Raw genomic sequence first — 461768 nt, 5'->3', positions numbered from 1 at the left:
TGTATACCACTTTAGATATGCAAATAACGCACTGTAATAAAAACCATCCTACTTTTATTGCATCATCGAACGAACATACGTTACAATCTAATATGTTTATTGGAATCGAGGAAAACATTTATTAAGCTACGTAGAGTCGTTCAATTTTGCGAAACTTTCAAGATAAAATCCGTATTTATTTCCCTGCTTTATCTTTCGATTTAAGAACTCCTTCCAAGAGAATTTACTTGTTAAAATAAACACAGAGGCTTTCAAAATGACTGCGGCCCAACTGCCATACGATTATTCTCTCGTTTTCTACTTAACTCAGTTACTATAACGGCCAAGAATTGTCCAAAAAGTCCGCACTTTTCAAAAATCGACCACCAATGTGCTTCATTGAAAATTTAACGATCCTATCTTCGACCAGCAGTGGATATTTACAATAGCAAAATGATCAACCTACCACATACACGACGGATACTGGTTGCCAAAAACCGTTCGCGTCGAGTCGAAGTGCGAAACGGTGAAAAAACTCAAACCTGAGCCAAACAAGTCGGTCAAAGTATAAAAAGAAAACAGCAGAAGATGAAGAAGAAGAAGGGGAGGAGTTGGAGAAAGGGGAAGAAGATACGAGAAGGCGGCGGAAGGCGATGCGTGTGGGTTCAACGAAGGGGGTGTCGGGTTACCAATGAAATACTGGTACCATTTTGTTTACAATATTGTCGGGGGTGTATCCACGGTGTGAGGAGGAGCGTGGGGCAGAAGGTCGGACACTTCCACGGCTCGTTGTCCAGTTCCTCCGGGTTGGAACACCTTGTGCCTGGTTGCGGCGAAAGAGAAGGGAACAAGGAGCAAGAAAAGCGAAAGACAGAGAAACGTATAAGACAGTATACACGCATACAACGTGGGCCCCCTTAAAGAATTATCTCTTTCTCGCGGCTCCGACCGCTGCCTCCACGGAGATCCCCTCGATTGGACTGATTCTTACACGCGCGGCCCGGCGACGAGCCTAAATTGCGAATTCCGCCGCGTTCCACACCGACAAAGCAGCGCGAGTCAAACGAGCTTGTTCCCCCGCCGCCGGATGACAGATTTATGGTATTAGATGGGACACGCGAATTTGTGTTCCCCGGTGACTTCGATCCCTCCGGATGGCCAGAGCTCGAGGGTAAGAGACTGCCACGACGGAGACTGGCTATGTTTGCCGAGAGTTTGTTGAACTGACTCTCAGCGGACAGATTTTCGAACGATTTCGGCCAAGTCAGAGCGGACTTACGGCAAACGTTGAATTTTTCCTTTCTTCTCGTTTTTGGTAAGTCAGGTAATTACCTGTACGGCAGCGATTTATCGATTTTTGGATTTAACGAATTTTGCACGATGTTTGAAATACTTGTAGGAATTGTGAACTTTATGGAAGAGCTCGTGGACTGGTCGAATTTTTCTTCTTTGGTAGAACAGATAGTTATTTTCAAAGAGTGTGAAATAAATATAGAACTGAATTTCTTTAAAGAATTGCCCTCCTTCTTTCGTTTAGTCGATGCAGCTGTATGAAACTCCCTCAGAGGGATTGAGAATTAAATTCCGAGAGGCTGATTGATCTTCGATAGAAGACGCTGTAAATTCTTCCGTCTTTTCGTGGATGTTAATCGATATTCGATTTGTTTTTTATAAGTTGTGTCTTTTAGAAAACGCCATTTTCACGTATAGTATTTTAATTCACTTGTTTCTTCAAACTCTTCTTTCTATAGTTGTACTTTTTCCGTATTTGATCACAAGATAAATCACAGGATAAACGTTTCAAGATTTTTGCCGTAGTAGCCAATCGGTGGATCTGCAAAGAATCGTCTGATCTTATCGAACGCGAAAGGATAAAAGAGAAAATGAAGCCGAGAAAGAAGAAGGGAAGCACAATCAATAAATATCGAATCGATCTCGATTTCATTGAGTAATCGGCGCCAATGGGGGAATCTGCATCGCGGCGCTTCGATGCAGGAAGCGCGAAAGAAAATTGCAGATCGTCGCGATTTCCACGCCGTTAACGTTCCGCTATCGATCTAACCGCGAGTTCTCGCCTCTAATCATATCGCGAGCAACGTCTTCCTCGATGTTGCTCAACCTACCGTGAACAACCGCCATTCCACCGATTTGTGTCTCGAATCCAAGCGGATCGCTTGACCCCCGATATATCGTCGGATTTCTCAGCTTCCGGGAACGAGATCGACGCCCACAGAATAGTCGTGGCTTCCGCGAGTACGCCCGTTGACTTTGAAAGCCAGTCATTTTGATAATTTTTATCGGTACATAGCTGGCAATGTTAGATTCATCAAACATCCGAGTAACTTGCTTTTGTGGTAATTTGAAAAATATACGACGTGTTACATTTATCTTCTGATAGAAAAGAACGACGAAGATAGTTGCTTCGAACGTTTCAGAAAAAGGAAAATTACTGTTACGTAGAAAAATATATTGGACGTGGAAGTAATTCGTACGACAGTTTGGATCACACGATAAGTGTTCCGTAGAAGACAAAAATTAAAAAAGAGATCGACTTGGAATTTTGTTATGTTGGAAATAAAGAAAATCACCGTTGATAACTGCTGCATTAATTTCAAATTGACAACGAAATTAGTAGAAAATTCGATGGAGGTAGAGTTCAGAAAGTAATTCCACATTTTGTGTAATATCGTATTCCTGTCCACTTTTGCTTTTAATTCGATGAAGTTAAAAAATGAGACGAGTATAAGGAAGATTTCTTTCTTCGTCCAAGTTTCTTCTGCTTATTATCTACAATTAAATATCCTCTTCTCATATTTTCTCGACAAAATTGTTTATTTGGCAGAAGCAATCAGTCTCTCGGCGTCCTTTTGGTGATCAAAAAGAAAGTAGGATTTTTGGAGGAGAAGACGAATCGATCGGTGAATCCTGTGTGTCCTCGAGTTTGCTTAGTCCAGCTTTAATTTCGACTTTACGAGCGTGCTTACCTGGTCTGCTCGGTGGTCCACGTCCCGGTCGTCCGTTTACTCCGTCGCACAGTCGTGGAAAAAGCTCGTGTCGACCAACGTGTTATTCAAATGCAAACATCCGCTCCGACTCGCGGCTGGTGACTTATTGACTGCACGGATCGGAAACGCCGATCGCGGATGATGCTGTTCCACGTCGGAAGTTCTCCTTCGTTACTGCGAATATAACGGGAAAATGAAAGTTGAGCTTCGATGATTACAGAATTTGGAATTTTTTAGCTTTGAGCTGGAAATTGTGAGATTTATGGGATTTGACAGTGGGCATTCAAAAGAGTTTTGCGATACAATTATTTATAGATTTTTAGAAAGCTCAGAGATCTGAAAATTGGAAGATTGGAAGATTGGAAAATTCAAAGATTGGAAGGTTTGAAAATTCAAAGATTCATAGACATCCGGAGACCAGACCAGACGTTCGAAGGTTCAAAGATGCGAAAAATCAGAAGTTCAAGATCCAAAAAGGCAGTGTAAAGATTGGAGGGCCTAAGATTCACAAAGCGGCGAGATAAACTACGATAACAGAATCAATTTCCATTAAGTCGTACTATGTCAGAAACAATCCTCGAACTGCGAATCTGAAAATTCCAAAACGCCGTCAACCAAAGATAAAAACCCCTTAGCCGATAAATCATTCGGCCCTACCTTCTCTTCCCTCCTCCCCTCAAATTCTCTATCCCATTCTCTAAAATCTTCAAATTCCGATCACGCCTCGAACTTCCCTCAATTCCATTCGCCGCGTCTCTGCCAGGAAACTTTGTCGAAAAACTTCAACGTGTCCAAAAATCCTCTAACGACTCCCATATTCGTCCAACGCCAGCCAAAATTTCCCTGTTGAAAAAATCCGCCATACTGGAGAACGCGATGGGCAACACGCGCGGAACATTTGTCAGACACTTTAGGAGCTGTCGGCCCATTGTTTTCCCATCGATTCCCGCTCGGAAAGCACGCCTTTAACCGATGTTTTACACGCTCGATTCCTGGAACCGGATCCTCCATCTGGGATCGCAGACTTGTGGCATCCGAGTTGCACGTCCGTCGAGAAACAAGAGAAAGAGAAACGATCCAGAGGGACACGCATCGACCGTGCAACGAGCAAGAGTAAGAAGAAGGATAAGCAGACGAAGAGGACGAGGAAGAAAGAGAAGGAAACGAGGAGTCAGGTATACGTGGCCCGGGACCGCGAGGCCCATTTCGCCTGTCAGGCCCAATTCTGCTCGGGACCAGAAACCTTGGCCTCTCTCTCTCTCTCTCTTTCTCTCTCTTTCTCTTTCTCTTTCTCTTTCACCGCGTTTCGTGCACCCTTCTGTGGCTGCAGTTTATGGCCGTCATTACCTCGATCGGGCCCTGGCTCGGATTAAACGATTTGTTCGTGTGCACGGTCCACTTTATCGGTTCTGCGTTGCGTCTCGATAGGCCAATGGAATCTTTACGCCATTTGCTGATTTTTACGAATTTTGCAAACCGTGAAAAGTGACAGTTTCTCCAAAGACGATTGCTTGATCTGTTGGTTGAGGATGCGTTTGACAATTTTAGACGACACACGGTTCGATTAATTCTCGAAGGTTCAAGAGCTATGAACCAATACGACGATGGAGAGAGAGCTAGTCCTAAAGGTAGTCGAGCAAAAATCTCTGCTCTTGTTAAGTTTCCTGGATTGAACTAAACTCGCAGCGAAAAAGCAAGGAAATACGAGACGTCAAATATTCACACTTCCACGAGGAGGCGTTTTGATCGAGGCATTTTCATTTTATCAGCGGGCGCGCAATTTTTCACGAGAATGTCTCTTACTCTTTCCGCGACGTTCCATTACGTTTCCCTTTGAAGTGGTATTTTGTAAACATTTTCACGCGTCTCACCTGTTTCATTTGACGATTATTTTTGTGCTATTCGTAATATTACAATCGCTGGCAGCCAAAGTCACGCGTACGTGGAACCTGCCGCGAAAGCGTAAAAATTCGAAGAATTAGGGCGTGATAGCATTGGGTTCATCTGGAACGGGGATTCGTCTAGAATCAAGAGGAATTCAAAATTAAAGCTTGTGCAATTAGAAGGAAGATGAATTAATAATCGCACTGTGCTATACCGTTTGGTAATAAGCGGAAGAAGCACGTTTATGGGGCCACGAAACATCGCCACGCCGGTACACAAGAGAGTGCGAGGATGCGCGTAAATTAGGGAGGATAAGTGGCTGAGACGGAGGATGAAGAAGTTGGGGCACGCAGCTCGTTCAGGAAGCGCTCCTCGAGTAATTGAGGATTTCGCGTCCCTCGCGGTTGCAGAGCCGGCTTAATGCCAGCGTCCGCGTATCTCTCCGCGTGACGTGCACGAGGCAATCGGAACAAAATCTTTCTCTTTTCCTCTTTTTTTTCTTTCCCTCGTGTTAAACCTTAAAAGCGTTACGTGACGTTTTCACGTGCCGCACGAACGCGATTCCCATAATTAGAAGAGCAAGGACGAAACCGCAGGAACGATACGTTTAATGGCCCTGGTAACCGATGCGGTGGAGACACGCGTGTAATTTCGACCAAGAAATTAACGTGTCAGCTGTTTCTGCTCGGGCCGATTTTCGTCAGATTCGTTCCATTTCTCAAGAAGCTGCAGGATCCACCAATAAATACGACGCGCCAAAATCTCTGCGATAAAAAGAAACTCGCAAAAGCAGCAAACCTGCTTAAAATTCTTAAACCACTATCCTTCTCGCCTTTCCTACCTCTTCAGCAGTCCTCGATATTCAACCAGGAACGAACGAATCAAATGAGAAAAATGCCCAAGACAACTCCATCTACCGACGATACCAGATACGTAAGATCTGCGCGAGAGCAAGCAAACAAGTTGGCAAACATCGAAACTCCCGCAAAGATTCTCAAACAACTGCATTGCCTCGCCATCGGCTTCGCTCACCCAGCGAGCCCAATCCAGCCCAACCTCGGGCCGAGTTAAACAAACCTAAAAATCGTGGCGGAACCCTATCCTCCATCCATCACTTATCGTTAGATCCTGCGCAACACCCAATCATCGAGGCCGTCGGCCATCCAACACCCAATCGATCGGTGAATCGCTGGACGATTCTCTCACGGCTCTCGCCAGTGTCATCGCGGCAATGAAAATATCCATCAAGGCTTTGCTTTTCATACGGAGCTAAACATTGTACGTTGTACCTGGCTAGTGGCGCGTCGTTGAGTACCGGTTATGACGAACGACCGGCGTTCCATGGGTACCAGAAGGATCTCGTTCCATCTCCAACATCCTCTCTTTCTTCTTCTTATTCTGCTGCTCCTTCCTCTTCGCTCCGTCTGCCATAGAGAAGACTCTGTTTCTCGAAGGAAGTAACAGTATCCGAGTGGATGGATTCCGTGCGAGGTGTGCAGGGACCGTGTGGATTGTGTGCAGAATGAACGCAAACTGTGAGGGTAATTTGCAACACTGGCAATTTACATAATTAGCAGTTCTGAACTCGCGGCCCTCGACGACCCCCACCCTTTCCTCCACAACGCCGCTTCTCCGTCTCTTTCTTCCACTGCCTCCTCCTCGTCTTTCCTCGTCTTCTGTCTTCCTTTCTCTAGCGCTATTCTTCTTCGTCTGGTTTTCACTTCTAGATCGTTGCAGCTCGTTGAGAAGATGTTGTTACGAGAGAAAGAGAGAGAGAGAGAGAGAGAAGGAAGATTCGATGCCATAGTATTGTTGTGTGAAGTGTTCTGATTCGAGGTGAAGGTAGTTTCGATACTTTCCAAGCTGCCACGGACCATAGTTTCGCAGTGATGTGGTGATAATTGGTGCTCGAAGAATGTTTGGCTCGTTTTATCAGCTGCGAAAGTTCGGATATCGGTAAAGTGTACTTTTATCGAGTAACGAGCGTGATAATTTTGCTGCTGAATCAGATTTTTGATACAATTGATGAGAAGACAAGAATCGAAACGAAATGACATTTCAATATTCTTCTCGTACCATCGAAAAGTGGCTGCAAATAGCAAATACTTTTGAAAAGAGAGACGAACGAACCCTATGCCGTTACATAACAGAATTACATCTACTCGAATAAAAATCGCTTTTCAATTTACCGAACCGCAAACTAGAATGCTGTATCAGATAAATTTGTGTATTGGGTTAAATACTATTTAAGCTGGAATCGATTATTTTCCACTTAAACCGTCTCGATAAATCATCGAAGATCTGTTTTACACGTGAAACTAAAACTAACACACCCATGAATTAATTATCTGAACCAATCGATCGCTTCGACATTCCGGGCCATTGTACCATTAAGCTAATATTATTAGTGCGATTTTACGAGTCTCGAATTACGAGTATTAATAAATATCCTTGCACGATATTAACGAGTTTGATAACGAAAGGAACGAAATGTTACAAAGTGTTTCGATTATCGTTTACTACGAAAGATCGTAAAATCGTGAAGGCGACACCTACAACTTGTACTTTATCCAAAATTACTATAATTGTTTATGAAATTATCGAGTAAAAGGCTAATTAAAAATCGTCGATTTAAATCCACCTGCGCAAACATCAACTGTGAAACAAACCTATCGCCATGGTGTCTAACGTCTCCATACTTGAAACAAAGTAAAAGTCTGAGAATCTCGACGAGGGACAAGATTGCTGATGATAAAAAGAATCGATAAACCTGAGTGACGCGCTAATTGCCAGATCACCGCGTAATCATCGATTAAGGACGAACCGCCTCGCACGAATATTAATGAGCCGTCGAGAGTGGCGACGTTTCACCCTGAAAACGGACTTACGAGCTGTCGACAAGCGGTAGACACCGATGAACTATGAGATCTATTAATTGGCGAGCGACGTCCTCTGCCCCGCTGGACTTAATTATCGGCTCTTCGGCAACGTTCCAATTAACGCGGTTCATTATAGTTATAGTCCGTGTTACCCCCACCACTCCATCCACGGTAATTCCCAATCAGAATAACGATTAATATTCGGTACTAATTCAGTGTTTAGCGACTCTGATTATTCGATTATCGCGCTAACGGTGAAACGCGTTTCGTAAAATGGAATAATAAGAACGGGAGATTAAAATTTCGTCGTTCTTGTGTTAGTCCCTGTGCTTTATCTGCTTTCGTCGCTGTATCTGTATACTATGTTTCTTTTTCTTTCCTTTCTTTTATTCCGGGCCGAGGATTATTTAGAATTTAAGCCGACTAAAAGAATCGCTTTTAAGAAAGCTTCGAACGTTTCGAGGAAGGCTTTCGCGCAAAAGAAACTTCTCTAACGATAGAAAAACACGATGAACCGTGGAAACTACCTAAACGCCAGATACAATAACAGAATGAAATGAAATTTTGCCAGAACCCATAAATAGCCCATAAATAGCTACTACTTTCTGATACTTGTTTAAAAATCTAAGAGAAAAAACAGCGATAAAATTGGCAAAAATATCCTCGTCCCTGCCAAAAGCTGCGGAGCAAAAGGAATATTCAAAAATGTAAAAAAAATTATCTCCTAACGAGTATAAGTTTAAAAATCCATAAAAGCATCAAAAATATCGTCGTACCGTGCGAGATCGTACGAAAAGGAACACTGAAAAATCTCAAAGATATTCTTCCATCCGAATAACGTGTGTGAACTGACCAAAAGAAGAAGAAGGGATACGTGGCCGCCATTATATTGTCAACCGATAAGTGCAGGTTATAGAAGCTACTGGTGTAGTTCACGAAACTTGCGGCCCCATGAAGAGGCGGCAATTCCCGCAAAAATAATGACTCTTTGTAATGGTTCGCCTCTGCATATCCGTTGTTTCGGGCAGACACGGCGTGGTTAATTACGGGGCAGCCGACCGCTCGCGTAATTATTCGTCCTCGAAGCGGCGATTATAAAGCGATTATCGACAAGGATCAGGCTGTTGGCCTGCGAAGGAAGCAGAAACGACGGTTCCGTGGAAACGGTCTGTCTCGAACATCGGTTGCATTTTCTTTTCAGTCTCTTCGAGTTTGTCCGGCGAACATTATCGTATTCTGATGGAGCATGGCGCAGATTTCTTTGGAGAAAGCGAATTATCCAGGAGCAGGAAGGTTTCGGATCTTGGCTTTTTAAATTTGTCTCTTGATGAGATCGTCGAAGAGATTGGATGGAAAGATTGGTGAAAAGTTGATGAAGCAGATTGGATTCTTCGATGGGATTCTTCGCGGTTAGGGTTCTTCGATGTAATGGAGTTTTTCGATGAAGGTGCATGGATAATTCGTTGAAAAGGTGAATTATTCTTCGATGAAAGATGGTGGAAAATTCTTCGGCGAGATGGATTATTCTTCGATGGAAGATGACGGTGAATTCTTGGAAAAGGTGAATTATTCCTCGGTGAAAGGATATAGATTTGGGTTTGTGATTTTTTGGAAGTCGATGGAAAGCTTTCGCAAGTGCATGTGCTTAGAGTTTGGTCGTTGTGTTCTCGTTAATCGAAAAGTGGATTCTTAGGTCGATGATTAAATTCGGTGAACAGCGATGGAGAATTGCGATATATTTTCTTATTTCGTGAATAGTATTCTGATTTATTGCGGAAGGCTTCTAAATTTGCATCGTAAAGATCGAAGAACTCTTCGACTTGGATTTTTATGTTCCTGTTAATTGAATTTCGAGGAGTTTCAAATAATCGAACATCATTGAACGTTCAATGGAGAATGTAGGATTTCTTCCATTTGGCCTTCTTCTAACCGTTCCGTTTCAAGGCTGGCTGGTGAATGAAACGCATACACGTGTTGTCGTGAAGAGATGATATAATTTATTTCGCTATATCGTTAGAACACGAACTGAATCATCCGTATGACCGTACAATCCTACGCTTTTTGCACGTCGAGTAAAATCACAATTCTTTTATGTACAACGTATTTACAAAAACGGACCGGTTAAGCGTGCTAGCCGATCGTTCGTCAAGAAATCACGATCCATCTCGCGATCTAGACAAGATTTTCCAGCGATTCACTCGTCCATCTGTTCGAATCTCGTCCAGATCGATTCTAGTCGCTTCAAATATCGGCCAAGTATCGATAGAGATGTGATACGTGCGATCTGAAAGGGACTAAAAGACATTTTTCATTTTTCATTGTAAAGGGAGAAAAAATAAAAAAAAGAAAAGGAAAAGAGACGAAGATTTCTCGTGAACGATCGTTTTTGGGCTGACGCGCTCAACTGTCCTGTAAAATATAATCAATATAATAATTTAAATTGTCAGTACATCTCGGACATCGATTTGACAAAGGGAAATACTGGTCGCTCGTGGGACAACGACGTTAAATACAATTCGCAAGTTACAATTCGAGTTTACACTGGGATTGATTCTTCATTCATCTAAAAAGGATACGAAGTTTGGCACTCTCATTTTCCCCTACGTTTTTTCCTTCGTTTCTTCTTTTGCGGCTTACACATATTCAGATACGTTATGATGCACGAATCGATATTAATCACGTGAAAATTGTTCCTCGTATTGTCTTTGTGGATAAAAAATGGAAAAGGGAACAAGGCTACTGTATAAATGTTACGAGTATCTATAACATCCTCACTTTTAAGACAAGATACTTATTTTCAACGAATTTCATTGTAAAAACGCGTGCTGAACGTATCATAATTATCTTCCAAGTGCATAGGATATGGACAGAGACCGATATAGTTTTACAAATGCTGGATAGAAGTCGATGAGTACATCGTAACACGTTTTATGTCAGTAGGCCGCGCGTGTTCACAAATTGTTAACCCATTAAGCATCGAAACAGTATAAAATTCGCGCAAACGCAACATTGTCAAGTAACAAAAAAGAAAAAAAGAAAAGATTTCTATGATTTGAAGAAGAAACTTTGATATACTTTTATCAACACCTCGACTCGTTTGAATTTCATAAAATTAGAAAATTGTAGGAAACAAATGGTATGGGAAAAAGTATTAAGCAAACCCTTGAAATCCCCTTTCGATTCAACTGTATAAATTAATTAAAAATATATTGCGAATAAGATGTTGCGTCAACGAGACAACGATCCTCGATGGATTAACAAGCACTCGTTCTCTTACTCTCCGTAACTCTATTTGCATCTCGACCATTGCGATCAGCTTCCTCGAAAAGCGATCAAACGCGCTTTTCATCGACGAATTATTTACAGACACGTACACACACCCACACATTCACTCACGCACGCATACGCAGATACACGTCCTCCCGTCTCGAACAAAAGATCGATCCTTCCGTCGTCTACTACGCGGAACGCAGGATCCGCCTGCCTGATCCACCACGGATCACAGTCTACGATTCTTCTCGATATTTATTTATGTACACGAGAGCTGACTGTCTCGCCATCGGACGATCTATGGCAAGATGCGTGTGAACGCGACGATCTATTTGTATGAGGATTAAAATTCGTGAAAATCCGATCCCTTCTCCCCGATCGAATATTCCAAAGGAACATCCTTTCAGCATTGGATGGTTCCCAAAGAATATTCATTCTCTCGCGCGCCTTTCCGCGAATCGATCGAGGAACTATGGTATAAGAAAACATCGGGGGGAACGATGAAATTGATATCGCCGCTGGGAGAAAGGGGCGCAATTCCGCCGAGAGAATAGGGGAAAGTTCGAAAGATCGAGCAAGTTCTTGTAAACGTTTCTGGTTTTTCCGACGTTTCCGCCGGAAATCGATCCATTTGGCTTCGTCCAAAGTTTCGAAGAAACAATACCTCCATTACCCAGCTTCCGTAGCGCTCCAAACCCCGCGCAATTCCATCGATCCTCCGGAAAGCAGTTTGCTTCGCAAACGAGTTTCTCACCGGGGTTCTTCGATCGTTTCCGACGCGAGAACACGGGAACGGATACGAGGAGCTACGTCAGTCTTGCCAATAGGGAAATCCGCAGTCTTCCGGTGTCGTTCAACGACGACTATAGGAATCGTCTTTGCCATGACAATTCCACGATCGAACGATCACGATGTTTCTAGCGAGACGTAAATTTAATTGTCTTTCCACGCGTTTTTCGTCTCGTTTGTGTTCGTTGTTGCGATCTTTGGAAATCCGTGGGACACGCAATTCCTTGACAATTCCATTGCCGTTGTTTCCGGTTTTCAGTGACTCCTAGCCTCTTCTATATGGCGCTCGCCTTTATTTTTATTTCCATCGTATTCTGCTAGAGAACCTTCGGAATCTCGGCAATTCCATTTTTCGAACTATCCGAGCAATCAGCGAGTATTGACTCGTGAATTCTTAAAAATTGCGATAGACGCGCAATTCCGTGAAATCTCTCGTCGAACGGCAACATATTTTTGGTTTTCACCGACAGTTCTGTCTCGCAAAGACTGGAACTCGTCTCGTGCTTTCACACAACATCTACTGCATTTGCAATTCCATCCAAGTTTCTCTTTTACATCCAACTGTATCCTCTTGGAACTCCACACTTCGCACTTCACGCAATCTTTGGATGTTCGCGATAAGAATAAAATTCTTGCCTCGACAATTCCACCAATTTCTTCCGGTTACTCGTGTTTCTCTCGGTGAAGCTTTTCGACGCATCAGCCTCTTTCACTTTAACGTCCGCCATTCCACAATTCTTGCGATTCTGGTAATTCCGACAATTCCAACGAAATTTCAAGGTTTCGCCTTCCCTTCGCTCTCTCGCGATTCAAAATTTGAACCTCGATTTTAACTCATCGAGTGGCACAGTTGACAGCGGTCGTTCTTCGTCGGTCAGACGCAATTCCCGGCACCTTAGTCCAGGCAGAGAACGTCTAGCTACGCCTCCGAACCGCTGGAACACTCCTCCGCTTCTGGATCGATGTGTTCCTCTTCCTCCTCTTCCTCGTGGTGATAATCACCGGTCTCCTGTTGCCATTTGCTCACGTGATGGGTGTTCTTATTGTTGGAATTGTTATTCGCGTTACCGCCTCCACCGCCACCGCCACCACCACCACCTCCACCGCCCCCGGATTGCTGCTGTGCCTTTGCCTCCTCCTCCTGCTGCATTCGCTTGTGCTTCGTCCTTCGATTCTGGAACCAGACCTTCACCTGTAACAAACAACAGCGACTTTTCATTCATTTAATTCTGGTTTCTATCATAGGATTGTAACGCGATGTTAATGAATTAGTACATTAATTGCAAGATCTCTGTTTGTCTCTCTTTTATCTCCATTTTTTGTTACAGGAAATAGATCAACTGTTTAAGACGAAATTTCTTTTCTTTTTGGCACAGAATCGTTGATTTCTATTATTGAAATATTCTTTCAGTACCGGATCCTCGGATGACGAAGAATTTTATAAAAATCTAGTCGAGTTATCGATCTATCAAAGGAAGGCGTGTGCAAACTATTTCCATTGCAGACTTCTCTATCTGGCACTCGTACAAAATGCAATGACCGAAATACGCTCACAATGTATTTACCAATTTGTGAAAGTTCAGAAATAAAGTGGTAAATGTAAAAGAAACGTTGCGCATGTAATAGAATACCTCGTTGGATACTTTCCCATTAACCTAAAACGATATTCTATTACTAGAAAACAAGAATCAAAAGATCGTAATTTAAATGTCCTAGAAAATATAACTAGCCTCCTATACACTGACAGTTATTGTACCATCATACACTGTAATATTACATATGGTAACACGGCGACAATTAACCTACATACAATATCCAATTCCTATAATCTACGTACCGACCACTCCAATTTCCTTGTCTATTTTTATTCGATAATAACAATCGATCGCAATTTTCATTGACCTGCAACCTCAATCGATTCAAACACCGGACAAACGACGTCTCACACGCCTCGATATAGAAGAAATAAAATTTCTTTTCGACAAAGAAGAACCGAAATTCCTCTTCGACAGACAAGAGATAAAATTCCAATCCAAACAAAAAAAAAAAGAGTGAAATTCCAGTCCAACCATCCCTTTCATCTCCGCGCATCGCAAATTATACAACGATACAGCATAAACGATTCGACGATCGTAGTTTCGTGATCTCCAATCATCGTTTTCAACGTTCTCGGACCAACTGGAAATTCTGCAAGGGCTATCGACCCTCGAGCTTCGGCAAATTAAGTGGCAACTAGTTATAATCCACCCCAAGTGTATCAAGGAGCCACCCCTTAAACAGGGTGTATCCGGTTACAATGGGCCGTGTCGTTGACGCGGAACCCCTCTCGTCGAGGGTTGACGAGAAAAAAGGGAGGGACGAAGCGAGTGGTGCGACGATCGCAGAAAACGTGCATTGTCCTCGAATTGACTGTTAGATACACATTGTCCTGTTCCTGCTTCCTGTTTGCCACAGAAGGGTTGAAAGGGGCTCCATTTTCGAATTATCTACGCGTGAAATCAGCATTGTCGCATTGGCTGCTGCATAGACAGAAAAGGCAGGAGAGGGATGTTTGTCTAACTAACGTTACGATAGAACGTGTTTCTGACAAGACCCGGATTAGTCGCTGTTCACGGCCCAACCGAGAGTATCGAAATGATCTGGCGAAGGGGTGGATACGCTTTGGCAAATTGAAAGCGTGATATCGATGGAACAGCGTTGCGTGGATGGTGTTTAGGTGGAGTTTAGGAGAACGAGGGTGAATGGACGTTGGGAATAATGGTTGTCTTTGGAAATTATTTAGGGTGAATTTAGAGTATGAGGAATTTTTCAGGCTGAGCTAAATTTTTCACCGATTGCGTCGCGATTTATAATTTGTTCAAGGTTGGGACATTTCGTTCGGCTGATTTTGGTGTAAAGGACTCGATGCAAAAGTGATTTTTTTTTTTTTAAATACAGATCGATTGTTTCGGTCTAAAATAATTCTACATTCAAATTTACTGAATTCTCTTTTTAAATTAGTAAAAAGGGACCTGGGGTCTTGTCGTTCGTTTTATGGTTATATACTTAAAATTTATATGATATTTTAGAAATTTACCAATTCGATATAAATGTTTTATTTAGGTAATTATAAGAAATCGAGATTGCTATAATACAAATATAGAATTTCCTTTCAACGAAATAAAAATTCTACAAATAGTTTCACCCTCTGCAAGCATGTGACTCCAATTCTTCGGTCTATTACGTTACCATCAACTAATTCAATTGTCCCTAATAAATCGAGTTTATTAAGCCAATCGAAAGACCGAAACACCCTGAGGGTGGATAGAACGCTGCAAAGTCATCTACCGCGTCATGATATTGTTTCAAACAAATTAAAACAAAAATGCCATGGCATTTCAAAAAATTACTTGATCAATTTGATCAAGAAAACCGGTTCATCTTATTCTAAAATTTTCACAGCAATTGCTCGATTAACTGGGCCGTTTTCCTAAGAATACGTCGTGAAATTCTTCCGCTAATTCTATTAAAATCCCACAAAATTACCCGCGAAACACCCCATTCGCATAAATGCCCACTTACCCAAACCTTTAAACACCGCTAAAATTATTATACCTCCGAAACTAAATGAAACCAAAGAAACGAAGCAAGCGCTAAAATCATTCACCACCACCTCAATTTTCCAAAACCAAACTACAGCCTATCACAGCTCGACAATTCCACCCCCGAGAATCCACCTCTGGCTGGAAATCCAAGGCGTAACAAACACCTCGGGCGCCATACTACGAATAGTAAAATCTTTGGAAATAAAATCACGAGGAAGAGAATCGTGCCGGTATAAATCGACCAAGCTGTTGGGAGCTTTTATGCGATTTTTACAACGCGCCTCTGTAAAATACTGGCGTCGATGGAGCGACTCAATGGGGGTGGTTGGGGGAATATAACATAGACCATACATATATATATATATACAGAGAGAGAGAGAGAGAGAGAGAGAGAGAGAGAGAGAGAGAGAGAGGGAGAGTCAGGTTAAACCGAGTGTAAATCCAGGCGGCATAAGGGGTTGGAGCAGAAGGGGGTTGGTTTCGAAAGCGTTCGAGCTTGATCCTGGGGAATAGGCCACGTATCTAGGGGTGAGAAGGGGGTGGCCGGGGTTTCCGCGTGCGTGAAGATCCGCCAATCGGCTTTCAGGACCGCCCGCGGTCGCCATGGCAACCCTCGGGGACGTAGGGTGATTACGAAATGGGGGTAACTCGATTAAACGTACGACACAGTCCTGCAGGGAGCGTTCAAACGTTAGGGGGATGAGACTACGTTAACCAACGGGGTTGCGATTCTCTATTTGCCCTCTTAATCATCCGTTAAGTGCCACAATCCTCGAAAAGTTCCCCTGGGTACACAGACAACCCTAGCTACCCTTCCCTCTTCCTCTATCTGTGTCTATCTAGTCACATCGTCTGAAATTTCCCTTCCCATCCGTTCTTTCTCGTCGTACGTACTTTCGTTCGGCCATTAATTCCTCGGCTAATTGTTCGTGTTACGCGGGTCGAAGGGCGAGCAGAAGGGTGGAGGATAACACGGGGGAAGGAAATAGGTGGCTTAGAGGGGAGGACTGGAGGAGAAGTGGGGTGATTTGGATTGTGTTTCAGGACGTGAAAGTGTGAATGGAGTATCTCGGTGTAACTCGATAGATAGAACTCTGCCGATTGTCGATTCAACTAGATTCAAGAAGTAGAATCGTAGGTAGAATTGAAATTATATCGTAAAGATTTGCTGCATTCTCCAGATATTACGATGAGTACTTTGAATATCCTGTACATCGTTGCGTATTATCTATGTGTATTATGTATTCAAAAATTGAACTGTACCAAAAATTTTCGATTACACCCCATCTCACCACGTCAAGTCGAAATTAATATCGTCGATATCTACGCTGATTTCCTACGATTCCACCAATTCTGCGTGGAAAGAAATTCAGAGCTAATTTCCTTTCTATAACACGTACGTAGGTAGTACTTTCAAACCTTTTTAAAATTTGTTATACACGTTAGTCATTCCTCTAACTAAATACTCGGAACAAGCTCACCTTACTATGCTTAAAACGGACCAGACCATTCTCAACCAAGCCAAACTATTCTCAATGCCCATAAAAGACGCCTACTTATACACGAACCGACGTACACGATGGGAACCTTGAAAGTACAAACTGCGAACATCCTTCAAATCCCTGCAACATCCGCCATTGAGATTGAGAAGCCTTCTCAAAGCCTCCAATTCCCACCAAACCCATCCAAGATGCACCGCTCAAGTCCCAACATTGCTCAAAGCCTTGCAGAAATAGCGTTGCAGAGGAAACGAATCGACGTTCGATGTAAGCGGATAACCGATCAGTAACGTGGCCTTCCAACCGTATCTGCGTATTTCTATCGATCGAATTACCACGTGGATTACGGCTAATACCAATCGAGCAGAATCGCGAAGCATCGCGCAAACCAGCGCGTCGTCGTAGCGTGATCTTCGACGCTGGATAACGAGGCTGTGCACACGTGTATAACCATGCGCAAAAGTGTAATTGAAGTTGCTCCTGGTACACGTTCTAAGTGACAGGTGGACACCTTATACGCGAATCGAGGCAGAGGTTCGATGCGACGGCGTCGGTCTTCGCTTTGGAAGAACGCTCTCGGCACAGGTGTGCGTGGACAAGTCACCGTGGCTCAAGTCGAGGCGGTTTAGGAGCGTCTTCTACTCGCCGGGAAAGGAGTCGCGGCCAGCACCGACTGTATGACCATATTTGCGTTTCGGAAATTTCACTGATTGATGGCGACAACCTGATGGGCGTAATTGGCGTCCTGCGGATCCTTGGGGGCGAGAGCACGCCGATTGGGCGGTCACTTCGATTTAGAGCGAACGAGAGGTGGTTGGATCGTGTTGCTTCTTTTTTCACACGTCACGAAACCTCGTGATGATGAATTTTGGGGGGACAGTGGTCTTTTTTTTCTTTTTTTTTCTTTTTATTTTTTTTCTTCTTCCTTGAAGATTTAAAGTCTGGTTTCTAGAGATTTAGGTTGTTGGATCGTATCGAAGATTTGGAAAGAGAACCAGTATTTCAGTTGTACGTATCGAAGGAAGATTGAGATTCTTTCTGCTAAAAGAATGACACGTTCTAAGTTGATCCTCGATATGTCTACATTCGATTTTTCTTACAATCTGCTCACCTTTTCAAATTGAAACCACGAGAGGCAAACGATCTGTGTTACGAAACGCGACAATCACGATTTCCCTCAAACCCATCTGATAATTGGTATTCTAATTATAATACGACCACGTTCGGTTGTTCTCGTTACGAAATCGTCAGATGGTCGTATAAAAAAGGAAGTAACCAGAAGTCTAATCTATCGAAGACCTTTACGTCCACTGTTAAATATAATTATCGGCTCTTTTTATTGTCCATCGTGGAAATTGGATGTTCCCTAATGGAAATTAATACCGTGATTGTCATTCGCCATTTTCTCCTCGCCAAGGCATAGAAACGCCAGCCCTTCCATCGTTTTATTATAATTAAAGTTTCACACCACTTTGTCGAGATTTGTAGAACAAAGCTCCGATAAAATCACTGAGATTTCTTCGACACTTTGGTGAAAGCTTCCGGCATTTTGTTATTCTTTAATAAAAAAAATCTTGCACATTGCCGAGGATCTTTAGGAAACTTTATCAAATTTTGATATTACTCGGTAGAGACTGGCTTGAAGATTTTTAAATTTGAAAATTTCCATCAAGCGTAAAATGCGCTTAAATCTGGTCGTATAATTTCTTCCTATAGACACTTTGAACAATTTCATATATCGAAATCAATTCACTAATCAATCAGAAACATGTTATCCCAAACCTTTAAAACGAACCAACACATTATAATAATATTCATATTTTATTACAATGTAGCAATAATTATATACTGTCCTTAATTATTTATTTATATCAATTCCAATTTGCTTAAAAACCTTCAGTCTACGAAATGCATAAAATAGGAGGCATAAAAGGACGCAATAATTACGTAAATTAATAATTTCACAGAATGAATTCATATTTAACAAAAGCAGTGAACAAATATATATATTTATTACCAATATCGTACAAAATTTCTAGCACGAAAATTATTAAAACTCATAGTGTATCAATTTTAAACTTTCTTTCATCCGCCACTGTACGTAGAGACTTTGAAACTCCCCAACATCCCCATACGAACTTCGTAAAATCAATCGTTCTATCAAAATTCTCCAACGATCCATCCACCACACCAACGTCATCCAACGTCCTACCAACCAAATTCCAGCCCAAATATTCGAAAGCTCGCAAAATTGGAAAAAAGAAGCATCTTGCTCGCTTCAGACCCTCAAAGGATTGTCCCAAACCAACGATCAAACGAGAGGAATTAAACAGACACGATCTCCCTCATAGACCATCCGTGTTGGAGATACGAAAGAAAAACAGGCGTATCGTTTTTCCCCCGAATGAAATCCGCGGGTCTGCGACGACTGGCCAATGGCGGGTGTCCATAGCGCCCCATAATCCCCCAGGGCCTGACCAGTCACGCTCGAAACATTATTTTTAATCCCGTGAACGCGTCGCGACGAATCCACGCCCCGCCGATCGTGTCACGGCTAAATAAACCCGACGATATTATTTTTCAATTGTCCACGGGCACACGCACACACGCACGCACACAGCGGAGCGCGCACGCGTGTTTTGTTAGGACGAAATTGAGCGTGATCTGCGCGCCAAGGGGTGGCAATTTCGCCGGATGCGCCTTCATCTGCGTGCAACATTTTTTATTGTCGACAAACGAGATGGTTCCGCTCGGGGAGCTTTGCGTGAGAAATCGATGGAAAATAGATATAGGTATTATATATCGGTACTAGTTTCCAGCATTTCGTATACATCGTACGATGATTTTTCTCTTTCTTTTTGTTCACTGGCTTTTATTTCTGTTTTGTTCTTTATACTCTGTTTTTGGGAAAGGGGAAGGATCGCAAAGGATTGTAAAGGATTGAAAAGCGTGGAATCGACGATGGTGCTTTTAAGAAGAGGAAGTGACGATACTTGGGACTTGAGAATGGTTGAGATCATACGTGGTAGGCAGAATTCTATAATGGAGCAATCGCGTTAGATGTATTATACGTAGACGTAAATCGGAGGAAATCGAGGGTTGAAGATTGGATTAATTCGTAGTCGGCTTAAATTAACGAAATTCTGGTAGCAGTTTAAAAGTTACGATTCTTTGATCGAAATCAAAAATCTAATGGAAGAATGTTCATTGATTAAAAAATCTGTAAAAATTTGTACTGCACTCGTACCATCACCAATCTTAATCTTTACAAAACTACCCTTATTCTGTAACATACGTCGATAAAATTTCCCATTTTCCGTTAATATTAATATTATTCACTGGAGAATGTAAGAGACACTATTGGCGATAAAATCTCGATACATTCACGATGGTCATATGCAACGATACCTTAAAACAAAACCTTAGATCGTACAACTCTAATCGTCCAGTTACCTGCAACGAAACCAAACGAAGTTAGAAAATTAAAACACGCAACGTAGTTTTAAGAACTTGTAAACTTCGCGCCGCAATAATTGTCGTGTCTTGCAACGGTAATCAAAGTCAAATATCACGACTAAGAAGAGACGCACATGGTCCAGACGAAATCCAACCGATCGATCGGAAAATATTGGCGAGGCAAGGCCGCCAATTTCATCGAACACACACCGTTTCTGCCTGCTGACGTGTATTTACCAACGGTTGAGGATTTTTTCCGGCGGATTTCCAGCAGAATTAAAAAAGGGAATGATATTTTGCTAACGGGATACCAAACGTCACGTTTCCAAAGAGTGGCACGACACCTGCGTGGATTAACGACACCAGGTTGCGACGCGTGCAGGGTGGAGACGCCGAATCAATACGACAAAGAGGGGAAAGATTGATCAAATACAGATCCTTCAAGTTTGGTCAATGGTAGATATCAAACAGCAATCATTGTTTCATCCCTTTGCGATTGATTTTTTGTTTATCCTGAAACGTTGCTAAAAAGATTTCGGATGGAACGTGTGTACAGATATCGTAGGTTGTAAGTCAGATTTGTTGCGACTTCTAATCTATTAGGTCGTCCGAAAAGTTTCTTTCGCTTTATAAGGAAATAATGGATGCACATCCTTTTTCCGTTTTGTATTATTTTATCGAATTACGTATGATACGTTTTGTTTTATCGAAATAAAGATCACAAATAAAGTTCGACAGATTAGGTTTCATGTTTGTATAAAGGTGCGTCGTTGTAGAAGAAAGACATTCATCGGACAACCTAATACTTTGAAGCTGAGATATGTGCAGAATACGAGGTATTTTATAATTATAAATTATAATTATAGAAGAAATTGCGAATGATTTACTGTGACAATAGAAACTGATACAGTTTCTAACATTTTACAAGCAGAATGAATTTCAATTCGTTCTGATATTTAATGTCTAAATAAAAAGCAAGCACAGTGCTGCGTTCTTCGTAAAGATGACGATCATCTTCGAATTACACTTTTCTTCGAACACCTTTCGCCGATAGAAATCGACAAAATAACGCGCAAGAAGTAATCGACCACAAACTTCAAGCTTCGAATAAAGAATGAGACAAGATATAATTTTCACGTAGAAACGAACGTATCACCACGCATTCTGCATAAATGTGACGATGATTTCCAGAGAAAATGAACCTTACGCCTTTCCTCTAACAACCTTTACGAGAAGAACCGATGAAACGACGTGTAAGTACAGTCAATCGGAAAACTCGATCCTCAAACGAAGAAAATAACGGACATTTTATTCAAAATAAAAGAACGATATGAAACATTTTCAACAAGGCCATCGACAACAAATTTCCAAACAAAGTGTTACTCAAGGAGCCTTGCAAAGATTCCAAAAGAAAGACTTCCATTCTCGTCTTGCAGAACAAGAAGCATAGTCCCGTCCCTAAAGTGTAACGATTTCTTCGAGCGATCTCGAATCGGCTCGAAGGAGAGCTTCCTCGCGAGTGGAGGCCGACAGTATGCACACGAAGTCGACGACACACGACAGTGACATGCCAGAATCGTGACGAGAAAACCAACGTCCTTTCCCCTCTGTTCCTTCCACGCAACCAAAAGGGATGAGGAGCGAGTTTGAAAGAGAGGAATCGTTTTGCTTCGCCACTGCACCGCGCCTATCGTTTACGCCGATCGTTCGAATCGGGAATATCGTTCGCGTTTCGCTTCCTTTTCATCGGCCTTTGAGCTTCGCCGATCGTTTGGAGCCAACTTTCGCCAATTTTCTTCCCAAAGGAATTTTTTTTCAAATCACACATATACTTACACGTCGGAACGTTCTGGATGTATAAATGGTCTCTGGCGAATTTTCTTCTCTAAGAATTTTTTCTCTTTTTCGAAATTGTACATAGATGTATGTATATTGGAAGGTTTAAGATATACGAATGAACTTTGTAAATTTTCTTCCGAAAAGAATTTTCTTTTTTTTTTTACGTTATTAACACACCTCGTATGCCATTCGTGAATTTTTTCTCTGGAAGAAAACATTTTTTATTAAATACACAATACATTTTATTAATACAAATACACGGAACATTAATCACAGTTAACGAAAAAATCTCCATTGATATAATTAAATTTTTATTTCACGATTGCTAGTAAAAAAATACCTAAATATAATTAAGATTAATTGAAGCATTTCTTCTTTCCCTATCGCGCATATATTATACAAAGTATCAAAGGATGTGTGTCAACAAGCACGCAATCTAGACAAAGAGAGAGAGAGAGAGAAAGAGAAGACTCTCCACGCAAATTTCGCCGCTTTAATTACCCATTGTTCGCGTTCTCTCTCGAAGAGGCGTTACTCGCCAAGCGTAGAAACAAGACAGGCCTCCCTCATTGCCATCTAGTTAGCATAATATCGTTTTTATGACGGAACGATAAGCGGCTCGTAAAACGACTGACGGACCACGAGAAACCACGATATATAAGTATGTACTTACATACAGGTCTCGATAGCGCCATAATAAATATACAAGTTCTAATCGTTTTCTACGCGTTTGTCATTGTGGAGATTAATTTTAAGGCTGAGAGAGCAAATGGTACAAATGATAAAATCCTTGATACTGTGAATTTATCGTGCGTAAAATTAAATTTTAGCGCCGAGATCCGTATGCTCTCGTTAAATCGTATCACTATACAAATATATTCATAAAGTGGAAAATTTTAAATACGTATAAAAATTAACATCGTCCAGATGAAAAACGAAGATTACGTAGCCTGTTGCAATTCTATCCCAATCGATTCTATCCCATTTTAGATCAACCAATCTTACGCAATCTTACGCCAGACCTGAAGAAACGAAAATCAAAGTTTCAAAAAGGAATCTCATGCAGACTGTATCGTCTACGATCGTCTATGCCAAATCTAATCTATGAGTTATTTGGTGATACTTGTAGGAATCTAAATTCGCCCAAACATCCACAGTCTAATTACAAACTTTTCATTATCCTATTAAAAGTTGACCGTTGCAAGAGCTTGGAAGTCGCTACTTTCAGTCGGCCGATTAGCTCGAGTCTTTTCCAAAATCTCCACCAACGATCGATCTATATACCATCCTCATCCCAGATCCTAAATCTCTGCCAAGAATCAAGAGAACGAAGACTCGAGCAAGTTCGAGTCAATTCGTTCGCGGAAGACGTTCGCCGACACGGCTCGATGAATCACTCTTGTACCGTTCGATTCTCGAAATTCCGCGTTCCTGCTTGCCGGGAATGAAAATCACTAAACGGAAGGGGACGAAGAACGAAAAGGAAAAGAAAAGAGACGAAAGGTCGGAGAACAGGATAGAGAGGAAAAAGGAAAGAACGGTGCAGCGGCTACCGATATAATATCAAGCGGCTATTATTCTTGGCGAATACGCGCGCGTACCCTTTTGCCAGCCGTGTGTTACGTTGCCTCGTGGACGGTAATGGAAGAAGTTTTGCATATTATGCAGGCCGCGTGCGGATTCTCTATGCATAATGAGGCGTGTCGTCGCTGGACTAAGAATAAAGCATTGCGAATGCGCTGTCATCCCGATATTGTATGTGAACGTGGCCTCCTCTTCCTGGCGCAATTATGCGACCGATTCGCCGCACTACCCCCCACCCATCCCCTCGCTAATTATATTTCAGATTAACGCCGCTGAATGCCACCGGGGGTCGTCCATTTCCAACTTCGTTTCGATGGAATTCATTAATGGACCGCTTCCAAACGATTGCAACAGACGATACGCTCGATAATATTAAACTTGTGAAAGTGCAAGCTTGCTTCTTAGAATTTTATTTCTGTTCCGTTCAAATACTTTTCTAACGTAGGAAAATGAGTCAGCGTTTGAATATTCTCAGTCGAAAGTGTTATCTGAATACGTTAGGTATCGTGAAACTTTGAATTTTCGTTTAACGTTCATTAATTGAATCTATTAATCCGAGCGATTGGAATGGAATGCTTGAAAATAACGCAATGCTCCATGATAATATTATCTCCGTGAAAGTGGAAGCTTGCCTCTTGGAATTTTATTTTTGTTTCGTCAAAATACTTTTCTAATAGAGGGATCCTTGCTTGAATATTCCGAGTCGAGCTGAATTTCGCACTAACGTGTTACGGTGCGTGTTACATGATATCGTGAAACTTTGAACTTTGGTTTAATGTTTATTAGTGGGGTTTATTAATCCAAGCGACTGGCATGAAGGATGTCTGATATTATTGAGACTGTGGAAGCTTGCCTCTTGGGATTTTCCTCTTGATTATTTAGGTATCTGGTTATCGCGAGAAGATCGATATAAATTGAGTTTAATTTCCAGCTAACGTGTATATCTTGATATCTTATTACGTGATGTATTTTTGCTATTTGAGATAACTAATATGTCAGAATGTTTGAAGCTAACATGTTAATATATGTTAACATGCTAACATATTTGTCTTGATATATTAGATACTCTAAAGTATTCAAAATCAAAACTAAACTCATTATAATACCCCAGCTATAAAATGAAATCTCAATTGCTACGAATTAATTTTTCACTAATATTCTAAATACGGGTGTCATCGGTGTCAACGACGAAACGAAAATTTCGTAAAACACAGCTGTCGTCAATGATCGAGGTCATGCGTCGATAATTGCGTTCCATTTAGCCTTGTCATCTTTTTACGTTTGCGAGGAAGGATTTATGGGAATGTACGAGTACTTGAAAGGTTAATACTAAAATACTTGGTTACGCAAAACATTTAAAAAGCCATCAGATTACGCACACCATACAAAAAATCGGTCTGCCCCAATTTTAATTCGAGCATTCGAAACGAATGTTGCATGAAAAACGTGTAATGATTTTCTCTAGGGACTTTTGTGCGTCGTTGGCTGCAATAGCGCCAAGGCCGCTTAAAACTGGGGGTCCCTAACCTGACGCACGATAATTGACGCAGAAATCGGGCTCGATAAGAATCCCATGATCTTAACTAAAACGGTCGCTATTTACATTTTTATGGAACCGGTAATTTGAACTTGGAATTAATTTACCGAAGTATTTGTAAGATATTATAAGAACGAGGCAAAGCGAGCTGCGCGGCAAAGATTGAATTGCAAATGACCACGCAATTCAACACGGCAACAAGTGTGTACTTTCTTGGGTTACTGATGAACCCCCTGCGTGCGCTCGCGCGCGCGCACGCCTGATGGTTTGATCAATTAGATTCGTTTTTCTTTCAGTTTGATCCAGTACTCTCTACGTGACCGACCTGCGAAGTAATATCAACCTGCACACTGATATTTCATTGTTTCCCAGCTAACCGCTATTTTACATTCAACCAGTTCACTATACATCAGTTATCGTGACATTCTTTCTCAACTGAGTATCCCGCTTTACGCTTTGAACATTAGTCGACAGTGTTTCACATACGGCAGAATTTCCTAGAATAATGGCAACGTAACCTACAAGGACGATGTTATCGTTCTTAGCAACTAAATGACGTCTAATTAGCAACATTGTGAAGCTATTACACAGAATAATGACAACATATGTATAGTCTGCTCAACGAATAGTGACATCGGATGTAAAAAAAAACGTGGTAAGCATTTTGACGAAATGAAATTAGGTTGACCGAGAAATATAATCGAAAGATATAATAGAAAAATATAAACGAATATTTTCGAGATATTACAATAGTCTATTCACTATATTAGAAGGCATTAGGTATTATCAAAAGGTATAAGATATTCTTCGATTTCTATACTCCAGTTAGACGAATACTTAGAACACAAGCGTATCGTAGGCTGAAGGATTCACCAGCACGGTCGTCTTTTGAATCGTGAAAACTTTGTCTTTTCTCATTTTCCTCGCCAAAATAAAAATCTCAAAAAATAACTTCGAACGCAAATAACTAGAATAACTAGAATGCGAGCCGACAAAAAACATAGCGTCCTAAGACACCGGCAGAGAGTGCACAGAGAATCCACAGAACGATCAAAGAACCCTGAAACGACTAACCTGTTATCATCTCCAATTTGCACCACTGTTCAACAACAACCGAATTTGATTAGACATTGAGAGTCGTGGCCCGAGGTGTTGGCAACGGATCTGGAACCCCTTCGCGATGAACGTGTAGAGTATGACGACGAAAAACGCCTGCAGCGACCACCCGACAATGTTCTCGCGTCCATGCGGACCCGGCATTACGCCGGGTTAAGGCGAAGCGACGAAAAAACGGAGAGAACGGGGATGCGATGGTGTGCGCGCGAGATTATAAGGTTGTTAACGACGCGGGGCCGCGTACTCGGCCAACTGAAACCCGATGCAAATTACGCGGTAATATACAGTCCAGCATGCTAATAACGTTGCAGTAAATATCACCGCGTATTTCGCGTCGAGAATATATGGCCGTGCCGCGTTTATTTTGCCCGCGAGACGATTTCGATGCACTGCGCAGGCGCAACAGGCCCCGTGGCGGCGCTCTCGTTCGTTAGGGCGCACCCACAACAAAAACGTATTTCTAAGAATTGAACGTTATTTAAATAAATTTTTATTTCTTAACATTTTATTCGTTATTCGTTTAGCTGTTATTCAATTTCGCTCTTCTACTCGTTTATTCGTTATCCGTTGATTGGTTATGTGATTTTTACTTTTTAATTCCTTAACTCGTTCATGGTACATTTCGAGTATTCTCCATCGAAAAGAAACTCGTTTAACCGTTATATCCTTATTCAAAGTATGTAATTACTTTTTACTTCTTTCGAATGGGAACTTTGTATTCATCCTCTGGAATTACTTATTACTTATTAATATTCTTATTACTTCTACGTGATCGTTTATACGTTATTTAATTCCAATTCGTTCCTTCGATTCCTAATCGATATCAATCTCTTATTCCTCGCGTAAAATGCGAACCATTACTTATCCATTATATTTTTATTCAAAACTATAATATCCCATCTATTATGACACTACATACATCTGTGTACTCCTCGAAGAATACTTCTTTCTGACAAACCAATTTCGTTTTATCGATAAGGATCGATAAAAGCCGATGGAAACAAACTATTAGCGTCTCGAATGGAACCAATATTTTATACAGTATATTAACCCGTCTCTCCAGTTTGAAAATTTCAAATAACGAATAAGAGACGTGGAATAAATTCGATCTAGAGCAACGTTTGGCCAACGCTGTACCATCCACAGACCCCTTTCATTGTCCTTCGTGTTCTCCGCCTCCCTTGGCCTTCCTACAGCCGCGAAAAGACGTTTCTGTCGTTACGCTGATAAGCGGCAATTAACTGGATGATTTACGGACCCGGCTTAAACCGGTGTTAACCATACTCGACCGATTACTTTGTAAGGTCTAGACAGGTACCTATATGCAAGAACGACCGCGACGACAAATGTCTGATTTACTGCTGACCTTCTTTTCTGCTTACCAACCAAATGTCTCGTTAATTATAACTGCTAATAAGTACCTACTTACAATCAACTATGAAAAACACGGCAATTTCGTAGAATAATAGCAAAAGACTCTCTCTCTCTCTCTCTCTCATTCTCTTTCTCAGTCTCTCGTTTGGAATGTCAGCGCCGTTAGAGTCTTCTCTTATTCGAAGATTCTTATTTCCGCTGTTAGTTCACCGCTTTCCATTTTTACGAGGACAATATTACGATTTATTAACCCGTTAGGAATTTTAGATCTTTGCCTCGCTAGTTACAACTAAAAAGAGTGCAAAAAGAGGCCTGAATTTGCATAATATACAAAAATATGTAGGATGAAATATCGAAAAGCAAAGTATTCAATATTTAGTAGGTGAAACAGAAACCTCTGCTTGGTTTTCATTTTTTCACTCGTGGTCGCGAAAATACCGATCTACATATAAATATTCACGATCGATCCGTAACGATTTCATGGTGCGCGTAATGATCGGAGATCAACATTTTGAACTTTCTCTCTCAATCTGTCGTTTGAAATCTCACTCGTCTCTCGTTCAAAGTGTTTTTATTTCCGCAATTACTTATTACCTTTATTCTTTCGAGACGACGATCCGCTCGATGATTTATTAACACGTTACCAGCTGTTGATCTCTTTGCCTCGCTAATTGTAGGTGTTAACCGCTGACGTGTTCGGTTGTTCTTCCTTTTGCAACTTTCCTCGGTTTTGTTTCTCTCTTCGATCGTTTCTTCTTCGTCCGCTAATAATCTGTCTCATACTTCATCTCTTGCCCGCACGCCGCTATTAATCACGGACAATCGTGCTTAATGCTGTTTGAGTTCTTACGTCGAGACATCGATAATTCTTCAGTGACCAAGATACAAATCCATTGGGGCGTTCTCTTGTTAGTTTTTCCCTATGCTCGTTAATGCAACTTTGTAAAGCAACGGTCCATCTTCTGGTTTGCAAACAAGCGGCCGATCTCGATTGGTTTTGCGCTGTTAATTATCGGGCCAGGTTCGATCTTCCGTCTCTCGAGCTGGTTTCGAGGTTTACGAGCACACGGCGATACCGATCGTTCCTCCACGCTAAGATCGTCCGTTCTGATGCATGGACTTGCAGATCTTATTGCCCGTGTACCGACGGTTTAATGACTCGAGATCGTAAGCCCGAGATGCGAGAGTCACGATGATTGGTACGAAACATCCGAGTCGCGTGGTATCCAGGCGAATGATGCTCGATTCAATACTTGGTTTACATTGCGATTAACGCGACGTTACAGGAGAATAGTCACATCGCAATTCGTACAATTTGCATCGTAAAGTGTCCCTTGAAATTTTGAACTCGCCTTTCTCCAAGTTTTCTTCGACGAAACTGTCGTCTGTGTTTGCATTATAAACTAAGATTGGATTATACGGGAATGGTTACATTGCAATTCGCACGTTATATTCGCAATTTGTATCGTAAACTTTCTGCTGGAACGTGGAGCTTGGCTGTCTGAAAGTTTTTCAACAGAGCTATCGATTGAGTTGAACAAAGTTTAGATTATATGGAAGGAAATATCTAAGCAAACGATAGTCGCTTCTCGAGTTAGTTGGATCATTGCAAGATGTTCGTTAATGTAAGAGTTTGTATTCGTTTGTTTAAGCTTGCGAATTTTCAATTTCTTCCGACAGCGAAATCTTCGTTCGATCAATCGTTACACAGAACGTTCGATAGAAAAGTCATTTTGAACGATTCGCCTGCTCTATAAATCAACTTTCCAAACGACATCAATTTCACGTTTCAAATGCGATCAAATAGTCCACGAACTTGCAGCAACTATCGCAGAATAGTCCGTGAAAGTATATTCACTGGGATACACTTCTATCATAAACGTAAGCTACCGATTAAACGGTACGGCGAATAATTCGCATTTCTTCGTCTTCAAAAATTCGATGAAACATCATTACGTTATGGCGAATAATTGATCACACGCGTCTCCTCTTCTTCCGTGCTTTATCTTCGCTTCGTAAGAATCGTCTTCGCGCTACGATGTTTATTCGACGTGTGTCGTTGTCGTGGATTTATTAGAGAAAGTTAACGCTGTTGCTCGGTGGATCGTTTCTAACGACACACACACAAACACGCGTGGCAACATGTATACGCACATCGAGTTTACAGCCCCGAGTCATCAACATTGTAGCGATATTGGCATTAATCATCGATGCGAAACGTTGATCGAAATCCGGAGAAGGGTTGGAGATTAATCGTCTTCCGGCGGCCTCGTAATCAATTAAAGTCGTCAGCGTGGTATCAATTTTAAAAGCTCCGATGGAAAATGATTCGCGTCATTAATCCTGCGACTATCCCTGCAACGCTTTTTCCATAGTCGAAGCACATGTTCGTGATTCCGTCCTTTCTTTATAGTTTCTTAAATAGTTCTTTATAGTTTGCACGATTGATTGGTATTGATTTTCGAGCAATGTTTCATGTCGATTTTATATAACGTAACGAAATATACCTTTCGTCTTAATTATTAAGAGGCCTATAATCAAGAAAATTATTTCTTAGAGGGTTGTTACACATACGTGCAGCATGATTTCTATTCGACAAACTTGGAAAACGAAAGAAGATATTACGTCTATCGTTTATCGAAAAAATCCAGCGACATTTTGCCAAAGAATCTTGGAAGCAAATTTTCAACGCAAACTTAGTGCCAGACGTTGCTCTAACATTTTGCACCCTCGTTTTTCCACGATCGCATCGTTGAATATAAAGCATCTCTGTCGCAAGATCTCTTCTTCCATCCCTTTGGCAACGTTCTAATAGTTTCATCTCGCCTTCTGCCTGCAGATAATTACAATGCATACTTGTCAATGGATAAAAAATCTGCAGAATGCCCACCTTAAGGCAACACACCTTTAATCATCCTGACAACTTTCCAACTCTTCCATCATATCTTCCACACACCTCTGCATAATTACATCCTCGCCAATTAACCCATTTGCAACAGATGATATATAGTAGAACTCCACTTACATGAAGTCGTCAAGAGACAAACAATTCGTATAATTAGATTTCATGTACATAATAGTTTACATTCAGATACAGTCGTATATCAATGAAGTTTACTTTTGCTTTATTTTTACCGACCCTTGTACCACACGCGTTATTTAACAAACAACTTTAAATTAATATTTATATAATTTAAATTAATTAAATTATATTTCAAAACAAATGATATACTTTATCGATGCTTATTTTCGCTAGCTATAGGCTTATTTTTATCGCCGACCGTAAGCGCATTCAATCTGCAGAAGTTGATCTAATTAAAAAAAAATTCCTTTAATTAAGAATTTCATTGGCCAATTTCTCGATCGTACGCATCAACACGAAACGCGACGAATTTCACAACCGATGAATGACACGAGCCAAACATGGACACGGAACAGTTGGGACAAGAGCGGCAACATATTCACCTGCTCGATGCTGCTTGTTATCTCTTCATCAATTCGGTTCTTCGGGTTCACGCGCCATCTACACAAACGTACTCGTTCGTCTTTAATTGCTTAACCGGAGCGTCGGCGCGCTAATTGCGACGTGAAAGCTCGTCAGCGGCAATAAGACCGAGCGATCCAGTAACCGACGCATTTGCATCCCCCAGGACGAACCTTTTCCGCATGCATGATCTCGCCAGGCCTAACAATTAGTTCTCTTTCTTTCTCCTTCTTCTGTTCTTTTTTTTCGTTTCTTTTTCTTGCATCGTTCGCGATTTCAACTGCAGCGATAACAAAGAGGAGAAGAAGGGCCTCAGTTTCATATTTCGCCGTGCAAAAACAGAATTACTAAGCGAGGATAATTGGACGGGCCGGAATCAGGCTTGCCTAGCGGTCTAGCCCACGTAAAAACGAAGCACGAAATACAAGAGAAAATTGCCTTCGCTTTGCTTCCATCCTTTTTTGATATTACGGTGGTCAACAAAATATCGCTACTCCTTTTCCTGAAATATTTCTGCACGTTGAAACGATAGGTTTACCGATATTCAGCAGCTACCTCCTTTAGTGTCTCTTAATTAATTAAAGGCCAACCAGTAAAACGATGGAAGTTACATTGATGAAAAGGTTATTAAGAGATGCAAATAACGTAAGTTATCGTTCGGTCACAGTACAATGTACACTGCGGATGTTCATTAAATAAGCTGATTTTTATGATTCGAACAAAGACACGTAGTTCATTTTCTTCGGCTATTGTAAAATTACATCCAGCGTTTAGGTAGAAGAAAAAACAGTAACTGGGAAAGATGTTGAGCAAATTCGTGGAATTGCCTTGTACCATCACAACGTGAATTCAATTCAGTTGGATGAGATTCCACGATACGAATTGACTAAGGGAAAATCACAAACGAAACGTTGCGTTAATGTAACGTACCTGGCTAATGGGTTATAATACGGTTTGGCTAATAATATAGTTAATAATATAGTTGGGAAAATTGTGGAAATAGAGTGAACATTTCCTGGTCAAAAGGCTAATGCCAAGGATCATAACAGAAATAATAAGAATCAATTAAGTCAGGAAAGTTTCTGGCTTCGTTAACTTCGAATCTATCGATCGTTAGCTTTGTCTGAACTATTGGTAACCGTTTAACAAGAATTTAACGATGACCGAGATAACGCGAAGCAATTAACTATCTCTCCTTCCATAACGCTCAGAATACAAAACAGTAAAAAAGTCCCCGATATAAAAAAAAAAAAAGAAAATACATGTCTATAAAACTGCGAGGAAATAATAAATTCTCATTCAAATCTCGCAACGGCGGAGAGAAAAATCGCCGAAACGCATCGTCTTGCATCGATGGTGGAAAAGCCACTGTTACTAGCCTCATTAACGTTTGCTAATTGCCTTTTATCCGTCTCTCAATGCTTGTTAACAAATCCTTACCTTTTAACATGCAGCCAACTTAATGAAAATTTAACAACGTTAACGATAACAATCTGGCAAAATACGGTCATAGGGATAGTTATTAGCGTGACCATAACTTTATTATAATAACAGATCAACGTTGTAAAACCATCAACAGTAGTCCTGAACAACACGTCTGGACGTTCCCACCGAGAACCTCGGACATATTTTAATTAAAGAATCGCGTGGAGGAGGCACCTTGGTAATTAGAAGCCATCGAGCTTATCGTTTCATCATCGCGTCTTTAATTTTGGATTTTAACAGTAATTGTCGGCACGATGTTCTGTGATATTTATCGATGATTTATAGTACGACCGTTTGAATTTATTGGAAAGATACGCGCGGTGAAAGTTCGTTGTTGGAAGATTAGAAAAACAGTTTGGATTTTACGTGATAGGAGATGGACAAAAAAGGATATTCAATTTTCAAGAGATTCTGACATCGATAGGAAAGTAACGTCGATTTCTTATTGGCCTGAGATAACAAATTTCAGATAGTTAATCCGCTACTACGTGTGATAAATTCGAATTACGGGCCTTCTTTTCCATTTTATAGTTTCTATAAAATCATAAAAGCAGAATGATATAGCCACGTTTATTGAAACGTAATTCAACATCCTTTTACTGTGTTCTGTGAGTGCGACATATCGACCCGGCGTCATTGATCATGGAAAATTGCATTGATCTCTTTTCTAACTTAAGATAGAGGCCAGCGTATATATTTCTGTTTCATAACGCTACTCTATACGATTTAAGAGCTTATAGCTATATCGCTATTTTATCTGTAATTTAAAAATCTCTATTTAAATTGCGTTTCTTTAACATCACTCGGCAATCTACCCATTAGTCACTAAAATCATGCCGTCATCACGCAATCGCTAAAGACCACTAAATCAAGCTCTTAATCGTTAACTCATTAGAGACTAAAGTTTCAAACGGCAAAGACTTGCTCGTAAAATGGCACCACGTACCTAACCATACGCTTTATCAAACGTTCTCTCTCTCTCTCTCTCTCCCTCTCTGGAAACGGATAAAATAATTAGGAATGGAGAAATTTTCAGACGTGACTGCTAAATCAAACACCATCGGTGGTTCACAAATAGCGATTACGTGTGTCAATTATCCACCAGCCATGGAAACTGTCGTACATCTAAATTTACAGGACAATTTTCTCTTCGTGCCAAACGAGATTGCGATTTAAGTCGAATTGCGCGTAAGGTATTCGCTGGATAATTACGAGGCTAATCGCACGTAATTAGGGGCCTAATGAGGGCCACAGGGTCGCGTGTAACTCATGCTCCGCTTTATGAATGTTAACAAGCGAGAACAAGCGGTCTGGCGCGCTTATGCGAGCATACACGCGATTCGCCTTTGGTGAATTTCTGTAGTCGTTGTACGCCTGTCTTCTTTAACTATCAATTTTTTTTTCTTCTTAATTCAGACCGTAACTTCTATTGTTTTCTATAATCTGGATCGTGTTATTTTAGACTGTAGATTTAAATCTGTGAATAGGTTTGCATAATGTCCGAAGCGAATCGAGTAAGATCGAAACAAATTTTACTAAAAGTTTGTAGAATGCGAAAGCATTCGCAATAAACGACGATATTGCTACGAAAGAAGGATTTTTCGAGTGTCAACGATAGTTTGCAGTATTCTGTACATTGGACGTAATGTTGCGACAGAAATATTCGGAAGAGAAGGACACGTGATCCTTCATAATGTAAAGGTATCTATAAAAACGAAGAATAAGCCAGTATGTTTTTTGGTTTCAAAGAAATATGAAAAAGGAAAAGGTATTATAGCGAAGAATTTAATCAACCTCTGATATTTTCGTTCCTTTCGTTCAAAGAAAAATAGGAGGTTGGCTAGAACGATCTAAGTATATGTATACCTGCGACTTGAATAACAGATTTGCTCTTAAGTAGCGTTTGTAATCCTACAATCTGATTTTTCTATCTGATTGCCAGTTTTATTATTTTCCTCTTCGATGAATCAGATAATGAAATACAACCAGTGATTAACGTCCGACACTGTGTCGTGAATAAGCATTATGCAAAATACACATCAATTACCATCAATTGTTTCTCGTATCTGAAATTAAAATAATAAAGTGAATTTTCTAAGAAAGAAATTGCCAGAGGTTCGATCGAAAATTATCGAAATTTTTTCCCGTTGAAAAGTTCATTCGCTCGGCCGTAATGACTAATAAACTGACTCAAATGTTTGCTTTAGTTATCTTGCATAAATAGCGAGTTCGCTTAATAAGTTTAATTAACGAGCACGAGTTAAGCACAGGCTTGTAAAACGCGCAACACGCAACCATCTATGCGCGGTGTTTAGAGGGTCACTAAGTGCCACTTGAACTTGTACCGTTCCACGTTAATTGCATCTCAAACATAACCTTAACGACGCGATCATTCTTCCTCGCCCCTGCTTTGCGTAATTACGCTCGCAGAAATTTTTATCTTACAAAATCCTACGTATTTTGTAGATGCTAGAGAATTTTTATAGGACGAACAACAACGAACACCATCCAATTTCAATCCGAAACCTATCATCCTCGAACTTACGTATTCATCGAAATACATCGAAACTTTTATCGAAGAAAAAGAGTTCCAAAGTCATTACAAAAAAAAACTTCTACAGATCGAACTTTACAGTTTTACACAATTTCGTAGATTTATATAACCGCGGAGGATTCAAATTTCTACAAATAAAACATAATTTGGCCTAATTTCATTCGAGTCTAAAATCTACCGCGTCAAATTCAGCGCGCCTGTACAATTCGACGAGAGAAATTGGAATTTCTACGAATAAAACAGGCCCTCTAACTAACTCGACTTAATCCCAGTCCAAAATCTTACGCTCTTATACATTTATGCAAATTGCGTTAGATGGAAATTTTTACAGGTTAGATACCATTTAAGGTTATACTACAGATAACGCTGAAAATCTACATCGCTCAAACCCGATATAATCTTTAATCGCGAGAAGCCACAAATTTTCGCCGCGAGAAAGTTTCTATTTCCCATTAGCGGAAAATTACGGGCGCGGAGAAAACGAGGGGCCAAAGTGGAGGACGCGGAAGAGCGAAAGCCTGTTTCCACCGTGACACCAAGATGGCGTCGAGTCGCTCTCCTCCATTCTCCCGGCTTAAATTCACAATACCACCCCGCTACGCTCCCCTTTACGCTTGCCCTCTCCCTTTTTTGAACCGTGTTACGCCCATGGAATACATAACGCGACGCCTGTCCGTGATATATGCACGTAATGCATCTGGATCGTGCAGCAACACGCACCGCTTTACACACGACCTCGTGCATGCACACAGAGAAACAGAAGCACAGCACGCACCACCCTAAAATTCGCCACCCCTCGATCGGCTATTAGCATATGAAACCTCTCGTTACTCGCTCCTGTCCCTACTTTTTCGTACGTTTCGACCATTAAGGGAACGAATAAAGGCCACTGCGAGTTCCTCTGCATCCATGGAAACTGGCTTAAGGCCTGCTCCGGAGGTAGATGTAGAGATACTTTGGGAATTATGGGGTGTGATGGACGCTGATTTGCGAAACTAGTCTCGGAAACCGGTGTCAGATCGGTTTCGTTGCTGTATGAAGTTTCTATGGTAGGTTGCAAGGTGAAGATTGATTTAAGTAGAGAGGAGGTTAGGTGGCGAGATAGGATCGAAAGATGGTGGAAACGGCAACTTAAGATTTATGGGCCCTTGTTAAGGCAGATTACGCCTCGAACGCTTCTGCCATATTATAGATGAAAAGTTTTTGTGTTGGAGGTCTGAATTTAGAGCGATGCATTTTCGGTTAGCATCGAGGTAAAATCTTATTTCGCTTAGGTTCCGTGATGTTAAATTCCTCTACCAAATTTGGTACCGTATCGGATTAATCGACGAACAATATAGAATTATTTCTGAGAAAAACCTTGCAAACTGTGTCACGATCATTTTCCTTTGATTCCTTGCGTTAAACTTCGCATACGTCTCCCTTTAACCTACCACTTTATCGAATTAATCAACGACTGACATGATCGTTGAAAAAATCCGTCAGAACGCGAAACACGAATCTTTACATTTTTCCGCGATACTCTGCGCAATATTTCAAATCTTGCTATTAAAACTCGTACAAACATGCCCTTAATATCCAGTTATCGAAATAATCGAAGAATAATAGAGTTGTTCAAGGAATTTCTCTCAATTGTAACAGAATTCGGAATCGAGACACGGATAAATCTTAAAAGACTTGCAGCATAATACAAAAATCGAAATTAAAGAAACTCAGTGACATTGTGCACGTGGCTTTAGATGCAGTGCGTGAGATAGTCGCGGAATTTTGTCCACGTTCCCGATAATTGAATAGCCGTTCTCGTTAAACGGAGTAATTTGATGCCGGCTGAACTGCTCGCGCCCTTGCATCCGACCGCGTTGTAATTACGGTTCTAATTGCCGGGTAATTAGCCACGACGCTCGGCTCGACCTAGCGGATCCTCTGGCCGACGCGAGTTTTCATTTTTTTCTCCGTTTTCTGTAAACCGTTTTGACGGAAATAATTGTTCTCCAGCGGCGAGATGCTCATCAGCCCATCACCTCGTCTTCTATTCCTACCCCTTTAACTTACTAATTGCCGATATTTAATTGCACGACATTCGATCTGATCGCAGCCAGGCTCCGTGAAATTGCACGAAATCCATCAAATTTCGATTTTCTCTTCTTTTATAGCAGGATCCTAATTTTTCTAACGAATTTAGAAAGATTTATATCGAGACGAGTGCCACTTCCTCCTTAGAATTCGCCTAACGTAAGCTAAGCACTGAAATCGTTATCGAAGTTATGAACAGTATATGACGATTGTTATAAATTGTTCTTCTCCAGAATTTATATTCGATTTAACAGATCGTTATTGGAGTACGAATATTTATGCAAATTCATATATTTGCGAACAACGAGAGGAATGGAACTTAAATACTTCACTCGAAAGTACTATGGTAACAGGATTGTGAGTAGGTGAACATTTTTCCAACTGCTATACGCCAGTCAAACGAAAACTGTCGATCATCTGTCGTGCAAAGATCATAAAGAATTCACTACACGGCATAGATTTAGAACACAAGCTTTTTAAAAAATCGTTTAAGTATTTGCTTGGAGCTAGGATTACGATTTCTAAAATTACCTTAAACACACTTGTAACAACATTTTATCCTACACATCTATTACAACGTAACGTCTCAATTGTAAAATATCAAAATACCGATTAATTAAAAGAAAAACGTTGAACGTATTCTGTTATATCAAACATGCAGCCAAGATTTAATTCTTCGCGCATAAATGAACAAGCACGCTTATCTCGCCAATATGTTTCGGATTAATTAAATAACAGAGAATCGTTGAAAATTACAACTAAAATTACAATTAAAATTAAACTTCTTCGATTTATTACCGATCAATGTATACGTTTGTATATTCATGTTATGCACCTTTTTACGTAACTGGGCTCGCGTAAAGCTTTCTCGGACGAAATAGAATGGCACGAATGAGGAAGGTTTAGGAAAGGCTGCAGCGAAGAATCGAATATTTTACTTTGAATATTTTATATACACTTGCGATCGTTGTGCATTTTCTACGTACTTTGAAATTTCCCGCAAGTGCGTAAACATTTGCGGTCTACAAGGTTCTACGTAATGCTTCGAATTACTATCGATTTAATATAGGATCAATACTAACACTGCGCGACAAAAATATGGAGCGCAAAGGGTTGATTCCATGGAATAGGCGGAGGATGTTACCTGCGTTTCCGTCAACGAGAGCGCCTGCGCCAGCTGCTTCCTCTCCGCACCGACGACGTAGTGATTTTTCTCGAACGCGTGCTCCAGCTTGAGCAACTGACTGGGGCTGAAGGCCGTCCTTATTCTCTTCGGCTTCCTGAATGGCTGCAGAAGAAAGCCTGGTATGTCGGGGCCTGGAATACGCGCAAGAAACCCATGAATTAGTCAGTGTCGCGATTCGACGTTTAACTGGAATTCTCGTTTCCTTTCTTTTTTAAAGGAGAAATTGGTACTGGTTAACTTTAAATTACTCGGATCTCTCTCTGCTCAATTTTCATTGGAAAAAATTTCGACAATTATACACCGCGCCGGAGACATTGATAAATATTCTACAACTTTCTCGGATGATTTGAAAGCTTAGGTCGGTAAAAAAAAGAAAATTTGGCTCCAAGATAAACGATCCAGTTCTCTCGTGGAAGATCGAATCGCGTACAGACTGTATCTTAACTTCTGCACGCTATTACGTTACTCAAGCTCTTACTTCCAACTTGGATTCTTCTAACTTGAACAAAATTCCCATTTTTCGAACACACCCCCGCTACAATTTCGATTCCATGTGCTGCTTGACTGTCCAGGTATCTTAGAAATTCTACTTCAATTCATAAAAATCAAAAAGTCGGAGAATGAAAGGTAAAAAGATTGAACGTAACGAGAAACGGAGAACGAAACACCTAAAGGAACCTAAGGAAAATACAAAGCGCAAGGAATAGAAAACTTGGAAGAAGAAAGAAATTTTCGACGCAACGAAAGAAAATGTTATATTACGTTAGATAACGCGATTCAGGGAAAATTCATTAGGTGGCAATTAATTTTTAAACGACGCTCATCATCGACGTTGTCCGCGCGTCGTCACGAACCAACGACACGCAAGCTTCGTTCGTTCATAAAGAGTCGGTGAACAATGAGGGTTGGGGAGGAAAGGAAAGAAGAAAAAGAAAATGAAAAGAGGAAAAAAGAGAAAAACGGACACGAACTGCACGAGCCGCTGGCTACCTAGAAGTCCGCTCGCTCGGTAATTGAGTATTCCACCTCGAAAGAGTCATGTCGATCGACCGATACCTACGTCTGCCGGAAGTCGGCCGGGGATACTTTGCCGGGAAAGCTCGGGACGATAAATCGCTCGATTCTCTCGACCAGCGGGTCCCAGCTATCCCGAGCTACTTTCCGACCTCGATCGAATTCGATTTCGCTCTTTTTATCCCTTTTCGTTTCGCCAGCTTCCATTCTCGATTATGTAACCGTGATTAATATCGTCGTACGATTCGATTATAATATGGTGACTTAACTTTCCACCTTTAATATTCTAGAAATCTTTATTATGCGATAAATTAATCAAATCGTTCAGTCGAATACGATTGTAGAGGGAAACATTTTGAAAGTAATAATTTCTATTTCGAAAACGTACGAGGAGCGAGTTTCCGCGTGTTGGATAATAATTCGAATTGAATTATTAGAAATTCGTGTGGAAGATAACGCGCCTGCGGAGAAATCCAATATCAATTCGAGTAACACCTAATCGTTAAAAGAGTATAAATAAATGGAGAGGAACGATCAGTGTATTTAATATTTAAGATCAAAGGATATCTACGTGAATCATCCGGATAAAACTAGCATCGATGTTTCAGGCAGATAATTCAGACAGGTAATTCAGACAGATTAAACATCACACTTCAGTGAACGCAAAACTCCTCGTCATTTCTAAATACGATTTAATATAGACTTCGATATAATAAATATGGATTTCTAGAAATTCGCCAACGTCTAGAATCGAATCTACAGCTTTATACGAAGAAAGAAACGGAGCATAAATAATTCGCAAATTTAATTTTACCAGTGAGAACGATGAAAGAAAATATTCACATTACCAACGCTGAATTTTGTACGGTAAACTCGACGGAATATAAAGAATTAAATCTTTCAACGTATCACTTGCAAATAGGTAAATAAATGATTAAACAAGGAGAAAATAAGAATAAAGTGTGCTATAACTTTCAAAGCGCACGATCGATCATCGAGAACCTGTCGATGACTGACAATCGTTGTTTGATCATGCTGGTAGCATTGTTTACAAGCGGCCAAGGCAACATCTATCAAGGATATGCGTTTAGACGAGAACCTGAGATCGTAAGGAACGTACGAAGCACGTGGAAAACGCGTCTTATTTAAGCCAGCGCGTGCATACGTGATGTGGCCATTAAAGCGGTCTCTTTTCTACCTCGACCTTCTCGATCGAGAAACGCGCACCATGCGTGCGACTTAAAGACCCAGTTAACATTTCATGCGTTTGCATGGCAATGCGACTCCTCGTCCGATCGATCGGCAGCCCGTGAACTGAATTAGCTCTTAGCTTCCTTTTGTTCCTGTGAATAGCGGCTGAACACGTGTCGCGATTACTACCATCAATTATTTCAATCAATTACCGAAATCAGTGATATTTCTTCTTGTCCTCGAGATTCCATGTCATTTTATGAATTTACATTGATTTTCCCCTTATCCTTTTCTTTTTGCTTTATATCGTATTTTTGTAGGAAGCAACCGGGTTTGCTGGTTCGAAATTCTTCTTTCGTTCTTTCTCATGACAATTGAAATGATGTTATGTTTACTCTAATAGCTCGTTTAACGTTCAACATTGACGTTCATTCAAAGTATAAAAGTCGAAAGTCTGAAAACTAGCGGTTAAGTAAAAATGTTACTCGATCGTTTTCTCGAAATTCCCTTCGATGCAAAATCTAACGCTGATACAGCGATTAATAGGAATGAAACGCGATAGACAAATGAAACGCGAGTAGAGGAAAATAAATGCATAAATATGTAGCTTTCGTGTGATCGATGTTTAGTTTCTTAGACGTTGAATTTTTAATTCTTTGAAATTTTATTCAGACGCCAGTTGCAAGATAATAGATACCCTTCCTTCCATGAAATTACGATTCTGCACTATTCGATGCTTTTATCCATTTTAAAGTTTCAAGAATCGCGAGGAACGATGAAAAATGTTCCCGGTATACTTAAGACCACTATTACCAGCTCATTAATTATTCCTTGGTAAGAGGCGATACAACCAGGCAACAACGAGCACGAAGGCCCCGTCGCATTAAACGCGTCGATTAATTCGAAATCCACGCGAGTCGCGGTTCGATAATCTATTAATAATTGCAGTTATTATTCGATAACATCTGACTGATCATTAACGTCGTTATTGCGTGAAAAGTTGTTGCACGGATGGATAGAAACGTTAATACCTTGGTCGTGACTCTATTTTCCAGAAACGTCACCTTCTGTCGATGCGAACGGACAACTTCTCCTAACCATTCGATGATTAATCGACGATTAATTGAAAGAGAAGAAGACGATCGAAACTTGATATAAACTAATTACTTTCTCGATCGTCAGATCGTTAACCAACCATATGACGTCTAAATATATACGACATAAATCGATTTCTTATTAATTCCAATTAATGAAATTATTCGAGTAATATATATATATAACGTGTGAGATGTTTGATAATTTTGAACATGTTTTCTTAGAACCGAGTTATGATCAGAGCATTGAGGCAACGTAATTTATAATTTATCGGACGTAGAAAATGTTTTTGCGTTTTTAGTCTCATGGTCTTCTTCGTTCGAATTCATATTTACATAGATTCGTTTAATTTTGAAAGTAATACGTGGTTTGGCAATCTAAGTGTGACTAACAAATATGTTTAATACAGCCTTCACTTCGTATTTTAACTAAATAAAGCCGACGATGAAGTTGACGATATCGCTAAAACGATTTACTTTATTCTCAGTGACAATGCAACGGTACACGTCACAGATGTTTGATATACCACCACCTCTCAGTGAACGTATTTCGAAAGCTCGAGATACAGGAACAATAAAAATTGCCTATCGAATCGAAACAATAAGAAAATGGTAAATGAGAAATTAAGCGACAAAAATGACCAGAGATATTTTAATATTTAGAGATCGATGCGCACAAAGTCACGCGAAATTTGAAACTAGAAACACGGACTATTTTTCCATATGTAATAGTTATATAAACGATCAATAAGTGTCAATCCTAATTTGTAACTATTTATATCGAATACAATACTCGTTTTAATCTCGTTTAACATTAAACAGCCGCTGACTCATAAACACTGCTAATATGGTTGGTAACTGGTGGTACAAGCGGAAAGGGGGTGATTCTACGCGAAAAAAGAAGTCGATAATATGGAATAAAAATTTTTCGTTTGAGGCTTTGTTTTCGAGAAAATCGACTTTGAATTTTCGCTCGGTACGCATGCAGTACGTTATAACGGACCTCACTGTAGATCGTTGGAATCGATGGAAAAATTAAAAAAAAAAAAATTTGTATTCTATATTTTCGACTTTTTTTTTCGCGTAGAATCACCCCCTTTCCGCTTGTACCACCAGTTACCAACCACCCTGTATATGTAGTATATGTTATAAACATATGTACGTAGTAAATGTACTATATGTAGTTAACTACATAACGATGACATTCACAATGCATAGTTTCTTGGTATCGCAGAGTTATAAGAAAATTATGGTTTAACCTCCTTCGATAGTCGCTATTTACGACGGATCTACGTGATTGTATCTGATAGCGATAGTCGAGTATCTTTGATCGTCAGCTTACGATTCAATTGCAGAGTAGAAAGTTTTTTACGCGGATGTTTATTCATTTAAATAGATACATAGAAGAGTCTATAGCCGAAACACGGTTACTCTACGAACTTTCTACATGTCGTCGTGTCTTCTTTTAGCTCGGCTCATAAAACTCGCAAACAATACCTTTCAAGGATAGGTATTTTCTACCTTTCGTAATACTATCATTTTCAAAGAAACGGAAATTAAATAAAGTGGCAATTAAATACGACTAAAGGGGAGTGCACACGATCGATGTTATCGTCGATATTCAGAGTTCTCGACGTTATCGTACGCACGAGATCCTCGAGAGGATCAACGTATACATCGTTGCTTGTCACTGATAGTGGCACGACTGAAAAGATGGGAATTTTATAAGAGAGATTCTTTAAAATTTAACATCAATTTAAAACAACATCGACACAGGGTATTCTGCATTATTCGTGAAAACAGTACAACTTTGCACTTGTAGCGTCACAAAACAAATAAAGAGGAGCCGATGTTGTAAAACTAAGGTCACGTTGATAGCGGCATACATGAATAATAATTTTCCCCTCTGACGCAAAACTGGCGGAATTATAAATATACCGTTTTACGTGATAAAAGTAGAAACATAATGCAGGCCTTCTATTCGATAAAAGCGAATTCGAAGTTTACTCCGTTGTGCCACTGACAGTGCCAAGAACCGATATATTCACAATAGAATATTCGGAATCCTGAGTATTCGCTACAACATTGACGATAACAATCATCGTCCGAACGTACTTTTAAAGTTCCAAGCGAAGATCCATTCCCTTTCGCGCCATAAAATTCGCAAAATTTAGCGACTATACTGGAAACTATTCTAAAAGAACTATACACTAAAATCTTCCATCCCCTGATAATTCACCCTCGAAACAAATAAACGGAAATCCAAATGGGAAGCACGTAGTAGATATAAAAGTCAAGACTTCTAGCGAAAGAATAATAAAAATTCTCTATCGCCCTCTTTGCAACCGAAAATTTATGAAATTTCTCCAACTACCCGACCCAAATTCCTCTATTCCAGGATACCCCGTACTCTCCTCAACCCTCAGATGCACGCTACACCTGTGGCCATATTAACAAATCCGCCACGAAACGAACTAGAACCCCGCCTTATCGAGTGTATCGCGGCGGAATTTGCATCGGGTCTGTTTACGGTCGCGTTAGCAACAATTAAAAACGCATTAGCGTCGGGGTCGACGTTTGCTTGGACGATTCACGTAGCTCGGCGAAACGTTTGAAACGCCGTTGGTCGCCAGCTCTAGCGAAACCAAAGGGAAAAAACGACAAAGGAAGAAACGAAAGAAAGAGGGGGTAGGGAATCGGGGTTATAATTTGATACGTTCGCGATTTGGTCTTATTTTTGAGTAATTTCGAGTCGCTCTGGGCGGCTCAGCTGCGCACAGCCAAGCTTCCCGTAATTACAGGCCGTCTAGCTTCTCTTCGTCGTTTCCCTTCGCCCTCGTTCTCCAGAACCTTCGCTCCTCGTCCTTTTCTTCGCCCTCTTCTCCTGTTTGCAGAGAGCCGGGAGAGGCTCGGGACGCCCGTGGGCGACGTCTAGGAAGCGCCTAGAGATTCGCTAACGACGCAACAGGAGAAAAGTGTAAGTCGAGGGAAACGGTGAACGAATGGAGCAACCAGGAATGGCAAAAGATTTTGAAGCCCTCGAAGACGATGTTGAACGAGCAAGACGTTTTACGGAGAGGAGATGCTGCGAAGGAGAAATGTTAACGTTAAATAATGAGTAGGTGTTGTTGCGGAATGATCGGAATGAAAAACACGTTCCAGAGATGTTTCAATGGAGAAGAATATAGGAAAAGTGAAAGCAGGGATGAAGTTGGTTTTTTGGTACAGTACGGCAAGCGTTGAAGGACGAGTTTTAGGATTCGAAGACGAAAGTGGAGTCTGGAAACGCGCGATGAAAGAGATGGTGCTGAGGAGGAGATTTTTACGTTGGAGAGCAACAATTTTAAGACGGAAAGAAAAGTAGATTCTTAGGTATACAATTTTCTTGAGACGATGACGCAAGGATTTCGATATTTAGACAAATTGGAACAAAGTTTTACGTTTGCTATCGGTGATAAGAGGATCGATGTTGCTGCGATAAAACGGTGAAAGATCATATCGAAGAAGAAATCACATTGTGGATAGAGATGTTAAATCGTGAAACGTGTTTCACATGGAGATAAATAGCGAAGAAACGAGAAGGATGAATGAAAATAACTACAGCCAATAACACAAAAAAGAATATAATAAGGTGTTACGAAAGAAGGAATCTTCTAAACTTGTAAAACGTTTGACAGCTTCCAGCCGTAATCCATAAACACGTAGATTTAATCTTCGTATCAAATATTCCAAGAATAAAAAATTATATGGACATAACAGTACAGAAGTGTTTCTAGGAAACGTCACATAATCTCTACAATCGCGTATTTAACAATTTCCAAAAAAGCCTTCGTCAAACGGTGTGTATCACGAAGAAAAAGGAGGCCATACGATCGATCCGAGATGAGCACAGGATATCTTTTCGAGGATAATCGCGTCACCATGGACCATTAACGTCACGGAAGGCTCTTTCTCTGACGAAATATTATTCGCTGAATTACGCAGTTGGTTAAACAATTAAGAAGCGCCAATTACGGAATTAAGTATGCAAATCAGCTGTCGTATATATAACCAACCGCCTCCGTAATTATGTAAATTCACGAACGAACAATCGCAGCCACCGATATATAACCAAATACGTACACACCGGTTCTTCAAGATATTTGATTACTCACATAGACAACTTTAATGCCCATATCGCATGTTGCATAAAATATTTCGAGATTTTACGAATACTGTAATTGGATACGACCTTCGTGATTACATTGATCGTGATTGAAAGCAATACGAAAACTTATAAGAATACGAGATATTTCTTGCAAATGTATAAGTATTTGTTATTTGGTAAAAAATAAAAATACGTGACGAATAACCATGTTGAGCATGTAACAAGTGTTAAGGATTATCTCATTGAATATCGAAGTTCATTAATAACGAATAATTGACTGTTTAAATCTTGTAATTTCTATGTATATTTTTAAACGAGCTTTCAACTTTAGAATTATGAAACCATTATGAGCATGATAGTCGAGCATCGTTGAAATATTGACGATATTACAAAAACGTAGTAAATCAAAGGTTTTTTTTTTTTAAACATGCAAGTTAAATACCGTGGAAAATTCTTTACGAAATTTCATTCCATGATAATTCGATTATCATTATAATTCAATAACGAATAATTTATTTCGATAAGCTTCGAAACAACGGTAGTTATATTTTTCATACAAATGTAACGATACGTGGAGGGAACGGAGCTGCGAGTGATTAAATTATTACGTGTAAAATATTGGCAATCCGAACGAGACAGGTTAACGAGTTACGAGTTCTAAAACATACGCCTATATAGTTTCCTATAGCGATTAATCATCCGCGATTCTGCATTCCTGTTAAAATAAAATATCGTCGTTATAGCCAAGCAAATGAGAATGATATTCTCGTTAAGTAAAATATTCAAAAAATTTCCTATAGGTTTTAAGTAATGGCGCTTCTAGTCTTTCATTATCCACATATTAATTTCGATTCCATCGAAACCGGTTAGAAATATGTTGCATTATAGGTAAGTATAACTCGCGTGCATATACGCCAATATAACAAACGACGGAGCCACGGTAATGAGCGATTACTATTTAATTACACGATTCGTTGGCTGCTCGACACGAGCAGTCATCCACCGATACCGGATATCGGCAACGATTTTTCAACGTGCACGGAATTGAAGATGTCGCACCATTTGCATACACGAACGACACTCCTCGTAACGAACGTATCTAATTGCCGTACCAGCAATTAGCGGCATATTTTACATGTGGATAACCACTTTGTTCCCGTCACGATTGCTTCTTTCGTTAATTCTTGCAAAAATTGCATATGCACGTACGCGCAAGTGAAACATAACTAATTATGGATACACACTCGTATGTCCTATTTACATTTTCGTTCATTTTTTTAAATGTTGCAACTGTACGTTGACAGAAGTGAGATATATCTTATCCATTAATTATTATATCCTGTGCGTGTGTGTGTGTGCGTATTGTAGCTATTTCTTTTACTTGGGAAAATTGCGAGTACGCGTTGATAGAACCGAAACGCTGTCTACTGCTCTTTATTTAATTAAACGTCCTATTTACATCTTCGCTAACTCTTTTTAACGCGGCAACTGTACGTTGACAGAAGTGAAAAATTGTGTACTGATTATGTATGATTATGCATTATGTTTGCCTGGAAAATTTGCAAGTACACGCTGATGAAGAAACGAATCGGAATCGTAGAATAATAATACATTTTTTCGAGACTTGCTAGTTAATAGACGCGTGTTATAAGATACGACATTAATCCACTAATGTTTCAAAAAACAGAAAAGAACTCAAAAATTCGTAATACAATATTCTAAATAAATTTACATCTTATCCATCGTTTACTGTACTTTTTTCAGAAAACCACCTTCGCACAAAACCTTCTCGATTCACGAAAATTTCAATTCCACGAAGCTTATTTCTATCTTTCACCGCTCAAGGAACGAACAGAAGAATACGTACTTTCTCGACTCGGAAAAACGCTACTCTACTTCGTTGCTGTATAAAACGCAACCAGTAGTGACACTCGACTAGTCGGACAATGCCGATCAACGAGAAGGAAGAAGCGCTCGCACAGTCCATCCTGCAAAAAAATCAGATCATTCGATTGTTCAATTTGCACGGTGGATCTCTGACTCGATCGCGATCACCGATCGACCGTGACGATTCGCTCAATGAAGACGTCAATCCGATTCACAAAGGAACGAATGAAGTAGAAGAGGGGAGAGAAATATCGCGTCATTGTCGATGGAACCTGAAAGATCAACGACAGAGGCGTTTTTCGATCGGTTCGAAACGATGGCTCGGTCGAAGAAGAAAAAAGCAAAAAGGAGATAAAAATGGTGGGGGCAAACACATGGAAACACGTGGAACACGCGTGAAATCAAGATTCGAAAAAATGGATGACGGGAAGGCTACCGAACGCCATTGTTGCCGATGGACACCCCATGGTGCGAACGTCACGAGGGTAAACGTCCCTTTAATAACGCTGATTAACACGGTATTGTATCGCGAACCGCTATACCAGGCCTCGATAACGACAAATGGAAACGTTCGCATGATTTCTATTATGAGTTTGAACATTCGCGTCACTCGATTGCTTTCTAACGCGAGTTTCACTGGGACCTCTTTTAAATTTTAATTCACTGCCTCTGTTGGGGGATGGAGATACATGAGTGAGTGATTTGAATGTCGTGGTTTTATATCGCCAAGATTAAAACGGCGAGAGAAGAGGACAAAATTGGACGCTATGCTAAATCCAACAATTCGATTAATTTACCAAACAATAAGAAAATCATGATCCTTCTACCGTGTAAACTGTAATTAACATCTACAAAGCGATGTAGAAACGGTTAAAGTCTATAACAAAATCGTAACAGCTTCAATTTTACAGTTCACCAAATTTCAATCAAAGAAAGCTATTTATATATATTCCTTTATCATCTACAATTAATATTTCGTGCAAAGTAGAGCTATTAGAACGTTGCAGAAGCGATTAAAAGAATCCTCCAACGATCCTAATATTCCAGTCAGAGAATACGATATAGCAAAAATAAACGAAATTCGTCTGTTCGTAGAAAGAAAGACAAAATTACACGATCGATCCTCGAAATAGCCAAACACGTATAATCGACGACGATTCTAATAATTCTACTCTATTAGAGGCTTATTTACATTCGAATAGGTATTGCTGATTATTGCTGATCCGTCACCGTGGCTCGTTCGGGACTAATTTTCCAAGAAGCGTACTCTTCTTCGACGCCTGGCGTCGTAAAATTTGCATTTGTAAGCCCGGAACCGGTCGACGATTTTAACGTTTTAACGAAACCACAGTGGAATCGTGCCGTTCCGCGGGTCACATGTTTCACTTAACAAAAGGGTAATTACTCAGAACGGGCTTAATGGTAATTGCTCGTGACTTAACTGCAAAGGCAATTCCCTTTCGTAATATCAATTCTCCGTAAGCGGTGTCGACGGCAGACCAACAGGCGGGAATTCATTCCGCTATCACGTCCATTCCATTTGCGCAACCGCGTATTAGAGGTAATTAGTATTGCAACTGTTCGTTCGCCGTTGGCAGACGTCATTAAAAAATCGCGCCGTGTCAGCTCATTGCGACCAGACGAAGAATAGATACGTAACGAGATTTAACTTCTGTGTTTAGACGTTTTTAACGTGATTCTTCTGTTCTTCGCCAAATCGAGTGCCTCGTTACATGGATATTCTCTTAAGAATGAAGAAGCCTTTTTTTTCTACGTATAATGGGTATTAATTATATATGGTGAGAGGAAGAAGAGGTACGTAAGAGATCTTACGGTGTTCCATGCAACTGGGTCAAGATGTAGCTTCAACACATTCACTGCTAATTGAATTTTCATTGCCTATCCAACAGTATGGCTATTAACTTGAAGTGTTTTTCTTGTAAGTGGTGGATTTAGATGAGGGAAATGGAAAAGAAGGTTTCATTATTCAAAAATTTTCCACGGTTTTCGCCATCTATGTAATAACGAGGTCACGAGTGCTTTGACACTGATATAACTGCAATTCGCTTTTACATCATATGAAAGCTATTGAGGTCAATTTAATAATCTTAATAATAATTGTAACACAATATTGCGTTAATTATGCGAAACAGTGTGTCGCATCGTCGCTATCGCCACTAATTCTAGGAATCGGAAAGGAACTTAAATTTCCGCTTTAAAAAATAAACTTTTCTAACATCGACTATGTAACAATTATTTATAATTACTATGTATCGTTAGCTCGAAACATTTTTTCAAAAATGAATGAATATTCCGCGTAATATACAGCTACGTTTCAAATTACAGTAATAATACTCTTGTATTCAATAAGAAATGTTAGGGATAGTTCCTATGCCGTGGAAACTGCGTAAATAGATGTTTCTTACGTTATCCGAACAATTCGATTTTCCGAACCATCTCGATGTCCCAATTGCTTCGGATAATTGACGCTTTATTGTACAGAATTTAAAAACTCGAAATATCTCGACTGTCCGCATCTGCATGTTTCATTCGCAGAATAACCTTACATAACGTTTACATAACGATTTTAATATTTTATTATCAAATTTAACTACGAAATTCCTCATCTACGATAAAGTCTAGTTACGATAGAACGCAGTACTGTAATATGCTATTAGATTCGAAGAAATCCATCTATACGAGATACCATGGAATTTCTGTTATCTGAACATTCTGTTATCGGTGCTCTTATTTTTCCTCCATAACGGAGCTTGATTATAGTATAGCAGCAGAGCAACGGGTTATAATAAATACTCAGGCCAATAGTCGTAGCACAGATTCGACAATGTTTCAGTTTTTATGCCCTCTTCACATTCCTGATGCCCTGTGCTTAATGTGCAGAATCTGAACCCAACGAGATGGAGGAAATAGCGAGCAATAAAACTACGATTACATTAGCAGTGAATTATAGTATTTACGAATCGACAGCTACGAGCAGTAAAAAAATAATCCAACGAACACGCCATTGGAAGTCATTTAAGACAGATACGTTCTAATGACAAAAAACGATCCATAAAACCCAACAAATTACGCTCCGATCGCCGTATTTTTTCCACCGGGAATTTCTAAAAGAAAAGATAATACGACGAATATAAGAAAAAGTAGCAGCGTCGTTAATATTAACGTTGACTTTTAATATCGTTAACAACGGTTACACCTGGTTCGTATGTTTTATTGGCGGGAGAAAACGTTCATAAATCTAAACAAAAAGAAAAAAAGAGGAAAGAAGAAAAGAGTTTAATCGCCGTTCCTTTCTAGGAATTTGTGAAACTTGGCTAAAAGGAATGAAAGACTAGCTAAGACTAGGATTGCTGATAGTCACGTGGATTACGTGTTTTATATTTGTAATAAATATTTGGATGTTGTTCTCCTTCGGTAGGTCGTAAAATATGATTTAAAAACGTAAAAGAATAATTTCACGAATGAGAAATAATTTAAGCGCGATTCTTTTCGAATAATTCATAAAAATTAATTAAAAAAGATATCGCCGGCAGCCGTTCTCGCCACCATTCATCAACGATAAAACATTCAGGAAAATAAATTATGAGACACAATGGAGAGAAGAAAGAAAGGACTAAAAACTTTAGTCTTAATCGTTAGTTGCTACACTCAACGAATATATTTCCCAGCGATAAGACAGAGATGATTCGAACGCCATTCGTTCAGAACTTACCAAGGAAAAAAAGAAAGAAAAAAAAAAACGAGAAGAACTTTAATATCATTAAAAATACATTTCCACCGGTTTCAAGAATTACACAAGCGTTATAAAGATCGAGTCTCTGGCTCTTTCTACAAAGTATAGCCTGCATAAAACTAACTAACTCAGATCTAAGGAAAAAGAGTAGTGGAAGAGGAAAAAGAAGTCCTCCTGGCACCATTATGAGCCACGAAGAGTAGCGAAGTCGAGAGCCGGAATAGATTACAGAAAACGACTCGAGAATTCCTTATCGAAACAGTTCCACGACCTTCCTCCTTCTTTCTCCCCGCTGTAAACGCGTGCGGAAGACTGGATGCTAGGGCGGAGGATCCTCCGCGGTAATTACCGATACCGACTAATTGCCAGATAAGCGAGTGTCTACTGCACAAGCAGCGATTAGTTCAACTATGGTGTCAGAAATTTTTCTTCCGCTTAATTTTCACCTCCGCTTTGATATCTCTAGCTGTCTTCTTACGGACAATATAATCCGCTAAACGATCATTTTCAACGGTACGTATCCTGACTGAAGGAAAAATCGGAGAACGAAAGCGAGTGAATATTTTCGTGATCGATAAACCGCGAATTTTTATGATGCGTTTGTGAAGAACTTAAAAGTGTAAAAATGTACAAAATGCTGGTAATATACGAGGATATAGGAAAATGATGAAAGTAAAGCGGTTATTGTAATTTTATTATAAGAGGTGAAATAAATCTTCACGTAGGTTTCGTTATCTCAGTTATGTCGATAGAAATATGAAACTGCATAAAAATCTGCAATGTACTGATCGGTATGTGTCTATAATTATAAGTTCTACGATATACACAGGCTCGCCAGAGTATTGAAACACTTGTAAACCTCCTTTATGAATATACCAAGTGTGTTAAAAATTCCATTAGCACTGGTCGACTTGAACAAGTCTCTTAGACCTATCCTTGTAATATCTACTCTAATTACGAACGAATGACGTTATTCGAAGAAAGTTTCGCCCAGTTAATGGCGTATTCCATTACCAAAAGTATCAATTAGAGTTATAATAGAATCCAATCAAATCTAACTCTATATCTGTGTCATTGTAATAACGTTTCCCTTCCTTATTCGATCGTTATCCTCCGTTTTATCTTTGAAGCAAATTTTCGATACAAATGGTAAATAGCCTGACAATACAATTTCTCTTTCTCATTACACGAACCAAGCAGGCGTGACTTCAACTTGAGCCGTACTTCATTTAACACGAACGATCGTGACAATTACTCGAGTCAACAATTCCAACCGCCATACATCGGCTAGGAAATGGCACTAACTTCAGTCGCTTTGGTCGTCCGTTTCAAAACGAAATTTCTCGCTGTCGTTCGTAGTTATCGGTGGAAGTGGACAGAGTTTCGTTTTGAACGTGACTTCGAGCGAGCTTACAACTTTCAATCATACCACGAATTCTACTCCTTCGACGAAATTAATTATAGTAAAATATACAAGTATAAATAAAAATTAAAGTGCTACAAATTTATACGCAGTACTTTATTATCACTTCACGATTCAGAGGTTGAACTATTATATCAAAGTTAGATGTAAATTAGATGCAAAAATTCGCAGAATGCTCGTAAAATATAAAAATATACGAAAAATCTAAATTATAATGTTCGCTGTAATATTTACAACTTCTTCTACTTGCGTTTAGAGAAACACCAAGTTGCATAAATTTCCTCAGTCTAATTACAATCTATTACTACGCTTTAATACATAATTTACATACAAATTAATATCACCGTAACCAATACCTGATTTCGTATTTCACTTTTTCCGCTTGAATTCTCCTCCGCAAAATAATATCCTATTTACTCCGACCGAATAATTATAAAGGAAAATTAATCAAAGATTCTTGTAAACATAGAAGCAGCAGAAGCAAAGAAATTCTGAGAAATTCTACACAACTTTCTATGTATGATACTCGGTATTCTAAAACGAGCTATTAGATAAGCGACTAGGGCCTCGTTCGAGTCCAAGTTACGTTGAAAATGGTAGCCTATCCAGCTGGCTCAAGTACTCGAGAAATAACAGTAATCGAATGGTAACGTGAATCCTCGTCCTGTTCCGAGAACACCGCCCGAAGTAACGCGCTGATGAGACAAAATTGACCAAAAAGTAGCAAACAACCCTAACCGAGTAACACACGGCATTGAAGCCACTTCATCATCGAATCATTGACTGGCACGTCGCCTTAGGCGGGCCATTCGATGAGTGTCTGAATCCTAAGCGTTTTACTCCCAGCCACCTCTTCAAATTGCTGCCCTAACAGGGTCTCGTTTGCGAACCTTGGGAAACAATGAATGATGATAGTCACGTTAATGCGGAGAAAAATCTTCCACCACTTAACGTCCTAGTTTCCAGGATAACTTTCGCGTTAAGGATCGACCAATTTGATTATTTTATCGGAAAATCTAATAGCAGACAATACGATTCTAGTCGTGTTTTCGAGTACTCTATAGATGACGATAGAAAGCTGATAATTATAATTTACAAGATCAGGTTTCAATCGGAATACTAAAATACGTGAGAAGCACGTGAGAAAAGTCAACGTATTTCCATTTCGCCAATTAAGGGTGAAAAGCTACCCCAATTACGAAAGAACGTTAATATTCAGTCTCCATACCGAAGCAGTATCCGATCCTTGCAGGGAAACTTAATTCCAAGTACTCGGGAACGCCACCATCGGTTCACCCGAGCAACTAGAAAAAGTCCCTAGGGGCGCTCGCACAACGCACCATAAGGCTTACACGGTCACGATTTTTTCCGCGCGCGGAACTAGTTTCCTCTCTCTATCGGGGGACAAAATAACCGTATACGATCCCGGTAGATCGCGGTAAATTTATGGTAATCGTCGATAGTCCATTTCTATCGACGGGGACGTTTCGCCTTTTCCTAGCTTTTTCCCAGCCGACGGGCCTGACCTCGTATGCTACCTTCCAGGCCTGGTCTGATGTCGCCTGATTGCCGCCCGATTAGGTATAACCAACGAACTACACCCGTGCAGCTCGAAACGAAGCGGCGGCGTTGTCTCCATACACGTAGCGGTGGAGGAAGAAAAAGAAAAAAAAAAGAAGAGAGGGAAAAAAGTACGGAGGAAAAAGGGAAGAGGAGGAGGAGGAGGAGGACTGATTTTCCAATGAAGTTTCGTTGCAAAAAGTGGATTTTTCGATTGAGCGATTAATCTTCGAGCGGAACGAACAACCTCGACGTAAGAGCCACGACAACCGCGGGAATATAATTAGAGAAAAAATGTCTGCTCGCATGATTGGACGACACTGAACGATAATGAACCGCTAAGGAGAGGTAGGATGGTTTTCGCGTAATAACACGGCCGAGATTCGAGCTGCTAAATTATCGGTTGCGTAATACAGAAATCATGGATTTCAGTTGGAGCGGCAGGGAAAATAAAGAAAATAAACATAAAAAGTAGGAGGATACAGGGGAATTCGGAAAGCTTCGAGCACCTGTCGCGGTTCTCGTTTCGCGCGACGTCCGCCTGTTCATTAAGGAATGCGTAATTACTACTTCTGAGGAGACGTTTCGGATTTTTCTGATGTAGGGCTCTGCCTTTGGGTGGTATATACTTAATTAACTGGCGCGTTATTTATAAACGTGGATGGGAATGGATATATTTTCGTGAGCAACGTTCGCAGCAACTTCGATCGGATTATATACAGCGGTTACGCAAAGCACATCGCACCAGCGATATACTTATTGTAGAATCTACTAACTAATTAGGTCCAGGTAATTACATTTCGTATCATTTGGCAGAATTTTCGGATGAATACAGAATTTCGATACTACGAAAATGAGATGTATACAAACTGGTGTAAAGACCTTGCACTGGAAAACAAAGGGTATGTGGCAATACCTTTTGCAACTGTAGCGGCACATGAGTCAGAGGACAATTTAAATCATGTTGTTATTTTGCCTCGGAGTATCAAGATCGTTAGGATACGAGCAATGTAAGAATAAATAGACTTTGGGCAAAACAATGTCGCCGCTACGCATAACCGTCGAACAAAGACGAATCCGAATCTTTCGACTCCCACCCGCCCCCCCAGATCAGTATAAATAAACCGACATATAGAGTTTAGTATCTACGAGCATCTTCCTGTATCAACAAGCGATCTAAGTGTTATCACGAGTTATCTACCGAGTTATTCGACGAGTATTTATCGAGTATTTTACTTTGCCATTTGTACTCTGTATTAGCGACTCGGTGAATATAGGCTGTACATTAATTTATTATTTTAAATATATTCGACGGTTACGACAACAAACGATAACTTCCAATAAATCTCACGGTCAAACATTCTCATACCTGTCCTCTACACAACCATTACGTATGGAATACTGCGAGGATCACGTAAACTGTTTGCATGATTTGCGGGCAAATGTATGGAATTTTTTGAAGAATGGAGAAATTCTGGCGTATTGACATTTTTAGTATGATAACTGAACACTGGATGCCAGATTGAGTATCTGAGGCAATTGGACAGTTTTGGCGAGACTATCAGGACTGTAAGATTTGTTAGAATGATTAAAGGGCGCGAAAGGTACTGGCAAGTCGTCTCTTTTAACGTAAGATCGAGCATTTCGAACGATCGGGTATTACTTGGTAGCATTAAATTTCTCTTAATTATCGAGCCTGCCAAGATTATATGCTGGAAGCGCGATCATTGTAGCAGATAAGAAATATTAAAATGTCACGAGTAATTTACGACGAAGAATCTTCAATCTCATAAATTAATAGCAATCCTCATATTGGATACAATCTATGTTCCTCGTATTTAAATCACAACTCCTAATAAGGTCAACTTTTTTCCCAAAAGAAGTTACAGAAAATTAGCATTAAGAATCAATCTTACTCAACGTGTCATTCCGTCGCTCACCTATATCTAGATAGAGATCCAAGTAATTAACCTTTCCATTAAGACCTTAATCATACAACAAAAGACCTACCTTAAAGAGCCTAGCCTATGGCAAATATTATATATCACGTAGAAATTAATTTCTCACAAACAAATCCTTCAAATGTTGAATTTGAAAAAATCTCAAAAAAATCACGATGATTTGAAGACTGTAACGCAACAAAGAGCTACTTCTACATTCATCAATGCTAACACGCTCCATAATAATCCTCCCCCATCAGTGGCGCGTTTCACGTCTTGTAAATCGCCTCGCGTATAAACGTCCACGCGTGTCCATAAAACGTCCATCGAGGTTTTCCACTTGACGCATTCGTTTTCAAACGATCATCCCCTCGTCCCTTTCGATTCGTCATCGTGGTCATTCGAAGAATCGAAGTTAGCGCATACGCGCGCTCACAATGAGTAAACTATTATTGGTCGTGCCAAGCACACGATCGATCGTTTCTTTTCCTCCATATAATAATTAACTCTTTTCTTAACAGAAACTTGCAAACTAATCCTTTTCCTGGAAATTATTTCCTCGATCTTCCGTTTTTCACAATTACTCGACAAAACACAATTACGTGTATCTTCCTAAACGAAAATAAATTTCCAAAATTTCGGATAAAAATTAGCCCTTCGATAAACGGATATAAATACATATAGAGGGTGGGACGGTAATCGTGATAGAACTGGATAAGGAGCTATTTCGCTTGGAGAAATGAGAGAAAAATTTGTTATAATAAATTATAATAATAAAATAAAAATCGACTTCCAAGGTATGGAAGCATACTTAAACTCGTCTAATTGCAAACTGAACAAGAGTAAATAATCGACCGGGGTTTTAGTTACATTTGAAAATAAGTAGAAACTGTAGAATAGAATTTTTTCACAAGATGCTTCGTTTTCGAGGAAATTAATTTTGAAAATGCAACATGCGCGTGTACCCGACCACTTCGTAATTAAACGCGTTTAAACTTCATTTTCTTCAAGACGAAACCTTACACGGAAGAATTTTATTTCACATTGTTAACTTATCTTCACAAGTACAATAACCTTCTGCCGATCGTGCACTCGTACGTAATCGGTACTTAGCCAAGCCAAAGCAGATTCGACAAATTTTCAAACTGAATCTTCGCAGAAACGAAGCGTCGTGCGAACAAATTTCGTTCTACAGTTTCCGCTTATTTTTTCGCGTAGAATCTGTCCGATTCTATTGACTGTTACCGCCTCGTCCTCCACAAATATGAACGCTTCGTGATAAAACTCTCGTTTCTAACATACGTCGCGTCTCGTACGAGTTTCATACGATCGAATGTTTTACAATCGACTAGCGATCGTAGATAAAATTAACCGTGAGACGAACGAACCGATGAGTGGCGAGACACGAAACTCCGTGTGCTTCAACTTGAAATCGGTAATGTCTTCACATCTTCACAGGTGGAAGAAACTGACGTAGTTGTCGAACGGTATCGTTCGTCGTACAATGCACAGCTACCTGTTTTGCTTTGCCTTGGCTAATTAGATTCCAGTTACAGGTAGCCGGTAATCGCTTGGAGATAAATGGGCGAACTGTCGCGCAACATCTGTCCGAGTGGACGTATGCGTGTTGTAAAACGATAACGAGAATCATCAATTTTACGAGGAAAAATTTTTTTCAACGTTGCTATATTCCTAAGGACCCTTCCCTTTTTTTTTAATGAAAGTTTATTTTTATGACAAGCTTTATATACATTTGTTTTATATACAAGCGAATTAAAAAATCTTATCCTTCAGCGAATATTCTGATGTTTTTCCCGGAATTTATTTATCGGTATACAGTAAATGTATTCTTATTCATCGATTCCTTTTATCGCCGGCAAATTTATTCCGTTAATGAATTAGGAGTAAGTCTTCGAACATTTCGCACGAAACTTCGTATGGTAATTTTCTGCGTGGATAAAATTGATTTAGATCATCTTCAAATTGATTACCTCCAACTATTAAGAATATTCAACGCGATTCCTTCACTAAAAATTCTTCAAAAAACGGATTCTTTTATTTCCTACATTCTTCTATATTCTATAAATATTCATCTATTTCCATTTTTCACGCGTACATTAAATCTGCCTATCTTCCTATCGCAATAGAAAGCTTCAACATCTTTTAGCGAAAATTATTTCCACCACTTGCTCGATTCTCCGCTCTTCGCTAATTCACCACAAGATAGTTCCTATATAATCCTAATGTAGAATAAATATCCAAACTGTTGCTCTAACTCTACAATTAATCGCCTCGGGCAAATCTATTTTTAAAAGTTCAATCACCACGCAACACTACCGACTGCAACCACTAAACAAATAACGCTATCGCTTCTCTTCTCCTCCATTCACTATCCGCTATCATGGATGACTGGATGGAATCCTATCTCGTCGTTACGATATGACCAGTATCGTGGAATAATTCATAATTGGTCCAGGGGTCCGGTTATCACTCTCGAATGAATCAATTACGCGAACCCGCTTGTTTTGCCTCGTCGTTTATAGCTCGAGATAAGAATGATCGCGCCGCGGGCACAACAACGTTACAAAATCTCCGTTACGAAATCTTTGCGTAACCTCTTCTTTCACGGGGTAAAGAAACGCGTGCGTTCCTTCTTATTTACCAGCCCTACGGAATATACACGTAATTATCGTGCGCGTCGTTTAAGCGCCATCGACTCCGATATACGCTGTTTACATCGCGACCAAATCGATAATCTCTCGCGGGCGAACCGGTCGACATAAGGGAAAAGGAGAGAGAGGGAAGAAAAAAGCGAGAATATCGCGCCATGGGGTTTATTAACTTGGAATATGACGAGTTAACTCGCGGATCTCGGCTATCCGCACGTTCCACGCTTATAATTGATTCTTTATTCTTGTTTATTACTTTAGACACATATGCATACATATTTATATAGAAATTAAGAATACGGTGTTTGGGAAAATTGAGGACGTTGCTCGTTAGCAGGCTCGCGCTTGTACCTTTGGAGAGGGCCTAGGTGCAGCATTATTACGAGGCATAATTGAGCTTTAAAGTTAAGTTTCAAAACGTGGCGCCATAGAGAGCGGGCCGTAGTTAATGCACCTTACGCACGGTAGGAGAAATAATAATTACACAGGTAAAAATAGGTGTTAATTGGATGTTCACTGTCGTAGGGAAAAGTAAAACTTTCTTTGGAAAAATCATTATTTTCCAAATATATTTTAACTTCCATCTAGAGACATAAAGACATCCGAAATTGAAATCCATGCAGTGCAAATTTCTCTCTATTGTAAGTATAATTCAAGGTTCATTCCAGCGTCCTGCAGGGACATTGCCTTTTGTCCGGGACTTCCCTCGAAGAGCCGTGAAAATCGCGTAAAGAAAGCGAAGTTACAGATGGCTTTCCGATCGGCAGAATTGCTCGACGATCGCGTGCGAAAGAAACACGTATAGAGAACCAACTGACAACGATCTAACCGTGTAAACGAGCCTCCTGCCTCCTTCCTTCCTTTTTTCTTTTCCTCGAAACCAGCAAAAATACCTTGTCGTTCGCGCGAAATAATTTTACAACGAGCATATGATTTCGAAACCGTTCGATGGAATTCGTAACCGAGTGTTGTCCTTTCGTCTAGCGATTAACGAGAAAACCGAATAACAACTTTTAGTATTGCTCGATTAATCGATAACACTTTGTCGGATAAATATGTTATTAAAAACGACGACTATATTATTGCGGAGTTAAAGGAATTAATGTAAGTATATGAGATTGCTTTCTATTCGATAGATGTTATTTGAATGAACTGCTGTTGTATCGTGCAGTTGAAAGAATCGAGAACCAACGAACCGTTGAATAAACAGAGGAAAACGTTTTGACGAGCAAGAGCTTTCTATGCGTTCGATCGGAAAGAAATAATTATATTTTTCGGAAACGCAACTACGTATCTCGTTGAACCACGTACACATTCTACGAATTGACGATAATGTCTTGATCAGTGAATCGGTCACTCGTTGATATTTCAATTAAAATTTATGTATTAAATATTTCTTTGCCTAAGTACGTCTGTATAAGTAACGCGAGGATTGACTACTTTCTTATTCGCTTTAATGCGATATCTGACGCAAAACATCGAACTATTAGGTATACGTAAACGTAAGTTATGTTCCGTAATCTGCGATCTTGTAATTAAGAGACGATGTCGATTATAAAATTGGACTTTGATGCAGAGGCAACCATTCTTGGAAGCGTATGTTCTAAAGATATACAAACGTCTTACGATCGATCTATTAATTTGTCATATTATGAATATAAATAGTATTATAATACCAAACAAGCCATACACCGTTGCGAGACTACATAATTTTATAATTATTTAACCATTTTTATTCATCACCTTATCACACCTATCCTTTGGCGTGAAACTAATGGAACACAGAAGCAGAAATATGTCGTTTTATCTGACAAGCTTCGATAAGTTTAAGATAACTTTACTACGAAGCTTGATATTTGCCAGGAAGTCATATGAAACTTGATAACTTTACTATCAAGTTTATTTATGCAACAAAAACAACATTTATTTATTTCTCTACTTGTACCGCTATCAATGATAAAAAGCGATATAGGTACACGTATACGTAAGCATTCTTGCAACTATAAAAACATAAATCGCGTCTTTCGAGTCACGCGAACCAGAAACTGAAAGCTATCATTCCAGGCACTGTGTTTTAATTTCTATCGTGTAGGCAAATTTCGATATCGAGTGTTCTATTTCTCTCCACTTTCCTCTATTTCTACCTAATTAATTACGATGAAACTAACAGCCAGAGAAATAAAATTGAATTCACAGAAAGAGAGAGAGACTCCACTGACACTCAATTGGTATCATTGGGTTACGTAGATGATCCACAATAGTTTCAATTAAATTACTTAATTTTGGGATACTTTATTTCAACTTACATTGTTTAGTTTAGACGATAAGGTGCAAGATATGCGATATAAATATGAAACTAGATCCGCAAGGATCAAGTAATGTTATTCGAATCAAACTGCAATTGTTACGATCACCTATGATCTAACGATGCCAGTTTCCTCTAACTATTTCCGGGTACAATTTGTTAAGGCCAGAAAGAAATAGATACGTGTTTCATCTTGGTGGGAAAAATAAGATAAGCACGCGTAATCTGACCATCGCGCGACAAGCTAATTATCCAAACATACAAGTACACTGAATAATATGCAATCACGATAATATTTCTCGCAGCTTTTACAGTTACAGTTCAACCGCAGAAAAACTAGACGCACAAGAGACAAACAAATCGACATAGTCTTTTCTTTAAATTAAAAGAAATTAATACGGTCCTCGATTCTAACCTAGTAAATAACGAAATATATTCAACTATACTAAAAACTGTCAAGACTAAGGAAGAAACAACATCTCTGCTGATCGTCTAAAAATAGCACGCTTGCATGTTTTCCAAGTTGAGACAGTCCTCCTGTACTAACCTATCAAACCTAATGAACACAACGAAATACACTCAACTATTCCAAAAACGAAAAACACAAAGCTGGGAACTAAGAAGAACAAAGACAGCTGCGGGACGTACCTCCGGGAAATCTATGAGGAAAGATCCTTCCATGCCTGGACAGGAGCCAAGGATACAGCGGATAGCTGTCTCTGGGCGGTTGATGAGGATGCGGCGGTGGATGAGGTCCACCAGGCGCGCCGCCATGGGGATAAGGTCCGTGCGGTGGTCCATGGGGCGACGCGCCGTGATGCGCCTGAAGGGCCACTGCGAGATTCGCCGCTTGGAAATGTTGCGCCGCGGCCAAATTCGCGGCTAATGCTAACTGCTGTTGCGTATGATACTCGTTCTGTCCGGTTTGCGGTCCCGTTGGACCGTGTCCTGGTAGCCCGTAAAGAGATTTCAACTGTTCGGCCGCGACCGCTGCCGCGGTTGCCGCGCCAGGCGGCGGTGCGAGGTAATTAGGACTCGGTCTGACGACTCCTGGTGGCGGCTGAGGGTGTGTACCGACGGGAGAATCACCGTGGGATATCCTGTGAGGTGGACTGGGGCTGTTGTTCGGCGTAGATCCTCCACTGTGACTGTGAACCGTCGTTCTACTAAAATCCAGGTGGGTGGCGGCGGATAAGTGATGATGATGACCATGGTGGTTGCCGTGATGGTGATGATGGCTGCCAGGATGTGACGGCGTTCTTCGAGAGTTAGGGTACGACTCCACGGAGGAACTTCGAGACACCGGCCGATCGGAGCCCTCGGAATGAGCGCCAGGGGATCGCGTGGTCACTCGACGAGTTCGAGGCGAAGACGAACCCTCGACCACGTCCATCGGGCTGCCATCTCTCTCGATTTCGACCCGTTCTAAACGGTCCAAGCGATCCTCGCGACCCTGTCCACCACCACCGACGATCGAGTCGATGCTGAAGCCGATCTTCGGCTTCGAGGGCACCGGTACAATTGGCGTCGGCGCGAGCGGCATCATCGTACGATTATCGTACGCCTGGCTGATGGACTGGCCACTTCTGCAACACGCGAGGGCTCCAGGTAACTCGGTCGAGTCAGGTCCGCCGCATGCCTGCACCCGCCCCGGTCCCGGTTCCTTCACCAGACCGAGAACGCTTGCCTGCCAGACGTCCAGCCACGGGTTACTCCTTGAGAACACTTTGGACGCACTTATCGACGCACTGATAACTCCCTATTTTGGGATACTATCCCAATTGTAACTTAGCGTTGACAATGTTCTTGATGACAATTATCGTTCGTTTCTTTTCGTTAATGAGTACATCGTCCATTTGTCGATCTCTTCACCACACCAACGTATAATATCCTCTTAGTTCACGTATTATTCTACGACTGTTTTCGAAATATGCGACACTGTAGTTTCCACCACCAAGATCACCACCGATTCATCGTTCACGTGAGATTCGTGTAGCGTCACTGAGGGATCATCCAGACCACGATGACCCCGCGCGAGACAAGGAGTAGTGTCACCACTGTAACGCAAGAGAGAGAGGCCTCAACACGAAGCGTTTCGCTCACACGGCCGACACACACTGCGATATCCCGGGACCGCGCCTCTCCATCGAGCTCCAGCCCCGCGGCACCAAATTTACTCCGGCCAAAGGAACCACTCGGGCACAGTTGTCCCGAAAAAAGAGCAACTGTGGCCCCAACGAGCGTATCTCGAGACTCCAGCGGACCACGGGCTCTCTGACGGATGTTTCTGGCACGAGAGCTTGCTAGTGTTTGAGCAAATTACAGGCTAAACGAGGCGCTCTTGGGTGTTGGTGGGGGCAACTGTTCCTCGGCCGCTTCCCAACCCCACCACCGTGCACCGCCACTTCGCTGGTGGGGATTGAGAATCGACGAAAACTGGGCGGTTCTTCAAGGTACGAACAGCTATACTAGGCGTACACCACTTCAACAGGATTGGACGATTCTTCGAGGTAGAAACTCGCTGGTCGGCACCAGCCACGCTACCGCGATTCCGCGAGCAGCGTACGAGCTGCAGTGGGGCGACGCATTAGTCGCCGATGGGCGTTAAACTCACGTTTTTGTCGTGCGATGAAAATGAGTCGTTTAATTAATACGTCTGGACCCCCTACCCCCACGCTCTCTATCCCTCGCCAACTCCCCACTCCTTGTCCATCAGCCGTTTCCCCTACCACCCTTTTCGCTCCGTTTCGTTCGACGAGGTTTTTTCTCTCCCTGTTCGTTCGTTCGTTCGTTCTTTCGTTCGTTCGTTCGTTCTTTCGTTCGTTCGCTCGTTCGTTCGTTCGTTCGTTCGCTCGTTCGTTCGTTCGTTCGTTCGTTCGTTCGTTCGTTCGTTCGTTCATTCGTTCGTGAGGCGCTTTCTTTTTCATACGCGGTAGGCCAGAAGACGACGCCAAGGGAAATATCGTGGAGAATAGGGGAGAGAACATCTTTCGTACACTCTCGACGTAACCATGTACACTGCTCAGTCGGTGTGCTGCGTACAGGGTAATAAGTCGAAGTGGAGGTTTAGGTGGGAGGAAGTTAAACGAGCTACCAGTAAGTAGGTTGAATCGAGCTTCTGCTTCGCGAGATTGTTCGCGCGAGATTGCACTTCCTCACATCCTCTTGGCCTGGGTCGAAGTCTTCGTTATCACAGTTTTTTACTCGTCGAAGAACAAAATGTTCGTACGTATGTCTTGTTTCATTTCAATGAGTATCTTTTAGCTCGTATAATTCCTCGCGAATGTCTTCGTCCATGCAGTTGACCTTCGAGTATTTAGTCTGTGACATTTTGCCCCGATCTCTTAACGCTTCTCTATTCTCTTCAAACTGAAAACGTACAACTTCTCTTTTCGACAGATTGATAGTCTGCAGGTTTTCCGCAGTTTCGTTTATGTTGCGGAATACGTATATACTTTCGTCAAAATTGACGGATAGGCAAGATGCAATATAAACGTAAACTATTCACAAAATAACACGTTACTCGAACCACATAGGTAAGTTAGCTGTAGCTAGTAGCAAAAAGCGGAACGTTGCATCTTTCGTAACGTTAACCTGCCGTGCTTACGTAAACAACAACCTATCCGTTTCCAAAAACAAGCGAAAAGCTCGATCAAGCCAAACTCAAGCTCGTCTAACGAGTTATAAAAAAATATCGAAATTAGGTACAATTCCGTACGAATCCTCGTTACAGTTTCCAATTTCCTCCACGCGTATCCCCGATAAGATGCTACCAACGTCCACAAGGAAGAAGAGTAAAAACGAGAAATGAAAACGTCGAGTCAAAAGAGCCAAGAGATGTGGTGGAGACGAGATGAAGTCGAATTAACATGGATTTCGAAACATCTCTTTTTAAGAAACACGAATGAGGATATTGATCGTTGGTTTGCTCGAGGTTCGATTATTACCAGTCACATGGAACAAGATCGAGATATCCAACTTTCTAGATCGACTCTAATCGATTGGAAGGTGATTACTGGAACAGATCACGATATACAAGAGTCTTGGACGTAATCGCGCAATTAAGGTGTCAGAGCGTGTACGGTGACACTTTCTTCGACCCGAGCCCGCGAAACCCGAGAGGCCGAAGTGACGTGTCCTGGTTAATGTCTGTGTTTAGGCCTTGTTTCGTTCTGTCTAACGATCGACTCGACACGGCGGGACTGTGTCGAAACTGGCGGCGAGAAATCGGCCGGTCGAAACACGGGAACGCGATCGTTACGCGATTCTTTGCGCAATTTCGCCGATACAAGCGTCCAGTTTGTAGTTCTTCGAAGAATTTCGGCCGTAAAAGTCATGCTAGCCTGTAAAAAAAAAATTCTAACAAACCTGCCGAGTCTCTTTCCTTCTACTTTATTACCGAGCGTCTTATTTCTTGAGAAATTTTCGGACATTTCGATTCTTCGCGATCCTGTGGAATCGCAGACCCGATATTGGCAATGGAACGCGCGTCATTTGATTTTATTTTCGTCGATGAAAGCTTCAAGTCGTGCGCGTTTCAAGATCTATCTCCTACCAAAACTCGGTCCTTTCCTTCGCAATGCGTTGACTTTTTCAAACTTGAGAAATAAAAGTGGAAGTTACTGTGGATCTGGCAACTTGCAAAGAACGAGTGGCAAACAAAATTCCCGAACTTTATTTACTTTTAAACGCGTCCATTCATAATACGAATCTATAAATTGTCAATCAGTTTTTATTCGATATATTCTTGAACCCTGTTCTCCTGTCCTATTTCTGAAAGAAAAACTTGTACAACTGTATTCTTAAAAGAACTCGTCGTTTTATTTTCTCGACTTTTATCTCTATATCTATATATTAGCGATAAGGAAATAATCTTCGGAATAGAAAATTGGCAACTAATGGAAGGAAGATGTAAATTCGATGATTGCTATACCTTTTCCAAGTCGACAGTGAAATTATAGTACAAATAATATAGTCGTTTGATTAGCTTTTTTTTAATACCGGAATACTGACTACTCGCGTCGCAACATCATCAAACGTAGTTAGACCTTTTCGATACTTTGTGTGTGTGTAATTCTCTACCTTAGATCGACTATAATCATTCAGTACCATCGTAAAGTAGTTTGATAAAAAAGTAGCTCGGTACACTTCCTCGATATTCCACGAGCGATTCCACCGCTGCGAAATTATTACTTCTCGTTTCCTAACGCAAATACGTTCGATAAAATTTGTTAGACACGATTTAATTGGCCGTCAAATACAATTTACTTGTCCATCATCACTTGCAAGTCTGACACGCAGAACTCTGGAATACGTTATTTGTGCTTCTATATTTTCACGGAAGCGAGATTTTAATAAGATGTGTTCTGACCAATGATGTGGAAACCTATGGTTGATAGTATAAATGTATCAAAGGGGTTCAATTCATTAAAATAATCAGATGTAAGTCGAACGTTTGAGAGATAAGTTTTCATATAAATCACTCGATACACGAAATACTAAAAAAATCTGTGATTTGAAGTAGTTACGTATCGCAGAATTCAAATAAAAGGAATCGAATAAAATGGCGAAATACTTTGCACGTGGAATTTATTTAAAATCGTGCAAAAGCGCATTCGAGCATTCGACTCTACCTTTTGTCAATTTCTCAATTTCATTACGCGAGTACAGGATATTCAAAAAATAGAAACAAATTATACTTCCCGCGAGTTCGTTTGTTACAAGATGACGTGAACGATAGGAAGTTGGAAAATAAATTTCAAAAATATTTGACGCGTCGTCGCGTTTCTCTACTTTTCCATTCATGGAGTTCGTCAATGCGACTTAAATATCCGCCAATTCGTTATTGGCGATTGAAAACGAGCATATCCGAAAAGCCTCGCCTAAGAATCTGATATTCATGCAAGTACAGTTAAACAACTAGCATGGAAAACGAGCGTACAAACTCGGAAAGATATCTGAAATCAGATAAATAACGAAGTCGTGCCAGTCAAACGGCTTCAAATTACTGTAATCAAAGCAGCAACTCAATTAATCGACACGAGACTTGACAAAAAGTAGAACGAATTGAAGTCGTTCGACCGAGTCGCCTGGCTGTTCGATTTATTCCTAGTTGTATGTGTGTATTATGCTTGTTTCAACGCGTTCTCTGGCGGCTTAAAATCCACCTGGAACAGGTCTCGCGTGTCTCCAACCGTTCCAAAAATCGTCCTAACTCGCTCACTGCGTGTACGCATAAAATGAGTTGGACTATTAACATCTAAATGCTGAAAACAGAGATCTCTGCACCGTCCAGTTTATCGAACAGCCTTACATGCTCCAAGTAGTAGCACTATGACGTTGAAGTAGTCGCCAACTTGCAATTAAAACTAATTTAATTAAGCAATAAGACTCACGATGACCACAAGGTCGAGCGGTTCGAATTCGAACAACGTGAAAAACCTATAAACTCGGACTTAACTCGTTTTAGGACCTAACGTTTGTGGGCTTTGGGGATTAGAGGGCGTCACTGCACCACCATGAAACGAATAGCTAGCCCCCATGGCGGTGGCCGATTTCTCGCCCCTACCGTGGACGATGATATTGCGACCGGTATCGCGTTCCCGACACGTGTGTAGGTGTAGGACACGTGGAACGGAAGTGGGGATATTCAACATGGCGACTCTGCACACATCGTACACACCGGTGCACCAATGCGCGAGCAGCGTGCACGCCCGTTCCCAACGGTTCTCCTTTTCCTCTCCTCTTTCCGCCCGCGTTCACCGCCGCCGCCGCCGCCGCCGCCGCCGCTTCTTCTTCTTCGCATCTCTTCTTCCACCTTCGCTGCTTTGGTCCTCCGCTGCCTCCGCGACTGTTGCCGAGTAATTTTTATCCGACCCTCTCTAACACCTCCATCTTTCTACCATCTTCGTGACCTTTGCATCCTTTCGGCATCTTTTTCTTCCCTTTGACGTCTTCTTTCTCTTCTTTCTGCCGTTTTGAATATGCCGATTGGAAGCGATGGTAATCCACTTGGTGTTTTGACGTTGTTGATACGTTAATTTAAAAGATATCGTAAGATAAACGACGCAGGTGAATTATACTCGCACGTTTCTCAAACGTATTCTCTTCCCTGAAGCGATAGCTTTCGAGTTCGTACTTATTTATAATTGGATATTGGCTTTTGCATTTTGTTTAAGAAGAGCAAGCAACGGTAGCCGACTGTTCGTATTTAGATCTCACGTACATTTCTCACGCTGGAAACGCCACGGTTTCGTTATTATGCTTTCGGGGAAGTTCCTCCGTATATTTCTTTAATTAACTCGTTAGATGTATGAACATTTTTATCGTTGCTCTTCGTTCTGTACTCAATTCTGCGTGATTTATGCGCTTTAGGAAGAGATCCTCGCGTATCTTCAAATTATTTCGACAAATTTCTTACCAAACTGCAATGAAAAATAATCTGTACTAAGCTTCAGCCGACAAGAATACATGTTCCCAAAAATAAGAAAAGAAATAAGAAGGAAATAATCCATAGATTTCGAAGCAGACAGAAGGTAAAATATATTGCAGAAGCGTGCGAAGCGTCTCTCAGGGGAATTCTTAAACTCTAAAACCCTGCGACAGTCCATCGACCGATCTAATACGTTTCGAATGTGGTATCGCGCGTCCAAGCGACAGAGAAGAAGCCACGTGAATCGAACAGAGGGAAAAAATCGACTCCAACAAACGAGTCGAAATAAAACGGGCGGGACCGTTCCCTTTAGAAAATTTGCATGCACTTTGTACGGGGCTGAAGTGGCGGAAACCGAATAAGCCTGCGAGTCCCTTCCTCGACTGGCTCACACCTGTAAATCCCTTTTAGACTGTTCGGAGCTTTGGACGCCTGTGGAGATGATTTTTACGACTCTTGCGCGTTTTTCAAAGACGAACAACAAAAGAAAGGAATAAAAGAAATAGCAAAAATAGCTGTCGAAACGGGCTAGGAATGTCAACGATACCTTCGTGGTACTTTGTGAAAAGCTATCGCTAATTCTGATTTGTCGTCGCTTGTGTATACGTTGTGTATCGAACGTTTACATTCTTTCAGTTTCTATTGTTCTCGAACATTTTTGCTAAACATACCCCGTTTTATTACGCGTACTTGTTCGAGAATTAGTTTCTCGCGAGTATTTCGTTTATCGTGTCACGTCACGTATTGTAGGTATAACAAATAAAGAAGACTACGTAATAAGTGTTACAGGATGCCTTAAACAATGATATCTATACGACTGGTCGTTGAGTTTCATCCTATGGTACCTACACCATCGATGCAGTGGAATTTGAAATAATTAAAAAGATATTCAGTATCAAGCCCTGTATGGGATATTTGTAGAATATTTTTGCATAAAAAGCAGGGAAATCTAGTTGTCAAAATTCCAACCAAATCGATGACTAGAACACAACGTAACATGACGTAAGCCTGAATACTTAAAGGCTACATATTCATTTCCTACGTGAAGCATCGTTCGATTTTCGAAACAGCAACTGAAGAGAAAATAAGATAAGAAGTAAACCCTGGTGAACTGATTTTTTTATCTAAAAAAAAAAGAATCTACTGAATTTCTGAAGTAGCAAAGGTAGAGGAAACCAGACAGAGAGAGAGGTATACCTACTCTGGTGAACTGGAAAATAATGTGAAAAATCGTTCTGGCAAAATGGCTCGTCGAAAAATCCGTTATTTCGTATATTAAAACGCAGGGCGATTCGTTAGAAAGCATTGTCGCCGTCGGAGAAAAGCATATAATGGAAGAAAGAAAAATAGCGGTGGAGCTGGCACAATCGACGATACTGTCGCCATTGTATCGGGCATTGTTTGAAACCCTCCGCAACAATGAACTCTTTTTCCGTCGCGAAAAAACCGACTAGCACCTGCAGTTTATCGGCAACTTCCCGATTTCACCGTCATCTCCCGATGGTTTTATTCTTTTTAACGAGCTTCTTCGATTTCGATACCATTCCACGTTTTCCTCCTAATTTCTGTCTATTTTCTTTTCCTTCTCCTCGGCGCGTTTCTCTGATTCGTCATTTTTATTTTCCAGCGAGAGAAGAGAATTCCAAAGAAATTTAACGCTTTGTGCGGATACAATGGGAAATGTAATTGGTCAATGAGCGGTTCACGCATGGACGATCAGACTCTTTCTCTTTTCAGTTTGCAAGAGATTGGAGTAAATTTGAAAATCGACAAAGTAGTGGAATTCTATATCAGGTCGTTTTTCTTCTGATTTAACCGCGAAAGTCTTAGAGGTTCGAGTGACTTTCAGTGAAAAAATTCAATCCCTCTTGCGCTAGTATACATGATGAATACGTGGTTATGTGATGTGTGAACGTGTGAATGTAAAATACTCGGATAATTCCGGGCTTGGCAGTTACGTATATCTACCTATCGTCTTTACTTTTTCAATTTTACTCTGTTCGCTCGTCACTTTACTATTTTATTGTATCTACTAGTCGTATCTACGGCTACCACTAGATCGAGACTAAGCTATCTTTTCATAGCGATCGTTAATTCTCAGACTGTCGACTAAAACAAACTGCGATTACCATCATCGTCGTTTTTTCTCTCTATTTACAAAATTCTATTTACAAAAAAATGGAAACGATAAAAATATCATTAACGCGCACCTACGTCCCACGCATAAGCATAAACATGGCCAATCAACAGAAGTCACACCGTAAGAGAAGAGAAGAGATAAGCCAGGGAATAATATTATAATCTGAAGAAAAAGAACGACACGACTCCGATTCACAAGGAGCCGGAGCTCAACAAGTTGAATCAACGACGTCTTCTTCTACGATTCTGTTCCCTCTGAAACATGAATAATCGGCCGGACAAAGGGGCCGAGCATAATCCTTGGAAATGATCGACGAGACATCGCGTACCATCCGCACAATGCAGGCGAAAGAAGTCGACGCGCGCTTAAAGATTACATTACAGGCAAAATGGCGTGCTTAATCAGGCCATTTATTCGTCGAGCAACGGGCCCGTTCCACCATGTGAAAAGGGAAGATGGTTTTTGTGCGAATCCCCGTCGCCTCCCTACGGAGAAGAGTCGTATTTTCTCGCATTGTCCGCTCGTCGCCATTGTCAGCCCGAGCCAGGGCCCGTATCGATTACACGTTACAATTATAATAAGCTGGTAATGTCGGTATAATATCGCTTCCGGGCCGATTTTCCACCAATAGATTGCTCCTAGCTGTTGCTGAAAATTTCTATCTATGTTTAGGGGACTATCTAAATTAGGTATGAAAATGATTTAAAAGCCAGAATCGTGTTATTCTATTTTTAAGAATTGCTTTGATTTTGTAAACGTTGAAATTTCTGAAGTCTTTCATTTTTAAAGTCTGATTGTAATTTCCGAATCGGAGGATGTTTGAAGTATGTATTATTAGGTTGTCCGGAAAGTGTCTTTCCTTTACAGACGCGTCTTCTACAACAGCGCATTTTTATACAAACATGAAACCTAATCTGTCGAACCTTGTGATCTTCATTTTCATAGAACAAAATGGATCACACGTAATTCGATAAAATAATATAAAACGGAAAATGTTGTGCGTCCATTGTTTCCTTATAAAACGAAAGAAACTTTTCGGACGACCCAATATATATATTTCAAGACGATGATTTCGTTCTTGAAATGTTTTAAATTTAATCCATGACGAATATAATTGTCGAACTTTTTTGTGGAATTGAACTTCCTTTTGGGAGAATTTTTGTTTAATCGCGGAAATTATACCACGCACAGCCTGCACTAACTTCCAAAGAAAATCGTGTCGTAAGAAAAATTGTGCTAATCCTGGTTGATGACCCAGGTGACCAGAAGATACTTGCGGAGATCCGAGCCGATAGCGGTATCACGGATGATGCATTTTCAGGCCTGGAATAGAAGTGCTGCCGTGGTATATACCGAGATCACGCTGACATTCAATTACGGTCCGCTTACATAGGCGAGGCTCGATGAATACGTGCATCCACTTGATCTACCTATTTTCCAGCTAATCGTTCCTAATAAGGAACCTTGAACGCCCTATCCAAGAGGTTTTCTATTCTCGGTTAAGATCGACGACCATTCACGATACGTTATAAAACATTTTAAATTACAATCCTGCAGAATATTTTAGGTTACATTTAATTTTATTCCTTTTTTCCATTTTTCTACGTGCAATATGACAAAGTCTTCTATACGAAGCGATAAAGTCTCGCAAGAACCTGCATCGTAACACAATACGGAATCGGTAAAAATCAACTGCAAGATATTTCTAAGAATGTTTTGAAATTACCGTGAACGTAAAAAATTGTGAGAATCTCTCGTATAAAAATTTCTAAGAATACTTAAAATACCTTTACGAGAAAATTCGAGAAAGTATGTAAAGTTCATTCGTACGAAACTCCGTAAAACGTGTCAGGCTCTTTCGCGAAAGGATTCCTAAAAATGTGTAGCTGTTTTTAAAAACGATTCCCCAGGCTACGTGAAGTTTAGTCGCATTTATAGATATTCCGACGAATGCATGAAATTCTTTCATAGGAAAAGAGATTGTTAGAAACGTAAAGAAGCGACGAAAAATATCAATGAACAGCGCTTGGTTGGCACCGACTGAGAATCACTGACGATTCGCGGTCTCCGCATCTTAAATAACCGACCGGCACCTATGATTTTCTCGGAACAACCGACGGCCCGATTAAATTGATTCGCAAGCTCCAACGCCGGGGGAGAAGTAAGGGATGAGAGGGGTTGAAAGCGGTGCTGGTGGGGGCAGCCATAAACGAGGCTATAGGTACCGTTTTCCTCGGTAAGTAAATAAGTTTAAACGAGGCCACGACGACACGACGTTAGGTTCCGCGATCCTGGAAACAGGTTCCTATTCAAATCGTGCACTTACAAAATTCCTAGAACTTCGTACGATATCTTCGAATACTCGTCCCTTCTGTACTCTTCGAATCTCTCATTTTGAGAAAGGTACAAACATTTATTAATTATTAAAAAAAAAAAAATTGGGAAAATCTAGCAACAAGTTCAGGAATTCTTAAGTTTGTGACCCTCCAACTTTTTAAAAGAATCCCATATTCGCTAAATTGAAAATTCTATTTGGAAGATAACGAGAGGAACGTAAAATAGGAAAGAATTTGGAAATTTCAAGAAAGATTTAACGAAGAAATATCGAACGCAAGACAAGCTACTGTACATGTTACGATATAACGCTGCAACTGAATTTAAGCAGACGACAATACTTTACCAACGTCGAGATGAAGAAAACAGTCGGAATGGCAGGAGTAGCTTCGAAATTTCCTAGAAAATTTCGAAAATCTCAGCAAGAGTGGACATCGTTGAATAAGCGAAATTAATTTAACAATAGGCATTACAGATATCGTTTCCAGGCTCCATCCACCGGAACGAAGCCTCAAAAAAGTCAAAGTCGCAGTAAGAGTCAAGACGCGATAATCATCGTTCGAAGATGACCAGATACACGGTAGGGAACGAGGAAATTCTCCAAATTCAGATAGCAGAGTCCGATACACGAACAAACGATTAACAACTATTTCGACGAGCTCTGTTCGCAATATCTTCGCGAACTACAAGCATGAAAGAAATAAAGAAAGAGGGAACAGCAGAATACAGGAAACAAAACGAAGAAGTCGCAAAGATTTAAAAAAGAAGAAAAAAGAAAAGAGGGGAAAAAGAGAACAGGCTGCACTTTCTTCTTCCTCCTCCGTTTCTCTCCTCCTTCTCATTTTTAATCCGCGCGACATACCGCGACAATCTCCGTCGAATCCCATTGCAACGAGCAAATTATTGGCCCATGCATGTTATTACCGTACTGTTCTGTAATCATGCCCAATATCGTGGCCGAGTATCTGGCCCTCGGATGAATATAAAAGTAATCGCTGGAAATTAGGTGACACAGGGCCATTATCGCTGCCCTCGTACAATGTATGTACCTGTAAGTACGTAAACAAAAAGGCCGTGCAAGTTGAAGAGGCGAAAGAGGAACAGAGCGAAACGTAGTGAAAAAACGAGACAAACAAAATGGGGAAAAGGGAACAAAAATGGAAAATCTGCCCCGGTTACTGCCATATACGAATTCGAGGCGAAACAGGTGACGAGGATGGCGAACAGGTAAAAGAAGGTAAAAGAAGGATGACAGAGCGAGACAGAAAGAGGGGGTGGAAAGGAGGGAAAAACGGGATGGAATCATGTTCGAGGCCATCATCGACGATTACGCATACTTGCTGGCCCATTATGGCTCATTAAAGGGGTCCGATCCGGCTTATTATGTGCCGCAGACCTCCTCCTGGCTCCTCCATCGAGCCCATCCTCCCCCTCCTCCTTCTTCTCCTCCTCCATCCATGGCGAAATATAATTTTCGACAAGCACGAAGATAGTAGGAGGGCATCGACCGAAAATTAACGACTCTTTAGGGCAAATTGATCGGCCGTGTTCGCACTCGATTTTTCTCCCGGCCGCGAAATGCCAGCAACAGAGACGAGCATGGGTGGGAAGGTAAGGAGAAAGGAACGAGGGAGAGAGGTGGATCGTCGTGGTCGTGGACGAGATCGGCCGAGGGAAGGCGGAAGCGCCGGGTCTACAGGACTCGATCGTGAGAAGAGACTGCCGATCTTCGAGGAAGATCGGTCAGAGACCCGCCGGAAGGTCGAATAGATCGACGTCTCCATGATGTTTCCTGACTTATCTCCATTTTTAGTCTTCGCTTTCGCTCCGATCTTTGCGCCAATTGTGTTTTAGAAATTGAAGTTGCACCCCAAGTCAGTTTCATCGATATATAGTTTGTTATGTTTGGAATGTCTCTGTGTGGATTTCTGTCGCGGAGATTTTGATTTTGGAATTCAAAATTGCCAACGAAGGCTGTCATCTTCTGTTACTGTAACTCTTTAGTTTCGTCTCCAATTTTGTCTCAACCTCTATTTCACTCGTTGATTTCGGCGGTAGTTACTCATTGGTGTGTCTTTATTGGTAGTTTCATAACTGAATTGCCCATAGACACGCAGTATACATACGGAAACTTCTACGATATCAAGATATTTTCGGCTGTGGCACGAAGAGTATGACTTAAAGTAACTTTTATTAAATGTAACTAATGTAAATAAAGTAACTTTTATTATTTGGATACACGTTTCGAGTAATGGAATGAAAAGAATGATCTTCGAGTAAATTTGTTGGAAACATTTTAAATACACGTTGCAAATAATATTCGATTCTACAACAACCTTCAAATATATTCAGCAAAATTATACCTTTGTCTTGTTCGATTAAATACGACCGAAGAGAAACGAAGGAAATTTTCTTTCCATGACCGATCTATCTCATTTTCCAAATACGTATGTACCTACATATTATAAGGTACAAATTTAATTAACAGTCGAGGAGGGTACAATTTCGAGAGGGAAACGTTTCAAGAGAATCGATTTCGTTTGAGAAAACGTATCTCTATATCCAGAAACCAGATCTCTATACGCACTTTTCAAAGGTAAGCAATTTGCAATGTAGTGTGCATTTTCAGACGCAATTCCACGGGGCAGAGTGTTTACTTACAAGAAATACAGCATTATGTATACGCTAACCCGTTGTTACACGCAAGATCTGCTAGAATACACGCAATGCATTTATTAGATGCATCGCTGTTTCCTGTTTGCATAACCCTCTTAAGATCCGGCCGCGAAAAAGTCCCCGCTGCAATTTATCCGATAAAATTACGCGAGGGGAAAACTGCTGTTATTTATATGGAAATAATTACGTTGATATCGGCTCGATATTTAACTATTTATTATGTAATCAAAGATCTGAGCAAATAATAGCCACTTATAGCGCAATAAAATGCAACTTGATAAATTGAAAAATATCGTCAAGAAAAATTCAGTATTTGCAAAAATTCGGAATGTCAGAAGATTTATATGTATAGGATCGTTGTATGGAACAAATATGCTTGTATTGTACAATTAAATATTGAAGATCGGCAGATAACTGTATAAAAGAAATCAATTTAAATTTATCCCTCGATGTTTAAAATATATCGTTAATCTTCTTCGTAATTAAAATAACTTAATTCACAAGGATAAATTCCTTACATCTCCCATATTTCTCGAACCAACGGGCAAAGAAATCCGATATCCACCTTCTGCTGCATTTTGATATAAATTCTCTGGAGGAAATATTCAATGGAATAATTAAAAAGATCCAAGAATATAAATAGTAATAATAAATTACAATAACAATATGATATAATGATATCCAAGAAATACATTTTTATCAATAATACATGGTAATGTATAATAATATAAATATCGTAATAATTAATAAGTCAATGGACGAGGTAAAACTCCTCGTACTATGAAACAAAGAAATTCGATATCCAGTGTATCCGTTTGCTTTGAATAAATGTAAATTTTCCAGAAAATCGTACAGGGTAAAAAAGTAATAAAATACTTCGTCGGCAAGTCTCAGTAAACAAGCATGGCTAATTATCTACAGGCTCGATTTCAATTAGCTGCGCGATATCCAGACGTTGCAAGAGGCACGAAGAAACGACGTCGGTTGTTTACGAGCCATGAATAACCATAAGTGCTGGAACACGTTACATCACACCGGTGTGCGTTAATTATGGCGACAATTAACCCCTCTTTTCAACGACAAAACCATCCTCCCCTTGTTTCCACCCCTCCTTCTTAATGGTTTGTACGCTTCCAGGATCGAGTTATATATAATCGTCTGTTTAATTATAATTTAAAGTCGCTCGTTAGTTCTGACGACGTCTGGACATTTATCAATTAAAAAATGGCCAATCATGGCAAATTGACGCTCGTCGAAAACGCGCCAGGGCGCAATTACGATTGGCCTTCTCCCATCGAGTCGCTTTAATGTCCATGTCCACGATCGACGTCGATGTTCATCTCATAGCGATCCCATTTTTCTTATACTTTTTCGTGCTGGTAACTTCGACCAGTTTTTTAGACGATAGATAAGGCTTAGATAATAAAATTGCAAAGAGGAAGATTTTAGTACTATCCTGAATGGAGAATTGAATTTTGAAATAGTTAAATACCTGATATGATCTAACGTCTGTTGATTGAAACGCTTTTTAACCAAAAATTCTTACGATCGTTAGAGTCAAAGTTAATAGAATTGATTGTACTTCCAACAATGTTAATAGGACAGTTTCCTTTTTCCAACATCAAAAAGCAAAGAAATACCAAAGATCGACCGCACACTATCCTATTAATATCAAAATCTCTCGTTTAACCATAACACCACGCTGCAAAAATTCATGAATTATAATCACTTCCATTCTCCCCTAACGAAATGAAGAAAGCAAGAAGATACGAAAAATCTACCCTCCGATTCAACCGGGAATTTTAAAACCCTTCTATTGATAACGATACCACGTATCAAAAATTCCCCGATAGTAATCAATTTTATCCTACCGATACCATAAAAAGAGGCAAAATACCAATCGCCTGGTACGCAATCCTTTCCATGAACAATACCATAAGCTCTCCTGCAAGATTATCGTTCGCGGCAAGACGATAGCCACCCCCAAAAAATCCCCCAAAAATCTTGCAAAAATGTTGAAAAAGAAGGCAAGGTGGTTGGTCCGTATAAGGTAATTATAATCGATTATCATCCAAGTACCCGTGTCCTGGGGAGGATCCACGTCGTACGCGAAAGACGTTACTTACGGTCCATGAATATCCATAGGGCCCGGGGAGCAAATCGTGTGGCTGGCGTGCTCTGATGATAGGTAACCATGTGTAATGGAGTGCTAACTACCGGCCACCTCGCGAACCAGCACACCTTCTTCTTCTTCTTCTTCTTCTTCCACTTCTTCTTCTTCCTCTTCTTCTTCTTCTTCGTCCTCCGGCCAGTGGGGAGGCAAAACGCCTGACGCAGAAGGGAGGAACGTTCGCAACGAACCTGCTGGCCGAACAGGAAGGGTGGGAAGAGGAACGAAGAAGCCAGGAGGGGAATGGAACAAGAAGATGTACGAAGAAGAAAAGGGCGAGAAAGAGATGGAAGAGAATGGATTCCGGTGGTGGAAGAAAGAGAAAGGGTGAAACAGAAGAGAAACCGTGCAGGCATGCTTGGTCCTCTTAGTTTCTCAAACAAGGGGGCGGTACCTTGCAGACCAGTGGCAGTCAACCGGTATCACTACTTGGTAGTAAGAGCAAAGACTATAAATCCTTTGGATTTTCTATAGGAAATTGGAATTAAAGAAATTTAGTACTGGCTTTGTGTTAGGATTTTGCTTCCTCTGTTACATTTTCTTAGGATTTCCTTGGCTTTTTGATCATTTTTAAATAAGTATCCTTCCATTCGATTGTACTCTCGATAGTCTCTGTCGTTAGTTTTGGGAGCAATTTTTTTAGCGAGGTACTGAATGTACCGTAACAGTGAAAGGAATGAATAATTCGTTGTAATGTAGAATCTTTAGACGCTGAGATTGTTAATGCGTTTTATATGTAAATGAAATTATTTTACACGTTTCGCGTGTACGTACACGATCACGTTATCACCTCTTAAGAAATGCGAATAAAACTGCGAAATCTCGTCGTTCTACGAACCAGTCTTCTGCTTATACATGTTTCGGTCGACGAGTTTAAACGTCAACAGGGAGTGTTTCAACAAAACTATTAAATTACGTTACCTGTTAACTAATTGCCGGATAAAGGATGAAAATGCACGTGCAAAGATGCAAAATACAGAAACACATCAGCCACTGTCAAACAAATTTGACCAAAAATCCCGGCGTTTTGTCTTAAAAATCTCAATTTCCAATTCAACGAGACACTTTTATCAGCGCAACGGTCAGGGAACTGGTCTCGCGCGACTTTGCCCAAAATTCAATTAAGATTTTATCTACCTTGGAGAACAAGCGATTCCAAGCAACGAAATATTATATTCAATAAGATTGCCCGAATAAAACAGCCATATAATTCTTTTTCTTTTCGTCTCTCTATTCCTTTTCTTCTAGAACTAGCATGCTTGATACTTGACGATTCAGAACACGAACAATTCGACTCGTTAAGAATTACACGCGTAAACCATGGTGAAACCGTCTAAAACGCATCCGATAGGCAATATTACACGGAGATTAATAGATCGGCATTACAAAGTAATTAGCCGGCAATTAAGGATGGCCGGGGCTCTCGAGCCGAGGGCATTAATTGCCCGGCGTAATGATACGTTCGCTCCAATAAACGAAGATGAACGAACGCGGCGACGAACGCGGCTGGAAATCAACCAGCGGAGAAGAGAATTCCTGAATGCGCAACATGCTTTTACTCTCTTTATCCGTCGGCCACGAAAATTGCCTGGCACCGAGGCGAACAAGAAGCGGAAAGAAAAAGAAAACGAAAATGAAGCAAAGAAGAAAAAGGAAAATACTCGAAACCTTCGTACACGTTATATGTACACACTAACCGTCCATAAATCACGGAATATTTGCTGGTTTTGAAGAAAATGTTTATTGAGACGGGTTCTCGATAAGATCTCGTACGGGCACACTATGATTTATGTAATTTCCTTTATAATACGAACAATCTGTATTAAGTCATTTTATAAGTGATACGAGCGTAATGTGCAATAATTCGTTAATAAAACACAGACGAAATGTTTTCTGGATAAATAAGATATTGTTACGCGAATGAAAGAAGACAAATTATTGTGAAATATATGACACGAGCAATTGGTATTTCACCATTTTATGGTACACAGCCGTGAATATTTTAGAAAAGCGACCGTAAAATATGGATGTAATTTACTCGAACATGTATAGAAAGTTTTAAGCAACTAAGAAATTGTTCGATTCGATAAAATTCAGGAATTCGTTTTCGCGAAATTATCGCAAAAAGTACAACTTTTCTAATCTTTCTGCGGGTAACAAATTATTGATTTCTGCCTAGTTTATAGAGGCAAGAAAATTCGATGCACGTTTGACTCACAAAGTGTCCGGAACAACCAGTTTACGTAATAAAGATACGAAAGCATTTGTATTCTCTTGACTATTGACGCGTAATGGTCTGTGCTACAAGAACATTTTACTTACTACACTGTATTATACGCTACAGGGAAACCATGCAACACGATACAAGGCGGGTAGGTTGACGCAAGGCGCCTAAACTCGACATTTTTAAATCTTGTTAACCGAAAGACAACGCGATTTCCAGTATATATTTAATGCACAAGAAACATTCCAATCATCGCTTTCTATTACCAGAAATATCAAAGCTTCTTTCTCCGCTACTCGACTTAACCGTATACCTATACTTTCTATACTTTCCAAATAATCGTTAAAGATCAATCTGCCATTACTTTGAACGAAATATTGTAGAAAAGAATGCTTATCCATTTTTGGACTTAAAAACCTACAAACGATTATATACAATAGCGAAAATAACCATTTTCACGAAATAAGTGAAAATAACTAATGGCCTAATCTAGCCGGTGTTAACCCCGAACGTTCTACTGTTACGAAACACCCAGTACGTGAAATAATACCTCGAGCAGCCAATAAAAAGACGATGATGGAACCCGTATCCGTTAGTCGATGGAAATTAATCGATTAATCACCCGCTCGGTCGCCGATAAGAAGCGAAAAGAAAAAAGAAACGGAGGGAAAAGAGTGGTAGGAGAGTAAATCGCGGGTAAAGGTATTAATTCAATTAATATCTGCTCGATGAAACCCAATGGCCGGCGAGGAAACAAATATCCTAGGCCGTGATATTTATGCACGTATACAACGTATAGGGGCGGTAATAATCGGCGTTGATGGAATTTTCATCGGCTCCCAAGCGATCTGTATAAATACGTATCGTAGCTGTGGTGTGTATATAGAAGAGGCCGGGGTTCGCGGATTGCGTGAAGACCCTCATCATCGTCATCATCATTATCGTCATCATCATCATCATCATCATCATCTTCCACGCTGGCGTGTTTGCTCTGCAGCCCTACACGCGAACGCGTATAAAAAGCGAGCAAGTTCGAACGGAGCCCGTCATTACCGGGTTATTACCTAAGTATCGTGGGGTGGAAACTGGACCGTGCGTCGACGTGCTTCGCGAAGAAAAAGAATCTTTCTGCCTCTTATTTATTTATAGAGCACCGGTCAGACGTTTTTCCGTGGACTAGCGTTTTACGGCGAAATTTAGTCAAGGAATGACAGCAGAAGCCTGAGGAAGGGTGCAGGATGAGTAAAAGACTTGAGGGATGAGACTAGGGTGGTGAGAATTTGTGTCTAAGGGACTGTCGATGGAAGATCGTTACGTGCAGAGTTTAGGAAGATCGAGTTAATCCTATATTTTAGACACTTTGCGGAAAAATATAGATATTCTTCTCAGTTATTGGCAACTTAAGAATTTGACAATCTTCTAACAGTCTTTATGACCAACGATCTCTCTGCTATTACATATTTTGCTGGATTCTTTTCAAAATCTTCCCATCTCTACATCGTACAAAATTTTACTTCTTCCCATTCGGCATCTTATGATTCAACAGATTGCCGTAAAACGCACAACAATTAGCGATTATTTTACCATTTCACCCTTAACTCAGCCCTTCCGAGAAAGCTTCCAGCCTTGCTGGATACAACCTTTCAACCTCTAATCCTTCGTTTCCCATTCATCAACGTCTCAAAAATTCAGCAAACGAACCCTCCCATCCTTAAGGACTCCGTGAAGTATTCTAAAACGCCCAACAATCAAGAATTCCTCTATCACTGTATCCTCGATTACGTCATTTCATTTATTCAATTATTTCGTTAATTAGATACAAGAAACATTTATCTTTAAACTCCGATCCTTTTAATTTTCTCAATTCGTCCACATCTTAGGAACTTAACAAACGAACTGAAGAATCCTTAAAAAATTCAGCAAACTTCGGAATCCGCGTTAATCAAAGCTTTGCTTATTTCGTCCTTGTTTCGTCCTCGGTTATCAGAAAGCATCCCTTTCGCGTAACAACATGCTTCCCTCGATGCTTTCTCGACTGGTTTGGCGACTCGAATACAAAGGCAATTGAATCGTAGCGAGGTCCGTGCAAAACGCACAGGTAGAGAGGCGAAATCCCGATAAATCATAACCCAATTTCAGAAACGATATCAATCGCTCCTCTCCCCTCGTTCTCCCCGGTTCCTTCCGTTTTCTCCTGCGGTTCTGCTGGACCAGGCCACGATTTATAAAGCAAACACCGTGCAGCACCCTGCAATCAACCTACACAACGCGCCTTCTCGGTTTACCAGGCTGCACACCAAGCTCTCTCCTCGCCTCTTCTCTTCTTCTTGGCCAATGTGTATCGGGTCGGACGATCGCCGCTTACAACGGCCAGGCCAACGCTTATATAGCTCCAAGCGCGTTTTACACACCGTACTTAGGCCGAACTCGCAGCGGAATAAATTAATAGTTTCTTGGGAATAACAGCTGGCACGAAGTTTCGACGATTGGCAGGGACGCGTTACCCTTCGAGAATTATTCTTTCAAGCTTCGTTGCTTTTTTTTGTGTTCCTCGTAGGAGTTTCTTTTCTGTTTCGCTAGTTTCATTTGGTTTCATTTCGTTTGATTTGGTTTCATTTGGTTTGATTCTGATGGCTGATTGGTGGATAGGGAGAGATCGGAATTGCACTTATCTGAAGAGAGAGTTTGTAAGGATCGTCGAGGATTGTGACAGTAAGTGTGAATTAGTTTGTGGTTGGAGACGAGCGAGGAATTCTATTGCAAGGAGAATTTCTGTTCATTCCATTTGTGAGAATTGTAGAGACTCGTATTGACATCTTTTAATGAATCCAGGCTCCATTTCTGTCTCTCTTGCCAGACAATCTTAAAGATCAGTCATAGACGATTTAATTATTGCCTCTAACTCGCTCTGTATTGAATATGATCATCATTTTCATCAATACACGTTCATCACGTACATCATTTTCAACAATAATTAAACAAATTCTTTCCGCTTTCTATATAATTATACAATAATATCTTATTGTATAACTTTTCTTTACATTTCTCCCATTAATTAACAGGGGAAACCAATTATCTTCCCGCAGTTCGAAAAAGTACTTGATCTTGTTAAAAGGGTCAAAAATTCAGTCCAATTTCCTTTTTCAAACAATCTCTGCTGTATTGCCTATATTTTCAATGTGCCTGGCTAATCGCCAAGTCCTCGTTAAACATTCCATCGATAAGAATATGGAGTCGAGATATCCCCTGCTAATATTTTCTAATGCTCGACAAATTATACACTGGCGTTGCAGCAGCGCTCACGAACATCTTCCAGCCTCGTTAGTACGTTCCAACCCTCAATTCGTTGTCGAATACTTGTTACCACGTAGGCTGCTAAACTACCGCGAAACCTTTCGGCCACAATTTGCTTTAATATTCCCTCATATCGAGCCAGTATTTCGCGAACCCTCATTTTCATCCACTTCTCCCTGCCCTCTCTCCGTCTGTCTTACTGCAGCTTTCTATAAAACAAGCTTTCAATTTGCCCTCGTGCCCGAAACACACGCTCCGAAGCTTCCTTTTGCCGTCTGCTGGAGGAATCAATCGGGTTCTGAACGTTGGAAAGCGAAAGTCGATCGCTAACGATCGCAACGTACTCGACGTGTGGACGAGTGGTTTTCATTTTTTCGTTTTCCAGAGTCGATAGTGGCGGACGTGAATGGAAGTCCAAGTGTAAAGAAGCGGTGGACGACGGTTTTCGTGGCACGAACAGGAAGCGATAATCGATCCCTTCCGAGTTCGAGGCGGTTGGAGAATCGGCAGCCACACGATTCCGACTCGTCGCAAATTAACGGTTCTACCATCGACAAATGAATAGTTCGACGGACAGCTGGCATCGAGACTTGGCGAATTAGCATGTACATTGTCGGTGCAAAGTGTTACAGGTAGATGTTTAAAATACGTTGGACTGTACCATAACGAACCAACGATCCCAAACTTTCCGGAAATGTATAACGTGTACATTATTATTGCAACACTTAAGAATCTGAATTTATAGTTGTTTCATTTAGAAAACGATTCACGCAGTCGAGAACGTGTTTATCGAATGTTTTGATAATCAGCGTCAAATAACAAAAATAGAATTCTAATTAGCCATTTTGCTTCAGTGTAGTGGATAAAACCATATATTGTACGTCTATGGAAAATGATCGATAACAACAGCTTCTTTATAGCGTTGGATAGTCATAAACATTTTCAATTTTGATTCAATGCAACAAAACAGCAAATGTAATACTCTGGTTAACAACCCTTTGATACGCTTACTGTCCTTAGGAAGAACGTAGTGAATGTAGCGAACCACATGATTCCATATCAATTTTCTATGCATTAGTTATTTAACAGATACTCATTTTAACTTTTTATCTTAATGTGATTTCCTTGTTCCATGTTTCTAAATAGAAATCTAACAGCGTATCCTGCTTCCGTTTGCTAATCGGAAATCTCAATTGGAACTTTTTCTTCAGTATCTTGCTCTAGATCCTTTTTGTCGTATGTATAGTCTCGCTAATTCCTACACGTACAGAGAGTTATCCTTTCCTTGTACCAAAGAGCTATTTAATCGTTTAATAAATTAAACTAAATATTTCCTATTAAACTTTATTTTACTATATATTTTACTTTTATTCAAATCCCATTCAAATACAAATACAACTTGCTTCTCGACTCAAAATATGCTCTGACGTACCTACCATTAATCATTTCTCGTGCTGGCATCAATTTCGGACAATCCTTTGCTCTAGAAACCACAAACACTCTCCTAAATACCACTTCGTCAATTTACTCAAAGCCACAATGTCCGAAGAAACCACAAATTCGATATTAACGCGCCCTCGCTCAAACAACGGCCATCCAGCTCGAGGCGACGCGAAAAAATCTTGTTCCTGTCGCTGTTGCAATAACATTACGCATATTTTTCTCTTCATTGAAACGAAGAATACGGACGAGGGAACAAGTCGAGACGATTCGTTCGCCCTGAAGGTAGACACGAAGTCACGAATGCTGGAAAGAAAAATGTAATTTCCAAGCAGAAATCGTAAAACGTTCCGAGGAAGAATCCAGCTAGGATTCGTGACTTTCGGAAGCCTTCGTTTGAACGTTGTAAATGTCAAGGCCCTAGGAAATTCAAGAAACACTCCTGGCCCTGACATTGTTAACGGTAAATGGTAGTAATGATCGACTATTAACCCAATGAATGAACGTAATACGGGTAATAAAAAACGACGAATTAATTAGGATATTCACTCATACGCGATACACAGCAACAATTTGTTACTGAACGAAACAGAGAACGAGTAGTGAGAGTATCGTCACCGTAAGCAATCGGGATTCTGGAAAACAGGGAAATTGGAAATGGAGAAAAGCAAATGATAAAATAACGAATACGTTGTAGTTTGTAGTACAAATTATAAAAATAAAGAAAAAGCCACGAATTAATCAACCAAAGTACTGTCATGACTTAAAATTAGGAAAATAGAAAAGCAAATTATTACAGAAATTAATATTAATTAATAATTACAGAAAAAAAAATCCTAGATTTTTCCGAATATCCTTTTTTCGTCGTCATTTCATCTTCTCTTTTATCCTGCAATTTCGTACAATTTGAAAAAATTAAATTATTGATAATACGATTTTTTAACCGTAAAGATTGCATAGTCTCTAATTTGTATAATGAATTTCTATAAAGTATACATTATTCTGATACCTTTTTTGTACCTCGATAAAAACATATATAATCTTAGGTTACATACGTTTTATGCGTGACTTTTTATACGCGACTTTCAATAATGTTGCGTTTAAGCAACTTTCACGTATCATTTTGCTACTTGGCTCTTAATGGGATAATGAATATCCCGTTCGTCTCGTGGCGTTCAGGTAGGCGGAAGCACAAAGTAGCCGAAAGTATCGAAGACGAAACCGAAATTCGAAATTATCTTTCCCCGCTCGAATTTTGTACGTTTCACGAGCGTTCCACGATTCGGAGAACGAAGATACCTTCGCCTAATACCCTTTTATTATCTTGTAAAGCTGATGGAAGAAGGAAATACGATCGATTTTTGACTCGAGTTTAAATGTATCTCTTTGAACATTCTGCCTGTGGTGAAATTCTTTTTCTTTTTCAAGCCATGGGAGGCGATGTCGCAAAAATATACGATTTTTTTAAAAAGAAGATTTACGATTAGTCTTCTGCGTAGGCAGTCGAAAATTTGAGGATGAATATGAGTAGGTGGAAATGTTTGCAAACGATTTAATAAATTTCTCTTTCGAATTTTTTCGAAATCGAAAATTTGCCACATACAAATAGTATTATCAAAAAGATGATGTAAATAAATTAGAAACAGGCGTAATATTGATTATGTAAAATGTGAAGAAAATAAGAATTGAAAATTTCGATGACTTATAGCATCGACTGAAGAAATTTTCAAACCGTGTGAAGATAAGCAAAAGCTTTGTCTCTTGATTAAAATTTTTCAAGCTTCCAGAAAGACTCTGTTAGCGTGAAATCGGATATCCTCTATTAGCGTGGACTATGGTAAGTCGGTACGAAAAAGATGAAACGTTTCTAAAAAGTCGGTAGACGAAAAGGGTTGATAGAAATCTATTAATAAATAGCAGAATCGTTTTGGTCGGAGCCAGACCTCCAAGAGGAAAACCACAAAGTAGCCGAGATGTATAATTCGTGCTATTCATAACGGCAAATTACTATCCTCCGTCTGGCCTCTTTTAGTCCTTCTTCTCGTTCTTTACCACTTTTTTATATTCTGCTCTTCCCTTCCGTTTCCTCTTCGTATTACTTCAACAGGCGACAATATGGAATTTAATTTCAAATTAATGGCATAATCAATGTTTAGAATAGAAAAAAATGTCTTATTACTTTTTAAATAATTTGAATTTTCTTATTATCTTTCGAATAATATTTAAAGGAATTTCTATTAGGTATGCCATATATAGATTTCTGCTACTATTTATTTATGCCTGGCGACAAATAACTTTCACATCAAATTTATTTCTACATCATAAACTTCGCATATGTGTTTTATTCGTCAGTGTGTTATATACAACTCTTATAATCAATAACCGATAATCACCATGTAGAAAATTTCTTGTTTTTAATTTAAATTTTTAATTTGCATGCCATACCTGTCCGAGTCGGTATTACGTTCTTTGTGAAATCATACACCGACTTGGATCTGAAACGTACAAGGTGAACGTATTAACCGTAATACACACAGGAGGATTCGTTTCCCTTTTTCTTTTTGCATCCGTCCATTCTCACGTTCGATGGATAACGGTACCGGTTAATAAAACGGCAAATTACCAACGTTTAACTCGGCTCATTCGGAAAAATTCACGCTCATCCATGCATAAACTAACAAATCTGACATAGTTATGGATACTTAATTCCTGGCTGCATTCCTCGCGTACGATTCGACGCTACTAAATGGGTCCAACATTTACGGCAGAAGATTATTCCAACGAAAGAATTTAATTGAAAGATTAAATAATTTGAATGGTATATAGGCTTGTCAAATATATTTCCTTGTGATTTGGAATATCAAACATTCGGCATATGAATTAAGAAATTTCAAATTTTTAACTCGATTCGTTTTACGATACATAACAAGTATATTCTAATTCACTAAGTACCATCTTTTACATTCTATATCGAATCATTTGGAACAAGAATCGTATTACCGTACAATGCATATTAAATTACTATAGGATTGTGAAACATAGTCGAAAAACGTTGTCAAACATTTATTATTAAGTGTTTATACCGGCTTTGACATCTTATCTACAAAGGAAATTCTATCTTCATGAGTTATAAGTTTCATCCTGGACAAACGTAAAGCGATAAAGGTAGATTCAGGGCTACAACATTCCCAGGTAATGCCTAATTAATTTCCCAATGGTCACAAACGAGAGCCAATTAATCTCCCTAATATTTCTAGTCAACGTTCCAATATTTACGACTTACATAAGATTTCTTGTACCTAATCGATTCTCTAACGTTTCCTGCGCTAATATCTAATTAATTTCCTAATGCCAGCGGCCTCTGCTCCATCACGTTTATCCGTTTCAAGGTTCCAGCTGTTCTTAAATGTTTGAAGAACCACGCATAAATTATCCTACTTTAACGAGGACAGAATATGTAAGACGGCTATGTAAAAAAAAACAATGAATACTAATAGTATATATAAAATTCCATTGGACGCTAAAAATATGTACAAATATATATAACGAATTAGTTTAATTATTAACAATTTCTCAGCTACCGATAAAATCGGATTTCGCTTACAAATTAATTTCTTATGCATTAAACCACTCCCTTTCTCGCACCACGTATACCCTACGCTTCATCTACAGACCTATAAATACCTTTCCCTATACTTAATTTTATCGTATTATACTACTCTTCCTATTACCACTACTTATTTTTCTCATAGCGTTTTCTTACGCTCAGAATATCTTAAACGTTCTGTTACTTTTTCGCAAAGTAAGTACATGTAAAATACTAATACAATGCAAAACTGATAATCTTCCTAGAACTAAAAAGGACAGAAAGGATACCGTTAGAATCCTCGAAATTTCATTTTCCATCTATCTTCTTCGTCCATATAAAAGCTATCGGAATTCCATTTAATCGTAGTTAATTAAGGAACCACGCAAAAACTTAAAAACAGCGAAAATGGGAGGGAGTAAAAAATGAGCCGATTTCCATTAGACAGGCGTTAAACCGCGATGTTGGCGCGCGATAAAGGCGCAGAAACTATTAGCCACAGGGCGAAAGGTATCGTGGATGGAACGCACAGCGTCCCTTGTCCGTCTGATTCCGTTTCGTTTGCCGTGATATATTCGATCCCACCCATTCGTTCCCGTCGATGATTACAGGTTTGCCCGCGCATTAGACCCGTGTCTAAAACAAACCGCTCCCACGTCTACCAACAGTTTAAAGCCGCGGGGCGTGACTGCCGCCGCGGCATCGGGGCTATACCTCGAAAACACTACGGTTCGCAGCGCTAACTTCTATTTGGATTTACTATTAATCGGTCGAGTAGTATCGGTAACGAGTACAACGATCGCGTGTCGCGTCAACGCCTCAACGGGATACTAATTATCATTCCAATATCAAATACGATCGGACACTTTCTAACTTTCGTAACAGATGCAGTTCTAGGTTACAGGCATATCGCATAAAAGTCGAAATATTTTATAAATGAAAAAGAGCAACGGAACTTGAGATTTATCGTCTTGTTTGTACGTGTAATTTTTTATATGATCGCGTTCCTTCATCAGACATCGCTACCAATAATAATTTAAAGAAATATCGATGAATTTTGAGAAGTTGTCACGAAAGAATGATTATACTTAATTCGAATGATTTTAGTCACAGTGGTGATTACGCGCGTGAGTTCCAATTATCGCGTTACAATAATTTATGGTTCTATAAAAGTGAAACCATGGTCGCACAGATTTCATCATGGTACCATCAGGTCATAATTCAAAATTATGAGATCCCGAAGGATCGTGAATCCATAGGATTATAACTTTATGACATCTTTTCATGACAGATCACATATGCTAACGCGTATCTTCGAATCAGCTATATAGCAACAGAATCAGTCTGTAGAAAATGTTTGAACTAAGCTGCTGCTATACTTGATTAAATGACAACATATGCATTTGCTCGATGTAATTCAACAAATATACCCAGTTTTCCCATTGAAGAGTAATATTCCAAAAATCCTCTAACTTCCTATTCCATAGTACGTCAGAATCGTGTAACCGACCCTCTTACCTCTGGATTTGATCGCCTGATATTACGAGCCCTCATTACCCTGCTCATTCCTTGCTCTAAGCTCGATCTAAGTTACTCCATTTAATAGATGCACACACTGTGGTCCAGCCACACCTTGGACGCTTCAACCGCGTTCTCGGAAGTTGTACCTTCTCTCACAGTGTGCACGACAGAGAAGACCTTCGACCATAGTCGAAGGAATGACTTGCAATCGGGTCCAAGAAGCGAGTAGCCGCTGAAGATGCCATTGATAGCGTGGCGTGCTGCAGGCTTGCCAGCATTCATCACCATAGACCTATCTGTTCGAGTATCGCGATTCGCCTTCGTTATTGCGGCGCTGGGTTACATCTTCATGCCCACGCGGTCGGCAAAAAGGAGGCAGCAGCCCTGAGAAGCGAGCCTTCATTACCAGCAGACCATGGACCGAAGGATTACCGACGGAAATCCCCGATCAATGCAGCAAAAAATCAACCGCCATTATACTAGACCGACGTCGGCTCGAGCTGGCATCGCGTCACCTTTTGTACGCTCTACCAACCATTGTAAATTGCAAGGGGAACGTTTGCTGCTGGCTCCAACACTTTACAGTTGGCTAAACTGTAAAATATCGAGCCGAATGGCCGGCATTTTTCATCGATTGCCTTTCGCCTTTGCATCGAATTGATCGCTGATGGCGATGGGTTTTTAGCTTAGCAACCCTCTTGGATATCCGGTAATTGGCAATAGTCGACGAGGTGTTGTTAAGTCGAATCCGTTGTAGGTTATTCGGAATTAAATCGTCGTTTCAAGGTATTTTTCTTGATTCAGTTGGCACGAACGTTCGCTTAAGTTATTCTAAAATGTCCTATCATAAATTGTAGACTTGGAAAATGAAGGTTATTGCACTCGACTGTGTCGCAGGCTATTTGGGATTAAATCGTCGTTTGAGAATATTTTCGTATCGAATTGATAGAAGCGGTTGCTTGGTTAGTCGATAAAAATCCGTATGGTACATTATAAACTTCGAAATAAGGATTATTGTGATATATATGGTGTTGGCTTTTTCCCATATAGATTGGTAATTCTCTGACAATTCTTTAACTCATTTCCATTAAAAAATTACTACAATCCCCAGCCACTTGTTACATAATACAGTGAAATAAACACTGAACATAATGTGGAAGATCTCAGTCTACTTTCTGGGGGACTTTAATGGAGAAATAGTAATACTATTAATAATACTAATCTCCCATAAAGGATAAGCAGCGCCTAATATTCAAACAGCAGTCGATGTATAGGCTCGAAAGAGAGTGAAAAATGAGCAGCTATAAACGAAGCTCTTTTTCCACGATCATATATTAAGCAGGTGTGGTACAAAGACCATTACGACGCGTTCCTCGTGGGAATTAAACGAGCCGAGGAAATCTCGTTTTTAGTTGGATTCCGAAGAAAGAGGGGTGGATACTACGCTGACGTATGATATAATTAACTCGTCACAACAACTAGACACATATTTAAAAAAAAAACTAGTTCACAATTTAAGAATCTTCGCCATGTAGGAAGAAAATTCATCATTTGTACAACCTTATCGTTTGCATACAGATATCTAACATTAAGGCTGTCTAAAGAGATGTAGGAAAAAGAAATTATATAGAATTAAATCGTCATTACGCGTAGAACTTTTAGCTAATTAATGAAAATTAAATTCAAAGAGTGCTTTGAAATCCTGTAGGTAAACCGGACATTTCTGTATAGAACATGTAAAACATTATTAACAAAAAGAAAGAAAAAAAATATATTTATTTGGGAGAAATTTAATTAAAATCCAAAATCTAATCAGAGTATCAAAATATAACTAACTGACAAATTATCAAAATATTTCTCATCTATATCTCTTTTTGATCAAATCTTCATTTCATATTTTTTAACACGATTTTCATACATCGTTAATAATAACAGAATAAAAGACATATATAACATTCTCAACGTACAAGCTTTGTTTTGTAAGAAATCTAAGAACTATGGTTGTGGAGGTGGTTAAAGTAAAAGAATTTCGAGGCTGTTTAAACGAGGGGGCGTCAATCATGGTTCTCGACAGATTCCTTAGCCGTCGCCGTTAATTACGGTTAATTACGGTGAAAATTACCGGTTGCTTTCCTAAACGTCGCTAACGCTCCTCTTCCTCGACTATACCTCGACTTGAGGAAAGAAAAAAAAAAGACAAAGAAGAGAAAAGAAAAAACGCAGGAAATTACAGGGCGTCTGGGCCATCTCGGTGATAAATCTGCCGGCCGATCGGGCAGAAGATCGAATAATTCATTTAAGGAATAATAAGGCGTGTACGTAAATAATCGGACATAGTGATCGCTATCGACCATCGATATCGATGTATATTAATGCCTCGACTTTCGATTTTATTTACTTTCTGCCGATGAGACGTTTTTCGAGACGGTGGCTACCTCTCTACCTCCTCTTTGGTAATACGAAATTTACAATTTACAATTTACAATTTCACAGGCGCGGCCCTTGAGAAGACATTTTTAGAAATAATTACCTGGCAAGTTCGTATCTGTAAGATCGATGAAGATACCGATTATCAGATATTAAACACCGTTTGGAATATGTTGCTGGTAATTAGGTCGGTATGCTTGATGATTAATGGTACGTAGCATGAATATTGATAACTTAAGTGGCCTATAATACTCTGATAAACTTCTGATCAATTTCTATTTACTCCTTATTTCTTTCCTTTTTTAATTTCCCAACTGATGGGAGTATTCAAAATTTCCTGGAGAAGTAAAAGATTGTTCGGGCGATTTTCTGTTCTTATAAATTCTACCCATGACGAAACAACGATATTAAAGTAACGATAAATTTTCCAAAAATCGCCAAGGTACTCCTCCACGATATATCTTTACGAAACGAATATCATAATACAAGATATACCAATAACATCAAGGAAAGCAAGCAGCTTATGAAATTGATCGCCCTTCTATCTTTTACATAATCAGACCACCGTGTTCAATTTTATATTCTACATAAATTAACACTCTAATCACTTCTCTCTCGCACATCTTATTTCTCCTCCTATTGTCCCATTAATTCGCGCCATATCCACTTTTCAAGTGTACAATGGATATCAGCATATATTGTAATCTGTCTCTATAATATCCTCGAGCAACACAGCCTCCAATTCCCTAAGGATAGAAACGAACGTTCTCAAGAGGCATCGACGTCTCATTTCGAGGAACGTCGCGCCGCACATCGACGCGATAATAACACGGAATAACGCTGGGAATAACAGGAACGATATCAGGGCGTAGATTGATTCCCGTGGCGATAGATCGAACGCGATACGAAGCGACTGTTGGTAGCGTTGGATGCATCAGGTTCCGGCCGTGGCGGCTCGTCCGCCGTCGTATGAATTATTCAAAGCGAAATAATAACGTGTGCACGTGCTGTAATCGCGTTACAGTCGAGTCAAATATAATTATATCACCGGGCCGTGGACCGAAGAAATATCAACGCGTCAAAGGGGGCCGCAGCTCGTTATTAACGCGACTCCCGATTATGTCCACTAAATTACGAATTATACCTGTAATCATGCTCCATACTGGTCACAGTATACACTGAAACCGAGACCTTCTCTTCCTCTCCTCCTTCAAATTTGTTCAACCTTTCCACTACCAGAGCACATAGGATATAACGAATTTATTATTCTAATAAAATTGTTCAAGTAACTAAGAAAAATAAGGACGCCGTGAGTCTATGAAATCGCTAGAAGAAATCTATGATTCTAATAGAATTGTATAAGCAGGTAAGAAAAATAAGGACGCCATGAGTCTATGAAATCGCTAGAAGCAATCTACGATTCTAATATGATTGTTCGAGCAGCTGAGAAAAATAACGACGCCATGAGTCTATGAAATCACTATAACGAATCTATGATTCTAATACGATTGTACGAGAAACTAAGAAAAATAAGGATGAAGCCATGTGTCTATGAACTCGCCTAATGTTCTCAATTGTAATTATAGAAAACTTTCTTTATCAGAAGCAATATCAATGGTTGTATTCTGATGTGCAGTTTCTAAAACGAAATCCTCACTTTGTCCGTGAATCTACACGGAATCTTCAGTTACAAGAAACTGTTCTATCAAATATAATATTATCGATTACGAATTTAATCTTATGTACGTATGTACATAATTACATATTTCTATCGAGCAGAATGGAGCTTCCAGTGTAATTGTTAAAGACATAGAACAAAAATCTATAGTTACGTACAGCTCCATCAAGTAAGAGTGAGAGCTCCTGACGTGAAATTTCAGGCAAACACAAGGAAAAATCTTCCATTATAAAAGATCATCTCTACCAAGAAGAACAATACTAGTTGTTATATAAACTACAATTATTTTTACGTAGAATTCTACCTAGCAACAGCGAAAATTTCATCGTGAACGTTCGAGCAATGAAAAAAGATTGCGTTCTTATCGATCTACATAATATCTCTGATTACAAAGAGGAATAAATAAAATTATAGCTATTAAGGATCAAGTCGGCGTACCACTTTTTCAATGCCTCGTCCGATGTTTAAAGAATTTTCCTGCGAACCGAAAATATCTGATGCAGCCTGAATGTGTCACGAACGACGAAAATGCGTAATTGAAGGATGCGAAGGCGAGCAAAATTTCGTACGATGGCTGCAAGGGCTCTTGTAGATAGTCGATAAGATGATTATTAACGGCTGTCTGTCGTTGTCGAAAATTATCGAGGTAGCTCCCTTCGCAGGACCTCGAGCATCGTTCACATCGTTCTACATTTTATTAATTTTCTACTGATCGGTGGTCCCGGTAATTTGAAAGCGCATAAAACGCGTGCATCTTAAATACAGGGCGTTTCATTGCGAACAAAACTTTGAAATTATCGTTAAAATCGTATAAACGATGTATCTGATAAACCGCCACTATGATTATTTACCTTAATGAACGCGGTGCAATATCTTTCGATCATTTATCTGTCTATAAAGCTTCGTTTAACGTTCGAGGCTAACAATTTCTGTTCTTATCTTTCCAACATATTTTTGCTACAGGAGGATTGTGAGTGCTTTATAGAATTTCAAAGGATAGCGAGGAACTTACAGCGAAATATTTGAAAAAATGTATTTAGAAAAAGAAAAAAGACGAGAATGTTTGATACTTTCGTTGAAAAGACGAGTCAATGAGCATTTTTCTTCAACGAAAATTGATTCGTAGCAATCCATCAATTTTCCAAGAATATTCTAATTATCAATATTTTCTGCTTCAAATGTACTTATACTTAATTAGTCGTTAGTTATTAATGGAAAAGTGACTCAGCCAGGACTCAAACGTCATGATTACTTAAACGATGCAAATTAAGTATTTCTTCCTTCAAATTTCCCGTGACTACAATCTAACGATAATTTTCTTATCTCAATAACCTCCTGAAAAGCACTTGCACATCTTCGACAATTATAAAAATAGCAGATGTGTAACTCATTATCTTGATACGTTTCTGCTGTTAAAAAGAATCTAACGTATTATGAAACACCCTGTATATGGCGCACAAGCCAGATACGCCCGATAAACCCACTACAAGGGTCTTTTATTAATTTTCCCTCGAAACTGGTTCTTTCCTCTGCAACGCGGCCGAGTTCTCGCGGAATTACGCCCTCCTGTTACACGACCAGCTTTCTTATTACGTTTTCCCCTGATCGTAAGCATTCTTGGAACGAGGATCTCGCGCGAGTCCACGTTTTCGCGAAATTTTAGAAACAAAATTTCCAAGACAAAATTTCCATGGCAAAATTTCCGAAGCAAAATTTCCAAGGTGAAATTTCACTCTTGCCAAGGTACAGAGAGCAATGGAAGATGGTCAAGAGGAGATACGGCCTTAAGCACGATTCGTTCCGGGGAATCGCTTTCACGAATTACACGAGGAGAGTTTGCGCGAGTTCCGGGGAAGGATGATGATAGCTTGTCGCGAAGGAAAGAGGAACATGCGAGAGCAAATTGGGGGATAATTTAATTTGCGGACCCGTTACGCCGAATCGAGACGTTTAAGGGAGGAGATTACCGAGACACTGGCAAATCGGTGATCTAAATTTGAATTTAATCGAAGCTTGATCGTTTTTGATGCCGCGCGATGATAGGAAAATAGGAGACATTGGGAAAATTGTGGAGGATCTTTGAGTTTTCTTCGGAGAATCAATTGTTTAAAACGTATTAATTTGAAGTGTTTGAAAAAATCAGTTCCACCTGACAAAGTGACAAAGTTACATTTGTTTCAATACGTTTGATGTGTTTATTACAAGTTTTTGAAAATTTATTCGAAAAATCACGCGTAGGTCCTGTTTTTATGATGCTACGATTTGAAACAATCGACGATATTCCTAAATATCGCCAATGAATCTTTCCACTCTTAATATAAAGTGGTCTTCGCAGTAACGATCTTTATTTTTATGGTATTATAATCAGTATACTTTTAAAACAGGGATAAGTGAACCTGAGTGAATTACAGTAACAGATAATAAACGTTACTCTTGAAATACTACGAGGACTTGTACAATTCTAAAATAAAATAAATTCTTCTAAAATAAACAGGATTTCTAAAAATAACAATGATCTGTTACCTAGAAAACTATATTTGGTACTCTAATGACAGACTCGTGACTCAAGAGGCGATATTACCAGGATGGAATAAATTGTAGGAAAGTAAAGACAATTTTGATACTTTAATCCTAAATTACGCGGTTAAGAGGTTACAATAAGAATGAAGCCATGGTAAAGTTCTCTTCTTGGTACAAGTTGAGGAACTCGAGAACCTTGGACATGTGACGCGACGATAATGATCTGCATTTAAATTTCTTGCTTCGATATATTCTAATTAATCCTGACACAAGCACACCTCATTTTACATTAAACCTGTTATTCTTATCTCGTGGTCACTTTAATCTAGATTTACGATTTTGTTAATTTAACAAAACAATATAATACAGTGATAGCCTCGTAAAGTAGCGAAATAAATGTTAAGAACTCGAAAGTAAATATTTAAAAGACAGTACAATTCGTTACGATATTTCGTTATATTCGTATTCCAACATATCCATATCTGCTGGATACGTTTCATATACATATTTATGTTCAAAAGGAAGAAAATCAAGACTATTCCCTATACTCTGACATATTCCTACTTCGGCATCTCTATATCTACATCTCTTGGTCACCGCGATATATTCATATCAAAAAACCGAGAAAAGACGTTCTAGTCGAACATTAAAAAATGTCACGTTAAGAACGTGTTGAAATTTCGAAAACCGAGCCACTAACAACCTCTTACGATGAACCACACAACTATAAAAAGATCAATTAAGAAAGAAGATATTCTTCGCAGTATTCGAACAATGAGGCACAACGATAAAGACCCAATAAACCCCAAGAGTTTCAACTTGCTTCAACGAAACGAAAACAAGCTTCCAAGGAAGAAGAAAACAACTCCCAAAATTTCTGAGAATAAAACGTGCGTTCCAACGCATTTTCCTACGATTACCACGCGATGTTTCAAGCCCGTAAGGTAAGAAGAAAAGTAAAAGAAGAAAGGAATGGTCGTTCTAACGCCTCGATTTGACCCGTTTCGATTGCATCTAGCCTCGTGGAACCTCATACAAATTTATTAATCGTATTACAGGGTACGCGCGGATGCAATCGAACGTTACGATCTCGAAATGAATCAGCCCCATCCCTCGGCTCGCTATAGTCAGAATTTCCTGCCACCAATAAAGATCCTTATAATCGTCCATAGGAAACGCCGTCAGAGTAATGCTCGCCTTACAGATAGAGCCGAGCTACGCCCACGCGCACAGGTGTGAATCTATCCTGGGTCAGAAATGCCTTTAGCATCTTACACGATCCCGGTGGACGTCGCTGGATTCATTCTTCGATTGATTCATCGTCGGCCATTCGTGTTTCCGTGTCAACCGTCGTCCACCGGCAACGGAATCTCCAATCGGTTCGACGTGGAATCTCGATGGAACTACAGAATTCTAAACAAATTGCCCGGGAATCGGAATGGATCAAGTCGAGTTCCTTCTTCGAGAACAGTGCAGGAACATGGGCAAGTTATTTCGCTGGAATGGTGTTTCGTAGATTGAAGTTTTAATGGAATAGAATCGAGCATCGAGTGGAACGAGATGAGTGATGCTATCGGTGATTTTATTATACGGCATAGATATTGTGGAGAATTATGTATAAAAAATAAATATCAAGTACGAGGAACTGTGTAGAGGAAACGGTATCTTTTTTATAGGGAATTTATATAGAATAGATAAAGGGTGTTATGGTGGCGAGGTTTTCGATGGTTGTGATTTTACCATGCAGAAATAAATATACTGTAACGAATGAAATCGTTTTACAATTTTCTATATTTTTATAGAACTTGGTGGAGAATCGTAGGGGAACATCGTATTGGATTAGCGTTTCGTTGATCGAAGTTTAAGTAGAATAGGATTGAGGATTCAGTTGAATTATAGATGAGTAGTCGACGATATCTTCGTGAACAAATTGAAACTTGCGGAAATTTATATTCAGAGAAAGAATCTTACAAAGTAGACTTCAGAGAAAATTCCTGGTAAGAAACAAGCTTAACTTTTTGAGGGAAAATTCTGCTGTAGCAGCACCAGGGGATTCTTACAACTAAAAAGGCAAAGGGACGCTAGAAAAATCACTCCAAGAATAAAATACAGTAACGTGAAAAAGAGAACCAGGAGAAGAATTCCAGCAGTGCGGAAAACAACTTAAAGATGTCCACATAGAAAAAACCTAAAGAAGTTTCTGTAATAAAGAAAGAGAAACATAAATTCTTATAAAATATCATCTACTAAATTCCTCGTAAGGTATCATTAATAACTTTTCAAACACTAAACCTCTTTTATTCCTTGCATATATCATTCTTAGCTAGAACAATGAACGCTGTTTTAATTTTATTATTAATAAGAGATTGTATGTATCGTGAATGTAAATTATTCATGCGATTTCGATGAAATTACGAAGGTGTTCGAATAACGATGAACGGCAATTTTTTCTACCTCGTAACCGGAAGTCTCGAATCGTGTCAAAAACAATCTCGCCAATCCATCTACGTCACCTATCCTGTCCATCCAATCTCGCATCAATGCTGTTACAATCTCACATTCTATAAATGCCACGATCATTAAATGTACCTAAATATAAATTCAAATCAATATAACAGGATTCTTTCAACTCGTTTGAAATCCTGGCGAATCGAGGACCAAGAGGAACACAGGAAGCCATACCCCAGCCTGATTAAACGTCATCATCATGCACGAATAGTCGTAATGACCTGCCAACAGGCGTATCGTGCTCGAAAAAGGAGAAAAGCAAAAGAGTAAATAAATAAATAAGTAAAAATAAAAGAGCAGAGGGGGGAACACGAGAAGGAAGAGGGAGAAGGGGAAAGAATAAAAAGAGAAGGAGAGTCGACACCTGCACGAGCCGTGTACACGCTTCTATACGTACACACGAGCGTATCTACCTCGTGTTACGACCACGAAAGCTCGCCCACGTACTTTTCACGTCGTCGCGCTTAATTCTCCCGCTGTTTTCTGTCGCACTTGTCACGCTTAATTGACACACGATATCGATAGCAGTATCTCGATTGAGCCACGGCCGAGTGAGTTTCGCAAAGACACGATCTCTTTCTTTCCGCTATTCCTTGTTCTGCCTTTAGATTTCAATAGCAATTCCATGGGAATTTCCATTCGGACTCTACGCGTGACATATGTATGTTAATTTTTGATATTCGATATAATTAGACTGCGGAAATTTGAAGGTGCAAAAGAGTCTACTACAAGAGTATAAAATATCCAAAGTATAGCAACGATAGAGTAGCTAGTAGATAATACATACTTCTATTTTTGTAATTGCCTTTATAAAAATATGAATTCGCGGAAATATTCGCGGTCTATGAAGAATTGCTGGTAGATGAAAAACATCCGACGGTTTTCTCTTTCGTCGAAACGATTGAACGATAGAACGCTTATGAGATCATATTGATTTCTTCGATAGAGACTGTCGATGACTACGTTTAAAAAAATTGCTAACGTTAGAAATCTTTGTGCCATTTATTCGTATTACTCATGCAATATCCGTCGGAATGAAAAAGTAGCTAATAACTGTACAAAAATTTAATCAACGCGTTCAATTTAGATTCTAAGTAGATGGTCATTTATTCGCGTGTAATGGATTATCTGTAAACTAATCTATAAATAACGTGCAAATGAAAAATAAATAAAATAAAACAGGAATATATTACAGATTTATTGCCACATGGTACACGATCACGAGTGAATAGGAATAAAGCGTGGAAAACCGTGCGGATACAGTCATAATATTCTCGAATTGTAGCGCGCTATACGTCGTGGGTGTAATTTATGGCGAAAATCCGTGTAACTTACTTGCACGTTATGATTAGAAGTGCCATAACAACGAGTAAGAGTTTCCTGGTAATTAGTTACAAAAGTGGCACAGGGAAACATGAAATCGAGTTTAAGCACGAGAAAATTGACAGGAATATCAAGTATGAAATAAACGACACGGTCGAAGAAGGTAATTTGTCCTAATTGCAACGCCTTATTGGAATAACCGATAAAATTTCAGCTTGTAGTTGCTTTTTTCTTTTAGCCGTTTAATTTCAACAGAGCCGTGTTAGAGAAAACCGTGAAACTGGATACAAGTAACTGCTTGAAACTCAATTTGAATTTAATTTTCATTGAAAAAGTGAAAATATCGGAAATTAGGAAATATTTTCAAGACGCTATACCTCTTGTTTCGATATTGTAATTTGGTTCATTCTTTCGAGAAAACGCTTTATAATAATAACAGAAATAATTTACATAATGTCTGAATTATGAATCTTAAAATAAAAATACAAACGATTCTTAAAGGTAAATCGTAAGATGTCGAATAGATGTTTTTAATGTTTCTTTTCCTTTCTCTTCTTCTTTTTTTCTTTTTTTTTTTTTTTTTGTAATCGAGTCTTAGAGATCTAGGACCACGGCCGTAAGAGAATAAAATGGCGGATTAATTTGCTCCAGGGGCCCCTTTATCTCGCGCTTAAATGCAAATCGGCAGCAATTCGTCTTGCTCATTGGACCGCCGCGAGCGGTAAAGCGTTTCACGAATTAAGACGTTAAATCGGCCGATCTCTCCTCCTTTCTTTCATCTTCGGTTTCATAAATCTAATCTTTCATAAAAGAAATTTCACGCAGTCTTTAACTTTTTTTTCAAAGTAAATCATACAAAACAGGCTTAAACTCCAAGTTCCATTTGCATATCGCATTACCCGCTACAAAGCTAAAACAAAACCGGCATAAAAGCCGACTCTTCTAAAGGGTTGACTTTCAGATCCCATTTCCATAAAACTGCAATACGTGCATTTTGTTTCTCGAAACAAAGTAATTCGGACATACAGAATTTCCTACTTTCATTGGGAAATCGGCAAAAATTGCAGCGATCAATTAAATTTATCATACCGTAATGAACAATCTTATAAAACTTTTCCACATTTCGTTTCAGAGCATACAAAATTCTCTACCCTCGATACGAAACAGTTACAAATCCCTGAAACTTTCCTAAATCAACTAAACTATAAGAGTACCAAAAGTTTCCTACGTTTGATAAGATACTTGGAAAACTATTTCTCAAATTTCGAAATGGAAAACGCTGAAAACATACAAAGTAAATTCGAATAAGATTCGACTCACAGTGGAACGAACAGTCAAAACAATGCTACCAGAGTAGCACGTGGTGGCTAACAATGATTCGAAAGATTTTTCCTAGCGCATCGCGGCGGAATTCGTCGTGTCACATACGATGACAATCGTTTTACGGTGCATTCCGTGGCACGAGGACCGCTTCGTCGCGATACCGTCTTATTAATACACGAAACGTGATGTGGTTCTTTCGTGGACAGCCAGCCGGAGAGCAGGTGAAAAAAATGCGGCCGTGCTTCCCTCTAATTTATGGTCTTCCTCCTTGTCGATGCTCGACTGGTCCACATAGTGTCTCTTACTCGTCCTCTTTCTTTTTCCTTTCTTCTCTTCGGGACAATACACGATATACTTCAAGAAAATTTAAACAAAATCTTTCCACGATGATCTACCAACTGATAATATTACCATAGTAAATTGATAAATTATAAGCTGTAGATTATACGCCTCTCTCTTACGATATTCGTATCTTTAAAATGATTAATCTGATGACTCGCAATTTGTAGGATTCTCTTCTAAAGGTGTTATACAGGAAAACTGATATTATTGACTTGTACCTTGTGACTTACGAAATTTCGTTAAATAATAACATCGGTTGAATTGTTTGAGAGAGATCAAGCGATTGGAAGTTTTTATACGATTTTTAATCAATGGCTACAGCCAAAGGGAAGAAAATTTAAGCAAGTGATTATTCGCGAGAATTTGAATGGAAAGAGAAGATTGAACTATAAAGTTAATACTTAAATGATTCATAGTCATCTCGGAACTTTCAACGTAATATTTGCGGTATTCAAAGAATGGGCTAACGTTAAATTAAAAGATCCATCTTTGTTAAACTTATCTTCCAATACATCAAATCTATTAAAGAGTCGCATAAATAATCTGGAAAAAAAAGAAGTCAACCTTACGGAACTGTAAAAATCCTTCTCTTGAAAAGTCAAAATATCTTTGTGGACGCCGAACGTAGCATATTCCTGGTCATGAAAATTTTTTTTAAATCGGTCGTAAATATAATCTGACCGAAATCGTTTTCAAGAAATTGAACCGTATTGTACAAGAAAATGAAGAGTCGGTAGCATTTTGAAGGGAACAAAGGCGGAGACGCTCGTAAACGCGATTAAATCGTTCCAGGTAAAGCCGAAACTGTCCATAAGGGACCGTTTAAACCCGGCCATTGCGTTACTCCGCGTGTGCCATGAATGAATTATGCTCTCAACAAACATCATAGAAATGAGCAGAAGAAGGAGGGAATCGTGGATTTGTTCAACTATAAAATAGGATTTATTTCGTTGTTATCCGTGTACCACATCTATCGCTTCGAGATATAACGATAGGAGGCAGTGTCTAGCCCGGAGTAAATTTCTCTCGCTTTTTCCCTCCTTCTACTATCTTTATTTCCTTTTTGTTCGTGGGACGTGATCAAAATTGTAAACCAGTTTTTCATCTAAACGTGGCCTTTGACTCTCTTCTCGGTAAAACTGGCTCCGACTTGAGTTACATTTCGTTTCTTTTTGGATCAGAAGCGAAAAACTATGCGTATACCGCCTGTTAATTCCGAAGCTTCTGTTTGTTTTCTAGCAACGTACCATCGAATATTTAACAGCTCGTTTCGCGTTTACCATTGTTGATTGGTTATTTCAATTTCCTCCTATTACTGTTTTTCTTTCTTCTTATGTTCCACTTTAAACGTCCCTCTCCCTTTTTATTTTTCGTTTTAAACGATCCCATACGTATACTCGATAGCATTCGAGTTAAGATCCCATTTACCATTAAAGTACGCGTAATTCTTTCTTCTCTTCCAAAGTCTACGTTCGAATTATAAGTCAGACACAAAAAACATTCTCTCCGATTAACAGATGAACGTTATCTGGAACAGTGACGTTTAAAATTGAAACTGTGCGTATAGGTGGACAAATTGCCTATTCCATTGAAAAGAAGAAAAAAAGAAAAATACGGTAGGTATCTCATTATAATTTACCGAGCTCATAGAAAAGTAGTCGTTAATTTACCATTGATCAATACCCACATGTTATTAAAATCCCCATAATATTACTTAGCATTGATGTATCTACATGAAATAACACCGATAATCAATGACAGTTCTTCAAAGTTTCGCAAATTCGCTAGTCATCCTATATTAATAATCGTGGTCCCAAATTATACCTGACAATTTTCAGAAGTCGCCGGGTGGCTTAGCAATTTTTGGACGGTGGCCTCTTCTGCGCGTACGCAGCGCGCATGCGCCATAGATCTGATATACAGGTAACAAATGACATCGTCGAACTGGCATAGTCGCTATCTCTTCATCTCCGTTTGATCGTCAACGAACAATTATTGTCCGCTTTGCTGCTGTTCATTTCCACGCGGACAAACGACAAAACTTGCGCCGCGTGAAATTAACCAAACAGCAATACTATGGTCCGTGCGCCGCGTTTAAAATCAAAGCAACAAATGGACAATATTTTTGCCGATCTTAAGGGTAGCTTAAGCGAGCCTAGTTAGAAGACATGACGCCGGGTTATGAGTCCGAAGTAGAGATACGGGAGGGGCTTTGGTTGTAACACGTGTTGTTAACCGGTTCTACCTTAATTGTCTTAAACGGAGACCATCATAATTCTGGCTTTATCTTGGCCAGGAACCGGCGACGTATACCGACATCGCGACATAGGAAACTGCCCTCGCGGTATAATCTCCTGGAACGACGTTTTCCCTAACCGTGATAATCTTCTTTTCTCTCGTCTTTCAACGGAGATAATTGACGACACGCGACGATCACCAGATCAGTTTTTAATGAGCGATTTCGAATCACTTACAGCGATTTTCTGATGATCTGAATTTCAAGGAGAGTAATTAAAATCTTCCTCGAGAAAGAGTTTTCGAGATCTTTTTCCATCCGGCAATTGCAGGTTACAGTTTGAATTAATACGACCACTTTTATCGTCAATAATTTTGATCAATCAATGGTTCAGATTTTCCGATGCATATCTTTCCGAGAAAAAGATCTAATTCAGAGTCCTCGACCAATGACGAATTCCAAAATATTTGCTTTCAAGAGGATACTAATTTAAATGATCGCGTCGAAAACATTATAACTTGAAAAATTCAGGCAGAAAAATGATGTATCAATAACTGTTCTTAAAATTACACCAGGCAAAAAGCTACGCTTCAAAGACTTACACACGAAAATTGTAAATCGCTTTCTTTATAATATTTAATAATATCTTTCTTAACAATTTTATACCTCGGATAACATCGTTTCCCGACAACAAGAGGAAAAAGAAAGGATGAGGAGCGAAGGTGGATACGAACAAGAAGGTAGTTGAAGAACGAAATTAAGGTTACAGAGCACGTTTCTAGGAGCGGGAGGTGGACGGTTTTCGTTTCGGTCGAATGTGCGACAGTGTCAGGACGTTAACCGTGAAATATCCATCACTGCCGTACCGAGAAACCAACGACGGTGTTCCGACTTCGGTGGATCGGGTTAGATAAATGTAATAGTCCATAGTTCAGCTTGCTAACAAGGCTAGCCCCCAAGATCCGAGATAAAACTACGGTCCAGCTGACTCTGCCTGTTTATAATGAGGCGTAGTAGGACCCGATCACCGATTAGGACATTCTTCGGCGATACTTCATCAATCACCGAAAATCGCGGCCAAGTTTTGTGACGCAAAACAATCCACAGTCCTGCCAAACACTTTGTATTCTTCTGAATTAACGAGCTTTAACTCCGTCTGGACTTCTATAGGAAATTATTTCGAAAGAGTTATAAGAAAATAATGAATTAATAATTAGCCATGCGTTGATCGAATCTTCTAATTTAAGCTATGCGGAAACTATTTGAATTAGAGAACAATTTTCCAGAAGTTTTCTCCAAATCTGAATCTGATTTACGAAATCAAGTAATAATAAATGTAATAAGAAAACAGATAACCCAATTATAATAGTAATAAATAACAATGACGTAATAACGTATACGAAAATCTAATAATATAAATGCTAAAATTGTAAGAATTTTAAAATATTGATAGAGAGAAAGGAAAAAGATTATTCTCTATAAGTAAAACAGACGGTTGGAAATAAACTGTGGATATTTATGCAAATTCATATTTTCACGAATACAATGTTTTAAAAAACAATTTATGATTTGTAAAGGGAAACAGAATGGTAAAAATTACCTACGTTATCATAAAATGTTACTTTAAGAAAAAGTTTCCTATTATACCGTGAAATCATAAAACGTATCTACTTTATCGACCATCGCAAACAAAGTACCGGCACTTTTTAAAGACAGGATAGACAGGATAGACATGACATTAAATGGTCATGGAACTTTTAAAAAATACCAACCTCGAAAAAGATCACAGTGTTTTTCATGTCCTCTACGTCACATTACGACGATTGTAATTATAAATCCGTTTGAACCGTAGGTTTGGACACACTCCGTTTATTCGAACAAAACATTAGTTAGTGCTCGATTAAATAAACTTCCGATTATTGAATTCATTTATCTAAACGTAAAATCTATTATACGAACGAGAAATCGTAGATACGTTAAGTATTGAATTGCCTGGAAAGTTCGTTCCGATTTACATTTCTATTCGATATACGTTTACTGGTTTATATAGGTGTTATTTTGTTCGACAATCTTTTTCTATCTTTCACGCAACTTGAATATTCCATCCTTCGTTTTCTCAACGAAAAACTTTTCAATATGGTCATCCTTCGTATGGACCATATTTCTAAAAAATCGGAACGAACTTTCTGAGAACCCCATTATTTACGTAAACGTCAGTTACATGAGAGGTTCAAATAAACAAAATCGCAAAGTATATTAAACATAAATTACAGACATTATTAAATAAGATACTGTAAGTAATTAAATTGATAATTGAACTAAAACAACATTTTAATATAATTGTACATTAGAAAGTAAAACAGAGTTGCGTATGTGAAAATATATTAGCTTCATATATTTAATAATTAATTGTTTAACAACGGTATCAGCTTCGACGGAAGTTGAGAAAATTTATAAGTTGTTATAGAATATTATGATGGATTGTAAAAAGCATAAATCTAATTGAAATATATAAATTCTTTTCCCTTTGGAATGGATAACCATTTTTTACTACTGATCAATTTAAAATTTGACTATAATAATGCACTTATTTTTGTTATAAACTGGCATTTAACATAAATTATCATAGTTCTAAATCAAAAACTAGTACCACAGAAGTGTGAATATAGTTTTAGCTTGTAAAAGCTATTAAAATTAAAAAAATGGTTATTGCAAATTAATTGTTGAAGGCGTCAACTTACAATAAAAACTCAAAAATTATTAAATTCGATTGTGTTAGAATGGAAAACCCAAGTTCTGTGATATCAACAAACCGTTACAGTCTGATTGACTTTCCGGCACCTTGACATATACATGGCATCAGGTATATAAGAGACACGCGCCTCGCGCGCGAGCTCTTTTGTGCCTGAACTTCCGGAGAGTGAACATCGAAGAAGAACATAAATATAAGGTAAGTGAAAAAAAATATCAAACAACAACATTGTAACTAGTACTTTTAACGTCTAAACCATTAATTTACAACACTTAAGCTATTAATTTATAACATTCGAGCCATTAATTTATAACATTTAAGGAATTAATTTATAACATTTATGCTATTAATTTATAACATTTAAGCTATTAATTTATAACATTTAAACTATTAATTTATAACATTTAAGCCATTAATTTATAACATTCAAGGAATTAATTTATAACGTCCAAACTATTAATTTATAACATGTATGCTATTACTTTATAACATTTAAGCTATTAATTTACAACATCTAAGCCATTAATTTACAACATTTAAACTGTTATTTTATACATTTAAGCTATTAATTTATAACATTTAAGCTATTAATTTACAACATTTAAGCCATTATTTTACAACATTTAAACTGTTATTTTATACATTTAAGCCATTAATTTATAACATTTAAACTATTAATTTCTAACATTTAAGCAATTAATTTCTAACATTTAAACTATTAATATATAACATTTAAGCCATTAATTTACAACATTTAAACTGTTATTTTATACATTTAAGCTATTAATTTATAACATTTAAGCTATTAATTTACAACATTTAAGCCATTAATTTACAACATTTAAACTGTTAATTTATAACGTTTAAGTTATTAATTTATAACATTTGAGATATTAATTTATAACATTTAAGCCATTAATTCCTTACACTCAAACTATTAATTTATAACACTTAAGCTATTAATTTATAACATTTAAGCAAATAATTAACAACGATTAAACTATTAATTTATAACAATTGAAACATTAATTGACAACATTTAAAACATTAATTTACAAGAATCAAACAATTCTTCCAGGAATCAATAAGTCTCTCCCTAATAGCCTAATAGATCGACAGATTTAACGAAGAAATACCTAACCGTGATTACAGCCAATTAGATCATATTATTCGCTACATAATTAATAACTGTATCACGTACAGCGATGCAGGCGGTATTGATGAAATAAAGCCATTTTATGTTACAACTATAACGAGTAAATTTACTTGTTTAACTTGAGAGGAATTAAAAAGGTACCTGACTATTAAGTAAGCATTAAATAAGAATTTTAAATATCGCAGACAGTGATGTAGGTGTTATTCAAGAAACAAGAACATTTTATTTCGTAATTAGCACGAGTAAATGAACAAATATCGATAATATAATATAATGCAAAATATGAATTTTATCTGTCTGATTATTGAATACCTTAACTTATTTCACAGTAACGCCATCGACTGTAGTTAGGCTTTTTTCCCTTTTTGTTTAAACTAATTGATAGTCGAAAACTAGTATCAAAGAAGTGTGAATTTAGTCTTAGTTTGTAGAAACTATTAAAATGATAAAAATAGATATCGTATTAAATCGCTAAAGACGCCAATTTACGATAAAAATTAAGAAATTGTTCAATATGATTTTGTTATAATAGGAAAACCGTCGATTGCAATGTCAAAAGATCGTTACCGTTTGATTGACATCTCGTCACCTTGTCAAGGTATATAAGGAACACGGAAGTCGCGCGCGAGTTCTTTTGTGCCTGAACTTCCGGAGAGTGAACATCGAAGAAGAAGTTAAATAAAAGGTAAATAAAAAAAATATCAAATAATAACATTGAAGCCAGTAATTTGTAACGTCTAAACCATTAATTTACAACACTTAAGCTATTAATTTATAACATTTAAGCAATTAATTTCTAACATTTAACCTATTAATTTATTACATATAAGCCATTAATTTATAACATTTAAGCTATTAATTTATAACATTTAAGCTATTAATTTATAACATTTAAACTGTTATTTTATACATTTAAACTATTAATTTATTACATATAAGCTATTAATTTATAACATTTAAGCTATTAATTTACAACATTTAAACTGTTATTTTATACATTTGAGCCATTAATTTCTAACATTTAAACTATTAATTTATAACATTCAAGCCATTAATTTATAACATTTAAGCAAGTAATTTCTAACATCTAAATTATTAATTTATTACATATAAGCCATTAATTTACAACATTTAAGCTATTAATTTATAACATTTAAACCATTAATTTGTAACTCTACATTCATTGATTTAAATCAGTACCATCAATTCGTAGTGAGTGAATTAATGATTTATTTTGTTTTATTTTATTAACGAAATCTTTCAGGTCTAGGTCTAGCATTATTTTTTAATTTTAAATACAGTACTTAATTTCTCATTTCACTATTTTGTATAAAAGCAGCGGTAACACAGAGCGTAATTTTAAGATGTAATTTTCCATGTCTGCTAAAAACCAAGAAAACAACATCATATTCATCGAATCAAGGAAGCAAGTGTAGTTTAACCGAAGGCAACGACATCTTATTTGTAGCTGCACATGAGTCAGAGGACATTTCAAAACATGTTGTTGTTTTGCCTCGGAGTATCAACACCGTTAGGTTACAAGTAATGTAAGAACAAATAAACTCCGGGCAAAACAACGTCGCCGCTATAATGTCGCTTTATTATAAAATAATTTTACATCTCTGCTTCCAATGCTTAAAAACTGTTTATGTAAATGGGACCCGAAAGTAGTTACCTCCTCGTGGTGGGTCCCGGTAATTGGTATCGTTTTCCAAATAATAATACACCAGGTACTATTTTGAATATTAGTATTATTATTTGAAAACGATATCAAGCTAAAAACTACATGAGTATAGTCTGGTCTTGATCATCCAAAATAGTTTTGGTGATCTAGACTGGACTAATAACCCCCCGCGGGGGCACCGTGGGACATCGTGGGACATCGCAGGACACCGTGGGATGCGAGCGTTTTAGCCTTAATTAATCATAAGATAGATACCTATGTTATGTGCATTGTAAGCTCATTCTGTACAAAGACACTTATCTATCTTGGAACGAAAAATAAAGATCTCGTCTCTCTTGATCCCATCGCTTACCACGCTGAAAAAATTGTTCCCACGATATATCGGTTCACGGTCGCTCAGTTCTTTCAAACCGTAGCGTGACGTACTCGTTCGCGCGTATTCCGGGTACGTGCGGGTCAACGTGTACTGGACAAATCTTTGGATTCGTAAGTCGCCCCAAGCACACCTCTGTGGTTAGTAACTGCTCGAAAACTGCCCGTCGTTTGCCTCGAATCGCGGGAGTTGTCATCGCACTGGTGATACCTGCGATGCGCAATACTGTCCGATTGGTACTTCGGTACTCGGGCAGAGACCTGCATTTCACGTCCTCCGTAATCCTGTTTAAGTGAAAAACTCGCGGGCGGGGGGACCCCACTGTGCAGTTGAGGCTTCTTGCCTTCGTAATCCTGTTCAGCGGTCCCTCCCCGGGTACTCACTTGTTTCAGTTGGAGTGTGTTAAATTGCAGGCCTGTTTGCTGGGTCACTAGTATCACCGGTCTTTGCCATCGACCGTGATAAGATCCAGACTACTTGACAGGTATCGAGAGAAGGTCAATGCTTGGGCTTTCCGCTGAACCTTAGAGTTATCTGGTACACGGGAGTACGTCGCGTAGGTTTGTTAGTTCTTTCGAGAGATCGCGATCTCGTTCGTTTCGGGCGCGTCGCGATTTTTTCCTTTATCATCTGATACATCGGGCATCTTATTGTTTTCCCATTTTTAAGGGAAACTTATTGAAATCACGTTATATAACTTTTCAATATCTTCAATATCTTATAGCGTCGCAAAAGTAGAACGTTAAACAGATTAGTACAGCGACTCGTATGTCCCTTCTGCAAGACACGAAATGGTATATACAGTGTCAGTAGCTTCACTTTCTTCCTTTCGTTCCAAGTTAGATAACTGTGTCTTCGATACCGAATGCTGCCAGTAGGCATGCGCATTATTGTATAATATTTGTACTGATCGATGTAATCGTTGTGTGGGAGAACGATGTTGCGTTACGTATGCTTTGTTCTACGTTTGTAAAGATTCATGTAAGGACATCGTGGGACATCGTGGGACAACGTGGGACATCGCAGGACGCCGTGGGATGCGAGCGTTTTAGCCTTAATTAATCATAAGATAGATACCTATGTTATGTGCATTGTAAGCTCATTCTGTACAAAGATACTTATCTATCTTGGAACGAAAAATAAAGATCTCGTCTCTCTTGATCCCATCGCTTACCACGCTGAAAAAATTGTTCCCACGATATATCGGTTCACGGTCGCTCAGTTCTTTCAAACCGTAGCGTGACGTACTCGTTCGCGCGTATTCCGGGTACGCGCGGATCAACGTGCACTGGACAAATCTTTGGATTCGTAAGTCGTCCCAAGCACACCTCTGTGGTTAGTAACTGCTCGAAAACTGCCCGTCGTTTGCCTCGAATCACGGGAGTTGTCATCGCACTGGTGATACCTGCGAACCGCAATACTGTCCGATTGGTACTTCGGTACTCGGACAGAGACCTGCATTTCACGTCCTCCGTAATTCTGTTTAAGTGAAAAACTCGCGGGCGGGGGGACCCCACTGTGCAGTTGGGGTAATGCCTTCGTAATCCTGATCAGCGGTCCATCCTCGTGAGTGGACCCCACTGTTCAGTTGAGGCCTCTTGCCTTCGTAATCCTGTTCAGCGGTCCCTCCCCGGGTTCACACTTGTTTCAGTTGGAGTGTGTTAAATTGCAGGCCTGTTTGCTGGGTCACTAGTATCATCGGTCTTTGCCATCGACCGTGATAAGATCCAGTCGACTTGACAGGTATCGAGTGAAGGTCAATGCTTGGGCTTTCCGCCGAGCCTTAGAGTTATCTGGTACACGGGAGTACGTCGCGTAGGTTGGTTAGTTCTTTCGAGAGATCGTGACTTCGTTTATTCCGGGCGCGCCGCGGTTTTTTCCTTTATCATCTGATTCATCGGGCATCTTCTTGTTTTCCCATTTTTAAGGGAAACTTATTGAAATCACGTTATATAACTTTTCAATATCTTCAATATCTTATAGTGTCGCAAAAGTAGAACGTTAAACAGTTTAGTACAGCGACTCGTATGTCCCTTCTGCAAGACACGAAATGGTATATACAGTGTCAGTAGCTTCATTTTCTTCTTTTCGTTCCAAGTTAGATAAATGTGTCTTTGATACCGAATGCTGCCAGTAGGGTGCGAATTATTGTATAATATTTGTACTGATCGATGTAACCGTTGTGTGGGAGATGAATGTTGCGTTGTGTGGGAGATAGATGTTGCGTTACGTATGCTTTGTTCTACGTTTGTAAAGATTGATGTAAGCGCTGCGTTGGAGATATGTGTTTCGCGGTTAGACTACGAAACAACTATTTCTTTACGCAGGCCCATGGTCAAGTAGAGTCAAAACTCGACATTCTGCCAATAGGTTGAATGTCGAGATCGATGTGTAGTATTAAATAACCCATGGGCGGGTCTCGTGCGTAGTCACCTCCTCGTGGTGAGACCTGGTAATTGGCATCGTTTCTCAAAAATTAATCAGTCGATTAATCTTTGGAAAACGATACCAAGCCAAGAACTACGCAACAGTCCAGTTTGGATCACCAAAAGCCTCTAAAAGAATTTTGGTGATCTAGACTGGACTAATAACCCCCCGCGGGGGCACCGTGGGACATCGTGGGACATCGCAGGACATCGTGGGATGCGAGCGTTTTAGCCTTAATTAATCATAAGATAGATACCTATGTTATGTGCATTGTAAGCTCATTCTGTACAAAGATACTTATCTATCTTGGAACGAAAAATAAAGATCTCGTCTCTCTTGATCCCCTCGCTTACCACACTGAAAAAATTGTTCCCGCGATATATCGGTTCACGGTCGCTCAGTTCTTTCAAACCGTAGCGTGACGTACTCGTTCGCGCGTATTCCGGGTACGTGCGGGTCAACGTGCACTGGACAAATCTTTGGATTCGTAAGTCGCCCCAAGCACACCTCTGTGGTTAGTAACTGCTCGAAAACTGCCCGTCGTTTGCCTCGAATCACGGGAGTTGTCATCGCACTGGTGATACCTGCGAACCGCAATACTGTCCGATTGGTACTTCGGTACTCGGACAGAGACCTGCATTTCACGTCCTCCGTAATTCTGTTTAAGTGAAAAACTCGCGGGCGGGGGGACCCCACTGTGCAGTTGGGGTAATGCCTTCGTAATCCTGATCAGCGGTCCATCCTCGTGAGTGGACCCCACTGTTCAGTTGAGGCCTCTTGCCTTCGTAATCCTGTTCAGCGGTCCCTCCCCGGGTTCACACTTGTTTCAGTTGGAGTGTGTTAAATTGCAGGCCTGTTTGCTGGGTCACTAGTATCATCGGTCTTTGCCATCGACCGTGATAAGATCCAGTCGACTTGACAGGTATCGAGTGAAGGTCAATGCTTGGGCTTTCCGCCGAGCCTTAGAGTTATCTGGTACACGGGAGTACGTCGCGTAGGTTGGTTAGTTCTTTCGAGAGATCGTGACTTCGTTTATTCCGGGCGCGCCGCGGTTTTTTCCTTTATCATCTGATTCATCGGGCATCTTCTTGTTTTCCCATTTTTAAGGGAAACTTATTGAAATCACGTTATATAACTTTTCAATATCTTCAATATCTTATAGTGTCGCAAAAGTAGAACGTTAAACAGTTTAGTACAGCGACTCGTATGTCCCTTCTGCAAGACACGAAATGGTATATACAGTGTCAGTAGCTTCATTTTCTTCTTTTCGTTCCAAGTTAGATAAATGTGTCTTTGATACCGAATGCTGCCAGTAGGGTGCGAATTATTGTATAATATTTGTACTGATCGATGTAACCGTTGTGTGGGAGATGAATGTTGCGTTGTGTGGGAGATAGATGTTGCGTTACGTATGCTTTGTTCTACGTTTGTAAAGATTGATGTAAGCGCTGCGTTGGAGATATGTGTTTCGCGGTTAGACTACGAAACAACTATTTCTTTACGCAGGCCCATGGTCAAGTAGAGTCAAAACTCGACATTCTGCCAATAGGTTGAATGTCGAGATCGATGTGTGGTGTTAAATAACCCATGGGCGGGTCTCGTGCGTGGTCACCTCCTCGTGGTGAGACCTGGTAATTGGCATCGTTTTCCAAAGATTAATCAACTGATAAATTTTTTTTTTTTTTTTTTTTGGAAAACGATACCAAGCTAAGAACTACGCTAATAGTTAGTTAGTTGTTGAATGGCAAGGAACTTATTCTTTTTTTAAAGCCTAATTGTTAATTTTAAATCTTAGTTTAAAGCCTTAATTTTGAATCTTAGTTTTATATTAGACTATTAATTTTAAACATTATAGTTGAACTTTAATTCTAAGTCGCGTCATTTGTTTAAAGGCTTAGTTTTAGTATATTTGTGAAGATCGAGCACGAAATACTATTTTTCGTTACGACTATAAAATATCTTGTCTTATATTTTATTTGTAATTTTATACAAGACTTCAATTTCAATTCTAATCAGTACTATACTTTATCGATAACATCGCATGTAACATGAAAATGGTTTGGGGGATCGAGTGACACCCAAATGATGGGACTCGGAAAATCATTGAATGTTACACATATTCCTGTAGCTCGTCCGAGATACCAGAGTGCTTTCTATACTGTGTCAATCATCTCCAAGTTATCCCATTCTTAATCCCCCTTTATTAAATCGGAAATCAGGCGCATGATATGTATTATTTCGATTTGTGAACGTTTTACAAACAGATAATAAGACAATATATTGTAGAAAAACATACTATACATACAACACATATTATGACATGAACTTCAAAGAACTAAATCACAATACATAATGTTTTATTGAATGAACGACAAAATAAGAATCTGTACCTGTAACAACCTAACGAATATTCTAACTAAGTGATATCATCGAGGTCTTACCGACTGCAGGTTCTTGGGAATAGATACACTATCCATTTAAACTTACCACTACATCTTAAACTATCGTATAACTCTCTATGAAACACTGTTTCGTATTTGCATCATTATTTTACAGTTCCATTGCAATGCAAATGTAAAATAACTGATACTTCAAATATGAAAGAAAAGTATAATATGATTCATAAGGAATTATACTACCTACCAAATTATCCACTTTTTTTTTTTATCTACTTTGCATTATTTTATTTTTTAAAATATCATGCTGAATTATCCACACATTAATTCATAACATAAGTAAGTACTTACATAAGCACAAATTAATATTATCAAGAGGCATTGCTTTCACTGCTTTCTAACAATATCAAACCAATGTTTCCCTGTTAATACGTAGTTATGTGCTCAGATTGTAATTTATATAGTCTACGCATAGATCTAATTAAATATAAACTAACTAACCATATAAATCTTATTTTATTTATAAACCTTCTACCTAACCACGAGTTTAATTCAATTTAAGATATGTTCTAGCTGATTATAAGTCTAATTTAATGTGTTAACCAGAAATCTAAAGATTTTTATATGTCTGACTTACATAAGCACCTAAATATAATAAAGGAAAAGGGAAAGCGTATATTATGTGTATGTATGAAATGAATCATCTATATTTTAAAATTTTGTATACCTTGAATGTAGCTTGAGATAGTCCATATCTGTCTCCATTGGTCGTACAGAGATTTCTGAAACTAAGGACTCAAATTTAAATCAGTTTATTGATTTACCGAAAGATCTTCAAGTTGTATAATTCAAATATTTTGTTATTACATCTTTCCTCACTTCTCTTTACATACTACGTGCATGACATCATTGAATAAAATTTAAAAATTATACAAATTTTAATGTTACATAAAATTTGTATAATTATGTAAAATTAAAGATGTCCATGAGTATTAAATAAATATGTTCGTCAACAGTATTTTCGAAACAATACTCTGGAATTAAGGTGTGCTGAAAGAGAAGTGAAAACAATAGCCAGAAGGGCCATCGACTCGATACAAGCCCGAAGAACGAAAACTGTAGTGGACGTGTATTCTTTTCTTTTTCGCAACACTAATTTTCTACGTTCAAATATAAAATAGAAAATTGATAATATAAATCACGGAGAGTGCTTTATACAATACTTGCAATGCCAATTAATTAATTATTGAAAATAAAAAATGAAAAAAAAGTTGGAAAACTCTCGAAAGCAAAAGTAGGATATTTTCGTTATAAAAGCTAATCTGTGCACTCATATTTAAATACTCGCAACTCTAATAACGAAACCGAATCCAGTGCAGCCACATGGAAGACTACCATCCAAGAACAGGAACGTGCTTCCACAGTCCAGTGGAAAAAAATTGAGCATGATATAGACGCAACACTACTCCAAAAAACGCGATCGTTCATCAGCGCAACTCTACTTAGAAAAGCAATTAAAACAATCGCGATAAACAATCGGAACACTAATTTTTAAAACAAAAATTAAATTAATATGTATACATATATGAAAAAAAAGGTATTTCAAATATTATGTTGCTACAAACTGCAATACTATAAAATTAATGAAATGTTAATACTTCTACATACAACTTTGAATAAAGGAAGAAACTTTAAAGGAAACAAGAAAGACTTTAATATGTACATACTACTCTCTAAGAAATTCTGACAATTCATGATAAAAATTGCTAAGGACTATCGCGATGTCATATTTCGCAATACTAAAACAAACAGGATTATAATTTTCTCTCGCGATACTAATAGAAAGCCGCGATATTATTTCGTAACTCTGATTCAAGCCGTAATTAATCTCTCGCAACACTAATAAACAAAAACCGCGATTTGCCCAATGTGATGAAGGACGATATATATATCAGCCAAAAAAAAAGCTACTACTACTACAAATACTAAAAGCAAGCATAGTGACAAAGTAGTAACGAGAATAACTTTCCATGCTCTGGATGACCCAGAGGATGAAGAGCCATTGGTAGTTGCCCTCTTGAACGGCAGTTTGCCGGGCCTCTTCGGCTCATAGCCTCTTCTTTCTTCGGGCGCAATGCCCGCTGAAACTTAAATCTAGGCTCGAGTCTTTCTAATCGCAAAATAAAAAATAACGTATAAAAGTAAAATAACAAGATAAATCGCGGATGCTATTCCCAGCGCACATGGACGACCAAAGATCATAGCGACCGTTGTTCGTTCGCATGTGTGTGCTCGAGCAATAAACGTTCGTTTCGCGATATTCGAAAAATCGATAGGCAAGGCTCAAGACAAATGGTATGCTCCATTCGTGATGCCAGCTTCGCCGACAATTTTTCAAATCAAATATCCTGAAACAGATTGGACACGCGAAAACGCGCCTACCCGACGAGAGACTGTGCCAACCTGCCCGGCCCTACCTACTTATAGTTAACACTCATACCAGAAAATATGCTACCTATCCTACCCGGAAACCTATATTTAAAATTTAAAAAATGGCAAAACAAGCACACCAACACATTCACTCCACGGTTCTCACACATAACCCGGGCGCAAAGGCCTACACTAGAGAGACGTCCCGGGACGCCTCCGACACCCGAGTTTGACACACAACTTTCACACTCTAATTTACGTACCATTTTCCTGAAATCGACTGGCGATGGCTAGCGACCATTGCGTAAAACGCGATAATAATACGTATATATTTCGATTTTAATTAAAAATAAATTTATGATTGAGAAAATAGATGTATCTCTTTAAAAAAATTGGTACGAAATTTAATACCGTTATTATAATTTTAATATTATTGTGAGATACAGATATACTTATATCTGTAAATCTTTCTGATACTTGGAATTACAGTGAATAGAGTAACGGTTGAAACGACGCAATTCCACAACCTAACACACACATACAATGTGGAAAATACGTCGTGCACAATACACCAACGCAACGCCAGTCGTTGAGAAATTATTAAACTTATAAAATAGTCATCATGCCCATTGCCTTTCTCCCACCCAAGTAACATCTGAGCACGTGAGTGAGGTCCTGGCAACGAACATGGAAGGGGTTAGACCTGAAAATCCTGAACTAAAAGGATCATTAGCATATCTAATTTTATATGTGTTTCATAACGGGCTAATATTAATTTGTGTTTCCTCATTTCATTTCAAATTTCAATGACTTTACTTTATATTTTACTATGATTTAATGAAGTACTGAAATATTGAATCTGGATGAGTAAATGATGAATATATTTATTTAAAAATAAAGAACAGGAATCAATGCAAGTAATATCAAATTCGATGAACAATGATAGACTATAAGTAAATTAATCCTCAAGCGACTCCTTCATCAAAGCATATTTTCGAAACTATACATACTGCGTTCACAATTTATTGCTTTGATTCTGAAATCTGCCTGCCGCGAAGTTTTTTCTTGCATATAAAATTTCATATATTTTCATACGGGGATAATTCAACACTTTAATACTTTTATAGCTAAACTTATACTCGTTTATAATATGAATATCAAATAATTAAAATGTTTAAAATATTAGTATAAAATGAAGTTGATAATGAAATGAAAATGAAATTGTAAATTATTCATATATATTGTTGTCATCATTATGTAATAAGCGTATTCTTTATTGCAATCATTTCAATACTTATCATATATTAGAAAATTTATATCTTATTTAGTGTATATATTTGTAAATATCTATTTTAATTATATTCTGATTTTAAAAGCAATTATAGAATGTTGTATTAATAATGTCAATATAAAATTAATCATCAACGTCATGTTATCAATATATATAACGCGATATGCAAGAAAACCTATCCTATCTAATAGATGAATAAAAACACAAAGATAATGTTACTACTCACGGGTATAATAAATATCCGCGGTCACTATGCTCGCAAAAATTCTACGTAATACAACCAGTCACCCGTGTCGATTCGGACCTTTCGCCCTACGACATGATTGAGTGACCAGAGGAACAAAAACGCATGCGACTCACAATAAAATGCGGGGTACGTGGTCATCGATGCTGCGGTAGCCCAAGGAAAGTCATCGCGAGGGCTGTCATTAAAGAGGAGTCATGCAACTCACAATTAGATGCACAGAACATTGCTACAGTAGTTGAGTAAGTCATTTTGAAGGCTATGATTGAAGTCTAGACTACAAAAAATTTACAATAAAACATAAAATATTAGAATTTATTTTTAATACTATAGAATTAATTGAAATACAATGTGCAAAGATATTTACATTCTTGACTTTTGTAGCAGCACTACCTCCTTTTCAGGGAATAGGAGAAAGAGAGGACTGTGAAAAATCTGTAACAAGATATGGAATATCCTAATTTGTTAATAAAATTTAATATTCTGAAATGTAATATTCTAATAGAATTCGTTGAAATATAATGTGCAAAATACTTACAATTTTAGCTTTAGCTGTACTAGATTCTGACCAAAAAGTAGGAAGAAGTAGGAACAGTTAAAAAATCTAAAGAAATAAGAAATATTATAATATATTTTTAAAAGTACAAAGTTTATTTAAAAGATTTGAGATAGTAAGAGATGGAATATTTTACTAAACTTGGAACTTCAATAGAACTAAATTCTAATAGCTATAAGAATCGAAACTCTAATGTAAAAGTTTCAAATCTAGACATTGGAAATCTAATAAAAATAAAGTAAAATAAAGTAAAATATACGTAGATATTTACATTGTTGATATCCTGGAGAAATTACATACTCTTACGAAACCTCCAACTCTAATACCGAAAACGAATATTTAAAAAGAATAAGATATAATAAAAACAAACAATAAATAAAAATTAAAAATATATAAAAAAATAAAAAGTAAAAATAAAAATAAAAAATGACTAAAACGTGCGTTTTGTTAAAAATCGACGAACAAACACTGAATCTAATTTCACATAAAAATTCTAATTAAATTTAGAATTATTTAACAGCTACTGCGCTCTGAAAAATATCACTACTATTATTACGGAACAAATACTGACTTTACTGATCGCATTGCACGCGACCACAAATATTCTCTGAAAATAAAGTTGTTAGTTGGGGATGGAAGCAGAAAAAAAATAAACTTTCCTTTTCCTCCCTGTCGAGCGTTTGTTTCAAATGTACTGGTGTTCCTATAAAGCTATGAACATAAATGTCTATTATTCTTATTTTTCGAAGTATCATAGCCAATATTACCAGATTGGAATATGTATCTAAAATTGATATCAACAAATGTAAAACATTATATATGAATATTGTAAAATATCTCAAAATAGCATTCAATTATCAAATATTAGAAAATACTATAAATGAAATATAATTGATTTAATGCTAAATCCAACAAAATTTGGTGTATCTGGTTTAAAATACAAAATTTATTTAAAAAATCTAAGTTGTTTAACTACTTAGAGCGCTAATATAGAATATATATTAAAAGAAAGAAATAATTCGATCAATTTATGTGAAATAAGAATGATATATTATTCAAACTAACGAAATAATTTCTCTAATCTTTTCTAATTTGGTCTTAGCATTCTCAAAGACGAACAAAATTTTTTATTATATTATCGTATATTATCGTACGTATCAAATATGTATATAATATTATATAATATTACACAATATTTTACCAATAATCCAATAAAATAACAATATAAACGTATATATAAGACTGCTTTTATCAAAATGAATGAAACATTACCAAATTTCTATCAGAAACCACCAAATCGACTGTCAATCATCATGGCGTCACTTTTTAAATTCTTACAGAATAGGGATCTTTCCCGCCATTAACCAATATCTGAACACAAGAAAATCGACAATTTCAAACAAATATATAAAATCAGAATCAATTACATATATTGAAATTAAACCATAACATATTTCAAAATCTGTCCCAAAAAAAGCACATAATATAAGCTATCAGCAACTGTAATAATCAAATACATGATCAAAGGAAACTGAAGAAAGTAGTACTTAATTAATTTTGTTATAATAATGTTCAATAGATTAATAGATGAACTTGTGTTAATGAAACAAACCTAATAGTAGTGAATAAAGGCTACAGAATTGGAATGTGGAAATATAACGCTGTTATAACAGGTAACACACTTCACACAAATTAATAAGTATTGACACTCCGATTTTCGACAAGCAAATGACTCCCCGCGCCTCAGTTTGACCACGCAATTTCGATGCGGAGAATCAGTGAATTCTCATTGGCTCTACATTATGTACTGTTTGTAGGAAATACGATCTCAGCGAATCAGACTCATTAAAATTTAATTACATATAATTAAATATTTATAACATATAATTAAACTTAATTATGTTTCCTATTTAATATGATATAAAATAGAATTAACATAATATAAAAATAATGTAATTAATTTAAGCAAAAATTAAAAGTTTTATAATAAAATAAGTAGTATAATAAGATTATAATTAATAAAATTAAAATTATAAATATAATATAATATAATTATAATCAAGTATAATAAAATCTCAAAAAATTTGTTATTTTATATGAAAATAATTTACAATTTTTCCCTCAAAACGGAATTGATGTTGTAATTTTTATTTTACACAATACAAAACATTCTTTGTCGTGGTCATTCACTCGGTAAGTCACTACTGATCAACTTAATCTCTATTATATAGCTACTTATTTATAAATAAATATTTCGAATAAATTAAATATTAAAAATATATATATGACAATTGTGTATATAAAATGATGCTTTATTTTATTTGTTTTGTATCTTTTTTAATAAACAAATATAATAAAAGGAAAAATGATTAATATTAAATTGGTATTAAATTATTGTTCTGCAACTACATGTTCTGGCACAACTTTTGCTACTTTCCTGAATTCTTTTCGCAATGTTTTAGGACATTGCATTTGTGTCCAATTAATGGGTATCATAGCTACACCTGTAACACGAAGATTATTAAGAATAGAAAATAATTTTACCCTTATTTACTTACCTTCCTCACTATGTGCTATCACTACACCTAATTCATTTTCTGCTGTACTTAGTTGATAAGTATGTGCTTCTGTCATTGGCATCTAATTAATGCATAGGAAATTATTCAAAATTTTATCAATAATAACATATTTTTTTGCAAACGAACTCAAGGATACAACTCTTGCAAGAATAATATCTCCAGGTCTAAAGCACTTATACATTTGAATATTATCTTTATCTATTGCACGAACATCTTCTTTCCTTAAAATTCCTCTGTAAGGTCTTGTCAGTACAATGTCACCTATACATTTTATACTACATTTACAAAATCTTTGATTAACAATAGTAACCATAGCTGTTACAATATCACCAGGTGCAGGAACAATGCTTTGCTCTGTTATTCCATGGACTTCTATGGTACGAATCTAAAATTTAATATATCATTATTATTATTATTATTAAAAATAATTATTTAATATTTAATATATGAAATTTATATAATAAATTTCAATGTTGAACAATATTTAATGTAATTAATAATTAACAATTACAATAAAGATATTTCATAATGAAACACAGTTTGACTAATATCCAACAATGTCTAATCTGTATTGCTATTTAAATCATTTTAATTCCTTACTCACATTTTCTTTTTGTATTAATTTTACTACACCAACTAATTTCGAATAGATATAGCCTTGTTGTTCATAAGTTCCTGGTCCAGCAATATTAAATTTGTCAGAGACACATAACCTCTGTCCTATAGAAAAATATTCCATTTTTATTCTTTAACCATATAATTTTCTCACTCATGTTGGACATATAATTACCTGGCACGCATACGATAATGTCTTTATCTTTATCCATATTGTTATAAGATTAAAACTAATTTATTTCATGCATGTAATGTGCCAATGAAGTAATAAACATAGCTTGTAAATAGTTTGTGTTATATACGATTTATTGTAATTTAATGTAAAATATACTATTATTAGCTGGTAGTTACTAATAAATTATGATCTTTAAGGATAAATTTGCATTAAAAAAGTTTGATATATTTTATACTTTTCTACTTAAAAAGCTAATATTTAAAAAAGTAACCTTTTATGTTATCTTAAATTTGTGAATTCGATTCTGTTTCCCCTAGATTTTGATCACGTGAATTTATTTACTTCTTCTAATTTGTTAGAACACTCGTTGACTCGTTGAACAAAGAATAAATTTAATAAACAGAAAAATATGATATTTCAAAAAATTGATATTTATAATCACAGATGAGGTTTTAATGGCCAGAATTATAGGTGTATCTCGTTTGTGTAGTAAGAAATAAATTTGTAAATTAATGTTAACATTTAAATTCAAGGAAGATGTGTGAAAATAATTTATAAAGCCTTTATGTTTTCTAAGTATCAAATAATAGTATATCAATTCTGAAATTTATTAATTGGAAAATGGCTGATGAACGAAATTTTCGCTCGTCTTATTATGAAAAAGTATGCATTTTTACGTGAAATATTTGTATTAGTAACATTTCTTATCGCTTAGGTTATAAATAATAGAACACTAATTATGAATGTGATTAATCAAGTGTATAATCAAAATATAGGTGGGATTTCGTAGTGTCGAAGAAAAAAGGTCTTTAGAAATATTACTTAAAGAGCGTCCTTTGGATAAAGCAAAACTGAAACAATTCTGCTTGCGATTTACAGTTCCTACTAAATATAGAAATTTTCTTTGGAAAGTATTATTGGATGTGATACCAATTTATATAGATAGCCATAAATTTATAATAAGTCAGAGAAAAGCAGAATTTCAAGATCTACAAAAAGCTTTAAAGGTTACGAAGATTTTGGATGATTATACAAAACCTCATTTAATGCTCCTTACTATGTGGTTATTGCGCACTAGAAGAGCAAAACTTGACATGAATACTCAATTAGAAGTTCCCTTACACAGGTATCAACATTAGTCTCATGTTTTACTAAATGTAGCTATTAATTATAATCTATTAAATTATTGTCTCATTGATAATTATATTTTCTTTAGAGCTATGAACAGATTGGCTGAAACATTATGGCATATTGTTGACATAGATTCATATGAGGAAAAGTTAGTAGACACATATTGGATATTATGTGGACTTTTAGATCAAGTACAAAAATTCCATAAAGAAATCAGTAGATTACAAGAATGTACTTATACTTTGTTAGAGAGAGAAGATCCAGAATTGTACAAGCATCTTATTAAAATAGAAGCACTTTACAATATTCCATATGACATTTGGTTTTCTTCATGCTTTGCAGGAACAATATCTAATGGTTCTATAGCAAAGTATATATATTTAATATACTTTAAATAAAAAATAAGAAATATATAATTGTAAAAAATGATCTATTTATTACAGAATATGGGATAAAATAGCTGTAGGTGCATATAGAACTTTAATCTTTGTCACTGTAGTTATCCTAACAACTTTAAGAAGACTTTTATTGAGATGTGAAAATATAGATGGTATTTTAGATACTATTGCCAATGTATGGAAATATCTATATATGTTTATTTATACGAGTATGAATTATAACAATTGTTTATAAACAAATATTTTTATTCTAGATAACAGAAGAAACATCTGAAGTAATTGTTAACAAAGCAATTGAATCTTGGCAACAGAGTGGTTCAACACTGACAACTATTTCATAAACTATTTAAGAAATTAAAACCTTCCTCTTATGGGCAAGATTGTATCAAAACAATTATATTATAAATTACAAAGTATAAAGTAACTTTTAACTTTAACCATTAATTCTTTTAAATATAAATATTTGTATATGTATAGAACATGTTTCCTTATATTTTAAAAATAATTATTTTATTAATGCATCCATCATACATTGTACATATACAATTACTTACTTTATTGAGGTGTTAAGTCTTAAACTAGACTTTGTTTTTTATACTGTGACTCTTTTGTTTGTTTTGCAATGTTATATTACAACAGTGTTGATGTACTTCTGTGTGTAAGAGCAAACTTTAATAAATAACTTTCAAATCAAGCAGAAATATAAAATTATTGCATGTTATACTTATATTCTCCAAGAAATTTAACACAAATAAGTTATCATATATTCTCAAAATTTGTTTTACATATTTTTTTATCATCGGATATAATAATCTTGTCATATATATTTATGTTGTGCAGTTGTAATGGAATTTTATTCCACGACTTACCTTAACAAAGAGATATAAAAAGATATGTATAACACTTTCTCAATACCAAAGCAATTTCAAGGAACAGAATAGTACTGAGGAGGTTAAGATTTCATATGAATTGATTAGCCCTTCTTTCGAATTTTTACAAAAGAAACCATATATGATGATTTATTTACATCTTTCCTGATTTAAAAAATAGCATTCTTGGAGAAAAGTGAAATCATACAAAATTTTATTTTTCGCTCACGCATTGCACCATAATTTCATGAGTTCCTACTGTTTTCTAATATTACAACTCTTGAATAGGATGTCTGCTACTAAGTCGTTCTTTGGTTTTCGATGGGATTTGAGCATCCTCTTTTATCGTGAATTATCTCGTAACGAATGACAGTTATAATTTCATGTATACTGAACAAAATTATGAACAATAAAGCTAATTTCATTTCGAATATGTCGAAGTAGTCTTACATTTGTTATAAAACAAACATAGTATTATGCAAATTTTAACGCAACATCGAAATTTATTCTAATGTTGATTTCAAATTCAGAGAGTTATGTGGACTATGGCAATGCACATATAATTCCGCAGACACTAATTCTTTCAAAGTACAAGTAAAATGCACAAATACACTACACTATTGCATTTTGTTAACATCAATGACTCCAATTTATAACATGCACATTTTAACGTTTGAGTAACGCCGTCAGCATTCGACTAATAATGTTCATAACATTCTTAATCAAAATCTACCATTGCCTTCAAATGGCAAAGTATAATTTCATATAAATTGTTTTTTTTTTTTCTTTCTGATTAAGGCCATTGAATTCATTCTGTTGATGTCTAATTATTAAAATAAATATTTATGCAAAAAAGATAGTTAACGTACTTTACAAACATCAGCTAACTCTTACTAGGTATTATATGCGATTGGAAACTTATTCTCTATTTCAACTACGTAAAAGTTTCATTTACAACGTCTTTCCATTTTTTTCGCGACTATTGCACTCTTCTTTCTTCGTTAATTCAAAGATATGCTTAAAACAAAGGAATGTATGAAAAATGAGACAAAGTACATCCGCAAATAAATAAGATTTTGTTTTCCAAAGACGATTCACAAAAATGTCAGAAAATATCCCAAACTGAAAATTTATAATGCTGGTGATCAAAGTAACAGGTGCTCTTGCCTAAATTATACAAAATTGTTGTCCCTCTTATGTGATCCTAATAAGCGATGAATAACATACATTATAAAAAAAGTTTTTACATAAAAAGTTATAGAGTTTTTACGTTATAAATCTAGTAAAAATACTGGTTACAACTTTCATTCGTTTTATCGTTTTATGCATTGGCAAGCTACACAAACCAGGAGTCACTGATAAATGAATCAGAATGAATGAATGAGGTGTCCGGTACTTGGTATAAGATAATATTACAATCTCCTTTTTTTTTAAATGTAAAATTTTAACTTTTTATATAACAAAATATACCTAAAACGATCGAACTTAATGTTTAGCTCAACCTAAATGTCATTAAAACAGCACTGCTTGTAAAATTTTTCGTAACCTAAACATTAAGTGGATTGATAATCCTAAGATAACCTCAGTTATTGACTTAAAGATATAATATAATACAATATAGACAGCTTTTTTAAAGTCCTTGTGTAGTAGGTGCACTTGATAGTAACCGTTTCTCTAAAGATAGAGTTTTATCACAAAGGTACGTGTCCCTCTTCTTTCTTGTAGCTCATCTTTGTTTTTACAACAGCTATAGAGCAGCAGAGTTGCAATTGTCGACTAGAGGTGACAGCGGTCCTATTTTTCCTTTCCCGCTTCCCAATTTGTCTCCCTCATAATGTACATCCAAGGATAAACCTTAAATCATAGCAAAACTTAATATAACCATGTATATATAAACGTGTGCACACACGTGTGTATAACATACAAGATATTTTTTATGAGTTACATATGTGTTACATAAAATATAGATGTATTTTAATTATATTAATAGCTAAGATAATAATTTCCGGATATGCGATCACATTGTTTATATGTTAAGCGTGATGTTAATGAAAGATTCAAGTTTTGTTGGTGAGAAACAGCTAGTAAAGAACGAAATCTATTAAAGAGAAAATCCAATCTTAATAAATTAATTACGAGCAAATCCATTTCCCGGTTGTTTATCCGAAGATTACTATGGTATCCCTTTTTATAAAATTGATATACGATCTTCATATTTTACTGTACCATCGTTCGGCTACTATTGTTATCCAAATTGACTTACAATAAAATCCACCACCAAAAATACATCTGAATTTTAACATAACTGACAACCTTTAACGTACATTTCTGATATGCGTATTTACCGGAGAGCCTCCGGGAGGTGGATGGATGATGTAATGGACCAGTTGGCATTGTGTTTGATTCAGGTATAAATGCAGCTACTAGTAACGCACATATCACAAGTAATGCACCAAACACAAATGGTGGTCCTGGTACAAGCTGAAAATATAGATTTTGTTGCAGTACTTATATCAATTTAACTATAATCATATCTTAACTTTTAATCAAATCTACCTGGGTTACTATTTGTGGCATAATATCAAGATGTTGCGTGGCAGTTCCTGTTTTATTATTTTCATCTAGTGGAGATGGCCTTGCAGGAAGGGAAGGAGAATTGTCGTTGAGATCAACGCGAAAAAGATAAAAGATTACTCCAAACATTGCTGGCCCTAGACCATTACATAATCCACGCATTCCAGTTACCATGCCTTGTACCAAACCTTGTTTATCTGCATCAGAATGCATGGATATAAACGCAGAGATTGCAGGATATGTAATACTTGACACAGCAGCAAGCACTCCAGCTGCCCACATCATCCTTAAAATTACAGAAATATCTAATAGAATTCATAAAATTCTATTTTTATCAAAACCAAGTTGTAATAGAATATAAGTAATGTCTTACTGAAACTTTACTTCACAAATTAAAAGTTTGTAAGCATGAACAAGAAAAAATTACCATGTTTGTGAACCGAAGCCAAACCACATGAGTTGTAACATCTCAAATAGAAGGCCCAACATTATAGTATGTTTACTGCCAAGTGTCTTTATCAAAACACCCAAGAGAGTTTGAGCGCCAACGCTTAAAATTCCAACCACAGCAATAAAAAATGCTACCATTAAAGCAGTAAATCCCATAACCTTAGTCAAGTAGACAAATATACAACTATACTGTCCTGCTTCAGGAAGATAGCTCAGGAACACAGTAATACACAACATTAAAATAGTGTAATCTTTGCCAACCTAAAATATCAAAATTATATTAATATTTTAATTTTAATTATTATTATGTCAAATAAAGATAAGTATCTTTAATTAATTTAAACATCCTATTTAAAATAGAATACAAAAACTTCTAAAATAGTGAAAATATCTATTTTTTGACATAAATTCAGTAATTTGGGTCGATTCTTCTTTTATATATGATATTTTAAATTACCTTTCCAAGATAAGCAAAGGGGTCTGCCTGCTCCCAAGAAATAGGTGCTGGTGGACGAGCTTTTTCAGGCAAACTTTCAGGTACAGCCACTAATATAAAAAACACATCCAACACTGCAATAGCTGTTGCTAATGCAACCACAAGATTTTCTCCATACACTTTCATGACATAATCTCCCAATGCTGGGCTTATTACCATACTTGCAGCAAAAGTTGCAGATACCTAATAAAATAAATTTATGAAGAAAACGGTATAAAATACTATGAATTATATAATAAATTTTGCAATAAAATACTTACTAAACCATATGCTGGAGATCTTTGATGTTCCTCAGTAACGTCAGCAACATATGCAAACACCACTGAAAATGTGCAAGCAAAGACACCACTGATGGAGATCATAGCAAAGAACCACCATGTATTAATGCTCATTAGAGGAATCGGTGCACATGTGAAGGCTACTGTGATGAGTAGAAAGAATTTTCGACCCCATACATCAGACAAGGCACCAATTAATGGTGCAGAAAGAAATGATAAGATTCCTTTAATGCCCATTATCAAACCATTCATCAGGAACGTATGATTTGGAAATGTAATATTTAATACAGAAATAACAGGCATGGTTAATAAACCCCATGCAAAAAATTCCAAAAATATTACAACCAGAGCATGGTACACACTTGCCTCTCCTATACCGGAACTCTGTAAAACAAAAATAATAAAATATATAAATATTCTTTGTATGCAAAATATGTGTATACTACTAATGTATGTATACACAGTTCATAAGCAGCCATGATATCTATTTGCTATACCCAATAAATATGAAACAATAAAAAGATCATTTTTACAAAAGTACAATATCAAAAGTTTCTTTGGATTTATCAAAAAGTATAAGCACTTTGCAAATTGTGACAGCTGACCTTAAGATGTCTGTAGCATTGCTGAGCAAATGTAAGAGAAGGTGTGAGTTTAGCAATAGCATGTTCTTGGCTGTTGTGAATTTCAGAACAGGAGGGGCCCAGGCCCTCTGCTCCACCTTTTGCCCCAGGGGGCATGACCCCTAAGAAGTGTTACTATATATATTTCTTTCCATACTTATGATTCTATCAATATTTCATTTATCAGTTGTTCAGATCCATATAATACTGTAATGAATAACCTTGACTTAGCATCATATCAATTTTTTATTTCCAAATATTCAACCTAATCTTCACGAATAGTTATTTATTATTATTGAGTTCTTTCTTAATTACATTTATGTGTTAATTCTAATTGAAAGCTCTATTTTTATTGCATTTCCTTGTGAATATTTTTTTAATATATTTAGTTTTAAATTCTACGTATCTATATTTTGTTATATCACAAATATCATTTTGCCTAGTAAAATACAATCTTTGCATGTTCCTATGGTTTATATAGAGATTGTATTATCCTCAACTATATACATATAAAATAATTGAGTTATTAATTGCAACAAGCTTCTTTCTTATTTTTATTAATACTAATCTGTTATTATCATAATTTGTGCCATTAACAAAAAGTTAAAAACTATATTAGAAATACATAGTATGACCCATTCACTATTATAACTTGATCTTCATCATTTAAACAATTTTACAAATATCCTTTAGCATCATTACTTTTATTTTTGGTCAATTTTATGTATTTTTTCCCATCCATACAAAGTGTACTTTTCTTTGTTTCTCTTTTTACATTTCTCAGCAATATAAAGACACAAAATTCCTTATGTACATAAAATATTGTGCTAAAATCATTAACATTGAACAAAATATCTGTGTATGACCATCTTAAAAATATACTCTTCTATCTGTATACAGGATTTTCAAAACATTCGGATTCTCTTATCACATATTGTAGTCTGTAGCTATTAAGGGCAGCTGGTTTAAAAAGCACTACATTGTTGACAGATTAAATTTCTTAAAATCTCCGGGATTTCTTTCTTTTTATGTAGTATCATTTAAACATTTCTTCTTAAACTGTTCTCCTTTTTTAAGAAAAACTGTCATGTTTTCGTCAAACATGATCCGATTTGTTATCTGACAGTAGTGCGGCGAAGTTTTTCATAATAAAACTATCATTCAGCATAATGTCATGCGATTTTTGTATCATCGGGAGCTGTCACGCGAAATATTCATCAACATTCCAACTTTTCGTAAAACTTGTACAAGTCACAGTATTATATTAAAGTGCATTAAAAAATGGTATGATCGGTAATAAAGACTGACAGATCGAGGTGGAGTAATTCGTCCCGTATTTAATATTTCTTGGTACTATAAGTTATTGTCAACACCTCTTCACTTAAGATTCTTGAAACCACATATCTATTTAATAATTTCCTGATCTTTTTACTGTCCACTCTTATATTTTTCAATAGAATTATTAGAAATTTTTTGAAGAAAAACCTGAATCACTGCATTGCAACTCTTCCACCAAACCCCCCACTTTTTATCATAGTAGCTGTTCTTTCGTCATAGCTTTAGATTGAATCTAACCTAAAAATTTAGTAACGAACCGATAATTCGTTCGTCGTATGTTCATAATAATACACTTGGAAACAAAAAACGGTCCAACTTTGAAAAATTTTACATAGTCTTTTTCTCATTACTCATTTCGTGTACGAAAAGCTTAGTTGTTCTTATCAACTTATTACTGGCAGCTGATCAATATGCGCAAGTACGATATTATTCGAAGGACCTGTACATATATAATAATACTCTAATAAAAAGAAACTAACAATTTAATTCAATTCTAATAAAAGGCAGAAATATTGCAAACCAAGATAAAATACATTTATTTTCACAAACATGCGCTTTATGTTTTCCTTGAAAAATCATGATCATAATGATATGTTGCATTTTAATAGTTTGAAGTTTTATTATTTCAATAACTACAGTGTATTAAAAACATAAAACATTTTCCTATATTCATTTAAGATATATATTTCTAGTGTAAAGCATAAAGAATTTATAGGTTATTATATTGTTTGTACAAGTACATTTATTTTGAAATTAAACATTTAATCGTTTATTTCTTTGTACTGTGTATTTCATAATATTGAAATATATTTTTGACTTGATACTTTATCACAAACAGTAACAACAATATATCAAATATAAAATAAAAGCATTATATTATAATAGTTTTTCATAAACTATGCAGGATATAATTTATCTTTTTTGTATTAGAAAAGATAGCAATGAAGCTTCTATTTTAGCTAATTCTAATTAGTCACGAAAAGAAATTAATCAAAAGCAATAAAAAGAAATAGAAAATTGGTATAATTTAAATAAAATTAATTTCACAATTATAAAATAATGTTGAATAATGTTCTAAATAGAATGTAGTATATTTGAAAGAATTGTAGTACTATTATATATTTCATACCAGAAAAACATTATAAGCTACATTAGGAAATTAACAAATGAAACAAAGAAGCTGGTTGCAGGTTCTAAGTACCTCATTAATTATAAAGTACTAGAAATGAACAGAAGATTAAATAGTTTAATATACATTATATTTAACTGTTAACAAGTTTATTATTAATATTACCATATATTACAATTAGCATCTTTCTGACCAGTTAAGAAACAAAAATCATAAGAGATACAGGATTGAAATAAAGGCATACAAAGTTTCATTGTACTTTGAAGAAAAATTCAAAACTATCTATGAAAAACGTGTCAATTGTATTTTATAACAATCCTCTATGTGAAAATGAATTTTACTAATATGTAATGTATAAAGAATGAAGATGAAGATTCAGCCATGTGTCAGTGTTATAATTACAATGCAATTACGCTAAAACTCACATAACTTTTGTACCTATTGCTTCTGAGAATAAGTTGAATGAGTCGAAGTCGCGCTTTGAGAAACATTTTAATCTTTAAATCCACTATTATCGCACTACTTGGTAGAAGATAAACACAAAGTAAATTCATCGTTAAGAGTTTGTCATGCACCGAAACGAAAACGTACTTACTTCCGATGCGAAATCATCGAAAACATATATAGAAAAAGATGAAGGTGTAACTTAAAAATCTAATAGGTATTAAACTGAATGTGTTCAGTACCGTAATGACCCCATCCTTAATAATGAATTTTCGGCTTCGTACGATCATGCCCACGACCTTCTTTGAGACCTTGGCGGGCATATTCACGCACTGCGCGCACAGACTCTTCCGTTTTTTCAATTTCATTAATTCCTAAAAATTCGATGACACTGTGCGAGTCATTTTTTCTGGTTAAAGCCTCACACGGACACAAACAAGCGTTATAAGCTTTTAAGTCGGCCTTTGTAATCGTATTCTACATAATGCTACAAACCACAGTTAACCATGTCCGCAGACTACTACAGACTACATCAGGCAAATGCAATATGTTCTAGAATGAATATAGAATCGAAAGTGTAGCATAGAAATTGCACGCGACAATGGTGCTACCTAGCAGTGACACAAGAAAATCTTCTCAATACATTCCCATCTAAATAAATATCAAGTTTCGGGTTGCATATTAATGCATAGTCTCGTATCGAGATTAATGCGTGTGAAAAAATAAAAGTTGCTCGATGCTCGACGAAAATGTTTTCATCAATTTTAACGTGTCTTTATGTCATACAAATTTCATAGAAGTCTGAATTGAAACAATTTTACCATCTGTGGAGGATTCGTTCTAAATATCATATATACAGTAGTAGTGTACTCTACTGCATGTGTGCATCACGCAATTCCTACACTAATTAGATACGTATTTTCTTGTACGTAAATTATACTTAATTCTTTAGTTATTTTAGTTTTTTATGTGACACTTTTATTGTGTAGAACATTTTAAGTATGTAAATAGATATATATACATATATGTATATTATACAAACATTTAAAGTGAACAAAAAGTTTATAATATACGAAATAAGTCTATTATAAGTTTGTTTTAATTACTTAAAAAGTTTTACAGGAACAAATAAATATATACAAAATTAATTAATAAAACATTCAATCGTAAGTAAACGTTATTAAAAAGAATAAAACCTATAAGAACAAATTTTCAATGATTAGTGTTACATACGTAGAATAAATTATTGAATAAAACACTGAATCGTAGGTAGGAAAATGGTTATCAAGAAAATAAAACCTACAAAAACAATTCTCAATGATCATTCGCTGTTATATGATAACATAAATGTGATTGGTGTGTACGCGGCATAAATTTATAACTTGATCGTTGTTGACGCATAGCACCGCGAGAGTGCGCATTACTCAGTGAAAAAAATGGTGGTTATTTGGGTGTAGTCGGACGATTTTCTGCATCACAAATGTGAGTACCGGCTGACTAAGAAGTTACGAGTGCTGTTTGTCAGTGCGTCGCGAAGCTAATATGATCAGGTCGATATCAGAGGTAATGAAACAATCATATAACTGAACAAATATCTTATATATCCATACGAAACCGCTGATTCTAAGTAGATATTGTTGTTCACGCATCTCCGCATGACAAGTATACTTGCTTGTCTTCCCTATGTATTTTATCAGACAAAAATCATGGATAAATCGGTGACGTTCATAGAGAATGAAAAGATTCGAATTTATTCATAGGTCTCGAAGCTATTCATCGCCAGACAATGTGTAAAATATGCACTGACGCGATATTTTTGGGATAGATGTCACATTATCTCTTTGGTGGTCTTGACTATATGCGCGCGTACGAATGTGTGCATTTATTTGATTTGCGGTATATGTGTGTAGTACTTCCTCTTCACCCCTTAATACGCATGTGTTCGGCATGCATTGTAACGGTGTGTCCGTGAGATACGTATATCACAGTATATACGTAAGACCTGCTACTTGCTATATACTGTCAACATTTTTCAAGTGACTGTTCCACGATGCTTGACAACATACTGCGATATTTAACGAAGTAAATTTTATTCCCCACCTGTTCACGTTCAATCTCTTTATTTCAACTTATTAATACTTCTCGCAGTTATTTCGTTGAACAAGTTTACGAAATCCATAAGTAATAATAAATACATAAGTGTTCGATTTATTAATAAACAACGAAATATTGTCTAGACGATATATTTAGTATATCTAAAGCACTAATTCTGAGATCGGCTGTCCTCACATTTATTGGCAGTCGACATGATCAACATTAGACTATTGATGTTGTTAAATTTATATAATCCGTCTGGTATATAAAACTGTTTGCAAAGTAGGGATTATAGTGAAACCAGAAGGACTAATACACACATGCAATTCTGCCCTCTGTAAAATAGATTAATTCAAGCTTTATTGATAGAATTCTATTTCTATCACAAAATGTTCTTCTATGTAGTTCTAATTTTGTTTTCATTCCTTTTTTAAATAAACAATTTACTTCGCTTGTAGTTTTTTGCATATTCGTTACTCGAATAATTTGTAAATTATTCGTGCATTTAACATATGGTATGATGTACATATATAATATAAAATTATTTTAATAAAATTATTAATTCGCATTTAATGCAAACACTGATAAATTATTAACATTATTTAAAATTACAATAAAATTGTAATGATAAACATAATGAGATAAGCATACATATTTATTAATATTTAAAGTATGTCATATAAAATATTTAAATAGAATGACGTAAAAAAGATGTTTGTTATATATGAGAAATATTAATTTTAAATTATTTTTTACTCACAATACATGTGTATTATTACTTTGAACCATTAATAATAAACAATATTTATAACTTATAAACAAAGTAAATGTATAGCTTGTTTGAAATAGTGAATTATTTTTTAATATATATAATATTAAATCAAAATATACTTTAAAATCATCAATCTATTTTGAAAATTTATGTTGAATTAAAAGTTAAAGATAAGTTAAAAGATAAATTAAATACTCATATAATATTCAATCAGAACCTGGAAATTAAAAAAATTTCTCATTTTATAAAAAATAGAAATCATAATAAAGATATTATTATAAACAAAATAAATTCTTCATTTATTCATGCAATTTTTGTCATTAATATTTTATTATTATTATTAGTTACTCTTATTAATATCAATATTTTTTCTGTTTTCAGAATCATTTAACTTCTTTGGTATTAAATATTTATTAAGAAATTGAAGTAACAGAGTATATTTGGTAAAGAAAGAAGGAAAATATCTGTGATGAATATACGAACCACATACTCTGTGCACTTATATAAATGCATCCAGTATTTTATAATTTGAAAGATAAAGTTAATTAAAGATACTGTTTTTCTAAAAATCTTTATCTGAATCAAACTGAGATAGAAAATATATATATATATAAAAATTTATATATATATATATAAATATATATGTACATATATATAAAATAGAAGACAAGGATTTTTATAAAGTGAATTCTTTCATACGTTGGTTATGTGCAATGCCGAGATGCTGCAATGAAAACAAGGCAGTGAGTTCGGTTGGCACTAGTCGGGAACATAATACGGAAGATATTTTGTTAACACAGAGTCGTTCTTTTACAATTGGAAATCAGTTGGAATTAGAGGAAGATCCACCAATTGTTGAGAAATCACACAGAAGAGTAAGGTGTGATCTAAGTCCAGTTCCAACAAGCACAAGTACTAATTTGAATATAAAGCTTTTAAGTATTAAGGTAAACTTCTCATAAATTAGTTTTAGATTTATATTTTATCTTTTTATATACATGTTGTTAATTTCGCAAATTTATTACTGAACATTGTTAATATCTCTGTGCACACTTATTTATTATCACATTGAGGATTATAATACTAGTGTATTGATTACAGGCAGATAGAAATAGTCGTCAAGATCAAGTGGAGACTGGATCTGGTGGGTACAGAGAACGGAAGAAAGAAATTAAAAAGAGAGCAGCTATAGGCAATACAGTGCGTGGATTCCTCTCATCTGGCCACAGCAGGCAGGACAGGTATAATGATGTCTGTATCAAAATCATGCTTCTTACATTGTCATTTTTTATCTTCTGTCATTTAATTTCTTTGCTGTAATACATTCTTTGCTTTTCATTTAACTATACATGTTCAATATATATGTATATGTTTAATTTGGAATGCACTTTATAAAGATTGTTCTTTAATATACTATTTTACAGATTCCGTTTTCTAAATAATTATTCTATTACAATACATAATCTGAAACATGTCTCTAAGGAACAAAGTGTTTGTGTACCTCTAACTTTGAATTTTTGAATTACTGAATATAACAAATTATAATAATATATTAAATACAAAAACTACACATGCACAGGAATCTTTTGTATATCTCATCTGTACTGTACATGTACATATTGAAATTATTACAATCTTTAAGGAACATTACATTAGAAAAATATATTAATTAAAATATTTTATGTGCTAAAATTAGTTGAAAAATTAGTGAATGCTGAAGTACTATAAAATCTAATCAAGAAATTTTTTCCACATGAAATTAGAAAATTTCATCAGGAAAAGTATAAATTCCAATATATTTTCAGAATTACTGACTCTGAACTTCAAGTATGAAATTTTATAGGTACTCAAAGGTTAGTAATTACATGATTTACATTATTGTCATACTGCAACATAGAACTATTCAATTATCATTTATTGTCATTTAAACGTTCAAGAAAAATAATAATTTATCAACAACTATTGATTTAGCTTTTTATGTTTTGGATTTTTATCACTATTATAGATTTGTGTATATCTTAAATTTATTTTTCAAACATTTTTCATACTTTTGCTTCCTTTAAGATTAAGTAGTACTTCAAACCATCATTCATAGCATTTCAATATTACATAATATAACGATTTCATAGCTGGTGTGTATGTACGAGTACATTTAGTACAGATGAGGCTAAACATTAATTTCTTAATTTAGATTTACTATTCTTCATAGTTATATAATAAAAGGTATTTGATTGCAAAATATATGTGTTTGTGTAACATTTTCCAATTTTTATCATATTCATAAAACACAATGTAATACATGAAACATTTCATGATGACAAATATGACTTCAATTTGGTGTAATCATACTTTCTGCTATAGTTTGTATTTATATTTTGTATTACAAAATAAAAGCTTTCTACATACTTTGTATCTAAATTGAAATGCATATAATTATATGATTTAAACGTAAAATTTGAACTTTATCTTTTTTTATCAAAGAAAATAATATTTAAAAGAAGAATTTGACAAAAAGAAAAGGAAATATGGCGTAATAATTATGTAGTATATTTAATGATGTTTTAGGTATGAGACAAATAGACAACAATCTTCAGGGGGAAGTGGCCTGTCAAGTTTATGTCCAAAGCTGGTGGCCAGTGGAGGTGGCGGTAATCAGAGTGGGATTAGCCTGGCAGTGGGCCACTTAGCCTCTCAAGAAGGAGTAGGTCCTTGCTCAGTTGTAACCACTCAAAGAATCCATAATCACACACATAATCACAAACGCCAAAGAAAATTATCTATTGTCTCACAAGCTGGCACTAGTGCTCATAGTTCTGGAGATAGAAAGGTATATTAGAAAACAAAAGGTATTTTACATGTAAGTAATATTTTCATATAAGTATAAATTGTATGTTTGCCTATTTTCTTAGACATCAAATCTAAGCCGTTCCTCTACACCAATTTGCAAAAAACAAGTGCGGACACAAAGGGCTGATCATACGGATTCATTATCGATAACAAGTAACGGAGTCGCCAGTAGCTCACCTTCTTCTAAAAAGAAAGTTTTATCTGCGTTACGAATTTGTGAAAAATCATCATCTCGGAATCTCAATTCACCATCTTTAGATCATGAAAATGATCGCAGTTTTAGCGATGCAGAGGAAGCTATTACAGCAGCAGAAAATGTGTTCAATGTGCCAGGTATTTTATACTTTCATTCAGCAATAATTTTTGTATACAGAACGTTTTACAGATTTTACTACGAAATTCGCTTTTATGTACAGGATCCAGTTCCACACCTTCAACACCACTTAGTCGATTGAAATCAAAAAAATCGGACGAAGATGAAACGAGTGTGGAATACAATATTAGTAAAGAAGGTGCTGATTCCTCACGGAACCCATCAGACAAAAAAGGATCACTAGATTCCAACGAAGAAAAGACGTCTACATTAGAATGTTTCGAATCTTCTAAAACTTCGAATATTATAAGAAAAATATCGGCAAATAGTATCGACGAAGAAATAAGTGCACAGAATAAGCAAAAAGTAATTTCCACTTCTTCCACAAGTACGAAATCCAGCAATATAAAATCTAGAAACAAATATGTTGCAGAAAAGATGATTGAGCAACACAATAGCAAAAATTTAAAAGGAATAAATATGGAAAAAAACATAAATACAAGTTCGTCCACAGAAACATCCATGAGTTCAGCAGTTAATAAAAATAACGAAAAAACCAAACGGAAAACGTCTAACGAAGAGCCAAAATCTACTAATATTGCAGAGAATGAAGACTTAGCTAAAAATTCTGAGAAAAATGTGATAGATGATAAAAATGACACGCAACAAAGTGAAGAAATGGTAAAAAGCTCGAGATTTGTAACATCAAAAGTGTCAGAAGAAATTGTGGAAACTGAGATTAAAGATATAGATGCGCAAAGAGAAGTAGAAGAAGAAGTGACGATATATGATGAAGATGATAATGGCACCAGTATCAGTGATATTGTTGCTACTCAAGCGCTTCATGAATCTCTGAGTAAATTAGGTAAAGTACCACCATTAGATACTGAGTTGAAGAATGTCAAGGATACAAACACCCAAGACGAAACCAAGATGGTAAAAGAAGAAAAAGAAAAGGAAGTCGTGCAAGAAGAAGCAGTGGAAGGATTTATTGGTCCTTTACTTGATGAAAATTTTAAAGCAGATGAAAAATTAACACAGAAAACAATGGCTATGGAGGAAGTACGAAATTTATTGATGAAAGTTAAAGTGCAAACTGTTGAAGATGATGATGACGAAGAAAAGGCTATAGGTATATCACCAGATGGTAGATTTTTAAAATTTGAAGAAGAAATTGGTAGAGGCAGCTTTAAGACTGTATATAGAGGTCTGGATACTCAAACTGGTGTAGCTGTTGCTTGGTGTGAATTGCAGGTCAGAGAAATGTAATTGAATGTTTGTATTACTTTTAAACAGATTTGTATATAATTATAACTTTTCTTTTAGGAAAAAAAATTAAATAAGACGGAAAGATTAAGATTTCGAGAGGAAGCAGAAATGTTGAAAGGTTTACAACACCCAAATATTGTCAGGTTTTATGACTATTGGGAAGTTACACTTACACGTAGAAAATATATTGTGCTAGTCACTGAACTTATGACTTCAGGAACCTTGAAAACGTACGTTTTTAAACTCATGAAAAATTTTAAAAATTCCTAATATTATAATTATAATTCTAAATTATTATGCAATTCCATATAGGTATCTGAGACGATTTAAAAAAATTAATCCAAAAGTTGTAAAATCTTGGTGTCGACAAATTTTGAAAGGCCTTAGTTTCTTGCATTCGAGGTCACCACCAATTATTCATCGTGATTTAAAATGTGACAATATCTTTATTACTGGTACCACAGGAAGTGTAAAAATTGGCGATTTGGGACTTGCTACTCTTAAAAACAGGAGTTTTGCAAAAAGCGTTATCGGAACACCTGAATTTATGGCACCAGAAATGTATGAAGAACATTACGATGAATCCGTTGACGTTTATGCGTTTGGAATGTGTATGCTTGAAATGGCTACTAGTGAATATCCATATTCAGAATGTACTGGACCGGCACAAATATATAAACGCGTAGTATCGGTAAATTGTTTAATGAATTTTTTATTATTTATATAGTATTCATTTTTATTCAACGTGTCAAGCAACATATTGAATAATGTTTGTATTATACGCAGGGTGTAAAACCGCAAAGTTACGATAAAGTGGAAAATCCAGAAGTACGTGAGATTATAGAAATGTGCATTCGATTAAAGAAAGAAGAACGGCCTTTAGTTAAAGATCTTTTAAATCACGAATTTTTTGCGGACGATGTTGGCTTAAAATTAGAAATGGTTTCAAGAGATTCAGCCGTAGCGGATGCGGAATTATCGCGTGTTGAATTCCGACTTCGAGTGTTGGATCCCAAGAAACGTACTAATAAACATAAAGAGAACGAGGCGATACAGTTTGATTTTGACATTCAAACTGATAATGCAGAAGAAGTAGCCTCAGAAATGGCTAAATCTAGCCTTATACTTGAGGAAGATGTCAAGGCTGTAGCAAAAATGTTAAAATCGCAAATCAGCACTTTGTTACGAGAGAGAGAAGAACGTAAAGCCAAAGAAGAAAAGGAACGTTTAGATCGAGAAGCGGATAGTGCTAATACAACCAATGAAAATTTGTTACAACAACAATTATTACTTCAACAAATGCAATTGCAACAGCAACAACAACAGATGCAATCAAATATGAGCATCCAAATGCAAGGTCAAGTACAAATGCAGTTGCAACAGAATCAAATACCTTTGCAACAACAACAACAAATGCAAACTGCTGCACAACAACCTCAGCAACACAATTTACAACCACAACAAGTCCAATTGGTTCAACAGCAACCATTAATGCAGCAACAAACGTCTGTTGTTCAGCCACAGCAAGCACAACAAATGCAACAAGTGACTCAGGTTTCACAACAGCAAGTGCAGTACCAACAACAGCAATATCAACAGCAGTTACAACAACAATATCAACAACAACAGCCACAACAATTTCCTCAGCATGTTTCGCAAAATTTAACTGCTACTTCTTCACAATGCTCTACCCCTCAGACTGTACAGACTCAACCACAATTTCCTCAAGTATCTCAACAAATACAACAACAGCAACATTTGCATCAGCAACAACAGTACATACAACTGAATCAAATGAATGTGCCGCAACAGATGGGTCATCAAATACAACAACCACAGATACAAATTTTATCACAACCCCAACATATGCATCAGCAAATATCGCAACCTCCACAAGTGCAATATTCTCAACCGCAAATACAGCATGTTCAAAATCAGCAGTACTATCAGCAAAATGCGACAGGAACCTCAGGATACAGTACGCAACCCATATATCAGCAAAATATATCTCAACAAGTGTATCATTCGTATGCCAGCTCAAGTTCTTCCGGCCATGTCGAGATTTTATCATCCAACCAGCCTACAGCCCAAATTTATTCTCATCCAAGTATCCCTCAAAGTACAGCACCTCCAACTTCACAGCCTTACATGCAACCACAGCCAGGACAAGTGCAAGCATCTGTACCAACTGGTCTAAATCTTCAGAGCACGTCATCAGCGACTCATATGCAAAATACAATAACATCAACAATTCCAAATATGCAAAGTGCACCTACTCTTATTTCGAACAGTGGACATCAATCTCAGCCTCAACAAAATGTCTTAGTTCAAATGAAATATTCGCAAAGTTCTAGTATCCCTACTTCTGTACCCATATCAGCTGGGATTTCTGTGCCATCAACAACAGTGTCTCAGCAACAACAGCATTTCATTTCAAACACAGAACAGCTATGTTCTAACACAGAAAGATCATCTTTATCTAAACAAGATACAATGGATTCTGTGCAATCTTTGCCAACGGACGTACCGCCTACTATTCAGGATCAAGGAAATGTCTCTAACGTGTCTAACATAAGCACATCTCAAGCAGCAATGCCAAATGAAGGGTAAATATATAAAATTTCAATGATTCTTTAAATAAATATTGTTTAAGAAACTGACCAATATTTTGTTTATATAGAATAAATCAAGAAAGTGCAGAGAATGTCACTTCATCCGAAAGATCTAGAGTAAAAAGATCCGGTACGAAACGTAAGAAGCCTGGTATCAAATTAACAGTTTTGTCTGTAAGTAGTAATGAGGGACAATCAATGATTGTTGAATGTCAGTTAGATACCAGCAAACAAAAAACTGTGACATTTAAATTTGATAGAGATGATATGGTACCTACTGACATTGCTAATAACCTGGTAAGTAAATAATAGAATTTTATATGTTAATATTTTTATCTTCAAAATTTTTATTATTATTCTATTCTTATTTTCTTCAGGTTGCTGAAAATTTATTGCCACAATCTCAATGTGAAACGTTCGTTGAATTGATAGAAGACATCGTTAAACAATTACGTTTGGATCCTACACGGGCTTTACCTTTAGTAGCACATGGTCCACCAGATCAATCTGCCGGTGGTAGTCCGGTTACGAGTCGTCGACCTAGAGATCGTGACCACAGTCTTGATACAGCTAAGGTAATGGTTTTCTTTCCGTTTTCAATTTGTTTTATAGATATTAATATACTACGAAAATAATGAAATTTATACAATTTATCTACAAAGGAAATTCGTTTTCTTTTTTTTTCTTTTTTTCTGTTTTTTTATCAGAGAAATAAATAGAAATAAATTTTGAAATAGAAGTTTTCAACAAAGATCATTGTCATTAGTATTATTACTTAAGAACCTGATACACAAAAGTCCATAATGCATATCATAGGACTATTTTGCTTGTTGTAAGTTCTTTTCTTGAAATAATAGAATCATGTTTCTTATATATTTCATATTAAAATAACGTTGTGGTTACGCTCGAGATGTATATCTCGTGATTCCATAAAAAAAAACACAAGGGTGTACCTCCAAGGTATAATTGGTGTGTATCGTTTTGGACGCAGCAGGTGAGACATGGCTCGCTAACTCGTCAAAGCAGCCACCGATCGTCGTACAAAATCCATCGTAGACACCGTTCGGTGAGTTCATCGTCCCCTCTATACCTTATCCTGTTTCCTATATTTCATCGTATAATCGTGGACGTTTGTGCATCCTTTTTGATTCATGATACATTGTGTTCGGACATTTGTGTATCTTTTGAAGTACAGCAATATTATATGACGACATTTCCTGCATATTAAATTCCTCCCATAGGCAATTCGTATAACATAACGGTTAGACTATGGCCAGGGCGTACTTTATACTTTAATTTTTATATATTTATTCTTAATTATATATTACATTTAATTTTTACTTGAAAATTTTTCAGGAAAATTCACTCTTTTATGAAGATTATAATTTCCATTAGCAGTATATTACAATACATTTATATATAAGAGAATCCTATATATATATGAAATAATAAACAACATTCATACAACATTCTTTAGAAATGAATGAAATTGTACTTATTTAAATAGATTTTTTTGTAACATAATAGCATTGTAAGATATGCATTCATTATTAAAAATACCTATTTGTGTTTCCCTTTTTTAATTTATTTTAAATATACTTAGTAATGTAACCGACTTATATAACTGTATTTTGCAATAATTATTTTATTTATGCCGCTATTTGGTTTTGTTTACGTGCATTGTAATTATTTTATTGGTAAAAGGTAAACTTTGATAACTAGATAATTATTTTCTGTATGATTCCAGAGAGACGAAACTTCCAATACTTCTACACCTACGAAATTATTACCGATTGACCAAATTCTTTCTCACATTACGGGCTCCACCTCCATGGATAAGCAACAAAATGTGCAAACTCCTGATAGCCAAATGGGTCCTGAAAACACATCAGCTGAAGCATCCAGAAGATCATCGACCTCTACACAAAATACGGATACATTAACACCGACTAATTTACCAAGCGATCCCACTGATCCAACTCAGGAAACCATAGTTTCTGCAGCAGCAGACATAGTGTTAGACACGCAAAGTATACTTAAAGATGAAACAGCTAAATCAACGTATATCCAAAGTCAAATAACCGATTCGACTGTAAATCAAATAAATGAAAAATCTAAAGAATCCGTCGTTCAAGATGCAATGGAACAAGAGAAAGAAACGAATAAAGAGACACACTTTGATGCCATAACTGCAGAAGTAGCTACATTAACTGCGCCACCTCCAGCACGAAAAATTTCTCGTTTTTTAGTTAGCCCTGTAGTTGAACAGAAGATTGTTACAAGTGAAGAAGAAGGATCTACTTCTGTAGAAAATACAGATAAATTTAACGTATTAACAGCTCAGCCTAGTTCATTATCGCAATCAAATACGATTGATGAGGGGCAAGTAAAACACGATGATCTAGAAGTGAATGTTTTAGAAGCACAAGCTATGGTTCCTGAAAAATCTAATATCGAAATCGTTACACAAAATCCTCAATGTATCGCAGAACAAGTAGACACTGTTCAAACAATTCAACAACCGGTGCAACAATCAATTGCTCTTCAAAGTACTGTACAAGGGCAAGCAATCCTACCCATATCACAAATGCAACAGAATGTTAGTGCTGTGCAATCTAGTCAACAAAATGTAATGGTTCCAGGATCAGCAATAACGCATCAATCGCCTCAACAGGTACAAGTTGTATCTCAAAACGTAGCCATGCCACAAAAGGATCCACAAACTCAAGTTGCATCGAGCGGAATCAATATATCAGGACAATATCAAAATCAATCTATGCCGTGCAATATTCTGTTACAGCAACAACAAATTCCTATACAACAAAGTTTAACGCAAATGCACATTCAGCCTGAACATCAGCATCAGGGACAAATGCAAGTTCAGCGACCATTGCAACAATTTCAACATCAACAAATACCGCAACAACATCAACAATATGTGATACTTCCTAGACATATTCCACAATTACAACCAGCCACAATTATAGACGAAAGAAACCGTAGGATTTCTAATATTTCTACAACATCGAACATGTCTACGGATTCGCAAATTTCGGAAATTGCTAATATGACGGACGATAAGAAGCAAACAATGATCATGCCCAATTTATCAATGCCCCAAACGCAGCATGTACAATTTATTTCTCAACCAGATGGACCAAATATCACTCCTTTACCACAGACTGTTTTGGAACCAATCCAACAGCTTCAAACAGCACCTCAAGCTACAGTGAATGTCCCAGCAAATGTATCTGTACCTGTTTCAGTTCCTGCCCATCAAGCTGTCACTGTAGAAGTTGCTCCTAAAGTTACACTTAAAACAAAAGAAGTTTCATCAACGCTTCCAGATTTAGCACAAAATTTAGCAAATATACTTTCGAACCCGAAATCGAAATCTGTAACTCCTCATTGTTTAACTACCCACGAACCAAGCCAAACTGTAAATATCCCAGGAACTACAATACTCGAATATAAACCTACTCTCCAGTCTGAACAGTATTTTCAACCTATTCAACCAGAAGCAAGTCAAATACAAATGCAACCGCAATTACAGCATAATTATCAAGTGAACACAACACAGCAAGGAATTCCACAAACGTTTCAATTTAGTCAACAACCTCATCAAGCTCAAATACCTCTGCAGCAAACAATGCAACTGAATGCAACCCATCAAATCGACCCTCAGTTACAAATGGCGCAACAAAATTTTCAACAGAGCAAATGGACTGCTTCTATGAATCAAAATATTATACAGCAATCTGCGTCAATCAGACATATTCAACAGATTCAACCACAATCGCAACAAACTATGCCACAACACGTTATACAAGAAACTCAAAATGTAGAAAGTTGCATTTCTTCTGATCAATCTCAGCTTCATTTAAAGCTCCCTGATCAACAACTCTTAGGAAAAGTATCCGAAACAGAAGCTCAAGAAGCTAATTCAGCTGGGTATGTATAGTATATATAATATTGCCAAATGTTTAATACAGGTATGTTTATACATTAATTTATTTTGTCTATATATTAGGCGTACAAGTTCCGAATATCCTTTATTATCGGAGAACGAAAGCTCTAGCCATGATATAACTCCTGAACATACGATCGTTGAATCTGTAGATTCGGTATTATTTACACAAAATCAAGCATTGCAACAACAACAGCAGCAGCAGCAACACCAACAACAGCAACAACAGCAACAACATCGAAAGCTTAGTCAACAGAATTCGCTAGATAAAGTCTCAGATACGACTACTGGAACTAGTGTTCCGGGTGGAACAGGTCCACAAACAATAGCAGATCTCCATCAAAAGCTTGTTCAATTAACAAGTCAGCCGTCCGAAGCGCTTAATGTAGGCACACCTCCTATAAGTTATCCAGCTACTCCTCATAATCACCAGATAATAGGTGGATATGATGCCTACATGCATTCTTTACAACAAAAACTTGTTAATATTGGCATGCCAATTTCCACTACACATGGCATAGTAAGTAATTTAAAAAATATAAAGAATTAAATTTTTTTGTATTTTGTATTAATAATTTGATAAATACATAGCAAGGTCCTCTATCACCTCAGACTACAATACAGACGACTACAAACTTGACTGATTCAAATGTTCCAACGAGTGTGGAAAGTTCTGTTTTAACTCAAGAAAGCACAATTCAACAACTTACGCTTTCTCAAACTGTAGGTTTTACGTTAAGAACGTCATATACATTTGTCTTGAAAGATTTAAATTAATAAAATGAAAATATAAAATTTTCTTATGTTCAGCATGTAGATTGCTCTCTCGATAGTCCAACTCCAACACCTGGAGGGGCTCCTGTAGGGTCTGAAACTATGAGTCCGAGTAAAGAGAGTATAAAAGTTCGAATCCAAAGACCGGGATCTCGTCTCCAAGAATTAGAACAAGAATTAGCAAAAATTCACAGAGGATCGATTCCAGCAACAGCTTCTCCACAACCTTTAACACCGCCTGTATCCATCAGTTCTGTTCCGCCGTCGTCCGTTGCTTCTATTCAGCTGCAACCATCGTTACAATCTACTCAAAGTTTATTGACTACTGTTCCACCTGTAACTGCTGTACCTGTTGCTACCGTTACTCCCAGTGTCTTTACATCACGCTCTGATACGAACACTCCAGTGCAAGTAGAATCTCAAGAAAATGTTTCCGAGGTACATATAGAGTATATTTAAGTATAGCAAATTTCGGTATTTTCAACGAGCGTTCTCGAAAAATAACTAACTAATTTTAATAGAAGGTTAGTACAACACAACCTGTTAGAAAAATATCAAGATTCGTGGTTTCCAAGGTCGCAGGTCCTCCTAGTAATGCTGCTACACCGATTCAACAACATACCGATATGTCAAAAAATCAAACAGAAGATTCGAAGGTTTATCATATAGATGACACACAGGGTAAATATTCTAAAGATCAATGAAATAGATACATTTAGAAATGTTTAAAAATTAAATATTCATGAATTACAGGTACACCAGTACAAATAACTCACAGCCGTGAAGGTTCTCTTCCACCTACGCAAATTACTCAGCCTATTAATGCTCCTGTTGTAGAAGTAAATACATAGCTTTTATTAAGTATATGTTTAGTTAATTTATGTGCCATTAACCCAACTGTTAATATTATTTATAGCAAGCAGAAAAAGATGAGAGATTTTGGACATTAACACCAAGTGAAGAATATCAATTGCTTATAAAAAAGTAGGTTTACATCTATAAAAATTTCATCTTACAGTTTTATAATAATTAAAAATTAACTTCTTTTACTTCTGTATATATACAGGCAAACTATGGAATTGGAATCCCTGCAAAGAAGACACAGAGAAGAATTGGAACGATTTCAACAGCATCAATTGCAGCTTTTAATTCAACAGCAACAGCAAGCAAGTGCACTTCATCAACATCACCATCAACATCATCCAGTGCTTTATCATACTGTTACGACTAGCGTGCCAGGTTAGTAATTAATAATAACTTTAAGTAACTTTAAACAACTATTTTATACATCCCATTTCAATTATTATATTTCATCGTCCCTTGTAATGACATAATTCTTTTCCTAACAGGACAAACTAGACTTCCAGGTACAGAAGACTATTTAATGTTTAACACAACGCCCCAAACTCCTTTACAAAAAGCTCCAAGTAATTATCCAGATACCGATGAAACATTACGATTAGCTATGCAGAAATTGAAGCAAACTCCTTTGCAACTACAACCACAACAGGCGGCAACTGGAATACCACACGCTTATGTTATTCCAATTCCAGTAGTGCCTTCTGAAACTATGCAAAACGTGTCTACTCAACAACCTACTAGTTATACAAGTGAACTAACCGAATCTCTAGAGCCAGCACATAATCCGACAATTATAAATTCAACACAATATCAGTTCACGCCTATATTACCAGATGGAACAAATTATGCAGTATCCTCTACTGGATCATTAGTTACACCTATACCGATATCAAGTTCAACGGGAAGTGGAGGTTACATCCAGTATCACGATAATCAAACATTATCAAATTTTCAAACATTTAGTTGCACACCACATGGCGGTTTCTTTTTACCAGCTGGCTATCGGCTAATATACGCTCCATCTGGTGGAACGTCTCAGTCGCAGCCAGCTACACCAGCTACCCCACATATAGGAAATTCTCATGACGGTACACCGCCGGCAGAACCTTTTCACGCCGCAAATGTTGACAATTCAACAGCTCCACCTTCCCATACCGATCAATAACGTAATCTTCAGCAAGTTATGATCTATATTTTTCGATTTACTCATTTTCGTAATACATTCTTTATTTAAACGTGTTGCCCTTATCCACTAGTATGAGAATCATGCATTATTACAATTGTTATTCTATTATAGTTTTGCTAATACGTATTGCTACCCTCGTCTTCGTGGATATGTATGCGAGGAGATGCGAATGAAAGTATTTAGGATGTATTTGATATTGTAACATCCGTGCGTATCGCTAAAATATTCTCGTTATCTGTGCGTCAGCATATTAATTATTTGATATGTGCCTCGCAGCGAAATTAAAACTCTCAATTCGTACACGGAGAATATTTTGAATGAACGAATTAAGCTTCTGGACAAAAAAAACATAGGAAAGAAAAAGAAATAAAATATTGAAATTGAGGATAGAGGCCTTTACATGTACTGTGCTTATATCTTATTGTAGTATATATCCTTCTTTAGTAAAAATGCTTGTTAAAAGACTTTTTCTGCTCTCAATTTATTGATAGCACAGTCCACATTAGTACAGGCCTCAGCTAGTCTTACAAATGATGGCATACAGCCATTCTGCTCGATATATATGTATAACTGTTAATGTATACTGAATGCTTTGGAGAGAGAATGTATGTTTACGTGTGCATGGATGTGATTGCAGGAGTCAGACAGAGAAGAAATATGATTAATATAGTCACTGTTATGCTTTAATGTATTTCTAGCGATTTTACCTATTTCAATTAAAAAAAAAGTCATGTGTTACTAGTTAGCAGTTTCATGTATCTTATCTAATATTATATCAACTATTATCTTTTTTAGACTTGATTGTGAATATTTTTATTATTGCATATTTAATTTATCGAAGTTTATTTCATTTGAATTGGCATTTCATTTACAATACGTTCTGAAATACATTTGCACAATCCATTCCTTTGAATATTTTAGGAATTTTTGTTATTTAGCACTTCAATTTCTGATAAAATGGTGATGAAAATAATGGTTATCATCATAGATATTGAGAATCTAATTAAGAAAAAAAGAAACTCAATAGGAACATGACATATGTATGAAATTCATACATGTTTTAACAATATCAAAAATAAAATAATCTAGTGCTTGTGTTACATCCCAAAAAATATATTTTAAATTTTCATCTGTGCTATCACATATTGCATTTTGCAATATAGTTAAGAATAGCTTATTTGTATAACTACAAATATTACTGCTGTTTATTGGTAATTATAATGTTATCTTTATTTCGTTCAAATAATTGCAGTTCGCGTCGTTTTTAATGTTGCGATTTACTACTGCTTTAAGCATGAATTTATTATTATCAGTATTAGAATTTCGAAAACTATTTTAAAATTTTGAATATGAAGTTTTTTCTTGTAATTTCCAAGTTATTGATACTTGATCATGATATTATATTAAATTACACTCAATTGTTTCATATACACATATGTTTTATTTCTAAGTTTTGCATACCATAATTCCGTTATTTCGTTTTCCACTTTATTTGGGAGAAAATATAATTATACCTTTAAATCCAGTTAATCCACCTGGTAATAAATTCATGTGGCTGTTGAACGAAACATTATAATATAGGTAATTGTATGTATTTCTTATGGAAATGCATTGCAATTATTCTTATATAGTTACTTTAAATAAATTTATTAGATAATACTCAAAGAAAATGCATAACATGTAATACTTAATGTACATATTATTCATTTACTGTTAGGTGGATTGGCTTTTGATAAAGATGCAGCTTCTATGTTTGTTAATAAAAGCTGAGTATATGAAGTTTCTAAAATAAACTATATTTAAATGTAATAATTTACAGTGATATAGTTTGGTAAATATTGATTTTTAATTTCTTAAATTTATTCATTGAATGTGATGAAATGCATGAAATAAGACAATAGAAATGAATATTATTTCATTAACAGCATTGCAACGGACTACTTCCTTCCAAATATATTTTACACAATGTGATTTTAAATATACATAGTATTATAATGATAATGATGGTGATATAATTGGAGTAAATTTTTGTAAAACATTATTGTTGTTTTACCAAAGAATACCAAACCGCACTGTTACATACAAGAAAAAATCACAATATGAATTTATCATAATTTTCTTCTACTAATATGGCATCTAACTTGATGGAATTGAACAACTTAGTACATTCAGACATAGGTATTACAATATATTTTTCAGAAAATATGACAAAAAAACAAGTAAATCATATTTTGCTACATTTAAAAGATTCACACATAAAGTCTTAGTACATATTGATGGATCAGAATTTAATGTACTAATTTATTACAGTTATTTAATTTATTTAACAGATTCATATAATTAATTGCAAGCATATATAGATAATTTGTTGTATATATATATATATATATATATATATATATATATATATACACATGATTATGATACTATATATATATATATATATATATATAGTATGTACTGTATAAGCATACTGTTCTAAACATATGAATATATCGTATGATATTTTAGAAATGCAGTTGTGAAAAACACATGTTTCTTGTGTTACATTTTGCTTTTTCAAATTTCGAATGTAAAAAAACAAAACTTGACTTGAATAATAGAATGAATTAAATTTATCTATAAATTATCCTTAAAATTACACTGTACAAAAATTTGGAGCTCACTAATTAGAGCATATAAAAAAAAGCTTTTTAAAAGAATTGTATGTAACTATTACAGGAAGGTTTAATTATGTTCTAAAATATCTTGTACTAGTGTTTAACTACCTTGCTTGTAATAAAAATGAAAAATATGAAAAAAGTTTAGACAAAAATAATCGAAGAGCTTTTCCTGTGCTAACTAGTGTATAAGTTCATACATGCTTTAAAACTTATGTAATCTATGTTGTGTGAAATTCTATAAGAAATTTTGTAAAGACTGATTAGATATGCATCAGCATTCAATAGATTGCAAAAAAAAAACAAAATTAATTTAAACCATTCACTGTATGGAGAAAAAGTTGTAACTAATAGAGATATATAGAAATTAATACAAAGAAACCTAAAATAATTTAGATTCAACTCAGAATAATATTATCTTCCATTCCTTACTTGAGAAGTAATTACATCAAAATGTAGTTTGTGATGTTAATTAATACATTGTATATTTGTGAAATTTATGAATATATTATGTAGACAACAACACAACTTTTTTAATTAGTATTGCATGTACTATATTTTTAAACAATATTTTTCTATGTCACATAACTAATTCTAAACATATTAAATTATAAATTTATTGAAATTCTTTTATATGAGTTCTGTTAAATTTTAGTCATCTATTGCAAAGATTATAAAGAAAATTAAAAAATAGTATATCTTTAACAAATGATTGTTTCAATGATATCTACATATCATTACCATTTTTATTTACATTTGTTTAATAATTATCTTACAATAATAGTATACTAGATATAAAAATAGTTTGTGGCAACAAAGATGTTAACTTATATTTATATTGATTAAATTATAGAAATTTCATGATAAAAAACTTTTAATTTCTGTTAGTTTTGAAGCAATCTTTATATAAATTTTATATTATCAAACATATTCAATACAGTCACTTCAGGCATTTTCTTCATTAATTCTGTATGTATTGAATAGCCTGCAATTTAAATGAAATAAGTTACTAATGAATCATGCAAAATCAATGAAATAAAACAATTCACTATATAAAGCACAAAAGAGTTATTTATTATTTTATTAGAAGACAAGAAGATCATATTGAAATAAAAATTATTAAATGAATTAAATAAGTAATTTGACCAAAATAACTAATTGTGTGTATTACGAATAAACTATGGGTATTTACGAACCACAAAAATAGGACCTAAATAGAAACTTCTTTCATTCCTTAAATATTATAAGGAGTATTTTATTTTGAATATCTTTTATATTTTTGTACAATATATAAAATAAAATAAATAAACGCATAAAAATGCGCCGTATAGTTATGAATAATTGCAGGATCAAACAACTTTTATTAAAATATCTTTTTAGTGATTGTTCATAATTTACAACAAAGGATTAGAGAGACGATATACTTACGATCAATGGAGTTGTAAAGTGCTTATAATAATTATGCTATTGCTTCCATACGACTTCGATGCCGTGCGTAAGCACCCATACAGGCAAAAAATCCAATGATTCCAATAATCAATCCAATGATCAATGCTAAGGTATCTCCAAAATCAAAGCTGGACGAGGCCATCGCAAAATTAAATGTCGTAAAAATAGCAAGCAAGAAATAAAACCACATTTTTGCAATATAAAAAAAATTTGATTATGATAAGTAACCTTCACGATGGTGGGTTTTAATAAACACTACACTTGTACAATAAGATTCACATATCTTGCGCGTTTATTAAATCAACTTTCAATTCGCTACCAAGGTACTATTATTTTTTTTTTACTTTGTTACATCATACACACAAAATGTATAAATCTTTATTTATCAGGTTTTCATTCGATGACCAAACTAGTATTATTTAGTCATTTCCTTGATTTTAAAACGTAATACAACGATTAACATTATGATCCAAATTTGACAATTACAAACTATACAGTTTCTATATTAAGTTTTCGTTTCTTTAACATTATCAAAGTTAATCATCTAAAATGTAAAGTCAATGTATGTATATAATAAATGATACTTTGCGTTTAACAAAATTTTATTATAAATACAACATATGTATACGAAGATAAATAAAACGTCAATTTTAAAACGATATTGAATAAATATCATTAAAAAATATATTTTTATAAAATGCCTGTTTTCTGCACGTACTTCCATATGTCTTATTTCAGAACATATGCATATATCAAATACATATAACTTTTATACCAAACATTTACCTTTGCTTAATTTATATATAAAATTCCATATATCATTTTAAAAACTTTATCTAGTTTTTTGTAGTTCTTATAAAACAATTTAAATGTTTTCAGGGAAAGTAAATTTCTTTAAAAATTTTATATACATGTTCCCTTTTTTTACAGGGGAAAAAAGCCTACAGAAAATATATTACAAATGTGGGATAAAATATGTTATAATACATTTATATTTTATATTGTAGTACAATAGTATTAGATCACAGACATAAATGCCTATGTATTAGATAATATTGTATATGTAGTATAGTGTAGTTAAATATATAGTACAGTACACTATATAATATACTTATAGTACACAATATACGCCAAAAAATATATATTATGCTATAAAATATAACTAGACATTTAAGAAATGACACATACTTTCCAATTATTCTTGAGGTTTTAAAAATTTTTGTGAATATTTCCCCAACAATAGTTGCCCAATCAAAAGACATATTCTGCTCATAATGTTCAGATCAGCCTATTTACGAATACAACGAAGGCAACCTATTTTGACAAAGATAAAGATGTATCTGTGCGATGTTTAAGGTGGCGTCACTTGCTTACTGGGGAAAGTATAGAGAGAAATATTACATTGGCGCGTATCGACCGAGCAAAAACAATTTTTCCCCTCATCGCTTACACATTTCAACTATTTGATACAGGTAGAGTGAATAAAACTGTACGAATATTTGTTCGTTTCTTAAATGAGATTTTTCACATTTTAATATATTAGCATATACCTTTTTCGAACGGATAATCGTTGCCGTTTTGTAGCCATTTTGCTATCCGTTGATAAATACAAGACATATTCGTACCGACTGGTGAACCGCGTACCTCTTGTCACATATAAAATGCTAATGCTTATTTCAATGTTTTGACCGATCTTCGTCTACAAACCTTTTCTTTTTTTTTTTTTAACACAATATTATATTAAAGAATGTATACGTGTAACAAGTACATGCACAATCACGCATGATACAGAATATCCAAATGCTGTGTAAATCAATTTAAAAGCGAATAGACGTGAAGGACACAATCGCATTTATATTTTTCCTTCGATATGATTCTTTAATATTGTTTGTACTTTATTTCACTATGTGATTGAAAAAGATGTATATAATATTACAATTTTGATAGATATGTCTTTTATATATACAGAAAACTTAGAGAATAATAAAGTATATATTTTTACAATGTATAAGGCAACATAATTATGCACTCTATAAAAAAGGTATGTCCTAATTGTTAAAAATTGTAAAGTAAATGCTTTTTAGGGTATGTGTCATATATATTGATTATATATATTATTACATATATAATAAATATATGCTTGAAAAGTAAGAAGCATATATTTAAAGTATTATCGATTGTATTATTATTTTTACTTTAATAAACAGATCATTTATTAAATATAAAGTTTAATTTTTTATGTTTTATATTGTTACATTTTGATGTAATTTTAATGATTATAAATACTTATGTTTGGTTTTAGATAAAAGTCAGTTTAGAGATAATTAAATAACATTTAAGTAGGTTGTTTTCTTTTTGAGATACTGTGAATTGTGATATATACAATAAATGTAAATGATATGTTTTTTTAAGCGCCACTTTTTGGACATCAGAATTTAGAACCAAATCTATTATGGAACTGTCACATGAAATATTGGATACAATAGATATTAACGATGACAAAGATGTGATGGAAGTATTGAAGCATGCGATCACAGAAGAAAACATTATAGTAGAATCAGAAACTACAGAAGATTCTGTAGAAACAGAAATAGAAGAAATTATAGAAATAATAGAAGAAATAGAAGAGGACAAAGAAGAAGCATCACAGGATGACATTATTCTTATTGAAAATAATAATGGGAAAATTAAACCAGAGATGGAAGTCTATGCTTTTGACGAAGATAGTTCTATATTTAAGACACATACTGATAATGAACACGAAAAGAAAGAACAATATGATAAAAGTAGTAATAAGCAAGTTATAGCATATGATGTAGATGAAGATTGGCAAGACGAAGATATGGAAGAAGAAGAGTATGAACTGAAGTTTGGACAGAGTTCTAATGTATTAAATCACTGCACAGAATCTTTGCAAAGTCAAAGAATATCAAGCAGTGATAAAAAATATGTAAATAATCAAACAACCGTTTTACCATTACAAACAAATAAAACAGATTCCAGGGATAATGTAGAATCTTCAGACAAAGTAGAGAAATCTAAATTAAGCCTAGAGTTTAAAAATAATGTGAATAGCGACGAAAATATTGATAATGTAAGTCATGAGATTGTAAAGAATGTTGAGAATAATCTATTATACACTGTTCTTGGTACAAAGAAGCAAAGTTCAGTAAAAACATTTCAGGCAGATAAATTGTCGGATACTCATTATATCAAGGTTTGTATTACCAAATTATTTCATTATACATAGTTGCTATTATTTGTCTGTATAAAAGTAATAATTTTATTTTTAGATGGAACAACTTGACGAAAATACTATACCAGTTGGAGGAACAATTTATTATGAAGCAGATAATATAGAAACATTGTATGTTGCACAAACAGTAGATGATAGTGAACAGTATTATGATACTGTAGCAATGGAAAATGAAGAACAAGTATGGGAAACAATTAATTCAGATACCAATCAAAACCAGGAGAAAGAAAATTCTCAGGTATTAATTTAAAAACTGAATGTTTAAACTTATTTCTTTGTTTTTCTTCATTTACTACATAAATTTTCATTAAATTTTCATCCATTTTAAATTTTAGGATCAAATATTTTTACATGAAGATGAGGATGGTCAATTATACTTCAAAGATGAAACTGGTACTTTACAGCCAGTGTATTTGACTGAAGATGGACATTATGCTATTGCAGAAAACAGTGATAGTTATGAAGGCAAGGAATCACAAATGAAATCTGACCAGAATGCTAGACAAATAGATGAAGAATCTTACTCTATGCCAGATAGTGAACTTAAATCTACTCATAATAATAAACAGGTATTTGATAAATTCTAATAATAATTCTAATATTTCTAATAATATTCTAATAATTCTAAATTTGGTAAATTCTAAAACGTGCAATATCAAAATCATTTTCCTATTTTCATCAGTGTTACTTTTCAGAACTCTGTAATATCTGCTGCTGAGCTAGATAACGAAGATAATACTGTGACTATATCTCTGATAATATCCGAGGATGAACATGGACAAAAAAGAACTCAAGTTATTATACCAACAACGGATAACTTAAAATGTGATATTTGTAATAAAAGCTTTAAAACGTCGTTCCAATTACTTCGACACAATAGACTGAAACACGCTCGGGAAGAAGATATTACAACCAGAAATTTCCCGTGCGATTTATGTCCTAAAAGGTAATTCTTTATATAAATTAAATTTGTTTTATTAGTTATAATAATAATAATCAATTTTTCTATTCGCATTTCAGATATCCAGATCAAAATTCTTTAGCTCGACATAGAAAGACTCATACTGGTGACCGACCATTTCAGTGCCTCGAGTGTCATAAAAACTTTCCAACATCTACCGCTCTACGTCGTCACTTGACACTTCATAATTCACAATCTCGACCTCTTCCGTGCATTTACTGCGGTCGCCGCTTCGTAGATAAAGCCAGTCTGGTTAAACACGAGCAGTCGCATTTGGCTGGTGATCAGCGGACCCACACATGCGATGTATGTCATAAGTCATTCTTACATGCAACTGATCTGAGTCTACATAAAAAATATCATGATCCTGATAAGAAATTTGACTGTGAGGTTTGTGGTCGAGAGTTCAACAGATTGAACAATTTGCAGAGACATATGATGGTACATCAACAAGTACGTATGATCAATACGATCTTAGTGTTTAAATTGTTCGGGTCTCGTAAGAAAAAGAAATGTTTCCATATACTTTTTGCCATTTCTCTCATATTTTCTGCAACTTGTACGTACTACGTAAAATTAAGGAATTTATATAATACAATAGGAGTTGAAATATCTTAAATTATACAATTATAGGTGTTCTCAACTCTTTTAAAAGTAGTAATTTAATTATAATGTATGATATTTCTTAAAAGAAATTTCCACATTTTAGCAAGGGGCGAACGAGGAAATACTTTCTTGCGACGTATGTGGCATCACCTATAAATTCATGAGTTCGTTGACGAGGCATATGGTGACGACACACATGAATCCAGAAAAATTAAGGCAACAAGCGGAAGAACAACGAAGGAAGCGTGAAAATAATTACCGTCGTTATCTAGAAAATCGAAAAATGTACGAAACTCAACATTCAGGAGGATACGGAACAAAACGGAATTATCACAACACACGTATACTTAGTGGAAGTAACGACGAAGCAGCTTGATTTGCATTTTCAAATCACTCGATGACCGCTAAGAAAAGTACCATAATAAAACCATAGTTTTTCAAAATAAAAAGAGACATAAATATGATAAACATTTGCATATAACATAGGGATATTTCTCTATCATTTTCTTCGCTATAGATAATTGAATAGGTAAATATTAATTTAATAAATATATGAATTGAGTAGTGTTTGAAATATTCATGTATCTGTATAAAAATTAAGGTATATGCTTTATAGAAAAATATAGCATACATATATGTGTTTAAAATAGAATATGTATATATAAATACACTTCATTTTTATTGTACACTAGGTATTTACGTTGTAGATACAATTGTTATTAGTAACGTTTTAATATATACATATTTTATTGTAATTTTCATGTAATTATAGTCGTGTAATGTAGGTAAGTACAAAATATTGTAAGAGTAACAAAAGAGAAAGTTTATAAATCAAATTTTTCGTACGAATGTCTCTTAATATGAGTCATTATTATTAATACTAAAAGATGGCTAAAAATAATTTTTTTAATTCAAATTTGTATAAAAATCATATTAAAATATAAGTAATGTTAATGTTTTGATATTCATATTATTTTGTAATTATTCTTCTTTTATTGTTTGTTCACTTTAATTAATTTTTAATAATTTTAATAATTAAATTTAATTGTCGGTTCAAATTTGGATATGTATGTGTGTGTGTGTGTGTATATATACATTTATATATTAATGAAAATTAAATGTTAAATTATGATAAATAATATTTTTTCCCAACAATATAAAACTGCAAATATAAACTATCACTAACTGCTGTTAATGTACTTATTTTACCCCCACCATATTTAGTTTGCTCAGTCACGTGATAAATATGATGTGATTCGATAATAGTGTATTTATATGTTTGCGCAATACACATCAAGTTAATTTAGTTATAGATTTAGACCAGTGTCTTGAAACGAAAAGAATAAGGATAGTTTTTGTAACTATACTAAAATACAAATTTTATAATTTCTTTGCAGTCAAATAATTTTACAAAGGAATACAACAACACGACAGGTAAACAAAAATATAAAATATTCGAAGTGCTAATGAAATAAAATAATGATTAAAAAAATATATTTTAAATTATTTGAAGGTTAATTAAAAAATTTGAAAATAAAAATCCAAGTAATTATGTTATGAACATTGAAAATATATGTTATATTCTATTCAATAATATAAGAAATTATCCTTTCCTTAAGTATTAATATATAATAAAAATTTTATATTTGTTTTATATAATAAATGAATTTGTTATTTTTTTTTTATAAGATAATGATAATAATATTTAATATCTTAATTTAGCAATGATCAAATTTTATTTGAGATATTGAAACACTAACATTGTGTGTTATTTATTACAGATCTACGTAGATATCAGTAAGGTAAAAAATAATAGATAACAAATCAAGTTTTGAGTAATTCCTCTTGAGCAAAGTTCATAAGCCTCTATATTAATTGTTATCAATATGGAGAAGCATGATGCATTCTTACAAGTACATTTGGAAAGACCTGTATATGAACAAGAAAGTTTAAATGAAGATTGTCATTATGAAAAACCAAAAGGGCTTTGTATGTAAACAATAAAATTTCATTATTTTATTATTAATATATAAATATCATATGTAAAATGGTAGTTTTCTTATAGGCTTCCAAGATGCAATATGTGATTTAAAACATAGAAACTGGAGATCATGTCTTACATCTGCAATTCCCTCAATACATTGGCTGAGAGATTACAATTGGAAAGAAAGTATAATGCCTGATATAATTTCTGGTTTGACTGTAGCAATCATGCATATTCCTCAAGGCATGGCTTATGCACTTTTGGGGAACGTACCTCCTGTAGTTGGAATATATATGGCATTCTTTCCTGTCTTAGTGTATTTTTTCTTTGGCACATCTAGACATGTGTCCATGGGTAAGAAAAAATGTATTTTAATTTTGATAGTTTAATAAATTCGGAACGATCATTAAATATTTCATTAAAGACAAGATCTCTTTAGTGTTTTACACTTGATGCATACAAGTTTTGTAAAATACTACTTCTATTACAGAAATGTTACAAATATCTCCTTTTAATAAGAACTTATTAGACAAGCTAGAACAATGAATCATTATTGGCACTCATCAGGAACATTCGCTGTGGTTTGCTTGATGACTGGGAAAACAGTGGCATCTTATTCGGTATCGCACAATGATATTACAAATCCAAATGCTACAACTACATTGCCCAATTTGCCTGGAGAATATTCCTATACACCAATGCAAGTTGCAACAGCAGTTACACTCATGGTTGGAATATTTCAGGTAATATTTTGTAGATTCATTTTATATCTTGCAACGATGAAATAATAATTACCTTTTTCAGATTATAATGTATATATTTCGTCTGGGTATTATAAGCACATTGCTTAGTGATCCATTAGTGAATAGTTTTACAACTGGTGCAGCAGTCTGTGTTTTAATATCTCAAATTAAAGACCTATTTGGTTTGAAAATACCAAGACAAAAAGGATATTTCAAGTTCATTTTTGTATGTATAAAATATCAAACATTATCTAAAAATAAACAAATTAATTAAAAATATATAAATTAAATTATAAAATATTTCAGACATTGGTAGATATTTTTAGAGGAATACAAAATACAAATTTAGCTGCTTTACTTATATCAGCAATAACAATCGCTGGTCTTGTACTTAATAATGAATTTTTAAAGGTAATTTTTAATCATTAGAATATTTTTGTTCCAAGATCTATAAATAATAATTCTATTGTTATTTTAATATTAGCCGTGGGCAAGCAAAAAGTGCAGCATTCCAATTCCAATCGAATTGATTGCAGTTGTGAGTGGAACTTTAATTTCAAAATATTTTTGTTTTCCTACCATGTATAATATTCAAGTTGTGGGTGATATTCCTACAGGGTATGTTTAATGTCCATTTTTAATTTGATTATTTTTCGTCAATATAATTAAGGTTTTTTAATCTTTTAAATTAATAGATTACCAGCACCAACAGTTCCAACATTTCAACTCTTACATCTAGTAGCAACAGACAGTATTGCTATAACTATGGTTTCTTATACTATTACCATATCAATGGCTTTGATATTTGCACAAAAATTGAATTATAAAATTAATTCAAATCAAGAACTTCTTGCTATGGTAAAAAAAAAATCCTTTAATATTATTTTAAAATCATATAAATTAATACACTATGTATATTTTTAAAATGTAATTTTAGGGTTTGAGTAACATAACAGGATCCTTTTTTTCATGTATGCCAGTGTCAGCATCTTTAAGTAGATCTTTAATTCAGCAAACTGTTGGTGGTCGGACACAAATAGCTAGTGTTGTATCATGTATAATATTGCTTACAATCCTTTTATGGATTGGCCCATTTTTCGAACCTTTACCAAGATGCGTTCTCGCATCGATTATTGTTGTAAGTATAAATGTTTTGAAAATTTACCTACAAAATCCACTTATAAAAAAATGCTCATATCAAATTTCGATATCATTAACAGATTCGTAATATTTAATTCTTTTCTTTAGGTAGCTTTAAAGGGAATGTTTCAACAAGCTAACCAGCTTATAAAATTCTGGAAATTAAATAAATGTGATGCACTAATTTGGATTGCAACATTCTTGACCGTCGTAATAGTAAACATTGATATTGGTTTGCTAGCTGGAATAATAATATCACTTGCAATTATTTTATTGCAAAGTCTTAGTCCTTATATTTGTTTATTGGGATACATACCAAATACAGATTTGTACTTGGATATCAGTAGATTCAAAGCGGTATATTATTTTTTATAACTAATAATATTTTTTAAATCAAAAGATGTATCTATACTTAGCATATTTGAATCATTTTTAGGCAATAGAAATTCCAGGAATGAAAATTGTTCATTATTGCGGAACTTTAAACTTTGCAAACACTAGTCATTTCAAGACAGAATTGTATAAATTAATTGGAGTGAATCCAACAAAAATTATAGAACATAAAACTAAGTTAAGGGAAAAGGGTATTTATATGGACACAGAAGATTCAGAAGACAAACAAGAATTACGATGTGTAATAATGGATACGAGCGCATTAAGTTATATTGACTCTAGCGGTGTAATTACGTTAAATTCAGTAATGAAAGAATTTCAACAAATTGATGTACACTTTTATCTTGTAAGTTGTAGAACTCCCATTTTTGAAACTATAAAAAAATGTGACTTGTATTTACATGGAACACTTACGTTTAAGATTTTTGCAACTATACAAGATGCCAGAACATACTTAGAAAAAGAAATGTATTCGAGATAATACATGTAATTTTGCCAAGCAGTTATAAGTTATATTGCGTTTATAAGCATATATATAGTATTAAATCAAATTCGAATTGGTTCTACAAAGTATACAATAACTAAATTTGAAACTACTTTTTACTTCTGTTACACTTATTTCATATTTTGTACTTATGCTATTTTAAAAAATTATTTTGGACAATATTTTTAATATCGATTACATTTTAAAACAGATCAGTTTTTATATACAAAATAAGTAAATATCAAGACTTACTAAAGAATTAGTACTTATTTGTTAACAACTCTCTCACTCTCTCTCTCTCTCTCTCTCTATATATATATATATATATATATCTTTAATTTTTAATATGATGCTACTCAAGTTTTTACATAGCTATGCAAACGTGACAATAAAATTTATGTCTGGCTTTTCATACTTAAATACTTATAAGATTAACTTGAAACATTAAATGAATTTTATCATTTTAGAAAAATTTATTGAATTTTAATAGATTTAGTTTGAAGATATACTTATTAAAGCAGAACGATGTTATGTTTCAGTCATAATCGAAAAAACTTATTTATAGAAAGCAGATTAAAATGTATTTTTTGCTTGATGTTCCATAATTGTAATTACATATTTCGTTTATATGTACTATATATACGTATGTATATACAATTGCAAGTACAAATTGCATTAAATATATATGTGCTATATTTTTTCTATAGATGTATTTATGTTTATACAAAACTTGTATATAATCGTAAAATATATAATTATATTTGAAAGATTTTAATAAAAGTAATAAATATTTAATGTATATCTCTTAGTGCGATTTATACTGTATAAATCAAGGTATATATACAAGGAAAAGGGGAAAATTATAGATTATTATTATTTATCAGATCACAGATTATTTATTTACGGTGATCACTCTATATACAAAGTAACAGTTTCTAGTTACAATAGGTAACTCACTGTCACTGTCAGAGTTTTATAAATGTGCTACCCTTTTTGTAATCACAAAACAGGTAGCAAGTTACTATAATTTGTAGCACATTGTTATATCTAATTTGGGGGCAGTGATGACCTGCACTGATATCTGCATTACAGAATAAATACTTGAAATGTATGGCAAAACATTGTTCGACAATGTGTACTGTGAAGGAATAAGGTAATTTATCTATGCTCTTTTTCTTTAACTATAATTGATTCAATTAAAAATATTGTTGACATCTGATAATTAAGCTAATCCATACTTCTTCTTGAGGGATTCTGGCATTTCTGGTGGTGGTGGGCGGGGCATTCGGAGCCATACTTTAACTGCATCATAAATGAACCATTGTGCTCCTGTTAAAGTACCAATCATAACAATACGTGGACCAAGACCTTTCCATACTCCAGCGAAGCCCATCTTTTTCAGAACATCGACAGCCGATGCTCCTTTTTCTTGATTCAATTTTGATACAACCTGTGTTACAAATATATAAGTCAATTAAATTATTAAATTAGATGCAGCTAGAAATAAAAATGCACGCGTATAAGAAGTATACTTACAGAATCAGCAGGATGAGATACAATCGCGCAAAATACACCAGCAATATATCCCGCAGCAAAAGTAACAACCAACTGTTCATTTTTTGTACATTCTTGCCTTGGTTTAGGAACTACATACTTGTACAGGAGCTCAAGAGTACGTTCAAAGCAAGCAAACTTCATCATCGTGTATGGAATCTGACGAAGCCACAAAGGTACCAACCCTTTATAGAAACCACTAATACCTTCTTCACCATATATCTTTGGCATAGCTTCTCTTAAAGTATTTGCAAATCCTGGTGTAGTTTGAATCTTCACCTATAAACATAGCAAATATGTTTTGTGCATTATGATTCATGCTATGTTACAAATGTTTAAAGAAACTTACAATACATGATATAAGACGTGACATATTCTTTTTTAAGGTGTTAAAACAGTTACATATATCATAAATGCAAATATAATTTATACTTACTTTAGAAGCTTCAAAAGGAGCTAGACCAACATCAGCAAAAAATTCTGCAGATGCTGATGAAATTAGATACAAAGTTGTTCTATACTCATATGCCTTTTCCTCTCCAGCAAGAGCTGAATAATATACTTTAAACACTTCATAAAGTCCAAATTTGAACATTCCTTGGATGGAGTAACCAAAGAATGTTGGAGCCCATCCTTTAGCCAGACCTCGAGTTCCATCTTCAGCCATAGTTACCTGAATAATAAAATGTCCAAAATTAATCTCTTATTTATAAATAAACAAGAATAAGTATAACCGTTTGAGTCCCAGGGGTCATTGAAAAAACAGGGTCGAAAAATCCCGAACAGCGCGATAGCGCTCGTCATATTTGTCATTTTATGAAATACATATATATTATTATATATGCGTACTATTAGTTCATAAATATTTCAAGTTTTGTTCAATAAAAATTATTGAGAAGATAACAATGAAATATAAAAAACTGTCAGTCGACCGTAGTCGCTGCTTAGGACAAACGGATAATGAAATAATATCAATGAGATAATTTGCTTACTCTGAATCCATTGAAAACTGATTTGTACTTTGCAGGGTCTACTTGAATACGGCATTTTACCAAATCCAAGGGAGTAACCATAGTATGAGTGATACCACATGACAAAATACCACCCAAGCCACATAGCATAAAGTATTTATTTGATCCAAATTCACAGCTATCTAAAACACAAAGAAACCTATTATAATCCAAATATGTTATGTTAATTTTTATTTAATCGACAATTTAAAAAACTATCATAGGTCAACCGTTAGAAAGTGCGTGTGGAATTCGAATTTGGCAGTATTTCAGAATTGGTATGAACGATCTTGTTACCTTGATCTAATCCAATAATAAACTTTTCAAGTACAGTAGGATAATTATGTTCTCGGTCGCGGTCACCGTACTAACGTACACTATTATTTTTATTCTAATGTCAAGCAAGGCTATGAAGACGAGATTTACACGCATAATTTTTGACAAAATGGCTGCTCCTTATGCAACTCTTCGCATTACTAACAACAATCGAATGTGAATAATTTCTTATTAAATCATTTTAAGTCAATATCTTGTATTAAACAATATTCGAGAGTCTCAAAAATGCTAGTTTCACTAAAAAAGAAACCTATAAAAAAAAGAAAACAGAAACATGCATATGAACCGATAACGACATAACTCACCATGCGGCCAAATCTATATTCATTATATAATTTTTTTCATGATAACTGAATTAACAAATTTACCACAATTTGCAATAAAGTAATTGTTAACGCTGAGACATTAACTTAATTAATATCTAAAACTACTAGAAGGCAATTAACTTAGATGTGCAAATTTATCTTGAAAATTTATCTAAATCACAAGACACTAGTAACAATTCTATAGAATACTAGGAACAATATTTTAGATTATGTAATAACGATTATTGATTTGAAATTCTTTTGAAATATTGTCAATACTTTCTTCCATTACAAAGAAGAAAAATTAATTCTCAATAAATAGAGGTCAATAATCTATAATTATCGTTAAGGTAGAGTAGTTATGTACCTGTCCAAAGCCAAAAACTCTTGAATCAATGTTAATTAAATTACTGCAGCTATACATAAAAGTTATTTAATAAATTACTAACCGCCTGATGATACAGAGGCAGCTGCAATATGACGATTTCTAACGAGTGCTTGTGTAAGTTCATTCTGGCCCTGACATTTAGCTGACACGAAAGGAGTTCCGAATGGATTCGTTTTGGCTATGTCCAATATTGAAGGCCACATCTTGCCTATTTTACTTCACCTGCATACACCACCAATTGACGTTAATTTCTATAAAATAATTATATTAATCTAAATTACTGGCTACAAAACCTTGACAAGTAAGACTCTTGCCTCCACCGGCTTCGCCCGATAGGAAAAGAGTGACAGACTTGACTAACGGAATCCTTTTAGTAACATAGTCCACTAACTATCATTCTGTAGATAGGAAATCAAATCTCTGTGCACGACAACGCCATTTGGCGAGCTCTATGAGAACTAAATTCAACTAATTGAATCTTTCACATTCACACAATATAGTTTGTCCAACACATAGTGTATACGGCCGTGAACAGAAACAAAATTTGATTGCTGCAATTGTAATTTCTTAATCTTTTACAAAATTAAAATATCTGATACCTTTTAACACTTTGTGATTGATTCTATGCCATCGATATTTTGAAAAATGAGTCTGAAAAAATAAGATTAATTTATGTAATTATGTATCTATGGAGCTACCATATCATTGAAAAAATTAGATTTAAGTAGTAGAAAAAGAAATTGTTGAAAGATTTTTAAGAGTATAAAAATATTTATCAAAAAATTTTTGAAGCAAACGTATATACTTATAATAGTACTATACGAGCAATAAAGATTATAAAAAGAATAAAAACGGAAATTCATAAAAATTAAGATAATCGTGTTTTCTAGGAAGCATATTAAACAAATATACAAAATTACTATATAACATAAACGTAATTATATATAATAAATATTACAATCGCAAAATGTGAATTTCCAAGACCCGAAGACAGTGTTTAGTGTTGAAGGATTCCTCGAAACGTCGATTCTATTTGAAATATATTCTTAATGACTGTTGTATTTTATTTATAATACTGTGAACAACATTCATAATAATCAAATATGATTCTTACATTTATTAGTGTGCAAGCTTTGAGACATGAAATAAAGAGAATTCCAACATTTTTATTTCGTAGCAAAACTAGCGAAGCGTGTGCTCTTAATGAATTAGATAATTCGGTAGTCTCAGACAAGGTAACCTGTTCTTATATACTTATATGTTTGATGAAAATATGACAAAGTAACAAATATTTTACCTTATTTTACTCTAACAGCCAATTGACATTAAAAATCCATATGAAAAAGAACGACGATTGTGTATTTTATGTAAACTAAATATTAATCCAGATTATAAAAATGTACGTTTATTATCTCAATTTCAAAGTCGTCATACAGGTAGAATTTATGAAAAACATATAACTGGTTTATGCAGCTATAAACAGAAAAAAGTGGAACAGGAGATAAAAAAAGCACAACAATGTGGTAATAATATATTTTCCTGTTTTAGTGTTATTTTAAATATATTTTATAGTAATTTATGGTGTTTTATTGTGTTTAATTATTTTTTTGTTTTAGGTTTAATGGGTTTCATGACTAAGGACCCCAAATTTGTTAATGATCCAATGTTATTCGATCCTAACTTTCCATTTAAGCCTCATAAATATTAAATGTTAAGTACAAAAATTGTAGGTATTTACATTTCTATTGATTCATTTTTATTTAAGATATGTACATATGTATTATAAAAATATAACAATAAAATAGTTACAATACAAATTATTATAGGATATTTCTTTTTTAATATTTAATTAATAGAATGTATCATCATTAATAGAGAAATGAACTATATCAGGATTAATGTTAAATGAAGACAAAATTTCAGACATTTTTACTATTTGACCACCTTCTCCTTGCAAAATTTTTTGATGGTCTATAAGAGCACTTTGACAACATTCTGTCCACTTTTTTATAGCATCTTCTAAATTTTCTGCTTTGTTCTTTAATCATAAATAATTCATTTATATCATAGTTATTTATAACACAATTTATAACTAATATATCTTCTTACATATACCTTTTTTTTATATGACAACTCAGTTTTCAAAATTTTAATAGTTTCTTCCTTTTCCTGTATGCTCTTTCTCAATGATTCTAAATCAGTTTGATATAATTTTTCTTTTATTTCAATGTCAATCTCCTTGTTACAATTTTCCGTGTCTAAATATAATTTTTTAGGAGAAGGAGATTGTTGAAAAAGCAGTCTTTTTGCTACAGATACTTTTCTGTTTTATAACAAAATAATAAAAATTATGATTGAACATTAATTTGTTATCATCTTTTTTTATACTTACAATGGTGTTCTATATGTACTTGTTTCTGGTGCACTTATGTTATCTTTTTTATCATTATTTTGAGGGGTACTAAATGGAGACCGGAAGGGTTTATTTACACCTTTACTATTTCTCAATGGCTTAGCACTCATATTTCTGAAAATAATACACAGTTATTTGATCTGTATTTGCAACAGATTTTATTATATCTACATTTAATGTGATTACGATATATCCAAATAATTCGATGAAGTATTTTGTATTCAAACACTCACATCAATGTTACATAAATATATTGTCCATTATAGTTATAAACAATTAAATATAATAATATTTATCAAACAATTTCAATTTCATACCGGTATATTTCATATTATTTATTTATTTTTTTATAGAAAGTATGCTTTTACCAGCGGTGAAGTATCCTAAATGTACTATAGTTTATTTATACACAATATATTTTCTTGAATGGAAATACAAAAATGATATTTTTAAGTAACAGTATCTATATATATCATTATTATAAATGTCTAAATATATGAAATATCTTTACAATAAATAATTAGAAATTTTGAATCGTAACTTAACATAAATTTAATATAAAATACTCTTAATATTAAGTTTCCACTCTACATTTATATAGCTCATTGTTGTACTTCATTATATGTACTCTAACCTCTATGAACTAGTGACGCCGACTAAGTACAAGTATTTAGTACATAAAAAGTATAGTTATTAAATATAATTATTATATTATATTTGTTCTTAAATATTATTTGAGTAAGTTAGATTAAAATTATGGTTGTATTTATTGTACATTGTGTTGAATTTATATGATTACAATTATCTCTGTCTTTTTCATCATGTTTTTATTGTCAATAAATATTGTTAATTCTGATTTCATTATAAAAATACTTTTCCATTTACAGTGGCAATGGATATTAGGCCGAATAATACAATTTATATTAATAATTTAAATGAGAAAATAAAGAAGGATGAATTAAAGAAATCATTATATGCAATTTTTTCTCAGTTTGGTCAGATATTAGATATTGTAGCATTAAAGACATTAAAAATGCGTGGACAAGCATTTGTTATTTTTAAAGAAATTGCTAGTGCTACAAATGCCTTAAGGTCAATGCAAGGATTTCCATTTTATGACAAACCAATGGTGAATGTTAATTATATGTGAAAATAATTTCTTTATTAGTGAAGTATTAAAGTTGTTAATAGTTACTAATTAATTTCATTTTAGAGGATACAATATGCAAAGACTGACAGTGATATAATTGCAAAAATGAAAGGCACATATGCAGAAAGACCTAAAAAGCCAAAACGAGTTGTACCTGCAGCTGATGAAGAAGCTAAACGTGCTAAGAAACGTGCCAAAGAGCAAGCTAAACATTCACAGCAAATTGGTTATCACGCTGGCGTGCCTCAACACCCAGGTTTAGTTAATACAGCTGTACCAGAACAACCACCAAATCAAATATTGTTTCTTACAAATCTACCGGATGAAACTAGTGAAATGATGTTATCTATGCTTTTCAATCAATTCCCTGGTTTTAAAGAAGTACGTCTAGTACCAAATAGGCACGACATTGCATTTGTTGAATTTGAGAATGAAGTTCAGTCTGGGGCTGCAAAAGATGCTCTTCAGGGATTTAAAATCACACCTTCTCATGCAATGAAAATTTCATTTGCAAAAAAATAAAGTATGTAACATTATTATGTTTGTACGAACAAACATATTGTTAATGAATGGAAAACTGTGTGTGTGTTGTAATACATCTTATTTAGACATTTATGAAAATACATGCAAGTGTAATTAAAGATTTTTCGGGTAAGGATTTATAAATGTGAGTTAACAACATGCTATGTAGATTCAAAAATCATCTGTGTACAAAATTTTGTGTAATGTATACATATGAATCAAATTTTACACTGTAAATAGTAATTGAAAAGATATATTACATTTTTTCAGCAATATTTTGGTTATATAGAGAACTATTTTTCACTTAATGTTATAATGATTTGGAAGAAAAGTTGTAAAACCTTTTAATATAAATTAATTTCAATTATAGCAGTTTACATATATACAATTCCTATTATTCTTAATTTTCATTTTATGTATTGAATATCAGTATATTTCAATTAACTTTCTTCTTATATATTATACTAAAATAAAGTAAAGATAGTAGAATATCTTAATTACTAGTTAGTATATTTGAAATTTAAATTATATGAAAATACAAAAATCAAATATTTTTTGAAGAAATTACTTTGCTCACTAAATTAATTTAATATAAACTAAAATTATAGAATTAATATAATGTTTCCATTAATAAGATATAATTATATTCCCGTCAAATAACCAATCTTATAACTTTCTTAAATACTATATCATTCTTATTTCATTGCTCGTTGTTTATCAGAGTAATACAATTTTTACAATATAGTAGTAATATATATGTAGAATAATAAAGAATAAAAATAATTAAAGTCCTAGGAAATATATAATTTTAAGTAATGTCATAACATTTTGGCGGGAATCAGTTGGCGTGATGTATAAAGAGTGGGGGTACGCTTCTTAGGACAGCGAACGAATCGGAGTACAGTCCATCATCTCGATCAGGTCAGTCGCGTCTCGCTATTCGCGCAGTGTATTGTGAGTTGATACGTTACGGCCCGTTTACGGAGCTTTTAGCTTTGTGTAGCGACGCGCGCGCGTTGGTATTAAAAGGACGCTAAGAAGTGAAAATATTTGAGTAGCTTGCATTCATACTTCATACATAAGATAATTAAACATTTTCATATAGATTATACATAGGAAAAGACCATAACCCGGTTTTCTTACAGTACGACGCGCGCGCCGACTGAACGATTGCCTTTGTCTTCATATACACGAGATATTTCAGGTGAGTGCTTGTCAATGACTTTTTCTCCGGTAAATATTACATCCATTCAGACTGTATACGCATTCGTTCTTATGGAAGATTAAAAATCTTGTAAATGATTTCATTAACGATATTTTCGTCAATATTTCGCGGAAAATCGATTACTACTTACAGAGATATTTATTCATTTTCTTATAAAGAAATCGGTGTGGTGGACGCTACCACGACTCTGGTGTTGCCATGATTTGTCGATCATGGCGTCCCTAAAAGCCAAGTGATGCTATCATATGTGCATTTAATAGCGACTCTTCGTACAATAATCATTATTTGCTTACAAATAAACGGGAAAAATTGTTACCTTTCTGTATAATTACATATTTCCACAAAAGAATATATGGAAAAGGATACAATATATAGGATACATAATATTTTTGAAAATGGCGGGCGCGGACGTTTCAGAAAGTACTCCTTTATTGTTGTAAATGATTATTTTCTTCTACAAATTGATAATAATATTTATTATAATTTTATTGTTTTGTAATAAAACAATAATATTTTATTCATATATTTACACTTACTAAGATTTTAGGTTATACAATTAATTTTGCATAATTATTTTATTCGGTCGCAATTAACCGGTTAGCAAACCGCTAGTAATGTTCGATATGAATGTACATTAGGCGCGTAATTTGTTGTACTTTAGTACACCAAAACCCAATTAGTATTGATAATTTTCGCTTTATCAATTCATAGAGGAGTATATGTATATGTTGATATAGTTATTAAATTGTTATTAAAAATTCGAATTAAGTAAGTTTTATGAGAAAGTTTGAAAATCGATAGCTTGGCAAAACTTTTCACATTTTCCTATAAGAATGTTTATATTTTCTATATTATTACAAAATGTTATAGTATTATTAAGCGTTTTAACAAATTTCTACGTGGTTTTTTAAAGAAATATATATATTTAATTAATCTAAAATATGAATATCTTTTTTATTGTAGATTTACTTTCATTGAACAAATTTTTTTTAAATCTTAAATTTAAAATAAATGTTAGTAATTACAAAATTCTAACATAACTAAAATTCTAAAATAAATGTTTATATTATAAGAAAAAGTTTTTGGTTATACAGTGATATATAAAGGATTAAAAATGTCAGACGACAATTCGCCTGTTGTTGAAGAACAAAAGAAAAAGCGTGGTAGGCCAGCGAAAACAGATAAAAATACCGTTAAAGAACCCAAAAAGAGAGGCAGACCTTCTACAGATAAAAATAATGCAGTACGAACTGCAAAGTCTGATAATGAAGATGATGCATCGCCTGTACCTGTCAAAAAAGGTAGGGGGCGACCAAAAGGATCTCATAAAAAGAAGGTATGTGTCATTTTTTAAACAGCTGAACCAGAAAGAAATGTTTCTTATCTTTAAGTAAATTACTTATTGTACAAAAAATTAATTACAGCAAGGTACAACTAAAGGAACTCCTTCAGGACGAGGTCGTGGTAGACCTAAAAAGAAAGAAGAAAAACCAGAAAGTACTGGAGAAGAAGAGGATGAACAAGAGGAAGAAGAAGAGGAGGAGGAGGATAATTGAATGTAAAAAAATAAATTCAATGTATGAGAACTATTCTTTGAAAGTTTTTAAAAAACTGATAACAAATTTAAAACTTTTAAGTTTGCTTTTTATATGATAATCTGCAAATTGAAATAGTAAAGTGGTAACATTTTGCTTTTAAAAAAAGAAGAGGGAGAACAGAAACTGCTCAAGTTCCAAGGAAGTTGTATGAAAATATGATTTTTAATAACTACAAAAAAAGAAATTGCACAGATACCTGGCTTGAAAATATGTAAAGCACTTTGTAGTATCTACTTTATGCATTTTTATTATAATTATTATTAATATAATGATAATTATTAGTATTACTTTTATTATTATTACTATCATAATCATTATGTTTTAAGTATCAAAATGAAAGATACAAGTATTTTAATGAAAGAAATTTTAAACTTAAAATATTCAGATCTCATAAACTAACTTGGAATTAAGATAATGAAGACTTTATCTAATTTTAAGATATGTGGTGCACAATTACATCATATATTTGTTACCTCCTTTGCTCCTGTGTATGTATATTTTAATTCTCGAAGTCAAAGACTTTATATAAATTTAATACTGTAAGAAATACTTCTTGTGTGTACTATGTACAAGAAATATCTTTTTTTAATTACATTTGAACAAGTGAACATTAATGGCATTTTTCAAACAAACATATGTGTGAATGTCAAATTTGTATTAAAGTAAATAAACTTATAAAATGGCTCTTATTAATCGCTACATTATACACGTATACCTTTCATTAACAATATTAACAATATACTTTATATTCTAGCTAAAATTATTGTACTGTTAAAATTTTGTTACTATATTACAATGTTAACAATACATCTTCATGCATTCTCAATTGGTCATCTTAAAAATTATGTTTGAAACTATTTAATTTTTAATCTTTTAATTCTATGTAATAAATACTTAGAGAAAAGAAATTTAACAACATCAGATAATATCTATTCATAACTACTTAGGAAGAAATTTTTGGTAATATTTGGAAGTATACTTGTAACTTTTTGTTGAACATTAAGTACCTAATTTTTTTTATTCTCTAATACTAGAAAATTCTTATATTAAATATAAATGGAAAAGAAATCGTATCTTTGAAGGAAAGGATATGAAAAAAAATATACATAAGTGAAATTCAAGTACATAGCAAAAATTGTACTTTTATGAAAAACTGTTATAAACAATATACAATAAATATTAATGATAAAATGAAGTCTTAGCCATTTTGGTCTTGTTAATTCTCTATCATGGAATTTTTAAATTAAGCATTATTCATTTTATGGATATTATCTTATTGAAACAAACAAAATAGATTCTATTGTATTTTCACGTAATTTTTGTGATAGGATAAACTCTCTAATATTTAAATATATTCTAGAATACCTTTTCTCGTATATAAAATTTATGAATTTAAATTTTATCCTTTGAATTGAAAGTTATATATAAACTATTTAAATATTAAATAAATATATAAATCTACTAAATAGTGTGATTTTTTAAATGTAAGACAGTTGTAGATAATACAAAGGTTTTAAAAGACTATTATAAATATTTCGTCAATGATTTCCAAAGAGTTCTGCATTTTCTTCTGTATCCATAGATTGATACCCTTGCTGTAAGATAAAGTATTCTATACTAACAATATATATTTATCAATTTGAATATATAGATTTTTATACATACACGTCTTTGATGATTATTGTAACATTCTTCTAATAATTCAGTTTCCCAGTCATCTTCCTCTTCTTCACCAGGATCAAAATTATACATTGGCATAAGTCTATGTCTTAAACGTTCCAATTTTCTTTTCCTTGAGATAATTATCACCTTTAAAAGTATTATACATTGTTAAAACATCTATATTTTGTCAAATATTATGCAATCATCTAACTTTGTTTTTAATAGTAAAGGAAGTTACTTTTAATAGGAGAAGCTACAAACTAATAAAATTTTAAATATAAATTACAACATTAACTGACCAACAAACTTAAACTATACTACAAAAAGGTAATAATACCTAATGTAGAAACATTTATCCAAGTATTATAATTTGCTGAATATTTTATACTTTTTTTTTTTTTGTTTCTGCAAATGAAAGTTAAAAGATTAAGATTTAAATACAAAAGTGATATCGCTACCCATACCACAGCTGATAATACAATAACAAAGACCACTACACCAAGTGGTACAAAAATGTATTCTATTCCATCAGGTGGGCCAAATTCGTCAAAAATTTCTGTTGTTGTAGATACATATGTATTGGTACTTGAAGCTTCAAATGAAATTAGTGTATTATTAGGCAATGATGTTATAGGTTTAGAAACATTCCACAATCCATTTTCTTCTGTAGAATTCATATATGCTTCAGATATTTCACTGGATGTATTAATCGCCATGGTGGTAGTACAATTTTTAATGCTGTCAGGTAGTATTCCGGATGTTATAGAATTTGTAACGCTTGTTGAGTTCATCTCATTCATTGCTGTTAATTACAAAATTGTATTCGACCTTTTGTGAGATATAACTCTAAATATATTGGAAAAGAACTCGTTAATATCTACATTATTTATATTTTATCCTACAGAAATTGAAATTTTTCAAAGCATACACTTTCTATTGTCACTCGTTTTACTTTGTTGTATCAAATATAGTGAACATAATGTACAAGAAGCATAACGGTAAATATTGTTTGTTATTAATGTATCAATACATATATATATGTATAACATCGATATATCAATATATCATTCTATGAGACACTATAATTCTATGTGCTTTGAATAGACATACTAGACAAGTATATCACTTTTTATTTCACGATATCCGCGATTATAAAATATAAACCGTTTGAAATGAAAATCACTTTCATCGGTTTAACTTCGTAAACGAGTGAACAATTATTCATTTTGATCAACTTTCGTGTTATACTATCGGTAAAATGCAATAAGAAGTTTGTTCCATCAAAGATGTTGTCGACTTAATTTTTGTGCACTTTTTCCGAAAAATTGTTTTTCCTTTTAACAGTTCGTTGATCACTCGTGACAAAAATATTAAAATATGTTTAAGATACAATTATGTGTTTTCATCTTTCTTATGACTAATTTGTCAAAATAAATATTCTTTCCTTGATTCATTGATTCTACAAATAGACCATAATTCTGTTCGGGACATGATATTCATCCTTTACACAAAAGCAAATGTTTCTGTAATTGTGTTTTCTCTTTTAGTTTTAACATTTCATTTCAATATCGCAAATCGCAATGCAGTTTTCTTTCATAGACACACTATATGTATGTTGTATAACTTGTATATGAAAGCGTATATGCCAAACTATAACGAAATGAACCATACTATCTATCGATGTCTTATCGAGATATTTTTTCATATCGATTTTAATATCTTTCGTAATATCGTGATGTATGAAATAGTTGAGTAATTTGAATTTTTCATTTAAATTGGATATTTATACGTAGAAATACATAAATTTCGAGTAATTTGTTAAAATTATAAATGTCATATATGTCATTGATAATTTGTATATTTATTTACACAATTCAGATTATTTATTTACTTTATAAACGCATAGTTACAATAAGCAATAGTAATTTTTATTTTATAATTAAACATTTCTTTATTTAGTATTTTTAAATTAAAAATAAATTAATAATTATATATGTACAAATTCTGAATAAATAAAGTTTTATATAAGATGAACAATTATTTTTATTATAAAATTTTTAATATTTTTTCACATGTTTACAAATACTTTATATAAACATTATTTTATACACCAAAAATATAGAAGATCGTAAGAATTATTTCCAATTTTAATTTAGAAAAATGATAGAAATTACAGATCTAACAATTCTTATTAGAGCATAAATATATAAATAAATCAACCACAATTTTTTTCTGTTCACTGTAACTATTTAATCTAATAGTAAAATTAAATTACATATACAAATATGCTGAAACATAAATTCAACTAGTAGCTTATTATTTTTAATGACAAGATTTAGATTTTTTTATATGTTACATAATTAATGAAACAGCTTCCTTTTCCGTTTAATATAAATTAATTGATTTTATAAACCTTATATTTTTTCATCTGAATATCTCGATTGTCACTTATTACAGTGGATAAAGATATTTCTAGTACAATTTAAATAGTTCACAAATGATACTACAATATTTATTTAGAAAAATATATTTTTGGGAAATTACATAAAGTAGGATAATTGTCTTTTTACATGTGAAATTCATAACTTCCTCCTTTATTAATTTACCAATAGTAAGAATTATTTATGTAAAAAGTTCAACAATATCTCTTTATATTAGTACTAGACCCTACAATAATAACAAAAGTATTCAACACTTTTTATGTTAAAGAACAACAGATCTGCAATGAAATGTATATTTTACATAAACGTAGATTTACATAGAAAAGATAGATAAAAAGTTATGAATTGAAAAGTTTATCAAGAAAACGGGGCAATAAAAGTTATTTTACTAACATTAAAAAGTGGAAACCCTTCTTGTGATCAATATAGGGAATAGAAAGTTAAAACACAAATTATGGTACATAATAAATTTTGAAGATATAAACACTGAAAAAATTAATGTTTTACTTTCTATGTCCATGTGTGACGCAAAAAAAAGTTGAATTTATATAATTTACACACAATCGTTACAATAAATAGTTTTCATTACTTTAACAGTGTTCAAAATATATTATAACTTTTATAGTGCTTATACTATAAAATCATCTGTATTTGCAATTAGTTCCTAAATCTTAATTATATTAAGTTTTGTTCGTTGCCATATATCTGTACTCTGTTTCGTTTTCGTACAATATTTTTCAATTTGTTTTCAATAAGTAAGAGAACTGCACGAAACAAGAGATCAGTCGTTATCAGTTAATAAAATAATATTTATAACTTTATATTCATTTTGTATACAGTGAAGTCACTGCACAAGGAAATTGCATTATTTAAATAAATTATTCACATAAAGGAAGAAACAACAAGTGTAAATAATTATTATTTGTTATTTTGTACTGCCGAAATTTTTGGTAAATATGACAAACGTTTTAAACGTTTTAAACGTTGAACTTAATACAAAGTTAACTATATTTCCCATAAATTCAGAATTACGAAAGTGCAAAAACTTCATTTAATTAAATGTTATAAATTCACTATTAATAATCTTCATTATCACGTATTGTACTTCATTATTTAAATCTTTGTAAATTCTCTTGGAAATTCTTTTTTAATTATGATGAACTAGAAGGAAAATCTTGTGTTATTCATTTTTATGATATTGTTTCCAGCAGTTCTTTTGTAGTACAGATCTACCAACATACAAAGATTTAGGAATCTTTTTAAGTCTCGATAAAGGTACATAATGTGAAATCCAACAACACGATATTATATGCTCATTGCATAATTAAAAAGCCATCACCTGCGATGGATTTGTACAATCTCCTATTGTCATTCTATACATAGCCATCTCTGTTATTCCATGGTAATGAACAAAAGCTGCTGCAATTACTAACACGTGGAAGATTTGATGACTCTGAAACTGGATAGTATGATAATTTAGAAATTCATGAAATTGATGACTAGCAAGTACACTTAAAAGTACAAAAATAAATATTTACCCAAATATCGAACTTGCCAGGGAAAAATCGTTCAGGTACTCTTAATGCATAAAACATTGCACCTAATATATACAAACATCCCATTAATATTAACCATCCAAGAGATGCCTGACTAATTGCCTTAAACCAACCCTCTGCAATAGCATAATGTACTGCTGGTATTACCTAAAGAGAAAAATGTAATATCTTAATTCTGGTGTATTATTTAATACAATTTATCATTTCTAACAAGTTGTTTGTCACAGGAATGTAATATAGCACACACTACTCACTCCACTAAGACCAAATCCCATAAAAACGCCTGCCCTTAATGGCCTGTAACTTGGTTCACCAAATCGTTCCCATAATGATACGACGATACTCGTTACACCAAGTATTACAACTACTGATAAATAAATAAGCTTAGGTTGGTAATCACAGTAAAAACCATAGTAAAGCCATGGTACAAAACTACCCATAATTAACATAGCTATTCCACAGTAATCTAATTTTGAAAACAACTTTCCAACACATTCACTGTGGCAGTGTACAGTATGAAAGGCAAATGACATTCCTAGACATATAATAGCACCGGCAAAGAAGGTACCAAATACCAATTTTTCTTCCAATTGTATTTCTATAGGAGGTTGTGTTATAAAGAAGATAGCTATGCCAATAAATGCTACACATCCTATGGAAAGAATGAAACATATTAATCTCCTAGAAAAGTCATTGAAGAAGCAAATTTAAATATCTTCCAGGATAAATATTAAATTTTACCAAGTAAATGAGTCCAAATATTTCCTGTCTCTGTATGAATTCGAAATATACTTTTAAAACAAGCATAAAAAGATGGTAAAGGTGGTCTGTGACCAGCATGTAAGAAATCATTATCCTGCAACCACTTTGGAAGATTTCTGAAATGACATTGCTTCCAGGATGCTTCCCAAACCTTTAAAAAGTAGACGGTTAATATTGTAAATAAAAAGTTATTTGCTAATTCGTAACATAAAGATATATTCATATAACTTCTAGATACCTTACGAACAAATTCTTCTGCTTGTTCTGCAGCATTATGTGCTAATGCACCAAGATCAATTTCATCACTTAACACACCAGCTTTTAACACTTCTGTCATCTGTAAAAGGAAACACTAAAATCTATAACCCGATTCCTTTTTTGACTAATGCATGATATGGGATAACCTATTAACAAGTACTGCTAGTAATTAGAATTATGATTATATACCTCACAGTCCAGAAGATGATCATCTTCAGGAGTTGAAGGTAATGGACAACCAACTCCATCTTCTTCTTCTGCTAAACAGCTTGCATCGTCATCTTCCAATAGCTCTTTAACTTCATGTAAGCCCGGTATTTCACTGTTTAATAACACGCGTTCACTCCATGGGATTCTATGCCGAATCTCTGATTCTGGTATCGCACTATCATCGCTCCTTTTGTCTTCCACAATAACATCCTCATATTGTGACATGTTGTGGAATTTTAATTACTAATTTCTAAAACATATAAGTGATTACAAAAATAAATGATTTAAATATGATTTAAATATTAATGTTAAATTTACATGTTTAGAATAATATAAAATCGAAAAATGATATTGCGTATTAATAAACATTAACACACATTATTAAATAAAAAACGATTTACCATGTAATTACATGTATCAAAAAATTATAAATTTCCCGATAATAAATATATTTATTTCGAGATTATTTCAATTTAATTATAGGACTCGATTAAAAAATAAAACATAATACAATAATTAAGTTCTTAAATTAATGGGTTCACGAGAATAGAAATCAATTAATTTATTCAGCTTCACACTATTAACTGACTATATAGTTCGATTTTTAAAAAAGCTAATAAGTAATTGCCAAGGTCATGACTTCTTATCGGAGTGAATTACATAAATGTACACATATGATGATTATTGCGAAATGGCAATAAATAATAATTTAGTTAACACGTAAAAGTTAAATGACAACTATGTATACATATTCCCAAATAGAAATTAGGAATTATATCGAAATGTCATAATCATTGTGCGTATGATCATTATATAATAAAAACCACTTATATTCAATACATATTTGAAAACTATAATTTTATAATAAACGAGAAACCACAACAGAAGAAATAAATTTCACAAGTACATAGTACAAAGTTCAATTAACAGATTGAATAGAAGACATTACATTTGATATGCCAACATACCCGTTATATGATAATTCTTCAAAACTGTTACATCGACGCCATAGATATTTAAAGTTTTCCAATAGTAAATAAATTGAAATAATTCAAAACATGTTTCATGAGAGATATAGATGATTTTTACGCAAGTACTAATTTTGGTTGTTCATCGTTACGACAATAGACGGAAATACCCGAATACTACATAGATACCACGTGTCAACATTTACATATGTATGATTGTCAGTAGTCAGTGGCGATACCCACTTTGCGACTATAATTTACTATCTATTAAACATGTGCGTAAATTGTACAACTACATTATGTGTTAAGAAATTTATCAAGGCGAAATAGATATTGATATATTTACATTCGTTTTCAATTAAATGAAATTTAATTCGATTAATTATTTTTAAAATATATTACTTTAACATGAAGATTTATTTTTAGTATAAAATTAATTAAAGAACTTAACAAGATAATGAAATTTCTTATTTAAGTAAACTTATGTATCCTTAATTAAAAAATACAATAAGCTATGTCAGATAGGTACACAGAAGAATTACATATGACGCACATGAATTTATCGCTTGTTTTTATCTATGATAATTATCCATAGGAATAATTAAAATAATAAATGTAAATATATATCTACTTACTATAAAAGTATGTTTCTAAAAAATATATTAGCATCTTTATTTAAGATGAAAGTGTATTTATGAAAATAGGAAATAAACATTTACGTATAAATATAATTATTAACTAAACTAAAAATATATACTGGATATATACTAGAATAGTGCATATACTGAAACATATATGTACATATGATTATTCTAGATTCTAGAATAATGATTGCAACCACGATCATATAAGCAGATCTCGACACTTGCTAGGGAAAAACCACCCGAAAATTGAGTCGTGTGTAATCGTGAAAAATCAACATGGACAGTCAACAAAGTCTGGATTCTTGCGAAACAGATAGAGATGAGTAGAGCGTCTCTATCTTTGTTTGGAATATTAATCGTATGTCACGCATGCGCAGAAAGGGGATTTTTTTGCTTTCCATGTTGATTTTCCGCGATTCAATTTTCGGATTGCTTTTCCTAGGTTTCCGTACTTGAGTGTCAGGTATCGAGATCTGTTTATATGATCGTGAATATCGAGATAAAAAATCATAATTAAAGTTAATGTCATAGATTAGTAGTGAACAATGGGTTATGTGAAACATAACCTCAAAAAGGTTACGCACTGATAACAGACTAAAAATGATAAAACATATGCTATTTTATAGCTATAGATCAATTAATAAAAATTTATATATTTAAAGTGTTTATATCAAAATGTTTAAATAGTATTATTTATTATTTGTCATAAAAAATTATATTTATTAAAAAATATATTAAAATTGTAAAATCACAGTATCATTGTAATAATCTATTAAAAAATTGATAAAGAATCAACATTTTTTTGATATTCAATACTTTAATAGTTTTAGTATAGTTTAATATTAAAGTATAGTAATTATTGTAATGTAATATTTAACTTATATAAATAAATATATTTAAAAAATGTTGTTAGAAACTGGATTATTGACAAAATTTATATATATTGCAATTGTGGTTACAAATTATTGGTAAGTTCACCTAAATTACTTTTTAGTAACAAATGAGTTACTTAATTTCTGTTACTTTGTACATACAATTAATTAAATATCTTTGCAGGATAATTTCTATATTGACTGTATTTATAAATAAAACTCTTTTATCCAGTAATACTATAAATTTGGATGCACCTCTTTTTATAACATGGTGTCAATGTATAGTATCTTTAGTTATGTGTGTAATTCTTAGTAATTTATCAAAATGGTTCCCAAAATATATTAAATTTCCAATTGGTAATCCATATACCAAAGAAACCCTTAGAAAGGTAAATTATAATTTTTTGATAATAATTATATCTTTGTTATTCTCTATATATTTATAGGTATTACCATTGTCTCTCCTATTTACTGGAATGATTGCAACCAACAACTTATGTTTAAAATATGTTGACGTTTCATTTTATTACACAGGACGTTCACTAACAACTGTATTTAATGTCATTTTCACATACCTTATGCTAGGTAAGAATCTCTGAAAATAAAACAATTTGGGCAAGTATAATGACTTATGAAAATTTTACAGGTCAAAAGACTTCCATAAATTGTATTGCATGTTGTGCATTTATTGTGATTGGATTCTGGCTTGGTGTGGATCAAGAACACATTGCTGGTTCTCTATCTATTCTGGGAACAATTTTTGGTGTACTAGGATCGTTAACTCTTTCTTTATATTCCATTCACATGAAACAAGTTCTTCCTACATTAAATCAAGATATTTGGTTACTCTCTTATTGTAACAATGCATATAGTGTCATTATATTTCTTCCATTAATGTTAGCGAATGGAGAACATGTTACAGTGTACAATTATGATAAGATTGGATCTTCGTATTTTTGGTTGGCTATGATTGTTGGTGGTATTTGTGGATTTGCTATTGGTTTTGCTACAGCACTTCAAATAAAAGTAACATCTCCTTTAACACACAATATTAGTGGAACTGCTAAAGCTTGTGCACAAACAGTTTTAGCAACTTATTGGTTTGATGAAAAGAAATCATTCATGTGGTGGATAAGTAACTTTGTTGTACTTAGTGCTAGTGCAATGTATGCTAGATTGAGACAACTTGATATAAGTAGAGAATACAAAGAAGAAAAGCAGCAATTGCAAGGTGACAAAATGTGAATGAATTTATAATTTAAACATTTCATATTCAGATCAAAGTATATATAACATAGATTACATTTTATTGTATAAGATTTATACAAAAATAGTTAAGAAAATAAAATTAATTATTTTTATAAAACAGTATAAATTATTTTTCATTCCATTTATTTTATAAAGTTATCTAATCTTAATTAGGATTAAAATTTAAAACATTATAGAAAATCTCACTTTATTATATATAAATATACAAAATGTATAGATATATTTAATAAAAAAAAATATAGATGAATAAATTATTAAAATCTTGATGCAAGGCCACCTCCACGACTATCTGAATGACTTGACATTAGATCTTTCCTTTTTATGATTGCATTCACGCTTTTTAATACTGAATCAGTTTTTAAATGTGGTGCTGGTACTATTAAGTTTAATTGATTTCGCATTAATGTATCTATAGAATGTTTTGGATCATTTTCTATCACAAATCCATCTGATGAAAAATAATACCTAAACAATAAATTGTGGTTAAGAAATAACATTTCCACTTTTATAAAAGATAAAAGATAAAACCTATTTTCTACCTTGGATATTCAATAGCTTCAGAAACATTTAATTGACGCACTATAATACTGTACAATAATTGTCCAATAATTAATATATCATCAGTTCCAAACACTCCTCTTAATCCACATAATGCTTTTTCATTATGAAAGATTATGGGAACAAGCATAGATAAGGTATTATTGGTATCAGCTTTATCTAGCAGGAAGCCAACAGTTGACATATGTCCAAGACCAAACGGTGCACCAAGTCCACTGTATGAAGTGTACATTTATATCACTAAATTTATTGAACAATATATATTAAATCAATATAATACTAACGTTATAATACAAACATAAGTATCTTCCCAATCCATTGCAACAACTCCAGTATATCTTTCTTCTTCAACTAAAATTATTACGGTATGAAATCAACATTGCTGTAAAACATATTTATATATATTTTAAAATGAAAACAGTGAAATATAACAAACCATGTTGTTTTAATTGTAATGGCATTGATACTGAATTTATTAATGTTTTAGCTACTTGTATATCTGCTCCTACTATGGATGCATTATCAGTAGATATGTTAAGATCTTCCAGTGCTGCAATCATTGATTTTAATAATGACATATGTGGAGGATAATATATTACATGTTTATAAAAGCTTGACTTTTTTGCTATATATACATCAGGTTTATAATTTACTAACTGTGGAAGTAGCTTTGATAGTTTAATTCTATCATGTAGAAGCTTTTGTGAAAAAGTTCCATTGTATAATACTAAAAAAGAAATAAGTAAGTGAATGTATTAGAAGATATTAATACAACAATTTTAATTTAGTTATAATAATGATAAAATTACTGTACCATTAGTTCCTTCCAGTCCTACAGCATTTAACAAATTGCTAAGATCATGTAATTTTAGTATATCTCCTGCACTAATGTGCCCATATAAAATTTCATAATCAATATTTTTTGATACTTCACTTGCTAGCTCCTTTGATACAACAAATCCTTCTTTGGCTAAAGATACAGAAGGTTTAACAATTTCACTCCATGGTAGTTTACCTTTTAATGTATGTGCATATTCTAATCCCCTTAATACTGCTGGTATACGTATCCCATCTTGTAAAAAATTGTCTAACATACAATACAAATAATGTAAGATCTGAAATACTCTTTAAAATATTATTCAAATACATACCTTTAATTGTATTATTAGCAAAATCAATAATAATTGGTTCTGTCTGTTCTTTATGATTATATAACATCATATAACCACCTCTAAAATAATAATTATAAATTATTATAATTATTAATAAAATTACATATATAACTTACCCACCCAGACCAGTCTTATGTGGAGCAACTACTGTCATACAAATAGTAGCTGCTACAGCTGCATCTATTGCATTACCGCCTTTCCGTAATATTTTGGTTCCAATTTGTGAACAATTTGTATAATCTGTTGCAACAGCACCATGTACACCAGCAGTATTCTGAAATAATATAATATTACACATAACATCTATAGCTTGTTATATGATATGTTTTTTATATTAATTTAAGTACCTGTGGGCTCCCATCAGCATATAATATTTGTAAAATTAATGTTGTTGTAATAGAAATTGTCAAAATGGTGAAACAACTTATAATGAATTTTAAACCATCTCCACAATACATAGTTAACGTGTATTTGTAACTTCTACTTTTTGTTAAAGGACATTCTTCTCCAGAGCCTTTAAAAATTAAAATAATATATGATAGGATTTCTTACAACATACTGTGTTAAGTAACACAGTAATAATAATTAAAACAGTAATAATAAGATACTTTTGTAATATGTTTCGAAATTTTTGTGTGTATAAAGATACAATAAAATTTTATACTTAATGAAATTATTGTGAGAAATAACAAATAAAGGTTAAGATAAATGTAGTTTAAAAGGTGGCTGCTAAGAATAATTACTATTTATAGTAAACATTAATTTTTATTTAATATTAAACTATGTAAGTACATGTAAAAAATGAAGTAATCAAAGTAATAATCATTGTGTTTCACATTTCTTTCGAAAAATATCACATGCTTGTAAATAAATGCTAATGAGCGTAATAAGGTTACGTATAAATAAAATTTTTCGAATGTTTATAATAACAATAAGAAAACAAATGAAATAAATGGTACTTACAAGAATTATTATAGCGCATCGTAAATACATGAATTAATTCGAATACTGTTTGAAAAGAATTAAATGTACGTAAAATTGTTTAGTGGTATGCAGACTATGTATCTATATCATATTATAGACAGTGTATACTTTTTTCTAACTGTAAATTTAACTGATTTTTTGTACTGTAAGATTAAGGGAATATAATCGAAAGTATTTTAAAACACTTATACACATTACTGCTACATTAAAAAGTTTGTTTAATTACATGCTTATGTTATTTAACAAAAAATTGTGTCTACTGCTTTATTTTTAAATAAAGAAAAGAAACAAAATTTATACAAAAAATAATTACTCTTATTTTTTTGTCAGAATATTCTACGCAGAAACAATTTGTTATATTATATACATATGTATATGACATTTAATTCTTTCTTTGAAACAAAATACAAAATATAAACAAAAATGTCCATTGATATAGCAGAAATGTTAAAAGAACCAAGAATGATAAAAGTATGTGCACCAATGGTTAGATACAGCAAGTAAGTGATAATAAACATTAATGTATTTGTAGTATCTTTTCAGTATATGAAAATAAAAAAATAATATAAATATTAACAGATTACAGTTTCGAACTTTAGTAAGACAGTATGATTGCGATATATGTTTTACACCTATGATCTTAGCTGATTCATTTGTACAATCTGAAAAAGCCAGAGATAATGAGTTTTCAACTAATAATGGGGATAAGCCACTAGTTGTTCAATTTGCTGCTAAAAATGTATATGACTTTCTTAATGCAACAGAATTGGTCGCCCCGTAAGTTCATCCATAATATTAAGACTAATATCTGATAATCAGTATTAGTTTGTATGCCTAATGAATTATTTTTCTATAGATATTGTAATGGAGTTGACTTAAATTGCGGGTGCCCTCAGCGTTGGGCATTGAAAGATGGATATGGAGCTGACTTACTTAAGAAACCAGATCTTGTAAAAGATTTAATATATCAAGTGAGAAATCGTATTCCATATCCTTTCACTGTGTCTGTAAAGATTAGATTATTGAAGGATATTCAAAAAACTATTGATTTCTGTAGAATTCTTGAAAAAGCAGGTGCTTCATTTCTTACTGTTCATGCTAGAACTCCAGAAATGAGATGTGAACCAATTGATCTATATAATTTAAAATTAATAAGAGACAGTGTGAAGTTACCTCTCATTGCTAATGGAGATGTAAAAAGTTTAGAAAGTGCAGAAAAGCTCTATAAAGAAAGTAATTGTGATGCAGTGATGTCTGCAAGAGGGATTTTAACAAATCCAGCTCTTTTTTCTGGACATTCAATTACTCCTCTTAATTGTGTACAAGATTGGCTTGATATTACATCAACTATACCAACTCAATTTATATGTTTTCATCATCACCTTGTATTTATGTTAGAAAAAATGCTCCCCAAAAAGAGTAGGTTGTTTTTTAACAATCTACAAAATAAAGTAGCTGTTCTGGAATTTTTGGAAGATACTTATGGCATAAAACCCAACATCATACCCGAATTATTTGATCTTACTAAATGCACCTTTAACATTTCAAATAAAAAATGTAATAAAGACATTATAAAGGATGATGATGACCTTAATACGAATTTTTTGGGAAACATATTTGCAGAACTGTAATTTTATTTATTTATATTCTTAAATACATAAAGAATATTTTTATAATTATACTGCTGTGTAATTGCTAGAAAATTCATGAATGTCTCATAAGTGTATGTTTTTTGTATATAAAGAAATTAGTGACGTAATCATGAAACAAAATAATTAATATTATCATTTAAAAAATTTATATACGATATATGTGATATCTATATGAATGAACAACAGATTTAATTCTGATAAATTTAACTTTAAACGTTTTTTCTTTAAATATTGCGTACTTGAGATTTAAATGCAGTGGTGCGGTACCAGCTTTCAATAATGGACGATAGGTGTGCTAGAATCTAAGGTAGAAAGTAGAATGAACTTGTATAACCGCGAAACTTGTAAAATTTGTTATATTGTCATTGCTTATTAGTTATTAGCTCAAGAAATGAAATGTGGAAAGTAATAATTTTACAGAGTAATGATATTACGAAATAAAATACACTGAAATTTGAAAATGACATATTTTATTTCAAAATGGTAAGTTTTCATAAAATTGGTTAAAAATTCTTTTATCAAAATTACTTTAGTTTTTATTGAAAAATGATATATTAAAATTACAAAATTAGTAATAATTAATGTACTAGTATAATTTTAATACTCTTTCTTTCGATTTTCAAAAACATGTTCGTGCTTATTATTGTCATTGTTATTAGATTTAATTTTATTGTATCCTATATAACAAATTTTTATTTTGTTTTTACTAATCTTATGTTTATTATATATAAGAATCGATCTTTGGCACCCAGTAAAAATGGCAAACGCCCATTACTATTTGATATATCCAATAATGCAGCAATGCGTCAGGTTGTGTCACCAGTTCAACAAACTAAAAAAAAGGCTTGCCGTAATGTCAAAAATGTACAAATACCAGAATACAAAGCAGTTGCTCTTTCAGCTAATGATGTGCAAGCTACCCAAGAAGTAATTTCTGAACATGTAAGTATTATACATTAAATAGTAATCATTAATAACAGTCCTACAATAACATAATACCTACAGTAAAAAATTATAATTGGACTTATAGGAAGAACGTATGAAAAAGATTTTTAGTAAACCATTTAAGATACCAATTCCTGGTTATCAATTATCTGGTCGTGCATTAGGAATACGTTTATCTGGTCCCCGTAGACCATTACATGATCCTGAGGAAGCTAATGCGCTTGTTGTTTATTCACCTCCTGAATTATCTGAACATGAAAAATTGAAAATAGATCAGTAAGTATAAATATTTTGTTTATTTTATAATTATTAGACTTTATCAACAATTTTTTATAATAGTTCATTTATATTTCAGATCTAAACAACTTGTACATGTAGTAGTGGATCCTCTATTATGTAATATTTTAAGACCTCATCAAAGAGAAGGTGTAAAGTTTATGTATGAATGTGTAACAGGAAAACGTATTGAAGGTGCCTATGGGTGTATCATGGCAGATGAAATGGGCCTTGGAAAAACTTTACAATGTATAACACTGTTATGGACTCTATTAAAACAAGGTAAAATAATATTATTTTATGCATTATATACAATATGTAATTACATTAATTGTTAATTACGTTAATTACGTAATTGTGTTTTGTAGGACCCGAAGCTAAACCACTTATAGAGAAAGCTATTATTGTTGCACCAAGTTCATTAGTTAAAAATTGGTATAATGAGATCTTTAAATGGTTGAAAAATAGAATTCAACCATTAGCCATTGATGGTGGAAACAAAACAGATATCGACACAAAACTTACTGGATTTATGAAAACTTATGGCCGCAGGTGTATAAATCCTATTCTGATAATCAGTTATGAAACTTTTCGCTTACACGCACAAGTTCTTCATCAAGATGAAGTTGGACTCGTATTATGTGATGAGGGACATCGTCTAAAAAATTCTGAAAATCAAACATATCAAGCGCTTATAAATTTAAAGGCTAAAAGAAGAGTACTACTCAGTGGAACACCTATCCAGAATGATCTTTTAGAATATTTCTCTCTTGTACATTTTGTTAATCAAGGATTATTGGGAACTGCACAAGTATGTTAATTAATATGTTTAGAAAATTAAAAAGATTTTTCAAATATTTCAACGAGAATATTAATGTCATATTAAAATTTCATTTGTTAGGAATTTCGAAAAAAATTCGAGATACCAATTTTACGTGGTCAAGATGCAGCTGCAACAGATACCGAACGTAAACTCGCTCAGGAACGTTTAGCGGAATTAGTAAGCATTGTGAATAAATGTCTTATTAGACGCACTAGTGCCTTACTTTCGAAATATTTACCTTTAAAATATGAATTAGTGGTGTGTATAAGAATGGGAAAACTACAAACTGACCTTTATAACAGTTTTATACAAAGCGATAGTGTTAGAAAATCAATGGAAGGTTTGTTGTTTATAAATTCGTTATTATTTAAAATACTTGAAATCTCTATATTTAATTAATGTCTATTTTTCGTTATAGAAAATTCTGCCAATTCTAAAAAAGGAAAAAGTTTTTCAACACTTGCAGCAATTACACTGTTGAAAAAATTATGTTGTCATCCCGATTTGGTATATGATAAAATATTGGAAAAATCTGATGGATTTGAAAACGCTGCAAAATTAATGCCTCCAAATTACAGCACAAAGTACATAATATTAAAATTATTTTATAATACTGACCTAAATTTACCATTATTTTATAATATTGATCTTTATAATTTTATTTCTAGAGAAATCATGCCAGAATTATCCGGAAAGCTAATGGTATTAGATTGTCTCTTAGCTTCTATTAAAACAACGACGAATGATAAAATTGTATTGGTATCTAATTATACACAAACTCTCGATCTGTTTGAAAAATTGTGTCATAAACGTTGTTATAACTATGTTAGATTAGACGGCACTATGACTATTAAAAAAAGATCAAAGGTAGTAGAAAAATTTAATGATCCAAATAGCAATGACTTTATTTTTATGCTCAGCTCCAAAGCTGGGGGCTGTGGATTAAATCTTATTGGTGCAAATCGACTTGTCATGTTCGATCCTGACTGGAATCCTGCAAATGATGATCAAGCTATGGCAAGAGTTTGGAGGGATGGTCAGAAAAAACTTTGTTTCATATATCGTTTTCTTTGTGTACGTAAAAGAAAGATTTTACAACAATTTTTGATTTTTTAGAAATCAACATTTATATTATCATTTAAATATGTTATAGACTGGTACTATTGAGGAAAAAATTTTTCAAAGGCAAGCGCATAAAAAAGCATTAAGTTCTACAGTCGTAGATCAGGAAGAAGACGTTGCAAGACATTTTACATTAAATGATTTACGAGATTTATTTAAATTAGAAGAAAATACTATATCAGATACTCATGCTAAGTAAGCTTAACATTATGAAAAATTATGAATGTCCATATGAATAGTTATTAGTTAAATATATTTATTGCACGTACTTCAGGTTCAAATGTAAAAGATGCGTCAATGGTATAGAAGTAAAAGGACCACCCGAACAATCTGACTGTAATTCAGATTTGTCAGATTGGAGGCACATCTATAATCCAAGACCTTTACCAGACATACCATTACGACAATGCTGGTCATCTGGAATTTCTTTTGTTTTCTGTCATCGATCGCATGAACAAGTTAAATAGGATTACGATTTTTAATTATTTGCACATACCTTAATAATGGGGGCGACATTTTTTATATTATCAATGTTTCATATACTTCTGTACAAAAGTTGTTAGGACGAAGTTTATATAAACAAATTCATAACAAGCATTGTGTATTTGTTTAATAATAGAAATTACATTGTATGTTGAGTATATTGAAGTTAGTTTGTACGGAGAAATAATTAATATATTATTATAAATATTTCATATAACAGGAAAAAAAATGTAATTTAATTGTATAAAAATTGCACAAATTGATTAATATGTAAAATAAATTTTTGTTTATGAAAGATTATTATAGTTATTAAACATTTTTAATAGTTCCAATATTTGATTTTCTTTTTCCTTTTTAATACAATTATTTTTTTTATTAATTTAAAAAATTATATCTGTAAAACTTGATAATTACAGTCAAAGTCAGAATTCAGCAAGTATACGATAATGAGTTTATATAAATACATGAATTGAAGTCAAAAATATAATTTTTCAAAATAATCATCTAAAAAACATTTATATTGAAAAATAAGAAAACTTCCAAAACGTCTGCAAATGATAAAGCGTGAAATTCGGGATACAATGTTTTTAATACGGTTAATATATCTACAAGCTCGCTTTCAGACGAATTGTGCGTAGAAAACCAAGGGTCAACGAAGGCTTGAGGAATTTGCTCTACATAAACAGAAGCAATAAAGAGAAGTGGGGAGGGAGAGGAAGCAAGAGAAAATCTTAGTGGGGGAATGCAGATAATGGAAACGTGAGCACGTGATCGTTGAATACGGTTTCTGATTGGTTAAACGGAATCAGCGCTGCTTTCCCTCCCAGCTCGGTACCCGTTCGCGTTGCCCTTCTTCCGAGGTTTCGTACAGCTGCCCGCTCAGAATAGTTCCAGATGTGGCCATGTTTAGTTTGATCTTTGAAGTTTTCGCTCATCGTCTCATAACTGATACATTTTTATACAATCTGCTGACATAGTAATACGCTCTGTCCGACCATCGTTCTTTTTTCGCCTGCCTGCGACTAGTCTCGTTCATAATAACATATGTTCTTCTTTTGCTGAGATAAATAATCTAAGTACGCGGAAGTACACGAGAGACGTAAAAAACGCTGTCAATCCATCCAGGATAGACACGAATCGCGTCGAGTCCGTGCATTAAAACATTTTATTTCTCGATCAAATTTCAATAACAGACGCGCGTCTGATTAAACTCGCAGTTGTTTTTATCGGCAAGGCGAGACGAACAAATTTATTCGTTGCTCCCTTTCTCTCTCTCTCCCAATATATTTTCAATCGAAAAAAGAGAGCGCTGTTATCAGATCACGGAACACACGGGAATCGTCGAAGTGGAAGCTACGCCTTTACATTAACTCTACGAAGCTTCGAGTCGTATCTTTGGGGAAAAACGCTTTTTTCCTTTTCGTTTGATTATTACGAATTTTAAAAAAAGAGAAAAAAGTACGATATACGTATTTCCTATCGAGCTCTGCTCTTATCTCCGTATTTCATTCGATAGTTAAGAGCGTAAGGAAAAAAGAGATAATTCTGAAACGCCTACGAGAGCTTATGGTCGGTCAGCCATATGCCACGTCATGCCACGACGTTGCAGTGGTAAGATCACATCATTTAACGAAATTTAATAGCCAAGGAGAGGAGAGACACACAGTGAAAATCTATCCATTTCTTCGCCGAATCGAGAAGTGCAAATAGTAATTTACGGATAAATCAGAGAAATAAAGACACTTTAATTAAACGAGATATATTAGCCTGAATATTGTGCTCAGGCGAGAAGAATTAATTTGGGAGGATAAAAAAGAGGTCAGAGACATGTAACTGAGGCAACGATAGAAAAAAGATACAGAAAACGTTTTTAATAAAAACCTCTGGTACGTTCAGTTGTTGGGTGCGCGCACGCGCACACAAGAGAGAAAGAGAAACGGAGAGACACACGAGAAACACGATTCTTTGTAGGCTAATTAGTGTCCTAGTAAACTGAGTATTTTTGAAAATTTTTTCAAATGCTAGAATTCAGGCACGCGATTATTTTCCAAGCAAAGAGCCATCGAGTGTGGTCGCGTCAATCGATCGAATGATCATCGTCGGGCCACAGTGCTATATCATACGGTACAAAACACGATCGATCGGGACAAAACAATGGCATTAGAGAGTGTTTCCGCGGCTGAGACTCTAATCCAAAGGTTTGCCTCCAACATTTTTTATTCACCAGTCGAAAACAGTCGAAATTTTTAGGACTGTTTACCAATTCACGTTACACACATTTGAACCCCCTCTCCAGAAGCTCCGTGCTGGTCCCCCGCTTTCGTTTCGGTATATACCATTGGCACTATGAGAAAAAAAACGGAGTCATATTACACTGTTCGAATACGCGTAACTTACATCTTTTTGTTCTCTCGTGTCTCCTTTTATGGTTCTTCATTGCTCTGAAATTAAGTCAGCTCTACTCTAGAATTATAACATAAGATGGTTTAAACGTTGAGTACCTTGGCACGATTCTTAAGGCCAAGGTTATCTTCGTGACAAAGAAATTCTCCGATATACATATTCCAATATTAAATAGCAGAAAGCAAATTTAACTTTTTATGGAATTGAAAATGTTCCTTATGATAGGCATTAATAAATTTACTTGAATCAATATTCAAGTAAAATTCCAAGTAAAAATGTAAGCTTTGTGGTGATTCATAAGATATGTGTGCAAATGTTCGTGCGTATATCTTAATTCTTATATATTTATGATGATATTTATTACGGTAGGATATAACGATATTTATAACGGTGCAAATTTTAACGACATATTTTGACGAGCATTGAAGAACTACATAAATATCGGTATAAAATTATTTCAGAAACGGAAGTTGTATTGAGTAAAAGAAATATGCACGGGATCTTCGGGGAGACGATATACATATACAGAAGATATATACATATATACATTTCCCGGTCGAGTACGACGTATTTATACATGTACCTAATACACATTCAGAGACTAAATTTATACACAGCGCGCATGTAGATGTGCGTCATGTACATATGTACAACCTACCTTACGCACACATGTGTATACCTACATGCATGTGTATACACGTGAATGAACGAGACAAACGGGGTCTACACGCGAAGAAATTCTGACGCACGATTATCGAAAAATGTTACATGCACTGTTGATAATGCTGTAACGATGACGATGAGATATGCTGTAGAAATAATGTGATATGTTATATATTCGTATTCATACTATTGCATTGATGATGAATTATGGTAGTTGATGATGAATAATGATGTTAATAATGAACACGATTTGTGGGTAAGGAAATTCCAATTTATTATTTTCCTTCGTGATATACAGATATCATGCGTTTTTTTACTGTGCTAATTTAACAATCTTTTAGCGTCTGCAATTTACATATTACTTTTTCAATTTATATTCGTGTATTTTATTTTAAATATGTGGGAATGGTTACATGCTTCATTTAATAATATGGGTTTTCTTCCTCTACATTTGTAATTTTGTGCTTTTATATACTGTACGACTGAACGTACGTTTCTAAAGTATGCTATTTTCCGGATAAATCGGTGATAGCGGACATTCAGAAAACAGTTATTTCCCAAGCATATGTTACATTGACTAGGTATATATTTCAAAGTTGCATCGATCGATGCTTACTGTACTACAACGTGTCGTTAGTCACCTCCCAAAGCAGCCAATGTTTTCAGGTCAACTAGTAGCGGAAGCTTCTTTCAGCTATACTCTGCTCGACCAAAGTTCGATGTTCCTTTATTCAACGTACAACATGTGATGTATTTAATGACCATTGCTGTTAATGCTTTGACAGCTTTTATGAGCACAGTCCAATTTTGTTCTAGCAACTTTTTATGTTATTTTATCAAAGAAATGCATTTAGCATTTCTTTAATGATTCTTAAATGATGATGATGATAATGAATAATGACGATGATGATAATATTGATAATGATGATGATTATAATGATGATCATCATGATAATGATAAATGATGATGGTTTTAATGAAATAAAATTTTCAATTTTACCTCCATGCATAAAAACATGCAGCTTTGAAAAATGCATAAAATAATAAATACCTGAGGATGTAACATTTTTGTATAATTTAATTTATTTTAATTTTTTAATTAATATTACAAATAAATTCTTTATTCATTAGCATAGAATTGTTTAAGATCAAAATTTATAGACCTTTTAAGTCTCTCAAGAAAGAGACTTAAAATATATTCAAAATAATATTATTAATAAAGCATATCAAGCAAAATCTGTCATCGTTACAGACATTGAACATTCTATTTTTAATTATATGGAACAAACTATACATATACATATAATATATATAATATTACATACACAATATAAAAAATTGTTAATACTGTATAAAAATATTTTAAACTACATAAAGTTTATAAAACACTCAGTTTAAAGTATTATATATTTTTGGCTAACAATGTATTTTTAATATATGTGCAGTAATGATGATAATGATTTGGAAGATGGGGAAATTCCTTCCGATGAAGATGATGAACCTCTGCCACCACCAGTAAATAATGATGCCAATAAAAGTGCATCAAAAGCAGATACACCAAAAACTAAAGCTTTCGATGCTAAATTCAATAAAAATAAGAAATCAAATGTTCAAGGAAGTAGCAAGCATGATAGGTTTCTAAAATACAAAAATCCAACAGAAGATTGGGCAGGAGATGTGGAAAAAGCAATTAGGGCAGCGTTAGAAGAAGATGGTACCAGAAATCAAGATTCCAAATCTAAGAGTAAAAATAATAGAAATAAGAGTAGAAAAAGGATACGGGATGAAAGAGAGGAAGACCGTAATAAGGATCAAAAGGTTTCATAATATTTAATGTTATTAGTAGAATTAATTTAAATAATATTTTATATGGATTTATAATAAATATGTGATTTACAGAGAAGAAAAGTGAGCGACGACGAAAATGTCAATGAGGATGAAGATGAAATGTTATTTGTTAGGGGTGCTTCGCCTGTTAGGAAGGATTCGCAAGAGAATAATTCTCCAAGACATACAAACGAGCATGAGAATTTTGATAGTAATTCAGATTATGATGATAGGCCTAATGTAAATCGACATAGGGACAATGATAACAAGCGTAGTAATTCAAGAGGAGGTGGTGGTGGGGGAGGTATAGTAATATTATATAATATTATTAATCAATATTATTAAGTTATTACAAATGATATTTACGTTTATAGGACGTAGAGGCGGTAAAAATGAACGTGGTGGTAAAAATAAAACCCGTGGGCAAATGCGGAATGATAGAAATGGACGGAGAAATCAAAATAATGACCACAATCAAGATCCAGATGCTATATGTGTTTATTACATGCAAGGAAAATGCCATAGAGGAGATGATTGCCCTTTTTCACACAATGCTTTACCACCTCGAAAGATGGAACTCTGCAAATTTTATCTTATGGACTGTTGTGCAAAAAGAGATAAATGCCTTTATATGCATCACGATTTTCCATGTAAATTTTTTCATACAGGATTAAAATGTAGTCAGGGAGAGAATTGTAAATTTTCACATCAACCTTTAAATGAGCAGGTACTTATTATATTTCAGCTTTTATATCTTCTTTAATTAATATAGTTTAGAAAAGCATATATTAGATAAAATACTATTATGCAGGTGAAAGGGATTTTGTTAAAACACTTAGAAACAGCACCAAAAGAAATTCTTGGAGATTTTCCACGTTTAAGTAGAGAAGGGGCAATGTTAATGATAAATAATACAGCTAGAGCATTAGCACAGGGTCAAGAAACTACAAATCAAAAAATTCCCAGTCTTTTTGAACTAAATATATCAGCTCCAACTGGTACCACAGAAAAGAATAATGAAAGGGAAGAAAAAGGTATTTAATCATATTTTTATTTATATTTTTTATAGTATAGTTTGTATTAAAAGTAAAATTTATTGTATAGAAGAACAAGTACAACAGCAGAAAAGTGTTAGAGAAAGGAAGTCGTCAGGTAAGAAAACTCGATGGGGTTCAGATGAAGATAGGGTTCCATACGAACAAATCATGTTGTTACAATCATCAGCCAATGAACTTGGTCTGCAACTTCCTAATGCTGCATTGGGTCTAGCAACCCAACAACACTTACAAAAACCATTAATACCCCAATCTATGCCAAATATGGATTTTTATACTGAAGCTAATAACCTTGAATTGAACAAAATAAATTTAAACAAATCAAGAGACAGAGAAGATTTCACAAAAGACGTAGAAGAAGACGAAATACTAGAACAGGTATAGTGATTGATTATTTCATTTAATAAATTTTTATGAATAACTATAATATTATGTAATGTTTTTCACTTTCAGGCAAAAAAGAAAGACACAACACTACTTGAAGATTCAAAAGATGTAGATTTAAGGCAATTGCTAAATGCGCAAAAGCCGCCACCTGTTGTTAGTATAGCTGATGAAGTAGCAAGTCTTACTAAGTCTAAGTTCGACGAAGAAAGTGATCAAGATGAAGAAACAGATCTTGTTATAGAAATGCCAATGGAAGATGACGATAAGCAGAAAAACAAAAATACAGATCAGGAAGGTAGGACCAATTTTTATTATTGTATAAAGTAAAAATAAAAATAAAAAAGTAAAGCGAAAGATTACTTAATTGTTACAGAAACAAATATCGCAAACGAAGAAACTAATCACTGTGATACTTCTTCACTATGTACGGAAGAGCAAGAAATACCGGCTCATTTACCAAAAAAGGCACAGGAATTGTTCATGCGTATTCAGCAACAACAACGGGCAGCACAGGATAGTTTTAAAAACATAGAAAATGAGTTCTCTGCACTTTCGAGCAGACGTACGGATCAAATTTTAGAAGATTGGTATTCGGACGATGAGGATGACGATGATGATGATGAAAGTGGAAATCTTACGATAGTACTTTCCAATAAAGATACGTTGAAAGAAGAAAATGAATCTGCAGAAAAGTCGCAGAGTATTGTGATTAAAGAAGAATTTCAAACTACACCTTCTGCTCCTACTATACCTCAGCCAGCAGCTATTGTGGACAAACTTGGAGACTTAAGTAAGATTGACATTAGTGCTGAGGTATCAAAGTTATTATCGTCACTAAAGGCGACGACTGGTAAATCTTTCCAACAAAATACTACACAAGATTATTCCTCAAAAGTTAAATCTTCACCGGACAGAATATCATCAGACGAATCAAACATTCACAGTAAAAGTATCAACACATTTAATACTTCAAATCAGTTATCAAAAATTGAAAATGAAACATCGAGTCCACGTTCCTCCCCTGGAACAAGTTCTGTACCTGTTTCCAGAGATCCCCGTATGTCACGAGATCCCAGACAACGTCGAGACGAACAGAAATTGAGCAGCCCTAGTAGAACAGATAGTAAAAAAGAATCTAAGCATCTTAGATTGGAAACGAGTATCTACAGTTCCGGCATTACTGCTGTTGATACTAACATGGATACAGATCTCCGAACTAAGACAGATCAGGATCTTCGGAGGAAGGATATGGATTTCAGACAACAATTCCAAACTGGTTTTGGAGATACTGATCTTCGAGTTGTCGGAGCAGGATTCACCGATGCGTCTACTAAATCTGATGTGGACTTGCGACAAATGTTGAGCTTGCCTTTTAAACCGGCACCATCGCACGTACCTTGTACGGAAATTGATGCAAGTATTTCTTCGCATCCTCCAATGACATATAAAGTATATGTCGTTGACATACCAAGACCTGATTATACAGGTCTTAAACTTACTAAAAATGATGCACAGGTTAAATACGATCCACGATTACGTAAAATTTTTAGAATCGGTAAAATCGAATTAGCTGATTCTCCCATGTCTCCACCTCCAATTAAAATGGATACTCCAAAGTCACCCCCACAAGTCCGATCCGATCCACGTCGAAAAGCTCTCGAGGCTTCCAATTTATCTTCTCAAAATGTAAATGCTTCCATGATGAAGAATGTTCAGCAGTCGTCAATAGAAATATCAAACATGGGAATGGGTCCTGGTGGTATGTCTGTTTCTCAGGGTATGCCTGGACCACAAGGTATGCAAGGAGGACAAGGCATGATGCCAATGGGTCCAAATCCAATGCTTGGAAATATGGGGCCTATAGGACCTATTATGAACACTCCCATGGGCCCTCAAAACATACCACCTATGGGTATGACGGGAATGTCCAACATGCCTCCGGGAATGACCATGAACGGACCAGTTGTGCCTCAGAATCAGATGAACTTTGATCCACGTTTTAATGTTCAACGCAACAATGGGGCTGGGTTGTTAGGCCCAGCACCTGGTGTAGGCTTCGGACCAGACGTTAATTCTTCGTACGATGGTGCGCCATCGTATCCTAGTGGTAATTTCAATAACTTTGGTCCCGGTCCTACTTCAGTGCCTCCAGATTCTGGTATGATGGGATTCAATCCGAATGGTCCGAATCCAAACTTCGGTATGGAGGGGCCTGAGTGGAATGGAACAAACCAAAATAGACGCGGTGGACGAATCAGGCGACGAAATCGAAATAGGACCAATATCGTGACTAATAATTAAGGCAATAAGCAATTTCAAGTAGGTACATAAGCGAAGTACCTGGTGATAATTCTCATTGTAATTTAAATTTGTACAGCATGCATTAATGATAATGCATTCATTTATGGTGGTCCAGATTAATGATCTTTTGATTGTGTCAATTGTACATGGTGTCAAATGCTCGATAGTGGTTAAATAGCAAAATATAAATTTAAACTATTGGAAGAAAAATATTAAATATTGTACATGAATTACACACTTTGAAGCATTTCTTTGTATGAAGTATACATACCAATGAATGATATAAGTAATGCTCATAATTACGTGACACTCTATATTTTATTTAAAAAATATAAATCATATTATATACACGAAAAATATATCAAATATATCTATGAATAATAGCAAATGAAATTTTCAGCGGAAATGTATATGTATATATTGAACATCTTCATCCATTTAAAAAGACACTTAATATATAAGATATGATGAATGAAAAATCTGATTATATAGATTGATTTATATCTTTTTTTTATGTCTTCCATGTATGATACATAACGGAAATACATACATACATATATATGAATATATGTATGTGTGTGTATAATTTATATGCAAATAGTTCTTGAATTCTAGAATGCATATAAGTTTTATTAAATTATGTTTAGACAGTATCAGAACGACATAAATTCATTAAACATGAAACGGCCTAAGGCCTATTGTTATAAGTCAAAACACCAATAAAATGACATAGTACATGATACAGTATGAAAATGCAATATTTTATAAAAAACTAATGTACTTATAAGAGTTTTGAAAATAATTGTACATGGACATACTTTTTTACTTACATTAGAAGAGATATAGATAGATATCAAAAGATATTTCATTTCAAATTTTGTAGGGACTGCAGATTAAAAATGTATTTAAATAAATGTGAACCTTATGATAATCTAGGTTTTACACTGCTAGTAAAATTTTTACCCTATTATTACATTTACCCGTTATGGCAGTCATATGTTCCATGTATTAATATTAAATACATCTCTGCTAAAACGCAGATTAAGAAATACTTCCTCTTTGAGAAATAATATTAGAAACAGAGTATATGTTTCAATTTAAAGAATTGTTCAGCCATTATTCAATGTTAATCTATTGATATTTTCCTTTATTATTACCTATTACCTAGAAAGTTAAAAAATGAAAATTACATTTGTAAAAAATATAGTTTACTATCATATAGTGAAACTCTTTTGTACAATTTAATTATTAATTCTAATACGTTTTTCTACTATTACTCGTAACGTTGTAAACAATGGTTGTATTTCCCCACTGCACTTTGTTTAAAACACAAATATTTTAAATATGGATATAAAAAGTGATAAAATTTATATAATGTACAACCCATGTAAGAGAAATTGTACTTTCATTTGACTATAATTCACTATTACAGATTCTTGTTTAATTATTATTATTGTTGTTATTGTTTACTTATACTATTATTTTCAAGCAATAATAATTATAATTGTAATCATTTTTCATCAATGTACAATAGAACTTAAAGGATCAGCTCTTATAGCTGATAGATCTAAACGTGCATCCATCTCGTCATCCAATTCTCCTACGATTGCCCTAAAAGAAAAAAGAAAATTCTACTAAAATTCTTTGTATTTTTTATAAATCAATTTTTTGAAATTTGATTATGAAACAGTTATATACTATAAAATGTACACTAATAATTTACTATTTATTTATTTATTGAACAGTATTTGTGTTGTCTGTTAAACTGCCAGAATAAAAATAAAATTAATATCATCTCCTGTTTCATATATTTATATATATTATATATAATATACTTTTAAATAATATTGAATGATTAATGAATATAGTTAAAATGAATAAAATAATACTATGGAAGAAACCTTTTGAACACACGGAATGTGAATTAAGTTAAATTACTTACACATTGTCACCTCTGATGATATGTAAACCTAATACTACTTGCTCTACACCTTGCGTTGTACTGTACACACGTTCATGAGATTCATCTAATATTATATTAATAGTTTGATCAAATCCTTTTAATGTTCCCTGAAAATATAAAGATCTTAGTATTTACAATTTCAACATAGGAACAATTACAGTGCAGTTTAAATTGAGAAAAAGGACCTTAGTCATTTATTGGTATGGGATTAAACTGACTATTCAATTGGTTATAAATGATATATTTCTCTAGATAATAATGTATGCATAAGAATCTGTGATAATAATTATAATATAATGTAATTCATGTAGAAATTATGTATACATTAAAAATAATTTACTTACGATGAAGTTTCTGCCATCAGAAGTAATAATAGAAACAGTGTCTATAAATTGTTAAGGACAAATATAAAAACTAAAAATAAGATAATGAATGAAAACACAAGTTAGATAAAGGATACGATTTACGTAGCTTTCTAAACCTGACGCCATAATCTTAGTTATTAATTATACATTAAAATAATTTTTCCATAAAAATCTACGATTTACGTACGTATATGTACTTAACGTTTGTTATGGTAACAAATGCGTATCAATTAAGTTCACTGTTCTACAAGTACATACATTACTTTATTACGTTTTGCATACAAATTTCCTTCTGCATTAGAAATTATTTCTTTTGAATTTATCAGATGTTCGGTCAACTGCACGATCGGAATATTAAACGAAAGCTCAACAGATTCACTGTTAAGTAATTATTGTTAAAGTTCCAACTGATTGGTAGCATGATCATGTAGTAAAAGAATGTAAATATTATTCTACAAAATTATTACAGCAAATTTAAGGGTAATGGATTAAAATACATCTAATATTTTAGTCTTAGTGGATGTTAAATATAAAATAAAAAGTTTAAAATGTGCTGGAAAAATAAAATGACTTTTAGTTAAATTCTGATAGATTTAGGAATTCGTGATTACCATATATAGAATCATTAATAAATAAATTATTTTCTTCTACTTGCATGTGTTTCATATAAAAAATAAATAATAATTTTTTTAAAACGGTTTAACTAGTTTAACAATTTTTTAAATGTTAAATGTTTAATCATAGAATATATTAATTTATTAAAAGTAAATATATTGAAATAGAAATAATGCATATAAAAAAAGCGTATTTATTAAATTTTTTAATTATTTTGTATTCCACATTATTTTGAAATAATTTTGAGTTTCTAGTGTATAGAGCTTATACATATGTAGGTACATATGTAGTAGTTTGTAATCACCAAACATTTGTTACTACTAAACAACATGGACATTCAAACAACAAATACGCGAAGGAAAATATTAAATCATGTAGTTTGTAGCATTTTAGTGGAATGTGGTTACGACACTTGTGAGAGGCAAGCGTTAGAAATTCTCACAGAAATGTTACAGTCTTGTAAGAATTTCAATTAATTCTAAAGTCCCTAACCTTTTCTTATTCAAAATTTTAATTGTTTATATTTCCTTTGATATATTATTTTTTACCTTTTACCTTCTTCCTAAATACATGTTTTGATTCCATTGATAGATGTGGTAAAGAAAATGAATACTTATTATTACTTTAATTTTACTTTATTGGTTTTGTGAAAAAGATAACGTAATGAATAATCATTTGTGAAAATGAACAAACATTCAAAAGATCATTCTTATATTGATTTTATTATTTATAAGATATTATAGTTCATTTAAATCTTACTTGATAAATTTGTAATATATGCATGAATTATTTGTAGTTCTTATAGAGGTTGGGGAGTCTGCAAGAAATTACTGTGAACTGTCTGGTAGGACGGAACCACTCATTGCGGATGTTATAGTAGCATTAATAAATATGGGTATAAAATTAGATAATCTGGAAAGTTATGGAAAGAGGGCTAACAGAACAGTTTTGCCTCAGCTTCAGCAACAAACTCAATCAAAGCAGTTAAATATTTTGCAAGCTGGAGTGAAACAAAGTCATCCGTCTCATATACCAAGTTATTTACCACCTTTTCCTGATCCGCATGCATACATTAGAACACCGGTAAAAAGCAGTTATGAAAATATTATGCAATTTATATATTTATTAATATTTTTAGTTACTTTGAGATATTTATTGTGCACAAGTTTTTAATTATACAGTTTTTACTTACACTACTTACTTATAAATAGACGCATAAACAGCCAGTAACAGAATATGAAGCAATAAGAGAAAAAGCAGCAACACAAAAACGTGATATTGAAAGAGCTTTGACAAGGTTCATTGCAAAAACTGGAGATACACATAGTCTATTTTTAACAGAAGATAATAGTATGTTTCCATGTAAGTAGAAATCTCATACAATTCTGATTCAGGTAAACTAATATATTTCTATACAAGTAATGTACATTTAATTAAGAATTGAATCTTCAGTATTATTATTTTATCATTTCTGTTTCCAGTGATATCATGTAAACCACAATTTCCTAGTTACCTTTCTGCACTCCTTCCACAAGATCAAGTTTTTGAAACCGATCAAGATTTTCAATTTGAACCAAGTCCAATCAAAAAAAGAAAGGAGCAAGAAAGAGAAGAATCAGAAGAAGGTCTTATTTCGTTCTAAATAGATATGAAAAAATTTACTTCTTTGTTAAAAACGAATTCATAATATTTTACATTTTTATAGGTATGAAAGGACAAAATGAAGATGTTGAACAAAATGGAGAAACTACAACACAACAAGATGTTATAGATAATCCTTACTTAAGACCTGGGAAGATACCAAAAAATAAAATGCCAGGAGTCCCAGTTCCTGGATTACATTCGATGAAGAGGGATTCTCTTGAATGATATTTTTAATATTGACAGTTTTGCTAATTTTATTATTTCTTAGGTTAATATTGTGTACATAATAGTATACTACAAAGTAATATTTGTATTTGTATTGCATAATAAAAATTAATCTTTATTATAAGTAGCTTTATATAAAATTATTTTAAATCATATTACCAAAATGAATATTACATACTATAAATATTCCATGATTTCATTTTACAAATTATTTACGCTAATATTAAATCTACAATTTTTTTTAAAGTATATATTAAATTGATTCCACATACATATTTGGTTTTACATTATTTACTCTTACGTTATGTTTCAGCATATCAGATCTATATTGCACGTATATAGCACCGCTTTGGAAAAGGTAAGAATACAGAGACAGCTATATAAATCCTTTAAAAAGGATGATTAGGTAAAACTTACAAAAATAGATTTCCTTGTTATAGGTAGTATTGCATGTAAGATTTTCTACGTGTATATTGTGGTAAATAGCACCTATTAAAATTATATTCGCGCATTTTCACTTTGCAAAAATACTATCATCATACTAGAATTAATATGGCATTTGAATGAATGTAGACAAAAATTTGTTTTCTTATTAATTGTGCTGATTTTAGGCTGACAGATGTATGTATGTATAGGTGTGAGTGTGCGCGTATGAGCGCGTATGTGAAGTACACTTATTGCTAGTATACATAAAAATATATAGCAAATTGATAATTTGTATAAGGCATAAGCTCTATCGTCTCTATATTACTTTCCCATTTTCTGATTCTTAATGAAACTATATAAGAGAGATAGACTCTGAAAATTGTTAATTAAGCATTCCCTTCAATATATCATCTGAAAATACTTTTCAATTATATTTTTTAACGACTGAGATATGTTTCTCAATTCGAAAGAAATATTTTTTTAATATTAATCACTAGCTTGTTTGTTATGTTATAAACTATAACTTCTATATTATGAATACAGCATTTGTCAGTACATTTAGAAGTATAAATTATACAATTATAGATTTATATTATTGAACATTTTGGGGAATATCATTCAAACACCTAAAATGGATTTGATTATATAAAACTGTATAAATTTAAAGATTATATATATATTTTTCTTATTCACAATTATTACAAAAATTAACAATTACCTAACTTTTTAAAATATATGGTGCTTATTTCTGAAAATCCATCATGAATAAAAATACTCAGTACCTTTCGAATTCTATTATGTATTCCACTGTTAACAAAATCAATTTTAAAAATTTGGATGTTATTCCTCGTTAGGACACTTTTTCATGACATATATTGCGGAATCAGTCAAAATGTATCTAATATTTAAGAAGTCTTACCCATCTGTTACATTTCATTTTCATTATAGCAATTTTTTTTTCTTAGTACTGATACCAAGGCTGTCGTCGCACCCAGCGTAATTTCATACCAGATGCGGTACGTATCTTTATACTGGCACATTCTGCAGCACGAACAGTTTCTTTTACGCTTTGCATAAGATTTTGAGCATTTCCAACTAACATGTCTGTTGCTTCCTGATCTTCTTCTGTACCTACAGTTTAGATGTGAATTAGATATTAAATAAACTTAAAACATTGAAAATCGAAAGAAAAAAAAATCAGTTTTTAACATGTTCCATTACCAGACAGAAGAAAGTAACAAAAGTTAAAATAGAATAAAACATTTACACCAAAATATTTAATTAAAAAAGAGATAGTATTTGTGCTAATTTGGTCTAAGTTTGTTTCACAAAAGTTTTAAAAGGAATGTGTTAAAAAATAAAAGTATTCACTTTTACTGTATATTAAAATCTATAAAATATATACTACATTACTTAATTAATGTACATACAATACTGAAATACAATAATGAAATAACTTATGAGCAACTTTAATGTAATGAAAATTCAGTTCTTAACACATATGTGATGCGTGCTATAAAAAAATTTTTGTTTGCAATTGTAATAAAGAATGTGTGAGAATATAATAATTGAATAATATTATACATAATGAATTTATCATTTATGTTGGAAAATACATGCAAATATATGAATAATAGATGCTAATATTAGCATATAAAACTAGTGTATTTACGTGTTCATACACACACATCTAATACAAAAGAAACAAGAAAACGTGTAAAAACAAAGAAATATCATGCTAAAAGGATGAAGTATGTAAAATGTATATAACAATATTAAGATAAGATGAATGATACAAATAGAAAGTAGAAACTTTAGACTAATTTAAATTAATACTAACAGTTTACAACCATGAACTGTATTATATGTATATGAAGTATGTATATCTTTTAGAGTACAATGTTGCTTTTTAAATATATACAACGTTAATATCCACGTATTAACTTTTTTAACTATATTTTCTATGCTAACTTATACTTATTTCATTAACTTACTGCAGCCAATCAATTCGTCTACATCGTGATGATTGAAAATTAGAAAATTAAAAAATTAAATTATACATTTTATATTTTGTTGGGTAAGTACATTTTTTTTATACGTTCTTTTAACGTTCCTAAATTTTATGTAATAAACTCTTTCATAGTATATTCTGGGGAAGACTAAAATATGCATGCATTGTAATGCAAATGCAAAACTGTGAAATATTCAAACAGTTAAATAAAAGAAACTCTAAAGAGAATGATAAAAACATCAAGCATAATTTATCAACATTTTTACCATAAAGCATCAACTCTTCCCAGGTGGGGAGCGTCTCTATGTATGAAAAATGTCATTAATAGCTGTTTTCATTAAGTGATTCTTTAAAATATAGAACTCCCCCAAATTCTATGACTTTTTATTAATATTCTATTCTCAGATAATTAAAATATGTTTTATTAAATATAGAAAATTAAACAATTTGTATAGTGTACCTTGTGCACCTAGCATCGTAGCTTTCACTGTAGATAATATTTTTAATTGTGTACCTATAGTAGGTATTCGTTCACAAACTTGAAGGAGATTCTATAAAACAAATTTACGAAAAATATTAATTTTAGTTGTATAACATGATATAAATCGTAATAGATAAATTATATACATACAGTACGAATACGTTTGTCGGTACATTCTCTAGCTAATTCCTTAGCTAAACGAGTTACTTCCTGAGAAGCTTCTGCAATGGCCTTAGCACATGCGATCAGATCCCGTTTATTACCACCTTCTCCTCTAACTAAACCTGATAATCGACCCATTAAAATAGCCATTTTCTTCGCAGCAGCAATAATTTCATTGTCTTTGCTTGACCATTGTCGTACTTCTTGGTGCAAGCCATGAGCAGCCATCTGAAATTTAACTAATATGATATGTCGATCTTGCATTTTTGAAAATAAAGAATTAAAACATAAATTGAATATACCATTATAGGCTGATTAGGCTGCGGTGCGTGCATAAACATTTCATCCTCATCATCCGTTTCCGGTGGTGGAGGTCGTGGAGGCGGAATATCTCCACCAGGCAAAGGTGGACGCGGTGGGACGACTTCTGTGTAAATTATAACAATTTATGTAAGAATGATAAGTTTTCTCAAATAATAAATTCTTTGACAATACAACCATTGTACACTTAATATACATAAAAACAATGCACATTTCATAATTACCATCATTATTACCATAATCACAGTAGTAGCCTACTATTCCACGTAGCATTAAAGATATAAACACATATTAATTTAAAATTATATATTAATGTCATATGATCATAGTAAAACATGCACCAATAAACAAGACAACTATGCAATGCATTAAAAGAAAAATTAACACTCATATTAACTATTTAAAACAATGAATGCAATTGTTAGTATAGAGAAATGAAAAGTAAATTTGTTAACTGAAGAAATATCATGAAAATTGTAAAAAACAATAAACTATTTGACACAATGATTTTTTTTAGATATCTAATAGTATACATATATTTATAAAATTCAACGAAAATAAGTTCAATGCGCTATTATTTTTTCAGTAAATAAAAGTCTTTTTTCTATTTTTACTTAAAATTACGTATGTTTTATTTCTTTAAACCTCATTGTTAAAAAGATGCTATACAAAATAATATATATTCAATTTCATTATACACATGCTTTGCTCCCATAGGTAAACAGAATTTTGAGCACTAGACACTTGCAATTTCAGTCCTCAAAAATACTAATTTTAAATTACCTCCGTCGTGAACTGATTTTTCTAACTCGTTGTCAGAAGCCAGTTCTTGATATAGGAGATCAGGGTTATCTCCTGATAAAAAAAAAGTAATTACTTCTATGTCTTGACTTTCAAGAACAAATGCTTGGGAAATTCATATATCTATTTTCATTTTGAAGCAAGATATTTAAAAATATTATATAAGAAGAAAAAAGAATTAAAAAATATATTCTTGTTTGATTTCTTTTCAAATAATGGTAAATACCTTCACGTGCCCACTTTGGTAATGGGCTGATAGAGCGATGTTGAGGTTTATTTGTGTTTAAATTGGAGCTGACGACACATAAATTGCTTGGCGATGGTTGATTTCTTAAAGGTTCACCAACTAGTATTTAAATAAATGTTTAAAAATATTCTCATTTTTTATTAAAATTATAAAATAAAATGTTATACTGAGATATTCTATTTCTCTTAAACAGATACCATGTGTCTCATTAAATATTAATATTAAGTTGTGAAATGAATGTAGTATTACACATGATATTCTTGATTTATTAATACTGTTCAGTTATGCGTATCTAATGAAGTCATAAAAGCAGTATTTAATTAATATAATAATAATAATTTAATTTATATATAATAATATAATTAACATAATAAATATAATAATATAATAAATAATATAAAGATAATTAATCATGCATAAATTATCTTTATGCAGGTGTATAGTACCTTTGTCTATGAAGTAATTATATTGACGGCTTGGCAATTTTTTTTCTGGAAGAAATATGTTAAGAACTTTTGTGTTACAAAAAAAAACAAATGTTTGAACTTTGCCTAAGAAAATATGTTATAACAAGCGAATTTTATTTATCTCGTTGAATAATTAAATATAACTGTTGGAGAATTATAAGTGGATAGAAAAATGAGATAAATGACTTAAGATAAATGTTTTAAATACTAACTTAAAGCAAGAATAAATATGCTATGAAGATAAGACTATAAGAAAACATAAATTTGTTAAGTGACTAAATTGAGTACCTATTTCCAAAGTCCCATTTTTACAAAATATGAAAGAATATGTACAAAAAAATTTTATACACTTACCATCATTAAGATGTAATTGCGATACCTCTGGTGGAGGTATTAGATCTGGTTGAATTATGATAGCTTTACGGACTTGTCCAACATTAGACAAAAGCTACAATAGATAACAATAAATAAGTTAATTACAACAATAATTGAAACTTGATTCATGTTTTATACTACTCACTGCGCGGTTACTTTCTCTCCAACGGGAAACTGCATTACTATCGTTAATATTAATCGCAACTAACTTTGCATCTTGGACCATCGGAGCAACACCTAAATAGAAGTATTTTTTATTAAGTTTAGAAAGTATTTAAATATATTTAAAAGAATTTAATTAAATAATTCATGTGATATTATTGTGTATCATTTACTATTTTGGAGAATGTCTGTAGCTTGATTCACTCTTTGAATGAATGCGGGATCCTCGCTATTATCACTTTCTTGTTTTGCCACAAGTATTACTCTGTTAGCCAATCTAGCAATGGCAGCTGTATTGTCAACCATTTTTTGTGGATGACTTTTTGCTATAGCTTCCTCACATAGGAACGAATGCTTTTGCATTTGTTCTTCAGAAGTTCTAATGAAATCTCCACTATCAGTTGCTTCATCGCATAATGCACGTGCTCTCTGCATTGTTTCTGCATATTGCTGTCGCAAATTTTCAAAATGTTCATCCGCAGCTTTACTGTCCGGATAAGTCATTCGAATTCGTCCAGCATTAATTAATTGCGGTGTTAAAGATTCAACTTGCGAAGCACTTGCAGTTAACGCTTCCGCCAATTTTTTGTTACCTCCACTACCTAAGATTTAAATAAATTCTATTATATGAGTAAAACAATGATAAGACTACAATAATAATATATCCACATACCACCAGCAGCCACCATTCTGGCTGTTTTTGCTGCCCTATTGGAAAATGTTTGAAGAGCATGGGTTTTATCATTGAAATTTTGATCGCGGCCTAAAGTGCCTTCCGGAGCTAATACAGCGTCCGTGAATTGTTTTAAAGGCGTCGTTATATCGATGAAATCTTCGACTACTCTCGACACAACGGCTTGTTGTATTCTATTTTTCAGTTCATACAGCTTATGCGACAATTGACGAGCGATTTCTTGGGCACGAGGTGTGTTCCCTTGACCATGAGCGCATAAATCTCCAAGTTGATGAGAGAGATTGTCAACTTCATCGCAAAGTTGTAGAATTTCTGCTTTATGTATTCCTGGTAGACCTTCGGCAACCTAGTGTTTAGAACATAAATCAACTAATAAACATGAAAAAGGTTAGAAGTTCGTTGCATATATAAATATCGTGATACCAACAGAATAATTAAATTAAGTTTTTATTATTAGCATTTAGAAGGAATACTCAAATTGCACACGTAACTTACGCTTGCTACGTGTTGCTGATTCTTCCCATTTGCGGCATTTAAATTATTAAAATTAAATGATAAACTTCTAGATTCATATAGTTATAACATGCCCATACATTCGATAGCAAAAAGAAAGAAAAAATAGTAGAATGTAATATTTTATTTATGTACCTTTTTTCCTTCGTGTATAATTAAAGCTATAGCTCTCTGACCAAGTCCTTTATCATCATGTTGTGGATTAAGAAGCCATTTATTCGCTTGTTCTAGACGACCTGCAACTGTGTGAGCAGTTTGCGTGGTACCAGATTTATCAGCAGCTTCTATAGCAGAGGCAATAGCATTGCGAAGTTCGTTTGTTTTTTCTTTTATACCACGCGCTAAAGCTTCCGCTTGCGGTGTAGTTCCTTTGAAAATAAGAATATCATAAGAAATCAGTACAAAAAATTCACAAAACACATTTTATACCCAGGTAGAAGTATGTTTATATAAACCTTTTTCATTCTGTCTTAATTCACAAAGTGCATTGGTCATAGTAACAATTTGTGAAGTTAATTTTTGCAATGGTTCTGCCTGTGAAGGCGGGAGATATCTTTCTGCCAATCGTTGTGCTTGTTCAACTATTTGACGAAGACTCTTTTCCCCTACTCCACCTCGCAAAGCAAGTCCATCATCTAACCAATCATAAGCAGCTCTTATCCTAGATTCTATAGCACTTTGTGCTTTCTTTAATACCTTAAAAAGAGAAATAAAGATATCAAAATATATTCAAATTTTATACACCATACTGAAGTTTTTAATAGTTGATACACACTGTTAACTGATCAGCATCCCATTCTTCTTCATCATATGTAGTAAGTTGCAATACCCTAATAATTTCATTTAATTCATCTGACATTCTGCCAGCTAAATAGTTACGATTTTCAGCTGCTTCTTCTGCTCCTTTACTTCCTTGAGAAATAATGTGAATAAATATTTTCATAGAGCAGATGAGAATTGGTGCAAGTGTTTTTACCTATTACATATTTTAATTTATAATACTTGTTACTAACATCAATACAGTTTATATCATATATTAACATCTATTATCTCTGTACTTACTTGCTCTAAGCAGCGTACCAGAATTTCTCTATGTACTTGATGAGTTAGTTCTTTTTCACGAGCACTCACTTCTTTCGATACTTTGCTGAGACAAGGACTTAAATTTTTAAGAAAATGAACCAAATCTTCCATTGTTTCAATAACTTCTGTTACTGCCAAATAATCTAATACTCTTTTGCATTCCCTAATAATTTTACGTACTTCACTTTCATCAAAGCACAGAAGTAAGGAACTAGTTCCTTGAAGGATCCCACGTGAACCTTCTATTAGCTTTTTCCTAATAAACAGATTACATTTTTATCTCAATATATTTTGTAAATATTTTTAACTTCGTAAGATTATGTAACAGCACCTCTATAACATGAATTTTGTCTTAGTTTTAATACCTAGCTGGTCCAGAATATGGGTCTTGTTTTAACATAGCTGATGCCTCTTCCAAAAGACGTGAAGCTCCTTCAACTCGTTGTAAAGCAGCAGGCATATCTTGTTTAAGCAAAGCATCATCAGAAGAATTAATTGTTTCTTTTCCTACCTATATATATCAATAAAAAATTTAAAGAAAAATGATGAAATTATTTTACTAAAGTAAATTTAGTTTCAAAGACTAACTTACCTTAACAAGATTTGCCACTGCCATACTAACTGCTTGCACAGGCCTTCCCAAATCAGGCATTGCATTTCCATCTTCAGCTTCTTCATGTAAGATGACAAGTCTCGAAACCTGCAATATACAAACATCAATAACACAAAATTTTTAGGAAATAGTTTTGAAAAATTTATCTAGGTTAATAATGTAACTTTTATAATCATTTTACGTTTACTTCATATATTTAGGAGATAAACAAACATTTGTCATATAAATTGTCATATAATTGAAAAAGTATTTAATCTATATCTGAACAACATATAAATAAAACTTAATTCTAAATGAAATTTCCAAATAATTATAAATATTTGTTATATATTTAAATATATCATATAATTTTAACATAAAATAATTAAATATTAAAAATTGACAATATACAATAATTCTAAAGAAAAATATATTTATTCTAAATAATTTTTGGGTACATTAGTATAATTGAAAGTATAATCTATATCGTATAATCTATATCTATAAGTATATCTATATCTATAATCGATTAGTATAATCTATATTGTATAATCTATACCTATAAGTATATCTATATCTATAATCGATTAGTATAATCTATATTGTATAATCTATACCTATAAGTATATCTATATCTATAATCGATTAGTATAATTAATAAATATATCTATATACATGTTTATCTTACATTAACATTGAAGTTATCTAAATTAGCATATTCAGAAAGACAATCAATTTAGACATTAGTAATTTCATATGTATAATGTGTAGGATGATTTAATGATTGGACTAGAACATGTCCTTTTTTAGAGATACAGAATGATCTTAGTTTAAATAACATGATTTTTCATAATGTCAGTACTAGGATTGAATTTCATATAGCCAACCTTTTAGACCTAAAGATGAATTTAGTATCCCTGCCCTATATTTATAGAATGATGTCATAGTTCTATATAAAGGCAGACAAGTCACTTGGCAGGTTTACCATGATAATAACATCATTCATAATAATTAATGGCATAAAATCAAAATTATAAATTTCATAACATGTATTAAATATTATGTTTTTAACAAATAATTCTAGTTTGACAGATCTTAAATTATATAAATATATTTTACACATAGATCAGATAAAACATATGAAAAACATTTACTACATATCTTATATTATGACAAGTGAATTATTTTTAAAGATGAAATTAATGAATTCCTTTTATCGAAAATCTGTCTCCTTCTATCTTCATCCTTCTCTCTCCATTCCAAGTAAGAAATATCCATGACATTTTTGGAAACATAACAAAGTTAGTGATGATTCTATAAATATAACAATTAAAATATTGAAATATAAATATATTTACCTGCTGTGCGACAGGCTCGAGGATACTTTCTATCGTTTTTGTATGAAATACCGGCATCTTAGCTGCCTTTGTTACGAAAAAACGCAAAAATGCCGATTATTAGAACGTATGAAAACGAAACAAATTTGCTTGAAAATTTAATGAAATAATTACACGCGAAAACATTAACAATGCGTTGCAAGAACCAAACAGAACTATTTCGAGAAATAACACGAAGTAACTTATCCGACGTACTACTAGGATGAGAAAATACGTAAGTAATTATGCAGTGATGAATCACGAATCACGATTCATGATCAAGAATTACGATTCTGTATTCGAGAAAATTGTATCGATACAAACATAGAAATCTAGGGAATATTGCGTATTCTTGCCTTGCTTTGATCTTGATACATCACGAATTATGTTTGCAAATTGTGAATCAGTTTGAATATTTTTGGCATGCACTTTAAATGATATTAAATTCTGATGAAATTTGAGCAGTATAACATTTAATAATAATAAAGATTTTTCTTTTTATACCAAGATCTACATAAAAATGTTACGTATAAGCTATATTGGTATAAATTAAAACACTAGAATTTTATAACGTTTAAAATTCGCGCCAAATATATTGAACTTGTTTCGTAACTATGTTCGTGATGTTTCAAGGTAGATACGCAATGTGTATGCAAACGTGTTTTGAGGTTAGTGTTTCACAATGCTCGTGGGTTGCATCCTATGTTCGTGCATGTTACAAAGATAAATAAAGAATTTTTATATTGCTGACAACTATACAAGTATACAAAATGTGTAAGATTCATGAATTACAAATCATAAAGTAAAATTTTAAGATTTGTAAATCTATTTCCAAATGTTATGTTACATTTGCAAATTTTAATTTTATGTCAATTTAATTAGCAGAGATTAATGAAATAAATGACATAATTAATAATATCAATCCATCACAAAAAATACCGCAAAAGGCATCGAAACTTGGCTTGTATCTTATTGGAATAACAGGTAATATAATAGAAAATATGTTACAAAATGTAATTATATTAACTTCCATAAATGTGATTCATTTATATTATCTTTTAGGAGGCATTGCGACAGCTATTAGTGTAATATGTATTCCATTTGTGAGTCCTGCCTTTCGCAAAATATGTTTGCCTTATGTACCAGCTACGTCTCAGCAAATAAGAAATGTATTGCAAGCTTTAGAAGGACGTACTGGTTCTTTGATTGATCTTGGAAGTGGTGATGGGCGTATAGTAAATATTGTCTTCATATTGTGTAAATATTGAATTGTTAGTAAATACAAATACAGTACTATAATTTTATAAATAGGTCTTTGCGACAGCAAAAGCAGGATTTAAAGCCCATGGAATTGAATTAAATCCTTGGTTAGTATGGTATTCTAGACTAAAAGCTTTAATCACAAGTTCATCTTTGCAGACAAAATTTATAAAACAGAATTTATGGAATTATAACTTAAAAAAGTATGATAATATTGTGTTATTTGGTGTTGATCAAATGGTAAATTTTATATATTATTTTTTATATAGCTTCTCTTGCACAATGTAATTAATATAGTATATATTTTCAGATGAAAGATGTTGAAATAAAGTTTATTAAAGAGCTACAAGAAGATGCTGTTATAATTGCTTGTAGGTTTCCACTTCCTACTATAAGTGAAATAAAAACAATTGGTGAAGGTGTTGATACAGTTTGGATATACAAGATTTCAAAAAGTTTAAAATAGTATAATTAGATATGAGTTTCAAAATATTTATAAACATTGTAAATTTTGCGTAATTATAAATAAATTACTCTGTATAAATCATGATACATATCATAAGTAGATAATGACAGACTAACGAATAAATAAGCTTTTTGTTTTATAAAATTTATATGTTAATATCTATATGCATTCCTATCAATTAATTAGATATTTTACATTTATGCAACAAGCATAATTATGTTCATACACATTTTCAACTTCGTAATTATTCATTTGTTTAGCTGTATTATAATACTAGGAACTTTTCAAATTTAAGTTTCAACATTTTTAATATTCTGCAATGAAAAATTGAGCTAATAAATTTAAAAATCCAAATATTGGAATACTTGTATGTAAAAGTGTAGAAAATATTGTTAATTTTTTTTGTTGTTTCAAAATTGCCAAATATAATAAACTTGGTAAAGTAAAAACATAAATAAAACCACTTAAGGCACCTGTATATCGTATTATTGTACCAATATATGGTACAAACACTGCAAATAAAATGCATATAGATACCAAAATAGCGTTAACTAGAATAACACAGCCTGTATTAAATGTCTTACACGTTGATGTAAGTAATTGAACACGTAACATGTACGCAAGTAACGGGTAAACGGTTAATAATTGGAAAAGAAGAACAATTCGAGCACCTACTGTTAAGCCATTCCATTTTTGAAAATTATTCAACAAATTCTGTAAAAAAAGATTCAATTTTACTTGTTATTTTCTTTCCTAAGAGTATTATACTTTGATGCTTAATTTAATATTTTACTTACATCTTCAATGCATGATTTGTTTAGTGGAAAACATACATAAAATACTACACCTACTATAATATAAGTTAGAGTAACCAATAGATAGGCTATTGAAAGATCTCTTCCCTGTAATTAAAAGATAAACTTTTCAGTAGTTTAATTATATTTATGCGAAGAAGGAAGTAAAATTATTTACATTTTTACTTTGATCATGATTGTTCTGCATCACAGTAATTATAATGTTGTGAATAAAAAATGACAATGCTAACATCCCAGAAAGTGCAGGAAATGAAAATTTCAACGTCCAACTTATGTTCCACTCTATTTCATTCATATTAATACCCCATGAGTATGATTTAATCAAAACAAAGGTAATTAAATATATGATTGACATGGTTCCTATGATACATACAAAAAAATCATAATTTTATAAATCAAATGTGACTTAAAAAAATATTAAATCTACAAATCATTTGTATACATACCAAGAGAATTAAATTTTGTAAAAAAGGTGGGACTATTAAAATTTAAAAACGGAAATATTAATAAACCAAGGAAAATAGGAACTGTTTTATACAGATCCCAAACTGGTCCCAAAGTATTATATGTATAATCATGAATTATTAAATTTGTGCTATTATAGATTATTCTTTTTGGGCATAGTACTAGAATTAAAATAAATAATTGACATTAATCTTTCAATATATATCATGAATAAAATATACTTACCTTCTGATGTGTACGAAATATTATCATTTGTATAGTACTGGGATACTCCGACTAAACTATCTATAAAAAAAATTATTCAATTTTTTAAATGAACTTTACGTAAAAAGCAAAGATTTAAGCACATTTACCATATATGAAATTTACAGAATTATATAAGAAATTAGACATTAGAACCCAGTAAGCTATAGTTGCACCTATTAAAACTGTAATGCTAAAAGCTTTGGCAACATATTCTGCCCACTTGTTAAGATATATCCGACACAATTGAATTACTTCTATACCTTTTTGCCCATCTAAAACATTAAATTATTGTAAACATATTATTGTATTAGTTTCCCTAAACAAAAAGAATTAAATATTTTGTACCATAATATTTATGTACAAGTAGGAGACAATAAGCAGTATATAGACATAAACCACTCATCACAAGTATTAGAATAATACCAGGAAAGAAACCAGCCATTTGAATACCCCATGGTATTGTTAATAAGGAGGAGCCTAATATTGTGTTCCATATTGAAAATCTATAAAGATATGAAATTATATAGTTACAAATAAATAATATTCTTTAAAGATTCCTATTAATTATTAACTTAATTTGTCATATAAAATATATAAAAAGGAAAAAACAGGTATTTAAAAGTTAAAAAATGGAAGGTTGCAGTTACAAAAAAAATTAAGAAAAATATATGTAGGTTACTGATCTAAAATTTTGTTATGATAGTGTTGGTTGTGCTTATAAATAAATTGCATAACTTTTTATTCTTTATTTAGGTTATAGTTTAGTAAATATTGTTTAAGTTAATATTGGAACTACCAATGGCTAAAATGATATATGTATATTGCCAGGAAATTTTACAGAAGATTATAAGAAAATTCCTTCTGTAAATTTATACAATTTTTGTAAAAAATTGTGAATTGGTCATTTTGAGAATTTTGATAATTTTAGTATTAATGTTCATCAATATTCAATCATAGCATCTCATGTGGTTCCCTTGTTATTCTTCTTAGGTACCAGCTACGGGCATTGACCTTTCGGGTGGCCGTCTGTTGCCCAGGCAACCGACGGAGCACTAACCCCTTCTAATGTGAGTATACTGTGTAGTCGTCGTCGTCACAACCACCCGATGGTGGTCGAAACGTGAGCGACTGTTAACTACGTTAGTTTGATACTCTTTCGTTTTCATATCTTAAAATCATGCATCCGCTTTGATCTTTTACATTCTTCTTCCCTCATTTTTGTTTATTTAAAATGGAAGAAAGGCAACATATCAATATGTATAATTTAAAGTTTCTTTGTTCTATTATGCTACTGCATTAGGTGCGTGCTTTTAAGATGTGAGAACGAACGATGGTGTATATGATTTTAAACATTAATTGAAACATTATATAAATAGTAGTGGAAATTAATATCATGAAAACAAGTTTAATATCCTTTGAGATCTTATTTTGACGAAACTTAGCGAAAGGAATTTCGATTTATATAGGTAAGTTTTCTTAATATGATATATGTAAAAATAGTTTACAACACTGAAATATCTAACTTGTCAAGAATTATTTATAGAACGGATGATGTTTAAATATATTATCCTAATTAAACATTTTTTTGTTTGCTTTCACATTTTGAGTTCATAATTTTAATTTGCAGAGCTATATTGAAGATTTAGTGAATGAAGAGAAAAGATCACAAACAATATGTAATAAAAAAGCATAAAAATGTTATTGTAAATACAAGTTACTTTTTATATGCATGTATCAAACGAGAGGTGAAAGATGATGGAAATGATATATTGCTTATAAGAAACAAGTTAGTTTTCCATGTTCAAAATGTATACAGGCATTTCTGACGCAAGATTTCATTTTTCTCTCATCATCAACCTACTAAAAATACGACTACAAAGAGATAACAAAAAATTTATGAATGTGATTAGATTTCTGAACACTGTACTAAGAGAATTGACCCAGAACCCTTTCTTGATGATAACATGATAGCTGATAATAATTTATAATTAATACTATATTGAACTATTGATGCTAAATTTATTAATGCAAGAACAACATTAACAAAAATTTTCTTTTGCTGATTGATAATCATGTGAAGCATGAGATTTTAGAAACATTTTTGCATAATAGTATATCGAAAAAACATTAGATATTAAGAACTAGGTATTATATTGTTACTTACATTGTGACTAGAGAGCTTTGTTTTGATTTAATATCCTTGCATGTAGCTTCCTCAGTTTCCTATTGCAATAAAATTAAGATAACAATTCATTTATAATTTGTTTAACATAGCTGTTCGTATTTATGTTACTATATATTTAACAAAATAAAAATATTACAATAAATTCTCACAACTATTTCAGTGTCAGTAAAAATTTTAAGTGAGAATATGTTTGTACTAAGTAGAATTTTATGATTGCAATAGAATTTAACTAAAGATAATGAATATTATTTCTTTCTATATTATTCTATATTATTCCTTTTATTTCAAAGTATCCAACCTTGATATAAATATTATATATTGAAACATGCAATTTTATATTGTTTGTGGTGTTCTCACCAGATCAGTATTATGGATTTCATAACATCTGTCTTGTCTTACGTTTAAGGAGGAGGAAGTGTTTAATACTAAAGGTGTAACTGAAGTATGATTTCCAGCAAGGGTTGGTGGTCTCTTTGGTACTACAGTAATGTTAGAATGGTGACTACAACTTTCTAAACTACCATACCTATGAAAAATTGACTATAATAAGCAATTATTATCAATAATAATATTAAAAATGATACTTAGCAGAAAAAGTAATATTATTTCATTTATAATGAAAAGAAGTATTGTTAAAGGATAGTAAGAAAAAATTGGTACTTGAAATAACTATTTGTATTAGTGCAGTCTAAATCACTGGTTTCAGAATCTTGAAATATACTGGGTTCTATACTAGTATTAGATCCTGAAGAGAATAAAGGTGCACTTTCAGATCCACTATCATGCTGTACAATACAAAATTTCCAATCATTTTTACATCTATACATGTTATATTTAATTTATGCATATACATGCATGCCATATAAGTGGAACTATCAAAATAAAATATGTGCGTTATTAACCATTTATCCTATAATTTTTAATTTTTTAAATTATTTTTCTTATTATTTATATTTTCTATTATCTTTAATTGATAATTTAAATACCATAAAAATTACTTACTTGCAACGTTTATCAGTGTGTTCAAATGTTAAATTTCACACTAAAACTTTTTGAAAATCAAATTTTGCTTATATTCGTTGTTTATAATATTATTATAATATTTCTGAAAATTTGTATAGGCATATTAAAAGCGTTGATTAGAAATCGAAAGATGTGTTTATATTTAATTAAAAAATTTCACTTATTTTTGAGATACTATGTGATTACACTATCAATGATACAACCTATGATACAATTTATAATACAGCTTTCACGAGCGAAACTTAGAGAGAACTGTTGTTTTAAACAACTATACGTCTGTTTTGTAAAATCGCGTGCTTATATCAGGCATTCTTGACATAATAAGCTCCCTCCTCCTTATTTTTCTTCGCTAATGCTGATCGTCATAATAAGTAAATCATCATCTACGCGTGCGTGTACTTTTTATTCGACTTTTCTCTCTACATTTTCGTATATTTTGAAAAAAAAATTGCCGAATAACAAGATACAACGAATTTAAATGTCGTAACGTATTTGGAAAAATAGTTCATTTCTTCTGTGATATAAAGAGCAGACTTCATTTTTGAGTTACGCAAACGTTAGGTGTATATATATGTGTGTGTATGTATATGTGTATATATATATATCCGCTCTCTATAATTTTAATATGTAAAAAATTAAGTTTTTAAATATTGTCTAACAACCTATTATATCGATAGTATACTAAATAATTATTTGATAAACATAATTGTTAATTTATAGTACTCTTCGCAACTCTATACATCAATAATTTTACGGAAATCTTAAAGCAAAAATCGCAAGATTCTAGAATTAAGATAAAAGTCATCCAGTTTTAAATATCATGCATTTAATTAATTATTATTAACACGTTGATTACCGTGGTCATCAGTAACCCACGTTACTAAATCTTTTAAAATGATTAACATAAGAGAAATTTCATAGGCCAAATAATTATCAACAATGTAGCCGACTTGGATAATATTGCCAGAGACAAAGTACACAAATACAATATAATATTTTGTGCAAATTAAGTGTTATGGTGGTAGTATATTTTAATCTATTGTGGTTCCCAGAAAAGAATATATTATAATATAAATATATTTTATTTAATTATAATAATAAGAATATGAATAAAATTCACGTGGATCAGAATTATTAAATGAATCGTTCCTCATAAATGAGAATATTATTAAGGAAGTTTGTATGCGCTCAACTTAAACTTATTTGTTTAAGGCAATCGAGAATGATAAGGCTCGTTCAATTTAGCATTTTTACCCATTTTCCGGATTCACGTTATCCGGAAGCTACTACTAGAATCAATAAAGACATCGATATAAATTATAATCATTGAAATTATCAAATGTTTATGTTTTATTATCAATTTTATACCGTATAGAATATTAGTGTATCGCGCTTGGAAAAGCTATGTTCTTCATAAAGACAATATTATTAGCGAGTGGTAAAGCGCGGGCGCAATGTTTTAAAGATGGTTGACCCATGCCCTTGTGTGTCATTGGTAGGCAAAGTTCAGTCTGCTACCAAGCGTCGAGGACGTGTTATGAAATTCGCAAATCTGATTTTTCTCTACTATTTGGGTTCAGATACAAATAATTCCATTTTATTTCAGTTGATATCACATTAAGTGTAATATTTGAAAGATGTCAAACGCAGTGTCGAGCAAAATTGTAGAAACCCGAATATACGATGGTCAAAAGCCGGGTACGTCCGGATTGCGAAAAGCGGTGAGGGTATTTATGCAAGAACATTATACAGAAAATTTCATTCAAGCAATATTGCAAGCTCTAGAAGAACAATTGCCTGGTAGTACGTTAGTTGTTGGTGGCGATGGAAGATATTATGGAAAAGATGTGGTTAGAAAGATCATCAGGATTGCTGCAGCAAATGGAGTAATTTATTTAAACTAGATTTACATTTCGTTCATTTATATATATGCTTTTTTATCTTATTAAAAAACTATTATCTCTCTAATTTTATTATTTTAATTTTATTATTATAAATGACTATTTGTTGGATTAGGTAAAAAGATTAATAATTGGGCAAAATGGGATACTTTCGACTCCAGCTGTGTCTACCATAATAAGAAAATACAAAACTCTAGGAGGGATTGTTCTAACAGCATCTCACAATCCTGGTGGACCCAATGCTGACTTTGGCATTAAGTTTAACTGCGAAAATGGTGGTCCTGCTCCAGATAATGTCACAAATAAGATTTATGAGATTACTAAAGTGCTCAAGAATTATAAAATTATACCTGATATAACCATAGATATAGACAAGATACAAAGTACTACAATTCAGGTGGATGGAAATCCATTTACAATAGACATAATAGATTCTGTGAATGACTATTTAGAACATATGAAAAATATCTTTGACTTTTCTAGTATTAAAACATTATTACAAGGAAGTACCAATCGTCCTCCTTTTAAAGTTCTTATCAATTCAATGAATGGAGGTATGTAAAAGTTATATTAATAAATTTAATTCTTTGATACATTTGTTAAATAATAGTTAATCATTTCTAGTTACTGGTCCATATGTAAAACGAATATTTAGTAATGAATTAGGTGTCGATGATTCAAGTACTGTTAATGCAATTCCACTAGAAGATTTTGGTGGGCTTCATCCTGATCCAAATTTAACATATGCCAAAGATTTAGTAAATGCTATGAAAAATGGTCCATATGACTTTGGTGCAGCTTTTGATGGGGATGGAGACAGAAATATGGTAAATAAAATATTTATTTGGTATAGAAAATAACTATCATGAAAAATGCAAATTTATGCTCAATATCTTTGCAGATACTAGGCAAAAATGCTTTCTTTGTTACACCTTCTGATTCATTAGCTGTATTAGCTGCTAACTTAAATTCAATACCATATTTTAAAAAGACTGGTATTAAAGGATATGCTAGATCTATGCCAACAGGTGCTGCTATAGATAGAGTTGCAGCAAAAACTGGTGTTAAACTTTATGAGGTACCCACAGGCTGGAAATATTTTGGTACATATTAATTTTCGCATATGTTTTTACAGTATATTTTAAACACATAGAATTATATTTTATCAATAATGTTATGTTATTAGGTAATTTAATGGATGCTGGTCATCTATCACTTTGTGGAGAGGAAAGTTTTGGCACGGGTTCGGATCATATTCGTGAAAAAGATGGAATATGGGCCTCTCTTGCATGGCTTAGTGTAATTGCAAGTCTTGGGAAGTCTGTAGAAGATATATTATTAAATCATTGGCAGATATATGGGAGGAACTTCTTTACAAGGTATTATTTTCATTATATTGTATATGATTAATTGTTGTACTCTGTTTTGTAAATTATGTTCTAATTTTATAATTTTATACTATATGAACCAGATATGACTACGAAAATTGTGATTCTGAAGCAGCAAACAAAATGATGCAACACATTGAATCAGAAATAGAGAAACCTGGGTTTGTGGGTTCAAAATTAACATCTGAAGGGAAAACATATGTTGTAAAATTAGGTGACAATTATTCTTATATAGATCCTATTGATGGAAGCCAAGCTAATAAGCAGGTATTGTATTATGATTCTACAAATTCCACATAAAGTAACAATATATCGTGACAGTATAGGTTACTATGCAATTTTGTATAACAGGGATTAAGAATTTTATTCCAAGATGGTTCCCGTATAATTTACCGTTTATCCGGTACGGGAAGTTCTGGAGCTACTATTCGTGTGTATGTTGATAGCTATGAAGATGATCCAGCATCTTTAAACAAAGATGCTCAAGACATTCTTAAACCGTTGGTTACTATTGCGTTAGAGATAAGTAAATTACGAGAATTTACTGGTCGTGATGTACCAACCGTGATTACATAATACTAATGATTCTTGATCGTTTATCGTTAACAAAGATATATAAAACAAAGAAAAAAGAGATTGTTTTACATTATAAGCAACTTAAATAAGAGAAATGTCATGCCTTGTATAATGACATTATGAATTGCAATTATTACGCAAAAGATCGTTGCATAAATACGTGAATCACAAGTTCGATAACATTTTTCCTAAAATTGTATAATATATAGATAGAATTGAAATAATATTCAGTAATATTTTTATGATTTCGATATGAAATATTCGAATATTCATCGTAGTAATAGAATTTGTTTTAATCATAAAATACTACAAAAAAAGTTTTAATGATATAATTCGTAATGTCGCGCGTACAACTATTAGATATTAAATAGCTTAACAAAACACCCAATATTATAAAAATGGACGGCAGCGTATTTCATACTTTTTTATATAAAATTTTTCAAATTTTCATTTGATTATAAAAATCTTTGATATGGTTGTTATATTCAAAAATAGTTTACTGAAACAAAAATATACTTATGCGTAGAAAAATCTAAAAGAATGTATAGTCAGTAATAAATCTAAGATCACGCGTATCTTTATACGTGGAACTGTTTGCCAAAGGTGTTCAAGCATGCATAAAGATGGAAATAGTTTAACCCTTCGTTATTTGTATAATGTTGCATAAATTTATAAAAAATGTTCGCTTAATGATAATTTGTAGGTTACATTAAATATTAATTTTACAATAGAATTGTTTTATATTATAAAAAATATTAAATATGTTTAGGATTGAATCTTTTTGTGTGCAAAGTAATAAAGAATCTGGGTATATGACATTGTACAATTTTTATCGAGGGGTTAACAAAAAAATATAACTTCAATCGTAATTGAAAGTAGTATGTTATATTATTCATTTTTAACTATGTTTTAATTTGTTTTATGATTGTTTTTTTAATAGGATGGCGGTTGCTCGTTTTAATGAAGTAGGATTTGAAGTTTGTTATAAATTTCATAATATTGTTTTTGTAATACTATAAAATAGAAAAATGATTTCTATTATTTGGATCTAATTTATGTAAATGGAGGCACAGGATATAACAAAATTTATGTAAACTACTTTATTTAAAAACAGTTGTATCCAATATAAGTTACACGTGAAAGATGTAAATAATTGTAAAATGTTAATTTTTATAATCAAACAGAACATTTATTTTCAACAAAATATATTAAAAACATATGTAACTTATTTTTTATTATCTATAATTGATTTATCAAAATTCTATATTATAAAATTCTTTCTATGTAAAAATGCTTAAAAGATACAAACATTAAATCTCAAAAGTAAATATTTTTTAAATATTTAGTTTTGTATATAAATACCAATTTCGTTCAATGAAAAATGTTATTAGCTTTTTACGTTATTGCTGTATATTTTTACTAGCCATTCTTTATATTGATAATTATTTCAAATATCGTCTAATATAATCATTTAGTTCTATCTCTTACTTATTTATATAGTGTAAACAAAATAATTATGATATACAGTTTTTGTTCTATCCTTTAATTATAAAATGATATACAAATTGATAAATTAAACAAAAAGCAGGGATGCGTGTAGAAAGTGCTGTTTCAAATTTCAAATAATCATGAAAGAGATATTTTTCGATATCATGACGAATTTTGAAATTTGAAATTAACGAAATTTGAAATTATGAATATATTATTGTAGATTGAAAATTTCTGCCAATAAGGTATTCGGTACGTTATAATAATATCATGTTAATGATATGGAATAAATATAATTTTTAACAATATTGCATTAAATGGATATATAAATAATTTTTATATAAATCTGTTTTATTTTATAATTTTGTAAAATATGCCGAATATCTTATTAAAATTAATTGATAGAATAGGATATGCCTAAAAATTTGTAAAAGTAAAATCAATAATAAGATTGTGAAAGTATAAGTGGTAAATGCGAGGAAAGTATAAAAATGTTAATTGGTACGTATAGCCAAAATTTATAACTGATACGATCAATTGAAAAGATATTATATATCTTATGATAAAAAAAAGCAACGATAATTCTGTATGCGTTACTTCTATTAATGTAATATTTTCAAATGTTTTATTTTATTTTTTTGTTTTCAAATATTATATTCGCGATGGAAACGAAAGTATGAAATTGAAAACATTGTTGAAAGCTGATTCTGAAATTTTAATTTATGAAGGTATCAGATATTCATGAAAAGTGTATCATTCATCTTACGTACATTTATTCACATTTGCATATAAAGTTTTAAGTAATGGCAGTATGCAGCAATACATATTTATGGAAATGGAATGTATCCATAAAATGAAATTATGATACTGTATTGATATATTGGTGAAAATTTTGAACACATTGTAACTGCAGCACTTTTTGAGAAAATTTCAAAAAGAATTTTGTAAATAGTTGAAGGAAGAGGGAGAATACTTGGGGACCTGAGTCGACGCAACGCCCATTCTATTTCATAGTTATGTCACAGAAATATGTGAAAAGAAAAGTAATTCATTTATACTCTACATCTTTGCCATTTCATTATTAATTTGCGTAACATTGATTACTGATAATGAATAGCAATACATTAAAGCAAATAAGAAAAAAGTCTAATAAAACAAAATTGAAATATAATTAACATGTAACTACCCTATTGAATATAACTGAGTTACTTTTTAGATAAAACACTTCTCATATTTTATGATGTAACATGAATATGTAATATGGTAATGTGTCATAGAGACCAGCAATGACTGCCGATTTTAATGTAAATTAACATGTAACATGTATATCATATTGAAATACTAATTATTCATTGTAGGTATATGAATGAGTGGTTCTCCATAAACACGTGATCTTAGATTTTAAACAAGCAAAGTTATTAATTGTCAAATTATCGTATGGATTTTTTTCGTTTACTAACATCTCTTTTATTTGAAAAATTATGTAATTAATACCCATATTTTTACAAATAATACTTATTTAATCGATGATAAATAGCAAACACCAGTATAAGAGATGTTTTTAAACGGTATCTATCACTTAAAACGCGGTATATTATTTCTGTAAGTTCTGTATAATGAAATACGTGCGTTGTTCGTTGTTAAAACAAAGTTTTTTTATGGCATACTAGAACATAAACAACCTGAACTTGAATAAAAATATGGATGTATTTGAAATCGAATAATTAAAAATTTCACAATTTATACCTTGTGATGCGATCAATATGATTTTTAATAAATCAATCTTTACTAAACGAATATATTATTATTACATAAAATTGCTTTCTTTTAAACGTTTTCATTTCCGGTTCGATATGATTTGGGATCCAAAATGGAGAATTCTTTTAATATTATAGAAGACGAAAATGTTAACGAAGAATACTCTAGTTTTTGTTCTTCTTGCAATTCTCTCTTCCAATCTATATGTAGTATCGGAATACCATCTTTTCATGAATTAAATGATGAAAATAATGTAATATCACAAATTGAAAAAGATGAAGACATTATAGAACATATCGATACGATAACTGAAGAAACTGGGAATGTAAATGAATATACGTCGGATATTAAAGAAAAAACTTTTGTTAAAAATAACAACAATCCTACTAAAAATTCGGTGATACCAATGGAACTGCATACATATAGAAAACAAGAAAATAACAATAATAATGACAACAAAACCAACTACTCTGTAACTAAAAAGATAAAATATATCGAATTATTACGTAAAGTAAATATAAATATTTATTATAATTATTTCTATTAAATGTTTAAAATTAAAAAATAATTTAAACAATAACATAATTTCTAATAACGCAACATGCATTAATTAGGATTCTAAAAGAAAAGAGAATTATATTACCTTATCTGATGATAAAAATAAACCTTTCATATTGGCGAAAAATAATTTGGATGATAGATTTAATTGGGAAATGCCAAAAACAAAAACATTAAAACTTACAAAGAAAAATTCATCAATAAAATATGTATTATCTAGTAATGATGATTATATTATAAAAGATATTCTAAGTCATCGTAAAAAGATACTAAAAGCTATGAAATCAATATTATATCTTTGGTAAGTAATTAGTGATATACGAATATTTTCAAAGTTCTTAATTTATTGTTTCTTTTTAGTAATTACATGGATACAATGCGTAAAGTTATATTTCAAGAAATTCATATGAAACAATTTCAAAAATGTCAGAAAGCAGTTCTTAAGGACAATTAAGTTCTATAGATATTAATTAAATGATTTATTGAACATATAATTATTTTTTACGTATGAGAATTTTAATAGTAGTTATTAGAATTAAGAAATTTTGGTTTTAATATCTTTACTAGATTCATGCCATATCAAAATCATCTCTCTGTAACAGAACAATACATAAAGTAAATGAATATGTTAAATCTAAGTAAATATAAAATACTATAGAATATGGATTTATTACTTACAGCATCGTTGTATTCCAATACATGTTTCTTAATAGCAGACGTATCTACCCAAGTAACAAAATCTTCTAAATTCCTAGAAAATAATATTTACAAGAATTATTGTCATATATGTCAATTATAGACTGATTGCTTTATTTTGTTTATTTATATTATTAAAAAATATTTATATTTAATACCTTGTTACCAGAAATGCTGGATCTTTTACAACTTCTACGCCAACTCTAACATGACCCTGTTCTATTAATTGTGTTGCAATCTTTAAATTTTGACTCATTTTATTTCGTACCATAATAACTGGCAGTCGTCTTCTGCAAAACGAACTTGCACTCACGTTTTGTGTTAGTGACAAATCCCATTTTGTATTTATGAGTCCCATTATATATAACTTTTCCAACAATAATGCACTCTGCTCTATTCGAAATGGATGATCTGCATCAATTTCTTTAAGTTTCTCCCCTAATTCACGAATTTCTCGTGATAGTTTATTATACCTGAAATAATTAAAAATTTATTATTTGTTTAACGTAAGAATATAGTACAATCGTTATTTAATTAGTAATGTAACAATGGACTTACTTCGTATAATCTTCCCTTTTTTGTATTCGATAACGTCTCAAAATCTTCACTTCGTGTAGATTATTATCTGCTTCCCATGATATAAAATCAACCTTTTTCAGCAACTTCTGCTCGTGATATTTTAATTTTCGTACCATGATTATTGCGATCAAGCAATTGCTACAGCTACCACGCATAGAACATCACGAATCCGTTTTGTTTTTAGAGGTTAGAAGTTCATATAAAAGGAGGCCAGATCGTCATTTATCTATATAATATTAAAGATGATCAAATATATCATCTTATATTAATTTAAGTAGGTAGAGATCACTCTTTAAATATTTTTAAGAAGAAAGATATAATGATCACAAATTAAAACATTTATCATATATTCCCTTTTATTCAATGATTAAAAAGGTTAGATGTATTAATTAAGAAGAATTAAAACTGATATTTGTTAAGTTTTATGACATAATGATTAATAATGGATAAGAAAAATCATAAAGCAGAGCCTGGAGATGGCTTACGCTCCTTGAAGAGTACAATGTTATTTCGTGCAATTAATTACGAATTATATGTTAGACCGGTAAGATTATTCAAAAAATTAAAAATATTAATGGAATTATAAAAACCAATATGACTAATTGAATATAAATATATATTGTAATAAAATTAGAATAATTAAATTTATTTTCCAGAATAAAGTGATAATGATTTTTGGAGCTATTGCGATGTTCAGTTGTATAGGATATATGGCTTATATGCGACATAATTCTGATAATACAAAATATTATCCTGCAGTTACATCTGATGGGTCAATTGATTTAAAGAAAAAAACTTCAAAGTGGACAATGTAATTTGCTACATTTTATATGAATTAATAACAATTATATGTTTAAGAATTTACATTACATAAAATACACAATTATTATTTATATATATTTTATTTCAATACTAATTGCTAATTGGTTATTACTCCTTTTCTGTGTACATTTCAGTGATATGTAAACAAATGTACTTAACAATTTAATATCCCCTGTTAAAAGTAGTCTGCTGAAACATTTATATTTTTCAATTCTTATTATATTTAAAATTTAAAACTCATATAAATGTACGTTAGTGTAATATTATTTGGTAGTATTTATAAGTTCAACAAAATTATATATTGTTTTTATAAAATATGAGTTGCTTTCTGTATTACATTTATTTTATATAAATACATAGAAAATTAACTTTCTCATTGCATATTCAAGTTATTTTGGCAGTATATATAAGATAGTTCAAAATTTGAATTACAGTTAGGTATGCTACAATGAACAATTTTTATACATACAATTATGATGCTACAACGAATGCAGAAAAATATCATCTAGATATACATATTTCAAAATACGCTAGAAAGAATAGATGCTATGGAACAAAATCCTAAAATTAATTATGTTCATTCTACCATACCCCATTATAATTTGTACGAAAACTTAAGGGTTCTGAATTTGGTCCAGATTCTTGAACAAGATGAGTTCGAAGCTTAAATTACATAACAATGTGTACTAAAAATATATGTATGTATTTTTAAGTGTATATATATGTATATATTGATTTATATGTAAATATTACAAATGTATATAATTTTTTTTTATTTGATTTATAAATATTAAATGCATTATATATAATATATAGAAATTTTAAAAAATTTATTACATGCACTGAATTTTAAAAATCAAAATTTTTTAAAATACTTGGAAGTGAAATACAGAACATTATTATGATACACTAATTATATGCTTTATCGATTTCTGTTGAAATCTCTATTTTTCAAGTTGTATAAGTTTTAGACTACTGGAAGCATTTAGTATACAAAAAATACATTCTACTTCTTATATAGCACAAGAGGTTATAGCATCTATATTAAATGGAAGTTATATACTTTTTCTACAGCATTTCTTTGTTTCTTATATTCATTTCTTATAGATATTTACTATAAGAATACAACTGATTTCAATTCTAGATACAAAAAATATAGTGTTTCAATTTCTTTTTATAGAGCACGGAAAACCATAATAGAACAAGATAGTAAACAGGAACTAACTGTAATAATAGATTGCATTGAGTTTTAATAATTTCGGATATTAATTTCTGTAAATAAACCGCTTATTATTAAAATAACGAAGCCCTATTGTTATTTTTAGATTTTAAGTTTTTATCAGTCATCAATATTTTCGTTAATAAATTGTATTTATATATATTAATTTATTGTTAAAGATATGGTATGTACTGAATATAAGATACTATATAAAGATAATATCTTATAATGCATACTCGTTGATAGAAAAATTGTGTTTAGAAAATATCCTTGGAAATATGTAAAAAATATTTCCATTTTTATCTATAATAAGGATAATTACTTAGAATGTAAAGTAGTTTTAAAAATTTGGTCTCATTTACTAACAATATCACTGATATGATGTGTATATGTATATATAGTTCTGAAATTATTTATAAGATTATTGTTACATATGATAATTTCAAGCTTTAGTTTTCTATGTAGTGTATATGATTTGTAACCATCTCTTTAACAAGGGTTTTAAAAAACTCTTGTTCATATTAGTTAAAAAATAACATTATTTGAAAGCAGAGCTTATTAATGAGCTTTTTAATTATATGAAGATTGTAAAATGCATTAAAAAATCATTTATATCAAAATGAACTTCTATTGTAAATATTTCTTATTTCCCTACAAACTATTAAGCTCAATGAAAATTATTTTAATAATAAGCGATTGCACTAACACATGTATTAAAATTTGGCAATTCATAATACTTTGTTGATACTTTGTACTTTCATAGACAAGGCGATTCCTAACAAAATGGTTCAATTTCTGTATGAAATAAAATTTACAATTTATAAGTGTATAAACAGTAAAATTTTTTAAGACAGAAATTTTTGACTAAATAAACATTGTAATGAATCATATTAAGCGGTAAAATTATAACAAAAACGTAAGAAAAGATACCGATATAGTACATTTTTATAATTCTAATATAACTTCAATGCATATAAAATATTGCCATATTTTAACGATCTTCTCAATACTCCAATAACAATTTATACTTATTATGATACGATATCTAATCATCCAACCTTCTACTTGCATGAACAACTTTCCTTATTTTGTGGATACAGTAGAACAGTCTCATAAATCGCACTTGCCACATAATCTAAGTTAGATTCATTGAGTCCACATATATTTATTCTACCGCTTCGCAACATATAGATATGGTAATTATTAATTAAACACTCAACTTGTCTTTCTGAAATGATGATTAGTAAGAGTCATTAGTAAGATAATGATGAGATATAGAATAAATGTGACAAAATGGTTGAGTACTTACCTGTAAGACCTGTATAAGAAAACATCCCAATTTGTTGAGTAATATGTTCCCAATTACCTGGAGTTCCTTTCTGAACCAATCTTTGATACAAACTCATTCGCATTTCCTTTATTCTTTTGGACATTGTGAGAATATGATCTTTCCTGAAATATTTTGATATTTCAATTTAGGAATTTTAAACATGTATTGTAAAACGAATTAAATTAATTTTATCCTTTACACCATACCATTGTTTATAGAGGTCCGGATTCTGCAACACAGTTGCAACTATTCTTGCTCCATGATTAGGTGGATTACTATACATCCCTCGAACAATCAAAGTTAACTGAGACTTAACCTGGGCTAATTCTTTTGTATTAGACATAACAACTACCATATTTCCAACTCTTTCATTGTACAAGCCAAAATTTTTGGCAAAGCTTTGTGAACACATGAATTCTATTCCACGTTCTGCAAATAATCTTACTGCATATGCATCTTTATCTAAATCACCAGTTGCAAAACCCTACAATAAAATCTTTTTCAAAATTATTTCTTTTATATTACTCTTAAAATTACTCTATTCTAAAAATAGAGAATAATATACATTATTTATACTACCTGATAAGCAGTATCAAAAATTGGGAAAAGTTTTTTCTCTTTTATTACATCTCCTATCTTGGCCCATTGCTCAGGAGTTGGATCACATCCGGTAGGATTATGTGCACATGTGTGGAGAATAATTACAGCATTTTCTGGAGCATCTCTAAGGTCTTTAAGCATTCCTTCTATATCAACACTACGAGTTTCTGGATTCCAATATGTATATTCACATGCTTTTTTAAACCCTCCATTTACGAACACAAGTTTATGATTCTCTATATATTTAATATATGTTGAATAGAGTGAATGTTTATTTTATTTTTTGAAAAATCTGTTGACACTTACCCCAAGTCGGTTTACTATAATAAAAGGTATCATAGTGTAGAACACGACTTAAAAATTCAGCTATAATACGTAATCCTCCAGTACCAGATAATGTTTGAATGCCAAAAGCACGACCTTGTGCAATAATAGGAGAATCCGCACCCAACAACATTCTTGTTGCTACTTGGCTAAAAGCATCCAATCCCAAGACTGGAAGATATTCATGGTTTTGCAATTCATCTGCAGCTAATGATTTTTCCACTTTTCGAACAACTGGTAATACCCAAGGTTTTCCTTCAGATGTACGATAAGCTGTAAATATAAATTTATCATAATTTTCGAGAATTATTTCGAGTTATTTAATAATCTCGTATCATTGTTCATTGCTTAAATAACGATTAAACCTTATTACAGCTATACATTCATATTTGTGAGATACGTTATGTAATCATCAGATATTCTGGAGGTCATCCAAAAGCAGATTCATTACAATATGAAAGAAATATAAAAAAATTTCATCTCAAAGGTTGACATTTCATAGATATTTCAAATGTTTGTTTTTTAAATTATTAAAGAAAATTTGTGCTATATTTACGTTTGCTCTCTACGATATCAAATATGAAATGAAATATATGCAACATACCTCCTATAGATAAATTCACTTTTTTTTCGTAAGCATCTTCTATGAATGCTTTATGAAGCGCAAAAACTTCTATCGGAGGTCCTAATTTTAATCCACTGAATCTCGTATTCATCTTCGGAACGTTTAAATATCGGATGATCAGTTGTCTATGCAACGATGTAAAATGAACGTTAATCTGACTATGTCAATTTATATGGAATAACAAACACATTTACAAATCTTTTGTAATCACTGTGTGTGGGTAACGTTATTTGATTTTTAATCTTAGATATTACGAATAATAGTAAATTTCAAAGATCCACGTTTAATGTTATAAAAAATGACATAATACAACAACTGCACGAATTTCTGGCGCTAATGAATTTAAATTGACTTTGTACGTGATATTTAACAGATGTGATGTTTAACATGTATTCATACACGTCAATTATATTCTATGTACAAAGTTTATTTTCGAAATATAAGATAAATACTTTAAAATATATAAATAAATTATATATAGTCGTAATTATAAACTGTAGATATAAATAAAACAGAAAAAGTGTTTGATTATTCGTTGCTTAAAATATGCGAAACAACATTATGAATATTATGAATATTAAATTCTATATTTTCATATAAAAAAATATACATTATTTACAAAATATTAAAGAGTAAGGTTATATCTGTTTTATAAAATAACTAAAATTGTATTTTAACAAGAAATTTTTTTACAAATTTCACTTAGATAAATGAAATTTTGGAATTTCTGTTTTATCGATTAATCATTTTTACCGTTATGAGCTTATTATTGCTGTAGAGGTCGCCAGTTTAACTGTACCACTATTTGATTGCATAGATGTATGTAGTTTGGTCGATGCACAAGAATGCAGCACAAGGCACAATTGGCAAGTAGCTTAGTTTAGTCGAAAGCTGAAGAGTGAGGTATATACATCGAGTGATAGTCGCTGTGCTAGTTATTACGTTTTTTTCTGTTGCATTTTTTGTGTTCATGGCTGTATACTATCAAGCTACACAAAAACCATATCAGAGTAAGTAAAAACGCGAATTAAAAACATTTATCTTATTACAGCTTATCTTTCCGATTATAATTAAACATTTTAAAGGGATGCTGTGCGTTATCGTGATAGCACCGTATATACAACGTTTTCATGAAAACTGTTCTTTGCATTATCATAATTTAATTTTTTAAAGTAGATGATATTGCTTATTTTAATCATAGTTCTCAATCATTTAGTCACCGTCATAAAGATTGTAAATATATTGCATAGAAATAATGTGAGCTCTATATCGAACGATTAATACAGTTATTATTAACGAAGTAAATCTTGTAGTATCGTGATGTAACTGTATTTGTCGAAATGAACTTATAATCTGATTTTATTGTTAAATGGATCATTATATTTTTCTAATGTATAAATATATCTCTGATAATATTTAAGATGAACAAACAATAATGTTTGTTGAGATATTTGACAAAATTTCTCTGTTTGTTGTTCAAATTCGGCTAAATTTGGAATATTGGATCAACAGGTTTTACTTATTCTCTTTCGTTGCTTCATCTCAACATAAGCAGGTCAAATATGAAATGAAGTGTGAAAAGAGAGCAGATGAGGCGCTGAAATGTATAACTTTTGATAAATTGACAGTCATCTTGGAATTAGTATTTTGTGGTCTATATTTAACTTTTTCACGGATGTAGTTTTGAAATTTTTAAATATTTGCAGGAAGACAGAAAAAGCTATATATTTCTACTGTCTTTCCACGCTCCATTTTATATTTGACTTCCTTATGTTAAGATGAAACGAGAAAAGTTTATTTTAGTAAAATGAATTAATTTTTGTTTATGTTATGTATTGCAATAAATATTAAAATTAAGGATAGTAGGTGCTGTTAACATATAATAAAATTTAATTGTTTTCTTCTCCACGATTATACATGTATATGTATATAACAACACGCTCCAGAAACAGGAATATATCTTCACATTGCATAAGCGTAATGTTAATTGGTGGGAAAAATAATTCCCATGAAAGTGTTAATGGCAGCTTCGATTCTATATGTCTTTAATATGTATTTGAATTATGATTCAATCTGTCGATAACGACTTGTATCGAACGTTTTATTGATACACGTCATTGATACATTGATTAGTTAGACATATTCATTAGCAGAATGACATTATAATAAAAGGCGGCAAAGATCCAAAAACATTCACATCAATCGATCGTAATTGAGCGATTATAATCAAATATATTTCGAAATTTCGAATTTAGGATATTGCACATTCTTTTGGCATCGTATTCTGGTAAACATGCGTTCGCGTTAAATCATCTTTAACTCTGGGGTTTTTTATATTAAAACCTGCACAGCAGAATTTTGCTGTATATTTTCAATGAGTCAAAGGTAAGGTATTACTCTTGAAAATATGTAATTGGAAATACATTGTGAAAAATACATTGTAAACATTTTCTCATATGAAGTAAATAAATATCCTATGACATTGTTAAGTCACAAAATATAAAAGAAGTATAGGAAAAGATTATATCATTAATAGTGCTTAGTACATTTATTACCAGATGGCATGACATTTCTCATAGCGTCTTTTCTAGCTTTTGATTTCCAAATATAGATCATTAGTTTATTTATGGTAAAGTACTATATTTGGTAGAGTTAAAATACATTGCAACAGGAGCATTATGTTTCTCGGAGAAAGAACAATCCTTTCGTTATTAGCAAAGCATAGTATTAGTTATATAAGACATACATATATGAGAATGTTCTTGACATATAGAATATGATTTAGTATATGACCATATTCGGCACATGAATTGTACGCAAATTCTTGGAATTAAGATTACAATGGATCTTAGTTAATAGTTGAACAATTTATTTAACTATATGTAACATTTATTTTAATAAGATGCAATTTAGTGTACTAATTGTTTTTTTGCATGCTATTCATAAATTATATATTTAACATATGGATATACATTCAATATAATTTTACTTTTATTAATTTTCATGTAGTCAAATATATGTATGTAAATGTAATAAATGTATGTATATATTATATATATAGCGTATTCCACTTTAGCATTTTAAATAGACCATTATATTTTTAAATGGAGGGGACCATAACATAACAATAACATGTATTACTGTTACTGTCTTCTGAATTGATAGGCCCAGAAATTAATTGGGGTAGTATACGTATTATTGTAGTATCAAAGGAAATCGAAAGACTTCATTTCCGGAAAATGGTGCGAGCCTTGATGACAGGAAACGTGAAGAGAGAAGAAACATTTTGCCCGTATGGCTTTAGTTGAGAGCATCGTGCAATGAAAGTAGCTTTCGTATTGGTGGTTGCTTACGTGCGTACAATAAGGACCGGTCGCGATAACATACTCTTGTATAGGTTGCTCCAAAATTATCGACACATGTGTTTCATTGTTTAGTATAGTTTAGGAAAGTCGAACAGAATATAGTATGGGGATTATAGTAACACATATAGGGTTCGTGAGGAGCGCACGAAAGCATCTTAATAAATTAAATTAGCTAATTTATAATTGGAAAATTTCCTGTGACAGAAATAGAGTACATACATAGTATAGTGTTTTAAAGCTATAATATTATTTCATTAAGAGATATAATTTTTATGAAAATTATTTATATGTCATTATTAATATAAATCTTGTTGATTCAAATAACGTTTTGTTGTGCCAACATATTTTGTCCTAACTTCACCTTTGCCTCGACAAAGAGACTTTTAATGTTTTAGGAAAATCTTTAACATGAAATTGAAAATTTCAATTGAAATTTTGTCATAGTTTCCTGAAAATTAAGAGATTTTTTGATGATAGAGAAAATACAATTATATGGAGAATGATTGAAAGAAAAAAAGAGTAAAGAACGAAACAATGTTGAGGAGTTATGCAATTAATTGGAATCAACATTTTCAGCATATGTATAGCCTTCGCCAAATATTTGTAATCAGCATCAGCGTTCTAAATGTGTAATTTGATTCTACTGGCTTGCATCGATTTCTTTGCAACCTGTTGCACTAATGATCGCGGAGGAATTTTGTGAAACTTGTTAAGTCTTGCGTGAATGGAAGAATGCCATAGAACGTATTGAGAGATATGCATATATATATATATATATATGTTTTCTACGGTTAGGTTAGGCCGTTACTGAAAGTAGATAGAGATGTAAAAGTTAAGTTATATTAGATTTGTTTTGTTTTAGAGCATTAAGAATCAATTCTTTGTTTAGTACACATCACATACTTTCAATTTGTTTTAGGTCAAACGAATTTTCCTTCAATATGTTTCTATTTGATTGAAATTAGAAAATTCTAAATGCAATTTAAGATGAGCGATAGATGATTAAACGGAGAATCAATTAATTTCATCTAGTGGATAATTTAATTTGTCGGATCGTTAATTCCTTTACTCGTGACTCGCTTTCTGTTAGTTGCAAAATTTATTGCAGTACCAGATACGATATGGCGTATTTGATAAACGCATACTAGATTTTCTTGACTGCGCATGAAATTCAAAGTAACAGGAAATTTTATATTCTGAAGATACTAACTGGGTTTAACTGATTCAGCGTGGATCGTGTAGTATCATGTTCCGATAATTTAGCAAATGAGATCACAATGTAAAATAAATGAAACAGAAGACATAAAGCTATAGAGAAAAATTCTATTTTTAAATATTTCAAACGAAATCAAGATTAATTCGAATAATTTGTTTATCGACCGATCCCTTTGTTTAGAAAATGATCCCTAACATAATTTTAATACTTAAAAATAATTATCCTTCAAAAATCGATTAATTATAAATATCGTTAGTATTTAATACAAAGACTCGATCTTTTTTATCTTAAGAAAAGAAGCACAAAAGAAAAAAAGCGAAATGAATATTATTCTACAAAAATAAAAAAATTGAATATATGATTTGCGAAGTGAATAATTTTTATTGTTTGGTATAAACTTCCATTTGGTATATATTTCCATTTTATTTTATTTTAATTAGATTGTAAGTTTTGCGTCTCTTATTGTAGCAATGGTAGTTGAGACGAGTTTGATGAACGGTAATGAAGGTTATTGAAGGCCAAAGAAGGTCACAAAGCCTTCTGGTAACAAAAGGTTACTTCAATCAATGAAATTTATTAATTAAGACGCATTAATTAGATTAATCATCAGAGGAATTAAATATTTACGTTATGATTATGCAGATAATATTTTAATAGATAAAGTGATTAATACATACTATGTCTTAACCAAAAGTCAATTTGGTTAACCATTTTCTTATCTTTTTATGAAAGATATGTAAAAATATCTGTTATTATATCACACAAGATATTCTCTCACACCCTTTTTTTTGTGTAAGGCATGTTCGTCTGTAATTTATCTGATTTAAAGTTTCATCATCATCGCTTTTTTGAATACATCTTTTATTAATTATTATTTATTAAGAAAATATTTTTACACTTTTAAAATCATGACGGAATTTATTATGCTATTAATTAATTTATCAAATACATTTATATAAGTATTTTTACTTATAGATATTTATATTGATTTTTTTCTACTTCGTTTATAATTTGTAAGGATGATACTTCATGAAATTGTTCTATATTATTAAATTATGCAGTCTAGAACGTTGTTTATAAAACTAATTAGTAATAAAAATAAATCCTGGCATAATTTTGGAACTTTAGGATTACCCCTTGAATGAATCAAATTTAAAAAGGAAAAAAGGGATCGTGGAAAATAAAATCATTTGATTAATCTATCTCATACCAAAGGAAAAGAATACTATTTTCTTCATAATAGTATTCCAACAATAAATCTATTAATCCAATCTGACAGAAACATACGCATCAATTTATCAGAACTATATCTTTCTCTTCCTCGTCCTTTTTTCATATTAATCCTCCTTGAGTCATAAACAATTCCACCTCTTTGTCCAGTTCAATTATTTGTTCTTCACGTTCGAGCCTTCTTCTAGTACGGTTCCTCGAACAATGAGTTTCTGTTCAGAGACACATCGTTGTGGTCATTGTTCGAGGATAATCGCAAAAGCAAAGGTGACTCTCCTCGTTCATCGATAAAAGAATGCATGAGAAAGAATAAAAGGTCCGAGGACAGATGGACGCGACGATTTTGATGGAATATCAAAGTCTCAATTCGATTCTTTTTGTGATTGTTCCTCTTGTGATTTCGTCTACTTCTGGTCGTATTTTATTGCAAGATCAGCGTTCCTGTCGTTCAAACTTGTTGTGGAACTTCATTGGTCTTTTAATAAGTATTTCGCAGATGAAAGTACAGAAGATTATTGGTATTTAAATTTTAAGATTAAAATCTTAGATAGATTTGTATAGGATGAATGTTTGTTTCGAAGATTTATGAAGGTTTGTGATGATTTATAAAGATCGAAGTTACGAGAATGTGGTCAAGATTACGTGGCAGAAGTTATATAAATCACGGATTCATAAAACTTGATGGAATATATTGTAATAGATAATTGCGTGTACTGTGGTTAGTGGAAATTAATATATAGATATAATATAGCTATCGGCTTTGGTGGCTTTCGTGATGATTGAAGTGTAATTAGTAACTTGGGTTTGTGGTTTAGCAAGTGCGTAAATATTCTTCTTTGAATCTTTTACTATGACGATTTACCTCGTTTCTGTAATAAAAATTACTAAGCTGTTTGTTCTTATTATAGTAATATGTAAATTAAATTTAGAGCCCTAAGTTTTTAAATTTTCATTTTTAGGATCTAAGTCCTTAGGAACTTTGGTTCTGAGATGTTTTCTAGCCCTTAGATTTTCACGTTTTAAGTTCCTTTTAGAGTAAGAGTTCTAGATCACAGCTTTTAAATTTTTTATTCTAGCCCTTAGATTTTAAAGCCTTAGTTCTAGATTCTACCTTCTCGGTTCCACATTTCACTGTTTCGACCCTATATCCTGAATATTAGGTTCCAAATCTTTAATTTTACCTTTAGGTTTCAAAATTTACGATTTTTAAATTCACTTTTTAAGATTCATCTCCTCTGCCTTACAAAGCAAACAACTAGATTACTTTATTAGGTCTACATTTGTAAATTGTAGTTTCCAAGCTTTAAGTTCTAAATAAGCCGTAGCTTTTAAAAGTTCTATATTCTAGATTCTCTGTTCTACATTTTGCTTTTCACATATCAGATTTCAGGTCCTAGGTTTTAGATTTTAGGACTTAAAACCTATAATTGTTATGTTCCAGTTTTTAAATTTTAGATTTTACGTTTCCAGGCTTAAAATTTAGGTTCTGAGTTTTAAATTTCGAATTTTATATCTTTCGAGAGCCGTAGGTTTTTTATTCTAAATCGTTTTCAACATCAAAATTCATGCAGATATAACACGCTACTACTAGTCACAAACACTTTTTATCCAGGGTTAATCAATGGTTATTATTAAACATATGTTCGTCCTATGCGCAAAGCAAATATCTAGGTCGTGTAGCGAACATTTTGCGTTCCATATACACGGTATAGCTCCAGCGAAAACATTTCTAAGTTCGTGCAATACAAGGTTCCTCTGTGTTCTTTAAGCATAACACTTAATAAAAATCCTCTATGACATTCTTTATTCTTCATTCCTTAAATAAATTCTCAACTTCTCTCCAATTCCAATAAACTCATTCTTTAAATAATCGTTAAACTCCATTTACAATGTAATAGCACAAAATACATTTATAATATTTGTTAATAAAATGGAAAAAATTATTGGCGAAAAACTTTTGGCAAGTTAAAAATTATTTCATACTTTTCACGGCAAATTTTTCTTATTCTTGTAAAAAGATATTCAAAATGTTTGTGACATTTTTTAACGAGATAAGAAATATCATTTAATGAAAAAAGCTTTAACAATTTAAAAGTTATTTCATAACTTTTTTAGCGAATTATGTTTGTGATAAGATCTTTAGTAAACAAATTTTTTCTAATTAACGCTATACATCTTCTAAATGGAGAACATTCGATCGTTTTCTTCGCTGCAAGAATTCGCATAAACAAGGACAAGATCGTTTTCTTTGGCAAGATGCAGCATTTCTCGTGAGTTAGTAGTCGCGTGAACTGCAAAGATACAGTGAATGAATCGATACAGAACTGCGGCTGGCTGTTGCCGCAATTGATATGCTCCATAAAACTCACACAGTCGCAGCGCTCGGTGGTCAAGGATTTTTGCTATAGCAGTATGAAAAAAAATAAATTGTATCGGATATTGAGTAAGAAAATGGAGGAATAATTAGAATAATCTTGCACCAGTAACTTGTTCTTGCTATTATCAAATCCAACATACAAATTGAGAAAAAAAAATGTTTTCACGTGTTTATTTTGCTTTCGTTGGATACATTAATTAATTTTTTTATGGAAATTAATTAATTGAGATAGAAGGAAAAGTTAAAGTTAACAATTATCTGGATGATTAATGGTTTTCTCATTAATTTACTAATGAGGATGGGAATATAGATAAATTTATCAATTAGAATTTTTTTTATGGATGGTATTAAATTCATTCTGTTCCCTGGTGATAATATTATCGGAAATATTCCTGATATACTAATGGACATTTATAGCAGGCATTCAAAACAGTTCTTCCTCCTACTATCTTCTATGTATCGCATTACATTTATTTAAAAATATATCCTAATGCAACCGAGTTATTTTCACTTTTAGTAATTTCTAATGGGTATCATTGGCTCGTAGACAATCTTCAATTACTTTATCTTAATTTCCATTCTGCAGATTGGATTACGCAAAATTAAAACACATTTCTACAGAATCCTAATATTCTAATCCTTTGGAGCGTATTCAATTAGCAGAAGAATCTACATCCAAAGTCTGCATCTCACAATGGGTTCACCATTGAAAAATCCAGAGTTCATAATCTTCACTATTCTTTTCCGCTTTCAAAACACGATTAATAGCTACGATAAATATAAAAATCTACACTTGAAACTCTCATAAGCGATTGAGGAAAGAAAATACAAGAGTTTTATTAATTTACTATCCTTTAAAAACCTTACTACCATATCACTATCATTTAAAAACGTATTCGAGATGAATGCCCATTTGAAATGGAAATCAAAACTCGCACACCGGATAATCACCAAGTGAGCTGCACGATTTTTCTTATATAATCGGACCACGAGGAGGTAGATAGAAGTGAAAGCCCACACTGACTATACAACTGGACAGGGCAGGTATATCATTTTTTCTCCATTTCGATAGTGTCGTTCCTTTGTTAGATAATCGGCGAACGAATTACGTGCACGCGAAAAGTAGCAGGTTCGTAAACGTTGCCTGTCGCAGTACTATGACACGCTGATGTCATGCAGAACTTCTGACCCTGTGGCAATGTAAAATTATAAAATAGTCCGTAAGTGGAAGTTTAAGCGACAATCTCTTGACTTATCGCTAGTCTTTTTTTGAAGACTACGGTACTCTATTGTTTGAAAATGAGATTGGAATTTGGAAGACACTTTGTGTAACGTTTTTACGTCTTTGGCGAAGAAGAATTGTCGAAAAATTTCTTCTCTGACTAATAGATTGCGGGTTCTTATGCATATTTAGCATTTATTATATTCCTATTCCTATTCCTTTACATAAATTTCTTCCTATCCCCCTAATTGCTTAGTACTATATTTATTGATCTAGTCTAATATAATTAATCTAATATATTCATTAATATCATAAATTCTAAAAAGTTTCTTTATAAAAGTATGAATTTACGCAAATAATCGCAGTCTAAGTATTTGAAAACTTACCATAGGGAAGTTTTATGTTCGTATGTTATTTGTTATATGAAACATTTTGAAATTTTATTATATAACACTTATAATGTATTCGTAAATGGAGTCTACAAGTGTTCTAATATTTTCCTGAGTCTATGTACGCGTTGATAAAACGTTTTACAAATCTGTCTGTTAACGTGTCGTAAATTCGTGACTAGCCAGAATGTTGTGCGGCTCGATTTTTATGAAGCATTTCCTGTCCTCTAATGAGCAGCGTCGAGAGCTGACTTCCTACTTTTCAGTTGCCAAACTCTATCAAATGTTTACTTCTATGTAATTCGAATAAAAAGAAAGAAAAGGAAAAAGAAAATATTGTATATAGTATTATATAAATATCACTGATTACTATTATTAATTATAGTTAACTTCTTTTTCACTTTTGTTATATCTTTTATTAGATTATAGTTTATCACAGTTGTACTAATATATTATTACTATTATCAATTTTTTTTAGTCACTATTTCCATCGTTACATTGTGAATGTTTACGTAAATTAAAAAAGTAACTCGGCTGGTATCGTTGGATAGACAACCATATAGAAAATATAAATTAGTTTATGTTAGACTTCTGTTAGGTTACTCAATTGTGTGGAATTTTCATCTATACTCTGCATCTTATACGATTAATGTTATCGATGAATGAGATACATAAAAGCGTTTATGGAATAATCGATAGAGGAAATTGAATTGAAAATAATTCTGTTGGGAAATATTAACAATGAATGTAGCAGTTATCTAATCTTTATTTTTATTTGTGGTAGACCTCAGTTACAAGCAGCATGCTACGATATTTTGGTTATATCTCACCCACAGACACGGACAACCGTGATTAGATTAAGGATCCTGTGGTGTAAAAATTCAAAGTTCATTGATCGAAGAAATGCCTTTTTATTTTTGTATACATTTCTATATATTTTTTCTAGTTTTTCCACATACATACGTACAATAATAATACAATCTTTTTCCTTTTTTTAGATGTAATTCTCATCTATTTGTTACTCATTAGAAGATAACATTATACAAATATTTTTATTTCGATTACAATCCACACACACACACACCGTCTAAAATAAAAGATCGTCGATATTTTACTCCTTCTTAATCAGTAATGTAAGTGTTTATTTCTTTAGTCACTTATTTATTTACGATTAATTTGTTTGCAGTAGAAAGCCCTGCACTCCTTCTAGGAATTGAATAAATGCTGGTAATTTACAAATCACCACTTTCCCTGTATCTTACGTAAAGTACAAGTTACCCATTTGATATGCAACTGACATTTAGTCAACAGATACAATAAAATCAGTCTTACTAAATAACATAATAAATCTTAGCGTAGTTTGATCCCTAACTTTATTTGTTCTATAATGTATTACAACTAAACGAAAATTTAGAGAAGATTTATCATACAGTCTTCGTAGTGTATTATTCGTATTTTCTAATTCTTGCAAAAACACGAAACATGATTACTTTTTGTTCTAAAATAATTATAAAATATATTATAAAATACATTTTGATTTAATCAAACATAAACAGAAGTTTGAAGTCTAAATTGTTAGAGCTAGTACACGTGTACTCAACAGATATTCAAAATTGAGAAAATGAATTTTAATTGCACCATACCTAGTGCATGAAAAAATACATTGGATGGTTAACAAAAACTTACATTAAAAAGATGGAACGTAATTGCATCTTTCCGGTCCATCGTTACATGATTATCATACCATTCAACTTTTTCTCTTACAGTTTTTTTTCTATCTTTTATCAACTTCGAGATATGACTCGGCCCAATTGCGTAACGTACTCTGTATATCAAATTTACTCCATAATCATCAAGCCACGATGACAACATGCAAACTACTTCACAGAAACAATTAAGTTTTCGATGAAGACAGAATTAAACGTTTCGTCCATTTGTGGTTTCGTCTTTTGTTTTAAAACTGTGATCATTAGAAGAAACAATCGCGTTTATATGACGCTCGATGATGCACATCCCGCGTAGACAAATGATAATTCTGACGCGTTTTATCTGGGGCTCGCAACACATCCTGTGACTCACAATTCGTACCTACACGTATGTACCAGTCGTTACGACCCTGAAACTCTTCTTTCGTTTCTTTTTTATTCCCTTTTCTCTTTCTTTTCGCTTTTTTTGTCCGCCCTATAAACGAATTAACTCCCTTTTATGGTAGAAGGGTCGAACCCTCTTTTTCACGCGTTCTGCCCGCAGTTTGCCTGTACTGTTAGACTCGTTACGGGTCCCGTTTCTGTACAGGCCGTGCTCGTTTTCATAGTTTAATGGGATTATTTGTACGTTCGATCGTGGGACGCGTCGGCGGACGCGACGACGTTCCTGGTAAATGATATTCAATTATTTTCTGCTGGTTGGTCCTTTTTTTTGGATTTTATTTGGAAGTTACGAAGTTACGAAAAGTATGTTTTAACAATTTAAAAGAAATTATTTATCCTTTGGTGATTGTTTGAAATTCTCTTTTTCCCTTTTCTAACAGGAACGAGGGACTTACTTTTTCATATAATAAAATATATACAGGGTGGTTGGTAACTGGTGGTACAAGCGGAAAGGGGGTAATTCTACGCGAAAAAAGAAAATTTTTCGTTTGAGGCTTTGTTTTCGAGAAAATCGACTTTGAATTTTCGCTCGGTACGCGTGCAGTACGTTATAACGGATCTCACTGTAGATCGTTGTCTCGATAGAAAAATTAAAAAAAAAAATTTTATTCTATATTTTCGACTTCTTTTTTCGCGTAGAATTACCCCCTTTCCGCTTGTACCACCAGTTACCAACCACCCTGTATATATATATTTCTAGGTCGTTGTTAAGTACACCGTAACATATTTCATTGCATTGTAAAGGTATAAAGAAATTTTAGTTGCTTAAAGATAATGTGGAAAAGGTATCAGATATGAGAATTATTATCAAAGGATAATGCTTATGATAAAAGATAAAATTATACTGATAATCTTTGCACGCTATGATATTAGAGAAATTAACTACGAGTAATCGATTATAAGAAATTAGTTACAATTATTTATTTCGCTAATATATTAATATTTCTTAAATTAATTACGCTCTACTTAAATAGACATAAAAAAGAAATCTGTGTCACAATTTAAAGAATCACAATTAATTATTCCCTTTCTCTCTAATATATTAAAAGATACGGACTTTCTTTATGCAATATTAAGGTCTGGTTTAGTAGCTCAATGTTACAAAAGATTTACATAAAGTTTTGAGTTAAATAATTTGATAACAGTAATTGGATTTGCTGTCGCGCAAGTTAATTATAAATACGACGTAATTGACGTGAAGAATGTAACCATCACTCGGTGACCAACTTACTCTTAAATTGCAAAGTCTCTCCATTCACTGCTGAGAATTATACAATCTTCAGCTATGTTCCCGCGGATACAATGAATAATATCGTGTCAGTAAGTTCCTCGCTGTTCCTCGAAGCAAAAGTTTTCTCAGACTTCGTTAATACCAAGATTCCCTTAAAAAGATTTACAAGATCGTATTAACAGGCTGGAGTAATTAAAAGATTCGCGTTTCTAGACAGCTTAAGTGATGGGCTACTTAAGCAAGGAAACACTGATTTCTAGAGTGCCTGATTTGCTAAACGATGTACCTTAATCTAAATCTAAATATTCTGAGTTATAACTGTTAAAAAATTTCTATTTTTGTCAATTCTGAAGCCATTAAGTTTCTAATTTTTCAATTCTGGAGGCTTTAAATTTTCAATTTTCCAACGTTCAATTTTTCTTGCATATCTATTTCAATCTTATATAAATTACTATTTCTGTATCCACTTAGCAAGTAATTAAAAAAAAGTGAAACGTTGGCCCAGAAACGAATAAATATTTCTATACAATATCCTATCAATCTTAAATTAACACTTTCACATATAAAAATGCGGAACTTTCATAACAGTTTCCTATCATCACATTGAGAAACAGCGTATGGGCAAAAATGTTCTTTATTAAATAATTCATCTCCTGACCTTGCTTCGGGCTGACTGATTAATTAATTGATTACGCAAATAGACGAGTCACGTCTGACTCGTATCTGTTTCTAGCAAAATGACTTTATAGTAACTTCTAACGAATCATTTCCATACATCGGTATTTGGAACATTTAAATTATATTAAAACTGTATTTAGAAAAATTTATTGATCATTCAAAGATATCGACGTACAATAATACATTGAGATTCAAGATCTTTATTACATTGAAATGTAACCAGGCATAAAAGTTAAACTTACTGTTTTACAAAGGATATCGTGTACGTGAGTGATCGAATACGTGACCAGGATAAGTTCCATGTATGAATACCTTTGCGAGATATATACTGATTACTGTTGTACGTAAAACAAATACCGATTCAAGTTTAATTTAAGTATAATTTACAACTTGCTGAAACTCGCGTTACTTGCTGCGAAATAAGTTTCATTTGTTATATTATTAAACAAAAATCTTTAGAATCCTTCGCATTTAAAATATTCATACTCTTACAGCTTTAAATTGTCGGATTTCCAATTTTCGAAATTTCCGACTTCGAATTTTGGAGGGTTCAGATTCTCGTAATTCCAAAATGTCCAGTTTCCGAGTTTTGAAGCGTGCATATCTTTGAATTTTCAAAGTTTGTAATCTTCCCATTTTGAAGCCTTCTAATTTCCAATTTTTCAACTTTCAAGCTTTCGAATATCGGAATCTTCCCATTTTTAAGCCTTCCAATTTCCAATTTTTCAACTTTTAGTTACTTTCGAGTATCGGAATTTTCAAAATTACAAATTGTCTCATTTGCGAGCATTCAATTTTCGAATTTTCCAATTCCGAACCTACTACACGGTTTCGAATCTATTTTTCAGAAGATAACAGAGATATTGGGTAGATTACTTATCGGTGCATACTACAGAACGATAGCTTCCAGGATCTGGCAATGGAAAAGTTTGGAATGTAAGAGCTTGCTCAATGTATTGTTCACACATGCGTACGTACAAGCACTCATTCAGATGTACGATGAACGCTCGTCGCATTCTTTCAATCGGCCCTTACGATCGAAGCTTCGGTATGCACTACGTTTCTACAGGTGCATGATGTGCATGTCAGGTTCCGGTGATCAATTAAGATACTTAAACGGCCTGTTCTGTTTTACTGCATAAATAAATGTGCCGTAGAGAAGGCGTTGAATTGATTCTTCCGGTGGTATCTATGTTCGTGTATAATATACGTTCGCAAGCGTTCATTGCGCCCATCCTTGACGTGTTTCGAACGTGTATGGACATTCAATGAATACACGAATTACATGGAACTTGCCTTTGCTTTGGTGAAAATGGTTCTATAAAAATCTGAATAGCAGTAAGTCTAAAAAGAACCTCTTCGTTGTTTAAAAAATTGATTTATAAAATTGTTTCTGTGCAATTGTGATTATAATTGGTCGTTTGATGAATATAGAAACATACGGAAGTTATGTTGCGTGGAAAATGGTTCTATAAAAATTTTAATAGCAGTAGAATTGAAAAGAAGAAAAACGAAGCAAGTTAATAAAGTTTTAACTAAGCTGTCGTCTAGCAGAATCTTTACTATCTTGTACGCACACGCCCTTCAATTTTATAATTACAATAGAACAAGATGCTAGGATATTGTTTATCATATGTTCTGCATTGTGAACAAATTGAACAAGTTGTATCTATGAAATGTAATTTAATGGTGAGTTATAAATGTACAGAGAAGTCGGCAGTATCCGAGAAACTAGTATAAGTGAGAGGATAAATTCCATCAACCGACTATTTGTATTGTATTTCATATACTTGATACACGAATAGCCAGCCTACGCGCCAAAGAGTCTGCACATGTTAAAAACGGCAGGTTATTTTCTACTTGATACACATAAAAAGAGTAATCGATGAAAAATACGGGACTGTTTTCCGCCCGAATTCTTGTGTTTGGCAGCCAAAGTTGAAGGATGATGGCTATTTCGGTTTCACTTCAGCCTCAGGGCTTTGTAAATTTAACTACGTTTCATTTTCAATGATTCTTCTTCCTACTATGAAGGAAAGTTTTATAGAATTTTTAGTATTTAGTACATATCTTTTTTAGCAAACAATCTACAAATAATATTAACCTAATTGCGCAGAAGGGCTCCGGAAACTCTTCTTTATCGTATATTCATATTAAATATTATTCAATTACTCATAAATTGTACTCTTCCTCGAACAGAAGCCTGGAACTAGTGAATGTGCTTACGTAGAAATTATTCTCAATTTAATTCCCGGTAATAATTCCTGATGCACTCATGATACCGTTGCATCGTGTGAACGGAAACGTAGAAAAACCTGACCCGTTTTCTTTCAGTCGTAACATACCTGCTTCTGAAATATTTGGACTCTTTTCCTCCCCCCAAAAAAGGTTGCCTGCCATCCATGTGTCTGACTTTTTCAACCTTATACGAATTAACAGTCGACTGCCTTCTCATGCTTTTCATTGACCAAACAGGACAGTTTCCCTTTTTTCGTAACTAAAATCAGTCAAATAAACATATGAATTCTTATACCATAACTCCTTTGACTTGAGTCTAGACTAGACTATAGATTTTTGTATGTTAGATAGCATCATTTCTATGCGTAGGAAATTTAAAAGCGCAAAATAGCACAAAATGCGCATACGTAACATCAAAAAATATATTTATACATATATATATATATATATATATACATATATATATATATATATATATATATATATATATATAAAATATCCGAAGCATGATATTTTCTATAATATTTGGTAGGATAAAACAATTATCTACCAAGATGAATTTTCTTTAATTATGTTCTCAAGAATATGAATTTGCTTAAAAATTACAATCTAATTATAGCAGCTACAATCTCTGATTTACATAGCAAATGCAGTTCCCAATAGAAACTGGACTAAAGCTAAGGGATTCTTGATGTACACTCCCTTTACTAGAGGATCTTTATCTTCTTAGGTTTCCGTCAACTGGTTTGACCAGACCTTCGAACGTGTAAACTTTATGCTCGGTTTTGTGACCTCACTTGATCGCCGAGCCTACTACATATACGGAGCTTTACACCGTTAGTCGATCTACGCGTTAATTCGTGCGTGTATACACCGGCTCGTCTGGTTTTTATTCGACTTGTACCATTAGAGTGGCCTCTGTAAGCACTGTTGGCTTGTTCCACGATGCAGTACATGTACGTTGTACGAGAGACTTGTCTGGCTCTGGATGATCATCGCGCTTACCTCTAACTGGATCTTATGAAACGTTCCCATTGGCGTAGGTGTGTAGAATTGCTGCATCTTCCTATAGTTAGGTAGGATCTGCGTTCAATATATACATATAATGGATCTACTTTGTAATATCTTGTATGTGGTATTATTTTAAGTACGAAATAATTTACTGAATTGTAAGCATAGAGTAATTTTTAATACGGAATAACTTACAAACTAATTCTTAGTGTAGAATTATTCTTAAAATTCGGAATAATTTACAGTGTATTTTCAGTACAGAATTATCATTGATACATTTACAAAATAATTTTATACTAATTGTAAGGAGTTTATATTGTTATAATACATAACAATTTACAGAATAATTCGTAATGTAACAATAATTCTGAAATATTTGATATTTTTAAAAAGATCGTTTTAAGGAACTCCAGAGTTTTTTTTATTATTTGTGGAATACTTTTAACGACGTTTTTAAGTATGGTTTCCATTGTAGGGGGTTTGAAACATGAGGTTAATGAGCAAAACACGAAATCATGAAATGTTATACATTCATAGAAATGTAGAATCTTCCAATCGCAAAGTTTTAATCGATAACTAAGATAAGAAGATAACCCTGAAGCTTTAATATCATAAATTAGATTGTCAAAGATACTTTACTACATATAAACATATATACAAACGTATTCGATAATACATAATATCCAACGGTATATAAGCAAAGTATATAAGTATAAATAAAAGTGGAAATACAAGCTGGGGTTGAAGAACAAAAGAAATCAAATACTATTGTGAAAAGACAGAGAGAGTAAGAGAAAGATATACTGATACTTGATTATTCAGTTATCGATGTGATACAACACCATATACAGTAGAGAAGAAATAAATAAGATAAATATAGAAAGTGACGTGTTTCAGCTATGGTAATCACTATAGCGCACAATCGATTGTATTATTGGAATCTGTATATATTTAGAAATTTCACTTGAAAAAGTATCTTCCCTGAGAAAGCATTTATGTTGTAACATTTTTAGTACGAGATAGTAAAGCATCTCAGAACTGACATACCATTGTTAAATGAATTCCATAGCTTCCATTGAGTTGGTTAGCTGGAGTGACATTAATGGAACACTCGGAAAATCATGAGTGGAATACATGAAACTATATTGATAATGTTGACGATATAGCAGTATATAAAATTGAAACGAAAAACCACACGAATCAATAACGATTATTTCACCCTCTTTTTCAAACAATAGAGATGTTTTAAAAATAGAAGAATACACGATATGATTCGGTCGAAAATGACCCAAATAACGTAAAAAATATAATTAATATAGATGTTCTATCCAATGAAAATCAAATGATTAAATATTTCGAATATTTTAGTCAGCTAAAAATTTCTCGAAAAGAATTCTACTGTTTAAATTTAATCTTCCAGGCAAATTATAAACGCGTTAATAAAAACGGCTACGATTAACGATCAATGTACAGCTGCTGGCAAGGTAGAATAAAAAACCGTTCGTTGCCATTCAGCAAAATCTTTGTGAATCACTTCTGTCACGTTGGGCTCACGTTTTCTCAGTGACTGCCGAGTTTGTGATTCATGTGTAAGCACATGTAAACCGTGGATCGAATGATTCGCGACCGGAAGTGACAAAGTGTTAATCGAGCGAGAAGATTGCCTTCAGGAAACATAGATTTATATATATATACTTTTATTTAATTATATATATATATATAATTATTCCTTACAATTTATCGATGTTGATATTATATAAATTGTTATACTTATAAAATTATCACGTTTATGTGTAGTCCATCCGAACGACTAGAAGGGTCAAATTATTGAATCAGCTGTGTAAAGATAAGTCTAGATATTTACAGACTTTCGTATTGCTTTAATATGTTCATCATTCGTGTACATAATTATGTACATAAGTAAGCAATTACGTCAAAGATTAGAGTAAATAAAGTGAGTTTGTTTTTGGTACATATTATCGATTCGTCATCTCTTAGTTTTTCGAATTAAAGCGTACGCAAATTTTTGTTAGATTTGCAGATCTGCTTAGAGTCATATATTACAGTCTTTTAGAGGTTCTATATTTAGAATAGAAATGATACAAATATATTAATTACTAACAAGAGAGAGAGAGAGAGAGAGAGAGAGAGCTTTAATAATTGCTTGTTCTCATCTTGGCTCCATGGAAGGCGACTGTAATTAATATTGGAGAACCATATACAAACGATAGACCCGGACGTCGAGATAAAGAATTATTTCAATGTGTACTGTATAAAGTACAGTAACATTGACTTGCTATAAAAGATTTCTTCATATAGTTCTGACTGGGATTTTAGATTTTTACATGCCTATCTTTCAGTCAATCCTTTTTTACTGTCACGAATATTTCAAGAGACTGTCGCATCGTAATCAGTTTTGTGCTATCGGAAATAGTAGATGAATCCGGTGACTCAGATATGATAATAAGTATGGTCACTATCGTAAGTGAGATAAAAGTTTGTTTTCGTTAGTCTCACGATGATTGAATTTATCAAAATTGATGTTAGCGCTTAAGTGATAAAATTCGATTAGTTAACTTTTTTTTTTTACAACATACAATGCGATAAAATATGCTATACAATTAATCTATTAAATTTCTCGCTAATTGCCTCAATGTAACATTTTAATCAATTTACATTTTTCCATAATTATAAAAGTAATTGCAGCATTCACGCAACGAAATACAACGCAATTGGCACAAACGAAATTTATTTCTAAAATATTAAATTACAAAGTTAGGTTTAACAATTGTTGAAATACATTTCGAAGAAATATAAGGAAAATTTTCTCCCGTAATTACTTCCTACATCCGGTGTCTTGTTTCTTTACTCGCGTAATTCCTTTTATGCTACGTAAAATTCGATCGATGTGTGTGGAATGCAAATAGTCAAGAAGATAAAAGACCTTGTCCTTCAGGAGCGATTCGAGGCTATTTGATTTCAATAAAGAGCCTGCCACGATGTACGTAATTCGACTCATGCGTTCTTTATAGTTTCCTACAACCTGTTCCTTTGACCCATCCAAAGCAGAAATATAAAATATGAGCTGACCTTTTTGTTAAAATTATTATTAAATAAAATAATTTCGTCTGAGTTTTATGTTACCTCTATAGTATATCCTTAGTGTATAATTCTTTGCCTCTGAATTTACCTCTATGTGGTTGAGTATTACTATCCTGTAAATGTCGACAAATAATAGATGACAGGCATTTCATACTCTACTGTATAATTTTTATTTTTCCGAGTGCACGCTATTGCTGTAAGCATGGTTGGCGTTAAACTTTCTATTCGACAAATCGAAGACGACAATACGGAAGTTGTAATCAGTCTTCAAGCGGCCGTACGCAATTTTTTCCAAGCTCCGTGTGACTCAACGTGCAATACGAACAATGGGCTTGTCATCCATTCAACAGCATCCGTGTCGTACTCAATAATTGTACTACTTGACAATTTTTAGAAAGTTTCTAGAAAAACGTAAATAAGCGTTTCTCTTTCGGAAATCTTTAAATACAAGTTTCGGGCGATGTACATACATATTGATATTTCTTGTAGTATTTTCAGTATTCGATGGAGAATTATGAAAGAAATTTCTTCTATCATTAGTAAATTACGGATGTTTATACATTTTTAGAAAGTTTAGAAGATTTTTCAAAAAATGCAGATAATACACACATCTAAAACATTTTAAATATAATATCTGTATACGTAGAAAAGATATGAATCTGCAATGAGCATCAATACTGTTATTATTTACACTGCATTAACAACTGCAAGTGAATTATAGACTCGTGTAAAATATATTTTTCGAGATCCATGTTATGTAAAACATAGATGATGACAAAGACGTTAAGTGCCTCATAATATAGCAACCAGGTTCTAGGTGAAGTGGCGCGTATAGCCCTGCATGAATCTCTATCACTCACAAATATAAGTTCCGTTATCGATTGATCTTTGGATCCTCCTAATAAGAGAAAGCGGAAGAAAATTCTTATTCGACGAACAGATCCCTTTACGGAGTCATTTCCATAGTTGATAAATATGCAATTTGTCGCAAATCGTGACTGGTACGTGGAATTAAAATGGATAAATTGAGATATGTAACTCACGGTACAGAGTCTAAAGTCACGAAGAATTTCTCTGAATATTTACGTGACAAACGAGTCTTAAAACCATTTTTTATCTCTTGTCATTTTCAATACTTTTTCACTTCTTCACAGAATGAATAATGTTCGCAATCGATTAGTTTAACACCAGACAGCTGTAACGTTATTGCTCTCGGTATTTCTGGCAAAAATTTCATTACATTCACTATTTTTGTTTCCTTCTGTTTCATATGATTTGACAAAGTAGTATTTAATAGAATTTGTTAGTAATAATATGTTTGTCAAAAAAATATTTTATTAAAAGTACGTTTGTATTTCCAGACTCAAAAACATGTTGACTATCTGGAATGCATGAAAATCGTCTGAAGGAAGGAAGGAATATAATACTCAAAAACATTGAGGGATATTGAAGCAATGTGATATACGCGCGAATCTGTAGACATAACTGCTTATTATATCAAAAATCATAAGTCAGGATGGCTCTATCCATCTATTTGTTAGCTGCTATTACAGTTTTGCGAACGGTGTACGGTTTGGAAGGGCCAAACATATGTACCAGGCAAGAAACGTAAGTGGATTAAATTTATTAATGATTTATATATTTATGAAAGTGCAATGGTTAACAATATTACATAAAATGATAAACGATTATTTACTTAACTTATTTTCTCAAATCGTTATCAGAAGATGATCGTCTTTATTCGAGAAGATATTTAGCAAAACAATGGATTTCTAATAAAAATTCAAGAAAGCAAGTTCACATATATTTAAAAAATTTTCGAATTCCAAAGAAGGCCATATTTATAAAAGAATAATCACTATATACTTTGTTTTCCTTCATAATTTATTAAAACAATAATTATTATTATCGTTCATGATCTTTTAGTAAAAGTAAATTCTTACACATCTTTTTAAGTTTTCCAACTAAATTAAAATTAAAAATTTTTTTTCTAAATTAAAATTTAATTTATTGAGAAGTCTATTAAATAAAGTTTTTCAAGAGCAAAATTATAATAGATTTAGAAGATCAGTTTTATTTTAATTGTCAACCTTCCGATGCTACCTATTCTGTTTTCACGACTCAGTGCTTGTTTTTAACACTTGGTTGATGTTAGGTATACGATAACAGTGAGGATATCGGAGCAGAAACCTTATACTGTACGAGAGAACACTTGGTGCTTAAGTTTTCCGCCAAGATGCTCCAAATATAGGGTGGTATTCAAGACGATATTCAAGGAACAGGTGAATAGAATAGTATTAAATATGTAAAAGGTACTAATTAATTAAGAGAAAAGTTTTCGAAAAATTAACGTTTTAACGTTGTTCTATTAGGAAATAACAAAACAGAGACCAGTAGAAGAGTGTTGCAAAGGCTACACAAAGACCAATGATGACAATCGTTGCATTCCAATCTGTTCCAAGGACTGTGTTCATGGCACTTGCATTGCACCAGACGTCTGCAAGTGTGAGTCAGGATATGGGGGTCCGTTATGCGATTATAGTAAGCATTAGATTTTGTTATTTATCTAATATATTCCTTAAAATCATCGAAATACTCAAATCAGACATCTTCAGAAAATACTTTCACCTTATCTTTTATTCTTGGTGCAGTATTCAGGTTTTATTGCTTAGAAATTAGTTACAGAACTGTTTGTGAAAGAATAAAAATTCTCATTTTATTAATTAATTAATTATTTTTTCATTAATCTATTTTTGTTACTTTAAATACTGAGTACGATTCAAGATACTTTCTTAAAATCAATCAATCAAATCAAAATCAAAAAGATTTAAGTAATTATTTCTTTTACTTGCTCATAGTAAATATAAGTATATTTGTAACTTAACAGAGTGTCCATCTGGAAAATGGGGCAAGTCTTGCGAAATGGATTGTATGTGCCAGAACGGAGCCACTTGTGACCCATTCGACGGCAAATGCTTGTGTAACAGAGGCTGGACCGGTAAATACTGTAGCCAAGAATGTCCTCCTGATCGATATGGTCAAGATTGTGGTGAAGAGTGCCGTTGCAGAAACGGTGGAAGCTGTCACCACATTTCTGGCGAGTGCCATTGTGCTCCTGGTTACACAGGACCCCTGTTAGTTGATCTATCTATTTTATTATTGAAATTGTATAAAATATTAAAACACAATTTTTAAATCGCTTTAATAATTCTTTTTTAGTTGCGACGATTTGTGTCCGCCGGGAAAACACGGCGATGAATGCAAATCAGAATGCAAGTGTCAGAATGGTGGTTCTTGTAATCCTACAACCGGCGAATGCTATTGTACACCTGGATGGACTGTAAATATTAATTGATATTTTGCGAGATTTTATTGTAATCGTGTCCATGCATGATCTAAATTGGATTTCATTTTGAAATAGGGTTCAGTCTGTGCGAACCGGTGTCCGGAAGGTTTCTGGGGTAAAAACTGTTCTCAAGAGTGTGATTGTTATAATGGTGCTGGATGCCATCATATCACTGGGGAATGTGAATGTAAACCCGGTTATTATGATGAAAAGGTGACCACTCTTTCAGAAATACTTAATTATTCTTATTAATTATTGATATTTTAGTATATATGTTACTTAATGTGTTAAATACAAGTAACAAATAATTTTGAAGATAAAAATCTTTTACAGTGTTTAAAAATTTGCACCGGAGGAACGTTCGGTTTAAATTGTACAAGCAACTGTAGCTGCGAAAATGGTGCAATTTGTTCACCGATTGATGGATCTTGTACTTGCAGTCCCGGTTGGATGGGCGAAAAATGCAATAAGCGTGTTTGTCAGAATGAATTCTGGGGACCCAACTGTACAAAAGTATGTAATAATATAGATAATGCGATATTCACTTTTCTACAATGTCTTTTTAATATTATAAAATAAATACTATATTTATAAATGTTGCTAGGTTTGCGAGTGTGAGAATGACAATACAGAAATGTGTCATCCGTGGACTGGAAAGTGTATTTGTAAACCAGGATGGGATGGCGATACTTGTTCCAGACCTTGTCCATTTTATACGTACGGGGAAGGCTGTCAAAATCGTTGTAATTGCAAGAACAACGCGCAGTGTTCACCCATAAATGGAACTTGCATTTGTGCGCCAGGATACAGAGGTGAGGACTGTAGTGAAGTGTGTCCTGACAACACTTATGGCGAAAATTGTGCACAAAAATGTGTCTGCAAAAATGGTGCCACTTGTTTACCCGAGAATGGCCGATGCAACTGTACAGCAGGTAATAAGTTACACTATTACGAGCACAAAAGTTAATCAATTAATACGAATTAATATACAAAAATTGAATAATTCTTAATCAAAAGTAAAACATGTAATTTATCATTTAATCATGCGAGAGTAATTAAAAAACAATCAAAGGAAGTATCTTTAAAATGATAAGCATTTTGTAATTGTATAATTTAGTATTTTTGTATCTTCATTTTATGTTGTTTGCTTCAAGTTAATTCATTCTTTAATTGTATGATCGTATGAATTGCATGAACAATTACTAACTGTAGTTTTTGATAGTATGCCATTTTCGAAAATTTGTGGATTTTTGTTTTAAATATATAGTTGTAGAGTTATTATTTGAAATTAATTTATCAAAATAATAGTAAGGTAAGTATTTCGTATGTAGTGAGAATTATTCAGTTTAGATGTCTTCTTTAGAATGTTTTTTTGTTTCTTATGTTACAATCAATTTTGTTCCTGCATGTATTGTTATTACATTTTGCTAGGATGGGTTGGTGTTTCGTGTGATCGTCCCTGCGACGACAAGTCTTTTGGCAAGGACTGCGAGGACAAATGCAAATGCTTTAACAATGCTGCCTGCAATCCGCAAAATGGTAAGGGGGCTGGTTGCAACGATTTCTTTTAGTTCTAGAGAAAGTTAATGCTTCAAATCATTAACAAAAAACGCATTAATTTGTATAGATCCATGATTAGATGGTTTCTTTTATTTCTCGATGATTGTATTTCCATATTTTTTTATTCTTATGTAATTTAATTTCATACATTTTGAGACTCACGTTTCTTAATTCTTTCCTAATTCCATTTTCATTTCGTTGCACTTGCACCAAAACACGTTACCTTTTTTAAACACCTGCAGGCACATGCACGTGTGCAGCTGGCTTCACCGGCGAATTTTGCCAAAATCATTGTGAAAAAGGATTTTTCGGGCTGGGATGTACTCAGGTCTGCGATTGTCACAAGGAAAATAGTCTAGGCTGTGATCCTGCCACGGGTCGTTGCATCTGTAAGCCAGAATGGCGAGGTTTGTTTCTTCTTTTAATTCGTCGATCAATCGCCATACATTTGAAAAACTACAACAATTATCCTTTCTTTAATATCTTCCTTACATCATTATACATATCTACCATATAATGTACAAACCAGAAATTTTGAACTCCTAAGTAGGTTTCCTGTCTCTTCGTTTAATGTACCACGTATTTTAACGTAGAATTTTTGAAAAGAAATTGAAATTATTGAGAAAGACTGGAAAACTAGTTGTTTAATGGCGATTTGGTCTTCGATAAAATTTTCATTTTTAATGACATAAAACAGGAATCCGTTGTGAAACCAAGTGTCCAGAAGGCCTTTATGGTGAAGACTGTCATTCACAATGTGAGTGTATGAACAATAGTTCATGTGATCCAGAAACAGGCACTTGCATTTGTGCCAGAGGTTGGGAAGGAATTGATTGTTCTCAACCCTGTAAAGAAGGGTGGTATGGTGTGCGTTGCAAGGAAAAGTGTCCAGAAAAAATACAAGGTAAAAATAACAATTTTAGGTGAAGCTGAAATAAATCAAGCTTTCGCAGTTCTGCTAGAAAATAACTATCGTTAACATTTGTAGTCAGTAGTTTCTAGTACATTTTTATACTTCACTTGTAGTACTTGTAGTACTTCAGCATGTTCATGATAAGCACGAAAACAACAAACTAATGCTTTGATCATTGATGTGAAAAATATAGTCATTTTTATTTTTATACCCTTACTCAAACACTTCAATAAAAGTGGTAAGTTGCTAATTCATTTAACTTTTACTGTAACACTCTTCACACAAACTAAAATAAGGTACTAATAAATAAAGCTAGAACTATTTATTGGAAATAATAATCATATAATTTATCTTTTAGGAAACATGACATGTGATCATGTCTCTGGTGAATATGTTTGCCGACCTGGATACTTAGGGTTAACATGTGAGCATCCTTGTCCACCTAATCGTTATGGATTAAATTGTGCTAGTCATTGCCGCTGTAAAAACGGTGGCGAGTGTCATCACGTTACAGGTAAAATTTTACTTACCGCTTTCGCAATTCATTCGAATCTAGAATTTTATTACAAAATAATATTTACAAATTCATAAGTTTTTTAGTCCTAGTAGCTCTATATTGCAAGATATTGCATCGTCAGTTATATTAGGTACATAATGTAGGGTTCATACTAGATGTTATATGAAACGAATTAATGGCTTCTTTTACATGCATACCATTTTAGGCGTGTGTCAATGTCGACCTGGTTGGCAAGGCGAATTCTGCCAAACACCCTGTCCAGACGGGACATATGGCATGAACTGTAGTCAACATTGCACATGTCAGCACGGAGGAAAATGCAGGTCTAATGATGGTCATTGCCGTTGTGCACCTGGTTGGACTGGCACCAAATGTACTGAGAGTACGTGAAAAAAGAATTATACAAATAATATCGAGAGAGGCTAACAAAATATATATAACATAAATGTTTTTTGTATTCGTAAATCTAGTCTGCCCAGAAGGGTATTATGGCGATCACTGTATGGAACCGTGTGACTGTAAGAATGATTTCTATATTTGTCATCCTGTTGAAGGTTGTGTCTGCAGACATGGATACACAGGTATATTATTTCAAATCTGTCAGTATCAATATATCTTAACTAATACTGGAATATATTCCCTTTTAGGTCCAAATTGTGACGAAGAATTATTTTCACGTAACATTCAAGAGAGGGATGAAACCGGCTATGGTACTATAGTAGCAGGATTTTTATTTGCTGCAATTGTTGTTATTGCAATGACATTCGCAGGATGGGTATATCATCGGCGCAGAGTAGCAGATTTGAAGAACGAAATTGCTCAAGTGCAATATATCGCTGAACCTGCTTCTCCTCCAGGTATTTATTTCAAACAAATCTGTTATTTATAGTGAATTATAAAATACTTATAGTCAACAATGATATCTTTTATATAGAGCAAACTCAGTTTGATAACCCCGTGTATGCCTATCAAGGCTCTTCAAAATTCGATGATGGAACAGCTACTTTATTGAATAACTTCCAATTCAGAAATAATCTTGGAACAAGCAAGAAGATAAATAATGAGAAAGCTAAACTTGGAATGAACAGCTGTACGGATGATGAGGATGATTGCAAAGGTATTGTTGGCAATAGCATAGTACACCAAATTGTAATTTCTGTAAAATGATCTTATGTTTTCTTTGACTGCTGTTAGGATCACTTCGATATGATTTAAAGAACAGAGATGCAGATATGGGAAATCCAAACCTTAATGTGTACCATAGCATCGACGAAATGGATGGGAAAAAGATCGAACATGTTTACGATGAAATCAAGCAAAATAACGACGAATCAGAATACGATCAGTTAGATAATCCAAGACCGGTTAGCGGTTATAAACAGTACAGTCGAATGCCAAATGGTTTCTGCTCGAAATCGTCGGACAATGCAGGACCTAGTAGTTTGAAAGATAAGGATCCAGAACTTGGTGAAATGTAAATTTATCTTAGATCTCAAGCTGAATCATGCAGGTTTAAAATTTTAATATTATATGTCTTTGATGTAACTTAAAGAAGCAGATTTTAAGAATCTTATCATTTTGAATGATTAGTCTGTTGATACCTTTAAAATTTTCACATGTTATTAATCTGAGTCTTAAGAAAATCTTCAGAAAACCTTAAAAAACCTCATAAAAGCATAAGTATTTTCATTTAAAAAATACAAATGTATTTTGATTGCTCAGTATATGCATGTACATAGTTTTATAATAATGCTGCGAATAGTCAAATGGATATTTTATTTATAAAATTGTATATTCATAGTGATTGTTTATCCTGAACGTGTTAGGCTGTCTCTTTTCGTAATATGATGTTTACTGAAACTTATATGATAGAACATCTGATGCAATATTATTAATATGAATAACAATTTGAAATAAGTAACTGTGTCGTAAACAATCTTAAAAAACCTATTTAATAGTAAATTCAGTGCTTTTTTATTGTTTATGACCGAAAAGATAATAATACAATCTAGATGGGAGTAGGACGTATCAAAATTGTACAAAAAAATTTGTGATATTTACAAGAATTGTACAAAATTTATTACTTAAAATATCAAATTTTACTGGAAGAAATAAAGTGATAGTTGATTACTTTTGCATACGAGAATGCCTTGTAGTGCCTTGGAAGAAGCATGCATTACAAAATTTAATAATATAGTTTATTTTCTTTTATCTTTATATACAAAAAATGTTGGAACCTAGAGATGCAATAATGGAGTTAAAAATATCCAGTATGTCTAAGATATCTATCTTGTCTTGTAAAATTAGATCATTTATAATGTAAATTGGCAAACAAGGTACAAAATCGTTGTGTAAGTCTGTTTAAGCAATGAGAAGCCGATTTCACGATCTCAAAACATGCATATGATATACATTCAAATGATCATTAATACTAAAAGATTTGTCTTTTTTTGTTTCTTTGCATTTTGTGAAGAGACATACCTACGCGGTATTTATATATGTTCACCACACGTGTAATGATAGAATGGTTATTATTTTAAGGACAATTTATTTCGTATATGTGCAAGAATATATTTGTAAGTAATTTAGAAACAAACGTAGCATACTTTTTTTTATTAGTATAGAGTATCATCATACATTAAGAAATGCATATTTTATTCGTCTATACGTATATGTTTATGTATACACATACATACACATATAAATATACGCTCATACAAATAACAACAGAAATCTATTTAAAAAATCATTCATGAGATATCGTCAAGTGGAATCGTATTTATATCTTTTATATTAGACAATATTCTATGCCTATTTTTTATTTTCCGAGAAATGTCTATTTTTACGATTTTATATATACACTATTTTTATTTTTAGATGAATTCAGAGAAAACAGATTGTTGTGATCAATATAAATACTTTTGTAAATATCGTTAAATTAGGATGTAACGTAAAATCAATAATTCCTAAATATATGTATATTAATTCCATAGAATATTATTTTAATCACGTCTCGTCTCTGCTTTCTCTGTTCATCACGCGAGATCTGTAACGAGTGGCTTTAATTAAGTTCAAAGTAGGCGACGAGATCCAGTAAAGTCCACCAAGAAATTGTAGAAGCGCCGCGAAACTCAAACAGAGATTTGTGTCTGTAATCAGAAGTTCATTTCTACATGATAAGTTTTATTGATCACCCCTACATTTGTAACTTCTTTTACCGAAATAAAATTTTGTTACAAAAACTTACCGTGTATAAAATAAAAACCAAGAATGCATAAACCCACGATAGTTGAAAATACTTTATAAATAGAACGAACCATTTCAGATCCAAGAACATCATACAATGCCAAGTCTTGACAACTTGATAAACTGCCAATACTGGCACCACCCAGCAAGGTAAAAATCATCATCCACAAGTAACTACTTGCATAAGTTAAACCTAGAAACATCTTTTTTTCAGAACACAAATTCATTAAAACTCACTTTTCAATAATTACAAAAATATCTTACAGGAAGAAATTATTTACCTACTAAACTGATACCACAAAACCAAGATGCTATGCCAAAGTATAGTCTTCTATTCTGACTTGTAAATGTCAATACTTTGTAACTAACAAGATTTGGTAGGAGGGTACTGAAACCAGCCATAATGGATAGAAACATCCAGAAATGGGAATTATTTGTATTTTCATAAGACAAAATGGGTAACAGAAGCCAGAAAAAGAGAGTAGATACTTTCATCCCAACCCAGCCAATTGTTGCAGCCCAAAATCGGAAGTTCTTCAGAATTTGAAATTGATGCTGCCATTTCTTATCCAAATGAATCACTGGATTTACAAATAAGTCCACATCTTCATCCATATCTTCATAAGCATAAATATTGTTTCCGTCATTTAGTAACCCTCCTCCATGTGTCTTTTCATCAAGTTGACCATATTCAAAATTTTCTATATCATCTTGACCATCTGGATGTTGTGAATTCTCATGAGCATCAAAGGAGATTTTTATAGGAAGTTCAGTGTCTTCTTCAGTTGATAAGAGTAGACTGTAACGAAATAATTACTTGTATATTAAATATTGAAAGCTTTATTTCTTATTAATTATTATTTAAGATATTCTAAACAAGAACCTATAAGGAGAAATTTGCTGTGGAGGAGGAAACCGAAAAGCCAATATTCCAAATGCAGTAGGCAATAAAACCATGGTTATCAGTTGTAAACCAGTTTTCAATTTAGCTTCATGTAACAACAGATTTGTGATACTCGGAATAAACAGAAGACCAAAAGAAACTCCAACATTTCTTAACATCAGAGCTATAAGGAGCTTCTTTCTGAAATACTTCCTTAAAACATAGTCACTCAATAGCATAATAAAACTGGCGCCTATACCCATTACTGCACCAGCACTGGTGCTGGCCAAATAAGCGCCAACCCCGCCAGTTGCAAGATATCCGGATGCTATAATTCCAACCATCAGGAGAAGTACTCCTATTATGCCTACTAAACGGGGTATCGGCGCCATACTCACGATCATTCTTGTCCAAGGATCTAGAAAAAGTTGAATGGATTAGTAATAATTGTATGAAAATTACAAGTCACTAAACTGTGTATATACCCGCTAGATTCCAAAAGGCAATAAATAGTATAGGCGTCAAAATAATTTTTTCATTCCATAAATCAAAATCAGTAGATTTAGTTTCATGAATATATGCCAGAACTATTCCATACATTGCTAGTATACTTGGAACAGTCATCTATAAAGATAATGATACAATTTTGATCGCAGAGTAAAGAACGAAAAGGTCGAAGAGAAAAATGTATAAATTAATTCATTATACAGGGTGTTTAGAAAAAAGATTGATAACACAAAAGATTTTGTACTTACCTAATTTTCTAAAATGATAATATTTACAAGAATTCATAATAAAATGATAGAAATTCATTTTAATCTTTTGAAAAATATCGACCGATACTACGGTTCTTAAGATGATCATGTTATAATATGTACCTGTAAATAGATTATTTAAATTTGATCGTTTTACGAATCTTGCGTATTTTTATAAACATCTTTGTGATTATTTTACGTAAAATAATATATTTAATATTATGGGCATAAATTACTGAATGTGAATGTTCTAAATACCCTGTATAAGTAACACATAGTATCGAGAACTATTCAATTTAAAAAAAAACTGAGGAAATATATTGTTATAACCAGATTACTAACTTGGACTAAAAATACTCCACAGAGAACAATCCATGCGTAACCACCGTCTGGAACTGTGGGACCCAGTTCTGGAAATGACGTGAAGACTTCATCGAGACGAAGACGTTTAGCTGATGACATTATTTATCATATAAAAAACAAACAATTCAGTCAAACGGATACAGTTGAAATGCAAGAGTAATTTCGACGCATACTATGAACATTCAGGCGTTTCTGAAATATTATCTAATCTTGCTTAAGATGTCAATGGTCTGATAGCCAACGATAAGGAATAGCAAACCTAAGAATATTGTATGTATGTATGTATTTTCCATTGAAAACATTCAATTGATCAATCCACAAGTAAGGAGAAATTTATTAAGGTCAGTGAATACACATTTAAATATAAATATATATAACATTTATTCGGTACTAGATATACTCGAGACAATAACAATATCAAAATTACATGTTCTTCGTTTATAATTATTAAGTCAATAAATTCAGCGTGTTAATGTCGTAACAAATAGCTTGTAAGAATATTCAGTGATGGTTCTATCCTTTTTCTTTACTTCTAAATTAATCACCACATATTGCATTATAAATATGAATGCCTCATTATATTGTTAAACATACCTTATTATATTTTAAATTACTTATAACAAAAAAGAAATTGTGTATTTATGTGTTATATAATAAAAAAGAATGGAACTTCTCGAGAGTTTAAAAATGATTGATTATTTTAACTGAAGAGCGAGTTTAATTAGCGTTAAATCTCTTCTTTGTTAGTTCTTAATCGAAGAATGTTTTTATTTCATTCATAAATCTTCTCGAGTATCACCAGTTGCTATCGAGGTGTATCGTACCCTCTTGTTCACCGAATCTAATATAGGCTCAATTTTCTTTTGTAATTTCGTGCGTTGTACATAAATTAAAGCGCACACCAGTCCTATTAACACTATACAGAGGAAAAAGAGCAGAACAGTTGCACCGCGTGGAGTTGATGAGAACAATTTCGGCGTACAGTTCTTTGTTTCATGTATTTCATGATGTATTTCACCTATAAAAGTAAATTACATTTAATTTCATATCGTGTTTGGCAAAAAGATAATTTTTATCTAATACAAGTACCTTCAAAACATTTCAAATTGTCTTTGTTACGAACGAACACTTTTGTCTTCCTCATCCACTTTATAAAGGGATTTAATTTGCACGAACACACAAATGGATTTCCGGTGAAATCTACAGCTATGCTTTGATTATGTTTGATAAGCGTGTCCATAGCGTGCAGATCATGATCGACCACTTTTGTGAACTTATTTCGTTGAAGATCCAAGAAACGTAATTTGTGGAGACAGGATATATTAAAATGCAAAGCGGTAAGTGCATTATCGCCGAGATAAAGGTCCAAAAGATTCGGGAGATCGCAGAATACATTACTGTCCCGAAATTCTGATATTTCATTTTGTTCCAAATGGAGCTTTATCAGTTGCGTTAAATTACTACAATAATTACAAAACATTATTAACAATTCATAAATTTATCGATTGGGGAATTAAAATTAAAGAAACTGGAATTTATGAATCCAATACCTATTGACAAAAATATCATGCAGTGTCGCTGCAAGATCTCTCGGTGGACCATCCTCGAAGGCGTCAGTTAAATGGAGTTCCAAGAGGGAGACGAAATTAGAGAAAACCCTAGGATGACTTCTTGCAGGATCCAACGATAATTCGTTGAAATCTAAAATAAGTCGTTCGACGTGTTGGACGTGATGGTATGCCTTCCCTCGAATTTCTCTTATTTTATTGTTAGACATATCTATCACTCTTAAGTGAGGCAAACTATCTAGTGTGCCGAATACGTTCCATGGAAGCTCTCCGAGATTGTTCCCAGTAAAAATAAGCACCTAAAAATAGCACAAATATATCAATTGGTTTGTTAAATTTTATAACTAGACCGCGGATATTTATGCAAATTCATATCTTTATAAATATAATTAAAACAATGGGGCCTAGCTATAAAACTGTTTTGCCCTTTACACATTATGAAAAGTAATATACTTTAGATATCTTTTATATTTTTGCACACTATATGGATTCTATGCATTATTGCAGTTTTAAATTTCTCATAAATACATAAAAATTCGTAGTTTATTTATAACTAATACAAATATTAATCTTTAGTACAATGATTTTACTTGTGTATCGTTCGGTAAGTGCGATAACGGCGCCGCGTTATGAAATCCTGATTCAGTACAATTAACGACATACTGATGGTGATTCTCGTAGCATGTCCTCATGCAATAGCAACGATTTTCAAAAGATGGTCCACACTCCACTTTGGCGGTTTCTAACGTTTCTAACGAATGCCAATTAGGGTCGCAAACATTGGAAAAGTCAGCGGTGGATGTGCATATTAAAAAAAATATTGCATAAAATTTCTTCATTATGCATCTAAAATGAATAAATAAATCATATCTTCAACATATCGATGGCAATCTTATCTAATTCCGGTCTTACATACGTATAGGTTCATTTGTCAATACAGTAAAAATTGTTAAACTAAAGACATTATATCTTTTCATCTATTATTTTTTTCAAACAATATGACTGTAGTCCATTTCATTTAATGTCTCAATATTTTGATACCTGTAATAAAAATTTTTATTTTAAATATTGCCGCGCAAAAGATATTTAAAATTGCATCTTCTGATTGGCCAAAGCAAAATGAATTCTAAATCTAACACTACACTCGACCAGTAAGGTTAGTTTCTTGTGATCAAGCGTACGAGATATGTTTTGAATGTTTTTACATATAATAGTTCTACGTAGACAAAAATTGAATGTTATACTTTAATGAAACTTATGCAAATGAGTAATTATGAAGGTCATGTAATGAGTGTTATGAAAAATGTTTTTGGCTACGAAAATTTTAAAAACAACATTCAAAGAAATGCCATTATTTCTATTTGCGAAGGTCAGTATTTTTTAATATAAAAATTTGTGTTATGCATTAATTGCTAAGTCTATTAAGAACTGTATTAAATGTATATAATGCTTTTAATATATATGAAAATATGGTATAAAGACACGAAAATACTGTTCCACTATAATTATTAATATTGCAAAATTTGATTTAAAGAAACAGATTAAAAAGTACAATGTAAATTTGTAGGTGCAAAATATGTATTTATATCTATGCCTCCTGGGTTTGGTAGATCCCTTTGCTATCAACTACCAGCACTTATACAAAAAAAAGTTGGAATTATTTTTTCTCCCAAATTATCTGCTATGAAGGTAACATTTCTGATACTTTAAAAATGTTAATTGAATAAACTGGATTAATTAATTTTTCTAATGTGTACTAAATAATCATGTATTTTCAGAAAGAAATAGATTTCTTAAGAAGCAAAAACATTAATGTTGGTTTGCTATCTAGGAGCTCCAAAGAAAAAGAAAGGTATAATATTTTAAAAGATTTGACATCAGTATCTCCGAAAATAGTATTATTATATGTAACTACTGAAATGAATACTTTAACCTATTTCAAGGTAAAGTATTTTAAAACTTTAACTTTACAATGTAAGATTAACTTTCAATTAACTTAACAATTTATTAACAGAAACTTGTCATTTTATTACAAGAGCGCAACTTATTGTCTTATATTGTATTTAATGAAAGTCATTGTTTAAGTGAATGGGGATATGACTTTAAACCCGGTTACAAAGATATAAATGTATTTAATGACAAACTGAAATTTGTTCCTAAAATTGCAGTAACTACAACTGTTACTGATAAGGTATTAAAGGAATAATTTGAATTATTTACAGCAAATATTTGGCTGTTCTTAATTAAATATTTCAACAGGTAACCAAAGATATTTGCAAATTTTTAACATTAGAGGACCCAAAAGTTTTTAAAATACCTATACAGCAAATTAATGTACACCTTGATGTGTGGTTTTTAGATTTACTTTCTGATCCCTTTGAACATCTTAAAACTTTTATTGTAGGAGTACTTGGTCTTTTTAATTCATCTGCTCATAAGGTAAATCTATTTGCTCTTTTATGGGTCTATAACGTAAATATTTATCAAGATTATCTGTATTCAGATAGATGAAGGTTTTGGCATTATTTACTGTCGAGAAATAGCTACTGCAGAGTTGTTACAAAATAAGTTAAGTGCTCTAGGAATATCTACGCTTGTCTGTCACCATGGTAAGAAAATTATGGATTAATTATTAATCTTTATATTTATGAATCTCAGATTTCATGGTTACGATATATTTTAGGATTAAAAAAAAGTATGCGACATATTATTGAAAGTGAATGGGTATCTGAGAAAATTCATGTTATCATTACAACATATGATTATGGATTTATACATAAGAAATCAATCAGGTTTACATATATCACAATAAAAGAAATGATATTTATTATTAATATATAATTCCAAATAATTTATAAAATATTTAATCAGGTGCATAGTTCATTGGACAATACCTGAAAATATTGCCAAGTATTATAGAGAATGTACACAGATACATTCAGAGAATGATTATACATATTGCAGAATATATTTTAGTATGAAAGAACATTCTTCTGTGAAACACGTTATTGAAAATCGCAAAATAATGAACGATATAGAACATATTTGGAAACGATTAAGTGAATATGACAAATTTGTCTCTTACTGTCTTTTAATAATGTAAGGAGTTTAAATTCGTCTAAACATTTCTTTTTCTACAATTTTATAAAATTAGATAATAAAATTTGGCTTAGGTGTCGGCATGTAGCTGTTAATCAATACTTCGGGCACATAATAGCATCTTGCAAAACGAATTGTGACGTTTGTAAAAACGAAGAAATAGTAAAAATCAGGGTACATAAGTTTATTGCATATTCAGAAAGCCTTGAAGGAATAAAATACAATATGTAAGTATCATTAATACTCAATCTTCAAATCTTATAATAACTTACAAATAGCTTTCAATTCGTAGCTGCGATATTAATGAGGATGTGAAGAAACAACAAACAATAGTCGAAAAGCGATCGAATACAGTTTCAAAATTTACGGAACAATCGGGTATAATTCCACAAGTTAAGGAAGAACCAAAAAATAGCTCAGAAATAGAACATAAGTTATTAAAATCCGTCAGTAAAAAAATTACTGTGAATACGGATAATGATGTAGAGTGTATTAAGCAATGGGATGATAAGTTTTCGCTAAACAAGAAAGAACGGTTATTAGCAGAAAAAATTTCTCTTAAAAAAGTTCACCAGTCAGTAGAGAGCGGCATTCAAAGTAACGCAAAGAATACGGCGAAAACCGCGAAAGATAATTCACGTACGATACAGTTAAGTCAACACGCGATAGCGCAGTCTTTGCTGGATAAATACAAGTTAGACAGAACAGTGATATCTTTGAAAATGATATCTTGTAGCTCGCAAAATAATATTTATCAATCTACTAAACCAAAAATAATTAATATTAATCCCTGCAATAATAAACATAAAGATGAACAAAGGTGCAAGCCTAGTTCTTCGAAAGTTTTAAAGAACGATGACGAAATAAAGGTGTGTAAAGAAAAGGATCGTGTTTCAAAACAAAATTCTGGCGGATCCAGCACTATTGAAGATAAACAGTTAGATAAAAACTTGAGAAAACGTTTCGCCAGCGCAGATGCATGTCCTGAAGATTACAAATTGAAAAGAAGAAAATTAGAGCACGAAAATAAATCAACTACCGGGACAGGAATAAATAGAGATAGAGGAAATGCTTTTGATTCGTGTTTTGAATGGATTAAGGATGATTCAAATGAAAAGCCGACGCATGAGCATGTAACGATAGAACGTGTGATGAATACATTTTCATTGGATAAACATTCAATAACGATAACACTGCGAAAGAAATGAAGTTAGAGCGAACTAACGCGTACGCTTTGAAAAGTACTCGATATACGCAATATTGTACATATTTGTACTATATTTATCAATGTATTTATCAATCATGTAAGTTAATCAAAGGTGCAATTGTACTTCAAATAGGACACAAGTCATATATGTTACAGAAAGGAATTATGTACATAGAATACAATTGTTAAAAATAATATGATTAGTATTAATTGTTTATTAATATTTATGAGTATGTTAAATGGTAGTCACGATAAAAGACACATTGCAATAGTTATTATAATTATCATGTTATTACGTAAAAGTGTATCTATTTTCACAATAGGTAATGCAAAATTTTTTCTAATACTACTAAAATAATGGAAGAATATTACAAGGAAGAATATTTATAGTTTGATATCTCATGCAAGATAACTTTTATTCTGTTACGATAGATCGAACTGTACCGCATCAAAGTTAGAAGCGAAGTAGGTCGTCGAGTCATACTCGTAAAACGTCAAACATGCTTACCCACGCAACAGGTGATACTGAGTACAAAATATTGTCATGCTAAAACTTCTCTAGTTTTACGTTGTTAAATGTTTGTTTTACATATCTGTATCTATTTGTATCAGTAATTAAATTTCATTTTATTTTTATACTGATTATAATAATTAAGCTTCATTAATTACTTAAACTTTCAAATCACCCATTTTAATAAAAAAAGTGAGTTATAATTTCTATATTATAATTTTAACTAATATCATTGAACAGAAGTTACCTACATATGATATAGTCACTTTCATTATCATTTCCTAATAAAAGACAAGAAAAAGAGGGAAAGGATTTGTTAATTTCACTATTTCACAAGCGCAGGAATTAACGATACAATTCAGGGACAATGTCTCGCCGGTCCAAAAATAAACAATTATTTAAGCATCATTGGTACTCACCGCTCGAAGCAACAGGAGGTACAGAAAGATGAGAAAGAGGTGGAGGAGGAGGGATGAGATCGTGATTCACCCGAGTTCACCGGTGAATTCGTTTCAGAAATCACTAAAGGAATCTCTTTGTTTTCATCTTTCCCTGGTCCCCTTTTCAAACTTGAATTTCACCTTAATGGTTTCAACAAACTTTCAAAGTTACGTTAACATTAACAAATTTTTCAGTAAAAGAATATAAACTGTAACTGTATTAACAATTTAAACTGGATTGAAGTAGCGGGAAGTTCCGTTGGCCAGCAACGTGGAGAGACAACCTGTTGAAGAAACAAGACACCGAAACGAGTCACTGGATGTTCGAAATATCATGGCAGGCTGGAACAAAATGGAAAAGAGGACTTCACCTCACTGCGCGACGGACAACATTACACTTAGAGGCGGTCCGGACGTAGCAGCCGCACCTGTGCTCCCTCCTTCCACCCCTTCCTATACTTTTTCTCACTTTCTCCTTGTACCTCCGTGTCCCTCTTTTTTCAACGAATGTCGAGCTCGTGCTTTTCTCTGGGCCGTTTTTTATCTTTCCTTTTTACCTTCTTTCCGGTCATTCGTCTTTTTTCATCTGAATGCGCGTTCTTTTTATAGAGCTTCGCTTTTCGACGACGATCAGGCTGGCCCAAATTTTAACTGCATGTGTTGCACTTCCTTTAAGTGTATATACTGCTGACGGAAAATATAGATTTGTTAAAAATAAAGGAATTAGATTATATCCATAGCTTTTGATATGCAGAAATGCGGAAAATCTAAATTTAAAAAAAAATTATTTACATTAACGAATAAATCACGTCATATAATATAAATGATAATAGAAAAATTAAGATTTTATTCTTGAAGAATACACATTAAGAAATGAGAAGAAAATTAGGATTTTCAAAAATATTAAAAAATTTTAGAGACCCAATAACTTAAAAGTTATGCTTAATTTTTTCTTGTAATGCGAAATCGGTTTAGATATATCTTCGAACGACTAGTTTAACTTGAATGCCTTGCTTTACCTTGTACGCATGTGCCTTACATATATATGTATATGTACTTACACATTATGTACATACGACGTACCAGTTCAAGGAGATTAAAATTTAAACGCATGAGGTAAGCTTTAATGATTGTGAGTTATTCTTTTAGTTTATCACTTTGAAATGCTTTAGATTTATATTTGCATTATAAACAAATCTTGTTTTATATTGCCATTTTACTAATAATTTAGTAACATGAGACCATAAATCTATAAAATAAAATATGAGAAAGTTTTATCGATAAATACTCTTACTTTAATCGATAGAAATCACTGATTGACTAAAGTTACTTATTTTAGCCATTTCGTTTAATAATTCCAAAATCTTTTTTAAAAGCTGGTTAATTGAATCCTACGGTCTGCTTTAAGTAAAAAGTGAATAAACGTTTACCGATCATTTTAACGCTAAGAAACTTCTTGGACACGTAGGACACTGGATGAAAACCACTATAATACGCAAACATTTGAACAATATTGCTAAGTAAGATCATCAGTTAAAAAGGAAATTGTAATAGTCACGGAAGTTGTAATTTTTAACCTTACGAAATGATCTTTGATTACATATAAGCTTATTTTTCTAATCTTTTATCAAGGATAAAGTACTTAGGTTCTTGTAGAATGAATATTTTTTTATCAAATATTTAATTTCGTCTTTTTTGTGTTTCAAATGTTTTGTAATATAGTATGAATATGCGAAATATATTTAATAATGAAACTCTATTTTAAATTTAATAGTGGGGAAGGAAAATCCGAGAAACATTATGCTTAATTATGTTATAAGACTTCCCTTGGTTGTGGTGTTGGCTTTATTTATCTTTAGCAAAGTGGCAAGTAACAGAGAATTGCTATATACTGGATTGTCATGTGAAATTTTAGCTTAAATTCTTTTTAAATTATTACATTTAAAATACGTTTAAATTCAATTTCATATATATAATATTGTTTTATATATATATATATATATGTTTATATAATAATAATTGATATCTATATTTCTGATAAACGTCTAAAATTTGAAACAACAGTAAATAGCAGAAAGGATGTATAATACATTATGGTGGACGTTTTAGTGGGTACTAGGAATTTAAATGAATCTTCAGGCTATATAAATTTAATAAAAGTTACATGCCATGAAATATTAACGAATAACGAATTTGTATGCGTGAATGCGTTTCTGTGGTCGTGATTGCTATCTTAATTCTTCACAGTGCTTATAGAGCTCCATTTGTTAAAACCAACTCGTCAGCTTTATACTGGGACGTAATTTATATATGTAATTTCTTAACGAAAACTAATTTAAATAATAAAAATAAAAATAAATAATAAAATTTATAGAGACAATAATTAAAATTCAAAATAGTTAGGATTAGAATAGGAAAATAACTTGTTGTCAGAATGGTTCCATTAAGTGTATATTGAACTTTTTGAACATCTTTTATAACATTTACTTGCGTAACATACATAAGTTTGCAAATGAACGCACACTTGGAAATCGCATATATGTCAAGATGCTAGCTTTGTTCGTTAATTCGTAAAGTATGATAAAAGTAATACCATTCGTCGTTTTATATTCAAAAGTGCGCAGGAGAGACCTTTTCTATAGAAATACTTGCGAAAAATTCATTTTTTAGTACGCCCTATCATCTTATTGTATAATCCTATATTACATAGAATTATGTTAAAGTTAAACTCGTGTGTCTCTCTTTTTTTTTAAAGAAACATACAATATACAATGTACAATTATTCTTAAAAAGAATAAATGGTAAAATCAAGTATGAATAAAAATATTTCGCTCAAAAACGAGTAAGAAAATATGTATATTCATGTATATATACGTTTATGCAAGTGTGTGTGTATATATATAAATATATTAATATCAAAATCAAGAGCATTATACGAGTGATAATTTTTCACGTGTTGTATGAATATATCTTCTTTTTTCTTTTTGATTTCTCGAATATGGAATCATTTTTTCTCTGTATGCTTTGTAACATCAGTATACTCGAGTTTATATTCATTTTCGAATAAGTTATTTTCTTTTTTTGTACGTTTATTTCATTTTATGATTTCTTTCACTAAAATCGTATTTATTGCTCGTATGATGTCTTTCTTTTTTTATATGAAAGATCACGCAAGCAAAAGACCGACGGAATTTATAGTAATTACCACACATGTACAAAAACGATGCGATGGCATAGGTGCACCGCCAATCACAATTATTAACTCTTAGAGATTTTTGTCAAACTTATCCTCCAACAAAGCGCAATTGAGATTCTACATCACACCGAGTAAAATAGTTACGTCAGCAAATAATGAACGACGTAATGAAATTACTTTAAATTCGAATTTATAATATATGCTTGAGCTCCATAGCATTGTCTTTAGAAATGTTATAACCATAAAGGATTAAGTTACAATTCAATTATTTTGATGAAAATTGAAACGATGAAACAATTTGTTCAACTTAGCTTATTTAAACTAAACTAACACATTGTACGGACTCATAATAATTGACAAAGAAACTTTGCGGTTTACAAGGTCACTTAACAAACAATTGGAAATTATAAAACCCGTAATTTATAGCAATCGAAATATCGCCTACTTAATTGCTCATTCGGCAATCATTCTTTTCTTTTATACTCGATATAAGCGCTTTCATATTCTTAATTCTTAGTCATTTTTACATACATAACATCAGATATATATGTGTGTACATACGCATAGACAATTATCTATCGATTCAACCAGAATTTCTTAAATATCACTATTCACGAAATAATAATGACACTTGTAAAAAAAATAGAAATTAAATTGTACATACTACGCAATAAAATCAGTTCGATATAATTTCATATTAGTGTAAGAATTTCTGGTTAATAAAAAAGACAATATACACTATCGTTGTGTATATCGTTATTTTTACACACATAAAAGAAGAGAGAGAAAAGCCACGGAAAATAATATTACAACAAAGTGACCGATTAACACATTGCTTACCAGTAATATTATTCAATAAATTTATATTTACACTCCCATAAAACGAAGTACGTATTACATTTCATTTTGATAAATAGTAAAATTCTTTGATATACGGACTTTCAATCTGTTGATCTATTAGAAATGTAATAAACAAAGTGTTAATCCGTACACGAAATAAATTTGATAAATTAAGAATTTAATTTTTACAGACTAGATACTATGATCTGTACTCTGTACGCTTTTGATTTGCTCAACGTACACATGCTCAAAATGAAAAGAATTTAAATACTTCCACAATCTTGCTTTGTACCATCATACTCATCACCAGAATAAATGTGCAGACTCTTTTTCATTTTAGCCTATATTAATTCATTTGACGATGAATATTAGTGGAACAGTTAACGAACACCTGCGCTACTCGTTATTGTTACACATTATCTTTACTAAACATTCATCATCAAATCTGTAAATCACCTCTATTAAGACACAACTATTCCAAAAGCAGCTCTTACTCGTTATGTCTGAATTCTTCTTAAAACATTTAAATTCTCAGTAAGATTATCAATTTGTTTAAGGTACAGCATATTTTTTTAACATATACATGCGTATAATTCATTATTTATCTTATACATATCAAGAGCGGCATTTTTAATACATTTCACGAAATTTTACTTTTACAATTTCTACAATAAAACATTTATATCCCTGATTGATTCACTGCTAAATAATTTCTTCAATAATTAATAACCTCATTTGCTAAAATCTCTTGTTAAAAAAATATTGTATCCAGAAAGCGTCGAACACCGATAAAATAGATCACATGAATTTTCGCAGTAACGAGCTAATTCTTATAAAATTAGTTGCTTCTGTCTAGCTATGTCCTCTTTCTCTCTCTCTCATCTCTTTTTCTCTTAAAAGTTTGCCACTTTCTTTTTACTTTAAAGATAACATGGATAGACTATAACACTACAAGAGATAAAATCGCTTAGTAGCATTCTTGTAATAATATAATCTCATTTGGACATCAATATTAATTATCAGATCGATCTCCTCGGAGCATTTTTATTATTTAATATACGTATATATTTATATATTATATACTTATGTATGTTAAAACTGGTATATTGGCAACAACTGAATAATTTTGGACTAACTTCCCATTACAATTCTATATTAAACCTGGCCAACCTAAGTTACTTTTCAATCTACTTTTCAATCATACTAAATAAAATAATATTAAAAAAACGAAAATAATTTTTTGTCAATCTACACCAATAACATATCTATTTTTCTTTGATTATTTAATTTTTACAAATTCATTTCTATATTAAAAATCATGTAAAAATGACTATTAAGTTGATCAAGTTCACTTTATTTCTTTTGTAAAAGTGAATCGAAAAAGTGAAGTGAAAAGTCAAAGAAGACTTCAAAAATGTTTCCAAAATACATGATAAATAACGAATATAAAAAGGGTTGTGCCACAATGAGAACATTTTGTACCTACACAAAAAGAATAAAATTATTTTACGGCAGTCTGGAGAATAGAACAAAGTTTGAGAGAATTCGTAAGTATAAGCATATCTTCCTGCATATACCAGTTGCAACAAAGAATTATCGACATCTTTATTGCTCACGCGAAATCCAATCAACTCAGCCCTTTCTCTCTCTTTCTCTCTCTCTCTCTTTCGTTCCTTGCTTCATTAACACATTAACGTTAGTTTGGTCTACTACTTTGGCCTAACAAAAATGTAAATCATATAGGTACTCTGTGAAATATTAAATGCTCATTTAGCGTAAGTCTTTAGTATGGAAAAAGATATACGGATGAAAAGAGCATTTGGCAGTAAAAGAAAAAACAAAAATTGATTTCTTTGTATACACCTTCCTCGACACTAAACTGAACGTTTCCACTGTGATTTCATAAGTATTGTTCGTGAGTTAGAGTTCATTATCAAAATAATTTCGGGATCGATGAACGTGTTATTAAAAAGTACAAATGCACAGGGTGATTCATAAATTAACATCTCCAGTGACGGGAAATTTGATTAATTTACTAGCTGATAACATCATCCTGTACACGTGTACAAATATAAATCACGAACATATAAAATACACGAGTAAAAAATCGATAGTTTTCCTCCCTGAGCAGGATAGTAATAATACAGTGTCTAAAAACCTTGCGAAGAATACGCAAATAGTACGCAATACTGAAATCATATATTCAGAACATTGTTAATGCAAGAGATTCGATTTAAACGTTAAAACAGAAGCCTCATTTTAGTAGAATTCCAGCTTAGGAAGCTTCTTTCTCATTCCGGTCGAATACTACGGACAGATACCAGAAATCCACACGGATTGGCACAGAGATCAAATATCGCGATACTGGTTAGAAGATTGTGACATGGCGATATGTGGCGTTAAGGAAGGATTATACATACATTGCCGCCTAACAACGTATTACGTTCAAGCTTTGTACCTATCAGAAGAACCGATTGTGCAGCACAACATTATAGAAAATATCAGTCCAAGGAGTTCCAGAATGCCTACACCAGCAGTCACTCCAATCACTATATTCCTCTGGCCATTCAGTGTATCCATTAGCTTGTTTACGCAGCCCTAAAGAGAAAAGAATCGGTCAAAATTGATCGAGGCCACGCTTTCACGACGATTGGCACATTAATGCGCTCAACCAGCCGTGATTCCATCAGTGAATCATAACACTCTGTTGTATGGTTTTAACAATAGGTATTGGAGGAGACGTTAAACGCTTTGGCAAGTTAATTAGCTTTAAGAAACTCTACAACAGATGAATAATTTATAAAAAGAATGTACATTAACCTGAATGATTCATACTTTTTTTTTAGCCATTGTTGTGTAATATTCAATACTGTTATACATATATAATATTAAAGAATATTAAATATATATAATATGATAAAGAATATAATATGATAAAAAGAACTGTTAACAAAAAAAGTAATTTGTTACATGAATATTTTCCCATAAAAAAATCAAAGTTATATTGAATTTTCTAAATGGAAATGAATGACTACTTTGCAAAGGTAGGCCTGATCAATTGTTTATTTCAGACTAAACCCTATTAAACATTAGTTCAACGGGTACATTTGAGGTGGTCAACTAACTAAAACCAATTTCAAGCCGAAATTGCTTCCTTTTAGATGTCATGAAATATTCTTGTGCACTGTTTTATCGCTGATGAAGTTACATATTGCTTGATACAATATAGAAGAAGAGATATTACCTCACTGTAAATTGCCGACCTAACTACACCGGCCACTTTAATTTTCCGATCTGCTTTGCATGCACCGCTGCTTCTGTCTTTACAGCAGGATTCGGGTACTTTGTACTCGTTATTCGCGTCCTCAGAAACGGTTAAACTGACAGGATTCGAGGGGTCTTTGGTCGCGTATTTGCTACCTGTCCAATCTGCTGGACCGGTTGCTCCACAACATCCCAATTCTGATTGGAAAGCATCCACAGTATCTGTATGAGCAGTGTCTTCGCCATATTTGTTCTAAAATGAAAAATGAATTAAAATAAATGATGTTTCTATATCTATTTATTTATTATAGTCTACTTGTTGTGTAGTTAAATATCATATGTTAATATAGTAAAATAGAATTTACATTTGTGTACTTGCCATATTTGTTCTTAAACGAGGAATGAATTAAAATCAATGATGTACCTACATTTATTTGTCAATATATATAATCTATTTGTAGCTCTGTTATATTGTTAAATAGAATTTGCATTTTGATATGTCGATATTAGATAATAATAGACTATAGAGTAGTTCATTAAGTATTATAGAACTTCAATTTTCTTTTATGTTATGCAACACTGTATGAGATATTACATTTCTGACAACAATGTTTAATGAATCTTCCAAACTCCACACATCTTGTATAAGAACTCGATAGTTATTATCACTAGATGATAGATATTTATGCATTTATGGGAAATTTAAATTTGTGAAATAGACAGAATGCGTGTAATATGTAAGAATATGCAAACATTAAAAACAAATTACTCATTATAATATTTAGAGATTATCTTTTAGTTATTCATAAAAATTTGAATTAACATAAATATTTACAGTGTAATTTTAATATCCAAACAAGATTCCTAGTGTCCATAACTAGGACACTAACTCATAGAGCGTTAACTCGAACCCAGTCACGCAGCAAGAAATATTAAAAAGAAACGGGAGGAAGCAATAAGGGATACGTTTGAACGACTAGACGTATCAACAAGTATCTAATTCAGAATGATGAATGGAGTAATTATAGGCGTTTGAGGAGGCCATTCAGAGAGACAAATGGACTAATTATAGAAGGTTAACATGGACATAGAGTACGGCGGGTCCAGGTTAATTACAAATTCCCTTTAACGGAGAGTGGCACGAGCGTTTAGCTCGCGATAAAGTCGAGTAATTGTCTGATACCTTAACGGTATTTATCACGTTAGACTTGACCAGTTCCTCGAGGCGATTGCTGTTGGCGTACAACCATGCTCCAGCCGCGATTTGTGCGACGATAACCACCAACAGACAGCTGAAGAAAGCGACCAGCATGCATTGAGATTCACGGAAGGCGCCGCAGCAACCGAGTAGAGCGACTATCAGCATCAGGAACCCGGCTGAAAACAGGATGTAAAGGCCGGCGTTGAGATTATGCTGTTCCTCAGCCAGGGACGTCAAGAACGTTTGCCCTGTTAACATCCATAGTGCTAGAGCAACTGCTGCTAGACCTACAGCCTGAAAATTAAAGTTTTAGTTAATTTTTATTGATAATTTATATTATTGTATATTATAATATTGTATACAATTGTATATCATTGTTATTAACCAGTTAACTGCGTTTGAGTTTCGTATACACGTTTTTTTTTTTTTATTTAGTTGTTTACATTCACAATTTGTCCGATTTGGACATTTAGTAGAATTTTTGTATACACGTGAATCCAAAACTTTATTTCGGTACAGTTGACGTGTATACTCGTCGTGTGAAATCAAAAATTATCAGCTACTATAAAAACTCAAAATTTTAATAAGAAGTAATATAAATGACATTTCGCGGTAAATTTCCTTTATACTTCTAGTGAACCCATTATTTATTTTATAAAAAAAAGTTTGATTGTTTGATTATTTTTTTGGTATATCGGTTATTCTGCCTATAATGTACTGCTTTTTATAAATTTGACATATAAGTTGATTATTTTTCCCAATGCATCCCCATTTGTATACTTTATATAATATAGGCTACACCCTGAATTGTTTTGTGTATTTTTGGCAATTTTTCAATTTGCAATGACAATTTCTTTTTCGACAATGATTTTTGAAACTAAACAAATTTTTTATCGAATACGAATGTAATTCTTCCTTGTTTTGCTCTATTTCTTTCGTAAAATTTATAATAGGAGCATTTGCCCTGTGTTCGACGTGTATATTCGTCATTGTTTGATTATAACTACGCACCCTATAAGAGATTTTTCAAACTAAACTACGCCATTAACAGATTAATAGGCATTTGTATACTTTATATAATATAGGCTACACCCTGAATTGTTTTGTGTATTTTTGGCAATTTTTCAATTTGCAATGACAATTTCTTTTTCGACAATGATTTTTGAAACTAAACAAATTTTTTATCGAATACGAATGTAATTCTTCCTTGTTTTGCTCTATTTCTTTCGTAAAATTTATAATAGGAGCATTTGCCCTGTGTTCAACGTGTATATTCGTCATTATTTGATTATAACTACGCACCCTATAAGAGATTTTTCAAACTAAACTACGCCATTAACAGATTAATAGGCATTTGTATACTTTATATAATATAGGCTACACCCTGAATTGTTTTGTGTATTTTTGGCAATTTTTCAATTTGCAATGACAATTTCTTTTTCGACAATGATTTTTGAAACTAAACAAATTTTTTATCGAATACGAATGTAATTCTTCCTTGTTTTGCTCTATTTCTTTCGTAAAATTTATAATAGGAGCATTTGCCCTGTGTTCGACGTGTATATTCGTCATTGTTTGATTATAACTACGCACCCTATAAGAGATTTTTCAAACTAAACTACGCCGTTAACAGATTAATAGGCTGTGGATGTTTATGCATTTGTGCAAAAATACACAAAAAACACATAATAAGCAAAACTGTATGAAATATCCATAAAGTATGCTACTGATTAAAAGTTCAGAAAATAAAACAAGTCTGTTTAGGTTCCATTTCTTTACTTGCGTTCCTAAAAATATAAACATTTATTATTATTGTTATCTTGTCAATTATTTTCCCTAATTATTTTGAATTAATTAATCCATTTAGGACTTACTAGGTTGCGTAGATGCAAAACATTTCATTTGCAATTATTTTCCAGTCAATTTACGTTATTTAATTCCGTTCTTTGAAATTACAATTGACAAAGGGAACTACACGAATTTATTTAGTATCTTCTTTGCTAGTATTTTATTTCATTCCTATAGTTTATATAGATCCTATAATTTGATGAAGTTCGAAGCAATTGAATTATTTATAATATGTAAATGTTATTTATAATATGAAAATGTTCATTGAAAATTAATTCTCATATTAGTATTTATTCCTTCATCTGTTATATATTTACACGCAAACAAATTAGATCTTATAGAAAAATTTATTATAAGAAAATAATAAAACTAGATCTTCTATCTATCATTTTTTCTTTGATGAAGAAACAAATAAAATTATTATTTTAAACAAGGCCATGTGTAATAAAAGATCCAAAAGAAGTTGATAATTGTAAGTTAAAAGTAATATAAAAATTCTCAAACAGAAACTAGTAAGTGGGAAGATCTGAATTCTTCTTTTTTTCTTCCTTTTTAAAGGTTGTTGTGGAAGATTGGTAGAAAAATGTCGATATGCAGAAATGGACCAGTAAGAGGTTTTACAAGCTGTTTTCTAGGAAGCTAACGGAGTGCAACTACGGCACTACAAACAGCGATAACTTTTTTTGAAAGATAGTATTTCAGGGCTTAGTGGGACCCTTCTCATGATAAACAGGGTACCGTTGCCTGGCTCCCTAAGAAGGGAACAGGAAGTTACAACATAGCTCATGTTCTGAACGGAATAACATACAGAAATTTTACATGCTTACATTATTTCTTTTCAAACAGTTACTACACTTTCTTAAATTACATTTTTGAGTTACAATTCCTTTTTTGTTTTATACACTTAAAGATAAACGTCTTAAAAAATTTAAAAAATTTTTTAGAATTAAAATATTACAGAAATCTGGAAAAATCTAAACGGAAAGAAACTTATTTGTACAAAGAATAAAATCTTCTTTTAATTTTACTATCCTTAACTTTGAAATTAAATTTATGAAGTATAATACATAAATATTCACATAAATAAAAACTAGTACTAGTTATGAATCTATATCTTTTTGTTCTGAAGGAACAATACTACAAATGCAAATGACGTATTGTATAGGCGAAACGTTTTCCTACTCTGCCTGTAAAAATATGACCTGACCTTCTTGGCCCTATTGAGACAGGAAGAACAGGGAACGAGTATTCGGGTTTACGGCTTAAGCGTCGTTCACAATGCGCTATATGGATAAATAATGAAGTATTCTTGTGAAATGCTTTTCAATGGCCTGTCCACCAGATGTGTGCGCTACCATGTGAAAACGTTCGGCCTTTCTCATTCTCCCCTTTTTGCAACAGCAACCGTGTAGCGTTTTCGGGTTTGCTTTACTTCAAGATTTCCAAGTAAAAACCCGTGTCTTAGTATTTTTGTCATGATAAATTCTCTTCCTTGTTTATTCATATCTGATTATTATACAAACGCCATAATAAAGTAAAAAATTTATTTAATCCATCAAATAGTGGAACTTATCCTTCTTCTACTTTTTGACAAATTTATAATCTACAAAAAATAAAATGCTTAGAAATAATAATGTGAATGTCCTGATATATATAGTAAAGAGCACATAAACAAAGAAATTCAGCTGTTATGAGATATTGTATTTCTATTTTTCTTCTATAATATACCTATAAGATTTTCTATAATATTTTCTTAATACATTCATGTTTTCTATAATTTCTATATTTATTGTGTACTCATTTTGAAGAATATGTATATGTTCTTGTATGCAGGTGTAAAAGAGATGTTATATGCCATGTGCCCACTCAACGGCCAAGTACAGACTTATTTCCTGCGCGTATAATAACACACTACGTTTATCAGTACAACGAAACTAGGCTACACTCAATCTGGCTATATACAGAGTTTTCTTATAAACATTTCAACAGTCTGTAAGTAGTGTTGCACTCGAACACGATGTTTACAGGGGTTGGAATAGGCTTCAAGATTGAAGATTCAGTGGGTTAACCTAACAGAACACGTTCGAGATTTCCACTCAACATATAATCCTGGCAGAGGCGTGTCGTTTAAACAGAGGACTTCCTGTATTCCCGACTCGTTTCGTGCTCGTTCGAGCTGCGAATGCTGATGTAAGAAACAGATGCAAAATCTCTGGTGGATCGGTTGAGTCAAGCGGATTCTTTGCCGATACAATCAGAGATCAGACATATAGCGTAATAAATCAAGTCGCAGGCGGCTCGAATTTAATCCTCAACCGGTAACATCGGACTATTGGAGACTATGACAATCTAGGTTTAGATTTAATTTTAGGAGTTTCGATTAGATTTAATTTTAGTACTAGATTACAGATTTTTATGGAAATTCATATTTTTAAGAATATAATAAAAAGGTAGAAGCTGAATAGAAAAAATTATTTTATCTACCAAGTATTATACAACGCACTGTACTTTGAATATTTTATATATTCTCTTATATATTCTTCTTGATATAGTCTCATGTTATCTGCATTCCGTGCAAGTTTGCGCTTCCAAATTTTGTATAAACGCATAAAAATCCGCAGTCTATTTATTACTGTTCTTTATCACAGAGAATGTTCCCTAGTATAGTCTTCGAAATATAAAAAGGAGGACGTACAAATGTTTAAATTACGTTTATTTGTAACACTAGTTCCACGAATAAAATACATCGACTAACGTCGTTGAACTTGACATAGTTGGCGCGAAATTGAGGAGCCAAATGCTTTCGACGAAAAGCTATGATACGTGCCACTACGCCACATATTTTCATACATTATTTTCTACCGTGCGTTCGGATATTATGAATTTTTAAAGAACTCGGTTTAAGACTTACGTTTGAAAAGTATAATTTAATCGATAGTTTATCGCCACATTTAAATAGTCTTTGGATTATTTGCGAAAATAGAATCGATAGACTTTCCGTTTAAAAAAATCGGTGATGAACTTTCGAATGTTTATTTTTATCCTTTAGAAATGAAATCATAGCGCCGAAAGGGAACCTGACATCAATTGAACGCCTCTGTGTGTTTAGATTGTGTATATTACCCGTGACAGTAAACTGTCTACATAGGAGAACGAGGAATATTTATACAGGTGTTAACAAGCAGCTAGTTTCCCTTCTATAGACTGGCACAACCCTAGTCATTTAAGTCGTTAATCTTTAATGAGCGTGGGTATTACTCATATACGTAAATGTCACTGAGTTTGAAAATTGGTAAATTCATCGTTCCATCGATGTCTAATTTTAGAATCCCATCATAGCGATCGCTTTTTTTACGCAAAATACATAAAGAGTAAGCAGAAAGAACAAAAAATATCGCAAATCAGGTACATTGAGAAAATTAAGTTTAGATATCTTAGTCCACAAGAACAAGAACAACATTGGATGAATTTAACTATATTGTTCATAAAATGAAGTATAAATACTTTACTTTGACTGATGATTAATAAAATATTAATTATTCTTATCCGTGTTTGTGCAACAGTAAAGAATGGTTATTCTCTTTTTTTAACTAGTATACCAAATTTTTAAGGTTACCTCATGAAAACATTTTGAACATTGTAACAAAACCATTGCGATTGAATAATTCTTACAAGCAGTTAGAAGATGGAAAATCACCAAAAGCGAACATTCCTTGTTTTCCTCCTTTTCCTTTGTATGTAATTCTAGCGATTCACGAAAGTATCTGAACATTCCTAGAAACTTTTTATTTAAATATATAGTATAAAACATTTTGAAATCTCATTAATACTAACGAAATGCGGCTATTATGGTTATATCGCTAAAATTTGAGATGAGTTTGAAAATGTATATAGAAGTTACCGAGATATTTATTGGATAGCATAGCACTTCGCAAAGGTCGCTGAAGTGTTTGAACAGTCAATTGTGCACTAGTTGTGTGTGCATTAATAAGCCACGATATTTAATGAGACCACTTGTAGCGTTGATTGTACGTTTAAGACTATTGTTCATGCTGCATACTAATTGTCCACTAAGTGTATGTTTGCAATAAACGTTTTGTAACTTTTACATACATTTTCGGATTGCTTTCAATTGTTACTGTCATAATCACGATAATAGTATCTCGTTACAATGCTAAAGCAATCTCACGAAGTTTCGTATAATGCACATGATATATTCATAAAAAAATTACGCGGTAAATGTTCCAATACTTTTGTGAGCCTCTATGCACGTTGTCTGGATAACTCATCCGCCATGTTTGATTTTGAATCGATCATTCTTTTGAAGTTCAACTAGTCGGCGATGAAAACGAGTAGTACACGCATTGATATGGTGAATAGACGGGTTAAATGGGAATAAACTGGGCCATAGTGTAGGATGCAAGCTCGTAGGAAGAACATATTCGTTCTGTGACTGGAAATCTATATTTAAACGCACTTATTCCTCGTTGAACATTTTCAAACTAGACGCGATGCTTGTCTCGGTGCTGACATAAGCACTATTGTTAATTCCTCGGTAAAATATTGATGTGCAATAGCTCAGCTAGTGTTCGATCGATGTTCGCGGTTGCAGTTTAATAATCAACGAATCTGAGTCACTCCTACTGATTCTTAGTTTTTAACAACACATCGTTAAAAATGACATACATGATTCATTTTTAAACATGATTCATAAATATTAAGGTGTACCTTGCCAGTCAAAAAGCAAAAATTGAAAAAAAAAATTTTTTTCGTGCTTCCTTTTTAGTTTCGTACGTATAGAATATCGTAGCAAAAGGATTTTTCGACATTTTTGTAACTAGGCAAGTTACTAAAAATGGTCGCCCGTTATAATCGTAATAAAAAGGTATTATTTCTTGGTGCATCGTGAAAAAAGGGCATACAGCAAAAAATACCTCTTTTGATATTTGTCAGCTGATAATTTATCATCGAAAGAAGGCTAAATCGAATGTATATGCATCGAGTAGAATTAGCTAAACCGATTACGTGAATCAGTGAAATATAGGGCATACAGCGATAAATGCGAGATACACGCATCACCCAGATGCAATCGATCCAGCTGCCCCCTTGAATTATCTCACCTTACACGAAAAAACTGAGGTATAAATAACAAGAGTTTTGATTATTTAAAGAACTTTCGCGTTAATTACAAGAAAGTTCTTTAGATCTCTAGACGAATATTATTCAAGTGATACTAAATGAACGAAGAAAAATTCGTTTAAAGCGACCCATTGATAATCGTGCGAATGTTACAGTTTATCAACGTTAAAATTTTCATGACATACTACTTCAATTTCTCACGAATATGCCGTATTTACAATATCAGATTAAGAGGTTAAAGGAAAAGAAAGAAGAAATGATGAAAAAACAAATTTTTTATGAAAGATCTAACACAAAAGGATGAATTTTTTTTAGAGGAAACTGGATTCGAAGAAGATCCTTACATACCTAGATGTAATCGATTCAGCTTCGCAAGAGTTACGTTTAGTTATGTTCAAATTAGACACCAAAACAGGAAAGTAATAAACTAGAAAGAAATCCCTAAACTTTACATTTGTTCCTATATCCACGTCACATTTTTACTTTTTGCTATTCATATCTTACATGCATTCAATTGCATTCAATTATTTTGAAGAATCTAATATCTTTAATATGTAGTATTTTAGTATTCAAGTTATGAATACTAAATGTATAGACAAAATATTGCTCTAGAAAGTTAAAAATAAAACGGAAAAAATGTTTAGTAATTTCTTCAAAGGGGTTTAAAGTCACTAAAAAGGAAATTGCGTGGTATGGTTTATTTTATTCGAACTAACAGGCCAATTTCTTAATGCTACTTTAGCTTATCCGATTATATTACAAATTCAGACGCCTCTTACTTTTATTATCTTTGAAATAAGTTCGCGTTTGGAGATAAATTGGAGGTCACCGGGTTAACCGACTGTAAAGAGTGAATTAAGCAGAGTTGTTGGCACAGAAATTATTTTGCTCTTTTTGTCCTTTATCTCTTTATCTTTATTCTTGCATATATAATATCTTTATTCAATAGCAGATATTGTCAAATTTTCATTTCGTATGTTATTGCCAACATATTTGTTTAAATTTAAAAAAATAACCATCATAAAAAATTATATATAGGTAGTAATACGTAAATCAGAAGTGACAAATTACTAAAGTTACATATAATTCTTACGCGATATTTACTTCTTAAATTTCATACAATTTTTCTATTAAAATTATTAACTTTTATAAAAACGTTTGCATGAAAACTCTTGAAGTTTATTGAACCAAGTCACATTATCACACAAGCCGTGTGCGTACTTAACGGTCATAACGCTCGGTAAATTATATCCCCTTGTGAATAAAGTTACCCTTCATTATTAAATGGAATGCAATAATTTTATTGATTAATCCAAATCGCTTTAAATATAACACCAGTGAATATTTTATTGTTTCCTTATTGATCTTATCTTCCTTTTTCACCAAATTTTGACTCAGATATGCCCGAAATTTTTTTTAATATATTTTTCAAAATGATATCAAAATGGTGGAATTTAAAAAGAGATATGGCTATCCATTCCAAACAATATTGGAGAAATTGTACATTAAATTAATTGTTGTAAAAATCGCAAAATATATCCATGTTTTTTGCAAAAATTACAGGCATATCTAAGTTAATGGTCAAATTAAGTATGAAAATTTATCAAAATGGTATTGAGAGAAAAAGTGTAGTAACAGACCATGAAACAATTGTTCAGTTAACTACAGCTATTAGCACATTCACGACCAGTAATTTTACGGAAGTTTTAAAGTAGAAAATCGCAAGTTTCTGCAATTACGGCGATGACAAAAATTTGAGGAGTTACAAATATAGTCCGTATCACTTACTATTATTAATTCAAATAAGTACAAAAGATTCTCCTTTCCTTATTCACTGATAGTTAAAAACTTGAAATGGTCAATGGTGTGATTTAAGTGAAGAATAAGAGAAATGAGGAAAATTAATCTTGTCATTTAAATTGTTTATCATTTGAATATTATATATTTTCAACATTTAACAAATTAATATATCTGGAAAAAAATACAAATAGTAAAAGATAGATTAGATTAATTACATTACAGATTGTTACTTTCTGCGTTTCAACCAGTAGTTAAAATAAATTATTCTAGCACGTATATTGTTTACCACCATATTTAGTATGCAACTTCATTCATTTTCATTAAAATAGTTATTTATTTAACACTTACATCATTTACCATTTCAAATGTTTAATTGGTCTATTTGATTAAGTATAATTTACTCACTGAAAAGTGTAATATTACGATAGCAATAGAGTTAACGTGTTAAAATATTTTCAAAAAATGCATTGTTTGAACTTACCCAAAATATAAGATTCACGCAGACTAACGCATACTTGACGAATCCGTAACATTCCGAAAGCACCATCTTCTTCCGAATTATAATATAACACACTTTAGTTAGGTTACTTTGGTAGGTTTATGGAAACTACGAAATTTCCTGGCCCGACGAGGAATCGTTTACATTCGATTTGGACGCTAATACACGGATGAGGGAGGGTTTCTTATTTTCTTTTTATTTATCTATGTAATAATAATATATTACGAATTATTTAATATTGTGCTTGCATATTATTGACAGGAAAACACCGGCCCATTCTATGCAACGACTTATAAGCAACTGTCATGGGGCACGACGAACGTACGAACTATTGGCGTTAGTTTTTATCGAGAGTGCAAGGTATGAAGAACAGACTGGTACTCTCGTACTCTCGTTTAAACCTCCTTGAAGCTGCAGCTTATGACGTCATTCAAATATTCTGTCTTCGTCGTTCGTAATTCATATCAATCTCTCTCTCTCTTACTCACAAACTAACCTCACTTTTTATCTCGTTTTATCTTACGGCATTTTGCTTAGTGTTATCTTACTCATGCACTACTCCCACTCTTCTCTTCCTCTCACACCACATGCGCGAGCGCGCGGAGCACAAAGTTCTATTATATTTTTCTTGATACACTTTTTTTGGATTTTATTTTTTCTTATTTCTGAGGTTTGATATTTTAACTTCAAGATACTAGACCCCCGCGCGAATTTTGTATGTTTTGTATGCTTACAACGCTGTAATATTATTTCTTATTTTAGCATGATGTATTGTTATTTCCTTATATATATATTTTATTACAAAAGTTAAATTATTAATAATTAACATAATTGCAGTAATATTGAAAACATTAGAAATATTAGTAATTTTATTTATTGTATTTTATAACAATTTAAATAAATTTGAATTAACATTAATAGTAGATTTATTTCAGAGGATTAAAATTAAAAAATGTTGTTGAGTGGTATGATACTGTACATTACGCTATTTATTATTTAATATATTCTATCTAAGCCTTCAACTTCTTTCTTTTTGTCGATATCTCCATTTATAATTATAGAGTTTATTCTTAACATTGTTCTGGGTATTCTGGTAACTGTGAAACAAATAGATGTGTTAAATGGAATAGTTATACAATGTTTTGATTATAGTGTTAATTACGATACTGTTCTTACAATTTAATCTCTTAAACTGTTTTCTTGGTTTCATTCTGAAGTGAGTTATAGTGTGAGACAAAGTCTTTTGGATTACAGTCGCATTAACTGACACCAATTCCTTATTCAGTATGGGTCTTCCAATGAGTGTGAAATCTCTACCACCAACCAATAATACTTTTTCCAATTTTAATTCATCTCCTGGTTGAGGTGGCCAATGACCCTGAATGGCTATAACATCACTTTCCGTGACTTTAAATTGCGTTCCACATAAGTGTATGACCGCAAATAAGCGGCCAACCGAATTAGTAGCTACTTGTCTGTTAATTTCATTGATCACATCTAAAAAGAAGAAGGAAGCTATAAAATTATCTAAATAATATAATTAAGAAATTAAATTGAAAGTACATTTCATTAATATTTCTATATTTATTATATATAATTACCAGCAGCTGCCTTTTCCTTTTCTTTATCATAATTTTCAGGTATTTCTTCTTGATAGCTTGGTTGTGGTTTAAACCAAGGTAAAGTATATCTGATTGCTCGCTTGCGACAGGCATAACCAGCTACTTCTATCTCCCACAATTTTAATCCTGTAATAAATAATGCTTTTTTTTTTGTATTTTACACAAACTTGTTATTTACTTATCCTTAATCGTTAATTTTTATGTTTTGCTAGCATACAAATCAATATATAGTATAATATACAAACATATAATATTGATAATGGTAATAATAATAAATAATCTAATAGGTAAATGTAGTAATACAGTATTTATATTTTATAATAAACAATCGCAGAATGTATAGTTAAAAGAATGATAATTATAAACCATTCAGTATGATGTGGTTTATTAAAAAATTACTACTAACATAACGCTTTATGAAGTACATTAAACAAATTTCAGGTTATATAACCTAAAGTTTCATACAAATAAAGAAGCGAATCCTGTATTACTTTTACGGAAAAAATATTGACAAACCCGGATAATATTGTTTGTTTATCGAAGCAGGAAGAATCCTTCTAATACAGGTATTTGTGGCGAAATTAAATAACCTGCTGAAATTACTGAGTGCCGCCATGATTTTGACTACTCGCTTTAAGTTCGATAACTTAAAAGTTTAAGAATTTGAAAGAACAATATCTAAAATTGTAGACACATTTTATGAAATAAGAAAATAAATATAATAAAAGAGAATAGAAATATCTTTCTCAATAAAAGATATAAAAATAAAATATAATTATAGGAAACCGCGGCAAAATTTTAAATAGCAACTTTTAGTATATACATATATTTTTATCCGAAACATTTCTTCTCTGTCGAAATTAGAATATTTACATAAAAGAAATGATCGTTAATGACACATTATACAAATATTGTAATCTATAACGTCTTTTCCGTGAAATTTTTCATATAATACAAGTTGTCAGTGTTATAGTTGACGTATAATTTTAAAATGATATTTTGCACATGTGGAAGAAATGTAGTATTTTTGTTGATTTGGTTGTAGTTCCGGTTGGAACTAGTATGTGAAGAGATGTCGTACATGTTGGCGAACAGTTACTTGTTATGGTTAGCCATTGTGTTTTGAGGCATCGATGACTGTTGAAGTATTATAATCATTCTTAGTGTTCCCAATAATTCGGCCACGTCGAATTATGCAGTTTTATAAAGAAAAGCTTCTGTCACCTGGACAACTGAAACGTCTCAGTGAGCATAAGTACAGCTGTACGACGAACAGTCTTTTGGATGGATTTCTTCAACCCTGGTGGGACTGGCTTGTTAGCAAGGTTCCACTTTGGCTTGCACCAAATTTAATCACCATTGTGGGACTGATTGTCAACATCGCGACTACTTTGATCCTTGTATATTATAGTCCAGATGCTAAAACCGAGGTATCGTCTACATAACCTATTTTTCGTACTTACACATCATATCCTGGATGACAGTGTAAAAGGTTGTGAACTTGAAAATTTGATACATATTCGATATAAATGTAAAAAATAGAATTGTCAACTTTTACAGTTTTACATAAAATCATTCGTTAGAAGAAAATTTTGTATGTAATGGAGTATGACTGTGTATGTGATGTTTGTACAAAAAATCTGTACTTATGAAAACAACATTTTTTTAAATGTTGTTTAATTTTTTTAAATATCTATTTATTACTTTAATATGTAGATATAGTATTACTTTAATATATAGATATAATATTACTTTAATATTTTAGGCACCTAGGTGGGCTTGTTTTTTATGCGCACTTGGTTTGTTCATTTATCAAAGTTTAGATGCCATAGATGGCAAACAAGCCAGAAGAACAGGAACTTCAACACCACTGGGTGAATTATTTGATCATGGGTGTGACTCCATATCAACCGGTATGTTGCTTAAGTTGATAAAGTCAATTTGACCTTTAACTTATTATGTTAAAAATCCATATTAAAACTAAATATAGTACCTCTATAAAATAGTGTGGAAAAAAATCTCTTTTATATTTTATATTACATGACAATGTTAAATTTCTGTTATAATGAATGAAAAATTGTGTTTTTATTTTTCCAGTGTTTATTGCTCTATCAGCGTGTATAGCAGTACAATTAGGATATTATCCAACATGGATGTTTTTCCAATGCTTTTGTGCCATGACACTTTTTTATTGTGCACATTGGCAGACATATGTTTCAGGTAAGAAGTTTATAGATATTAATAAGGATGATTTTATTAAATTTATTTATTTCACAATGTCATTGTTTTTAAATAGGTTCTTTAAGATTTGGCAAAGTGGATGTCACAGAAGCACAATTTACTATTATAATGATTCACCTTATTTCTGCAATTTTTGGGCCACAAGTATGGATGATAGAGGTTGTATCTATTTTAATAATTCTAATTTTACACTTATATAACTTTAGAATATCTCATGTCAATCAACAAAATTACCTGATGTAATTTAGGAAACATGTTATGTTTAAAATGTTTCATTAATTTATTCATTAACGATTTAAGAGACGTACAGGTTACATAATTAGAATATCTTATGTCAATTAATAAAACATTATAACTTTAATGTTATACTTATATGTTATACTGGTTGACTAATTGGTTTACCAATTTTTTGAGATACACAAATTATATAATTAAGTAACTGATTGTCATAAGATATTTTTTCTTTCCTTATTTTTAGTTTTTCAAACAAATATAAGCTTGTTTAGTATTAAGATTATTTAGTCACAGAAACTCGTTCTTAAGGCATAGTATCAGATTTTACAGTAAATTTAGGGGGCTTGTAGATATTCTGCATAATTACATTTAAAAACTTTCAGTATTATAAACTTTTATAAGATATTAGGAACCCAAATATTGAATCTCTTTTTTGAGTACACTATATTATCATTTATTCATATTAAGTTCACCATGATTTTTCATTCAAACCTTCATCAAATGTTATTTTCTACTTTTCTTATTATCTGTCTCATAATTTTCTCATGTTATATACATTATTATGCCATATATATATATATATATATATAAAATATAAGGATATCATTATATGTGTATGTGTTATATTTGTTTATGTATTTTCGATTCATTTCGTCAATTTATGCACTGGATAAAGGACGAATAGTAATTGAACAAATTGTAATAGTTAAAAAGTTAACTAATTACTCAATTTCTAATCTAACTGAAGATTTTCACTTTATGAATTAATGATTTTTTTATATAAGGAAAGACTAACGTTTCTAGTGAGTTCTGCATTTTTATCTCAAGACTCATGTTTATAAAAAATTTGAGAATACCTTTGCATGAGTCTAACGAGATTATTTCTTACAGATACCATACATAGATGGTTTTATGTTTAAGTATTTAATAGGAGTTATGACAGTAATTTGTGCAATGGCAAACTTATATTTCATCTTTTCGGTGATTTTCACCGGAGGAGTGGGCAAGAATGGTTCAACTGTGGCTGTAAGTTAGTCAATTAGACTTTTGTTTTTGGAAGTATGGAAATGGGAGCAGCATGGCATGAGGAGCAGCGCTGAAATTACCTTTTTTGCTATGAAACTTATTGTAACATGCATTTTATTTCCAAATTTCTTACTCATTTGTTTCCCTTCATCCAATTCTTTCTTACTTTCCTGCATCACATTGTTATTCATCATAAGTGCATCATAACTTACATTTGTACTTACAATTGTCCATCAAATTCATTCATATAGAGAATATATTAAAAGGTATTAGTAAAATTTATGATATAATAGAGAAATAATATTTAGAATATATTCCTGTACTGTGCAAGGCTATGTGTAAAAATTCAACTTACTTTTAATACTTGGAATTATGCTTTTGAAACAATTTCTATCAAAAAATGTTCAATAAATAATAATAAAATATTAGATAATATAATTTAGGTATATAAATTTATCATTATACTATGTAAATGCCTTAAAATTAATATATACTTTTAAAATAATGAGATATAGTTTAACACTAGAAAAATTTACATTAACTCCAAACAGTAAGCACACACATAAGTATGTAATTTAATATAAAATTTGTACTTTGTATCATGATCATAATTCATTGGTTCAAAATGTAATTTTTCATCTCAATTATCAGTTAAATTATTATAACGTAAATATTTAGAAATGCAGGTAGGAAATTGAGTAAAAAAGCAGCTCCTTCGTGCCTGATGTTTTAATTTATTATTATCTCATGTACTGTAATGGGCCACAAGTGGAACTAGCTCATATTGAAAAAAATTGAGAGTTACATAGAATAAATGTAAGATACAGAGTAAACTTAGGTTAAATTTTAATTGCATTTCTGCAATTTTTATAACGAGCGAGATTTTATGCGTTTGTTTAGATACCAGTGCTTGGTGTAGGCACAATCAGTAACTACGTAGCAGTATTCTTTTATGCAGGCTACATTCATGTATTCCTTGAATTCTGTAAAGTCTTTGAATCTGGTGGGATTGGAAAGAATGGTTCCACAATTGCAGTAAGTTTCAAAAATATAAACTCATCAGTTGTATATATGTAAATTTTCCATCATTAGCATAGTAATCAGATCTTTCTTCTTTTATATTGCTTGCCTATCTAGATCATTCAGTTATTGCTATCCATGTTAAAGGACAATTTCTGCATTACTAAATCTTATTTAATAATCTATATGCACATTACTTTACTACAATAAGAAATTCTTGTATGGTGTGCAGGCTATGAAGAAATACAGCTTATGTTTTAATATTATCTCCAAATGTAATCTCTCTTATGCAAATTTACCTTTCATTTTATTTAGGTGCTTACTAGCTATGGAGTTTTGCTATTTTAATGTAAACAAATAATTATCTGTGTTGAATAGTGATCATATTATCTTTACATTAAATTAAAAAAATAAAGTTTTTAGAAGAAAAGTGATATTCATGAGAAAGAGTATGTCAATATTTTGTTAGATGTAAGAACTTTAAAATAGATTTATTTTTTTTGTTTTTTATTAAATTAAAAAACGAACAAATATTTTATATAAAATTAAAAATACAAAACCTTTAATTAAATGATTTTAACACCTTGTGAAATCACACAAATTGCTTAATGTATATGTGTTTTGAAGATTTGAAATTGTTTCAAAAGCAAGAAGTTCTCATCGGTATGTAATGAAATATGCTAGAGATGTGTTTAAAAGTAACTAATAAAAAGGTTTTTCGTGTCGCTTGCACAGTTGCCATACACTGGCACAGAGGTCAAGGTGTTTCCATTATGGGCTGCTGTGGGCATCGCTATTTTACTTGCACAGAGCAGCATATCCGTCATTCTTGCCGGTGGTGTCGGAAAAAATGGCTCCACCGTCGCAGTAAGTCAGTTCAAAAGTAATAAAATAATTGTGTAGTGCACTTTGCATTTTATTTTGATTTAGGCCCATGTTATAAAGGAGTACCTGCTCTCTTACGTATAAAAATCTTTGCATATATAATATATTAACATAAAACATCAACTATCTTGATCATTATTACTTATTATATATTGTCTGATGTATTCGAAATTATAATGTTAAAAACATTTGTTATCTTTAATCAAATTAAAAAATTAAAATTTAATTAATATGCTATTATGAGATTGCAGCACAGGACGAATATTCAATATAATTTATTGTGTCATTTGTGTGGGTCTAAAATTTGCAAGAGCATCACACAGAACTGTTTACTGTATTTTTATTTCCACTCTGGTTAACACCTTTTCCTAAATATTTAAGAATCTGTATTGATATCCCATACATATTTTCTTCTTTTTAATATTCCCATCCATTGACTACTCCTTTCCAAATACCATTTTAAGAAATTGCATGGATCCTTAGAAGTATATAATTTTATATAATTAATATAATAATTTTAGTTACTACATATATGCTTCTTTGTAAACTAACTTAGTGACTCTTTATGTACTTAGATGATTTTGATAATTAGTATAACAATCTCAGTTACTATATGTTTTACTGCAACTAACTCTACATGAACTCTAAATAACTTTGCATTTACTATGTGTGTTAAACCTAGGATCTGTCATTGTAATGTATTATGTTTCTTACTTTCATTTTTATATTTATTAATGTCTAATAGGATTTTATGTAGTCATATTGTAAACATATAGATGCTTTTTTAGCGTTTATAAAGGTTTGCATTTTACATTTGAATATACAAGTTGGACTATTGGTCCATCATATATAGCATGTAGCTTTATAATAAAGATGTAACATTTTAATTAAGTATATATTATAGAAATAAAATTTTAGTAAAAAGTATAGTACTTGATGTTTCCATATAAAGCATATTTATATATTGTTCCTTTTATTAGAGATTGCATATTTTTAAGTAATCTTTATACTGTTTATTATCGAATACTTAAACATTAAATTATAGGTACATATTTCATTTATAAAAATATATTACATGTTCAAATATTTTTCTTGTACATTTATTGACCACTGATGTCTTCATAATATTTATTCCATTTCAGGGAACATCAGTTTTATCTCCAATTATTCCATTTAGTTTCGTGGTAGTACCAGCTTTTATAATTTATAGAAAAAGTGCAGAGCACGTTTATGAAAATCATCCTGCATTGTATATACTTGCATTTGGAATGGTTGCAGCTAAAGTTACAAATCGACTGGTGGTATGTATATCAACAACTTAAATATCGATCATTTTATTCAATTTTTATGTTCTATATTCCATAGTATTGTTATTTATTATAGGTTGCTCATATGACAAAAAATGAAATGGAATATTTAGACAGTTCATTGATTGGACCAGCAATGCTGTTCTTAAATCAGTATTTCAATTTTTTTATCAAAGAATATTATGTTCTATGGTTGTGTTTTGTAAGTCTTTTTTGCATAAATTTTATTGAACTTTTTTGAAATATCATTTTTATACATTTTACAATTATATGTGCTTTTAGATTTGGGTTACTCTGGATTTACTACGGTATAATACTCAAATTTGCCTTGAAATTTGCGATTATATGAAGATCAAATTATTTAGGATACCACTAGGAGATCATCGAACTAGTCTGGTTTCTAACACAGCTGAGAAAAATGGTACTAACAGGTCCCAACGTAATAGATTGCAAAAGAAACATCATTAGGATTTATTTGTGATAATAAATGCGCTGTATGGTTCATTTTTTGTATAAAGGAGAGTTAACAATATAAGAAAATATAGAGATTTGATAAATTTTGTTATATCACAATTGTATATATAATCAAAGTTCAGAATAGTACAGTTCATTTATTATCACATTAATTTCTAATCGCCGCATCTGATTAGTATTGAACATAAATAAAAGGTCTCATCAACATGTTGGTTAAAAGTTTCTCACTGCTTGCCATCGATTGCAATCAGTTTGTTATCGACGAAAAAAGAATATATCATCATGTACCTAGTGATCAGAGTTACGATTAAAATCGGTAAAATCAATAAGATACATGAAACAATACAATATAAATACAGGAAGTGATATATAACTATTATTAAAGAAAAATAGAAAAAAGACATGACATAAACTTTAAGTAACTTTATATTATTGTTATAAGTATTATAGCAATTTAATTAAATCAGTGAATGTGAATGATTTATTCAACTTTTATTTATTAATAACTGTATGAAGTTTGTTTGGGAATGACGCAATTATAACGAACATTTGTTCTTTTTGCTGACCTTTAGATTACAAGAAAAATTTTTGAAGATAAACGAATTTAGAGAAGACGTTTTAGACGAATTTAGAGAAGTTTTTATTTATAATCATTAAAAAGAAAATGAAATTACCTGGTTGTTTTTTCTTAGAGGTTGTGTTTAATGATATTGGTTATTTTTCGATTGGAGTACTATAGTCATGATCTCATATAGAATATATTAGTAGTTCATTTACATGTTTGAAATTAAAGGACAGATAATTATTTTTTTTTTAAATTACAAATCTAATTTAAAAATAACATATATATACGTAATTATATAATACGAATATTCCGATATTTCCATAGTCAATTACAAAATGTTTATAGTATAAGTAAACTACCAAAGATAGTTCATTTGAGCTAAAACGATTCAATCTATGATTTATCTTATTCTTTTTTAACAATTTTAATTTTATATCATTCAAAAATTGTAAGGAATTGATGGAATGTTACTGACTAATCATTTTGTGTTTTGAAATATTTTTTTTTTAGTAAACATCGGTTTCTAACGAGTAAGGAACTATACAAGGAAAGGTACATAGCACAGGAAATATGCATATTGCTCAAGCAGTATGTAAATTAATATAATCTATTCTTAATTTACAATGATTTACATTCAGCTCAGGTCCATGGCCTTAATATGCGCTTATGATTGCAACTGTATGAGATAGTTTTCCAGGTAGAAGACAAAATAGCTGAATAATTTTTATTTAAGATGATTCTGCGTATATATTCTTATATTTATTTAGCGTAGCGCGTTTTTCGTGGTAAAATCTCTTTTGTTTACAAGACGTATAATATATAGATTCAACAATATCAATTATAAAAGATAATAATGCTTTAAACAGAAATTGTTGCTAACTATGTGCAGTAAATATACATATTTAGATTTTTAATACATTGTAATCTTTATAACTATTGGAAAGCAAATTTTTTATATAAATGTGCATCACATAATAAGGAATGGATCATATAATTTCGAAACTAATTACAGTATAGATCATTAAAAGTTATCTTAACAGTTATTTAAAGTATATTAATTAAACAGAAAGATCTTAGATCAGTGATATATCTATTATAAAATTTGTGACGAGTAAAAAGTTGTGAAGATTAGTGATATATCTTTAAAATATAAACACGTATTCTTTCACTACATTGTATTTTAAGAAATATCCGAAGCTGTTCAAGAAATGGTTTCTTTACAAACATAGTTACGAGCAATCTAATTACTGTGCATGAGAAGTTGTGCAAGGAAATTACCGTTTAGTTCAAACGTTTCATTATAGAGTATTACAATTATATAATTCTGTTGTTTTACAAAAGTTTTGAATTTTTACAAGATCATTTGAGATTTTCAGAATGACAATATTTCAATGAGACTTTCCTGCAACATTGCCTGATAAAATAAATAATGTATCTAATAATCTAATGTAACGTATCTTGGTTTTTGTTCACAAAATGTAATATACTTTCCTGATAAATAATTTTCGTATCACATGCTATCTTTTATTTGTGCGTTTTCATTGAACAAAGCTTGATGTAATGGTCAAAATCTTTGGAGTTACGTTCCCATTCTCCTATCTTCAGATTTAATCCGTGTTAATCCTTCCAAAATGGCTTGCAAAGGTGATTCTTTCAAATAAATTCTAAATCTTGCTTTCTAAATAAAAAACATACCATTATAATTTTCAAAATATTAATTCGCATGCTGCATTATTCTATTTTATTTTAAATGTTTGTATTGTTTCTTGTAAATTTTATAGTAGCACATTAACAATACCTAAATTTGTACCTTTGCAATTATATTAACCAACAATAGCTTGAGAAATTGTTTTTGCATTGAATCGCATTGTTAACATTTAGCATGTTTGTGGAACTTTTACACAAGCCCACATTATATCAATTCACTAATTGATAGTATACAAAATCATATCGTTTATAATTTCATTTTGTGAATAATACCTAATACCTATTTTCTCATATAGCAAAATATTAATTAAAAAGTACGATAAAATAATGCGATAAACACATTATTCAATATTAAAATATATGAAGAACTAGTATCGTTTTAATATCTTATTTATGTTTTAACATTTTATTTTCTATATGATAAGTTGTAATAATATGAGATATAGATACAAACATTATGAGGTACGTAATAAAGCAAGTAGAGAATTGAAGCATGTGAAGATTGCATTTGCATGACTCTGCTTGTTTGCTTGGTCCTAACGCCTTGTCGAACGCGTTCAGGATGTTGTACGATATCTTTAACATTTTCATTTATATAACACAAACCATTTCTATAGTAACTGTACAAACTATAAGAAATCAAGAAAAAAACTTCTGAACACGGTCGTTGATTGATATACATATGTATATACGAAATGCTGCCAAGTATGAAGAGGGAAAGGTTTTTGGCAACTCTGTGCTACTTTATCTCACTTTTATCAAAAATACAAGTGTAGAACTGATTACGATATCTTTTCAATCAAAATTTCTCTCATTGATTGCCGAGCCTTAGTGAATATTAATGTAATGCGTGGTCTGTTACAATATTGGGCATAATATTTATTTAATATTAGGCAGTGTTATAATGTGTTACTATATTTAGTATAACATGTTAATCAAGTATGTGCGAATAACAAATTTTAATATTTTTATAGTTTGCTATATTTTAATAATTTTAAGTATAGTAATTATTTTAATGGTTTTACACTATTCTAACTACTTATGTCTTATGTTTTGTATACCACTGCAATTTGGATTTATATTTTAGATATATTTTTTAAATTATAGATAACAGATGCAAAACATCTAAAAGAAGATTTTACGTTTCTTTAAATTATTCACATTGTAACAAGATATTCGCACATGCAGAACGTCAATGTACTTTATTCGTTGGTATGCATGAATAGTTCTGTTCACAGTTCGCGCGATGGTGGAACAAGAGCCTCTGTTAGACGAGGATTATCATCATGGATCTGATACTACCCTCGACCTATGACGGTTGAAATTCATCAGCGTAAAGATAATTATTTCGAAATGCAGGGTTACGTAAAACTTTCTTTGCAACTTTTATCATTACTCTTTCATTGCCCATTAACAAGTACAAATACTAGTCTCTTTCTAGAATGAAAATTAATGTATTATATTGTACATTAGCAGTACTACAGTTTCACGTGGCCTTGATACCCATCTTGAATCATAATTTTATTATGAAATTTGAGATGCTGGATAAAGGAAAGAGTATAGCTTATATAGCAGAATGAAGCAGGGTAGTTACATTATAGAAAGTGAAGTTTAAGTAGAAGAGAAAGTTTAACCCTTAAAAGCTATTATCGAAATTTCATTTTAGTACTTCTGTATTTTAATTTACATGAGCAAAATTTCACATATTGTTTATTTTTGAAATTAACAAATTACCATTGAATATTGGATGAAAAATAGACATTGTTGCAATGCTATCATACGATAGTATTAAAATAAAATTCGCACAGCATGAAATTTCATATGTATTAGCCTGTAAGGGTTAAAGAGAGTTTCTTTCGCGTGGTCCTCTTAAATTAAAAATAAAAATTTTAATTTTATTGATAAGTGTGTCGTATTGTACGAAACTGTTTGGTTCAAAGATTTTCGATGAAGTAAGATAAGAGTATTTCCTGTGATAGTTTTATAGAGAGACAGCGAAGTACATTTTCATTGTTGATGGTCAAACAACGAAAGACTATAGTTATTCCTACAGAGCCGGAGACATTTCGAATTGTAAGATAAGATTCATGTATTATTGGTAACGTTTAAAAATTCGTACAATTTTATAGAAAGATATAGAAAGGATAGAAGAACTTAAAGAAAGTAGACTAGCTTTCTTTTTAAAGAAAAATTGTTAAAAACAATTCTAAAGTGGATAAGGTGAACATTTTTTAATGTTGTCAGGATGAAATAGCATTTAACACTAGCACACTAGCGTAACAAAGAGATACTTGTTCATTTTTACCAGTTGTACGACTTCCAGTCTTTATCAACATTTTTGTGATCTCTTAAATGGAGATGATAGTCGAATTATTTAACTAAAATATTAACGATGTCACAAATGTTAGAGAAAAGAAATAAGAAGGATAATAATAATAGAAATAAGTTTGTATAAATAAACAATTTGTAATATATTTATTTAATAAGAAGTAAGATATGAAATTTTACCAGATTTAATTTTAAGTTAATGTTAAGTTCAAAGAAAAGTTATAGGTATTAATTATATGGCAAATTATATCAGAAGTTTTATGTTTATAGATTCTATATACTGTAAACTGCGATCATTGTAATTTATGCGAGCAAATAAAATTTTAATTGCCATTATGTTACTTTCTTATGTTTTTTTTTTTTTTCGTTTCGTCGATGAATTTTCATCAATGTCTGGTGAAATGAATTTTGTCGAATCGTTGAGAATATTTTCTCGCGTTCGAAAGTGGAACAAATTCGAATAACGATTAAAAACTGGTTCAACCCTCGCGCCGGAAACTGGGCCAGGAGTAATCACTATTTCCCGGGAATTCGGTCACCCATAGTATTTCATGATGCCTTGTAAAAATATCCTTGGGATAATCCTTGCAGGAATGTAATTTATTATAATAATTTACCACCTACGATCTAATATATATTGCAGTTGAATATTTATTTAGAAAATCCATTTGTAATTTACTTTGCAATGACAAATGAAAAAAGGAAGCAAAGAATGCTTATGAAGATACATATAAATATTATTTTCCCATTTTATCGATAATAATTTTTTTATTCACTGTAATTCAATAATTATCTAAAATCTATTTTACAACAACTTCGAAAAATTTCGGGGAATTGGGAGATTCGTTTACGCAGCTTATTGGCAAATGAAATATTAAAATAGCTATTTATATAAATTTGAATTTTTCTCGATAAGTATGTTAAATCCTTTTACTTAAATTTATAAAAATGTCTCATTGATTTTTTCTGTTTGTATATCTCCAATCTTCATTCTAATAACGTTTTATTCGCCATTTATTCATTGGGAATCATATTTTATCTGATAGTACTATATCTTTGCGAGACACTCTGTATAGCATGTTAGGCAATGTTACATTACGTAGTAGTGCGATATTGATCAATCAGATGGCACGTAACGTGTCCCTTGATCCCTAGGTGTATACTTTCTGTGGGCCAGCAAAAACGTTAGGGAAGTAAAATAAATGCTCGTACCATGCCGCAACAATGAAATGCATAATCAATGAAAGTGCATTACGTTCTCACATCTTAGCTCTTTAGTGGTTCGTTTTCTCTCTTCTCCGCTTTTCACAGAGTCCGAAGACCTCGAAATTTCGTGACCGAGCTACGTATCACCTCCTACCCTTGTTCGTCTATTCGACCTGGGCCACGTTCTGAGACGTTTCCCCTTCCCTAATACCAAACCCACAGGAACGTAATATTCTCTTCAAGGATCCTTGGTGTTCTTAAATTCAATCATGGCTGCATTCTAATGAGATTATGAGACTTTCAATCAAGTTTGAGGGAGTCCAAACCTGTTTCACGGTGAAATTAATTAAAGCAGTAATGGTAAATAAATGGTTTTACGGGTTATCGTAAATGTTGGGCAAATTGTGTTGCGAATTGAAATTTAGCAATGAAAGAGTTTTCTGTAAATTTTCGATGATAGTTTCATTCGTTCGGTAGTAAATTACAGATGCTTCATGTGGCGTTATATTGTTTTGTTAATTCTGTGAGTTACGTAGTTAGTATTGTTTTACTTTTAGTATGGTTCAGCTTTTAATAACGAATTGGTAGTAAATTAATTCCATTTATTTATCATTGAACTATATGAGTTTTGTTCTTCCCCCAAAATGATTCGATTTTTTTATACAAACATTTTTTATAAAGTGGCATATCCTTTTTTGGATATACTACTGGTGAATGTATGCGCATGCGTGTCGAACGATAGGGGTAGTAAGTAGAAAAGTCGAAGTTACGATCGACGAGAATCAGTCTGCCTTCGGCGACGTTCGAGCGTCCATTCATTATGATAGTATTTTAGATTCGATAGTAAATAGACTTTACACGTCTTTATGATTTAACAATAGCTTAAACTGGCAATAAAATGTTTCACCTAATCATACGATCTTTAAAAAAATCATTTATGTACTTCCACAAAAATAAATGAATAATAATAACTCTTCTATTACTATTATTACGAATACATAATAATTATTCTAATAGCATCATTAATAATTACAATATGAATCATTTCACAATCCCAAGCAATACCACAGTAATACTACACACCATTATACACAAAGACAAAAGATATCTTCTTCTTTAATGCATCAAACGTCCATTATTTTATATTCAACTTTCTTTTTTCTGGTCTCTAGATAAAGATACCTTTGAACTGACAATTGAACGGATTGCTCCACGTAACCTTCTTAAGCAGTTTGAATAAAATTTAATCCAGTTAATATCGACTATCGTTTAGTTTCGCATAAAGGATTCCTGTTGAATTTTTAAATTCTACAGTGACGGATAAAAGAAAATTTTAAATTGATATGCTTATTGTTAATAACTTTTGTACTGAAAATTTTTTATCACATTGATAACTGGTATACTATATTCATTAATTGTTCCTATCAAATATAAATCCATTTTGTAAAATGGTGCTTTCTTTTTTATTTTTCATGGTGCATTTTTATATCTCTTGTTTTGTAAATTTTCTTTTGTCCGCCACGGTACGTCCCTGTTCCTCTACCACCTCCACTTTTCCCGAACATCCAGCTAAGTCTGTCAGCAGCGTTATTGATCCAGCTGGTAACAGACCGCGTCTATGCAATGAGGCCATCTATTCCCGAGAATCGTATATGTATATGGGCTCGCTGGGCCAAGCGTTCAGGATAACCATTCAGAAGGTGCTAACGTCGTATTACGTAGACGGCGACATTGCTTACGTAGACCGTAATCATATTAGGCTTACCCACGCCTGTTTCTAGGTTTTATATGGTTACAGTTGACAGCCTTCTCCAGGTGCGACTCTTTCTTCTGACAATTCGGCTTTTTCACGGACATAAATCTCTCTTGTTGTTTTCAGTGGGAGAATTTCGAAATGTATATAATTAGAGAGTAGGAGAATTATTGTTATAATGCTAAAAATTTAGAATCAAATATACTTGAATATAAAAAAAAGTAAGGTAATTTTATATCCTAACCTCTTAGGTAACAATGTATTATCACAAATTTTTATTTTCTAAGTCACTCTGTTATCTATTCCCTGCAAAGCTTATTAAATAACAATCACCTTTAAAAGTATTCCTTACTTTACGATCTCGGAGAAATTCTAAAAAAGATATCAATGTCGTTTCCACATTTTTATAGTGAAATGAAATACGGCTCCAATTCCACGTGCATATACGTAAAACTATCGTAATGTTCACATTCATTTTCTAATCTTTATTTTTAAGAGAAATTTAACCATTTCAATATACTTTCCCAGTACAAGTACAATGGTTACAAAAAATATTGTCACACTAGTACATTTCTTACAATATTTCCACATTGAGTAATTAGGTACAAGTAAATATATTAAATTTCGTACCATTCTGTAGCACTTTCGTATGGCTGCAAAAATTTCATATTATGAAAATGATATGTATAGAGCATGATAAAAAAAACTGTTTTATTAAGAAATAAGTGTACGTAGCCAGCGTACTTAAAGTTTCTTTATGATAAAACAATTGTGCTGACTTGTGAACGAGCGTTTAATTGACCTAGAGCGACTGAAAGGGGTCCCGGTGTTCCATTATGTACCGGCAACAATCAAATTTCGAAACTATTAACAGGCATTGAAACGGGCACGTACACGCGGTCTGATGCACGCGTGTGTACGCGTCTAGGTGAAGGATAAGTGCATTAGACGAGGTCTGATAAGCTGGTGTGCGCGTGTGCATAGTAAAAGTCGGGAGGAACAGTAGCGGCAATTAACTTGCCAGCTGGTAGGCTATAAAAAGCGCAATTTCATCCAGCTCGTTGCAATGTAACCGATAATTACAAAAATTTGTACTTCTTATCGGTCCTTCGTTTGTTTCTTCGTTTCAATTTTTTAGTTCATTATACTTTTCTCTCTTCATTTTGAAATGTATTTTATTTGTCGTATATATCATATAATATGTAACATTATAATATTACAAATAAACTTTCTCAATATATATCAATATATATATATATATATATATATATATATCAATAATTTCAAACTTTATTAAAATGTTATAATAAAAATACGAAAAATACGAAGAAGTAATAAATTGTATAATTAAGAATTCTTCTAATAAGAGACGCCGAAGGAAAAAAGAATGAACGCTATTGTGTGTTTCATTATTATTAAATAATTGCATATTATAACGGTGGAATGGATAAATGAAAAATTGATTCTAGAGTGAGCTGTTTCGAAGAAAGGATAATAACAAAAATTCCTTTTAATTATTTAAGAAACATATACAAGTGTTAGGTAATGTATTGATACTGTATTGATTTATTGAGTGTATTGATTTAGAATTTTTTGCTTTTAGAGATAGAAGAGACAAGGAGAAGAAACGAGAAGCGAGATGAAAAGAAGAGAAGAAAGTGTGGTGAAAAGTGTTTGCTTCTATCGTAGAAGGGCGTGCATCGTTCTTCTTTTATGTTTAGGTTGCTACTTTGCAAGGACTTCCCTTTTCGGGTTCCCATCGCGTAATTTCTGAGCGGGATTGTCGAGAGAATAGTTCGTCGATCCCTACAGACCAGAACTAAAGGCTAAATTTCCTGCTAAACTCTCGGTTTCTCTTATTCTCTCGGATTCTGAAGTAATGTACTCGCGCTCATTCTTTTCGACATTTATGTTATACGTGTTGCATAACTTTTGTATTTGGCCAGCTAAAAATTGGCAAAAATAATATAATAGAAGTATAAATAATTTTTTTATAGATTATTTTGTATAGATCTATTAAAATATAGGAAAAAAGGAGTGTGGCTTGCAAAAGATATTTTTAAAAATTGCTAATAAAATATTTTTATTGAGAAGAATGGTGATAAGAAAGATGCCTGAAAGTGTAATGCTACGAAATCCATCCTTCTAGTGTGGTACGTTGAGAATTCTTGAATAAAATATCTATGACTCAAAACTTTTCCTTTCTACGTTTTCCTTAACTGTAATAAACACCTCCTCTTTGTATGTTCTTCTTAAATACAGTAAACACATTTCTTTTGTACGTTCTTCGTTTATAGAATACAACAAAAATATGTACTTTTTTAATGTCTTTCCTTTATCCATTCTTCTTAAAGAAACTCTCAATAGAAAATTTGTATTGAAAAGAAGTAATAAAAAGATACGAATGAAGTATATTCTGTAATTCATTTTATACCTTCTTCTACGTTTCCTTTCATTGACATTGAAAAGATGTGATCAAAAATACGAATGCAAAAGTAATTGGACGAAGAATTGTTTAATTTTATAGACTAAGAATTATTTTATTTGTGCACAACTTCTGTCTCAGGGCAATTAATCATCAATTCGAAGTAAGCTAATTCAGAAGTCCTTTAATTTCTTCTCTGTTCTATGTCAAGGTAATGCTCGGATTGCAAGTGTTACCCTTGAACTGAATAATTAATTCATCCCCATCAGTTAATTAAACAGCAGTTGCATTGGAAAGTAAACTTCCCATCATTGTTGTTGTTGTTTAAACATTTAAAATCGACGCATTGCAAAGTTCTTCGATCAAAGCACGTAGCAACGTGTGCTCCTTTGATGTTATTATACAAATTTTTATCATTTACTTTATTTTTCTAAAACTAAAAATTGGTACGAAATATTAAAATTTTCTTTAATTTCCTTATGTCATCACTGTTTTTACCGAATCAATACTTTGCCAAAATTGTATATAATATGTTTTAACAATTGGTTTATATATTTAAGAAGAAATATATTTTAAGAAGAATTTAATTTCTATTATTTTTAATTTCACTTTAGGAACAAGAGTAAGGAGAATTGTTTTAACGATAATACGTCAGTTACTGTCAAAAGATTCGATGTTAGTACATAAAAAGAAATGGCCAGTAAAGGTGTGCTCTTTGTACAAGTATTTGTGAATGAGTGTTACCCTTAGCTACTGCTCAAGAAAACACCCTTCAACTCTTTCAGTCGTATTCTGCTTTTCAGAGGAGAGAATCCAGAATTTTCCTCCGGTTATTAATCTCAATTAAAAGATACGTATGATAGTTTCCCTAGCAAACATATTCAATCATTATAATCGTATAATATTATATTTACCATTGTAATTACTGGAATAATTTCAGATATCTGGATTTCTTAAGGAATTATATTTAAACCTACCAATTATGCAACATAGTTACATTAATTCGAGTACATGTTTCTAACAGCCTTCATTTAAAGTTGTATATTCAAATACGCAATCCAATTACACAATATTAAGTCAGTTTCAGTGCTGTCACTAAAAATGTATAAAGAGTAAAATTCAATCTCTTGTTTTCCTTACTGCAAATTCTATCTTCCCGTACTAGAATGTATAATCTTTTCATCCCTCTCAATAAACTAACTCTAATTCTTCCAATAGATATTAAAATTATTATTACAGTCGAAAAAAGTCTACCACTCACCTCTTTCTTCTATCACCAATTTCCTTCATTCTTCATTGATTTCCATTAAATTTCACTTTTGAATGGAAACATAATTCGAATTTTTAAATATGAGAAGAAAAAAAATTAACAACGTCACTTGAGGAACCTAGTCCTCAAAATATATTAAATAAACACGAACTAGCTATAATTCCACGCTATAAACGTAAAATCTATTACATAGAAAACGAAGGCTTAAAATCTGTTACATACATATAACTTAATCTTATCATTTTATCACATAATTCTTTACCATTTCTCTATCTAAAATCTTCCCATCCTTCTCCTAGTTTCCCTAAAATCCGACTGTTATCCAAAAAACCTACTCCAATATCCGCGAAAACCATCCCAAAACTGAATCCCGTAGAAATTCACCTTCCGAATCTTCGAGCACCCTCTCTTAGACCCTATCGATCGGAAATTTCGAAAGGGCAATTAAAAGCCGGAAAAATGGTCGGTTCCGGACAGACATCGGGAGTTGAGGACAACTCCGTGTCCCTTTCCCGACGCAAGTGCCGCCCCTGGTCGCACGCCTGCCTAGTAGCCTCGTCGTGAACGATCGCCAGTGTAGTATCGCCAGTCAGGCGATACGGTGTGCGGCCTCGTGCATGAAAAGCGACGATTTTCCACCGGGATCCTCGTTTTAAACGACACGTAAGTTCACCAAGCAGCTATGCGTTTCCAATATTTTTCAACTTTCTCGACAATACGTCGTTAACTTATTACATGCAAATGTAAAACTATCGATTATATAGTGTCACTAATGCAATATAACGAGTGACGTCGTTTAGGTCGCGTGTAACTGGCTCGAAACCTTGTTGAAATTGGCCAAAGTTAAGCTATGGAAGTGAATGCGTGTTCCGATCGACTGTCGTTCTAAGGATTGAAGTATACGCTGGCTACAAGAAGCGTTTTTCTTATCAGCTTTTATATTCCGTTTTCATAATATCGAATTTTCATCCCGACCAGGATATTTATGCAAATTCATACTTTTTGTGGAGATGGTTAAAAAATGTGGAATCTAGGTAGGTGTACTAAACATTATAACGATTACTATATTTTGTTTATTTTATATATCTTTGCACATTACATTCTCGCCACGATGCATTCTATGCGTTTTTGCATCTTCAAATTTCCCATAAATACGCAGTGCTATCAAATGATACGAAATTTAGTATAGTTGGATCTACGTAATTAATTACTATGTAAGTGCTATAATACATACAACGGTGTGTCGATACTTTTCGTAGCCACTGTATGAAGATTAAGATGCGTGTACTCGTCAAAATTTATATATTTGTTATTGTGGCGATAGTTTTTTGCTCGAACGCTGACGATGAATGATTTGAATTTAGCAATTGTTAATTAGGAATTAAGAATTAGCGGTTCGAAACCGTCTTATCGCTGTAAATTTTTCCACAGTGTTATTATTATTATCTACCTGATTTGAAACATGTTGCTCCGTATCTTTGCGCTTGGTGCTTTTTAACCAACTTATTCGAATTTCCATGATTTGATTTGACAAGTGATTTGATTAATGAGAAAGATATTTTAAGCCAACCAAATATGTTCATACTGACAAAGTATTGAAACTACCAAGTAACTTGAATTCAGGTAAAACGACTAATGTGAACGAGGTTTACACGCGACCTAAACGATGTCATTTACTTTTTCTCACCAACGACGTTGCATAATTTCGATTGTTATATACATCAGGATTTAGTAAATTAATGGTACATCGTTGAACAAGTTGGAAAATATTGGAAACGCAAAGCTGGTGGATTTATACAGCGTCGTTTACCGCTGGCATTGCAACGACGCGTTTATTAAATCCGTTTAAATTTTGCTATTCTAAGTTTATTAAGTTTCTGAATTTTTAATAATGAAATAAGTACGGTTGTATGTATTGTATTATCAAACTTGCTGGATTTTAACGATATGAAATGTTAGGAACGTTACATTCCTCGACTGCGTACGACGTGTTCGTTTGAATCGTTGTTCGATGATGATATTCGACGATGAGAGATTTTTATCCTATATTCTATAAGCTTTTGAAAAAATTTGTTGCAATGAAGAGATACGAGCCGAGAATTATGTATATGAGATTGTCTGAGAACGTTGTAAAGCTTCTGTTACCTGGAACTGTACTACGTGTTCGTTTTGCAAATCGATGCAAATCGACGTATTGAAAAATTGATCTTACAAGATTGACAAGTTTGATATATAAATATCTTGAAAAATTCCTCGGTCGAACGAAATATTCCAATTTATTGGAAACGTTCCCACCTGAATAACATTTTGCAAAATGAAAATTACGTATACAGAGTAACAGTGAAATAAATGATACCACTTTGGTGTCTTATTTTTCCTAAAAATAAAACATTATATATATATAAATGTATATGTAACACATCAAAAGACACATGTCTCTTTCAAAATTCCCGAAAATTATTTTCTTCTGCAACGAAATTATTGGCGTTTCAAATATTTCTTACAAGCGATAATAATCCGGCTTCTGAGGAGTTTCGAATTATTTTTACCAAGTGTTATCACAAATGTATATTTATAAGACCATTTTTCATATTTAGACAGAGTGAAATACGTTACCAAAGTGACACCACTTATTTTAGCGTCAACCTGTATACAAACATTTGAGTAAAGCTTCAATTACGTATGTGAACTATGCTGCTACATGTACTCTGATTTTGCAAGTCGATTTTAAGGGTTTGTTGGCTGATTTCCATCTTAGGCATAGTTCGATGGGCTTTTGATCAAGATTTTACTATCAATGAATTGAGTGAAGTCTAATTACTGTCGTAGGTGTCGATTTATGCGCTAAAACGTGTTTTGTTCGATCACAGTGGTATATCAGCTGGGAATTCTTGGAAAGGGTGAAAACATAAAGGGATGAAGCATGATAATCTTCGTATTGTTTGTTACATTTTTGTGTATTTCTATGCTGAAAAGTTTATAAACTAGTGAATTGCGTTAGAAAAAATGCTTTGTATTCTGATTCGTATTGAAACGTTGATTTGAAATAATTGAACGAACGTGGAAACGTGGATTCGTCCATTGAAGAAGTGAACTGGTCTATTCGCTTGGAACGATTTCCTCTTGTTCGCTTCTCTTTTATTTCTATTCAATTATATATACTATATATATATAAAAATTCCTACAACTCATATGTAAAATCACTTTTCATTAAAAACTCTTTTCCTTGAATTTTAGTGGAATGATTCATAATATATTTATCGCCGCTTCATATCACTTCCTTGCTTATTAATTATCCGAAAAGGTAGGATTCTTAGTTTGAAATAGTCTAAGAAAGGATAGAATAAAATAAACGAAAATCCAGTTATTCGGAGAAATAATTAATAGTAGAAGAGAAACGAAGGATATTGGCAATAATCGATGGTATGGAACAGATCAACGTGTTTGTTTGTGTTGATTTATTTTTTGTCTATCAGTTGTCTGCAAAATGTAATGTTGAAATTTCTAAAATATCTTAAAAGAATGCAGAGCAAAATAAATGAAAGTGCTCGAGAAACGAGTCAAGGATTGCTAAATCGACTCATTGATTGCCCCCCGATCGATACAGAGGAATCTAACGCAATTACTCGACAGATTGTTGAAATTTTGTAGCTTTATTCTAACGAGGATAAATCGACGAATCGCACTGACAATTTTCCCTAATTTTCGACGATTCAGTAAGCACGATTTCCACATTTTCCTACAATTGTACAAATCAAATATTTCTTATCAGTTCTTGCAATATAATTTCTCTGAGTCTTCCTATCTCGAATTTTTGTTGAAACGTCCAAGCTGTACGTGTAAATTTTCAAGCATAGTACCGACACTGTGATATCTCGTATTGCAATTTATATCGCTCGAGGTGACGGAACGGACCGGAAACGGGACGTTCTGTAGCGGAAAGTGTTGTTCCGAACGCATTATCCTTTTCTCACGACTAGTAGAGAAACTTGCGAGCGTCCAAACCACGAAATTAAATGGAAGAAGTAGGTCAGAAAGACGGAAAAGACGCGAAAATATTTTTGGCATCTACTCGAGGATATTATTCCGCGCAAGCTCGTGCGATTCTTTAAGGAGGGATATATCGATTGTGAATTATCCTTTTCTTAAAACGAAATTCCTATTTTTAAGTTATGCAAATTATGAGTCACGGCATCGTTCTTCATCGTTGTTATTATTTATCAATTATATGGTACAATAATAATAATTTTGGTATAAACACAAATGTTTCGTTATTTTCTTTTCTTTAATTCATACGCTTTTAATAATTTTACGGACTGTAGGAATTTTCAATTTGCAATTATTGTTTGATGTCGTAAGAATAATTATTTAAACGTTACGAAAAATTTCGTTTCTCGAACTGTAAGAGAATGTTTAACGTATTTTAATGGTTTTGTAATAGATCATGATTAAGTTAAAGAAAATTCAGGGACGTGGAAATCTTGTCAATGTTAATGTCACCTAGAAGCTTGAACCTTTTTAAGGGATCTTCACCTAAATATTGCTTCAGAGAAGCTATGCTCGGCTTAAACCTTGTACAGTGCTCAAGCGTTTTTGTGATTCTTGTTAACCCAATATGGGTCACGAGGCTCAAGAAATCAATGAGCCTCGTGCTCCAAATATTGTTTCACGTACTATTAGATCGTACTATCAGTTAATAGTTCAGGCAATACTATTTTCCATGGTATAAACCGTTCTTTGTATTAATTGCGTGCATCTAATTCTAAATTAGGTTGGAAAAATTTTACGTCGCATTTAAAATTCCTCGTCGTTATAAAGTGTAATAGGAATTGTTCTAGAAGTTATTGTATCCATACAGTTATTATTAAATAGGAACTGTAGTAGACATTTTTTTGAAGCATGAATTTCCAGAAATTGAGTGGAGCTTTTATAATAAAAATTTGGTGAATGGAAGTTTCCGCGATAGAAATTTGGTATAATACAAATTTCGCCGAAGAAAAGTTTGGTCAATAGGAACTTCAGCGAACAGAAGTTCGTTGAAGATAGAAGTTGCTACGAACGGAAATTTCTGGCATAGAAATTTCATAGATAAAAATTTCCCTGATAGTAAAATTAAATGATCGCAATAGAAATTGGTCGGATAAAAGAATTCTGGGGGATAGAAATTTCCTAAATGTAAATGTCCATTAATACAAAAATGTTGTAATACAGACTTGGAAAATTTCCTTCAAATCGAAATTGTTGGAAAAATTTTTAGAGAAATTCTTTGACACTAGAACCATTGATCTTTGTCAGGTACCTAAATAATAATAATAGTAGTAGTAAATTAAATAACAGTAGATTAAAATTACAGTAACAATTGGATATTTTTACTAATTATGAAAACATGATTTTAATGTCGATTATCTTGACTGGTGCGTCAGCTCTAGTGTTAAAATCGATGAAATTAATTAAAAGCCGAAGTAACAGGCAGGACGTGAAGGCGATCTAGCGTAGAAGGACAAATTAAATAGAACTCAATTTTCAGAGGAAATATAATTCTGCGATAGCTATTGATTCGCGTATGTTTTCAGATATGGAAGATTAAGAGAAGAATGATATAGCCATGAACCGATCAGGAGGCGATCGTGACGAAAGGCCGACGGCTCAGATGATCCGTACACATTGCACAGAACGGTGACAGAGCTGTAAATTACAGCGATGGATATACAGAAGAAGCACTTGTGCCCCCGCTTGGTGGATTATCTCGCCATTGTGGGGGCCAGACTACCCTCAGTCTCTCGCCAGCCTGTGCAGGTACATATTTTTCATTAAACGAGTAATAACTATGAAGATTATTTATCATTAAGCATTGGGGAAAGCGATCCTGTCGCAGGAGATTGTGGAGACAAATTTTAACAACCTTGCGGGAAGAGAGAATTTCAAGGAACAGCGGATAACGGAGAAACATTAAGAAGATATCAAGAAATTTGAATTACAGCAGAAAGATTAACGAAGGAATTTAACACAAATAAAAGAGAAATTTTTACATATAAAAAGAAGTGGTGCGGAGGTGATAAAGGAATACTATTCTGGTATTAGAAAGAAGATGATGTAAGCGTACAAAGGAGGAAATTTTAGCGATAAAAGGAAGAAGCGTAAAGATATCAAAGGGAGAGAATACCAGCGATAAAAAGGGCAATGCGAGGATGTGAAAAAAGGAATTTCAAATAAGAAAGAGAAATATTTGTATATTAAAAGAAAGTGGAAAGTGGCGAAAAGAGATGATTTAGAAGATACAATTGTCTTAAGCATATAGATGGTGCAGAATTTTATTAATTAGAAAGTTCATGAATGTATTATGATTATTTAGGTCCCAGAGTTGCTGCGACGATATCCAGTGGAAGATCACAAAGATTTTCCATTGCCGCTGGACATGGTTTATTTCTGTCAACCCGAGGGTTGCACCAGCGTGGGCCCAAAACGCACAGCCTTACGAGAAGCCACATCCTTCACTTTCACCCTCACGGACAAAGACTCCGGTACTCAATTATTTCTCTTCGCGTTTCTCAAAATAATCTTTCGAAGAATTAACTTTGACATTAGGAGCCTTGAGAAACCAAAGTAAACGCAGGAGTGTTGCGATTAGAATCAAATAAATATAATTCGTAAAATGCTTTATTTATTTTAACTGTATTTATTCGATATTATTTTAGGGAGAACTCGCTATGGTATCTGCGTGAATTTTTATCGACCAATAGAAAGGGTGGGAGCTGCGGTCGGGAGTGGAGTGTCTATGAAAAGGGACAAGTACAATACGACGTTTCGAAGGGAGAGTTGGAGGAAAAGCATGGAAAAGAGCACAGATTCTGCCTTTTCTAGGTGAAATATAACACATCATTTTATCATAATCTTACTACCGAAAACTACACCCATTCTGCCAGTTACCAACACTTGTCCGAACGATTAAAAATTCACGCCATTCATTTTCTCTCATTTGCGAGATATCTACTTGAAAGGTCAGGTGAAATATCAGACTCATTAGTAAAGTTATAATTCAGATTCATAATTACGTAATCGTTATTAGCAGCCATGTATATTATACGAACATTTAAACATTTAAACGCATTACCAAACGTTGAATCTCCTAAGACTGAAAATCGAGATTCAGCTATTACTTATAGTCAGATAAGAAAAAAGTGGAAGCTTAGGAAATATCAATGAAATAGAAAAGAATTCTTTTAGGAATATTCCTCCAACATTTTTAATTGGATATTTTTACTATTTTCGTTTACGCTGATTGTATTGATTAATTAAGAAGAATATTTTTCCCAATTATAAGACTGTATCTCTAGCTGTTCTTTATAGCGACTATAGGAGCAGTGCAGTGGGCCCTAGCGACTCAGAAAAAGATTGCCCGAGCAGCAGAAGGGACTCTGACACTTCGCATATACCGAGTGCACCGAGATTAGGTATCACTGCACCGAGTGGAGATAGTGAAAGTGGAGGAAGCCATTCTCCGTCTCCACGAGCTTCACGCAGACGACAGGTAAACTGGTAAAAAATGTTGTATCATTTACCTAATATATAACTAACATATGTATGGTAATATATAATAATAAGTAATATTTATATAATAATAACACGAAGTCGATGCTACAAATATCAATAATTACTCTTATTTTCTATATCTTTATTTCATGATTTTACTTCCAGAGGATACGAAATCATTCGCTGACGTCGTTATGTATCATTTCCCATCATCCGTTCTTTTCGATGTTCCGGGAATGCCTTTTCATTTTGAAGAAGATCATCGATGCTTGTAACGAGAGTTCTTCACCGCAGAAAGTCGGTGCTTCCCGGCAGACCAACAGGTAAGGATAATCCTTCAAACAGCAAACTTACATCCACTTGCGTTCACTCGTTAATTCTTCCTTATGAATATTCAAATCTCACTTCGCATGCTATTTGTACGTGCCTCTGCATCATTGTTTCTCTCTTACTTCATTTCCTATCGCGTCGGTTGTGTTAACGATAGTTTCTATTTTTGTCTGTCGATTGCGTATTACTATAAACGTAGGGATTACGGTACAAATATTTTTTAATAACTCTCAGAGGAAATGATGATATTCTTTGTAACGAATGTTTGAGTAGAAGATACGAAAGTATGTTAAGAGTTTAACAGAAATACTTCTTGTTCTACCCTGTTTAGTTATTTTGATTTGTTCCTCGCTCGAGAGTCTTCGCTTCGAGCAACTTTTGTTTCAGAACTATTGTTCTAGATACGATACATATTTTTATATTATGGTATTATACGTATTGCACTGTATTATATTCCAAATCTTAATGCGGTGATTAACGCAGCTTTCAGTTGTTTTTAAACACTCAATTGAGATATAAATAAATAAACGAAGAACGAGTTTCTTAAATACAGAAATTGTCTGCCGATTTTTAACAGAGACACCGTGTGGAGCGTTTTAACAGGACAAACACTGGAAGGAACACCATCGATAGTGCTACACGATGTCCGAGAGATCGAGACGTGGATATTGCGATTGTTAAGCAGCCCTGTACCTGTTCCGGAAAAGACACGCGTCGAGGTCGAGATCGTGTCGCAAAGTATGCAGCCACCACTCTGTTTTGCACTCCCAGACCACACTAGATTTTCTCTCGTTGATTTCCCTCTGCATCTACCCCTGGAACTTCTTGGCGTTGACATATGCTTGAAGGTCCTCACGTTGATTCTCTTGGAGCACAAGGTAATTTTTCTTTTTACCATCTAAATCACAATTATTTTCTCTTGAAAGTGATCTTTTCTTTAGAAAGAAAATTTTCCAAGCGTATTTTTTATTTTTGACGAATTCTTTGTTAGGTATTGATCGATATATTTAGTGTAATCTATAAGATTTGAATTTTTGTTTGACATCTTCAGCCTGTTTAAGATTTTCGTTTCTGTTTATTCAAATTTAGGATAAGATTGATTTTTCTAATTATATCTTCAATAACCCGATACTTTAAACTGAAGATTCTTACTACGTTGCTCAGAACAGTTAGAGAATTTCTACGTTTAATTTTTATACCTCATTCCTTGTTTTCATTCATTCTTTCTCTAACGATTGTTTTAAAGTTAATCTTCCACGATACGATAAAAGTAATATATACTATTATAAAGACTTCTTCGATTCCGTATACTTGGTCGATTCATAGTAGTTCTCAGTTTTTTTCAAATTTCTCAGTTTCACTCTCTTACTTTTCTGATAATATTGCGAATAAAGATAACGGAGGAAATGGAATTAATCGATGAATAAATTATATTTGTTTGCAGATTGTGTTGCAATCCCGCGACTACAATGCCCTGTCGATGTCCGTAATGGCGTTCGTAACGATGATTTATCCTCTGGAGTATATGTTCCCCGCGATACCATTGTTACCCACGTGCATGAGCTGCGCGGAACAGTTGTTGCTTGCACCTACACCATTTGTTATCGGAATACCCGCTACTTTTTTATTGTTCAAAACGAACTTTAAAATGCCCGATGACATTTGGCTAGTGGATCTAGACAGCAATAAAATAAACGCACCTACTGGTCTGGGTGATCAATTGCCCCCATTACCCGAACCAGAAGGCACCGTACTAAAGAACCACTTGAAACAGGTAAATAAATAGACATTTATCACGATCAAAATTAACCCTTTCGCAGCCTAGCGAATAAAAGATTAGGAAAAAAGAAGACTGAAGAATTTAAAAAATTAAGAATTAAATAATTCCAAAGTTAATTGCAAATAAATTCCGAGATATTTCTGTAGGTTTCCATATAGGAAAATGTATTATTTATTGTCGCATCCACTAATATGGGTCATTAGCGACCACAATTACATTACATAAGTTAGTACAATCGTACAATATGTATTATTATATGTTTATGAGCATACATTTGTACGTATGTATAAACGATAAAGTACGTAGGAAAATTCTATACATTGCAAATTTTACGAATTGACGAATTAAGAATTAAAAAGTCGTGAAGCTGATTATTATTGGAGAATTTTCAGATATTTCTGCAGCACTGCGTTTATGTGATTGAAAATTTTCGTTGATAACATTCATTCAGAGTCATGCACAACTCTTACTTATATACGTAAATGAAATGTTTGAACCATGGATGACAATAATATTGTATTATTATATAATATACGTGATATATTCATAATATATAACAATTCAAATTAAGTAACAAATATGTAACTTATAATAGATAAGGCTATTACTGTGATTTTAATGTTAAAGTGTAATATCGTATCAAAAGCTGCGAAGGAGTTAATATGACAAAAATTAGAAAAAGAGACGAAATATACTCTAGTATATCTCTCTACGGTAGACAACAATATTGACAATGAACCACGTTGATTTAATCATTCCTCGTTTAATCGGTTCCGCAGGCAATGCAACTGATGGACCAAACCGGCTCTGGTGTAAATATTTCATTTATCCACTCTTTGCATGAACCATAAATATATAGGTGATACAATCCTTGTGTTGTAGTTAGCGGCATGGACTAATTTTGCCTCATATACCTACGACAAGTAGATTTTATTTTTTTATTTGATTATTCATCCTTAGAGGATACAGAGCACGTGTTATTTCCGTTTGAAGGGAAGGAACCGGAAGCTTTTTAGAGACTACGATCTAGGAAGTGTAGCATAGTTATAGAATAGACGGAGTAGACGTAGTTGCTTAAACAATATGACAAATTCTGAAACGCGAGCTCTTGATAGGAAGATACCTAGAAAATTGTATTATTATTCTGCGTTTTTCTTATTGGATGGTATTTCTTTTTCTAGGCAATGGCTAGTATGTCAGTTCCGCAAACACTTTCGCAAGACACTTCTCCGAGGACTTCTCTGCAAGCTCCAAGTAGAAGGGAAAGCCTAACTTCTCATTTGTCCACTTTAAGGTTGGCAATTTTATTAATTCTATTAGTTTCTTTAATTTTTGCAACCCTTGAACTATATTTCGTATTTTATGGTGAGTGTTATTATAATAATGATAATGATATTTTATGGGTACCAATCCAGTAGGTTAAATTCAATGGTTGTTCGTAATTTTTCTATTGTTATATATATTTATGTCAATATATTTTTTGATGAATTTTTACCATCCATTGGTTTACCATAGCGTCATGATTTTTAAAAGAAACTCCACCTTGTTCAATGAATGTTTTTGTAATTAATAACGTAAAATCTGTAGATAAGAAATGTTTAGTTTGTTCTAGTTAAACATTTTATTCCTTTCAGTTCTTATGTTTCTTTCTGCTACCTCTTATCTCTTCTTTATTTTATCTCTATTTTTATTCGTTCCAATCTTTATTCTTTTCGATTTACCTTTTCTATGCTTTTAGTTTAAGCTTTCATCTACCTTACTCTTATTTCAATATCAATTTCAACTTTCTTTTATACCTTCGTGAATACGAAGCGCGTTAATGCGTTTACTGCTGATTGAATTTTTACTTTGTACTATTCTTTTACCTCACAGAATAAAAGAGAATGTTTCACAACTGAACATCGAATGCGATAAAATCAATACGAATAAAAATAGTAGGATTGAATTTAAAGAAGAGAAGGTTTAGAGACCAATAACTAGACAATTATAAGAAAATTGATAGAAAATTTAAAATTGAAAAAACGCGCGGAATTCATAATAGGCAAAAAATATCCGAAGTATTCTGATCACCATAACAATATCTAGCAGAGTGAGGCAAAGTTCTGCTTAAGTGCCATTTCTTCAATTGCATTCATAAAAATATGAATTTGCATGAACATTCGCAGTCAGCTAATACTAACGCTACCAAAGCAATTAACTCTTGTTACAATTAAACCAATTTTTCACAGTGTGTCGTCAATGAAGCACAGACCTAGCGTCGACCATCATCCGAGTCCAGCGAGTTCTCCAGGAGCCAGCGCGACTTCCGGTCATCGTCGCTCCTCCATATCTCAGTCAGCGGGTTCTTCGTCACCTCAAAAACCATTCTCTTCCCAAACCATGCAATCTTTCAACCCATTCATTTATGGAAACGACGTGGACTCTGTAGACGTCGCTACGAGAGTGGCCATGGTGCGTTTCTTCAACTCTCAGAACCTTCTGGCGAACTTCACCGAGCATACGAGGACACTCAGGCTATATCCGAGGCCTGTAGTCGCCTTTCAGATCAATTCTTTTCTCCGATCAAGGCCACGGACCAGTCATTTCTTGAATAAGTTCGCTAGAACTCAGGCGGTGGAATTTTTGGCTGAATGGTCGCTCACTCCGAGCAACGTCGCGTTCTTGAGAGTGCAAACAGGGGTGTTTGACCCAGCTCAAATCGGAGACAAGCCAAAGTGGTACGCCTCGAATTTAGAACCTATTTATTTCCCTGTTTGGGACAATGGTAGCTCGTTGGCGAACGCTTTGAAGGCAATGAAGGAACACGAGAGTCAACCGACTGACGAAAGCGGGTCTGACTCGGAAGGTGCTGAGAGTACGAGTTCCTCTTATTCGTCGCTGAGCGATTTTGTATCCGAGATGGTGTCGTCCGACTTGTCTCCAAGTGAGTAGCCGTAATTAACAAATAAATTTTTTAATTTAATGTGCAGTGTAAATGTAATCAAACGCAGTGTTAATGTAGAAAATGATTGTTATAGTATTTAGAAATTAGAGTTATGTAGCTAAATCTCGGTTAAGTGAGATAAGTTTCGATTCTCCATTTCTTTGGTTGTGTTCACAAACACATGAATTTATACAACATGTGCAGTTAAATACGATTTTAAGAATCGTTTGTGTTTGACAGAACTGGTATACTGAAATTATTAGAGATGGAAGTAAACGAGTGTTGGTAAAAGCTGTAATGTTTAAGAAGCATCATACTTAAATAGGAAAAAATGTAACGTCAATTAGGATTGTACTCTTATCTGAAATATTCTAATGATGGAATCATAGGAGAATCTAGAATGAATTTTAATTTAATTCATTAATAATTCTATTTCTTAATCGGATATAATTTGTTTTACAGGCTACAATTGTTCACAAGTGGCGCAGCCTCAACCAATGTCCCTGTCTGTAGACCCAAAGAACGTTTACGATCCACCCAGTTCATTGCGATATCCTGGAGTGGACGAAGAATCGACAGTGAGGCCAGAAAGTCCTTTGAGCACTTCCTCCAGTCACAGTGACCTAAGCAGTCCTAGTTTCAACAGGGACTCTGAGTTCGAGTTAAACCCCAAAGTTCAAGAAGGGTCACAGTCAACCAATGTGAGTATTTTTAAAAATATATATGTAATTAATTCTGCTTACTTTTGTCATTAATTTGCAACTAATGCTACACTTATCAATAGTAATTTTCTTTCCAACAGAATTTACCAGAGTGACAGAATCTTAGATTAATTTCTTTCTTTAAATTTCTGACTTTTACTTCACACATAATGGTCCTTCATTCTCAAATGAAACTTTAGTCGCTAGCATACGTAATTTTCTGCTTAGGATCATTCCAAAATTATTTTCTAAATTTATCCTTACTACGGAGTAATAAGAAAAGAAGAGTTAAAAATTGTATCTTTATTCCAAAATCTTAAATCTTTTTATTCAAAAGAAGGAACCTGAAATCTTATCTTCCTCCTACAATTTTTAATTCTTCTTTCGTATCATTCTATCTATACGAATCTCATTATACATAGAACATCCCGTATCAATCTCCAACACGAAGCAACTCTTAAAAAACTGCTAAACTATCGACAAAATAAAAGTATCCTCATTATGCTCGACGTCCTAACAAAGTGCTTAATCATAGGATAAAGAGGAGGGTGGTAGCTTTGAGTCAGACTCAGCGTCCACGATAACACCACGCACAATCCTGAGCGCACAAAGTTCAGTAGGACAGTTTGGAGTAGGGAAGGGACGTTCTTTAGCGACTCCGAGCATCGGCGACACCGAACGTCCTGCCACATCCCACAGGACTTCTCGCGTCAGTAGATATGTCGTTCCTGTGAGTTCACCCTTCATTGGTGGTCTATTGACTGGTGTAACATCTGTCGACTACTTTCTATCGATTTTTCTTTGTTTTGATGTTGTTTTGAACTTTGCATGCGGTATATCATCGAAAAGCAGCAGATTTTCCACTCGATGTGTTCAGCATGGAAAACCCCCTTTTTCATGGTCGTTTGACATTTCCTTATCGAGTTATATAAACGAGTTACAAAGACTCCCTTTCATTTCATTTTCACTTTCATTTATCGTTCGATGTTCGATATCGCTCAAATAATTTCTTTTCTTTTGGATAATTTTTCACTTTTCAATGTTTGTTCTAAGTATGTGGTATGAATTTATTTGAGGTTTTTGAAACTTCTTTAGGAGTTTTTCTTTCAATTTTATATGGTATAGATTTCTTTTGCTTCTCGATGCTTTTTTAGTGATTTCTTTTAAAATTTCAAAATATAGATCTGTCTTATTTTTTGAAGCCTTTTTAGTGTTTTTTCTTGGAATCTTATAATATAGATTTCCTGTATCTCTAATGTTTTCTATTTTCCGATATCTGTTGATTCTTTCTGCAATTCTATAGCGTTGATTTTCCTTATTTTTCTACGTTTCTCTAGTGTTTTCTTTCAGAATTTCATCATTCAAACATCTTTTTCTTTCCATTTATTTGGTTTTTACTTCCGTAGTGGAAATTTCTTCTTCTTTCTAATATTTCTCTCCTAAGATTCATTTAAAGCATTTTTTAAATCATTTTGGTATTAAAAAGATTTGTATGTATTATTTGTATGTGATCTACAAAACGTTTCATTGATAAAACTGTCCCAATGTAGTTCATTGATATGTTTATTATCGTATCAATATTTTACGAATAAATTAGGTCAAATGCATGGTATTCTTTTTCATTCCCAAAAATTATAATGTCACAAAATTGAAGTTAACAACATCTATGACATTTCATCAAAGCTGTATGTAACATAAACCTTCATCTCAAAGCATCAATTATCCTTCCGATCAATCGGTCTCAACTTATTTTAACCCTTTGCCTTATAATTTAATAACAAGTTAAGTCAGACTACGAACAGTTGTGTCATCTTTGCTTAATCATCTTTTTTTATTTATAACATCACTTCAGAATGCCACTATCCAATTATATGTATACAACAGAGAATATTGTATGAATAATCGTCTGCACACGCCAGTTTTCTAGGAAATTTTAAAGACGACTGACTGCTTTCTCTATTTAACTCTCGCCTGGCAAGGACTTGATTATTATCACGTTAAACGAGAAGAATTTCTATCTCCATATAATGATAAAATTGTTCGCGTAGTTTTATAGAATAATGACACGTCAGTGTACAGTATAGAAAGTAAGGAACGTAAAATATCTGCATTTGTTAGAATTGACCCAGCCTCCACCGTCGAAGGATCGATCAATATCTCAGACGTCGATAAAGAACGTCTTTTTAAATTTTACAGCGATACATGTTGCTTTTAACATTCCATACTTTGACTATGAAATAAGTATTTTAATATGTAATATTATAAATATCTCATCTGAAAATATTTTATTTCCTGTTTTAAACTTCATTCTTCATGTACATATGTATGTAGTATCGCCTTTTTCTTCACTTACGTTACTCTGTGTATTTATATTTACTTTCCTCTCTTAAGTATCTTATTTCTTGTTTTTTGAATCGAAACCTTTTTACATAACAATCTTTATCTGTCTTTCGATATTAATCGATATTACATAAATATATGTCGGAGATGAAAGGAAAACCGAAGCCTTTCCTTGGAAATTTTGGGAACATCCTCTAATACTCTAGCCTAGATTTTATCATAGCTGTAATTGTTCGAGATTTGTGATAGCGAGATTGGGTTCGAGGTGACAACTGGTCGCCAGACGTAGCCACGGTCACGGGATGGACGTTTTGCCTAACGGAGGCCTGCAGTGGTTGTGTGGTTTTCCCCAGAAATGTGGTTGTGGCAGCATGCATACGGCCTCGGAAGCGGGCCTAGCCACGTGTGATGTTGCCTTGGAGGTGCCGATACAATGGGACATACATTGTATTAATAATCAAACTCCAGGCAGAAACTGCCTAGCAACGGCGTTTGGAACCTTCGCGATGCTTCCAAACGAGTATAGAAAACAAATGCAATCGTACAGCGAGAAAAATCTCCACGAGGCTGGCATTCGTGCGATTGCCTTGGAGGGTGACACATCGAGCATTTCAACAATCGTATTTTTTGCGCCTAAAATTAGTTTACGCTTAGTAAAGAGTTATCCCGCTGACCGTGGATTCGTTTGAACCCAAGAACATTGTTAATAGCGTTCATTAAACTTATTATTCATAAAACATACTATTCATTAAACTTACTATTCGTTAAACTTATTATTCATTAGACTTATTATTTGTCTCTCATGTATCTCCTTTTTACCCTGTCCAGTCTTATTATTCATTAGACTTATTATTTGTTAAACTTATTATTCGTTCAACTTATTATTCACTAAATTTATTATTCATTAAACTTATTATTCGTTAAACTTATTATTCGTTAAACTCTAATATTCGTTAAACTTTGTAGTAGTCTTGTATATAGGTGAAAATATAATCTCGGCTTTGTAAAATAATGGCTGATTCGAGTGAAGAGTTGTTACGCGCCCAAAATTCTAACCATAACCCGACATATATATAAATTCGATATTATATGGCAAAGGGTAGAACTTGTATAATATTCTATCGATAGAAATTTCCAAAAAATTAACGATTACCATATCTAACAATTGAGTCAAAAGTTAACAAATTTACAATTAGAGAAATTCTCCCTTAAATTGAAGAAGGAATTCTTCCTCTATTTCATCTTTCGATATTTAAATGTGTGTGTATGTAAAGTTGAAAACTGTTCGGTCTTTCTTCCCAAAAGGATCTTTCTCCAAGAACAAACGTCTTCTTCAAAAATATTCGATAAATCTTCAAAATAGCTTACGGTAATTAATGTTATCCATTATTTGTGTTATTTCAAAGATTCAACCAAGTGCGGCAAGTCTGCAGCGTCACCCAAGTGTGGGCAACGTTTTAGCGAGGACGTCGAGCTTTGGAGCAGGACCATTTTCTCGACAGACGAGTAGCAACAGTAGCAACGAAAGTGAATCGTCAATGGTTTCTCGACAATTATCTGTGAATACTAGTGGACAGAAGCAGGCCGAAGGTTTACCAAGACAAGCTTCCAGTGTGACTGGAAATGGTGTGTTAAGACAAGGTTCTCAAGGATCGTTGCTAGAACAAATAGCGAGCCAGGCGAAGGATTTGGTCCGTGAAACTAAGAGACAGAGCAGCCAGGATGGAATTCTTGCTCAGATGGATAAGGTATCTTTGTGGCTTTGAATATTGTGAATATTCGGAAATCATGGAATTTTAGATGTTATAGAATTTGATTGAAGAGCGATCACGTTTAATGCTTTTTACATTTTAATAATGTCCATGATGGTTTAAAATTCTAACAGAATGGTTAATGATTTATACGGAAAACTTAGGGCTTTTCAGATTATTATTGCTATTCTCATCATTGCCTATACCTTTTTATCGATAATTTAAGATTCTTCCGATAATTTAAGATTCTTCCGATAATAATCATACCAGCCGCAAATACTTTTGATATTAATTACAGTACAATTACCTTATAGTTTATTTTCCTTGAAAACTTTCAATAATCTTTTTTTATATACAATTGCAGCTTCTTTCTTTTTGTTTTACAGTTGAAACATCAGGCGAAGGAGAAGATTACAGAGGCCGGTGAAGATAGTCTCTTCGCGCCATTGGAACAAGTGAGTCTTTATCTCAAAACATTAATTATAATATTTAAATTAAGCGATATAATTATAATACTTAAATTAAGTAGAAAATATTGAATTTTTCGTTTAAATATTAAACAGTTGACGCAACAGACGAAGAAAGCCATGGGGGAGGCAACGAAATCTGTTCAAGAAGCTTCGAAGAGCGCTTTGGAAGCTAGTAAAACTGCGGCTGGAGTCAGCAAAAATACATTCGATGATTTAACGTACGTAAGCAAGAGCACTTTTGGAGACTTGACAAAAAGTGCCAAAGAGGTTGCTGCGAAGAAAGGTTTACTCAAGGTACGCCACATTATTATTAATGATACATTTCTTCATTTCTTTAAATTTGGAAATCTTTTAAACTGATTCATTCACTGGGTTAATCAGGATCTCTCTTTCAAAATGTTTCTAAAGAAACTTTGAAGACACTTCAAAGTTCCAAAGAAATTCCCAATAAATCTTATAACAATAGCGCAAATACTTGAAACAAACTTTAAAAGTTTATGGATACGGAGAATATACGCTAAATAAGAATATTAAAAATAAAAAGTTTCTTTTAAAGGGAACTGAACAGTTTAATTCCAAGTGAAAGAATTGTCTTTCAAAATCAAAATTCTAAAGAAGAAATTTTACGAAATGAAATTATTTAGGGCCTTGGCGATACGCAGCATTCACCCCCATCGCCTCCGGGAATGTTGCAACGAAGAGATTCGAGTAGCACGCAATTGGTCGCTTCGGATAACCGCGGAGGGCGCCGGGAAATCGGACGTGATTTTTTCAGCAATATTAGTAGTGATTTAAATGGCATCGCTACGCAAACGAGCAACATGTTTAGCGATCTGTTTGGTACGTTTAATCTCTTCTTTCTTATTTATTCTACAAATACAATACAAGAAGATATACAAAAGATAAAAAATATATAAAATAAATCTTTTCAATTCATTTTGTGTAGTTCTCTTTTTACACTTGTAGGTAGTAAAAGTAGTTCTAGTCGAAATACCGGCTTCCCTCAGTCCCAAAAGGCGGATAAGAAGACACCATTACTCGGACCTTTCCCTAAAAGTATTTATTATCCTTTTTCAATCTCGACTAATTGAAAATTAATTTCTGACTCTTTAAATTGTTTCGTCTTATTTAGGTAAAACAGGATTGGTCGAACGCTCGTCATTGATAAAACACTCGACGAATAAAGCTAATCAGGAAGATATTCAGAGGATGCAGAATGCAGAGAGATCTAGTACAAATAGTGACAATCAAGCTTTCCTGACGGATGTAAGTTTTTTCGTTTATTAATATTTATTTTGCTATATTACCCAGGATTAGAATCAGGATTCAATTATAAGAGAGACATTTTATGAATTTATATCAGGTGGTGAACCAGGTGATAGCCGGCGAAGGCGTTGGTTGGCTAAAACTGAATAGGCTGAAGAAACTAATGGAGGATGAGAGCTATCGAGATCTGGTGGTGACGAAACTGAATAAGGGTCTTCATAAGAAGATTAGTCCTGATGATCATATCGACGATGTGGTGAGTGTAATTTATACAAAACCTTCATGATGTATATATATGGTCATAATGTCAATTTCAACATTCATGAACTTCTCTTCGTTCCGCTTTTTATCAACAGTGTATCTCGAAACCAGTTTACAAGGGAATGCTAAAGTGCCTTCAAGCAGTGGCTCACGGTCTTGGACACACTTACAATAACTTCGGTTTAGGTGGAATGGCGTCAGTCTTCCAGCTATTGGAGATTGCACACACTCATTATTGGAGTAAGGATCTTTCAGAGGGTGGTTTCGATAGTTCACTAATGTCTCAAGTATGTACCATTCGTTATAAATTATCTACCTTGCTTCGTGTTATCAATGTTATAATTCAATTCTTTCTAATTCTTTACGACTCCTCCAGGCATCTAGCCCATTTGGCAGCAGGGAAAATTTGAAGTCTCCACAGTCTCCTGTACAGCCCGAATTTTCGAAATCAGGTAAAATAGAACACGATAAATTGAACTCAAAAGACTTGAAATTTCAGAAATTCCACTTAAAATATATTAGTGATTCACTTAATCATCGTTAGGATCTTTTCAAATAGAAAAATATAGAACGACGTGAATTTTAATATATCCCATGTTACATTATAAATTACAGTCTATTAATATTCCAAGTCTGAGTTGATTCTAACACTGTAAATATCCTTTGATTGAAGATACGTCTCAACTTCATTTGGATATGTCACACGGCCACGCACCACCGGCCAACGAAGGGAGCCAATCGACGACGGACACGTTCTTCGATGTGTTCACGAAAAAAGGAAAGTTCCTCAGCAGGCTAACGTCCTTCGACTCTGAGGTAAAAGCAACGAGTTCCGTCAGAACGTTACCTCGTGGCATACGAAGGTAGCAAAGGTGTTTTTCTCTACATGGTCTCACTTTCTGTCTACATTTCACGTGTACAGTCCGACAACTATAAAGCTTACCAAAACTATTCTTACAGAATGTTTCGTTTCCCTCGTACGCTTTCATGTATAGTATTTTATATTCTAGATTTTTTATATATTTTTTCTTCTTTTTTATTGCAAGCCATATAGAAAGATGTACAAAGAAGATATTTGATTTCACGGAAAATGTTTCTATTTTCTATGATACCTTTTCTCTTGATTAAGAATTTTAGAAGACCGTAGATCAATCAAATGTATTGAATTTACTTATAAGTTAAACGCATTGATGGTTTCGAAGAATTCATACATATTTGAAACGACATAGGACACAAAATTATTAAACATTTGAAAGCGTAGGTGAACGAAAGGCTCTGTAGGATTAAACAACGACGAAACAGTTGTTGAAATTAAAAATTCCTATGTATTATCTCCCTACGATGGACAAATGGGTGTTGTTTCCGTTAAATACACAGGTACACATAATTGCATGAGAGATTGTTATACTTAATATTGTCAAACGATAAGTATTGCCCAAGAATAGTGATCAGTAATACTAATCCACGAGCTTAGAGGAACACAGCGCACTACGAGAAATAATTCAGAACTATAATACATGAATATCAGACCAAATAAAACTTATGAAAATTCTTTATACACCTAACATTTCGCATAAACAATAATAAAATACCATATTTTTCCTCCAACAGTTAATATACAAATTTAATATTCGGAGTTCTCGCGAGATTGAAAAGTCCGTAAATCTTTTAAATTGATTTGCAATTGTTAATAATAAATAAAACAAAACTTAAGATAAGAGAAAGAAAAAAAAAGTTGCAAGTAGTAAGTGTGCTATATAGAGGCGTCATGTGTTTTTAGAGTGGGCGGGGAGGTGGAACAGGAAGCAGCGAAGCTTTATCCACAGACGGAGGTAGCATAATCACTAATCCTGCTTTTCGGCAAGCGCACCAGGCGTCTTTCCGAAGCACTGTCTCTGATAGCGAGGTCGAACAAGGCAATGTAAATTGATCACTAATTAGTCTTTTCTTTTTTTTTTAATGTGCTAATTAATATAGAATATTTTAAAATAGTTGTTAGCAAAACCGAACCAGGTTTATCCAGATGAACGACCTATGAACTTATGCAACAACAAGCCTCTATATTACATGTAGTGTACATATAAGGTGTGGCATCAATTAATCACCATGATAATATTTGAGCCAGTTTTGATAGTATAATAAAAAGAGTACTTCAAATGAAAATTTATTGATTTTAATCTAAATACAATTCAACGCTGTGACTAAAATCTCATTTTCTCTTTATTCACAGTCTACATTACATAAAATTATTAATTGGCCAAATTGGTGTGTTGTTAGTTACTTTGAAGAAACGTTTAGTTCGTTTCAAAAAATTAATAATTAATTTTTGAGAAATGGTCATTCTCAATGATCTTCCCTCCAGAAGAACGTTGTCTAGACAAAACAAATATTCTTAGATAAAACAAAGATCAACGTAACATAACTTCGGTTTTTTTTTACGAATCAAAGATACTCTTTTTTGTGTACCCATAAAATTTTTCATTTAATATCAATGAACTTTGGTTTGAAATATTTCTTTGCTAAATTATCCGAACGAGTTCAAACATCGTGGCAATTAATTTGTGTCACACTCTGTATGTAAAATATGTAGCTAAGAAAGTTTTATAGTTTAGTATATAGAGTTCGTACATAATTCTAGTTGAGAGTCGATGGAAAAAGAACGCAGAGCTTGTGCAATACTTGCATTTTGTCAAAGTTTGCGAAACATTGAATTACAATGGATCATTTGAAAAGAAGATAAAGTTAAGATTAGTTAAAGAGAGCGGTAGTGAACAGCATGTTCTGCATCTACAATCACTAGATTAACGTTTGCACTAATGAAAAGATGAAGCTTTTGTAATTGCTGTTAGTACACGATGAAACACACGATTAGCTTTCTATAGTTAAGAAAGTTGTGTTTGATGAAAATTAGTCATTCTTTGGGAATTTTTTGGCGGAGAAGTATTCCACTACTTTCTACTCTTTCTATTAAATTAATATTCTAAATTAATTACCTTTTCTACTAAAGGGAATTAATTATGTATATATACTTTATAGAAGAAGAATGTTAACAAATTGAGTTGTGTGTGTGTCTATATTTCTTTATTTATACACTTTGTATGTACCTGAAAAAAATTGGCTTGTAGTATAAAAATATCTTACTGAATATACAACAAATCGCGGAATTATCTTTTACAGTTTTCCTAAAAACAATTCTTAAAGAATGTCTAATTCGTTGTGCGTCAAATTAAGCGGCCATTTAAGTAAAATACAAAATTAACATGTATAACACTTCGTCGCTTGAAAATACTCCTTGTTACAGTAGTGTCACTGCACTGAGATATTAAAATTCGCGTAGTTTTCTATTGTATGATCCTTTGAAGCTTCCCTTTAATCGTAGATAAGAATAATCAAGCTTACCTATTTGAGAAAACTTTAGACAAAGATCGACAGCCTTGATCGATTTGACAAACAACGAATAATAAGCTTTGGAGAAACCGTTTAAAAATTCTTACATTACATCATGATTTCAGTTTTCAAGACAACCGAAGCAACGAACGGGAAGTGTTTGGTCGAGCAAGTCTTCCTTGAGCACCGGTTTCCGGTACCATGGAGGAAGCTTGGTACCAACCATGGCTGCTCCTAGTCCAGAAGCTGCAAGAACTTATTTATTCGAAGGTACGGTATCACTAAACCTGTCAGTATTAGATAAATAAGTATTAAATAAATAGGTAAATATGAATCTCTATTTAGATATCTCTTCTTGCGAAGTTTACTCTCAATCTATCAATATTTCCTGTATTTTCTTAAATAAAATTGACTATACAGGTTTACTGGGTAAAGAAAGATCGTCGCTTTGGGACCAGATGCAATTTTGGGAGGATGCCTTTTTGGACGCAGTGTCTCAAGAAAGAGACATGATCGGCATGGATCAAGGTCCTAGAGAAATGATGGAAAGGTTAGCCTCTGCAATAAAGATGATAGATAAAGATTTCGGATGGAACGCTTTCGGGCATAATATAAACGTTTCATTTTGCATCCACATTCAGGTATAAGAATTTGAGCGAGAGCGAAAAGAAACGACTAGAGCATGACGAAGATAGACTGCTGTGCACCCTGTTGCACAATTTGACGGCGATTTTAGTGATGCTGAACGTGAATAAGGATGAAGTGAAACGGAAAGTGAGGAGGCTATTGGGAAAGAGTCATATTGGTCTGATCTACAGTCAGGAGCTCAATCAACTTCTCGACCAAATACACAATCTCGTAAGTAGAATATCCATTTTCCTAGTTGTATAGTGTAATATCGGAATATATATTAAAGATGTAATTTTTCCCGATTAATTATAATTTATTAATAATGGATTGAAAATACAGATATTAGTTAGACAGAAAAGACGATGTTTGATTAACAGGAAAACTAAATGCAACGCTCGTATTTACATCAAATAACTTGACAACTGTTTGGTAACTCTCTCTCTCTCTCTCTCTCTCATTAGCAACTCTAACACTCGACAACACTCACAACTCAACTCTAACGTCTCTATGCTTCGACGTCTCGATCAACTCTGCTCTTCGCAACACACTCGCTTTTCGACTCGCATACTCTGACCTCTCCGTCACCTCTCCTTGAAAACCGAAATCGTCTTTTGTTCTAACGCTGTTTATCGTTTTTCTCATACCTCTGCAAGAACTAGGTCACTTTAGTCACATAGGCGCTCTTAGATGTAAACAAACCACAAAGGACGACGTACACGGTGTTTTCTAATTTCAGCCGATCTCCAATCAAAGCTATTCTACGATATTACAATAGTAAATTATTAGAAATTCTAAAAATTCTCTAGAATACCAAAGAATTTGAAATATTCCTTAGAACGATGGAAAAAATTTCAAAGATTTCATGGGACATTAGAATGTTCTAAGGATTTTATGAAGTATTGCAAAACGCTGAGAATTTTTTTAAAAGAATTTTCTTAAAGTAATAAACAAACTCGAGGACTTCTTAGAGTACTGGAAAATTCTAAAATTTTTCTGAGGTACTGAAATATTCGAAAAAATCATTAAAACCTTGAAACATTTTCAAGGACATTAAACAGCTCAAAATCTCTTACGGTAGTAAAGAACTTGAAAGAGTTTTAGATCAAATTCTAACAATATCGAAGAGTCCTACAAAGCTTTAAATAAAATTCTGCAAGATTAAATCCTTGCATCGAAGAATTCGAAAAATGTACAATGTCAAAAAATTCTATAAATTTCCCGGAGCGTAAGAAAATTCTAGCTAAATGGTGTTTCACGTTTCAGTATGGGAACGATATAGATTTGAAGCCTCTGACATCCAGACAAATGCATCGTCAATCTTTCACCGTGCACGCTGGAGTCGATGCAGAAGGTGATCTACGATTTCTCGAGGTACGCCACGATGGGCTTGTCCTGAGATCTGTGAACGGCGTGATCGTGGAGCGATGGTGGTATGAGCGTTTGGTGAATATGACTTACAGTCCGAAGAACAAAGTATTGTGCCTTTGGCAGCGAAATGGCGGGCAAACTCAGCTGCATAAGTATTATACTAAAAAGGTACGCAGTGTATAATGTTACAAATTCAAAGAAAAATTTCAATTCATTTTTTAATTTACAGAATATATGTAGAGGATAGTTAGTACGTGAGGTTTAAAGGACGAGATTGCTCGTTGTTGAAACCGTCGAATATATTTAAAATAATAAATTAATGTACAGCCGTATACGTGAGTCGTTAGTGCAAAGTATAAATAACAAAACAAAATCGCAGGGGGTAAAAACTCGTTAATGCTCGTCGCGTAATTCGATAAAGACCCGTAAGATACTCGGAGATACTCTAAATACTGTTAGATACACGATATGTACTGTGTGTACTGTGTGAAAATTTGAATTCGTCTTGATTCGAGGGTTGCATATAGCGGCGATATTGTTTTGCCCGGAGTTTGATTATCATTACATTTCTGCGTCAAGGCTGAGTCAATGTCCTGAGGCAAAACAAGAGCATGAGTCGCTCTCGACTCGCGTCGTCCTTTGACTTCTGTGCCGCTACAAATACATACAATAATTTAAAAATAAAATAAAATTCGTGGGATCAAACATTTTTACTATGTAGAAATAAATATTCTTATATCGCTATATAGTAGAAAATTTTGATTCTATATATAAATATAAATATTTTATTCCTATGTATATCAATATCATTATTCTATAATTAAATCGTTTATAATGTTTCTTATAAATTGAGAATTGTTAAATAAGTGTTCATTCACTGTGTGACCAAACTCATTTTCTAATTGATCCATAGCTAATTCCTTCTAAATCGAGGACCCTTTAATAGTTTAATACTTCGTTGTTATAGGTCTCTTTTGTTAACGATGACCTTTACAGTCCCCATTTGTCTCCAATAAACAACAAAATAAAGCGTGTAATGGATTTAACGCGTGGCCACTCTTGTAACTAACAAGCGATTCATATTGCTTAAGCATTTCTGTTCATAAATATTAGGATACTTTCTGGTATCATAGATACCTGAGGAGATAGCTACTCAAATAACGATCTTAATCATCTTTCATGGTCACTTTATTGTCGCAGAAGCATGGAAATTATATTATGGATATGTACACGCCTGATCGTTAACTAAGATGTATATGTAATTAAGCTTTACAAATCCATCTATTGTTATGATACAAGTAGTATATTCAGAGGATATATTACATATATTAGATATATTAGTATATTCAAAAATTCGAAGTGGTTTGTCTCATACACTTTTCGATTACATTATGAAACTAACCACTCAATTAATTAAATCCATGATATAGTAAATATTCATAATAGTAATAATAAAGGAAAATAATAAAAGAAAGTTATATTTTCCTCTTTGTATCTAACTTTCAATCACTTAGAAAACAAAATTTTTCAGAAAAATTCGCTAAATGTGCAAAAGAAAGTGAAAAAATTGAGTTATAGGTAAATAAATTAATGAAACAATCAATTTTTAGTGCAAGGACCTATACTACTGCATAAAGGATGCAATGGAAAAGGCAGCAGCCCGCGGCCGTGGAGTGAACTCGGGTATCGAACTCGGCGGCGAGTTTCCAGTTCAGGACATGCGCACCGGCGAGGGTGGGCTCCTTCAGGTTTGCATGGAGGGCGTGGGTCTCCTCTTCGCGAATAGCAAGGTATGATTCGCACCCAAAAGCGTGCACCAAGCGTTCATTCGTTTCGAAACGAAACTGCAAGAAGAATGGAATCTTCGAACTTTTAACCGGTTGTTGCAAACACCTGTTTTCCTATCTCTATCTCTATCTATCTATCTTTTCTTTATACATTGTCCAATTGTTCATGTAATGTTGAAAACGCATCCAAAGTTTTCCACCATTCTATTGGGTATATTATACTACTATATTATATCCGTCCCTTTATTATCTATAGCGAACTTTTTTACTTATATCCACTACTGTTTTTTGACTATATACGATGTCATGTCTTTTTTTGGCGATGTTACTGTCTCGACTATAATATGTTCCAACACAAAGTATAATCATGTATTTATTTCAGCGACCGAAAAATACATATGCAGTCTGAGAATTTGTTACGGGGGTTAGTTTGTTAAATTGCCTCGATTCAATTTTGTAGAATTAGTAAAAGAGAAATTTCGTTCTATTGAGCGAAGGTAGAATTGGGGAGCTTTCTAGAAAAGTCCGGGTTAGTAAGGTAAAATAGTGGGTCTAGTTCGAATTTTTGATAATGTTTTTAACGTGTTTCAATCAATATATTGATTATATGATTCTTAACTCGTCGTTTGGACTAACGATTTCTTCAATAAAATGACCTTTTTATCTAGAGAATCTCTCATATTCTTGCGAATAACTTTATTTTCGTTAAAAATAAATTTCATATCATACTTAAATTTCCAAGGATTAAAACCCATCAACAATAACTTGTATTCATATTCGAACATTTCAAACATTTTTACAATATAAAATTTATGTCTTATCTAAAAGTAAAATCGTCACCTATGTATTATGTTATAGATCCTTTTTTCAAAAAGCTTCTCAATTAATGTCGAAAAAGAATTGGTAGTCAAAGAGATTAGTTCCTTCAGAAAATGAAAGAATTGAATCGAGGCGAATGTTAGGGGAGCAAACCACAGAAGCTCCATCCCAGAACCACCCCTCAAGCCCCTTTTATTCTTTATACTCTTCCGATATTATTGAATCTTCTCTCTGTGTATTACTTTTTCGTTCCTTTCTTCCGTTTTATTGCATTGATGCAAGGACCACTCAATATTATCTCCCATTGCTAGCCACCACGATCTGCTTAATTTTGTATCTGTACGTATTATTATATCTTTACCGACTCTTATGTATGAGTTTGTGAGGTGTACGACGATCAAAATAGGATCACACGAAGCTCTGACCGCCTAAAGAGAAATCTCCCTTTCGATTCAGAAACTTTTTCTCTCACGAATCCTTCCTCGTCGCAGGAACGAGAATAATACTTACATTGTATTGTAATATGTAATTATATGAAAGGGGAAATTAGAATCTTTTTTCAGGCTGCTATAGTTCGAAACACGAGACAAATGTCACACATACGAGACACATGCACACGAGGGGGACGAATGGGACCGATGCGATGATGGAAGAGCAGAGGGAAGATCAAGATGTTGATTTAGTTCAATTAATCCAGATATTATTGACACATTGCCGACCAATCGAGGAAATCTCTCATTTCGTTTAACGACATAATAAATAATAAAGTTAACCTAGGTGAATCGGTAGGATTCATGAAAAAAGGTAATCTTGTCAACATTTATATTTCTCTAGATGAGCAAGAAGATATATTAGGAACTTTGACTTTTTATTGGCTCGATAGAATTTAATTTTTCGTTGTTTTTCATTGGTCCAATAGATCTCAATTATTTTAAACATGATATTCACACGAAATTATAGTATTACTCAAGATATCGCAAAATAATTACATCTTCAACTAAATTATGAATTATTAGAAAGACAGATTAAAAGAGCACACAATGGAATATTAGAAATATCAATATTCTTGGCATAAATCTTTTAAAGACATAAAACAAAGACATAAAGGCTATTCTGGTGAAATATAATTTTGACAAAGATTGTTTTAATACATTAAAAGATTTTTCATTCTATAACAAATCATAAGCATTAAGTACATGTATTACTTCTGTTAGATCTGTTGTATTTCATTTATATTAGATCATATTTTATAGTATTGGCTCCATCATTTATTGAATCCCATTTCTAATGATTGCAATGGTAGATTATTTAAAAAGACGAAAGATTTGACAAGATCTGCCTTTGTTATGAATCTCATAATTGTTAACATGTGAATTCGAAGATAGTATCGCGTGATAACCATCATATAGTGACTATATTATAGTCAAGCATAATTCACGTGGTCGGCAATGCATTGACCCTTTGCACTCCGAAATTTTGCCTAACATAATCATAAAACATAGCAAACTTAAAATTTTTACAGTAAAATTATCCGAAATCATAAATTTCGAAAGGAAGTATATCTCTTCCCTTTTCCATATTTTATCGGTGAGAGTAATTTAAGAACCAACGTTCCCATTATGAATATCGCTATATCGACACCAGTGGAGTACAAAGGGTTAAAAATAACAAAAACCTAATAATTAATCATATATTCATACGATAACATACTCATACACGCTATTAAAAAAGAAAATCGTAAAAAAGCAAAGAAAATAATTCTTCACACAGGACGAGCAGCCCCTGACACTCTGGTTATCATGATATTCTATCTATCTCACTGAATATTATATTGATATTTATTATACATTATATCTGTTTATTTCTATATATATTTATATATACACTTGGGTATTTAACATTTATTATGTGGTAATTGTATTTTACATACTGACAGGGGTACTTTGATATATATACAACATATTTACACGTATATATAAATTATCGGTCATTTTGTTGGGTAATATTTTCGTTCAAGCGTTAATCAGTGTTTTCTTGCATGGAGCTCGATGTGCAGCTGCAGTCTCTCTTTTATCTGTATTATAATCATATTATATATACATTTATCATACATATACATTCATATAGGAGATAAGGGTTAAAAAATCTATAGAAACTTGTCTTTGATTATATATATATATACTATTCTTATATATATATACATCTATCATAATTTGTATTGAATGTTGGATGCCATTATATTTTTCTCTATTAAGTCTAACGATTTGTTTCTGTTTCTATCATTATTTGTCGTGGTCATACGTGAGGAAAGTCTATTCGCAATGAAAGAGAAAGGAAAAAGAAGAATGAATAAATTAATAAAAACAACAAAGAGTTAATGGATAATCAATTATAATGAAGAAAAAGATAATTATAATGATTGTTTACGACATATCAAAAGAATTCAATTGCAAAGGAGAAAAGTGTAACACAAGTATGATGAAACGTTCGTCAATGATCACATCTCGATAATGATATTTCGGAAATTAGTACACATGAAATATGTGAATGATCATCGATAGACTTTCCTCAGCTTGGGGAACTTTTGAGATGGTCCTTGAACAATGAACAATCACCGCTGATTTTTTTAAAAATTGGCCATGACGTATTAGGTAATAATCTCATAGCTGTATTATCATCGTATACAACTGAGCCCTGAGATAATAATCAACTTTTTTAATATTCTAATTGAGTGGACTCTATTATAATTAATTGATTGTTGGCAGAAATTTAATTTTCTGTTTTTCTGTTTTCTGTTTTCTTGTCCTGTCCGTCGACATTGCCCCTGGGCTGGGCATACACAGGATTTCGAGGTACTAATCAAATTAAATCACTGTTTGTTATATGAACTCAGTATATTAATTATAATCAGTGTTGGCCGTGTTCCGGAAATGCTTCTTTATCTCACCATTACTTTTAGCCGTATTATTATTATTAACCATATATACTATTATCTACTACTTACTACTACTACTACTACTACTACTACTACTACTACTACTATTACTACTACTACTACTACTACTACTACTACTACTACTACCAGTACTACTACTACTACTACTACTACTACTACTACTACTACTACTACTACTACTACTACTACTACTACTACTAGTACTACTACTACTACTACTACTACTACTTACTATACTACTACTACTACTATTACTATTACTACACTCTTAACCAATGCATTTAAATTTAACTGATTTGCTCTGTCTACCTTACTGTTTTCCTCCCATCGATCGGTGTTAGCTGTGACATACACACATCTATGTATGTATATATATTACACATAGAAAGTACATATATATACATACTTATATATTTATATGTTCCCTATATGATATATATTATCTATAAAGCATACATATGTATACGATATGTGTTTATATATTTATATAAGTTTCATAATTTATATATCTATATAAATGTATACAATATACAGAATTATGCAGAACAGTGTCTGCTGCATTTCAATATTTGAGTCCAACCAGATTGTCCTTAGATGAGAATATTATTTGTGAGTAGTGTTTAGTGCAACCTGTAGAGCAATGTTTTGGTGCACTCAATGCAACTATATATATACATACATATTATGTATATTATTTTTCACCATATAGCCTTCTACGTCTTGTCCCATATGTCATGGGACACTCCGTATATTAACGCCATCCAGTATTTGTTCTCTATGCGCCAGTATGTTTTGCATTCATGTAAATGCATTCAGAATGAATTGAAAATTGTGGTACAAATGTGGTACCGACGTTACTATGATTCAAAATAGATCTAAATGATAAAATAAATTTTTCTTATAAAGCTTCACCTTTTCTAGAAAAAATTATATTCAAAATTAATTTGGCAATATACATTGTTAATTGCATATCTCTTTTTATATACAACAATTATAATAGTTTTTGTATATAGTGTGATATTATTGTCTCGAATGAGAGAAATAGACATGATACTAATAATTTTTAGCAACAAAGCAATTATGTGAAATGTCTCCATTGATTTTCACAGTAATATTTAGCGGAAGCTTCGTATGATAAAATGTTATTCTGTAATTTTGATTAAAATTGAATCATAGAATATTCAGTATCCCACTTTTGCCATAAATTGTGGTACATCGTGTATATCGAAATTTACCGAAATATAGACAAGAGGAACGAATTTATACAATTTCTGGTACATTTCATTTAATTAATTATTAGTAGTGAAATGATACAAATTAACATTATTAATAAATTCTCTTACATAACAGTAAGAAGTTTAATGATAAACCAAATAGAATTGCAAAACGGAATTTTATAAATTACAAATGAATTGGAAAATTGCAAGATCATAAAGTTATAAAATTGAAAAGAATCTGCTTGTATGACAAAACTCCAATATTTAATACGACTAGCCATTTGTCAATCCATTAATACTCTTAATTAGTAAATCATTGTGTAAGAGGACCTTGCTACTGGAATTGGCGAAGATAAATCAGAAGAAGAAGAGGGAAACGATCGTCGCGGTATATTAATTCAATAAACGCGTAGTTGGAGCATAATAATGATAATTAGGTTCTGAGAAGGGGATCTGTGAAGTGCTTTTGAAATCGTGTTGCGTCAACCTCAAGGTCAATCTGTGGTAATTAAACATTATCTATATTCTATACGGATATGCGTATTTCCTTAATTTATTAATTTATTTATTTAATCCTCGTAAATTAAAGTCGTATGATATTTTTCACGCCTCCGAAGAAACTGATAATGAATGAGGAACTTATTGCACTTTAAACTGTTCCAGATATTTGGAGAAGTATTTTTAGTTTATTACATTTGATACGGTTATTGCTGCGATAATTATAACTGACAGCAGTAAATATTTATATTTGCAAATATTATGTAGACGAATATTCAAATTATATAATTCACAAAATAAATAAATAAATAGGGTGTGTAGTAAATAACAAAGCAAAGAAATGGTAAAGTATCAGAAGTAAATCATTAATTATAAGATAATCGTTAGAAATCATAATTGAAAGTGAAAAATCGCAACTCGATTTCAAAAATTCATTTCGTACCCACCTATCAAAACACATTCTAAACAAGTAATAAAAAGATTTCGGAGTACGGCCGTAGAAGCATATGTTGAACTATTATAGTAACAAAATCATGTAGTAATACTCGTAGCGCCAAAAAATTTATTTTTTATGGATTTTTTAATTTTCGCGCAAAACCGGGTGACAGACACAACTGTTAACAGAGAAAAGAAAGAAAGGGAATAATATAAAACATTATCAACAGGACAGTTATCGTTGAAATTACGTATCATCATTTGTTTTCTTTTTTAATCGAAAGGCTACTTTTCGTTAGGGACGAATAATAGAGATGAATGTTTATGTACGTCTCTAGGGAAATTTGAATGCACTGCATGAATGAGTAGTTCTCGATATATGTACGATAGAAAAAAGTCGCCCGCTTTTGCAGAACCATCTATTAAAACCACTCTCACGTTGCCAGTTATGTAGTAGAGCAATGGTATCGTGCTATATAGTGATGTCTGATTTGATGAATGAAATTATCACAATTCGTGAGAAAAGCAACTCGAAAATAGCCCGACACAACACCTTCTTCGACCTCCATACACATACACACATCATTACACACATACATCTATAACAGTGTTCTTTAAACTTTGATAACACTAGTAATCAATTTATTTCTCAATTTCTTAACACCCTATATAAACAAAAAATCAAAACGAGTAAAGCTTTTTCATTAATCTGCAAGTCTTTGCAGATGTGCTAATCTACTCGATAATTTTTCAAAAATATTTTAAATCAACAGAGATAAGATACAGAATATTCAACTTTGTAAGCAAAACTTATTCGATTATTCTTGTAATCTACAGACTTCTTTAATATTCTTCCGAATATAATAAACTCCTTACCACAAAATACACTAAATAATATTCTTAGAATACAATACAATACAGAGGTCATTAAAACATGATTGTAATAAAAATTCAAAGTTATTAACATCGTCAAATATGACAGATGTTCCGTTTTCTCTATTTTCTACTAAATTATAGAATTTTTGAAAATTGGGTTCTCCAATACAACGCTTGTTAATGAACTATACAATGGTATAGTATATATTTTGTATTAATACATTGTACATAACTGCCGCGAGTATAACAGTGATTGCGTATATGTATTTATTATTGACTTTAGTCGACGCTTATACCGAAGAAATTATATTATATAATTATATTATAATTATATTATAACAATATAATAAGTTTGAAAAGCACTGTTCTACAGCATGCTACCGCTGTACACGATGTTTCGATCCTGTGGATCTCAGACACAATAAAACTACCCCTCTAAACACCATCATTCGCGATCACTCTAACCGATCGATCTATTGATCGATCGCATCCTAACTGTGCATCATTGGACAAAAAAAAGAACCCAAAAATAAAAAAAAAAAAAGGAAGAATCAACCGGGCCAAATCCCAATATCTCGTGCATTTTAGATATACCAATACCAATTGCACATATATAGCAGATTTATCGACGCCGAGCAATCTCGATGACATTTATACATTTTTTGATAAGTTTAGGCCATCTCCAGAGTTGCCTGCCTGCCGCTGAACTTCTTAAAAGAAAAAAAGAAATATTTTTTACAAAAAATATTAAAAATTCGCTGTACGATTAATTAGACGCTGCTCTCTGTGATATTTCTGCTTCAAAGTTTTGAACCGTTTTTTCACTGTTCACCCAATATAATCTCGCTTCTTTTGTGCGCCTTGTTGCAGTAGGAAATGCGACCAGCCGCGGCCAATACTCGCGATTATCCAGCTTTTTCAGGCCCGCTTCCTTTATCGAACTCGAGCCGCTAAATGGATGACTTGGCTTTTAATTAGCGGAGAAAATGATGCATGGTGTGTGCAGCTTTATCGTGCTAGTTAATCCCTGCATGCTAGTCGATACGATCGTTTTTGTTATACACGAATCAGAAAGAGTTCCGTAAGAAATACGTTTCGAAGAAGAGAACGTTTTTGAAAAGAATGAGGAACTTTTAAATTGATATAGTATAATGACGAGTAATTGAATTAATATGTGTTTTCTAAAATGATCGATAGATCGTGAATCATTACGAGTTTATGGGAAATTTCAAGAAACTAAAATGCGTAGAATACACATTATCGAAAGTATATAGTACACGTTAGAATATTTGGTAAGTGAAAGAAATCTCTGTCGATGTCTTATTTCGGAGAATTTATTGCTGAGCAAATATGAAAGAAAATCTTTCTAGAAATTTAAAACGAGTTAAAAGAATAGTATTTCTTTCTATCTAAATACGAATAAAAAATTGAACGATTTTATAGAAAAATTTTGATTCGAGTATACCTGAACGTGCATGAGTTTCAAAGATGGTTCATTTGAAACCAGTCACACAAGTAGACTTATCGAGACACTTATGTTCGGAGAAAAGTTCGGTGACAGAAAGGAGCTAACGAGAACCATTGTTTTAAAAGAGCGTACTTGAATAGTTTACTTGTACCGTAAACTTTTCTCTTTGATGTGTGTTTAATGATGTACGGAATTGAGATAAAAGGAATAAAGAAAGATTCAGATTAAGACAGTGCCAAGTTTCATTGTTGATGGATGGAACAATGAAGTTTGGTACCGTTGGGGAAGAAATATCTCTGTAAATCCAACAGTTAATACGATACAATAAAGAAAATCGGAAATTCCTAAAAATTGCAACGGGATAAAAAGAAATAAATGAAATGAAAAGAAGAAAAGTATAATTCAAAGTCCAGGAGAATGAAAATTTTTGGAAGAGTAGGATAAAATATCTTTGGAAATTTTGGAAATTAAAATAGAATGCTATTATACATTTTTCAAGTTCTTCTAATTTTCTTCCCAAAGTAAGGAAGAAAAATCATTGGAAATTTCTTTGAAAGGGAAATAAGGTATAATAATTTCGAACATTTTTTAGAAATAGAATAGACTATAATTAGACATTTTTGTCAAAGATAAAACGAAGCGGTATCCTCCAAAAATTTTCCCGAAACTAAAATGCAAAACAAAGATTGGAGAGAAATTTCTTTGCCCGAAAAGACTTGCTTAAAAAGATGCACTGTGATGCATATTAGCCGATATGATAGTACAAGACAATCGACGATTCAGAGCTTTATCCCATTATCGAATTGAGCATTATTTTACTCGAACGAGTTTCACGCCTTTTTTTCCGAAATGTTGTTGGCACACACGGTTTTATATTGTCCGGGGCATATAAAGCCATAGAGGATCCAATCACAAGTGTGCATGTAAGAGTAGACCGCGAAATTATTTCGTTTCCGATCTCGACTAATGCAAGACGATCGTATTATTTGCAGTTTTTTGTAAGACTCGATCATATCCGCAAGTGCTTTACTCAGAAGGATGGGATCTTTGTATTGGAAGAATTCAGTGAGTAACTTCTTATAAAGAAAATATAAAAAAGGAAATAATTATTCTAAAAGATTTACAAAATAGTTTTATATAAAAAGAATATTGTTTTATACCACTTTTATATAAAAGATTATATATAGGAGTATAGGATTTTTCTTATCCTATACTCTTATATAAAAGTATATTTGTTATATTTTTTGTTAACAAATTTTTTAATATTCTCCTTCAATTTCGAATTTTTAATATTCATATTTTTTACTTTTCAGATCCTAAAACTAGACAAGTAATTCAACGTAAATATAAGTCTCAAATGGTGAGTAGATTAAGTTCTAATGATACAAGTTTTTTTAAATAATTTTTCTTTAATTGCTTGTTACTATATATGTATCTCCCGTACATCTAGTATTCTGTTATCATATTATTCATCGTAATGATTAAATATTTTAAAATATTTTCTTTTGTATACTATGTAACAGACCAATGAACTGTGCCACTGCATCCACAGGGTATTCTCCGTTGCCTTTACGTTATATGAACTCTCGTCTGAGGTTCAAGCCGACCCCGAAAACAACAATGCATGAAGGTTTAGTTACCATTTTTTTATTTTTCGTTTTCCACATGTAATTTTCCGTTGCTTATTTTAGATTTTGTTCTTTTTTCGCTTCCAAAAGCTTATAATAATCGCTGTCCATCATAATTCATCTTCGTTTTTTCCTATATCATCTTATTAAATAAAATTCACCCTTCAACTGAAATTCCTTTTATATCATGAGAATATTAAATCTTAATCATAAGTTATAAGTGCAAAAGATTAAAAAGCATATATTTACAAAAATTGCCAAATCTTCCAAAATAGATAAGAATAAAACACACATGCCCAATAAAGTACTGAATAATGCAATGAATAATCCCTAACAAAAATTTGATATACAAAATTACAGGCAGATCAAATCTGTTACTCGGTCCTCTGTGTGTTCTCTTACTTGGCCGTTGGGTTGGAGCAAAGAAAGCAACAACAGAACCAACAACAGCAGCCTCCACGTCAATCCCAGCCCCAGCAACAGCAACAGCAACCACAACAGCACCAACAACAAGCACAACGTCAACAACCTCAGTCACAGCAACGTCAGCAACCACAGCAGAAGCAACAATATCAACAACACCAACAAACACAACACCAACAAACACAACAACGTGCACAGTATCAGCAGCAACGTCAACAACAACAGCAACAGCCTCAAACTCAACAACATTCAGGTAGCAATGTTGGCCAACCTAATCAAGGCCATAGAAACGCGCACCTCGATTCTTTTCCTAAGCATCACTGACACAGAGGCAGACACTCGCTCCCATTTGTGCATAATTACAATAAGTGTGCCCCCTACGCTTGCCTACCTTGGGTGTAAACACTCGTTTCAACCTTAATCCATTTGCATCGTTAAGGAATTTAAAAGAATAGGCCTTCCAAATGTTGGATGTGGAATGATAATGAGTAAATTATACGGATTCTTAGGTATGATAAAATTTATTGAAGTAATAAAAAATTAATAGCACCTAGGAAAATTTTTTCGAATGGCACTAATGGCTGATCGTAATGAAATTTGACGAGTTTTATGGGGAAGAACAGCGAATAGAAAATGTGAAATCTGAACTTTGGCAATTTGAAAGAAAGTCTAGGATTTCATATACAGAATTAGTCATTAGATTACTTAGTTGAATAATTTGAGAACGAAAAAAAAAAATGTAATCTATTTCAGATGTTTACAAAAGTTTACAAATGTTTGCGAACATTTGTATTGGAATATTCACCGAGTATTTGTGATTCTCTATCCGATGACAAATGATTCGCAAGCATTTCAATAAAACTGGACCAATTATTTGTTCTTTAAATGTATAAATTCCTGCCTCATCCTAATCTCAATTCCAAAGGGAACGCTATACACGCTATTACATACGCTTCCGATGCAAATGGATCGAAACGAGCACAAAAATCTAATCTAAAAAGTCTAATCTAAAGAATCTTTAATTTTCAAATTCTCAAAAATCGTTTCATTTCAACTTTGATCTCTGACTATAAAAAATTGGTAATCGTTGCACGCGCCGCTCAAAGAGCGGTATATCATCCTCCGATCATTCTCAGAGAGTCAGCTCTAAGTTTCCTCTAAATGTGGAAAACCTGTTTCGTATTCTATTCGAGAAAAGTAGTCGATGGAATCGAACGAGGGTATTTTGAGACTGGAATCAGACTGGAGGGTTAAAACGACAACACGTTGCCTAACGAACTAGTTAAGTCGATTATTTAACAAGAATAATTTTCAAAGTAAAATATGATATAGTGAAATTAAGTTGTAATTTGGTTTCAAATTCTTTTAAAGAATTACAGAACTCCGAACTTTGTAACCTTGAATAGTATTTATGAATATTTACTTCGAAAATTATTTATCAAATCGAAATCTATCCTTTTTATTAATTTCAGTTTAGATTGTTTATTGCGTTCTAAGGATATCTTTTCAGTTGGAAAATTGAGAATTATTCTACGAATTTCTTCTTAGAGTTTGGTGTCTTAAATAAAAATATATTCAAATCCAGTGGTAATTTCTATGACAGTCAACGTGTTAAGCGTTTCATAAAGCAATTGAAAAAATAATTCGTGAATCAAAAAGTGAAAAGAAAAACATCATTGAAAAATTGGCTGATTAACTGGACACAATCGTGATAATTATTTACAAAGCGGGAGTCTTGGGTGTAAAATGATTAAGATGAATTGCGAAGCGTTTTTTCAACAGTTCTCGATGGAAGAACTTGAAACATTATCGATTGACGATTCGAAGCAAAATGATGTTGGTGATGATGATGATGATGATGATGATGATGATGATGATGATGATGATGATGATGATGATAATGATGATGATGTCGATTATGATGATGATGATGATGATGATGATGATGATAATGATAATAACAATAATAATAATAATGATGATGATAATAATAATAATAATAGTAACAGCAACGTAATAGAGTAACAATGGTTATTGTACATTCGGAAGTACGGATTCGAGTGGTATTTAAATGAACAAATAGAAGATCGTACTCAGCGATTTACATGTTCTTTGATCCTCTTACTATGGGTCGTAAAGAAGACTTATAAGAGAAAAGGAATATATCTCTCTAATAGTTTCATTCTTTGATATGTCCATTGTGTGCACGTGTAGAGACATGAAGTAATAAAGCTTGCGTAGTTGCTGGAGGAAATATAACGAGGTACGAAAACAGCAACTATAGCAAGATACATTTCATTGCGGGCATTGAAGAGAAAAATTTTAAAAATTTTTAAAGGAACAGGAACTTCATAAAATATACATCCTGTATTTTAAAAATTATCCAGAGTGATATACAAATTGGAAGTGAAAGATTTAAAAACATATATATATATATATAAATATAAATCCTCGTATTAAGTTTTACCTCGCGAATATTGTGGTGACGATTATTTTGACGGATTGCGGTAAAGCAAGAAATTATAATCGTATACGACTTCGTTAAATTTCTCCCAGCAACGATAAAAATATATTAGTCGTTCGTGAAAGAAATCTACTTATACCGCCGTTAAACTATCCTTCGAAGCTTCGAAGAAGGTCCGCGTATAATCAATAGCGTGGTCTTTCTTGGCGGTGTTTTCTATGAATAGCACGTAAAGCAATTCTGAGATACAATAAATGAGATAGAGAAGAGAAAAAAAAGAAATAAAAAGAATAAAAAAAAGTAGAAGAAGAACTAATATTCGTATAATCGGTGGAACAATTTTGTATAAAATACATCGAAACAGACTGTAACTGTGATCATCTAATTTGATGGAGAAAAATGAAGATGAAAGAAGGTGAAGATGAAGTTATTTAATTTCATATGGCCGCATGAAATAGCCCAAAAGAGTATTATGTATAATCTCGGATAGGATCGATACAATAGCCGTCTCTCCCTCTCTATACATAATCATGCATTCATTTCAACTAATTGTATCGTTGTTGTTGCAAGATCTGTTTTAAGACGTTTTGACTCGTTAACGCCGTTAAAAAAGATGAACGATTTTATTCAGACTTTTTCTTTTCTTTTTTAGGATTTTAGTCGGAGTCGTAATAGGTGTGAGGAATAATTATTGTTTTCTAGTCGACGAATGGTCGGTCTGAAGGAGACAAAGGGATTAGAAAAAGAGATTCGTGCTCCACGTTGATCTTGAAATTTGAAATCACGTGAATTCTTTGAGCTTGGCTAATAATTTTATTTAAAAGAAATTTAAAGTCGAGGAAATTACAAATTCTCAAAATTCATAGATAAAGTTAGTTAAAGTTAACTGATATTATGCCAATTTCTTGCAAAAAAATAGTTGAAATTTTTCTATTGTCTAAAAGTCAAAACTTCCAAACTTAAAATAATTAAAACTTGAAATTCCTAAAATTGGAAATATAAAAATAAAAAATTCTCAAATACGAGAAAGTTAAAATATAAAATTTCCCAATATTTCAAGAACGTTTACACTATTTTACAACGATCATTTTATAATCCTTAAAATCATTTGAGGATTAAATTAATTAAGGATTAATTCTTGAAAATGTTGGCCAAACAAAAAATATTCCTTAATTCTACGTTCCAAATTTCAGGATCAATTATATGCTCTCTCCCTAAAGTTGCAATAAAAGAAGAAAAATGTGTAAAGAAGCGATGAGTATAGTGATTAAACAGACGTATAACATATTCTCTAAACTAACGGGCTTTAAATCTCCAAGGCTGACTATTTGCATACTTTACCTCATGATAATTAATGCGAAGTAAGAAAGGAATGAGTCGGTCGTGCTAATGTAACAAGTTAATTACGTATATATTTTAGTATGGATACTAAATAATGTAAAGGTTAATGTATATTTGTAATGAATGTCAAAGCGTCGAATACGAGCGTCGATTTATCTCCTTATTTTATTCGAATTCATTAAAATTAAAAATGCATACTACGATCAATTTTTCGATTTATCAAGATTATCATAGCGAATAAAAGGAAAGAACAGCCGTAAGTAAGTATACGAGATAATGAAACGTCGCATTTCTGAACATTTATCGTGTAAAATAATAATTTGTATGCAACGTTAATTTACGATTTTGTTGTAAGCTTGGCCGTAAGCACTGATCGTAAGTTTGAGATTAACTTTTTAATTTAGGCTTTAGATTCGTTTTTTTTTCGTGCTTAGTGTACGAAAGTGAAAAGTCGAGAAAGGAATACAAAAGATAAAAAGTAAAAATTTGAGATTAATGATTTAGCGTGGAAATTCGAAAATTTGAATGTTTCCGAATATCTTAGATATAATAGCAAATTAAATTTTAAATGATACAAATTTCATATACGAGGTTCAATTGCTTATTAATACTTGTTTCGCTACTTAGAGACTTCAGTAACTTAAGACGATTACTGAAGAATTATCCTGCTCTCAGATAATTGCTAATTATAAATAAACACATTTGTTTCTAAACTTCATCTAAAAATAAATTCGATGTTAAATGTAATCTCAAACTTATATTCAGAACTGCACATCATTTTTCATACATAACAAGTCAAACTTTACGATATGTATCACCCCTTCAAGTTATTATATCTCGTATCTGTGATCTTAAATTTTGTAAATCAATCCTACGTTTAAGTTTAATTATTGTTTCTGGTGATGTGCGTGCAACGGAAGATGCAATCAAAAAAATGAAGCTTCAAATTACATACATGTACTTACATTTCGTAGATAGACAGTGTTGTCGAATCGATACGGCTGAAACTCAACGTGTTCCCCTGCAAACAAAAAAATAAAAAAATAAAATTTCACATATCTCGTATGTAAGAGGAAACCCACGAGCATTCTATTCCTCCATTGTTCTCTCCGCACGTGATTAGCATTTTCAATAAAATTAATTATGAAGATTATTATTTGAAACGGTGAGTTTGATAACAAATATAAAAATTTAGTGAAAAGTTGAAAAAAATATCAAAAGCCTAGAAATACTTCCGAAGGTTTAGCGAACAAAGACAAAGTTTGAAAATTTCTAAAAGATATTAAGATTTTGAAAAATCTTGATGTCTTGGAAGTTTCACAAAAATTGATTCGTTTTACAAAACAGATATATATATATTAATCCAATAATTCATGAAATTAAAAGCTGGAAAGTTTTGTAATTAAAAATTCTATCGAACGATTTAGAAAATTAAGATAGACATTATTTAATTACTTTCATAATTCTCCATTTTTTGTTCTTTGCTTTAAACACGTTTCAATTCGTATTTTTAAACCTCGAACACAATTCCATTTTGATCAAAATTTTATTGATAAATATTATTGGAAAGTTAGCATAGAGACGCGTATCAATGAATCTTCAGAGAAGTATTTTTATACTTCTGACCCATACGATACGTTTATCTTGTAAAACCGAGCTCTGAGTTAATATCAAACTGTGTTTTATTTCATCGTGGAACACAATTATACACATATAACCAAATTAGAGAATAACTTGTTATTAAAAAGACATGTTCTCTATAATGTTCAACGTACTCTATAAACAGAGAACAATTCAATAAACAAATTTAATCTAATTTCACAATTAATTGATAAACTACGATAAATAACGAATCGTGTCGTTTGTACATGTTACGATTAAACGAAAATGAATATACGATCATGAAGAAAAGTTTGAATTTGAACAAAAATTGACACAGATTAGCTCTATTTGTAAAATTCTTTGTAAAACTTGTAAAAAGCATGATTCTTTTTTTCTTGTAAAATATAAGATTTAAGATTTCTGAGTATAGCTAATATCGATTTTATGTTTCATGAGTAACTGTTACGAGAACTAAAATTCCTGTCCTATTCAGAGTTTTTATATTAATTCTGAAATCATTATTTTCCTGTTTCTATATCGGTTCTTAAACGGTTTTAGAATCAATTTCCGTATTTTCTAGTAATTGAAATATATTGCACTAAGAACAATTCATCATATATTTCTAATTATTCATTTCCATGCTGCAGCTGCTTAACAATAATAAATTATAATATATTTGATCATTATACTCGAAGAAATCGTGTATTCATCATTGTCACAACGATACGTGACGAATTTAATAACAGGCGAACGAGAATGAATACTAACAATAATAATTATAATAATGAAATGGAAAAAAAGCAGAAAAGTGTTTTATTAGAGCTTCGATCGGGAGCGGATGCGATACAAAGTTTCAAATGTATAGTACTCAATAATGTAGGCGCCTTATATCAATAAATAACTTGTAGATTTGAAGCGAAGCACGTGTTTAATTCAGAACCTATGGTAATTTATCGTATTAACTTTTTAAATAAGAATTCATAAGTAATTTTCGTGTTACGGAAATTATTAAAGGTTACCAAATAATACGTTCTAATACTTCCTTTCTTTTTTTCTAAATTAGTGCTCCAATAGTACAATGGATATTTCAAGCGACAGGATAATTGATTTCGCAATCTAAAGCGCGTCGCTCATTAGCCTTAATTCGCTAACGAACTACTTCCTTATACACTTTGCAAATAAGGCATACTAACTTGAAGACAATTACATAATATAACACATATACGATAATGTAATTATACATTAACAACTAACAAAAATGTTCCCATCTGATCACGATTGGTATATTCTTACAATAAATAAATAACAAACATGCTGTTATACCATTATATACCACAGAAGCGCAATGACAAACAGATGACAAGGGCTTCTCAATTAACGTTCTATATGTACGCACCTAATCGTATAGTGCGCAGCTCATCGTAACAGCAGTCGAGCAAAGAAGTTCATCACGGTCGCTTCGACCAAATATCTTCAATAAAGTCTAATTATCGAACCTAAAATCTAATTCGCAAAATCTCAAGTTTAGTTTAAAGAAAAAGATTCATCTATCAAAAACTGAAGAAAAATTTCGGAAAATGTAATTAAGTAATCCATATTCTTTTTAATTAAGAAGGATAAAAAAAAATATTCATTTTTGGTGTTATTTTTGTTGGTGATAACTGAAATTATAGAATTGTCGAATCGAAAAGGAATAATCTTAAAGATAGATTTGGTGGTTAAAGACATGAAACATTTCTTGACTGAAATGTTCCGTACTAGAACTTAGGAGTATACTAAAGCTATTAAAACCAGATCTTCTCAATAAATAAAAGCTTGACGCCTTCTCTCTAAATTTTCTCTATGTTTCAATATTTGTATTATTATTTGTATTATATTATGTTTATATCATTAATGAAATTACATTATTCTATAAGAATAAGTAGGAGGAGATCGTACGAGAATGGAAATATAGATCGCAGACAGGATGTCAGAATTCTCGCAAACAACATTAATTGCCGAGGACATATCGAGCCGAAGGCTAGGTATGGTTTACCACGAGACTATCGGATTTCCTGCTGAACCAGTCGCAATTGATTTTTAGCCGCCGTTACTTTTTACCTATCGGTTTCTAGACTTATAAGCGATCTTATTACTGGAACTGCGTCGAACAGTCGCGATCTGTAGGTGAAATAGCGAGGATGGACAGATGGGCAGGAAAGGTGGCCGTGGTTACGGGCGCGAGTGCTGGAATCGGGGCTGCGATCGTCAAACAATTAGTCAGTCATGGTAAGCTTCGACAGTTCTTTTCATTATTATTATTAAATAATTATATTTTAACAATTTCGGAAAATGCTCACAAAATTCCTTTGGTAAACGATATGTTTCACGTTTAATCCTAGGTTCAAAGAAAGAAGAACAAATGAAATTTTTAGCACTTTTATGCGGAGATTAGAGACTTGAGAAAATTGAAGAACTAATCATTAGGAATATAAAATAAACTGATCTAAAACATAAAGATAAAATCTAATCTAAATTAAATAAATTGAAAGCTAATCATAAATTAAAAGAAAATTATTGTTTAAAAATTAATAAATTGATTTCTATAAGGTATGGTGGTGGCTGGCCTTGCCAGAAGAGTAGAGAAGATAAAGGAACTGGAGCAAGGATTGGAGGAGTGTTCAGGGAAACTACACGCCGTCGAGTGCGACGTATCGAAGGAAGAAAGCGTGATCTCTGCTTTCGCTTGGGTGCAAGAAAATCTTGGGCCTGCTAGCGTGTTGATAAACAATGCTGGAATGACCAAAGAATCTTCTCTTATAGGTAATTCCTTAAACTTGAATGTATTCAATATCGTAGTCAATTTAGATATGAATCGAGAAATGGAATTTAAGAATTCTATGTCTCTGAATAAGTCTTCTTCAAAGTTCTTGTTGCATACTCAATTTAAGTTTCAAAATTTCGATATCAAATTTGGAATTTTGTATCTATTTAAAAATAGCTATGTAAATCTATTCAAACCATAATTATGAATATTAAGTATAAATCAACATGTAGACGTAGAATATTTCGATTATCAATATTCCAAAAATAATAAAATCTCCTAATTATTATTATTTGTTAATTAACGAATTGATAGCTTCGTTAAATCTACAGATGGAAATCTAGAAGATTGGCATACGGTTTTCGACGTGAACGTTTTTGGATTGTGCCTCTGCACTAAAGAAGCAATTCGTATGATGCGAGAAGCAGGGGGAGAGGGTGTCATTATAAACGTGAACAGCCTCGCGGGTGAAAGAGTGCCTTTTATACCTGGATTCTCTGTTTATCCAGCTTCAAAGAGAGCCATCACTGCTCTGGCACAGACTTTGCGACACGAACTCACAGGAACCCAAATTAGGGTCACGGTTGGTGACCAATTATTCTATATAAATAATAAAATATAAAAAAATATCACAGAAAAATAAGATTATAAATGATTGCAATAATAAAACAAAAATTTCCAGAAACATTCGGAATATCTTAATTTCCTTTTTGCTACAAATTCTAGGGAATTAGTCCAGGATTAGTGGGCACGGAATTAATGGTATCCTATAGTACGTATTCCGAGGAAGCATTAGCATCGTTCCCTACATTGGACCCTGAAGACGTCGCTTCAGCTGCAATATACATTTTAACATGTGCTCCACATGTTGTCGTGAGTAAATCATTACTCGAAATCGATCTTCTTGAAAATAAATGCTTATTTAAAAATCTTGCATTCTTCATCTTCAATTTATTTTATGGGTATAATGTATATTAAAATTCATACTGTTCTTAAATTGTATTTCCAGGTTCAAGATATTGTTCTGCGACCTTTAGGCGAGTCTTGGTAGTGAACATGCGATACAATTCAGGATTAGTTGCGCTATAGTTAGAGTTATTCAGTTATTCGTTACATTGATTATGGCGTAAATAACTGTTACAGAAATAACAACGTTTAGGGAGAACAAAATTTATTATATTATTAATCGAAACTTCTCTAACACATATGTAGGTGACAATTTTGTTGTTGATTGAAATTCATGTTCCGCTTAACAAATTCTAATACCTTAGTATTTTAGTACTACTATATATACTACTATATAATACAAAAAAAATTCTTCAACGCTGATGCTAATATTTCAAGCTTAAACTGAAATGAAACTTTCCCAACCTTTATTCTGAAAATAAATTTAACCATTCTTCTTAAGAAATTGTTTGAATTATTTTTTTCAATTCTCAATCATTGAGAACATTTTGAATATTTAAAAAAGAGATACGTCTATACGTCAGATGGCGAAGTTCATAGAGATACGCCTTTTATCTATTCTTCTATGTACCCCAGTTCTCTTTCCCCGCTTACTTCCAATGAAAACAATTGATGTTATGATATAACCTATGTGTCATATGTCCAAATTGTGAACGACGTTCCCTCAAAATGGAGATATTTCAGCTTGCCGAAAAGAAGAAAGCTTTTGCACCACCGGAGAAACGTTATAAGAACCCTTTTAGGGAGGCCATCAAAGTGGGACGAATCTTTATTTTAAATAAAGGAATTTTATTCAAAGATAAAATTTCCATACATATATTTTAAACTATCAGCCGAAAATTGTATAGAAAACTAATCTTATTACGAAATCATAAATTTTATCGATAGCATCCTAGGATACTTTAAAAATTCAAATGAAACACAAGTTGAGGACTCTTACTATGAATATTACGTATATATTTACTTAACGTTACAAAATATACATATATAAAATTAGTATAGATGAAAATTTTTCGTGAACAGAAAATTTTTACGAAAATTTGAAAATTTGATGAATAGAATAGATAATATACTACGTTTATAATAATATACTAAGTTTATAAATGTATGTATAATTGAAGTAGTTACGAGAATTATGGAGCTATCACAAGCCGCTTACCAAAAGACAGGAAATACGGAGCGCGAAACGTTTGTTCAAGGAAGCGAGTAATCTTATGCAAAAAGGGGAAGAATTAAAGAAAGTCAATCGTTTAATCAGCAAAGGATTGTTTTACAACCCGAATTTTCACGCATTTTATGCCCTGAAAGGAGATATACATTTACTTGAAGGTTTTTGAAATTATAATATAATAAATATAAATTTAATTTCTTTTTTAGAATTGAATTTTTATGTGTATCTATCGTTTTCATTGTTGATGCATAATTAATAAAAACCAGCAGTTAAATTAGTTATTCTGCGAAATGTCTCGTAACTTGTAAAGATTTGTTTAAAAAAACTTGTTTAAAAATTGAAATTTTTTATGAAGGCTACCTTTTAGAGGCTATTTACTCTAAGAATTTCTCTTTCCTATTTTCCTTCTCTCTTTTTGAAATTAAAAATGTGATTTCTAACGTTTTATTAAATAAAAATTCATTTTCGCCTCAAAAATCGCGAATAGTACGGAAAAATTACTTTACAACTTTTATCAAGGCAAAGATGTCTTTAAAGAAATGCCCTAATACACACTAAAGCCGCGAATATTACCGAAAATTGTTCGATTTAAGGAAAATGGACGAAAGCCATCAAAAGCTACGAAGATGCCAAGTCAATGGCCAGATTCGATCATACACTATCGAAAGAAGGAATGAAAACTATATATAATAAGCAATTAATGGATGCCTACATGAAAAGAGGAGACTGGTATAGCGAAAATAATTTATTAGTAGAAGCTCTAGGCGATTATGAACAAGTCTACCTGTTTATATTACGCGAAATGGATATGACAGAGATACAAGTATACGATCTTATTCCCTATTGTTATTAATTTTTTCGCATATTAATATTACGTGTGTCAAAACAGGATAAATTGTTAGATATCACACCTAAGTTGCACAAATATGATATATTTCGGAAATATTGGAACAAATTTATATTGAATACCGATTCTATAAGGACATCCAATTTGCTGGCTGTGCATGCAAAATATAAAATTCATTTAAAACAAATGGGAATTGCTAGACACATGCTTCTAAAAGCTTTAAATCTTGATAAGAATAATGAGAAAGCTAAAGAATTGTTACAAGTTCGCATCTTCTTAATATTAAATTAAGTTAATTATGAATATATAATGATATAAAGATGATATGAATTAAACAATTCTAAGATAAAAGTAATGGAATGTACCTGATATAAAGATAACATGTAAACACACATCTAAATTAATTACAATCACTAAAATTATTGATAGTCACTCAATTATCTACAATACATTTATTTCTCAAATTACAAAAGGTACAAACAATCATTAATTAATGTACATATTATACATATACCAAGCTAATGAACACAATGTATATATGTATATACAGACAGTTTAAACGCCATAGATTGTTCAATTTTTTTTCTTTCCTTTCTCTTCTTTTTTTATATTGTTTATATTAAATACCTTTATAAATTTTTGTTAGATTAGTGAACAATTATATCTAGTCCATTGGAATTACATTAAATTTCAGTTCCCTTCCAATTTTCAAGAATATTAGTAATACTCTAATAATCACAATTTTTTATTAGATTCTATTAGCAATAAAATCCTCTGATCCTGTGCGATTGTAAAATATTATTCTTCGGATATCTATTATTCTTAGAAAAATACTATTCCTTCGTTAATACTATTCGCTTACTATCATTGGACTCGTCCTCGTCGCGCTTACCACGCCTCAGCCTATATAAGGAGCTTTTTACCGACGAATAAGTCGGAACATTGGTAATAAATTCGTATCCCCTATTCACCAGTTGTCCCACTTCTTCCTTGTATATCTGAGCGATCGGCAGCACTTCCTCTTTTGCTCTCCTCCGCGCTATAGCTACGTGCTTCTTCACCTCACACTTAGCTAGGTCAGGCTTACACGTATGTTCAATGAATTTCAAAATTTCCCCATTTCTTGTCGCCATTCGACCTTTACACCTGGACGTCTTTTCGTTTAAACATAGCCACGTTATTACCTCCCCGTTGCATCTGTACTGACGAAATTGGTAGCCCTTGTACAGGACCAGTGGTTTGCCTTTTGATGTTTCCACTATTTCCATTTCTTTCCTTTTTTTCTCTCTTCTTTTCTTCTTCGCTTCACAAAAAATTTTTGCGATCTTTATTAAAACAAAGTTTTCTTTGAAAAAAGATCGTAATACTTATAAAAACAACAATTATTAAAACCAAAAAATTTCCTGATCCTCTTCTTTTTCTTCCTTTCTCTGTTCTTGCTTCTTTTCTTAATTTCTTTAATTGTGATGAGAAATGAGGTTGACAAAGGAGGGTAGGAGGACTTGGTCGCACGGAAGTGACTTCACGACTGCTGATGATCCGAAGATTTAGACCCGAGGTAGAGTTCATGTCTAACCGCACCTCCGGGTTCCACGGAAAAATAAGCAGCGTGAACGGAGACCGCAAATCGCGCTAATTCCTCCGCGACCACAGCCGCATGACCGCAACCTGCACAGCCGGCTGCCAGATCCTCCATGATCCCGGTGAAATCGTTTCCAATAATTTACACTAACTGATTCATTCGATATATAAAAGTAATAGAACTGTTATGTTTGTTATGTATATATATGTTTATAATGTTTGAAAAGATCATAATATTTATGATGTAATAATATAATAATTTATTCTTCTTTTTAGAATCGTGCAAATCCTTTTTGTGTCTCTGATTTGTGTAGTAAGTAATGTTTCTGTAAAGTATCTGTTATTATATCTTACCTGTCCACAACACAATATGCAAGTTTCTTCATTTACAATAATTTAGTGTTAATTGTATTAATCAATGTAACTTTCCATCGTTTAAAAAGGAGTAAAAACATTATTTTATTTAATTGATCATCGATCAAATTTTGAGAATGATCTTGTACATCATTCTAAATAAAAAAATATAATAGAAAACTATAAAAACTAATATACTAAAAAACATTCCATTACTTATATCCTCTTTGTTGTAAGTTTTATAAATTGATTTATAAGTTATATATTATATATTTTATATATTTATTGTATCACGTACATACACAGGTGGTATTTAGTACTGGTCACACATTATCAGCATATACCGTCGTATGGTGCATGTACAATTGTTATGACAAAGCTTTGATTATAGTCGAAAAAGCACTAGATTGTAATCCATACAATCCAGGATTCAATTTACTGAAAGCGATAGTCTTGCGATTATCTGGTCGTTTCGAAGAAGCAAATTTTTGGTTACAAAATCTCAGCGACAATTTCTACAAATTAATGGAACCGACAGTAGACAAAGAAAAATCGCTCATGGGAAAAATTTCTATTAGCGAAGCGAGGAATCAGTTGATCAAACAATGGTACTTAATACGGTAAAAATAAAATATGATAATAGTATATATTAATATATATTAATGATAGAATATATCAATATTAATAAAACATATGCATATTCTTGACGAAAAGAATATAAAAATGGTGAGATCATAACAGTGACGGATCCAGAAGCCTTTCTTGAAGGAGGGATGTTTTGGAAGAGGCACAAAATTCATTTTTACATAATGTACTTTTCTACATAAGTACATTTTTGAACATTTTTTAAAATTTGCTTGCAATTTATATTAGAATATCTCTATTTGATATTATAGCCTAAATAATTGAATTCACATTAATTATACCTGTATATCTAAAAAGTTTTTCAGAATGTAATATAATATTCGTATATATTATTACTCTTGGGGGGAGGGGGGGGGGGCGATCGATCCGTACCGATATCTCTGAATCCGCCACTCGATCATAAATTAAGACATTTTTGAAGCAATTAAATGAATACATTGATTTACCTACTTTAGCTGACACTTTAGGTTCTCTTTCACGATAGATTACTAACTAAGAGTATTTAATCTATTAATAAATGACAAAATGAATTACAGATTTTTTTTGCACAATTGTACTATTTTACATCTAATAAAACAACTAGATTGCTTATAACTCGTTTAAAATTACTATAAACAAATAAAAGCTTTTTTGTTTTATTGCAAAATTTATTACTGTTATACAAAAGAATTTACTTTATAAGGTTTTATTAATAACATTATTTTAACTGTGCAAGAGAACTTTTTACCAGTATAAAGTCATACTAAAGTGGAAATATCTTTCTTTTTTTACTATATTGATAGTAATTACTACATCGATAAAAATTAACCTGTAACTGTAAAAGAAGACGTTTCAGCGCCTTAAATCTTCTGAAAATTCTGCTTTGGGAACCAAATCTTCAAATCGGTACTGTCCACTTCCAAACCTGAAAAATTTTATAACCTTATGACATATCTCTCTTTCACCAAAAGTATATTATTTGTATTATTCTTCAATTTACCTTCAAACTCCATTCAAATAACTTGTTACCAAAAATCATCACAAATATTTCACATTAAATTTACATTTTACACTTTTAAAAATTAGAACACGCAGTGCGTAACGATACAACGTTCTCACAATCGGAAGTAGAATTCAAACTCGCTAGTCTATCGAACATCTATCCGTATCAAAATAACGTTAAAAACTTTCGAACACTCCATTTATAGATACGATATGGCGATGCAATGCATGTTGGACGATAAACTCGACGCAGCAGTACGAATTGTATATAAAAGTAACCTAGCCAAGCACTATGCGGAGCCGTATATATTATTAGGCGATTACTTTCTGAAAAATAAGGATATCGATACAGCACTGAAGTCATACTTAAAATGCCGCGAAAAGATACGCGAGATGGAGTATCCGGTATCTCAAAAGACGATTGATCTGACAAAACGAATAATCGATATTCTAAACGATAAAGCAGAAATGGCGGTAAATAAGGGACATTCGAATCAGGCTATAGATATAGCTACGCAAGCGCTTCAAATACTCGAGGAAGATAAAATACCATTGCAAGAATTACGCCTACAGCGTGGTCGTATCCTTCTTTATAAAGCTCGAGCTCTATTTCAGATCGAGAATAAACAGAATAAGCGAAAGAAACGAAGCTGTGAAATTGCAGCTGATAGTATGCGATTTGTTCGCGAACTAAACGCAGATCTATATCAAACTTTGTATAACGATAGAGATATCGAAAGTGTCATCGATCGATTTGCACCAACTCGGAAGCTACCGCGATTCTTGAAAATCCTTATGCAATTTTCTTAAGAAATATTGTTATATGAATATATTTTAAAAGAATTTTAAAGAAAGGTAAACTTAGAATATTTCAATGATTTGGAAGTATTATTTCGAGGCTAATAAATTACGGAGACTAATAAATTAATGAAACAGAATGAAGCGATATTAAAAATACTCATCTGATGCAATATTTTGAAAACGTTACTCTTGAAGAAGATACCTGTATCTCCTTTTATCAGTGTCCTTGATTGTATTATAGTAAACACATAGCACGTATTTAAAAAAAAAACATTCACATTAATGTATTTTCTTTACACAGAATTAAAATCGTATCTGCAATTGTATGCTCTCAATAAAAAAGATTGCATAAAATAATATTGTATATCTATAATAATGTTTCTTATTCTTTATAACTAAACTATTAAAAAACTATTCCTCTTTTTATTCATAAATTTCTAATATCTCATGCAGTATAACATTCGATAAAGACATTTATAAAATTGATTATACGATTTTATTTTATTATCGTAAGATCACCGTTATTTTGTAAATTCATATATTTTGCTTTTCCAATTCATATATATTAAAAGGAAAAAAAGTTAAGTACTACAGATAATTACGCAAAATTTATTTCTCAAGGGAAGTGTCTTATATCAAAACACATCCTATCTGTAATAAACTGTCTACCATCATAAAAGTATCAATATCCTGCATGATTTATTATTACAGTTTCCTGCAAATAATACAATATCGTTTCAAATATCAATATAAGAACAACCTACATAGTACCCATGGTCGAAGAAAAGCTGACTGATATATTTCTGTCTGTCTGAAGATTAACGCGACCTCGGTAATCTTGGGCCACAATTTTACTCCGGTATAAAAAGAGGCGCCAGTGCTTTAAAATGCAGATACATTTTGTAACTTCAATTCCACAGTTCTTTCTTGTATAATCACACAAATCAAACACATCATCATGGAACAACGTTGGGCTGACAAAGTTGCTTTGATTACTGGAGCCAACTGTAGCAGTGGCAAATGCCTAGCAGAATGTCTGGTTGGCAAAGGAATGAAAGTTATTGGCATTGCCTCACAGGTTGACAAAGTAAAGGTATGCTTTGAACAAGTAACAAGTAATACAACTTGATAATAAATAAAATTTCATTACTATAAAAAAAAGAGTCATCTTCATTTCTCATTGTGAGCTTCAAAAATATTTCATCACCTATTCATTGTTAGTAGATTTAAGGCAACTTCACTCTTCATTCTATTCAGCATTTTTGCCTTCTTCTACATGCAAGTACTGTGGTCCATGATCATATCTTCAATGTTCAATAGTGTTGTTTAATTTTACATAGATCGCAAAATGTTTCATTTCAAACGTAGATTTAAAACAGTTTCTTTTCTTTTGTATCTTTACGTTTTTGTTTATAGAATAATTATATAGAATTCAAATGTTATTAACCCTAATTCTAAACAGGCACTTGCTGAGGAACTAAAGTCGAAGCCTGGAAAACTGTTTCCTCTACAGTGTGACCTTTCCAATCAGAATGACATCCTGCGTGTTTTGGAATGGGTTGAAAAGAATGTAGGAGCCATAGACATCCTCATCAATAACGCTGCTAATAACATAGATATCTCACTACAGTCTGGTGAAATGGAAGACTGGAAGAAAATGTTTGATGTAAACTTCCTTGGATTGACTTGGATGACCAAGGAAGCTCTGAAGTTAATGAAGAAGAAGGGTAGGTATTTCTAAAATGGAAGGAAATCAAAGAAGTATGCTTCAGTGTCCAGGATGCAAATTTTTCGTATTCTCTTATTATTTTGTTCTACAGGAATTGACAATGGTATTATTGTAAACATTAATGATGCTTGTTGGCTGAAAGCACCAATTAATTGTGATCGTCCAATATCCCCAGCTTACATAGCCAGCAAATTTGCTTTGAATTTCTTGACAGAAAGCCTTAGATCTGAATTAGCACAACTTGAATCTAACATCAAAGTCATTGTAAGTGTCCTACTATGTTTATTCTTGCTTCCGCAGCTACTATCTTTGAAATTCTATTCTTGATGATTACTGTATGTGCTTTTTTATTATAGTCAATTTGTCCTGGTTTGGTGGAGAGTGAGATGACTGCTCAATGGTTAAAGGAAAATCCTCGTATGGCTTTGAAACCCAAAGATGTGTCTGATTGTGTTCTCTTTGCGTTACAATCCCCTGACTCAGTACTCATCAAAGAAATAGTTGTCTCACCAATCCGTGAAGCGATGTAAAAGAAAGATATCATATCGATTATTTTACTAACTGTTTAATGTAAAACGTGATATTTAACACTTGTAAATATAACAAATAAAAATTTTTGCAATATATACATATATACAAATCAGTCGTTCTTCATAAAGTTTAATATTGCTTCATAAGATATTTGTATTGATCAAAGGTTGTTACAAACAACTCAGAATCAAGAAGAAAAATAATTTATTCATTGATCACGTAACAAAGATATGATAAGATATATGATAAGAAAGAAAATAAAATTATTATATTTATGAAATAATAAAATTAAATATATTAGATATATATGTCGGGTTTACATTGGAATTAGGATTAGGGGCGTGAAACGAATCGTCGTTTGGTTTACGCATTGTCGATAAGCAATACAGAAGACATTGACTAGTGCAGATACGATTATTATAGTATTGGACAAGCAACCGTGGCAATTAGACACTCGAGAAACTAATGATAATGATCTTAGGTTCAATAACGAATCCGCGGTCGACGGGGTGATGGATGAACGTGCCCGCAAAATCTAAGTCGAACTCTGTTAAAACGGGGAATATCCACCGAGCGTACAGACGCTAAGTAAGTCGCTAATACGATCTCGCGAGAGAATGACTTTTCGTCGCGATGATGCTGCAGAGGAAAACTATGATGGGGTGTGTCTAAGGACACGAGATCATCGGATTCGTCGAGGATAGTCTTCGTTCAGAAAGTAAGGGAAATTAACGTTGCTGCTAATTGGTCAATCTCCATATCGGTGGTTAGAAAAGATGCTAGCCGCCCTCGAGGGAAAGTTGCTAGTGGGAGACGCCGTTCGTTGAAAGAAATAGATCTCCCCTATCTTCCCGTAGTTGGGACAAAGACTGTTTATTTGTTTGAAGGACTTTAGGTAACTAGATCTTAGTGTTTATAACGGCCCTCGGGCTAACTGATCACGTACTGTGGAGACACATCGACATCTGACAGAGACCGTTGGAATGTTTACTGTCGTGTGTCGCCAGAGATATTTCTTTTAAGGAGAGCTATAGAATTACTTCATACCTTTGTTAGGCAAAGCGTTCATCCCGTGACCGCGGCGACTGGCTATCGCCTCGAGCCCAAGCTCATTATCACAAATCTTGAACAAATACAATCGGATCGAAAGACGACAATTGTTTAATTATGCCTATGATAGAATCTAGATTACGGTGTTAAGGGATTTTCCCGGAGTTCCAAAGGGAAGACTCCGATGTCCTTTCATCTCCGACATATATATCTAATATATGTAGAATATCTGTAACAAATATTAATTGCAATAATATTAGATACAACCGATCTTACAAAACGATTACTTCATAAATCCAAGCAGCGGAACTCTGCTCTCCTATTGATCCTTAATGGATCATCTGAATAGAACTGACAATAGATTGATATCACATTTTCTTCTTTTTCGTATTACTTACCTAAATTTCTTTGTTATTATAAACATTGGGAAACATTTCCTTACACTTTGTTAATACCAATCGATTTTTATTATGCGTAACAAATATTGAAATAAAATATTCTTTTTTAATATAAAAAAAGTATACTTAGACCATTCTTATTAGAAAATATATTTTTTGCTATTATTAAACTTGTAATATCATGTTTTTAATATCATGTATTTCATTTGAACTTTAGAAGAAAATAATTCGCGAAAGAGGGTGAATCCATACTCACGTATATTTCCCTCTTGCTTCCTTGTACAAATACATGAAAAGAAATGTAAAATCGATCAATATTAGTTGTGTACTAAATTATAAAAATATATTACTTTTTTAACAATAAACATTAGTTGAGGAAAGGAATTCAGGATATATCCAGAAACACTATCAGCAATAAAACAATCAAACATCTTTTATTCCTGCTTCCTGAAACAGATATTGACGATCAGGAGTTTTATAAAATTCCTCTTATCGCCGTGAAGTAACAAACGTAAATGCGAAGGTCTCTAATTGAACAGGGTGACTGGGTAACTGGGTAACTATTAAGGAATAGTTAATACTACTATCAGGAAACGGACATTCACTCTTGTCAATAATTTTGTGAGAGAAACTTCTGTTTTCAGGATTGAAAAATATCTGTGTCTATATACGTATATAGGTGTGTAAGCTGAACATAAGGATGGTGATGAATGATTAATGTAACCACACTAAAACAGATCTTTCAAACAGACGAAATATTATATCTGTTACACACATTTTAAGTTAGTCTCTCAAAAAGGTGGATCTCTCTAATATCATTTTTCTGATTCTTTGATAGGGCATTTTTGGTATCGTTTAGAAGAATTGCATGCAGAACAAATGTATATATATCGAAGGAACGTCAGAGATATTAAACTTGAACAAATACCTTACAGCGAGTGTGTGCGAATCATCCGTTTTCGATCATCCGTGTGTTATCCGAAAAATGAGATATCCGACTATTTTTATTTATTATTTATATATACTTTTTTTTTAATTCCTGTATTGATCCCGACAAGTGCAAGTCCAAATCCCGTATCTGACCTAGGCGATTATAATCCATGAAACCTATTTGACGTATAAACGAGCGCAGCCACAAGTTTTGCTTTCTTTTTTTTATATAATTTATCGACATTTCGATAATCCAACTCCATCCAAACGGCATGAACACGGCGTATATATTCTGTCCGGTCAAAAGATCCAAGTAATCCGTTTATTTATAGAATCCAAGTGGAATATTTCCAGCCAATTTATCCGTTTATCCAAAATATCCATCATGAACACTAACTTTATATCCTGTCAGCATCCTAATCCAACACACCGTATCTCTGCCGAATCCTGTCTTTCTGTTTTATCATTTATTTTTTGTTTTCGTCCCGGGAGATCCTCTACAACTAGGGAGAGCCAGGTTCTTGTTATAAGATGAAGTATTCGTCTTATTTTCCAACCCAAACGTTAATATCCTCTTGCACCGCGCATCAAGTCCCGACGAACGAGGTGAAGTTCTTACTATACATATGTAGCACACGTATACAAATTGTATATACACACGATGTCACGATCAATCGAAATGCGCAATAAAAAAATCGAAATGACCGAGAGGAAGAGCAATCGGACGATTTTCGATCACGAGGTAGAAAGCAAACCCGTGAGAACACACTATTTTTTGCAACGCGAATTTTTTCTCAGAGGACCACTTGTTCGTTCTCCACGATCCTGAGGAACGCTAATCACAGAGTTAGATAGTTCGATATGGTATACCGCCTATGCTAATGCTTATATTGCACAAGTCGAACAAGAAACGAGGAAAATTTCTCAACCGAATCGATTTTCTCGCGTTGAATCAGTCACCAAGTCTTATATTCTTTCCGTGTAAGTTTTCGCGAATCATCGATCACTGAACGCTGATAGGTGAGAATTATGATATATTTCTGGTTAATAGAGTTTCTCTTTGAGAATGAGAATCAAAGTTATCATGTCAGTAATAATAAAAATAATTCTCGACTTACGAACATCTGACATACGAAGCTATAAGCGAGTACTTTCATATAAAATAAAACTTTTGCAATGTTGACATTCCATTACCAGTTTGTTTGCTCTTTTTTAGATCGTACAGAACGTAATAAAAAAATTGCAAAAATCACTCTCTTTCTTTCTCGCTTTATGTACGCGTAATTGTAATAGAACTGAAACACTGAAACGATTAAGAAATCTATACTACAACCACGTAATATGTCGAAGATGTTCATTCTGCGTTTTTCAATTACGGTATTATTATCTTTTTTCCGTTTAGTTTGTCAACGCAGAAGCACTGCTATGTCACGATTAAATAATTTTTTTTACGTTTGTTTAACGATTCGAAAGAGAAAAATATATTGAATCCTTGTAATGGATTTGCCAACGTTTTCTGATGAAAATCCAGCTAATTGAGAATCCTTGAATGAAACGGATTGTGTCTTTCATCCAATTCCTTTCCTGAATTCCTGATCCTGAATTTCCTCTTGAAAGTATCCTTAATGCCTCATTATTTTTGCATTCTCTTAATCCTTTTTTATAATATATGCTCCATACATAAATCCATCCAAAACGCATTCCATCTCATCCCACCGTCAAGCGAATGTGTATTATATCCATCCAAGAAGTAAGATCGTGTCGATTTCAGTTTTTCATTCATTGTGTTACAATCCAATCCAATATACAAAAGAAGAAAAAATACATTAGTCCCTTATACAATATGCATTAATATTATATATAAAATTTATCACTGCAAATGTAATCCCTGTGACTTACAATATTTGAGTAATGTTTTATAAATTGAGCAAATACTACACAAAACAATACATATTTGCTTACATTAAATTTAAATTTTCACATTTTTATATTTAGTGAATGAATGTAAATAACGTAAAAAGGAAACAAATATCACAGGATCAATTTGCAATAATAATGTTCTCAAGAATACACGAAATCATTGTTTTCCTTCAACATCTTTAATTCATGATTGAAAATTCTATAGTTTAGGCATGTATTGCAAAATTTCAAGAATCAGTCTGTGTAATTTTTAAAAGGAAAACGTTAAACGAGAAATGTGTAACAAATTTCCAAATGACTCATTTCATCATAAAAACACATTTCTCTCCAGATATGTCGTGTATAACTTAAAATTTAATTCCATATTTCACAAACATCCAAATAATTGTAACAAACATATTGTTATGGTCTTAATAATAATTTCAGTATGAATTATTTGATTTTTCACTTCAAGGTGATACATAACACACAGTTCTTTTTATCAAACCAAACGAATGGCCCAATGATCGTCGTTAAAGAACACTCAAATACATAAGACATTTTAAGCTAATTATTATACCGAATGAATAATATCAGTGCATAATAAATGATAGCTATATATATATGTCAGCTTTCCCCAAAGCAAATTGGTCTTATGAATATTAATCTATTAGTAAAAAATAAATCTTTTACTTATATTTATCAAATATTATGTCCTATATGCACTATCCGTTGACGAGTATCGATGTATTACATTATCTACGTATTAACTGTTATATTTTCAGCACATATAATATTTTGTATTGTCATCACTAGATAGCCAAAATTATCGTACTTAAATTTGCGTGGTAACTTAAACGACGACGAGCCGTGTAGACAACTTTGATGTATTTGTTCATACATTAATTGTTTGTAAGAATTTATAGTTTTCAATAATTCCTTTTAATATATTTCATTAAATTAATGTCTTAAAATCCAAATCCATAAAATTTATAGGATAATAAATGTCAAATGGAATTATATATGGCGGAAGAAAAGAATTTTAGAATTCCTATAGCAAATAATTATAGTAAAAAATGTTTTGATCAAGTATTGAATACAATATCCATTATGCAATATACTGTATTTTATCTTGCATAACATATATGCATGTTAAAAATATACGTTTTCCTCATTATCTATTATTTAGCATTTTAATTTATATGCACAATAATTTTCAGCTGTTAACAATAAGAAAAATGTTAGCTTTATGAACTTATATGATAAGCATTCAGCATTAGAAGCTTAAAAAAATTCCATGTTATATATGCTATAAAATGTGCTGTATTTATCACTGCAAATGTGATTAAATAAATGTGAAAAAACAAAGGCTATGTTCACATCAAGTTTTATAGTAGAGCTACCAATGATAATATCATACAGTACAATGTGAATGATCATGTGTTAAATCAATAAATGAAGGCATTCACATCGAACATAGATTATATTGGCAGCTGTACAACAAATACTATTCACCAATGTGAACATTAATTAAATCACTAAAGTAATATGAGTTACTTCGTCTTAGATCCTCATTTGTAATATTTCAAAATTGTTACATATTTTAAATATAGTTGTAATGTCAAAACAAATTGCAAAATATAAAGGAATGTATTTTTAAACATAAAAGTAACTCTAATCAGTATATCTTGAACAGTAATATGCAATTAATATGAGCACGATTCGCCTTTTTCAAGACAAAAAATTAAGATAAAACTTGATGTTAATATTTACTGTTGAAAAATCTACTCTTTCAGGTTTACACAAGTTAGAAATCTTTGAATTGATAGCAACAAAGTCTTTGATAAAACACTTTTAGTATATGTAAAATGAACCGTGCTCTAACTATACATTAGGTATAATACAATTATTAAATTCAAGCAACACAGGAATAATTTTGTAATTTATACAAAATTGGTTTGGATTGGAAGGTGTCTTTAAGTGAAATTCAAATCAGTAATAATGAAACATGGTAAAGCAAATATTGATAAGCCTTTACTTATATTACCATGTGAAACATATACGTACACACTAGTCGTATGAACGAGATCTGGAACGAGATCTTGATCGCGAGTAATTACGTCGCAATGGTGAGTAGGTAGGTGAACCACGACGCCGTGGGCTATAGCTTCGTGAATGACTCCGACCTCTCTCCCTATCTTCACTACGTCCCCTATCGCCACTGTTATGATCTTCTTTCACTCGAATATAAGCTACCTCACCCTATAAACAAAAATAAAGTCATGTAAAAATAGTGTACAAATATAAAAAGTATTAACCCTTTGCGCTCGAGAAGCGATTCTCAGCCGCCACGGCGTTTTATACGGTAACTCGAGAGGCAAGTGAAAAGCGACAACCTCTGTTTATTCTAGATTTCAACATCTCTAATTGATGAAAATACAGTATTGGTTCGTAAATAGGTTCCTTAGCTCTTTATGTCCTTTATTAAGAAGTGTAAAGTATTACACTTAAAATGGAGGTAAAATATTTCATCTCAAATTCCTCCGAAACTATAATTCTGACAACGTGTCCAACATTAGTTCGGATTCGATAAATTTGGATAAAAGCATTATAGTTTATATATAGCTCAAAATCAAATCAATAAATATATAAATTTATATATAAATCAAAATCAAAAAGAGTACTTCAAAATTAGGACCAAAGCTGGTCCCGTCAGCTTTACTTAACATTTACAGATATATGCAAATTGATATTGCCAAACTATTGTATAGCAATGTATTAGTTGAAGTCCATGGAATTCATTGAACCCAACAGGAATGATATAGCTTTTGTAATTTTGCTATAAATTGAGGTCACAGTTGAAAAATTGCAATTGTGTTGAACAATCTAATCTGACGCACTGCCCCACGAAGCAGACTGTGCATTCGGACGCCACCTCACAAAGAAAACCCTGAATATCGGTGCTGGCGTCAACGTGTTAATTTGTAGACCATTTTATTAAGACCATTTTATGTTACCTATAAGATACTTGTTACATATGCGCAATATCATTTCAAGTTGCTACTTTGCCCGACTGAAAAAATCATTGAGCGCAAAGAGTTAAGGATAATGGTATCATTATACCTCATGAGACCTAAATCTTGAATCATCTAACTTCTTCACAGCATACTTCATATCTTCATACCGTAAGAATTCAACAACTCCAGTACCATCTTTATAAACATCAGCAAAGCACACATCACCAGCTTCACGCATATGATCCTTTAAATCTTGCCAACTACCAGAAGGAGGTAAACCAGTAACAAGGACCCTGTATTGAGACCTCCTAGCAGGTGGGCCACGTCCTCGAGAGTTACTCATTTCACCTCGACCACCTCTTCCACTGTCTCCTGCTCCACGACCACCACGAAAATTATTACTGGGGCCACCACCTCTTGGAAACTCAACACGTAGTCTATAACCATCATAATCATATCCATCTCTTGCATGTACTGCATCTTCAGCGTCTCTGAAAGAGATTACTTATAGTAACAATTCTTGTGTAATTTTTATGTAACATTAAGATGTCAACATCAAGTTTCACATATATAATAAAAATCATATATTTCTTAATATGAAATTAATCATTTCTAACTTAATAAAATTACAAACTTGGAATTTTCAAACAAAGATATTTTCTCATTCAATGAAAAAAAAAGTATTATAGAACAATAAGGATATATATTACGGAACAATCCAGTATTGTATAACTACATCTAAAAAATAAAAAATTTTTTATAGAATCATAAGTTATGGAAGGTACCTTGGATCATCGAATTCAACGAAAGCGAACGGTGGTCCTCTGCGATTTTTTAAATCAACGAAAATAACTTTACCGAACTTGTAGAAAAGATCTTGAATGTCTTTCGTTCTTATATCAGGGGGTAAATTTCCCACGTAAATTCTACATTCATTTCTACCACCGTGGGACATATTCACAGTTTTTGTTACAATTTATTGTTTTAAAGACACAAATAAAAACCACTTTAAAAAATTTCTAATCGTCTTTTAAGTCTTACACTCTCTTCATTGATGAAATAAACAAGATGGTGGTACTAGTCGAAGAGGAGCGTAATCACGAAACACAGAAAACCACAAACACTAAAGAAACCTGAACGATCCAATCAAATATTTTTCTACATTTAACAATCAATTATATATCATATTCTATATATTATTTGCCTTTTTTTCACCGATCAGTAATCTAATTTTTTAAAATATAGCTTTCTTCAATTATGTATTTCAAATATATAGAATTAGTTAAATTAATTTATTTCTTGATAAAACATATATGAATTTCTCAAGTACATGGAAATCACACATTATGTTTTATATATGATATTTCTTCGACCATTTCCAATTTTTTTAGATAAATCATATATTCCACTTAATATTTATTTAATTCTAAAATTTGTCAATCTAAAATTTTTTAGATATACAAATAATTTATTAGGATTTGAGTATGAAACAATTCTAATACTCTTAGTTGTATAATTAAATTATTTAAAAAATAATTTTATTTAAATATTTTATTTGAATATTTGACCCATTCCAACGTTTTTAAATTAAATCCTAGTGAAAAAATTTGATATACAAATGAATGAAATCTATAGACATAATTGAAATAGATAGTACTCTAGATATATCATATCTGTTAAATTTTGTTTATGTTTTCTTCTAACCTCCAAGATGTATAAAAACAATAAGTAGTGTTATATATTTGTAAATACCAGAATCATGAATTTAATGACACAATTTGCGTTTACCACTTTTTATAATATTGTATTTCTAACTAATTAATAGTTATGAAATAGTAGCTAGAAGTAATGTGTGAATAGGCATCAACAGACTTGTAAATACAGTAATGGCATTTTCATTTCGTATTGGCACCAAATGGTGTCATGATTTTCCAAAATTAGCAAAAGAATCTGGATTTTATTTCAATATGCATAGATCCAGAACACGCGTAGATTGGAATCGTATAAGTACGCAGTATAACAAATATATTCTTTACCATTATGATTTGTAAACAGATATATTTAATCCATACTTAAAATTCCCTTTTATTCTAGGTAACATAGATATAGATCGAATTATAAGAGAAAGAGATTTCCATTCCATTGATGATAATATAAATAATGTAATAGATTATTGTTTAGAAAGTGAATACGATGTTAAAATCTTAGATCCCAACTTTGTAAAACTCTTTTGTCTTGCACAGTTAGCAGTTGAATATTTATTATATTGTAAACAATATTTAGATCATAGTGTAATTATACTAAAAGATGAACTAAGATCAAAAATTGAAGAAAATGTTAAATTGAAAAAAGAAATAACTGCTTTAGAAGAAGTAGTGAAACATATGAAAGAGAAAGTAAAAGAAAAAAGTAAATTAATAGAAACTAAAATTGGGGATACTAATGGCGAAATTTATAAAGTAATAAAATTATGAATATGTATTAATTCTTGTTGAAATAATTTTTGTAATAACATTTTGTCCACAGAAAAATAGTTTTAATCATGCAAAAATTTTATTAAACTATTTTATTTTTCTAGTGTCCACATTGTCCAAAGTCTTTTATATCTCCTATGTTTGTAAGTGCACATATTATACGTCGTCATGCTTATGCATCAGAGTTATACATGCCTGCTTCTCCCATACATGAGCACTATCGCAGTGAAACTGAGAAGTTGCATAATGAAATAAAGAATTTAAAAGAAAGATTAAATGAAACAGAAAAGGTGATAAGGAATGAGTCTGAAAGGATTCCAGAGAAAAAAATATTAAGTTATAATAGAAGGCAAGCTGAGAGTGAAAATGAAAATTTTAGATACAATAGTAACAAATCTAAAGAACATTCAGAGTATAAAGAATATCAAGAAGAAATAAAAAATTTGAAGACCATGCTTTTTGATGAAATACATGTATGTATAAAGTAAATAAATATGAAAACTTCTTACTAATGATTTAAATGATAATATAAATATTCATATATATATATATACATGTGTACACACATCAATATTTCAACAGAATTTAAGGCAAAAGGAAAAAACCATGCATGAACACACATCTGAAACAAACGTCCAAACATTCATAAATCAGCAAGAGAAAGAATTTCAAAAGCTAAAGAATCAATTACTTGACAAGGTAAGTAAAATATACTTTTCATGAAATGAATTTTATTAATTTGTTTTGTAAACATTTTACAGCTTACTCCAGACATAGAGAGCATGCATGCGAAATTACAAGCTCAGGAAAATTATTGGAAATCAAAAATAGAACATTTGGAGAATCAACATCAAAAAGATGTCGAGAGGCTTATCGCAGAATTAAAATTAACACAAAGTGCAGCTGATGATATGAAAGCCAAGTACGAAGCAAAAGTTAACGATTTAGAACGCCAAACTGCGAATCAGTTGGGTATCTTATTGGAACAAAGCAAACAATTACAATCTCTATCACAGGAAATAAATGTTGCACAATTGAATGAAAAAAATAAAGATTTTGAAAATAATTCACTGAGCAGACGTAGTCCACCTATAATATTAGACAAACTTAATGAAATTTTAAAAGCATCAGATGAAACTAATTCAAAACAAAATGGCACAAATACAAAAACTGAGCAAATTGCTGTTGGAAATAGTGTGATAGACACTACAATAAGTTCAAGTTTATCAAGTAAAGTGCTTCCATTAACAGTAGAAAGTACTCATTTAAAGAAAGTTTCGAATTCCAGAAACAAATCCACTATGCATGAAAATAGAAGAAATATTAAGCAAAAAGATATAAAAAATAGAAATAATACAATATTTAATCCTGTGAAAACTATTGAAAAGGATTTAGAGTATTACAGTTCAAGTAATATTTCAGACACAGAAATTTCAGTGCCTGAAAAAGGAAATAATTATGAACACACAAAATATAATCGCGTAATTATAAAAAGTGACGAACCTGGCACAAGTAAGCCACAGGATATTTTTAATAAAAGCATATCTGATGAGTTTTTATCTAACATTAAAAATACGAAAACATCAAAATCCTTAGAGGACAATGTATCATTTGCATCAAATTCAGAATCATTTGTTTCTGACTCAAGCACAGAAAGTGTTACTGCAATTCACAATAACTCCCCATTTCATGAACATAAAACACATTTACCTAAAAAAATAACAGGACATAGTTCATTTTATAAAAGATTACAAACTAGTTTAATGGAAACTTTTGAACAGAAATTAAGAGATTTAGGAGTAGATCCGGAATGGCAAGGAATACCAAAAGCAACATTCAAACAGAAAATGGACATTTTAAAGCATCATCACAAATTAACTGCAAAAGTAAGACAAATGCATATTAAATTTTTTATGTAAATTTGTTATGTAAAAAATATTAACATCATTGTTTTTTAATTTAACACAGAAGACTCCAAAATATCATCAGATTAAATTAAGGATAATTGAAGAAGTTCTTAATAAAATATCTAAGAAGAAAAAGGTTACTGAAAATGTGAAACAATTTAAAAACTCACCTCTACATAAACCAATAATCACTGTTAAATCAATAGTTGCAAAAGACCTTAATCATCAACATGATCCTGGTAATTACTATTATTCATATATGAATAAATTTCTCTGAAAAGAAATAACTCCAATAATTTTTTTTAGGGCAAGCAACAACATCAAATAAATTTCATTCTATATCAGAAGATAAGGATTTTGCTAGAAATATACTCGAAAATGAATCAATGCCTACAAAAGCTACAAAAATTGCAAATTTCGAAAGTATAGAAAAATTATTACAATTTTCTCCCAATTCAAAATCTTTGGAAAATATACAACATACAACAAATTCTCAAGAGATTTCAATAAGAAGAGATTCTTTCAACAAAATGAAATCTTTATTTACTCTTGAAACTCTTAAAATAATACCAAATGATAAAGATTTAGCTAATAACAAATCTATTGAAAACAGTAGTATAGATAATTCAAATATGCAACAGGATTTACAAAGTATTTTCATATCTCCAAAACATAATAAAAGTGTTCTAAAATCTACAACTGGTTCAGCAAGTAGTTTGACAAAAAAAAAGGTTATTTTTGATTTAACTAATAATGAAAGTGTAAAATCATCTTCCGATGATGTTACGGACAAAGAAGAGTTAAATGACAGTAATTGGAATTCTTCGAGGTACGTAAATTATCTATGTTCAATGTAGGAAATAAATAATATAGTACTATAGTAATTTTATAAATAATTTTAATTTTGCTTTTATGTAGTATATTTGACAAGCAAAAACATTTGTCTCAATCAGAAGATTATAAAGGTTCAAATAATATTGTATTAAGGACTGCACAAAGTGATAAAATTGCGGAAATATCAAAAAAGCTTGAAGCACAGGTAAGAAAACCAGGTATTACAAAACTTGTTGTGTTTAATGATTTTAAACTATACGTATTTTCTTTCAGCTAAATATGGTAAGACAAAAGCCTGTAGGATCGGTTGAAACAATATTTTCTTCAACATACATGCAAAATAAAGAGAATCAAATTAAGAGCAACGAACAAATAAATTCTACTAGTATAAGTTCTCTTTCAGTAAATCCATTCCAAGCATCTGTAACAAATTCTAAAGAAATGAATGATTCGCTACCACAACCAGCACCGCGTAATTTAAAAGATAAAATGTCTAATACCTTACATGCAGAATCTATATCAGAAATATCAGATTTAGATTCTGATATAGATCAAATTTTAAAATTAGAATAATTTTAAATTAAAATTTATATAATTAAATATATAAATATACTTTCTTTTTAGCAAGAAAAAAGATATTTGAAAAATATGATATATGTAATAACTTTTTGTTTATTTATTATAATCTAATCTATTTGACCAGAAAGACAATCATTATATAATGTACTGTGTACAGAATTTTTATTTATGAAATGAATAAAAACAGAAACATTTTCTGCATCAACAAATTTTATTGCAGAATTATAACACAGGCTAGTTCAGCTATATGGGATCACCCAGGTATCTGCCTTATTTATTGTTGTATGAAAACACTTTCCTGGATAAATTTATGGTATCTCAAGGACCATGTGCAATGGTGGAAATATTATTTATCAATGATCGTTGTTTCATGAGATTTCAAGTTCATCGCCACTTTTTTTAATGGAACCATGTATCTATTTTCCATTATCCTTGTACAGCATAAAAAAACAAATTCACCGAGGTTAATAAACATACCGTTCTCAACATTTAATCTTAAAATATTTGCGCTTGAAATGTATATACATATGGAATTAATTATTTTGAATTAACAGCAAAATGAATAAACTTCTTCATTCCTAGGCAGCATTTTTTAACTTACGAGAGCTCAAACGGATGTTTAGAACCTGTGGAATTAATTGAAATTAATTTTATTTAAATAATCTCGCTGGTTACTTAGTTTTAAACAGATTTAAAAAATTGTCCAGTTGGCGGGCTACTAAACACTATAATCACCTAGCAATGAAAAAATCAAATCTGTAAAAGTACCCTATTTTGGACATGGTGATGCCACCTATCAGCGAAAATTTTTACTGCGATTAGTATCGCTAATTCTGCCTAGGAACCAAGAAATTTGGATTTTTTAATTTTACCACATGTCGATTAGTTTTACTTTTTCACCGTTAGATGCTTATAGTGTTTCATGTCACACTATAGAATCATATGAAGAATTATATTTTGTAATTTATAATTTATGACTTATAGTTGAAGAAATAAACATTAAATATATTTTATCAATTGTATGAGACACAGCACGATATCAAAATTATCCCGTACATAAAATTATTATCGATATGTTATGTCGCGGAGTATAGTAAAGGTTATATTTAAGATGCTCTGTCAAAGAATAATACACGATTATCGTACAAAATGGTCATATTTATATCTGTTATTTATTATAAAGTAACAACATATACTATTAAAAAAGAGTTAAGTAAAAGTAAGAGTTTAATAATCAATTAAACGTTTTGATCAACTTTTGATGGTAAAACAAAATGATGCCAATGTCTAATATATTTTGCTCAATATGCGATATGAAAATTGATCCTTCATCTTCTGTAAATATATTTTCTACATCTTTCCCTCGTCAAGGAGAATTGTTAGTAAATTTTGTATCACGAGTACTTTGTATAGCTACTTTTGAATTACAAGACCCTTACATTTGTTTGCAATGTTACAATTTGTTTCAAATGTTAGAACAAGCACAAAAAACTGTTTTAAACATACGTTGTGAGATTTTGAAAATATATCATGCTTGTGAAAGAAGAAAAAATGTTAAACGATCAATGTACGATGGTACAAAATTGAATATCAGTACAAACATAGCATTAGAAGCAAAAAAATTGTATAATAGTAATGAGAACTTAAAGAAGGTATTGAATTTACAAAATGCTACTCAAGTAGAGGAAATAGTACAAGAACAATGTGTTCAAGATAATACAATAATGCAAAATATAAGTATTTCAAATACAAAAGCAAAGAAACACTTAAGAAAGGAAACAATCAATTATAATGAAGCAGATAGCACAAAATCATTTGATTATAATATTTATGATGACATAAAAGATGATGAAATTTTAAAAAATGATATATTTCATAATTCAGTGGCATTATCTAATGGTGGTAATACATGTAATATTAATTCACAAGGTAAAGAGGGATTATTTAAATCAATAAAAATAAATATAAAATTAATAACAGAAATATATAGAAATATTTGTTGATATTTGTTTGCAGAGAATACGCATGCATTAAAAATTCATGTTGGAGAAAAAAGCTGTATTTCACTGACAGATCCTGAAAGTGAATCAAAAAATACTGTAAAAACAGAATCCACATTTTCTGACAATATATTACAAATACAAAATGTTGAAAATATCATAGAAATAACAGAAAATACTGTGAACACAACAGGTGATATTCCATTTATTATTCATAAGGTTCCTTTTTTAAAATTATCTATTTATTACTTATTGTTTAAATCTTTATAATACATATACAGTGTCAGCAGTTGACCCAATAAAAATACCTATAAAATCAATAAAGATACCAAAGTATGATTTAAAATCATTAAAATATTCTTGTCCTATTTGTGATAAAGTATGGAAAACATCAACTGAATTAAAAACACACATGAAAACTCATTCAACATTAAGACCATACATGTGTGAAAAATGTGGTCAGGCATATAAACATAAACATGCATTGGAAATACATGTTGGAATGCATAATGGAATAAATCCATTTCAATGTAATTTTTGTAAAAAGTGCTTTACACAAAAAGGAGCACTTATGAGGCATTTACCAATGCATACCGGTGAAATGCCCTATCAATGTGAATTGTGTGGTAAAAGATTCATACACCATACATCATACAATATGCACAGATTATCACATAGTGGTAAAAAATCTTATAAGTGTCAAGTAAGTAATTACTAGCATAGAAACATGATATACAAAACAGTTAAGTATTTCTGTGTTTTAGATGTGTGATTTGTCTTTGCTTTCAACATCTCATTTGAAAAGGCATATGCGAGTTCATACAGGTGAAAAACCATATAGCTGTACAGTGTGTGGAAAACGTTTTGCAGAACGATATAATTTGCTTGCCCATAAAAAAATTCATGATCCACACGAAAATAAGGCAAAAAAAGTTAAAGAAACGCAATTCCAGTAAGTATATTTAAAAGCTTGTAATTCCTACATAATACTTATCCTAACAATTTCATTTCCAGATGTAATCATTGTAATTTGATATTTGAACAGAAAAAAAGCTTAAATGATCATATGAAGTATCATTCTAATGTGAATAGTGAATCTGATTTTAAACAATCACAATGTACACTTCTTCAAGTTGAACCAGAACATCATGAACTATCAAAAAAGGTAGATTCTGAACATAGTGTATTACAAGAAACTTGGATTCAAATGAATCGTTCTAAATTAGACATTATTGACAATCAAACAAGATTTGTACTTCTACAAAATTCTTTACCGCAGATTGACGAAAATTCCTTTGCAGTTACATTTAGTGACCAAAAAATATCCTTGGGAAGTACAAACTATAATACAAATTTACATGTAATCATAGAACCATCAGATATATCACTTTTAAGCAATAATCTTCCTTCTATTGATAAAATGCATATGTGATTGAGCATTAAAACAGAAACTTTAGATTTCTAACAAATAATTACTTTATTAGAATATACTTGAAAAACGCTTTAAACAAATCCAATTATTTTTTATCATATACATGTGTGACTATTATCATATTTTTTAAACTTAGCAGGATAACATATAAATCAACTGTGCATAAATAAGTAAAGCAATTATAAATATGTATTCTTATGCCAATTAAGAGTTCCTTGTATGAAAGTATTTCTAAAAAAATGTGTTCACTTTTTATAACATATATATTACTATTTAAAAACAGACTGTTATCAATAAAATACATTGTACAAGATAATCATATAACCAGTAAAATGAAAACTTTAAAAAATAAATTATGAGTGGATTAACTAGTTTTATAACTGAACATTTATCTTGTACCTAATCAGCAACATCAGTTGAATCTTCTACTATTTGACTGGGCATCAAATCCTTCCATGAAGTAACACCATACATTCTCAACAAAGTTCTTCTTTGTAATATAGGTGTTGATAAAGATCTACAAATCAATAAATCCAAATGATATTACACATAGCAATTGATATAAAAAAAAATTGAAACTTACTGTTTTATCTCATCAATAATGGGATCGACCATTGCCGGAATAGCAATCTTTGAAAAATGATTAAGTTCTGCTAAAAATTTAGGTTCTTGAAAAGAATAATTTGTGTATAATTCATAAATAAAATTAATTAATTTGTTAAATGCTTTAAAATAATCATCTGATAGTAGCTGAAAAATGATGATTATACAAAAGTTTTTCTAATGATAAATTATGAATTTGGCATTCTTAATTTACTTTTATCAAAGACATGTTACCACTAAGGAAAAAAATCCAGGCTTATTCACATGTTGATCTAGGTACATTTTTCTTGACTTTAATATCAAGTCGGTATAGAAATCTTTCATATCTTCTGGTTTTTCCATTTCTGGCGACTTAAAATAAATTACAGATTTGTATTATTTTATACCTATATAATCTTATACATATATTAATTGAAAACAATGACACCCTGCCCGTCGAAAGAAAAGTAAAATATTCAATACAAACTCTTCTTGTTAATAGTTCTTCACTTGATTCACTAAGTTCATCTGTAAATGAAGGTACTGTTCCTCGAATCAATGTATTACGACGCTGCAAAAGTTTTGCTTGATGTCTTTTACGCTTTAATTGTTCATCTTCCACTATAACATTTGAATGCTCATCTAAAATTACCTAAAAAAAAAAAGGAAAATTACTTACAACTGTTATGTATTAGATAGAGGTATGCAAGAACCAGAAAATGTATGAAACCCGATAGTTGGAATGAAACAGAAACACATCGAATTGGGTCGAGTTCGCGAAAGTATCGGATTTTCTAAGAATGTCCGGGATTCTCAAAAAATGACCTATATCAAGACCCGTTTTAATGAATAAGACCGTGTTCAAATTTTCTATTTTTTAGGCATTTTCGGAAATCATATTATGAAATTTATTTATTTAGTTATTTTTACTTATTTAATTTATTAATATAAAATTATGAAATGTGGAAGATTGAGTGGAAATAGTGCACCAAATAAGTAATATCTAAATATAATATTTTATTTTGAAATCGCATGTAAAAATGTCAGTTTCTCCACAATTTCAAACAGTAGTCTTATCCTGTTCAGTGTAACAGTATTATTACACAATACTGTCTGAAAAAGTAGAAAAATCAGCTAATTTACATGCAAATTTAAAATAAAATATATTTAGATATTACTTATTTGGTGCACTATTTCCACTCAATCTTCCACATTTCATAATTTTATATGAATAAATTAAATAAGTAAAAATAACTAAATAAATATATTTCATAATGTGATTTTCGAAAACACCTAAAAAATCAAAAATTCGAAACCACGATCGTATTCATTAAAGCGAATTTCGAAACGGGCCCTTGGATTTTTCGAGAATTCCAAGCATTTTCGGAAATCTCAACACTTTCGGGAAACCCGTACGTTCTCGGGAAACTTGTCAATTTCGAGAATTCCGAAAATTTCAGTAACCGGTTCCGGTATCAAAAAAAATGCCCATCCAGATCCTGCATACCTCTAGTGCTAGATAAACTCAATACTCGTAATCCTTTATCATCAAAATGTGAATTAATGTCTTGTTCCTGAAATTTAATATAATGTGATATTTTGTCTTTCATTTCTGTTGTACCCTGCACAGCTTCATCATCAAATATTGTTACATTTCCCAATGTATTATGAGTTGTTTTATCATCAGTCTCTGTTGCCAGTGGAATCTTGGGAAGTAATTTAAGATCTCTTATAATCTATAAGCAAGTTTAAAATAATATTTGTAGCACTATAAGCGGTATAATAAAGATATGAAATTGTTCATACATCATTTAAAATTTCTTTAATAAAATTTATATCACTTCCTATGGGTATTGCTGAACTTTCTTTAGATAATAAATTTTCTTTACTATCTTTAGTACATGTATAAACATAAAACCTTTCTTGTATCCATTCACGGTGAATTTCTTCATTTTTTGGGAGCACAAGAACTGCTCTACTATTGGAATACCGGTTACGCATTTGAATGGTTGCATGTAAATCCGTTTGTGTTATACCAATTTTATTTCTTAATTTTAAGGAAGTAATTTGATTGTGATCTATATAAATATAAATAAAAGCATCTTGGAAGATATTTTTATAGAAAATTTAATTTATCTAACTAACGAAATCCATAGCTGTATCCTAATCTCTCTTGAATTGCTAAAAATTCTCCATGACGAGACATATCATTAAATTCTTCTCTGTCTACAAAAATGTAAAATTGATTTTCACTTTCATCTTCTGAGCTTTTTGTTGTATACCACTGACAATATTGGACCTGTGATAAATTATTATTTTAATCCGACATATTAAAAATTAATTAGAATATTACTTTTTTTGATAATGTTTGGGTCGCGTGAAGAGCCAAAGATAATTTTCTCACTGCACTTGGACCTGTGAGTATTATTATAGGTGGGCTCACTTCATCATATGGTGTTACATGAAGATCAATTTTAGGAATATTTAATTGCTCTAATAAAGTTAGCTTTGTTATAGTGCGAGCAGCTGTTAAATTTACTGGTGGTGCAAATAGAGCAACTGCAGCAATCTATTTAAATAAATTCTTTAATAATTTATATAAGTTGATAATTATCAATACTTGATTATATACCTTTTCTGAAGTAGATACATTAACACCATCGATAATCTGTATACTTGGTATGGAAAATAGAAGTACAGCTTTATAATTAGGCCACTTTGTGCAACTATTACCTCTAAAATCTACTTCTTGTATTAAACCAGTGAGATTTAATAATTCTAATAAATCATTGATTCTATTAAACTTTAAATCTATCACACGTAAACTATATGCATCCTATAGTTTTAAACACATTGTTACAGTTTAAATATTCATCTAATTATTAAATATGGAATTATTACCTTAAAAAATTCTAAAGTAGACAATTTATTGTATCCTAAATATAATTTCCGCAAATCAGATAAAGTACTTATGCCATATCCAGGAATGGCAGATTTATATGACAGTATACAGTTACCCTCTAAATTTAGTTCTTGAATATTTAATCTATCCAAATTTTCAATGTACTCAATTAAGTTATATGATAAATTTAAATATTTCAAATATCTAAAAATAAAATACGTAATGTATAAATGAAGCCATATTTTATTTAATTACATAAAAAGGCATGCTAACTTCAAATTTTGCAAACCAGTAATGGTTTCAATTGCATTATGTGACAAATCCAAGTGAACAATACTCCAGAAATCACTGATATCATACATTTTTGATATATAATTGTATGATAAATTTACATATGTCAAATACCAAGGAGGTGAAAAATTTAGAATAGTATTCATTCTGTTATGTGCTACATTTAAATACATTAAGTAGGGAACTCCTCCCAGGGGTGATAAATTTGTAATGTAATTATATGCAAGATCAATATATTGTAAATAACGGTGGTAACTTAACATTGTAATATTTGATAGTGACTGCAAAAAAGTTGTTTTCATCATATTTGTTGTATAAAATATTATGTTTTTCATATATAATAATATACCATATTTCTCATAATACATTTGCTTAATATATAAAGACTATTTTCAGGAGATTTAGTCAAGAATGATTTTCCAACTCCTATTAGTCTGTCAGTAAGATATCCACAGAATTCTATATCATCAAATGATATTTCTTTAAGATTTCTTAATTTCATAACTGGTGCTCTACTATCATCCCATAAACTGATATCTAGAGCATAACTACTCCAGTTGTTTTCAGTTGCACATTGTATTATTTTTTGATCTACTGAAAGTGATATTTGATCAAGTAATGAAAATGAAAGATTGGACTGTGAAAACGAATAAATTATAATTATTTCAATTATATCATAAAATAAAATTAGTTTTATATTAAGCAAAATTTACATTGGATGAAGACTTTGAAGTAGTTGATATAGAATCATTAGATGCAATTTCAAATAACATATATCTATCCTCCATAGTTTCCCAACTCATATCACTATGTGATAGCAAATCTGTATCATCATTTTCAATAACTGTATTATCATCCTTCTGCAAAGGTACCTTTGGTACAGAAATTCTACCAATTGCATCTTGAGAAAGTAGTGGTTCAGAGGTAGAGAACAAATAAGAAAACTGTAATTATAAGCATAGAAATTAATTTTTGTATGAATGATATCAATTTTAATTTTATAAAACTAATCAATTTGAACAGAAGTATAATTTTACTCTTTTTTCATCCATTATTCTGCTTAAAACATTAATTATTTATCTTTGTGATAAATTATTTCATATAAACCACTAATATACAATTTTCTATTGTTTCTTAACAACTGAATATACACAGGGCTACCAAATTATGTAAAGAAACCACAATTTGTTATAAAGTTTGTTCATAACAATTTTATTTATATAACAATAATACCCCTATACAAGGAATTAACTTCCCAACGAAAAAGAATTTTGAATGGTCTGGACTCTAGACAGAGCTGCAAATAGCATAATTCTTTTCAAATTCATATGGTCCTTGCGCTAGCACGTAACATTGTGCACGCATCATCCAATCAGCAGAGCCGAATTAAAATTTTCCTTCTTCATAGAAATATAGGGCAAGAAGTTAAAATGAAATAAAATTACCTAAATATGAAAAGATTTATTTTATAATAAATTATACCTAAATTTTTTACTATGCATTTTTAAAATACAATCTTTTTTTATTTTTTTTAAGATAATTCACTTGCTATACTCATAAAGTAAAATGTATTTTTCTTGAATAATTATTAAATTTCTAATATGAATCAATTTCCCATAAAATTTGCAATTCTTTATTATTCACCTCTTCAAGTAACAACGATATTGACAAAGGTGCAACAAAATATTCAAAGTGGAGTATTTAGTATATAAAACAAATTTCTATTTAGTCGTTTCCTTGATTATGTTCATAAAAATATAAAAATGTATAAAAATCCGCAGTGTATTAATAAGAAAATTATCGGCAGCAACCGACCCATTCGAAATTTTCGCGGTGCGAAAGAAGTGACAACTTCCGGTACGATTTGGCAATTACTTCCTGTGAGTGACCATTTATGTTCATTCGCGATCCGTGCGTCGTGTGATATTGTTGCGTGTGGTCTGTGGTGACGTTACGGTGATAGTATTCGGGTGATTTATTTGCGGTCCTCGTGTATTTTTCGCGTTTGAAAGAATAACAAAGACAAAAACAGAACGAACGAAATATGTCTGAGATTGATGCGAAAGTGAACATGTCGCTTGGTAAGTGGCCAGAGTCTCGAAAATCTAGCAGTTTTGCTGATAGTCCTGGGTGAGCGTACGGCTACTGTTTCTTCCTTTGCACGAATTCAAAATGGCGATAAAAATTATACAACGTAGATATATATCCACATTTATTTTCGTTCATTTAACATCCAAAATGGTAAATAGATCTCTAAGAAAATAAAACAAAGAAACGTATCTGTGTCAGACGATGAACCAACTTTTGATACAGGATCGTTTCGTCTCCCTAATTAATTATTAAGCAAAAAAAGGCAGACATATTTTAATCGATGTTTACTTATGAGAGGATGTATGGTGTCTTTTCTAATCGCTGGAAGAAAAATGTCTTCGCTATTTATACCGATGATCGAATAACCAAGTGTATACGAATTCCGGACTTTTTCAAAAGAACCAATTCAATTTCAACGAAATAGGAACGAAATAGATAACAGGCTTCTACTAACGACAGTGGTAGTAAAGAAGAAGAAAGATATATCCGTCATGAAGAATTTATACATTCTGAGAAAAATACTATGATTTACGTAGGATTGGCGGTGAGGGGATTTCTTACAATTTTTGACCAATTACTCGAGAAATTTGTCGAATGGAAAATTTACGTACCTGAACATTTTTGGATAATAACACAACCGAAGTTATGATTCATGATTTACGGAAAAGAAGTCAACTTTCTCATTACGTGGGATATACGTTTGCATAACTTTAGTCCTATTTTTATCTCTTCTATATCATATTTCTCGAGTTTCTCTTTGTTCATCTGATGGAATTGAGAGATGCTACACACTATACGTGAGATAAAAACACGCCGAAAATTTTCAAATCGATTTTATTTTTGAACGCATCACGCGTTCTATGAAAATATATGGAATGTCTACTACAAATAATAATCGCCGTTGAATTCGAGAATTTAACTAAATTCTAAATGAAAATGGTATTTATGTATGTTACAAGTGTGCAATCCAGAATAATTTAAGTTTAAGATTAAATATGTTCGCAATTTGTCACTTAAAAACATGCATTGTATATAAATGAATACTTCATGATATGTCAAATGTTATTTAAAATTAACAGAAACATTTTTATTAAACAAATTATTAAAGATAAAAAGCCCGACAGAGTGCGATCGTTTAAACAACCAAGATATATAAAACTGCAAGAAGAAGCATCTATGTGATTAAATGTTATATCTAAATCAGTTATTAAATGACTTATTAGATAACTGGATTTTATTAATTTGCATGTAAGACTCAAAGGCATCTACTTCAACAAATGGGAGAAATTTTTATGTAATCTACAAACTTTTGTCTACAAGCAACACATCAATGGAGGCAATATAATATTGGTTTATGATGCTTCTGTAGTGGAAAATTTTGTGGATAACATACTAATTGCATAAGAGAAGACAACTTGAGAAACTTTACCTTCAACTGAAAGTAGATATCTATCAGAAATAATGCCACTATGCTATTGTAAAACATCAATAATGGATCTATTCAATTATAATTTTGTTCAAATATAATTGATGTAATAACCAATATTAAAAGCAATATAGATAGTCTGTTTCCTTTGTCAATGAACAATGAATGACATGTTTTTGTTAAATTGAAATTGAAATGGAAGAACAGACTAAAACAGACAATGTAATATAAAAATTATATTTTGAAGATATGCATTGAATCAAGAGAAAACCTGAAATATGATAAACATGCAGATATAGAAAGTGTGAAGAATTACAAAAGTATGAAGAATCTTCAGTATGCAAGAAAGTACACATGACATTTATGTATCAGTGTATAAATAATTGGAACACTCATGGAAGATCACAATGAAAATAACACAGAGAGAAAGGACATTTATTAAGTACAGAAATAAAATAAAATAAACAATTTAATATGCACGAAGATTTAGTTTTAGTTAAAAATATCTTAAAGAAAAGAAAATAAAGAATATAATACATGTGGAAATTTATTATTATTAATTAAATTAACCAATAATACTTTTTATGTAGCAACAAATAGTTCCTTTTCATAAGATGAAATCTTTTGTTACAAATATAATTCTAAAGTAATGCAATATGAAAGAAAAATATATGAAAATCATCTGATTAAACTTATTCCTATATATATACATATTATTTATTTATTTATTTATTTACTTATTTATTTATTTTATACAAAACAATGGTATTTTAAAGTGTCCTTATCATCTGCAGAAGTGCAGTGTTTCACTACGTCTGTTATTTTTTATTTAATATAGAATATGTGATTTTTATTGTTATTTTTTATTTGATATCATGATTTAAGGAATTAGTAACACATTTTAAACTTAAAGGCTGATCTATAAACACAGAAATTCCAAGTTATATTCTACTTAAGTTTCATTGTAATTAATTGATAGATGTATGTGTATACATAGACCATACACAGTGAGATTATTTTGAAAGTATATACACATATTGGAAGAAAATCAGGGAAACAATTCACAAAAATAAATATCGAAAAAGATCGATATACTTAAAAGAATTAAATAGAAACTGAATTAGCCATATTGAGTTGTCCTTCAACATCATCCATACAAGAGGAAATTTTTCACATATTCCAGATTAAAGCTTAACACAAATTAACTTCATGCACTGATAAGACTGTACGCTCACTAAACCTTGTGAATTTTCTTCCTTTTAAGATGAAATCATAAAGATGGAGAAAAAGGAGAAAAAGAAAAAGGCCGGGGCTACTAATGGAAAAACTGGTGCTAAACGCACTCGAGGAAGTGTGCGAGGGCGAAGTGGACTCAGAGGTAGAGGTACCAGAGTAAAGCGTAATGTTGGAACTGCTAAAAAAGAGCAAACATGGCAAGCTGGGCAAAATAACAATAATAACAACAATAATAATAATGTGCGTGGTGGTTTTGTGAGAAAACGATATAAGAAAAACAGTGGTTTAACTAGATCACGAAGTAATTTAACATTAAATCAGAAACCTAATACACGAGGAGCTTTTAATGTTCGCCGTGGTCGTGGTAATAGATTTGGTCTGACTCGAAGTAGAAGTCGCACAAACTTGACTTTTACACAAGGAGGCTTTTTTACCAATAATAAGACTCCATTAAAACGAACGAACAGTTTACCAAATTTACGTGATCCAACTTCGGTTCATAATCGACTGGGATATCAAAGCCCTGCTCAAATTGCTTACCGAAATCGTGTTAAAAGAGCAAAACAATTGCTGCTACAAAGACAGAACCAGAGATTATCCGTACAAAACCAATTCAGAGTAAGTTAATATTGTAGATAATAAATCATAAACGTAATTAATTTGACATTAATTTAATTATGTTCTTCTCTTGTAGATTCCACAAGCTGGGAAATCATTATTATCACTCCAACAAAGATCCACAGATAGAAGACAACAAATTTTAACTTCTCAACGTCGCTTTACTACTGGTGGATTACGATCAGATCAAATTGCCCGTGCACAAAGACGTGCACAATATGAACAAAAATTAATGAGAATGAAGTATGCTTAAATGTCTTCACATTTATTGTTCTAAGTAGCTTACAATTAAGTTCATATAATTTGAAATACTTTTTAGTAAATTATTTTTTATTTTCAATTACAAAATCTTATACTTTATATTGGGATTTTATTGAAATTATACAATGTTGTAGTTCCTCGCGATTAAATACAAACTCAAATGTAAACTTCATGTATACATTGGGAAATGAGTACAGTCCTAGCACGCATCAACGCCCTCTTACTCTTACCCCAAGCAGAAACGGAAGTGCTGTGAACAGTTTGCGCCCATTACCAAGAGGAAGATCCCCATTTAGACAAAGTGTACAAAATTTGAATATGGTATGATAATAAAAATGATTAATAAGATATTACTGGTAGTTATAATTTAAAAAAAATCAAGTTCTGTGTAATTTATATAATTTAATATGGTGGAATTTATAAATTTCAGGTTGGTCGATCACCCATGTTTGGTCGACAACGTTCAAGGTCAAGATCGCGTTCCCGTTCTCGTACACGCAACACTCCTTCATCAGATGCAAGACCAGATGTCGATGATCGTACTTTCAGCGAAGTCATGTATAGCTTGTCCGGAAATCTCGGCGTTACTGGAAGAACGCTTAATGATAGATTTAGTTTTTAAATTGAAGAAGGAAAGTTTGTTTTGTATTTAGAATATAAGACTGTTGAGGCCAGAAATTTTATGCTTGAAATAGATACTAGGTATAATGTTTTCTTATCAATTGCATTAATATTAAAGTTACATCAAGTAGAAATCAATTTATTTAACTCGAATGTTCCCCATTTTTTCGTTTGTATATTAAAACTATATGAAAATTATTTGAAGTTTTAAAGCATAAAACATTTAAGTTTGAAATATATTCCAAAATATTAACTACATTGAATTCGTAATAAATTCGATGTTTAATATTACCTCATCATATTTGAGTTCAAAAGTTTGACATAAATTGGTTTGCATATAAAGATGAAATTCATAGTAAATTTTTGCATGAAAAGATAATTTGCAATATATTTTAATATTAAAAATAAATTTTAACTTTTTATTAGTACAAAGATATTTCATTCTTTGTTACTTTATAAATATTTTAGTAACATTTTTATTTCGTTTTTATGTATATATTTCTATGTTGTAATAATAATTCGGCAGAATTATTTTTTTATCACACTTAATATATTTTATTGAAAAATGTGGCCTCAATTACGCGAGTTCAGTACATCTAGAGACAATTATTAAAAAGAATGAACGCTATAACTATATTCGAATTATAAAAATTGTAGAAATTTTATTAGGGATGTCTAATTAGTTCTCAAAATAAGTATAAGTCTGAGTCGTGGAATAAGTTTTTAATATAGGTACGAGGATTATTCACGTTTCGAGTATACTGAACATGATATGTCAATGAAATATAAATATAATGAATTTCTTTTCTTTATTATACGTATTTAATAGTTGTTGTATAAGTGCTTATAAGGAAATCATAATCAGAGTATATACATAGAAATACAATATAAATTGAACTTTTTTGTGTTACTTTATTAACATAATTTAATATATATATCTTCTATCTATACACATATAAAAAAGTAGGAGGATTTTTATTACACTATAAAAGTTATATTTAATCAAACATAATTTTATAGTTTATTGAAATTTACTATTCAACTACAGCGACGTGGTTTAGAATATAAATGCAATAATTTTTATAAGAGTTAAAGAATTTATTACTGAAGTACTTTTCGATAGTAAAAATATTGCTTTATAATGTAGTATTATAATTATAAATACAGTGTCTCTCAGAATTTAATATTCATCGCCTACTCGACTTAACTGAATTTGTCACATTTTTTATATAAGTTTACAAATTCAAGGTATAATGCTTCTACAAGAAAACCATCCTATAACGTTCTGTACATTTACAATAATTGTTTCACACCCCTTTTGGAAAGCCAAACAATTTTCAATGTGAATGTGTTAGAACAACTCATTTTGTATAGCAATAAAATTGTTTAAAATTATTTGCCGGCAATATGTCCATTAGACTCTCGTCTTTTACATCATTTTGTGTTAGAAAAATAGGAAGACAGGTAACAGTATTTATTTTAAGTAGTCACATACAACAAACGCAAATATATCAAAGAAAATATTTTCAGTTTTTAAATCGTACTTCTGTCATTGTTCAACAAACTCGACATTTACAAGTTCATGAACACATCGCATATACTTTATTGAAAAATAGTGGAATTCCAACTCCGCCTTTTGGAGTAGCCAAAACTCCAGACGAGGCTGCCAAGATAGCAGCTGATCTTAAGACAAAAGATATTGTTTTGAAAGCTCAAGTTCTTGCTGGAGGACGTGGAATGGGGCACTTTAAAGATACCAACGTCAGCGGTGTTGTTATGTGTGAAACGTGAGTTTAATCAATTAAATCAACTCTATTATAATGTGATATTATATTTATGATACACTGTATTTGACATATATATTTTTAGGCCTGAACAAGCAAAGACTTTGACTAATAATATGATAGGTAAATTGTTAATAACTAAACAAACTGGAGAAGCTGGTAGAATTTGTAATTCAGTAATGGTGACAACACGTATGTTCCCACGTAAAGAATATTATATGGCAGTAATGTTGGAACAATCTTTTGATGTAAATTGCAACGTTTCATTATAACTAGACTGTGGATCTTTGTACAAATTCATATTTTTATTGGTACAGATAAAGAGTTTTAACTTGAAAGAAGGTTTTATTTTCTGAATGTCATAACATTTGTTTTCCTTTTGATAATTTATGTAATTTTGTGTTTGTGCACATTCTTGTATAGCTTTATATAAATGCATAAATATCTGCAGTCTAATTGTAACTATCGTTGAATTTATTATTAAAAGTAAAAATTAAATATGATTTACAGGGTCCTGTTGTAATTGTATCTAAACAGGGCGGTGTAAATATCGAAGACATCGCTGCCACGAATCCGGAAGCTATATCGTATACACCAGTGAATATCATGAAAGGTTTATCACTTGAACAAATAAATCAAATTGTGGATAACTTAGGTATAGAAGGAGAGGAGAGGAAGATTACATCGTTAATTATTTGTAATCTCTACGAGTTGTTCATCGAGAAAGATGCATTATTACTTGAAATTAATCCATTCGCATTAGATATTTGCGGAGAATGTATGTTGTAAAAAAGAATTTAATGAATTCATTTTATTAAATTAAAGATAGTTAATAACATAAGTATTACGTATTTTCAGATTTTGCCTTAGATTGTAAATGTTCTTTTGACGACAGCTCAGAGTTCAGACAAAAGGAACTATTTGCACTGCAAGATTTCACACAACTAGATCCTAACGAAGTCCAAGCATCTAAGTTTAATTTAAGCTATATAGCTTTAGATGGAAATATAGGGTGTATGGTAAATGGTGCTGGATTAGCGATGGCTACTATGGATTTAATAAAATACAATGGCGGTATGCCAGCTAATTTTTTAGATGTGGGTGGTAGTGCCACTGAAGAAGCTGTGATGGAAGCTTTTAAAATAATAATTTCTGATCCGAAGGTACTTAAAATTTAAAACAAGTAATATTCGAATTATATCTTTTGCCAGTAAGTTTGAAAATATGTAATGTAAGGTTCAAAATCATTTTACAAATTTTTAGGTAGAAGCAATTTTCGTAAATATATTTGGTGGTATTATGAGGTGTGATATAATCGCGAAAGGTATTATCAATGCGTCCAAAGAGTTACAGTTGAATATTCCCGTAGTTGTAAGACTGCAGGTAATTTATCACTAATACATGAGGAAAAATTATACACAATTTTTTTATACTAGTCTAATCTAATCATATAGGGAACTAACGTAGAAGAAGCTCATCGATTGATACGGGAAGCACAATTGAAAGTTATTTCCGTAGATGATTTTGCCCAAGCTGCTGAATCGGTTGTAAAATTATCTTTAATAATAAAAGCTGCAAATTCTATGAACTTGGACATTTCTTTCACATCCAAAGAAACATCGGCAGAAAAGTCTAAAGTCGGAAGCAAGAAAAAGTAAAAGTGAAATAAATTTTTATATTTTTAGACACAATTTGAAAGATATATTACATACATAGATATAATTATTATGTTCGTTTTATATTAATTATTTTATATCTGACAACAAAAGTTGGATATTATAAAATATTAGATGTCTTTCCTTTTTGACCTTTTTTATATTATATAAATTTATATGGATGTAAATATGTTTGTAAAGAATAAATATTTTTTTCGAAATTTATAATGTAATAATTTATTCTAGTTTCGAATATAATATATTATCTATATTATTTTGTATCATAATTTGTAAGAATTGTAATCATGATATTGTTACTGCCAGTACTAAAAATGATTTACTTTTCTTTAAATTTATATCGATTTAGGTATTTTATAATTATATGAATGAATAACAAAGAATGCTTAATTTTGACTCAAGACTACTGAAAAATAAAATAGAATAATACTAGTATCTAAATGGCGACAATAGAATTAAATTAACTATACAAAACAAACTAAATATATTTTTTCACATATAAATATAATAACTTACAAAACTTGTACAATGAACTTATTATTGAAATGTTATATCTATAATTAAAATATCCCAAAATTGGAATACAGTAGTAGAGAGAAATCAAATGAGTAATTAAATCAGAAAAAATTCAAATAAACATAAAGAAGTGCTGCCATCGCGGCATCACCGTGGAGTTTGCGTCATGTTTTTGCAGGAAACATCAAGGAAGGTGGGGACATGAAGGCGTAGACAGCGCAGCTTACATTTGGCACTTTTGGCAGTCCACTGCCACTGCTTTAGTAAGATGGCCACCATGTTGTCTCGGACTATCTCAATCGTTGAAAATTTTACCCGATTCAATGGGTCAAAGGTACATTAAATATTCTATTTTTCGTGTCGTACTATACTATTTGTTCACGATAATTCCTATTCATTTATGTCATTTTATTCCATTTTCACGAATCCATCGATATTTACGCCAATAATTCATAAGTGGTATAATCACCATATTAGATATCTGTAGTCTGCTAAATTGAGCGCCAGGGTCAAGCGATTCGAAGCCAAAGATTGTGGCCTTGCACTAAACCAAGTTTTTTTACGAAATATGAATGTGACAGTTGTGCAATATGAGCGTGGACATTTTCACAATTAACCTTTGATTCGTTGGTCATTGACTCTGTTCTGTACATTCGTATTTAATTAATATTTATTCAATTGCGTGAAAAATGACACTACTTGTCAAACTACCAAGAATTGTCATTTTTTTTGAAAATTTGTAATTCGAATAATCGATTATCGTAACTATTGATTACTTCGTTTTGTTACGAAGTTACTCTTTTTTTTTAAAAAAAGTGTTTTGGCATTTTTTTTATTATCTTCAGTATTCAATTTTATATCATTTGTTTTCAATAACTATACTCACTGTTTGTTATTTTCTCTTGTTTTGATTAGTTAGAGTATTTCTTTACCAAAGACAAAATAAAGGACAAGTGCCAAGTATGCGATTAGAAGTATGTGGGTCATTACCATTGATTGATCTTTGTACTTCTTTGCTCTTCTTCTTTATGTTCTTCTGTATTAAACAATTAATGTCTATTATTATCATATATGTTACACAAGCTTTATTTACTGTTATTGATCTATTTTTGCTATTTCATTTATATAGATACTGGGATGCAAAACCAACTTAGTAAAGCAATCAGTCAGGAATTTGAATGTTCATGAACACATCAGTTACAGTTTATTAAATGAAGCTGGAGTTCCAACTCCTAAATTTGGAGTTGCTAAAACTGCAGATGAAGCTGCCAAACTTGCTGCTGATTTGAAGACCAAAGATATTGTTTTGAAGGCACAAGTCTTAGCTGGTGGCAGAGGAAAGGGACATTTTAAAGGAACTAGCATTAGTGGTGTAAAGATGTGTGAAACGTAAGTTATTATGAGCAAGTGATGATAGATATGTATGCTTTGCATTACATTAACTTTTCTTTTTTTTTTTTTATAGACCAGAAGAAGCAAAAAAATTAGCCAGTCAAATGTTAGGTAAATTGTTAATTACTAAACAGACAGGTGAAGCAGGTAGGATATGCAATGCAGTGATGGTTACACAACGTATGTTTCCTCGTAAAGAATACTATCTTGCAGTTATGATGGAAAGAGCCTTTGGTGTAAGTTGCTAAATAAATGTAATTTCAATGAATGGAAGAGCAGCTTATTTAATTAAAAAATTTTTTATTTGAGGGTCCAGTCATAATAGCTTCAAGTCAAGGTGGTGTAAATATTGAGGAAGTTGCTGCAACAAATCCTAGTGCTATCATGTATGAACCCATTGATATACATAAGGGTATTACGAAAGAGCAAGCAGATCGAATTGCTGTTAAACTTGGACTTCAGAATGTTAAAGATTATATTTCTAACATCATCATGAACCTGTATCAGATGTTTCTTAAGAAAGATGCTCTTTTATTAGAAGTGAATCCTTTAGCAGAAGATGTTAATGGAGAATGTAAGTTCAATCTTAAAAATTTATAATTCACTATACATTATAAAAAGTAACATTTAAAAATTGCACTCTTTAATATACAGATTTTGCTTTGGACTGCAAGTGTAGATTTGATGATAATGCTGAATTTAGGCAAAAACAACTATTTTCCTTAAGAGATTGGAGTCAGGAAGATACTAAAGAAGTTGAAGCTGCTAAATATGATTTAAATTACATTGCACTTGATGGTAACATTGGTTGTATGGTAAATGGAGCTGGTCTAGCTATGGCTACTATGGACATCATAAAATTGCATGGAGGTGAACCAGCTAATTTCTTAGATGTAGGCGGTGGTGCGTCTACATCTGCCGTGAAAGAAGCATTTAAAATAATTACATCAGATTCACGAGTGGGTTCACATAACATAGATTTTATTATTTCTAATATTGATAAGATTGATAAATATTCTTTTTTTATATCAATTATAGGTTCACGCTCTTTTGGTTAACATATTTGGTGGAATAATGAGATGCGATGTTATCGCAGAAGGAATTATTGCTGCAACTAAAGAACTTAGCTTAAAAATTCCTGTTGTTGTCCGATTACAGGTATAATTCTAAATACATATTAATACTTTATTGGAGTAATTGATATAAATTTAATTTTATATGATTTTGTTGCCATTTCAGGGTACAAATGTAGACGAAGCAAAAGCTCTTATTGCAAATGCAGGTTTAAAAATTGTACCAATAGATGATCTTGATGAAGCTGCCCGAGTTGCGGTTAAATTATCAACGATTGTTAAATTAGCACAATCTGAAAATCTTAGCGTTAATTTTGAAATACCTTCGATTTCATAAATATAGTAAAAATTGTTATTTGCATATTATCAGAAGAACTTCGAGGGTATATTCATATTGCTAAATGTTTGGAACAACATTTGAAAGTAATAACTAGATTAATAATTTCGAATGTCACATCTATGTTGTCTTTAGAATTACATTTGAGTACTTCACATATGCTTTATTATAAGTGGAATGGAAAGAAAGTTCATTGAAACTTTTGTTTTGCTCGATGTTTGAAACATTCATATTCTCTTTAAAAAGAGATGAATGTGATCGTAATGTTTAATTACGGATTTGTACATTTGAGAAAAAAAACTAAACCTGTATTTAATTACGATCTTCTACATTTAAAATATTGCAAAAAATACTAGACAATTGAATTACTTCCTTCTCAATGCAAGCACAAATTCGTTCCCAAGAAGTACGCAGACTTCTTCAAGAATGTAATTTATTGCTTACCCAATTAACGGGGGTTTCTGTGATTCAGTATTAAAATTAAGTTATACAATATACACTTACTGACATAGCTATATCTTTTGCACGAAAGTGTACTCGATATTCTTTCAAAACTTACATATATGTTAACAAAAAGTACATGACTACTGCTGTCCAGAAAACGAGAACCTTTTATATAATCATCCACAAAAAATTGTTATAATTGAGATATTACGCGAGATATGATTGTCATATCTCATTTGAAAAGAAAAAAGGGCCTGTTTAATGTAATATAGACATATGTAGTTATATGTATACATATATAAATTATTTTACGTAATTTTGGTTCGTTTTTATTTTATTAATGAGTCGAAAGTAAGATGATGCTCACGTTTCTTGCTTCCCTGAAACATAATATCATTGCGAAATAATCAGATTACAACGTATCAGTATTATGACATGATATGGTGATGATATAGTAATGAAATAATTATGATATAGTATTGTTGCATCTATGTTTACATATATATATATTATATTATATATATATTATATATATATTATATATATTATATATATATTATATATATATTATATATATATATATATATATTACAAAATATATCGCATCGTTAAATAAATTATATTATTATTTAATTTATTGGAAGAAATTTGTACAAAAAAGAAAGTCATCGATTAGTAAATGTAATATTATTTTAAATATAACATAAAAATATTTCAAATAAAATTTATCATGTTCCTTCAAGTGTGAAATCTTTTAAAAGTATTTTTGCTTAAATGCAACTATTATGATCGGTAATGATTATTTTCTTCAATAAAAATATGCTATTATTATAAGACGACTGTTCTTTTCATTTAACTACAAATTTAATTTAAAGTACTTGAAAAGAAATATCAGAGGAAATATGTAGTAACATTCGCAGTTTGTTTTTAATTTAGGATCTTTTAAAGTTGGCCTTCCTGTTTGATGCTCAACTTATTTGCGATTGGTAGTAACAAGTAATAAGGGACAGGGGTTATTCATTTTGAATATCGTGTAATGTATTATAACGAAATCTTCTAAAGTCACTTATTTTCTTATATTTTTCAATTTGTATCCTTAATATTTAAAAAATGGTGAGAACAAAGGCGGATCGCGTCCCTACAAGAGGTAAAACAAATTTTTAAAAATTCACCTTTTTTTCAGTAAATTATTTAAAAAATTTCTATCGTTTCTTTGTTACTTCACTTCAGTTGGTTTTGATTGCTAATTTAAACTTGTATTATTATGTTTGATAAATATTTTGTAGTTTTATTTAAGTTATATTATTATTTTTAATTGTTAGAGTACCAGAAGATAATTAATTTTACGAAAGTTTCATTAATATTTATTATTTGTAGCTGTTGGTAGCAAAGCACCACATAAAACTACAAAAAGTACACCAGTTAAGAAACCAAGTAGCAGTAGCAAAGGTAAGATTTATAATTTTATTAAATTAAAGGTATAGTTTCAAAATTTCAAACAATCGTAATTTTAGGAAAGAGTTATTCAGGTGGTAATCCGTATCATCCAAGGGAAACTCCAGAATGGCAGAAGCCTATTACATGTTTTCTCAACCAAGGTTCTGTGAATCAATCTAAAGATTTGTCAAAAGCTCAGGTATATAATGATGGTATTAGCAATAAATATATTTAGATAATAAAACACATTATTTTAAATAATAGGGAGCTGCTGGTGAAGGTCCTAGCCAAGTAGTAGAAAATGAGTCGGACTAAAGATGTGCAACATTGTTATTAAATTGTTATGGTATTATCATAGTGTTATTTGTCAGTACAAAAGGTTATTTATTTCTTTAAACCAGTCTAGGTATAAGTATTTTATATTTTATCACAATGAACAACAAAGAATTTTTAATTTTAACTAACATGAGACAAGTAAAAAGATAAGAATGAGCAACACAAGCATCTAAATGCTGAAAGTAGAATTAAATTAGGTAAATTAAATACAAAGCAAACTAAATATATTTTTTTACTCAACATTTGAAATGTGATTAATATCATAAGTATAGTATTTATAATTTAAAGGACAATATTGTAGTATGTCTAAATAAAATTATCATAAATGAAAGAAATGTAAACATTTATTTTATAACCTAATAGGATTAACCTTTTTTATTTAACTCTTTAGATCGCAGATACAATTATCGTTATTCAAACTTGTAAAAAAATATCAAAGTGTAAAAAACCGTTTAAACGAAGTAAAAAGTGTCAGAGAGAAATGAACCAATCGTGAAGCTATATTGCGATGTTTCTTTTCAGCGGTTATTGTTTGATAGAGTTTAGGAACGCAATTTCCTATCAAAATTTTGGCAGTCCAAGTTGCGGTAAAGATTCGCAGTATTGAAATGCTGCCGACAGTGAAATTTCATTAAAATACAGTTTCTAACGCGATTTTCTATCGAATAAACGTAACCAAGTTCAGTGTCGTCTGCTTCGACGGAACTTCGTAATTTTTTTTTCTTTTCGTTTTATTATAACGTGAAATATTGGAACGACAACTGTAACCGGCTGTAAAAAAGTTTTCAATCATGGCTAGTGTTTCTTATCAAATTGCAAACCTGCTAGAAAAGGTATTTGACATATTTTTTGAAATATACGCTGAAAATCCTTTCGTTTTTTATTCTGAGATAAAATTGATGAGGATGTTAACACTTGATCCGGTGATGATATTGAAGTTCTACATAACCTCGCTTTATTGTTTAAAAAAATATGCAATTATTCTTATAAGCAATGATTTTCTAATTTTCAGTACGAATAACGATATTATGCTTGTTCAATATTATTTTTTTTTTAAATTATAATATAGTATTTTGTCATTATATACTTTACATGGCCAAAAATGTACAGATTCATGAATTCATTGTCAGCAAGAAACAAAGGTGTTTTCAGCTGTCACTAAGATAATATTATATATGTATTGTTTTTATCTTTCATTGGAATAATCCAAAGTTTTATATATGTATAATGATTATTAGTTGATATATTGTTTATTATTAGTAATTTGATTAGTTTAGTATATATTTTATTATCAAATGAAACAATACATTCTTTGCTTATTTTTATAAGTAATTTTAATTGCAAAATATTATTCATTGTTTTGGTTTTATATCGATATTTTAACTCATATTTTATTGTCTTAGATGACATCCACCGATAAGGACTTCAGATTTATGGCAACCAATGATTTAATGAGCGAACTCCAAAAAGACAATATTAAACTGGATGATGATTCAGAACGTAAAGTTGTGAAAATGCTTCTAAAACTGTTAGAGGATAAAAATGGAGAAGTACAAAATCTTGCTGTAAAATGGTACACTTATATTTAGATTTAGATGTGAATTTTTTGGTTTGAAATTTCATAATAATATTGTGTGTTAATTTTTAGCATTAGTTGTTTTTCTTTAAAAATTGAATATATGTGTAAAATTGAATTGCTTGTGTGTTTGAAACGCATATTATGTTTGCAAGATTTTCTTTGTATTTGGACACGATTACAGAAACGTGTCCGATTTCAGTTTGGGCCCACTAGTCAATAAGGTAAAGGAGTACCAGGTGGAAACTATTGTAGATGCCTTATGCATTAACATGGTATCAGATAAAGAACAATTAAGAGATATTTCCAGTATTGGATTGAAGACTGTAATATCTGAGCTTCCTTTGGGATCCAGTGCACTTGTCGCGAATGTTTGTAAACGAATAACCGGCCGACTAAGTAGTGCTATAGAAAAAGTAATTAATGTTTTCAAACTTATAATAACTCATCTTAAAGTTATTAATAAAATTTTATATAACATATTCAGAATAAAAGAAATAATTCTTTATCACATACAGCAGGAGGATGTATCCGTACAACTCGAAGCACTCGATATTATGGCCGATTTACTGTCTCGATTTGGTGCTTTGCTAATTACGTTCCATTCCACTATTTTGGCCGCATTGTTGCCGCAACTTTCTTCTCCTCGTCAAGCAGTTAGAAAGCGTACTATAATAGCATTGAGTCACCTCCTAACTTCAAGCAACAATTATTTGTACAATAAACTAGTAGATCATCTACTTGAAGGACTTTATACTCAAACAGCAAAAAATGTAATACGTACTTATATACAATGCATTGCTTCCATTTGGTAAGTATTTTTATGACTAATCACTATGCATTTTTTTCTATATAAGTCCTATTTTTATTGTCAAATTTCAGTCGTCAAGCAGGTCACAGATTTGGAGAGCAAATAGAGAAAGTTATGCCATTAATTGTACAGTATAGTAACGAGGATGATGATGAGCTGAGAGAGTATTGTTTGCAAGCATTTGAATCTTTTGTATACAGATGCCCTAAAGAAATTACTCCACATATAAATAAAGTGCGGACACTTTCTTAAGTAATTTTAACATTTTAGATTCATTAGAATTATTCAGAAATTTGCGTTAAATTCTATTTCTTTGCTAGATTATAGAAATCTGTTTGGTTTACATTACATATGATCCAAATTACAATTACGATGATGATATGAACGAAATGTCCGATGCAGAAGATATTATGATGGAAGTAGAAGAAGATGGAGAAGAGGACGCGGAAGACGAATATTCAGATGATGATGACATGAGTTGGAAAGTTCGTAGGGCAGCTGCAAAGTGCCTGGAAGCTGTTGTGTCTAGTAGACGGGAGCTTCTTCCCGAACTTTATAAAGTTGTTTCTCCGGCTTTGATTTCAAGATTTAAAGGTATCTTTCGCATACAGTAAAAACAGTTCAATAGAAAATTAATGTTATTTAAATTGTTACTAATACAACTATATTTTTGTAGAAAGGGAGGAAAATGTAAAGTCTGATATTTTCCATGCATACATTGCACTTCTAAGACAAACAAGACCAGCTACTGGTGTGGCTCTTGATCCAGATGCAATGGAAGATGATGATGGACCTATTGCATTGCTACAGCAACAAGTCCCATTAATCGTGAAAGCTGTTCATCGTCAAATGAAAGAAAAAAGTATTAAAACGAGACAAGATTGTTTCTCACTGCTGAAAGAATTAGTGCTCGTATTGCCCGGTGCTTTAAGCAATCATATACCTGCGTTGATACCTGGTATACAATATTCTTTGGGAGACAAAAATTCTTCATCCAATATGAAGATTGATACATTGGCATTTGTACATACGTTATTGATAACTCATCAACCGGAAGTGTTTCACGCTCATATGGCAGTTTTAGCGCCACCGATTATATTAGCTGTCGGAGATCCGTTTTATAAAATTACAGCAGAAGCATTGTTGGTATTACAACAACTTGTGCAAGTAATCAGACCACATGGTAAACAAATCTGTTTGACTACAGATTTATAAATGAATCAATAAAAAATTTATTTCATTGTCATAAATATTATTTCAGATAAAACATGTTACTTTGATTTTACATCATTATCTGGGGAAATATATCGTTGCACGTTAATGAGATTGAGAACAGCAGACATCGATCAAGAAGTAAAGGAAAGAGCAATCGCATGCATGGGTCAAATTCTCGCACATTTTGGAGATACTTTGTCTGACGAATTGCATGTATGCCTTCCTATATTCCTGGATAGACTACGTAATGAGATCACTCGACTTACGACGGTGAAAGCCTTGACATGTATAGCAGCGTCTCCCCTAAGAGTAGATCTTAATCAAATTATGGTATGTACGCTATATTGTCTTTTACAGATTAATACTTTAGATTTTGTTTTGATAAACATTTTTATACTATTTTGATATTATTGTATTTGCTTCATTTTACTGTATTTTTTTTACAGGAAGAAGCAATTCCGATTCTTGGATCTTTTCTGAGAAAAAATCAACGGGCTTTAAAATTATGTTCTCTTCCACTTCTAGATACCTTGGTTCGAAACTATAGCTCTACTCTTCATGCTGATTTATTGGATAAGGTAATAAATAGGAAAATAATGATTAGTGCCTACTTTAACATTCTATATTATAATAGAATATTTTATTAGGTTACTACAGAATTACCAGCATTATTAAACGAGACCGATTTACATATTGCGCAATTAACCCTTAATCTTCTCACCACCATAGCGAAGTTACATCCAGTTGCTCTTACAAGGGTTTCTGATAACATCCTTCCAGAAATATTAGTTCTGGTGAAGTCTCCACTTCTACAAGGTAATGTATATTTAAATACTTAACTAAAAAATATGTAAGATATATATGTATAGTAAAAATATTAATAATGAATTCCTCTTCATGTGTTAGGTGTGGCTTTGAATTCGATGTTGGAATTTTTCCAAGCACTAGTACAAGCAGATATACCAGGTCTTGGTTACAGAGAATTGCTCTCAATGTTGTTAGCTCCTGTCAGTCAATCTGTACTTCACAAACAAGCTTATCATTCCCTCGCAAAATGTGCAGCTGCATTAACAATCACATGGCATCAAGAAGCTCAAGCGGTGGTCGAGCAGTTTCTGAAAGACGTTCAAAATCCTCAAAGTGATGCGCAGCATATTTTTGCATTATTGGTTATTGGTGAAATAGGTAGACATGTGTAAGTATATATTATTATGTCGATTTCAAATTGTTTACGTCACTTAAATTATTTTCTATTTAGGGATTTGAGTGAAATCAGTTCTCTGAAACATATAATTTTGAATTCATTCTCTTCCCATTCAGAGGAGGTAAAATCAGCAGCTAGTTATACATTGGGTAACATAGCTGTTGGTAATCTTCCAAAATACTTGCCATTCATTTTGAAAGAAATCGAGGCACAACCAAAACGTCAATATCTTCTTTTACATTCGTTGAAAGAGGTAACCTTTATTAAATATTTTAAGCTTTGTTTTATTTTCATTTAAAACTTTGAAAATTTAATGGCTTGCAGATAATTACATGTCAATCTGCTAGTCCATCCGGGGTGTCTCATTTGCAAAATTTCGTGCCTTCGATTTGGATGCTTTTGTATAGGCATTGTGAATGCACGGAAGAAGGTACCCGTAACGTTGTAGCAGAGTGCCTAGGAAAACTTACATTGATCGATCCTGCTACTTTACTGCCAAGATTACAAGAGTCATTAAAATCAACATCTGCTCTTTTGAGAACTACTACAGTTACCGCTGTTAAATTTACTATTTCTGACCAGGTATTTCATACATCGGTTTTATTTGTCAAAGTAAATTACTTAATTCTTTATGAAATTCTTTGCAGCCACAACAAATCGATGCTATGTTAAAACAACGTATGGATAGTTTCTTAGTTGCTTTGGAAGATCCCGATTTGAATGTCAGAAGGGTAGCTTTAGTTGCATTTAATTCAGCAGCACACAATAAACCAATGCTCATAAGAGATTTATTAGATTCCGTGTTACCACATCTTTACGCTGAAACTAAGATAAAGGTATTTGACAAGGAACAATTTAATTAATTATCATTATTTAATTAATTATTTATTGAATAATTATTTTACGTGTATGAAATAATTTAAATGTAGAAAGAACTAATAAGAGAGGTGGAAATGGGTCCCTTCAAACATACAGTAGATGATGGCTTAGATCTCAGAAAGGCAGCATTCGAGTGCATGTATACATTACTCGATTCTTGTTTGGATCGTCTCGATGTTTTCGAATTTTTAAATCACGTTGAGAATGGTCTCAGAGATCATTATGACATTAAGATGTTAACTTATCTAATGACTGCGAGACTTGCTCAATTATGTCCTACAGCAGTTTTGCAGAGTAAGTGTATAGTATAAATTATAAATTGATTGATTTTTATTAATGAAATATTGAATCATATGTAGGGTTAGAACGATTAGTTGAACCATTAAAAAGCACTTGTACACTGAAGGTAAAAGCAAATTCGGTCAAACAGGAATATGAAAAACAAGATGAACTTAAACGTTCGGCATTAAGAGCTGTGGCAGCATTGTTAACTATTCCAGATGCTGGTAAAAGAAATCATTTTTGTACGCGTCAGTATTAATTTTGTTGTTTGATTCCTTAATCTTTTTCTCTTTTCTCAGATAAAAATCCATCGTTGAGCGAGTTTGTAACGCAGATCAAATCGACGCCCGACTTACAACCACTTTTCGAGATAATCCAAAAAGATTGTACTGGTAGTAATATGAATGAAACCAATGTGATGGATCAGAGCTAAAATGTCTATGATTTACTTTTTGTATTTTACATAGATCGCTGTTAGCTAAGCATCCACGGTCATATTATTCATAGTTTATTTCTATACGTTATTTTTTCATTATTATCTTCGATCTGAACTGTAGTTTGAGATGAATGTGATTTCATGTAATACGTCATGTATAAATTATAAAATAAATTTGCCAATTGTAAGCATCTTACAATAATGATCTTTCCTTTAACAATAAATGATATGAAAAACAATGTTTTGGCTTAATTAATTCTGCTTTCACGAAGAAGAGAACACCAAAGATTGTTTTCCACTTGCACAAACCGACTTAAAAATTTATGATTAATGTGCTATCTTCTTACGCACGTATATGTTGCATTTGCTGACCTACTTATATGATTCATTAATAAATTTATTAGCAAGGCTAACTACTACTTTCCCTCCAAATAAACATGCATTTGCGAGCTGCAAGTTAAGAATCTTTGATTTTGGTAATTTAAAAATACATCACAAATTAATTACAATTCTCGCGTTAAAAAGTATACTTTGTACAAATATTATGCATGTCCATATGTTTCATGTAATGTTGAGTCATGCTATTAATATTATGATCGAAATGGAACATCTTTAGTGTCAGTAAAGACGTTCCAAAAATAAATGAAGCTTAAGGAATACACACTTCGGGGGTGGTACTTTGCCAAATATTTTGCGGTCGACAGCCTTTAATCTTACGTTACAGCTGTAATAATATAAAGCTTGATAATTTTGTCTTTAAGACCTGCTAATAGTTGCATTGATGGATAGTCATTCGATTTACCTGACATAATTGAAACTTCTTAATTTAAATATAATATGTTGAATCTAAAAAATAATGAAGATAAATTCATTTTTATATTTCTTTCTGCAATTATCTTTATCCTTGTGTAGTTAGAATTTCTTATAAATTTTCCTATCATTGTAAATTTATAAAATGTATTTTGAAAATAATTAGAAAAGATTTGAGAATAGAATTTGCGATTCTTAACTACATAATTGTTCGTTTCTAGATTATAAGAAGCTTGAATCAGTATTGCTATGCACCATATGGCAACTGTGAAAGCTCGCTGTATCATTGATTATTGAATCATTTAACGCAAGAATTCAGATTTGTTTTTCTTGCGAGCTCGTGCGATGATCCTCGTGCGTATGTAAGCTTCGTAATCCTTCACCTAATTCCGAAACCTGTTGCTAATCACGTTTCCGAAAATATTTTATTATCTTTAGAACATACTTTTAATTTAAAAAATATATGGTAAATATGTAATATCATTACAGAAAAGTCTTTTGTTTATACTGAGAAGATTAGATTAATAATAAATAGCAAGTGAATAACTAATCAATGTATGTTTAAACAATTAGCAATGAAAGGCTATCGTTATAATATGAAAAGGAAATTACTAAGAAGAATTAATTACGTAATTTTTTATCGTGAAATCTATATTTGGCCACTACTCGGTATTTATATACGTGAGAATTATATGGACTAGATATAAAAAAATTCTCCGAATCATAAGGCACCGAAATTTCTAACGTTGCAGGGAATCACGTAGCATCTCTACGCCGAGCCGCTTTTAACTCGGATGACGATGCCTAGCGTGTTTGTGTGATGCTATAGCGTACGTAAATCCAACCCGATGAATACTTAACCATCAATTATCTATATACCTTCCCATGGAACGTTAGACGCTCTATATGAGGTTTGTTTTCAAATAATATAATCATCATTGACTTATTCATACCGAATCGCTTCAAATAGCTATTTAATTCCCTAAAATATTTCAGTATTAGAAATTTCATAATTTTATCTAAGTTTGTTTAAATATACTACAATTTTTATAACATTTAAAAGCTATAGAGCTATGGAGTAATAGAAAATGAGCAATTTAATTTTAAAGTACATAATCCTCTCTTATGGAAAGGAAAGATGTTGGTCCCTTGACCTTACTGATAGCGGTCACGTTTCATATCCTTTTTTCTTTTAGCCGTTTTTATTAATTTGTATTGCACAACAACTTGTCTTGTGTAGCAAATTTATTTATAACTGAAAAAACGTAACAAAATCGAATTATTCAAATTTTATTTTATAATTATATTTTGCTAATATTTCATACTGATTGAAATTTAGGAAAAAGCAGATGACGCCCTTACATTTGAAAGTCAAACTATGGTTTCTCGTGAGAGTCGCCGACTAAGGGACAGCATGGAAACATGTCTATTGCTCGAATATCTTTCATCACTATGTAGTTCGCCGGTGGTACCCCTTCATTTGAAATCAAGCGAGTAAAAAAACAGCAATTGCCGGATAACGCTAGTGCGCAGTCGAAACACGCCATCCAGCTCGTCCATTTCCTCTTCTTCTTTTTCCACGATCACTTCTTCTTCTTTGTAACATTGTTCTTATTTCTTCCATTCGAATAATGCACCGCTTTCTTCCCGCGAAGTTATCCCCGAATTTATCTTGTAAATTCATATCGAATCTAATGAAACGTATCACATTCTTAAATATGCAATTATATTCATAACAAATATACGAAGGATATAAATATCACTTGATTGATAATAATATGAGATGAAAAAATCTGGAACGTTACACAAACGATAATATTGAACGTTAAATATTGTCCGTCAGATAATTATAATGTAAAAGAAAAAATGCTAAAAACAAACCTACTTATTGAAATTTTCCATTGAATTTTATGTGACCTATAAATTGATTGGCAAAATAAATGATAAAAGGACGTTAACTCTGTCTTGTAGAAACGCTGGATGATCGCATATGATAAATCGAGATTTTATCAATCAGTGGCAATCAATTAAGTCCAACGAATTTTTATTTTCCGCGGTTTTATGTAATTGGGAGGATATTTACAATTCGAACACCTGTTTGGTGTGTTCGCCAAACAAAATGGAAAACATCCATATAAAGTAAAATATGTCATATTACGGTAAAGATGTTATTGTACATTATATTCTCGATCTATGTTAATATCCATCGAACCATAAAATATTTTTATTTCCAGTATAGAATATTTTTGACACACTTCAAAGCATTTAGTCCATTCTTAATACTATTATATGTTTCAAATTGGTTACAAAGTAATAATAGTACTTATTCGTTCTTGGCTTAAGGACATGATTATTTCAACTGTAATCGATTCTATTGTGTCGATTACTGACGTCAACGAGTACAATGCTGCAAAAAAGACAAAATCTGCGTGATGTATTATAATAAATAGGAAATGAAATGAAATGAAATAGAAATGACAGAAATTCCATATTATAACTATAGTATAGAAACTTAATCTTAAAGATACAAACCGTAGAAAGTAGTTCCTTGATTTTATTTCAGTGAGATAATTAAACAATGACGATTGCATTAAATCTTCATCACAGATCAGTGAACTCATCCCTCGTAAATTCAGGGTTTCTCGAATGGCAAACCCTTTCGATTACATGATCTCGTGATTGGTCGATTGTCGATCATTGGTGGGGAGTTATAAAAGGGGGTTTACTTCCACGGAGCGGCGCATTGTGCGACAGTACATCTTCGTCTACGCGTCCATTCGCGTCGCGATTTCCAAATTATTTCTGAAACGTTTGAGTCAAATTCGACAAGCCCCTCGTGCGTAATTGGTGTAAACGATTCGGCACGTTTCGAAGACTAATTTATTATCTTTCTATCACGCATAGGCGGTTATCAAAAGAAAGGAAGAAACATGTGTGTACGTACGTTGGTCGGTACCGAAAGTAGCGAGCCGGTAGTGGTATACAATAATCAGAACAAGCTCCAAAAAGCAAAAGAGAAGTACATGAAGCTACACGATGATCTGGTCACTAAGGAATTGGAGATGCTCAAACAGCGGAAGGCTCAGACAGTCTTCATACCAGAACTTGCTGATGACATCTTGAGGGCAAGCACCATAAACTATAGCTCACTTTTGAAAGCCTTATCCAATTACTATGAAGCTATACAACAAACTAAGATTTTCAAGTAGGTCATCTTGGTATTTTTAATTCATTTAAATGGAAGTCAAACTGATCAATTTGATTTCATTTCTGATAAAATAAAACCTAAATGATATGTATTTTGATACTAAAATTATGAAAATTTTAAAAAGTGGTTCAGTTTGACTTTTGAATACTTTGATTGATTCTCTAGTTATACAATTTATCGCAAACACTCGATCGATTAAATGCGTAACTGTAAACAAATGTTTCTCTCCAGAGTTATCTCACTTTTTCATCAGTCAGTACGATGGTAAAAAGACCCATGTTGATCATTGAGCACAAAAATGTAACTAGTTCAATGTCAAAACGGAGTTAAAACACCGGTTACAATTTGTATAGCGGTATTCGTATATAAATGAATTTCCTTAAGTGGAAGTTAACGTTGACATTTCGTTATCTTTATATTTAATCATTTAAAGGTGACGTGAGGGAATTTTAAGCAACCTTTTTTTAAGCAAGGCACTTTTATTTTATATTCAGTTTCCACTATGTGTCTAACAGTCTAACCTATTAGCGATACAAAATATTTATAGATGACGTTAAATGATATTTTCGTCCAGCTAGTTTTAAAACAGTTTTAAATTGTATTTTATCTTATTTTGCCAATTATAGCACGACGTATTCTCTTATATAGCAAAGCTCAACAAAATACAGGAAAATCTATAATCTAGTAAATCGTAACCTGCTAAATCACTCAGCTCAGACGTTAAACGTAGTCCAAATATTTAATGTTAATTTGGCAGGTGATAATTAAAATCGTGTGGCTAGCCGATAAATGGTAGTTCTCTCATACATAACACGATAAGTTCATTTTTTTATCTATAATGCTTACTCGAACAAGTTGTTAAGGTTTTGATTAGTTGCCTATAATTTTTAAACATAAATTACAATTTCACGTGTGAAATTTCGCGAAGTTAATAAACCAACATTTTTGCCCTATAGATGAACATAATCGTTATATAATCGATAATAAAATATATAGATAATAAAATCAAAATTGTTTCTTTATTTGCTTTGTCGATAACGATCTAAATCATAGCGCCATTTGAGTAGGTAACGATTCGAGACTATAGAGTGTATACATACTTTACATCCACTTCTCGCGTTTTTAAATGAATTCGAGTACGTGATCGTCACGAATTTGTCATGGTTCCCTTTCGTACTATCTTTCAAAATATCCAGTATAGCACACTATCATAATTAGCATGTGATATAATATTGATATTTAATGCAATGCAAGAAAAATTAATATGATAAGTTTCGCAAGCAACGAAAAAGTTACCAACATTATCGAACAGAAAGATTGATAAAATTGCGAATGCGATAATGGTAAAAACTTAAACAATTTTTGATTCTGCTATTTTTCTAAATTTTTTACCTTTCAAAATTCTAAAATAATAGATGTATAAATGAATTCTTTCCGAAAATGAAACTTCCATTTCACACAAAAATCGGAAAGAATGCATTTTTACATCTAACATAAATATAAAAAATGTATAATCTTATTTTTGTGGAAATATATGTAATTTTGGTTTTGCATAAATATACATATATTAATTATATACAAATATACAATATACATGTACAAACATATAAATGTAACCGTATCATAGTATACAAGCAATTGACATTAGAATTTACGATGTAAAATGCAGATTGAATAACATGTCACGTTCGCCTAAAAAAATATTACGGTAGCTGATGAATGGCCGTTCTCAAGATCCTTGAAAGCGGTATAAAAAGGACAAGGAGAAAGGCAAACGGTACCGTAACGTACGTAAGTCTGCTGATTAATTCAAGGATTGTTTGATGTTATCATTGTAATCATAACAAAGTGAAAAAGAAATGTTCTGCAAAACGGAACTTAAAAGATCATTACGTTCATGCTGCGTGACTATATGCACAAATAAAAATGGCACTGAATACATAATTATGATACTGATATACACTCGATCTGTATTTGGCAGTTAAAGAAATATTTGCTGATATATTATAGTTACAACACTATAAATCGTTTCAGTGTTTGAGAAGTCCTAATAGCTTTGAGGTTAAATAGAACGTTGCAAATATTCGTCGCAACTTATTTCAGAACACTGAAGAATTTAGAAAAAGGTACTTTCTAAGGTGGAAGTTTGATGTAGTAGTTATTACACTTAGGTTTCTGTTTGTATTATGTAACTAGTGAATAGAAGGAGAAATCATGAGAATAAGTTATCCCTATTTGCTTCACTACTGAAGCTTCTGTATATTCAACAACACATTAGAATACATAATTTGTTAAACTTTTTACCATCATTTGCATAATTTTTCGTGAAAAATATGTTTAATTGCGCTTCTTGTTTTCGTCTTTCAAATACGAAATTTCAAATTGTGGGAAAGCTTTACGTAGATATCATTAGACGCAAAATTTAATTTACGCGTAATATAATCTTCCAATATGAATTTTTCTACGAAAAAAATACAAATCATTGCATACAGAATAGTGTACGAGAAATGGAACATACTTAACTCTGTGATTGCATTTACAACTAGGCACTGTAATTAATATTAAATGTTAATTAACATAAATCAGTCTCCATTATATTTTTCATGTTTGGCATATAAACATAAAGTAGACTTAGAAGATCATAAATCATCATCTCATCCAATCTTCATGCGCAATTTATTGATCCAAGCACAGTTTCTCATCCATTTCCGCGATCAGATAAAAATAACCTTGATTAATAACCGTTTTTCGATACATTATTTTAAATTACATTTATTTTATCGTTGGAAATATATTACGTGAATAATAATGATATTTAGAATTCATTAAATATTGAAATAGTTATATGAATGAGTGTTTTCGGAAGGTAATATATATGTCAATAATGAATATGAACAGATTCTCTGAAGCTGCCACTATTAGTTACTATGTTAACGTTTAAACAGCATAAGCATGCGTACTTGTCCAATATAAATATATATATATGTAATCTAGTTATATTTATCACATTTTGTTATTTAAAGTGCATTCACTCCCGACTAAGATTAGCAGTCGTGATTAATAATTACGTGTTCACCGGTGATTCCCAGCACGTGCGCGCCAACTCTGAGGAATGCAATGTTTCGCGCATGCGTGGAAAAAACGAGACAGATTGACATACATACATACATACATACACACATTCGTTGCACGTGCGAAATATTCGTAATAATTACATAAGAAGTATAATTTTGGTAACCCTATCCTTTCGACATTGTATCGAGTTCTGTATTAACTCTATTTTTCAATTAATGAAAAACAGAATTTAAATGGTCCCTTCGATCAGACGCCAGTTACTAAATCTACTGAATTCTTTTTATGGAGGTATTAAAAGGTTATCATCTTCTCAGTAACGATATACGCGTGACATTACAACAGCAAATAGAAAATGTATGTCGTGTAATACAAGACATAGAAGAAGCACATAAGAAAGATCCATGCACGTCAGTCTTGTATTACAATGGAGGGAAGACACATCAAACATCATTTACAAATGTGAAAGCAAATTTTTATGTTCTTCATTATAGGGTTTATATTGATTGTACAATTTTTACTGCTATCTATGAGTTTATAACCTCACAATATCTTAGACATTTTCCTTATGACATCTTATACAAAATTCTACCATGCCATTGCTATCTATATTACACGCATATGTATTTCAGCAACTCCATATCATAGTATGATGTTTATGGAAATAGAACATGTTTCATGAATATTATTTTAGAATGTTTTAAGACATGAAACATCCCAATATTTTGGCTGGTATTCAAGTTCGAAAATACCCGTTTTCATGTGATAAAGAAACGCAGCGAGGTGACGGGAGAGAGTTTTGTTTGTCATGTCATTGAAGATGCTGGAAAATTAGTCCAAGGGCTTCGGCAACTTTTTTGCTATCAAGTTTGGTATCTTTTTAATATCAAAAAACCTGGCATGTCTTTTTTCTCCTTGATTAGAATGCGGCCCTTTTAATCTTTCGCATAAAAGTTGAATGTTAATGTCAATTGATTATGAATGACGAGGCAAGAAAGGTTAGCGGTCCTTAGACGAAGTGAAAGTACGCGATTAAGTCAAACCTACATTTACTATACGTTATTTTTGTAGGTAAATTTTAAATATGTGTACGATTTAACTAACATTATTACTTTTAGTTATAATATCATGCGAAATTTACTAATTCATAATAATTTGTGGAAGTTTTTTCCTAGAACTGATTTATAGTAACACACTTGTCAAAGGATTTTCTACTAATGCTTATCCACACGGATCTCTACCTTTCTGTGTTTCTCTTCTGTAAATCACTGTTCTTTGGACCGTTGTTACTTGGCAAGTCCATTAGTAGGCCCAAAGCGGAACACCCTTCATCAACTTCTTTTATTTTATTTTCTCATGCTTTATTTTCTTTCAACCGTATCTTAGCTATGTAGGAACATTAGCAATAAAAGGAATATTGTATTACAGTCTGTTACCACTCTATTATGAACTTATAGTAATATATAAAAACATTTATTTCTTTATGACGAATAAAGGGATTCGGTGTCATTATATAAATAAAATACATATTACAAATTTTTATCAAAAATGCTAAATATACAATCGGGGACAGGACATTACAAATATCGTGAAAACTCTGATTTATTCTGCGCATAATTCTAAAATATCAGTCAATCGATTTGATTCGCTGATTATTCGAGATATCTGAGAATTCAATAAAAAGCGTCAGCGTGTCAGAAAAGAACAAGGATGCACATCAATCATGCCGACGGCGCGCTTTAATTTGTTTTTGATCACAGACGACACTGATTCATGAAAAAGTACGTGCATCAGGATGACACGGACAGGAAATTTCAAGGACCGGAATTATTCATGAAATTCCAGATTGCCCAATACTTTTTTCGGTTGTCTGCCATTTCGGAAGAAAAAGCAGGTAGTTGCCTGAGAATTTTAATGGAAGTAATCCCCGAGGCACATCTGTTTTTGATGCAGTTACTTGGCGTTCGGTCAAAAGACACATCACGAAATTTACAAGAAGAGATGAAAGTGAACGCGTGACATTGCAATAACCATGAACGTCTACGCAGTTCAAATAACCCGCCAAAAATTGTCGGCCTAGAATACAGTCAGTTCCCTTTGCCAATATATATCGTCACACGCCCACGCAAATGCGTATGCCAACTTTTTGCGCTCAATTGGAACTGTTGAAATAAATTACGTCGATCTGTCAGGACTGTACATTATCGTGTAAAAAGCAAACAGGATTTGTCAACATTTGTTGTAAATAAGATATGATAGTATGTCTGGCAAAATAATCGTCACAATGTTCGCTATACTGAATCTCGTCAAGTATATATAATGTATTGGCACGCTTTGTTAATCTCGATTTGTCGAGAAATTATAATAAACGAAGACGCACTTCCGTAAGACGGTTAATCTTATCGAAATCTGTCTATTTCAATTTGATTTTTATCTTTGCGATTATACGAAGATAGGAATACGACTTTGTAGGGAAAGTGGAATTCTTCTGTAGTGCCAAGCACTTGATGCAACAGCAAGTGCAAACCCAATATACGCTTTGTGTGTGAATCATCAAAGTGTGCATTCGTAAAGGTGAACGTGTTCAGATCAGTATAGATTGGCGAAAAAGTTGGTGCGCTAGAAGTTGATGACCCGATATAACAATTAGTGGGATTATACATATAATAAAACTCAATATTTTTACAATTTTCTAATAGACCGATTCCTTATTTAAATATTTCTATTTTTACGGTGATTGAGTTATTATTAAACAAAGTCTTGAATGTTTCGCCTATTTTAGTTCTGAGAATTGAAGCGGCCAAAATTTTTAAGTTTCGAGTGCTCAGAGCTTTAGACTTCCGTATCTTTAGAGCTTCACGGGCTCAAAATTTTAATATTCCAGAGTATTAAAAACATTCGAGTTCTCGGGCGCTCAAATCTTTAGAGTTCTCGAATGCTTGCAATTTTTAAATTCCAGAGTATGTACTCGAAACATTAGCGTTCCACAAAGCTTGGAATTTTAAAATTCCCGAAATCTTCCATGCATTCTAAGTATTCGAGTTCTCAGATGTATGTTCAGCCCGATAACATCACTTCCACTTGACTCGTAAAAGTGAAGTGCCCTCTCATCCAGGGCGGGCGCCGTCAGTTTCAATGTATAGACATACAAACTAAGAGGGTATTGTTTGATCAACGCTCAAATCAGGAAGGTGAAATTGCAAAGTGGTTGCATATGTATGCGGCTAGCGCGTGCGTGTAGTCCAAGCCATGGGCTGCGTGCCATCTCGCACGTTTCCCTCTTGATAACTGGCTCATAATACCCGGCGATTCTATACCTGCAGGCTTATGCTTTAGAATACGAGCGGACAGCTCGTTGCCTGGTCACGCGTCGAATTACCTCCATTCGGTTCCCTTTCGCAACTCGATGATCCATCCCCTCTACACCTGGAAAAGGAAGAAATAGTTGGGCGTAATTACTATGGGCTGAAACCCTAATTGTAGCCGGTTAGAGAAATTTACTCGAGCATCACACACAGTACCTATTGACTCTTTGCAGCAATATTTTTTCCCAGATACAAATTTCGAGTCACGAATTGCGATGGTAACCTGTTGCATACGCTGGGTACGAAATGTATACCATCGCGTTTACTGTTACATTTGTATATTAGTTGATTATTAATTTGTAAGCCAATCCACGCTTTGCATTTGACAGGCAAAAATTATTAATAGATAATAGTTAATTGATTACTAGCTACCTAGACCTAATTATTATAGATTTCGTCTCATTTGTTAGTATTTTAGTGTTTTCATACGACTACCCAAATTTCATACCGTGGAGATAAAATGTAAGATCTAAAAAATAAAAGGCTTCATTGGAAAATAAGGATATAGTTAGTACATAAGGGTACATGAATGGTTTCTCTTGCCACTGTATATTCAGTCAGACGTAGACTATCCTTCTTTTGCTGTTTTTTATTTCGATTATGAAATATTTAGTGTCGAACGAAAAGAAAAATTTGACCTGTATTGAATGTAACATCGGAATGAAGAAATTAGTTACTTACGAGTAAGAGAAACAGAGAGGAAAATTTGTTATGGAGTGGAATAAAAATGCCTTTGACCGACCTCGAATCCAGTTGTAAATAATTGATGTGAGATAAAACTGACGTTGGCGCACCGTGCAATGATCGTGAATGATTGATGTAATCACGAAACATGCAAGATAATGTGATCTGTCGCAGACGGCCCTTATCAGTGCTGTCTATGGAGTTTCATTGACATTTAGATTATCGTTATCATCGATGTCCCTTTATATGTATCTGAAGATATTTTGGCAATTTATCTTAGTTGATATTCAAATCAATATAATATTTTTGCAATATAACATTTTTGAGGAGCGGAAATAATATTTTTTCCAAAGAAGGAAATTCCATCGAATATTTTAAATTTAAATCAACATTTGTTCGAACGGTAATACGATGATAATAATCACAAAAGTGATTATTTTATACATCGTAATTGAAATCCGAGTAAAGAGAATTTGCTGAGTTATTCTAAATGCATGTGTGGAACGTGTACAAATTTTCCAAGTACATAGCTCTTCGACAGGAAGGTTCTTGACCCGAATAACTCTTCGCATACTATATCTATAGGACGACTCTGGGAATTTCAAAACAGGATTACATGACTTTCCAATTCGCTCAAAAGTTACGTATCATTTGTTCAATATATCACGTTTCGTTCAGTATTTATATTATACTTTTTCAGAAGAAATCCAAGTTGGTTAAGAAACCTGATAATCAATTCCTTCACGCTTTCAACGTTATAAATGTCGAGTACATATAATACGTATATATGTACATAAGTGGGTAAAAATTCCATTACTATAGTCTCTAAATTCTTACATAAGATGAATGACCTTTTTTTCGTTAGTCGTTTCTTCTAAGCAAAAGTATGCATTACAAGATTTGTAACTGAATTTCTTTTTTTATAATTAGTACATTAAACGTTTCCTTACGGCTCAGTGGTGTTATGTCGTAATTAGTTTGCATCGTTAATGGTGTCATTTTGTAAGTTATTGCATTATTTATATTTATACACCGTCTTCGTGACATCAGATGTTGATATGCATACACTGAAAGAGTCAATGATCGTTTATAGAAAGGTTAAATATATAACTAGCGAGTAGCTACGTGGTCCACGTCTCTCGTTATTTCAAGGAGCAAATGATACAATACTTATTAACCCACTGCTACGGTGGTCAGTTTGTCACGTAGACAGTATACATACCACGATATATACCCACAGGATATGACTCTCCTATCTCTTGATTAAGAGATTAAACAAAAAAGGTAACGTACATTTTTAAACTAATCAAATTATATATAATGCATATATTTTACTGTATAAATTACATATTGAATTAGTAGTGAATATCTTAAAGTTGTCCTACATTAACACTTACAGATTAACGTTAATCACGTTTAATTTCGTGGTCAGTTATTACATACAGAAGGCGTGATAACCACAGAGTCATGAGATATAGCGTAACTAATGATGAAAGGAGTGGCAAGCAAATAGGAAATGACACCCAAATCAGCCAGTTCTAAGACAAGTGACGCAAAAGACGGACGTCATAAGAGTAATTTGACCGGCTTGAAACGTGATGTAATTTTCTTACGACGTACAATTGGTGATGTACAAAGTACGACGTATATACTTTATGTTCCATTCACGTCGCGAAATACACGTGATTTCTGATCGTATGAGTAACCATTCAAACATGGGTTCCATGACCTGAAATGCGATAGGAGCCCCTATAACGCTACAAATTTCGCGTTATACGGGACTGAGAGCGTACAAAGTTAGTTTTTTTTTTTTTAATACACATGATACGCATTCTATTTTATATTTGAATTATATTTTACATACAATTTTCGTTATTATATATTACGCTATATATAAATGACTTAAATCGTAAAGAAGCAAGTGAAGCTAAAATCCAATCACTCTCAGAATCATTTAAAAAATTAAGTTCCATCGACATTACTTTTTGGCTGCTGGTATAATATCTTTGTCGATTGAATTTTCTTCAGTTTCAGGATTTCTATGTTCATTATTCGCAAATGTCTCTTTGGTATTGTTTGCTTGATATCTCACTTTCATTGTTATTTTCCACATCTCGTTATATCGTGTCCTATAGTATATTGTGTTCTCAAGAGACACCACTGATGTATTGTTTCGAATGCTATAAGTTATATTTAGCGACTTCGAAACGAATTCATTGAACGCTTGCGGGAACACGAGCGATGATGCAATCCATTAATGATTTTGTCTTATCGTCGCGACCGTTTGCCATCTCGATTCTCGCGTTATTTCGACGGATTTATCCCTTCCCGATAATTTTTTAAATTTCAGTCAAAATCTCGTTCTTGCGAAAAACGTTCAATTTTTTCGTCAGTCAGCTTACAATGCAGAATTCTTAATTAAGACAGCAAATCTTGTATTATTATTTGAAATCATCTTACGATAATATTTTGAAACACTGTGTATAATATCATGGAGACCATATGGTATTTTGGAGCACATTGCGCAAGAGTTCTTTGATCCGTGCTATAAATATACACATATTTTTTGTAATCATTACCTTTGTGACGCACAGAAAAGAATTTGTCAGCTTACTTTCACACCCAGCGTTACAATACATAAAATAACATATTCAGCAGGAAGTTCATTCCAAAGTAACAACTCATTGGGAATAACATGAGCCTACCTACTTATCGTGTTAACGATTTTGCATTATTTGCTGTGTTACACGACACCGATAGGTATTTATTAAACGTAACTTCGCTTGAGTTAAATTTTGCTGCAATAATATTGACAAAAATATTAAATCATTTTCCGTTATAAAAGATGCAACAATAACATAGTTTACAAAGGGATATAGGGAACATTTATAGACACGATAAAGCGATACAGCATCCACCGAATAGGAGATGTAATGGATATGAATGAGCAAAACCTCAAACACAACGTATAACAAGACACAAAACATCCATTTAAGTACACGCAAACCACGTGTACCAACATCCTTGTGGACAGTGGTGTGCCTTACTTTTTATAGCACCAACTTTCCACGAATATTACTGTTACCGACAAAACCTCTTTTCTTGCCACATTATGCTCCACTTGGATTCTCTTCGTAACATAATATCTGTATGTTATATCTATACGTGAAAGAATCATTCAACGAAAAATGGAAATAGAAAGCAGACAGGGATATTTAAATATCAAAAGTGCTCTGATTGAGAGTAGCCGAAGAGCTGTCTGAAAAATGAGTCTGTGAAACGAAATGGAAAGTTGAATAAATTGCTGCATGGGTAGTCTCAGTTCCAATTTCTTCATACATATTAGCTTTGATATTTTTAACGTGTCTCGTTAAATTTATTTGTATAGCAATTAGAGAGATTTGATTAAAGTTTTTTAGCAGACGGATAAGAGGGATAAATATTATCGAAAAATGCCTGAATCAAAGTTCAGAGGGAGAAAAAAAGAGGATTAAGGCCTATAATTGATATCACTGGAAAATATCTAAGTAACTTTCTAATCTGCCAACTCCAACATCAAATTTCCTCACGAAAAAATTCCAAGAATCCAAGAAATCTGTATGCAGTTATCGAGCATTTCGTAACTCGATAAAATTTTTAAATATCTTTCTCTTATCGAAAATCCATAATGCTTATTTTTTAATACAAGGAATGTTTCGAGTATCTAAACGATTCTCCTGCAACTTTGAAACATATTCTGCAATTTAATTATACATATCGAATTGCCGCACGAGAAATATTCTTAATAGGAATTCAGGAAATCGTGTGTTTAGCCAGTTTTCCGCAATTTGTACAATCTCAGCAGGATATTAGAAAGATACATTTGCAGTCTCTAACGAAACATTGGAGCATAACGGGATACCGCTTCTATCGCCTACGTGCGAATTGATTACTTCGATATGGAGGCAAATGCATCGTATGCTCTCGAGTATCTGGTAGGAGAGGTAGGATGAAAGGGATAAGTATTGAAAGGATTGAAAGGGACATTGCAAATATTCAAAAGACGAAAGATTTGCTCGTGATGATAATTTTTCTTTTATTTCGTAACATCATTATTGCGTGCACAATCGCGTGCAGTTTCAAGTCGTTGTTATTTCAAGCGTAACAATAACGCACGATTGAATTTTTTCTGTGGTAGAAGTAAAAGTTTTGGCAGTTTAGTGAAACGTGGTACTGCGTCGTACTACGTTGCACTGCACGAAGTACTGCCATTAGCAAGCAACTCCTTCATCCTGAAGTACTACATCAGAACAGGTGTTTATCCATAAATGGTAATATGAAATGTCCGGTACCTTAGGTTTAATGCTTTTCCTTAGATTTAGTAGTGCAACAAATGCTTGTGAATTTATTATTTATGGTAATTTCAGATTGTCTAGCTTTATAAGCTTCACCTGTTGACTTCTTAATTTTAGTTTAGTTTTCGTTAATTTTGATTAGTTTAAGAATTATATTTTATTTTATTTTCTGAATTTTTTTATTTCACTTGTTATTCTTTAGTTTGATAATTATCTTCGTTTTTAAACAGGTATCTTAAACAGGTCAATGAAATGGATAAATTTCACGTGAATTTTGTTATATTTGTATTATGATTCTAATATCTAAAAAAACAACATTAATATTATCCTGTTTCATTAGGCTATCCTATTCAATACAGCCAATATATGAAAAGGACAAACTTTTAAAAAACACTTTTTTAAAAAACAAGAAATAAATAGGTAAATATGGAAAAATGTTTAGTACCGCTACGTACAGTTACAGCCTGATAACTAAGCTTTTCAATGTTATCAATTAAAAGTGAAATTATCTTTTGGTTTTTGTTATATCTTATTCGAAACGGAAATGTCCCTTTCCTTTCCACCTCTCACATACTACCTTCATCTTTTCACAAATATGTACCTCTATTTGTACTTTATACTTAATATATTATCGCATTTTTTAAGATAGCATGCCACTTATCTTCCTTGATCCATATATTTTCCAGTTTCATAAGACGTTATAATATATTATAATCGATCTTATCTAGATCGATACAATTGACAAATTCGTCATTCATGGTAAGCTGGTATTTGTTTAAAAAAAGAACGTTCATCAAAGTCTTATGAGATCGGAGTGTTATTATTTTAGTCACTTCTTTTCTTATCGCTTCATCCTGATTTGGCTATATAAAGATTTGTTATTACTCAATAATGGAGCTTCTTTAAGATTTAAAGGAGATAATAAATTTAAAAATTTTATAAATGATAACCACATGTATACACCTGTTGATATCTTATATACTCATTTTATTTAGAACTTGTAGTATATTTTTTGTGAAACAGTCTGACAATTCCTTATAATTAACTACATTATTTTTTATTATTGATCTCTATGCTTCTCTTTCCGCCATCAACGTTATTCTGTAAGCAGAGGATGACCTATGGCACGATTCAATTTAGAAGTAGGCAATAAATAAATTTGACTTTCGTAAAACATCGTTTCGTCTGATGCTCTGGTACTGTCTGGTGCCCGAGACGGTGATGATACTGGGTGAGTCCTGTGAATCTAACTCAACGGAGAACCGGATCCGATAATAAGATGTGGTCACGCGAGTAGCGCAAACCATTTCGATGATGAGGCTGGCGCATTCGTTGTCTGTCGATTCTAGGACTCAACCTGATCGAAATTGTTTCTTCTTTTTCTACAACTATGTATTTAGCGTGCACGAACCAGAACATATATATCCTTTTTATTGTTATTCTTTTTCATGTAGATATCTCTTTAAAGAGTGGATATATACATCTTTTGTTACGTTATAATTTACAAATAACTTATAACATATTACCTTATAAATTAGTTATTTTGAATTATACATTTTTTTAATACTATTTCGACATGCGTTACGAAAAACAACGCATTTCACTTGTCTTAGAAAGACTAACACTCTGCTCTTTCTGGCCAAGAAAAACAACGTTTCGATTTTCGTCTCGAAAAATAGTATGTTTTCGTTCATGGCCACGAATAATAGCACGTTACGCTTTTTCGCGACGAAAAGTCGCATATTTCGGTAGCTTGCTAAGAAAGATAGCACGTTCGTAGGTCGCTTACCATTCTATTGGAAAAATAAAAAGACAAAGGCTCTTTTAAGTGAAATAAACGTGTGCGACGATACAAATGAAACTTAATCAAGCATAGATTCGCATAAACTAATTTATTTAACTAATAATATCATTGTAACATTGACTATATTTTCTCGGTATAAGAACTTTAGACAGCTTTTCAAGGACCAATTTCAACCGTTTAAAGAAAATCTGCGTTGCAAAAATAATTATACAATATATACCTATATGTTCTCTACATATGCCAAAGTTCCATAATTTTTTGAATTTGCACATTGTGGATCTTCTTGTTGGAAATTCTCCATTATTATCGATTTTTTAATATTTTTTAGAAGAAAGCAAAATAATATATAAGTTTTAAACTTGATATCTTTTATAGCAATTTAGTATTGAAACAAAAATAACCATATTTTCCTTGTTATAATGAGAAAAGAAATATGACACATTTTTGGTATAATATTGACAAAGATATTTATCTATTATTCACCACCAGAAACTGGCATTACAAGAGTACCTTCCTCCTATACTACATAATTTTCAATATTATTTTCTAAAGGTGTTGCACGAGACATATTACAATAGTTCCATCAATTTACTCGTAATCCATATTTAATTGTTTCATTTATTTAGCTAAACTCGTTTAAAGTTGATCAACGATATTTTTAAGTTTTATCCACAATGAACGAGCAATAAGCGACAATAAGTTAACAGAAGATTAACGACATCTCTTTGGAATCTGAAATATTCTATTCTTTGGTAAATAAATGAAACATGTTACTTTTCGCTACAGCGTTTGAAATAAACTACTGCTCGTGGCGAAATGTGAATCGCTTGCTATCGCGGTATATCTGAAACGTGCTTGTTATCAGCAGAAACTGTAAAATATGCCTCTTCTCACGGTAGATCGAGTTATGCTACTCTTCGTAAAACAAATGAAACATGCTACTTTTCGTAATGCATGTCGATTTATATTAGAAATTTTATTACAATTATTTATTTCTATTTAATTAATTTACTTCAATTTGATTGTATTTATATAAATTACAAGTACAATAATTTTTGATATTTCTGAAGAATTAATTTTACAAAGATTTAATATTCCTTAATTACGATTTACATTATGTTACATGACTATTTTACACTGTCAGTATAAATACAATGTTTCCTATGGAATATAAAATACAAATGTTTCTAGCAGTTAACTAACAAAGCAGCCGTTGTTCGAGTTCCAATTAAAAATGCTCGAGGCTGTCGTAATTAATGGCTTTCTACGAACGATGGCAATGATGCTAACGATCACCCTTGTATTCTGAAATTATAGGTCTTTAACTCGTGAAATGATGCATCGATCGGGGCGATGCTTGATTTGCCATACAAATCTTCTTATCACCTGAAAAGCGTCGAAACAAATTATACTTTGCCAGAGGACTGCTCATATTATTTCACATCGATGTCTGAAACAGTAACTTAGAAAAACATATGATAAAATGAAATAATGCAATTATCAAAACTAAATCATCAACTTTGTACTGTGCTTAAATAATTTTGCAAAATTGTTACATGATATAATAACTTAAAAGACGAATCTTCTAAATAAAAAATATAGTTTTCGAAAATAATAATAATAATAATAATATATAATATAATAGTTGAAAATCATCAACTAAGTAAATTGTCTAACTAAATTATCAACTACTGTTACCGGTTTGCTTTTTTTTTTTTTGTCCAACACTTCCTATATCTATGATTCCAGATTCTAATATTAATATAAGTGAGTAATTTTTGTTACAGAATTCTATTTTACACGACGCAACCGGCTCATGTAATTATGATCGCAGCAGTCCTATGCGTCACATCGGCTCTTGTACCAACTACTGACAGAATACACGTTAGTCATCCTCAATCGAGAACAGCAGCCTTTATTTACCTAGCTTCATTCGTGATGCATCTTGGTGCGCAAATTTGGATGACTTTTGTATCAGGTAATCACCATAGATGAGATAGAACTGGAAGAAATAATCACAAAGATGACCGAATATTAAGAAATTCTTGTTTCGATACACAGGTCTTACCTTGTACTTCGCATTACCAAGACACACGTTTGGGGAGGTGCAGCGTATCCTGTTTCCAAGATACTTCACCATTAATGCATGCCTTAGTCTCACTACACTTCTTATTTTCGTCAAACATCATCCTATACACACATGGAACACTGAAATTGCCATTCAGGTTTGTAAAACAATTAACTGAAAGTTCAGAACAGTTATTACGCCATATAAAACAGATTAAGAATCGCATTTCTGGAGAGTTTAAAAATGTGAGTTACATGTAGTGTTTCAAAGTACAAGAAGTGTATTTATTTTTAAATCTTGCGTTATAGTGAAGAAATAAAACATTACACGATACAATTAGGTGTTTCCTATTTATATACTCGCCATTGTACCTCTTTAAAATTCTTTTTATTTCATGATATTCACTTTTTCGGACCAAATGCTTTGTCTTTAAATATTTTTTCATATCATTAAAAACAACGGAAATATTTTCGATTCTAGTCTTGGGTAATTCACTCTATATATCCGTATAGAAGAAAATCATATATTTCATTTTTATATTATTTTAATTATTTTGCTCAATAATATATAAATATATATTTTTCAGGTAGGTGGTATGTCCAGTGCCTTTTTTCTGGAGCTATTGATACGACTCTACTTGACTCCGCCTCTTCTACGGCTAATAGTACAGAAGAATACTCTGGAACGTGCTGCTGGTGTCGGCCATGAGATTGGTGTTCACAATCCTGGTTCTCTGAAACACTGTCCCCACTATTTAAAGATTCATCAAGCCTTTAGACGCGTCCATGTTTATATAGCAATGGGAAACATGTTGACTATGGGATGTACGGTGTTACATCTCCATTATATAGCTAGTAAATTATGCTTTATTTAAAAACACCGTTAGTCCCCTAAGTAATGAGTTTTACTGAATATATCTGTATTCAGAATCTTCTGAAGAGTACTAGTACACTAGTACATTAGCAAAGAAACGCTAATATGTACTGCTTTCAACGTCATATAGTGTTTGCTTCTCAATACAGAAGATATTTAATGAAAATATCCGATATGTTCTTTGAAAGAAAAAGAGCAATTCATAAGGCTGATGAATATGCTTGTAAAAGAACGAATTGAGTATTCTAAAACGCGTTTAGAATTCTCTACATATCCAAAAGGATTGAAAATACTGAACTTGATCTATATCCCTGTAGAACGAGCGTTCAGTAATTTAGGCATTACAGTAAAATGGAAAATTTATACTTTCTAGAATTCTCCAAAAAGAACATGATCTATTAATTTACTATTAACGCGATGCATTAATTATAATAAAAATGTAACGATATACGAATGACGATAAACGTAACTCTTCTACGTTTAACCGTGAGATAATTACTGTTTTGTCGTTAATCACCTAATCTCTTATTTGTTCCTCTTTTTCTCCGGAAGAGAAGTGCAATGTGCGTGTTTGTGGTTCGTACGTGTGCCTCCAGTTAAAATGTAAGAGAATCACTTGGCTAAAGAATGAATGAATCATAGTGAAAAAAACAAAATATACACTTTACAGTGAGATAAAGTACATGTCATTAGCCCTTATTTTTTACATATATATACATATATATGAAATTTAATGGAATATTCCTAGCGAGAACAAGATAAAATAGGTCTTGCCAAAGTTTAATGTAAATTATTGATAGGGATAATATCTTTAAAATTTATTCGACGTAGCTATATGTATAAATATGCCTTTTAACTATTGACGTTAAATTGAGAAAAAGGAAAGAAACTATGTTAAATAAATAGATAGTAAAAGGCTTGCTCTGCATCAGAGTTAGTGATATTTATTGAAATAGCGATAGCATTATAATAGTTTAATCCTATATCTGTGTAAAGTTATCGGATATTTAATGGAAAACGAACGGGGGATTATCGTGAAAAATTAATGTATTAATTGACTAATATTTTGTCTCGCACACACATTTCATTATTGTAAATAATGCATCTCGCTCATTATGTAGTTGTAAATTATAAAACACTTGAGTACCAATGTAAATCGTACTTTTCTAAAACATAAATTGTACTAATTATGAATCCTATCAGGTTATTCGGAATAGAGATAGTATGATCCTTAATTAACGCCTCTGTTATTAATTATGTTAAAAACTATCGAATTAAATTAATAACATATAAAAAGACTTATCTTCGATCAGAATTTTGATCGATAATTTCGTAAGTAAATATTTTATTACTAATACTAATATCACGAACGCTACTGCTATAACATTTTTCATTTTAATAAAAGAACTCGAAAATTTTTGTTCTCTTATTAAAGTACGAATATGTATTGCATTTTATGTTAATAATTTTTGCATACATTTTCCAACAATACATATTATGAATGTAGTGAAAAGGTGTATGAAAAATTGATAATTATATATCCTAATTATATAATCTTTTTCTACAAAATCAAGTAAATATGTAAGTATAAACATATATACAATTGTATAATGTAATGGATATATTTTATTTTGTTGCATTTCATGTAAAATGGTTATTCGAACGTTTCTTGAGTATTCTAGGATCACTGTAAGAAACAGACTGATTCATTATTCCTGGAACCTCATCATGTACATATCACCACAAAATAAGATACATCGATTAATTCATTATACATTAATATAAATATACACGTGGTTCATCATTATTTATATATCATACCCAGTTTTATGATACTACTTAACTTTTAGTTATTCAATGAGCTTTTTTAAATTTGTATGATTGTAGTCGGTCGCATGACAATTATTCGACAAACCTGAGGATCCCAAACCTTAGATACGTAAAATATCAGTGACACAATGATAAACCATTGCATTAAATTAACATGTACACATACTGGATATTTTCAAACCACTTAAGCCTTATTTATTCCAATAATTAAAATTGATAGTATTAATGAAATCATTCCGAATGGATTCTTTAAAAAAGTTTAAAATTTATACAGACTTTTGATTAAAAAATACGCGCTAATCTTTTCAGATATTTCCAATATTTTAAAAAATATCTAGTATTTATACACGTCTATTTTACAGGTACAAAAAGAAGTATAAAAAAATCTTATGGCATAGGCGAAATTCTGTACAAATACTAAGGTCAAACGCATTTAATAAATTTAAGTAGATAATTTGCAAGAAAAATTTTGCTACACGCAGAGTGGCATAAACCTAATAAAAAATACTTTTTTTACACCCTGAGAATTTCCGCCGCTTTGTTATAACAAATTGCAATCCAGTCAGGTTGTGTGGCGCCCCATTGAATTTGATTCACTTCTCCTTCGGCAGCGGTGTAAGCAAGAATCGGATCCTCGATGGCTCGTGGCATTTGTTGTATGTCCCAAATTAATGCCTGATGATCATCTCCCGCCGTACAAATGTGGCAAGACGAATGTGGTGCCCAAGCAATACCATTAACGCTTGCTCTAAAAAGAAATATTAAAATTAAAATTTAATATGAAATGTATAAGATATGAGATCCAAATAAATATAACTAATACAATAAATACACGTTACATACCTATGATTATTAAGTCTCGCAACTGGTGTACAGGGCACGCGGACGTCTAAAATAATTACTTCACACGCGTCCATTGCAACCGTTGCAAGATAATTAGGGTCCTGCTTATTCCATGCAAGTCTCAAAAGCGGTGTATGTTGCGGGTCTTCATATATTATCGTAGAATGTTCCAAATGTCGTAAATCAAACATTCTCACAGAACCATCCGCACCAACAGACGCAAACATGTCACGACCACCACCAGCGCGGCTAAATGCTATGTCATATACTTCTTTATCATGAGCAATTAACTGTGTCTTAACATGGCCAGTGACCATATTAACTCTACCCAAAACTTGACCAGTTTCCAATCCCCAAATAGTACATGTTGTGTCTATACTAGAAGTACCAATTAAATTTGGATCTACTTCATTCCAGTCAAAAGATGTAAGAGGAGCACAAAAATCTGAATTTTTATTATTATTTAAAACACATTCTAAACGAGTTTCTGGTTCAGCTGCTCTCCAAACTCTTAGATAGTCTCCAGATGTAGCTAAAAGATCCGGAAACAAACCTATGAACACAATAAAATATGCAAATGAAGATAAAAATAAGAATAATATTAGTATGTAATTAAGATTTATTTCAATAATGTAATAATACCTTTACTATCTGGTATCCACATAATTTTTGTAGTTGGATAAGGATGATCAAATGTACTTTTGGCACTAAATTCAGAAGTCTCTTCATCCAATGAAACTATTTGTACTTTATTGTTATATTCTTCCACAAAACTACCAAGAGCCAAACGAAATCGCTTATCAGGTCTTACTGACCAATTAATACTGTACAAAGGCCATGGTGCCTCATATTTATAGATTTCTTTTCTTTTTGGCGGTACACTATGTAACGCCATATTTTCCTCCTACGTTTTTCACCTAAAATAATTCATATTAAATGTACATCAAACAATATAAATATATATATATTATATATATATATATATATATATATAATTTTTAAATTAATATTTTTATGTGAATTGCGATATAACAAAAGGGATGAAATTAATTATATTTCCTAGCAAAACACTATTTTAATAATTGTGCTTATACGTATCTATTATGATATAATCTCATAATATATAAACAAACAGATTACTTAGATTACGACACTAACCTCAAAATCTGAAGTGTTCAGAACGTAATCGCTTTTTAATGCAATTTATATCCAAGTTCTGAAAATTTATTCTTTCATAGTAAACATATTATCAAAAAGGATATTTAATGCTAAAAATATTAACGAAAGGAAGTCAATATTTAAATCACAATATTTCATAAAGATATAGACTTAACCAAATCTTTTATGATAAGATAAAATGGCGCTCTTTTAAATTTGACATTTTATTGTTATCATAATTTAATAATAATTAACAATAGCATTTGATCAATTCCAGTGGCTAAAATATATTTTTCAAAAATATACGAGGTAATATCAACATAATCTTAAACAAATTTGCAATTGTTATATTAAAATGTATCTTTACTTTTAATTTCCCATTTGCATGAATTTTATAAACTTACGTATTAAAAATTACAAATTCATTCATAAATACAGAATACATTTTTAATATCAATAAATATGTACGTATCTAAATATTGAATAAATTTGTGTTTTATGTTGATATTTTATACTGCTGCGTATGCGTCTTGATCTACTGCAGATATAATTGCGAATCTATCTTAATATTTCTAATGTGAAACTTAAATATTAGATAGTTCCAATATTTTAAAATTTGTGCCCTTTTAATTAAATTTAATATAATACATATTTATCCTATATATACATATATTTATTTGTGTTCCATTTATTTCACATTATTTGTCCTAACTACCAAGTAAAGCTACATTTATGTTGGAGCTACGATGAACAAGAAGAGTGGCGATAAGAACGAAATGTAGAAATACATGCAATTATGACGTGTATACATGCATAAAACGCTTCGCACACTGTATTTATATAATACAATATTATATATCAATGCTTCGCTCTCATTGTCACTCTTATCATTTATTGCAGGTCCAATGTAAACGGACTCTAATATTCATATAATCTTTTATTCATTTGTTATTAAGCATGAAGTGGCAAAATAAAATAATTTGGAGTTCGAGATGTATCATTAAGACAAATAAAATAATGATCGAAGATAATAATTAGCTAGGAAACGATGGCCGTATGCTTTGAATCTCTTTGAATGACAACATAACTTCTGGCATTAGGCCTTTCGTTGAAGATTATGCCTTATGTTGATAATAATGTTTCTTTTCCATACATATTAAGAAATACGCGGGAAAAGCCAATATCAACATATTACAATTTTCACTCTTATTGTCATTGTAGAATGCAAGTTAACTATTTTTAAATATTTTCAAACAAATATCATTCACAAATATGTGCCTTTTACGATATTGTAGATGTGAAAGCGTTTTTGGCGGCAACAGGTAATTATTCGATTGGTTGCCAGTAATTTGGCGCGAAGCAGAAGGAAATTATGGGTGAAGAATGTATACTTCTGGAATACTTATAGTTTACTCTGAGCATTCGGTTGGTTTTCGTGGAGTGCTGACAACTTTTTGAAAGTATTTATATTCTTTATTCACTTTTTCTGTAAGATTCGTTGAATTTTACGATGCCACTTCAAATTTCAACAAAGGAAAATATTCGTAAACATCTTGAAAATGTTTCTTTGAAAGATAACGTAAGTTTATTTATGTACTTTATAATCCTAATTTATCTGAAATCTTATATTCTAGATTGATTATTGCTTAGTTTTCTTTCTCAGTTATTTATTTTTTCTCAATTCTTTCTCAAGTTCTTTCTGAATTATTACTAAAGAATTTTTATCTAAGTTAATTACTAAAACTGTTATCAAGAAGATGTTTTATTTCTTTTTTGGTTCCATTTTTATTAATTATAACTTATATTTACTAATTATAGTAAAAAATGCAAATTATATTATACTATTTGTAAATATTCTACATATATTAAGAAACTAATTCGGCATAAAAGATAGCTATGTCGATTTGTTAGATATAAGTTATTAATTTTTTAGTGAATTGTTTTTATAACGAATTGTAAATTTTATTAGATAATGAAAATAAGAACTTACAATATTAAATTACATGATATATTAACATATTAAGTTATTTTTGTCAGTTCCACATGTCTAACACAGATGTAAGATGTACTTCTGCTTTATTTTTTCATAGAAAAATTGTGATTTGTTATATTCAGCTTGTTATAAACAGATAAACATAATTCTGTTAAATATAATCGATTGAAAAAAACCAAAAAAATACTGTTAATAATTAAATATTTATATTATAATTTGTGTTATGTTCTAAAAAATTTCTCAGATTTATAATAAAGTATAATGTATGAATATTAGCATATTAGTATACATAATAAAAAGGTGGAATATTGTGATATTTTGTGGATTACTTACTGTTTATAGTATTCTGATTAATGTTTTGTTTGGTAAGAAATGAATTCATACATAGGTTATCATAGCTTTTCTTGAATTGTGTAAATACTATTACATGTAATTATGTAATACAATAATATTTGTCATTTCATGATTTTCTATGTATTTCTGTTCTTCAAATTGCTATTGAAGAAATTCTTTATATGTCCTGTAAGTAACATATTAAATTTAATAGATATATGACAAACAAACTATTTTTACTTATAACTCTTATTATTTGATACTGATACTGTGACTGTGACTGTGACTGTTAATTTAGCAAAATATCTTCCGTGTATTAACTTTTATATTTCTGTTTTTAGACTTCTCCAAAGAAATTATGTATTTCTCCAATTAATTCACATGAGAATGGTACCAAAAATGTAATACATAATTGTTTTGCATTTATATGATTAAGATGATTAATTATAAGATTTTTATAATATTTTTATGTATTTTCAGGGAACTAAAGTCAAAGATGTAAAAATGACAATTTTAAAAGAAAATGGATTCAATCCAGAATTAGAACCATTACTGAAAGAAAATCCACGTAGATTTGTTGTCTTTCCTATTCAATGGCCTGACATTTGGCAAATGTATAAAAAAGCTGAAGCATCATTTTGGACTGTTGAAGAAGTGGATCTTTCTAAAGTATAATTCTTCAAATAGTTGGACTTAAAAAGAAACATATAAGTTAATAATTATATTATATATCTTCACAGGATGTATTTGACTGGAATCATTTAACTAGTGATGAGAAACATTTCATATCTCATGTCTTAGCATTCTTTGCGGCTTCTGATGGAATCGTTAATGAGAATCTTGTCGAACGATTTAGTCAGGAAGTACAAGTAACCGAGGCACGTTGTTTCTATGGTTTTCAAGTCGCCATAGAAAATGTGCACTCAGAAATGTACTCTATGTTGATTGATACATATATCACAGATACCAAAGAGAGGTAAATAATAAAGTATCTTTTTTATCAATTATTGAATGTTATTGTACAACTTTTATTTAAAAACTTCTATTCATTGATATTGTTTGTTCATAGAGACTTTCTGTTCAATGCGATTGAAAATTTACCATGCGTTGCAAAAAAAGCTAACTGGGCATTAAATTGGATAAATCATGAGAGTGCCACATTTCCTGAACGTGTGGTTGCATTTGCTGCAGTGGAAGGTATTTTTTTTAGCGGTAGTTTTGCCGCTATTTTCTGGCTGAAAAAAAGAGGTTTAATGCCAGGACTTACATTTAGTAATGAGCTTATTTCTAGAGATGAGGTTAGTATACAATTGTTTTAATACATAGTAAAAGAATCAATGATATGCAGAACTAGAAAGAAGACGAGCGAAAAGAATGCGCGTCCAGTTGATTATATAATCCTGTCAATCTTCTTTCTAACTTTGCATAATATATATGTGAGATGGGTACAAAAGTTACAGTACTACATAAAATCAACTAGTTTACTTAATTTAGGGATTACATTGTGATTTCGCATGTTTGATGTTCAAACATATTGTACAAAAACCGTCTTGCGATCGGGTCACATCAATTATTAAAGATGCCGTCAAAATTGAACAAGAATTTTTAACGGACGCTTTACCTGTTCAAATGATAGGAATGAACTGTACACTTATGTGTCAATATATCGAATTTGTTGCTGATAGATTACTTACAGAATTAGGCTGTGAAAAGGTTTGTAAAAGTATTATAATTTTAATGATAATATTGACCAAATTAATATGTATATTAATTTTAAATATTTTTATTTTCAGATTTATATGTCCGAAAATCCATTTGATTTTATGGAGCACATCTCTTTAGAAGGTAAGACAAACTTTTTTGAAAAGAAAGTAGGAGAGTATCAAAAATGGGGAGTAATGCAAGATAAAGTCGAAAGCAATTTTACAGTTAATGCTGAATTTTAATTTACTAGATGACAGTAATAGGAAAATTGACTATCTCTCTTTTCTTTTTTTAACAATAACGAGTTCGATTTGATTGTTTTTTATTTGTGTATGAAGCAAGAATGTTATATATGCTTTACTTATCTACGTAGATGGAAAATAATTTTCGTTTCTTCTTTTCTTTTCTCATTGATTAAGACTACATTGTATATTACTAGAACCAAGATTGATAATTGTATTTATTTTTTGCTACAATTTTTATTCTTTGACAATGATATTTAAAGTTCAATAACAACTGGATCTACATCATTTATCACATTTCTTATGAAGTTATGATGAAGTGTATTGTACATTTATTGTGACATTTATTTCGAGTCTTGTTATATATTATATTCAATTATAGAAATAATTTTGTTTAAAACGTATCATGTATTGGCAATCAAAAGCTTATTATTTCATAAGACAACATGCAAATGAAATTTGTATAGGAATATAAAAGTTCAAATGGACCACAAGAATATTTGACAATTGAGACAAAACAATTCAGTATTTATATAGAGTTTATGTGTATGTATATAATGTAAAAAATATAATAATCTTTATTACAAGTAACAGGAATAGGTAATTATCGTAAATATAAGATTACTATGCAATTATATATATATATAAAAAGTTTATATCTTTAATAACAATTGATAAATTTTATGAAATTTATACATTCATTTTATAAAAATTGGATGTTTTAGTGATACAACAATCTCAGAAAAAAGTATTTTTCATGATAGGCAGGAATGTGAATATGAATTGTATGATTGTATGCTATCTAAATCTATGTAAATTTTGCACAATTAGAATTTGTATATAAGTCTTCTATTCTATAAAGTTTATAGCAAACATTAAAGAGACTTTATTTGAAAGCCATTGTTTAAACGATTTAGGTAATTTTTACGGCATTCCATGCTGTCAGCTGGTCTATTGTATGGCAACCAAACAGGTTCACCCACGAAATAACGTTTTGCTTTGATGTAATTCTGGAAAACCATAATGATGTAATTTTTAATAAAACTTAAAAGTGTAATAAATACTTACTTTAATATCCAAGGTAAACCTATGATATATTCCACTTGGAATAATTATCAAATCTCCAGCTTTAACTTCAATACGTATCCATTGGTCATTCTTGTCTCTAACATCAAAATATCCTGTTCCATCCAAAATTAACCTTATTTCTTCATCAGTATGGAGATGTTCGGTGAAGAAATTTTTTAACTAAAAATTTAAGAAATAATTTGTATTACTTTATTTTGATAAATTATCATGGAAATTTATCGAAAGAAATAGAAATTGTACTTACTTTTTCCTCGTAATTCGGGAGACATTCCTTTGAACATTCTATTTCGTCTTCGTATGTATAACCACGTTCTGCTTTCAATACCGTCAACGTATTATCATTTTGATAGTTTTTGTAATCAATCTACATTAACATCAAGTTAAATACATAAATAAAATATGAAAAATAGAACGTTAATACAACGTAATTTTTTCAATAACATATGAAGGTCAAATTTTAAGATAATTTCTTTTTTATATAATTTTTATTCAATGCGCACGAGCATAAAACGGAAGTAATACGATTACAAAATCACAATCGAGCGACAGATGTCAATAATGAAAAAATTTTACTGAAGTATACAAATGTGACCTAACCTTAAAATATTCAACACCTGTTTTCTTGAACAAATCCTCAAGAGAAATATATTCAGGTAGTTCTTTATGGTGTTCTAACCGTTGATCGTCATCGCTGTTATCCATGTACCACGCACGAACCATTTTTCTTCTGTGAACAAATTTGATTAACTCAGTTGTAGCTTTTATAACTTGTTATTCGCTAATGTCGTAACCTTAATGATAAAATTATCTATTATAGATGTAGTATACATTTTTCACTGGACTTTAAAGAAACGTATAAACTTATCTGAACAACTGATATTGAAGCATAATTTTAAATTAAAAATTACATGCCTTTATTGTAATTATGTTTAAATATAAAGGATGAATATATTGTCTTATTATTTTACAAACTTATGGTAATGTTAATATTTTATGTATTTTTTATATATTTTTTATTTTTATATTATGTAAGTCATTTGTTCTAATGCAGTTTGGATTATTTCATATATCATATATCATAGTTATTTATGTATATTGAATTCATATTTACTAATGCCATTTTAGTAATTGATATATTTAATAGCAATTGTATTTCATTTTCAGAGGTCTTTATATAAAGATGTACATATGAATCTCTATCGATAAAGGAAAGGTTTTCATGAAACAATATAGTTCTAATTAATTATACTAAGATGGAATGGTCAGACAAACTAAATGAATTTTACAAAAAGATTCAAATGTATCTAATGAAAATGAGTCAAGAATGTGGAGAATTGAAATTACTTACTGTGTGCATTACAACTGAGAATAATAATCATATTGAACACATATGTAAATCAATGAACAATATATTTAAAACCTATAATATACCTATAGAGGAAAAGACTTCAATAAATAATGAAAGATGTATACAGTCATATAAATACTTATTATTAAATACTAATTTTGAGAATCAAGAACGTTTGGCAGAAGATCTTGTCAGTGGTCACTTGGTTGATATGTGTCCACCTTTATCTCCATATTTGCTTATACAAATATTATGGAGTCTTGAGTATGAGGAGGTTTTAATTGAATCTCTTTTATATATGCCACTTGATCTGTGTACAGAGATAGTGAAAACAGTTACAAAATGTATAGACAGATTACCCTTTCAAAGATTAGTTAAAGCTATATATCAATTGATACTAATCATATACACTAAATTCTCTCAATTAAAGGAATGTAGTGTACAGTCCAAGAATGTTGAGGAAAGCGTACAAAATTTATTAATGAGTTTTGAAGAATTCTTACCATTGTTAACAAATCCAAAGTTACCTTATTTAATGGAAGCATCAGGCTTAAAGAAATGTGAACAACATGGTATCATGTTAAAGAAGTTAATTTGTACAATAAGAAAATGTTTGGAAAACAAAAGTAAAAAAATATTGATTTCTAGTGAACTTGAAAAATTGTATAACATTACGTTTGGAAGAGAGGCACTTGTAAAGTGTGAAAGTACATTGATAGAAAATACTATATCAACATTAAATCAACAATTGGTGAACTTATTGCTGACTAAAATCAAAGAAGTTGATTGTAATATTTACTTAAGCTGGGCAGAGTTGGATGATCAAGAGAACAATATGATCTCTTTACAACGTTCCATTGGAATTGAATGTTATTACTTTATAGATTTTGTATCAAATGATAAGGAAATATCGGAGAACACCCATTTGATAGAATGTTTACAGCAATTATCATGTAAATCAGATCCTAAACAGTCGAGCTTTGCTTTAAGTCTATCAGAACTCTGTTGTGCCATACATAGTGGTAAAAAGGAGCTCATGAGAGAATTACTATGTAGGTACAAAGAATGGGACCGCACGGTGCTTGATTTCATTTATGACAATAGATCATTACTAGAAAAAAAAGACTGTTTAACACTGTTAGAATATCTTACTTTTGTTCTTATGCAATCAACAGAGGAAGATTTGAAAGAATTCAGTTACACTTTAGTTATAAAAATATTATCGTGTCAAAGTGTAACAGATATTTACGAAATTATAACGATGTATTTAACGAAATATGATGGTAAAAGTTATTTAGATTGTCCGCACACAGATGAAGCATTTCACGAGTTTATTATGCGAAACACAAATTTACAAACTTCCACGAATTTAAAAACGGTTTTACTGTTTCTTTTAAAAAATCCTAAAATGGTACTAATAGTACTTTTGAAAATTACTATTGGTCATTCTCGTTATAGAAATATCATGATTTCTCCTAATGATTTACTTTTATTATCACCATTTATGCAAATAAGAGAAGGCAATAATCAAATATTATTAACAAGTGTGCTAAGAATTATTTGTATAGAAAATACAGAATGGAATGCTAAGAAATTCATGGACCTCGTGAATATCATGTTAGACAATTCTGTAATTAAAGTACATGACTTGATAAATAACGTTTATATACCATATTTAAGGCAAGATACCTTTAATGTATCAAACATAAGTTCTGTTCTTAATAGTATTCGCAAACTGCAGGTGAAATGTACCAAAGATACGAATATTAAAGACTTGATAATAGTTCTTTCAAGAAGAATGTCGTTCCTTCGAAAAAATACAAGCATCTCCAAATATGTAAGCAATGAAATATTTATTCAAATAACAAGAATATTGCCATATTTTTTGGAAAACAAAATTTTTCCTGTTTCAATAAAAAAAGACATTATTGATGGGATTGACTCTGTCATTGAACCAATAGACAAGTTATATTTCACTTCCCTTTGGTATTTTATACAAAAAGGCGTCAGTGTAATTTATATAATCGAAGATTATCAAAGACGTTGTTTTGTTGTATTGAACAGATTAAAAGAAGATCCAAAAACTTCAGAAAAATTGCGACATTATTTGTCTAATTTAAGTTTATTAAGAGAAGACTTTCTGCGCCATTTGATCATTCGTTCGACCGAAGAAGAATATCAGAGAATATGTTCTGAGCTTACTATAATTTATTGGATCGTTTTTGGATGGAATGACGAAATGGATGCATTCGATCATATTCTACGTGTAACGATAGAGGCGTGTTGTTTATCTCTAGAATATCCATCTATCGGTGGATACGATTTATTCACATTTTTACTTAAATCTTTCACGCGTTTCTGTAGAACTTTTGTATCGCTTGAAGAAATGGAAAATTATGAGCAAGTATGCCAAGCGTTAATTAAAAATATCAACCAACTCGATGGAAGCATAAGACATAGTCCTTATGCGGATCTATTCACTACCTGTATTACGCATTTAAATGATCAGACAGAAAATAATTCTGCAAATTTTCTGCAAGATGTTTTAAACACTTTACATCATTTCAGTGATCAGTGCTTTGAATATAATAAGTACAATAAATATAGTGAAGCAACATATAAAATACCTCATTCTCTAAAAGTTTCAAATTGTTATATGACTTATGAAATAATTTCTGCTTGTCTGAAAGTACCTGCAACAGAAGCTTATGAATGTATTAGGAGAATGAACGATCTATTTGCCCCGAAATAAATAAAAGTGGGAATGGATTATGAATATTGATTCTTTGTTGAATTTAAACTACTTATATTTTAAGTTTACATTTATGTAATCTATTTCATTTTTTTTAGTATTAAAAGATCTAAGTTGGTCTTTATCGATACCATCCTGAAACTTCACAAAATGCTAAAGCAGAAATTTAATATAATTCATGATATGCCACAATAGTTGCATTAGGTAAAATATATTGTATTTATAATATTAAGATTAATAAACAGGCTGTGGCAATAACTCTGATCATCCTGAGTATTTCCGTTATTTTTAGAGATATGGAAAAATTTTGATTACAAAAGTTGCATAGTGTGAAGGGGGCCATAATATAGCAGTAATAATATTTCTGTAGGTGAAGCATTTTCAAAGATTTCAAGGTCACGTCCGTTCTTTTAAATTACTTTTTTATGCTTGGTAAAATATAGGATGTTTAGACGATCTCAACAACCCTTAATACAAGGTCGTTTAACAATAAATAAAAGACACAAATCAAGACAGCAACAAATATTACGTCATGATGAAGTGGTGCAAATTTTGAAATCATCGAATTGCCGAAGCCTGTTCACTTATCATTTTCAAATTGATTGAGTCTTTGTTTCATGCCTAATAGCATTGTTAGCTTTTTTTGGTACACAGTATTTTTTAATATTTCCCACAGAAATCGAATGGTGTTTTTAATCATTAATAAATATAAAGATAAGCTAGCCATGAAACTGACCCATCACGTCCTATCTATCGATTGAGGAAGATTCTATCAAGTAGTTTTTACCGTGCATAATGCATGAGACAGTAGCGTTATTGGTTACAAATGTAAATATGTCCAACGACTAATACAGGGAGAATATTACAAGATATGAAACGAAGACTCATTGCAGTATGTGCTACAATCAATCCGGAAGTGATAACAAGTACACGGGCTTTGAAAATTCGACGATTTCAAAGTTGCATCGATTTAAATGAGCACCACTTCGAACATTTATTATGACGTAAGGTTTGTTCCTTACTGTTTCATTTCTTGTTGAATGACATTAAAATAGGAGTCGTCGAAATCATTCTCTACTCTACCAGTCATACCAAAGTATGGCACGAAATTTAAAAAAACGGAGGTAAACTTGAGATATTTTTAAGTGATCAGAGATATTGCCACACCCTATATTTGTAAATATATATATAAATATATATACTTACCACTAATTCGTTACACAATTTGTTTTCTTCTTTTTTGAGGCTACAGATTTTAGTTTTTGTGCGATTTTTATCGAATTGTAAAGTATTTAAAAAATTATTTTCATAATAAACGATAAAACAACTAACGCAAACGGATATTAAATATTTTCACGATCAATAAATTTCTAATTCGATTATTCTATTGCTGAATCATTTATGTAAAAGAATTTATTAAAAATTTTACAAGTTTAAAAATTATAGGGATTTTTTGTATGTATTTTCAATCCTTGTAACGAAAAATTTTTTACATCTTATTAAAATTTCCAAGTTTTCATCTTTACGTCCTAAAGGATTTTTTTATAATCAGTACTAAAGTAGTTGCTTGTTTTTATTCTATATTATATTTGTGCGATATTTCCAAAATGCCAGTACAATGGTTAGTAATAAAAAAATGTGAAAAAATTGCATACAAAGAAAAAATGTGCACCAGTATTGAGACAGGCAAAAATCAAGTGGGTAGCTTCCTCTGGATAGTCTCAATGCTTTCATGGAAAAAAATTTGGTCTGTAATATGAGACAAAATTGCTGTATCAGCCTATCGTCTTTGAAATTAAATTACGATTTCTATCTTTAATCTACAAATATTAGATCCATGCTACATTATTTAGATTATATCAAAAAATTAATATTTAAAATAATTTCAATATAAAGAATCGACTTTTAATTAATTAGACAATAGGGTAGTACAGTCATGCCTTTCATAATAAAACCATTATTTTCTCCAAGTTAAGAACCATACATTTTTTCCATGTCATTGAGTTACAAGATTTCTATAGTGACTAGATTCTTATGTTGGTAATATAAATGGAATACAATACAACGTTTGATAATTGAAAGTAGATTTTTGACAAATGAAAACGAAATCAAGAATGAGAATATTTTGTCACAAAAAAAGATACTCGTTTATTTTCACTCGCGTTTTTAAAAAGGGAAATATACGAAAGGTACGTACTCTTATGTTTTACTTCTTTTTTTTCTCTCGCCACTGGTAAAAAATAACGCATGTTTTCGTTTCGCCTATTTCTCCTGCCTCTTTTATCGACGCGATTAACAAACATCTCAGGTGGAGAAAGAAAAAAAAGAATTCGAAATACCAGCGAGCAATTTTTGCGGATGGTGTCGTTTACAATCGAGTGGTCTCGAGTATCTGTTTCTTGTCTACCCAAGTGATATTATCGCTCGAACAGTATAGTTAATCTGATCAAAGAACAACGAACCAAAGAAAGACGGGCTAAAACAACAAAGAACATAACTATATCTCGCGAAGGTTGTTTGTCAATGAAATGCACATTTTTTTACTGTAAGCCATTCTCATTGTTGTCTTTTCGAATGTCAGATCAGTATTCCTTCAAATTTTTTTTCCTTCATTAATATTAATATTATTATTAATTATTATTAATATTATTATTATATATAATTCGACGCTATAATATTTACAGATTCTTCACATTGTAAAAAATATAACGTATTTCGTACTCAATATCATACGCAGGTAGTACTGAAAGGCCGATATACATCTAAATCGTGGTGTTTCTCGAATTAATGTGACCCAGTTGCGTAACAAATCTGCATGTATACATATATATTGTATGTATATATATATATTTATATATTTATATTTATATCATTTATTTATTCATTCATTTATTTATATCTAATTATAAAATCGTATGCGAATCGTTTTTTATAGGTGGTGAATTCTTGTGCTTTCTCTTTTCCTAATCTTTTTCCTTCTTTCACTTTTGTTATAAAAGAAATAAAAAAAAAAAAAAAGAAACGACAGATAATACTAAAAAATATTTGCTGGCTGAGAAACAAGGGAACGAAACGTACCTGGTCCTTGACACTTGATATGCTCACTCAGGCGAAGCTCGATTTTTTTTCTTTTTCTATTTCTTTTTTTTTCTAGTATTTTCTTAATGCTCGATAGCTTTCCAAGTAAGAGGACAGTTTTTTTTATCATTATTATTAGTAGTAGTACTTTATCATCTTTTTTTTGCATTTTTCGTTTTTTTGGGTTTCTCTTCATTTTTTCTCTCTCTCTCGTGTACAAAAGTTTTCAGTGCATTCTTTAGAAAAATATTCTTAAAACGCGATCCCACGCCGGAGAAACGTGTGCGTGTACGTTCAGAAGCGATACAAATATAGAAACTTCTTTTTTCCTTTATTCCGTTTTTTTTTCGTGCATTTAGTGTGTATATAATGTACTTAGAAAGCTATCCCGCGGGCAGTCAATGAGCGTCCTTTACTTTTCTCCCACCCCTGTGTCCAACCCCTCACTCTACCATTTTTCTTTCCTTTTTTCGTTCTTTCTTTTTTTATTATTCTCTTTGCTAATCTATGGTTTTCGCGAAGCACAAAAAACCCAGGAGGGCGAAAAAACGTAACGATAATAGAGCGAGAGCGATTACACGTTTCACAAAGAGGCCCTTTGATTCGCCGTTGAAAGGCTTCTATACGCGGTTATTATCGTCGCCTTTTAATAGAAAAACTGCGGTTATAATCTACGGGATCACAGCGAGACTATGAATTTTCCGAGTGATAAAATAGAGGATACGAATAATTATATCTGTGTTGCCACCTCCTGTTCCCCCCTCCCACTCACTTTTCCCCCTTTTTTCTTCTTTGTCTGTGTTTATATTATTTGAGTACAATAACGAAATATATTAAATGGCCGATTCGCTACGTCGGTATACGCTTCACCAATCTTAAACTGACGAAACGTATTAGCACCCTTCATTAGACGAATACACGAGGCTACTTTGGATTCTCCCTCTATATACTCTACTGTATATTCGAGTACTTCGTTCCCCTAATGCATATACATATACATATACATATACATATGTGATGTATAATGGTTTCTAAAGTATCAAATTATAAATACTAATATTTTGGAATGAGACTAAAATGTAAAAAATAACAAATAATCGTTTAAACTTATAATATATAATTATCTAACGTGAAACGTATAATTAAACTTATTATGAGAAATTAAAAAAAACATAGAAATTTCCGAACCATGTATAATAGTTATTAACGCACAAAGTTAAATGCTCTGCGATGTTAGAAAGAAGAACATCCAGCCCCGCATATTCGCTACGAAACGACATTTCTAAAAGTGCACCGACAATTGGAGAGAACGAATTAAGTGTACGATCGATAACTCTTCCCAAGAATTCTATATCGTTGGACTCATTTCTTTTTTGTCCTTTCTAACTACCAATGATAGAAATACTGTACATCAGTTCGTTTGAAACTTTTCAGTTCGATATCGCGGCCCTTCGACACATCCGAATACGGGAAGCGCTGTCGGTCGTGTACAATTCAACATTCGTAATCGATCCGAAAGACAGATAATTGAGACGAACAAGTAGATATTATACAAACTATAAATTCACATTTTCTTTTGTTTTTATAAAATCAGGATTTAATATCCTCCCATTAAAATTTGTAAAAAAGAAAAAAAGAGAAGATAATCAAATTGAACAACCCTCATTTTTTTTTATTAAGGTACGTTATGCAGTGATCACACGGAAATTAATGACTTCGATGGTGGCATTAAATAATAATGTATCGAGCTAATGTAATGACTGTTATGGTATAAAAGCGGTATTTAACATCGGATAATATGATTTTTTTTGATCACACGAGAAAAATTACACACGACCTACTACTACTTATAAGGGAGTCCATTGCTTCTTTTTTTTTTCTTTTTTGTTACATCTATCTGTTTACATTCACAAACTCAATGATAATCAGTTTCGAAAGGAGATTTTTTGTTCGTACAAAGCAATGGATATATTGATTATTATGAGTACCACATACGTATTTTGCAGTTGAAGGGATCAATGTACCAGCAAGCCTTTGTGAAAAAACATTTCAAAGTCTCACCTCTCTCCTCTTGCTGGTTTCTTTTGTTTCAAATTGGCCATAAAACTTTTTGGAATTGTATAAAGATCTTGTATTTTTGTTTCTATCGTACACACTTTACCATGTAAATCCTATAATTATGTTTACGATTGATGTTATGCACTACTGTCCTTCTGTAATATTACTGCAATTTTCTTTCCTCTTCTTTTCTTTTGTTCCTTTTCATTTCATGCTTTGATCAATTAAAGCACTGGGTGTTACGCTTTCAGTTTTTATTCTGATCAAGGTAATTCTTATTGAAATAAGAATACACACGATATCTGGTATACTATGGAATCTTTTTGATATTTATATTCTGGTCTTAAATATAAAATTCTATTCATTAGTGACCATTCTCAATACTCCATCATGTTCACCTCAATAAAATGTATTTCTAATATTGGAACTGTATAATCAATACCAGTACCATTAACGACACACCATTCAAGCCATCTATATAATGTACTTCAGCCTCTAACATTGAGCATAGGTAACATATCATTAATGGAAATCATTGCACAATGTATCTAAAACGACCTATCTTCTTTCCAATTCTTGACTGTACATTGTAAACAACATTTATTCTAATGTTTCCAATTCTTTTTAATATTTCAAATGACTGACCATCACAGTGATTCCTTCAATATCTGCAAATAGTTTGAATGCTTTGTTAATCTAACCTGCGAGTAATAGAGGTTCATGGACTGGAACAAATACGCAACGGGTGTATCTTTTAGATTGAGCAGAAAGCTAGACGTATCGAGTTTGGTTTTGCTGTTAACAAGTAACAACTACTGCAGGGCAGTTCTGTTTTCACCCTCGATGGTATCTGTGTCCTTTCCTATTCCATTTGCTATTCCCTTTTCTCATTCTTTCTCTCTCGAGTATTGGTCCTTTGCTGACGGAGTTACCTCTTTCATTGCCCACTTATATCTACTATTATATATTACAATAATATTACACATAATACTATCCATGTATATTAAAATATTTAACAGCCAGCCAAATAGCAGGCTACGATTTTCCAATAGAAAAAGAACCAAGAGAGACGGCATGAGTCTTTGACGTATTTTGAATTCACAAAAATCCAGGCATTACAATCATAATATTAGTCTTACAGATTGGCGAATTCACAGCACAAGCCCAACATTGAGCCTAAGAGAGAGAGCGTAGCCACTGGATGAATGAAATTTTCACCAAGTGTACCGCGATCCAGCCACTATATGCATTTCCTTCACCTAACATGGCTCAATTAGCCCACGGTTCAGGATTTTGATTAATTATTAGAGGATGCTGCAACAACAGTAGCTTTTCTTCTCTTTCTCAGGGCTGACGTTCATCTCACGTACAATCTCCGCAAACACGTCGTTCACATTCGTGCGATGTTTTGCAGATGCTTCGACGAATGGGCAACCCCAGAGTTGCGCCAGAGCGTTACCCTCGGCGGTATCCACTTCGCGTTGATGCTCGAGATCAAGCTTGTTCGCGACGAGTAATACAGGTACCCTTTCGGTACCTTTAACGCGCGTTATCAATTCCTTCATCGCCTTGATATCTTGGAAAGTCTGATGATTCGTCAGACTATAAACTACGACGAATCCTTGGCCGTTCTTTATGTATAGATCGCGCATACTCGCGAACTGTTCGGTACCGGCGGTATCGAGGATCTCGAGTACACACGGCGAGTTGTCCACTTCGATCTCCTTTCGATAAAAGTCCTCGATCGTCGGATCATACTTCTCCATAAAACATCCCGAAACAAATTGCACAGTAAGTGCACTCTTGCCTACCCCGCCCGAGCCGAGGACGACTACCTTGAACTCGCGCATCTCTTTGGCAGTTCGCCTCCGTCTCCTCCGTCTCCTCCTCCTCCTCGACGTGTCCAGGACCGAGAGGAAGGTTCTCTCTCTCTCGAGTACCTTTTAGCCGATTATCGTTGCACGTTTGTTCTTTCTCGAACACTACAAAAATTGACTGCCGCTATATTAACTCTGTCTTCTTCGTATCGTTGAGACGATCGCGTTAGAACTAGAACGATTCTTATTGCCGGACAAAGGCATTGATGATATTATTAAACGATGAATCGTGCACAAGATTTTACCGTGATCGAAACGTAGTCGTTCTTAAGGTCCGAAGAAGACATGACAGCACCCGTATTCACACTCTCTGTCACACACCGCAGTCCCCTGGCGACGTTCGCCTGGCCTGCCTCCTTCCTGTCTTTCCTCTACCCCTCACTTCTTCCCTAGATCTGACGTGCGTGACGCCATCTTATCACACTTGGATTTTCTTTTCGTACCTCCTGCGCCGAACATCGGACCACTGCCTGAACTGCCTCTATCCGCTTTCAACCTATAACTAGTTTACGTCTACTCAATATATATCTTTCCAAAACTTATCTCGTAAGGGACTGAAAAATTGTGCTTTAAGACCTGTTTCCAAATTTTCCGGCATGGCTCCTTTTTACTTGATCGCACTGTTCTACGATTGGTGAATACCGATCGGGTTGGAAAAGTCGTAACGAATCGGAACGCTCGATGAGGGGACTGACTGTTCGCTCTTTCTTTGTGTATAATCGTACACCCGAGGAAAATAGTAAGAGAGGAATCACGGAAACTCCCTTTACCGGATGCAAGTGTCATTCTCTTATCTTCCAGACAGCACTATCCACGATCTCAAAAGCCACGAACTCCCAAGCATTCATCAGTGAGTTTTATTAATATCACAAATTATTCTGTAAAATTTTGTTTTTTGTTTATTTTTGGTTTTTAATAAATTTTATGATAACAAAATTTTTTGTTCTAAGATGAGAATTGGAATAATCGTTATTTATATTAACTTATAATCATAGTTATTATAGTAATACATATATATGTAATAAATTGAAAAGCAATCAAAGTTGTATTAAACGTACATATTTGTAAGCAAAGATTGTACTAAGTTTTAATCTCCGTTACAATAAACACAAATAACAACAGTAATAATAATTTGTATTAGCATAAATTTGATCGTTTATTAAAAGTCATCGGAATTGCACACTTCCTTCTATAGTGGTTAAATAAAGGTACAATGTTATACCGGGTTTGTTAAATGATTCATAGAACACGAACCACTTTTCGTTGATGATATTTGCAATTTTAATTGCTTTTTTCGCAAAGTCAATCGTATTGCGTCATTGAGCAATAGAAAAATATGCGTTGTCTATTCGTCTATACAAAGTTTCTCACTTACATGAAAACACCGCATAAATACGATATTCTTAAAATAGATCAATAAAAAAAACATCTAAAGAGATGTGCGTGACAAGAAAATTCGATTTCTATTGAGCTTGTTGCTTCGTATGTTTTTATTGAATATTTCCCTTTCTTTTGCATAGTGTTGAAAAAAAAGAAAGACAGGGTTAGGGAGGGAGAAACAGGGAGAACAAGAAAAAGAAAGAGATAACGAGAAGCTACAAGTAAGTTCATGTTTCGTTTTCCATCGTTAAAGGGCGTAGCTAATACTTTTCTGAAAAACCGGAAGCGCATGTTGCTACCGTATCTTGCGGTTTACAGAGACCTCCCGTTTCTTTTGTACTGGTGTATCCCCATGTAGATATACGTCATTCCTATAGTCAAGCACTAACGACCTTGTGGTATGCGAACGCAGACACATGTGAGACACGATGACATCATCCGATGAAAGTGTACATAACTGAACAATGCATCACTTTACGTAGTATTTGGTGACGAATGGTGATAATTAGTTACTAAAGGTTAATACTCATTAATCTTTTGAAAAGTCTCATCCTTCTGCGTGTTAGAAGAATTACAGTTTAGTTAATTTTTATCTTCAGTACAAGAATTTTCATTTTTTTTTTTTTTTTAGGAATTATTTAATATCTAAATAAAAATAATATAATAATTTGATAAAAATAATTATACTGCAGTCATATTTTAATAATTTCAGATATATTATAGCTAGGTTTTATTTGCAAAATAATAAATTATACTTTATTAGAAATCTGTACAAATATATAATAACACATGTTACACATTTTTATACAATATAAACATGTTACGAATGTCGGTGCTTGGTAATATAATAAATAAACAGAATGTAAGCTAGAATTGATAATTGTACGAGCAAGTAAATGATTTATTTGGAAATATCATCGAATCAGCTATCGTTGAATATACAGAACAATGCACATGGTTCTTGAAACGCACGTGCACTTATCGCCACGCTTATCGATGATTTTCAGTGTCATTAATTGGAGCATCACCGAAATGTGGTTCGCTCCGATCGTGTAACGCTAATTCGTATAATTTGTCGTTCGTTCACCGTGAAAAGCGTAATCAGTGCATGTTACGAGCGCGCGCATTGAAAAAAGATCGTACGAACGAAAAGTTATCGAGGTTGTTCGTAACAAACGAGGAAACCGTCGATTAGGTCTCATGAAATCTAATTCAAGGCTATTAAAAAGTAGTGCATTCAATGAGGTTGAAACTAGATTAAGGTGTTATTTTTCTTTTCAATTCGTACTACACTTTCCTGCCTATTTTGCTGCGTGTTTATTTTACCAACTATTTTTTCCTTTTCTTTTTCTTTTTTAAATTATATCGTGTTACATTATAATTTAATAAGACATAAGAACTCATAAGAATTTTAATTTATCCCATATTAAATATATTATAACCGTAAAAATGTATGTACATAACCTAAATAGAGCGAATAAAAGTGGAAATATAGAGTCCTTAGAAAAATATACAGTGTGTTTTATATATAATGATAGATAGCGGATGTTTGTACGATTTTATATTTTTATAAACCTGACTAAAGAAATGGAGTCTATATAAAAATTTATTTCGTCCATTGAATGTCATAATATATATTCTACTTTAGATGTCTTCTACATTCTTGTATATATTATATGTATTTTGTAGATTTTTGGAAATTTACAGAAATCTTGGAAATTAAATTTCCCAAAAATGCAAACATTCGCAGTCTAGTAATGAAGTTACAAAATATAATCTTGGAAATTGTTAAAGTCAATAACAAATTTTTTTTTTTTTTGAGTAATCGTTCTACTATTTATTGGAATCTTTCATGGGATACTCTCAAGGATGTTAACCGCAGCACCTATGTATATGGCAAAAGGTTTTTGAACTGAGACACCAAAAAAGAATTTTGCTGTTACCCTTAATAATTCTTGAGATAACTATGAATCACTTAATATGCAAAACAATGAAAACGTGATGAATAATGTTTAATTGATGTATGGATAATGATAATGAAAAGATATAAACAAATGCCACTATCATACAATTATATGCTAATTGAATTTGTAATAGTATAGTTTATACTATGATTGAATTGGTATCTGACCAGCAATATCCGTGTAATTTATCGATCATAGACATATCGAGAGACAAAGGATTGTTATCAATGAAAGAATGGAAATTTATCGACTATAGTTCATACAGTTCATATCCTCCCATAAGTTACAACGACCTTTACGAGCGGACAATGACCTGACAATTTCAATAACATAAACAGTATTATACGATTAGAGTTTCGTCACCGCACGATCTTTTTCGTAACTACACTCAGTGCAACCGCTCTGTTGATAAGAAAGGTCGTTATACGAACAGCGTTACCGACTAGGGGATATACACAAACATAACCTAGATACCGAAACAAAAAGTAAACAAAGCGAAGAGAAATGCTTTGATTGTTACCTTTTTATATAGAATTATATCACTTAATGTTTGTATAATACATACAGTAAGTTCTTCACAAAATACACATGCAAATGCGTATTTTTGTATGCATGTAATAAAATTACTTACATACTAAGAATACTATATACATACATATGTTACTAAATTTTAAAAGAATTCGAATTGTATGTTTGCAGCTTCTTTACTAAAATGATAAAATTAGATATTAAGCTTGATTTTTGATTTAATTGATTCTAATTTTAATTTTAATTGATTTTTGATTAAGATTGATTTTTAATCATGATTTTCTTTTTAGTTTCAGGGAAGATAGGAGTTTAAGAAGTTTTATCTTGTCGTGGATTTTAAGAAAGTGATTTATTTAAACAAAAAAATGAATTCGACTTCTTATTCTGCGCTACAACCATATCCGCCGACTATTGCTACTGCACCATCACCTGGTGCATTTTCAATACCTCAACCTGGAATACCACAACCCGGGATGGCACCTGGGATACCACAACCCGGGATTGCACCTGGGGTACCACAACCCGGGATGGCACCTGGGATACCACAACCCGGGATGGCACCTGGGATACCACAACCCGGGATGGCACCTGGGATACCACAACCTGCACCACCACCATATGGGATATCAATGCCAGGACCTGAAGCACCACAACCCGAGTTACCAATGATACCACAAGGTAAAATTATTTAAAATTTATTTTTCTAGTTCCTGTATCTATAAATACGGTTACCTATTTGTAAATGTTTAACATATATTTCTATAGGTTTCCGTTATTTTACAAAAATTTTCTCTGCTCGAAAATTTCAAACGATTACTCGGGATAATATAAAATGGTTGACGAGGTAGATATAAAATTTTTGATTAAAGCACCCTTGAGATATTCGCGTCTTATCAGATTCCGTCAAGATTATTTTTTATGTAGAATGTCTTCGATAAAACACTTGTTGGCACAAACCGTACTTATATTAATCAGAAATAGATTATTAAAACGTTAATTCAAATATTTGAATTATCAAGAAATAATTAATACAGAAGTAAATTATAAAACTTTTTTAACTAACTATAAATACCTAAGTCTAATGTCATATTCTTCGTACATTTGGATTACATATCATTTGAACAAATACATAGAACGATCTATACTCATGATCTATACTACTGATCTATATTCATAAAATTAAATATACAATATATAAACGTTATATTATGTGTTAATTAAAGATTAACTTTAGAGTAATACTATAAAATATAATCCTTTCATAACAATCCTGTAGCTTTTTAAATACTTCCAAAGCTTCTTCACCATGTTCAGGTAGTAACTCGACTTTGAATTTATCACTCACTAATATTATCTGGGTACATACATATAGTAAGAGAAGAGAGGTTCGTAAACGTAGCACGATACAGCCGCTGTTTGCCAAGTGACGATCAGTAAGTAGATAATAGTCGTCTTCGTTGATGGAAGCGTCACGTATGCAGGATAAGTGACATCCAGTTTCGTGTTCTCACTCGCATCGTTCTCTTATCGCTAGTAAATACTATTTGTGATCTTGATCGATTCCTAAATCTTTCTAAAAAAGGTACTACGTAAATCAATTAATATGGTTCATCTATAGATCGTGTGTGTCACTACTTTAAATCAGTTAATATTATTTGTGATCAACAAAAAGACATATTATGTAAATACCGGTAGAGCAGTTACTTATAAGTGTTAAATATTGACCAGCTACTAATTATAAGTGTTATCAGTGATAAGCGTTTAATAAGAATCGTGAAAAATAAAAATTTTCATTAGTGAAATGTTATCACAGTGATATTATAGTAAATAATTAATGACCAGAGTTGATTTATAATATCTAGTTATGGATGAATGTAAAAATTTATATATAATTACGATCAGAGTTGCTATGTGACTATTACTACATCGTTGATATATGAAAACTCCATCTCTAATTAAATCGTAACGCGATACTTTTATTTGTCGCTACACTGTGGATCATTATGCAAAATGTAAATTAATACTTAAGTTCAATTAAAGAAGCGAAACATACATAAACATACATATAGGAATTCAAAATCTCAAATATTGAAATATAGCAATGAGTATTTTACTTTGAATATTTTGTATATTTTTAGAACATTACATACATTCCATATACTTTTACATTTTTGCATATTTAATTTTCTCTGAAATGCACAAATATTTTCAATCTGTTTATCACTGACTTGCCACTTCTTTATGTCCTTCAAGCAGTTTCATCGAGCAGATAGTCACTAAGAAATAAGATTATTACAAAAATGAATAAACTATTAATGATGGAATTAGTAATTGAAGATGTTTTTTGAACTCATTTTGAACTCATTAATTCCTTACAATTATTTTTACTATAAACAATTTTCAATAACATGTGGTGAATGATTCTCAATGAAAGAAAAATTATTTTATCTAAACGAAACTTTCGAAATGACCTTTGATTCTCGTGATGGTCGAGTAGTAAAATGGCAGTTGTGTATTATGGTTGTGTGCTAAGGTGATTCATGGCTAATTTACGGTATACAAAGGTTAAAGAATATTCTGGCTAATTTATGAAACAACGAGTCGGAAATGTGTGGTCGGATTGACAATCTGTTACCGACGAAGGGCTGGATAATTATGTTGCATAAAATTTCACTACGCGGCACTATAAACACCTTCAATTTTGCTGTTCCCTTTTCTAACGCGACACCTCTATTGTAATACTTTCTCAGAGTTTTGACATAATTAAAATTTCCAATCGCATTTATTTTACAAGACAATGAAAAGGTTATTTAAAAAACTCAGTTTATGATTGTACTTAGAAAAAATACTTTGTGCAAAAAATCACATAAAATTTAAAAAACAATATAGGAATAAAACATGTATATAAACAGAATTATCTTAAGAAAGTAAATAATATATGGAATAATCCATGGAAGATAAAGAAATGCGGAAAAATAAATAGAGTATAGGGAAAAGATTGGGATTATTTTAAGATACTACATTAAACAGTTGGAAAAGTTTTAACTCAGGGGGAGCATTTATTGTTTTCTTTATCTACAAAGATAACGTGAAAAAGCAAACCGTTCTAACTAAAACTATCTTAAGGAAAGTACATAAGTTTTATCATTTTGCTGAGCAGAAGAAACTTGAGAAAATAGCCGACATTAGTATATTGAGTGCTGCCAAAGTTTCGGTATTCCGTAACGCGGTTTCACGTATCGCATAAATTCGTGAAGTACATGTCCATTCTTTCGAACGTTTCAAAATGCGGAAAAATAGAAAATTATTCGAAAATAGTATACACTGACATATAAGTAAACAATTTTTGCTGAAACTGATAAACAATTTTAAATCATTGTTTATAATTCTAAAAAAAAAAATAAGAGTGGGAATTTTGTCTGTGAAATGCATTTTTTATTCATACAAACGCTTGTTAGAGAATGAGAAAGAGTTAAGGAATGATTACTAGAAAATAGTACATATTATAATATTAATAAGAAATTTTTAGTGGAGCTAATAAGCAAGTTAGAAATGTTTATTAGAATTATAAAAAGCAAAAGGTGAAGATTTTGGTTGTGGAAAAAGTGTGTGAGTGATGGAGTCGGAATATATTGAAACTTCCTGGAAGGCAAAGATACAACAGATTCGAAAACGGCTCCGCGCTTTGGTCAGAAATACGTTAAAGAGATATAGATCAAAGAAGAAGGGCTATACCAGATTCCTTACGGATGAGGAAAAGAGGTGATTCTATTACACGCTTGGCTGCTGTTTAAACGGCCTGAAATTAAATTTATGAAGGTCCGTCACCCGATAAAAATAAATTTGAAAATTTGATGGTTACAGATCGACTGAGACTAATAATCATTTTGTTTTTAAATTGAAGTTGGAATTTAAATTAACCACAGTCTTCGGATTTTTACGTCGCGTTCTTGTTCTCGTCTAAGGGAATAGGAAATTAGTATTTTAGTCTTTATATTTTTTTAGAAATATCTTTTATAATCAATATTTTCTATAAATACTTTGCTTGGATATTTTTTTATAACTATTACTTTTTATAAATATTGTTATGGAAAACTTTATCGTAAAAGAGGAAACAAGAAATTATATAATATATTTATTTCTTGTTATAACAAATATAAATATAATATTTATATTTATAAGAATTAAGAATTTTTTAACGATTAAAAAAAGGACAATTGGATCGAAAATGATTCAAACGATGTATAGCTAAATTGGATTAAATCAATTTTTTTAAATATATTAAAAAATGGCCTATAATTAGAAGAAAACGTAAAAAAAAGTGGTAACCTAAATTTTAATAAATCTTTCATTTTAGGTGGCTGGTCACCGCAGAATACGACTTGTCCACCCGGCTTGGAATACCTTATAGTCCTTGATCGTCTGTACATACGGCAACAACTTGAATTATTGGAAGGTTAGTGTTGTATCATTCGAAACACAACGTGCTGTATCTCTCTACTAAACAATACAAATGTCCGTTGCAACAATTGTCAATTTGTCAATGAACCAATTAAATAATTACAGTTGTCGTTGGATGGGAGACTGAGAACAAATACCTTGTAACGAATATTAATGGCCAGCCACTGTTTTATGTCATGGAAGAGTCAAATATATGCGCGCGTCTATGCCTGGGTACTCTACGTAGTTGTGAATTACACGTGGGCGACACCAATCACAGGGAAGTCCTACGTATGGTTCGACCCTGCAGGTGTTCAGGTTGCTGTTGCTTTTGTTGCATGCAGGTATTTCATCCTTTAATATCAATCTGAGAATACTATTGAATACGTACAATCAGTAATCATACGGATAAATAGAATAGAAAATGTGTACTTGTATACGTATTTATATGGTGATATGATTGGCAGGTAGAGTATTGTCAAATTTTGGTCAAAACAGGATACGCTAATATATTCTACATTATTTTTTTTTTTGCCTTTGGTTCCAATAATGCAATTCAATTCCATTTCTTTCTCATTTTTTTATTTGAGGTGTTAATATTATATCTAAAATTTGATACCTGATCTTAAATAACTTTAAGTATTATAAATACTTCTCTGCAAAACTGATAATTCTGACTTATACCCTTTCGGTCGCCTACTGGAAATATACAGAATGTCCCAGTTTTTTCCGGCCATACGTTGTCAGTATATTCTAAAGATCAAAATAAGCAAAGATTGTGATATAGCATATGTCATTGGAAGTATTATTATGATACAAAAGAGTTAGAGTTATAACACAAAAAGGAATACGATATACGAAATGGATGGTAACGAATATGTGTTACTATACTTACTATAAAGTATGAATAGACAACAAATATCTACATCTATATGTTTATCTTAAACTTAGTATTTAAATGTTTAGCAGGAATTCATAGTAAACAATTCTATTTTAATGCTACCATATGCAATGCAGAATATATTCATTCCACATGTTTCTTTGAAATAATACACCATGACAATATATTATACAAGCTTCATCATGAGCATTAGCTAATCAGTTAACGAAGGACACGTCTGGCAACTGCGTTACTGTAATTTATAGCGGGCAGTAGATACGGTTTGCAAAACGTACGTCTGAGTTTCTTCTCCAACATGCTGTGCACACAACGCGCAAACTTTCTTCGCACGTGCGCACCATCTGTGACGATTACCTTTGACGAAAAGTTATTCGGCACATTAGAAAAGCCGGTCACGATCGATACTCTTTGACGAGTACCGCTCGTTGAAGCCGCTTTTGGATACGTTGTTTCGGTCTCTAGTGAAGAACCTCACTCACTCGATCCCCGTACAAGAGCTCCTGTAAATAGAACCCTTTAATACAAATACTCTTCGAACGCACAGTCGTTACAGAAGAAAGTCGTACGGATAACTTATAATACATAATAACAAATATTTTTACAGGGGTTCAAACATCTGTCACTTCATCCATTCTGATTTATAAAGAAAGATATTTTTATATTAACACATTGTACTGACAAGCAAATTTTGTATATTTTACTTTGGGAGCTGCAATAGAGTAAAATATACTAAACTGTAATATTTAATTTTTGCAAAATATTAGTATGTAAAAATACATAAAATGTTATGTAAGTCATTCACATTATTGAAAATTTGTTAGTTCATGAAATTTATCTTATTCCGATCATTTAAAAAATCTGGTAACGTGCATCACTGATGACCATGCCTGTCAACGTGTTGAAACATACTAATTTTGTGATACTTTTTTATATTTTCAAATTTACTATTTGTAAATTTGAAAGAACTAATGTTTTGGATATAACGAGCATAACGTGGTTAATTGTAATACTTTATTTTTAAATTATTCTATTAGTTATCGTGAATGTTATTTTGTAGCTTTCATTTATGATTAAAAAGAAACACGTTTGAATTATGCATAGAGCAAGCACGCTATGCCGATTTCTGCGCATCTATCTTGCGCAACCTTGTAAAAGATAGAGACAGTCAGCATGCTGACCAAAGCTTTTTTCACATTCTTTATACTCATGAATTCTTTGATTCAGATTTATTAATGGCAACGTATGAATATTTAGCAAAAAGATATTGGACGAACTTAAATATTAAAACTAGAATCAGATTTATTCCCTTCCTTCAATCATTCCTTATAGTTGTTTTGAATTTCGAAATTACCGCCATCCTTTTTCCTAAAAGGTTATATATTTAAATTATTTAATTAAATTTAATTTAATTTAATTTGCATTTGAATTTGAATTTATTTTCAGATGCTAGAGGTGTATTCTGGAGACATGCTTCTCGGCTCTGTAACAGAAAATTGCCATATTTTTAGGCCTTCGTTTTCTATTCGCGATGCATCTGGGAAAACAGTTTTAAGGATTAAGGGACCATGCTTTAGATGTTGCGGAAACGTGACATATAAGGTAGAACATTAATTGTAATATATATTAATTGTAATAATAGTTAAAGAACATCTTTTTAAAGATCATTTAACTAGTACTTACATAACTCTTTTCTCCTTTCCCTCAGATAAAGTCTGCCGATGGAGTACATAGAGTTGGAGAAATTAAAAAGAAATGGAGTGGTTTTACTACAGAAGTTTTTACAGACGCTGATAATTTCAGCCTACGTTTTCCTGTGGATTTAGATGTTAAAATTAAAGCTGTTTTACTCGGTGCCTGTATTCTCATCGTAAGTTATCATATAGACAGATTTGTACATATATTAATATCAATAAATTTATCGATTTTACAAATATTTATGTTTTAGGATTTCATGTATTTCGAACGAAACACCAAAAGGAGCTCTATATAGAATTCGTAAAATGCTTAAAGGAATTCTATTTACTGATCTGAAATGAATAGTTTATTGTTGTGCTCTATTATAATATAAGGTAAACGGTTTGCAGTGAAGAATCACTGATGTTGAAAGCTTTCAACTTTACCTAAACTTTCTCAGCTTAAAATTTGTCATATTTTTTATATCGGATTATTAATGAATACGTGTAATATTGTTAACAAATTTGATGTACAAGTACTATTAAGCTATCAACACCATTGCTATTTCTGTATTCAATTTTGGAACGAATTTATCATATATTTTTATGTGTGTATATATATTGCTCATCTTCCTATAAAGGTATGTTCAGAAGTTTTCGAACAAATACGTTTTACGACTTTTGTTACAAGATTTCCGCAATATTTCTAATGTTATGAACACGAATTATTAGGTTATAAGTTTTTAATTTGCTTTAATGCAAATATATGTATACATATATATATTATTATATATATTATATATAGTATACATATATATTATATATAGTATATATATATTATACAGGGTATTTTTGAAATTATGATATAACCAGAAAGGAAGTGGTTCCTCATGTAAAAGTAAGTTGAAAATATAGAATGAAATTTGTTCATATCTGCCTATTTCACTCAATCTGCTTAGTTGCCGTTACTTTTACTCATTTTTATGAATATCAATCGGGATTTAATATAATTGTAACTAATATAGTTACTTTTAATGACTTATTTAATTTAATGGTTTATAAATTATAGAAAATGTCTTTGTATCACAGATAGATACTATGTACTTCCTTGGCGAATTAAAGAAGCATGAACTG

General features: G+C 32.5%; 56 protein-coding genes and 7 long non-coding RNA genes across 154 annotated transcripts; 35 read left to right on the top strand and 28 right to left on the bottom strand.

Moving 5' to 3' along the window:
- Window positions 1–10859: 10859 nt before the first annotated feature.
- Window positions 10860–63880, bottom strand: LOC138183918 (homeotic protein empty spiracles). The gene is made up of 3 exons (XM_069121474.1): window positions 62210–63880; window positions 38536–38708; window positions 10860–12998 (listed from the first exon to the last, which is right to left on the bottom strand). Exons 1-3 carry the CDS (start codon window positions 63105–63107, stop codon window positions 12726–12728), a joined length of 1344 nt encoding a protein of 447 aa, XP_068977575.1. The 5' UTR covers window positions 63108–63880; the 3' UTR covers window positions 10860–12725.
- Window positions 63881–122320: 58440 nt separating this feature from the next.
- On the bottom strand, window positions 122321–123822 carry Csl4 (exosome component 1 Csl4). Of its 2 annotated transcripts, XM_069121504.1 has the most exons (6): window positions 123685–123822; window positions 123414–123603; window positions 123228–123343; window positions 122760–123008; window positions 122603–122684; window positions 122321–122548 (listed from the first exon to the last, which is right to left on the bottom strand). In XM_069121504.1, exons 2-6 carry the CDS (start codon window positions 123448–123450, stop codon window positions 122436–122438), a joined length of 597 nt encoding a protein of 198 aa, XP_068977605.1. In that variant the 5' UTR covers window positions 123451–123603; window positions 123685–123822; the 3' UTR covers window positions 122321–122435. The 2 variants fall into 2 exon arrangements, with proteins under 2 accessions (XP_068977605.1, XP_068977604.1); XM_069121503.1 differs by lacking the exon at window positions 123685–123822 and having other exon boundaries at window positions 123414–123610.
- Window positions 123823–123929: 107 nt separating this feature from the next.
- Window positions 123930–125379, top strand: TBC1d7 (TBC1 domain family member 7). Of its 3 annotated transcripts, XM_069121488.1 has the most exons (6): window positions 124005–124076; window positions 124190–124218; window positions 124293–124539; window positions 124630–124914; window positions 124988–125117; window positions 125197–125379. In XM_069121488.1, exons 1-6 carry the CDS (start codon window positions 124042–124044, stop codon window positions 125281–125283), a joined length of 813 nt encoding a protein of 270 aa, XP_068977589.1. In that variant the 5' UTR covers window positions 124005–124041; the 3' UTR covers window positions 125284–125379. The 3 variants fall into 3 exon arrangements, with proteins under 3 accessions (XP_068977590.1, XP_068977588.1, XP_068977589.1); XM_069121489.1 differs by having other exon boundaries at window positions 123930–124076; window positions 124190–124539; window positions 124630–124692; XM_069121487.1 differs by having other exon boundaries at window positions 123930–124076; window positions 124190–124539.
- Window positions 125380–125425: 46 nt separating this feature from the next.
- LOC138183914 (hippocampus abundant transcript 1 protein) lies at window positions 125426–133695 on the bottom strand. 3 transcript variants are annotated; one of them, XM_069121460.1, is made up of 8 exons: window positions 133386–133695; window positions 130215–130439; window positions 129592–129993; window positions 129293–129514; window positions 128813–129096; window positions 128368–128671; window positions 128157–128292; window positions 125426–127665 (listed from the first exon to the last, which is right to left on the bottom strand). In XM_069121460.1, the coding sequence occupies exons 2-8, from the start codon at window positions 130347–130349 to the stop codon at window positions 127559–127561; spliced, it is 1590 nt and encodes a 529-aa protein (XP_068977561.1). In that variant the 5' UTR covers window positions 130350–130439; window positions 133386–133695; the 3' UTR covers window positions 125426–127558. The 3 variants fall into 3 exon arrangements, with proteins under 3 accessions (XP_068977561.1, XP_068977558.1, XP_068977559.1); XM_069121457.1 differs by having other exon boundaries at window positions 128136–128292; window positions 133386–133694; XM_069121458.1 differs by lacking the exon at window positions 130215–130439 and having other exon boundaries at window positions 128136–128292; window positions 133386–133693.
- Window positions 133696–133841: 146 nt separating this feature from the next.
- On the top strand, window positions 133842–151266 carry Wnk (Wnk kinase). 7 transcript variants are annotated; one of them, XM_069121382.1, is made up of 21 exons: window positions 133842–134068; window positions 136391–136956; window positions 137111–137250; window positions 138575–138836; window positions 138919–139189; window positions 139273–140423; window positions 140496–140668; window positions 140751–141129; window positions 141225–143044; window positions 143119–143347; window positions 143428–143625; window positions 144042–144116; window positions 144798–147001; window positions 147081–147537; window positions 147609–147740; window positions 147828–148229; window positions 148313–148472; window positions 148545–148630; window positions 148708–148775; window positions 148858–149030; window positions 149141–151266. In XM_069121382.1, the coding sequence occupies exons 2-21, from the start codon at window positions 136723–136725 to the stop codon at window positions 149815–149817; spliced, it is 9291 nt and encodes a 3096-aa protein (XP_068977483.1). In that variant the 5' UTR covers window positions 133842–134068; window positions 136391–136722; the 3' UTR covers window positions 149818–151266. The 7 variants fall into 7 exon arrangements, with proteins under 7 accessions (XP_068977483.1, XP_068977487.1, XP_068977486.1 ...); XM_069121386.1 differs by lacking the exon at window positions 133842–134068 and adding an exon at window positions 134553–134706 and having other exon boundaries at window positions 148316–148472; XM_069121385.1 differs by lacking the exon at window positions 133842–134068 and adding an exon at window positions 134554–134706 and having other exon boundaries at window positions 144045–144116.
- Window positions 151267–153194: 1928 nt separating this feature from the next.
- On the bottom strand, window positions 153195–155150 carry LOC138183947 (uncharacterized). 2 transcript variants are annotated; one of them, XR_011174200.1, is made up of 3 exons: window positions 155136–155150; window positions 153927–154491; window positions 153195–153483 (listed from the first exon to the last, which is right to left on the bottom strand). It is a non-coding gene; the product is annotated as an uncharacterized LOC138183947 (long non-coding RNA). The 2 variants fall into 2 exon arrangements; XR_011174199.1 differs by having other exon boundaries at window positions 153927–155144.
- A 125-nt stretch (window positions 155151–155275) lies between these two features.
- Window positions 155276–159750, top strand: LOC138183908 (uncharacterized). 4 transcript variants are annotated; one of them, XM_069121439.1, is made up of 7 exons: window positions 155276–155419; window positions 156360–157164; window positions 157241–157441; window positions 157539–157772; window positions 157899–158149; window positions 158224–158470; window positions 158874–159750. In XM_069121439.1, the coding sequence occupies exons 2-7, from the start codon at window positions 156400–156402 to the stop codon at window positions 159144–159146; spliced, it is 1971 nt and encodes a 656-aa protein (XP_068977540.1). In that variant the 5' UTR covers window positions 155276–155419; window positions 156360–156399; the 3' UTR covers window positions 159147–159750. The 4 variants fall into 4 exon arrangements, with proteins under 4 accessions (XP_068977540.1, XP_068977539.1, XP_068977537.1 ...); XM_069121438.1 differs by having other exon boundaries at window positions 158224–158554; XM_069121436.1 differs by having other exon boundaries at window positions 155277–155419; window positions 158224–158617.
- Window positions 159751–160037: 287 nt separating this feature from the next.
- LOC138183909 (prestin) lies at window positions 160038–164218 on the top strand. 5 transcript variants are annotated; one of them, XM_069121442.1, is made up of 12 exons: window positions 160038–160204; window positions 160552–160759; window positions 160836–161108; window positions 161322–161497; window positions 161559–161723; window positions 161804–161908; window positions 161982–162115; window positions 162193–162355; window positions 162435–162635; window positions 162746–162994; window positions 163074–163376; window positions 163452–164218. In XM_069121442.1, the coding sequence occupies exons 2-12, from the start codon at window positions 160657–160659 to the stop codon at window positions 163509–163511; spliced, it is 1932 nt and encodes a 643-aa protein (XP_068977543.1). In that variant the 5' UTR covers window positions 160038–160204; window positions 160552–160656; the 3' UTR covers window positions 163512–164218. The 5 variants fall into 5 exon arrangements, with proteins under 5 accessions (XP_068977543.1, XP_068977544.1, XP_068977541.1 ...); XM_069121443.1 differs by having other exon boundaries at window positions 160552–160572; window positions 163074–164218; XM_069121440.1 differs by having other exon boundaries at window positions 163074–164218.
- A 163-nt stretch (window positions 164219–164381) lies between these two features.
- On the bottom strand, window positions 164382–167557 carry Mpcp1 (Mitochondrial phosphate carrier protein 1). The gene is made up of 6 exons (XM_069121481.1): window positions 167401–167557; window positions 167169–167329; window positions 166061–166221; window positions 165505–165741; window positions 165051–165347; window positions 164382–164964 (listed from the first exon to the last, which is right to left on the bottom strand). The coding sequence occupies exons 2-6, from the start codon at window positions 167308–167310 to the stop codon at window positions 164737–164739; spliced, it is 1065 nt and encodes a 354-aa protein (XP_068977582.1). The 5' UTR covers window positions 167311–167329; window positions 167401–167557; the 3' UTR covers window positions 164382–164736.
- LOC138183951 (uncharacterized) lies at window positions 166217–167331 on the top strand. Its single transcript, XR_011174205.1, has 2 exons — window positions 166217–166645; window positions 167149–167331. It is a non-coding gene; the product is annotated as an uncharacterized LOC138183951 (long non-coding RNA).
- Window positions 167558–168104: 547 nt separating the features above from the next.
- mRpS18C (mitochondrial ribosomal protein S18C) lies at window positions 168105–168924 on the top strand. Its single transcript, XM_069121513.1, has 3 exons — window positions 168105–168342; window positions 168423–168630; window positions 168724–168924. Exons 1-3 carry the CDS (start codon window positions 168211–168213, stop codon window positions 168813–168815), a joined length of 432 nt encoding a protein of 143 aa, XP_068977614.1. The 5' UTR covers window positions 168105–168210; the 3' UTR covers window positions 168816–168924.
- Window positions 168925–168939: 15 nt separating this feature from the next.
- LOC138183939 (swi5-dependent recombination DNA repair protein 1 homolog) lies at window positions 168940–172603 on the bottom strand. Of its 3 annotated transcripts, none has more exons than XM_069121512.1 (4): window positions 172548–172603; window positions 169500–169634; window positions 169223–169430; window positions 168940–169145 (listed from the first exon to the last, which is right to left on the bottom strand). In XM_069121512.1, exons 2-4 carry the CDS (start codon window positions 169628–169630, stop codon window positions 168957–168959), a joined length of 528 nt encoding a protein of 175 aa, XP_068977613.1. In that variant the 5' UTR covers window positions 169631–169634; window positions 172548–172603; the 3' UTR covers window positions 168940–168956. The 3 variants fall into 3 exon arrangements, with proteins under 3 accessions (XP_068977613.1, XP_068977612.1, XP_068977611.1); XM_069121511.1 differs by lacking the exon at window positions 172548–172603 and adding an exon at window positions 169889–170027; XM_069121510.1 differs by lacking the exon at window positions 172548–172603 and adding an exon at window positions 169754–169954.
- snf (U1 small nuclear ribonucleoprotein A snf) lies at window positions 170112–171560 on the top strand. Its single transcript, XM_069121500.1, has 3 exons — window positions 170112–170258; window positions 170408–170649; window positions 170734–171560. Coding segments are annotated over exons 1-3 (702 nt in total). The 5' UTR covers window positions 170112–170257; the 3' UTR covers window positions 171193–171560.
- Window positions 172092–174704, top strand: D1 (D1 chromosomal protein). The gene is made up of 3 exons (XM_069121514.1): window positions 172092–172396; window positions 173512–173753; window positions 173842–174704. The coding sequence occupies exons 2-3, from the start codon at window positions 173532–173534 to the stop codon at window positions 173971–173973; spliced, it is 354 nt and encodes a 117-aa protein (XP_068977615.1). The 5' UTR covers window positions 172092–172396; window positions 173512–173531; the 3' UTR covers window positions 173974–174704.
- On the bottom strand, window positions 174566–177358 carry LOC138183938 (uncharacterized protein C3orf18). Of its 3 annotated transcripts, XM_069121507.1 has the most exons (4): window positions 176559–177358; window positions 176136–176479; window positions 175681–175824; window positions 174566–175610 (listed from the first exon to the last, which is right to left on the bottom strand). In XM_069121507.1, exons 2-4 carry the CDS (start codon window positions 176475–176477, stop codon window positions 175554–175556), a joined length of 543 nt encoding a protein of 180 aa, XP_068977608.1. In that variant the 5' UTR covers window positions 176478–176479; window positions 176559–177358; the 3' UTR covers window positions 174566–175553. The 3 variants fall into 3 exon arrangements, with proteins under 3 accessions (XP_068977608.1, XP_068977607.1, XP_068977610.1); XM_069121506.1 differs by having other exon boundaries at window positions 176136–177356; XM_069121509.1 differs by having other exon boundaries at window positions 176142–177356.
- Window positions 177359–178715: 1357 nt separating this feature from the next.
- AdipoR (adiponectin receptor) lies at window positions 178716–182643 on the bottom strand. 3 transcript variants are annotated; one of them, XM_069121478.1, is made up of 7 exons: window positions 182508–182643; window positions 180884–181154; window positions 180675–180773; window positions 180416–180587; window positions 179929–180326; window positions 179657–179821; window positions 178716–179577 (listed from the first exon to the last, which is right to left on the bottom strand). In XM_069121478.1, exons 2-7 carry the CDS (start codon window positions 181127–181129, stop codon window positions 179443–179445), a joined length of 1215 nt encoding a protein of 404 aa, XP_068977579.1. In that variant the 5' UTR covers window positions 181130–181154; window positions 182508–182643; the 3' UTR covers window positions 178716–179442. The 3 variants fall into 3 exon arrangements, with proteins under 3 accessions (XP_068977579.1, XP_068977577.1, XP_068977578.1); XM_069121476.1 differs by lacking the exon at window positions 182508–182643 and adding an exon at window positions 181873–182080; XM_069121477.1 differs by lacking the exon at window positions 182508–182643 and adding an exon at window positions 181306–181597.
- A 135-nt stretch (window positions 182644–182778) lies between these two features.
- nac (GDP-fucose transporter nac) lies at window positions 182779–184763 on the top strand. The gene is made up of 4 exons (XM_069121486.1): window positions 182779–183484; window positions 183573–183777; window positions 183835–183973; window positions 184035–184763. Exons 1-4 carry the CDS (start codon window positions 183420–183422, stop codon window positions 184631–184633), a joined length of 1008 nt encoding a protein of 335 aa, XP_068977587.1. The 5' UTR covers window positions 182779–183419; the 3' UTR covers window positions 184634–184763.
- Window positions 184764–184812: 49 nt separating this feature from the next.
- LOC138183916 (glutathione hydrolase 7) lies at window positions 184813–187669 on the bottom strand. Of its 5 annotated transcripts, none has more exons than XM_069121463.1 (9): window positions 187351–187669; window positions 186735–186901; window positions 186504–186661; window positions 186367–186446; window positions 186030–186302; window positions 185652–185942; window positions 185500–185566; window positions 185197–185430; window positions 184813–185122 (listed from the first exon to the last, which is right to left on the bottom strand). In XM_069121463.1, the coding sequence occupies exons 1-9, from the start codon at window positions 187367–187369 to the stop codon at window positions 184912–184914; spliced, it is 1500 nt and encodes a 499-aa protein (XP_068977564.1). In that variant the 5' UTR covers window positions 187370–187669; the 3' UTR covers window positions 184813–184911. The 5 variants fall into 5 exon arrangements, with proteins under 5 accessions (XP_068977564.1, XP_068977563.1, XP_068977565.1 ...); XM_069121462.1 differs by lacking the exon at window positions 187351–187669 and adding an exon at window positions 187180–187277; XM_069121464.1 differs by lacking the exon at window positions 187351–187669 and adding an exon at window positions 187180–187277 and having other exon boundaries at window positions 186030–186287.
- Window positions 186991–189052, top strand: LOC138183924 (tRNA-dihydrouridine(20a/20b) synthase [NAD(P)+]-like). Of its 3 annotated transcripts, none has more exons than XM_069121485.1 (4): window positions 186991–187109; window positions 187702–187871; window positions 187951–188148; window positions 188228–189052. In XM_069121485.1, the coding sequence occupies exons 2-4, from the start codon at window positions 187795–187797 to the stop codon at window positions 189000–189002; spliced, it is 1050 nt and encodes a 349-aa protein (XP_068977586.1). In that variant the 5' UTR covers window positions 186991–187109; window positions 187702–187794; the 3' UTR covers window positions 189003–189052. The 3 variants fall into 3 exon arrangements, with proteins under 3 accessions (XP_068977586.1, XP_068977584.1, XP_068977585.1); XM_069121483.1 differs by having other exon boundaries at window positions 187024–187171; XM_069121484.1 differs by lacking the exon at window positions 186991–187109 and adding an exon at window positions 187176–187415.
- Window positions 189053–189311: 259 nt separating this feature from the next.
- Window positions 189312–192972, top strand: okr (DNA repair and recombination protein RAD54-like okr). The gene is made up of 10 exons (XM_069121433.1): window positions 189312–189506; window positions 189756–189965; window positions 190054–190244; window positions 190324–190526; window positions 190613–191055; window positions 191146–191407; window positions 191486–191651; window positions 191736–192141; window positions 192221–192384; window positions 192464–192972. Exons 1-10 carry the CDS (start codon window positions 189504–189506, stop codon window positions 192654–192656), a joined length of 2241 nt encoding a protein of 746 aa, XP_068977534.1. The 5' UTR covers window positions 189312–189503; the 3' UTR covers window positions 192657–192972.
- A 568-nt stretch (window positions 192973–193540) lies between these two features.
- su(sable) (suppressor of sable) lies at window positions 193541–201608 on the top strand. Of its 2 annotated transcripts, none has more exons than XM_069121404.1 (8): window positions 193541–194870; window positions 197184–197556; window positions 197638–197869; window positions 197940–198292; window positions 198377–198599; window positions 198670–198998; window positions 199074–199302; window positions 199381–201608. In XM_069121404.1, exons 1-8 carry the CDS (start codon window positions 194827–194829, stop codon window positions 201306–201308), a joined length of 3711 nt encoding a protein of 1236 aa, XP_068977505.1. In that variant the 5' UTR covers window positions 193541–194826; the 3' UTR covers window positions 201309–201608. The 2 variants fall into 2 exon arrangements, with proteins under 2 accessions (XP_068977505.1, XP_068977506.1); XM_069121405.1 differs by lacking the exon at window positions 193541–194870 and adding an exon at window positions 195554–195994.
- Window positions 201609–202774: 1166 nt separating this feature from the next.
- Window positions 202775–204065, bottom strand: LOC138183942 (U6 snRNA-associated Sm-like protein LSm8). The gene is made up of 4 exons (XM_069121515.1): window positions 203732–204065; window positions 203616–203656; window positions 203251–203378; window positions 202775–202919 (listed from the first exon to the last, which is right to left on the bottom strand). The coding sequence occupies exons 1-4, from the start codon at window positions 203760–203762 to the stop codon at window positions 202829–202831; spliced, it is 291 nt and encodes a 96-aa protein (XP_068977616.1). The 5' UTR covers window positions 203763–204065; the 3' UTR covers window positions 202775–202828.
- A 474-nt stretch (window positions 204066–204539) lies between these two features.
- On the top strand, window positions 204540–206244 carry Taf8 (TBP-associated factor 8). Of its 2 annotated transcripts, none has more exons than XM_069121492.1 (5): window positions 204540–204665; window positions 205048–205334; window positions 205463–205613; window positions 205733–205876; window positions 205957–206244. In XM_069121492.1, exons 1-5 carry the CDS (start codon window positions 204581–204583, stop codon window positions 206118–206120), a joined length of 831 nt encoding a protein of 276 aa, XP_068977593.1. In that variant the 5' UTR covers window positions 204540–204580; the 3' UTR covers window positions 206121–206244. The 2 variants fall into 2 exon arrangements, with proteins under 2 accessions (XP_068977593.1, XP_068977591.1); XM_069121490.1 differs by having other exon boundaries at window positions 204540–204710.
- Window positions 206245–207202: 958 nt separating this feature from the next.
- On the bottom strand, window positions 207203–216121 carry Vinc (vinculin). Of its 15 annotated transcripts, none has more exons than XM_069121419.1 (22): window positions 215967–216121; window positions 215814–215879; window positions 215144–215707; window positions 214456–214563; window positions 214229–214374; window positions 213843–214119; window positions 213556–213756; window positions 213236–213476; window positions 212916–213148; window positions 212247–212613; window positions 211747–212175; window positions 211557–211648; window positions 211391–211484; window positions 211016–211060; window positions 210549–210668; window positions 210305–210376; window positions 209746–209778; window positions 209503–209627; window positions 209189–209428; window positions 209018–209108; window positions 208824–208859; window positions 207203–207677 (listed from the first exon to the last, which is right to left on the bottom strand). In XM_069121419.1, the coding sequence occupies exons 4-22, from the start codon at window positions 214513–214515 to the stop codon at window positions 207508–207510; spliced, it is 3072 nt and encodes a 1023-aa protein (XP_068977520.1). In that variant the 5' UTR covers window positions 214516–214563; window positions 215144–215707; window positions 215814–215879; window positions 215967–216121; the 3' UTR covers window positions 207203–207507. The 15 variants fall into 15 exon arrangements, with proteins under 15 accessions (XP_068977520.1, XP_068977521.1, XP_068977519.1 ...); XM_069121420.1 differs by having other exon boundaries at window positions 215144–215703; XM_069121418.1 differs by having other exon boundaries at window positions 215144–215700.
- Window positions 216122–216543: 422 nt separating this feature from the next.
- Window positions 216544–217690, top strand: LOC138183935 (ATP synthase subunit C lysine N-methyltransferase). Its single transcript, XM_069121502.1, has 5 exons — window positions 216544–216605; window positions 216714–216815; window positions 216894–217066; window positions 217143–217331; window positions 217402–217690. The coding sequence occupies exons 1-5, from the start codon at window positions 216602–216604 to the stop codon at window positions 217555–217557; spliced, it is 624 nt and encodes a 207-aa protein (XP_068977603.1). The 5' UTR covers window positions 216544–216601; the 3' UTR covers window positions 217558–217690.
- Window positions 217622–222586, bottom strand: LOC138183913 (sodium-coupled neutral amino acid transporter 9 homolog). Of its 2 annotated transcripts, none has more exons than XM_069121456.1 (11): window positions 222271–222586; window positions 221929–222178; window positions 221626–221794; window positions 221248–221306; window positions 219429–219586; window positions 219191–219355; window positions 219063–219122; window positions 218819–218998; window positions 218530–218732; window positions 218355–218459; window positions 217622–218271 (listed from the first exon to the last, which is right to left on the bottom strand). In XM_069121456.1, the coding sequence occupies exons 2-11, from the start codon at window positions 222093–222095 to the stop codon at window positions 217864–217866; spliced, it is 1674 nt and encodes a 557-aa protein (XP_068977557.1). In that variant the 5' UTR covers window positions 222096–222178; window positions 222271–222586; the 3' UTR covers window positions 217622–217863. The 2 variants fall into 2 exon arrangements, with proteins under 2 accessions (XP_068977557.1, XP_068977556.1); XM_069121455.1 differs by having other exon boundaries at window positions 221929–222140.
- Pgm1 (phosphoglucose mutase 1) lies at window positions 220207–229441 on the top strand. Of its 6 annotated transcripts, XM_069121452.1 has the most exons (10): window positions 220207–220222; window positions 220460–220549; window positions 220711–220869; window positions 223898–224177; window positions 224308–224746; window positions 224817–225019; window positions 225094–225295; window positions 225379–225571; window positions 225664–225847; window positions 225932–229441. In XM_069121452.1, the coding sequence occupies exons 4-10, from the start codon at window positions 223929–223931 to the stop codon at window positions 226154–226156; spliced, it is 1695 nt and encodes a 564-aa protein (XP_068977553.1). In that variant the 5' UTR covers window positions 220207–220222; window positions 220460–220549; window positions 220711–220869; window positions 223898–223928; the 3' UTR covers window positions 226157–229441. The 6 variants fall into 6 exon arrangements, with proteins under 6 accessions (XP_068977553.1, XP_068977551.1, XP_068977552.1 ...); XM_069121450.1 differs by lacking the exon at window positions 220207–220222 and having other exon boundaries at window positions 220236–220549; XM_069121451.1 differs by lacking the exons at window positions 220207–220222; window positions 220711–220869 and having other exon boundaries at window positions 220236–220549.
- A 73-nt stretch (window positions 229442–229514) lies between these two features.
- Window positions 229515–230454, top strand: LOC138183932 (uncharacterized). Its single transcript, XM_069121498.1, has 3 exons — window positions 229515–229913; window positions 230017–230261; window positions 230321–230454. Exons 1-3 carry the CDS (start codon window positions 229515–229517, stop codon window positions 230412–230414), a joined length of 738 nt encoding a protein of 245 aa, XP_068977599.1. The 3' UTR covers window positions 230415–230454.
- On the bottom strand, window positions 230285–231726 carry LOC138183937 (U3 small nucleolar ribonucleoprotein protein IMP3). The gene is made up of 5 exons (XM_069121505.1): window positions 231582–231726; window positions 231215–231451; window positions 230815–231129; window positions 230639–230711; window positions 230285–230553 (listed from the first exon to the last, which is right to left on the bottom strand). Exons 2-5 carry the CDS (start codon window positions 231388–231390, stop codon window positions 230530–230532), a joined length of 588 nt encoding a protein of 195 aa, XP_068977606.1. The 5' UTR covers window positions 231391–231451; window positions 231582–231726; the 3' UTR covers window positions 230285–230529.
- Window positions 231641–232128, top strand: LOC138183945 (small integral membrane protein 8). Its single transcript, XM_069121517.1, has 2 exons — window positions 231641–231779; window positions 231892–232128. The coding sequence occupies exons 1-2, from the start codon at window positions 231678–231680 to the stop codon at window positions 232048–232050; spliced, it is 261 nt and encodes an 86-aa protein (XP_068977618.1). The 5' UTR covers window positions 231641–231677; the 3' UTR covers window positions 232051–232128.
- Window positions 232119–236544, bottom strand: Got1 (Glutamate oxaloacetate transaminase 1). The gene is made up of 6 exons (XM_069121475.1): window positions 236135–236544; window positions 235513–235803; window positions 235186–235442; window positions 234813–235090; window positions 234586–234728; window positions 232119–234504 (listed from the first exon to the last, which is right to left on the bottom strand). Exons 1-6 carry the CDS (start codon window positions 236244–236246, stop codon window positions 234338–234340), a joined length of 1248 nt encoding a protein of 415 aa, XP_068977576.1. The 5' UTR covers window positions 236247–236544; the 3' UTR covers window positions 232119–234337.
- A 462-nt stretch (window positions 236545–237006) lies between these two features.
- Window positions 237007–265942, top strand: drpr (multiple EGF like domains draper). Of its 8 annotated transcripts, none has more exons than XM_069121423.1 (18): window positions 237007–237165; window positions 257726–257972; window positions 258520–258646; window positions 258737–258905; window positions 259252–259498; window positions 259584–259704; window positions 259786–259923; window positions 260044–260223; window positions 260315–260642; window positions 261142–261249; window positions 261513–261677; window positions 261968–262174; window positions 262542–262697; window positions 262906–263082; window positions 263171–263281; window positions 263348–263557; window positions 263635–263817; window positions 263895–265942. In XM_069121423.1, exons 2-18 carry the CDS (start codon window positions 257881–257883, stop codon window positions 264176–264178), a joined length of 3003 nt encoding a protein of 1000 aa, XP_068977524.1. In that variant the 5' UTR covers window positions 237007–237165; window positions 257726–257880; the 3' UTR covers window positions 264179–265942. The 8 variants fall into 8 exon arrangements, with proteins under 8 accessions (XP_068977524.1, XP_068977532.1, XP_068977531.1 ...); XM_069121426.1 differs by lacking the exon at window positions 237007–237165 and adding an exon at window positions 253086–253294; XM_069121428.1 differs by lacking the exon at window positions 237007–237165 and adding an exon at window positions 253086–253327.
- LOC138183915 (monocarboxylate transporter 7-like) lies at window positions 265504–268082 on the bottom strand. Its single transcript, XM_069121461.1, has 6 exons — window positions 267927–268082; window positions 267315–267453; window positions 266830–267247; window positions 266228–266745; window positions 265948–266139; window positions 265504–265849 (listed from the first exon to the last, which is right to left on the bottom strand). The coding sequence occupies exons 1-6, from the start codon at window positions 268044–268046 to the stop codon at window positions 265707–265709; spliced, it is 1530 nt and encodes a 509-aa protein (XP_068977562.1). The 5' UTR covers window positions 268047–268082; the 3' UTR covers window positions 265504–265706.
- A 221-nt stretch (window positions 268083–268303) lies between these two features.
- On the bottom strand, window positions 268304–275776 carry LOC138183922 (phospholipase A2 inhibitor). 2 transcript variants are annotated; one of them, XM_069121479.1, is made up of 7 exons: window positions 275694–275776; window positions 274752–275456; window positions 270432–270556; window positions 270106–270361; window positions 269498–269814; window positions 269037–269407; window positions 268304–268965 (listed from the first exon to the last, which is right to left on the bottom strand). In XM_069121479.1, exons 4-7 carry the CDS (start codon window positions 270352–270354, stop codon window positions 268724–268726), a joined length of 1179 nt encoding a protein of 392 aa, XP_068977580.1. In that variant the 5' UTR covers window positions 270355–270361; window positions 270432–270556; window positions 274752–275456; window positions 275694–275776; the 3' UTR covers window positions 268304–268723. The 2 variants fall into 2 exon arrangements, with proteins under 2 accessions (XP_068977580.1, XP_068977581.1); XM_069121480.1 differs by lacking the exons at window positions 274752–275456; window positions 275694–275776 and adding an exon at window positions 274266–274362.
- LOC138183906 (ATP-dependent DNA helicase Q5) lies at window positions 270662–274457 on the top strand. The gene is made up of 10 exons (XM_069121432.1): window positions 270662–270884; window positions 271083–271204; window positions 271294–271458; window positions 271530–271706; window positions 271775–271954; window positions 272019–272124; window positions 272199–272307; window positions 272387–272614; window positions 272689–272841; window positions 272907–274457. Exons 1-10 carry the CDS (start codon window positions 270764–270766, stop codon window positions 273820–273822), a joined length of 2277 nt encoding a protein of 758 aa, XP_068977533.1. The 5' UTR covers window positions 270662–270763; the 3' UTR covers window positions 273823–274457.
- Window positions 275777–277207: 1431 nt separating the features above from the next.
- Window positions 277208–292964, bottom strand: LOC138183928 (CD9 antigen). Of its 2 annotated transcripts, XM_069121494.1 has the most exons (5): window positions 292542–292964; window positions 283256–283567; window positions 282053–282325; window positions 281267–281406; window positions 277208–280527 (listed from the first exon to the last, which is right to left on the bottom strand). In XM_069121494.1, exons 1-5 carry the CDS (start codon window positions 292605–292607, stop codon window positions 280518–280520), a joined length of 801 nt encoding a protein of 266 aa, XP_068977595.1. In that variant the 5' UTR covers window positions 292608–292964; the 3' UTR covers window positions 277208–280517. The 2 variants fall into 2 exon arrangements, with proteins under 2 accessions (XP_068977595.1, XP_068977594.1); XM_069121493.1 differs by having other exon boundaries at window positions 277208–281406; window positions 292542–292963.
- Window positions 284657–288025, bottom strand: LOC138183948 (uncharacterized). Of its 2 annotated transcripts, none has more exons than XR_011174202.1 (4): window positions 286850–288025; window positions 286329–286724; window positions 285148–285423; window positions 284657–285060 (listed from the first exon to the last, which is right to left on the bottom strand). It is a non-coding gene; the product is annotated as an uncharacterized LOC138183948 (long non-coding RNA). The 2 variants fall into 2 exon arrangements; XR_011174201.1 differs by having other exon boundaries at window positions 287218–288025.
- Window positions 292965–293410: 446 nt separating the features above from the next.
- mRpL21 (mitochondrial ribosomal protein L21) lies at window positions 293411–294852 on the bottom strand. The gene is made up of 4 exons (XM_069121501.1): window positions 294698–294852; window positions 294161–294307; window positions 293736–294056; window positions 293411–293656 (listed from the first exon to the last, which is right to left on the bottom strand). Exons 1-4 carry the CDS (start codon window positions 294795–294797, stop codon window positions 293556–293558), a joined length of 669 nt encoding a protein of 222 aa, XP_068977602.1. The 5' UTR covers window positions 294798–294852; the 3' UTR covers window positions 293411–293555.
- Window positions 294853–295224: 372 nt separating this feature from the next.
- Window positions 295225–305831, top strand: bbc (choline/ethanolaminephosphotransferase 1 bbc). 6 transcript variants are annotated; one of them, XM_069121473.1, is made up of 11 exons: window positions 295225–295611; window positions 295947–296094; window positions 296279–296401; window positions 296478–296581; window positions 297548–297682; window positions 298583–298717; window positions 299438–299569; window positions 300730–300888; window positions 300971–301096; window positions 301177–301315; window positions 304879–305831. In XM_069121473.1, the coding sequence occupies exons 1-11, from the start codon at window positions 295375–295377 to the stop codon at window positions 304953–304955; spliced, it is 1515 nt and encodes a 504-aa protein (XP_068977574.1). In that variant the 5' UTR covers window positions 295225–295374; the 3' UTR covers window positions 304956–305831. The 6 variants fall into 6 exon arrangements, with proteins under 6 accessions (XP_068977574.1, XP_068977568.1, XP_068977569.1 ...); XM_069121467.1 differs by lacking the exon at window positions 297548–297682; XM_069121468.1 differs by lacking the exons at window positions 297548–297682; window positions 304879–305831 and adding an exon at window positions 302444–303446 and having other exon boundaries at window positions 295226–295611.
- Window positions 303035–324629, bottom strand: LOC138183949 (uncharacterized). Its single transcript, XR_011174203.1, has 2 exons — window positions 324489–324629; window positions 303035–303611 (listed from the first exon to the last, which is right to left on the bottom strand). It is a non-coding gene; the product is annotated as an uncharacterized LOC138183949 (long non-coding RNA).
- Window positions 313182–356451, top strand: Rab3-GEF (Rab3 GDP-GTP exchange factor). 15 transcript variants are annotated; one of them, XM_069121394.1, is made up of 34 exons: window positions 313182–313285; window positions 318196–318418; window positions 318975–319143; window positions 319318–319483; window positions 319970–320150; window positions 320318–320475; window positions 321060–321360; window positions 321927–322256; window positions 323042–323074; window positions 323444–323556; window positions 324491–325185; window positions 325648–325886; window positions 326422–326616; window positions 329633–329974; window positions 330364–330432; window positions 330541–330741; window positions 331092–331287; window positions 331414–331503; window positions 331580–331713; window positions 331811–331969; window positions 332070–332261; window positions 332351–332426; window positions 332648–332790; window positions 333755–333895; window positions 335487–335631; window positions 335782–335911; window positions 336003–336219; window positions 337255–337527; window positions 338970–339149; window positions 342809–342817; window positions 348408–348480; window positions 348729–348775; window positions 349404–349719; window positions 352583–356451. In XM_069121394.1, exons 2-34 carry the CDS (start codon window positions 318323–318325, stop codon window positions 352588–352590), a joined length of 5817 nt encoding a protein of 1938 aa, XP_068977495.1. In that variant the 5' UTR covers window positions 313182–313285; window positions 318196–318322; the 3' UTR covers window positions 352591–356451. The 15 variants fall into 15 exon arrangements, 14 of the variants coding, with proteins under 14 accessions (XP_068977495.1, XP_068977498.1, XP_068977493.1 ...); XM_069121397.1 differs by lacking the exon at window positions 352583–356451 and adding an exon at window positions 348939–349045 and having other exon boundaries at window positions 349404–349542; XM_069121390.1 differs by lacking the exon at window positions 352583–356451 and adding an exon at window positions 313423–313656 and having other exon boundaries at window positions 313202–313285; window positions 349404–350481.
- On the bottom strand, window positions 328732–329276 carry LOC138183950 (uncharacterized). The gene is made up of 2 exons (XR_011174204.1): window positions 329169–329276; window positions 328732–329011 (listed from the first exon to the last, which is right to left on the bottom strand). It is a non-coding gene; the product is annotated as an uncharacterized LOC138183950 (long non-coding RNA).
- LOC138183946 (uncharacterized) lies at window positions 332086–332761 on the bottom strand. The gene is made up of 2 exons (XR_011174198.1): window positions 332624–332761; window positions 332086–332399 (listed from the first exon to the last, which is right to left on the bottom strand). It is a non-coding gene; the product is annotated as an uncharacterized LOC138183946 (long non-coding RNA).
- On the top strand, window positions 350622–356451 carry LOC138183943 (SET and MYND domain-containing protein DDB_G0292140-like). Its single transcript, XM_069121516.1, has one exon. The coding sequence runs from the start codon at window positions 351213–351215 to the stop codon at window positions 351489–351491; it is 279 nt and encodes a 92-aa protein (XP_068977617.1). The 5' UTR covers window positions 350622–351212; the 3' UTR covers window positions 351492–356451.
- Window positions 356303–359087, top strand: LOC138183931 (farnesol dehydrogenase-like). Its single transcript, XM_069121497.1, has 7 exons — window positions 356303–356452; window positions 356790–356897; window positions 356988–357141; window positions 357463–357675; window positions 358009–358259; window positions 358403–358549; window positions 358686–359087. Exons 3-7 carry the CDS (start codon window positions 357054–357056, stop codon window positions 358725–358727), a joined length of 741 nt encoding a protein of 246 aa, XP_068977598.1. The 5' UTR covers window positions 356303–356452; window positions 356790–356897; window positions 356988–357053; the 3' UTR covers window positions 358728–359087.
- Window positions 359088–365897: 6810 nt separating this feature from the next.
- On the top strand, window positions 365898–367370 carry LOC138183930 (dehydrogenase/reductase SDR family member 11). Its single transcript, XM_069121496.1, has 4 exons — window positions 365898–366115; window positions 366485–366749; window positions 366843–367015; window positions 367108–367370. The coding sequence occupies exons 1-4, from the start codon at window positions 365981–365983 to the stop codon at window positions 367279–367281; spliced, it is 747 nt and encodes a 248-aa protein (XP_068977597.1). The 5' UTR covers window positions 365898–365980; the 3' UTR covers window positions 367282–367370.
- Window positions 367371–372307: 4937 nt separating this feature from the next.
- On the bottom strand, window positions 372308–375677 carry SF2 (splicing factor 2). The gene is made up of 3 exons (XM_069121495.1): window positions 375362–375677; window positions 374683–375067; window positions 372308–373821 (listed from the first exon to the last, which is right to left on the bottom strand). Exons 1-3 carry the CDS (start codon window positions 375529–375531, stop codon window positions 373630–373632), a joined length of 747 nt encoding a protein of 248 aa, XP_068977596.1. The 5' UTR covers window positions 375532–375677; the 3' UTR covers window positions 372308–373629.
- Window positions 375678–376154: 477 nt separating this feature from the next.
- DZIP1 (DAZ interacting zinc finger protein 1) lies at window positions 376155–381086 on the top strand. Its single transcript, XM_069121406.1, has 9 exons — window positions 376155–376583; window positions 376671–377035; window positions 377155–377523; window positions 377633–377749; window positions 377812–378936; window positions 379019–379196; window positions 379264–379786; window positions 379876–379996; window positions 380065–381086. The coding sequence occupies exons 1-9, from the start codon at window positions 376463–376465 to the stop codon at window positions 380362–380364; spliced, it is 3219 nt and encodes a 1072-aa protein (XP_068977507.1). The 5' UTR covers window positions 376155–376462; the 3' UTR covers window positions 380365–381086.
- Window positions 381087–381276: 190 nt separating this feature from the next.
- Window positions 381277–383856, top strand: LOC138183910 (zinc finger protein 69 homolog). Of its 3 annotated transcripts, XM_069121448.1 has the most exons (6): window positions 381277–382299; window positions 382387–382563; window positions 382652–383073; window positions 383135–383322; window positions 383385–383535; window positions 383672–383856. In XM_069121448.1, the coding sequence occupies exons 1-6, from the start codon at window positions 381645–381647 to the stop codon at window positions 383732–383734; spliced, it is 1656 nt and encodes a 551-aa protein (XP_068977549.1). In that variant the 5' UTR covers window positions 381277–381644; the 3' UTR covers window positions 383735–383856. The 3 variants fall into 3 exon arrangements, with proteins under 3 accessions (XP_068977549.1, XP_068977548.1, XP_068977547.1); XM_069121447.1 differs by having other exon boundaries at window positions 382420–382563; window positions 383385–383856; XM_069121446.1 differs by having other exon boundaries at window positions 381278–382299; window positions 383385–383856.
- Window positions 383857–384192: 336 nt separating this feature from the next.
- On the bottom strand, window positions 384193–388928 carry LOC138184399 (leucine-rich repeat and guanylate kinase domain-containing protein). Its single transcript, XM_069122280.1, has 15 exons — window positions 388615–388928; window positions 388291–388521; window positions 387927–388214; window positions 387560–387858; window positions 387286–387490; window positions 387017–387220; window positions 386738–386953; window positions 386530–386683; window positions 386191–386462; window positions 385863–386120; window positions 385115–385258; window positions 384872–385036; window positions 384640–384756; window positions 384386–384552; window positions 384193–384319 (listed from the first exon to the last, which is right to left on the bottom strand). Exons 1-15 carry the CDS (start codon window positions 388627–388629, stop codon window positions 384202–384204), a joined length of 2853 nt encoding a protein of 950 aa, XP_068978381.1. The 5' UTR covers window positions 388630–388928; the 3' UTR covers window positions 384193–384201.
- Window positions 388929–389470: 542 nt separating this feature from the next.
- On the top strand, window positions 389471–393968 carry LOC138183758 (uncharacterized). Of its 2 annotated transcripts, none has more exons than XM_069121110.1 (5): window positions 389471–389658; window positions 392359–392948; window positions 393025–393191; window positions 393344–393530; window positions 393640–393968. In XM_069121110.1, exons 1-5 carry the CDS (start codon window positions 389622–389624, stop codon window positions 393829–393831), a joined length of 1173 nt encoding a protein of 390 aa, XP_068977211.1. In that variant the 5' UTR covers window positions 389471–389621; the 3' UTR covers window positions 393832–393968. The 2 variants fall into 2 exon arrangements, with proteins under 2 accessions (XP_068977211.1, XP_068977212.1); XM_069121111.1 differs by having other exon boundaries at window positions 389473–391536.
- Window positions 393969–394227: 259 nt separating this feature from the next.
- Window positions 394228–397337, top strand: LOC138183756 (succinate--CoA ligase [ADP-forming] subunit beta, mitochondrial-like). Of its 2 annotated transcripts, XM_069121108.1 has the most exons (7): window positions 394228–395294; window positions 395361–395617; window positions 395700–395862; window positions 396125–396392; window positions 396473–396777; window positions 396878–396997; window positions 397069–397337. In XM_069121108.1, exons 1-7 carry the CDS (start codon window positions 395238–395240, stop codon window positions 397270–397272), a joined length of 1374 nt encoding a protein of 457 aa, XP_068977209.1. In that variant the 5' UTR covers window positions 394228–395237; the 3' UTR covers window positions 397273–397337. The 2 variants fall into 2 exon arrangements, with proteins under 2 accessions (XP_068977209.1, XP_068977208.1); XM_069121107.1 differs by having other exon boundaries at window positions 394228–395617.
- A 641-nt stretch (window positions 397338–397978) lies between these two features.
- On the top strand, window positions 397979–401366 carry ScsbetaA (Succinyl-coenzyme A synthetase beta subunit, ADP-forming). The gene is made up of 7 exons (XM_069121109.1): window positions 397979–398137; window positions 398933–399192; window positions 399269–399431; window positions 399505–399769; window positions 399850–400154; window positions 400234–400353; window positions 400435–401366. Exons 1-7 carry the CDS (start codon window positions 398072–398074, stop codon window positions 400603–400605), a joined length of 1350 nt encoding a protein of 449 aa, XP_068977210.1. The 5' UTR covers window positions 397979–398071; the 3' UTR covers window positions 400606–401366.
- A 667-nt stretch (window positions 401367–402033) lies between these two features.
- On the top strand, window positions 402034–403102 carry LOC138183895 (PCNA-associated factor). The gene is made up of 4 exons (XM_069121378.1): window positions 402034–402196; window positions 402427–402498; window positions 402564–402685; window positions 402751–403102. The coding sequence occupies exons 1-4, from the start codon at window positions 402160–402162 to the stop codon at window positions 402799–402801; spliced, it is 282 nt and encodes a 93-aa protein (XP_068977479.1). The 5' UTR covers window positions 402034–402159; the 3' UTR covers window positions 402802–403102.
- A 261-nt stretch (window positions 403103–403363) lies between these two features.
- Cand1 (Cullin-associated and neddylation-dissociated 1) lies at window positions 403364–409418 on the top strand. Of its 2 annotated transcripts, XM_069121375.1 has the most exons (17): window positions 403364–403655; window positions 404226–404395; window positions 404601–404814; window positions 404917–405209; window positions 405281–405443; window positions 405530–405803; window positions 405886–406392; window positions 406471–406754; window positions 406871–407002; window positions 407072–407240; window positions 407331–407619; window positions 407683–407881; window positions 407953–408210; window positions 408276–408464; window positions 408558–408801; window positions 408867–409013; window positions 409089–409418. In XM_069121375.1, the coding sequence occupies exons 1-17, from the start codon at window positions 403614–403616 to the stop codon at window positions 409220–409222; spliced, it is 3708 nt and encodes a 1235-aa protein (XP_068977476.1). In that variant the 5' UTR covers window positions 403364–403613; the 3' UTR covers window positions 409223–409418. The 2 variants fall into 2 exon arrangements, with proteins under 2 accessions (XP_068977476.1, XP_068977478.1); XM_069121377.1 differs by lacking the exon at window positions 403364–403655 and having other exon boundaries at window positions 404259–404395; window positions 404583–404814.
- Window positions 409419–411116: 1698 nt separating this feature from the next.
- Window positions 411117–412254, bottom strand: LOC138183879 (uncharacterized). Its single transcript, XR_011174194.1, has 3 exons — window positions 411921–412254; window positions 411361–411828; window positions 411117–411290 (listed from the first exon to the last, which is right to left on the bottom strand). It is a non-coding gene; the product is annotated as an uncharacterized LOC138183879 (long non-coding RNA).
- Window positions 412255–412798: 544 nt separating this feature from the next.
- LOC138183878 (transmembrane protein 205) lies at window positions 412799–429907 on the top strand. Its single transcript, XM_069121350.1, has 4 exons — window positions 412799–413240; window positions 428290–428480; window positions 428564–428727; window positions 429157–429907. The coding sequence occupies exons 1-4, from the start codon at window positions 412966–412968 to the stop codon at window positions 429442–429444; spliced, it is 918 nt and encodes a 305-aa protein (XP_068977451.1). The 5' UTR covers window positions 412799–412965; the 3' UTR covers window positions 429445–429907.
- Window positions 429908–430367: 460 nt separating this feature from the next.
- Window positions 430368–433490, bottom strand: wap (DDB1 and CUL4 associated factor wap). Its single transcript, XM_069121349.1, has 4 exons — window positions 433275–433490; window positions 432759–433033; window positions 432117–432669; window positions 430368–432021 (listed from the first exon to the last, which is right to left on the bottom strand). Exons 2-4 carry the CDS (start codon window positions 433009–433011, stop codon window positions 431787–431789), a joined length of 1041 nt encoding a protein of 346 aa, XP_068977450.1. The 5' UTR covers window positions 433012–433033; window positions 433275–433490; the 3' UTR covers window positions 430368–431786.
- Window positions 433491–434651: 1161 nt separating this feature from the next.
- RnrS (ribonucleoside-diphosphate reductase subunit M2) lies at window positions 434652–438605 on the top strand. 3 transcript variants are annotated; one of them, XM_069122656.1, is made up of 7 exons: window positions 434652–434853; window positions 435942–436001; window positions 436081–436269; window positions 436341–436576; window positions 436670–436898; window positions 437095–437313; window positions 437394–438605. In XM_069122656.1, the coding sequence occupies exons 1-7, from the start codon at window positions 434785–434787 to the stop codon at window positions 437544–437546; spliced, it is 1155 nt and encodes a 384-aa protein (XP_068978757.1). In that variant the 5' UTR covers window positions 434652–434784; the 3' UTR covers window positions 437547–438605. The 3 variants fall into 3 exon arrangements, with proteins under 3 accessions (XP_068978757.1, XP_068978758.1, XP_068978759.1); XM_069122657.1 differs by lacking the exon at window positions 434652–434853 and adding an exon at window positions 435241–435332; XM_069122658.1 differs by lacking the exon at window positions 434652–434853 and adding an exon at window positions 435542–435632.
- Adi1 (acireductone dioxygenase 1) lies at window positions 438102–439367 on the bottom strand. Its single transcript, XM_069122659.1, has 4 exons — window positions 439233–439367; window positions 438880–438999; window positions 438615–438794; window positions 438102–438556 (listed from the first exon to the last, which is right to left on the bottom strand). Exons 1-4 carry the CDS (start codon window positions 439353–439355, stop codon window positions 438422–438424), a joined length of 558 nt encoding a protein of 185 aa, XP_068978760.1. The 5' UTR covers window positions 439356–439367; the 3' UTR covers window positions 438102–438421.
- LOC138184563 (uncharacterized) lies at window positions 439147–445900 on the top strand. Of its 3 annotated transcripts, XR_011174343.1 has the most exons (3): window positions 439147–439288; window positions 439800–442939; window positions 443412–445900. XR_011174343.1 is itself a non-coding variant. In XM_069122654.1 (2 exons), exon 2 carries the CDS (start codon window positions 439889–439891, stop codon window positions 442733–442735), a length of 2847 nt encoding a protein of 948 aa, XP_068978755.1. In that variant the 5' UTR covers window positions 439147–439288; window positions 439800–439888; the 3' UTR covers window positions 442736–445900. The 3 variants fall into 3 exon arrangements, 2 of the variants coding, with proteins under 2 accessions (XP_068978755.1, XP_068978756.1); XM_069122654.1 differs by having other exon boundaries at window positions 439800–445900; XM_069122655.1 differs by lacking the exon at window positions 439147–439288 and adding an exon at window positions 439460–439612 and having other exon boundaries at window positions 439800–445900.
- Window positions 445901–445981: 81 nt separating this feature from the next.
- On the bottom strand, window positions 445982–450226 carry Rap2l (Ras-associated protein 2-like). The gene is made up of 2 exons (XM_069122661.1): window positions 449994–450226; window positions 445982–449853 (listed from the first exon to the last, which is right to left on the bottom strand). The coding sequence occupies exon 2, from the start codon at window positions 449719–449721 to the stop codon at window positions 449176–449178; it is 546 nt and encodes a 181-aa protein (XP_068978762.1). The 5' UTR covers window positions 449722–449853; window positions 449994–450226; the 3' UTR covers window positions 445982–449175.
- Window positions 450227–457226: 7000 nt separating this feature from the next.
- On the top strand, window positions 457227–461419 carry LOC138184074 (phospholipid scramblase 1). Its single transcript, XM_069121742.1, has 6 exons — window positions 457227–457382; window positions 457978–458076; window positions 458187–458404; window positions 460405–460560; window positions 460667–460828; window positions 460907–461419. The coding sequence occupies exons 1-6, from the start codon at window positions 457370–457372 to the stop codon at window positions 460949–460951; spliced, it is 693 nt and encodes a 230-aa protein (XP_068977843.1). The 5' UTR covers window positions 457227–457369; the 3' UTR covers window positions 460952–461419.
- Window positions 461420–461768: the final 349 nt, after the last annotated feature.

This window comes from Bombus flavifrons, chromosome 10 (genome assembly GCF_040668555.2).
Source record: "Bombus flavifrons isolate JBK064 chromosome 10, iyBomFlav1_principal, whole genome shotgun sequence".
NCBI lineage: Eukaryota > Metazoa > Arthropoda > Insecta > Hymenoptera > Apidae > Bombus > Bombus flavifrons.
This window is presented reverse-complemented; position numbering and strand designations above follow the sequence as displayed.

What these genes read in the sequence shown, in the direction of transcription:
- Got1 (XM_069121475.1), bottom strand. Translation starts at nt 236,246, where the DNA reads ATGAATACGAGATTCAGTGGATTAAAATTAGGACCTCCGATAGAAGTT. An exon ending in AGTGAATTTATCTATAGGAG is followed by an intron (nt 235,804 to 236,134) that starts GTATGTTGCATA and finishes TTATATTTACAG; the next exon opens with CTTATCGTACATCTGAAGGA. An exon ending in TTCTTATACAGGTCTTACAG is followed by an intron (nt 234,505 to 234,585) that starts GTAAGTACTCAA and finishes TCATCATTTCAG; the next exon opens with AAAGACAAGTTGAGTGTTTA.
- mRpS18C (XM_069121513.1), top strand. Translation starts at nt 168,211, where the DNA reads ATGATTCTTACATTTATTAGTGTGCAAGCTTTGAGACATGAAATAAAG. An exon ending in ATTCGGTAGTCTCAGACAAG is followed by an intron (nt 168,343 to 168,422) that starts GTAACCTGTTCT and finishes TTACTCTAACAG; the next exon opens with CCAATTGACATTAAAAATCC. An exon ending in AAAAAAAGCACAACAATGTG is followed by an intron (nt 168,631 to 168,723) that starts GTAATAATATAT and finishes TTTTTGTTTTAG; the next exon opens with GTTTAATGGGTTTCATGACT.
- Taf8 (XM_069121490.1), top strand. Translation starts at nt 204,581, where the DNA reads ATGGACATTCAAACAACAAATACGCGAAGGAAAATATTAAATCATGTA. An exon ending in ATGCATACATTAGAACACCG is followed by an intron (nt 205,335 to 205,462) that starts GTAAAAAGCAGT and finishes ACTTATAAATAG; the next exon opens with ACGCATAAACAGCCAGTAAC. An exon ending in AAGAGAAGAATCAGAAGAAG is followed by an intron (nt 205,877 to 205,956) that starts GTCTTATTTCGT and finishes ACATTTTTATAG; the next exon opens with GTATGAAAGGACAAAATGAA.
- Pgm1 (XM_069121452.1), top strand. Translation starts at nt 223,929, where the DNA reads ATGTCAAACGCAGTGTCGAGCAAAATTGTAGAAACCCGAATATACGAT. An exon ending in CACAGGCTGGAAATATTTTG is followed by an intron (nt 225,296 to 225,378) that starts GTACATATTAAT and finishes TTATGTTATTAG; the next exon opens with GTAATTTAATGGATGCTGGT. An exon ending in GGGAGGAACTTCTTTACAAG is followed by an intron (nt 225,572 to 225,663) that starts GTATTATTTTCA and finishes TATATGAACCAG; the next exon opens with ATATGACTACGAAAATTGTG.
- Rap2l (XM_069122661.1), bottom strand. Translation starts at nt 449,721, where the DNA reads ATGCGCGAGTTCAAGGTAGTCGTCCTCGGCTCGGGCGGGGTAGGCAAG.
- LOC138183895 (XM_069121378.1), top strand. Translation starts at nt 402,160, where the DNA reads ATGGTGAGAACAAAGGCGGATCGCGTCCCTACAAGAG. An exon ending in GGATCGCGTCCCTACAAGAG is followed by an intron (nt 402,197 to 402,426) that starts GTAAAACAAATT and finishes TATTATTTGTAG; the next exon opens with CTGTTGGTAGCAAAGCACCA. An exon ending in AAGATTTGTCAAAAGCTCAG is followed by an intron (nt 402,686 to 402,750) that starts GTATATAATGAT and finishes TTTAAATAATAG; the next exon opens with GGAGCTGCTGGTGAAGGTCC.
- LOC138183906 (XM_069121432.1), top strand. Translation starts at nt 270,764, where the DNA reads ATGAAACTTATGCAAATGAGTAATTATGAAGGTCATGTAATGAGTGTT. An exon ending in TACGCTTGTCTGTCACCATG is followed by an intron (nt 272,125 to 272,198) that starts GTAAGAAAATTA and finishes GATATATTTTAG; the next exon opens with GATTAAAAAAAAGTATGCGA. An exon ending in ATACATAAGAAATCAATCAG is followed by an intron (nt 272,308 to 272,386) that starts GTTTACATATAT and finishes ATATTTAATCAG; the next exon opens with GTGCATAGTTCATTGGACAA.
- SF2 (XM_069121495.1), bottom strand. Translation starts at nt 375,531, where the DNA reads ATGTCCCACGGTGGTAGAAATGAATGTAGAATTTACGTGGGAAATTTA. An exon ending in GTTGAATTCGATGATCCAAG is followed by an intron (nt 375,068 to 375,361) that starts GTACCTTCCATA and finishes AATCTCTTTCAG; the next exon opens with AGACGCTGAAGATGCAGTAC. An exon ending in CAAGATTTAGGTCTCATGAG is followed by an intron (nt 373,822 to 374,682) that starts GTATAATGATAC and finishes TTTTGTTTATAG; the next exon opens with GGTGAGGTAGCTTATATTCG.
- LOC138183908 (XM_069121436.1), top strand. Translation starts at nt 156,400, where the DNA reads ATGGAACTGTCACATGAAATATTGGATACAATAGATATTAACGATGAC. An exon ending in CTACTCATAATAATAAACAG is followed by an intron (nt 157,773 to 157,898) that starts GTATTTGATAAA and finishes GTTACTTTTCAG; the next exon opens with AACTCTGTAATATCTGCTGC. An exon ending in TGCGATTTATGTCCTAAAAG is followed by an intron (nt 158,150 to 158,223) that starts GTAATTCTTTAT and finishes TTCGCATTTCAG; the next exon opens with ATATCCAGATCAAAATTCTT.
- mRpL21 (XM_069121501.1), bottom strand. Translation starts at nt 294,797, where the DNA reads ATGGCGGCACTCAGTAATTTCAGCAGGTTATTTAATTTCGCCACAAAT. An exon ending in AAACAAACAATATTATCCGG is followed by an intron (nt 294,308 to 294,697) that starts GTTTGTCAATAT and finishes TATTTATTACAG; the next exon opens with GATTAAAATTGTGGGAGATA. An exon ending in AAAGGAAAAGGCAGCTGCTG is followed by an intron (nt 294,057 to 294,160) that starts GTAATTATATAT and finishes TCTTCTTTTTAG; the next exon opens with ATGTGATCAATGAAATTAAC.
- LOC138183914 (XM_069121457.1), bottom strand. Translation starts at nt 130,349, where the DNA reads ATGCCCCCTGGGGCAAAAGGTGGAGCAGAGGGCCTGGGCCCCTCCTGT. An exon ending in CCTTTGCTTATCTTGGAAAG is followed by an intron (nt 129,097 to 129,292) that starts GTAATTTAAAAT and finishes TTGATATTTTAG; the next exon opens with GTTGGCAAAGATTACACTAT. An exon ending in TGCCACAAATAGTAACCCAG is followed by an intron (nt 128,293 to 128,367) that starts GTAGATTTGATT and finishes CTATATTTTCAG; the next exon opens with CTTGTACCAGGACCACCATT.
- LOC138183939 (XM_069121512.1), bottom strand. Translation starts at nt 169,630, where the DNA reads ATGAGTGCTAAGCCATTGAGAAATAGTAAAGGTGTAAATAAACCCTTC. An exon ending in AGTACATATAGAACACCATT is followed by an intron (nt 169,431 to 169,499) that starts GTAAGTATAAAA and finishes GTTATAAAACAG; the next exon opens with AAAAGTATCTGTAGCAAAAA. An exon ending in AGTTGTCATATAAAAAAAAG is followed by an intron (nt 169,146 to 169,222) that starts GTATATGTAAGA and finishes TTATGATTAAAG; the next exon opens with AACAAAGCAGAAAATTTAGA.
- LOC138183918 (XM_069121474.1), bottom strand. Translation starts at nt 63,107, where the DNA reads ATGATGCCGCTCGCGCCGACGCCAATTGTACCGGTGCCCTCGAAGCCG. An exon ending in TCCTCATAGATTTCCCGGAG is followed by an intron (nt 38,709 to 62,209) that starts GTACGTCCCGCA and finishes CGCGTATTCCAG; the next exon opens with GCCCCGACATACCAGGCTTT. An exon ending in TCTCGTTGACGGAAACGCAG is followed by an intron (nt 12,999 to 38,535) that starts GTAACATCCTCC and finishes TGTTTGTTACAG; the next exon opens with GTGAAGGTCTGGTTCCAGAA.
- LOC138183937 (XM_069121505.1), bottom strand. Translation starts at nt 231,390, where the DNA reads ATGCGTGGTAGCTGTAGCAATTGCTTGATCGCAATAATCATGGTACGA. An exon ending in CCAGCATTTCTGGTAACAAG is followed by an intron (nt 230,712 to 230,814) that starts GTATTAAATATA and finishes ATTATTTTCTAG; the next exon opens with GAATTTAGAAGATTTTGTTA. An exon ending in TATTGGAATACAACGATGCT is followed by an intron (nt 230,554 to 230,638) that starts GTAAGTAATAAA and finishes GTTCTGTTACAG; the next exon opens with AGAGATGATTTTGATATGGC.
- LOC138183935 (XM_069121502.1), top strand. An exon ending in GTATCTTATTGGAATAACAG is followed by an intron (nt 216,816 to 216,893) that starts GTAATATAATAG and finishes ATTATCTTTTAG; the next exon opens with GAGGCATTGCGACAGCTATT. An exon ending in GAAGTGGTGATGGGCGTATA is followed by an intron (nt 217,067 to 217,142) that starts GTAAATATTGTC and finishes TTTTATAAATAG; the next exon opens with GTCTTTGCGACAGCAAAAGC.
- nac (XM_069121486.1), top strand. Translation starts at nt 183,420, where the DNA reads ATGTTGTTAGAAACTGGATTATTGACAAAATTTATATATATTGCAATT. An exon ending in CCAAAGAAACCCTTAGAAAG is followed by an intron (nt 183,778 to 183,834) that starts GTAAATTATAAT and finishes ATATATTTATAG; the next exon opens with GTATTACCATTGTCTCTCCT. An exon ending in TTTCACATACCTTATGCTAG is followed by an intron (nt 183,974 to 184,034) that starts GTAAGAATCTCT and finishes AAAATTTTACAG; the next exon opens with GTCAAAAGACTTCCATAAAT.
- LOC138183938 (XM_069121507.1), bottom strand. Translation starts at nt 176,477, where the DNA reads ATGAATGAGATGAACTCAACAAGCGTTACAAATTCTATAACATCCGGA. An exon ending in TATTATCAGCTGTGGTATGG is followed by an intron (nt 175,825 to 176,135) that starts GTAGCGATATCA and finishes ATACTTTTAAAG; the next exon opens with GTGATAATTATCTCAAGGAA. An exon ending in ACAATAATCATCAAAGACGT is followed by an intron (nt 175,611 to 175,680) that starts GTATGTATAAAA and finishes TTTATCTTACAG; the next exon opens with CAAGGGTATCAATCTATGGA.
- LOC138183758 (XM_069121110.1), top strand. Translation starts at nt 389,622, where the DNA reads ATGTCTGAGATTGATGCGAAAGTGAACATGTCGCTTG. An exon ending in CCGTACAAAACCAATTCAGA is followed by an intron (nt 392,949 to 393,024) that starts GTAAGTTAATAT and finishes CTTCTCTTGTAG; the next exon opens with ATTCCACAAGCTGGGAAATC. An exon ending in GTGTACAAAATTTGAATATG is followed by an intron (nt 393,531 to 393,639) that starts GTATGATAATAA and finishes TATAAATTTCAG; the next exon opens with GTTGGTCGATCACCCATGTT.
- LOC138184399 (XM_069122280.1), bottom strand. An exon ending in AATGTATTATGAGAAATATG is followed by an intron (nt 387,859 to 387,926) that starts GTATATTATTAT and finishes ACTTTTTTGCAG; the next exon opens with TCACTATCAAATATTACAAT. An exon ending in ATGTATCTACTTCAGAAAAG is followed by an intron (nt 386,954 to 387,016) that starts GTATATAATCAA and finishes TTATTTAAATAG; the next exon opens with ATTGCTGCAGTTGCTCTATT.
- Cand1 (XM_069121375.1), top strand. Translation starts at nt 403,614, where the DNA reads ATGGCTAGTGTTTCTTATCAAATTGCAAACCTGCTAGAAAAG. An exon ending in TTACTCCACATATAAATAAA is followed by an intron (nt 405,444 to 405,529) that starts GTGCGGACACTT and finishes TTTCTTTGCTAG; the next exon opens with ATTATAGAAATCTGTTTGGT. An exon ending in TCCTACAGCAGTTTTGCAGA is followed by an intron (nt 408,802 to 408,866) that starts GTAAGTGTATAG and finishes AATCATATGTAG; the next exon opens with GGTTAGAACGATTAGTTGAA.
- Csl4 (XM_069121504.1), bottom strand. Translation starts at nt 123,450, where the DNA reads ATGGATAAAGATAAAGACATTATCGTATGCGTGCCAG. An exon ending in AATTAATACAAAAAGAAAAT is followed by an intron (nt 123,009 to 123,227) that starts GTGAGTAAGGAA and finishes ATTAAATTTTAG; the next exon opens with ATTCGTACCATAGAAGTCCA. An exon ending in GATAGCACATAGTGAGGAAG is followed by an intron (nt 122,549 to 122,602) that starts GTAAGTAAATAA and finishes TTCGTGTTACAG; the next exon opens with GTGTAGCTATGATACCCATT.
- LOC138183878 (XM_069121350.1), top strand. Translation starts at nt 412,966, where the DNA reads ATGTGTGTACGTACGTTGGTCGGTACCGAAAGTAGCGAGCCGGTAGTG. An exon ending in CAACAAACTAAGATTTTCAA is followed by an intron (nt 413,241 to 428,289) that starts GTAGGTCATCTT and finishes TTTTTGTTACAG; the next exon opens with AATTCTATTTTACACGACGC. An exon ending in ACACTGAAATTGCCATTCAG is followed by an intron (nt 428,728 to 429,156) that starts GTTTGTAAAACA and finishes TATATTTTTCAG; the next exon opens with GTAGGTGGTATGTCCAGTGC.
- AdipoR (XM_069121478.1), bottom strand. Translation starts at nt 181,129, where the DNA reads ATGTCACAATATGAGGATGTTATTGTGGAAGACAAAAGGAGCGATGAT. An exon ending in TATTTGGACTCATTTACTTG is followed by an intron (nt 180,327 to 180,415) that starts GTAAAATTTAAT and finishes TTCTTTCCATAG; the next exon opens with GATGTGTAGCATTTATTGGC. An exon ending in CTGGCAAGTTCGATATTTGG is followed by an intron (nt 179,578 to 179,656) that starts GTAAATATTTAT and finishes CATACTATCCAG; the next exon opens with TTTCAGAGTCATCAAATCTT.
- LOC138183942 (XM_069121515.1), bottom strand. Translation starts at nt 203,762, where the DNA reads ATGGCGTCAGGTTTAGAAAGCTACGTAAATC. An exon ending in TTTAGAAAGCTACGTAAATC is followed by an intron (nt 203,657 to 203,731) that starts GTATCCTTTATC and finishes AACAATTTATAG; the next exon opens with ACACTGTTTCTATTATTACT. An exon ending in ATCATCAGAGGTGACAATGT is followed by an intron (nt 202,920 to 203,250) that starts GTAAGTAATTTA and finishes TTTTTCTTTTAG; the next exon opens with GGCAATCGTAGGAGAATTGG.
- snf (XM_069121500.1), top strand. An exon ending in CATTTTATGACAAACCAATG is followed by an intron (nt 170,650 to 170,733) that starts GTGAATGTTAAT and finishes ATTTCATTTTAG; the next exon opens with AGGATACAATATGCAAAGAC.
- RnrS (XM_069122656.1), top strand. Translation starts at nt 434,785, where the DNA reads ATGCCACTTCAAATTTCAACAAAGGAAAATATTCGTAAACATCTTGAA. An exon ending in AAGAAGTGGATCTTTCTAAA is followed by an intron (nt 436,270 to 436,340) that starts GTATAATTCTTC and finishes ATATCTTCACAG; the next exon opens with GATGTATTTGACTGGAATCA. An exon ending in ATCACAGATACCAAAGAGAG is followed by an intron (nt 436,577 to 436,669) that starts GTAAATAATAAA and finishes GTTTGTTCATAG; the next exon opens with AGACTTTCTGTTCAATGCGA.
- LOC138184563 (XM_069122654.1), top strand. Translation starts at nt 439,889, where the DNA reads ATGGAATGGTCAGACAAACTAAATGAATTTTACAAAAAGATTCAAATG.
- LOC138183909 (XM_069121440.1), top strand. Translation starts at nt 160,657, where the DNA reads ATGGAGAAGCATGATGCATTCTTACAAGTACATTTGGAAAGACCTGTA. An exon ending in TTAATAATGAATTTTTAAAG is followed by an intron (nt 161,909 to 161,981) that starts GTAATTTTTAAT and finishes TTTTAATATTAG; the next exon opens with CCGTGGGCAAGCAAAAAGTG. An exon ending in TTCTCGCATCGATTATTGTT is followed by an intron (nt 162,636 to 162,745) that starts GTAAGTATAAAT and finishes TCTTTTCTTTAG; the next exon opens with GTAGCTTTAAAGGGAATGTT.
- LOC138183915 (XM_069121461.1), bottom strand. Translation starts at nt 268,046, where the DNA reads ATGTCATCAGCTAAACGTCTTCGTCTCGATGAAGTCTTCACGTCATTT. An exon ending in TTGTGGTATCAGTTTAGTAG is followed by an intron (nt 266,140 to 266,227) that starts GTAAATAATTTC and finishes AGATGTTTCTAG; the next exon opens with GTTTAACTTATGCAAGTAGT. An exon ending in TGGTTTTTATTTTATACACG is followed by an intron (nt 265,850 to 265,947) that starts GTAAGTTTTTGT and finishes TTCTGATTACAG; the next exon opens with ACACAAATCTCTGTTTGAGT.
- bbc (XM_069121473.1), top strand. Translation starts at nt 295,375, where the DNA reads ATGCAGTTTTATAAAGAAAAGCTTCTGTCACCTGGACAACTGAAACGT. An exon ending in GTCCAGATGCTAAAACCGAG is followed by an intron (nt 295,612 to 295,946) that starts GTATCGTCTACA and finishes TTAATATTTTAG; the next exon opens with GCACCTAGGTGGGCTTGTTT. An exon ending in AAGTTACAAATCGACTGGTG is followed by an intron (nt 300,889 to 300,970) that starts GTATGTATATCA and finishes TATTTATTATAG; the next exon opens with GTTGCTCATATGACAAAAAA.
- LOC138183924 (XM_069121485.1), top strand. Translation starts at nt 187,795, where the DNA reads ATGTCCATTGATATAGCAGAAATGTTAAAAGAACCAAGAATGATAAAA. An exon ending in CCAATGGTTAGATACAGCAA is followed by an intron (nt 187,872 to 187,950) that starts GTAAGTGATAAT and finishes AAATATTAACAG; the next exon opens with ATTACAGTTTCGAACTTTAG. An exon ending in GCAACAGAATTGGTCGCCCC is followed by an intron (nt 188,149 to 188,227) that starts GTAAGTTCATCC and finishes ATTTTTCTATAG; the next exon opens with ATATTGTAATGGAGTTGACT.
- LOC138183922 (XM_069121479.1), bottom strand. Translation starts at nt 270,354, where the DNA reads ATGAAGAAATTTTATGCAATATTTTTTTTAATATGCACATCCACCGCT. An exon ending in ACTTACCGAACGATACACAA is followed by an intron (nt 269,815 to 270,105) that starts GTAAAATCATTG and finishes TGCTATTTTTAG; the next exon opens with GTGCTTATTTTTACTGGGAA. An exon ending in CATGATATTTTTGTCAATAG is followed by an intron (nt 269,408 to 269,497) that starts GTATTGGATTCA and finishes TAATTATTGTAG; the next exon opens with TAATTTAACGCAACTGATAA.
- TBC1d7 (XM_069121487.1), top strand. Translation starts at nt 124,035, where the DNA reads ATGGCTGATGAACGAAATTTTCGCTCGTCTTATTATGAAAAA. An exon ending in TCTAATGGTTCTATAGCAAA is followed by an intron (nt 124,915 to 124,987) that starts GTATATATATTT and finishes TATTTATTACAG; the next exon opens with AATATGGGATAAAATAGCTG. An exon ending in TTTTAGATACTATTGCCAAT is followed by an intron (nt 125,118 to 125,196) that starts GTATGGAAATAT and finishes TTTTTATTCTAG; the next exon opens with ATAACAGAAGAAACATCTGA.
- LOC138183913 (XM_069121456.1), bottom strand. Translation starts at nt 222,095, where the DNA reads ATGTATAGATGTAAAAATGATTGGAAATTTTGTATTGTACAGCATGAT. An exon ending in TTCTGTAAATTTCATATATG is followed by an intron (nt 219,123 to 219,190) that starts GTAAATGTGCTT and finishes TTTTTTTTATAG; the next exon opens with ATAGTTTAGTCGGAGTATCC. An exon ending in ACAAATCATGCATTGAAGAT is followed by an intron (nt 218,272 to 218,354) that starts GTAAGTAAAATA and finishes CTTTTTTTACAG; the next exon opens with AATTTGTTGAATAATTTTCA.
- LOC138184074 (XM_069121742.1), top strand. An exon ending in GCGGAAACGTGACATATAAG is followed by an intron (nt 460,561 to 460,666) that starts GTAGAACATTAA and finishes CCTTTCCCTCAG; the next exon opens with ATAAAGTCTGCCGATGGAGT. An exon ending in TCGGTGCCTGTATTCTCATC is followed by an intron (nt 460,829 to 460,906) that starts GTAAGTTATCAT and finishes TTTATGTTTTAG; the next exon opens with GATTTCATGTATTTCGAACG.
- LOC138183910 (XM_069121446.1), top strand. Translation starts at nt 381,645, where the DNA reads ATGATGCCAATGTCTAATATATTTTGCTCAATATGCGATATGAAAATT. An exon ending in ATGTAATATTAATTCACAAG is followed by an intron (nt 382,300 to 382,386) that starts GTAAAGAGGGAT and finishes ATTTGTTTGCAG; the next exon opens with AGAATACGCATGCATTAAAA. An exon ending in AAAAATCTTATAAGTGTCAA is followed by an intron (nt 383,074 to 383,134) that starts GTAAGTAATTAC and finishes TCTGTGTTTTAG; the next exon opens with ATGTGTGATTTGTCTTTGCT.
- LOC138183931 (XM_069121497.1), top strand. Translation starts at nt 357,054, where the DNA reads ATGGACAGATGGGCAGGAAAGGTGGCCGTGGTTACGGGCGCGAGTGCT. An exon ending in CAAAGAATCTTCTCTTATAG is followed by an intron (nt 357,676 to 358,008) that starts GTAATTCCTTAA and finishes TTAAATCTACAG; the next exon opens with ATGGAAATCTAGAAGATTGG. An exon ending in GAACCCAAATTAGGGTCACG is followed by an intron (nt 358,260 to 358,402) that starts GTTGGTGACCAA and finishes TACAAATTCTAG; the next exon opens with GGAATTAGTCCAGGATTAGT.
- LOC138183932 (XM_069121498.1), top strand. Translation starts at nt 229,515, where the DNA reads ATGGAGAATTCTTTTAATATTATAGAAGACGAAAATGTTAACGAAGAA. An exon ending in ATATCGAATTATTACGTAAA is followed by an intron (nt 229,914 to 230,016) that starts GTAAATATAAAT and finishes TGCATTAATTAG; the next exon opens with GATTCTAAAAGAAAAGAGAA. An exon ending in AAATCAATATTATATCTTTG is followed by an intron (nt 230,262 to 230,320) that starts GTAAGTAATTAG and finishes GTTTCTTTTTAG; the next exon opens with TAATTACATGGATACAATGC.
- Mpcp1 (XM_069121481.1), bottom strand. Translation starts at nt 167,310, where the DNA reads ATGTGGCCTTCAATATTGGACATAGCCAAAACGAATCCATTCGGAACT. An exon ending in TGCCTCTGTATCATCAGGCG is followed by an intron (nt 166,222 to 167,168) that starts GTTAGTAATTTA and finishes TTTGTGTTTTAG; the next exon opens with ATAGCTGTGAATTTGGATCA. An exon ending in CTCCTTTTGAAGCTTCTAAA is followed by an intron (nt 165,348 to 165,504) that starts GTAAGTATAAAT and finishes CTATGTTTATAG; the next exon opens with GTGAAGATTCAAACTACACC.
- LOC138183945 (XM_069121517.1), top strand. Translation starts at nt 231,678, where the DNA reads ATGGATAAGAAAAATCATAAAGCAGAGCCTGGAGATGGCTTACGCTCC. An exon ending in ACGAATTATATGTTAGACCG is followed by an intron (nt 231,780 to 231,891) that starts GTAAGATTATTC and finishes TTTATTTTCCAG; the next exon opens with AATAAAGTGATAATGATTTT.
- LOC138183928 (XM_069121493.1), bottom strand. Translation starts at nt 292,607, where the DNA reads ATGGTGCTTTCGGAATGTTACGGATTCGTCAAGTATGCGTTAGTCTGC. An exon ending in GCGTGAATCTTATATTTTGG is followed by an intron (nt 283,568 to 292,541) that starts GTAAGTTCAAAC and finishes TTTAATTTTCAG; the next exon opens with GCTGTAGGTCTAGCAGCAGT. An exon ending in GGTCGGCAATTTACAGTGAG is followed by an intron (nt 281,407 to 282,052) that starts GTAATATCTCTT and finishes TTTTCTCTTTAG; the next exon opens with GGCTGCGTAAACAAGCTAAT.
- Adi1 (XM_069122659.1), bottom strand. Translation starts at nt 439,355, where the DNA reads ATGGTTCGTGCGTGGTACATGGATAACAGCGATGACGATCAACGGTTA. An exon ending in CAGGTGTTGAATATTTTAAG is followed by an intron (nt 439,000 to 439,232) that starts GTTAGGTCACAT and finishes ATGTTAATGTAG; the next exon opens with ATTGATTACAAAAACTATCA. An exon ending in TCCCGAATTACGAGGAAAAA is followed by an intron (nt 438,795 to 438,879) that starts GTAAGTACAATT and finishes TTAAATTTTTAG; the next exon opens with TTAAAAAATTTCTTCACCGA.
- DZIP1 (XM_069121406.1), top strand. Translation starts at nt 376,463, where the DNA reads ATGGCATTTTCATTTCGTATTGGCACCAAATGGTGTCATGATTTTCCA. An exon ending in TGCTTTTTGATGAAATACAT is followed by an intron (nt 377,524 to 377,632) that starts GTATGTATAAAG and finishes ATATTTCAACAG; the next exon opens with AATTTAAGGCAAAAGGAAAA. An exon ending in AGTAATTGGAATTCTTCGAG is followed by an intron (nt 379,787 to 379,875) that starts GTACGTAAATTA and finishes GCTTTTATGTAG; the next exon opens with TATATTTGACAAGCAAAAAC.
- ScsbetaA (XM_069121109.1), top strand. Translation starts at nt 398,072, where the DNA reads ATGGCCACCATGTTGTCTCGGACTATCTCAATCGTTGAAAATTTTACC. An exon ending in CCCGATTCAATGGGTCAAAG is followed by an intron (nt 398,138 to 398,932) that starts GTACATTAAATA and finishes TCATTTATATAG; the next exon opens with ATACTGGGATGCAAAACCAA. An exon ending in TAATTACATCAGATTCACGA is followed by an intron (nt 400,155 to 400,233) that starts GTGGGTTCACAT and finishes TATCAATTATAG; the next exon opens with GTTCACGCTCTTTTGGTTAA.
- LOC138183916 (XM_069121462.1), bottom strand. Translation starts at nt 187,213, where the DNA reads ATGATTATTACTTTGATTACTTCATTTTTTACAT. An exon ending in CATAAGACTGGTCTGGGTGG is followed by an intron (nt 186,447 to 186,503) that starts GTAAGTTATATA and finishes TTATTATTTTAG; the next exon opens with AGGTGGTTATATGATGTTAT. An exon ending in GAAGCTATTGAATATCCAAG is followed by an intron (nt 185,123 to 185,196) that starts GTAGAAAATAGG and finishes TTTATTGTTTAG; the next exon opens with GTATTATTTTTCATCAGATG.
- LOC138183930 (XM_069121496.1), top strand. Translation starts at nt 365,981, where the DNA reads ATGGAACAACGTTGGGCTGACAAAGTTGCTTTGATTACTGGAGCCAAC. An exon ending in GAAGTTAATGAAGAAGAAGG is followed by an intron (nt 366,750 to 366,842) that starts GTAGGTATTTCT and finishes TTTGTTCTACAG; the next exon opens with GAATTGACAATGGTATTATT. An exon ending in AATCTAACATCAAAGTCATT is followed by an intron (nt 367,016 to 367,107) that starts GTAAGTGTCCTA and finishes TTTTTATTATAG; the next exon opens with TCAATTTGTCCTGGTTTGGT.
- LOC138183756 (XM_069121107.1), top strand. Translation starts at nt 395,238, where the DNA reads ATGTCCATTAGACTCTCGTCTTTTACATCATTTTGTGTTAGAAAAATA. An exon ending in GGTGTTGTTATGTGTGAAAC is followed by an intron (nt 395,618 to 395,699) that starts GTGAGTTTAATC and finishes ATATATTTTTAG; the next exon opens with GCCTGAACAAGCAAAGACTT. An exon ending in TAATAATTTCTGATCCGAAG is followed by an intron (nt 396,778 to 396,877) that starts GTACTTAAAATT and finishes ACAAATTTTTAG; the next exon opens with GTAGAAGCAATTTTCGTAAA.
- Vinc (XM_069121407.1), bottom strand. An exon ending in GCAATTACATCTTAATGATG is followed by an intron (nt 211,061 to 211,390) that starts GTAAGTGTATAA and finishes TATTTCTTCCAG; the next exon opens with AAAAAAAATTGCCAAGCCGT. An exon ending in TAATTACTTCATAGACAAAG is followed by an intron (nt 210,669 to 211,015) that starts GTACTATACACC and finishes TTTAAATACTAG; the next exon opens with TTGGTGAACCTTTAAGAAAT.
- D1 (XM_069121514.1), top strand. Translation starts at nt 173,532, where the DNA reads ATGTCAGACGACAATTCGCCTGTTGTTGAAGAACAAAAGAAAAAGCGT. An exon ending in AAGGATCTCATAAAAAGAAG is followed by an intron (nt 173,754 to 173,841) that starts GTATGTGTCATT and finishes AATTAATTACAG; the next exon opens with CAAGGTACAACTAAAGGAAC.
- drpr (XM_069121423.1), top strand. Translation starts at nt 257,881, where the DNA reads ATGGCTCTATCCATCTATTTGTTAGCTGCTATTACAGTTTTGCGAACG. An exon ending in ATATGTACCAGGCAAGAAAC is followed by an intron (nt 257,973 to 258,519) that starts GTAAGTGGATTA and finishes GGTTGATGTTAG; the next exon opens with GTATACGATAACAGTGAGGA. An exon ending in GTGTCCAGAAAAAATACAAG is followed by an intron (nt 262,175 to 262,541) that starts GTAAAAATAACA and finishes TTTATCTTTTAG; the next exon opens with GAAACATGACATGTGATCAT.
- Wnk (XM_069121382.1), top strand. Translation starts at nt 136,723, where the DNA reads ATGCCGAGATGCTGCAATGAAAACAAGGCAGTGAGTTCGGTTGGCACT. An exon ending in CTGACATTGCTAATAACCTG is followed by an intron (nt 143,348 to 143,427) that starts GTAAGTAAATAA and finishes TATTTTCTTCAG; the next exon opens with GTTGCTGAAAATTTATTGCC. An exon ending in TCATATAGATGACACACAGG is followed by an intron (nt 148,473 to 148,544) that starts GTAAATATTCTA and finishes CATGAATTACAG; the next exon opens with GTACACCAGTACAAATAACT.
- okr (XM_069121433.1), top strand. An exon ending in GAAAAATTGAAAATAGATCA is followed by an intron (nt 190,245 to 190,323) that starts GTAAGTATAAAT and finishes TTTATATTTCAG; the next exon opens with ATCTAAACAACTTGTACATG. An exon ending in GATTATTGGGAACTGCACAA is followed by an intron (nt 191,056 to 191,145) that starts GTATGTTAATTA and finishes TTCATTTGTTAG; the next exon opens with GAATTTCGAAAAAAATTCGA.
- wap (XM_069121349.1), bottom strand. Translation starts at nt 433,011, where the DNA reads ATGGCGTTACATAGTGTACCGCCAAAAAGAAAAGAAATCTATAAATAT. An exon ending in GTGGATACCAGATAGTAAAG is followed by an intron (nt 432,670 to 432,758) that starts GTATTATTACAT and finishes TTGTGTTCATAG; the next exon opens with GTTTGTTTCCGGATCTTTTA. An exon ending in GCGAGACTTAATAATCATAG is followed by an intron (nt 432,022 to 432,116) that starts GTATGTAACGTG and finishes ATTTCTTTTTAG; the next exon opens with AGCAAGCGTTAATGGTATTG.
- LOC138183943 (XM_069121516.1), top strand. Translation starts at nt 351,213, where the DNA reads ATGATTAAGATGAATTGCGAAGCGTTTTTTCAACAGTTCTCGATGGAA.
- Rab3-GEF (XM_069121389.1), top strand. Translation starts at nt 318,323, where the DNA reads ATGGATATACAGAAGAAGCACTTGTGCCCCCGCTTGGTGGATTATCTC. An exon ending in ATAGTTCACTAATGTCTCAA is followed by an intron (nt 332,262 to 332,350) that starts GTATGTACCATT and finishes CGACTCCTCCAG; the next exon opens with GCATCTAGCCCATTTGGCAG. An exon ending in GCCCGAATTTTCGAAATCAG is followed by an intron (nt 332,427 to 332,647) that starts GTAAAATAGAAC and finishes CTTTGATTGAAG; the next exon opens with ATACGTCTCAACTTCATTTG.